This window comes from Sturnira hondurensis, unplaced genomic scaffold (assembly GCF_014824575.4).
Source record: "Sturnira hondurensis isolate 20B ecotype Veracruz unplaced genomic scaffold, ASM1482457v3 Scaffold0004474, whole genome shotgun sequence".
In the NCBI taxonomy this organism is placed as follows: domain Eukaryota; kingdom Metazoa; phylum Chordata; class Mammalia; order Chiroptera; family Phyllostomidae; genus Sturnira; species Sturnira hondurensis.
In genome coordinates this window covers 11,129,350-11,706,065 of record NW_028077105.1, presented here as the reverse complement: position 1 = coordinate 11,706,065, position 576,716 = coordinate 11,129,350, and the positions used below count along the sequence as shown (strand labels likewise).

General features: G+C 39.8%; 5 protein-coding genes, 1 non-coding gene and 2 pseudogenes across 17 annotated transcripts; 5 read left to right on the top strand and 3 right to left on the bottom strand.

The window, feature by feature from the left end:
* The first annotated feature begins 79,627 nt into the window (after positions 1-79,627).
* Positions 79,628-89,674, top strand: HEY2 (hes related family bHLH transcription factor with YRPW motif 2). 3 transcript variants are annotated; one of them, XM_037045819.1, is made up of 6 exons: positions 79,628-79,882; positions 81,812-81,890; positions 82,019-82,102; positions 84,577-84,658; positions 87,027-87,668; positions 87,764-87,845. In XM_037045819.1, exons 1-6 carry the CDS (start codon positions 79,800-79,802, stop codon positions 87,772-87,774), a joined length of 981 nt encoding a protein of 326 aa, XP_036901714.1. In that variant the 5' UTR covers positions 79,628-79,799; the 3' UTR covers positions 87,775-87,845. The 3 variants fall into 3 exon arrangements, with proteins under 3 accessions (XP_036901714.1, XP_036901715.1, XP_036901713.1); XM_037045820.1 differs by having other exon boundaries at positions 79,629-79,882; positions 87,027-87,441; positions 87,764-89,674; XM_037045818.1 differs by having other exon boundaries at positions 79,629-79,882; positions 87,027-89,674.
* Positions 89,675-93,939: 4,265 nt separating this feature from the next.
* On the top strand, positions 93,940-100,762 carry LOC118986779 (60S ribosomal protein L9-like; annotated as a pseudogene).
* A 917-nt stretch (positions 100,763-101,679) lies between these two features.
* Positions 101,680-101,751, bottom strand: TRNAE-CUC (transfer RNA glutamic acid (anticodon CUC)). The gene has a single exon. It is a non-coding gene; the product is annotated as a tRNA-Glu (tRNA).
* Positions 101,752-113,172: 11,421 nt separating this feature from the next.
* On the top strand, positions 113,173-254,909 carry NCOA7 (nuclear receptor coactivator 7). 6 transcript variants are annotated; one of them, XM_037045814.1, is made up of 17 exons: positions 113,173-113,652; positions 135,201-135,314; positions 173,584-173,801; positions 190,731-190,810; positions 195,289-195,396; positions 204,723-204,836; positions 205,417-205,542; positions 207,055-207,239; positions 211,330-212,342; positions 212,996-213,164; positions 236,492-236,639; positions 245,527-245,628; positions 246,907-247,032; positions 248,540-248,692; positions 253,028-253,123; positions 253,464-253,537; positions 253,947-254,909. In XM_037045814.1, exons 2-17 carry the CDS (start codon positions 135,265-135,267, stop codon positions 254,080-254,082), a joined length of 2,898 nt encoding a protein of 965 aa, XP_036901709.1. In that variant the 5' UTR covers positions 113,173-113,652; positions 135,201-135,264; the 3' UTR covers positions 254,083-254,909. The 6 variants fall into 6 exon arrangements, with proteins under 6 accessions (XP_036901709.1, XP_036901707.1, XP_036901711.1 ...); XM_037045812.1 differs by having other exon boundaries at positions 113,174-113,652; positions 211,297-212,342; XM_037045813.1 differs by lacking the exon at positions 113,173-113,652 and adding an exon at positions 131,096-131,117 and having other exon boundaries at positions 211,297-212,342.
* On the bottom strand, positions 179,968-180,190 carry LOC118986820 (uncharacterized; annotated as a pseudogene).
* A 12,502-nt stretch (positions 254,910-267,411) lies between the features above and the next one.
* Positions 267,412-269,145, bottom strand: LOC118986778 (eukaryotic translation initiation factor 4E type 2-like). The gene is made up of 3 exons (XM_037045875.1): positions 268,909-269,145; positions 268,264-268,807; positions 267,412-267,530 (listed from the first exon to the last, which is right to left on the bottom strand). The coding sequence occupies exons 1-3, from the start codon at positions 269,014-269,016 to the stop codon at positions 267,412-267,414; spliced, it is 771 nt and encodes a 256-aa protein (XP_036901770.1). The 5' UTR covers positions 269,017-269,145.
* Positions 269,146-274,380: 5,235 nt separating this feature from the next.
* On the top strand, positions 274,381-290,259 carry HINT3 (histidine triad nucleotide binding protein 3). 2 transcript variants are annotated; one of them, XM_037045810.1, is made up of 6 exons: positions 274,381-274,679; positions 281,529-281,646; positions 285,032-285,101; positions 286,905-287,031; positions 287,752-287,844; positions 289,767-290,259. In XM_037045810.1, the coding sequence occupies exons 1-5, from the start codon at positions 274,476-274,478 to the stop codon at positions 287,800-287,802; spliced, it is 570 nt and encodes a 189-aa protein (XP_036901705.1). In that variant the 5' UTR covers positions 274,381-274,475; the 3' UTR covers positions 287,803-287,844; positions 289,767-290,259. The 2 variants fall into 2 exon arrangements, with proteins under 2 accessions (XP_036901705.1, XP_036901706.1); XM_037045811.1 differs by lacking the exon at positions 287,752-287,844.
* Positions 290,260-299,260: 9,001 nt separating this feature from the next.
* Positions 299,261-345,315, top strand: TRMT11 (tRNA methyltransferase 11). Of its 4 annotated transcripts, XM_037045807.1 has the most exons (14): positions 299,301-299,371; positions 301,107-301,213; positions 301,675-301,740; positions 303,589-303,662; positions 307,336-307,417; positions 307,503-307,595; positions 307,833-307,967; positions 308,710-308,866; positions 317,665-317,745; positions 320,621-320,785; positions 322,091-322,163; positions 322,289-322,420; positions 329,156-329,276; positions 344,759-345,315. In XM_037045807.1, the coding sequence occupies exons 2-14, from the start codon at positions 301,190-301,192 to the stop codon at positions 344,888-344,890; spliced, it is 1,335 nt and encodes a 444-aa protein (XP_036901702.1). In that variant the 5' UTR covers positions 299,301-299,371; positions 301,107-301,189; the 3' UTR covers positions 344,891-345,315. The 4 variants fall into 4 exon arrangements, with proteins under 4 accessions (XP_036901701.1, XP_036901700.1, XP_036901702.1 ...); XM_037045806.1 differs by lacking the exon at positions 301,107-301,213 and having other exon boundaries at positions 299,261-299,371; positions 329,156-329,261; XM_037045805.1 differs by lacking the exon at positions 301,107-301,213 and having other exon boundaries at positions 299,261-299,371.
* The last annotated feature ends 231,401 nt before the right edge of the window (positions 345,316-576,716 follow it).

Here is a 576,716-nt window from a genome sequence, read left to right as displayed (position 1 = left end):
GGGAAAAATTAACCAGGTAATATTTAATTCCACTGCTTTTAGAATGTGAAAGAATTTCATTCCTTTTAGCACATACTGAGAGTCACCTAAAAGCACCACATTAAGCTGTGACTTGTCAAGTATATGTGGTATATGTGAGATATTTACACTGTACAAAAGGGGTTTGGGCTCATGGATGTTATTAGACAGTAAAACTGGTTGTGAGGGAACAAGACAAGTATGAAGGATCTTTGGGTGATTTTAAGGATGAATACCCACCTGTCTATAGAATGAATCTATTTGGAAATAAAGGAATCTACCATATCACTTCTCATCTAATCTGTTACCTTTTTTTAAAAAAAATAATTCTGTTTAGACTTCCCTGAATAGTTAGAGTAACCTAAAACGTTCAATGTGCCTCACATATGTGGTACCCTGTGGTCCCTTCCCTGCCTTCAAGGAAAGGACAGTAGATTCTGGAGTGAAGGCCCTTTCTTGCTGCAGACAGTGATGGAAGCAGCACCGGGCTTGGTGGCCGAGGGCCTGAATCAGCATCCGGCTCTGCCCCTTATCCGCCCGGTGAGCGTAGGCAAATCGTATTTATAATGTATATTTACATATGTAAATTTACACATGTATAATACACAGTGGAACGTCAGCTCCCAAACTTAGTTCATTACAGAAAACTGTTCAAGAAGCCATTTGTTTGCAAACCTTTGTTTGTCACCTGAGAGGCACATGAGCAATCATAAGGTATCAGCACGAAAAGGCCGTTGGGTCAGGAATTGAGGCCTGAAGTTTCGTTCAACCACCAAGGCCTTTTTTCAATGGACAACTTGGTCAAGAACCAAACTGTTGGAGAACCAAGATGTTTGAGAATGAAGGTTGGACTGTATATGTTATCTATAATTATAAAACCCTCCAATTCTCACTTTTCACATGTAAAATGCAGATATTGCAAATAATCATCTCTCAAGAGTCTACCCTGGAGATTAAATACTCCCTGGAGTATAAGCTTCCAGCACCTAGATCCATGTCTGTTCTGGCACATAATATAAGTTTAATAAATATCCATTACTGAATAAATGATCCACTATATTTTGCCATGATCACTAGCAAAAAATGAAAACTGACACAACCTCCTTGGTACCAAATATACTTCTGTAAACACAGCATCTTTCTCAAGGATCTTATAAAATGCGTAATAGGCAAGCTTAGTACAGCATAATCAGAATCCTTCTTGTTATTCCTATCCTGGGTAGCATTTGTGGAGACTTACTAGGTGCTAAGCCCTGTGCTAAGTGCCTCGCATTCCTATCTCATTAACCCTCACAGTTATGCGAGGAAGCGAGCAGAATTGTTTCCCCCATTTTATGGATGAGGGGACCAAAGCTTCAAAAGGCTGAGTAACTTTTGCAAAGTCTCACAGCTGGTTAGTGGTTCTCATTTTTGTAAAATGAGAATACAGAAGTACAAATCCAGAGCCCACGCTCATGGAAAGAGCAAGAGTTTGAAGCAAAGAAGCCTAAATTTGAGAAGTAAGAATATGAATATACTATGGCTATATATGAATATGAATATATTGATATAAATACATTATGACTCTGAAGGTGATTATATGAGTATGCAAATATTAATATAAACTTAACTTCTGCCAGCCTAAATAATCATATCTGAGAAAAACAAATCCTACTTTATAGGGTTATTGTGAGGACCAAATAAATAACTGTAATTTACTTCCCTATAATTTTTGTGAGAATATGACCACATCTCACTAATAATTAAGTCCTCAGTACCTAGCATAACCTAATAGAAAAACATAACCTAATAGAAATTTAGTTTAATGGGAAAGTTTGTTGTTGGGCAAATTAACATCAACATAGTTCTTAGTATCTATACAACACTTTACAAAGTCCAACTATCATCATTATCGACTTTATCGTGTATTGACCAAGAGCCTCCAGGTGGTAGATCCTAAGTGATTCCCAAACGCTTCCAATGAACTTAGACTCCTCTCTAATGCAAAGGTGACACTGAATGTCACTATCCGAAAATCCTGATCTGGTCCTTATAATAAAAACAAGTAGCTGGTCACCTTAATTACCAACAGATGATTTCAGAAATGAACTTTTTTTTTTCAAGGAAGTAGTTGAAAAATCATTAGAAAAACATTCAAAATGTGGTCAACAGCAGGGACCCAGCGTGAGGCTTGAAGCAAACAGTGGGCTCTTTAGAAGCCGACTTTGAGTCCCCAAGGTCAGGGGGGCAGACAGAAAGCATATTGCAGCCCTTGGCCACCACAGGGGCCCGACACAGTCCTTCAGGCATCTCGGGTTTTATAATAAAAACACAAGGAAAGAGATATTGTCCATATTATAAATATCACAATCATGGGCCTTATCAGATATGGCATCTCAGTTACTTCAAATAACACACTTGCAACACAAAGTGTGTCCAGTGTCTCTTATTCTGAGAGGAGAAGATGAAACTGTGGCTAGCAACTGTATTCTGAGCTGGGTATCTGGAAAAGTGCAGGCTGCCTACCTCGAGGCTGCAGTAAGTACTGCAGCTAAAGCCCAGTGTCGTTTCTTTGAACAGCAGATATTCTTAGGGCTTGGCAAAACCTAGAAGAGAGACAGCCCCTCACAGTTCTATTTATGTCAGTAAATACGCCAAACAAGAAACAGGCTGAAAAAATAGCAAAAGGAGTTCAAATCTTAGCTCATGAGAGGTAACTGGCATATGGTTTCACTTGTAAATCCATTAGTGTTAGTCAATTCTTTCACTTAAAAATATCTTTCATGATATGACTCTGAACACAAAATAAGGCAGACTGGCAGGGTCGGGGAGAGAAGTTTTATCTGGGTCAGAAATTCCTTTTGACCTGAACCAGAAAAGCTACTTAAAAAATAATAATAATACATTACATCTAAATCTTTTCTTTCATGGCATTAATTACAGTATACATCTGTGTGTGTGTGTGTGTGTGTGTGTGTGTGTGTGTGTTTGCAGAAAGAATACCAGCCTAGGAATGAGGCCCCCTAAAGTTCTGTCCCTGGCTCTAAGTCAGCCTCTTTCAGTCTCTTCATCCAAGATCACAACCACACCATTCCAAACGGGACGTGTATTACGGTCCATACACTGCCAAACAGGTTACCTCATTTACTCTACTCATTATTAACTTCCCCTTGTAAAGCAAAAAACTGATCCAAAAGAAGCCAACTGTTAGATGTAGAGCAAAGAGCAGAAGATGTGGGGTAAGAAAACAGGTTTGAGTCACGGCCCCACCGTACACGCCTCTTTGGCCTCTAGTTTAACTCTGACGTACAGTGCGTGCTGGCACACCCTAAAAAGATGGCCTCCGCTTCCTGCTCTCCCCATGCTCAACGACATGAAAAACTCTCCAGTGCCAAAGCTTGATTTTAAATTCAAGTCTGCTTGTTTAAAAGTCAGTACATAATCTTTCTTTTTCTGAGGAGCAGGTCACAGGGTCTCGCCTGGACAGGAAAGTGACACAGAGTGTGTCAAGAAGAGGATGAAGAGAGCTCAGAGGCAAGGAACCAGCAAGAGACGGCAGCCTGCCCTGGGCAGTCCTGCCCACCCCCAGTGAGTCATGGTCTAACAGCCTGCAAGGCGCTAATTAGAAAGCACATCATTTCTCACGCCTTTCTTTTCTAATTACAAAAGTATGTCTAGATGCCGAATATGAAGTAGCAAGGCTTGTAGAGGCTTAAACTAAGGAGATCTCTTACTCTAAAATACACTCAAGACATAAATCACATAGGCTATCTCCCAAAGACATTTCTCCCCAGACAATGAAACATGCCATCACTGAAGATAGCAAAATAAAAATAATACCTGCTATTAATAGAAAAGAGGATCAGCCATAATGTCACTATCCTTAGAGAGCAACTGTTAACACTTTGGTGCATTGACATCCAGTCTTTTCTGTTGCAGATATTTTGTCTTCTGGCTACGGTACATGGAAATGTGAAACAGGGATCGTGCTACAGGTCAGCTGTGTACTGTGCTCTTCTAAATTAATTCAAATTGCTTGCTAATGAAAGTTTACAGACACTGATCCCCGGTGGTTAGATGTGCTGGTTATTTCCAACTTATTTTTTACCATTGTAATCAGTACTGCAAAGAGTACCCGTGAACATAAATTTGGCAAAGCCTTTTTTTAATTTCAGGAAGATGTTCTAGGTAAATTCAGGGCATATGATGAGTATTTACTGTGTGTCAAACACTGTGCTATAATTTATGAGCATTAACTTAATCTTCCCCAAAGTCTTAAGAAATAATCTATGATTAAATGTCCCTTTTACCGATGAGAAAGCTGAGTCGAGAGAGATTAGATAACTTGCCCAAGTTCACACAGAAGTAACAGAGCTGTGATTCAAACATGTCCAGTCTGCCTCCAGAGTCGAGACTTCTAATGAGAATGTCACCAAACTTGCCATGTCTTCTAGCATTCTCCCTCCCTGAAACGAGACTTCCCTCCATATCGGATGTAGTGTACACAACCTGACCAAATAGAGAGTCCAACTTGACAACCTGAACATGCTCAGAAATCTGGAGTCACCCTTGGTTGCCCCAGGCTCAGGGGATCATCAACATATAAACACCTGGCCGGAGAGTTGCACCAATAGCCCCTGAGGCCACCCTGCTAACGACAGAGAGGACTTTCATTTCAAGGTCCGCAACAGCACACAACCTAGTACAGGCACACTGTGGAAAATTCTTCGGCCCCTTCCCCTAAATCTGGCTTTCATCTTGTTGCTTAAGAACATGTATCTTTCTTAACTACATTTATTTTCTTCCCATTTCTGAGCACAAAAATTTGTTGTGTCAAGCATTTCACAAAGTTTAAGGTTAAGTGAAGATTAAGCCCATTAAGGAAACACACAAAGCTTTACAATGAGTTTATGGAGAAAAATAAAAATGACTGAAGTTATAAAAATAAGTTTTTAATAATATCCCACTTTTTTATGAAGATTAGACTCCTTTGCTCATGTACGCAGAAAGACGCACACAAAATACGGTAGGGAGAATCCCAGCACGTGCCTCTGCAGCGTGCAGAGCTGAGGATGGGATGTGTAAAGGAGAGCAAACAACATGAAAGGGGCTTTAGTAGGTGTAGTTGCAAAGGCGGGAAACAGCATACAGCCAAGAGCGGGAGGCTTGGTACAAAAGCAGTGCCGGGTGGTAATGGGATACAGCTGAAGAAGGGAACACTCGAGATGAGTATCAGAGAAGACTTCCTGGCGGTGAGAACTGCTGGATTAGAAAGAGGCCTCCCCAGGGAAGGGCGGGAAGCTCCCTCACTCAGGACACTGGAAACCGAACAGAGTCAGACAGCAACAGCCACGGTGAAGGAAGAAACCCTGCACTAACAGAGGATGAACCGGATAACCTGCAAGGCCTTTTCTATCTGGAGTCACTTTGATTACAGTAATATAATCCTTCAGGGGTATAGGAAAGGTGGTAGGGGTGGGGTGCTTTAAATTTTTGAGTGAACTTAATTCTGATGGAAGGTGCTGGATTGACATCCTAAGAGACAAAAGCTCTCTATTCATCTGAACAGCCTCGACTGAGATACGATTCCCCACTGGACTTTAGCAAACATCTCCCCAGTCCAGGCATTAAAGGAGAAGGAAGCCGTGTCCTTTCACCCCTTGACTCCTGGCTTCTCCACATAGCTTCATAACAAAGAGGTTATTAGTTTTAAACATTGGCCTTTAGATCGAGTCCCCCACTTCCCCCACCCTAACAACAAAACGCTACATTTTGAAGGGACCACATAGAATCTGTTAAAGCATCCATCTGGGAAGCATTAAAACAAGCAACGCACTTTCAAAGGATGGCGTGTGGGAGCGAGGCTTGGTCTTTCCTACTCTCTTTGCTGCACGGGTAGATGGACAGGTGGGTCGAGGGCTTTGGATATGACTCCTACATATCCTCTGCATCTAAGTCTTTAATGGGAGCTTTTAATGTAGCTCTCTGTTCCCTTTCCTTTCTTCTTTAGCTTTCACCTCCTTCCATACTTTTCCTTCCAAAGAATAGTTTTAGTCTTTCTTAAGTTTGTTTGGAACATGCCAGAATAAGGGGTCTTAGTTATAGAAAGTTCAAGTATAGACCTTGACCCACCAGACACTAAACCAGTTCAGTTAGATCTCTTGAGCACTCCTGTGCATCTCTCTTTAGTTGGTAATTTGTGATTTTCTTTACTTGAATTTTGCACAAGTAACCTCAAAGTACTGGCAAGGTTCTGTACCTACACCAAATAGCAACATTCATCCGAGACTCAGCTCTTTGATCTTCTTAGAAAAGCATGTGTAAATGTGGGTGTTTTGTTCCCTATGCCTCTTCATTGCCCGAGCCAGACATCATCAGCGTGTCCACATAGTCACCCACCCCCCGTTACATGAAGCCTTGGTCTCACTGAGTCTCCAATACAGAGAGTGTGTCTGCTTTTCTACAGTTCATGAGAGCAGAATACATGCTGCCTTTTTATTGTGCATCAGTCCATGTAGACCTGACCGCCCCCTTCTCCCATCCCCGTGGATGTAAACCTCAGAGAGTCAAAACCTTCCATCCAAGTGGTAGTATAGGAGGTGTGATCAAGCCTGCCTGGGATCTCAGCACTGCTCTCCAAACTATTAGGCATAAAAGAAAATGCCAGTATTGACAGCCACTGTCCGCCCCCAACCATTTTGTGACTGTTAACCAAATTCTCTGCATATTCCCACAATGAACACATTCAATGACTAACTTTCTGTAGAAAGTTTATCTTACACTTGAATGGACTTGTGTGAAAACAAAGCTTCACGAGTGACCCCGAAGGGTGCAGACGGTGTCCTAGCTGATGCTTGCCAACAGAGGTTGGAACTTGTTTTTCGCCTCTATGTTTAAGTAATCAAGCATCCACTCAATGAGAGAGAGAGCTGCATGTGTCAGGAAGTGGTTGTTACCTTGATTTCCTGCTCCTTCATTGCAGACAAAAGCCTGCTATATAGTTACCTCCAACTGGCGTGTGGTGTACATTGCAGACCACAATGTAGGTGAGTAATGAATCCTGTAAGAATCTGAGTGACTTGACCCAAGACCCCACTCACAAGAGAGCAGACAACCAGGAGCCTATAAACACATTGTTTTCAAGTCAGTGTAGAGCAATTTAAAAAAACGAAATTCACAGAAAAACAGAACACAGTGATTCCCCAGTGGTGAGTGATTATTTTCATGCTTAATAAGAAGCAAGTGATTCAACATATACAACGCCCAAGGGTAAGTCATGGTCAAATATAAGAAATACACCTCAATGAATAATTGCCTCCTTGTATCTGCTTACTGCCCAAAGGTCTCCTGCTCCAGTACTTGTGTATCTCCATACCTGAACCAGCTAGCAAGAGACAGTTTCCTTGAAAAAGTACCTGACGTAAACGTGTAATATAGTAGAGCGGTGATAACCTTTCCATGACCCCTGGAATAAATGTATCACTGTATCTGCAGACACTCAGCACATTGACTCCCTTGTACTTCTGACATTGCAGCCGGCGGATTATCGCTAGGTTAGTCCATCAGTCCTTAAACAGGAATGCAGTTTGCCAAGACAGCCTCTCCTGAACTACCGGACCACAGCCTTCCCAGGGTACAGCGTGACTAGCACAGCTGTGCTCTGCAGGTCAGTGCGCTCCAGCGCACGTAATAGGAGGCCGTGGCCTTGAATGCCCATGGCTGATCCACTGGCCACAGCATGGCTGAGGTCATGTCTTGGGTCTTTTACACAGAGACCACGTTCTTAGTCAAAAGGACCTGATGCCTTTCTTTATACTCAATCATTATCATGCGGTTTTTATTTTCAACTCCCTCATAAGGTGACCTTCCACTTGGATATATCTCCTCTGTAGTAAAGAAGGTCTAATTCTGCACAAATAAAGTAAGACATGGGCTGATAAAGGGTCCATGTACTACTCCAGAGCTCCTTTGCATCCACATACTGAACCCACATCAATATAACCCCATTCCAGTGTAACTTGGAATGCCAGGACCAATTCTGGGACTTGCAGGAGCTCTCAAAGGTTCTTTCAAAGCCTTCTCAGTTTGAACTCTAAGGGAATCCATGAAAGCTTATTCATAAGCCTTCCAAGATACCACTTGTCCCATGTCTTAATTTGAAAGTTCATCCCATGGAAGCCCAAGGTCATGGTTAAACTGTTTGTAGCTGGCTAATCAACATGTCACCTTCATCTCCCATTAGTGCTTAATGTAACCATCCCCACATGAATATAGTTTTTCTATATCATCTCACAGATTTCGCTATAAAATTCACTTTGCTTTGCAGAAATGGCTTTCAGACTTGTTTTCTATAGCATTGGAAGGATAAACACACACACAGTCTTCCTTCCCTTCCTTTTCAATCCACTTAGTGACTTAGAACAAACATTGTAGTTTGCTCACAGTTTTGTGGGAAGAGCTTGGCTGGGTGGTTCATCTTGTTTCCTCGTGGCATCGTCGTGAGGTAGCTGGAAATGGAGGCTCCTATGATGACACTTCATTCAAATGTTTGGCGCCTCATTGCTTCTTGGCTCCCCCCACCCCACGTGGTGCCTCCAGAGCCTCTCCACTCAGCTTGGACTTTTCATGCATGATGGCCTTGAGATGTGCTTCCTACACGGTAACTTAGAGTTGCAAGAAAGGTGCTTCCAAAAGACCCAAATGGGAGCTGCAAGGCTTCTCATGACCAGGCTTCAGAAATCTCTGAATATTGCTTCTGCCACATTCTATTAATCAGCAAGTCGTGAAGGCCAGTCCAGTTTCCAGGGGATGGGAGCAGCAGAGTCCATCTCCTGACAGGATCCTAACCTAAGGAATGGAAGGGGTCAGTGGTGGCCATCTCGGACATAAACGACCACAGAGAGTACGCCACACATCCTCCACTAATGTCACATTTTTCAAAAAAGGTGTGAAAGCAGCGCTGTTTGTGCTGCAACTTCCTACCAAGTTTTATTTTAAAAGACCTCCCTCTTTTTTCACACATAGCTACATTTATGCATAGACTTCAGATGTAAATCCATGACAGGTTGCACTTAGGCATCTATATATGAGTGACAAACATTATGCTTTACTTAGAAATTCCTCCTCGCTAATAATGTGTTATATCTAATAACAGACAACCAAGTTCTCTGTTGAACTCATTCTTCCCTGAGGACCTGAGGGCATGTCCTTCTCCAGGGCGCTCCTCAGTCCCCTCAAGTTTGTGGAAGTTCCGTTTTGCCACCAAACACATGCAGACATTATGGACTCCAAATGGTGACTCTAGCCTGCACTCAGACTGTGACCCCCGCTACACGAGTCAGCCCAGCACAGGTGCCGGCGTGCAGGAGACACCCAGCAAGTGTCAGTTCCCATCCCCCCCCCTCACCGTGTACTAAGATCTATATTAAATGTTGGATTATGATTCCCACTTACACGTGATAAAACAGGCTCAGACAAGTTAAGAGGTCAGCACAAGTTATATCACCATATGTAATGAAGTTGAAACTTGAGCCCAGGCCTTGGGACCCTTAGTTTAGAGTTCTTTCAGCTTTACTAAGGTTTATGAGTGTGCTTATGCCTTATTGAATTCAAAGATATGAAATAGAGAACAGATTCTTCAGTGAAAGGGAATGTAGCAGTAAGAAAAATGGGGTGCCAGGGTCAATGAAATAGAAGTAGTATCCTATAAAATCACACCACCCATTCACAGCATTACCTAGAGCCAAACTCATATTCGCCAGAAACAGTATTCCAGAGGATTTATTCTTGCAAAGAATAAAAAGGGTGCACTTCTTGCTTTCAGAGGAAAATATCAGTGACTCCAGGAGATAATTTTTAGCCTTGTGCTGCCCACTCCAACTCCCCTGTAATCCCTCACATCCTGCCTACAGTTAATGGAATGCAGAATTCCATTTAGCCCTGTCTGCAGATCTCCCAGCAAGACGTCATTGCTGTGTATCAGTTACTAGGTGTGGGTTTCCTTTTGCACCAGCTTGTCTGCCTTCCCAGGAATGAAATGAAGATTTCCCCAAGGAGAGAACCCAGCATCGTTGCCTCTTGCCTGGTCAGCTTCCATGGAAGGCTGGTGGCAGCCTTTGCTTCCAGCAACAACAGGCTGCGTATCCATAACAAAGGCCGCAGAAGGCTGTGATCTGGCTGTCTTCAGCGCTGTCATTTAGCCAAGACAGTTTCCAGAGCTGTGCCCCAGAGCCCTAAGCCTCTGGTGCCTGGTGGCCCTACTACTTGGCGTACACTTAGGAGTCAGCAGACAAGATGAGCCGAAGTTCCCCTTTCCTTGACTCGCCAGATCCCCGTGGCTGTGCTAAACGAAGTTACTTCCTTCATTGAAGTAGCCAGAGGACCTCTGCCAAGAGGGCCAGTGACGTTAGGCCACCACAATATATATGGCTTTGGGGGACAAAACGCATAAATACCAGAATCATGACATTTTTCATTATCCTGGGGAAATGAACAAGTGCCATCTGTTCTGTGATAACTTTATTTTAAGTTATAAAATAAAGTATACTGTACTCATTAAAGTGCACTGTACCTATTAAAATATACATGTGAAAATTCTAGAGAGAAGTATGAGAATTCTTTTCTTCTTTCCTTGAATTAATATAACTGTTCTTTCCTAGGGAAACATGCCCAGCAGGATCTGGTACAATAATAAAAGTGGCTTCAGCTGTGTAGACAACAGATTTAACGTTACCATCACCAAAGCAGGGAGGGGTAGAAGGAGAACAAACATACTATGTCTCACTATTTAAAGTAGACTGTAAAACATCAGTTGCATTTCATCTATTTTATTAACTTTAAAAATTATTGATGTTCTCTGTATTTTAAAAGTGAAAAATAACGAAATAAAAAAGGGAAAACTAAACATTATCTACAACCTTGACACAGCCACTGTGAATGCCTTGGGATGTGTATCCTTCTAGACTTTGTTGTGTGTGTGTGTGTGTGTGTGTGTGTGTAACTTTCTTTTAGCAAAAGTGAGATCCTTATAGTTCATAGTTTTCCATTTACAGTTACTAGAGTATGAATAGCTTTCAATATGAATGAACACGTAGCTACATGTCCAAATACCAGCCCACTTTAATTTCAAAAGGGCAAACCTAACTCTGAAAGAAAAGCACTTACGAACGAAGCTCGGCTTTGCCAATAGTGAGATTAGCAGATATTATGGCCTCCTGATACAATGTAGTTGGAGGTACACACACACGTTACCTGTGAAGTGTCCTTAACTGAAAAGTTTAACCTGAATGTAACCACAACAAAACACATGTCTCCATAATGCGGGCCATTCTGTAAGAAGGCGAGTCTGGATTTTTCAAAGGATTCGATGCCATGGAAAGACAGAGATAATGTTCTAGACTGAGGGGAACTGAAGGGATATAGTAGCCAATGCCACGAATGAGACTTCATTTACATTTGGGTCCGAAAAAAAGAATGATCAGAAATCTTCCAGGACAATTTAATTATGATTGTGAATTATGTTACTGAATTAATGACATTTTTCTTAGGTGTGGAAGGGGCATGCTGAATGAAGTATTAAGAGATGAAGCGTCCTGATATTGGGAGCCTACTTTCAGAAGGGTTAGCAAAAGGGAGGAATGTACACATACACACACACAGAGAGGGAGAGAAAGAGAGGGTATGACAGACAGTGGTTAACAGGCATTCATTGCATTGTTCTTCCAAATTTTCTGTGGGTGAAAAATATTTCAAAGTAATATATATTTACATTTACATATAAGAATATATTTGTATATATCACATGCTTATAAACTATATAATACACACATTTTCATCCCATCAGGTTTAATGACTAAATATTATTCTATTATATGAGTTTGATAATCTATTTAATGAATTCCTGATTTTCAACACTTCATTTGTTCTAATTTTTAACTAATAAGTTTTCAAGGCAATTCTTGTAGTTGCTTGCACTTATTTTAAATTATTTATTTAGGATAGATCCCTAGAAGCAAGTGCTCAATGATGGTTACAGACATTTTTAAAGTTTTTGGTACTACCACCTACAACACAATTGATTCAGCCCTAAACATTTCCTGTGGCCCTCCAGCCCCAGGACCTAATAATTCTTTTTAAGATGATTAAATTTGTCAAATGAAAATCCTTCTATTATTGATATTCTTCTTCCTGAGTTCTTCTTCAAATCAGTGCTCTCGGTTTCTAACAACACCTAATAATTTTTTCATGCACTACCATGGACTTTTTAATCTCAACCAGAAACTGCTTTAATTGTAACCTGAAGTCACTCTGTAGAACTTAGGAATTGTTGGTCCCTTTCATGTGCTGCCCATCTGTTCTAACAACGTCTACCTTTATTATTGGCAGCAACACATGTTGGTCATTGTCCCCTACAAATCTGACAGCACACTGGCCCAGTCAGAGGCCAGACTGATCGGTGTGTCATCGCCATTGGCCTTGTGTGAGACAGCCTCTCTGGGGGCCATGGAGTCTGTGTCCCACCCTGGAGATATCACAGCCTTAACCCCCACCCGAGGGCTCATCTTCTAACGCTCACTATGTGACACACACATCGCTAAGATAACACTGATTAAGCTGCCCAAGCCAAACCTTAGCCAGGCTCAAAGCTGTTCCTAACAGGTCTAGTCCATTGAAAAGGTCATGCTTACCGGGCTATACCTTCGGATACAGCCAATTCACTTCTCTCTCTCTCTCTCTCTCTCTCACACACACACACACACACACACACACACTTTCTCCACTCTTGAGCATGTGAAGAATATTTTCCAGGACCTCACTTTGGCTAAGTGACCAAAAAGGAAAGGAAAGTTCAGAAAAATAGACATAATCCTTTTATGTAGTATATTTTCTGCCACTAGAAGTAAAATAGTTCTGCCCAAGAATCTAAGCAAAAACTGTTTTATCTGGATCCCTTTCAAATAATCATAATCAAGAAAGCTTCAAATAACTACAATAAAAGTTACCATTTATGGAAGCATCGAGATAATCTCACGCCTGCTTCATGCTTCTCACCAGTTGCAGGATCAATATTTTCTGTTACTGGTTCTAATAGATTCTTAACCCAGATCACGTTGACTAATAACAGAGAGTTCATCCAAAGAAAACAGAGAATGAGTTACAGTGAAACTCTTAATCCCTTTCCAGGGCAATTGTTTTTCTTAGGAGCTCATGGGAGATCAGAGTTCCAGGCCTTCTTTGCAGTGGTTTTGGCTGCTCCTCTCACACTGAAAACACCCTGCCCTGCCACCTCCATTGACTCATGTGCTACAACACAAGACTTCCTAGATTCAGAGCCGTGGTGGAATTTTCCTTAGAGCGAGGGAGCATATGAAGAGCACAGAGGAAACGTGGGTCCCCGAATGATGCGCGGGAGGCCTGGATCACCTGCACCAACTCTGTAGCTATATAACAATCTCATAATGTCTTGGAACCATGGATGCTACTTTCATGCTGGGGCTGTCATAATTCAAGCCCACAAAGCTCCTGTGTACAGTGGGTGGACAACTTTAAATTACAGAAGTTCTATAACGTTTATTATTTTGATGCACATTCATTCAGGGTAGAGTATGTACTACATGGAGATGGTTTTCTGGTCTATTTTAAAGAAAAGGTCAACTAGACCCAAGAGGAGTTGTATTTTGGGCTACCATTCAGCTATAAGTAAAAAAGAAAAATTTTAGTGCCAAAATAAAATCAAAACTTTTAGCATTAAAAATATTTTAATAAAGTATGTGCTATTACCTGTGTCATACAAAACCAAATGATACGCACACTGAATAACTTTAAAGGACCTCAGAGGGACATTTATTTTGCTTATTAGGTCATTGGTCAGGGAGTGCATATTCTGTGCCCTCCTGCCAGGGCTGATGTATTATCTGGCCGGGACCAAGGGTCTGGAGTCAGGCCACAGCAGAAACAGCACCCAGCCACTCCACTGAACAGCTCTGTGATTTGGGAGCACGTGCTTTACCACCCTGAGCCTCTTTCTTTATCTGCACAATAGTCATTAGAATTGTTCTTTATGCGTCTAGTGGTTAATTTTTATTAAGAACTAACACTTTTGCCCGAATTGGGGGTAACTCTCAAAGACTACCCCAACTGCAGAACTTCCAGTAGGAGTAGCCAAGGCTTGCATTGCAAAAGCATTGTAATTCAGTGTCCCTTCTCTCTGAACCCTGCTTTTTTTTTTTTACCTCTCAAAGGTGTTGTTGCCAAGAGCCCTTCCGAACACACCTGCTGTACACAAATCTCAGAGTTGCAGAGTCCCTTTCCGAGGAACCCAGAGTAGGACACGGCTCTTCCATAAATGTGTAGGAAACAGTGTGTCACAGAGATTCATAAGGCTACATATATACCTTCCAAAAGTCATCAATACCAAAGTAAAAAACAAGAAAACCTTGGTGATTTGGTTTCTAGCTCTCCCAGCACCTTCTGTTATGGAACCTTAAGTAGAGAAACCTAAGAAAATATGACAACTTCTGCTCTTAGTTGGTGCTCCCCTCTCCCAGAAGCAATTTCAGCGATCACTCTTCTCTCTAGATTTGTCTCCCTTCCCCATATCACTGTTGCCTGCTTTATCTTCCAAATATGCAAACCACGGATATGATGGGATCTTGGATCAACTGCAAGCATGGATTACACGCCTGGCTCTTGGCAACACCTACTCTGTCTTTATTTCTCACTCAAGCTCTGCTTGCCAGAACCAATCCAATGTCCTCACTGTCTGGGTCCTCAAATAAGTATCAGAGAGCTACCCAACAGCAGGAATGGAAAGACTTCAAGGCCACTTGAACTGACTCAAGGAATAAGTGCCTCAAACACTGAGTATAAATTCCTTTCTTAAAAGAACACCAAAGAACTCCCAAGTGGCGCATAAAACACTCTCTTTGGAAATGGAGCCCTTCGGACTGTATCTACCCTAGGACATTACGTCCCCCATTTTACTGCTAGTTTCTCTCTATTCCCTCTGAAATCAGGTTCTATCAGCTATCCAAGAAAATGATGGAAATGTCTCCAAGGTGTGGCTAATATTTAACTTCACTACTGCCTCTACATTTCTAAGGATCCCAAGTACCTCAGCCCAAGTTAGGTGACAGCAGATATTGACCATCCAGGCACTCTGTGCCCCTGCTGCTGACTTGCTGTGGCCCAGCCGTGGTTTTCCAGGGAAAAGTGAAAACCAGTGTAGAGATGAGGACGAGCTCCCTCGGCAGAACAAGGCCTTAGAAACCCGTGAGTTGTCCGCTGAGCTCTCAAGCTCTGGGCTCTAAAAGAGCACGAACACTGACAGATTCAACTTGTTTTTAAAGGATCTTAGAATAACCCACTTTTAAATAGATGTCACTATGATATGGTCTTCATTTTGAAAGTGCTTCTGTGAATACCGACTTATTTTTCCTGCTTTTCTTGCTATCCCAAAAGGGAGTTGTCCCGCTGAACTCGCTTCATGACTGAGTCAGAACCGCCCAAGGAGTAACACAGATGTCTTATTGGATGTTTGCCCCCATAAAGTCAAACAAAGAAACTCCAATATTTCTAGCTTTTTTCTGATTTGAATTAGTCTCTCTCAACAGATTTCTTAAAAGATTATTAATTTTTAAATTATTTCTAATCATTAATAAAAGAAACCTATGTGTGCTTAAGTGCACAAGATATTAAATGTTTGTGTTGTATACAAATCATGGCACCTCTTCGAATAAAGTAAATACTTTCTACCTCTTCATGAGGCTCATTTTCCTAATTTGCCAGTGCAACATGATTTTAAGTGATAAGCAAAAAACAGTTACTTGAGTGAGTTTGAATAAGACTGAGGGGCCATTATTATTTTGTTTAAAATCACTTCATGATTAAGAATCATAACTGGCATATAAGCTAAGAGTGGCTTAATAAAATTAATTTTTATATGGATGGGTTTAAACTACATGTGATTCCCCTTCATTTAGATGGAACCTAACAGCAAATGGATGTTCCTGAATGTTTCTATTACAATTTGCTTCTGGTTTGGCCAGAAATGGGTATAAAATTTTTTCTTGATTTCTCTCCAAATCCTCTCTATGTAATTTATAAATCATTAAAAATTAAATAAATATTAGATAGTTCTGATTCTGATACATGTGAATTGATTACATGTACAAGATTCACATTTCTTATTCTTGCTAATATCTGTTCATGTTACAGCAATTTTTAGAATAATAAACATTGCATTGTTGAATGGAATCTTGTGTCCCTAGTTATTTTTAATTAGGAAAAACTTAGAAGGAAATAAGTTTGAAATAACTGTTATCCTCCCAACCACTCCTGTAATCACATGCTCATAATTATAAGAAAATGCTCTTAAAACCAACACGGACAGATGTCACACATTTTAAATGGAAATACTAATTAATTGACAGTAAATTTAAATCTGTGCTTAAACTATACCTCTGAGGACAGAGCTATAGAAAAAAGGCAGGTTTGGAAAGTTTAAATAGCTCAAACGGGTAATTGTAAAACCTTTTAAAAATATTACCTGTAGCTAGAATTATGTGTTTAATTCTGCACCCAGGATATAAGCTACATAGTGGTGTCTAACTGAGCCATCACGGCACAGCAGAAAGAACAATAGAATAAAAGTCAGGGACATGGGAACATGACAAGGGATCCTTCGATGAACAAGTTGCAAAAGTTGCTAAGTTATTTAACTGCTCTGGGTCTTGCTTTCCCGTAATTACCAAGGTCTCGTCCTGTTCCAACATTCTGCTACTCTCTATTCATTTGATAAATCTCACTGAGCAGCTATTAAATGCAAATTTGTTTTGTGGTGATGATTTGTTACATTGCCCTTGTGTAATATGGTACAATGCCAAATAGTATGTACTCATATAATACTTCACTTTGTACATCATCTCCTTTAGTATAGCCCTGTTGAGATAGACAGGTCAAGCGTCACCAAGCTCATTTTTGAGTAAGTAGACTGAGCCATAGAAGAACTGATTCATTCAGCTCCAGCACAGCTGGTAACAGAATTAATTCAAGAATTCAGGCCTCCGGAGCACAAGAGAATAGCTCCTCTACTTGAGCAATCTTCGCACAAATGAAAGAGCCTGGCCATATTACTGTTCTCTTGTTTTTGTCCAGTAAGAATATCCTGCATCAGCTGCCCACAAGTTTTAGGAAAGCTACTTACAGTTATCTACACAGGGTTTGAGATCAGGGCTGTGGCTCGGTCCCAGCCTCTCCACCAACATCCTGGATGCCCTGAGCTAGTGACCCATAGAATAAAGATCTACATCCTTGAGGACACTCTTGGCATTAGGCTGCATTACTCTGTGTATGTGTGTGTGTGTGTGTGTGTGTGTGTGTTGTGAGGGGAAATGTCTGTGGAGTCCTTGAACTCAGGAGGGAAGGGGAGATAAAAGCTATAAACTACAAATAGGCTCCTACTGAAGTTTTTTCAACAGAAAAGGTGAGGTTTCCAATCCTTGCTTTCTCAAAGCCATTTTCCCTAAGGTCTCTTAGTTATCAAGGATACAATAAGATCACTAAGACCACCATCATGTTTATTTTCATATTATATTCCCCAAATGGCAGAACTGGTATCAGATTCCTGGAGACGTTCTAGGGAGGAGAATAACAGGAGAATTGCAAATGCCTATACAGGCACTAAAATAAATATTCTATGTGCTTTTCATATGTTGGAAATTTCAAAAAAAATCAAACTTTTTTTATAGCAAAACATGTCAACAAGAAAATTCTCTAGAATTTATATTTAAGCTCAGATTTATTAACCAGACCCCAACCCATACTTTCAGCCTATTCTGATCATATTCTTTTCATGCTCCCTTCTTCAACTCCGAGGGGAGAAACTGATCAAACGCATTCTGCACAGACCTCTGCGCCCACAGAGTCAGCCTCCAGCTGCCGTCCTAACCTCCCAAACTCCCAGACCAGCTCCAGTTTCCAGAAGTAGAGTGGCTGTTTTTGTCCAGAGGGACACCTCAGGCACACCCACTATTTTCAGCTTGCCTAACTTTCGCATCTCTGTCTTATAATCACTGACACCATTTTTCTGTTGAACCACACTCTCGGATTAAAAGGATTTCTCTCAACTCAGGGAACGTGTATAAAGGATCTACGGATGAAGGCAATGGGTTATATGGGGGGAGTATTGAATGTGGGAGGTGGGGGGTGGGTAGGGCAAGGGAAAGTAATGGAGGAAATGGGGACAACTGCAGTTAAACAACAATAAAAAATGCACTTTAAAAATAAGGATAAGTTATTCAAAGAAAAGGTAAAATAAAATAATACAAATACCATTCACCTATAAAAAATTAAAATTAAAATTAAATGAAAGGATTTCTAATACTCCTAGAAAAAACCTCCCTTCAGTACTCTTCCACCTCCCTCCCTACACCATGGTTTTTTCTTCATGCTCATTACTGCATTACAACAGTTGCCTGATTTCTCTGTCAAGGTCCTGACAATGATGAGGTACCAGAACATCATCAGGTTTTCAGTTGGGAAAAAATTGGCTTGATGTAGTCTGTATGTGAAGGGTTTGGCAGATGAAATTCAGAAATGCTGCCAATGAGGCAAATGTTTAATCTTGGAGAAAGCCCTTCACACAAGTGCAGTTGACGTAGAGGAAAGGAAACCACAAAAACAACAGGGCCACAACATTAAAGGCTGGTTTACACACACCAAAAGAAGAGGAAATTCAGGGCTGACTTCCACCTCCCCTCTTATAATTCATCCCAACAGAATGAACTATGCAGATGGTATTTTCTCTACAAGACCGCAAAAAGAGCAAAAATTTCAAAAGCAGATGAACACGAATGTAGTAAAATTTCTGGTTATTCTTTGCACTTCGGTAGTTTTCTTTCATCTATAATTTTCATAACACTTTGCAACAATTAGTTTCCCCATTTGATAGCTGGGGAACATGAGATATAGACCAATAAAGCAGTTCCTTCAAACATAGAAATCAGAGGCACAAATTCAGGTACAACTTTTTTTTTAACAAGTTACTGTAAAAGTCACTTTCTTGACAGCATGCTTTTCTCAAAAGACCAATTGGCTTTCATTTAAAAACATTCAGTCAGTCAAATAAATAGAGTATAATATACATTGTTTTGTTGTACTCTGAACAATGTATTTTAAAGTAAATGTTATTTCATTTAAATACAATAATTGGAAAATTATTCAATGATACTTCTTTCCCTTTACCAACTTACCTTCCAGTTCTAACAATTCAATAAATTTGCAAGGCATATTCATATCTAGTTATTCTGAGAATATTTTTAAAATTTTAGTGGGGCAAAATTCTCATAATTCTTTGCCCTAAACCCCTAATACAGGAAAATAACTTCAATATTTCAGATAAAATTTATATCTATTTAAACAACTTTCTGTGTGTACACATTGAAAGTTTCATTTGGTTCGTTCTAAGTAATGTTTAAAATTATACCATGATAAATTGTGAGGGAGCGCCTCCCATCCACCCCAACATCCTTTCCACCGCCTTTTCTATTAAATGTGTCATCATCATAATCTAAATTTTCTGAATCAACCCACCAAAGTTATACCAATAAAAACTGCACTCAAGTCAGAGCTTCCAGGATCCAAGCCTAACTTGGAGAGAGATTCATCCAGAGTGGCTACGCGCAGCACAGCTAGAAGAGAACTTGGGTAACATCCAGGAGGGAGTCAAGAGCGTAGCCAAGAAACTGCCAAGGCTGGCCTAGGGAGGCAAAGCAAGACTGGTAAAAGGGAAAATGTGAAGTGAGGTCAAAGGCAAAAGGCAGAGACAGACAAGAAAGTCTAAAGGCTCAGGAGGTAAACCCTCCGTATGGAACAGGGCAGGCCAGTGAAGAAGGGAGAATAAGGGTGGGAACGATGAAAAGACTCTGACGTTCCCACTTCAGTGGAGTCAGATGGCTAAATGTGGCACAAAAGAACCAGTCATGCAGGTCCAGGTGAGTCCAAAAAAGGAACCCTGAAAGAAAGTCAGGTGGAGACTAATAACCACTCACATGAAACTTTAGAAACAAAAAAAAATTGCTGCTGATTCTCAATGAAGAATAAAGGTAAAATAAGGACATTTTAAAAATAAGAAGAAAACCACTCACAGACATTCTTCAGAGGAATTCTGAGGGTGTTCTCCAGGCAAAAGGAACTGGTTTGAGGTAGAAAGATGAAGATACAGAAAGGAATAAAGAGCATCAAAAAAGGTATGTTGGTGAGTCTAAATCATTATTAACTGTGTAAAATAATAATGACAATGTTAGAGTTAAGCTCAAACTCAAAAAAAAAGCACAAGATTCAGGGTCTGAGATAAAACTGGAGAAGAAACTGAGATAAAACTCTCAAGAAGGATGGTAAAGGGAGATCAGGATAAAAGCTGTATTGGAAGAAGAAAGAAATTAGATTGGAATGGTGTGACTCAAGATACAAGCCCACCTTGAAGACTTCACAACCGTATCTCTAGAGTTTTCATCATGAGGTGAGAATGACTGGATTACCCAGCAGAGACTTTCATCTGCACATGGCTTGTCGTGACTACCAGCTGAGTAAGTTACTGCTCTCTACCCCATGTCCTGCAGCCTAGAGCAGCGGAGAACACTCAGTTTAACCCACAGAAGTGTTCTGCTTTGACCTACTCCTGAGAGTTGGAGGTAAGCCTAGACGCTCAGAGCAGTGTTTAGCCTCAAAGCAAAATATAAAGAGCCACTCATTCCCCTACCGTTTTTCTGCTAGACATCTAGAATCTAGCCCAGAACACAGTCCTGTCTGCTGGCCCCACTCCAGTATGCCAGCTCAATGTTTCCCAAGATTCACTCCAGACCTTGCCCGAAGACGTACTTCTCCAGGTGATGAGTCTTGTAAATTCTCAGGGAAGCAGAATGAAATTGGGACCGCACAGTTCAGCTCACTCATATTCTCCCAGAAGCCTCTGTCACGCAGTGGCAGTATTACCCTTTCTCTAGCTAGGTTTGTGCTTGCTACAGAGAGTTCCAGAACTAAGTGATATATTGTGTTGGGATACATATGGTATCCATATAAAGAAAAATAAGAGAATGTTCGAAACTACAAAGGATTAATGATTAACTTTGGGAGGCAGAAAAAATGGATTGATTTTTGGGGGGAGGCAGAAAAACAGGAATCACAACAGCTCTTAAGGTACTGGAAATGTTTTTATTTCTTAACTGGGTGATGAATAGTCAAGTGTTCATCTTAATATAAATCTTTACATTGTTCCTATATTCTACACACAATGAAAAATAAAAGAAGAAAGGTGACATAGTTGCTGTACACTTCCATTTCTAAGCCAAACTATCAATATCTGCTATTTCCCTGCCCTTCTCCAGAACCCCGCTACCACCATGGTCCAAAACAGCACCATCTCTTGCCTGGAATATTAAATAGTTGCCCGATCTGTCTCTCTGATTGTACCCCTGTCTGCCTACATTGTGTTCTCCACACAAAAGCCAGACTGATCCTTTTAAAGCCTGAGTAGGATCTTGTCACTACCCTGCTCATAACTTCCAAGGTTCCCACCAAACTTAAAGAAAACTGGCAGTTCTTACTTACCAGGGGCTGCACGGCCCCAAATAGCCTGCCCCTCTTACCACTCAGCCTTCCCCTGCTGGTTCAGCACTTCCAACTCTAGCCACGCCGGCCTCCTTGCTGCTCCTTGAACCGACCCAGCACACCCCAGTCCCAGAGGCTTGCTCTCTCACCTCCAGACATCCACAGAGCTCGCTTTTCAGTTCACTCAAACTTCAGATCCAGGACTTCTTATCAGAAAACCCTTTCCTAAAACGCTTTCCATTTAAATATTCTTCCCTTGACCTGCTTTATTTTTCTTATTAGAACTTATTAACAAAAGATACATGTATTTATTTGCTTATTTCGGTATTATCTTTCCCCCTTAACTAGAATGTAAGCTTTATACGACAGAAACTTTGTCAGTTTTGTTCATTGTTGAATAGTCCATGGCAACATAGTAGGAATCCTTTTAATAGTTGTTGAACTAATAAAGGGTAATCCTTTGTTTATCCACTTTTAATCCCAGCCAAATTCCCCACTGAGTCCTACGTGTACTGGGCTTTCTTATTGTCAGCTCAGGTTCCTAACAAACGATCCCTGGAAGTAGAATGATGGCATGTCAAAGTGACTGGAAGTCACTTGGGCAAAAATTCTGAGTTCATAAAAGAAAGGGGATATAAAGACACCGGTGAACTTTGAAAAGCCCAAATCTGGATTATACATTTACAAATAAAAATAAGCAAAGTAGAAAAGTATAATTGGAGAAAATGAATACAATTATGGGCCATGCTGGTCTACTCAAATTGGACTAAAGTCAGTTTGAATCCACACTTCTAGAGAAAGAAACCATGTAAGGTGCAGAATAGGAAAATAACACTGTCAGCTATACCATACCAGTAACCACGTTTAATGACTATGAAATAAATGGGGAGAAGTGTAGGAAAAGGCATTTGAGATCTAAGTTGCTACAAATTTTGATTGAAATCTGGACTATTGAAAGTAAATAAAGTGAATTTTAAGAAAATAATTCACAGTCATATTGGGAAAGAAAATCAAAGTTAATGCTACTTCAAAATATATTGCCACATCTGTTTTCTGTATTTTTGTCTCCTTCCAACAATGGTAAAATGGACCTTTTTCTCAAGTACAGATAAAAAATTCTCCAAAATCAGCCAATGTGTGTATTAGACTGTGAAACAAGTCTCATCAAATATAAAAGGACTGAAATCATACAAAGTATGATGGCCACAATGAAACTACATTAGAAATCAATAACAAAAGGAAATTTGGGAGATTTACAAATATATGAAAATTAAGCAACATACCTAAATAACCAGAGTCAAATAAGAAGTCACAAGGGAAATTTTAAAGTGCTTTTAAATGAATGAACATATAATAAAACACAACATACCCAAATGTGTGGGATGAAATAAAAGCAGCACTCAGAAGTAAATTTATAATTGTAAATGCCTACACTAAAAAAATCTCAAATCAGTAACCTACTCTTCTAACTCTAAAAACTAGAAGAGGAAGAGCAAATGTAACCCAGAGAAGAAAAATGAAGAAAATAATATGAGCATGGAAATAAATAAAATAATTTAAAAAATAGAGAAAATCAATGAAACCAAAAGTTGGTACTTTGAATGTGTGAACAAAATTGGCAAACATTTGTGTAGAGTGACCAAGAAAAAGGGAAAAGACCCAAATTACTGAATGAGAAATGAAAGAGGGGTATATCATCAGTCTTACAGAAGTAAAAAGAATTATAGAAAATATTATGATAGCCCTAGCCGGGGGCTCAGTTGCTTGGAACATCTTCCTGTACACCAGAAGGTTGAGGGTTTGATTCCAGGTCAGAGCACATGCCTAGGTTGTGGGTTCAATCCCTGGTTGGGATGCACACAGGAGGCAACCAATTGATGTTGTTGCTCTCTCACATCTCTCTCTCTCTCCCCCTCTTTCAAATCAATAAACATATCCTCAGGTGAGGATTTTTTAAAAAAGAAATACTATGATAAGTCAACAACCGATGAGGTCTGTCCAGAAGATATACGGCCATGTAATATGAAAAATAGAGACATTTGTTGGAGAAGATACAAGAAACATTGTACATAGGACAATGACACCTTAGTCCCCTTCAAAGTAGGCACCTTAGGACCTCACAGAATTCTCCTAATCACCATCAGCTGCCTTGTCAGATTTCCCTGAATGTCATCAAAGATCTGAAATCTCTTCCCTTTCAAAGGTGATTTTAGTTTTTGGAAAAGCCAAAAGTTGCAGGGCACCAAAGCTGGGCTATAGAGTGGCTGAGTCACTTGGGTGATTTGATGTTTCACCAAAAAACTCTGCATAAGATGTGATGCATGAGCAGGCACATTGTCATGATGAAGCTGCCAATTACCAGTTGCCCATAGTTACAGCCTTCTGAATCATCCGAATAGTTTCTACAGTGGAAAGTTCAAGCTCAATACATAATTTTATGCAGATTTGTTGCTCTACTCACTAAGTCATTTTGACTGTGACAGCCACACAGTATGTATGCTCACTCAATAGCATCTACCACCCTCACTGACTAGTAAAGTGAAGTCATCATTGTTCACACATGTGCATTCCAGTCCACTCTCCTTGGCTTCCAGGTTACATCGATGTCATGCATACTGTTCTTGTTATTTTAACAATGGCTGGACTTTTTCTGGATAGACCTCGTAGGTAAAATGGACAAATGACTAAAAAGACACAGTCTACATAAGCTGAGTCAGAAAAAAAATCTGAATAGACCTATAATCAAGAAACTGAATTAATAATCAAAATACTTCCCACAGACCCTAGAACATAATGACCTTATTGAAGAATTCTACCAAATGTTTAAAGAAGAGAATTAACATGAATCATTTATAAACTCTTCCAAAAAAATAGAAAGGAGGGACATTTCCCAAATAGTTCTGTGAGGCCAGTATAACCTGACACCAAAATTGGACAAAGATATCACAAGAAAAGACAACTATAGACCAATATATAACTCATAAATACAGATGCAGAAGTGAGATTTATCTGAGGAATGTAAGAATGTTTTAATATATCAAAACCAATCAACGTAATATAACATATTAATAGAATAAGGGACAAAAACACATGACCATTCAATAGACATAGAAAAGTATCTGGCAAAATCCAATACCCTTTCATGATAAAAACAAAACAAAACTCAGAAACTGCCTCAATTAGATAAAGTGCATCTATGGAAACTTAACTGTAAAAGACTAAAAGCTGTCCCCCTAAAGTCAAGAAAAAACTAAAAACTTCCACTCCTGCCACTTGTATTCAACACTGTATTGGAGATTCTAACTAGGCCCATCAAATACGAAATCTGAAAAAGAAATATGATGCATCCATATTGAAAACTGTTTGTATTTTCAGGTTACATGATTTTATATATAGAAATCCTGAGAAATTCACATGCACCAAGAAACCCATTAATGCTAATAAATGAGATCAACAGGCTTGCAGGACACAAGACCAATATAAAATCATTGTATTTCTATATACTTATAATAAACAATCCAAAGATAAAATTAAGAAAATAATTTTAGAAAGAATAAAATACTTAGGAACAAACTTCACAATAGAAGTATAAGACATACACATTGAAATACAAAATACATTATTGAAAGAATATCTAAATAAATGGGAAGACATCACATGTTCATGGGCTGGAAGGATTGAAATTGTTAAGATAGCAATACTCCTCAAATTAATCTACGTCTACGGATTCAACACAATCCTTATTTAAATCCAAGTTGCCTTTTTTTTGCAGAAACTGACAGGCTAATCCTCAAATTCATAAGAAAAATTCAAGAGACTCATAATAGTCAAAACAATCTTGAAAAAGTTAAAAAGTTGGGGAATTTCCATTTCCTAGTTTCAAAGGTCCAGTACTTGCCATAAAGCTACAGTAACGGAGAAAGTGTGGTGCTGGCATAGGACAGATGTACAGATCAATGGAAGAGAGTAGAGAGCCCAGAGATGAATTTACACATTTATGATCACTTGACTTTGACAAGGGTGCAAGATTGTTCAATGGGGAAAAGAACAGGCTTTCCAGCAAAAGGCACTGAGACCACTGGGTTTCCACTTCCAAAGAATGAAGTTGGACCCTGTCTCACATTACATACAAAATTAGCTCAAAATGGGTGAAAGACTTACATGTCAGAGCTAAAATTATCACATTCTTAGAAGAAAACATGGGACTAAATCTTCATGACTTTGGATCAAGAAGTAATTTCCTCGATCTGATACCTAAAGCACAAACAACCAAAGAAAAAAAATAGACAAACTGGACTTCATCAAAATGAAAATGTTTCTATGTTAAAGAAGGTTACTATCAAAAGGTGAAAAAAGTAAATCACGAGTTGGAAGAAAATACTTACAAATCATATATCCGAAAAGGCTCTGGTTTTCCAAATATATAAGAAAGATTTATAACTCAATGATAAAAGACAATTAGCCCAATTAATAAATGAGCAAAGGATCTGAATAGACATTTCTCCAAAGAATTTGTATAAATGGCCAATAGGCACATGCAAAGATGCCTCATATCTTCAGTCATGAGGGCAGTGCAAATGAAAACCACAAAATACCACTTTATAACCAGCAGGGGGTTATAATGAAAAAGACACATAACAACAGGCGTTGGTGAGAATGTGGAGAGACCGAAACATTCATACACTACTGGTGGCAACGTATGATGATGCAGCCACTTCAGAAAGCAGTTTGGCATATAGCTGAATATATAGTTATCCTATGGCCTAGGTATACCCACTCAAGAGAACTGAAAATGTTCGCACAAAAACTTACACACGAATGTTCATAACAGCATCATTTATAACAGCCAAAAATTAGAGACAATGTCCAACAACTGAGAGGTTAAACCCACGTAACATATCTATACACAGTCATGAAAGGAAATGAAGTACTGATGCATTCCACGGTATTGATGAACCTCTACAGAAGCTGATCACAAAAAGCCACAGATCATAGAATTCCATTCATGTGAAATGTCCGGAACACACAAATTCATAGTGACAGAACGTAGAGTAGTGGCTGATTGGGCTGCGGGTGGAGTGGAGGTAGGGAGTAAATGCTAGTTGGTAGAAGGTTTCCTTGGGCATAACAGAAATGTGTAATACAATAGTGGTGATGGCTGTCCAACTTTCAGAATATATTACAAAGCATTGAACTGTACACCTGAAAAGGGTGAATTTTATGATACGTGAAATGAATCTCAATATTAAAACAATCTGAATCTGGGGAGTAACAAGTTTTGTAAAATGAACTCTATCCTGGGGTGTTACAGGCATAATGAGGGTAAAAATGAATGAGGACAGGCGGAGGTACAGTGCCAGGAAAATGACCAAAACCAACATTTTTTCCATTGGGCAGAAATAGCCTTATGCATCATGACAAGGCGGTTAGTGGCTGCTTCTAGAACTGATGCAGACTGTGAAAAATGAAGTGCCTAGTTCTTGGATATGTCATTCGTGGCTTTAAGACCAAGAAATAGAGCAAGGTGTTTCAATTCCTAGATCACATTTTTTAATTAAGCAAACAAAAGTGATGAGATAGTTGTATTTAATTTAAAATCTGCAATCAGGCCCTCTAGCCACAGACCCCTTCCCCTGTTCTAGTTACCACAGTCTTTCGGGCTGAGAGAAAAGAGCATGCCACCAAAAAAGAAAAAGTGAAAAATGACATTACATTTGAAAAAATCTCTACTTTGATTTAAAAGCAATAAAACTTGCCATACTTTCATACTTTTACCACAGAAAAAATACAAATACATTTCAGGATAGTAGTGATGTCCAAAGAGGAAGAAGGGAGGGAGCAGGAATTGGGGGGAAGGGATAAAGTGGGGGGTTGGGGAGGAGACTAACTTTAACAATATGTTTTTATAAATACAAAGCATTAAAGAAAAGTATTTACATTTGTTTAATTTTATATAGTAATAGATACAGCATTTTGTTTTAGTTTCAGAACTATTTGACATGTTTGAAATACTTCAAAACTTAAAAACCAATTTTTAAATTATTTGATATTTAAAATACGATCTTTGTCACTGTAACAATAGTTTCTCAATGTGAACACATTTTATGCTTTTAAAATTTTTTCTGGTTATAGTTAATAAGCACTGCTATCAGCTGGTAGGAAGTTCTTAATAATACATTTGATTAGTCATAAAACATTTATTCAGGTCCTACCATGATACCACGTTCCAAGAGCTATCAATGGTGCTCGCAAGACAAAGGTAAATAAGACGGTCTCTTTTCTCAGAAAGCCCTTGTTCTAGTGGGTAATTCAGACCACTGGATGGATAACCCCAATACCATTTAGTAAGTGCCATGATAGATAATATGTACAAGAGGCAAGGACTCAGAAAAGGGAGTGGAAAAAGATCAGTCACATGTACTCCCCAGTCATTCCTGGGGAGTTAATAAGCACTGGCTACATTGAGCCTGGAGGAAGGGAAGGAGAAGCCAACAAAAAACTGTTTATTTTATCTAGCACAGTGACATCATCAAATGTAGGCCACAAAACTATAATTTTTGCCTCTGTAATTTTTAAAGCTTTAATTTTATGCAGTTATTCCAATCAAAGGCATTTAGCTAACTATGAAGTTCTGCCTACTTGTACTAAGGAAACTTCTATACTAGCATTTATTGTTTACTACATGGAAGTCATTGGGCATGGATTATTTCATTAAATCTCTATGATGTCTCCGGAAGATAGGTGCTGTTCTTATTCTCATTTTACAGATGAGAAGACTGAGTCATAGAGTAAATAGAAAATTTGTCTGAGCTTGCAATTTCCTTCAAAAAAGCCCTTCACCATCTATTCATACTGTATCAATGTCAGTTATATAAGGGAAAAACGAAATATCCATAGAACCCTCTATTAGCACAGAGAGAATTTTTATCATAATGTTTGAAATTCCACCTAATTTTTAAGATGAAAAAGCCCTTGAAATTATCTGGCTTAGTATATCTTAGCGACAGAACGCTTGTATGTTTAATCTGTAATAAGCTACCTGTGCAAAGGGAAATCAGTCTGATAGCATCAGTCTTCCGTGATCAAACAACTGGATTCGGTTCTGGTCAGTCCACATGGTCTGCTCAGGACTCTCAACATGACCGTGACTGATGTTCAGAAAGAGCCCACTCTGAGACCTGCTGGCTGTTTAAAAAAATAATAACTCACAGGATCCAGTTCCTCAGTGGTGTTTGGACTTGGATACACAGTGCCATTGACAATTGGCAGGGTGTTACAAAAAAGGGAAAAGGAAGGAAGAAAAGGCATGTATTCTTTAATAGAGATCAGCTGTTGAAGAGACACTTACCAGAATGCCTTTGTTCCCCAGGCTGGGAGGATTTGCCACAGATTCACCAAACAAGAATGCAAGCAGTGTTGCACGGATTTAAAAAAAAAAAAAACTGTTCCTCAAAAACTGCCCAGGAGGCCAGGAGGCCAGGAGGCCAGGAGGCCAGAGAGACAGAGCAGAGGATGATGGTCCCAAAGGTTCTCCAACATTTTCCAGACTCAGAGGAGATCAGGGGCTTAGCTTCAGGGCTGCCAAGGGACACAGGACGGTTGTCATGTAAATGAAACCTGAAAAAATGGGCCGCACTACTATATTTTTATTGTTTTAATGGGTTTCAGTTCACATCTGAGCTAAGAGGGCTCCTGAGTTTCTCAGTGACTCAGCCACCTGATGGACTACCACACACCTACCAGGACTCGCCCTATCCCACTAAGTGTGAGAACAAATTTGGTTGATTCTCCTCCAGTGAGATCTTGGCAATCACACAGCAGGTTGTGCCTCCCACACAAAAGTGTTTCCTTGTACCATACTTCAGCAACCTTTGCTTCAACCCTTTGCTTCCACCCCTCTTGCCTTCCTCAGACACTATGTTACATATGAATTGCTTTAGGTTCATGAGACTTCTCTCTCTCTCTTTTTAAAATTATTTGGTCAATGCTGTAGGGATCAGGATAATAACAGTGACAGTCCTTAAAGGGACCAGCCAGACACTAAGGGCCCAACCAACTCCTTGCCCATCCCATACATAAAACAGGAATTCTAGCCAGGTGTCCTGAGCTTGATAGTGACTGAGCTACTCTCTTTTCCCATTTTTACTACCACAAATTAAACAGAAGGCTAATTTTGCTACAGTTTCAGAAAGCCACTCAAATGGTAAACTACATAAATAAAGTGACACATTTCTTCATAGGGATAACTATGGAATGATAAAAACAATAAAAGCATGTTACATGAAAGTGCGTATAATATTACATGTTAAAATTGATTTAAATATTTAGATTACATTTTACATTTAAAATTCTGAAAACTACCAGGGATCACAAAGATTAGAATTTTAGGTTTTTAATTTTGTACAGTAAGGTCACAACTCAGAAAATGATGCTTTGTATGTTCAACAATCTCCAAGAAAGTGGGAAGCCCAAATTTGAGGTTCCTCACAGACAGCTCTTCTGTAATGGCTTAGGAGTCCATGTGGTTGTGATATTTCCAGAATGAAGGACTAAGTCAATCCTGATGAAACCTTGAAAGATGCCACCAAGTCTAAGTGTTTCAAAGCCAACACTTCAACTGCTAAACCATTCCCTCTGTTTTAAAGGAGTGATTATTGGACTGGCAACGGGGGTGGAGAGAAATCTTTGCCAGTAATGCATATGAGCACACCATTTCCATGATTACTTATGAAAGACAATGGGATCCGGGGAAAGCCTCCTGATTCATTCAGACACACAAATCATCCAGAGGAGGAGGTTCCCCCAGTTTCTCTTGAACTCTAGTAGGAAATTTCCCATGCCATAATTGTATTTGTTATAGTGCAATGATCAAAGTCAATGAATTCCTCCATCTATCCCCATTCAGGCAAACCATATGGCATTGCTAGAGGAGACACATGTAAGGCTGGCTTGTTGTATACATGATTAAATACCCATGGGGAAAGCAACAGTGAGGAGAGCAAAAGCATTTAAAAGAAGAGACTAACAGCACGAACTCCAAGAGACGCATGGCTATAGATCCTACTTCTGTAAGATCTGAAGTGGTAGGTCTATGTAGACAACATACTGTGATATGATCATGACAGAAAACGAGGTGCTGGGAGGCAGGCATGTCCACTCTAAAGTCCAGTGACCATCAGTCCTATTATCCAGTGCTCTGTTTGGCTGGATAGAAAATGTCACCATTTAGTAAAGAATAAGGAGGTGGTAGCATTTTCTTTCCTTTCAGATTGGTGAAGATTAGAAAGTTTGATGATTCCCAGATTGAGACGGATACAATTAAATACTGTTAGAGTAAGTAAGATTTGGAAATGCTATTTGACTTTATTCATCAAAATTTTTAATGTGCATTAACAATGGCCTCATGATTACATGCCTGGGAATTTATCTTATAGAACAGACACAAATACAAAAACATATGCCCCCGAGTATCTATTGTAGCATTTTTTTAATTCCAGTAAAACAATGAAGAAATCTGAATATCTAGCAAGAGAGAAACAGATAAATGAACTAGAGCAGTGATTTTCAACCTTTTTCATCTCATGGCACACATAAACTAATCACTGTGATTCTTCAGCACACCAAAAAATATATTTCTTGCCAATTTGACAAAAAATAGTAGGTATAATTTTGATTCATTCGCACCGAATAGATATTGTTGTATAGGCTGTTGTCATTTTCTTTATTTGACAATCTCAGGGAAAAGAGGTCCGGGTCCCTGACTAAATTGTCAGATATTGCATCTCTTAAAAATTCTTGTGGAACACCAGTTGAAAATCTCTGAGTTAGAGTAATTTGCTCAGTAGAAGAATATGCATCCGGTAAGAAAAAAGAATAAGGTAAATCTACTATTTCAGTGTCTGATTTTTTAAAAGATTTTATTTATTTTTAGAGAAAGGGGAAGAAGGGAAGAAAGAGAGGGAGAGAAATGTGCATAAGCCCTGACCAGGAATAGAACCAATGACCTTTGGGTTTGTGGGACAACACCCAACCCACTTAGCCATACCTGTCAGGGCTAAGATTTTTTTAAAGTTAATTTTATTGTATTTTTTCTATTACCATTTATGCCCTTTGTGCCCACCTCCTATGATTTCCCTGCAATCACCATACTATTGCCCATGTCCTTGAGTCCTTTAGTCCTTTTATGTTTTTGCCCAATCCCTCCACCCTTTACCCCTCAGAGCTGTCCACCTGCTCTCTATGAGTCTGTCTCTATTTTGCTTATTAGTTCAGTTTGTTCATTAGATTCCACATATGAGTGAAATCTTATGGTAATTGTCTTTCTCTGCCTGGTTTATTTTACCTAACATAATGTTCTCCAGGGTCCATCCACACTATCTCAAGCGGTATTTTTTCCTTTTCATGGTCAAGTAATATTCCATTGTGCAAATGTCCCATAGTTGTTTTATCCACTTATCTACTGATGGACACTTAGGCTGCTTCCATATCTTGACAATTGTAAATAATGCTGCAATGAACATAGGGATGCTTATGTTCTTTCAAATTAGTATTTTGGGTTTCTTTGGATATATTCCCAGAAGTAAGATGTATAGGTCAAAAGGTAATTCCACATTTAATTTTGGGGGGTATCTTCATACTGCTTTCCACAGTGGCTGCACCAGTCTGCATTCCCACCAACAGTGCAAAAGGGTTCCCCTTTCTCCACATCTTCACCAGCACTTTTCTTGGTTTATTAATGATAGCCATTCAGATCAGTGTAAAGTGATATCTCATTGTGGTTTTAATTTGAATTTCCCTGATAAATAGTGACATTGAGCATCTTGTCAATATGTCTATTGGCCATCTGTATGTCCTCTTTGGAGAAGTGTCTATTCATGTCCTCAGCCCATTTTTTAATTGGATTGTTTGGGGGTTTGGTGTTGAATTTTATAAGTTCTTTATAAAGTTTGGATATTAACCCCTTGTCAGATGTATCAGTGAATATGTTCTCCCATTTTGTGAGTTGTGTTTTTTTTGTTTTGTGGATGGTATTTTTGTTGTTGTTGTTGTTGATGCTTCCCTTTGCTGTGCAAAAACTTTTTAGCTATTTCTTGGAAAAGATAAACAAAATTGACAAACCTCTAACAAGACTCATGAAGAAAGAAAGAAAAAGGACCCAAATAAATAAAATCAGAAATAAAAGAGGAGAAATAACAACTGACACCAAAGAAACACAAAGGATTGTAAGAAAATATTATGCAAAAAAAAACAAAAAAAAACAAAAAACAAAAAAAAAGAAAATATTATGAACAACTGCATGTCAACAAATTGGACAACCTGGATGAAATGGATAAATTCCTGGAAATATAAAATCTCCCAAAACTAAATTAGGAATTTTTTAAGTCATAGAATATCAGTCCCTCTATGTAGAAGAAAAGAAGAAAGGGAGGGAGAGAGAGATAAGGAAAGAAAAATAAAAACTTCAAAGTATAGGAATACCCAACGAATGTTTATTTATAACAAGCAATAAAAATAACATAGACAATTTCTGGAAATTTACATAAGGAACTGTTCTTAGTAATAAGCCCCAAGAAGCAGAAATTTGAAGAAGAAAGAACTTTTAGTTCTTATTTTATACTATTTTGTTCTGGTTTATTTATTTCTTTGAAATAAGCATGTAAAATATTTTAAATTTTAAATTTTTAAAGCTAACTTATAAAACATCATGTTCACCTCAAAGTTGTCCCTTTTTTTTAAAGTTGTCCCTTTTTTAATCAACCTTTAAGTACAATAAAATTCACTGACTCTGATTGAACAATTCCATGAGTTATGACAATATATGGTATACAGTCATATAACCACCCTCACAGTCCTAATACAGAATACTTCCAGCCACCTGTAAAATGCGCTCCTATATCTATCCTGTAACCCTGTCCCCGTGTCCCCGAAACCATTGATCTGCTTGTATCGCTTTTTCTAGAATGTCACATAATGTAATCGGATAAAGTAAAGTTTTGCACCTGGCTTTTTTCCCTTAGCATAATGCTTTTAAGATTCATTTATGTTGTTGTATGTTTTTAGTGCAGAGTAATATTCTATAGTGAGAATATACCACCATTTGTTAGTCCATTTTGGATTCATTCCAACTATTGACTGTTATAAGTAAAATTGCTCTAAGTATCCAAGTACAAGTCTTTCTGTGGGCACATTTTTGTTTTTCCTCAGTAAGTACCTAGGAAAGGAATTGCTGTGAAATGTATTAATTTTCATTGTTTTTCTCTTTCATTTACTTCTACTCTAAATTTTATTATTTCCTTCTTCTGTTTATTTTATATTTAATTTTCCCTTCTTTTTCTACTTTCTTAAACAAGAAGATTAAATCATGGATTTGAGAACTTCTTGTGTCTCTAGTAGAAATTCACGCTTTAAATTTTCATGTAAGCACTGCTTTAACTACATTCCCATATTTTGATGTACTGTTTTCATTTTTATTTGGTTCAAAATAATTTCTAATTTTCTTTGTAATTTTTTGGCCTTTTTTAACTTTGTTGTTTAATTTCCAAATATTTCATTTCTCAAACAGATATCTCTTAGTTTTTCATTTTTCATTTACAGTCATTGTGATTAGAGAATACACTCTGTATAATTCCAAACACTTTAATTGTATTGGGATTTGGTTTATAGCAGAATATGGTCCACTTTGGTGACTATTCTGCGTATACTTGAAAAGAATATTTATTCTGTTGTTGTTGTGTGAATTGTTCTGTAAATGTGAATTAGGTCAATTTGGCTAATAGTATTATTTAGTTAATTTTCCTCACTGATTTTTCTGTCAACCGATTCCATCAACAAAGAGGACTATTAAAATACCCAGCTTAATTGTGGTTTTGTCTAGTTCTTTTATTTCTATAAGATTCATTTCATATACATATATTTCGAACCTCTTTTATTATGTGTATTTATATTTAGGCTTGCTAAGTTCTCTTACCACTTTATTATTGTAAAATGTCCTGTTTGTCCCCTGTATACTTGTTATTCTGAAATTTACTTTGATATTAATATAGCAATTCCAACTTCCACTTGATAAAGGTTTGCATAAAATATCTTTTTATGTTCTTTCATTTTTATACTCTGTGTCTTTATGTTTAAAGTGGATTTCTTATAGATGACATTTAAGCTGTCTTACTTTTTTTATCCAGTTTGACAATCTGACTTTTTTTTATACTGAAGTTGATTTTTTTGTATTTATTGTTGTTCAGTTACCAGTTGTCCCACCTTTTTCCCCTTGCTCTCCCCTGCTCCATCCCCCGACTCTCACTGTCGATCACCCCTTGTCCGAGCCCATGAGTCCTCTATTTCTGTTCCTTCGCTCGTCCCTTCCCCCTCTTTCCCCTGTCGTCCTTCTCGCCCCTCCCCTCTGGTCACTGTCCGTTCGTTCTTTGTTTCCAAGTCTCTTCTTCTATTTTGCTCATTATGTTTGTTTTGTTGATTAGATTACACGTATAGGTGAGAGGATATGGTATTTGTCTTTCACTGCCTGGCTTATTTCACTTATGACTTTTCATTGGCATATTTACACCTACATTGTATAATATGGTAGCCACTAGTCATATGGGGCTATTGAGCTCTTGAAATATGGCTATGAAAAATGAAGATTGCTTTAAGTATAAAATACAACAAGATTTTGAAGGTTTAGTTTTATATAAAAACAAAATATAAAATATCTCAATAATATTTATCTGATAACATAATGAAGTAATATTATTTTAGATATTTGGGGTTAAATAAAATAAATTGTTAAAATTATTTTTACTTATTTTATTCTTTATGTTACTACTAAGAAATTTACATTCTATATGTGGTTTATATTACATTTCTATTTTTATTTTTTTAAGATTTTATTTATTTATCCTGAGAGGGGAGGGGAAGGAGAGAAGGAGTGAAATATCAATATATGGTTGCCTCTCTTGAGTCCCCTGCTGGGAACTGGCCTGCAACCCAGGCATGTTCCCTGTCTGGGAATCGAACCGCGATCGTGTGGTTCGCAGGCCTGCACTCAATCCACTGAGCCATACCAGCCAGGCCTTTTTTTTTTTTACATTTCTATTTTTAAAAGCTAGCTTAGACAATTTACATTTAATATCATTGTCAACGTGGTTGGGTTTAAATTTACTAATTTTTTAAGACTGTATATTTAGGGCAGTTTTAGGTTTACAGCCAAATTGAGGAGACGGTACAGAGATTTCCCATAAATCTCTTGCCCCCATACATGTATTGTACTGTCACTATCACTATCACTCACCGGAGTGGTATATTTGTTACAATTAATAAACCTACATTGACATCTCATAATCAATCACGCAAAGCCTTTGGTTTACCTTAGGGTTCATGCTCAGTGTTTATACTCTACAGGTTTGGGCAAAATTATAATGACATATTCATCATTATGGTATCAAACAGCACTTTCACTATCCTAAAAATCCTCTGTGTTCTGCCTCCTTGTCCCTCCTTACCCCCACCTCTGGCAACTACTGACCCTTTTATAGTCTCCATAGTTTTGCCTTTCCCAGAATTTCAGATAGTTGGAATAATACAGTATATGGACCTTTAATACTGGTTTATTCACTTAGTAATATGCATTTAAGCTTCTTCCATGCTATTTCATAGCTTGATAGCCCATTTCCTGGGGGGGGAGCTCTGCCCACAGGCCCCCCTGGCTGCCACAGATGAGAATAAGTCTACCAAGACATGATCTGCTTAGGGAGGAAAGGTGGCCAAACTCTCAAAAGAGAAGGAGCATGTTCTTCAATGGGACTTTATTGGGTTTAATTTGCACAGGAATACAGGGCATATATGTGAAGCTCATGCATCACTGTCAGGCAGTAATGATCAAATAAGAGATAACACTCAAAGAACTATGAACATTTATTTCGAGTCAGGGTCAGATAGCTAAAGGGCCATAAGACTTTGGGGAAACAAACTCATTTCATGCTTGGACCTTTATCATTTAAATTTAGGGTATTAGCAAAATAGGTTTCATAGGATTTTATGCATTCTTTCTTAGGCCTGATCGCCCCAGGGAACCTGCCCTTTCCAGAAAAGGGCTGTACCCACTTCTGGCATTGTTTCAGGCTTAAGTCAGGTAGGGGAAATAAGGCAGCCAAGAAATTAGAAGACTACTTGAGACAGAATGAGGACTCCGGCTATGTCAAAGACAAGGGGCAAGAGTCCATCACCCCCTTTTCCTATAGCACCCCCCAAGTCCTTCCCTGCAGGCCCCTTTGTGACTGTGACTGTCTTAGGTCATCCCTCCTTTGAGGAATCTTACATGTCATTGGCTAACCAGTCATCTGCCTGGGGTCATGCAGGGTGAAATGATATGGGGCAGAGGCGGCACCCCTACAAGGAAGATAAGCTTTGTCTCCTTAGTGGCTTATGGTCCCAAGGTTTTTATACTCAGCCTTAACCATGAGGGGTTACAGTTTCCGAAACCGGGCAGGGTAGTTTCCAACAATTTCCTTTTAGTGCTTAATAATATTATATTGTATGGCTCTGCCAGTTTATTTATCCACTCACCTACTGAAGGACATCTTGGTTGCTTCCAAGTTTTGGCAATTATGAATAAAGTTGCTATAAACATTGTGAGTAGATCTTTATGTGAACATGTTTTCAACTCTGTTGGGCAAATGCCAAGCTGGGTCATATGATAAGTGCATATTTAGTTTTGTAAGAAACCACCAAACTGTTTTCCAAAGTGCCTATTCCATTTTACATTGTCATCAGCAATAAATAAGAGTTCTAATTGCTCCACATCCCCACCAGCATTCAATGTTGTCATTGTTCCAGATTTTGGTCATTCTAGCGGGTATGAAGTAGTTTCTCATGGTTTTAATTTGTATTTCTCTGATGACACAAGAAATGGAGCATTTTTCCATATGCCTATTTGCAATATATAAGTTTCTATGGTGAGATGTCTGGTAAAGTCTTCGGTCCATTTCTTCAAAATTTGTTGATTTTAGGAAAAGAGGAAGAAACAAACATCAATTTGTTGCTCCACTTATTTGTACATTCATTGGTTAATTCTTGCATGTGCCCTGACCAGGGATCAAACCAGCAACTTTGGTGTATAGGGACAACACTTTGACCAACTACAGAGCAAAGGCTGGCCCCTTTTACAATTGGGTCTTTCCTTTTCTTATTGTTGAGCTTTAAAAGGTCTTTGTATATTTTGGATAATAGTCCTTTCTCAGTTTTTTTTGCAAAGATTTTCTTCAGGTTCATGGCTTGTATTCTTATTCTATTGACATTGTATTCCACAGAGCAGAACTATTTAACTTTAATGAAGTTCAGTTTATCAACTATGTCTTTCATGGATCATGTTATTGGTATGTTATCTAAAAAGTCATCACCATACCCAAGATTAGCTAGGTTTTATCCTATATTATCTTCTAGAATAGCTGTGTTTTACATTTAGGTCTATGATCCATTTTGAGTTAATTTTCGTGAGGGGTATAAGGTCTGTGTCTGGATCATATTATTTTTTTGCAGGACAACATCCAATCGTTCCAGCAGTATTTGTTGGAGAGACTATCTTTTCTTCATTGTATTGCCTGTGTTCCTTTGTCAAAGATCAGATGGCTGTATGTGGATCTTTATGTGGATCTGTTTGTGGGCTCTCTATTCTATCCTACTAATCTTTCTGTCCATTTTTCACCAGTACCTCACTGCCTTGATTACTGTAGCTTTACAGTAGGTCTTGAAGTCAGAAAGTGTCAGTTTCCTAGTTTTATTCTCCTTCTATATTGTTTTGGTTGTACTGAGTATTTTGCCTCTTCATATAATCAGCTTTTCAACATCCACAAAATAATTTTCTGGGGTTTTGATTGTTATTGCACTGAATTGATAGATCAGTTTGGGAAGAACTGACATTTGACAATATTGAAAGTTCCTATTGATGATCGTGGAGTAGCTCTGTATTTATTTAGGTCCTTTTTATTGAGTTCATCAGAGCTTTATACAATGACTTCCCTCATATAAATCTTGTACATATTTTGTTATATTTATACCTAACCATTTTATGCCGGGGGATGCTAATGTAAATAGTATTGTGTTTTCAATTTTAAATTCCACTTGTTCATTCCTAGTACATGGGGAAGTAATTGACTTTGTGTATTAACCTCATGCTGCAACCTTTCAATAATTTCTTGTTAGTTCCAGGAGATCTTTTTGTCCTTTCTTTTGGATTTTCCACATAGATGGCAAGTCATCTGTGAACAGACAGTTTTATTTCTTCCTTCCCACTATGTAAATCTTTTATTTCCTTTTGTTGCCTTATGACATTAACAAAGATTTTCAGTTCCATGTTGAAAAGGATTGGTGAAAAGAGATATCATGACCTTGTACCTAATCTTAGTGAGAAGCTTCTAATTTCTCCTAATAAATATATTATCTATAGTGATTTTGCAGATTCTTTATCATGTTTAAAAAGTTTCTCTCCTTTTCTAATTGCCTGAGAGTTTTATCATAAATGGGTTACTATATTAGTATTCATTCTCTTTTTGTCCCATCTGTTTTTTCATTCTTTGTTTCTTTCTTTTACTGCTTAATTTTGGATTCACTAAAAATTATTTTACCCCCAATAGTAGAGGTAAAATATCTAGATATTAACTATATCTCTTTATTTTACTTTTTTAGTAAAATAACCTGACCCCTCTGGAGTTTGCAATATACAACTTTAATATTTAATTTATTATAATCTACCTTCAAATAATAATCACTTTATGCATGGTGTAAGAACCTTACAACAATCCACTTCTTTTTATGCCCACTTGACCATTGTATCATTCTATACTCTTTACTTCTATGTTATAAATCTCATAATACATTGTTAATTATTTTTGCTTTAAATAGTTCATTGCCTTTTTAAATACTCATACATTATTTCAGTATAATTCTACTTCTAGATATCTGTCTTAAAGATGTAATTAAAGATGCATTCAAAAGATATTCAGTGGAACAGTATTTATTAGAATGAAAATACGGTGGCAAAATGACCCAGAGTAATGAAATTGTTAAATTATTGTACACAATGAAATATTAGGCAGCTCTTAAAGTTTATGTTCAAAGACATTTTTAATGTATTGAGAAACAAAAATGCTTACCATCTAATATTAAGTGAAAAAAGCAGAAAGATGAATATTCTTCACAGTGTTATTGAAACTGTTCTTGAGAGGGAGGGAGAAGGAAAAAGAGGGGGGGTAGAGAGGAAAAAATATGCCAGGATACCACAAAAGACTTATTACAGGGATTTAGGTAGTTTTCATTTTTAATTTTTTCTTAGTCTATTTGTTAACAAGATTTTCTAATTTGATATTTACTATTAAGAAAATATTTTCAACTGAGGATGTATATTACATAATATCCAAAAACACTGCTGAAACTTAATTCCATTTTGGGTTTTTTCTGTGTAAAGTTTACCTTGTACATTATTGTGTTCACAGTGTTCCTAAATTTTTAGCAGTTCTGAGGTAGATATTTGTATATATATTCCTCTAGTCATAAAAATCCGTTATCTCTGAAAAAGATTTAAAATTAAAATGGTCATTTTTTACCCATATAACGACTATTTCCCAGCTCCTTATTTCTTTGCATAGATTCAGGTTTCTATATGGTATCATTTTCCTTCTGTCTGAAGGACTTTCTTTTAATATTTCTTATACTGTATATAGATCTACTGTTAATGAATTCTTTCAGCCTTTGTCTGTCTGAAAAAGTCTTTATTTCACCTTTGTTTTTGAATGAACTTGTCATTGGACAAGGAATTCTAGGTTGACAATTTTTTTCTCTCAAACTTGTTAAAGATGTTGCTCCATTGTCATTGTTTCTAGTAACAAATCAGCTGTCAACCTTGTATTTGTTACTCTGTATTTAAGTTCTCATTTCAGATTTTTTTGTATTTTTTAACTCTAGAAAATCCACTTTAACTCTTTTTGTATCTTTCATTTCCTCTCCTTATTGTGTTCATATTGTTTTTTATCTTTTTTAAACATAGAGTACATTTATATGTAATTGCTCTTTTACCATCTTTATAGGCTGTCTAACTTCTGGGTCATGTCTGAGTTTGTTTTTAGTGATTAAATTTTTACCTCCTGATGGGTTATATTTTCCTGTTTCTTTAAATCTCTGATAATCTTTCCATTTGTATGACAGACTTAGCAAATTTTCTGATTTGGCTGCTGAATTTTATTATATTCTTTTAAATATTTTGAAGGTTTTTGGGGGACATCATTTAGTTGCCAGTTATCAGTTTGATTCTATCAATGTTTGCTTTAAAGTGTGTTAGAGTGAGTCAAAGTTAAAGTGTGTTAGAGTGATTCTTTAATTAGAGAGCAGCCTTTAATCTACACTTAATTTGGTCCTTTTCTCAAGACTCTACCTAACGTCCCATATATTAGGAGTTCTTTCTACTCTAGCTGGTGAAAACCTGACCTATTCTCAGTCTGTCTAAGCTCAAGGGATTATTTTGCCTACTTCTTGGCAATGGTTCTTTCATCAGCATCAAATAATTTCTCACGTGCATGCTCATAAAAGTGTTCAGTTAAAGCCTTGAGGGAGCCCTTCTGTAAATCTCTGGAATTCTTTCTCATCCTGTAGTTCCCTCTGTTCTGGTGTTTTTCTTTGCAAATTCTAGCCACACTGACCTCTTGAACTGCAAACTCTTTCTTCTTAACTCATCCAGGCTCTCTTTGGTCTCCCTTCCCTGGGTTATAATCTAGAAACTCTTCTAAGCAGTAAATTTTAGGAATCAAAGAGTTCGTCTCATTGTTCTCCTTCTCTCAGGGATCACTCTCGGGAACTGCCTGTTGACCAGGACTGAAAACCAATATATACTTCTAGTTGTTTAAAAATTATATATATATATATAATATATATAATTTTTATATATATATTATATATAATATATATATAGTCTCTATGCAGTCTACACAAAGATTTATAATTTGTAAGTAACAGAAATGCAAACTATAGGTAATATAAAATATAGGTGACACAACAACTATTGGAATATTTTTACTTTTATGAGACTTAGGAATCTTAGATTGCCTTCTGGTCATCTTTCTAAGAGTCTGTTATCATATACTATGATTCTGCAGAATAACATTGAATGAATATATATATATATATATATAGAGAGAGAGAGAGAGTAGTCTATAGACTATTGTAGTCTATAGACTATCTATAGACTACCAATATCTATGAGACTACAACTCTCATTATACAATGATTTAAAGTGCTGATTATTTTCTATTTGCCTGTGAGATTCATCATTTGTGCTTCTCTGCTTCTTTCTGCCTTCTGGTTAGGTTTAACCAATAGAAGGCCCTGGCCAGAAATCCAAGAGTGGGAGGAAACAGTGATCCCTCCTCACACACCTTTTGCCAGCCAAGGTTTTGGCAATAGGTGCATTCATCTAGTATGACCAGCGTATCTAAGAAGTGGCAACTCTCCCGTGGCTACAACACCAACCAGGTTCCAAATAACAAATTTTCTCTCTTGGTTCTTCAGGCCTAGGGATGAAAATGGCTTGGCTTTTTGCCACTGCTAGTTTCTAAACATGTTACCATCCTGAATTTTTGTTTTACCTGTTCATACCTGTGTAAACAGTCCCTCTATTAGACTTTCTCCAATTAATCCCTTAGCAAGTCCTTTGCTTCCTGCTGCAGCCTCCACAACTCCAGCCACCCTATTAACACTCTGCCTCTGAAGTCATAAACTCAGCATCCCAGTCTCTGACCACAGCTTCCTATCCTTTCAGTTCCGTGTTTCCATTACCATTAGTCTGTCTGTTCTTTCTCCAGTTTTGTGCCTGATCCCTCCCTCTCCTGCTCCTCCCCATCTGTCAGCCCCCTCTGGCTTTACTTTCTTCCCAGTTCAGCCTAGATTTAACAATCTTTCCTGTTTTTCACTTTTATGTTCCCCCCTTTTACTGATTCTTACCATTTCCAAGAGTTCTGACTCTTTGGCTCACAGCTGAAATTTTTTTAAATAAAAATTTTACATTTCATTTTTAAATGAAATTTTAAAAATGATGTCATCAATAGATTCTGCAACTTTAAGCAAAACAATACAGCATAACGATACCAATTTTACCATAGGCTAATTGGTATAACCAAGAGTTAAATTCCTACAGCATCTTATCGACATTATAACAAAACATTATTCAAGGATGTGCTGTATTCTGTATCTTTTTCTATAAAATGAAGATTTGGGTAATATAATCTAAGTAGGATCATCATTGCCTAATCATGTTGCTTTTGNTTCCCCCACTATGATTCTGCAGTTTAACATTGAATGAATATATATATATATATATATATATATATATATATAGAGAGAGAGAGAGAGAGAGAGAGAGAGAGAGAGAGTAGTCTATAGACTACCAATATCTATGAGACTACAACTCTCATTATACAATGATTTAAAGTGCTGATTATTTTCTATTTGCCCGTGAGATTCATCTTTTGTGCTTCTCTGCTTCTTTCTGCCTTCTGGTTAGGTTTAACCAATAGAAGGCCCTGGCCAGAAATCCAAGAGTGAGAGGAAACAGTGATCCCTCCTCACACACCTTTTGCCAGCCAAGGTTTTGGCAATAGGTGCATTCATCTAGTACGACCAGCGTATCTAAGAAGTGGCAACTCTCCCGTGGCTACAACACCAACCAGGTTCCAAATAACAAATTTTCTCTCTTGGTTCTTCAGGCCTAGGGATGAAAATGGCTTGGCTTTTTGCCACTGCTAGTTTCTAAACATGTTACCATCCTGAATTTTTGTTTTACCTGTTCATACCTGTGTAAACAGTCCCTCTATTAAACTTTCTCCAATTAATCCCTTAGCAAGTCCTTTGCTTCCTGCTGCAGCCTCTACAACTCCAGCCACCCTATTAACACTCTGCCTCTGAAGTCATAAACTCAGCATCCCAGTCTCTGACCACAGCTTCCTATCCTTTCAGTTCTGTGTTTCCATTACCATTAGTCTGTCTGTTCTTTCTCCAGTTTTGTGCCTGATCCCTCCCTCCCCTGCTCCTCCCCATCTGTCAGCCCCCTCTGGCTTTACTTTCTTCCCAGTTCAGCCTAGATTTAACAATCTTTCCTGTTTTTCACTTTTATGTTCCCCCTTTTTACTGATTCTTACCATTTCCAAGAGTTCTGACTCTTTGGCTCACAGCTGAAATTTTTTTAAATAAAAATTTTACATTTCATTTTTAAATGAATTTTTTAAAATGATGTCATCAATAGATTCTGCAACTTTAAGCAAAACAATACAGCATAACGATACCAATTTTACCATAGGCTAATTGGTATAACCAAGAGTTAAATTCCTACAGCATCTTATCGACATTATAACAAAACATTATTCAAGGATGTGCTGTATTCTGGATCTTTTTCTATAAAATGAAGATTTGGGTAATATAATCTAAGTAGGATCATCATTGCCTAATCATGTTGCTTTTGAGAGTCAAAGGAGGAGTTGTTATTACACCAGGACAACAGGACAGGCCCAGCAAAACTCGGCATGTGACCATCTATTCTACAGCTTCTTCCAGCTCTAGAACGTAATGACTATAAATCTCAGTTTTTTCCTAGAGTCATGAGCTTACAGCTTACAATATGTTCTTGTTTAGTGAACACAACAAAACATTTGGAAAAATAAAGATAAGAAATCAAAGGCATAGAGGTGAGAGCTGTGAAGTGTGAAAACAACGTAAAAAGAAAAGATCCACAAGAAAATGTTTCCTTCCAAATCTCAGGTTCATCAGACAGTTGCCCTCAAGAAAAGGTCCTGCTTATTCTAATAAGCATGTGGAACTGAACTCACAGAATAATCAAGCCATTGGGTATAAATAAATCTAATGCCCTCCTGCCTACTAGTCCCTTCTTTTCCATTTTCAGTTTTTAGTTTTAAGCTCTACAGAAGCTGATGCTCTGCCCTGTGTGCTGCCTGCTATGCCACAACAAAAGGACTCTTCCGACTGAATAGGCATGGTCGCCATGGCAGCTGAGGGTCATAAACTCCTGAGCTGTGGGTCTTGGCACAATTCCAGGCATTATCTGCATCCTGGTGCAAATCAGTCCCTTTATCTAATTAGTAGCCTTACAAATAGCCACCTGCCCCAGGGCTTAACCATTAAAGATGCAATATTGCTGAATAGCTTGAGACAAGGAGTGAGGATAACAGAAAACTGAAAGCTGATCTCAGTGAGGCCCCTCTCCGCTGACTGCAGACACCTGCGAGCCCTGGCCCACCCACATTGCAGGAGTTCAAAAGGAGGCAAAGAACAAATCACTTCTGTCCTCTTTTCATGGTTCACCTTGAGTGTCTCCTTACCCACCAGCCTCCCGGAAGTTGGGCCTGCTGACTTCTGCCTACAGGGCTTGCTTGACCATTCCGACTCAGGTGCCTAGCTATTTCCTGCCTCAGAGCCTCCTACCTGGAACATCCAGCCCCGTCTGTATCTCTAGAACTTGATCACGTGCCTTGACCTGCTATATCCCTGGTCTAGATATTTCAAAACTCTTTCCTATTTCACTTGAAAGATTGAATCCTTTCTAACTTGTTTAAATTCTATTGATACGTATTCCAGACTCCTGATACCTGGATGTTTGTCGGATTCATCTCTTTTTTTTTCAACAAATAATTCTAAGAAAAAAAATATTTTTATTCAACAGTCACTACACAGAGGTAAATATCTTCCTACATTCATTTTACAAATAATGATGAACCTAAACCTTTAAAAGGGTGAAACCAATGCATTTTGAAGGTATATTACATAGTGAATCTGCCTTTTACATTCTAGGCTGAATTTCAGAAATCACATGAAGTGCTGGGGATAGATGGGGGCAAGTGGATGGACGAGGAGTCCTGCTACAATTTTACAGTGGATGCTGTGCGGTGCCACTTTGGGGTGTTTCTATCTATTACGAAAGTGAAAGAGGACTCTAATGCAGAGGACTCATGGTGGGTATACTTACCCACTATGATCTCCTAGAATTCAAACACACTGAAAACTCAATATTCTCCTTCATTCTACGAAATACTCATATTTTTCCCTTGTGTGCAGAGCAAGTTCATGTCTCACTATGATTTCATTTTCATGTAATGAGTCTGATATTATTTTTGCTTTTATTATCATACTATGTGTGGTGTGATTATATATCAATCCTATTATACTAGGAAAGGATTACCTTGCGATGCTGAAAGTGATCAAGAGTTAAAACGTCCTTAAAAACCTCAGAGATAGAAAATCTTTACCAAATCTTTTCATCTATTCTTTTGTAATGTATTTTGTTTGACTATCAGATTAGTCACTCCAGTTTGAAATGATGTCAAGCATCAGGGTTTCTCCCACTTCCCTACACATGCTATTCCAAAAGCTTGCAGATCTGACTGATACGGGCTTCTTGATATTCAGATATAGTCTCTTTTCTTACTTGAAGTTTCCATTGTTCCTATTCATTAATTTATATTTTTAAATAAAATACCTTCAGGGTTTTCCAAAAGAAGTCAGTGTTTTGAATCTGTGCAAGCAAAAAGGAAGCCAGGCTGGCATTCCCACATGGCCCACTGTGACTCCCCAGGCCATTCCAGGAACAACGAGATCAAATAGTTGGGCTCTGAGCCAAAACTGAAAGGCCATTTTTTGAAGGTTTCTTTTGAGAAAGGAAAGACTAAAAACTCACGAACAAGAGCTATCTTTGTAAAAATTTCTACTTTTCTCCTCTAGCCCTCTTAATTAATGGTTGCCAACCAATCACCACTGTATTCAACAGAGATTAAAATATTCCAAATGCATTTATTTATCTCTTTGGCCATTCCCATCAATTCTTACCTGGTGCTCAATTGTAATCTTATTAAACAACAGTGTTGAGTATTTAAGGAGTTAATGTCTTTCTGGTACTAAATGCCTGTTCAATGTCTGATATCTCTCCAGACTTTAAACTCTACGAAAAGAAGTATCATTCATTTTTTAATTACCACTCCATTCCTGTGAATGGATGTTTATAACAAGGAAAAAGTATGCGATGACCTCTTTGTTATTTAGGAAGTATGAAAAAGAGTCAGTTAAAATCCTAGGGCATTAAAGACTTACAAAGTAGTATTTATAGTCCCAGTAATCTCTTAATAATATAAACCATATTATCATCAGTTAACAAGTGAAAACTGTGTTTGGGCTTTTAAAAAAATGGAAAAGATACATTTGCTGAACGTGTGACTCCAAAAATTAAAGAAAATACTTCCTAAACAACCATTACATTGAAACAATACCAAATTTGAAACTTGTTGAGTTATCCAAAGGAAGTTGTGTAAACCTAAAATTCATTGTTCAGAAACACCTGAGGTAATCTGTAATTTCTCATTTATATGGTCTTTGGAATACAACTTTTGACTTAATGATAATCTCCCCAACTTGACAAATTTATCATTAAGACAAACAAATCTTCTTTTTCCAGACTGTCTCATCCTCCTCTGCAAATCCCACAGAGGACACAGTAGAGAGGGCAGGAATGCAAAAGAGGCCTGTGGTTTGGAAATGGCCCAAGACAAACCGAATTTTTCTGAATATACATTAAACTGTCAGCAAAGAGCACCATGACCCAGAGTATGAACAAAGGGAAAATCCTCTAGCCCTCTGAAGTCACTGGTTCTGTGAGTTATTTTAGGGAGAGGGCAGGCAACCAGGGATTATTCACATGATTAAAATCTGTCCATCCAAGCCGTGACAAAAACTGCCTCATGAGCAGACAACTCGAGTTGTTTCCCCGGCTCCATCCCAGATTAAGTGTGCACTCCCCTGAGCAGCTCAGTTTTGACAATACTTGCTGGACCTGTAAATCTCCGCTTCTCCTCTGAGACTTGCAGGATAAGGTCCTGCCCTCATCCCAAAGGAAGGTCCCAGGAACCTAACACCTAAGATCTGGAATTATAAAATGATGGGAACCTGAAGGTAAGTGGTTGGCCCCAACTCTTCCTGAAGCATCTCATTACAGACACACTAGCAAGCAGAGTGGGGTCCCTGGCAGAAGCATGGGAACAGGGAAGATGAAGACAAAAACAGCTCTGTGCTCAAGACTATCCCGTCTCCCCTTATTCTGTAGTAATGAATGGGAAAATCAGAAGGTAGGTGAGAAACGTCTAGCCTCAGATATTTATTGGAGCTCTTAAAGAATAACCCCCTGGTTACCATATTGACTCACATGTTTATACCCTAGAAACATGAAAGTTAAGCTGGCACTGCTGACACAACTAAAGAACACGCAAGAGCACAGTTAAACAACTCTGATCACCAGGGTTCTGGTGTCTACTTAACTAGCCATGTGACTCTAAGCAATTTAATTAACTTCTTTAGGAACAATGTCTCCATATTCTAAATGAGGCGAATAAGGACAAAGTTTCTAAGATTATTTCTGGCTTTACAATGATATGGCTATCTGTCCCTTGTAACGAATTTCTATGAATGTTATATGTAAGCCAAATAGAAGACATATGCTGTAGGATCTTCAATAATAATAAAAAGAGAATCATGAGGGACATGAGTCAGTGAGAATTTGCTGCTCTTTTTCCGTCATCCTGGGGGGATTTATGAAAGAATTAAATGTTTTAATGTGTACAAATGTCTGCTGAGGTAAAGGGTGCAGACTTTCTAGATGCATGTTATAGCCAAGAAAATAAAACTGAAGAATAGAGGATAAGCATTAAGACATTTTTTCCTAGAAATAAACAAATGTAGGCAGCAGGGGCGGAGGAGTTGGACGGAAATAAGCTCCTAAGAAGCAGAGAGCTAAAGAGCTTTGAATGTGAGGGTCCGGATATGGTTCAGAAGATATTTCATGTGCAAAGCAAAGGACGGAAAAGATGACTCAAGCCCACCACAACGGACATGCAGAGAAGGCCAGTGGTGGTGGCCAGAAATCCACTAGGATAAAGGAGGACAGTAAAAACAGCTGCCATTTTCTGAGCACCTACTAAGTATTAGAACTCTTTGCTAGGAAATTTATAAATACCTGTCTAATTTCTAGAATCCTCTCCAAGGATATTTGCACTATCCATAATGTAGATAAATAAACAAAAGCACAGCAAAAGTGACTTCCTAATGCTCCACCCAGATCTATCTGTGCTGTTTTCAATGCATGATACTGTGTACCGACCAATAGGAGAGTCCCTAACTTTGGCCATCACAATTATTAAGAAAAGTAATCAGAGGTAACTGATGACTGAAGATAGACTAAATGGAACTATTTCTCCTTCAGCAAAGGGACTGTGTCTTCATTCCCCCCTTGTTCCCTGCACTTAGCTCAGGGTCCGACATCCTGTGGTAGCTGTGGACATGTGCCTCCCAGATGCCCCTTCGAAGAAAGACCTGCTGCCCAACGGCTGGCAGTGCAGTGAGCCTCAGCTGTAGATAGAGAACTGCCCACCTGAGGCCATGCCCTTTGCCAGAAGCCTACATTCACTAACCAAGCAAGGGGAGGGGAGTGGTGTTGGAAGACAAAAGCCCGAAGGGGATTCTGGGCAACCCTGATGGCAGTGCTGACTCCAGGGCGTCCTACCAAGTGGGCCGAGACCTCGACAGTCCTGCTCGAAAAGCTGACTTCTCCCTTGGCCCAAGTCTGCATCTGCCCCCTTCTTTCACACATGTCGATCCCTAGTAAATATCTGGGACTCCAGATTCTACCTCAGCAGCTACTTGCAAAGAATACAACCTGTAACATACCCATTATGTACTCAATATGTATTCAATAGATGAATGGATGGATAAAGCGGTAAGAGTTAAAGAGCATTTTTAAATACTACCCACCCCTCCACAAAAAGAAATGCTCCCATTAGCTGGCAACTGAGATTCTATAATTAGAGGTTTATTCGTTGTCTTAGGACCTGTTCTTCTAACTACACATCAGGTAAATAGCATGTTATACTTAAAGAACATTCTGAAAGCACACTCTGATAAGAAGAGAGTGATAAAAAGCATAGAGCACTGAACAAAGAGCATGAAGAACTAAGTGCCTGGATTCGATCCCCATTCTACCAGCTCTGTGTCTTTGGACAAATCACTTAACCTCTCTGTGCCTCAGTTTCAGCATCTGTAAAATAAAAATAATAACTGTAACTACTTGAGAGGGTTATTGTAAGAATTAAATTAGTTAATTCAAGAAAATGTTTTTGACTAATGACTGGCACGCAGTAGAGCACTGGGTAACTACGAGCTGTCTGTTACTACGTTCATCCTTTAGCTATTGGGCAGGACTAGCCATATCTATATATTAAATATTGAGTGGGGGGAAGAGAGGCAAAAGTAAATGAAGAAGGATTGTACAACTACTATTAATAACACAACCAGATTTATATAACATTTTTCAATCATAGCCTGGGAAGTGGGTCTTTGCTATCTCTTGTATATATTTCCATCACTTGAGTTACCACATTGTTTTAAAATTACCTGTCTTTGTGTTTATTACCAACCTCACTCCACCATTGTGAGATCCTCAAGGGTAAGATATCCATCTTATTCCTCCTTGTATCTCCTTTCCATTCATCCATTCAATCATTCATTTCTTCATTCAATAAACAGACATTAAGTGCACTTTGTGTATGAAATAGTGTTTTGGCAATAAGACAGTAAACAAAGTTCCTGCTTTCTGGGAGCTTACATGCTGGTGATTTACGTGGACAATAATAAAATAAATAAATATTTGTGATATTGTCCAACAAAAGGTTATAAAGAATTACCCCGTGCTGAACTCAGAGTAGGTTCTCAATGAATGTTTGTTGAACTAATGCATTTATATATTAGAAATAAGGGCCAAAATGTGAATAAAAGACATTTTGATTGTTCTTTCTGCTCAGTTCAGAATGAAAGAGTTATGCAGGACACAGATGGATGAAACAGGGGACAGTTAGTTTATCTTCTACAGCTCAGCCACTCAGAAGTTGAGCAAAGGGAAGCTAACACAGTAGCACAGGGAATCATGGTCATTTAAAAGGAGATATTATTTCCTTATTTATGCTATGTTGGTGTTGCTTGCACAAGAATTTTCACTCTCAGATTTTTTTCACCCCTGTGGTGACAGATTTCATCGTACCAGCAAAAGAGAAACTCAAGCTTTCTAGTCATCATAATCATCGTCATCATCGCTATAACAAGAAAACATTATATGAAGGTCTGTCCAGAAAAAGTCCAACCATTGCTAATATGATGAGAACGGTTTGTACAACATCAATGCAACCTGGCAGCCAAGGAGAGTGGACTGGAATGGGCATGTGTGAACAATGACGACTTCTCTGTACTGGTCAGTGGGGGCAGTAGACACCACTGAATGAGCATGTATACTGTGTGGCCGTCACATTCAAAATGACTGAGCAAGTAGAGCAATGAATCTCCACATAATTTGGCATTAAGCTTGAACATTCCTCCACAGAAACTACTGGGATGATTCAGAAGGCCGCAGCTATGGGCAAGTGGTGATTGGCAGCTTCATCACAACAATGCATCCATTCATGCATCATGTCTTGTGCAGAGTTTTTTGGTGAAACATCAAATCACCCAGGTGACTCAGCCCCCCTACAGCCCATATTTGGCACCCTGCAAATTCTGCCTTTTCTCAAAACTAAAATCACCTTTGAAAGGGAAGAGATTTCAGACCATTGATGAGACTCAGGGAAATACAAAGGGGCAGCTGACGGTGATTGGGAGAACTATGTGAGGTCCCAAGATGTCTACTTTGAAGGAGACTAAGGTGTCATTTTCTTATATACAATGTTTCCTATATCTTTTATTTTCTTCAATAAATGTCTCTATTTTTCCTAGTATGTGGCTGGATACTTTATGGACAGACCTCATATGCCCATTTTAAGTCACCAAAGTGTCAGGGTCACCATTGTCATTCTCCAGGCTTTACTTCTCCTTGGTATATCATTGTTTTGAGCATGTCTTTAAGATGAAATGAAAATGACACAACTACTTTTATACGCAATGATTCATAAGTTCAACCTCTCCTTGGAAAATTGAAGGACAATAGCATTTCCAACTGAATAGGTTGCTTCAAAGATACTTTCAGTATCTTTTCCTAAATACCTTGATCTGTGGAAGCTTCTCGCCTCTCCCTTAATGTCTCTCTTCTAAGTATGGCCTTACAACCTGAAGATAGTTTTTCAAATCCCATTGGTTTCTATTCAGAAAACTTTACAGAGTTCATACTAGATTGTCTTATCTAAAGAAGGTTTTATATCTACAGACAATTTGGAAGAGGAAAAAAGTCGTTCCGAGGATTTTGCGCACTCCCATGCCTACTTTGTTCTCCCTGTTGGAACACTGACTAGTGATGCCTTCTGTCATCTTATTCACCCCTAAACTCCTGTCCAACTCCCTGAATTTATCCTCTACTGTGACCACACTGTCCACACCCCTGCCATTCCCTATCCAACCAAGATTCCTCTCCACCAATGTACATTTTTGCTTCCCTTCCTGACTCCAAGTTTTGAAAAGACAGAAAAATTATTTCTCTCCTAACTCTGTACCTTTATTTAAAATTTCTCCCCTTTCCCCCTGGTTCTTATCCACTCACCACATCTCCAGCTCACCTCTGACCCCCACACTTCCCCAGTCATTTCATCACTAACTTGGCTTGAGTCGGAGGAATGATTCATGGAATAATAAAACCCAGGGTGGAAGAGACCTTAAAGGTCAGCTAATTCAACCATCCAACTAAGTGGAAAAAACGACTCTTATTTTTATTCTTTCTTCCCTGACTTCCTAAACTTGATTGCGAACATAAGAACAGTGTCTCCAGCTGTTATGGGACTTTCTGCTTTGAATACATTTTTAACCAAGGTTGATTCTCCTCTCTCTGAGGTAGCTCAGGTAAGTAGAGTCCTGTTAATGGTAGATAATGGATTAAAGATGAAAAAAAGCCTATAATCTTCTAAATATAGAGCTGGTCATTTTTTCAAAAAGTGTTTAAAGGTGAGCGTATTTATTTTACTTATTCCATTCATTCCATGGGACAACTAAATATTGTTTCCAGAAATAGTTAATAAAAAAGATATTAAAATGGCCCATACACATAGTCAAATATAAACAGTCTCATTTGTAAAAGGATAAATACCGATTAAAATTAAAATAAGGTAATAGTTCTCATCTATCACATGGCAAAAATTTAAAACAGGCCCTTTCATACATTGCTGGTCGGTGTGTACAAAATCTTTATGTACGTAGATTTCTAATAGCTAACAAAAGTACACAGGCATTTACCCGTTGACTCATCAATCCCACTTCTAGAAATTTACCCTAAAAACATACTTCCAAAAACATAAAAACATATCTGTACGATATTATTCAGATTGTTTATTGTAGTACTGTTTATTATCTAGAAGAGGAATCTAATGAAAAAAAAATAAACTAAAAAACAGAACCACAGGCGTGGAAACATGGAACAGACTGACAGTGACCAGAGAAGAAGAGGGAGGGATAATGACGAAGCAGGGGAAGGGACCAGTCAAAGAACATGTGTGAATGACTCAGGGATGTGGACAACAGTGTAGGAATTAACTGTGGAGCAGGGTCTGGGATGCGCAGAGGAGGGCAAAGGGGCTGAAATTGGGACAGCTATAATAGAATAACAATAAACATCATTTAAAAATATTGTAAACAACTGAAAAGCCCATTTATAGGAGAGTAGTTTAATAAGCTATGGTGCCTCCCCACGGTGGAGTACTATGCAGCTGTGAGGAAGAATGAGCCAGATAAGGAGCCAATAAGTGCTCTCCAGAATATACTGCTGAATTAGAAAAGAAAAGCACTATCTATAGCAAGCTTTTTGTGTAAGAAAAAAAGAGAAATTTAGGAAATATACATGTACCTACTCATCTGTGCATAAAGAAACATAGGCAGGATAAAATAGAAGCTAATCAGACTGATGAAGAGAATAAAAGAAGTAGTAGGAAATGACACCACTTTTCATATCATTCTGATTTGTAGAACCATGTGAATGTTTCACATACTCAAGAAAACAAAGGTGAATTAGGAAATGGAATACAAATTGAAACAAATAAATGTACCAAATTAGAGGACCAAGAGGAGAACTAACTCAAATAGCTTTTAAGTGAAATAGTTGGACTATATGCCTTCAGGCTAAAGATAACTAGAAGTGTTCATTCCTGAAGTCTACCCAGTAGGGTTTTTTCTCACAGACTTATAAGTCCATGATTCTGAAACTACGTTCTGTGTATTCTAGGATTAAGCAAATAAGTAAGTACACTGTATTTAGTGAGAGCCAGATTTCTCACCAAAAATGAAGAGTTACAACTGAGGAAAGCAGGAAGGTCTGGATGACCCCTGCAGATTTTCCTGGCTCTGTCTGCTGAAAAGGCCTGGAAGCAATGAGACCATTCTCCACTTTCAAAACGAAACAAGTCTGGGACAGGGAAAGTGCAGCTTGAGTCTGAAATACCTTTTTTGTGGCAGAAAATAAGGAAGTTCTCAAAGAATGATGGGAATACATCAGAAGGACAAAGAAGCAGACATGAAAGGCTTCCCCCTAGTCAAATCTTGGAAATTTGAGCATCAAAATAATATGACCGTAACTTATCATAACCCTTCAAAAATGAGAATTTCTGAGTCCATAGTGATAAACATACATATAAAGAGAAAGTTCTTCTTTACAATACAAAGCAAACTAATAAATATAAATAAAATGATGGACTTGGAAAGCCGCCATTTAGCAACCATCTTTGAAATTTTATGGAGGCAAGAATCATTCATGAATGCTAACCTAGTATGCATGAATTTGATGAATAATAGGATACCTACATAGCCTCAAAGTTCCTCCCATGAGATATTAATTACAATAAAAAATAGTAACTTTCTCATGGAGAAATCTGGCAGACACCACCCTAACCAACGATTCAACATCACTCGTGATGGTGTATATCCACCTCCTATGATCCCTGGTGTGACAGACTGAGATGGGCACAGCACCACTCCTACAGGATTTCTGACAAAAATGTGTAACCCAAACCTAAGCATACGGAAACATCAGACAAATTCAAATTGAAGGATAGTCTATAATAACACTAGTAATACACTTCCAAAATGTCCATGTCATAAAATACAAAGCAAGATTGAAGAATGTTGCAGATTAAAGGGGACTAAACTGAAAGCAATGCAAAACTGGCAGGTTTGTCTTGCTGCTGCTGTTGTTTGTTTTCTATGCAGAGAATTACCTGTACAGTTTGAAAAATCTACCTGCATATTAGAAAAGAGTTATGTATTACTGTTAACTTGAATGAACACACTTGATTATGTAGACGATTGACTGAGATTTTAGAATATACACTTGGAATATTTAGGAGTGAGTGGCATCACATCTGCAAATTTCCATTTGTATCTCTTTGAGACTCTAGGTGAAAGGTATATGGGAATCCCTTGAAATTTTGCAACTTTTCTGTAAGTCTGAAATTATGTCAAAATAAAAACAGATAAGAAAAAGACTATTTTCTTCATGTGGTTGATCCCTCCATCATTGCTGGGCATGTATCATGTGCTGTCTACTTCATTTTGGGTTCCATCCTACAGGGTCTTCCACCCACTCACCCTGGTTTTAAAAAATGGGAGAATTTGGGTGGATTAGGCAGCCTTTTGATTCTCCTAACTCTCGGATATAAAAAGCAGATATATTTCCATTTTTATTTAACATTTACCTAATCCATCCTTCACACACCATAGCAGTTGTTACAGGTACATATGCTGCTCTCATTATGTCATCTACCCAAGGTGGCTGCAAGAATATGATGTGGGACATTTGGGCCAGTTCCAAGCCTTTTCCATAAATCTATGCTAAAGCAGAAACATTTAGAAACCAATATAGTTGGTCCAAAGAAGACTAGGGACCACTATAATAGGTGCATGTGTACTTTTTGAAAGTATCTATATATTTGAAGATAAGCTTGTATGCACTATATCTAATTGGATGTTCAAATGGGTGTGACTTATTTATTCATTCATTCATTCGGAAGGTCTTTATGGATACATTAGCAGTACTTGACCAGTTTTATGGGTAATTTCTATCAATTTCAAAGCTAAAGGAAATGTTTCTCTTCTAGAACAGTATTTTCAAGAAAGAACAGTATGATTAGTGCTATAATTGAACTATGGTCCAAATCCTATGGAAACACTAAGACAACTAACCTCACGCCAACTAACCTGGTGTTGAAGCACAGAAGCAAGAGTCAGAAGGCCCGTAAAGGACACCTGCACTACCTGCCTTTGCCGGACTGACATCCTGAACCTTGTCTGTGGCGCTCCCGACCAGTGAGCGTGAGGAGGTGTGTCCTGTCGGCCCTATACCACGGCTCTGACACAGAGGTAAGTTTGGGGGAAAGGCAGGGCCCCGTGGAGGGGAGAAAGCTGACCAGAGCAGCAGATCTCCTAGCCTCCTACCTCCAGCAAGTCAGCGAGATTTCACTTTATTTCTTTAAAATATAGACTTTCTGCCTAACACTATTGCATAAAAAAAAAGATATTAGTGCTAAAAATTGAACTGAACATGAATTTTATTGATGTGATAAAATTTTCTCATATTGATATGAGGGTGGCGTGGGGGGTTCCAGCTGGAATGTAGTTCTCTCAATACCTGGCACCTCGGTGAGCGAAAGGTTTGTTCAGAGACGCTGTGCTAAGAGTAGTTGGTTTGTGAAAGGACCGTGGTTGCTGCAGCCTTCACCAGGCTGAAACACGGGTGCAACGTCAGCATCCGGGGACTGGTCAGAGATGTGCTACACTGAGCCAGCAGTACTACAAAGGGATTTTTTAAGGAGGAAGATTTAAATGGGCTCATAGAGAAGACTGTTCCAGATAGATTGCTAAGTGTACATATAATTTTATTAGCATTACACTGCTAATGAAGAATGAATATCAATGTACAAACTCAGATATGCAAGCAATGTAACTTTTTCAAAGTAATTTTTTCTCTGTTAAGCTTACTCTTACGTGGTAATAGAAAAGCAATTCCTGATGCTATATTTGAGTTCCAGGAAGGCCTATCTAGGGCCAAGACGTGAGTGAAGGGAGAGCCCATCCTTGGCTCTATCCCCTCTCAGTACTGGTGGCCTGGGATCCAGTCTTACCCTGTCTGGTCACCCGTCCTTGGATGGTGGAAGGCATTTCTCTGTCCTCCCCTGTCCGAGTCTGGCTCTTCCCGCTAATTCCATGCCCTTCCCAAGAGTCATTCCATTCATGCTAGGCTGTAGGAAATTCTGAGAGACTGTCTAACATCCAACTGGTCTAGACACACCCCAGTGGCATTCTTTCTGTCCCCGGGGCCTCGCCGCCACTCCTGCCTGATGGTCTCCCAGGAAAGCAGGCACAACCGCTTTCCCTTATAATTCCCTAAACCTTTCTTGAGTCCTATCTCTCCACTGCCAAGTTCACCTGAGCTGACATATCTTCTTTCTCAAGTTAAGAACCCTCAAGAAGGATGCCTCATCCAGTTGTGTGGTTTGAACAATGCACAAAGATCCTTGCTTGGGCATGAGAAGGGCTAAAATCTAAAAAAGTCAAGACCCTCAGCAAGGGGCAAAGGGTGCTGGAAAAAGAAGGGGCCTTCATTCTTGTACAAAGGTGTCAGCTCTCTAAGCCCCAGTTCCTGGCAAAGATCCACTCAACAAGGCAACTTCTAATTCTTTCACCAAAATGTGGCCTTTTTCTAATTTTCACAGAGAAGCAGCATAAGCTGTCAAAGGTTCTTGCTTCCTCTCTGAAACCCTTTTCTCAAGAATTGAAATCTTTTTTTATCTACTTCTGAAAGCTCTAAGGCTTCTTCTGATTTATCATATATTCTTTCAGATCTGTTTTTAATACCACGAGGACTAGAAACTCTAAAATTTGACACTCAAAAGCAGTTGATTTGCTTTTTTTTCTTAATGCATTCAGTTGGGTCATCTTTTCCCTGAGGCAATGAACGCAGAATGTGCTAGCTGATGGAATGAGTGAAAGGCCAGGACCACCAGGAAATACAGTGGGGAAAAACACTCAGTTAATATTTCAAAATGTCATCCTGCCCATTGTGTGTGCACAGCACAGAATAGCTCTGGGAGGCTGCACACTTGCCTAAATTATTAGCAGTAATTCCCCTGAGAAGTAAAATTTGGAGATGAGACTTCTATTTTTTGCTATATAAATTTCTGCATTTGAATTGTTTTTATAAAGAGCTTGTATGACATTTAAATTTTTTTAAAAGACCAATTTTTTTAAAACTGGGAGAAATTGCTCCAGTGTATTTTCAGTAGTGATATTCAGAATGATAATTTGTTTGCTCTCCATTCTCATGAGTGTTTGGGGGGAAACCTCTCTATAGCAGAGTTCAACTAATTTTATGTTCTTGCTCCCTGTTTAAATGATAATATTAGTGTGAGTTATGAAAATGGCAGCATTAACTGGTGGAAACAATTTGGATATAAGTGTACATAATTTGCATAACTTAATGTGATTTCCCAATTTCTTTTGCAGATAAAGAGGGACCAACACTTAACAAATAATAACAATATGCCCTGGCTGGTGTAGCTCAGTGGATTGAGCACGGGCCTGCAAACCACACGATGGAGGTTCGATTCCCAGTCAGGGCACATGCCTGGGTTGTGGGCCAGTTCCCAACAGGGGACTCTTGAGAGGCAACCATACATTGATGTTTCTCTCCTTCTCTCCTTCCCTTCCTCTCTAAAGATAAATAAATAAAATCTTAAAAAAAAAACAAAAATAAAACAAATAATAACAATAAGTCTCAGAGGGTGGACCAAAGAAACAGAGAGCCTGATGGAGCTGGGGTGAATGCTCCAGTGTCTAGATTCCAGCCCAGTTCTTTCCGCTACAGAACACACTGTCTCAGTTTGGTTTACTTCTCTGCCTCTGTAGATATAGCAGAATGGTGAGCACAGGAGGAGGTAAGTGAATGAATGTAAGCTTTAAGGGCCCCATCTGCCTGGGCTGCTGCATTGGATTACAAGGGCACATGAGTTTATATGAAATGTACAAAGTAATATTTTTTAAAAGTAATGGGTGAAGGCCACTGTCTCTTTTCACTCCAGCTTCCTCTTACACTAGGTAGTATCAGGTGGCCTTGTGTCTTTTGAGGACAAGATGGAGGAATGGTTGATTAAGTCAGGAATACATACATGTAGTTTCAGTACATTGTCATATACCACAGTCCCCCGCCCCCCATAGGCCATACTAGTATGTTCCAAGACCACCAATGGGCACCTAAAACTGCAGATAGTACCAAACCCTATATATACTAGTCTTTCCTGTACATACATACATACTTACAATGAAATTCGATTTAGAAATTAGGCACAGTAAGATAAATACCAATAACTAATAATAAAATAGAACAATCTTGTACTGTTCTATCTTGTACTGTTCCATACTGAGTTCACCCTTCTTCCTGTGATGATAGGAGATGATAAATGGCCTTATTCATAGAGAACTTTCAACTTTCCACTTAAAGGAAGCATTTTGCAGCTTCTCTTTTGATGCAGACCCTGGCCAGCAGGGTCCATGTGTTGTGGCTGCAGCGAACAAATTCACACAGACTACAGAAGTCCTGCAGAGAAAAGGGGATGGCATGGCCACTCTCTGAGTGAGAAAGGACCTCAACCCCTGCCTAAACAAGCTTTTATTGCTTTTCTGGGTATATTACATGGAGGATGGTCCTCATTTACTATGCACAGGTTTGCTTTAGGTGGTTACTTTTTACAGAAAACAAAGGAGAGGGTGTTGATAACTACCTCAAAGAAAAAGGATATTTGCAAATGCAAAGAGAAAAGTGGTTGAACTGGTTATACTCCTTGCGAGGTTTAGCATAGATTTTAGGAAGTTACTTTAAAGATATGCAGTAAACATTTGCTGCCTCAATCCAGGGTGAGGGAGTCTTAGCAAAAAAGCAAGCCTCATAGCAGCCTAGGTCCAATGCAGGCCTGATTCCCCACGGGAGAACCTATCCATGGGCGTGGATCCTGTGTGCCGGAAGTCACTCCCCACTGGCCTTTCTGAGTGGGGGCTGGGCTACATTGCCCATCCCATGCAGATAGGTTCCCTATACTCTTTGGCCTAGCTGAATTGCCAGCATCACTGCTCTTCTGTTTTGGAACCGTTATTGAGTAAGATAAGGGTTCTTTGAACACAAGCACCATGATACCAGGACAGTTGATCTGAATAATCAAGAGAGCTACTATGTGACCAAGGGGCAAGAGTATATATACAGCGGGAACAGCCAAAGGGATGATTCATGTCCCAGGTGGGTCAGTGTTGTGAGATTTCCCAGAGAGATTTCATCACACTAGGCAGAACAGTGCACAATTTACAATGTAAGAATTGTTTATTTCTGAAACTTTCCATTTAATACTTTCAGAGTGCCATTGACCTCAGGTAACTGGAACCATGGATGGTAAAACTGCAGATAAGGGGGACTACTGAATTTATATGCTGCACAGTTACTCACTTCCGTGAAAATTACTGCTGCTATCCCAGTGTCCGTGTGGATCCCCTAAATCCCCTCACCTCCTACTGTGTCAACTCTACTCTGTGGCTCAGCTCTGACAGCATGTGGGGGTGCAGAGAGGAGGTTGAAATGTATGGAGCCCAGAAGCTAATCTGTAGAAAATTCTTTCAATCATCAAGTGAGTAAAATTTTAACAGAGGATTTGGCTCTCATCAAGATCTAATTGAAACAGATGTTTTCTCCCGTCCGGGATATTTCAGAGAATGCAGTACTACATACAGTTATAAAAGTGCCATACTTTTCAAAGATTACAGTAATTGGGTGAAACAGAATTTATCAGAATTGTTAAGTGTTGAGGGAAAAAAAACCCGTAACTACTAAACATGGAGAACAGGTCTATATCAGTTTACTGGTAAGAAGTCTTCCTAATTTAACACAGCTATAAAAATTGACATGACATTACTAATAATGATGCTCTAAATTTTATAAATTATCAATATTTTTTAAAATATTCAATCAACACTAGAGTAATTATCTTTCTATTCAACATAAAATTTATTTTTGAGAAAGAAGCAATCAACAAGAATACGGTAAAGCAATATTTTTTTTTGAAGTATTATAGAGTTGTGGTAGACAATGAATTTAAAAATTACTCTTTCTAGATCTTTTTGGTATTTGTGGCTTGATAAGCTTTTACAAATATATGCTTTGTGTAATTTGTGTGATCTTTTTGTACTTTTTGTATTCTTTTTGAAAGAGGGACTTTCATATCTCATGAGCTTTGGGAAGCCATTAAGCCCACATTCGCCCCAACAACCAGTATAGTCTTAGATTTTCTTTTGAAGCTTACTTCTAACAGCGTCATTAATCCCTGCATTTTGTCATATTCCCATCCCACTTACCCCTACTCCTTTGCTCCCTTATCCTTGAAGGTAACATACGCAGGAGCATTCCCAAAATAACTAATCAGAACTAATGATTCTTTTTTTCACTTTCCACAGTTGCCAGAGTTTACCTCTGTTAACATATTTATCAGAGTCTGCCCTGGGTTAATTTACTCACCAAGTATGTACTGCGCACCAGTTATATGCTGGGCTCTGTGCTGGGCTCAGTACCTCCCTTAGAGCAGACCTTGCCCAGGTCCCTGTCTTTCAGAAAGCCCCCACCATGTGTCCCCTCCAAATGGGCTGCGGAACTTCCCAGCCGAGGGGCCATGCTCATCCAGAGCCCTGGTCTCCTTCCCCAGATAACAGTCTAGATGCCTGGCACTCCAGAACTCATTGCTTAACTCCATACTGAGTTCACTTCTTTGTGAGCTTCTTCCCCTGGTCTTCACTCCAGAGGTGTTATTTGCCTCTCATTTGCTCCTTCCTAGGAGTTATATGGCTGAGTTATCAATCCCAGTTAATTGATCATTTTAATTAGTCAGTTCAGATTAAGCAAGATACTATTACAACTGGTGGATTCCAAGGCAGCCAGCTGTTCTCTTTGTATGTATTAATGTTATATCACGTAGAGTTTAGAAAGAAGATGAATTTGTCAAGTAGACATTCTCTTAACATTAGCAAAAGGTAAATGCTTCAGAGATAAAAAGGAAGAGTTAGGGGCAAAAAAATGAAAAATAGGAGAAAAGGAAAAAAAGGCTAGGAAAAAAGGAAACAGTCCAACCATTTGCTATGTTAAGAGTATCAATCCGCATATAACCTTAGACATCTGCTTGAGCTGGTGTTGCTCTTCGTTGGAGTGGAGGGAGGTAATTAAAATGCCATGTAGCTGCTTGCCTTGTCTGCATTTCTGAGTATAATTCAAACTCTTATGAATCTGCCCTCTAAAAGAAATACTGATTATAGGAACAGAACAAAACTTCTTTGATCCCTCTTGCGATACAACTAGGTCATGAGAAGCAGAATTCCAAACGTATTCTCAGTTTTGGATGACTTTTCATGGAAAATCTGACTGAGGGAGATTTAGAAATGAACAACGATGGAAACCAAGGCAGAATATAAAGCAAAACACTGTTGCATGAAAAACACCAACTCTGCAGAGGTTACCTAAATGGGGCTTTTTGTTAACATGTCTATTTTTTGTGACTTCCTTATAATAAGGTTCTTCCTAAGGAACAATGCCTAAAAGTGTGTGTAAAGACAGAACTGATTCTGCCATGCAAAACTGATAATATCTTGGATCCTCATGAAGTCCTTAAAAGGGGAAAATTTATGACTTTCTCATAATCTTCTAGTGGCTTTGTTATCTGAAATACCTAAATGCGTCTTTGCCTTCTAGTCAGAGGAAAACTTTTGTGCTTTTGGAATTAGTTATGCCTCACTCCTAAAGCAAAAACAAAATATTTTGTAAAGAGGCTAGGATTTTTTTGCCATTAACATGTAAAATAATAATATGATTAGAATAAGGCTATATATCAGCTCAGATTCCCCCCCACTCACCCCACCAAATTACTAAGAAACAACCAGATACAAACTAGTTTTGAAGACAAAAGGGACCTAATGGTCCCTAACAGTAAAGGTCAGAGTTAGGACTGGCTTCAGATGTTGCTCAGTTGGGGACCTGGCTATGATTTTCTATAGTTTTCTTGATTTTTGCCCCTCTTCATAATGTCATCTTCAGGCTTTCTTCATGATTCCAAAACAAAATTCTTGGGAATATGGGTTTCGTGTGTTCCCACTCACATCTCTCAGTCTGCTCACTGACTGAATGCCCCCTGTACCGACAATCCCAGTGGCTCAGGACTGCCACACATATGCATGAGCCTACATGGAGCAGAAGGGGATTGTCTCATTTATTTGGTTTATGCTAATTCAGGATCCACCCTTCAACTGGAGTCAAGTTCAGTCCCACCCCAGCTAGTGGCTACTACACAAAGAGGAGGGGGATAGCTCCTCAAAGGAGAATCCAAGTAGTGCAAGAAAGGAGAGAAAAGGAGTAAGATCCTGGCTGTAGGTCTCTCATATATGACCTTTATTATATTGAGGAATGCTCCCTCTATTCCCACTTTGCTGAGTGTTTTTATCATGAATGGGTGTTGTACCTTATCAAAAGCTTTTCCCACAGCTATTGACATGATCATGTTATTTTTGTCTTTGCTTTTGTTTATGTGATGTATTACACTTACTGATTTGTGAATATTGAACCATCCTTGCATCCCTGTGATGAATCCCACTTAGTCATGGTGTATAATCTTTTTAATGTATTGTTGGATTCACCAATATTTTGTTGAGGATTTTAGTTAGCATCTATGTTCATCAGCAATATTGGCCTGAGTTTCTTTTCTTTGTTGTGTCTTTACAGATAAAGACACAACACTGCTTTGGAATTAGGATGATGCTGGCTCCATAAAGAGAGTTTGGGAGCCTTCCATCATTTTGGATTTTTTGGAATAGTCTATGAAGAATAGGGGTTAGCTCTTTCTTAAATGCTTTGTAGAATTCTCCTGTGAAACCATCTGGTCTGGGGATTTTGTGTGACGGGAGTTTTTTGACTACTGCTTCAATTATATCTGCTGTTATTGGTCTGTTCAGACTTTCTGCTTCTTCTTCATTGAGTTTTGGAAGATTATATTTTTCTGGAAATTTGTCCATTTCACCTAGGTTTTCAAATTTCTTGGCATACAGTTCTTCATAGTAATTTCTTACAATCCCTTCTATTTCTGTGGTATCAGTTATAACCTCTCCTCTTTCATTTCTGATTGTGTTTACTTGGGTCCTCTCTCTTCTTTTCAACTGTATGGGAAAACATACTTGCCAATGATACCTCAGACAAAGGTTTAATCTTCAAAATATACAAAGAACTCACACAACTCCACTCTAAGAAGACAACTAACCCAATTAAAAAATGGGCAAAGGACTTGAACAGACACTTCTCCAAGGAGGACATACAGAGAATCCAGAGACACATGAAAAGATGTTCAGTATCGCTAGCTATCAGAGAGATGCAAATTAAAACCACAATGAGATCCCACTTTACACCGGTGAGAATGGCCATCATAAACAAAGCAATAAACAACAAATGTTGGAGAAGTTGTAGGGAAACGGAGACCCTAGTTCACTGTTGGTGGGATTGCAAACTGGTACAACCACTATGGAAAACAGAATGGAATTTTCTCAGAAAACTAAAAATGAATATGCCTTTTGACCCAGCAATTCCACTGCTGGGATTATATTCTAAGAACACTGAAACACCAATCCAAAAGAACCTATGCACACCAATGTTCATAGCAGCACAATTTACAATAGCCAAGAGTTGGAAGCAACCTAGGTGCCCATCAGTAAATGAATGGATCCAAAAAGTATGGTACATTTACACAATGGAATTCTATGCAGCAGAAAGAAAGAAGGAGCTACTATCCTTTGCAACTGCATGGATGGAACTGGAAAGAATTATGCTGAGTGAAATAAGCCAGGCAGTGAAAGACAAATACCATATGATGTCACCTTTAACAGGAAACTAAACAACAAAACAAACAAGCAAGCAAAATATAACCAAAGACACTGAAATACAGAACAGGCTGACTGGGACCAGTGGGGAGAGGGGAGGGAATTTCAGGGGAAAAGGGGAAGGATTCACAGGAACAAGTATAAAGGACACATGGAAAACAACTAAGGGGGGTGGAAATGGGAGGGAGGTGGGGAACACTGTGGGGGGGTGGACTGGGACTGGGATGGGAGTAAAAGACAGAAAACTGTATTTGAATAAAAATTAAATAAAAATAAAAATAAAAAATTTTTTTAAAAGAGTAAGATCCTGGGGGACACAATGTTCACTACGGGTTGTTCCCATTAACTGTCACAGCTCTTATGTTTTCTCAGCAAGTATTAACTCTAATACTTTTGCCAAAACAAAAAACTTTCCATTCTGAATTATGTTTTTAAAATGCAGAACTGTCAATGGATTTTTCAGAAAAAAAATCAAGGAATCAAATTAGCAAGGATTTCAAACAAGGGAAACGGTTTAGGGCAGTGGTTCAGATTCACAGAGTGAATATTAACTGAGTAACTTACGTTTGCCAGGTGCCATGCTGGGCTTAGACACCAAGGGTCTCTTTAATGTTTGTCTACATTAATTCTACATTGCAAAAATTACCTATCAAACTATAGAGATACTGAAAATTTTCACATTTTCAAAAGTAATCAAAGACACATAAACAGTAAGAAATTCCAATGATAAAAAATGACCAGTGCTGAAACTTTGGAGACAGCTGACATTTTTTAGGAGTCTATTCCATATCATTGTGCTATAAATAAATAGATAATTTTTGATAGCTTAAAAAGCATTGTTACAGATTTAAATAAATAATATATGTGATTTCTTTCAGGATTTTATAAATAATGACTTTTTGCTCTCAAAGTTAGTCATTACCACTGTTGTGAACCGTGGTCATGCAAGGACCCTGTATGAGGAGCAATGACAAAAAGTGTACACACTAAGTACATGTGTAAGTCACATAGATCCTGCACACAATTGCTATTAACTTTAAAGCTCAATTCACTAAGTCATTTTCCAGCAGTCAGATGTACTCTGATGAGGGTCTCACTGACCTGCCTACAGGAGGAGTGAGACTGAGCCATCTGAATCAACCTGAGTCTATATTGCTTGACACTGAGCAACTCAACCGCAAACGTCAGGGTGCCATTGGGTAAGCAGCACACAGTTAACCTTAACAATGAATATATTTAGTATTCAAGTGGTTCATTCCACTCACAAATTTCTCTCCAACAAAGAGTAGCCTGTATTTCACACATTAGTCAAAAACCTAGCAGAAATGTACACAGGACCAGCCAGCCACACAGCTGACTTTGCGTGACTTCAGTGATGAATGCAGGCCAAGCACCCACTTCCCACTCTTCGTATTTCCATCCTGCTCCCACACAGCCAACCTCTGTTTGGATTATCATTTTTACTAAACACTTCACCTCCCACAAAGCAATAGTGTGTAAGGTTTATATAATTAATGTTTGTAAGGGACCATTAGAGCCCTGTGTGAAAGATGTCTTTTGAAGAGGAAAGAATTGTTGATACTATGATGTCCTGGATTTCTTACACTTATCAAGACTGCTTCCATGAGGAAAAGCTGCAGAAATGATAGATGAGACCAGTTTTACTCAGCAAAGTTACAGGTGGCAAAACACTGCTGTAGGACTCAGGCAAGAATATGTCCCTGGCGACATCAACTATATAAACATGTATCCTGTCAATCACTAAGAATGCAGGTACAATACTTTGTAGACCAAGGATAATGTTAATTCCATCCTGCTTACAGTGTGCTTTGTACTGAAAAGGTTCAAGACACTATGCAAGAACAATAATTTAGCAAAGCTTGAAATGAAGGCTACACATGAAAAAATTGAGGCTTTTTAAAAATTAAGACATTATCTTTATTTGGCCATTAGTCAATAAGGTCTGGCATTCAGTGCTACAAACGCTGCCCCACCCCCTTACGGACTACTTTTGTTATTTAGGAAAGAAAGGAAAAGGAAACTGACCTTCATTAAGTATATAGAATGGACTATATATTGCTGGGAGGTTTCATATTATTTATCTTATTTACTCTAAAACAACTCAATGAGGTATATTTTACAGTTGATACAACTAAGGCTTAGAGGAATAATTAATATGGCTGAGGGAACACAGGCTGTTGAGTAACTGAACCAGGAACTTAAGCCAGGTCTGCATGATTCCAAAGCTGTTTATTGCTCTTTCCACGCCATATGTAAGAGTAGAAGAATGAACGCCGCCAATAGTTTCTTCTAGGATGTTGTCTTTACCTTTGCAAAGAACAGAAGAAACATACTCTTTTGAATAAATTATTGCTGTAACACCCATAAAGCTGTCTTATAACATGCCAGCTCTCATTTCTCTTTTCCATTCATTAACTGTGGACTAGAAAACATAGTTTAGCATTTGATTATTTACAGGAAGTCTCTATGTTCAAATAGTACCTGGTTTACAACTGCTTGCTGCACGCCACCTCCAACATTTCCAGCATCACTGGAGACAGTGATGTCATTGCTGTGGTAGAAAGTCCAAAAAGAGTTTAATTAAAGGGATCATGAGGGAAAACAGAGAAATACCTGGTAAAACAGAACTACTTAAGATAATAGTCTGTATGGGCAGGCAGACTCAAGAAGCTGGCCCTCATCTCAAAAATACACTACTGTCCTATAGGCCAGAGCCTTTCAACCAAGGGGCAGCTGGAATTTTTAAAACAGGCAATATCTGAGTATTTAGTCAGGGGCACTGACCTCTTTCCCTTAGATTGTCAAGTTTAAAAAGTGACAACAGCCAATACAACAATAACCATCCAGTGTTAATGAATCAAAATTATACCTTTTTTGTCAGATAGGCAAGAAATATATTTTTTGGTGTGTTGCAGAATTTTAGTAATTAGTTTATGTATGCCATGAAGTGAAAAAGGTTGAAAATAGAGCTGGTACAGACTAAAATTTTTAAAAATATTTTGTTATACTATTGGAATGATAAAAATAGCAAATAATTTAAGTTCATGAACATCCTTTTCCTAAAATACACATTTTATTATTAATACCAAGAGAGCTAAGAGGTATCTGACATTCACAACTTAGGGACAATTCGGATGGCTTTTCAAACACCTCTGCCAGCTCAATTACACTAAGGATCTGTCATTTTTATTAGGAGAGTGAAGATAGAAGTAGATCATTTTGAAGCTTGGGGCAACTCGAGGGAAGGAAGAGTTCGAGGATCAGCGTGTAATGTTGGGCTAGGGCCAGCATGAAAGCACTGCGTACTAGTCTCCTGAGGAGAATGGATTAACAGAAGGACAGGTAGATGGAGAGAGACCAGAGAGGATGTTAATATTAAAGGATGTGGGAGAGGCACTTGACAAAATGATTCCAAAGGTCTTCCTGAAGTATAAACACAAGTGTCACCACCAAGAGATGAATGGACACAAAACATGTGGCATCACATGCAATGGAGTGTTTTCAGCCATAAAAGGAATGAAGTTCTGATACATGTTACAACATGGGTGAACCTTGAAAATGTTATATTAAGTGAAATAATCTAGACAAAAAAGGACAAGTGTATGATTACATATATGAAATATCTAAAATAGGCAATTTTTTAAAGATAAAGTATATTACAGATTATCAGGGGCTGGAGGGAAGGGGTCCTGGGAAGTTTTAATAGGTGCAAAGTTTCTGTTTGTGGTAATGAAAATTCTAGAAAGATATAGTGACAATCATTGCACAATACTGTGAACATAATTAATGCCATTTAATCATACACTTTTAAAAATGGTCAAAATGGCAAATTTTATTTTATGTTATACATAGTGTGAGGTCCATCTAGAAAGTATCCAACCACTTACCCATTTACCCATGGGTCATTTACGAGTGCACTTGTCCACACTGCACTGAGGTTTCAGCAATTTTGCCCCCAGATAGCATGAGCCCTGCACCTGCCCTCCCTATTCATTCAATCTTACCCCAGGGACTTTTTAAAATTTCCCTGGATGAAAATGGTCTTGACGATGTGGAACAAGAGAAACAAACAAAAAAAAAATGGCAGAAGCACTAAAAGGCATCAAAATTGACAAGTTCAAAACTGTTTTGAGCAGTGGGAAAAAGGTCTCAATAGGTGTATTGCATCACATAGAGAGTAGTTTGAAGGTGACTGAAGTTTAAACATGTAAGAATAAATATAACATTTTTAAAAATAAATTCTCGTGTTTTGGGGGTCCCCCTTCTATATTTATAATGCATGAGATAAACATTAAGAGCCTTGATTTATAATTAGCACTGTTTAAATTCGATTACAAAGAGACAAGACCTCAAAAAAATTAAGACCCCAGAAAAATTAAGTGTATCAAGTCCCAAAATATTACAGGCAATATTAAGTCTATGAAAAAAGTACTACCATTGTTAGTAATCAACAAACTAAACTAGTCCTAACCAGTGTGGCTCAGTTGGTCCGGTGTCATCCCTGTGAGCAAGAGGTAGGCAATTTGATTCCTGGTGAGGGCAATGCCTGGGCTGTGGGCTCAGTCGCTAGTTGGGCCATGTGTGAGGTGCAACCGCACATTGATGTTTCTCTCCCTCTTCTTGTCCCTCACTTTTTTTTTGAGAAATAAATAAATAAAGTATTTTTTAAAACCCTAAAACTAAAATGATAGATATTATTTCATCTACACGGTGGGCAACTATCAATCTATCTGGTGTCGTTGATTTTTCAAGGAAATGAATATTCTCACACATTGATGGCAGGAGATAGAAATTGATGCAACTGTTACAAAAGGTAATTCGGTAGGAAATATCAAAAGTGTTTATAGTGTAAATACCATTTGGTCACCTGATTCCATTTCCAATAATTTAGATTAAAAATAATTTGAAACATGCACACATTTTTAAAGTACAATGTTGTTTATTTCATCCTTGTTCATAATAGGAAAAAATGTAGATTTAAATGCTCAAAGTAAGAAACAGTTCAGGGTTTTTTTACTAATTTTTCTGCAGTGAACATATATTGCCACTATAATATAAGCAATAACAGACTGTTATTTTAATAAAGAAACAATAAAGTAACAGGGAAGTTGTTCCCGTTCTCAGGACCCATTAGTTAATCAGCTATAATAGCTCTCCATGTGTCAAGAAAAAGCATTTAATAACATCATTCTATTGGATCCTTACTCTTCTACTAGGTATCATTAACCCCATGGATGAGACCCTGGATTCAGAGCAACGAGAGGAAAGCCATGAACCTAGTGACAGAGCTAAAATTGTCGTCCCCTCCCACTCCCATCCTCACACTCCCACACCCACCCACCCTGGTTGGTGTCTGATGCCAAAATACGTGTTCTTTACCACAAACTGTCCTGGGGCCTCTTTGTGGAGTAATTAGGCTTTTTGAAAATAAATCCAAAAAACTAACCACAACATATAACCCAGTTTTCACAAAGCTGTTTTGGCAACACAATTTTTCTCTCAAACTTTTGGACCCTGAGAAGGAAGAAACCTACTTAGAAGGGCTCCTGGTAGCTAACTGGGATCAAATTTTTAAAAACTGAGCCTAGGAGGAGCCTAGGAGCCATTTGTACACAGGGGCCTCTCCTGCAAACTGTACTTCACAGAGAAGCTTGTGCTGACCTGCCTGCCTGCATTGTGTTTCTGCCTTTTGAGCTAGCCCTTATAAAGGAGTTCCTGGAATGCTACTTCAACCATTAGAACTGAAGCTTTCCCCATCTAACTGGAGCTACATAGCTATAACCTCATCAACATCTTCACCAACCGATTAGAGGAATTCCATTCTGACCAATCAGGAAAGTGCCTTTTGGACCAATCAAAATGCAAGGATTTGGAGTCCTTATTTGCATGAGGACAAGCCAATCAGGGACTAGGGGTGGAAACTTTCATCTATATCAGCTAGCTCCCCTCAGGCTTTCGGAGTGCACTTTCCCTTTCTGCCAAAAACGGAAAATTGTATTCCCCTGGACAGGCATGACTGGAGGGCTGCCTCACAGATGGGCTGTTTTCACAACTGTACTGTATCGTAGTGGAACTGTTTTTCTCTGAGTACTTTCCTTCTTCACTGCACCCCAAATTGGGGATTTCTGTTGGCATTGAATTGGCGCCAGTGCCCACTGGTTGACAAACGGGCATTGCTTCTACCTGTGTACGCAGTCTGTATCTGTGTCACATTCATCCTTCTTGGAGGTAATGGGTAATAACACGGGCCCAGAATTAAATTTCTTGGGTCAAACCTGACTACCTGTTAAAACCATAAAAACTTGGGAGAGATTTAAGTTCAGTGGGTCTGACTTTCCACCAAGAAAGATTTGGCCTACCTCAAGAAGTTCCAGTAAGGATTAAATAAACTAATCCACGTAGTGCTTTGTTAGCTAAGTGACACATAGCAAGCACTTTGATAAGTCATTAAAGTAGTCCAATCATTAAAGTATTTTCTGGACAATAAACTTCCCAAGAGCAAAAATCATGTTACATAGCTTTTGAATTCCCTAAAGAGTTCCCTTGAAGAATGATCAATGGATTGAAGCTGGACGTAAAGTATTATCTGATGGAAGTCTCGGCACTGCCTGTTTTTTGCTCTGATTCAACAAGAGCCCTAAACTTGATAACCTTTTTTCACTAATAGGAACCTCGTTTTATTCTTGCTGGCCATGAACATAGCTGTGCAGTGACTAAAAGAAAACACTATTTTAAGGCTGTCTTGCATTTCCTTATTAATCATTACTGTTCTTCGCGGAGTGTATATTCAATATTTAAATGCAAGTTACTTTCATTTCAACAAGATCTTTCATATAAATTTACCATTCTAAAAATAGTTAATACCTGAATTGAAACATCCTTGAATGTTTACTTATGGTATCCTGTAGAAAAGTAACCATAACCTATGTCTCTCTTTTAGCAAGAAAGTAGCAGGAAAGAATCATGGCTCAATCTTTCACTGAAAGTATTTAATCTGGATAAATCTGAGATAGCTAGCATTGTTAATATACTGTGTGTTACTTTGAAGTCAATGAAGCTGAAAATCTCACTTTAGAAAGTTCTTTTAATCCTCGAGTGTATTAACAGCGTGGTTTTAATTATAACATGGCCAATTTTAAAACAAATCTGTAAATATTGATGTGCAAGTCCTGACATAATTCTGTGAATACACTATAATTCTGTGAATATCCTACAAAACAGGCAGTGAACATGTACTTTTGTCAAAATCAGGTTACACTCAATAAACACAAGGAAGCCAGTTAAAAGCTGTACGTTTCCCAAGGGGTGAGTCAACAGTCTTACTTGACAATCCTCTTCTGGTGGTTAAATGACTTGCATTGGGAAACAAAGAATATCAAAAGTTGTATTTATTTCCTTTTAAAAAACTGTCCTGGAATTCTACTATAATTTTATCAATTCAAATGAGTGAGGACAACAAAAACAAGGAAGAAACTTGACTGGATCAATCTAATAAATTATAGTTTTGTACATGTCATTTCTCCTAAAAGCAACCAGTGACTCTCGGATGACTTTAAGAGGACACCCAGGTTGGCACAGAAGCTCTACCAGGATTTGACTTCAGCCTAATTCAGCCCCAAGAGAACTCCTCCCCACCCCAGCCTCTTTTCCTCCAGATTTTGCACTCCAGCTAAGAATCACCTATCTTTCCCTAAGAATCACCTGCACTCCTCAGTCTCCTTGTGTCTTTACAAATGCTGATCAGCAAGGCAGCATTTTTAAGATTGTAGTAGCTACTATGGATATTCCCCAGGCTTTGCTCAAATGCCGCTTTCCCTTTAATACTGTGATTGTACCAATTGCCTCAGGCACTTCCCCTTCTCACAACGTTTATCAGCAATACAAAGCCATCGCAATAAACAGCATCTAAATAAAAATGGTGTGCTTGTCTAAAAGGAAACAGAAAAATCTTTGGGCCACCCCACCCTTCCAACTGCACTGCTGCCTCTTATATATGCAAAAATTTTGGAGCTGCCACTGAAGAGATCTCTCTTTTAAAATGAATCGTCTTTCTCTTTGTGCCCATATCAGGCAGTTTTCCTTTTGCTTTGGCTGCGGATACAGCCCATCTTCTGTAACAGCTGTTTCTGCTTAGACTCCTGTATTTCCCCTGCTTTTTCCTGAGAGCAGGAATTGAGGTGTATTCACCAGGTATCGCCCACATTGCTCAGCAGAGAGTGTTACTCTGAAGAGGTGTACAATGCTTTGGTGGCCTGGAAATGAGAACAAATTAAGAGAGGCACAGTCCAAAAAATCAGACCACGACTACTTTCAACTACACACACTGTTCTATCGGTGATCTCTGTCTGCAATCTCCCTGGTTTCATTTTTAGACCATTTCCCCCCAGACTTCTGTTTTAGTTCTCGTTGTGACACTCCTAACATATCAGTTTTCAAACTACATTTTTTAATGAGAGAAAAATGTTTTGCCTTTAAAATTAAAGTATAGCCATTCTATTCCTAGTTCACACTCAAAATAGAATTATGACTAGAATTCTTCAATTTTAAATTTTGCTTAAATCTTTGTTATCTGAATTGCATTTATGCACCCAAGGATATAGTTAACTTATCAATGTTTCACGGGTTCCTGTAAAAAGAACATGATTTTTCACGTGTTCCACCTGAAATCCAGAATTAACCTTCCAACCCTTCGACACAGCTTATTCCCATTGCACCAATATGTTCAAAATACTGAAATCTGCCCTTCTGTGGGACCATATTTCTTAAACAGCATTAAAAACTGATTTTAAAAGATATATAATAGACAAGAGATAAGGTATTCTAGTATGTCAAATAAAGTAAGTTGACATACAGGTGACTCCAAATTTCGAAAACAGAAAATACACACAAAAATATAAATTTTGTAAATTCCATTTTACAAATGGTTTAGTTACAAAATGCAGCGTATTCCTCTCTGACTTGAGCTACTGGTCTGTGCCAGGCATTACTATAGACTTTTATATACTAATGATCGAGTCATGTCAATTTAAAAACCTTTCATTATTTTGTGCTTTTTATATCTATCTATATGTAGACGGACAGGTATACACATATAGCCATATACATCATTTATATATATTTTTAATTTTCTATTTGCTGTAAGTTTTGAATTATGATTCAATCACGCCCTAGGACTCTCACACTGAAAGTGCTATGAAACATGCAGTGCGCCTTTCTTACATATTCAAGGCACAGTACACAGCCTTTCTCCGAGCTGTGGTTGAGCTTGTACTCCCCACTCCGCACCATGACATTTTGTCTCCAAAGAGAGTGGATTGTCCTGATGAATATTACAATTCCTCAAGGAATTATTCTGTTCTTTAAAGCATTAATTTCCCAGAAATGGAATGAACTATTACTTAAGAGCCAATTTATCTCTAAAAAATTTTAGTCCAATGTTCCCAACCCATTATTATATTATTAAATTATTATGAAAACTAAAACCAGAAAAAAAACCCGAACTTCTATGCTGTGCCTTTGAACCAATAGATACCAAGAATGTGAAACTCTTATCTGCTAGAAACAAAACATCCGTGTCTAGGAAAAAGAAACCTGCTATTTTTCTGTTTCTCATAAAGTACATATTTGAATAGGTTTGCAAAGTACGAAGGTCCAACAGTATTTTGTATTTTTTTCAAAGAAAATCTGTAATTGGCAATTTCTTATTTCCAATCTGTGACAAGGTTTAAAAAGGTACCTATCAATTTAAAAATAAGTTGATAAAGGCATAAATGTGCACACATCTAATAAATTGATCTGATGCAAATGTTAAAAATAGAGATGTTCATTTGCATTCTACTGGAAAACACTTTGTCTTAAAATCTTCCATAGTGCTTAAATTGCAGAATCCTACACAGCCTCTCTCTTTCACTTTCATAAAGTAATGCCAATCAACCAGCTCCAGGTATCACTGATTTTTTTTTTCTGAAACTCAAAGCAAAACTTTTTTAGGGAGAATCCACGTTTTCGTAGCATTGTGAGGTACTGTCCTATTAATACAACTAATTCATCTTGAGACTTTAGAAGATGGTTTATTCAACTGTCAGTAGATAAACTATTATCTTCATCTATGCATATTATGAATGATATTACTTATGCTATAATTAACATATATACTTGGGAAAGAATTTTAGACAAAGAAAATAGTTGTTTTAAATAAAATAAAAATGTTAAGGTCTGTGAACAAGGCAGTAGTTCTTTTAAAATTCAGCAACTGCATAAAATTTCTCATTTTTGAAAAGCAATGTGCTTCATCTTTTCTAATTATAAGAATTGGAAAACTCACTAACAGTGTTTCTCTTTCTCACCTGGCTGCCAGGAAGCTCAGAGATGAACTAAGGGCTCATTCATAATAAATGCTTTCCTACTCATGTTTAAGTATATCCTCTCCATTCTCACATGGTTTTTCTGGTTCATGGTTGTTTAATTTTGTTATTCGAATGTATCTAAATTCTATATACATATATGGGAAAAAAGTGAGTTTATTAATTTCGACAAGAAATTCATTCCAAGCCATTTATTATACTATGTGTCATTCCATTCTAGGAGATGGGGATGCAGTTATTTTTAAAAGGTGATTTTCATGAAAAAAGTGACTGTATCTAACTGTATCCTTAAAAGAAAAGTTGTCAATCAAACCAACTTTAATAGAAATTTTTTAACCCTTAAAAAGAAAGTCTGCCAACATCAATTTAACCCTCACAAAGAGGAAGTTAAAACAGTGTTTTGACTGTTGTTTATAGGAAAACTGGCTACTTAGTGATACAATCTTCTCAAGTTCCTGCAATAAAAGCAGTCCACAGATGCGAGCACTAATAACACCACCGCTCATGAAATAAAAGCTTTTAAATAAATTGCTCTGTAATAACAGAGATCAAGTCAAACATTCTGACTTCCATGAAAGGGGGCTTTGCATCTTAGATCTCCCACCTCGGAGTTCCTGATGTAACAAATAAGTAGCACCTATTGGAGCAAGCCAAAAAACACGATGCACTTTGTGTGGCTGACCAGGCAAGAATAATGATCTAGTGAAGCAGTTTTATAGATGACTTCAAGGTTGGTGGGCCTAAATTTGCCCTTGCTTTCAGTTTTGTTTTTGCTTCACTGGCTTGAAAATATGTCACACAGTGACACTAGGTTGGCCTGCCTGATGCCAGCTTGATGCTGAGAAGGTACTGAAATTTACAGGGATTTCGCCCCTGGCCTGGACTCTCAGTGTGCAGAATTCTCATACACACTCGAAAGCAGTGCCAGCTCACACCAGCCCAGTCCTTAGGGAAGGCAACCCAACGAGCTGCCTACAGATGCAGAATATGTCACCTGCCCCAGCAACGGCAAACAGACTAGCACTTCCCAGACAGGGCAATCTTGTCTTCCCTTTGCAAGAGAAACTATGTAACAATTACAACATTTCACACCCGGCAAAATTCTGGGCTTAATTTGCAGTCTATGCATTTAGGCTTCTCAGACTAAGTCAATTGTTAAAGTATCAGAGCTGCCTATATTTCACTGAGAAACTAAGTTAAGACTTTTTTTAAAGTGGTGTCATACCTGAGTGACTTTCTACAAGAACCCAAATACTGAAGTGACCAGAAACTTTTTAAGTAATTGTAAAGCAGCACCTCAAAGGATTCAGAGAAGCCACAAATGAAGTGTGACAGTTGATTTTAAAAAATCAGAATACTGTAAAGAAAAAAAACAGACCAAGAAGAATATTTTTTAAAAGCCCATGTTCGTTCCCAAAATGCTGCAAGGGGGATTTTAGAATTGTAGTAATCACTACATTAATTTGTGCAACACAACTCAAATTTGTGGAACAAGGTAAGCCTAGGTCAGGATCGCCAAACTTACACATACAGGTGTATAAAGTGTAACTTCACAGTATTAAAAGAATAGGGGAAGAGTTGGGGAGGAGAATCAGGGCCACTGACAGTCAGGTGTTTCCAGATCTTGGCATTCAACATCTCACTCTCAAGTCTTTGAGTTTAAATCACATAAGCACCGAACACCAGTGAAATGACCAGTTTCGGGAAGGCGGCCGATTCTCCCCTCCTCCATTCCCTTTAGATCCGTAAGCCCAGGCTTTGTTTCCTAATGGCATTTCGTTTGCAGGCAAGTCCCTCGTATCTTTCGGTCTAATTATTTCATTGTGCAAATCTTTGAAAAGGAAAGAACTGGGTTTGCTCTGGGCGCGGACATCTTTTCTTCCGCCCGGGCTCTCGGGAAGCCTTCAACCAACTTTCAATGGAAAGGATGTCGCTGAAGGGCGATGAGGCTTGAAATCCCGCGGTTTTCTCATCTCCACTAGTCTCTCTCCCCGAGTACACCACCCCTACACCTCCCTCCCCCAGCCCCCTACAACCCGCAACGGTTTCCGAGAGTGCTGGGGCGTGTCAAAGAGTTTCCTCCCTCTGATCCGAGAGGCACTTTCTGTGGAAGACACCAGACAAGGCGCCTAACCAGGGAATTGATCAATCTCCTGCTGCCTAATCGCGGTAGTATTCTGTAGAGAAGTGATCCTATAAATCTTTTCAGGGTGTTCAAAATGCCGCTATTTTTCTTTGGCCCTATGCGTTCGTTCGTGTAACACTTACGGGTCGCTTGCCATGTACCATGCACTGTTCTAACCGCTTGTAGAATATGATCCTCTTTGCTTTCAAGATATGTTTAAGCGACATTAAATCCACGTGTGGTTTTCGAACGTCCTCGCTATATTTTTCTTTATAACACGGAACAGCGGTTGAGACCTTAAAAAGCATATGGGAAATCTATACCCAGTTGCTACTTTATTGGAAGCAAACCTTTTCCTTATTTGCAATACTTCTCATTATTGCAATCAAATACACCAGAATAGTGAAAAAGAACTATTTTTTTTTTCAACGACGATCTCGGGTTTTGACCCCGGCACTGCAAAGCGCCTGCTAATTTGCTCGCGTGGCGAACCTTAATCGCACCTGTAGGCATTCGCTTTCAGAAAAACGTTACAGCCCTTGCTTAAAGTCGTTAAGGTGGAGTACGCGCCAGGCCGGCTGTGGAGCTTTCTCCCGCGGCCTGTGCGAACTGGCCACAGGCGCATCCTCGGAGAAGACCGGGCGGCAGATCCGCGAGCGCCGGGCTCTTCACTCGCTGGGCCGCAAGGACTGAGCGGGGTGGCGTCGTGGGAGGTCGGAACGTGTGGGACGCGCGCTCTCCGAACGCCGGCGGTGCAGCCGGAGACTTGCGCGGGACGGGGACCCGCCCTAAGGCCGACCGCCGAGCTGGGGAGGGGTGGGCCGGGTCACCGCCTCCGGAGGCCCCATTGTCCTGAGCTGACCCTGTCCAGCCACCGCAGGCCTCGCCCGACCCCCGCCGACTGTGTGCTTTGCCTGGGGTTAAGTTTCAGAAGTCAGGATGGAGCGTTTCGGGTTTCTGTTCACACGGTTATGGCAGGCACGGCGGTGGGGACCGCACTAAAAAGAAGAGGGCGTGTGGGGAAGAGGTTTTGTGTTTTAATGAGGGCTTAACACTCTGGCTGCAAATCCTTCCCGTTCTCCCCCTGCCAAACCCCCGCCGGGCCCGGTCTTCCGCGTCGCATCCTTTCCCCTACTCCTCCCAGTCCCGCGCGGGTCTGGTGTGGGGATAGACTACAGTCAAAGGGACGCCCTCAGCAGATCCCCAGGAAAATATGAATCGGTCCGTGGTGAAGGGCGGTGGAGACTGATTGATGGCCCTTTCTCGGAGGCTTTTTCCACTAAGCACGGAGCTGTCAAGGAGCAACGAGTGGAGTCTCCGTCTGGACCCCCACCAGCCCGCTTCCCGGTACCGCAGCGCCCGGGCTGGCATACCGACCCCGGCTGCCCTCGCGGGAGCACAGCTGCCTAGCCGGTTCAAAAATACCGCAGAGCATGTAAAGAGAAGCTTGAAAACATGTTTTGAAAGCACATCTAGAGTTTTTACAACCCGCAGTTTCCGATGCACTGCAAACGGGACACGAATTCGAACTTTAGGAAACAAATTCAATTTCCAGAGCGATTTTTCACGTCCGGGATTCTAATTAAAATTACCGCTACGACTGCACACACCAGGAAGAGTGGAAAATTAAAATTATCTGGATAATCCAAGCCCGAAAAACTCGAACTTGAAAAACTACCAAAATTGTGTCCTTGAAATATCCGCATTATTGCTCTACCCCTTCCTGCCACCACAGTAGACACAACTCCAAGCACGGTCTACTCAGTGGGATCCACTATCCACAGCCCCAGTGGCCAAATGGAAATAAATGACGTAGTGCAAACTGAAAATCGTGTGGGCGCCAACCTCAGACCCACCGACCGCCAGCGGTTAGGTACCTGGTAGGGAAAACTCACGTGCTTATCTGCTCGCAGCCTAGAGGCCGCGCAATTAGCCTCCGGAATTGCGGGGGAGAAAAGTAACTCTGATTTAAGATTTTCAAAAACCCCAGAGGGCAAATGTGACCGCCGGGGTCAGCCAGTCAGCAGTTTTGTTCCAGCCAAGACCAGCCGAGTAAGGCGGCTTGGTTAAGCCACGGCGCCTCCCGACGTCACCACACGCTCGCTCAAACTCGGCCACGCGCTTGGGGTTATTCTTTAAACTCAGGACTGAAACTTGACCCGCAGGCGGCGGGGTGAGAAAAAGTGCCAAGGCCCGAGGTCCAAACGCCCGCCCCGGGCCGGCCCGCCCTCGCGGTGCCGGCGCCCACATCTGCGCTCTTCCCTAGATTGAGACAGCAGCCTGGCGCTCACACTCGCCACGGCTTCTCCCTTCCCGAGCGCAGCTCCTGGGGCCCAGGTGTGAGACTGCGTTCCCACGCTTCAGCTTGAGCCTCGCCTCGAGCAAGGTCGAGTGCGGCCCCGCCCCTTCGCCCCAGCCAATTGCAGGACACGCCGACCCGGAGGAGGCGGTACCCGCTGGGGTGGCTGGGGCAAGCACGAGGTGGCTAGAGAGGTGGCCCCGCCCGCTGGGGGGGCGTGGCTGGCGCCGGCTGCGGCAGCTGAGCTGGGCTGCGGCGTGGGAAAGAGCCCGGAGGAGCAGACCGCGCCGGCGCCCGAGCTGCGCCTCCCCGGGCCCAGGGAGGGAGGGAGGGAGGAGGCAGACAGGGAGGTCGCTGCGCCACGCTCCGCATTCGGGGCTCCGGCCGGGCTGCGCCCCGCGCCGTCTTCACCGCGATGAAGCGCCCTTGCGAGGAGACGACCTCCGAGAGCGACATGGACGAGACCATTGACGTGGGGAGCGAGAACAATTACTCGGGGTGAGCGCGGGCTCTGCAAGAGCTGCCCGGAGCCCGAGGCGTCGGGGAGCTTTGTGTAGGAGTCGGTCCTTGGAAATCTCCAGGCTCTTTTCTGCAGCGTCCTAAGGAAGCGGGAAAAGTTTTGCTCGAGAAACTCTTGAGTGATGGGCGCTCAGAAGCCTGCGTCGGGGTGGCGCGAGGGATGTCGGTTTTCACCCTAGGGGTGGTGCGCAGAGGACCGGGGACGTGACTGAAAGCGAAGGAGTTGGGGAGGGAGGGTGCCTGGCTGTCAGCGTAGGGCCCGCGGACAAACACGTCCCGACTGTCGACGCACCGCCACTGAAACTATTTGGGGCGCGTTCGGAAAATGAGCCAAGTGAAAGGAAAAACAAAGTAATTTTTATTTTTAAAGAGACTGAAAAGATAACTTGCTGTCTTGGAGAAATTAAAGCAATTTGCGATGTCACGTCTAACTAGGTTGAGCTTTCCAGGTTGTGTGTGACTTGGCTGACAGGAGAGTGAGTGACAGATTGGGCATCATCTCTTTGACTACTCCTTAAGTCTGGAAAAGATCGTGGTCTTGATCACAAAAGCCAGACCTCTAGTTTCCAGTGACAGAGGGAGATTACTGAGGCATTTTAGTGCCAAGGCGGGTCAAATGATAATTGCTTCTAATGGGCATCCCCAGAAGCACCTTAATTATTTATCTGCAGCTGTCACTCAAAGAGCAAAATTCTTTCTACCTTTGGAAAACTTTCAATACTGTTTTTGTTCCTTCAGTGCTATTATTCTAACAAACAAACCAAAGTCTGGAATCAACAAGAGCAAAGATATTTACATGAAACGTTGTTTGCAACGTATCTTCTAATTATTAAAATGTTCTTGTGTCAAAGAATAAGATCAGAAAAACAGAAGATGTCATTCGAAAGGCAAAACCAGTTGAAAAGGGGTGGGAATTAGGAAGACAGTTAATTCAGAAATAAGATCCAGAAGTGAGAAGATGAGGTAATAAGAACCTGGTGTGTGCAACATTTCTAAAATGAACAAATAATAGGAACTCAGAGAATCTGAGAACATAAAGAAGCATAGGAGCTATGAATTATGAAGTGTAGCAGATGCAAACTAGAAAGGATGTCAAAAATTTTAAGTACCAAGATAAGATTTTATTAAACTTTCAATATAAAATATCTTTTTATGAGGAAACTCAAGATTAGTTACAGCTAATCTAAACCTGAGAGGTTTAAACTCAGATCGAAAACACAAAGTTATTCACCTACACATTTCATTTTCAAAGTAAAACATTTACCTAGTAGTTGATCTAATTTTAATTTTCCTACCAGTGGCATATTTTATTTGGGACATTCTTTTGGAAGATTAGTATGCAAAACATTAAATTTGTCATTTTTTTCCTTGTGAAATATGACTAATTGAAATAGATACCTTCAGTTTATTTTAAGATTGCATCTAGAGACAACAGTTTGACACGTGATGACTGTGCATCTGCTTGATAGTGGTACTAAACATGGCCTTTATTTTAAAATAGCTTTGCTTTGTTCAGTATGTCTGACCGGAAAGAGGAGAATGCCATTATAGATTAGTTGACTTTTAAGAAACATTTATGAGTAGAAGTTGGAAGTACTAATATCTAATTTCTCACCCTGACTGCCCATAATTATTTTACTGGGAGACTTAATAAAAGTTTAGGGATGTTTTGGCCAATTGATTTGGCATCTGGAATACTCATTAAAGCTTGGGGGAATAAAGAGCATGATTCTACCTGAAAATACAGGCTGAAAGCAAAGTATGTGAAGAGTAAAGCAAGAATTTAGAATAAAGTAACACAGACCTGAACTGTGCAGTCATACTCAATATTAATGGGTGCCATCAAGTACTCCGAAGAAACCATTGTTATGTTAATGCAGCACCTGACATACTCTTCCTATTTCATAGGCAAAGTTCTAGCTCTGTGATTAGATCAAATTCTCCAACAACAACATCTCAGATAATGGCAAGAAAGAAAAGGAGAGGGGTATGTGTTTTTTTCCCTATTTATTTCATGCAATTCAGCCTAACATGTAATAGTTATGTTTTTCCATTATGAGTCATTTTATCATTTGTGTATTCATAAATTTTTGTTGTTTTGCTTTTTTTGGATAGATAATAGAAAAAAGGCGTCGAGATCGGATAAATAACAGTTTATCCGAGTTGAGACGACTGGTGCCAACAGCGTTTGAAAAACAAGTAAGCTACCCTCACCCCTGACCAGTCCAACCAAAAAGCTCAAAAAATCTCATTCTCTCATCAGGGAATGTGGGTTCCTGTTAAAGCTCATTAAAATAATGGTGCATGTGCCCTGATCTGGCATATACCAGTGATTTCAGTAAAATGCTTTGTTGTGGCAAAACTATTAAAAACATAATCCATGGTGAAGTCAAAAAACATTTTCATTCTTGAGCTTATTTTTCCCTTAAGGGTAACAGTGTTCATGCTTTCTCTGTTCTTTCTATGAAGACCAGTAGTGGTTTTGTTTAAAACCAAGATGTATGTAGTATTCTTCAAAAAGAAAAAGATTCATATGTGAAATTTCATTTTTGTTTCAAACAATTTTTTAAAAAGTAAGCTTTTTTATTTTTAAAACTGATGAGAGCCCAGGAAGTAACATCTCAAGCTCAATTTCCTTAAGTAATAATACTAATAAAACTTATTGATCAACCCACATGGTTTTATTTCTGGGTGAACAGAATGATGATCAATTTGGAGAATCTTTTTTGGAGGTTTGGTTACAATCAAAACTATGCCCTGTTCAGAATTCAAGTAAGTATTCCTTTACAAAAAAAAAAAAAAAGATTTTGCACACTTACAAGAGTAGGAAGCCAGACGTGTAAATCTTTCTTTGTCGTTTTCTAAAAGTTGTTTCTCCTCCTGCCTCCATGGCTAATGGCGTAGATTTCTAAGAGCATCTTTCAAAGAATGTGACATCATACCCTTGTTGAAAATACTTCCAATTTCATTTAAATAGAGTATAAGACAGCAGTTGTTTGTTTACTTCATTTTGTTGTTTATTTCATGAGCCACAAACATTATAAAGTCCTTGGAAATTATCCAGAAGCTGCAATTTTATCATTAGTCATTTTCACTGAAACTACTATATATCTTCATGGACATTGAACACTGATGGAAGTAAAAGATGTAATATGCTATTGATTATACATTCGTATGAGAAACACAGGCACCCATTCTGTACGCTGAAACTGTCTTTGATTAAGGAAATGTAATACAGAAATTACAGTTTTGATTAGTAGCACTTTCAATGACAGGAGGCTGAAATGAAAATATTAGTATTCAGTGATATTTTTACTTTGAGTATTAAAATGTTTACAGTTATTGAGGACCCATTAGTGTGGTAAAAATTTTTTTCTTTTGGTATGTTAGATTTTTCCCCCCTTAAATGTTGACTTAAACCTTAAAAGCAAAACTAAAACCTCAGTTGTGCGGTAGTTAGTCACCATAAACAGACTTTCTCATTTGCCAAGCTTGGCTCCCAACACGTAGTGAACTGGCCCTGTCACAATGTGATTTAGAGGAGTGTTCTTTCAAACACTTTAAATAACTGGCATTGTGCTGATAATTTTCACAAAACAAGCAAAGCATAAACTTCAGTTTCCTTTTCAGAGGAACATACTGCTTTCGTTATTTAGCTCTTCCAGGAAATTAGAAGCCACCCACAGCACTGAGACAGCTTGGGGTGATAGATTTTTCAGTTGGTTTCCAGGGGTTGCCTAAAAGGGGGAACATAAAAATACATTTCCAAGACAATTTTATAAGGGGACTAAATGGTAATGGGGAAAAATTTTAAAAACTATTTTCAAGGGTTTAAGTATCCTTACATATTGCTAATACTAGATAAGTAGTAAAGTATGCTTTCTTATTTATCATCTTGGAATTCACAGTGACACCTGCTGGTAATTATGAGGGAAAATACTAAATCTTCCCTTTTATTTTTGGTTCTGCTTAGCGGTCTAGTATGAATTACCTTACCTTAAACACTTATTAGAATTTTTAAAAATATATATATACTTACAACAACAATTTAAGATCCTATTTTCTTAACCTCCAGAGTTGTATTCAGGTAATTAGATTTCAACATCATATAGGACTATTGGATGTTCTATATATAATGGTAATAAAAATTAAGTATACTATTAACCAAGGTACCGATTGGATACAAAGTTTGAGATTTTTGCAATTGTAATAATTTTTCTTGAGTGATATTGGAAGTATAGTTATTTGTATGATAAAAAAATATTTATTATGTCTTTTAGTCTTTAAAAGTTGAATGACCCTGGCCAGGTAGCTCAGTTAGGTTAGAGTGTTACCTTTATTTGCCAACGTTGCAGGTTCAATCACCAGTCAGGGCACGTACAAGAAGCAACTAGTGAATGCGTAAGTGAGTACTACAACAAATCAATGTTCCTCTCTCTCTCTCTCTCTCTCTCAAATTAATTAAAAAATTTTTAAGTTAAATGGCAAATATTTGTCATCAGGTGTGACATAGTAATTAGTGTTTTCATTTAAAGTTTGGAAGAAACTCATATTTCTGTGAAAAAATTAAACTTAGAGTTTTCTAGTGAGAGGGGAAAATTGAAAACCTGGTATAAAATGTCCCTAATTAGTTTTGATAGGATTTATAAGACCTTATTATTTTTTTTACGCAGGGATCTGCAAAGTTAGAAAAAGCTGAAATATTACAAATGACAGTGGATCATTTGAAGATGCTTCAAGCAACTGGGGGTAAAGGTAAGTAGGTGACTTCATTTCCCCCCCTCCACTTTTCTTTTTCCACCCCCCCCCCACCCCCCCACCCCAAGATTGTAAGGAAGTCATAGTTGAACAGTTCTTTAACAAGCTGAGATAGGAGGTCCCAGATTAAAGCCGTGGAAATCAATGCTAATGGCAGGATTGAACTCGTGGGAAAGAACTTCTGGGACAAAAGAAGCACTTGACCCTGGGCTTGTGTTTGCTTTTATAATACTGTGGGAGTAAAGCTTCATTCACAGCTGCCTGGTCAGAGATTTGTTTGGGGCTTCAGAAGCGCACGCTGGAATCTGTACAGAAAGACAAAACAAATACACAAACATCCAAACATAAGCAGGAGGTTAGAGGCAACCTTTTTTCTCTTTTTCTTCTTTCCCTGCCCCCAACCCCACCCACCCACCCCACCGTGAAATCTGAGCTAGAACTCAGTATAATGCAGCTTTCAAAGGAAGTGACTCTAGAATGTTTTCCATTGTTCTGTTCAGATTTTAGTTGGGCTTGGATTCAGACCAGACAGAGCATTTGAAGTGTAGGTAGTGAATCTCCACTGGAAACTGTTAATAGAGCAGCCATTCCTGCCAAGAGCAAGCAGGAGAAGGTGCCCTAGGCCCAATGCCCTAAAGAGATGTCCCTGTATTCCATAGTGAGTTTGGGAAAATTGTTCAGAGGGTCAGGGACAGACCCTTACCTCATGCTAAACATAGACTTGAGATTGCAAAAGCTTGTAATATTCATTCAGATTTTATCATCCCATTTCTCACTCAGACTGGATTTCACCCTTTGGTATCTTTTTCACCCTTCAAACAAGCCTTTGCTATTCACCTTAGCCAAGGCTGTTATTTAATATATTTGACAACTCAGTAAGGATGGGATACCACAAGGGACTAAGTGCTGCTGTGCTTACTATCAGCCTTTTTACTGGGTAGTGTCATAGTTTGCCCCAGACCATGGCTGGAACAGGGCATTGGAGCAAGTGGTTGTTTACCGGTTGGAATGGGAGCAATTCAGTATTTTAACTCCACAGTGGCCGTACTGCGGAGGACCTGTGGAACACAGCCCTGCCCATCACCTCTAAATCCAAGACCAACCAAGATCCGAAAGCAACAATGAAAATGATCCTAGAGTCACTTCATTTGGAATAGCTGTGTTAGACTGAGTCCTAGCTCTGATTTAATGGGAGATGGGGAACAGGGGAAGTAGAAAACAAGAAAAAGATCGCCTCTAACCTCCTGTTTGTATTTGGATGTTTGTGTGTCAGGTAGGGCTGATCGCTGCACAGGCAAGTCCACATGGTGTGGCCTAACCTTGGTTGCACTTTCTCAGGGAATGATCCTGAATGAATGGGCACTTTAAAAAAAAAAATTCTACTGTTTAAAATGGAACCCAACGTGTAGGATGCAAAGATTCTTACGTAATGGGGAAGAGAACTAAATGAAATCTTAAAAACCAAGGATGCAACCCAGCGTGGCCGCTGCCTCGCCCGACACCAGAGGCAGAAGTGCACTGCTGCACAGTGAGGCCTGCGCACCAGTGCTCTGAGCTCTGAGGCCCCTCCAGCCCCTTGAGGCCGGCTCTGCTCCTGCTGCCGCAGGGTACTGGGAGGCCGACGGAGTGAGCCATGGCGCGAGGAAAGCCACTGGACTGCTCTGCCTCCCTTGGCATTGGTAACCGCAAGACTAAGAGTCCTTATCGGGGTATCAAATATTTGGCCTGAAATATACTTCTAAAAAGTAACATTGTTCTTATGTCTTCTTATAAAAACTAAGTTCCATCTTGATTGTTATTCTTGGCTACCTGAAAAGTCCTAAAATTCATCCCAGAATAGTTTATGAACACACATTTCCAAGTAAGCACATATAAGTGGCCTGACGGCCAGGTCATTAAACCAGTCATCAACAGGATACCTGTGGGCTCACACCTTCCAAGACTCACAACTGCTGTAAGGACCCTTTAATCTCCAAGTCACATGACAGAGACAGAGAGACTGGAACTCTGTATTACCATGAAGAAGTTGACTAGGGCATTTCACTAAAGGAGAGATGCCATTTTTTTCCTGCATTTGAAACACGGATCTTCTTAATTTTACCCCCACTGTGATATTTGGTTGCAAGAACAACTGTAGTATATAGCATTGCTAGAGTTGTCACACACATGAGTTGCAAAGTACACTTAACTTCTGCAAAAATTACAACCATAAATAGTTGGCATCATTTTCAGAGAGGATTGTCATTCGCTTATACCTCCTGAAGGACAGAGTGGAATAAAGCTGGTGGGACTCTGAGTAACTGGATAATTTTCTCCTTCCTCTCTCTTCTCTCCTGGCCACCACTTGGCTCAAACCTCCTTTTAGGTTACTTTGATGCCCATGCCCTTGCCATGGACTTCATGAGCATTGGATTCCGCGAGTGCTTAACAGAAGTGGCGAGGTACCTGAGCTCGGTGGAAGGCCTGGACTCCTCAGATCCACTGCGAGTGCGACTCGTCTCTCATCTCAGCACCTGTGCCTCCCAGCGGGAGGCAGCGGCAATGACGTCCTCCCTGGCCCACCACCACCACCCACTACATCCGCACCACTGGGCTGCGGCCTTCCACCATCTCCCCGCAGCCCTGCTCCAACCCAACGGACTCCACGCCTCGGAGTCAACGCCTTGTCGCCTCTCCTCGACTTCAGAAGTGCCTTCTGCCCATGGCTCTACTCTCCTCACGGCCACGTTTGCCCACGCAGATTCTGCCCTTCGGATGCCATCGACAGGCAGCGTTGCCCCGTGTGTGCCACCCCTGTCCACTTCCCTCCTGTCCCTCTCGGCCACTGTCCACGCAGCCGCTGCAGCAGCCACCGCAGCAGCACACAGCTTCCCTCTGTCCTTCGCAGGGGCCTTCCCCATGCTCCCCCCAAACGCAGCTGCAGCAGTGGCTGCCGCCACAGCCATCAGCCCGCCCTTATCGGTATCAGCCACGTCCAGTCCTCAGCAGACAAGCAGCGGAACAAACAGTAAACCTTACCGGCCCTGGGGGACAGAAGTGGGCGCTTTTTAGGTTTTCACTGAACAACTTCTTGCAATAGTAACTGAATGTCCTTCATTTCAGAGTCAGCTTAAAACGTCTACACCCTGAAGGTAGCCATACCGATGTCTACAGATCCACAAAGCAACAATAAAGCTATTTGGACACAAACCTCAGAAGTGGACATGTGGTATTACCTTTTTTCCTGTTTTTATTGTTTAAAGCAGCTTGGTAACTGACATCAACAACTTTTGAAAACTTCACACTTGCTTCCATTTACAATTTTCCTGGAAAATATACAGACTGTACCATCCGGCAGTGCATTCAGTATATCTACATTGGAGAAGAAAAATGTCCTGACTGAATTCTCTTGAAACTAGATGAAAAAAATATATATGTGTTTTATAAGTGCCTGAGCTAGTGACATTTTTTTCTGAACATGTAACATTGCACAAGCAAAGAGCATAGAAGTTAGGTTAAGAAAGGAAAGGGACAGAAGGCTTGTGTTAAGCTGCAGACAAACGCCAGAGAAGAGTACCCTGTTGAAACCAGCAGGTTTTTATTGGCCAAAAGGAGTGCTGAAAATAATTTTCAGGTTGAAAGGCCTAGTTTTATCTTAGTTTGCTTTCTTTGTACAGATTTGCCAAGTGGTGACATTCAGCAGTGAATTGGTGTAAGTAACTGTTCCCTCAGTGCTCAGATTAACAAGCATTCTGCCCCACCTACAAGCCCCTGGGCACCTTTTTCTTTCCTGGCTCAAAATGTGGTGCTTCTTTATCTAAACCATACATTTATAGAGTGCACCTAGGAGCACTTGCCTACCGTGTGCACGCCTGAGGCTGATTCATGCCAACCTTCAAATGCCAGTTTGTAAATGCTTAGATTAATTTATTGTTTCATTTGGACTTCTTTCACATATTTATCCCCTTCATTTTGTCCTGATAATGTACTATCTCTTCTTATCCTTTTGGGAGAAGCTGCATTTCTGGAGCTGATACACAGGGAGATAGATACCATTGAGAAAAGAAAAGCCAAGATTTTTAAATGCTCATTGTCAAGTTTAAGATTGCATTTGATCCCCAATCAAGATGAATGTATGCAATGCGATGTACATAAATTAGTTTTGTCCATGCCTAGACTAGTGCTACATAATGATGTTTTGGTTTTGTTTTGTCTATTTTGTTTAATGACAAAATAATCTCTTACTTAATACATTGAAATTGAACACGTGAGATTTTATGTTTGAAAGATAAGGACACAGCATGTATTATTATGCACTTCATTTCTCTGCTGTGTGGAGAAAGCAATAAAAAAGAATGTTAAACATTATGCAAAATTATACTTTTAAATATTTGTTTTAAAATTACTATACCTGGGTTGGCTTGGGGTGTTTTTGTTTTTGTTTTGGGTTGGTTTTTTTTTTTTTTTGTATCTGTAACCTTTTTCTATGCAAAAATCTACATATTGCTAATTAAGTGGAGTCCTTTTTTACTATTTTTATGTGGATGAGCTGCTTTGCAGAATGGAAAGTTGGTATGAATTTCAAGCAAAGCTTTTTTTCACAAAGGAGTTAAGCCATGGCTTTTTTTTTTTTTTGTCTTTTTCAAAGTCATTTGATATAATTCACAGCTTGCTTGAAAATAGCATTTATCTGAGCTTGTAAATCAATTGAACATTGGTGGAGGTGATATTATTTAAAGGCAGGAAGTGATCAGTTTTATTCTCTGCCTTTTATTCTTAACCATGCTTCTTGGAAAAGTGAAAATAGGAGAACTCTAAATAATAGTGTACCGAACACAGAATAATAAGCTAGAATGTGTCATACATTTTGTAACTCAAAAACATTTGTAGAGTGTTTGTAAAAATCACATGCATACATGATGGGCATATAGATGCCTCCTGATGATAAACCCTATATCTACCTCAATGAAAATTTCTCTTTGATGCTGTAGAAACTATGCATATATTTCTCATTCAATAAAGCCTGAAAGAGTATTTCAGAGTTCCCGAAGCTATTGGGCCAAGCATATGAAAAATAAAAAAGAGTGTTTTTATTATGCATTTCACTTAGGCTCAAAGCTAAAGGAAGAAGTGGGAGGCTTCTTACATTATTTTAGTTTTAAAAAATCAAGTTACAATTTATCTAACTTTTTCTGTTTGGAAGTGGGTAAAAAAATTAGCCAAAACAGATCGTCTTGTTTCTCCGGTCTGTAAGCTTCGTGATTATAAAATCTTCAGTTAGCTCTGAAGGAATTAGGTAGCAAATAAGAAAATGGATTTGGTACTATTTGAGGTTTGCTTTTTAGCCATGATTTCTGAACAGATGGCATAGAAATAATTTTGATTTAAGATCTAATAGTTGCTTCTGTGCCAATTGTAATAGCAGCATTTAAAGAATTCTTTTCCTGTTTTGGAATATAAACTGTTTTAGAAATCAGGATTTTAAAAAAAATTTGGATTAAATATTTTGAGATAAATGCCCTTCCTCCTTTCTTCCCTTTTTCTTCCTCTTTGTTTTTTTCTTATTTTTTCTTCCCAGTTGCATATGGGTTATTATTTTTCAGTTTAATTGATTTAAATATTTGCATGCCAACTTGCCACGTAATTGCTAAGAGTTGTCAGTGTTCCTAAAGAAAATCAATGTCGGTAATTTCAGTCGCTTCTTACTTGTTCTCAATCAGTGTTTCACATCATCAGCTTTTAACATCACATTTCACTCCTCCTATTAACTTGACCATTGAGTTTTCTGTCTGTGATCAAATGTTTTTTTGAAAGTAGTGTTTCATCTTCAGGTATGGTGATTTTCATGTTTGCTACCAAAATGCACACACAAAAAGTGGTTTTTGTAGTTCATGACAAAATGAACATTTAGGGTTTGATTTATTGATGACTTTTATTTGTGTAAAAGTTGGTGCCAAAATTAACTCACAGGAATTTTGGTAGGAAAAAGGGGACAGAACAGGAAAGAACACTTGTAGAAATTTGGTTTTCTCCAATGTTGAAAGTATGCCTAATTAGAACAGTTTTGTATTTCACACCAGTGAGCCTGGCCATACTTACTGAATAACTACTGTGTGCCTGGCTCTATGCTGTATATATGTCAGGTTTTGAACTCTGTGTAGTAGCACATGGCAGTGAACAGGTATGGCTGCTACCCTAGCTTTCATAGGGACCCTTGAAAGAAGCAGGTGCCCTGAGGATGAGGAAAGGGAGTTCTGGAAACTGGTCAGGGAGGCTTTTCCTCTCATGGGAATCTCACTGTTACAAATAGGACATTTCTTATCATATTTGAGAAATCTGTGGACTTTTAAAACAATGTGGAAACCTAAAAAAGTCCAGCTGTTAACTGGCGTGATGGCTGTTTGACTCCCATATACATATGCATCTAAACCCTTAATGAAGCCTTGAGATATCTTCTTTATGTCTTAAAGGAGTTTATTTTACTGATGATTAAGACAAAGTAAGAGAAATAACTTTACCACCAACACAAGCAGGATGATTTTAGAATTTCATATTTTCCTAAGTCTAAGTTTCCATCACTTGCAAAATATACTGTTGGTTAAAGGTCGGTTTTTAAAGAAAAGAACCACCACAATTGGTCATAAGATATCCCAATTTCCAGAGTAAAAAAAGAAAAGAAAAAAACGTATTTGTGTTTGAGGCAACACTATCACATAGTATTGTACTTGAATTCAATTTTTAAGAATCCATGGCTAGAGACATGATTAAAACTTTGCTGATTTAGCTTACTTTACAAATATCTCATCAAGATAGGGTCTTAATCAAATTAAAAAATCTGGAATGACTTAGTAAGCTTAACGATCTAAAGATAGATATGTATTTTAAGCTTTTCTTGTATTGCACAATGGGACTAATCCTACTTCTGCATTTCACGGAAGAATGGAATTTTATTTCCCTTACAGTTCTTTTCAGATCTAAGCAATAGCTGATATGAGTATCACAGCAACTGTAACACAGCACTACAGCAAATGTGGCATCATAAACTGACTGTAGCTCATACTCTTTGGAAGGATAAGTCTCTGAACTCAATGGGAGATCCTACGGAAAGAGAAAAGTCCCTTAGCTTCCACAGACACTTGTTTGAAGCATCAGAGCCATATGAGAAATGATTCCCTAGGTACCAGGTGGCACCTTCTAGTTTCAGAGGTACAGACAGGAATGGGGTTGGTCAGAGTATTGAGTCCTCTGCTGTAACTGATAGAACCCACTATGAGTCAGATCCAAAAAAAGAAAAGAAAATGTGATACTGTTAATACTGTTTGGTTGGTCTCTGTGTTAAGTTCCATGCTAAGTGTTTGAAAGCTGTTATTTAAGGCTTGTAACTGTCCTATAGAGCACATAATATTATTATCTTTATATTACATATCAGGAATTGGAGAATAAGAGGTTAACAGTCAAAGATTATACCTAACAGTTTGAGCTATGACCCAACCCAGACCTGTCTGATTCTTGAGCCCATACCACTGATTTTTAGACATTTCCTTTTTGGACTCAGACTCATTCAGACTAACCAAAAATATTTCAATCTGCCTGGGATCACTTTGAACTAATGACAAAAGTAAATCGGCTATAGTATTAGCATAAAAACCTTCACCATATCACCCTTTTAATATGTGAAAAGATGAGAAAAGAACAACTCCACTTGATCATACAACAGAAATTTTGTCAGTTCCCTAATTTGAACTTTCAACTTTTAAGCCAGTCACAACTGCCTTACTTACTATAAAGATGAATCAAAATGGTGATGTATGAAGACTGGATATCTGAAAATTGATTTTTAAAAAATCTTGTCTTTCCTTGGATATATCAATAAAAGATAAGAGATTTAAGGGTCAGATGCTGAATTATACTGAACGTTTACACATTCCAAGTCCATCATGTCATAACATTCTTCCTTTAGCCTGTGAAGACCTGTCCAATGACCCATCACTTTAATAATCCTCGTTATCAGGAAGGGCTGTTCAAATAACCTAAACTCCATCCTACAGTTAATTATACTTTCTATAGCAGTTAACAGTTTGTATGTGTATAATTTTTCAAAAATCTAATAACCAGAGACATTTTTATATGCCTCTAAATTCCTGGTCTTCTGAGAACTGAATTTTCTGTTTTCTTAACCTCTGTTATTATTGTATTAGTCTGTGGGAATGAATAGTTTCATGCATATGAAATGGTATATGAATGTAATAGAATGCCTTAGGAACTTTTTTCTTTAAAGGATAGAAAGTGGTTGAGTGTCTTTGTCAAGTAAAGTTAAAGTTTCTTGCATTAAGTTTGCATTGTAATCGTTTTAAGTTTTCACTACAGCAAAAACAAAGTCACATTTTCTCATGTGGAAGAAAACGTATTTTGCAAAGAATAGCTGTTTTCATAATCTTCCACTTATACAAGTGGGGTGATAAATTTAATAATTACTCATAAACTCTGGAAATAGCTGAGTGATTGAGTTAACCCCTCCTCTCTTGATTATAAACTGTCAAACTGAAGATCACTTACCATAGTGTAAAACTCTGCTTCCTAGGTCCTTTCTCACTTCTTTTTAAACCTTTTTTCTTAATTACAGAGAAGCTAAATGCTTTTTTTCCCCATGAGAATAATGTAGCCAGAGCCTTGTGCAACCCAGTTTGTGCAGACTTTCCCCTGGGCCAGCAATTGCTGGCCTATTCCCTGTCCTGGCCAGTCTGTCCCAGCTCAGCTGCTTTAAATAGGCCTCCCTTAGGGTCTGGCAAGATGATGGAGATGTGTTTGCCGTCAGGAGGGCAAATCACAGAGGCACGTGGACCATATTTCATTCTCCTCATATGTCACAGTCACAATCCACCTCCTAAAGAGGAACTAAGCCAGTCATTTTTTTGGTCTCCTAAGCCGCCACTTAGATTTGTTTTATTATCTTGACATACTTCTAAGAGCAGAAATATGTGCAAAGAACACTACAAATGATCAGCTCTCTGGTATCAGCATCAAAACCTGTACACAGCCTGGTGCCTGTCCGATGAGAGTACTGCCAGGCTCAATGGGACTAGTGTTGCCTGTGGTAACAAACATTCTTTACCACTACAATACAGTAAAGGAGGCCTGATAGGCCACCGTGCCCCCTCTCAAGGTTCAGTACGCTGCCCCCGCAAAAAAGATGTTCATGAGTCCATCGCTGCTGAGTCATTAACAGGCTTAAGTTCTATGAGTTGCCCCAAGAAAACAGACTTCTACACAAGGGCCCCCTGACCATAACTATCGTAGGAATGGGTCTTAGTAGTAAACCCATGACACGGCCCACTCTGACCAGTTCTTCCAACAAAACGACTCCTCCAAATGTGACCAGCAAACCCCAAGTATAGGAGCCAAAGACGAAACCAGGCAGGTGCAGTAAATCAAAATAAATATATTCAGCCACGTCTCCAAATACCAAGTCCAGCAGGCAGTTTCCTCACTCCGGGTATCAGGAGCTTGAGAGAAAAGGAGAAGCAAAGTTCACCATTGTTTGTCTCCAGGATATGACAGAGTTAGAGAAACAGTAAAAGTCGTTTGTCTAATTGTTCTTCTTAAGCATATTGAAGGGGGCCAAATTTTTACCACCCGAACTGTGGCTTTCGGGATATTGATTTGAAGCCAGTTATTGAGAAACAAAGAACTCAGAACATTTGACTCTTTCCCTTTCCTGACTAACTTATGCAGATAGAAAGGCCTGCTTTGGGAAGGGAATTTATTTATGTATTTATTCATTTATTTCTATTTATTATTTTAAGACTTTTAAAAAGATTTTGTTTGTTTGTTTACTAGGGACAATGAAATGGAGGGAGAAAGAGAAGGAGAGAAACATTGCCTCTATCACACACACCCCCGCTGAGGGTCTGGCCCACAACCCAGGCATATGTGCTGACCAGGAATGAACTGTTAGCCTTTTCGTTTGTGGGATGACGCCCAACCCGCTGAGCCACACCAGTCATGACAGAAAGTGCGTCTTAGCATGTTCACTTTAGTATTAGAGAGGAAGCTTCCAGACAGGTGCCTGGTAGCTGTTAACAGACAGGGGCTGGTTAGCTAGCTAGCATTAGACAGGAAACTTCCAGACGGCCCTGTTACCCACAACCCTCGTTGTTTGGGGGTTGCCTAGCAAGCCTCCCCTTGTGTTTCATTCTTCCTCAGCTTACCTGTAAATTCCCTATTTGTCCCCAAATCTCAGACCCCTGCCCCCTTTCTCCTTTGCCCATAATGGCATATAAACCTCAACTGCCCAATGCGTTTTGGGTTTCAGGTCTTATGACACCCCCCAGCGTGTCCATCCATAATAAACTTTGAATACTTTTCCTGTTACTCTGTCTCTGTTAATTTGACTTTTAGCCCAGCTAGAAGAGGTTAGAGGTGGGAGAAAAAGTATCTATTTCAGCCTGCACAGTATTCTCTACTGATACAGTAAAGACCACTTAAGGAGACGATTTGCTTACTGTTAGTGCAACTTCACAGCCATATCCAGGATAATGCATGTATAATTAGTTAAATCAAGTCTGTGAGCCGTTTTAAAATGTGGAAGCTTATTAAAATTCTTGGTACTTATTCAAGAGACCACTTAGAAAGAACTTGAAATCCATGTTTATAATCCTAGTGAATTTATCTCTACTTTACCTGATATTTACAAGTTATTTTTAAACATCTCAACCCTTCCGTGCATGTAGTAAACAGTGTAATGACTGAAGGGGCAAGTTCTGAAATCAGATGGATCTAGACATGAATTAGCTCTGAGACTTTGGACAAATTACTGAATCTCTGGAAGCTTTGTTTTTCTAATTAGTCAAATAGGATTAAAATAACACCTATATCAGGTTTATTTTCTCAGGATTAAATGAGATAATGTTCATAAGACCTCACACACATTACACTACGAATAAATAGTAGGGTGGCTCATTTAAATTGACCTTATTTAAAATAACTTAAGATTTAAAATACATCTCACTTCATTTTATTCACCTTTATGCAAGGACATACCAAAGTAGTGCCCCACCACCTGTTCTCTTTCCATTAGTCACGTGATATGGTGCTTTTCATGAATGTATTTGCAGATCCACAGAATTTCAGAGTCAGAAGAATGTAACCTCCACCAATGCTTCCTTTAGCAGATGAAAAAAAACCAAGGCCCCGCCAAGTTCGATCATCTCTCCCACAGTCACGTAACCCAGGTCTCCAGACTTCCAACACATGTTTTTTTTCTGAGGCATGAACATAAAGTAAACATTTTTTATACTTTTTATATTTTAGGTGCCAAAATTTTTATTTTATTGTAGATGAGATGAATAGGTCTCTCTCTCTCCCCCCGCCCTGTCTTTTAAAGATACCATGCTTTGTGTTTCCTGTTTTCAAAAGCAGTGGTTTTCAGTCTGATTCAAATATGTGTACAAATGGAGTCACGTTTCTTTAAAAGAAAAATTGTAAATCTAATGAATAGGGCTGAGATTGGAGTTATATTACTGTTCTATTTCTTTGTTTTTTTTAACTTTATTTTTATTGTTACTGCTACTACAGATGTCCCCATTTCCCCCTCACCTTTGCCCACTACCCAGCCCTCGATTCCCTCTGGCGGTCACCACACTGCTGTCTGTCTATGGGTTATGCATAAGAACTAATCCCTTCACCTTCCCTCATTCAGTCTCTCTCCTCCCTCCCCTCTGACAGCTTTCAGGCTAATGAATATGGCTCAGATTAAAATTATATTACTACTTTTATTTTTTTTTAAGATTTTACTTATCTTTAGAGGGGAAGGAGAGAGGGAGAGAAACATCAATGTATGGTTGCTTTTTGTGCGTCCCCTGCTGGTAGTTAGCCTGCAAGGAACCAGCCTGCAACCGAGGCATGTGCCCTGACCGGGAATCGAACCGTGATCATCTGGTTCACAGGCCTGCGCTCAATCCACTGAGCCACGCCAGCCAGGGCTATATTACTACTTTTAAATATGTCCTTTACCCCCCCAAAACTGACCACACATAGGTGAACAGAGTTGTGTTACTACCCAGACTTACTTAGGCAGTATCTTTCATGTATGCTGATAAAGCTACTGACTCACCGATGGCTGGGCATGGGCTATGAACAGCTGCTGAACCCACCCTCCTCTCTGTGATTCCCTAATGCTTTTCTGAGGCTTCAGGCTTACAGCTGTACAGGTCAGTACCTGGGCCACTTCTCAGGCCTCTTTTCACCTTTCTCTGCTGTCTCCGACTTGCCGTCCAGCCATCCTGGGTTTCTTTCAGCCCCTGGTATTCTCCTTACATAGTGTTGTACATGTTCTTTCTACTCAGAATGCTCTTTTCTCTCCTTTTTTCCCACGTAACTCATCTTCCAGATCTCAACAGATGTGACATCACCAACTGGTTCAAAACTTTATTATGAAATTACCTGAACCACATACATCTCCTTCATAGATGAATTTTTCACTTGCAATTTAAATTTATTACCGCATTTTTCAGACTATAAGACACACCTTCCCCCCCACCGCCAAATTTGGGAGGAATAATGGTTGTTAATGCTGCTGTTGGAATTCTGTTTACATTTACATTGGTGAAATGCTATGTTATTTATGTTATTAAATATTTTACCACATTTTCTGCTTCAAAATTTTAGTCCTATTTTCCTCCTCTGAAACCTAGTGTGTCTTATGGTCTGAAAAATATGATGTATGATTACCGTCATACACTGATGTCTCTACCACACTACACTGAAAGCAGATGATAAGGACTAGTTTTTGCTCTCTAGTAATTCTCCAGGGGCTCTCTGTTTCTGTCTGGGAGAGAAGGGGAGCTCAACTAATAGTAGGGGATATTGGTTAAATGAATGAATACATGAATGCATGACTGACTAAGTGAGGCATGAATGAATCAATGAATAAATGAATTGCATACTAGTCGCATTGAATTTATTTGAATTTCTTCCCCCAAACTTTAATTTGATAGCACAGCCTGTATGCAAGTCAAATCGAGCATAATTGATGAAGTGAGAAGAGAGAGCCAAGAGAAAAAAACTTTCTGCTGTTCCCTGTGACTATAATAAACTAGATTTTAAGTACACTCAAACTTTCCAAAGTGTGAGTTACTTGGATTAAAAGTGTTCAAATGAGACACATGAGACTAGGACGCCACCTTGTGGTTTATTTTCATATTTATCATTTTTAACCTGCCAAGAACTTCCCTATTTTGAAAAGCACCATTATGAACTGCGCAGTATCAGTGTTTCCCCTGATATTTCCTGTATTGAACAGGCACCATACACAGTGATTACATTACAATTATTGATTATATTCCCTAAGTGGGATTTTGCTTGCCTGCCATTATCCGAAAGAGATTCTTCAAACAATATCATTCATTACTTTCTGTTTTTATTTTTATTAAATATTGAATTGGTAGAGAAAATAGTACAACATATGTATAAATTATAATCAAATGAGAATTAACACCTGTGTACCCACCACACAGCTCAGTACTGCCAGGACTTTAAATTTTAAAAGCCACTTCTTTGCTTCTTGCAAATTCTTTTTCCACATTCTCCATTAACCAGGAATAACAACTGTTTTGCCTTCATTTATAGTTTAACACTTACGTAGATATCCATAATCAATATCTTAATTCAGCATTTTAAAACTTCATCTAAAATGGGATTCTTCTGTATTTTACTTGCTCTTTACATTTTTCTTCTGCTGTGACCTACTCCCTGTCACCACGCTGCAGGACTCATTGTGTGACTATACCTCAACACACTTACCTGCTCTACTCATTTTGTTTTAGATTCCTGAGTTTATTGAAATGCAGAGGTTTAATCAATAGGTTGATATTACACCCAAGCTCCAAAATCTGAGATGAATGTCCAAAGAAAAAACCAAAAAATGTGAGGGAACAAATATCTTACCCTCTACACTGAATTATTTCTAAAGCAGCCAACAGAAAGTAAACAACTAAAATGGAATTACATTCTTCACTTGTATTTATGAAAGGTTACTAAAAAAGTATCTAATTAAAAATCCATGTCAAGTTTTTGAAATTTCCCTTTTTCTACCCAATTTTCTTTATTTAATTTTATTTTTCAATTACAGTTTACATTAAATTATATTGTACTTGTTTCAGGTCTATAATATAGTGGTTAGACACTTTACCAAGTGTTTCGCCTGATATTTCCGGTACCCAACTGGCGCCATTCATAGTTGTTAAAATATTATTGACTACATTTCCTAAGTTGTGTTTTACATCCCCTTTGGCTATAACCTCTTTACTGCTCCTTTGCTTTTTCCTTTTTTGTTGTTATACTTCTTCCCATTTTCCTATATTGTAGTCTCCCCTGGGTTTATTCCTTGGTCTTCTTTTGAGAGAGCCCAAATCGTCTAAAACTTCTAAGCTAATATCTCCAAAATCTGTATCTTCAACCCTAAGTTTCATCCTGTAAATCCACCACAATTTGGCTATGCTGCCTTTGTGGAGATCCAACTGAATTTAGCTTCTCTCCCCAGCCTATGTCCTCATGTCAAGCCCCCTATTACTTTTTACACCACTCCCATTTTACTAACCACACAGAACACAAATCAGAGTCATTAGTAATTCTTCTCTGTTCTTAACCCTTTATACCCTATCAGCAACTAAAGCTCCTTACATTCCCTTTGTAACTAGCTTGTCTTAAGGTCCTCCACAATCTGCCTGCACCAACCTAGTGATCTTGTCCTGTGCTGTTCAGCAGCATGGGTCCCCTTCTATAGCCAGACTGACTTAGCCATCTTGGTACAGATGCCAGGCTTCAGTCATCTTGGAACCCCGGTGTCCAACTTGCACCTCATGGGCCCCAGGATGGCTATGAATGCAGCCCAACACAAAATCATAAATTTACTTAAAACATTATGAGATTTTTGTGATTATGTGGCACAGTGTATTTAAAGTGTGGCCCAAGACAACTCTTCCTCCAGTGTGGCCCAGAGACGCCAAAAGCTTGGGCACCCCTGGTAGATGAAATGCCCAATCACCTTTCTCAGGCTTTCTAGATTTTACTACCCTTTAACTTAGCTTTGGAATCAGTTTTCAAGTGCAGTTTTTATTCTTGTACCTACCTCCTTCTCCCTTCATCACATATTGTAATTATTTGAAAAGCATACCACATAGCAAATCATCAATAAACAGTGCCTATTTTTTTGGTTAATGACAATAATAATAAATATATTTCTGTTTTCTTTCCTCAGTGGGAGATTCCATAAATGCTAAGGTCACATCTCCCCCCCCCCACTTCCTGGACCATTAATAAGTACTCATCATTTTCCTCTTCCAAACCAATCTCAACACAGCTAAAAGATAAGTAAAACAGGTATCTTAATCGTAATCAAGCTATAAATATAAGTCCATTTCTATGTTATTGTGTAATTTTAAATATAAAAAGAAATGGCAAAAAAAACCCCAACTGCTCCAAAAGTGACAAAGGATAGAATGTTTTTGAAATTTCAGGATTAAAAAATATTTGGCTGTGCTGCATCTACTACAAGGACAGGACCGTTCTTGGTAATGGGGCTGTTGACATTCTGGAAACTGTGGACAGCACTCTGAAGGGAGCACAGTTATTGTAAAGGGCCCCGAGGCACCCTGAGGAGGGACTTGAATAATATCTTTGTAGAACTCAGTCTCTTTGGAAAGAAAATGAGAGGTTCCAGGTTGACAGATGACAGAAAATAGGAAGGAACTGGCTACTCTTCACACGTGATCTGCAATCACACAAGGAACATGATCAAAGGTGTTACACTGGGCTTCTATTACAAGATGATGTCTGTGTATGCTCACTGCCCCATGAACATCCTCACTCAGAAGAATATTCCTCTTGTCGAAATTAGAAATGTCTTGGGCAAAAAATATATTCATGGGGGTCAGATAAGGTCAGGCATTGCTTGTTCAGTATTGCAAACCCAGAAAGATGTTTGCAGGAAATGACATTGAACTTGCATGAAAATCAACTGCTTTGATTCAGTAAGCCACAAAAATTAAATATAAGGATATCAGAAAAATTTTGGATGGTGTCTGTGTTTCTGAAAAATGAACAGCTCAGCAAGCTGATGAATAAGATCTAAGTTATCCAGCGACAGCGACAGCCAGCTGCCAGGTGATCCCTCGGATGCATCTGCGGTGTTTGAAGATACAATAAAAGCCATGCATTGATTCAGGGGGAAATAATGGACATCTATATAGCACCACCTTTCTTCTCTTTGACTCCGAGGTTTTTATATTTAGGAGGAGTAATTCCCAGAGTCCTACCTTGTCTTGAGTGTAAAAATTCCTAATGATACCTAACTTCATTTCTTGAGAGGCCTGTATAATTTACCTACTGCAAATTAGGTAAAATGCTGGGTGCGAAAAAAGTTGCCATATTTGTGGCAATCTATTACAGAAATTTTAGAACACAAGCAGACAAAATAACTAAAGTGAGGCATTAAGAATAAACATAATAAACCAACTATTGGTAATTAACCAAAAAATACCATGAAAAAGTTTTAGATTCATAAATACAAACAGCATAAAAACAGCTCCAATATAAACAAATAATATACAAAGCACATAATATATGTATAATATATAATATATAGAATTTGACTCTAAGCATGATGCAAAATAGGTATTATCTCTCTTAAAATAAGTTTCCTCCTTTTATTAGTCACACAAAGCTCAAGATTAAACAAAGACTTTTAAAAATTAATGCTTGTATACACATCCAGATTGTCTTCAAAAGCTGGGAAATTTCATTTTCTAACTGACTTAACATTTTTTTGAACAAGTATATTTAGAGTGCTTTAGAAGCCAGGGATCTTTTTGGTGTATAGCTGAATGCATACAGTACACGTAAATAGGCACAGCATATTTTAAGCAGTAGGTTAAGTAACACTTAATAACTAATTGCATTTTTTGTCATTAAGAAGAAATAGCACTAAGTATCACACACACAAAAAAGCGGATTGAACACATAACTGAGTCAAAAAGTGTGTATTCCCTGACCGGGAATCGAACCCGGGCCGCGGCGGTGAGAGCGCCGAATCCTAACCACTAGACCACCAGGGAACTTGGTAGTAAGCCTTCCAGATTTCTATTTGTTACTTATAAAAAAAACTTCCTCTAAACCTGACCAATAAGAAATAAGATTGTTTGTTTCAAGTCCTGCCCTATTTCCTTCCTGTTGTGGGTGTTAGTCTCTTACACTGGGGAAAATTCATGGCGCTCGCAGGAGAGTTCCGCTGCGGCTCCTGAAGGAAAGAGTTGGACCTTCCAAGTCCAAATCGCTTCCAAAGCTGGAAAAGACGTGCTGAATTTGCATTCGAGACTACTGTTAAAATACCGTCCAGAATCTCGTTTTCTTAATTACCTCGCTCTTTTTCTAAATCTAACCTGTCTCTGTCCGTCTTTCTTTCTAAAGCAGATGTTAAGCTCCACTAACATTTTACTAAACCTGACAATATAGTGCCACCGGCGGAGAGCGTTTCACCGCACACATCCTCGGCACAAAGCATATGCTCTGAAACGGGGGTGATGAAGGGCCACGTGGCCTTACGGACGCGTGATATTACATATAATATACATGTATATAATGCATTGGTTTGGGGGGAATATATATATACATATATATATAGAGAGAGAGAGAGAGAAGGATATATATATATTTACTTATTTAGGAATCAGGCTTACGAGGCTAAGAGAGCTATGGGTGGTCCCTGCTGAAGAACCAGGGCATCTAAAACTGTATCCGAATAAACCCTTCAAACCTTCCGTATCCATTATCCGCGTATGTTTCAAACAGTGTTACTATCTGGGCCACCGCTTCACCTCTCCGCACTTTGTGCGAGACACTGCTAGGAAATGATGTAATGGCCAAATGAGTCAGTGGACCAGCCTCAATTCGGAAACGCTCAAGAAATAACGAGCAGAGACGATAGGATGCAACCCAGCTTTGAAAGTGCCAACTGTGACAGTCAAACGAATGCAACCCAAGAGACCCTGCTCCTCTGCCAGATGCAAGAAGGCCTAAGTAGAATAGATATAAATTTGTAATGAACTTGCCTGTAACATCGGCACCATTGTAAATTACAGCCTTCATCCATTACCATAGAATTTAGGTGAGCCTGTGCTTGCCTATTGTTTCTTCTTTTCAGCAACTCAGAGGTGGAATTTAGATTGTTGGTAAAATTTATCTAAAATTAGTTAATGGCATGCAAATGGAAGATTAATAGGACTTATTCAGGGTAATACATAAGTATGGGAAAATCTGAAATTTCTAAACTTTACTATATTTTAGATGAGACACACACACACCTCTATCCAACAAGGAAGTTTTAGGAAGTTGAGTTCAGTAGATGGAGCTCTTACCTCTAAGTTGGGGGTTACCAGAGTTTAACAGTAGAGGATCTGTTTTGTTTTGTCTTGTTTTATTGTTTTTTAACCAAGGTAACATTTGTTTATAACATTACATAAGTTTTAGGTATACAACATTACAATTCAATATCTGTATACACTATAGCATATGTGATTTTGAATGAAAAGACAAAGGAGATATTACTTTTAGGATAATTTTAATTTGTTGTAATAGGCTTAGTCACAATATTGTACAAAAGGTACAAAAGGGTGCAGTGAAAAACACCATCCCTCTCTTATCCCCTAATCGCTCTTCACTATTTCTTTCCAGAAGAAGCCAATGTTAACAGTTTCTTCTGTATCCTACTAGACGTAGTTCCTGCATATACAATATCTATTTTCCCTTTTATCCTGAAACATTTCAAACCTGCAGGAAGTTACAAGTCTAGGACAATGAACACGCCTACACTCATCATCCAGGCCTGTGCTGTCCAGTTTAGTAGCACCAGAAGCATGTGGCTATCGTGCATTGCAATGTGGCTAGACAAATTTACATGTTCTATATGTTGAATGCATACTGGCCTTATTCTGAAAAAAATAAAAAAGAAGGTAAAATATCTCAACATTTTATATTCATTATATTTTAAATGATAAATATATTGACTTAAATTATTAAAATTAATTTAATTTTCTGCTTACTTTTTAAAATGCAACTACTAGAATACAGTATTTAAAGTTATATATATGGCTTGCAGTATATTTGTATTTTATGGTAATGATCTAGATTCAGCAGTTGTTATATTTGCCATATTTGTTTTCTCTTGATCTTTTGTTTTGAAGCATTTGAGTTTAGTTGCAGACATCACACTTTACTTCTAAATACTTTATATTTCCTAAAAACAAGCAATACACTTATGGCACAAAATTTAAACTTGATACAATATTATTATTTATTACAAATAATCAAAATTTCCTCTTGTCTTAATAATACTTTTTACATAGGATCCACTAAAAGATTATACCTTGCATTAATTTGTCATGTTTCTGTGGTCTCCTTCCTTTAATCTGGGATAATTTGCTAATCTTCTAAGTTTAAAAAGAAAACAAATAACACTGACTTTTTGGAATAGTGAAGGACAGTTGTTTCAGAAAGGCCCTCAATTTAGATACTGGTAAACATTTCTTTTGGCAGGAAAACTGCCTTAAGTGAAAACTACCTTTTCAGTGCATTACACCAGACTGCTGATGTATGGCATAATCTGTAATGTAAATGTGGCAGGCAGAATGGTGATGCCCATGGAGATGCCCCTGTCCTAGCCTCCAAAATGCAAGATGTTACTTCACATGGCATTAGATTGGTGGGCCCCGAATCGCCAACCCTATCCTTACCAGTGAAGGAGGGAGGCAGAAGAGTCCAAGTCCCAGTGATGTGATCTGAGGAAGTCTCACCCGACTTCTGCAGTCTTTGGGGGTGGGGGAAGGCGACCATGAGCCAAGGACTGTAGGTGGTCTCTAGAAGCTGGAAAATGCAAGGAAACAGGTTATCCCCTAGAGTCTCCAGAAAGAAGCCAGGCCCGCCAACACCTAGATTTTGGCCTTGTGACATGTGTGTCAGATTCCTGGACTACAGAAGTGTAAGACAATAAATGTATGCTGTTTTAAGTTTCTAAGTTTATGATGATTTTTCACAATTGCAATAAGAAACTCACACATCCAGCCAAGATGGAGGCATAGGGAGACACACTGTGCCTCCTCGCACAGTCAAAATTAAGGACAACAAAACTTTAGAAACAAAAACCAACCAGAACTGACAGAAAATTGAACTGTACTGAACTCCAACAACAATTCATCCAGACTGGTAAGAGGGGCAGAGTCGGCAGCCAGCCGAGAGGGGTCAAGCAGGAAAAAACAGGGGCTGGTAGACCTCTAAGAGGTAGCAATGGGCAGACCCAGTGAGGCACGCAAGGCGGTTGGCTGACTGTGGTCCCACATTCATGCACAGATAAACCAGGCAAAAAACAGTCAGTGAGACAGACCGCACAAGGCAGAGCCTCAGCGATGGGAAATAAAGCCTAAAAGCACTGATTGAAAACACTTGTGGGGTTTGAAGTGCTGGGAGAGACTCCCAGCCTCACAGAAGAGTTTGTTCGAGAGACCCACAGGGTCCTGGAATGTACACAAGCCCACCCACCTGGGAACCAGCACCAGAAGGGCCCAGTTTTCTTGTGGGAAGCAGCAGAAGGGACTGAAATCTGAGGGGAACAAGTGCCATTGTTCCCTCTCTGACCTTGCCCCCACATACAGCATAACAACCCAGAAATCCAGTTGCCCTGGTGAACACCTAAGGCTCCACCCTTCACTACCTAAAAGGCGCAACCAGATCAAAAAATTATGGCTCAAACAGAAGAACAAATCAAAGTCCCAGAGCCAATACTTTTAAGCAGCCAAGAGATAGCCAACCTATCAGATGCACAGTTCAAAACACTGGTGATCAGGATGCTCACAGAACTGGATGATTTTGGTCACAAATTAGATGAAAAAATGAAGGCTACACTAAGTGAAATGAAGGAAAATGCACAGGAAACCAGTAGTGATGAGAAAACTGGGACTCAAATCAATGGAGTGGACCAGAAGAAAGAAAAAAACCACCAAACAGAAAAGAATGAAGAAACAAAAATTCAAAAACATGAGGAGAGGCTTAGGAACATCCAGGACATCTTTAAATATTCCAACATCCGAATTATAGGGGTACCAGAAGGAGAAGAGGAAGAGCAACTAGTGGAAAACTTATCTGAACAAATAGTGAAGGAGAACTTCCCCAGTCTGGCAAAGGAAATAGAATTCCAGGAAATCCAGGAAGCTCAGAGAGTCCCAAAGAAGCTGGACCCAAGGAGGAACACACCTGGACAAATTTGGGATGATTTAAGTATTATAAATAATGGCAGCTATAGATTATATCACAGATTAATTTTTTTTAAAAAACCACAAAAACAGAAAAAGAATGAGTCCAAACATATTTAAAAATTAAGTAGATAATAAAAGAGGAAGGAGAGAAAGGAAAGTTCTTTGCATGAGAATGATAAAATTAAAATATCACTATTTCATAATCACCCTAGTAATAATTGATTCAGGCAGAGATGATCAGTGCATATGAAAAACTACCAAGTGAAAGTTTACTGAGGAATAGAAAAGATTCATACGTTCTCAAATATATTACTTCGGTGGGCAATATTTGTTTCTTAAACCATTTATTAATTATAGGTGTAAATGGTAACTTTACAATGGAGAAATGTCAGACACCTTAAACATATGATCAAACTTCTGTATAAGTTTCTTTTCTTTAATATATTTCCTTGATTTTGCTATTACAGTAGTCTCATTTCCCCCCTTCATTCCCCTCCACCTTGCACACCCCCTCCCATCCACACTTCTCCCCCTTTAGTTCATGTCCATGTGTCATAAGTTCTTTGGCCTCTGCATACTATTCTATTCTATTCTAGCCTATATTCTATCATATATTCTATCCTATATTCTATCCTATATATATATATTCTATCCTATATTCTATTCTATCATACTACTCTATCCTATACTATTCTTACCCCCCAACTATTTTCTACCTACCATCTATGCTACTTCTTCTCTGTACCTTCTCCCCCTCTCTCCTCTTCCCATTTCCCTGTTGTTAACCCTCCATGTGATCTCCATTTCTGTGGTTCTGTTTCTGTTCTAGTTGTTGGCTTAGTTTGCTTTTGTTTTAGGTGTGGTTGTTAATAACTGTGAGTTTGCTGTCCTTTTACTGTTCATATTTTTATCTTCTTTTTCTTAGATAAGTCCCTTTAACATTTCATATAACAAGGGCTTGGTGATGATGAACTCCTTGAACTTGACCTTATCTGAGACTTGCTTTATCTGCCCTTCCATTCTAAATGAAAGCTTTGCTGGATAGAGCAATCTTGGATGTAGTATTCATGACTTGGAATACTTCTTTCCAGTCCCTTCTTGCCTGGAAGGTCTCTTTTGAGAAATCCGCTGACAGTCTGATGGGAACTCCTTTGTAGGTGACTGTCCCCTTATCTCTTGCTGCTTCTAGAATTCTCTCCTTTATTTAAATCTTGGCTAATGTAATTATGATGTGCCTAGGCTGGCTCCTGTAATGTGTGGACATGTCCCTGTGAATTCTGACTACTTCTTTATCACCTGACACAAGATGGTCCAGGCATCCCCTTATTTTATCGACTATGACTTAGTTACAATTAACATCTTTATGCATATATCTCTTATTTTCAAGTTTCCTTGATTTTCACATAAAGAAAGGTATATTCTAACCCTTCTCGAACCTTTTCTAAATCAATATCTCTTGAAGGATGTCCATTCTTTACACAAAGTCTTTCCTCATCATCTTTGATCACTGCATAGTATTCCACCATATACATGTTTCATTCCATCATATAGATGTTTCTTATCATTGGTCATTTAGATCATTTCCAATATTTTTCTGTTACCAAAGTATGAATAGCCTTAGCCTGACATAATTTAGCAATTCATTTTTATAAATTTGCCTACAAGTGACTTACCTTGTAGAGTGTCTCAATATTTGATTTGAAAACGTTATCATATATTGGAAGAAAAATCATAGCATCCAATTCAAATTCAATTATAGTTATAATTTACTGACAATTTTATTTTTCAATATGATTTCAACCTGACTCAGCCATTCTTTTTCTGTTTGTTAATTTGTTCATTCATTCATTCATGAAACAAACATTTATTGACTATCTATAATATAGGTCAGGCACTATGCAAGGCACCAAAAACATAAAGATGAACAAAACAGAATCCCTGACTTTGAAGTTCAGTCTGGTGAGGTTCAAGTAAACAAGGAATTACAGTAGAGTAGTAGAGAGTAAAAGAGATGTGTGGCTACATTTTAATTTAATAACTTTATTTAATCAATTAAAAAATCATCATTCATCATGCACACATTGTTGATGGGAATGTGAAATGGTACAGCCACCCTGGAAAACAGCTCGGCAGTTTCTCAGAAAACTAAACATGCTGGGACCATATGACCCAGCAATTGTATTCTTGGGCATTTATGCCAGAGAAATAAAAGCTTATGTTCATTCATGACACCCCCAAACTTTATTTACAATACACTCCAAACTGGAAACAATCAACACGTCCTTCAATGGGTGAGTAAACTGTGGTACATCCACACCATGGGTTATTTATCCAAAAAGGGGGCAAACTATTCACTCACATAATTCAAATGCATTGTAAAGGAATTATGCTGAGTGAAGGGGGGGAAGCCAATCTAAAAGGTTATGTACCACAGGATTCCCATTTATACAGCATTTTCGAAATTACAGAGATGGGAACAGAGTAAAGATTGCCGGGAATTAGATGCCTTAGGCAGAGGATGGATGTAACTGTAGAGGGTAGGTTGTAGGAGCTCTTCAATGACAGAACAGAACCGCATCTTGTGGTGATGGTAGAAGAAAATCGCACAGAAAACACACACATACACAGAGCATACGTAAAGCTGGTGAAATGTGAATAAGCTCTGAAGATCGCAACAGTGCCAATTTTCTGGGTTTGATATTGTACAGCAGTGATGCAAGATGTTACCATCAGGGAATGGCTAGGCCAGAGAGGGTGGGGAGACCTAAGATTTTCCTACACATTTCTTGCAACTCTTTGTGAATCTATAGTTATTTCCTTCAAAAAATTCCCTTTTATGTTTATTGCACTGTAAATTTTTCATCCAATAAATCCGAACCACCACCACCACTTAATACCACTTTGAGTTTATGGGTTCGTTTCAGAATTTTAAACCCTATCTTAGCACCAGCTTATTTGAATAAGTTTTTCAGAAAATGTAAAAATATCTAATGAATTCTCAGGCTATTTAACAGACTATTTTTAGCCGAAATAAGACAGAAGAAGCTGTCCAAGAACAGGTATTATAAAATTTGTAAATGACAGGAAAGGGTAAGTGTATTGGGCTTAATCCGAATAATCAGCCCTAAATTCTGTGTGCTGACAGGCACCCAGACGACAACCCATTTCTGTGTATGTCAGTATTTCTTTCTCAGACCAGCCTGGTAGGCTCCTCCTTTCAAGTGGTAAGGAGATTTCTACTTCCTCTTTAGACTTTATAACAAGCCAAGAGAAGCACAGAACCTATGTCCCCGTTGTGCAAACGAGCCACTGCCTTCAATCCTATTAAATATCGAAATCTATTCAGCCTCTGTAGGTGCAGGATGGCTACCCACAGCCCTCCATAGATGTCACTCAGCATTTACCTCCTGTGGACAGACCTCCTGCATCTCAACCAACCTAAGCCCAGTGTGTAAAAAGTGTTTTTCTCTGTGTTAGAAAGAGGAAGAGATGTTTATCCTCAGAAAGTGAATGATTTTTGGTGCTAAGTAGACTAAACTCATCACACAATGCATAAATCCCCTCACTGACACCTTTATGGAGAAAACTTCCAAAGAAGTTTCCATACCTTCAGTGGCTGTAATCTCATTTCACATCCAGGAAGTCTTTCCTGTTGGCAAACTGTTAAAGCAGCATTTGCCAATGTTCCATTTGCCAATCCCACTTCCATGTGAGGTTACCAATGTTGTGTTTTTAAAAAGCCATAGTAACCATACTTCTTCATTATAAAGTTACCTTTGGGCAGATATGTAAGAAAAGTCCTGAACACATCTGCAGTAACAGTCACTGTTGTTTGATGATGTTTCCTAAAGCCATGAAATTCCTACCCAAGCCCTTCAGAAAGTCACTTGGGAGAACACCCACTACCTGAACTCAGGGATCCTGGTGCCTCCCACTAGCCCAGTTTCTACCACGGGGAGCAGCAAAGAGGAATAGGGAGCCGAGAGAATCTCTGTTTCTCTCTACCTGCTCCACACAGGGTTATTCATCCCAGAAACAGTGAGGTGACAGTCCTACCTTCAATGGCCTCTATTCTTTAACAGAGATAGATCAGTTTTCATATTTAACAGAGGCCCTCATATCCATAAAATCAGCGCAGCCTTGTATTTTTTTTTTTGTTAACTCAGTATTTGCCAAGCATCTTCCATTAGAAGGTACAATAAGGGATACTAGGGATAAAAATTTAAAAGGGAAAAGCTTTATTGTAATAATGCATATTATTAGAGTAATAGCTAATTTTTCTTCAAGATCACATTCTAGACTTTATTCTAAGCATCCTTCATGGATTATCTCATTTAATTGTAATCTTTATGTCCACCTTGTACAGCTGATACTATTATCATCCCCCTTCTACAGATAAAGCAACAGGGGTTGAGTAATTTACCAAAGGTCAGCATGTGGCAAAGCGGCGGTCAGAAGCCAGAGCCTAAATTCTTAGAGATTACCGTGTTCTTAGGAAGCACACATTCTAATGGGGTTTGATCTGTAGTGTACTAAGATTTCCCAAATCATTTTATGTATTGTATCTACCTCCCAATTAAAATTTCACCTTCTACTGAGAGCAGCACTGTCCGGAAGAATTGCCTGCAATAATGGAAATGTTCTATTTTATTATGTCCTGAGAACAGTGTCTTGAAATGTGTCTACTGGGGTAAAAAAACATTTTTAACCAAATTTAAATGGCCACACGTGACTAGTGAGTTTCATTTTTGACAGTACAGATACAGAAGGAAAGGAAATGGCTTTATGTCTTCTGATTTCTGTATTTAGGCAAAGCTTAGGCAGATCAACATGTTGAGTTTAATGAAATATAATGAATGATTCATCTTTAAGGGGAAATTTCCTCCAACCTCTAAGCTAGGGAGCAGAAATCTTTATTTTACTGAGACTTCCACTGTAATGAAATATTATAACAAAAATATGATAGAGCATACAGTCCTAGGAGTTGATGAACATGGTAAAGAGGATTTTTCCCTAACGTGCAATGTTTTGGAAAGGCTGACATTTTATAATTTATTATTACTTCTTTTAAGGTTTATTGTTACTTCTTTTATTGTCACAAGGTTTACTGTGCCCTTGTGACACTTTTGAATAAAGTTATTATAATAATCATAACCTGTATGTATGTCTCTTCCATATGTAAATCTACTCTTGCCCAACCCTGTACATACTCAGTTATATCTTTTCTAATAAAAAAGATCACTACTTACTTTGGGTCCATAGGTAGAAAAAGGAGACTTTTAATGGGAAAGGATGGAATCAGTCCAGAATTGCAACTCAATGAGCATTTCCTGCAGAAACTATATTCTAAGGCAAACCTCTTTATAAATTTTGTTAAACTGCCAAAATATCATTGACTATATTATGTCATTCATACATTAAATACTGCATAAATATTACACAGAGATTCCTATAACTGAACTATTTTGATTTGAGGGCAAAATATCATGAGTAATAATAGATCATTTTGAAAATAAACCGGGGCCATAGATCAGCTGGGGTCCCCGAAAGTGGCCAAGTCAAGCGCTCACATCCCATGAAGGCAGAGCGGTGGTGAGTCTCCCCCGGGGCTTGGCGCTGGCCCACCACTTTCCTTGCAGGAACTCATCTCAGAAAGTCCTAGCGACCTCAGCACAACTGAGATGAAACATGCTATGGAACATGCTATGAAACATGCTACTGCTATGAAACATGTCTTTCCCTTTGCTTTTTAAAAATTATTTCTATTAAGAAAAAAACTGCTGGCCACAGTAAATTCAGCCCTTTGCCTTTCCCATGTTGCATTTCCAAAGGGGCACCACCATCTCTTCCCCCTCCTACTCCTGCCTCTGTACAGCATTCCAGATGCTGCAAAGTCGCAGTCCTTACAGCAGTCGGAGCGTAGCAACTGGGGCCTCCAGGAAGAGGAGGAGATCTTGGGCTGGGGAGACTTGCATCAGCAGATGGGCAGTGCCCCAGAGCTGCCCATCCCCACGTGGGTGCTGTTCCCTCTCTTGTCCCATGACCAGCCCTGCAAGATGACTTTAGATTTTAAAACCATAAAAGCACTCATCAAAGAACTGTGAGAGCAGGTCAGTTTCTCTGAACATCTCAAACCATGTTCTTCGATTCAGTGAAATCAGCTCTATATTTTGGGAGCTTAATTTTCCCTTGAAAATAACTTGCAAATGACACAATACCCTAAAGAAAGAGGAAAACACCTAATTTTTCACATTAAAATTATGAAGATGTAAATCCGAGGTCCAGTTATATGCATGCTGAGTGAAGAATTGGACGATTATTCCATATTTTGCAAGATAATATAACACGGCCATTTGCAGGTGAAATCGCAAAGCCACCACTGTTAATTGCTTTGTTCCAATCTCCTCGAGAGGCTGCTAAGCAGTGGCAGCAACCCAAAGGAGGCTGCTATCTAGTGTGCCCGTGTGTGGCCTCTGACACACCAGTATTATCAGACCAGCTGCAGGCTCTACTTTGAGGGTTCTTCCCCCGCCCCCTAAGTAAGGGTAAACCTCGAGGCCAAACCATGCTAGTCACCTTGCAGGGCCGGCCTTGGCCCAGAGACGAGAACAGCACCCAAGTGAGGATGGGAAGCTCAGACACTGCCCATCTGCTGATGCAAATCTTCCCGGCCCAAGCTCTCTCGGGTCTGTGCCAAGAGACAGCCTGGAGGGCCCAATTGCTACGTCCCTACTGCTGTAATGATTGCAATTTGGCAGCATCCGGGATGCTGTACCGGGGAAGAGAGCAGGAGGGGGAGGAGGAGATGGTGGGCCCTTTGCGAAACGCAGCGCCGGAAAGGGCAGAAGCCTGAATTTACTGGTTCCCGAGCTGGAATGAAACTTGTCTTTAAAGCTGGAGGATACGCTCTCACTCCAGCTCTGCTGTCAAAGCCTTACTTTCCACGTAGAGTGGTGCCTAGAGCAGCCCGGCTACGGTAGGGAATGAAGCCCAGGCAGAGGTAAGAACCTCCCAGGCTCTGCCGCCCCGCGTCTGGCCGCTGGGGCAGCAATGAGTTCGTTCTCTGGAGGCGTCACAATGGGCCGAGGCCTGCGGAGGCCGCGCGCGCGCAGCTCTCCGGGGCGGAGCCGCGGGGCTGAGGTTGGGGCTGTGCGGGGGCAGTGGAAGCTGCAGCAGCTGCGGGTAGAGGTGCTGCCCAGCCTCCCAGCTCGGAGGTCGCCGGGGCAAGGAGGATGCCGCAGTTGCAGCCGCAGCCACCCAGCCTGGCCTCCGAGCTTTCTGGCTCTCGCAGCTGCGGAGAGGCGCAGAGCGTGGCACTGGCCGGGCGGAGCTAGAGGCGGGCGTCTACCCCGCCTCGCACCACCCGCAGCTCTCCCCTCCGGCCGGGCCCGGGAGCCTGTGACCACGGATGCCCTGATCGTAGGCGCAGCTACAAGGTTGGCCGGGCGCCGCCGCTCGCGGGGAGAGGCCTGAGGAGTCCCGGGGGCGGCCGCATCCACCAGCTTCAGACGCCGGTCCCCCGGGGCGCTCGCCTCTTCGCTCCTCCTTCCTGGCCCAGCTCTTCCTTAGCGGACGTTCCCCCCACGACCGCTCTTTCCTCCCACCTAGATGATACGTTCCCCTGCGTGGAGCATCAGAGGCCACCACTCCCAGAAATGCGTGCGCCGGATCCCCATCACCGGGAGCCGAGGAGCCGGCACCCCTGCCCTGTAGGTAGGTAGGTGCGTGAGGCGGGGACGAGTCCTCGCCACCTCCCACAGCTGATGCTGCAGCTGAGAAGAGACAGGGGGCAGGGTCCGGGACCCGCCAAACTTGCCTCGCGCCCGTGTCACTGGACCGTTCCGAGGTGTGCTCATGGCCCTGGCGCAGCCCTCGGTTAACCTGACGACCTCTTTTTGAGCCCAGGTATCCGAGCGGAGGCAAAGAGAAGCTGGACCCTTCCCAGCCCACCCCCCTGGGCCCCCGCGCGCTGCGGACGGGGTGGGGAGGACAAATTGGTGTCAGGCTGATCTAGGGCGGGGGAAGACCTTGGATTTTCAGCAGCTCAGGTAGAACTATGGTACCGATTTTTTTCGGCGGCATGAGCTGATGCGTTTTTTTGGTTTTAGCTAAAAACGAGTAGACAGGGAAAGCGGTTTTAGCGGCATGTAGAAGTCGCTGTGAATTTCTGTGCATTTAAGAGCTGATTGGCTTGTATGTAAACTAGGTGGCTCAAACCTTTTAGGGCCAATTAGAGAAAGTCCTTGTAGAAGTCAAATTATGTCGGGGACACGTGCGGCTGGGGTATTCCCCACGCTGCCTACTTGGGAGCCTCCTGCTCCAGTGAGGGATGTGTTTGAGAGTGGCAAGTTTGTTACAGGTGTCGGGAGTTGAGAATCAGCGGGACGCGTGCACTGAGTCGGCCAGCAGAGGCAGCCTTGGGCGCAGCCTAGCTTCCAACTACGTTTACGGTTTGTGTTTCTGAGACGCTGGCTATGAATTCTAACAGGTTACTTTAAAAAACAAAACCAATAAGGTTTAGGGTTTTGGAAAGTGGATCATTGTATGGTCCAAATTTGTACTGAGCAGAGGTCCCCAACAACCGGGACGGGTCCGTGGTCTGTTAGAAACCGGCCCGCACAGCCGGAGGTGAGCAGCGGGCGCGCGAAGCTTCGCTCTTACGACCTGAGCTCTGGTCCTGCCCCGCCCCTCCCCTCCCCTCTCCATGGAAAAATTGTCTTCCACGAAATCGGTACCCGGTGCCAAAAAGGTTGGGGACTGCTGCTTTAGAGCTTTGGAAAATGAACCAGTATGAGTGAGCTCCAGGGAGACAGAGCCTTCGTCTTGTTCAGTCCTGTAATCCCCTTCGTCTGTTGCCTATTGTGCGTTTACTGTATTAGTTTTTTGTCGCACTTTTTCAAGCTTCATCTAAAGAAAATTTAGCTTCCAAATGTACTTGTCTGCCCTGTAGCTGTTAAAGTTTAACCAGATTTTTAAAATTGTTTATTTGTGTATATAGTCAAATTCGGTTAACATCTTCAGTTTGAATTTTGACATTTTTAGGACCATATGCTGTTCTTTAATAAGGCAATTCTCCCCAACTTCTAATACAAGTTCATTTCATGTCCAAGCTTGCACATTTTCCAGTTTTCAAACTTATTTCAATTAAATTCTGGTAATCAAACTTATTTCAATTAAATTCTCTAACAGTTTTTTTAAAAGTACAATTCATGTTTAAAAGAAAATTCTAAGTTACCATACTCCACAGGTGACAGTGATCTGGTTAATAAGTGACATTAACTCACTTTAAAGTTGAGTTGTTGTGGTTGATCTAATTATAATGCATTTTATTACAGGGAGAGATAAAAATAAAGGATGTAAAGAGTCTATGATTCCTAAACGATTCAAAATATATGGTATATATACACATATTTTTAACTATATGGGTTTTCCTTAGTATATAAGAATATTAATTTCCAAGTTGGACAAATCAGGGTATGAAACCAGGGGTCTGAAAGATTCAGCGCCTTTCTGGTTTTAAATTTAATGTTTTCTTGAAAAAAATCAAGGATAACTTCATCACATTTTATTCATTTTTTGCACTATGATATTTCCTGTTCTGATTTTTTTGTTATGTAAGTTTTATGAGTTAGTATTAACCTGCTTAACAATTTTTGCTTTCTTCTTCTTTCTTTTTTTGTCTTTTTAATACCTCTTCACTGTCCTCCTTACATATTACCCCACAGACTTATTTCTCGTAAAACTATGGTAAGCTGAGTTTTATTCTTATTGCTTCTGCAGCCTACTTGGGTTTTTCCTGGATGGGGAGGAAATAACACTATTAAGCAAAAGCTAGTAAGATCGAGGTAACCAACATTGGGAGGGCACTGATAAAAAAATACATCATGATTCCTGGAAACAAAGCAAAAAATTCCTTTAAGAAGTAAAGATAATTGCATTTTACATTTCTGAAATTTGTAATTAAGGATATTGAGCAGTTAATTTACACTGTTCTTTCTTGCTCACTTTAACTGTCTCAAAAAAGCTCTCCCATATGGTTTCAGTAAACTCTTTGTACTTTGCTGTAGATAGTAAACACTTATTTGTTCACTTGACAAATGGAAGTTGAGTGTTTTAATTGTGCTGGTACATTTATTTGGCCTTGAAATCTGAAATAAGAGCTGGTTCCTAAGCTCAGAATGGAAGAGGCATTTTTCTGTGTGTCTCCTGCACTTACATGTGCAATGCCTCTTTGATTGGATGGTTCACTGTCTGGGCCGTGTCTCCACCTGCGTCACTGGAATGAAATTCTAAGACCTGAATTTACTGTCTCCTATTTTTCTGTATCTTCCCTAAGCCTTTTTAAAAATTTCCTTCTTAAAAGGTTTTATTTTTTAGAGGGAGAGTAAGGGAAGGAGAAAGAGAAGGAGAGAAACATCAATATGTGGTTGCCTCTCATGAGGCCTCCACTGGGGACTTGACCCGGCCCAGGTGTGATCCCTGACTGGGAATCGAACCTGCAACCCTTTGCTTTATAGGCCTGTGCTAAATCCGCTGCATTACACCAGCCAGGCACTTCTCTGAGCTTTTATTGCAGAAACCTCTATCCTTCCCTTGCTATATGCTATCTTTTATTATCCTGGCAGAATTTTCTTATTCCAGCCCTATTTTACCCTAGCCCCTATACTTGTTGTTGTTTATATCTAAATAGGATTTGCTCAATTCACATATGTTGGAACCAAAATTGTTATGGTTGCAGAAAAAGTATAAAAAAGAAAATTTGTGTGGCCTTGTATTTCAAATGTTGGAAACCAGTGGTTGAAGAGTGATTGTTGTGTACTAATCTCCCCTCAACCACAGTATAGAATGCCTTTGTTTCTGAATGTACCAGAGAATGAGTTATCTGCTCATGAATTTGATCAGAAGCTCAATTGAGAGTAATGTTTACACAAGGTTGACTGAGCAAAGGCCATGACATCCCCCTTGGCCCTCCGATTGGAGTCTAACCATATCTTCAGAAACTATGTAAACCTTGTTACCTTGTTTTGCATCCTTTGCAGCACCCCCACCCCAGCCCCACCCTTGTGCTCACACGGAGGGATTCTATGAATAAAGACAGTTACAAGAAATATGCTGTTATGTTACTTATGAGATGTGGTTATGAAAATCATGGTCCCTTCTATAGTGCCCATTTGAAGACCATGCAAGAAATTCCATTCAGTTACAAATGGCAAAGAAAAGCTTTACCACCCTTGAGCAATTACTGTGTCTGTTTTTCATCATGCAAAACTAGAATCAGAAGATTGATTATATTTCCCTTTCTGATTTGGCAACAAGGAAACAAAGTCAAATTTGAAACTCAATTTTAATAAACCTATAAAAACCCATGACGACCTTACTATTGATGTTCTAACGTTCCCTTTGGTACTAGAACTTCTGTTCCACCTGGTTTTTGTTGATTCTGATTTTTATCTAATTGTATTTTCCCAGTTTTGCCTTTATTATTTTGAGCTGACTGACATTCTTTGTGGAACAAGGCAAAACATAAAACCAAATAAATGAAAACATTTGCAAAATTGATCTCTGGACACAGTATGCTTTTGATTAACAAGTTTAATCAGTCCCATTAAATATGTTTTGAATAAGTATTGCAAGTTTAGTAGATTTGAGCTTATATAGCCAAATGGAAAACAATGTTACATAGTTTTGCAAAACTAAATTGCACTTATTTTTTTTGTTAAATTTATGTACACTTATAGTTAACTTAAAATTGGTTAAGCCATTCAATTTAAGTCAGTTATTTCTGTAGTACCTACCTCATATACTGTATTAGGCTATATGAATATTCTAAGTTATTCTATTATTCTAACAGAATCTTTATTCTATTAGAATAAAAGATTCATTCCATATAGTTGAAAAAAATCATTTTTAGCCGAAGAGCTAGCCTAGACTAGGGTGACACGCACCTCTGGATCTTCTGATCTCTTTCACATCAGTCACTTATTTGATTCATCCTTATTTTTATACATCAGATACAGATTCTGAGCCACTTTGAGCCTCTTTTATTTACCATAAAATTCAAAAGATTGAGTTCCCTGGTTAATTGTCCAGACTTCATTCTGGTGTTTTGACAACTATCTGTTAAGTTGGTTGAATTTAACCTGGTACATAGTCATTTACATCTACGTGACATCAAGTTCAGTTTGATAAGTTTGGTATGTTTATTATCTAGGTCAGGAGAGAGACTGGCTTTTCTTAAGGAAATTCAGAAGTGCAAGTGGAAACAGTGGAGAGGATTTGGAGAGAGACACGGGCTCATTGTTTATATAGAGGCATCTCATGTCAATAACCTTTATGTCTTTTATAAGAATAGTCTTTATAGTAGGTAATACTTTAATGTGATTCGAATGGTACTGATGGGTATACAGTGAAAGGACTCCTCACGTTTTCCCCCTAGTGTCCTGCTTTTTCTAGCCACTGGCAACCAGTATTATCAGTTAATTGAGCGTCTTCCAGTGACATTTTATGTATATATAGTCAAATGTGAACATTTGGCCTGCTTCTGTTTTTTAAAGATTTTATTTGTTGTTAGAGAGAGGGGAAGGGAGGGAGAAAGAAAAGGAGGAAGAGAGGAAGAGAAACATGGATGTGTGAGAGATACATCTATCGGTTGCTTCTTGTACACCCCCGCCTAGGGATCAGGCCCCAAACCCAAGCATATGCCCTGACTGGGAATCCAACCAGCGACCATTTGGTTCGCAGGCCAGCAGCACTCAGTCCACTGAGCCACAGCACCCAGGACTAAAGTTTTTATTTATTTATTTTTAGAGAGAGAGAATGGGAGCAAGAGAAACATCAATGTGCAAGAGAAACTTCAATAAGTTGGGTCTCCATCAGTTGGCTCTTGCATGCGCCCAACTGGGGACCTGGCCTGCAACTCGGGCCTGTGCCCCACTGGAAATGAAACGTTCGACCTTTTCCTTTACAGGCCTGTGCTCAGTCCACTGGCCTGCTTTTGTCTCTTATTTCCTTCTGAACCTGCTCTGCCTCCCCACTTGCTTTAGACGGTTGGATTGCATTCTACTTTCCTCTACATTTCAGCCAGTCTTCCTTCTAAATTTCCATCTTCAAACCTTAGGGGTTTCCATACTACCCAGGAAGGAGTCTGCCAGGAAACTTAGCCCAGCCTCTTGGGCCCTAAGAAATTCATCTCTTGCTCCAGACTCCTTCCTGCTGTGCGTTGGGCCCATAGTTGTTACTAACTCACCCTCACACGGGCCAATTCCTGGGCTCTTTAAAGAAATCTGAAATGTCATGGCTTCACACAGCACACACACTGTTTTGTTTACCTGTCCTTGTTTGTGGAGCTGAGGATATTCAGTAATACAAAAACTGATTGTTACTTCCTGCACATGCATAACATGTGATTTTTCTTCTCCGTGCTGTGCCCTCTACTCAGAACACTCTGTCCTCCTATTTTCATTAGCAAACCACACTTGGTTCGGCTGTCACCTCCAAGGGCTCTTCTTGGTCGAGATTCCATAAACTTAGGGAACCTTCCACATGTGATTTAGTGACCCAAGCAGGCTTCCATACTATTTATTTCTCACAAATAGTAAATAGTAAAATTGCCTTTCTACTAAAAATTAACTTAGCATGGTATCCATGCTATTTGGGTAGCATGCTAAGATTGCCCCCCCCCCCAAAAAAAATACAGCCTAAAGTTGAAGCTTTTATTTAACCATCCATCTCTTCTATCCTCAGGAGAAAGCATGTCTGAATTGTTTTCTTTAGCATCCTTGCCTTACGGTACTAATTCACAAAGATTCTGTTGACACTCATTAAAAGTGACTTCACATTTATTATGGCCTTCTTCTGGGAGAGTGCGTTTCTGTGACTCCCCTCCTGGGTTTGCCTCTGTTGTTGGTACTCAAAAGAGGGAAAGCCTCCGAAGGGGGTGCCATTAAAGTTTAGGGATCTAATAGGAGGCAGTGTTACTCTTTAGAAATAGAAATTATGAAATGTTGACCCTGACAGATGACATGAACCACCTGGAGAGAGCGGTCCTTCCTAAGAAGTGACTCCTTAGTATGCGAATGAGGTGTTTTTAATTCCAAGTCAGGTAAGCAGATGGTGTCCAGGGTGCTCAGTTTTGTTGCAAAGTGCCTGACGCAAAGTAACTTGCTGTTGACTGATTAACAGAGGATTTGCAGAGTGGGAATTTAATAGTGTGTGTTCAGCACTGTGCAGTGGAATCCTCTGATTCTGATCATTAACCAGGTATGTTGCGCAGAATAGGAAAAATGTGTGAGATTGCTCCACAGGTATGAGAAACCTCAAGATCTTTCATCTTCTTTCTATAGTTCTGGTCTCATTAAGCAAACCAGACATGTTGATACCAGGAATTGGGGGTGCCCTGAGCAGCAGTAATGCATATTCACAGCAGTAATTGGATAAGTATAGCCCCTGCCGTACAGTATAAAGCTCAGTTTTGGGCTCTTAGTCTGTTGGGACAGGCTGCTCAGTCCTTATGGTCCTAGGTGCTGAGCCCTCAGTCCTGGTGATGACCTTCCAAAGTTGTGCCTGGCTGTAGGGTCCCCTTGAAACTGCTCATGAGCAATCCTCTTATTTATCTGGAATCACAGCATCTTCTAAAATAGTTTCAGTTTAACATATCTTAACTCTAAAACAGCATTCTAGGAGGGATTTTAGTCCATTTGGGCTGCTATCACACAATACTACAGACCGAGTAGCATTTAAGGAGCAGAAATTTGTTGCTGACAGTTTTGGAGGCTGGAAGTCCAGGATCAGGGTGTCGGCATGGTCGAGCTTTGGGTGAAGGCCCTCTTCCTGGTTGCAGACTGCTGACTTCTCTCTGTGTCCTCATGTGGAGGAAGGAGCTAGGGATCTTTTGGGGGCCTCTTTTATGAGTGCCCTAACCCCATTCATGAAGAGATATATCCTAAGGAAGTCAGAGATGAGGTTTAAATTCAGTGATGAGCATGTTGTCTCTGGAAGGCAGGTGGTATGGTAGGCAATGGTAAGAGCAGGTACTTGGGAGCCTGTTGCCTGGATTGGAGTCATGTTCCACCATTTACCAGCTATGTGAACTTAGGCAAGTTAATTTCTTCTTGATTTTCTCAGCTGTGAAATGAAGAGAACACTATCTCCCACAGTGTATTGAGAATTAGATAAGTATCTGTAAAGAACTTAGAAGTCTGTCACAGAGTAAGCCACTCTGTAAATATTAGTTATTATCAGGGGTGATATTGTAAACATTAGAGACAAGTTCAACAATGGAACTATTTTTAAATGATAGTACACACAGCTGTATGTACAAGAAAATTGTGATTTGATTTTAAAATGCACCTGCAGAGAAGAAAGACAGGAAAGTGACATAATGTTCAAGTGTTTTTCCCCATCGATGGATCATTTTCATTTTTTCACATTTTTATTTGCTATCCATATGTATTGCAGTGATACTTGGTAGAAATTATTAAAGGATTCTTACACTCTGTGCCTCTTTGCCAAATGCATATTCATTTGAACATATTTTACTTTATTTTCCTGCTTTTAAAGCTACTCATGTTTCACTTCCCCATCCTCTTCACCCACGTGCCATCTGCTTGGTATTTTCTTGCATTTAGCTTACTTGCTTTGTGTATAGATCAGCCCCAAGGCTTGTTCTTCAAGAATAAGGAGACAAAGTTAAATGATTCATGAGCATTTATGGGCGGCGGCAGCGGGGTGGGGGTGGCTTCTCTTGGAAGTTTAAGCCAGAGAATGCTGCTTAGGTCCTAATGGAATTGTGTCTTCTTCACATTTCAGGCCCTCCCCTCTGTCTCCTGCTTTCCACCTGCTGGAGCTCAGCACTCCAGTAGGGTCAGAGGGGAGCGGGGGATGTGTGGGTATGGAGGGGAATTCCTGCCTCCAGGCTTTTGGCCGCTCTCTCTAGCTGAAATTCCTTGCACACGTCTTTCCTTAAAGCCGATATTTGCCACCGGGTAGATACTTAGTTCCATGAACACTTCCCAAGGTATCTGCTGTACCCCTGATTTCAGATTGTTTGGCACTCAAACACTTGTGCCACAAGCTCAGTATTGGAGTGTGTTATGGTTTAGTTCTTACAGTGAGCTGATGCAGGTTATGCTTTACATTATGCCCTTCCAGCAGTGTTGAGGCCTGTCCAGAAAGTATCCAGCCGTGTGTTATGGAAAGTGGAGGTATTTATTGGAGAAGATACAAGAAACATATTACACAGGACAATGATGCCACAGTTCCCTTCAAAGTAGGCACCTTGGGACTTCACACAGTTCTCCTAATCATCATTAGTTGCCCCTTTGTATTTTCCTGAATCTCATCGATGATCTGAACACTCCTGCCTTTCAAAGGTGACTTTAGTTGTGGCAAAAGCTAGAAGGTTGGCAGGGCTCCAAATCTGGGCTATAGTGGGGCAGAGTCATCTGGGTGATATGATGTTTCACCAAAAAACTGTGTATGAGACCTGATGCATGAGTGGGTGTGTTGTCATGATGAAGCTGCCATTCACCAGTTGCCCACAGCTGGGGCCTTCTGAATCATCCCAGTCTTTTCTGTGGAGGAATGTTCAAACTGAACACAAAATTTGCAGATTTGTTGTTCTAATCACTCGGTCATTTTCAATGTGACAGCCACACAGTACACATGCTCACTCAATGTCTTCTGCTGTCTCCACTGGCTAGTAGTACAGTGAAGTCGTCATTGTTGACTCATGTGCATTCCGGTCCACTCACCTTGGCTGCCAGGTTCCATCGATGTCGTGCAAAACCTTCTCATTATATTAACAATGGCTGGACTTTTTCCAGACAGACCTCTCACATGCACAGGGAACATAGGAAGATTGGGTGGTGGTGTGTTGAGAACATTCTTAAAAGATGATTTATGAGTTTTCTGTCCCATCTCCCCCTTTGTTCATCCTTATTTCTCCTTTATCTTCAAGATCAGGGTGTTATATAGTTTGGTTCCTTCAGTCTTATAGTACTGTGCTTGAAAACTCGATAATAGCTTTTTGTTAAAAAAAAAAAAACTAAAGGGGTTCCATTTGCAGAGCACACCATAGTTAGTCAATGCATTTAGAATGGGACTTTACCAGCATAAAAATTCATCCTGTTGTGAGGACAACTCTATAATCACCTCCAAAAATTGCTTGCTTGAGCAAGACAATTCCATGAATCTGCCTGAGAATGTGTTTCAAGTTCATAAACATGTCAGATTCTCATAGATCTTGCATTTCTTGGGAAGGACCAAATCGCAGGAAATGTCGGTGCTATCTGGTCATGCTTCTAAACCGAGCATCTGGCCATGCTGCCCTGGTCTGTTTCTAAACCGAGATTCATGAGGGGAAAAATTGTTAGAATGTCTATATTATCTTTTTATGACTTCTGATTTTGTTGTTTGCTTTATAATCCATATATTAGTGCAGAAGACAAGTTTTTCTAACTAAAAAATACATAAAATTATTTTATACTGACACTTTTATTATGTGGAGTACAACTTTAAAAAATGGAGATCATTCATCTAAATAAAAGGCAAGACTTTATTGTTCCATAACCCAAAGTGAACTTCTTCTTTTTTTAATGCTCACCTGAAGATATTTTTTTATTGCTTTTAGAAAGAGAAGATGGAGGGAGGGAGGGAGAGAGAAAGAGAGAGAGAGAGAGAAATATCGATATGAGAAACATTGGTTGGGTCCCTTACACACCTGGAGTAAGAATTGAACCTATAACCTAGGCATGTGCCCCTCCCTGGGAATTGAACTGTGACCTGAGTCACACTGGCTAGGGCCAAAGTCAGTTAGTTTCTTTTACATATTTAGCCCTAACTAATCAAAAGTCAGTGTATTAAACACAAATCCTATGTCTAGCCTACACTAGGAGTTGTCATGTGTGTGTTTGTAAGGGAGCTCCCTTAGGGAGCGTACAGTGGGGCAGGGATGTGGGCGTGAGGAGCAGTTAGACAACGGTACAGCACAACGTAAGTGTGTACAAGAAACCTAGCAGTATGCGTTTGTTAGACTAAAATTACTAAAAGTGTGTTAAGAATGGCATGATACATGGTGGTGCTACATTCTCAGTATGTTTCAAAGCCCTTCTTTATGATTTTTCCCCTTGATAATCAAGTCAGTTCTTAGTCCATCTACTCAAATACGGTGTGTTTGAGTTATCTCCTGGGTACAGATGTTAACTATGTGAGCTTTCAGCTCTAATGTTCACAATAATATTTGCCAGTGCTCTCAAGTACAAGCCCACATTTCCTTTGAATTACAAGAGAAAGTTGGCAGAACAGACATGGTGGGAAAGCATTGACTAATACCATTTTTGATGCCGTATCCTTTTGGAACAGTAATAGTGTGTAGATTTTCTAGAAAGTGAATTAGGTGATTAGGGCCGGTCAGACAAAGCACCACTCTGAGCAGCTTGGAACAACAGAGACTCCTAGTTAGAAGTCTACAGTCAGGTGTGTCGGCAAAGCCATGATCTCTCTGTGACTTGTAGTGGGATCCTTCCTGGTCTCCTCTGGCTTCTGGTGATTTGGGCATTTTTTGGATTGTAACTGCATAACTCTGATACCTGTTTCTGTCTTCATGTGGTGATTTCCCTGTGTGTCTCAATCTTGATATAGCCATCTTCTTATAAGGACACCAGTCATACTGGGTTTAGATACTCCAGTGTGACCTCAGCTTAATTACTTTGGCATTGACCCTCTTTCCAAATGAGGTCACATTCTGGGATACTGTGGATATGACTTCAACATTTGGGGGAGGGGGTGACACAGTTCAACCCATAACAAAAAAAATATCCAAGCTTATAGATGAATTTACTAATATTTGCAGAAATCGCCCTTGGTGTCACATGATGCCTTCTTATAGCTAAACTTACATAGCCACGCACCTTGGTTAAGGGGTAAGTGAAAGCTCGAAAAAAAGGAAGCCTCCCAGGCCTTTTGTTTTAATTGGCTGCTTTTGTCTCTGGGTTTTGGCATTCCAGGTCTTGGTAGAATTATTCATACAGAAAGTAATATGTACTATGTGGCTTTGATCTTGCTGGTAAAAATCCACAAAGTAATTTGTAGATTAGGATAATTCAAAGGGTGTATTGTTTGTTTTTGTTGTTGTGATAATGCTATAACAGCCTCCAGATTATAGTGGCTTGGAACCACAAGTGATTTATTTCACATTCATGAATCTGCAGGGTGACTGTGGTTGGCTGCTCTTGGTTAAATCGGGCAGGGCTGGGCTGGACTCCAAAGTGGAGGTGGGCGTTCCAGCCTCTCCCACATGTCTTTATCCTGGAACTCGTTCTGGAGAAGGAAAAGCAGCTCCATGGAAGGTATGCTTCTGGTGAAGTGCAGAGACCTGCCAAGCCTCTTAGTTGAATTGGGTACAGTGTTAGTCCTCGGTCTGCTGGTCAGCACAAGCCACATGGTCAAGTGGACAGAGATATGTACTCTGGGTATCAGTGCGAAGCACCACGAAGTGGCACAGCCATCGTGGAATTCTTTTTCAGGGAAGGGCCACAGAATTGCAAAGAACAGTCCAGTCTAGCAGCCGACCATTTTCATCTTGAATTTTGCAAGTACTTTTATATCAAGCAACTTAATAAACCTTTAATAGAGAAGTACTTGAACTGTAAATGTGGTTTCTAAATCCAGGCTCTTGGAAAATTATAGTTGAAACTCATATGCATTCTTTTTTCAAGAAAAGGTCATAGTGTTTCACAGTGCTGACTTAATCTCATGTTGGGCAGGTGTCCAGCCCTTTGGACACTTTTCACTGCGACTTTGTCCTGAACCGTGTTTGAGTATTTACTGCAGTTTAGGCTGTACTAACCAAAGCACTGCATGCCTCTCTCCATTTTCACCTTGGACTTGTGAGGCAGAACTTGATAGAACTGGTGTCTTCTTGCGTGTGCTGTGAGAGAGAACATTGGCATTGAGGATACACTGTTTCTGGTGCACAGATGATTGTGGATTGTGTAGCACTACTGAGGTATAACCACGTATGATTGCTTTGGGTGTTGTCTGCTTCAAACACCTTCCCTGACAACACTGGCCACTGTGACCTGGCCCTTTTCTTTCCACTGGTGCTTCTCTGCCATTTTATTCGGCAGTAATTTTTATTACACCTTCTTTTCTGATTAATTTCAATTTTTATCTCCCTTGCTAGTAATTGGGGTTTCCTTGGAGAAATTAAATTTAGAATATGCACCTTAAAGGAAAGCAGGTATTCACCCTCCCATTCTTTTCAGTGGTGGGTGAATTCAGGAAGAACCAGGAAGTTGGAGTGCAGGGTCTGTAGTCATACAGCCTGGTGTCGGAGACCGTTGGCGGTGCCTCTGCTTTTGGTGGTGCACACAGCTGACCATTGTGGCTCTAACTCATGTCTCTTTGACCTTGAAGAAGTTCCTTAACTTTTTTAAACTTCAAAATTTTTATTTGAAAAGGATCGAGAATATTGACACCCGCATACAGCCATAACGATTATTCTCTGTGTCACAGCACTGAACAAAGCATTTGGTGCATATGGCTCATGTTCAGTAAATGTATAATGGTTGCTGCCATCTTTATATTCCCTAGAACTTCCAAGCTTGAGCTCGTTCACTGTATGATTTTAATATTGGGGGCAAATTTGAATCTCACCCGATAGGTGCTGCGGAAGGTGGGAATCGTTTTCATGAGTATTTCACTTGAACATTTGGCTTCATTCAAATCAACAAAACAAACAAGCAAGCCAAATATAACCAAAGACACTGAAATAGAGAACAGGGTGACAGTGACCAGAGGGGAGAGGGGAGGGAATTTCAGGGGAAATAGGGGAGGGATTTAGAGGAACATGTATAAAGGATACATGGACAACAACTGAGAAGGGTGGAAATGGGAGGGAAGGGGGAGCACGGGGGGTGGGATGGGATGGGAGTAATAGACAGAAAACTGTACTTGAAAAATAATTAAATAAAAGAAATCTCAGTAGATAGAATTTCTGTTCCATGGGACACTAATTGAGGAAACATTTAATCTCTCTATCAACTCTTTTACAGACAAGCAAACTGAGAGCTGGAGAAATTGAGTAACTCGCCCATGGCTACATGCCTTAGAAATACTAGAGTCTGAAATCCAACCAGGCCTGTCCTGCTTTAAAGGTGCCATGCTGCCTTAATAACATGGCTCTAAGGGATGGGTCCGGTGAAGCACAGACTAACTGAAGCATCTTCAAAACAGGGAACTTCTCATGTGTGGAGGTTATAAAATACCAGTTTGGGAGGAATTTTTAAAACTAAAATGTTTTTAATTAAAAAATGTAATTAAAACTAAAAAATTATATTAAAAATTTAAACTATTACCTTACCCATAGAGCTGAACATTCCCCCTATAATAGCTGTGTAGTATTTCCCCATCACGGTGCAGTTTGGTTGGCATGGGTGTTGCGCGGCATTCAGTTGGGGGAAGCAGAGTTGCCAAATGCCCTGCAATGAATAGGATCGTCCTAGACAACGAAGAATTGTCCCTTATACTTGGGAATTCCCTTTCTTCTTTAGGCCTTACGTGAGTATTTGTTGAGACGTTCTAAAGAAAAGAAAGATTAGTTCTAAATTGCCACGCGTGGAAATATCACTTTGGCTATTATTTACAGCTCAATTTTTACTGTAATATTCATGCACCACCACACTGCCTCACCCATTACCCATTCTCTCCTTGCCTCTCACTTCTGCTCTTTCATTTTCCTGTACTTGTCATTACATAGTGAAGTAGTTCCTGATCTCATTTCTCCTCCAGCTAAACTTGTCCTATGGAAGTAGGTGTAAGCATCTAAGTGTTTCATTATGTCTGCCAATGAACTCGTGCCTGCGAGTTTACTTATTGAAATACCTGTTATAAATGACTTTTTTAGGGGGGGGGGCATTACATAGATTTTTTAAACTTGAGAATTTACATATTGAAATGCCTGTTACTACTTTCCTTTGGGCATTACACAGTATACGTTTTATAAAATCAAGTGTGTAAGTAGGTTATATTATCTTCTTAATGAACTGATCTATATGAACTTAATTTTAATATAAGAGGAGCAATATATATATATATATTTAAATGAGGGTGTGGCTTTTGCTGCCGCTGAGAACTGCTGCTCTATTCCCGCAGTCTTCTGAGGTGGGCGTTCTGCCTGTGCACAGTCACTTTTGGAGGTTCAGAAGCCACTGCATCTGGAGGCAGCTCTGGAGGCAGCTCATTGCATCTCTCTGTAAAACAGTTCCTCCGCACTTGAGCCAAGACCCCTCTCCCTCCCTGCCTAATGCCTGCTTCTAGGTGTACCCCTTGAAGGTCTATTTGTATAAGCCTGAAATCCTCTACAAGATAAGATCCTCGACATATTTGAAAGTAGCTGTCATTTCATCCCAGGCTAAACATAACCAGTTCCTTTGACTAATATTCCTAAAATTTAGTTTTATGTCACTTAATCATTCTGGTTACTTCAGTTTCCTTATATTTCTCTTACAGCGTGAGACCCAGAGTTAAATGCAAGTCACCTTGATATATTCTAATCTTCAAAGAGAGTGGCACAGAGAGCCTCCTAATCTTTTTTATTCTGAGCTGATCGCATTAGTGTTGTTTGGGGGGGGGGGGTGTGTAGGGGAATCGCATATTGGGTATGTGGATCTTACTGTCACCTAAAACTGTAAATCTTAGTCACTTGTGCTAACAGTAGGCTCTACCTCTCATTCCTTAGCACCTCACCCATNTTTCATCCCAGGCTAAACATAACCAGTTCCTTTGACTAATATTCCTAAAATTTAGTTTTATGTCACTTAATCATTCTGGTTACTTCAGTTTCCTTATATTTCTCTTACAGCGTGAGACCCAGAGTTAAATGCAAGTCACCTTGATATATTCTAATCTTCAAAGAGAGTGGCACAGAGAGCCTCCTAATCTTTTTTATTCTGAGCTGATCACATTAGTGTTGTTTGGGGGGGGGGGTGTAGGGGAATCGCATATTGGGTATGTGGATCTTACTGTCACCTAAAACTGTAAATCTTATTCACTCGTGCTAACAGTAGGCTCTACCTCTCATTCCTTAGCACCTCATCCATTTGTAGAACCCGAGATTCATGGGGGGTAAATTCCACCTTCCTACAGACAGCTGAGGTCTGTCTGAATCCAGATGCTATTATTCAGTATGTTATTTATTCTCACTAGAAGTCTAATAAGGAGATCCCTACTTTAAATCAAATTCGTGGTTAAATCAAATTTACTGATGAGGACAGGGTCTAAGAAGGAATACTGCATTAAACTATTTACAGTCTCCCCCTATGTAGAGGATGGAGGTCAGCTCCCAGGTCTGTGTTGAGGTCAGTCAGTCGGTTAGCACATATCTCTTCATAGTACAGTGGTTCATTGCTTCCCTTTATCCATTTAATCATATAAGCATCCACCCATGTCCAGCCCAGTTTTCTCCATCTTATCCATAAGCATACCAAGGGAAACATCAGATGACTTTGAAGCACAATGACAGTATGTTTATCTTATTTCTTTGGTGTCCTACAATTGTAGCTATGTCCAAGAGGGAAATTAGGTCAGTGTAGTTTGGCTAAGCCACCTCTCCCCGAACTTCCTGCCCTCTACCAGCCCAACACTCCAACCGTACCGGACCACTCAGAAGTTCCTGAGCAGTACACATTCCTTCCCAGTGGCTTGCACAGCCTCATGCTGACTAATGAGCTGCCTAAATTCTTCTGCCTTCATCATCTGGGAAACTCCTGCTCCTTCTTCAGAGCCCAGGTCCGGCATTACCTGGGCAGCTTCCCTGCACAGAGTTCGTTGCATCCCCTCTGTGTTCTGCCAATATCAGAGCACGCACCACTTATCTTAACTAGTGATGGCTTTCAGTTGCTTGTGCCACCTAAGCTTCCTGGGCCATGAATACTGTCCTCATATTTGTATCTCCAGCATAGTACTGAATGATTGGCTTTCTGGGAACAGTCTAGATCTCAGGGTTCACCACCTCCTCTCCCAAGTCCTTACCAGCCTATCATTTCTAGCTTGGGCAAGTTACTTTTATTTTGCTCGGGATCTGTGTGGTGTTCTCCCGTATGCAATTTGCATAATCCTTTTTTCTAACTATTATTGAACATGAAAATGTATTTGCCTATGGTCAGGCTTCTGGCACGTTCCACATTTTCAACAATTCCTGACCCTGCCAGTGATATTTTAGAAAGTCGCTTGCACATTCTCTTCTTAGAGAGAACTTATAAAATGATCCGTTTAGCCCAGAGATGGGTCTTCATTTAGAGTATCTGATTGCTTTGATGGAATCTCTTTGCTCATACTGGTAAGAGGGCACTGAAACTTACATTTGTTTAATTCTTTTCATGTCTAATTTCAGTTCCCTAGGCAAAGAATAATTAAATAAGAGTTGATGAGTTCTCCATTCATTTTTCCATCCATTGTCGTGGACCCATTTCTTCAGGTTGCAGATCACTGGTATGTCCTTGATCGTCACCTGGATTCAGGCATAACTTTCTAGCTCCTCGTTGCTGTTAAGTTCTGTTTTCTCTTGTTTTGTTTTTGGGACACACATTTGCTTGTTTAGGGCATTATCTCCTGGATGCTCCTCTTGTATATTTGTAGCATACTTCTGTATCTGTTTCTATGTCTTTCTTTCCAGGGCTCTTGTTAAAGAGAATATTCAAATTTCTGGCCATGTCTAACCCTGACATTTGAATATTCTTCCTTTGTTAGTTTAGATGACAGTGTGGCTTTGAGAAAGACTGAACACCCATTATATTTCTTTTAAGTGGCTGCACAGAAAAAAGCCTTTTGCTCTGTTCCTTCAATGACCAGACTTAGTGTGACCAAGCCTCAGAGCATGTTCTTGTCATTATTTCACTTGTATAATGAAAACATGTTTTTGGGAAAACAGTTGGACATCATGAGAGTACTGTTTTTCCCCCTAGTCTGGACTGGTTGTACCTGAATACACAAGGAGCTGCTGTGTGTTAGATGTGAAGCCAGAAGCCGCCCTGGACGGTGTGGGGCCACGCTGGCTAGATATAGTTAGGAGGTCTCCAGTAGCTCTGTGCCCAGTTCTTTCTAAGGGGCACCGGGCTCTCAAACGGGGAGCACTGTGCTGGCAATCAAGACGTACGTTGTCTTCAACACAGTTTTATGAGGTAAGGATTGTGGCTGTGCCCTTTTTATTTGAACAATGAACTGAATTTAGGTTTAAATTGACCATCCTGATTTAAGATCACAAAATAAAAATATCTAGATACAAGATTCATCTTGTATTCCCTCATGAAATTCTTTTTGGTCTGTGATACAGTGTAAATGCGAGAAAATGGAATTCAGTGTTCAGATGAGTCTAGAGTTTGTTAATGTGAGGGAAAGTCAACATTAGGTGAAAGAAGGGCTTTTAAGAAGCCCATTATAACCACTTCTAATGGAAAGTGTAGTTTGCAATAGTGATGGATTTTATGAGCTCTGGTTCTTCACTGAAGCGTGAAGGCTTCTGTGTGTTGCTCTGTGCAAATCATTTTTATAGGATACTTTGCTGATTTCTTTCTGGCTGATCTGTTGATGTGTCTGGAGCTGAAAGGGCTAAATCTGTCTTGTTTACGGAATATAAAAATTCCCAGAAATTTAAAAGAAACCAAAGATTAGCATATTTCTAAGTTATCGAACAGAATATAAGGAGAAAAAAGCTTTGCCAGTTCTAAAGAGACACGGGGTACCAGATGTCAGTTCTTGGATCATTTAATCCTTTTCTCTTGTGCTTATTTTTGTCAATATTTTTTCACTGGAACTAAATATCTGGCTCAGCTTGCAATACAAAAATTTTCCAATTAGATTGTTATGACTTCATTTTTATTCATGAGGGGGAAATCTAATAAAAAGAGATCATCGCATATGGTGGCGTGCAGGAGAAGAGCTTTTAAATAAACCACCTGGCCCAGGGCAGGGCAGAGAGCTTGCATTCTGGTCCTTTCTGGAGCCTGAGAGAGGCTGGGTTGAGTCTGCCTCCCCTGGGAATCCTTGGCTTTCTATCAGTTTGCTGTGTGATTGACCTTACCCCAAGTCCAGATTAGTTTCTTGCTTAGCTTTTGTGTGGATTGTCTTCTTAGTTCTACGTTAGGTATTAAGGGAAATATAAGGATAGTGTGAAACATGGTATTTAACTTGAAGGAACTTTCTGTTTGTTTCTGGCTGGGGAGGCTAAGTGAGGTGGTGTGTCCATTGTCGCCCAGTGTATGATGACGAGTCTCCAGTAAATGAGAGGTGACGTGGGAAATCAGCTCCTAAGGAAGAGAGAGCAGTGGGCACTCGAGTGCGCAGGGCAGGCCTCAAAGCCTTCCCGTGCCTCGTGCTAGATCTGGTTAGGGGGAGGACTGCAGAAGAGTCACTTCAAACTTGGGGAAAGAGTAAAAGATGTCCTCTCAGAGGTCGCAATGGCCCGGTCCCTCCAGTGTCAGGTGCATTTGTCTTCACCTGCAGGATTTATGCTGAGGTACTGGTTGCTAGTGATTCCAGGCTTTTTTTTCCTAGCTCATATCCAAATGCTTCCTGGCTCCACAATTACTGAAAGGCACTGAAGTGTACACAAAACTGGATTTGTGCGGGTCAAACCGCTCCAGTTGAACTAGGGAACTACCACCTCTCAGCCTCATTTTAATGGATACCCAACGCAGTGTGGTTGTAAGGATTAAGAGAGATACGGTGGGCAATTTGTTGAAATGACTGACAGTGGGCAGGCATCGTGATTTGCGTGCCTTTCCTACCTGGTAACCACTCTTTCCTTCCTGCCTGAATGTGTGTGGCCCTTCTCACGTCCGAACCTGTGTGCAGGCGTTCCCTCTTTCTGGAATGCTGTCTCTCTCTCCTCTTTTCCTATTAAAATCCTAATTGCCTGGAAGATTTACTTTAACACCTCAGTCAAAATTGAACTTTGTGTCTTTTGGATGCTTAGTAGTATTCTTTGGGACAGCTCCAGTTCCTAACGCTACATTCGGTTATTTGCACGTCTTGTTTTCCCTACATGTTGGTAAACTCGAGGGTGGAGCCCGTGTCAGGGACGTGGAGATGAAGCAGTCAAGAGTTCAGACTGTGTTTCCCACACAGGGCCTTCTGCATAGTTGTCATGGTTGCGGAGTGTTCTCATCATCATCATATTGTTTTTCCCCCCTTAACGACAACCATATGCTGATGATTTCTAAATCTTTTTCTTTAGCCCGAAGTGTGTTTTGCATGTAATCACGTCTGGTGAATGTCTCCAGCTGCGTGTCCCATGGGCACCTCAAAGACAATGTGTCTAAAGCTGATCTTTTACCTGTGTCTGCTCCCCTGTCCCCCACCCAGTCTGACCCTTTCCTGTAGACTGTGTTCCCTGCCCCTGAAGCAGCAACTCGGACATCCTCCATTTCTTCCTTCCCCATGTTGTTTGTGTTGAACGGGTTACCAGATCTCAACTAATCTGCCTCCTAAACACTCCTTGAGTTTAGTCCCCCTCTTTCTGTGTTAAATACTGCTACCTTCTTTCTGAAGTAGTTTTACTGCCGTTTCTTTCTAAAGATCTACTTCACCCTGCGCCTACTTCTTTTAAGTCCATCCTCTACAATCTGCATATCAGTTCCTCGAGTAAAATCCTATGGTGGCTTCCTTTCATATGCGTGGGAGATCTTTATTGTCCTGAACCAGCTCTGCTGAGTTTGGGAATGTCTGCTTCGAGTGCTGCCACTGGGTTTGGTGTGATTGTTTGGTGATGTCTGGCAGGTGTGGTGAAGGGGGTGGCCCGCACATAATTCGTAGCTGGGATGAAGTTCAAGCTCTTTCCTGTGATGTGAAAGGTCTTCCTTGCCCCTAGTCCTGACCACGTCTTCATTCTCAGCTCCCACCCTTGCCCTGCTTCACATTTAATCTTGGCGTAGCAGGGAAATTCTGGATTGCATCTTCGTGCTTTTGTTCAAGTTGACCCTGTTCCCCTGTAGAGGAAACCTCTGCTCACCCTGTCAGATCTTGGTATGTGTAGGGGGTGCATGGGGTGGCCTTGCCCAAGGCTGAGTTCCTCCTCTAGGCTCTAGAGGCACCTGCACCCATTGACTTGAAATCCTGGGTGTTTCCCTTACAAGACAGTAAATTCCATTAGGACAAATATCATGCCTTAGTTCTCTTTGGTCTCTGTTACTCATCACAGTACTTTCCATGTAATATGTATTGTGAATTGTTTATTGGACTGAAATGAATTCGTAAACAATTTGCTGAACCTTCTTTGCTTTTGCTTGGATACCCCTTCGGGGTTTAAAGATGGATTTTTAGGCAGGGCTGGTACTCTGCAGAAAATTTAGAACAGTGAATCAGTTCGTAGGTAGACATTGGAGAAGTCTGAGCAGGGGTGTGGTGATGAAAGCGGTATTTAAGGAAGATTGGTCTGGAGATAACCTTCTATTTCAGGTTTACAGTGCTGCGGGGAACACAGGTGAGGGAGCAGAGGCAGAGGCGAGCATAGGAGGCCCTTCAGACCGGCTTCCAGAGGCCTCGTGCTTTCACGTCCACGTGTGCGCAGACGGGATGGCCTCACGGACATGTTTCGGAAAACAAAGTGGAACCGTGATGTTATCTGTATTTTTAAAGAAAGAACATTCCTTTAAGACACAGAACCGATCCCCTTTTCATAATATGTAAGAAACATATTCATTGTTAATTACTGAAAAAGTGATGATGAGTTTAAATTTTAAAAATAGTGATTAGCTTCTGCATTGCTGGTCTAAACTCTTCCGAAGTCAGTGGCTTTCATTTTAGCACGTTTTGAAATGATTGTTAATTGTGAGGAAAATACTTCAGAGTCGTTTTCTAGCTGCCTTTTACTTTTCAGTTTAACACCTCCAATCTAATTTCTAGTGTTTTAGTCTGCCATGGGCTTCTGTATTTTCGGTGACTTGTGGTTGTGTTGACTGTTTAAAGCCTATCTTCCATTTGTTGTGGGCCATGTTGCTCTACTGTCTTATTCTTTTTTAAAAATATTTTATTTATTTATCTTTAGAGAGGAAGGGAAGGGGAGAGGGAGAGAAATATCAATGTATGGTTGCCTCTCGTGTGTCCCCTGATAGGAACTGGCCTGCAACCCAGGCATGTGCCCTGACTGGGAGTCGAACTGCGATCCTGTGGTTCGCAGGCCCGCGCTTAATCCACTGAGCTACACCATTATACTGGCCATTGTAAGTGTCTTAATTTACAGTTCCTTTGTTGTTTTTTTATTATAGGGTTATGACTCATTGAATAAAAAGAAGAACTTTTCCAACTACTTCGCACTTTTGACTGCATATTATGGATAACAAGGAAGAGAAGAAGGAACGAAAACAAAGTTATTTTGCTCGGTAAGCATTTGCCTTGCAAAATTATATCAGTACTTAAAAAATTGAGGGGATTTTATCCTATTACTTGTCATTTTCTGTCTTGTGACTGTTCATAAACAGAGCAGGTAGCCAGTAGAAGTTAAATATACTTTGTTTCCTTCTCTGTAGCTTCATTGATTGAGCTGTAACTAAAAATCTGTAACATGATTAAAGCCTAATACCTTGTGGGGTATCTATTATTTGAAAAGTATTTTTGGTTGAAGAGTGAAAAAAGTGAAGGATTTAAGCAAAGGCAGAAACTCATCGACACAGAAAAATAAGAAAGTAAACATATAAATAAATAAATAAATAAAAGTATTTTTTGTAAGAGTTTGGAATGGATGAAATTCTATCTTTGGTTTCCATGTCATTTTTTTAAATTCAGTACATTCGAATTGTATTGTTGTTCATGTACAGTTTTCTGCCTCTCCCCCCACCCCTCCCCACTACCCCAGCCATCCCCCCTCCCTCCCCTGTTTCCATCCCCCCTTTTTTGTCCATGTGTCTTTTATAGTTGTTCCTATAGACCCTTTACCCTTTTCTCCCCACTACCCCCTCCCCTCTCTGGTTACTGTCAGTTTGTTCTTAATTTCAGTGTCTCTGGTTCTATTTAGCTTGCTTGTTTGTTTTGTCCATGTCGTTTTTAAAGCTTGAACTCGTCCAACATATATGCATTTGTTGGCGTTTGGTACGTGTCATCTAGTTTATGATCAGTTATTGTGTACAGATTTAAACACCCATATGGAAACCACTCACTAAACACAATAAAATGTATGATATGCCAAAACACTTCTACTTCATTTTGATCATTGGAATGTTTTCCAACTCAGGAGTGAGAACGTAAGCTTAAAATGATCGTTCTGGTCTAAACTGAAGTGCTTCTTAGGAACAGAATTCAGGCTCACCACATCCCAAAACCCAATTTACTCTCATTAAAGAGGCATTTCCTGTTTTCCAAATATAAGCCTTGGAAACTGACAATCAAAGCTCTTTGTTGATGTTTTTATCTAGAAATTAAGCTAGGTTTTAGGTTGTTAATGGGAAAAGGAAGGACATGAATATTTAAGGAACTACTTATTACGTGCCAAATACCTACTATTTTATTTATCTTCATAATAAACTTGTATCTTAGGTTTTCTCCCTATTTTACCAATGAGGTAATTAAGGCTCAGAAATTATTTTGTCTGTTTCATGCAATGTAAGAGTCAGTATTCAAATATGCAGTTGTTCCCAAAGGGTGTGTTCTAATAGTGGACCCTTAATGAGAGGTTTTGGAAAGCAAGAGTAATGTTTTTCACTATTAAGATTATAGAAAGGAAGAAGATTGTTTGGGCAAGGAAGACATCAGGCATCAAATGGGCGAAACATTAGAAAGATAGGACACCTAGAATAAATGAGAACCATATAGTGATTTTTAAACACACTTTATTTTGAGATAATTATAGATTTGCATGTAGTTGTAGGAAATAGTACAGAGATCCTGTATTCCCACAATGGTGAGACCTTATATAACTATCTGATAATATTAGAACCACAAAATTGACATGGATACAATCCACTGACCTTATCAGATTTCACAATCTATCATTTGTGTATGTTTGTGTTTTATGTGTATTTATTTTGTGCAGTTTTATCACATGGGTAGGTTTGTGTGGCCACCATCACAATTGAGTTGCAGAACAATTCTGTCGTAAAGATCCCATATGCCACCACCTCGAAGTCATAGCCACCTCCTTTCCTCGGTCCCCCACCCTCACAAACACTAGTCTGTTTTCAATCTCCATCATTTCAGATTTCAAAAATGTTACGTAAGTGGAATCCTGTAGTATATAACCTTTTGAGATTAGATTTTTTTCACTTAGTAAAATTCTCTTGCTGTCTCAGTTCGTTCAGACAGCTGTAGCAAAATATCACAGACTGAGCGGCTTGTAAAGAACAGAAAGGAGGCTGCATAGTTCTGATTGGTTCTCAATGGCAAGTCTGACAACCCAGCGTGGTCAGGTTCTGTGTCTGGTAGGAGCCCGCTTCTTGGTTCATTTCAGGCCACCCTCTTGCTGTAACCACGCATGGTAGAAGGGGCAGGGAGCGTTCTCGAGACTTTTCTTCCAAGAGAACTGATCCCACTCACGAGTGGTCCACCCTCACGACCTAATCACCCCCAACGTCCCACCTCCAGCGCTGGCACCTTGCGCGTTAAGTTTCAACACGTGAATTTTGGGGGGAATACACATATGGTAGTAGTTTGTTGCTTTTTATTGCTGAGTAGTAGTCGGTGGTTAGAATGTATCACATATTTTCAGTTCACCCATTGAAGCACGTTTGGGTTCTTTCCCTTTTGGGCCAGTTACAAACAAAGCTGAAAGATCAGTACATCAGTTTTCCTATTTGAAATAATTCTGTTTAAAGTAACATGTTTGTGCACTGCTCTAAGGATACAGCCTCAATAAAAGAGGAAGATGTGGTCTTGTTTGTATTTTGTTTTAAAATGTTCAGGATATTCAAAGATATATTCAAAAAGGAAGGAGAGAAGCAAGGCCCCTTTAGATTATTTCTATTTTCTGTATATACCTGAGCCTTACCTAATAAAGAAATAACAAATAAAGCTCAGAGGATCATTTGTGTACAAGATTTTGTGTGAATGTAAAAGTTTAATGCCCAGGAGTAAAATTGCTAGGTCAAATACTAAGTGTACGCTTAATTTTGCACGAAACTACCATAATCTCTTCCAGAAGGGCTGTTCTATGTTCCATTCCTTCCCATCAGCAATGTGTACACGACCAAGTTTCCCTGAGTCCTCATCACCATTTGGCATTACCATTCTTTTTTATGGTAGCCACTCTGATAGGTGTGCAGCAATATCTTATTGTGGTTAAATTAATATTTCTTTAATAACTAAAGAAGTCGAACATCTTTTTATGTGCTGATTAGCCATCTATCCATCTTCCTCAGGGCAGTGTCTTTTCCTGTGTTCTAGTGGGATTTTTGTTGTTGTTGTTGAGGTTTGAGAGTTCTTTCTGCATTCTAGGTAGTGCTGATTCCTTTATATGTGGTTTGCAAATATTTTCTCCCAGTCTGTAGCTTTCCTTTTTATCCTCTTTTTAAAGTTTTTTTAAAAAAAATATTTTATTTATATTTATTTTTAGAGAGAGGGGCCTACTGGGGACCTGGCCTGCAACCCAGGCATGTGCCCTGACTGGGAATCGAACTGGTGATCCTTTGCTTCACAGGCCCGTGTTCAATCCACTGAGTTACACCAGCCAGGGCTCTTTTTATCCTCTTAATATTGCCTTTTGCAGAGCAAGAGTTTTTAATTTTGATGCTATTCAATTTATAAGTTTTTTTCTTTTGTGGATTGTGTTCTTAATGGCCAGTCTAACAACTCTTTGCCCAGCCCTGGATTTTTTTTCATAAAAATGTTGTAGTATTATATTAAAGTCAATAACCAGCTTGAGTTTTTTTTTTTATATAAGATGTGAGTTAGTGTCAGAATTTTTTTTCAGCTTAATGGGTACCCTAAGTAGTGATTTCAAAAGCGGTAGTGACTTCTCAGTCTGAATCCACATTGAGTCCTGTAGTAAGGGTGACCTGTGGGTCATGAACAACTTGTGAAAGTCAACCACTTCTTGTCCCTAAGGTGGAGAGGTAGGGGAGTCTCTGAAACTGGGAAAGCAAGATCAAACTGTTCTGGAAAAACAGCATATTTTTTCAACTCACAAATGTCAAAGTTAACCGTCATGCTTGCTTTGATCTCTTGTGAAAAGTATTCTAAGAATGAAGGGCAAAGCATATCAAAAAATGAAGTGTGACCTTAGAAGCAACAGAGATAGCAAGACATCAGGGCAAAAATCAGTGGTCAGTCAACATGATTATTTGCCTGGAATTGGGAGACAGGAAAACAGACAAACAGACAAACCCATAGTTTATAATGCAATGGCAGCCAAAAATGGTCAACCAATTAAAAGCAAACAGCAAACAACAAAAACCTTCCTTGCAGGAAAAGGCAGCCAAAGTCCTAAGTCTTTTCAAATGCCTCCTAACGAAACCACGGCATTCCCTACAATCAGTTACCGATCAAACCTACTTGAAAGCCAGTTTACGACAACGTAGGGCGGATTTCTCTGGAGCAGTGTGTTTAAGGGCAGTCCCACCAAGATCTCCAGAGAAGAATGTGGAGTCAGGGAAAGGGCAAGGCCACACTGATGCAATCGCAGATCTCCAGGAGTGTGCAGAGATCAAAAGGAGGTTTCTCTTGGCTTCTGCCTGCTGCCACACTATGTACCTGAAACCTTAACCATTGCTCTGAAACTCTGTTCACCCCTCCCTCATCCCTTTTCCTTTAAGAGTAGTTATTAGGAAGTCACCGGTTTTCTCGGGGCACTATTTTACCCCGTGTTTTCATCCACATCGTGTGATTGTTGTGCTTGGGCAATAACCTTTTACCCTCCTCCTTTGTTGACATTTCTCTTTCTCTCTCTGAATTCAACATCAAAGAAAGATAAGTTTAAAGGACCCTATTTTAATAATTTTGGATTGAAAGTAGCCATTTGAGGATCACGCAGTACTTCTTTTTTTTATAATTCATCTTGAAATATGCCCTTGTAACTCTAAATGGAAAGTACATTTATTCTGGATAAACCCTGAGGAGTTTGAGGGTCTCCTGGCCTGGCCCACCTGCTCTTCAGGATCTTCAGTGTTGCTTTGTACCAGTAGTTTATTCCAGACTGAGCAATTCACGAGACCTTCTTCCGTGCATTTCCAAAGAATTCGTACATACAACATTACTTTGTTATATACGTGTATATCAATTCCTTGATACTTGGTAGGTCTTGAAACCAAATGAAAAACTGGGTTATTGAAGCGAGTCATGCATGTCCCCTGGGCTGTCCTCTGGCGTGATCGTTATTTGCTGCAGCCCTGTACCCTCTTCCTTCCTCTTGTAGTTAAAGGCAGGTGTTTTTCTCTGCAGTGCCTCGTAGGGCCGTGTTCCACATTGGTGCTGACATTACTTGGCTTTGTAGAAGTTAGGACCCATTTAGTGATTTTTCTGTGGATCCCTTTACACTCTTTGTATGTGTGTTTGAAAATTCTTTAAGAACATCTTTTTTTAGGATCGAGGATTAATTTAAGATATCAAAATTTTTTAATTTTTTTATTTTCAAGTTCTTTATTAAGGAAAAATCAAGAATAATGTAAATATTAGACTTAGTCCATAAATGTACTACCCTTTTTTATTTAATGATTTTTTTATTGTATGTTTTTCACTGCCATTTAGTAGTTAACCCAAGGTGGTGTTTTCCCCTCTCATAAATCTGAGAGGGCCTGTGAATAGGCACAGAGGGATAGAAACCCTGTTCATTTTGGTCCCTCTCCCTGCACTTGCTGGCCCCGCCCTCTCTTTTCTGGTTATCAGGAAAAGCACCTGCCACCTGTTCTCATCTCTCAGCCCCTGCAGAGCCAGGAGTAGGCAGCAAAGAGGAGGATGGTGCTCTTCTTTCCGCCTCAGCCCCCACCCCAAAGATGCAGAATGTAGAACACATCTCAGCTCCCATCCCCACTGCTCGGTCATCCCCCACTTCTGTCTCAAGCCTTTGCCTTGGCAATTCTTCAACCCCGAACCTCTGACCCATCAGGAGAAGACCTTATGTTTGAAAATCACTTCAGTGTACAGTGTTAGCCAAGTTTTCTAAACTCCTTCACATGTATTTCTTCAGTTTTTAAATGTGGCTAATAATAACCCACTAACAGGAAGCCTTCAAAAAAGGAAGCATCCCAGCCCGAACCAGGAGAAGTGGGAGTGAAACCCAGCAAAGAGGACCAGAGCTAAACCATTCTGTCCCTTGTCCACACTGACAGAAGTTTGGCCTCTTTTCAGGGAGGAAGATCTAGAGACTAACATTTGACCACCAGTCTGTCATTTATTTATTTTATTAAATATATAATAAGGTGTGTAGCTCTCTTGTTTAAACAAAAGCAAACCAAGGTACCTATTGAGATTGATGGAACCTACAGAGTGCCTGGCACAGTGAGTACTCAGTCACTCCTGTAAAAACAAATCATTCCTGACCTTAGTGGCTATACCTTCCTGTTCACCCAGAAGAATCCTCATTTTAATACTCTGCTCCCATCCCTGTTGTATAGATCAGGGAGGCAGGAGCAATTATAACACTGCAAAGTAGAGTCATAGTTTCCCAAAGGCATGTTGTTATGAGCACAGCTTAGGTTCTGGAATATCAGGAAGTCCAATTATATTGTCCAAAGGGCTTTCGGTAATCTTAGACACATTTTTATTTAACAATTGGACCTTAAGTCCATGAGGAGAGATTGTCAATGATGTCTTGGCCCCATACCAGGGCACTTTATATGTATGTGTACCCATTTCACAACACCATAACACCATTTCTTATATATATAAAATACATAAACTACTAATCAGAGCCTGGTGTTGCTGGATACAATCTCATAGCTCAGTTAGTTTTGACAAGAGACCCTGACCCCTTTGTCCTTGGGGTGTCCAGAGACATAAGCTGGTCGCCCTTGACCATGAGCAGCATCTTACCCCAGGGTGCAGTATAAGTATTATCTTCTTCTGTACATGCTTTGGTGTGATAAGGGTTGGAAGAAGTGGTCCAAATCATCTTCATCAAGAAAGAGCTGCCTCTTTGTGAGATGCCTGTGCTAAGAATTAATACACCACATGTAGAGAAGAAGCTTAATATGTCCAAGACTGGAGGAGAAACTTTATTATTACCAGTTTTTGGAGATGCCTGATACAGAAATATTTTTATCCTCAAATGGGTCCTGTCATTTGGCTTTTGTTAATCCTGGCAGCATAACATTAATTTACAGAAATATAAATTAATTTGCAGAAAGGCATCCTGGATTTTAGGAACCTAAATTATAAGTAACGTTTTGAAAAACAACTTGTTTATAACTTGATGACGTCCCATATTATGTGTCTTGTCAAGTTTATCCATCCCTGACATGGTTTGTGTCAGAGTATTGACCCACCAAAGCAGTAGGAAACAGGCAGCCTGGATACACCAGCTGTGTAAGTCAGGGTTTTACATTACAGTGATCCACTCTACTCTCGTGGACTGCGCCTTGTCTAAAAGAGTTGTTGCCTATGATAGAAATGAATGCACACGTGCGTTCAGACGGGAAACGTCAGCTTGCCCTCCTGGTATAGTACAGGGTCTAAGGTTCAGTGGAAGGAGTCGTCTGGGTGGGTGTGGCTGGCTAATCTGCAGCGTGGCTGAGGATGGGGTGCTTCCCCTTTCCAGACCCACAGAGGCAATCTTGGAACCCCAGGAAAGAGCTGTCTTTTTGTGGTATGCCTGTGCTAAGAATTAATGCACCACATTTAGAGAAGAGCTTTAGTATGTCCAAGACTTGAGGAGAACCTTTATTATTACCCGTGTTTGGATTAGACATTCAATCAGATTGCAGGTCTTAATTGAGTTGATACATGAAAAGCAAATAAAACCATTTGAAGTGCTTAGTAATTGTTAGACTCTATACCTTCTTTGTATTTGGTTAATACTTTATTCTCTCAGTTCCCCAATGCCAGCTGATTCTAATAAAACTTAATAATAGCATTTTGTTAGTACTTTATGGAGTGCTTTCACATGCGTTCTGTCACTTTGCCACACAATGATCTTACAGTAGATCTAAATGCAGATGATGAATATATAGTTCAGGAAGTCAAATAATTTGCCTCAAGTCACGTTGCCTTTAAATGGAGGGTCTGAGCTTGAATCCCAGTACACTTTGTATCTCTCATTTTTTTCTTTTCTTTTCTTTCTTTTTCTTTTTTCTTTTTCTTTTTTTGTTTGTTTGGGTATGGGCATAGTTCTCTGTTAAATATTTCTTTTTAGTTTTAATTTTTTTACTGTTATTCAAGTACAGTTGTCTCCATTTCCTCCCTACCTCTCCCCCAACCCCAGCCATCCCCACTTCCCACCCTTGGTCCTACCCCATTTTGGCTTTGGCTGTGTGTCCTTTATAGATGTTCCTGAAAGTCCTTCCCCCTTTTCCCCCCATTATCCCCTCCCACCCCCACTCTGGTTACTGTCAGTTTATTTTTTTCATTCCATGTCATCTCAGTTTAAATTTCATTAAGCATTAATTTTTACTTTGTCAGAAAGAGAGATTAGAACATGGTGTTAGCATCATAATATGGTAAGTAGAAAAAAATGTTTATGGGTTTGGAAGTAGAATATTTTAGCTGACTTTACTAAAAGCCATATTTGATTTTAATGTCTAAGTACCATCCCAGAAAACCTTGTTGCTGTTAGTTAGGGACACATGCCTGTAGTGACCCAATGCATTGGCCAAGAACACTTTTGTATGTGATCTAAATAGCTCTTGTTTATGTTTATAGTCAGTTTGCCCCCAAAATGGGCCATCTGGAGTGTGGAGGCTGTTATGGTTCAGTAACTCCTTCCTGTGCCTTGTTAAATTGTGGTTGGTGTATAATACGTTAAGTGTGTGTGTGTGTATATTGACTAACTGACAGGATGGTTTGTGAGTCTTAATTTTTGTCACTGCAGACTTTTCAGTATTTTGCCATTTTATTAACTTGAAAGATGATTAAGAATATTTCAAAACCATTTCCTGTGAAAAAGCTGTTCATGCCTTATTTGAAAGTCTTACCTATTAAACTCTTGTATGAGCTACAGTGTTGTTAAAGTCTATGTTTCCTATTTCCTTGATTGAAGTCAGATTAGGCAGCTCTTAAGGGAACATTTACATATGTTTGTCATTCGTTTATGGGAAAAATATCCATGGACAAGTTTGATCTGATAATGTTTGCAGGAAATCATTAACTTTTTCCTACAGATTAAAAAAGGCTTATAAACATTTACACAGTCATAGTTAGACTCATACTTTTTGCTTCATCTTTAATGAGCAGGAAGAGTTATTTGATTTAATTCTGTGTAGAGTATTGCTTTCAGTCTGTGGGTGACAAACCCATTGGAGAGTCATGAGGTCAATTTAGTGGGTAGGAACCAGCATTTTTTAGTGGAATGGAATGGAATAGATTAATCTGGACTAAGGTCGCCTGATTGGAAAATGCTAGTGTGTTATATTTAGTCATACACATTTAAATACTTAGATTTAAATATGATAAAAAATGACTCACTGAGTTAGAGCAGTCTTTAGTGGTTTGTTCACAGACGGGAGGTTATATTTTCCTCATTGAAAAAAATGAAGTTCTTGGAAAATTGTTGATCTAACACACATTAACCAGTTGTTTATAGATAGCTATACATAAAATACCAGTTATAGAAATAACAGTGGTACCTCAGTACTCATCACAATTCAATCCAGAATTCTTGATGAGTGCCAAAACTGGTGAGTACCAAACGATGAAGCATTTTCTCTTGTGGGGTGACCTTGTGACCCCTGCAAGTTCTAGCAAGTTCATTCTGAGCATGCGCTGTGTGCTGAAATATTTTTTTCTTGTGAAAATGTGATGAGTACAGGGTTTGACGAGTTCGGAAGCCCACCAGCACCAAAGTATGACTGTATTTTCCCATAGGACAGTGTAATGGGACCATATAAAACTAATATCAAAGAACAATGATAGACATGTCTTCATTTAACCTAAAATCCCAGGCTGACCTGGACTGCTCGAGAGAGACCTAATGAGACCGTAACCTACGAAAAGCCTGGGTGGAACTACGGTGGAGACGGAGTCTGGGCAGCTCCTGCAGGTGCCTTCTCCGCAGAACTACCGCCTGCCGAGCTGCGGGACTTGGTTATAGCTTTCATTTCTCTAAAATGAGAATAATAATGATACTGATCAGATTGTCGAGAGGACTGACCGAATTAAAATATGTAAAGTCTTTAGAATAGGTACTAATGAAAAATAAGCACTAAGGAATTTTAATGTAAAATTACACTGCCTAAATGAGGAACACAAGAATAAATGAGAAAAAGCGAGAATAAATACATAGGCACAAATTTCGTGTAAATTTTCAGGGAGTTTACATATCCTTCGAAACGTGCCTGTAGACCTGCTCTCGTCACAGGCTTCAGTGAAAGATCCAAGACTTCAGAATCCATACACAGAAGGGATGGGAGCACGTGAAAAGTGATTTAAGCTGCCCTCCTTTTTAAATGTTGCTGCTGACGGTTGGGGAAGATTTCAGCTGCACCGACTCCTGAATTTGGACCTCCACTTGGCACTCTTAACTTAAGAGCCTTCGTCACTTGCATTGGAAACCTTTCACTGTTGCCGGTACAGTGACTCTTCGGCAAGAGAAAATTGAGTTCCGACCCAGAGTGTGCTTTGTGTCCACAGTCCTGGACACTTTTTAGCTCTCGGTTGTAGTCCATCTGTTGGTGATTTTAGTAGAAACTCCCTCCCCACCCCCCAAAATTCATATCTGAACATTCCAACAGTCGTCACCTCCTCCACCATCATCAGTCAAATGCTGATTGCGTATCCTCCCACTCATCTTCCCAGATGAGTCTTCCTGAGCCACAGTGCAAAGACATTACTTCTGCATCCTGGATTCTCTCTGAGTTGAGGTTCTGCATACTATGGCTCATTCCTACCTTCTATCTTTATCTCCAACTTTGATTTTTTTTTCTGTAAATGTCTTACACTTTGTCCCCTCAAAACTTTGCTTTCGTTATACGAAGAACTGCTCTTCACTGTCTTCTCCTTAACAGCCATTATATCAGACCCATCACTCTGGCAAAGCCATCTTTAATTGTGACGTTGTCTCCTTGAGGCCTCTCTTATTTGATTTAATCCTTCACCCCCTCCCCCACCATCACCTAGAAGTGCCATCTTCTGCCACTGGGCTAGGCTTTCTTATGCCTTCTTTCTCTTGGAGCCCTTAAATCAGTCTGTCTTTGAATACTCCCAGTAATAACACTCTCATCTCTGTACTAATCACGGTTATTGTTAGTTTTATTTTTCATCTTTATATTCCTCATAAGGCCTAACTTCATGCCCTGTACCTAACAGTCATTTTCCTAACCGTATGTCCTTCTGACTGCATTTTAAAGCTCTTTTGTTTTTTTAAAAAAGTGTTTAACATTTTTATTGTCAGTGTAGATCTTTTTCTACATGTATTAGAAAAAGTGTATTCTATATGAGTGGTAACTAACATTTGTTCTACATCTGTTGAACAGAAACTGATTTGCATAGTCAGATAATCCCATAATCACCCCATGAAGTAGATAGGTCCTGTAGATAAGAGATAGACCCTAGCTACCAATATAGATGCTAACCTTATGATAGATGATATGTGATTTGTCCAGGGTCGTACAACTATGAAGCGGCAGATCCAGCATCAGCCCCAGGGGCCTCACCTCACATCCCATGTTCTTAATTATTATAAATGTTGAGTTGAATTTTACAGAACCTTATTAGTTATCCCTACAAGGGTGAGACTCCTGGATGTAAATGACTAAATGCACTAAACCTATTTTCAGATTTTCAGTGGAAAGAAATTCTTAGGAACTTTTGAATGAATTAGGGAATTGCTACTCTTTCAGAAACTTTGGAAGTCCCTGCATACCAACAAAAATATCCTCAATCTTTTGACATTTCTGTATATTTTGGGGATGAGGCAAGAACTCCCCAGTGCCCCTGATGTTGCCTCCTAGATTCAGAATCGGAGGCTCTGACTGCTGAAGTTCTCTTGGCTTTGCCACTTCTGTTGTAGAGGTGCTGGCTTCCTCCTGGTGCTTGAGTCAAAGGGCGTGTGGTCATGCATTTTTTTCCCCTTTTTCCCTTCATTTATCATTTCAAATAAAGGTTGCATAAACAAAATGGTGAACATCCCATTTTTCCCCCTGTTCTCATTTTCTGATGTATGACATCAGTGAAAGTGCAGGAGCCCTCCCTACTTGTTTTAGGTTTTTGCTTCACACACACATACACACACACACACACACACACACACACACAATGGTAATGAAAAGGATAACGGGCCAGGTTGAAGAAGGCTGAGCAAGACACAGGGTGGCCTGTGGTTTTGCAAATGTGATTCAGGACCAAATAAAGCCACTGATGTGTTAGTATGATAGAGCATGAATCTAAGTGTCCTAGGGACAAGAAGGGGAGATGATTAAGTTGGATGGAAGGACTGACCCCCTTGGCCTCTTTCCAAAGCATGACAGGATCTAGCATCTGCTGAAGCAGAAGGTGGTGGGGAGCAAGAAAGAGGTCCTTCCTCAGTAGTTCTGTCACTGCAGTCGTGCAGCTGACTTCACATGAAGAAGAATCAAAGATGCCTGTGAGGTGGGGGTATCAGGGACTGAAATGAGAAATATAGCTTGGTAATTGTGAGCTGTTTAGGTGTGAACTGAGAGTATGAAGTAAATGTAAATGTAGACAAAAAAGTATGTATTACATCAACAATTTTAAGTGGTATTGATTAGTGTATTTAGCTAACAGTTAATTTAGAGACCAGTTGTTCATGCTTAAATATTCTTTGCTATTGGGTTGGCCCAAAAACCTGTTTAGGTTCTTTTTTTCATAAAATAAAAGACCCATTTTTCATTTTCACCAATAACTTTATGGATTTGGAACCTAATTCTCTTTATAAATCACTCTGTGACATTTAAAATTCAGTTTGCACATACATTTTCAGTAACACATCTGTTGTACAAAGCAGAGTAGACTCAAAATTGATTAATCCCACTTGAATAGGTGGAGTGATTTAAATCCAGCCACTGTGTGGATGATTTGGACTAAGTCACTAATCATTCGATTCCTTATTTTCTTTGTATGTGAGACGATCTTACTGCTGATTATGATGCATGCTCTTCACACATCAGAGTCAGAAGAGCTTTTGGTTGCAGAAGTTGTGTCATTTAAAGCAGATGAAATTTGTTATTTCAGATCCATTTTGTTAGTGCAGCAGAAAGCTGAACAGTAATTTGGTTATTTCGTTTTCAGAAGGTAATTGAAGCAGATGTGGGTGGTGAGGTCACTGGGCACTGAGCCATCTCCCTTTCAATGGCTGCCTCATTTTTTAAGGGTGGGGTATTACCTTTTCCTCTGCTAAGTCAACTGCTTTCACTGGATAATGAGAGAAATTTAATTGTTTTAACCACAACTCTGAGCTTATATAATCAGGATTTGGGGGTTTCTCTTTTTAATAAAAGTAGATGTATTTTAAATGTAAAAATGAGTTTATATATATGTATATATATATATGCAAATATATAATTTTCTTGTATGAGTATGCATTTTTAAATATACAAATTATAAACACATATCTCATCTTTAAATATAATTTGTATTTTCTTAAGTCATTGAAAGCTTATAATTGAATTATGAATCTAATATACATAATGTTTACCTTATTTCTGTTTATTTTTTAAGAAATATATTTTTATTTCACTCTTTTAAAACACAATTATAAATTCATGGATTTATGTACTTTTTGGATACTGCATAACTTTTCATGATAGAATCTGATTGGATACTAGCTGGTAAAAGACAAATACCATATGGCCTTACCTTTAAGTGGAACCTAATCAACAAAACAAACAAGCAAGCAAAATACAAACAGAGACATTTCTATTTATTTTTAATGCAGAGGAAAAATCTTTCTCTAATTTTGAATAAGTGACTGTTTTGGTTTTTATATTTTCTGATAAAAGTGGATACATAAGATATCTCCAGTTCTTTGACTTAATCAAATGTAACACATTATTAGGGTCATATGATGTTCAATTTTGCATAAATTAGTGTGTTATGGGAATAAACTTATACATCACTTGTATCTCAGATAGACCTTATGTGCCTGCACCTGTTAAGCCCAGATGGTACAGTGGTGAACCTAATAAATACGGGCTGTGCTCTTATGGAGATTCCTTTTCCCCAAGACATTTAAAAAGTAAACACATACATGCATATGTCATTAGAAACTGCAGTGTTTGTTATGAGGGAAAATAACAGGATGTTCTGAAATAACTGCAAGGGCAGGATCCACTTTAGACAGAAGTGATGTTCAAGGAAGACCTGCTAGAAAAGTGACATGTAAGCTGATCTTGGGTAGGAGCGGAATTTGCTGGATGACCCATGTGATTAAGAAAAGGGCTGGGAGGAAGGAAAGGAGGAGATTGTTCTGAGCAGCAGAGACATTTAGACTCAAAGATTTTAAGGTGGGAGAAAGCTTGGCAGGTTCCTGGATCTGCAGCAAGGCCAGTGTGGCTGGAACAGGGAGCTTTCGGGGAGGACAACACGAGAAGGGTGGAGAAGTTGGGTGGGCAGGTCATGCAGGGCCTTCGTGTCCATGTTCAGGAACTTGGATTAAGCAACTGGAAGAATGGAGGTCCGTTCAATGAAATAGGAAAACTAGAAATTAACAGTTTTGAAAAGGAATCTCAGGAATCTAAGTTGGGATGCGCTATGTTTGAGTTGCATGTGAGACGTTCCATTGGATGTCTGCACAGGTGGGTAAGTGAATGCGCAGGGGGAGGAAAAACAGAGTGACCTGGTCTGAGGTCGGAATTGAAGAGTTGTTGGACCCAGCCAAGGGGGTCATATAGGGAGAGAGTATAAACTGAAAAGAGAACAGAGCAAAGGGATGGGCAGCAGAATTGGGTAACTCCAAAAATAAGTGGTTTGGTAGGATGAAATCCAGAAGAGGTGGAATCACAGAAGCCAAGAGAAGAAAGCATTTCAAGGAGGAGAGAATGATCAGCAGTTTTCAGAGCAGTGAGAGGTAAATGAAGATGAGGACTGAAGAGGGTCCATTAAGTGTGCCCAGTGGGCATCGCTGGTAGTTGGAACAAAAGCGGTTGCAGTGCAGGGGCGGGAGCAGCCAGTTTAAAGTCAATAGGAAGTCAGGGAATGGAAACAGAACTTCTTGGCAGTTCTGGGAACTTGGCTGGAAAGGGAAGCCAAAACTTAGGGCCATTATAGGGAGGATACGTGGAGGTCAAGGAAGGTAAGTTTTTAAAGAAGGAGAAAGGTGTGCAGGGGTCTCCAGCCTTTTGGTGTCTCTGGAAAACACTGGAAGAAGAAAAAGAGTTGTCCTGGGCCACATGATAAATGCACAAACACTAATGAAAACTGATGAGCAAAACAAAGGTTTTAAGTAAATTATGTTTGGGGGTTGGGCCACATTCATAGCCATCCTGGGCTGTATGCAGCCTGTATGCCATGGGTTGGACACCGCTGTTCGCTGATGTAGATGATCCATCATAGATGGGTCCCTCCAAGAGGTCAGCCTGAAGACCAACCCTTATGTAAAGTCGGCAAGGACATCAGCAAGGTGATGAAGTAAGACTTGAGCCACACCAGATTGCCTGCACCCTGCCCACCCAGGGCCTAAGAACATGTTGAAAGTGTTACTTGTGTATGTTGGTGATATGCACTTTTTTTTTTAATGATTGCTCATTCTTTGCCAAGTGCTTTACAGATGTGACCTCATTTAATACTCAGAACAACCTGTGCGTGAGGTCAATAATGGCAGTCTTCCTCGTTCTGACAGACAAGGAAACAGGGTTGGAGTGACTTAGTAACTTCTCAAGTTACACAGGTCGCAAGTGATGGTGCCAGGGTATCATCCTGTTTGTGGCTGACTCCACAGCCTTTGTTGTTAACTATCTCCATAGTGTCCTTCAGCGATGTACAGAAGGAACTAGCAGAAATCTGTTCCATAATAGACATTTTACTTTTGTCTCTCCAATGAAAACTTTACAATTTTTAACAAAAGTTTTTATAACAATAAAAAATTATTATAATGTGCACTCTTTATAGTATGTATGTGAAGGTAGTTGGGGAATTCCTAAGTGTTTAAGGTTACTGAGTCAAACTTTTGCATATTGTTTTAAGAAACAGATGTACAGTGCTAGGAATTAGAGTACCTTGGTGGTATTAACTATTTTCCTTACTGATAGGAATTTTTAAAATAAACTATAAGTGTCTGGATTTTTTTGAGATCTGATTGACATGATATTTTATTCACCATAATGATTTGATATATGTATATATTGTAAAATGATCAATGACTTGCTAGTTGTTTTAGCAAATGACTTGAACCCAAGGTGAGGGGTGTGGGAAACTGATTTATAGCCAATTGGTCAGAAGTCAGGTAACAACCTGGACTTGCAGTTGACATTCTGAATTGGAAGAGGTCATTGTACTCTCCAGTCTGTAGCCAGTTGGCCAGAAGCACAAGTGACATGGCCTTGTGTTTGGCCTCTGAAGTATGTGTTTGGAAGGGTGAGGAGGAGGGGCAGTCTTGCAGGGGGCAAAAGCCTCAAAGAGTAGGCATGGCATTAAGAATGGTGGTCTTACTCAAATATGGAACAGGCTGTCAGGGCCCAGAGGGGAGAGGGCAGAGAATCATAGGGGAAAAGGGAATGGACTCACATGAACAAGTATAAAAGACACATGGACAATAACTAAGGGTGGGAGGTGGAAAGGGGAGGGAGGCGGGGAGCATGGGGTGGGGGTCGGGCAGGGTTGGGAATATAAGACAGAAACCTGTACTTGAACAAGAATTAAATAAAAATTATATTAAAAAAATAATAAAAAAATAAAAGTTAAAAAAAAAAAAGAATGGTGGTCTTGGCAAAAGTTCCCAAATAGCAACAGCAATCTTGAAAAAGAACAAAGTTGGAGGAATAATGCCATCAAACTATACTATTGACAAGGTCATGGTAATCAAAACAGTATAGCAGTGTCATAAAAATAGACACATAGGTCAGTGGAACCAAACAAAGTCCAGAAATAAACCCATGCCTTCCTTTATAATCATTTATATGAACAAAAGGAGGCAAAAACACACATCGGGGTAAAGGTAGTCTTCAGTAAATGGTGTTGGGAATATTGGACAGATATACAAAAATATGAAACTTGGCCACCTTTTTACACCATACACAAGAGTAAACTCAAAATGGATTAAAGACTTAAATGTTATACTTGAAACCATAAAAATTCTGGAAGAAAACATAGTCAGTGAAATCTTGGACATTTCTTGTAACGATATTTTTCTGATATTCTCCTCTGGCAAGGGAAACAAAAGAAAAAATAAACACATAGGTCTATATCAAACTAAAAAGATTTTGCACAGCAAAGGAAACTATCAACCACATAAAAAGACAACCCACACAATGGGAGAACATATTCATCAATACATCTGATAAGGGCTTAATATCCAAAATGTATAAAGAACTTGGAAAACTCAACACCAAAAAAATAAACAATCCAATTAAAGAATGGGCAAAGGACGTGAATAAACATTTCTCCTAAGAGGACATACAGATGGCAAATAGGCATATGAAAAAATGCTCAGTGCCACCAATCATCAGAGAAATGCAAATTAAACCGCAATGAGATGGTATCTCACACCTGTCAGAGTGGCTGTCATCAGTGAATCAAGTGCTGGCGGCGATGTGGAGAAAAGGAAAGCCTGGAGCACCGTTGGTGGGAATGCTGTGGAGAGCAGTGTGGAATTACCTCCAAAAATATTCAATGAACACAGAACTGCCTTATGACCTAGCAATCCCACTTCTGGAAATTTATTCAGAGAAACTCAAAACACCAGTTTAAAAGGATATACTTGTATGTACTCTATGTTCATAGCAGGTCTATTTACAGTAGCCAAGATCTGGAAGCAGCCCAAGAGTCCATCAGTAGGTGACTTGATAGAACAACTGTGGGACATTTACATAGTGGACTACTGCTGGGCCTTAAAAATGAAGGAAATTTTACTCTTTGTGACACCATGGATGGACCTGGAGAACATTATACTAAGTGAAACAAGTCAGTCAGAAAGACCAATACCATGTGATTTCACTCATATGTGGAATTAAGGGACAGAAGCAACTAATGTGCAATATAGAGACAGACTCAGAGCAGACTGACAACTATGGGTGGGGACAGGTGCTGGGTGGAGAGGGTGGAGGGATTGAGAAAAACACTCATGGACACAGACAACAGCATGGTGTGTGCTGGGAGGAGGGGGTAGGCGGAGATGGAGGAGAGTAAAGGGGGGTAGCTGGTGATGAACAGAGACTTGGGGTGGTAAACACAATACTGTGTTCAGATGATGTGTTGTCGAATTGCGCACCTGAAACCTGTGTAATGTTGTTAACCAGTAGCACTGCAATAAATTCAGTAAAAAGGACGAAAAAAGAATGTGGACTTGGGATTCATATATTAACTTTATTTCTTGGCTCCTGCTTCCCCTTCATTTCTAGTCCCACAGTGAGCTCCTGAGAGGTGGTTCTAGACTCTCATTATGGGGGGACAGGAAGATTGGTGCAGCGTTAGCCCCACATCTTTCTGGGGAGGAAAGAGTGAGTGTTTTCTGGTAGCTCCTTCAGTTTAACTCAGAGTTGCCCCTGTTGGACCTCCATGAAAACTCTGACTTGAGGAAAGGAGCTCAGAGAAGCACACCCTGGCCATTGGTCAGCTGCACCTGCCAGGTCTGGCTGAACAGGACCAGCAAGTTTTCCCTGCTCTGCCCCTGGGGTTCCCTGGTTAGCCTTGTGGCAGTCACCAGTTCTGCTCAGAGTGGCTTATTCTTGCCCCTGTCCAGTGTCCTGGCTACACAGAGGAGGAGCCCTCTGAGAGCTGACTTCTCTAACAACCCATTTTTTGATGGCATCGATTTGAGGACCTGGAGATTACTTTTGGAGCTGAGCAATTCAGAGTCTATTTTGTTTTACAAATCAGAGGGCTCTCTGGCAATACGATCACATTTAAAAATTTTGCACACTTTCGTTCTGTTTTCATTGGCCAAACACCATGGGCTAGTAACAAGAATTGTAGATTTGATGGAGTCATGGTCTTTGGTGGGAAATGGAATTTGGCTTGGAAATTTTGGTTTCTCAGCAGCGAACTGGTGCTCAGCCCATCCCCTACCCCACACCTTCGGAGCAGGGCTACCCTCTGGATCTCTGCCTTGGGGAAGGAAAATTGGTGCACTGATTTGGGGGGCACTGTTTATTTGTTCCTTAGGCGCTGGGCCAGATAGAGCTGGCATGGTGCAGTGGAGCCATATCCCAGGAGTCTACCAGAAGGAATAACTAGAGGCGTTTGGGAGAGGCCGGAGGAGGGTCAGTTCTCACGGCTCTTCATCTGTGTACAGTGAAGTTCCATTTTACCTGCATTAAGTTCTTGTTTGCGGCAAATAATTTAGCTTTCCCACCTCTGCAAGACTTCAGGTCACCAGCCTCTTAGCTGTTGGAAGCCGCAAACGAAGGGTTTCCTCTCAGCAGAGTTGTGTCTTTACCTGGCTGTACTTTTAGCAGATCAGTAATGGCCCAAACTTGTCTCTTTTTTGTAAGACCTTATGGAAGGCTAAAACAAAATTTTTTTAGGATTTCTAGAATTCTAAAAATTCTCTTAAGTCCCTTAAATGGTGCAGCACTGGTAACAGAAAACAGATCAAACTAACTTGGAGGGTGTAGGGAGCTCAGGGTCTTATTGGAACACGTGAGTTAAAAGTCTTGGGTTAGATTTTAGAATTGACTTGAGGAACAATCTGGGACCCAAATAATGTTGCATGACTCTGTTTTTTTTGTATTTAAGCTCTTCCATCCTTTTTTATTTCTCAGATTTTATTTGATAAACATTGGCCAACTGTGCAACATTGCCTTTGTGCAACAGCAGTCAAAACAAGTGTGTTCACTTGAGTCAGTAGTTCCTAGAGTCCTGGGATTCACCCTGATTGAACCAGCTTAGAGCAGTTCCTGTTGTTGACATAATCCCTGCAGCAGGGTGGAGGTCTGGAAGGGCTTCATGGCTTTGATTGGACAGGCCTGGGTCAGGTATGTGGGTGGAGTCCTACTCAAATAAGATATTAAAAGAAGTTAAGGAAGGGTATTTTTATTGAAAATTGGTTCTTGTCATCAAAACAGAAAGGTAAAGATTGTAGGGAAGCCAACAGAAGCCTATTTTTATCATCTAGAGTATGTCAGACATGGAACTAGGCACTGGAGTGAGCATTTTAACAAGAAAACTCGTTGGGTGTCAGTGAGTTTCCAGGCACTGGAGTGTTTTGAAAGAATCTGCAAATATAGTAGTTAATTCCATCATTGGATGATCCTGTGAGATGATTTTTAAGGAGTTTTCCTACCTGAGATTTTATGGTTTATGATTCTTGCAAAGCAAAATGGAAAATGTGTTTATTAGCTTAGGTAGTTATATTATCATTTTAAATTATTATTACTTTACCACTTTAGGATTTTTGATACTGTGACAGCTTTATAGGGAATTCTGAAAACTTAATTCAGTACTTTCCTTAAGTTCCCTAAAACAGTGTTTGAATGTAGAAGAATTAATATATTGGTGAAGAGCACCTTATTTTTTTTTTTAGTTTTACTAAGAATATAATAGTTGGTAAATGCTGAAGTTTAGGTTTTACCCTTACAAAATTTTTTTTTAATATTTATTTATTTATTTCTAGAGGGGAAGGGAAGTAGATGAAGAGAAACATCACTGTATGGTTGCTTCTCATGTGCTCCCCTGCTAGGAAATGGCCCCTGCTGGGANGAAGGGTATTTTTATTGAAAATTGGTTCTTGTCATCAAAACAGAAAGGTAAAGATTGTAGGGAAGCCAACAGAAGCCTATTTTTATCATCTAGAGTATGTCAGACATGGAACTAGGCACTGGAGTGAGCATTTTAACAAGAAAACTCGTTGGGTGTCAGTGAGTTTCCAGGCACTGGAGTACTTTGAAAGAATCTGCAAATATAGTAGTTAATTCCATCATTGGATGATCCTGTGAGATGATTTTTAAGGAGCTTTCCTACCTGAGATTTTATGGTTTATGATTCTTGCAAAGCAAAATGGAAAATGTGTTTATTAGCTTAGGTAGTTATATTATCATTTTAAATTATTATTACTTTACCATTTTAGGATTTTTGATACTGTGACAGCTTTATAGGGAATTCTGAAAACTTAATTCAGTACTTTCTTTAAGTTCCCTAAAACAGTGTTTGAATGTAGAAGAATTAATATATTGGTGAAGAGCACCTTATTATTTTTTTTAGTTTTACTAAGAATATAATAGTTGGTAAATGCTGAATTTTAGGTTTTACCCTTACAAATTTTTGATGTACACATGGATTAAGTATTGAGCAAAGTTTCTGTGTCCAAATCCATATAAATAGCAATGAAACTTTTTTTACTTAACTTTGATTTGAACTGTAGCTATTATACTCCCTTGCTGAGAGTCTTAGTTATAGTAAAAACACATTTATTTTCCCTCATCTTATGAAATATTGTTATCATTACATTTTGGTTTTCTTCAGAAGTCTTCTTTAATCTCAGCCAAAATAAAGTCCAGCTGAGTTTTCCTATGAATTAATGTGGGAACATGGAAATCCACAGGAAATTGGATGACTATTATTCCAATATTGTAAAGGTTTGAGTTTCATAATGCGTATTATAATTGAAAGAAATTCCTGCCGCCAGGACACTTAAAACTATACAAACAAATATTTATGAGAAATTACCTTGCCTTTTATCAAGTTATTAAAACATCAAAAAGAAAATATAATAAAGCCCAAGTGGAAGTTTTTTGGTGAAGATTGCTATTGGAGAGGTGGTTTAATTGCTCAGTTTATGGTACATCATGTGCTTTGGTTCACCGCGGTGTGCCAAGTGAGGTGTTAGTTAGAAAGAAGAGTTAATGAAAGGAAAGGCCAGTTCTCTTTTTCTGGGGGACGTGGACAAGTGTTTGAGAGGTGAGGGAATTGTTAGGTCTTCAGGGGTAACTATTCATCTCAGACCCCCTTATGTTATTATTTATGATAGTATATTGGTGTTGGGTAGAACTTGATTTTAGTCATTGTAAGGTTGTGGGAACTGGCTAATTGGTTCCGTTTAGTCTATGTGACATGGTCAGAGTCAAGGGTTTTATTATTTTGCAACATTTGATATAGATAACTCAACTACCATTGCTCTGCTTTATTATATTCCAGGACTGAAGTTATTAATTTGTTTATATGTTCCTTCCTTCATTCGTTTGTTCATTCATTCATTCATACCCTACCTTATTGCACCAGATCAGAGGCATCTTGTAAAAACTACACGTATGTAATCCATGTATAACCGTCTTATTTTGGTCCAGTCCCAGCATTAAGTCACAATCAAAACTAAGTATGACAGAGAAAATAATGGAAAATAATTAAAATATTTGCCTCACCTCTTAGAAAATATCCAAGAGGGAATCAAATGTGTCATATACATATAACAGAACTTTAAAAAAAATCCGTCTTCCCCATCTCTCTTACTGTTCACATGCTGTGAGCTGTTTGCCCAAACTGACTCTCCTTCTTGAAACGTACAAGCTCTTCCCAAACCCAGTCAGTCTTTTCCTTTCCCCTCCTTTCCCCCATCTTTTTTAGGTATCTTTTCTTCTGTTTCCTCTTGCACTACATGTCCTTTTCCACTTCTTGCCTTCTAATTGATTTCTCACATCTGTGTTAATAAGCCCGGGAGAAAGGAAAGAGAAAAAAAGCTGAGATTCAGACCCAGAGGTCCCCTTAAGAGGTCACACAGGAATGAGGCTGCAATTATCCATATATTAATGTATTTTCTCTTTGTTGCCATTATAAAAATTATAAAATGCTACTTAAAAATCGAAAGTTCAGGCCAGGAAGGTATAAATTGGGAGGAAAAGTAGGGCACCAAACGGCATGCTGTTACTTTCATAGTTGACTCAGAACTACTTCCCAGTCAGGAATAAAAAGGACGCCTTTCCGTAGTTCTCCCTGTTCATGAGTAGGGCACATACCAGTTCCCTAGGTGACAAAGCCCTTCCTGGTCCTTAACTCTAAAATCATTTGGACTTCCTGTCCTTTGTAAAAGGAATACTAACAAATGTAGTGGTAGTGACTTTAACAACATCAATAAAAGCAATTTATTGCAGTGATACGTGAGGTCATGTCGCTAATGTGTAACTCAGTAAAAGTCATTCTGCTTTGGGCCAACCCAACGTAATCCAAGACTGCGGCTTTCTCATGATCGGAACTGACACAGAATAAAACTCTCTGTTTCTGGAGCGGAAAATATGCACAGTGACGCTAGGAACCCAAGCAGTGATGTCAAAGAGTGGCTGGTAAGTTGTAGCTGCCAGCCTCAGGCTCTGGGGCAGTGTGGGGACAGAAAAGGGTAGGGACCTGCCCACGCACGTCACATGTCCTTCAGAGGAAGGACACTGCTGTTGCTCAGCCCCTCCTGCTCTGCTCTGGGTGCTTCTGGAGCAGTGTTCTTCTACCTTCTACTTCTTCAAGGTAAGCTGGAAGTCCTGATGTTTATGTGAAATGTCCTCACTTAAATGTTCATCAATCAGTCATTTAGATTGTTAAGAAGTGCTCATGGGTCAGGCAGAACATACCAGTGGGCATTCAGTCATCCATCTCTGATCAGAGAAACTGCTAGCCTGCATGTTGTTTGTAAGCATCTTTACAGGTTCACTTTAAACTTCTCTGCTGTATTCAAGATTGGTCCTCTGGCCAAGTCTAGATTCTGGTGTTCTAGGCTTTTGCAAAACCACTTGGATGTCCAACCATTCAATTCAATTAACTTCAAGCAGTTAGTGTCAGACTCCACAGGTTTAAGGGCTCAGTCCCTCAGGACTGCCTTCACTTTTGGACACTGGTCATAATTTCTAGATCCTCAGTCAACCCATATTTCTCCCTAATTTGGCTACAAATTGGGAAGCTCCCATGATTCCCTCCTCAGGTTTAAATTCACTAGAAATCCTCACAGGACTAAGGAAAGCACTTTACTTAGGTATACCCATTTTTTATAAAGGATATACGTCGGGAACAGCTCAATGGAAGAGGTGCACAGAACAAAGTATGCGGGTCGGAGTGTACAGAGCACCCACGACCCCTCTGGGTACTTTACCCCTGTACCTCAATGTGTTTACCTACCCAGAAGCTCTCCCAGCCTTGTCATGCAGTGGTTTTCATGGAGCTTTTATTGTGTGAGCACGATTAGCTCATTGGCCATTTGTGATTGAACTCAATCTTCAGCCCCTCTGCCCTCTTTCCAGGTATGGGAGTGGGGCTGAAAGTTCCAAATAATCAAAGCTTGGTGTTTCTGTTGATCGGCCCTTACCCTGAAGTCATTTTCCTCCTCCCCTCGCCCTCCCTCAACCCGGAATCATCTTATTAGCATACAAACACATTCTTATCATTTAAGAAATGCCAAGTGTCCTAGGACCTGTGTGCCAGGAACCAGGGAGGGGCAAAGATCAAATATGTATTTTTTTTTGTATCCCACAGATGTTCTTTTTGGTTGGTGAGGAACAAAGTAGAATACTTGAATGATGACCTCTGAGGAGGGTTTTCGTAGAGATGACCAAGAGTGCCATATGGTTGGATGGCCGTCCGTCTAGAGATGGACCCATAGATATATGAAAGCGAGGCCAGGGTTTTGGCAGATCCTGGCTGGCAGGATCCATGTATGTTGTGGCTGCTTGAGAACAAATACACACGGACAACAGAAGTCCTGAGGAGAAAAAGGGACAGCATGGCCACTCTCTGAGAGAGAAAGGGCGAGAGGGCCAGAGACCTGTCCCTGCCTGGACAGGCTTTTATTGCTTTTCTGGGGATATTACATGGAGGGTAGTCCTCATTTACTATGCACAGATTCACTGCAGGGGATTACCTTTTACAGATAACAAAGGAAAGTTGCTAATTACTTCAAAGAGAAGAATGTTGGTGGGGCAGGGAGGAGCGGGGAGAGGGGAAATGATTGAACCAGTCACACTCCATACTTGGGAGGTTTAGCTCATATTTTAGGCAGCTGCAGTAAGTACTTCCTGCCTCAATTCAGGGTGAGGGAATTTTGGCAAAAGCAAGTCCCATAGCAGTCTAGGTACAATGCAGGCCTGGTTCCCCCAGGGAAAACCTCTTCGTGGGCATGGTCCCACGTGCCACTTACACCCCACTGTTTTTCCATGTGGAGGCTGAGCTACAATTCCATGCCATGTGAGTCGGTTCCCTACACAGGGTTTTTCTTCAAAAACCTACTTTTGGTTCACCATTCCATAGGAGTGAATTACCCCAGAATTCTACACTAGTTTAAAAGTGAAACATTTCAAAGTGGGTATTACTGGTTTCCCACCCACGAATCCTGTTTCTGAGCACCATTGCTTCCCAAGGGTATAGCCAGGATATACCAACTGGAAAAATACCTCAAAGGCACTGAATGGACAAACTGGATGTATACCAACTAAATTGTGGACATCTGCCAGAATAATATTTGAAGTTTTATAGCTGGTATTAGATTATTCTTTCTGCAAGTCCCTGTAGTTACAGGACAAGTTGTGAGGCCACTTCTAGCTCATGACATTGAGATAATATTATCATAAAGGCTAAGAATATGTGTATGTCTAAAATTGTTCAAAAGCTGTTAAAATTATTAGAATATATATTTTAAAAGTCGGAAAGAGGGAGGTAAGTTGAGTTAGAACGTATTCTAGTTTTATGCCACTCATAATTGTTTTCTGCCAACAGGCCATTTATGCTGCTCATAAATGTTATATTTCAGGAGACTTTCAGGAGAGCATTAATTTATGTACTAAACTGATTGTTTTCAGGATTGTACTTTTGTAGCCTTTATTTTCCTTCATTCTTCTGTAGTTTAAGCAGTTAACAGAACAAAATCCCTGGTATCACTGTATTTCTGCTTGAAAATTTTTAAGGTAGCTTTGCTTAGTTTGCTGAAATGGCTTCAAGAAGGCAAAATCTTTCTGTCTCTCCAGAAGAATTGTGTCCCTGAAATAAATTGCTGTTGCACTAATATACTAATGTCATTTTGAAATATATCCTAATGCTCTTTTCTCTAAAAAATCATTGGGGAGTCTGAGCCTATGATTCATTTTGAGTAAAAAATATTTTTTAAAAATTAACTGACCAAAAAAAAAGTTTTGGGGGCACACTAATGAACTCTAATAAAAGAAAACAAATATTTGGAAGACATCTTGGCTTTGTAAGTGATCATAAACAATGAATAACAAATTTAAGGGAAGAGTGAAATAATCAGAAGCAAAAATGAGATTTAACTTTTTAATGTTTGTTGATTTTTTAAGAAGGGTAGAGAAACATCAATTTGTTGTTCCACTTATTTATGCATTGGTTGATTCTTTTATGTGCCTGGACCAGGAATTGAGCTCACAATCTTAGCATATTGGGCTGACACTCTAACCAACTACATAGCCAGGGCAAGATTTAACCTTTTAGAAATTCTGTTGAAATTTCTTTTAAAATATCCCTACCCGCAAGAGGCTTTTTTGAAGTCACCCACCATAAAACGAAAGCTCGATATCTATATTTTGATGGCACCTTGAGATTTCAGGATAGTCCTAAATAAACTTTGTTTTTCTTTAGAAATATGTGCTCACTATTAGTCACTGCCAGCAGTGAACTTTTTACAGTACCATGCACAATGCATTGTGGACATGTAGTAATGATTTGGACATGGAAAACTAAGAACCTACAGTGATATGCTCAATTTACAGTTATTTACAATACAAAAGCAAATTTACTCAGTGCAGTAGACTGAATGATGGCCCCCGAAGATATCCAGGCCTCAATTCCTGGACCTGTGAATGCTGCTTCCTGTGGCAAAAGAGAACTTGAAAATATAATTAAGGATTTCAAGATGCTATTATCCTATGTGGGCTTCTGAATTCAATCTCAGTGGCTGTCTTAGGAAGGAGATCTGACTACTGAGAAGGCACTGTGATGTTGACGACAGATACTGTGCTGTTGGCTCTCAGGAGAGAGGAAGGGACCACAAGGAATGCAGTTGTAGAAGCTGGAAAAGTCAAGAAAAGAGCTTTTAGGGGTTGTGTGGACCTACAGCAGATTTTTCAGACATCTGACCTCCAAACTAAGAAGAGTATAAATGTGTCATTTTAAGCCAGGTAGTTCAACTATATTAAGTTAAATAAATGACATATATAAAAACATTGTAAAGCAAAAGAGAATTAAAAAACTCCAAAATACTTGATCACTTCTTAACATTTCCGTTTGCAGATTTTTGGTGAAGTTTTGCATTGCTGTATTTATTAGCTTGTTCTTGGTCGATAAGCAATAAAATTCCTAATATATAAATGCCATACTTATAGGACGATGCTGATTCCTTTGAGCACAACCCAGTTCTCTTATCCCTTGGAGCAAGTTCCCTCTTCTGGTCCCCTTCCTCAGCTTACAGCTGATGTATATATTACTGTTGACTGTGCTGCTGATTTCCCTGTAGCTTTTTCAGGCAATAACTCAGGATCCTGCTTTTTAGAAAAGGAAACCAGGCTCCATGCAGACAATCTATACATGCAACGTAAGTCCCCCCGTCTCCTAGACACAAGGCAAACATTCTGTATAGTAAGCATCCGTTTTGCGACAGAGCAGTTGTCATCCTGGTCCTGGGGGGAGCATGTGAAACCTTACGTGCCACAATGCCCTTTATGAATACACCCCGAGACTCCCCTGAAAGGGTAACAGTTTGCATCCATTTTGACACCTGCCCCTAAGATCTGCTGATCCCATCACTTGTTTTAATAGCATGCATAAATCCTTAAAAAAGGGAAATTTGTGTGGTTTGTCCCTGATGGGCATTCTATTTAGTGGTTTGTGGTAGAAAGCAGTGTTTTCCTGAGGTCAGGGGAAATTCCACTATGCGTATCTGAGTTCAGCTGTATGAATATATTGCTAGTTATTGAACTTGTAGCCAAAGAATCTCTTATTTTAACTGCATTGGGTCTTTGGACCCAGGGTATTTCCAATTAAACTGATGAATTCTCTTGGAGAGGGCAGGGAACTTTATCAAAATTAGACAAAGTGGAAAAACGAACACACATTTCAAAGGTTAGCCCTAGAATCAGGGTTATCTACAATTTTTTTCAGTGATTACTCCTAAAGTTCTGGTTTTAGTCATAATTTCAAGAGAGAATTTTCATCAACTGATTTTTTAAATGATTTCCACCTCTCTGGCTTTAACTTTGATTTTATTTGGCATATATCATAATTGAGAATTTGCAAGGGAAACTGAAAACTGACCTTCTCTTTGTGAATTTACAAAATGAAATGGAATTCTAGAAGTGATGTTTTGTTATAAATAAATGGCTTTGTACTGTGACTAAATTCATAGCAGAGGGAAATAAGATTGTTTATCACAGTGAGAACAATAATGTGAGCACATAATTGTAATATCTAGGATTTATGAAATACCTTTTTTGTCATGTTTTTCCTCCTTTGTCGGTTACTTCATTTACTTGAATTCTGAGAAATCCCCAAGTAATGACATCAGCTGCCCACAGCAAGGTAATGACCTCTGGTATTTGAGCTCTGATGTGAACCAGGCCCAGGTTGTTTTCAGTAGTAAAAATGAGTTTTCTTTGTACTGTTTAGTCATCGGGAACACCCATCAGAGGTCACTATTTTCCTTTCAAGGACAAGGAACCTGAGACTTAGGTTTAGTAACTGGCCCAAGGATGCATACCTAAGAAGGGACAATGAGGCCTGTAGCTATACCTCATTGCCCTGAGTCTGGAAATGGCAAGAGTCACTTTTAGGCAACCAGGAAAAACAGCCTAGACACTGGAGGTCAGAACAGTGCATTGACATTGACAAGGTTACAGAGGAGCAGCCAAGAACAAGAACCGAGGAAAGGTCTCCTGCGGGCCACAGACCAGGTCTGTCTGACAAGGAAGGGAGTGTGACTGCAGTGTGGGCATTCACTGTGGTAGGTGGACTCGGGAGCGAGAATAAACACTGACAGAGAGTTAGAGAAGTGTTGCCTCAGCTGCAGATACTTGCACAAATTTTTGGTGTTGTGATTACAAAGGTAATATATGCTTGCTGTACAAAAAATTCAGCAATACCAAATTATGTGAATGTAAATAAGGTTGCCCCTCTTCTCCTTCCCTATTGACCAACCAATCATTTTTCCATAGCTATACAGGGGTGGTGAAAAGTAGGTTAACAGTTGTAATACAAATAAATACCACAATAATAAATAATAATACAAAAATAAACTCTGTGTTTCACGTACTCACAATTGTAAATCTACTTTTGCCCACCCAGGTATATTGAAACCCACGTATATATATCTAAATGGCATAGTTCTTTCTTAGCCTTGGAGAATTTTGCTTTATTTTTTTGTTTTATTCCACAAAGATAGGGTTATATAACTTTTTCCATGAAATATTACATCTTCATCTTTTATGTCCACAGTCTTAATTTACTTGTTAAGAAACAAAATTCAACTGAGTACCTTTTAAAGCTCTTATTGACTTTATTCAATGGTTCATGAATTGGAGAGCATCTCCCTCTTACAAGTAGAGAGGAGCTTCAAGGAGCTGGACAGGAAGGAGCAGGACAAGGGAGTTACACTAGCAAAAAGTGCATTAATTACTGGTTGACTGACTTCAATATTTCATTCCTGGGAAAGGTCAAAACTGGAAGTAAGCACTAAGTCTCAGCATAAGTGATTCCATTTGAGGCATGTTATCATGTTTGTTTTTTAAAGGTTGTATTTATTTACTTTTAGAGAGACAGTAAGGGAGGGAGAAAGTCAGGAAGAGTAACAGCAGTGTGCAAGAGATACATGGATTGGTTTCATCTCAGTTGTGTCTCACATGCCCCCACACCGAGGATCTGGCCTGCAACCCAGACATGTGCTCTAACTGGGAATCGAACCAGTGACTCTTTGGTTCAGAGGCCGGTGCTTAATCCCCTGAGCCACACCAGTCAGGGCATGTTTTTAATACCCTACAGAGGTGCTTTCAAGGAGAAAGATTTGTATTAACGAAGACTATGTTGGGGTAGTGGAAATAGGTGAAACTGGTTAAAAGATACAAACTTCCAGTTTAATGTGGATGTAAGGGATAGCATGGTGGCCCTATTTAACAGTACCTTATTGTATATTTAAAAGTTATGAAGAGCCCTGGCTGGTGTGGCTCAGTGGATCGAGTACCAGCCTGCAAACCAGAGTGTTGCCAGTTTGATTCCCAGTCAGGGCACATGCCTGAGTTGTGGGCCAGGTCCCCAGTTGGGGGCATGCAAGAGGCAACCACACACTGATGATTCTCTCTATCTCCCTCCCTTTCCCTCTCTCTGAAAATAAGTAAGTAAAAAATTTTAATATATTTTATTGATTATGCTATTACACTTGTCCCATTTCCCCCCCTTCATTCCCCTCCACCTTGCACACCCCCTCCCACCCACATTCCTTCTCTTTAGTTGTCCATATGTCAGAAGTTCTTCTACATTTCCTATACTATTCTTATCCCCCCATCTATTTTCTACCTACCATCTATGCTACTTATTCTCTGTACCCTTTCCCCTTCTTTCCTCCTCCTCCTCCCCTGTTGCTAACCCTCCATCTGATCTCCATTTCTGTGGTTCTGTTCCTGTTCTGGTTGTTTGCTTAGTTTGCTTTTGTTTTAGGTATGGTTGGTAATAACTGAGTTTGCTGTCCTTTCACTGTTCATATTTTTTATCTTCTTTTTCTTAGAGAAGTCCCTTTAACATTTCATATAACAAGGGCTTGGTGATGATGAACTCCTTGAACTTGACCTTATCTGAGACTTGCTTTATCTGCCCTTCCATTCTAAATGAAAGCTTTGCGGGAGAGAGCAATCTTGGATGTAGGTCCTTGCCTTTCATGACTTGGAATACTTCTTTGCAGCCCCTTCTTGCCGTAAGGTCTCTTTTGAGAAATCCGTTGACAGTCTGATGGGCACTCCTTTGTAGGTGACTGTCCCCTTATTTCTCGCTGCTTCTAGAATTCTCTCCTTCATTTTAATCTTGGCTAATGTAATTATGATGTGCCTTGGTGTGTTCCTCCTTGGGTCCACCTTCTTTGGGACTCTATGGGCTTCCTGGACTCCCTGGAATTCTATTTCCTTTGCCAGATTGGGGAAGTTCTCCTTCACTATTTGTTCAGATAAGTTTTCCACATGTTGCTCTTCCTCTTCTCCTTCTGGTACCCCTATAATTCGGATGTTGGAATATTTAAAGATGTCTTGGATGTTCCTAAGCCTCTCCTCATGTTTTTGAATTCTCGTTTCTTCATTCTTTTCTGTTTGGTTGTTTTTTTCTTTCTTCTGGTCCACTCCATTGATTTGAGTCCCAGTTTTCCCATCACTACTGGTTTCCTGTGCATTTTCCTTCATTTCACTTAGTGTAGCCTTCATTTTTTCATCTAATTTGTGACCAATATCAACCAGTTCTGTGAGCATCCTGATCAGTGTTTTGAACTGTGCATCTAATAGGTTAGCTATCTCTTGGCCACTTTAAAGTATTGGCTCTGGGACTTTGATTTGTTCTTCTGTTTGAGCCATAATTTTTTGGTCAGGTTGCACCTGTTATGTATGAGGGGTGGAGCCTTAGGTGTTCACCAGGGCAGGGCAACCCAATTGCTGGGTTGTTATGCTGTATGGGGGTGGTCAGAGAGGGAACAATGGTGCTTGCTCCACTCTCTGTCAGATTTCAGCCCCTTCTGCCACTTCCCCCAGGCAAATTGGTCCCTTCTGATGCTGGTTCTCGGGTGGGCGGGCTTGTGTACAATCTAGGACCCTGTGGGTCTCTCCAACAAACTCTCCTGTGGGGCTGGGACTCTCTCCCTGCACCTCAACCCCCCCAAGTTTTTTCAATCAGTGTTGTTAGGTTTTATATCCTAGCACTGGGGCCCTGGGTTGTGTGGTCTGTCTCACTGCCTATGTTTGTCTGGTTTATCTGCACACAAATGTGGGACCGTCTGCACCTCACTGGATCTGTTTGTGTACTTCCCAAGCCTGGAGTCCACCAGCCACCACTTTTTTCTGCTTTGACCCCCCTTCTCTTGCCACCGACTCTGCTCCTCTTACCAGTCTGGATGAATGGCTGTTGGATTTCCATACAGTTCAATTTTGTCAGTTCTGGTTGTGTTTTTGTTCCTAAATTTTTATTGTTCTTAATTTTGGTTGTGTGAGGAGGCACAGTGTGTCTCCCTACGCCTCCATCTTGGCCAGAAGCCTAGTAAGTAAAATCTTTAAAAAGAAAAGAAAGCTACAAAGGGAGTAGATCTTAAAAGTTCTCATATGAAAAAAATTGTAACTATGTGTGGTGATGGATGTTAACTAGACTTATTGTGGAAATCATGTCACAATATAGAAACACTAAATTGTGATGTTGTATGCCTTATATTAATATTATGTGTCAACTCTATCTCAGTAAAAAACGTAGTAGTGGTGGTCAGAACTTAGATCCAATCTGCTTGGGGGGTGGACTCTGTAGTGATGGGGGGTGGACTGCTTTGTGAAGCAGCCAATTTCATTTTGGGGTTGCTCTGTTAGAAGTTATATTGGACTAATTTCTTTTCTCTGTGACTTTTCTTATTCATTAACTTGCTCTCCAGAGTTCCACGGGTCAAATCTCTCCTCTTCACCTGTAACCATGAAATGAGACAAGAAGGTGTGTGGGGGAGGGTGTGCTTCAGGCAATTGAAAACAACAACAACAAAAACAAACCAAAAGGCTCAATTTCCCTCGTGGTTGGTCATTTTTGACATTTTTTTTTCCTTTCTTCATGGAGCTGTTAGCTCCAAGTCACAGAGCAGTGCTTTTTTACCTCCCTTAACATGCTTTCTACTTGAATGGGGTTCTGCCTCGGCCTTTAGGGCTGCGAGCTCTGCAGTGCATGAAAAATGTAATCCGGCAGGAGGGAGCCCGGAGGTGTGCAGACTCTTGGGGAAATTTAGTTTTGATTTAAAATACAGGGTCCGGCAGAAGTGAGGCTTGCTTGAGTGTGGTTGGTAGGGTAATGATATGGGTGTAATGATTTATTGTTTTAATTTGACCATTTCACCTAAAATGTCATGGTGTGCTTGAGTGTGATATTATTATGTTACAGAATTACATGCTTATGATTTTGTGACAAAAACTGGGGCATTGTTTGTGCTGGATCCTGTATATACATATACATGTATTTTTAACCTCAGAACAGCTTTAGCACATTTCCTGATCTTAGCCACATGTAAGCTGTAAGGGCCAGAGAGAACCTTGAAAATCTTGCCAGCCTTTTGCTTTTGTTTACCTTAGAAGTCCTGGAGTTTTATCATATTTCCAAGGAAGGTTGCAGCTGATACACAGAGAACCACACCCAGAACCTAAATGTCTCCTTCCTGTGAGTGTATTCTCCATTGAAGGCCACTAGATTGCCAGGCTATTCTTCCCTAAATAGTTCATGGAATTTCCAAAGTCCAGTGGATTTTATTTAAAAATCAAGTGATGCGTGTCTGCCATGGGACTCTTTCAGGCGAGGTCATGGGAGGCCCCGCAGCTGTTGGCTCCAACTCTGCATGTGTGAAGTCTTGTTCCACAACTTAACAACGCCCCGCGATCTTAGGAAATGGCCTTAATTCTTTTCAGCCTTTCCTTATCTACCATGTGGGGATAAGATTGCCTACCTTGTCAGGCTTTTCGAAGATAGGATAACATTTGTAAAGTACAGCCCAGCACCCCATTCCTTAGCCAACTCAGTAGTTGTTGCTTTTAGAAGTCTTTTAAACTCTTCATGAAAATCTTTTCTAAGCAATATATCTTAATTTCTAAAATTTGACAATGTGTCTTATTATTCTTATAGTAAGGAGACTTCAAAGACTAAATACTTTTAAAAATTTGACTTATACATGGTATAAAGTCCAAAAAATTAAACACAATGAATAGTAGTATTTCTTAATCTCCCTCTCCCCCTCCCCACCAACTACTAAATTTTTTTTGCTGGAAATAGTTTTTTTGGTGTGTAATCTTATAAGCATATTCTGTGCCTATACTCAGTAAGGTTTAGGTATTAAATGAAAGTTGTCTCTATCTTTCCCTTTAGTCTCTTGCTGGTGAGGCTAACTGGTAGCTCTGGTCACTACGTCCAGTCCTTTCTGTGATGGTAGCAGTGTTTTATGTGTGTGTTGTCCACTGCAATACCCTCTAAGACATAAGTCTGTTGAGCTCTTGAATTGTGTGGCTCTTGCAACTGAAGAACTGAGTTTTACATTTCTGTTAAATTTTAGTTTAATTTGACAACCACAGATGGCAGGCTAGTGGCTACCATGTTGCGCAGCACCATGCCAGGTATTGATGTCTGTGGCACTTTTTACAGAAACACAGGGACTTCAAATTGTGGAATTAAGCAGTCATATAGAACCATTACTTTAGTATTAATTACAGAAGTCTACATTTTAATACATTTTAAATTATGTGGCCAGTAGATCCTCTTTTCCTTATCTCTGATAAGGGAATTGAAGTTAACTTTTGAGAATATATTGGTTGCTGATTAGTGAAAGCTGTAGAATGGCTTATGTGTAGAAAAACAGTGAGTAGGAGAGCAGATCCTAACCGAATGAGAACATAGCCTCATTCATTCATTCCTTCATTCATTCATTCAAGAAATATGTTTTGAGTGCCTAAAGTGTACCATGCATAGGTCCTGGGAGTATGGCATGAAACAAAACCTAGGCAACTCCCTGCCCTCCTCAAACTTTCACTCTAGTGCCAATGAAAGCCTGTCTCATCAATGGGTGCCCCTTTGTGTTGGGTTTCCCTGCATGTCACCAAGCAATAGAAGAGGCCTCTGCAGAGACAAAGGAACTGGCTCAAAGCCCTGGCTTTGAGTGCTGCCTGTATCCTGAACTTATTTCCTCCAGCAAAGGAAAAAGCTTCAGAGGAAAGCAGTTCATTCAGCTATGAAAAATACTTTCTTTAGCAGTATCACCTTATTTATTTCTCCAGTCAGCTACCTCTGAGTTGGGATTCTAGTAGTGAAAAAAAAAATGAGGTATACATGTGCCCTGCGAATGCACACAATTTTAAAGTGACAAAGCCAAGGGATTCCAGAGTGAAATGGTCCCATTTTATGGGAAGGGGGCATTAAGAAGCTCAGAAGCATGATGAGACATGATTGCTTACTCGGCTGCCTTTGAGGAAGGTCTGAATAGTTCAATGACCCTATCTTCTGGCTTTTAGAGGATCCCCCCCAAAAAGTAATTGCTTCTTAGTCTTAGCATTTTATCTGATTTGTTTTATTCTTTCCAGTCTTCTACATTTTTCCAGTCTTCAAACTTTTCTAGTACAACATGTATTGTGTAGTAAAACAAAGCATAGTAAATTACATTATGGTGAATAGTCCAGGTTGAGAGATGATGAATGTCTTTAATGATTCGATGGGAGCAGAGCTCAAGAAAAGATGGCGAATTTGAAAGGGAGAGAGTTAGAGAATAGAATTGACAGGGTCTAGTTACCATAGTGAGGGAAGACTGAATAATAGAAACCTCTTTTATGTCATTCTGATCTCTTCAGAGACAAAAGGTAAATAGAGCATAACAAAATAAAGGTGTGTTTTTTTACTTGTATTCCCAGCAATCAAATGTGAAATATGCCTCATTATTTTCAGTCACGTATCTGTTTAAGCTGATTTGCTAAGTATTCTCTGAGTCCGCAATGTTAGTAAGTGTATATTTGGGGTTGTTAAAATCGCTTAGGCGAAAGAAGAGGCATTTATTTCCTTGTGTAACCTGTTGTTTTCACTTTACCTTAATTTGGGTATAACAAAACCCTATTGTGAAGACGTCACATCCACTGATACCCACTTGAGAACAAAAGAGAAGGCCTAAAATATAAAGGCCCCGAATTTAACAGAATGTTTGAAGAGCATTAACTGCGCTGCATTCATCAGGCCAGCAGTCATTCCCTCTTAGGAAAGGTGTTGAGAGTGTATTTCCATGTTTGAAGGAAGGGCTGTATAGTGGGCTTCTGCCCCTCACCTCTTTTTTTTTTCCATTTTCAAAAAATTTTTTTTTTATTTAACTTTTGTTCAAGTACAGTTTTCTGGTGACAGGACCAGAATGTGCCAGGCATGGGGATAACTTGAAGAGAAACAAATGATAATGAGTACGCTCTAGGCAAAACAGATGTGGCTGATTGTAAAAGTAGTGATGTATTAAATTATACTCTCTTTGCTGTTCAGCAAGTTTAAGATGGGTGTATTCTACCATTTTTTTTCTGAAATAGAAGTGTTTGGTTATACACATTCATAGTAATGGTCTGTGTGGAAAAGGAATAAGGAAATGCATCCCGTTTTCTCATTTCCAAGGGTGAAAACAAGTACCTAAGGAGATGTCCCCAGACAATGCTCATCAAAGTATATGCCCTCGATTTGAGGGAGTTTAATGGTCATGGGGACAGTGAAATGAGGACCCTGAAATCAACTTAAAGTGGAAAAGTTCAGAAGCTTGAAAAGCAGCTTCTCTCAGGACGCACTGACTTAGTTTTTTGTTACCTCTTTTCTCTCCTGGAAGGGACAGTTTTGGCGAGTGGGCAGTAAAGGTTCATCTCAAGCAGTTTATTTTTTAAATTTTATTTTTTAACTATAGTTTACACTCATATTATTTTGTATTAGTTTCCAGTGTACAGAATAGGGGTTAATCACGTACTGTACAAAGTATTCCCCCCAATATTTCCAGGACCCACCTGGCACCATGCATAGTTATTAAAATATTATTGACTAGTCAGGCTTGTCTGTGATAAACCAGTGTATCAGAACAAGATCAACACAATCCTTTGGACCCAGAGACCTGTTCTGCAGAGACTGTCCTAAGTAAAGAGCTGATCTCTGATCTGTGTATCCAGGTTACTGCATGTGAACTTCAGCCTCATACAGAAATCTCGATGAAAGAGAAATTGTTTTGTTAGCATTATCCGAATCAGCTCTGCAAAGAGCCACCTACTGTTTTACCAGGAAAAAAATGTTTAAAATCTGAAGATAAAAATAAAATGTGTTTACTGAATGTAATCCCATTTCGTGACTCTCCAGTTTTGCTTGATTTGTGGTTTTGTTTTTTAACTAGTAAACATAAAAAGATAGGTAAACTCAAGATGGGGAATATATTTGTGTATGATTTTTTTCCTACCTATCTTTTCTTCTAGACTACAGTCATTTGTTAGTCAGTGAAAGTATAAGAACTTGGCTGCTTGGTGTTCAGTGAATAGCATCCTAGTTGAAATATTTTGTTAGAATAATGAGACCTTTACCTCAAAAGCTGAATTTGTTATATACCTTATGTTGTTATGTGATTATATCAGGAGATATTTTACTATTTCTGTGTTACATGTAGATACATATCTTAGTGGATGCTAATAAAACACCCTGTCAGGTAGCTATGCCTCATTGCGGGGCCTCTCTCTCCAGACTGTTAAATCAATTTGTCCAACATCACAGAGCACAGCAGCGCAGAATCAAACCTTAGTTCCTATATTGTCCTGCAGTTGCTTTTCTCCCCAAACATTCTCACCCAACATCAAGTTATATAGATGTTCAAGGGAGCAGAGGAAATAGACGTGTAAGAGGCTGCTGCCTGTGCCTAGAAAGAAAGGGGGAAAGGCGTCCTGACCAATCGGTATTCACGTATGAGCAGACTGCCATGTATAGTAGAAGGCAAGGGTTTTGTTCTTTATGTTCTGGTAAGGTTAAAACATTTTTAAGGACTAGTATGTTCAAAATGACATGTGACTTGGAGTGATACATCAATTAGAACAATTTTGAGTTTTTGAATTTATAATAAACTTCATCTCATACAGAGACTCAGGAGTATAAAATTGAAAGCATCAGATGTGCTAACTTATGTATCAGCTATTACTGATCATAATGATAACTGTGTGTCGTCACGGTGGCATTTTCTATCTCAGGAAAGGCAGCTCTTTGTCCAGCACTACTGTCATGTGGATAAAGGAAAAGAATTACTTAACTCTAAACTGCTTGCACCCTGACAAATCTTGATATTCAGTGTGTGAGCCAAGTGTGAAGGGTTTGTTGCTATAGGTGTGCTTGCCCATCTGTCCAAGGGTGCCATTGAACACCAGAAACACTTTTAAAAATGTAGCATTCCAAATATGGCAATATATTTGGATAACTGTACATCATGCCGAAAAAAACACTCACCATTGTATAGCCTATAGATTCATCTAGTTTTTCCTCCTGTCTAGAGGAAAAAACACTCACCATTGTATAGCCTATAGATTCATCTAGTTTTTCCTCCTGTCTAGAGCATTTCGCATTCATTTCCTGAGACATCCAGGATAAACAATTGAGGAGAGGCCACAGGTTTCCATGTAAAAATTTTTAAGTGATTAGGAATGGAAAATATAACAGGAAAATGTTATTAACATTAATATAAAGGAAGTATTTTCTATATCATTTTCTCAAAGCCCGATTCATGAGATTAATATAACTTCTCCTAGCAATGTTTTCTCCCCTTTTTTATAGATTGAAAAAGAAAAAACAAGGCAAACAAAATGCAGAGACTGCCTCAGCTGTAGCTACAAGGACTCATACTGGAAAAGGAGATGTTAACACAGTCATTTTAGAACAAGACAAGTGCAACATTGCCGTGGAAGAAGAACGTATTACTGATGAGAAGAAAAAGAGAAAAAATCAGTTAAAGGAGATCAGACGTACAGAACTAAAGAGATATTATAGTATTGGTGAGTATTGGTGGCATTATTTGATAATTTTCATTTTAAAAATCTGTAGTAATTTTTAAGACTATAATTTGTAACTGATCATAATAATAGTATGTGTATTAAGCAGAGACTGTGTGCCAACGACCCTTGATTTCTATATATAATCTTTGGTAAAGGGATGGAAATGAAATAATGTTGGCATGTCTCATTCAGCTTTGTGTTCCCCTCATGGTGCACAGCGCCTAGCAGATGGTGTATGCTAAGACATATTTGTCAAATGAATGGTCATGTTTCCGGTATGAGAAATATTTTTAATATATATAGACATAGCCATAAAAATGTTGGTAGAAATGTGTGCACTTTTGAGCATCAGCTAGGCAACAGAAAATAGATGGAGACACGGCCCAGTATCTGTCAGTTGAGAAAAAGAAGAGATGAGTTGGGAGTGTTACTTAAGGGGAATCTTAAAATGAGTCTACAGTGTTCCACAGTTTCCCAGAATTGCCATTGCATCTGAAACTGCATTAGCAAAAGTGGTATATCTAGCATGATGGAGGTAATAACCCTGCTTTCCATGGATCATCCATCTCACACCTACAACTCCTGTCACCTGCAAGCCTGGAGCATGTTCAAAAGAATGCGAAGAAAGGGAACCGTGAGTCAAAACTGGTTGTGGCATACAGGGTACAGTACATTCAGGATTGCTAGACTAAGAGAGAGAAAACCGAGGGGCAGCTGGAAACCTGTTGCAATACAATACATGAAACATGGTCTTTTTTCTTCTTTAAATATATTTTATTGATTATGCTATTACAGTTGTCCCAGTTTTTTTTCCTTAACCCCCCTCCACTGGGTACCACCCTTTCTTCCAGCCATTCCCCCTCAGTTCATGTCCGTGGATCATGCATATAAGTTCTTTGGCTACTCCATTACCTATGCTGTTCTTAACATCTCCCTGTCTATTTTGTACCTACCAATTAGTACTTCTGAATCCCTGCACCTTTTCCCCCAATCCCCCTCTTGCCCCTCCCAGCTGATAACCCTCCCAGTGATCTTCATATCTGTGATTCTGTTCCTGTTCTTGTTTGCTTAATTTGTTTTTGCATTCAGTTAATAGTGTTGAATTTATTGCCTTTTTAATGTTCATTGTTTTGATCTTCTTTTTTCTTATATAAGTCCCTTTAGCATTTCATGTAATAATGGCTTGGTGATGATGAACCCATTTAGGTTTACCCTGTCTGGGAAGCACTTTATCTGCCCTTCAATTCTAAACATTAACTTTGCTGGATAGAGTATTCTAGGTTTTAGGTCCTTGCTTTTCATCACTGCGTATACTTCTTGCCAGTCCCTTCTAGCCTGCAAAGTTTCTTTTGAGAAATCAGCAGATAGTCTTATGAGAACTCCTTGGTAGGTAATTGTCTAGAATTACCTAGAAGCAACTCTTGTTGCTTTCTCTTGTTGCTTTTAAGATTCCCTCTTTACCTTTCACCTTTTGCATTTTAACTAAGATATGTCTTGGTTTTTTCCTCTTTGGGTCAGTCTTGTTTGGGACACTGTGCTTATCGGACTTGCATGTCTATTTCCTTCACCAAATTAGGGAAGTTTTCTTTCATTGTTTTTTCAAATAAGTTTTCAATTTCTTACTCTTTCTCTTCTCCTTCTGGCATCCCTCTGATTCATTGAAATGCTTAAAGATATCCCAGAGGTTCCTAAACCTATCCTTATTTTTTTTAATTCTTTTTTCTTCCTTCCTTTTTTCTGTTCTGATTGAATGTTTTTTCCTTCCTTGTGTTCCAAATCGTTGATTTGATTTTGAGCTTCATTCCCTCCACTGTTGGTTCCCTGAAGATTTTTTTTTTTTTATTTTGCTTAATGCAGCTTTCGTTTCTGCCTGGGTCTTTTTTATGCTGCTGAAGTACCCAGTGAGTTCCTGGAGCATCCTGATAACCAGTGTTTTGAACTGTGTATCTGATAGGTTGCTTATCTACATTTCATTTAGTTCTTTTTCTGGAGGTTTGTTCTGTTCTTTCATTTGGGCCATATTTCTTTGTCTCCTGATTTTGGCAGCCTCCCTGTGTTTGTTTCTGTGTATTAGATAGAGCTGCTTTGACTCCCTGTCTTCGTAGTGTGGCCTGTTGTAGAAAAGCATGCCTGTAAGTTGTATGTGGTGGAGCCTTAGGTAATCACCAGGGCAGGGCAACCTGTGTCATTGCTCTGTAGTTCTGTGTGGGGCAGGGGTCACAGAGGGGTTAATACCTCTGTCTGGCCACTGGATTTTGCCTGGGAGGCAGTTCTCATCACTCGCAGTTCATTTTCTCCCCATATGCCACTGGTGCCCTTCCAGCTATTGCACTAGTGCTAAATCTCAAAGAGGGTGAGTATGCATGAGCCCTAAGTCCATTGCAGGCCCTTTTATAGGAGTCTCTTTTGAATCCTGCAGTTTTTTCTGAGCCCCAACCCCCACTGGTTTTTACAGCCAGAATTTATCTTCCTGGCGCTGCATCTCTGGGTTGGACGCTCTGGACTGGGGCTGGGATCCCTTGCCCCTGAGGTATCCCTCTGTTTTTTTTTTAGCCACCACACATGGATGTGGGACTGTTCCCGTCTCTGCACCTCTCTGTGCCTCTCCATGTCTCTGCTTTTTCCACCCCTCCTATCCGCGTGGAATAATGTGGCTTCTTTAAACCCTTGGTTATCGGACTTCCACATAGCTGTTTTCTGACTATTCTGCGTGATACTTGTTTTGTGGTCTAGTATTTTTTGCTATAGTTGTGTGCAGAGGCAAGGCATGTTTACCTGTGCTTCCATATTTACTGGAAGTCTGCATAAATCAAAACACAGTCTTATAGTCAAGTCTTATTTCAGAGGGCTCCAAAGTTGGGTCATGGGCAATGCCAAAGTTACCAGGAGACAGATCTTCTCTATGTTTAATTTCCTAAGGGTGCTCATCAAAGAGAAAATAGGCTGCAGTTGGGGTTGTAATCAGTGAGGCTGTGCTGGCTTTGCTCCAGCAGAGGCAGAAGAGGCATCTAGAGCAGGAAGTGTGTGGTTTCTTGCATTCCAGTGGGCTAATGTGACTGTGTCGCATATTACACAGTTTAATGGATGCTTCTAACCTCAAGTCATTTGGTATTTTATAAAAAGCTGTAACTGACAACCTATTGAAAGACACTTCTGTGTGAACCATAAAGTTCCTCTTAAAATTTAAAGTGTTGAGTATTATTCATTATTTCCAAAACAAGGAAGGTGATTAAGGAACATTTCATTTTATACCTTTGTTTACATGATTTGTGCAAACTGGACTTTTGAAAATGTGTAGTTTTTATAGTTGTACAACTTAAAATACAGGGTGGGGTGAAAGAACAGTTGTTCACATGAAAAATAATACAATAATTAATAAATAATACAAGAAGAAACTCTGTGTTAAACTCTGTTTTGCATACTCACTGCCATAAACCTACTTTTGCCCGTCCTGTGTGACTTTTTTTCATCCTTACTTTAATCATTGTTGGTTAAGAAGTATTTTAAAGTGGAGACATTTTAGCTCTGTAGAGTTTCCCTGAAGGAAGCTGATAGTCCTACCCACTGAGGTTGCTTTTTGTGGGCATGCTGTACTAACTGGATGCTGCATGGCATGCCTTTGCAATAGTGCAATAGGTGGTTCAGAATTGTCCGGTGTTTTTATTTGGTAGCAATAAGTAAAGAGATGCCATCACAGCTTTTCAGCCGCTTTCAGGAATGGCAATGGTAGCAGTGGTTGCAGGCTGGGGGCATTTCCGTAGGAGAATCCAGTGCTAACATGGAACTACTGGGTGGGCCTGTAAATGCCAGGGCTCCTTGATGCTTTGCACATTGACTTCAGCTGACGCACCCCGCCCCCCTGCAGGTTTGCTCCACCTCACAGGGCCCACCTGCGTGCTCCCTAGATGCCTGTCCCAGGATGTTGCTCTGCACCAGCAGGTGGAGCATGAGGCCGCGGTGAGGGTGGCCCCAGTCCCAGTTCATTGCCGTCAGTTGGCTCTGCAAAGTAGTCACTAAAATGGGAAGATCCTGTGTGGCACGCTAAGGATTTGGATTTCATCCTTCAGGGGAACTCCATTAACTCTTTGATTTCGGGTGAAAAATCTAAGGATAGTGGGTGGAAGTGAGCTGACCGGACGGTGGGAGACTGGATCTGATGAGATAGGTACCCTTGGGGGGGGGGGGGGCGGTGCTCTCAGAACCAGCAATATTTGGTGACAATATTTGGCCATAGTGTGTGAGGGAGAAAAAGAATAGTCACAAGTTTTCAAATTAGAAAACTCAGGAAGGAGGAAAGAAGATAATGAATTTGTTGAGATGCTTTTGAAGTGCCAAGTGGATTAGTGTAGAAGAGTCTATATTTGAGGTGAAAGGCCTGGAAATTGCTACATTACAGGATAATTGCTACTTACAGGGTAAATCCATAGTGTAAGAGAAGTTATCAAGGTAACAAATAAAACAAGCAGTTAATGGGTGACCAATGATCATAAATTTATAGAAAAATGAACGAGAAGGATCTATAACAATATGTCGATAATTGTTTTCTCTGAGTACACAATTTGCAAGAGATTTTGTTTTTTTCATTTTGGGGGGCATATTTCTCATTTTATAGTTAGCTTTCATATTAATCAGAAAACAGAGAGAACTGAATAATATCATGGAGTAAACCCAAGGGCTTGGCCAAAAGAACATTAGACAAATGTAAAATTCCATGATCACTATAAGAGAAAATACTTTCTGTAGCTATCTACTCTCATGCCTGTAACACTACCTACCTGATTTAAGGAAGCTTGCTTTGGCAGTAATATTCTTCCTTTTAAATTAGGTTTATCTGTGCTTTATGTAAGTAAGCCTTGAGTGTGATTGGTTTACTGGAGCAGTGCATAGACCTCAGAGGAACTAGACGACTGCGATTAAAAAGCAACAGCTGGGAGGAAGAGTTGCGGAGGGCAGGGCACCTAGAGCTTCCACCCCCTCCCGAGGCCGGCTCTCCCCCTGCACCTCCCGGTATTCACCAGCCTGGAAGCTCTGTGAACCCCAACCTGCTGGTTTTCGTGGAGGCTTCTTCACACAGTCATGATTGATGAAATCATTGGCCACAGGGGCTTGATTCAACCTCTAGCTCCTTTCCCTCTCCCGTCCCTGGAGGTCGGGAAGTTGGGTTGAACTTCCAGTTCAACCCTCTCATCAGGATTGATTCCATTGGCCACCAGCTACCATCTCTTGGTACGTTCTAAAGGCCACAGCATTAACATAAGACAGCTTTATTCTCAACACTAAGGACATTCCAATAGTTTCGAAGCAGAGAGTCAGAAATTGTGGATGAAGAACAAGTATGTCTTTATTATAAATCACAATGTTGCAATTTCCTGTCATTTTCTTTGTTTCATATATCAAGTTCAGAAAGCCAAAGCTATGTTATTTTGATAAATTCCCAAATATATAAGTAGATCAAGCCACAGACATATAATAAAATTTTTCTTCTATTTAAAAATAATCATTCTGGTCATTTAGAATTCAAAGAATACAGGATTAAAATGGACTCATGTAGAAAGTGGATATCAAGAATCTACCTAAAACATTCTTTAATCAAATAGCATATAAAGACTTGAGGGACTTGGGTATAAAATAAGTTAAAATTATTAGGATGGAAGTAATTAGGCCGTGCTTCTTGGGGCCACTAAGGAAGTCAGAATGATGTTTAAATGAAAGCACACTGTAAAAACCTAGGTGGTGAATAGGACAAAGAAACAGGTTATCAAGACCCCCCCCCAAAAAAAACAGGGGTGTTGCGGAAGGATTGCAATTGATGAGAGAGAAGATAACAGATAAGGGAAGCTCGAATGAAGAGGTTTGAATCAAAGATGTTCTTGGTAAACAGGTCCAAATAGGGGGAATTGAAACAGTAATCAAACATAATACAAGAAGAATGCTTTCATGAGCTGAAACTCATACCTGACTTTACAAATCAAAAGAGCTCACCCCATTTAGACTGAATTAAGGGGGAAAGGCAGCACTTAGATAAATGGGGGCAAAAGTTTATAGGTCATAGAAAAACGAGGGGGTGGGGAGTCTTACCACAAAGCAGCGAAGAAGAGAGCCCGGCACAGACTCGTCCACAGCAGCGAGTACCAGAGGACCACATCTTCAGCGCTGTGAAGTGAAAGTTGGTTTTCAAAGACATCAGGACATTCTCAGACATACAAGGTCTCAGGAAACATACCTTTGTGTCATGCCTTTCCTGAAACAAAGTTACTGAGAGGGAGAGATACTCTTTTTTAACTGGGGTACCTGTCAGAAATCCAGGCCTCAAGAATGAAAACGTAATTTTATTAAACTGATAAGAACAGATAGTACACTCTGTCTTAGCCAAAAGGCCGAGAAGCGATTGAAAATGTAATTATATAAAAAGAATTGGTGGTGAGCATTCTAAGTAATTTAAGATAAAATTAAAAATAGGTAACCACTGTAAACATGGTTATAAACATAAATATAAGAAGGCATCATAATTTTCCCAGCTTTATTGAGATATAATTGACATAACATTGTGTACATTTAGAATTTCCCATGTGTCGGGTTGGTATGTGTTTTTGTCTGTGTGTGTGTTGCAAAGTGATCACTACTATAGCTTTAGCAAACACCTCCATCAGTTCACATAATTACCGTTTATTTTTTTAAGTATTTTATTTATTTATCTTTAGAGGGGAAGGGAAGGAGAGAAGTAGAGAAACATCAATGTGTTGTTGCCTCTTGTGCTGGGAACTGGCCTGCAACCCAGGCAAGTGCCCTGACTGGGAATCGAACCGTGGTTGTTTGGTTCGCAGGCCCACGCTCAATCCATTGAGCTACACCAGCCAGAGCGATTTTTTTTTGTGGTGAAGCCATTTAAAATCTACTCTCTTACCAACATTCAAGTATAGATTACAGTGTTATTAACTGTGATCACCATGTTTGTTCATTAGATCCTCAGAACTTATTCCTCTTATAAATGGAAGTTCATACTCTTTGACAAACATCTCCCCATTTCTCCCACCCTCACACCTGGCTGTGAGTGCAGTAGCTTTCACTCAAGAGACACTTCCTCCTTTGCCTGTCACAGCTCCACACTCTCACGAACAGGGTATCTTATAATTGATATTTGTCACAGTTGGAACAAAAAGGATAGCCACCAAACCAGGCAGCTATGTGGTACTGCGAGCTTGAGCTGAGTCCAGTTCCATTGTAATCGTGGGGGTCTGCATAATGCACATCTCGTCCCCTGATTAATCTGTTGTGTTGTGTCACAGTTGTATTATGAGGAATTTCACTAAAAGAGAAATACTCAAATGTGGTTTGGGCTGAGGGAAGGACAACAGATTAGACTAAATATATGGTCAGTGATCTTTCAGTTTCAGTGATTTTAAAAAATGAGAAGTGAGCTGGGGAAGATGCAAAGGAAAACACTGATTTGTTGATGTGTGACAGTAATGTGGTCAGATCTTTCTGGAAGGCAGTCTGGCCATGGTTATCAAGACCTTACCTTTTGCATACCCTTGACCCTAACACTTCTGTTTGCAGAAATTCACCCTAAGGAATCAGTTATGATGACGATGTTAGAAGACTGAACTACAATATCTGTTATTGAATTGTTTTTTTTTCTTTTATAATATATTTTATTGATTATGCCATTACAGTTGTCCCATTCCCCCCCTTTCATTCCCCTCCATCCTGCACACCCCTTCCCATCCACATTCCCCGCCTTTAGTTCATGTCCATGTGTCATAAGTTTTTTAGCTTCTACATTTCCCACACTACTCTTGCCCTACCCCTGTCTATTTTCTCTCTACCATCTATGCTACTTATTCTCTGTATCTTCTCCCCCCATCTCCTCCTCCCACTCCCCTGTTGCTAACCCTCCATGTGTTCTTCATTTCTATGGTTCCTCTCCTGATCTAGCTGTCCTCTTAGTTTGCTTTAGTTTTAGGTGTGGTTGTTAATAACTGAGTTTGCTGTCCTTTCACTGTCCATAATTTTTATCTTCTTTTTCTTAGATAAGTCCCTTTAACATTTCATATAATAAGGGCTTGGTGATGATGAACTCTTTGAATTTGACCTTATCTGAGAAGTGCTTTATCTGTCCTTCCATTCTAAATGAAAGCTTTGCTGGATAGAGTAATCTTGGTTATAGGTCTTTGGATTTCATGATTTGGAATACTTCTTTCCAGCCCCTTCTTCCCTGTAAGGTCTCTTTTGAGAAATCCGCTGACAGTCTGATGGGAACTTCTTTGTAGGTGACTATCCCCTTATCTCTTGCTGCTTCTAGAATTCTCTCCTTCATTTTAATCTTGGTATTTCTCTTTTTAAAAGTGATTTTGGATAGTTTCCTGTATTTATGTTTCTACATAAACTTCATTACCAATGTGACATACTTTCATTCTCCAAAATTTTTTAAAAATTTGAGTTTTAATTGCATTTAATTTAAACCCTAATTTGAAGAGAAAGTGAAATATTTATGAAAATGAGATATTCTATTTAGGAGCATTATCTGTACTTCCCTTTATCCAGGCTTCCATTTATACACTTCAGTAAACCTTTTAAATTTTCTTTATGCATATCTTGCCATTGTCTTGCTATATTTATTTCTAGATATTTTCTAGTTCAATAACACTATACCTGGGACTTTTTTCAAAATACATTTCTATCATAAGTATAAAAGATTATTGTATCTAGCCATCTTACTTAACAATGTGGCTATTTCTGGATTTTTTTTAATGATGTTGATTCTTTAGGTAGACAGTTCACCTGCTAATAATCAACTTTTCATTTCTTTTCAGTATTTAAAACTTCTTTATCAGTTGCTTTGACTAGAGATTCTAGAACAAAGTTGAGTATACCCCAAGATAGTGGGAATTCTTGTATTTGTGTTGGTTAGTGATTTACTTTTAATATTTGCTTTTGGTTTCTGATGTGAAGGCTCATCTCAGTATACACAGGTAGGCTTTAGGGAACTTTAGTTAGACCAGGGCTTCATTTCTAAAGAGACCACCGATGGATGAGTGGTTACCTGGAGTATGTCCTGCTCAGGTGTTGCCTTGCCGAGCTGTGAAAGGCAGCCTCCGATGAACGGAGGGATTCCCTCTTGATGCTTAGGGTTTCCAAACAGCCTCCATTATGTTTGTAATGGTTCTGCTTTCATCTCCACCACAAAGTTTATTTTCATGACCTTAAATACTTGGGGTTTAGCCTTGCATTGCGTTAGATCAGCCTCTTTGTTGTAATCTAGTGGAGTGGGAGATGTTATGCCCATAAGCCTTAAGAGCTTTGCTGGAATTGCTCTCAGGGACCGGTCTTCCCAGAACCACAGGAATGAAAGGACTGGGGTGGAGCTCGCCCACTGCCTGTGCTGTCGCGCCTGCTGCGCCCTGCGGTCTTTCTCATGGAAGGCTGGGGTGCGGGCCTCACTTGGGCCTTAACTCAGGCTGCATCAGGTAATTAATGANTTTATTTTCATGACCTTAAATACTTGGGGTTTAGCCTTGCATTGCGTTAGATCAGCCTCTTTGTTGTAATCTAGTGGAGTGGGAGATGTTATGCCCATAAGCCTTAAGAGCTTTGCTGGAATTGCTCTCAGGGACCGGTCTTCCCAGAACCACAGGAATGAAAGGACTGGGGTGGAGCTCGCCCACTGCCTGTACTGTCGCGCCTGCTGCGCCCTTCGGTCTTTCTCATGGAAGGCTGGGGTGCGGGCCTCACTAGGGCCTTAACTCAAGCTGCATCAGGTAATTAATGAGCTACTGCACCCCTGAAGTGACATCATGAAGTCACTCAGTTTTCACTCTTATGGGAAATCGCTGGTGATATACACCTTTTAGGATTCCATTACTTTTCAGAAATATATTTTTAATGAATATCAAAGAATAACTAAAAATTCTTCATTGCCTTGAGGGGGGTCACTCCTATTCTTTGTTGTGTAACATTTTTCAATTTTCTTTTGTCCTTTTAAAAAAATCTATAGTAATGCTGTTTAATTCCATCAACTGCTTTTCAGCATGTATCAAAATGATCAGACATGGTTTTTCTCCTTTGAACAATTTAATCATGTATCATATTAATGCTGTATATCACTCCAGTGTTTCTGGAATGAAAGCTTTTTGCTTTATGGTTTATACTTCCTTTAGCACTCTAATATATTCAAATTGCTATTCACTTATGTTGACAACATTATCATTAGTAATAACAGCATTTGTTAAGCACTCAGTCTGTGCCAGGCTCTGAGATAAACACTGTGTCCCTCATGTCATTTAATCTTCTGAACAACATTATGAGGTAGTTCTGCATTTCACAGATAGGGGAATGGAGGCACAAAGAGTTCAAGTACCTTTTTAACTAACATCAGGCCCCTGCGAGAATGTGTCAGGGTTGCTAGTTGAACACAGCTCATTTGACCTCAAAATCAAATTGTAATTAGAATGATGTTTGGTGCCCTGGCCCCTGTGGCTTAGTGCATTGAGTGCTGTCCTGCAAACCGAAAGGTTGTTGGTTCAGTTCCCAGTCAGGGCACATGCTTGGGTTGTGGGCCAGATCCCCAGTTGGTGGTGTGCAATAGGCAACTGGTGGATGTTTTTCTCCCTTCTTGTCTCTGTAAAAATAAATAAAATCTTTATTTTTTAAAAAGAATGAAGTTTGGTAGTATAAAGGAGATGGTACATGACCTGATTTTATGGTTACTGTCATCAAACTGTGATAACCAAATGCATTATCTCCTAGTGTGGGCATATGCCTGTCACTGGAAACAGATTTTCCTGTTTATAGATCAGCCTGCCCCCTTCTTAGAAAGACTTAGAGACAGACAATTTTGCCTCTCTGATTAGCCCTCATTTGGTTGCCATGGAAACATCTTTCTTTAGGTGTTGAGGTATTGAGGGTCTTTTACTGTCAGCCTCTTGTGCCCCAATCAGATGGTCTTACGATAGAGAGGGAAGGAGGGGAGAGTTGCTTCTTTAAGGGGAGTAGGCAAAAAGCGGGTACATACCCACACCCAGTACTTACAGGGGCAGTGCAGAATTGGTCTTAACATTTGAAAACCTGATAATTTTCAAAATTTGTGCTTGTTCCAATAATTGATCACCAAAAGGAAGGCTACACACTGCCTCTTCTGCCCTTCCTATGTCTATGAAGAGAATGTACAATCACAATCAGGGGAATTCAGTGTCTCTTTTGTTTCTGTTTTCAAGTACATAATTTATAATGTCCATTGTCATGACTTCACTCGGTCCCCAGTGGTATGTGACAGGAACCAGGTGCTCAGGTTTGAAAGACATTAGTATTGTTTCAATCTTGACAGTTTTTCTCGGAACCAGAATATCTAACTGGTGCTGCATTCCTTAACATGCAGTGTCCCCCACCCCAGTACACTCACACATCCAAGATCATGACTTGAATCCTCAAAAATTTCCACTTTCAGCTCTGGCTAATATGACTCAGTAGATTGAGCACTGGCTTGTGAACCAAAGGGTCTCAGGTTTGATTCCCAGTCAGGGCACATGCCTGGGTTGCAGGCTAGGTCCCCCAGTAAGGGGCGTGTGAAAGGCGACCACACATAGATGTTTCTCTCCTTCTCTTCCTCCCTCCCTTCACCTCTCTAAAAATAAATAAATAAAATCTGTAAAAATGTTTCCACTTTGAATCTGAACCCGTCTTCCCACATTCTCCCTCTGTGGTAGGTAGCATAATGCCACCCTTCCAAAAAGAAAAATGTACATCCTAATTTCCAAAACCTCTTATGTTACCCAGCAAAGGCAAATGGTTATAGATGGAATTGAGAGCATCCTGGATTATCCAGGTGCACTCAATGTAAACACAGGGTTTTTTTTCTTTTTGCTGAAACGGAAAGGGAGGGAGGAAGAGAGGGTGAGAAACATCACTGTGAGAGAGAAACATCGTTCGGTTTTCTCCTGAACATGCCCCAACTGGGACCAAACCTACAACCAGGCAGGTGACTGGGAATTGAACAGGCAACTATTCATTTTGCTGGATGATGCTCAGCCAACAAATCCACACAGGCCAGGGCTAAACACAGGGTTCTGGAAAATGAACGAGGGTGGCAGGAAAGGGAAATGGAGAAATGGCTGTGCAAGAAGACTTGGCTTGGTGTTGCTGGCTTTGCAGATAAAGGAAGGGATGTCAAGCCAAGGAAAGTAGCCTACTTCTAGGAGCTGGAAAAGGAAAGTGATCTTTCTCTAGAGCCTCAAGAAGGAGCTGCCTGCTGACACTGTGATTTTAGCCCAGTGAGACCCATGCCAGACATGGAACCCACAGAACTAAGACAACAAATTTGTGTATGGTTTTTTTTTTCATTTTGAGCTCACTAAATTTGGGCTAAGTTGTTACACTAGCAATAGGAAACTAATGCCTCATGCCACTCTAACTGCAGCATCTCAGTGCCCCTCCCTCACCACTGCCGTAGCTACAGCTGCTCAGCTTGCATGTCATAAACCACACAGTGAGCCATGACAGCAGGGTTTTTCCTTATTCCTTACATGGCCTGTCACCCTGGTGTTGATACCCAACCTCTGGGTGAACCCTTGTTACTGCTTATTTCAATATTCTCATTGAAACCTTATCTTTACCCTAGTAACTCTTCCAAATTACAAAGCCCCTCATGCACCCCCAATTCTGTCTTTACCCCATTACATTTTAGCAAATGACCATATCCTCACTGTACTGATAGGATTAACACCATCCTTACACTTTTGACCTCAGGAAACCTCCATGACCTCCCAGTTTTCCATTTCCGTGTTTCTATCTTTCATCTTCTTTGCTGCATTTGACAGTGTCAAAATGATCTTTAACTTTTTTCCAGGGTGTCTGTGACATTACACTCGTTCTCCTATCCTTTTAATTCCACCCCCCACCCCCATCAGCCACACTTCTCTTCACTACCCACATCTAAGCCTTTCTTTGGTTTGGTTCTCAAACCTCAGATCTCTTCAAATGTGTTTCTTTGGCAGTTGTAACCTCTTTTGAGACTCACTGCAAAGGATTCCTTCACATCTGGCCTTCTCGCCTCTCCAGACCCCCGGAATATACCTGAACATCAAGTTCTTTTAGCTCCAGTGCACAGAGAGGTCTTATTTCAGGAAACTTGTACCTAGGACTCAGGTGCAGGAGCTAAGAACCTTGTGTTCTTGGCCCTCTTCTGGGATGGAAGGGGAGGAGGCAAGACTTGGAGGCAGGGCACCAGATCCTCCAGGGTTGAGGTCAACAAAGGTACCTGCTCCCCATTTTAATCTGCACCTCCATAATTTATGAGAATTGAAACAGGCTAGGCTAAAGGGCCTGTATTTCATCCCTCCAAAGTATTTGTCAGTTTCGTAAGACTTGCTTCCTTACTGGATTGAGAAGAACTGGCACTGAAGGCTTTGTAGAGGCGGGGCAGGTAGAGGGTTCAGTTGCTTTGCTGTGAATGACTTCTGAGGAACCCAGCCAACTTTCCCTACTGGCAGCACGTACTTTTTTACATTATTTGCTTCAGCATGCTGTAAGCAGTGGGTGGGGGTTGGAATTTGAGTAGGTGTAAAGTGCCTGAGGAGGCCTAAAGCTGGAAGTAGAGGTGTCAATATGTGTCATTGGGAAACAGTTCCTTTCTGGGGGATGGTCATGGGTCCTGTAGTTTCATTCTAGGGGTGCTCATATGTCCCATAGTTCCCTCCTGGGGGATGGTCATGGGTCCTCTAGCTCCGTCCTGGGGGTGTTCATGCATGGGTCTTCTAGTTCCATTCTGGGGAATGGTCATAGCTCTTCTAGTTCCTTTTGGGGGTGTGATCTTGTGTCCTTATCTGAAACACAAGACCTCCATCCAGAAGTTCAGCAAAGGAGCCCCATCCTGAGGTGGCTTGGGTCTCCCCACCTCTCTCCAATGCCTTGTGGACTGTGTACTGCAGAATCTGGCTAGGTAAGGTATACAGGACTTTACTTATTGAGACATATTGTTAGCTCTCTTTAAAATTTACTGCAAAAAAATAATTTAGGATCCCTGACGGTGCGGCTCAGTGGCTTGGGCATTGTTCTGCAAACCAAGAGGTTGCTGGTTGGATTCCCAGTCAGGTCACATGCCTGGGTTGTGGGCCAGGTCCCTGGCTGGGTGCATGCAAGGGGCAACCGAGTAATGTTTCTCTCGCACATCGAAGTTTCTTTCCTTCTCCTTCTTCCTCCCTTCCCCTCTTTCTAAAAATAAATAAATAAAATCTTTTAAAAATATTTAGAAAACAGGGCCCTGACCATTGTGGCTCAGTGGGTTGAGCACCAGACTGTGAAGCAAAAGGTCGCCGGTTCAGTTCCCAGTCAGGGCACATGCTTGGGTTGCAGGCCAGGTCCTCAGTAGGGAGTATGTGAGAGGCAACCACACATTGCTGCTTCTCTCCCTCTCTTTCTCTCTCCCTTCCCCCTCTCTAAAAATAAGTAAAAATATTTAGAAAACAATATGAAACCTTACCTTTTTCTATAATGATATGAAGACAATTAAATTGGTCCTTAGATGTGCCAATTACTTCTCTGCTTTCTATATTAAGTCAGCTGTAAAACATAGTATTCCATTTGTGGCTTTGATTCATATGATTTTCCTGGTGTGATATTCAATCAGTGAAAATGTTGCTCACAGTTGGACTTGTCAGGCTCATTGATTTATTTATATTGGGAAATTTATTCAGCCATGTGTGCTGGATATCTTATTAAGGCACCAAAGATTTAAAGGTACCTCATGGTCCTCACCTCAAGAATTTCAAAATCTTAGATGCTGGAAGAAAGGATTTTGTTTTCTTTTGGTAATATTACCAAGTTTGACATTTTTCTGGCCTACCCACCTGTGCCAAAGTAAAATAATTTTTGTACTACTTCAGATGAACTTAGCTAAAGTTTATTTTGGGAGGTTCGGCTAAAACTTCTTTTTCTTCTGCAGCTGAGCAGTATGGAAACTCTCATAGGTTGGTGGCTTAAGGCAGTGCTCCCACTGGGACCAGAGATAATTATGCACAGCCTATACAAGGGCATAGGGGAGGAGCTGCCACAGGTGGGAAGAGGAAGCTTAGGTGCTAGAAATAGGAAGCACCTACAAAAGCACATGAAGAGACTCTTCTGAAAGCAAGAAGACTGGAAGGGAGGGTGACGAGGAGGGAGTAAGAAAGGGACAAGGGACCCGGAGAGTGCAACTGAGGGGTTACACGGAGCCATCATTTCGGTCCCTCTGATCTGGGGTTTTGAATGGGCTGTGTATAGTTTCCCGACCTACAGAATGGGGTCTAAAGACCCCATTTTAGATCTGAAGATCTGAAAATCACAGTCTGTAGTCTCATCTTTCTGAAATAAACCACATGAGGGTAGGCAGGTCATTTTTTACCATGTAAAGGGATTTTTGCAGTCGCTTTGGTTCCTAAATGGATCTCATTGAACATACAAATGGGTAGTAAAGGACTCTCATAGCATCTATTACTTCTTTCTTGGTTTTTCATTTTAAATAACATGGAGAAAACATTTAAAAGGCAGATAAATCTCATGTGAATTAACTGTTTTCATGTTTTTGCATTACCTTCCAGTTCTCATCCAGCACACCCCTGTTTGTCATGTAGGAGATTGGGGGGGGAGTTGTGGGACCTCGGTTGTAGGAGGCTGAGTTAATCACCCTTCTCAGTTCATGAAATGCCACCCCTGGTCTGAGCTGGGCTCCTTGTTATTTATTCATTAATTCCCTTTTATCCTCACCCCCAGTCCCATTTCTCTCTCCACCCTACACCATTCTGTTGTGTTCAGTGTGCATAGACTTCTATTTTGATGTGGCCTTGAAAAATGTGTATAGTTGTTTTGTGTGCATCTTCTTTGCATATGCATAATGATACTGTTATGTACATCTCGGTCTGTTTCTCTTGGTGTAAACGAGTTGCAGTGTATACTTCCGGCTTGTTATTTCTAATTACTTACTGCCCAGTTCTGGAGCACGTCTACCAAGTTTTCTTACCCTTTAGCTCTCATGCCACAGGCGATGCTGGTTTGGACACCCTCAAGCAGGTGACTTTGTGATGTACATAAAGCGTAGACCCTTTGGGAGAGGATACATATCTGAGTTAGAATGTTGAGTCATACAAGCTGTCTGTACTTGATTTGTTGGAATGGCTGTACCAGTTTGTATTCCTAGTAGTAATTCACCCCTCCGTAGACACTAGAATTATCCAGCTTTCTGATTTTTGCCAGGCTAATAGGTGTAAAATGATACCTCACCTTAATTTGCATTTTTCTGATTACATACAAGTTAGAGCATCTTCTAGTAGTTAATTCGATTTTATATTTTTTTCACTTAAATTTTTATCCATTGCGGTATGTCTCTCAGGTTTTCAACATCTGGGATGATTATATTAAGATGTGCTTAATTATAACATTTAGGCTGAATCATATGCAGCTGCCAGAACTATTAAGTTGACCAGTTTGAGCTATAAAAACACCAGTAACCATATACTATGACATATTTTTTCTCTTTTGAATTTTTTCTTAGGATGAATTCCTAAGGAAGGAATATCAAAGAGTGGACATTTCTATGGTTATCCTTATGTTAAGAAATCATTTTCTAAAAGGGATGTACTTACTTACATCATTTATATCATGACTATAGTAGTTTTACTCAACTTCATCATTAATTATTATCATTTAAACTGTTTCTTTAACAATACATTACCTCATTGTTATTTGCACTATTTTATTATAGTTAACAATCATTTTATTCAAGTGTTCTTTGATGAATAATATGTTTTTTTAAAATCAGGGACTATTTATGCTCTTAGTCCATTTTATTTTGGTGTGTTTTTTTCATAGTCCATTTGAAAGTGGGTTTTAATATACTATAGATTACTCCATGCTCAATTCCTAAAATTAAATTATTCATTTACATGCATTTTTATTTTTCAGATGACAATCAAAACAAAACGCATGATAAAAAAGAGAAGAAGATGGTGGTTCAGAAGCCCCATGGTACCATGGAATATACTGTAAGTGTGAACAGGAAGTGTGAATGTTCATTAACACTGCTAGATTTACATAATATTTCCCCTGACACAGGCAGCCCCTTAGGTGCTTTCCTCTTACATACCCTGTAATCAGTGAAGCTCCCTAAGACCTGTCCTAAGTCATTCTCTTCCCTCCGTATTTTCCCCTGGACCATCTCATGTAAGCCTGTGATTTGAATTACCTGTGATATGCCAATGCCCGCCAGTTTTAGGTCTCCACCCCCAACATGCTTTCTGAGTTCCAGAACCATAGATTCAATTGACTTCTCAGCATATGTGCTTAGACCTTCATGCTTGGTCTCTTTTAAAGAAGCAACGACTCCATCACCCATACCATTATACAAGCCAGAATCTGTCCCCGACATCTCCCCATTACTCTCTGTGTTCACCCTTTCCTTTTGGATCAGTCATCCAGCTGTCTAGGCCAGATCGCTCTTCATTTTATTCTCTTATGGAGTCATGTTCCTTTACCTGATCTCTCTGTTTAAAATTGAGTCACTAGTGTGTTCATTATTATCTTGTGCCTTAATCCATACATCCATGAATAGACACTAGACCCTTTTGGGGCCACCACTGTGTTGCTGGTGCTTGCATGGTGCAGACTTGTATTGTTGAGTCAGCCGCTGAGTAATGCTGTGCCGGTGTTTATTACTGCACCTCCATAGTATGTGGCACATGCCCGTCGCTCTCGCTGCACCAGGAGCTCCTGGAAGCCAGGAGCTGTGTCTGCCTATCCTAGGCAGGGCATGACATGGACCACTCCATTATAGATCTGTTTCCATTCATGTTGAAATAGCATTGTCGAGGAGTGTTCTGACTTCTACAAAGAAATTAAGTGCTGCTGCCGTTGCCCGGTTGTGTCCTCCTCACATGTATTTACTGATTATCTGTGTGCATGCCAGACTCTGTATAAGGTGAGCAGCCACTCACCTTGGTGGTTGTCCCACTCCCTCCGTGGTGGTTGTTTTGGAGTGGCATATCTGCTCCTGGCTTCTGTAGACTCGTAGGGAGGAGCCCTTGCACAGAGCCCATGTCTTACCCAGTGCTCCATGAGCATCCCCAAACATCTTTCTGTGGTGTGTAGGCCTAGTCCTTTATGGAAGGGATTTTGGGTGATAATATGAGGGGGGACCCCCAAAACCTGGAATTTATTTATTTCTAAATATAATAAATTTATTTATAAATATACAATATAAAACCTTTATATTTATTCTTACATGTTCACATTTCAGTACCTTCAAAGTACTCTCCATTTGATGCAGTGCACCTATCAAGGTATTTTTTCCACTGCTCAAAACAATTTTCGAACTCGTCGATTTTGAAGCCTTTTAGTGCTTCTGCTGTTTTTTGTTTCACCTCTTTCATGTTGGCAAAATAATTTCCTTTCATGACCTTTTTTCATTCAGAGAAACAAAAGTTGCTCAGGGTGAGATCGGGTGAATTGGGAAGATGGTATATGGGGGTCATGCCATTTTGATAAAAAACTATTGAACATTCAAGTGTGGTGTGGGCAGGTGCACTGGTAAATCACCCATCATGAAATGGGCAAATGGGTTGGAAGAGTCTTCAAAAAAAAAATTAAAGATGCTGAACTCAGCCTCTCACAATAACACCAGCTGGTACACTGATACAGATGAGTTCCTAGAACACTTACTTAGTGGAGAAGCCTGTACTACAAGGGACCCACCCTCCAGAAGATATTTCCAGTTTTGGGGGGGTCTCCCCTCATATATCTCTCATTACCACTGTTACTATAATATGTTGTTGATCCCGTAACACCTAGCACAGTTCCTTACCTCATAGTAGGTACTCATGAAGTGTTGGAATATTTGTTGGAATAATGACAATAGTCTAAAGCTATTTGTTTATCCACATGCCCTGTCAAAGAAATGAGAAGTGTTGTTTGCTAGGAGGTGCTTCACATAGCACATACTAAACAATGCAGTGAGAGTAAAAATCAACTTCCAAATTCATTCATATCTGCAGTTGATAAAATTAGTAATGCAGAAATGCCCACCTGTTTGATTTACATTAAGGAGATTAGTCTTACTTAGCAAGTTATTTTGTGTGCTTTATTGGAAATAAAAAGTGATTCATAACTTCGTGTTTAGAGCACCATGATAGCTCTTACAAGATTGCTTGATATTGCTCCTGAGCAGTAGATAGCCAAGGATTCTGATAAGTTTCAAACATTTAACAATATCAGAATCCCTCCCAGGGTCTGTGTCTTGGTTCTCTATTATGTCTTATCCTTATATCATAACTCTAGATTGATAAAATTTCTCCTTTCTTTAACTCTGTACAAACAGTATCTTCTAGAAGTTTTTAAATAAAAACATGAAGCGAATTTATGGATCACTTCCCATGAAGTAAATGCTGTCAGGCAGAAATTATGATTATTTCTATTTGGTGGGTGAAGAAACTGAGACCCAGAAAGGTTGAGCAAATGACCCAAGGTCACACAGCTAGCAAGTAGAAGATCTGGAATTCGGATCCAACACCTGGCTCTAGTCTGTATTCTCAATCTCTGTCTTGTACTGACTCTAAATTCTGAAAATCCCTGATTTGAATATACTGGAATGGGCAAAGGTAGGTTTATAGTTGTACTACAAATCAATAAAACAATAATTACTAAATAATAATACAAAAGTAAACTGTTTCATTCTCAACTGTAAACCTACTTTTACCCATCCTATATTATGTAAATAATATATTTTTTGTAGTTCACATTTTATTTCATTGTGTAATGCCAGTTTAGAGATTTTTAAATTTCTTTTTTAATTTTAATTGTTGTTCAAGTGCAGTTTTCTGCTTTTTACCCCATCCCAGCCCTCCCCACCATCCTCCCATTTCCACCCCCCATTATTGCCCATGTGTCCTTTTGTAAATAATATTACAAAAATATATTTAAATTTTTTTCATTTTTAGTGGATAATGTTGCCTAGGGTAGATGTTGAGCATATATTGTTAAGTTTTCAATGATTTTTAAAAATATGTATTTATAGCCTAACTTCTTCTAGGAAGAAGTTACTCTAAAGTAATTTTAGTGTGACCTATAACTATGAACTTAGTCACCCTGAGACATATTTTTAAAAATATGTATTTATAGCCTAACTTCTTCTAGGAAGAAATTACTCTAAAGTAATTTTAGTGTGACCTATAACTATGAACTTAGTCACCCTGAGACAGTTCATCTAGTTGGGGGGTTTTTGATACTGAGGGCGGTGAGTGGTGAGTTTAACTCTTCTCACCAGTTCAGTCTCCTGCAGCCATCTCAAATCTTCACCTAATTCAAGTCTCAGCTGATGGAGATAGTTCTGTTTATCGGGACAGCCACCAGTCCTGACCATGGGCTGTGGATGGGAACTCCTGGTAATGTTCACCAATGTGACCCCCCACTAATAAGTTCCGTTTACTGATCCTGGCCAGAAAGTCTCTCCTGGGATATTGACCTTACGGTAGGCATCCCACTTCTTTTGGGGAGGAGCTTTTTTACTGTGAAATTTCCTGTCTTCTTACTGCCCTCTTTACTTCTCACTCTCAGAGAGAAAAGAAACGTATATACGTACAACACAGATCACAAGTTTTATAGATTCATGTAATAACACCAATTTGGCTGACCATAGGAAATCGTCATTTTCTTTACTGTGATTTCTTTATTATTTTTTCATTTCATTTTATTTTATTTTGATATTGTCGATATCCCCATCTGTCCTGACTATTACAGATGTCCCCATCTCCCCCACCTCTGCCCACCTCCGCCCAGCCCCTGCCCCTGCTTCCCTCTGGCCATCCCCACACTGTTGTCTGAGTCTCTGGCTTCGGCATATGTGTTCTTTGGCAAATCCCTTCACCTGCTTTCATCCAGTGCCCCTTCCCCCTCCTCGGAAAGAGTTTGTCATTTTTAATGACAGTGAACAATAATTGGTAGCTAACTTAGATTTCTTTCTCATTTTTGACTGTATTCACTCATCAAACCTTTGAATGCCTTCAAAGTGTCAGGCGCTGTGGGAGAGAAATGGCTATTAACAAGTCACTGCCCAGTGGCCTGTCATGCAGTGAAGGGACAGGCACGTGGACAGAAAGGACAGAGAGAGAGGGCAGTAGTCTCATCTCCCCCGTGCCTAGGACTGTGTGTACGTTTTATTTCTTTTCTCCTTCCAGTTTTGTATTATGCGTCACGGACCTCCACTCCGTACACTAAAGTTGTGCCAAACTGAGTTCAGAAATCTGTTAGTGGACAGTGAAATTGAAGATAAGGGAGCCCAGAAAATGGATAACCTTTAAAATGTTTTTCCTTAAGAGTTGAGAATGTATTCACTCTTCTTCATGATACATCTAGATGTATTGCTTTTTTATTCATTGTTATCACAAATAGATTAATGCTGTCTATCAAAAGGAATTTTTTTTTGTTTTGCTTTGCTTTATGTATTGAATCTTGTTTGTTGGATTATTTCTAGGCTGGAAGCCAGGACACTCTAAACTCCATAGCACTGAAGTTTAACATCACTCCCAATAAATTAGTGGAACTAAATAAACTTTTCACACATACTATTGTTCCAGGCCAGGTAATGATTTTCTTGTTGCATATTACTTTAGAAATTTTACCTTTCTCTTTTATTGTCACTTTTAATGCCTCATTATAAGTGTCACAAAATTATCATCAATGGTAACGTGCGTTGGTTCAGCCTTACCTCTCCTCTGGGTCCAAGAATTCTGAAAGTATCTGGTGCTTATGAACTGTTCAGATGAATGCTTTGCAAATGATTAACACAGTTTACTGAACTATTATTAGTTTATATTGAGGTATTTTCTAGGGCATTAAGAAAAGTAAAATTAATATAACGATTTTCCCTATAGAATTTCACACAGATATTCTTCGAATGTTTAATTTAGCATTGCAAGCTTTAGTTTAGTCCATTCCTGGGGTACATTATGGCCATTTTTTAACTTTAAAATGGGCAGAAATTTCTTGTCATTTTTGTCTTGATTTGATGCCATTTTGACAAAATTACTCAATTCAACCAAAGGCGGAGCATCCGGTGGGACCATCAAGGAAAGGCCACAGAGATTTTCCTGAGGATTTTAGTACTCTTGTTAAACCGAATGAATTGCAAATTGTACAATTCTGCCACTCTTGATTAACCCAGCAAAAATTTTTATTATTTGCTACATGATAAGATATTCTTGTCTTTCTCTTTGAAAACTACATTTAGACATTAAATGTGAATAATTCTGTCATTGGTGGATCCAAGCTGAGACCAAATTTTCATTCCCATCCAGAGCTGCTTGGTTGCTATGAGCACATGTAGTTTCATTGCTGACTTACTAGAGCATCTTCCTGCATCTCTGTGTTTCAGGATAAATGCTGCTACTTTTAAGTATAACTTCATTCCAGCAATGGCGATATTGTTCTTTACTTTTTTTCCATGGGAAGCACATGAAGCCAGCAGGCCATGGTTGGCCAGTTTGTATTATTATGCTTTCGGTATTTGTGTCTTTGTCAAAAGGAGAAATTGGGATACTGCCAGTACCAGGTAGTTAAGGAGAAATGTGCATTAAAACTTTGGGAAAAAATTGATAAATTTTCATCTCTAGGAAGATTACTGCATAATGTGTATATTAATGTGATTTATAAAAATGACCAAAATATATTTCTCATATAGACAGAGCTGGGCAAAAGTAGATTTACAGTTGTGAGTATGCAAAACAGAGTTTACTCTTGTATTACTATTTATTCATTAATTATTGTATTGTTATTTATTAGTATTATTAACCTACTTTTGCCCAACCCTGTATCTGGTCTTCCACAATTCCTGACTCATAGATCCTGAAATCCTTGGAACTTTCCAAGTGTTGAGACTGATAAAGGTGTCTTTTGTGTTGCAAATGAGGTGTCTTTTGCAAAGCACCTAGGGGTGGCAGCTGGTTGCCAGGAGACAACCTTGTTATTAGAGTGTTGGAACTTTCATTTGGTTGTCCCTTTCCTCACAGCCCCCCCCCACCACACACACACACACACACACACACACCCACACCCACCCACCCACCCACCCACCCACATCTACAGGGAGGGGAGAGGTACTGGAGAGTGAATCAATCACCAGTGGCCAGTGATCTAGTTAATTGTGAATGACTATGTAATAAAGCCTCCATAAAAGCCCTGGATCACAGGGTTAGGAGAGCTTCCAGGTTGGCGAACACGGAGATTCAGCAAGAATGGCAAGCCTGGAGAGGGCATGAAGCTCCCTGCTCTTTCTCCATGCCTTGCCCTGTGCATCTCTTTCATGTGGCTGTTCCTGAGTTGTATCCTTTCACAATAAACCAATGACCTAGTAAGTAATGTGATTCTCTGAGTTCTGTGAGCCATTCTGGCAATTTAATCAAACCCAAGGTGGGGTTATGGCGGCCTGTGATTTATAGCCAGTTGCTCAGAAGTATAGGAGACACCTGGACTTACAGTTGGCATTCTGAGTTGGAGGGGTTGTTGGAATCCCCAGTCTATAGCCAGTTGGTCAGAAGCACAGGTAAGAGTGATGGCTTGCAGTTATCTGAAATGTGCATGTGGGGGGGTGAGGGTGCAGTATTGTAGGACTGAACCCTTAGCCTGTGGAATCTGATGCTATGTCCAGGACATAGTGTCAGAATTGAGTTGAATTCTTGGAGACTCTGCTGGTGTCCCAAAATTTATGGTATGGTGGGGGAGCCCTGCCCTACGTGTTGGAATTGGGTCCAGGAAACCTTCACCTTATGTAGTTGACCTATAGCGGAGACCCTAGGCACATATATTTTACTAATTCAGACCCATAGCGGAAACCCTAGGCACATATATTTTACTAATTCAAGGCTGAATACTGTAGTCACTGGACATAGTAAAAAAATTCAGTGTGGATCACCACTCTTTTCCTGTATTCATAAACAGAATAGTTTATTGGTACTCGATTAGGGTCCAGTAGGCAACAAGACGTATAGGGACTGTTTAAATATGCCAATGTCAAGAGTAAAACATCAGAAATAGGTGCTCCAATGTGTTTTTTTCTCTCTTTCTAAGCCCTGGAATAGCTTTTTGACTTGAGCTAGTCACTTTCTTTTGGGACCCTAGTTTTTCAATTCCCAAATTTAGCAGTTGGGCTACATTATTTTAAATGTCCTCCAGCCTTGCTGTGCTGTCCAGCACTCATACAAATAAACAGCTACTTGCTGTTAGCTGTCCCAGGACCTGGGTGTGCTCTTGGTTTTGCCAGCAGATATAAGGAACTGAGAAGAATAAAACTGATTGAGGGGCTTTCAAAAACCATAGATGATTTCATTCAAAGATGGAGTGGTAGGCATCCCTCTCATCTCAATAACCTGATTAACCAAAGCTGGTTTTATCTGCTCCAGTTTCAGGAAATTTGAGAATCACCCTTCTAGAGACTGAGTGGATGGTCACCTTGAGGTAGAAAAGAGAACTGATGTGGCTGGGTGACTGACCTATACCACATGCCAGAGGTGATTTTCAAAGGAGGTTACCTAGGAGCTCATTGAACCAAAATGTTACTCCAGACTACCCAGTGCTTCAGAGGCAATATTGTGGCTTACATGTGAATGAGAGTTTGGTAATTTTGGATTACAGATTTTCAGTAGTAATCAGTTCTTATTGTATTTCTCCTTGATGTGAATTTTCCTACATTCATCTTTTTTAAATGTTTTAAAATTTTATTAATTATGCTACTTCAATTGTCCCAATTATTCCCCCTTTGCCACCCTCTATCCTGGTGTACCCCACTCCCTCAGAAAACACCCACCATTGTTCATGTCCATGGGTCACATCCATAGCTATAAGTTCTTCGGCTACTCCATTTTCTGTATTATACTTTACATCTCCATGGCTGTTCTATAATTACCAATTTGTACTTCTTAATCCCTTTGCCTCTTCACCATTCCCTTACACACACCTCTCGTATGGCATCAGAATGCTCTCCGTATCCATGATTCTGTCTGTGCTTCTTGTTTGCTTAGGTTTTTAAAACATATTCAATTGTTGATAGATATGCATTTTTTGACATTTTATAGTTTGTAGTTTTGATCTACTTCTTTTTCTTAAATAAGTCCCTTTAATAGTTCATATAATAATGGTTTGGTGATGATGACCTCCTTTAGTTTTTTCTTCTGTGGGAAGCTCTTTATCTGTCCTCCCATTCTAAATGATAGCTTTGCTGGGTAGAGACATATTGGCTGTAGTTCCCTGCTTTTCATGACTTTGAATGTTTCTTGCCAATTTCTTCTAGCATGAAAAATTTCTTTTCAGAATTCAGCTGACAGTCTTATGAGAACTTCCCTACAGGTAACTAATTGTATTTCTCTTGCTGCTTTTAAGATTCACTCTTTACCTTTACCCTTTGGCATTTTAATTATGATATGTCTTGGACTGGTCCTCTTTGGGTCTAACCTGATTGGGACTCTCTATGCTTCCTAGACTTGCATGTCTATTCCCTTCACCAAATTAGGGAAGTTCTCTTTCATTATTTTTTCAAACAGATTTCCAATTTCTTGCTCTTTTTCTTCTCCTTCTGAGATGCAAATGTTGGAATGCTTGAAGTTGTCCCAAAGGCTGCATATACTACCCTCATTTTTTAAAATTCTTTTTCCTCTTGTTGTTCTGACTCATTGTTTTTTGCTTCCTTATGTTCCAAATCATTGATTTGATTCTCAGCTTCATCCACTCTACTGTTGTTTCCCTGTAAATTGTTCTTTATTTCAATCAGTGTATCCTTCATTTCTGCTTGGATCTTTTTTATGCTGTTGAGGTCCTCACCAAGTTCCTTGAGCATCCTTATAACCAATGTTTTGAACTCTACATCTGATAGATTGCTCATCTCCATTTTGTTTAGTTCTTTTTCTGGAGTCTTGATCTGTCCTTTCATTTTGGCCATGTTTCTTTGTCTCCTCATTTTGGCAGCCTCCCTGTATTTGTTTCTATGTATTGGGTGGAGCTTCTATGACTTCCTGTCTTGGTAGTGTGGCCTAATGGTAATATGTCCTGTAGGGTCCTATACAGCCTCCCCTATCACCCAAGTTATGTACTCAAGGTGCACCATTGTGTGGACTGAGTATATCCTATTCTTGTAGTTGAGCCTTGATTGCTGTTGATAGGTCAATGGAAGGGATTTGCCCACGCCAGTCAGCTGCAAGGACTGGCTGTGACCACTGACCACCAACTTCCACCCTCCATGGACGATCAGCTGTGAAGGGGCAGGGTGGTGGTGCTCCCATGTGATCTGTAGCTGTGCACTGGGAGTATAGACTGTGGGGTTTCCCAGGTGGTACAAGTCAAGGTCAGTCCCTACCTGTGTTCTGCCCAGGGCCACCCTGCAAGAGCTATAAAGCAATCTGCAGATGGCTGCCACCGGCACTGAGTCTGGAGGTTTCCAGTCTAAGCCAAGCTGTGAAACTAGGCTGGGTGCTGCTAGTGCCTGGCCACTTAGCAAGAGGGAGGAGGGCCAGCGGCTCACTGAGGTTAGCTTTTGCATGTTTGAGGGATTTAGTAAGTTGTGAAACTTGAGCCAAGACCAGCCATTCATATGGAAAAGCCATTGTTAACAGCTTGGATGGGCCTGTAAGTTGGGTGGGACAGAGCTTCAGGGGATCTCTAGGATGGGGCAAATAGCATTAACTAGGTTGATGGAGTCTCAGGCATGGCACCTGCCTACAGGCTCTGTAACTCTGTGCAGGAAGGGTTCAGAAAAGGGACAATAGCCTCTGCACACCTTTGTGTCTTGGAGAAGGCTGTCCCCCAGCTCTTGCTCCGATGCCAGACACTTCAGTTCCTCCCTGTATGCCACTGGTGCCTTTCAAGCTGCTACCCTAGTGCTGGGACCCAATGGGAGTAAGTCTGAGTAAGTCCATACGTGCATTTTTAAGAGGAACTGCTTGGGATTCTAGAAGTTTTCTCCATCAACTCAGTCCCTGCTGACTTTTTACAGCCGGAAGTTATGGGGACTAATATTCCTGGGCTGGGGTGGTCTGGTATGGGCGGGGACTCCTCACTACCTAGATATCCCTCCCGAGTTTTTATCCACCACACATGAATATAGCGACCAGCCCATTCCACATCTGCACCCCTTCTAGCAGTCTGGATGGATGTGGTTTCTTCAATTCCATAGTTGGACTTCCTTTCAATTCTATTTCTGATGGTTCTGAGAAGTCACATCTATTGTGATGGTTGTTCTATAGTCTTTTAGTTGTAATTTTGATGTGGTTATGCAAGGAGGTGAGCGGTGAGCTGTGTTTACCTATGCTGCTATCTTGACTGGAAATGCCCCACATTTGTCTTAACGTGTCTTTTGTTGTTGCCTCATTTTTTTTCTGGAATGACAAGACATTTAAATAACTGAAGTTAAAACAGATATGCTTTCCGGTCAAGATGGCATCATAGGTAAACATGGCTTGCCTTCTTGCACAACCACATTAAAATTGCAACTAAAATATTGAATTATCATCATGCAGAACCATTGGAAATTGAGTTGAATGAAAGTCTGACAACTGTGAAATTAAAGAAGTCACTTCTATTGAGATGAGTAGGAGGAGCACAATGTGAAATGGGCATGCCCCACACCCATGTGGATAAAAATTGGAGAGGGATATCTCAGAAGTCAGCAGGCCCAACTCCACAACAGGACTCCAGTCCATGGTTCCAGTGCCAGGAAGATAAGTCCCCAAAACTTCTGGCCGCAGAAACCAGCGGGACTGAGTCAATGGAAGAAACTGGTGGAGCTCCAAGCAGTTCCACTTAAAGAATCCACACACAGACTCACTCAGACTCACTTCCTCTGAGCTACAGCACTGAGGTGGCAATTTGAAGGGCACCAGTGGCATACTGGGATAGGCTGAAGTATCTGGCATTAGGGTGGGCAGAGGACAGTGTTCCTTTACTGAGCACTGCCCTTGCAGAGCCACAGACCTGGCAAGCTGGTATTGTATTTGAGTCTCCATCAACCTGGCTAATACCATTTGACCTGCCTTGGAGATCCCCAGAAACTCTGCCCTACCAAACTTATGGGCCCACCCATCCTGGGGTTGACAAGTGACCCTTTGTCACTTGTCAAACAAGTGACAGCTGGCCTCAGTGAGCTCTAGGCCAGGGCACTAGAAGCAGCCAGTTTAGTTTCACAACTTGTTTTTCCCTGGTAATCTCTAGCTCAGCACAAGTAGCAACCTTCTCAAATTGTGTTATAGCTCAGGAAGGGTGGCCCTGGGCAAAATTCAGGTGGGGGCTGACTTTGGCCTGTACAACCTGAGAAGCCCTAGGACTAGTGTACCCAGTGGTCAGCTAGAGACCCTGTGAGGACACCACCACTGTACCACTTTATAGATTATCCTCCATGGAGGGTAGAGTTTGTTGGTCAGTGGTCACAGCCAGTCCTTGCAACTGACTGGCTTGGGTAAATCCCTCCCGTTGACCTGTCAGCAGCAATCAAGACTCAGCTACAAGAGGAGGGTATACTCAGTCCACACAAAGGTCACACTTTGAATACCCAGCTTGGGTGATAGCAGAGGCTGTGCCACAGGACCCACAGAATACGTACTGCATACTACCAAGACATGTAGTCAAAACAACTCTGCCCAATACATGGAAACAAACACAGGGAGGCTGCCAAAATGAGGAGACAAAGAAACATGGCCAAAATGAAAGGACAGATCAAGACTCCAGAAAAAGAACTGGAGATAAGCAATCTATCAGATGTAGAGTTCAAAACATTGGTTATAAGGATGCTCAAGGAACTTAGTGAAGACCTCAACAGCATAAAAAAGATGCAAGCAGAAATGAAGGATACACTGATTGAAATAAAGAACAATTTACAGGGAAACAACAGTAGAGTGGATGAAGCTGAGAATCAAATCAATGATTTGGAACATAAGGAAGCAAAAAACAATGAGTCAGAACAACAAGAGGAAAAAGAATTTTAAAAAATGAGGGTAGTATATGCAGCCTTTGGGACAACTTCAAGCATTCCAACATTTGCATCTCAGAAGGAGAAGAAAAAGAGCAAGAAATTGGAAATCTGTTTGAAAAAATAATGAAAGAGAACTTCCCTAATTTGGTGAAGGAAATAGACATGCAAGTCTAGGAAGCATAGAGAGTCCCAATCAGGTTGGACCCAAAGAGGACCAGTCCAAGACATATCATAATTAAAATGCCAAAGGGTAAAGGTAAAGAGAAAATCTTACAAGCAACAAGAGAAAAACAGAGTATTAGCTACAAAGGAGTTTCCTTAAGAAATCTTGCAGGCAAGAAGAGGCTAGCAAGAAGTATTCACAGTGGTGAAAAGCAAGGACCCACAGCTAAGACTGATCTATCCAGTAAAGCTTTCATTTAGAATGGAAAGGCAGATAAAGTGCTTCCCAAGCAAAGTAAAGGAGTTCATTGTTACCAAGCTATTATTACATGAAATGTTATAAGGACCTTATTTTTAAAAAAGATAAAAACTATGAACATTAAAATGACAATTCAACAACTACCAACAACTGAGTATCAAAAATAAAAACAAAAACAAACTAAGCAAACAACCAGAAAAGATCATATTTATGGGGGTCATTTGGAGGGTTGTCAGCTGGGATGGGGAAGGGGGAGAAAGAGGGAAATGGTGCAAGGATCAAGAAGCATAGCCCTGGCTGGTGTGGCTCACTGGATGGAGTACTGGCCTGCAAGCTGAAGGGTGGCGGGTGTGATTCCTAGGCAGGGCACATGCCTGGGTTGCAAGCTGGGGCCCCAGTTGGGGGTGTGAGCGGCAACTAATTAATTTATCTCTCACACGTGAATGTATCTCTTCGTCTCTTTCTCCCTCCCTTCCCATCTTTCTTAAAATAAACAAATCTTAAAAAGAAAAGAAGAAGAAGCATAGTTTGTAGGAACAAAATAGACAGGGCAATATTAAAAATAGTATAGGAAAGGAAGAAGCCAAAGAATTTATATGCACGACCCATGGACATAAACTAAGGGGGGATTGCTGAAGGGAAGAGAGGTACAGGGAGACAAAGAGAAAAAAATTGGGAGAGCTATAAAAGCATAATCAATAAAATATAAAAACATATTACTGGAGAGGTGGGGAGAGCGTATAACAATATTGAACAGGTATTATATTATTAACTCTGAATTGTTTTATAACACTAGAGGTCATCATTTTAAGATTGTATGATTGTATGATTGTATTTGAAACATGCCCAAATGTAGCATGTTTCACTGAAAGAGTACCAATAGGAAGATCATAATAATATTCCGAGAACTAGAACATTTTGCAGAAGGAGGCTATTTTGTATTGTCTTTGGGGATTTTTAGGGTTTTTTGGGGGGGTTTTGTGGTTTTATTTAGGAAACCCAGACAGTGATGGAACAGCAAGTATTTAGATTATTGATATTACATTGTATAGTTTATCACATAAGGAGCTTACTCAGGGCCTGCTTAGAGTTAGCAAACCCAGATGTTTCATTTCTCCCTAGCACAGGTGTTATATTTAGAAGCATGCCATGCTTCTCTCTTCTCTCTTTCCCCTGCTAGCAGTGCCCTTCCCAGGAAGGCTCTTCCCCCATCCACATGCCGTACAGTGTACTGCTCAAGGCTGCACTGGCACCACCTGCTTCACATGGCCTGTGCAGAACACTCACCTTTGTGAGCTTCTGCAGCATCTACAGGTGTGTTTGGGATCCTTTGCACTGCACGTGATCGGATTACTGCATATTGTTTCGTGCATTAGTCTAGAAGACCTCAAGTTGCTTTTGAGTTCAAGTTGCTTGTGAGTCCAGCTAGGTCTGAATCACGCACCTAAACGATACTGTGTGGAGAGGAACTGCTCTAAGCTTGACTGGGGTTTGCCTGATTCTTGGTCCTCACCTCGTTTTTCTTTCCCGTTCTTAGGTACTTTTTGTGCCAGATGCCGACTTTCCTTCGAGTACCTTGGGATTATCATCGTCCAGTCCTGGCACTGCTGTCTCTCCTTCGTCATCAGATGCAGAATATGATAAGCTCCCTGTACACATGCCATTTTGTGCTGTAGTTTGTATTTACATACAAACTTGTAAATATAGAGTGTATTGTTACAGAATTCTACATGTTCTTATTCACGAGATTTTATCTTAAATTCTTCCCAAAGGAGCGGGGTTAAGTGTAATTTGTTGTTAGTTCAGAGAATGTATTTTATCCAAAAGAAACCTGTTCACCTTCAAGGTCTCAAAGCCAAAAAAACATGCTTTTTTAAATATAAAAGCCTGAGGTTAAACTCTCACTGAGACTGGTAGTTTATTTGTACTACTTTTATTCCTTTTTCTAAAGAGATTGAACCATGAGTCAAATGCGAATTCATTTATTTAGATTATTTCCCAAAGATATTGGATGAGCCTTTGGGGCGGGGGGTAAAGTAAAATTTCACTTTGATTTAGATACTTATTTTTATATATGTCGTATTTTTGAATGACAAAAGGCATTTGTCTTGTTTATGTATAAGGTAAATAGAAACAGGTTATTTACAGGGAACTATGTGTCTTGATTTATATAAATCATCTGTTTTGAAAACTTGCTCCCATTTGATTTTGGAAATTGTTGCTTTTTAAAGGATGCTGACTTAGCCAGAAATGCCGTAAAACCCATTGAAAGAGTCCTGTCATCTACTTCTGAAGAAGATGAGCCAGGAGTGGTGAAATTTTTAAAAATGAATTGTCGATACTTCACCGATGGAAAGGTACTATGGCAGTGTCATTTGTTTCCTGTTCATGGAATCTATGGAAGACTAAAGTAGGTTTCAAAGGACTGAAAGCAGTCTGTATTAAATTCACTTCCCCACAGTTTCAGCATAAGATTTCCCAAGTGCCCATTATTTTCCCCAGTCGAGTGCCTGGCATTTTACTTATTGAGGGGAATGTGATCATTGAGTGGAAGTATGCTATTTTTTGACCCTAGATTTATCATTTTTAGTTCTTGGCCTATAAATTATTGGGGAGACAGTGTAGTATATGTTTAACACAAATGCTGGAGTCAGACTTGCTGAATTTAAATTCCAGCTTTGCCACGCCTTGGCTCTAAGATTGTGGACAAGGTATTTAAATTCCCTAAGCTTCCATTTTCCTCATCCGTAACATAGCAATAGTAATAAAAGTTAACTAGTAGGGTATTATAATTAAAAGGGAAAATTCATATAAACAACTTACTACGTAACCTGGAAAATGGTGAGTTCTCAACTCTTATGTTGCCAAAGATTCCGGCATTAAAATGTGTGCTGTTGTGTGTTTAGTTTTTTGGTTGTTGGTGTTTTTTTTACAAAGGACCAATCCAACTTTTAGTGAGCCTCTGAAGTAGGGTGTGTTGGTACACAGTGAATCCCTGTTCTGATAGTACAGGCTTGACGGCAAGTCTGTGCTATCCTTTATTGTCCAGATAAAAGGAAAATGCAGTATTGGTATTGACTTATAACTTTTTAAATCAAGAACAAATAATTCTTGAAATGCAAACATTTTGACCAAGGTTATCACTGAAGCCATTAAGAGTGCACAGTGAAGCATTGGCCTAAATGGCACCATTTGCATCCTGCACTGTCTGGTAGATAATATCCTTGGGGCCACCAAGATCTGAAATATGAACTGTGCTTTAGACTTTTAGTTCCTGCCGAACTGCGGGTTTTTGCTTTTAATTTCCATAGTTCAGCTATATTCACTTCTGCAAACACTTTATATTCCTATTTGTGTTGAATTTTCCCAGATGTTGGCTCTGTAAACGCTTTAGAGAGAAAGGTGAGGACTGTTCTTCTCCATGACTTGGAGACAGCTGCTCTCCTAGCGCAGTCCCACACCCTTGTCGGACACGCGGTGGGTATGTCCTGAGTGAATTGTAAAGCACCTGATTCGCAATCGGAAGAGCATCTGGGACAGCCCTCTCATTTTGCAGACAGGAACTGGGGAATCTGAGCCTTCTCTGTGTAACCCAAGATCCCAGCACAGTTACACTATCGTAGTAGCGATGCTGGAACCAGGCTCGGTTGATGGCCACAGGGAGGCCAGTCTGTTTTCTCTGCCTCACCACATAACACTCTGCGCTGTGTTTCTTCAGCCTGTTTTTCCAGCCCTCTTAAAGCAGGTGTGATTGTCATGCAGGGTACTTGGTTCACCAAAATCAGCAGAATGACACGCGAGTTCATTAAAGCTCCTGTGGTGGTGGCTTCCTGCCTGTAGTAATTCTGTCCTGTCCATTTGTCCTACAGGGTGTGGTCGGCGGTGTCATGATCGTCACTCCTAACAACATCATGTTTGACCCTCACAAGTCCGACCCCCTGGTCATTGAAAATGGGTGTGAGGAGTACGGCCTCATTTGCCCCATGGAAGAGGTGGTTTCCATTGCCCTCTACAATGACATTTCCCACATGAAGATCAAAGATGCCTTGCCATCGTAAGAGATGCTTCTTGTTTATCAGAAAAAAAGTGGGGAGCTGTTCTTGGGAGAATTAAATGCAATTAAAAAGTGAGAGCATTGGCCAGAAGCAAGAGATTGTGTGGAGGTGAATTTGAACATGGAATATTTGCGCACTAAATTTAAGTAGAAAAATGAGAGGAAATGGCAATGATAGTCAGTGGTAGGGAAGGGTTAAACATATGAAAGTGAAAGAAGATACGCACACAAGCAAGCACGCAGAAATGGTATTTGTTTGGCTTATTTTTTTTTGAAAAGTAATGCATATTCTTAGTGAATTTTTGAAAGAAGAAATAAAGTTTTTTTCTGAAAGAATTTTAGTGTTTCTCTCTCAGTTTAATTGTTAAGCTGAGTTATGTTCTTTATTCAAATTCTGGGATCGGCGGTCTTCCCAACTCATGTCTCCCCTCAGTGCTGGGCATTGCTGGGCAGCAGCTGCTGTCCCTGTAGCCAGACTACATTTAAGTGGTGTGAGGAGGGCGTTATTCTGGGTTGTTTTGTCTCTGAAATGTGGATGAATATTATGTAAGTCCTGATTAGCTTTGCCTTATAAAACTGAGTTATTTAGTAAGTTAGGAAAACTAGGGGTTTTTTTTTGTTTGTTTGTTTGTTTTTGATAGTGCCCAAAACTATTTGAAAGAACAATTTAATGTTCTTTTAAAATTTATTTTTAATTACTTTAGAGTTTATTGGAAGAATCATGGTGGGAAGAGGCTTAATTAAAAACTTGTTGAACTCCTAATTAGAGCAAATTGAAAGATCTTGTCCTAGCAAAGATTAAGAACCTATGTAAATGACCTAGTGGCCCATTTAAATCTTTTGACATCAGTGATTTCAAGTTCATATTTTTCTTGGTTGCCATTCTGCATGAGAAGTGCGGACTTGCAGGTATACTGGTTTGCCTCTTGGAAGGATTAACTCTAGGCTGGGAAGAGGTGGGCAGTACTAGGAAAGCTCGTTTTTTTAAAAAGAATTTCCCCATGAAGAAAGAGAAAGAGGGTTAAGCAAGTTCAGGGAATTGATTCCCTTGTGGGAATAATCTGGTTCTTACTGTCATTTTGTTAATTCGCCTGTTTCTATATATGCTATAGTAATAGATCTTTAGAAACCCTCAGTGGTAGGAAGGTAGTGAGGCTAAGCTGTGGGTCCTAACAGCGCAAAGGGAACCTGGTCCTTGGGACTCTTCATGGCGAGGAGGGAAGGTAACTAGGGAATTAACCCAGACACAGAGGTCTTGGGGGTTTACGCCTGGAGGTTCCCCTGGCCTCTTACAGTCCTCAGTATCTGATCTCCCTGGCCCTTAACCCAACTCCAGGCTGCTGAAGCTACCACTAAACATGGGCACTGACTCAGTTTCTAAATTCCACTGGAAGTGAGAGGTTTAGGAAATAGTCCTACATAATGATTAGGTCCAGAGCCACACTTTGTGGGTTTCCCCAGCTCTGCCACTTACGGCTTCATGACCTGCCTAAGTTCATCTCACACCTGAGTTTTCTCATTATAAAATGGAATGGATAGTATTATTCAGCTTATATAGTGCTGTTGTAAGAACTAAGTGCATTGATATACCAAAACTCTTAGAAAATAGCCTGATATCTAATAAGGGTAGGCTGTTACTGCATGAACCTTTAATTCATATCTGAAACTCTGTTCATTGGGCCATGGAAGTCTTGTAATCCTTGCAGATTGAGGCTCCTAATGCGTCTTAGTGCATGAAGAGAACTGGGTCCTGGGCCCTCCCCTTGAGGAGCCTGCAGTCTGCTGGGTACAACAGACAGGTAGACAGAAGTAGTCATTCGAAGGCACTATCCGTGTGGAAGTGTCCACAGTGTTCCACAAGAACCATGTGAAGGAGTGTCCTACTGCCTTGGAGTCTTAGATGGAGGCAGAGAAGAGGCAGTGAGGAATTAGTTTTGGAAAGGAAGAATGAACATTGTGTTCTCCGTGCAAAGAGGAAAGAAGAGCATAGGTAAAGATACAGTTGAAGGTGGCAGTGGATGGTCGGGCAAATAAGGGCATTTCTCACCTCGTGACGACCCCTAATGGAATAATACTGCTGCACATCTTCAGCTTAGGATGTTGAGTATCCTTTTTAATAATAGAAAGGGAAGATACATCACAGAAAGATTTTTCTCATTGTGAGATTGTGTTTAATGAACTGGGATACAGGGCTAATGGCATACCTGGGAGAGATGGAAGAGTTAAGAACTGGCTGCTAATGAGATGGAATTGTTTCAGACTCACGCACTGATTCCTGGCTTTGATGCAGGTATATAAAGACTTTTCAGTCTAATGAACAACAAATGCACCAATGAGCAGAACAGATTGTATGCGTGTAGTCGGTGTGGACTGCACTTAATGTGATTGACTTCAGAAGTCCATCACTTGTTTAAAATAGCTTAACATTTTATTATTACTAAAAATTACACAGTAAAACCAGAACTAAATTATCTAGCTGCTGTGTGCAAATTGTGCGTGCGTGTATAAAATCTCTCCATCTTCAACTTCAAGCTTTATATTTTTGTGTAGGACATTTTGTAACTACAGCTGCCACAGAAAGTAGGGAGGGAACAACTGAAAGGGTTATTGATCATCATTAGCTGCCTGGCTGAGTCCAGAAAACATTCATTAGCAGCAGATTCGGTTGGCACAACTGTGCACTTCGCTCCAGCAGTGCTTGGCAGCTGCAGCGCAGAAAAAGCAGATGACTAAATTAATCTCAGCTTGGACTGGAAAGGAAAACAAGGAGGGAGGGGTAGACAAGAAGGTAGTACAGGAGGCTGATCAGAGTGCGAATGTATTCTTTCTGAGGGTCGAGCTAAGTAGATAAGGAAGCGATGAGAGAGGGGTTTGGATGTTCACAGAAGAAAGTATTCTTTATTAACCAAATATGTGAAAAGCTAGGTTTCAGCTTTTGGCCTGGCTTTGTTGCGGGCCTTCTTATAGCCTTTAATATGCCAAATTAAATTTTGAGTTCTAACATGGAAATTATGCCACATTACACTAATTCATTTGACTCTAGGGTATGATCAAGACTTTTTAGAAAAAAGGTACTTCTGAAATCTGAACATGTTATTTTTAAAAAAAGGGGTTTCTATCTCTGTTTTTAAGCCAGTGTAAATGGTAAGGAAAGTGAAAACATGGATTACTCAAGATATTTCCAATTATGGTTTAAAGCGTATGTTTTTTGACTGTTTATCTTGAATTTCACAAACGTGTTTAATCAGTATTTTTGTATGACTGGAATGTGGGTAGTCAAGAAAAAAGTGACTGCAGCCCAGGTTAGGAAGTTCCAGCTGATAAAACCAGTTGCCCATTGCCGTAAAGTGAAATGATACTGTTGTAAAATGAAGGAGTTAAGAAATTTTATAAGAGTTAAGAAGTATAAGAACTTCATTGATTTACTTCTCTATAAATTTTTAAGTTGTAAAATGGAACAGGAAGTATATACCCACAATAATAATGGAAGCTTCTTCTTCTTGCTCTCTCGGGAATAGAAGGATGTCTGTGAAGCAGGAGACCCTAAGTCATGGAACCCGAAACTAGGGTTCAGGGCCAGTCACTTATAAATGTGTAGCTACTCAGTCTACGAGTCATTCAGAATGAATGTAGTTGGTTTGTGTACTGTGTTATAAAAAAGGCTTTTCATACCTGAGGAATTTTAGTCATAGTACTAGGACGTCTCTGCTTTGTCTTTTCCTTCATGACAATCAGAAACATCATTTCACCATTAAACGCTGGTGGTGACAGTTCTGCATTCATAAACGACTTCAAACACTGTCCATGTCTTCTAGCAGGATGTGCAACTTTCACAGTTCTTTGTTTTGCCACTCCTAGCTGATTTATGTTTCATTTTGAAGTTAATTTCTTTAAACTTCATTTGCTTATTTTGAAATCATTTACCCATTAATTTAAGTTGTGGCATATTTGTGTTTTGGTTTTTGGTTGGGCTTTGTTTTGTTTTTGCTTTTCCTCCATTCTGTTTTTGGTTTTGTTTTTAACATTCCATGTGCACCCACCATTTTTCCCTCAACAGTGACCTACCTCAGGATCTTTGTCCTCTGTACAGGCCTGGAGAATGGGAAGACCTGGCTTCAGAAAAGGATATCAACCCGTTTAGTAAGTTCAAATCTCTCAGCAAGGATAAACGGCAGCAGAGTGAAGAGAGAGCCATCGCTTCAGAGTCCAAGTCAACACGGCCTTTGGAGAAGTCAGCAGAACAGGCACACGCGAAGCCCTCAGACAGCTTGGTGTCAGGAAATTTAAAGGACCTGGAGTCCTCTGTGGAGGCAGCCAATGGATCTGCCACAGTAACTGAGGTCAGCAAAGGACCTCCTGACACTCAGACTGCGTTTAAATCTACAGCCAAAGAAAATTCCCTTTTAGGAGGAGAAGATGACTTCGTTGAGTTGGAAGAACTACCTTCTCACAATGATAGCGGAACGGACAAAAGAGACACCTCAAAGGAGTGCCTTTCTCCTGACCCAGAGGAGCAAAGGAAGGCTAAGTCACAGATAATCAGTTCTGCTATGGAAATGCAGGTGCAGTCAGCCCCGGACTTTTCAAGAACAGAGAGTGATGCCGAACTGAAGGGGGCCCTAGATTTAGAAACCTGTGAGAAGCAAGATAAAATGCCGGAGGTGGACAAGCAGTCTGGTTCTCCAGAAAGCCAGATGGAAAACACAGTGAACATACACGAAGATCTAGATAAGGTTAAACTTATTGAATACTATCTTAATAAGAACAAAGAAAGGTCACAGTTATCGGATAACTCGCAGGAGACAGAATTAAGTGATGGCAAAAGCATTGAGCCAGCGGGAATAGATATCACCCTTAGTAGTTCTCTTCCCCAAGCTGTTGAGCCCCCAGCTGAGGGCCATAAAGACCCTGATAAAAACTGGATAAAAGAGAACACACCCCACCCACTGCAAGTAGGCCCTTCTACAGAAGAAAATACGAGTAAAGAGCCCCTAAGCGACACTTTGGAATCTACTCTGGACAAAAGCTGTCCGGGTGCACAAGTGGATGATAAATCTGAAATCCAGCTGTGGCTGTTAAAGAGAATTCAGGTGCCCATTGAAGGTAAGTCACTTTGCTTTAGTGTCTTTATCTTCTGTTATATGGTTGCCTTTCTCAAATGTGCCTATGTGGTAGCCCAACCAGTGCGATCATTTGAGAACAATATTTTCTCAATAGAGCATGTCTTTACTGATACATTAGTAATTGGAAAATACTGGCAATATATGGTATCTAATTTGAAACTTTAGATGACGTAGATTTCTGTTTCAAAAGTAGTTTGCTTATTTTAATCTTTCAAGTAACTCTCTTTTTTACTTTGAATTTCTAAATCTAAAGGAGTTTCAATATGTTCTGGAGATAGTTCTAAACTGTCCTATTATGGTGTGATTGGGTCCTCCACATCACTCATTAAGAGTATTCTTGTGGCCTGTCACAATTCCCACTGTTTGGTATTTTCGGGTTTTTATGCTTATTCATAATACGTAACCTCTCGTGTGATAGAGACCAATCTGAAACATCCCAAGCTTTCACCTTTTGTGTTCTAAAAGGTCTGAAAAGTTTAATTAGTCCCAATGTGATGATGGTGTATGATGTTTCTGCCATATGTTTTGACTTCTCATCACTAAGAGGGGGTTAAACACTGTTCTTTGTAAGTTGAGAGGTTTTACTGTTACCCGTGTTGTCACTGTTAAAGATATTTTGCATATGTGATTCAGATATACTTCCTTCAAAAGAAGAGAAAAGCAAGACTCCACCCATGTTTCTGTGCATTAAAGTGGGAAAACCAATGAGAAAATCCTTTGCTACTCACTCTGCAGCCATGGTCCAGCAGTACGGCAAGCGAAGAAAACAGCCCGAGTACTGGTTTGCTGTCCCTCGGGAGAGGTGAGTGTGGGCTGACGTGGAAAATCTGTTGGTCTGTTAGAATCTAATTGCATCTTAATTGTTTTTACTTAATCTTAAAATACTTCATTTTATCCTTAAACAGAAGATTTCTCATGTACATTTGAGAATTTCTAGAAGAATATTATTGAGTAGCTACCTGCTGAAGGCTGGTTTCAATTTAGCAAGTTGGAGGTCACCGTTGGCACTGTGTGCGGAACCACTTTCACAACTTCCTACGCGGTTGAATTCTAAATGAAAGAAGATTTAGATATTCTCGGGTGCCAGTAATTGGAAGTGCTCTTCTGTTGAGGAGCAAGGAATTCCACGGAGCAGATCCAAACCCCTGTAATGCTGTAGAGAGGCATGATTGTAGTTTTTAAAGTGCGTATTACTCTGGGGAACTGAAGATTGCTTTGGCCTCATGGAGGGAGTATCTGCAACTCAGCAGCTTGAGAAACATACGTGAGATCACATGGTGGGCTGCAGGGAGGGTGTACCTCCAGAGATTTGCATTTTAAATTATCAAAGAAGACATTTTATTGGTTATATCACAGTCCAGGACAGCACGCAGTGCATAGAAATTCTTCAAAAGTGCATCGCTGAATTCACTTCTATGATAAAAATAGGAAACATTATTTTTACAAAAAATTATTTCCTTTAGTATATGTGGTAGAATGAAAATGCCTTAAAAAAGGCCTTGCAGTTTTCAAAATTTTTAAACTGACACATACTTCTTTTTCCTGACCGTTCATTAAACAGCAGCATCTGGGCAGAAATTCTGGCACACACCTGCCGAGAACACATACTTAGTGAACTTCCTTAAGCATGAATTGCTAATAATAAAGCAAAACTAAATTCCAAGCAAGGGTACACTTTCAGGCTGATTAGTATCCAGAATGAGAATTCTCATCAGGAAATGTCTCATTTTCACAAATTATAGTTTAATTTGAAAAATAAGTAGGACTTAAAATTTTAGAAAAAGTTCATTGGATTTTAGTTAGTGAAGTGTTTTGTCTTTTCACGTCTAATATCTTTTCACTAGAAAAGATACGTTAACATGAACATTAAACATGATTTGTTTTGTGTTTATGTCCAATGCACCTCTACCCATGCCCGCGACCTCCACAGTATCTCACTGAAACTTTAATCTAGGGATACTGTTGAGATAAAATAAAAATGTGTCTTTTGTTGTTATTTGAAAGTGTTTCCACAGAAGCAATGCAAATTTGTTTGGTCCTATTAAAATCAGAGTTTGAAAATCAAGCATCACAGCCAGACAATACCTTAGAGATTGAAGCCAGTTCTTGATTTTGAAAGTCGGGGAAACCGCGCGCTGAAGCTTTCGGCCATGTGAGATCAGAAAAACTACCCGCTATATAGAGCACTTTTTCCCTTGGGAAATGTGTTATTTATAACGTAAGGAAGGGGAATCTTCTAGAATAATTATAGCAACCTCACACATATAGTTAATTTTACTGTCATTCTTTAACCCAGAAGAAGTCTGTAATGCTGAAATAGTACTTCTCTCTGACCTTTCACACAAGTGATTTTTTGTGAGCTTTTTAAAGTAGGTCACTTGTTGAATTTCATTATATCGTATTTTATGGGTAATGTCCTTGACTTATCTGTCTTTGGCTAACAAATAACCTGGCAATACTTAGTTTTCTTTCTTTAACTATTAAATAACCAAAGATTGTTTGGGAGGCATCATATCTCTCTGTATTAATGATGGGTTTTTTGTGTCTATGTTTGGAAATTTTTGTTTTAATTGCTCCTTTATGTATTCCCATTTCAACATACCCCAAAGGAAGCCACACTGTAGTTTAAGATTGAGAAAGATGGAGAAATCTTATAGTTAATTCCCACTCACAACTCCAGGTGCACAGTGAGAAAAAAGAAAAGTTTATTTTTAATGTATGCAATTCTTTAGGACTTAAGGCTCAACAGTCCTTAAGGGACCAAGAAGTAGCATGCAATGATTTTCTTACTCTGACGGTGATCTCTGGATTCCTTCACTAGAAGAAACCACGCATTTCTACTTGCCTTTCTACTTAAGTGGATCTTTACCTGCATTAAAGCTTCAGCAGTGGCTGAGTTCCCACCCTAGCAGTGGCTCCAGTTCTGGGTTACAGTGTCCTCTCATAGACCTTCCAGGCGTGGCAGCTTATTGTCATCTGCTCATGAGCCAAAGCTCCTTGTCACAGGAGAATAATATTTTGGTGTTGACACGACTTGGTAAATGGTTTCCCTATTCCTCTCTATGCTTCTTAAAAATGTTTGTGCTCTTTACTTTTTGTTACTATCACTAAGAAGTTAATTCTACCAAAAATGCCCCTTCTGCATTTACAGTGTGCTCTTCAGCTTGTTCACCTCCCATCACTAAATGAATAGTCTGCCAAGTAAGAAAATGGGGAGGGTCGGGGGCAGGGAAAGGTGGATGGGAAGCTGCATAGAGTCTGTCTCCTTTGCTTTCAGTGCGACACTTGTAATCAAATTTTAGATCTTAAAAATTAGAGGTAAAAAGTAGTTAAAACTGCCCGAATACATATTGTTTTTATTTAAGTCAGTTGAACTTGTCCAAAGATCTAAGACAACCGTGGATCCCAGATGCTGCTAGTTCTTGCACACTGACCCCCCACTCCTTGGGACAAGATCACTTTTGCTGGGGATTAAGTGTATGTCAACTTTAAATGCACCCTGTTTCCATGGCCACTTGTGGAATCCTGATTTTCTCTTCAATCAGCCCAAGATAACAGTGGTGTGTTTGGGAGATTTACAAAGTGTCCAGAACTTGACATACACCTGGGACATCACAGGTTTTTCAGATCGTCACTCTTGATGCTAATTTACACATGAGGATAGTGGGTATAATTCTACCTTATTTTAATTGTCTGTACAGGACTTCTCAACCTGGGCACTATAGACATTGTGAGCTGCGTAACTTTTTGTCCCGTGAGTAGTAAGATGTTTAGCGGCATGCACAGCCTTTACCCACGATGCCAGTAGCGCCTCTCCGGCTGTGACAGCCAAAAGTGTCTCCAGACATTTACAAGTGTCCTCTGAGGGACAGAATCACTTCAAACTGAGAACCACTGTCAAGTACTGTACTGTTAGACCAGGGCCTGCACACCATCCTGAAAGTGACTATGAGCCAGAATAGCCCAATCATATTAGAATTTGCCTACTTAAAACTTTGTTGTATTTGGACTTCCAGGCAAGATGGGAGCATAGGTAAACATGGCCACTTCTTTTTACAACCACATCAAAATTACAACTAAACTATAGAACAACCATCACTCAGAACTGTCAGAACTCGAGGTGAATGAGTGTCTTGACAACTACAGAACTAAAGAAAACTCGTCTATCTAGGCAGAAGACATGGATACATGGAACAGATGGGTTGCACACCCACAGGCAGTAGATAAAAATTCAGGTATATCCCTGGATAAAAATTCAGGTGGAGGGATATCTCAGGAGAGAGGAGTCCCAACCCAACACCAGGCCCCCAGCCCAAGGTTCCAGTGCCAGAGAGATAAGTCCCCAGAGAGATAACTTCTGGCTGCGAAACCAGTGGGGTTGGAGTCGATGAAAGTAACTACTAGAATCCCAAGCAGTACTTTTTAAAAGGGCTGCACATGGACTTACTCAGACTTATTTCCTCTGAGCTCCAGCACTGGGGTGGCTGCTTGAAAGGCAGCAGTGGCGTACACGGAGGAACAAAGTGTCTGGTTTCAAGGCGAGAGCTGGGGGACCGCTTTCTCTAAGACACAAAGGCGGTTAGAGGCCATTGCTCCTTTTCTGAGCCACAGAGCCAGAAGGTGGAAGCCATATCTGAGATTCCGTTGAGCCTGGCTTACATGGTTGGCTCTGCCCTGATGAATTCATGCCCCACCCAACTCATCCCACCCAATTTACCAGCTTACCCAAACTGTTAGCAGTGGCTTTTCCATATGAATGGCTAGTCTCAGCTCAAGCTTCACATCTTCCTTAATCCTCTCAAGCAAACAACAGCTGGCCTCAGTGAAACTCCAGCACCATACCTCTGGCTAACTGGCCCTATGACTGGCACTAGCATCAGCCAAATTTGGATCACAGTTTGACTTCACATGGGAGCCTCCAAGCCCAGCGCAAGTTAACAGCTATGTGCAGATTGCTTGGTAGCTCATGCTGGGCAGCCCTAGGCAGAACACAGGTGATGGCTGACCCTGGCCTACAGTTTCTGGGAAACTCCAGAGTCTTTGCATCCAGTGGACAGCTACAGACCATGTGGGAGCACCAGGTGGTTGTCGTGCTACAACCAGGTGGTTGACGAGCATTTACTTTTGCCTCTTCACTTTGCACAAGTGCTGGAAGGTATCTGAAGTAGAAGAGACAATATGAAGGAGAATCCTTAGGAACTGTGGGCCCTTTTACCTGTTTGAAACATGATTTCTTCTTTTTTAGGATTTTATTTATTTATCTTTAGAGGGGAAGGGAAGGAGAGAGGGAGAGAAATATCAATGTATGGTTGCCTCTGGTGTGCCCCCTGCCGAGAACTGCATCCCCTGCTGGGATCTGGCCTGCAACCCAGGCATGTGCCCTGACTGGGAATCAAACCGTGATCCTCTGGTTCACAGGCTCATGCTCAATCCACTGAGCTGCACCAGCCAGGGCAGAAACATGATTTCTTAATTTGGAAAATGGGTCATGGTGAGTGTTAAGTGAGTAGATCATATTCAAACCCACAGTGATTGAGTTCATGTGTCTCAGCCGGCACTGGGCTAGTTGTAGACAAATAAGACGAGGACCATGCCCTGAGGAGCTTCTGAAGAGTTCCTAGGCCTCTCTAGAGACTTAACATGTGTTGTATTCCAAAGATTTGGGTACTGTTCCATATAAAAACAATTATTATATATTTTCTTAACTTTAAGAGATTGTTACCTTTTCGGCACCAAATAATTCCTTTTCAAATGAAAACTTGCTTTTTCCAATTACTATGTCCTATTAATCTTTGAAATGTTTTATAATAATTGATTTCATATTATGCAGCTTCTTAAGTAAATAATATGGAAATGGAATTAAATTGCAGGAATTATGTAGAATCTGCCAAGTCATGCATCAATGTTTAATCTAGGCTGAATTAATTAGTTAGTGTGATTTGTGTAATAAGTAAGCTAGTAAAAGAGGGAAAAGGGGAGAAAGAGAGGGCACTTGAAACATTTTTTAGCTTAAATAATTATGCTAGGATAATTTCAGCAACACTTGAACACACAGATAAGCAAAGGGAGTAGGCAGGCTCTGCTCTGTGCGATCTGCTTTTTCCCTATTTGTGAGTTGTACACATTTTCCATATAAAGTAACTGTGTTATTTTATGCACTTGAACAAGAGAGTTAGCGCCTCCATTGTGTTTCCCTGTTGATTCAGTCATGTTCCTGCCTTGGGTGCTAGGGTGTTCCAAATTGTTTGCCATTATAAGTAATGCTACATTAAATGCCTTTGCAAAATCCTTCAGGTGGTTTTACCAAGCCAGAGAATATTTGTAAGGCTTTTAAATGCATGTTGCACATGGAAGTGTGAGGTATCACACCACCAGCATAATAATGCCCTTTTGCCTCATGCTGGGAAATCTAAGTAGTATGATTTTTTATCATTTTGGTAAATGAAAAAGGAAGCTAATGTAGCTTTACAAGTGTTTTATTTTCAAGTTGAGTGAGAGCTTCTTCTATAATATTTGTTTGATATAGTCAGTCATGGCCTGAGGGTTTTTATTCTACATGATTTCTTTAGTAATAAATTTATTTATATCTTGATATAGAAATATATATATTTTATTTTTATTTCTAAAGTACCATATTTCTCTAATCAGCTTTTAATTAAGAGGAGCAAGCCCTTAGATTTATAATGAGTAGTTATATTTTGTGCCCACCCACATTTATAATAAAGTCATCGTACATGTTAAATTTATTCTGTTTTAGAAAGCATAATATTTCCTTAGAAAGCATGATATTTTCTTACATGTCAAGAATCATGGAAGTTCCCAAGCACTTTAAAATAGGATTTTTTAATGCTTTCCAAGTTAAAATGAGTAATGTACCAAGAACACACAAGTGTCTGACCTTTTAAAAGGTGCTGTGCATGGCGTAGAGCATATGTGCCTCTCCGATCCAGTTTGTGAGCAGTGGCAGTGGTTCCCGCAGTGTGTGCACTCCCCAGAGTTTGCCCCAGTTGCCCTGCCCGGAGAAGGGAACCCAGTGTTTAAGGCCCTGATATTTAGGAAGGGTGCCTTTTCCATGGGTCAGCAGTTCCCCCAAAGAAATCCAATGGAAATATCCCATAGGCAAGAAAGTGTTCATAGTGAAATACGTTCCGTAGTTCATTCTTAGCTCTATGTAAAATAGAGTTTTGTGCTCCTATTTCCCTTGATACACCTTTATAGGAATTTCTTGGTTTTCTTTTCTTTTCTTTACTGTTTTTCCTGTTACTGGTATAGTAGAATATAATTGATTTAAAAATTTTTTATCTCTAATCACATATTAACTTTGATATTATTTGGTTATCCATATATATGGATATATATGTATAGTCTTTATCGCTTTATATATGTATGTATTTAAAGACTGTTTTAGTCCAAACCCTGTTGGTTTTCAGTTTTTTACTGTAGTAAGTGTGAATTATGATTGATTTTCCCTTTTCACATTGCTGACAATAGCAAGGGTGCATGCGAAGACCATGTATGTAACTTTTTTTGACATCAAAGCTACATTGTATTGTTAGAAGTGACTGGTTTGTGTCAGGAGCTACCTTTTAACTCTGTGTTTTCCTTTTGTCCTTAAAAAGTATTCACTATTAGTTTTGGAATCTTTGGAGTAAAACCTGAAAATCGTGAGTACTGAGCTTTCTGTGAATAGGTGACCCACCTATTTGAAATCTCCCTTAGTTTTAAACTGTGAGTCTAAGCTTCTTTGGACCCTAATATAATTCTGGTGCTTGAATTGCAACTTTAGAGAAAATGCATCAGATTATTCTGTTTGAGCACATGCCTTTACAAAGATGCTTCTGCGGTATCTTCACCAGCCAAAGTAGGATGACCCCTCTTAAAACCTCAAAGGGAGGCGTCATAGAGATTAACTCACCTGCTCAGTTATCTGTTTCTCCAGTTCTAAGACAGGGAGAGCTGAGAGGGCGGGCAGGACCCTACACCAGTGCCCTTCTGGACTCCGTGGAAGGCATGGCACTCTGGGTGGCTCTCTGCACGGGCTCTCTCAGTTAAGGCTCATGATAGCTCTGTGAGTCACGTACCTTTAGTCCCCCTTCACAACTGTAGAAACTGCTCTGCTCAAACTGGCAAAATGTCAAATCTAGGGTTTCTACTCAAATCTCTTAGATTTCAAATCCCTTTCTCATAACCAGATGCCACAGCAGGCAGTTGGAATGTTAATTATGTCTTTTTGTTTAGTCCAGCAGCTTTCAGCTAGTGTGCTGCAAAAGGCATGCTGCTGTACCACAAGAATTTTTAAAACCTGCAATACCTGACTGTTTCATCAGGGGCACTGACTTCTTTTCCCTTAGACTGTCTAATTTAAAAAATGACAACCGCCAGCACAACAACAGTGTCTGGTGTGAATGCCCTGTCTTAAACCATAAATTTAGAGGTCAGATAATAGCGTGGTATCTTATTGGTCGTGTCACATAAAGGTTGCACCTGATTGGTTAATTCTTGGTATTAGAAATCTTTGTATACAAGTACAGGCACTCGATTTCTTAACAAGTCACTTTTGAGTAAAAAAGGGTAGATAATTACTTTTTTTGGTAAAGCAATCAAAATTTCTATCTTTTTTTCAGATTGGAAAATAATATATTTTTGATGTGCCTCAGAATTTTAGTAATAAGTTTATGTGTGCCATGAGATGAGGAAGGTTGACAACAGTGTGGTGATTGCTGGGGGAGGGGGGTGTAAGGGGACTAAATGGTAATGGAAAAATACACAGTAAATTTTAAATCAAAAAAGAAAGAAAGAAAAAGGTTGAGAGTCACTGACAGATCACGGAAATGGAGTGGGAAAGGAATGCTTCCTACCCTCAAAGTCATTTCTTGTTAATGAGGGGATGAAAATTTGCAGCATCCCCAAATGTATTCATCTTTTTGGATTTTTCTGAAGTACCTTTCATCTCACTAAATGTGCTTCAGCAATTATGGGCTGGCGACTGACATTTCCTGGATGATACTCCAGGGGTGCTCATTAACTGAATGGTGAGTGGTCTAATTCAGAACATGGTGTGGAAAGAGCTTGACTAAAATGTCCTTTCTCTGTTGTTAGATGTTTTAGCTTAGTCACAGGCTGGTTCTAGCATTGGCTCATTATTAGAATGACCTTTCATGGGCTGCAGTGGTTATCTGGCCAAAAACTAACAAATGCACAAAATTTTGTTCTCTGAAGGTAGTATCACAAGATCCAGTTATCTTATGTTACATGACTCTTTATTATCAACACAACACCATGTATTTCAATGCAATTTCCTATTCTCTAGTTCCTCCACTTAAAATGTTTTATACCTTATGCCACAAAAATCTTGTAAAATAGTTTGATCTTGTCACCTCGTTGCAAAAAATGTCTTCAACCTTCAGGATTAAAGTTTAAACCCCTTGTTAGTTTTTAAAGCCCTTTTGCACACTGGCCTTTTCTAGCTTTTAGTTGATCTGCCTGAATCTGCAGTTTTATTGAGACTGGTTACCTTATGGGTTTTACCCAACACGTTTAGGACCTTTGTAGCTTGGCACATTTTTTAAATACTATACCCCTAAACTCAAGTGGTTCCCCTCTCTTTTCTACCTGTTTAAATTCTTGTTTCCCCAAACAGTACACCCTACAATGATCTCTCCCTAGGTTGGCAGTCACAGTCCTCTCCCAGCCTATACAGGTCTGGTGAGCAACCCACACGCACAGAGGCATTGGTGGGAAGCTGGGAAGTGTGGCACTTTTTTTCCCTGCTAAGTAGCAACCCATCTCAGTTCCCAAATTCTGAAATGTTGCAGACTAAAGCCTGTGGAGAAATGTAGTGTTTCATAAATATGAAAATGTATTGAATTAACAAAGAATTCATGGCTTAGTCAATGGATGCCAAAATTAGCTTTGTAATCAAGTCATATAGCATTCCGAATACTCAGGTTCTTCCCTAAACATCCTGCTGCTTTGGATTTGGGTTAGAATGCTACAATCTCATAGTCATTCTCCAGCAGGTGCTACACAAAGGGGCACTCTTTTGTTCTTGTTTTACTTTGATGTCCTAGCATTTGACATCATTAACGATCCCCCATTTGATACCCCCTTTCCTTCTATCATCCCTGCCCAGTCTTTCCTTCCTGTTTCCTCATTAAATGTTTCCCTTTAAATGACCTTCTCTCTTTCTTACTATATATATACAATTGCCTGCACCTAATTACTTCTTTCTTATATGCCCATCATTTAAATCTTAGAACTTCTACCTTGGGTTTTGTGTTTTCATCTTTGTCCTTTCCACACTCCCCAGAACTTCTGCCTCCTGCTTTCTCCATCCTGGTACCTGGTACCACCAGCCATTCAGTCTGCAAAGCCAGAATGAGGGCATAAGCTTGCCTCTCAGTCGTCTCCCCACATCCATCGGTCCGTCATCACATCTAGCTTTTCTTTATCCATTTAACATTGTTCGGATCTCTTGCTCCTAGTCTGACCCCTATGTGGATAACTAGCTATGCGTCTGCATTATGAAATGTGAATCAGACTTCTTGCGGGTTGCTTGAGATGCCTGGCTTCCCCTTTCACCCACCTCCCTTAAGGGCACGGGTTCAAATGTCTCCTCTAAGAAACTTCCCCTTCCTGGTTTTGATGTCCCTCCACTGGACTCCTGCCTCTGTCCTGGTGCTCACTCCACCCTCCTACAAATGTGGACTTCTTGTGGCTTTTTCCTACTGGACCATGACCTTCTGGGGGCAGCAATCCAGTCTTCGGACATTTGTGTCCTAGAAACCGCCCAGGGTCTACTACATAATATACTCTTCAAGGTTAGTCGTATGGATGCATGAATAAATTAGTCGAAATAGAGAAAAATGTTTAAATAACTGAGCCTTATAATTAAAATAATGCATATGACTTATATAACTAGAAAAACACAAAAAAGCAAAAGGAAATTAAAAGCTCATAATTTTGTTACGTAAAGCTAACTACACTTTATTTTTGTAGCTTCTTGGCCTTTATGCATGGATTAATATAATTACACAACCACACACATACACTATTTTGTAAACTGCTCTTAGTTAAGAGTGTCTCTGTTTGCCATCATTGTACATTTAGTGAGCATGTATTACTTCTGTAACGAGAAGTAAACTCCTAAAAAGGAAATGGATTACTTCCTGTTGTAAACTCATTTTACAATAGGAAGATGACTAAGTTCTAAGGACCATCATGAAGACCAAGCAAAATGCTATTAAGAAAAAAAAAATGAATTAAAGGAACTCCAAACTGGTCTAGTTAACGAGCATGAGATCTTTAACCATAGTTAATGCTAAATTTCCTGATTTAAGGTCATCTGGCTTTTAATGGGATTAGGACTAAATTGAAATATAAAATGACTGTCATTTTTAAGAAGACCAGAGTGTCAAATGATCTTTAAAATACTCTACTTTCTAGAACAACTTAGACCCTACGTAGCCAAAGCAAGTATACCTCGGAATACAAATTATATTCTGGAAAACTAGTTCTAAGTGTCTCACACTGTTTTGTCATACTGCAATTTTGTAATGATGTTTTAAGGTATGTCACTAATAAAGAAAAAACAAAAACAAAAGACCTCCAAAGCAATACCTAAGGGAATTATTTTTCTCTCTTTGTGTTTAACACAAGCTTTAAGTTTTTGGAAACTGCTGAACAAATATCAGTTACAGGATTATTAGTCACTTACATAATAAATATTTACACTTTTCTTTCTTAATACTTTAAAGTGTTTTAAAGCAATATTGCTTCCTTCCATTCTTTTCCTGGTCATTTTACCTTTTTTCCCCCATCAACTGAAAGTTCTAGAAATCCCTTATTACCTTCCCAGGGGACCTTATTAGGCAGCTACTCTTGAGTAACTTCACTAACCAGCTTTGGCAAATGCCTTGAGTTAATCAGTGACAATGTGGCCGGACCTGCGCTCTTGAAAAAAGAGCCCCCTTTATAAGTGAGCCCTTCACTGTGGTGGCCATGCTTTCTGGTGGAGGAGTGAACACCAGCACTTCAGAGAGTAGCTCGTCCATCTCTGTCTTCCGTGGCAGGAAAATTCATCCCTGCAATGGGTGCTGCACACAGCATTTGGGAGTAAGTATGCAGAAGCTGTGGTTATTGAAAGCCTAAAAGCTTTGCAGGAGGGATGGAGGGAGGGAAGCTCCGAGGCAGTGTTAATTACCAGCTCTAGGGAACAGCTGCTGAGAGCCTCTCTACTACCTTCAACCAGATGTTGCTATGTGGGACCGTGAGCCTAGTGTTGCTAGGGAGTCCCATCATTTTCTGAAGAAGCTGAAATAAGAATTGCGTGTCAGGTGCCCCCCATTTTTCAGTAGTAGCCACTGTTTAATTTTTTTTAAGCAGTATTCAGTCCACAAAGAATGCATCGGCCGGCCGCTTAGTCCAAGGTGTGGGCTGCCAGCCATAGGTCTCCATCATTGGTAATCATAAAAACCTTTAGTTTTTACTTATTTTTGAGTGATCATTTTTAACTGTAACTGGTGTTTTTGGTCAATGAATCTCAAGAGAACTTTTCCATTATTTTTTGTGAAGTAGACAAAGAAGCATATTTAGTTATATACTTTGTAAATAAAATTTTTCTCTTTTTGACATTTTTTCCAACTTTATTTTAAATAAATCATTTTAGCTTAGTTTCCTGTGAACAACACCTTTTCTAAAAATTTGTACAATAAAGCCTTCTTTTATAAGGCATACTAAGACCCCTTAAGAATGGACGTTGCACTTGGGCACCACTAACCATTGCTTTCATTTGCAGGGGTGTCCAACCCATGGGCCATGGGCCATGTATGGCCTAGGATGGCTATGAATGCAGCCCAACACAAAATCATACATTTACTTAAAATCTTTTTTGCTCATCAGTTTTTGTTAGTGTTTGTGTATTTAATATGTGACCCAAGACAACTCTTCTTTCAGTGTGGCCCAGAGATGCCAAAAGTTTCGACACCCCTGCTTGGGATTGCAGAATATTGAATCTGGAGGGCAAGGAAAATGGCCTTTTTCATATAAGGACCCCAGGACCATGGAGATGGGTTTTAAAACGTGGTAGTTTTCTGACAATAACCTGTATAGTGAAGAGTGCTCTGTCCTGTTGGGCTTCTGTGGCTGTATTCAGAATGGCACCCGAGGAGGTTTTAGGCTGGAGTGCATTGGTATGGGTTCAATTTAGAATCAGGAATCCAAGGGAGCAGTGGGTGTGGCTGTGTGCATGTAGGTTTTAGTACTCTCTAGGTCATATTCTGTCTCTCTCCTTTCCTTGTTTTATTAGTTCCCATTCTCTGTCCCATAACATATTCTGATGTGTGTTTTTTAATGTAATAGCTGTTGAATTGTTTAATGGTTTCTGTCTATAATTTTTAAATTGCATGGGTACTTTGGAGGTTATACCTTACTCTGTATAGATGGCCCCAATTTGTTTTCTACCAGTCACTTGATTTTGGTAAGACAGGAACTGCTTTCTGGATCATTTTGGTCAAGTTTGTTGGTTTGCAGGGTAGCAAGTGTCAGGTAATCACACAGAGGGGACTTTCTAAAAGACCTGAGTAAACGTAGAATGCACTTCCTTCCTTATACATTTGGTACTCCAAAAACCTACATAGGTTTTTTTTCATTTCAGAAGCTCTAAGAGATTAATTATTAATAATCCCAAACCTAAATGCCTGCAGGAGCCAGACAGAGGAGTGGAGGGAGGGCCGCTCGGAGGCAGTGTTACTGACCTGCTGTTGGGAACAGCTGCCAAGGGTCTCTGTACCTCCGACCAGGTGTTTCCCAAAGCTTCCAGCTGGTAACCAGTAACACCAATCTGGGAGTTCAGGCCTTTAAGTTAGAAATGTGTACTTTTTTTTTTTTTTTACTTTACCCCACAATTGTGTTTAAAAAAAAAAAAGAGGAAAAAAAGGCAACAGTAAATTACATCCTGCTGTAACTAGTTGTCTTGTGTGATAAAATGGACTGTAATTATACCTAACACCCATACACCTAAAGTATGAATGGTAGAATAATATTTTGTTTTCTTCCAAGCATCAACTCAGATTTTTTACCAGCTCTTATTTATTTGTATTCCTCAACACTACAGCTTTGTCAGTGACAGGCTTTTATTAAAAAGTAAAGCCAAGACAGTGGGACTGACCATAGAGGAAACGGTGAAGCGTACTGGTTGAGACCACGGACTGACCTAAGGTTGTGACTAGTTTCCCCCCTAACGTACTGTGTGGCCTTGGGCAGGTTAATCTGTACAAGCATCTCTTTCTTCCTCCATTAGATTAGAACAACCTCCAGGGGTTCCTATGGGGGGAAGTGAGCTTGCCCTTGCACTACGTGAAAGTTAGTTGTCGGTCTACTACAGTTTTTCCCACAATCCACAGGGGTTTTTTGCCTTAGGTAGGACTGCTGCCTTCCAGGAACCATCTTTGAATTTCGTTTTCAGAGATGGCAACTTTGCCTGCTAAATAGAGACTTGTAACTTGAATTAGGCACTTCCTTTGGGGTAAACCCTGCAAAGAGCCCATACTGACATTAAAGACTTCAGTTTATGAAGAAATCTGATTAAGCCCAAATTTGTAACTGGACAGAAAATCCAAACAAAGCCCGAGGGCTGGGTTTGGGAGTAACTGTTGCTGGATGGGTCCGAACGGTTTTGCAGCTGGAGGAGTGGGTCCAGGCTTCTCCCCACGTCCACTGCCACGTCTGTGCTGTGGCCTTGATCATCTCTTGGCTGGATCACTGTTGTAGCCTTCTGAACAAAGCCTTTGATTCTAGTCAGTTTTATCTTCTCCTGACCTTCCCTGCTTGGCCGCATAGCAATCTTTGTCAACCGCAGAGCTGGCCAAGCCTTCCCTGCCAAAGCCCTGGGTGTCGCCTCCCCAGTGCATCTCAAGCTTCAGTCGTCCGCACACGTCCTTCCCAGATATCCCCCTATCTGCACACTGGCTGCACTTCTGTTCGCTTCACAGTTGTCTTTCAAGGACTTAAATGTCTTTCAAGGCCTCTTTTTTCTTAGCCCTTTCCTGAGCAGTCATATCTGTGAAGTCAGAAGTACAATAGGCTAGTTGTACTTACTACTGATACCCTTTAAATAAGTGTGTAACTCCCAAACTATGTCCCTCTGTCTGGGGATCCCTCTGAATCCCTAGAGCAGCCCCTACCATACTTTGGGATGCAGTGGCGTTCGAGTAAGGTCCAAGCATTTTATTCTGTGACCCAGTGACCCAGCCTCTCAGGCCTTCTTTCTCATCTCCCACCACTCCACTAAGTGAAGAATAAATCTCGCTCTTTGATTCTCCTGTCAGGAATTTCCCCCGCATCAGACGAGTCCTGTGCAATACAGTCAGGTCAGAGGCCCACTGGCTTCTGTCGAGCGTTGTCAAACTGTGTGAAGAGGTTTTGTTTGCTCTCCTCAACCTGAGGCCCCTGGGGCAGGGCTGGGTCTCCTGTGTCTGGCAGCCCTGTTCCTGTTACAGAATTCCCTGTCAGAGTCATCGGTGACCTGGTTCTGTGGCCCTTCTTTCTCCCTGCCATGTCCAGCTTGACCTCCTTCCAGCATCCCCTGCTCTTAAACTGCCATGTCTGATTGCACGTGTTGTCCCCGTGGAATGCCAGCTCCCCTTCTCCCTGCAACTGGCTCTTCTTCTCCTTTCACACCCAGCTTAACCATGACCCTTGGGAAGCCTTTCCTGACCCTGGCCCGAGCTGATTCTCCCCCAGGCTTACCTTTGTCATCATTCTTTAAGAAAATGCTATAAAGAAGAGAGGTGGCAGGCGGCATGAACACAGGGGCCAGAAAGGGTGTTGACAGAGATATAACAGCATACGGCTGGAGCAAAGAGAACATTTTGGGGATTGGCCCAAAACAAAGCTTTTAGGCAGCCCCAAGGAGTTCGAATGTCCTAAATCCTATGGGGAGTTCTTAGGAGGATTTTACATTGCAGGGTGGAGCGAGCAGACCTGCTTTTTATACAGTTGCTTCTACTTCTCTGCCATGTCTTCTTGGCTTCCTCCCAGGACCACTTCTACTGCTTCCTCCTTAAATATTAGCATTTGCCGGACCTGGTTCTTGACCCAGTTCCCTGCTTGCGTGTGTTACCACACCTGTGGTTCATAGCCAGTGTAGTGGTTATTACTGGTCATTGTAGCTTGTTGGACAGAGGCTGTGCATAGTTTCCTGAGCACACAGGCTGAGAAATGCACAGACTCATCAAGACCACAGGGTGAGTCCCTGAGTAAGCTTCCAAACAGGCCATTGGCGGGCTTTCAGAGGTCAAGGCCAATGATACCTAAGGTACTGTTCAGATTGACACTAGGTCACTTGGAGAAAATGAGCTTCACTAAAGTAGTGAGGGACAGGACAAGATTTTAAAACTTTGCCTCCTTTTAGACAGTATTTGAGGCAGGTTTAACCAAAGGCATGTACTAAAAGATTAACAAAATCAGCGTGGAAGAATTCAAGAATGAAAAGAAGTTGGAAAGTCTGCTAACCCAAACGTTAACGATGTTAACAATGTACTCTGAAGGAAAGACGAGAGGTGGGAAGGGAGCTCCAGGGAAAAGCGAGAAGCAGAGGCTTTTCTGCTTTAAGGATGGGGCAGTGCAAGCAGGTTTGTGGACTGAGATGAGGGAGACAAAGGGATGGGCAGGACGGGGAGGAGAAGTGGAAGCAATGGAGGAAATTCACCAAGGAGGGGGGCCTGTCAAAAGTACAGGGCAGGGGTGGAGGCGGTTAAAACTGGAGAGAAGTCCCTTTTTCTGCAGACACAGACTGCCAAGAGGGCCTGTGGAGGGGAGCACATTAATGGAGTGGTGTAATGCAGAGAGGGAGACCAAGGGTGAGAACCCGAGAAAGCCAAGGTCCAGAATAGCTGTGTGTGCAATAGTTGAGGAAGAGGCCAGGAGGTAAGTACGGTGCCCTGTGAGCTAGGGTTGTTCCTAGCCAAGGTTAGCTGCCATGGCCTTACCGTAGCTTCCTAAAGCATGAACGAGCAAGCCCAGTGTTAGCCTTCCTCACAAAGGAGGAGGTAGAACAATTGTTTCTGTGTCTGTGGGCAGGTGTTTGAAAGCGCAGGTGTTGCGGAAGGCTCACAGTGGTGTGCCGCTAGGGGTCAGCGAGGAAGGTGAGACAGAAAGATTGACCTGGAAGGGTGTGGACTCAGAAGGGGCTCACAGCCGGGGTGAGAGGAAAGATGGGAGTCGGGGTGGGCATCTCACTGATAAAGTCTTGAGGGAGGTGTGGCTGAGGTGGAGGCAGAGGGCCAGGAGGGGAATTTTCAGAACTTAAGGCCTGTTTCCAGAAGGGAGGGTTGAGTTCTGGGAACTAACCACCAGGAAAACCCAGTTAGCCAAAAAAGAACCATTCCAAGAATTTGGTTAAATAAACTTCAATAAACTTCTACTCTAATCTGGATGGAAAAAACCATGAGGTCATCTCTTCTTCTCCTCCTCAATTAATTAGTAAAAGTAACATAAACAAACGATGGAGAATCAAGCAAAAGTAGGGCTGGGGAGAGGAACACCGAGTCTTCCTTCCATTTGGCCAGAATTAAGCCATCAGTTTGGTTCCAGATGAGCTGGAACTTTCTCTCACGGAACACGACTTTCTCATTCCTCATTCCTCCTGCTTTTCCATCAGAAGATGGCCGTGGGGGCCCGTCTGTAGGAGAGAATGCAGAACCGTCCTGAGGAGGGCCGTTACTGAGGGAAACCAGGCTGTGCCCGTGTCTGAGAAGGGACGTGAACAGTTCCCATTGGGGTGCCCTTTTGTAGAACGTCCTCGTAAGGTTTCCCATCTCATCTCACCTGAGGCCTCCCAAGGAGTGAGCGACTGTTACCTGCAAGACAGAATCCACCCCCTGAGAGAGAAGGGAGGCCAGTCAGGGTTACTGCCCTGCCTGCCTCAGCCAGTGGAGAACCATTCCCACAAACATGGCGAGGCGAGGCGGCTTCCCCACAGAATTCCCCGAGCACAGAGCACAGAGCTGGCCGTGCTGGGAGCCTATTGATGGAAGGTGTCGGAAGAGGAACAGGGAGTGGGCAGCTTGTGCCCTAAGGGCCATCCTGGGCATTTCACTAATATTAAACTTTATTAATAAAACCCAAAGCCAAAGAAGTAGTTGCCCATGTTGTGGGAACTCTGACTACGGACAGGATCAGAAAGGTGCTTCAAGGTGCTGGTGCTCCTTGAAGTTCAGCAGTCATGAAAGAAGAGGCAGTTAGCTCAGATTGGCTGGAACATTTCCAGGGATGGGGGGTTGGGCATATTATTCTATCTGTTGAACCTCAGTGTTTTACTCTTTCAGCTGGGCATGGTAACACCTGACCCTTAGGGTTGTAGTGCCATGTGAGGTTCCTGGGGCAGGGGATCCCATCTTTTCTCTTTAGGTAGCAGATCCATTTCATCAACATTGCTGAAACTCCAAGATTCCTTCTGTGTTTAATGTTAAAAATGTTTGAGCCTCTGAGCCTCTTTCTGTGACATTTTGAGAATACTTTTTCCCACTTTGTCTAGAGAGTTTCTCCTGTGGCAAGTCTGACAAGGCCAGAGCTCGCTCAGTGCGCAGGGCTGGCCCTGGCTGCTGTGGTCTCACCTCCGACTGCTGCAGGATAGACCACTCGCCCCAGTGACGACGACCCAGGGCCATGACTCACCACTCACTGTGCACCCAGCAGTTTCAAGAGAACCCGAGGCTTGGGAGAAGCTCACTTACCTGGTCAGCCCAGGTTCCTACCCAGGTTGAGATATGTTTTCTAAAGAGAATGCCATATGCGGATAAGAATGCTTCATGCCTGAATCGGCGGATGTAGACATTTTCTTCCTTAGTATGCCTCCTCTGGTGGGGAGCTTTAACGCCTGCCCAGGCAACCGGTTCCTCAGATAGTCATGGCCTTCCCACGGAACTCGAGTCATCAATCTAGACCAGACCCCTCCCACTTCTTTTCAAGAAGCAGGTGGAGGAAGAGCTGTTACCCTTCCCTCAGAGGCTTACCTCTGTTAGGACCACCTTAATCTATCAGAGATGCTCTAATAATTTTGAACTTCAAAAGAGAACGTATTACGCAAAAGAATCTTCCCTTTTGTAGGAAATCCTTCAGACTGCACGCAGACCTTTCCTTTCTCTCATTTCCCATCCATTTCACCTTCCCAGTGGGTTGTGGGAATGGGTAGTCTTCATTTAGCGGGGGATGTCTAATTATGTCCTCCTCCAGAATAATGGGTCCTTCCTACCCTCTACCTTCATAATCACAAAGGACTGTTCAAATGGTCTCCTCAGGTGACTTAATGTCCCCATCACCAAAAAGGGAACTGACTGGCAATTGCTAAGATAAGCTCTCTCCTTAAAATCTTTATAGACCTGCAGATTTCACGATTAATATTTTCTTATAATGTCGAACAGAAAACGAAATCTTAACTCCAAACTTGTGCCTCATCTCTCGTTCCCTTGCAGTCTCTCACAGGGCTATGTATCAGGAGGGGCTTTTGGCACTTCTTGCCATGCGGCTTGAGTGTGCAGGCTTGTGCAGTGACTTCTGCATCAGGATGGAGTGTTAGAGGACAAACGAACAGTTATTTGGGGAAATGGGCCCCCAAAATGATAAAAAATTTTCTTGTGTCGTAACTAAGAAGTTCACTGGGAAGTGGTTCAGAAGTCAGTGTGGAATTTAGCGGAGGACTTTGTAGTGTGGTTGAAAGAACCCTGCTTGCCACCTCAGGAGATCCAGTCCTGGCTGTGATGCCGAGGGTGGACTTCGGAGCCCCCAATTCCTTAAAACGAAGGAGAGTTAGTTGGATTCAATGATATCCAATATCCCCAGTAGCTGTCATGTCCTAGAAGGTAAGCTCTACAAGGTCAGACTCACTGGCATGTAGTGGGTGCACAGGGAGTGTTGTGAAAGGAAGCAGTGCCCTCCAGACAGGGACCGCTACCAACCTATCTGCAGGTTGACTCCTTGCACTGAAGGACAGTGTGCACCATGGAACCATGGGCCCATTCAGGAAGAGAGTGCTAGAAAAGAGTTGTGGGATTTAGGTTTGTGTTAGGTAATTTGGGGGGGACTTAGGGAACTGGGAATTTGCTCTAGGTTGTCTGAAGGCAGAGGTCATTCTGTGATTGGGTTTCTCCTAAATCTTAGCTAGGAGGGAAGGCTGGAGAGGTTAGTGCTGTAGCTGGTAAAGAAGAGCAGTCATTCATAGTAACCACATTAGAGGGATATTTGGTCGTTTTTATGGCTGGACAATGATGTGTTTTTGCTGTGTTCAGATATGAGACCTCAGAGGGGTCTTGTTTTTATCATAATTCGTCATGGTGATAGAGTGGCCTTATCTGATGTTAATGTTTTGTACAATTGTTTATATTCCACTGGAAATTCCCAGTGCATCTCTGTGAGTAACCAGCTAGCTCCTAGCAACACTGGGGCCTGGCTAATACGGACCAGGCTAGATCCCAGGTATCAGGGACTGCTCTTCTCTTTCTCACAAGTAAGCTAGCCAACAAATAATCAGGGAGCCGTTTTACCCAGTGTGTGTATACATGCAATAATGTCTCCTTTTCCAAAAGTTCGATTGAAGCCTGTTTGATTCTCAACTCTATTACAAAATATACCATTAAGATGGGTGAAATTTTAAGTGTAGAAAACCAAAACAATTAAAACCATATACGTATCAAACCTCTCTGGAATGGTCATTCATTTCATTGTTTCTAAGTTAATTACTACTAGGAAATTTCATACGACTTGGTAGGTATTACAGAGATTATAAAGAGTATGTATAGCTGGTGGGAAATCAAATAATGACATTCCTCAAAAGGGCTCCACTGTTATATCAAAATTGTAAGTGACTTGTTCTTTTGACAGCACTGTCTCACGTCTAGGGATATATACTGTAGCTGTACCTGTACGTGTGTGAAATGACTCACGCACCAACTTATTCGTCACAGCACTGTCGATGACAGCACAGTGTTGTCAGCATTCTAAGTGCACAGCCCCCGAAGAGGACGGTTACGTAAACTGTGATAAATCCGCACAGTAAAGGACTGGGCAGCTATAAGCAAAAGAATGAGGAAGCCATCAATATACTGATGTGGAAAGATATCCAGCATATATTAAGTGAACTAATCAAGATAGAGAATAGTACTATCTTTTATAAAAATGAAAAACCAAAATAATACATATTCATGTTTATATATCAATAACACTACAAAAACACAAGAAACTAAGAAAATAATCATGTATAGAGGAACAGGGTGGGCACAGAATGTGGTGGGCAGGGTTTTGAAGAGGAGGAAAAGGAAACTTCTCATTATTTGCTTTTTTAAATATAATTTGGTGCTTGAATTATAAAAATATACTACCTCTTCCAAAAATTAAAATAACTTAGAGATATGATATAAAATATCTTTTTCCCACTCCATTTTATTCCCTAGAGGTAACCATTTTGATCAGTTTCTTACATAGACTGTATTATAGTTTCTTATCTAGAGTAGGCCACTATAGTAGCCAAGGATCTCCAGAGAAACAGAAATAGTAAGATGTGTGTGTGTGGAGAGAGAGGAGGAGAGGAGAGAGAGAGAGAGATTGATTGAACTTTGCTTTTAGGAAATGGCTTTCATGGTGTGGAGGCTGGCAGTTCCAAAATCTGAAGGGTAAGCTGACGGGCTGGATGCCCAGAGAAGAGTTGATTTTGCAGTCTCAAGAGTGAAGGCCAGCTACAGACAGGATGCTCTCTTGCTCGGGAGACTTCAGTTCTTCTCTTAAGGCCTTCAGCTGATTGAGTGATGCCCACTGCAATAATGAAGATAATTTGCGTTGCTGAAATCTACTAATTTAAATGTTAATTACATCAAAAAAACAAAAACAAAAAAAAAAAAACCCCTTTACTGCAACATCTATGCTAGCATTTGACCATAAACTGGCCAAGGCCAAACCAAGCTGACATATAAAATTAGCCATCGCTTTCGTGTACAGTTATAATATGCATCTGTATCTGTTTGTTATTTTTGCGTAGAAATGGTTGCACATCATACACACTGATATACAGTGTGAGAACTTTGCAAATTTTGAAGGAATAGGAGAAATCTCCAAGTATGCCTTTACAGAATATATACGAAAATTGGCAACTTTGTGTTATAGAAGAAGTACATGATTAACAGACAAAGGGAAACACAGCTTAGAAACACACTGATAGTAGTTAAGGTTTACATTGTATCAAGCCTCCTGCAAATTGAAAAGGAAAACATTGATTCCACACTCACAAAGAGCCAGCCTGTGAGGGGAAAGCTGCAGCCAGTCAGGAAGAAACCATTCGGAAAACGTCCGTCTCACTAACACTCACAGAAATGCAAAGTGAGTCAGATAAAATTGACGTGTATATTAAATTCATTTTTTTAAAGGACAGGCAACGTTGTTATGAAACTTGGAGGCAGCGGCAATGCTGGTGCTAAAGTAGTCAGCCTTTCCAAGGCAGTTTGGCGAGATGAATCACACGCTGTAAAATCATGCCCTTTGGCCCAGTAATCCCTTTTCTGTTAACTAACTTTGAGGAAATGATTTAAAAGATGGTAAAAGGCATAGATCATGAGAATGTTCATTTTGTACAAAGATAGAGAATCAGCTAAATATCCTGAAAACATAAGAATACAGGCTAGTTATGGTTTACTACTTTCATGAAATGTAGCCATTAAACATCAATACAGAGACTTGCAACATAGCATATGTGCATTATATCATGTGATATATAACAAATAATTATGTCTTGACCTTGAGTACAATGACCTTGATTGCCATGACTAGAACACTGCATGTGTGGACCAGGGCAGACAGGAATGTGGAAACCTAAACACAGGTTGAGCCATTAGAACATCAGAATTGTGTGTGACATTTTTTTATTTTGTTTCAGCCCTATTAATATATGTCTTCATTCATTTGTGCTGCTGTAGCAAAATACCATGTACTGGGGGGCCTATCAACCACAAAAATGTACTCCTCCCAGCTGTAAAGGCGGAGGTGTCCTCAAGATCCAGGTGCTGGCAGACCTGTTTTCCGGCGAGGGCGCTCTTCCTGGTGGGCAGATCTTTTCACCGCGTCTTCGTGTGTGAAAGGGAGCCAGCTGACTCCCTGGAGTCTCTTTCAAAAGGGCACTGACCCCCATCATAAGGGCACTGTCCTCAAGACTTAAGCACCTTCCAAAGGTCCTACCTCCAGATATCCAGATACAGCCACACTGGGGATTAGGTTTCAAGCAGTGAATTTTGGGGTGACACAAACATCAAGCTAGGGCACTATTGTTATTGTATAATATTCTTATGTAACAGTGATTCAACATTGTCTCAAACTGGCATGATCGTTTTCCAGTGAGAAAAGACTTTAAGAATCTTTTGATCCTACTTATCATCCACTCCCATCCCTGGATGGTCGCAGGTGTGTAATCTAAAGTCAGAGAGTTTGTGACTCACGTACCTGGGGGGGATATTGCAGGTGTTGGGTTGAGAGCTATCATTTTCTGCTTGGAAACTGGCCATCTCTCTATTGATGACCCCTGGGGAGATGCGTCAGAACCTTTAGATGTTAAATCTGTATAAGAAGAACAGAGAAATTGGAAGGAAACTACATTCCCATGTCAATGTACTTAGCTCTGTTTCTAATATTAAACAATAGCTAGTGTTGCTCACTTTGTAGTTACTAAAGGTGTTTCATTAAAATTATAATAGTGCTCCATTCTACAAAAAGACCTACTAGAATGTTGTTTATCTTTGTTCCCATCTTAAGCCTCAGGTTAATTTTTCCCATGAATATAAGTATACAATAAATGAAGACCCAATGAGGAAAACATTGTCTATTTTGTTGTGTTTTTCAGTTTTATGTCCCATCACTTGATCTTTTTTTCAGATTGAAATACAGTTTCTCAGGGTCTCTGGCCTTCTGCTTTCATTTGTTCACTTATTCTCCCCAAGTTTGGAATGTTCTAGTAGAGGTCATCTTCGCAGTGAGAAATTTCCCAGTTAGCGAAATGGATTTGCCGAGCAGGAAAAAGATGGTCGGACGTGCCTGAGTCCCTGCTAGTGCCTGCCAGGATCTGATGCTAATTGCTCTGATGAACATATGTTTCAGGGTGGATCACTTGTACACATTCTTCGTTCAGTGGTCTCCCGACGTCTACGGGAAAGACGCCAAAGAACAAGGCTTTGTGGTGGTGGAAAAGGAAGAACTGAATATGATCGACAACTTCTTCAGTGAGCCGACCACCAAGAGCTGGGAGGTGAGCACTGGAATGGGGGCTAGAGTGTTGTGGTCCTTAAACCACAGTATTCAGTCAGAATGTTCTTGTGTCCAGACTCCAAGAGCTTTTGGGCTTACAAGAAGGTAGGTTCCCTGTGCACCTTTGAAGTTACAGTCTGACACAATCTTACTCTTGTTTGAAGCTGGCTCTGTGTGTCAGACAGGCTATCCCACCACCGCTGCCACCAGGTCATTTCACTCCCCTTTTTAAAAACTGCTACTGTGTCCCTTTTATGTAAAGCAAGAAGTTAAAGCTCCTTAATTTGCCCTGAAAAGCCCTTCATAGTTGGGGTTTTTTTTTTTTTTTGAGCACTTACCAAACCCTTCCCATGTTTGGGGCACAGGGATGAGGTAAGTAGAAGTTAGCATTAAGGAGTATAGATGAATCATGACTTTATGAGATGATTGCTATCATAGATGAAGTGCCAGGCGCTACAAGAAGCTGTAGCCAGTCATCCGAATGGAGCAGGGGAGCCACTCAGGAGAAGTGGTCTGGGCGGAGGTCAGCAGTGGGGATCAGGCAGCTGTGGTGGGAGCGAGACACAGAGCACCTTCTGGCCAGAACGAAAAGTCTGCCAAGAAATGACTCAGGGGGAAATAGAGAGTATGAGGCATGTTTCTTTTCATTTATTTTTTAATCCTCACCCGAGGACATGTTTACTGACCTTAGACAGGAAGGGGGAGAGAGAGAAACATTGATTGGTTGCCTCCCATATGCACCACCAACCTAGGCATGTGTCTGGATCAGAATCGAACCCACCTTTTGGTGTACAGGGCGATGCCTCAACCGACTGAGCCACCCGGCCAGGGCGCATGGAACATTTGGTGAACCAACAAAAACGTGTGTGGCTGGAGCATAGAGTGCAAAGCTGAGGAAATAGCAGGAAATGAAACTGGAGAAGCAGTGCGGACAAATGATGAAGGATCTATGTACCAAGTGCAGGAGAGTTTTTCGTTCTTTTCCCAGGGGCAGTAGGAAGGCATGGAGCTGTTTTGAGCCTGGAGAAGTATACACAGATGTGCATGGTGGGAGAGCGCTCCCTGGCTGCCAGAAATACAGTAGATTGGAGAGAATAACACTTGAGCTTGAAGACCCATTGGGAGGCTCTTGCAGTAATCACGTTGAGAGAGAATGATTGTTGCAATAGTGGCGAGGAAAGGAAAAAAATCGAGTGCTTTTGAAAGAGAAAAGGTAAAATACACAGGACTTTGTGAGTAATTGATGACATGTGCAAAGTACAGAAGATGTCAAGATTGATCTCTTAGTTTTTAGAGTGGGAACTGAAGGAGTAGTGGGATAGTGAGGTAAGGCCCACAGCAGGAGGATGAGATGGAATAGAAAACACTCCCGTATTCTGATTTTAATCTACATTTGAGGGACCTGTGGATTGTCCAAAAGATAACTGAGTATAAAAGTTAGGAAAAGGGTCTAAATATATACTTTGGGGAATCATTAGCAGAATGGAAGTTTTGTGAGTAGATGAGGTCATCCCAGGAGAGTGTGGTGGTGGGTAGGGAGCAGGGCTCAGAACAGAACCATTAAGGATAGGTTCCGGCATTAAAGGGCCAAAGACAGTAGTGCCCACAAAGACAGTAGTAGTGAGAAGGAGCAGCCAGGGAAGGGGGAGGGAAAGATGGAAAGGCATGTCTTAGAAGCCAGGGGAAGAGAATGTTTCAAAAGGCAGGAAATTGGTCAAAAATGACTAATGCTGTTGTAGAGGAGTCAAAAAAAAAAAAAAAAAAGAACTGAGCGATATCTTGGATTTAAAACCAGGAGTTAGTTGGTGACTGTGACAAAAGCAGTTTCATTGACCTGGTAGGTCCAGTGGTTCGAAGAATGAGTGGGTGATGGGGGATCAGTAGTAAATGGGGTCAAACAACTCAGATTTGGCTTTGGAAGATGAAATTGAGGCAAACTGTTAAGCTAGAAGAGGAGGTGTGGTTGAAGAAGGGTTTTCCCTCTTGTTAGAGAGACTTTAACCTTTTTGAGGAGGTCGGTGAGATGGTGGTATGGAAGATAAGGGAAGGAGAGAATATCAGGAGAGGGGATTCCTGAATGTCCGCAAGGGATATGGGGATAGGCTTGACCTTAGATTGGTGGTCAGACAGTAGAAAAGAGTAGGATATTTGCAAGTAAAATATAGATTAGGTGGTAGTCAATTGTGAATGGTTCCTTTGAAGCAGAAGGAGGGGGCATCTCCTAGGAGTGAAAGAGGAGTAGGAGGAGTAGCTGAAATGCCAGCACATTCTTTTCTACTTAAGACAACAATTCAAAACATACTGCTCGGCAGAAGGCAGATCTCTAAGGATTCATGGGCACCTAATTAGCAGTCAGGGACCCCAACATACCTTCACGAAAGGCTCTTGGTTAGGTCTGGCACAATAGAGAATCTGGATGTCCAAGGGCAATCTTCGGACTCTCATGGTGATCCAGTGAGAACTGCCTGCTGGCTTTCTAATGAAGAAGAGGTTAGAAAGGACTCTCATGGTGAGGACTCCATATTATGGAGAAGGTGGGAAATGGCAACTCTGGAGATTCGGGAAAATGCTAAGGAACTGTATGAAGGCCCCTTGGAGTGTGCACCATAAACTGATAAGGGCACCAGGCCACAGTGATGGGTGCTGTTCGCCAGAATCATCAAGTGGTCAGTCAGATTCTTCCAGGCCCGGGACCTTGCAGGATTGGAATGACCATAGGGGATGAGGCTGGCGGCCCCTGAGCTCTGATCCCTTCTGGAATGCCAAGTTCTTTCATACATGTATTTGCTGTCACACTTCCCCTTCTCATTCACTCCCTTCAAGGTCCAGCCCGTTTGTCACTTCTGGGATGCTTTCTGGACTAGTTACTCCTTCTGTCCTCCTAAGCCCGTTGTTCATGACTGTAGTGTATTGCCCGGCAGTTTTCTTGTTTATGTGTTTTTTCCCCCATAGCTCATAAACTCCTCCTTTGGACCATCGTTTGAAGCTATTAAAGCCTATTAAGCTCTCCATCCCTTGGCTTTGTGTATCAATTCTGTTCGGGGTTTTTTGTTTATTTCCCTTCTGCCTCTCACCAGGCTTTCTGAGTTTATAGTGCTTGTCCCTAGAAATTTTACCTGGGTTCTTCTCTTCTCCTCTGTTACTCTCCTGGGATGAGTTCATCAACTTGTGTTCTGTGCTGTTACTCCGGCCTCTGCCCTCTCCCACACACCTCTTTCTCCCAAGCAGCTCCTCTAGAGCTCGTAATTGCCCCATAGGCACTGCCTGAGGCCTACCCCAGGCAGGGATGGTGTGACATTGGCATTCTGGCCAAGGCACCCAAGAGTGTGAAGCCTTGTCCTCACCAAATCATCTCTGCCCGAGAGGCCCCCGTGAGGCCCCCGTGAGGTATGTGCACAGAGGAAGCCAAGTCGGAAAGTGTGTGTCTTCTTACTGAGGCTGTGGTCTCGTGCCCCATGTGGAGTTCCAGAAAGAAGGTTTAGATTGTCCTCGGGGCTTAATCCCTTCCTCACTAGGCCTGAATATTTTGAACCAAAACCCTTTCCTTAAGGCCTGTTGTGCCTCACTTCCAACCTTGAATCTCAGCTCTTGACAACTCCAGTGAGAGAGGAGGCCACACCTACCAGTACCAGAGGAAAAGGAGCTACACAGGTATTCAGAGAAAGGTCTGCTTCAGCTCTGAGGCCCAAGGGAGTGGGCTTGGGCAGTCTGCCCCAGGCCTTCTCAGTTTGAGCCACTGTGAAGAATGAAAGAGGGTAATCCCTCTGAACCTGCAGTGAAAGAGGAAGAAAATTGTTGGCCTGTTCCAGGCGCTGAATGCTCATGCTGAAAGGCATACGTGGGAAGAAAAGGTACCTGGAGAGAAAGGTGGCTGGACTGATCAGGTCACCTTATCCCTATTTTCTTGCCACAAGGACAGAGTTCAGAAGTACGATTTGAACAACGCTGCCAATTTCCCTCCCATGCAGGAGCCACTCTGCTTACTAGCGTTCCCATAGAGCTGAGCCTTTCTCCCCTCTGTGGGTGGGGAGGAGGAACTTTCCTTCCCCTAGAAGCTATGGGGTCTGATCCTCAGCATGCCCCGAGCAGCATCTTTCTCCCAAACTTGCCTCTCCTCATATATTACCATCTCAATTGGTGGTGCTGTAACCAAGCAGTTGGGGGGCCCATTCGCGTGGTGCCTTGGTGCATGACCCAATAATCAGTATGGGAAGGAACAGGCCTTTATTTACAATATTCCAACCTTGGGGCTGCTCAGAACACTTATGCTCAGAGCCCTCCTTTCCCATGAGGCCCAGCACTTCCCTTGTTCCCCAAAAGGCTATAAGCCAGAAGCAAAACCCAATACAGTTCCCCATATTCTTATCTTCGGCCAACTGCACAAATGGTTCTTCAGTCCCTCTGGAAGGGACTGAAGTCGCCATCCTCACGCAGTAGCTGTCTCCTTCAGGATCTGGGGTACATAGTCATCAGCTTCTGTGTAACAGTCCAGGAGTACATGTGCCATGGAGCACTGGATCATAGTCAAGTCCAGGGAAGACATAAGTCTCAAGTATCCAGATAAAGTCCGGGTTAGCAAGGCAGCAGGTCAGCATCTTGTAAGAGAGGGTCTTCGGAGTCAGCTAGGGTGGTCACGATCAGGGCAGCAACGTGTCTCCCTCCTTACTGCACCAAGCCACACGGCCAGATCATCTACGCAGTAGCCTGCTTAGTTCTCCCTCTGGTGCCTCTACTTACCCCCAGGCCAGGCCGCAAGGCAGAATATCTCCAGGCTCTCTCCCTGGCCCTTTGTTTAAATTCTGAAAGTCACACCTTTTCACCCAGGGCAGTAGCACAAGCTATGATCATAGCTATGAAACTAGCTACCAGCTTGCCATAGGTATGCAAAGTATCTTCATCTATATTGTCTGCTTCCAGGGCCTGTGGGGGTTTTTCCCATATTCTAGGGCATCTCTTGTCCTGTACTCCGTTACAGTGATCCAGGCCAGAAACACTCGCAGATTCTTCTTCATCTCCATACCTAGTCATTCATCTGCAGGCTGGATCTTATGGATTCTGTTCTTAAATGTGCAGGGTCCTCAGCTCCCCTGACCACTGCTGCCCCACAGCCTGTCTGTGCCCTCCCCTGGGACTTCCAAAGAAACTCCAGTCCCAACCCACCCACTGGTTCACCCTCCATATGCAAGCTCATTAAATATGCTTTATTTCCTAATTTTATCAAAACAATACCTGCTTATTTTAGGAAATTATAAAACAGAAAGATGCAGAAAATTTAAAAATAATGTCTACACACAGGATACTTTTGTACATTTCCTTTGATTCCTTTTTTAATTCCATTTTAGGGTATTTTCTGGGGGATGAGGTTGGAGTTGTCTTGCTTTTCTTTTTTTTTTTTTTGTGAAATGGGATCAAGCTCTTTATATAGGTTTGTATCTGGTTTTTCTCACCTGAAATATTGTGATAATTGTCATATTAAAGATATTTAAGCTGCATTTTTAATGGTTGCATAATATATCTCAATCAAGATTTATTTAACAATTCCCAACTTTCAGGAATCTTTGTGTTGGTTCAGGGTTTTCACAAGGATGAGATAATCTTCAACTTGTAGTTTCTGGGAAGTGAAATTACTTGGTATAAGGGTGCTGAGTTTGTATGCAGTGCCCACTTGTCAGCAATGGGAGGGAAACCCCCCGTGTCTCTGCCAGGAGAAAATATTATTACTGTGATGCCTTTGTAAAAGTTTTTGCTCATTTGTAAGTTGAGAAATGATACATTTTAATTTTTGTGTCCTTGATTAGGGTTAAGGATAGAATGAATATTTTGTGTATGTCACCATATCTTATCATGTATAATCTGGTTGTTTTGCCCAGAAAATGAGTGTGATGCCCACTCATTTTCTTTGCCCATTTTCCTAAAGGAACCTTAATAATTCCATCATGCTGTTTGAGCTCATTAGGATTAAAGATATTTCTTTGTATCCTACATTTTTGACAGATATTTTCCAAGTTTATTATCTTCTCTTACTTTTATTTATGTTTTTGTTAATGGGTTTTTTGCTTGTCGTGCTTTTATGTATAGTTGGCCCTGTGCAATCAGTTTAAACTCTCCTCATTCTACAGTTGACTAACTGATATATGATAGATAATATTTTATCTGCCATTTTTTTCAGCACTGTTTAATGATCTGTGATGTTTTCTTCATCATGTTTAAAAATCTTGCATATATTCTGTGCTGTTTATAAATACTTGATCAAGCAGGCGATCACAGGTGCGGTCTCTGCTTAGAACACTCACTGGTTCTCTGTTGCCCACAACCATCATTACCCACCTGGCCAATCATCCAAACTACCACTTGGCAAATTATTATTTTTTTAACTGAATCCTGGCCCCTCACCACTAGGGACATTAATTCAATGGGTCTGGGGGAGGAATGTTGGAATCTGTATTTTGGGGCAAAGGAAGGGGAGAGAGAGAGAAATATCAATGTATGGTTGCCTCTCGTGTGTCCCCTGCCGGGAACTGGCCTGCAACCCAGGCATGTGCCCTGACTGGGAATCGAACCACGATTGGTTTGCAGGCCTGTGCTCAAGCCACTAAGCTACACTAGCCAGGGCTTGTAAATCGTTGTTTTTGAGTGATACTCTAATGTTTATATTTCACTTGGACTTTACTGTTTCAGGGAAATATGAAGGACTTCAGGGTCCATTTCTCAATCTTAGAAACTTTCAGCTTAAGGGAAACATTTTATAAGTTTGTAGAAGTTAATATTTTTCATAGATACAGCAGTGATACCTGAACCCAAGTCACACCAGACTTTGGGTGATAGAAGCTGCACAGTAATTATATGGATCTGAGAAAACTGAACATACCTCATGGCTGTGATTGAGGGCAGATTCTGTATTTTTAAAAGCTCTTAGATGATTTTGAAAAACAGACAGGTTTCAGAAACACTGTCCAATAAGTTCTAAGCCCCTCCACAGCACCACAATTTTTCTTTTTCTTCTTCTCCCTCCCCAGCCTCCTCTCTACTTCCCTTGCTCTCTATTCTCAAGCCATAGTGAACAAAAAACACAGCTGTGTGTTCCTGCTGTTCCCTTTACCTGGACACCTCCCCATGCCCCACCCTTTTCTCTCAAACTGGGTAAGCAATCTCGGAACTCTCTAGGTGGCCCCAACTTCCTTTGAGCTACTATTAGCATTTGTATCACATGGAAGGGCATTCATTTATTTATAAATGTCTCTCTACTGCCTCCTCACCCCCCAAACTACAGACTTTTGTGTCCCTGTGTCTGGCAAAGGGACACCACCATCATATAGAAAGCATGCAGTAAATATGAGCTCCCTTCTTTTGCTTAGCATAATAGACTCCAGATCCATCCATGCTGTCACAAATGGTAAGAGTTCCTTCTTTTTTTTTTTACAGCTGCATAGTTTTCCATTGTGTGAATGTACACATCTTTTTAAGCAAAAAAGCCAGTCAGAGAAAGATAGATACCATATGAACTCAGTCATATGTGAAAACTAATGAATAAAATAAACTCACAAACAAAATAAAACCAGGGATATGGACACATGGAACAGACTGACAGATCTCAGAGCAGGTGGGGGCCTGGCAGAAATCAACCAAGAATTTCCATGCATAATGCATGGCTCACAGACACCGACAACAATGTGCTGAAAGCTGGGGGTAGGGCACTGCCGTGTGGAGGAAGTCAAGGGGGGGCGGGGAATGGGGGACATCTGTAATAGTGTCAACAATAAGAAAAAACGTTAGCTGTCAGGAAGTGCCAGGTACTTAAAGGAACGTCATCTCCCGGCACAGAATGCTAGTGATTCTGCCCCAGGTTGTGTCTAGGCTCTCCACTAAGGATGAGCTCTGGCCAACCTGGGACTGGTCCCAGGGTATCCAGGGCCCTCCAGGGTCTCCCCAGATGGGCTGTGCCAGAGCGCTCCCGTCCCCTCAGCAGGACCAGAGGCCATTGTGCATCTGGAAAAGTCACAGAAAGATCACTGAAAAGTGATCCACCGTGTTCTGCATTTCTTTCCATCCCCCGACATTGGATCTGGGGCGTGGAGCCCGGCTCGTCATGCTTCTCAGCCTTAAGATTAATATCCTGAGTTTGTGGGAAACGCAGAATGCCATGTATGGATGATGTATTACAGAACTGTACACTTATAACCTGCAGAATTTTATTAACCGATGTCACCCCAATAAAATTAATGAAAAATTTTAAAAGATTAATATCCTAAAAAGTATAAAGGGTTACCTTTCTTTTTTTTTCCTTTGCCAGCTGTTTTGAAAAACTCACTCTGAAATGACATTTTTCCTGCCTCATATAAACCAGATGTTTTCACATTCTTTTCAGTGGCTCCCACTTAATGAACATGACATGATATTGAAGTGAAATGCCATTGTTCTAAGTACAATGAACCTCGGGTAAAGTCTTCTTTTCATCCTTCCCACGGGATTCAAACTGATGTGAGGGAAATTACATAAAATTTAAAATGGAGGTTTAGCTTTAGAGAAGGTGCTGAAAAAAAAAAAACCCGCGGGAAAGTCAAGGTTAGAAAAGCTAGCTTAGCGGGAGGACAGTTAAGAAAAGGGAAAAAGAAAAAAACAATGGGATTTGTTGTACTGTTAGGAAACCACCGTTTCAAAGGTGAAGTGTCGTTTTACAGCCTCACAGCTATGCCTGGCAGGAAGTTTGTGTTTGCTCTAAATCCTAATTTGGGTGTGTTCCTGTAGAAATGTTGAACCTTCTCCTAAGGGAAACAGAAACTCAACCATGCAGGAAACTAGACACTGCAGAAACGGTTGTAGCGCAGCGTGGTTACAAGTAACAGTGTGTGGAGGCAGAGAGAGGAAAAAACCTCTTCCTCATTAGAAAGCCAGCAGGCAGCTCTCACCGGATCACCATGAGAGTCCGAAGATTGCCCTTGGACATCCAGATTCTCTATTGTGCCAGACCTAACCAAGAGCCTTTTGTGAAGGTATGTTGGGGTCCCTGACTGCTAATTAGGTGCCCATGAATCCTTAGAGATCTGCCTTCTGCCGCGCAGTATGTTTTGAATTGTTGTCTTAATTAGAAAAGAATGTGCTGGCATTTCAACCAGAGCAGGTATTCTGTTTGTTTGAAGGTGGGTATGGTGTGGTTTGCCCCCATCTTTGGAGTCAAAAAATCCATACTTGATTTTTTTTTCTTTCCACAGCCTCATTTTGAACCTCTGTTCAATGTAGAGTTCACTAAATAAATAAATAAATAAATAAATAAATAAATGTGCTTTATTTGATACATCGAAAATGCTGGATATGTGATTCTTTGGTAGTGTTTTCTTTAAGAATTTCCCCTGGAGAAGATGGTAAAAGATATAAGCTAATTTCCCTCCCTATAAATCTGACAGCAGGCGCTTTATACGTATGACCATGTATTGGGGAATGGAGTTGTACATTATCTGACAACTTTTACTAGACAGAACTTAAATGTTTTTTTCTCTATAATGCAGAAGTCATTAATACTGGTATACAGGAATCTTAGTGAATTAGTCACTTTAATATATTTTCAATTTCAAAATAATTCAATGATTTATCCATACTTTCGGAGGGGCAAACAAATGGACTCTTAAAGGGAAATTTACTTTGGTAGTTCATAAGCTTAGTTACAGTGAAATAATTAATGTTGTGTACAACATCATATTTCTCAGTTTTGAAGGAAAGTCCACTTTGGTAGTTTCTGAACTGTACGTAAAGAATCACGACCCAACTGTAATTTAAGCTACATCTGTGTTTCTTTGGATTGTTGCTCTGGTAGCTGTTACCAGTCGTCATCTCTATCAGGGTTGGTTGCTATGTGCACAATCTTAAGAGAAAACATTGAGTCTTAAAAAAACTACTTTATCTTTCCAATATCCCTATTTATAGAAAACTTACTCATAGGACAATCTCTGATTAGGCCCTTAACAATTCAGAGTTAGTTGCACCCTACAGGAGAATAGGGGCATTTCAAAGTGGTCTGTGGAGTTATATACAGTTCTTGCTCCAGGACTGAGCAGTCGACAGCAATAGTAGAGGGAAAAATTAAGACTTTAATTGGTACATATTAAGTGCCTAAGCTGTCATGTGTTAAATTCTGCATTGGTTGTGAAACTGAAAAATTTGCCATTTCCCAAAGTCCCAGGTCAATTTATGTCCTGGCACTAAAATGCCACCTGTTTCGGGAAAAGCAGGGGCCTTGTGGGGCGGGTTTGGCTTATTTGTTTTCTGCGTTTCAGATCATCACCGTCGAGGAGGCAAAGCGCAGGAAGAGCACGTGCAGCTACTATGAAGAGGAGGACGAGACAGCCTTGCCGACCCTGCAGCCCCAGAGCGCACTCCTGGAGAACATGCACATCGAGCAGGTGGTCCTCCCAGGGACTTAGCATGGGGGTCTTCCAGCCTTAAAAAGCACTTCCCAACCCTGACCGCATTTGCTCATTTCATTCCGGGTGAAGGGTTTCAAAGGAAGATCACCCACAGCCTAGCCAAGGCCAGGTCCCTTTCTCCGCCTCCGAGAGGTAAGGCAGCACGCCCCGCTGCCTTCTCAGGAGTGTGCATCGCACATGACCAGACAGGACGTCTGCCCCCAGGCCTGAACGAAAAGCCATTTCTGGTTTTCAAAACAATTTGTAAAGGCTCCTACCACAGTCCTGGTGCACTTAGGATCCACATGTATCCTGGTGACTACTGCCCAGTTCCAGCGTTTTCCATTTACTAGGCTCAACAAAAATCACATGGCAAATACACTTTATTTGCTTCATGAAAACTACCAACCTGTAGGATTTTCCTTTTTCTGTAGTTTCCATCGTGTCCTGTATATTTCCTGAAAGTGTGTTACTTCTGTTTTACGAAATATAGAACGTGCTCACATTTGACACTCGGTTAGGAATCTCTTCCACTTCCCCCTCAGCCAACTTAGATCTGAATTGCAGTGACCTAAATTAGTGAATCATCAAGTTCAACTCCCTCAGTTTGAAAACGAGCCAACAAAGGCCCGGGAAAGCTAAGAGATTTAACCAGGCAGTTGCAGAAATGGGGTCTAGTCTAACACTAGATTCTGAAGACTTCGGGACTTCACAGCCTCCTCTGTTAGTATTTTTGAAGAGATGCATTATTGGTATTCATAACAGTGAAGTTTAAGCTAAATATTTTTTTAAGATTTTATTTTCAGAGAGAGGGGAAGGGAGGGAGAAAGAGGGAGAGAGCTGTCAATGTGTGGTTGCCTCTCACATACCCCCTACTAGGAACGTGTCCCTGCAACCCAGACATGTGCCCCGACTGGGAAATGAACTGGCAACCCTTTGATTCACAGGCTGGTGCTCAGTCCACTGAGCCCCACCAGCCAGGGCTAAGGTAAATATGAATGTAGTGAAAGATTCGGTTGCAACGTGGACAGGCTGTATCTGACTACTTGCGTAAAACACTTTGTGTTCTCATGGTCACCTCTGTGGAAAGCTGCAGCTGTCAGTAGTAGCTCTGAGCCTTGGAGGGTTTAGAAAGAACAACTGAAGAAACGTGCTGTTTGGTGAAAGCCAGGTTGAAGTGCAAGACAGAGAGAATACATCTAACTCATACTTCTTTATCAGGCTAGGTGCTATATGTCCCAATGTCTAATGGCATAGGGAACCCACAGTCAGGCCCCTGAGGTAAAAGCATGCTCTGGGCAGCACTCTGCTAAGGTAAACCCCACCGAGGAATGACTTTCCCTTCTCTTTCTTGGTTTAGAGTGGCAAAAACTTGCCAGAGTAAAGGGGGATGATGTGTAAATTCATGTGGTTTTAAGTTTGACCCATAGGCACATAGTACTGCATGTTCATGAGTGATTTGTGAGTGAACTGTTTATATTCATGTCCATCTCTGGATTCACAGCTGGCCCGACGCCTTCCAGCAAGGGTGCAAGGGTATCCATGGAGACTCGCATACAGCACATTGGAGCATGGGACCAGCTTAAAAACTCTCTATCGGAAATCAGCATCGCTGGATAGCCCTGTCCTATTGGTCATCAAAGACATGGATAATCAGGTGAGGCTTGTTCCTCTCTTAGAAAATGTTTTTTTAATGAGGGTTTTATGGAGCTTCTCAAACATACACAACATTAGACAGACAAATACAACAAACACCACAACTGAGCAGGATTTTGCCCCATAAGCTTCATCTGCCTTTTCTTCGTCAGTTTTTCTTTGCTAAAGTATTTTGAAGTAAATCCCAATTACTGTCACACTTCACACCGCATCTCTAAAAAAGAATATGGAGCATATTTTCAAATAGAGTCACATTTTAGGGTGGTTTTTGTTGTTGTTGTTGTACTTACCGTGAAGTAGAGAGCTATAATGATGTTCTACAACGTGAAGCTGGAGAAGTTGGAGAAAAGTCAAGTCTGGGTTTGGAGCCGATCGCAGAAAGAAATTCCAGTGCCGCACCAGAACTCTCTCTAGAGAGCTGAAGCGGGGCCCTCAAACCTCGCCCGCGTGGTTGCTGAGACGGAGAGCCAGTCGAGGCCTGATGGTGATGAAACCACAGGGAGGGTGCTCTGTACCGGGGCTCATGGCACTTTCACCTCTGTTGCAGTCGGTCTTGCAGGCACTGATGAAATCTCGGTATTTCCCCCCTTCGTCCCCACACTAGTACTTCCCACCTCAGGCAGCGTGGCGTGCACGTAGAACCTTCCCTGGATTCTTTTGTATACCACCCAGCCAGGCTCCTGCTTCACAGAAGAAAGGCATCTTTCAAGTCTGTTCTTTCTTTATTTCTGTTTTGTCTGTGTATGTCAAGAAAAAATTCCTTTAGTTGTTCAGGCTGTGGATGCCATTCTTTTCTCTTTCTGGTATTGAAGCAGTTTTTACTCAACAACCATTCATTCATTCATTCATTCATTCATAAAATATATAATGAGTGCCTGTTACATGAGGGGCACTATTAAGCATTGAGAAGCTTTCTGTGAAGCCATGTGATTGGGATCATTTTAAGGGAAATAGTTCTTTGCTGTCATGAATTGCCTTGGGAACAATTAGCAGAGAAACGGGGCACCGAGGCACCTTCCTCAACCGTGTTTTTTTTCCTGGGCTTTATTGCAGCCTAAGAGTTGCGTGTAGTTTAGCTGTTATTGTTACCAGTATTATTTCTTGATGGATGACATTTCATCATGATCCCGCTGAATAGTGGGCAGAGTCAAGTTTAACATGACAAGTCATAATAACAGAGGTTTATAGTTGAATTACTCAGGGGCTGAGTGGGATGTGTGAGAAGCTGGGTGTGATGGTTTCAGTGAGTGAGGGCTAGAGGGTGTTAGACCACACGCACAAACCCTCACCAGAGGACAACAGACGTGTCGGGGGAAGTGCTGGCTGCGCAGGCAGGTATTGGTGAAGCACAGTGGCACCTGCAGGCCACACTGCCACGGGTGGGTCGCCAAACTTGGGGCCTTCAAGTGCCTTGCATTGTTTGAAGAACCCTGCACTCTAGCTGTCTTACCCCATCCCGTCCACCCCCAATGCAAGAATGTGGACTTGCTGTGTTTCAGAGCATATGGTAGAGCAAAATGTATAAATTTACCTGGAAATATATAAAATTTCAATGCAAAAATGTCACGTACACAAAATGGCAGCAATAAGGAGCTCTGCCAGTTCAGTCCCCAGTGAAAAAACCATGCTGGTGGGAATTACAAAAATAATAATCAAAGCCTCTGGAAACTGGCCTATGGGCATACAAGTGAAGCAACATTTATTCAAGAAAATACAATAAATCTCAGTAATAACAGTGAGAATCTGTGGTGCTTGAAGCTCAGCCTGTGCCCTCCACTCAACCCCCAGTTCAGACTGACAGATGCTTCACTCTGGGTCTGTGCTGACCAGGAGATGGGGCCCCCTCTGCCCCAGCTCCCAGGCAAGGCCCCCAGCACTTCTCATGCCTGCCTGAGACGACTGTTTCTGAGGCTAAATTCCATGCGGGTGTGGTCTAGAGGCAAAGGGTTCTCTTCCTGCACCCCACCCTTACAGGGCAGGTGCTGTATATCAGTCATGGCAGGCAGAGAATACAGGGTCTCTGCTGCCCTGGTCCCAGCCTGTGGGACAGAGTTCCACATGACGTGAGGTGAGCAAGGATCAGCCTCTACCCTGCACAGCACCCTGCTCATAAAACAAGATTATTTGTCCAAGAGAAAGAAGCCACTGTCCCGCCCCTAGCACCAGAGCAGAATCCCTAGCTCTTAGCTCCAGCTCCCAGCTCCCAGCTCCCAGCTCCTAGCTCCTGGGGAAGACACAGACCGTGAAATGCAGCGCTCTGAAGCTCTGCTCAAAGGAACTGACTTTGTGTAGAAGATTATGGGGAAGTTCAAGCCAAAGGGCCTCTCGAAACAGTGCCGAACAATTATGAGAAGCCTGGTGGCTCCATAAAGGCAACAAGCTCAGCTGTAGACCACCCAGTGTACCAGAGAGAAGCAGGAAAGAGAGCCAAGGAGACCCTCCCTGCGGTCAGCACAGACTGACCGAAGGAGCTACACTTGCGAAGGAGCCTGCCTTTCATCCAGTCAGGCTGGAAGAGTCCACCACAAGGCATTGTGGGAAACAGCAGAACCACTACCATGCAATTAATAGTCTGATTTATACCAGCTTCATTCCAGTGAGGTACAGAAACATTAATCCTATATCGCTCTACTATATATCATTCTACTTTTCGTGGTAATCTGTTACATGTATTACATTGATGTAAACCCAACAATAAATTGTTATGATTACTACTTGATATAATTTTTTATCTACTAAAGAAGCTGAAAGAAGAAAGGAAAGCAAATACGCATTTATAGGGTTTTTCTTTTATATTAACCTTGCTTTATCACTTCTGGTTGTCTTCATTTATCCTCACGGGTTCCTTTGTTCTGTCATTGCCAAATATATTAAGTGTTTATATGTTATAAACCCAACAGTATTATTATAAGCATACTATTTCACAGAATTGCTTTCTAAAAAGTTCATAGGAAAAAATTAAAATGGGTGATTTCTTACATAACCACAATGCTATAAACCTAACAAAAATTAACAGTAATTCTCTAGTATTATCCAGTCCTCAGTCCTTAAACAGATTTCCATGATTGCTAAGAAAATTTTGTGAAGAAAAATATAATTATTTAGACAGTTGTGGAGGGTAAAAGATTCAGCATGGCTGTTCCTATTCATTGGTTAGAAGGGAACCCACTTTCTTCCATGTATGGTCATTACCCTTCTTCTTGCATTTTACCATGTACTGAAAAAAATAGATGCCTGTCTCACCTGTATTTTACCGGAAAATAACCAGAGGAAGGGAAATGGATTTTTGATGTGTTTGTTTTTGTTTATTCTTAGCAGCTCTGTGGTAAGACTTGGTAGCAGAAAGTCTAAAGAACGTTGGTTACAAAGGGTTTCTAGTCTTCTGCTCTACCTAATTTTTAGTATTTCAAAGAGCCAGTATTGAGTCAAACTGGTAAAGGAGAGGTTTGGCTATGATTGTAATTCAGTTAAAGTAATTTTGAAAAATAACAATGTTTTGCAGCCAACCTCCATTTAGAGCGGTGCTCTTCAGTAGGAATTTGGAACCTACGGGTTATCAGAATTACCTACGGACAGTTTCAGACTACATGTCCTCACTCTTGCCAGCCCTCACCCCCGCAAGTAGTGATCTGAATCTGAGCAGAAATACACAGGAAGTCAAGGCAGAGACATGCGTATTCTGAAAATGCTGCTTCTTCCAGCCCTCAACAAGAAAAAAATGGAAGAATCACTGATTCCAATGCATCTAAGTCACCTTTAAAGTCCATAGTACATGGAATTGGTTTTTTCTCAAAGCCCAATTTGAACAAGATATATTAGATCAGTCATGTTAGAGACACAGTTTTAATAAGCATATTGAGAAGTCACTTTTATAAAATAAAAGAGAGAAAAATGTATTTTCTCTGGGGAAATGCCTGGCTACAATTCCACTTATAAAACACAGAAGACGCATGACTTTGTTTTCTCAGCCACTCATTTCTGTGTACAAGATTCTTCTTGTCGTTTAATGTGCCCAATATGTCGTCTGCAGTCACTAAAGGAAATTTGACTCCCTAGTGGACTTTGGGAGTCTTTTAAAATTGAAACAATTGTTGGCCTTTGACAAATAAGTTCTCCGAGCTACTTGGATTTCAGTTAGAGCCTGGGACATTGGGGATGTATGGAGATATATATGCCTTCGCGGCTGGTCTTTGTTATTTATGAGCCCTGATTTAGTAATGAACTTTGCTGAAAGAGGTATAATGCAGTCTCAGGATTGTGTTAAAATATTGAAGAAAGTCTTTCTTTGGGAGATTCGGGTTTGAAAGCAGCTAACATGTATGTTCTCTTTTCACAGATTTTCGGAGCCTACGCCACCCACCCTTTCAAGTTCAGTGACCACTATTATGGCACAGGCGAGACTTTTCTGTACACGTTTAGCCCCAATTTCAAGGTACCTGGATGGGAGAGATACCCAATTTCCCCTGCCACAGGGTTGGGGGTGTGGGGGGCTGGAAGCAGGGGGCTGTCGTTGGAGCAACAGCTGCCTGACCCACTCGGCCCAGACCAGCACCTGATGACTGCAGCACACAGACTGCAGCACACAGACGGCGGGGGGCCCTTCGCAGGCCTCGGGGTCAGAGTCCCCTGGGCCCGAGAGATCTTTCTGACTCCTTAACCCCTTGAGAGAGTGTATCCTGCAGCGGGTGGTTACAGAGGGACTATTCTGACATTCCATTTCTGCTCATTCTCCAGATTGAAAGGTCTGTTCTGTCTTGTGTTTCTACCCTAAGGTCTTCAAGTGGAGTGGAGAAAACTCATACTTTATCAATGGAGACATAAGTTCTTTAGAACTCGGTGGTGGAGGGTAAGACTCCAGTTGTTATTGTTGGTGGTGGAGGGTAAGACTCTTGTTGTTGTTGTTAATTTACCACCAGACCTGAGTGGGTCTGTTTGGACCCAGATAACCAAAACCCTGGTGTCAGGTGATTTTAGCCAGTCCATCTACTTATATTAATGAGGACAGTGGCCTAATACATGGCACTAAGAGTCAGAGATACAATGATTTATGTGTCTAAATAAAGGACTACTACCACTTGTCTTTTAGGAAGGACAGCTCGTTTAAATGAAGTAAAGGAGATGCCCCCCTTATTTTACAAGCAGGTTAGGGTTTTTGTCTGTCTGTAGCATAAAGGAAAGAAGACTATAGTAAGGGGGGACAGAAAGTGTGCCACACGAGACTGAAATGTTTTCACTTTTTTCTTTAACCTCTTCAGGGGGCGCTTTGGTTTATGGCTAGACGCTGATTTATACCACGGACGAAGTAATTCCTGCAGCACTTTTAATAACGATATTCTTTCCAAAAAGGAAGACTTCATAGTTCAGGACCTCGAGGTATGGACATTCGAGTGACACTCAGGCTGCCTTAAAGTACAACGCTGAGAAGACTGAGTTTGCTCAGCCCCGCTAAAGCTGGCTGGAAGACCAGCGCCGCCTAGACTGCCTCATGCCCCCATGATGCTTCCTTCCTGCCGTCACCTCGGATCGCAGCCCCTTTGCAGAAAGGGCCTGCAGGGCCGGCGTCCGGGGCAGGCTCTGCCCAGAGAGGCCTGGCATCCCGGCGGTTGGAAGACTTTGTGCTCCTGCTTCCTTCAAGTCCATACAGTGAGGAATCAGAGTATTTATAGATGTATGAGTTGAATGCAACTTTTATTTTTGGTAACTGTGAAAAAAAAAGATACTGTGGAAATATATACATGCCTTGTGTATTTATCAACATAATTTTCATTACCAAAATGTACAGCATACTATTGTTTGCCATGGGAAAGGTGAGTCTCATTTAGAAAAATTGAAAGTGCACAGCACTTAAATGAGTATGTATAGGATTTTTTTTTTAAGTTTTATTTATTATTTCTAGTATATTGTTTGAAATGTGTTGCCAGGTTTTTTTTCTTTTAATGTGTCAAATCTTGAAAAAAAAAAAAAGAAATGTGCTATGTTTGGCAACAATTCTATTTGATTTATATAGTTTTATATTGAGCTTTCTTTTTGCCCTGATTGTTTAGGGTGATAGATCTTAAATAGCATATATATATATATATATATATGTGCTTAATTGTGAATTTTAAAACACTCATTACCAATGTTCATTGATTTGACTATTGTAGGCCAGCGCTCCGTTTAGTCATTGGAAAGGTACATTTTTAGTTACTTATTCTGAACCTAGTTGTATAAAGAAGCAAAAGCTATTTCTCAGTTATAATTTGATATTTACAGCAGTGGGCACCTTTATGAACCTAGACTACAGCAGACTCTGATTTTGAAAAGAAACTGTTTTGCTTCTTATAAAATCATTTGTCAGTAACAAAAACTTTATTTTCATAGTTTTTTTTTGCATAATTTTTACACTAACAAGCAGGCCTTTGTTTTTAAAGGGTCTGTTTTGTATCAAAGGAAAAATATAAAATTAGCCCAACCGCCTTGGTTTTCTCTTTTATTTGAGAAAAAAAAATGCAGAGACATGCATTCATACCAAACAAAAAGTAAAACCTATTTTTCAACATCAACCCATTTTCACACCATAAAACACTTATTAAAAATAATAATAAAACCTTATTAAAAAGTTGACCAATATTATTGATTGCCAGAGTATTCATTATGAAAGCCAAAGACTGCTAATGGAAAGAACTTTCAAATAATAGCCAAAGCTGAGAAGTGGTCTATCATAAATTATATCCCCAGTGGTTTGGGGAAGAAAAAAATTAATAACAAAAGTAGCATTTATATAATTGCATTTAGAAAATAATACAATTCTTAGAATGTAAGCCTTAAGCTGGCAGAATATTTCCTGGAGGTTATTCTCTTCCTTCAGACTCTTTATAGAGGAGAACAGACACAGTGCCAAGGGGCCTCTGGTCAGATCCTCAGCCACCTAACTCCATGTACATTCCACACAAGTTGCAATGAATGCTGTGAAGGGTCAAGTCTGGAGCCCAGGTGTGCTCTCCCTTGAGTTTTTCTGTTGAGAATTCTTGATGAACAACGTACTGGCAGTTCAACCTTCATGTGCTCCTTAAATGATGTGTTGGGGTGAGACACCGGGGACATCTCATGATGATCACGTTTACCAGGTCTGCCGTTTGCAACCAGACGCTATTAACAGTCATTTGCATATAATTCACTCTTACCTAGTTTAGTCCATGATATTATATGTACTTGTGAGAGCATATCCAGATGCTGCATTCTCTATTTAAAACAGTGTTGTCCATTCAGAAATGTGTGACCCTTCATTTATGGATATCGAATATATGTAATGTAGTGCTAGCCCAATATTTTCAATAAAGGAATTTATGCATTCAGTGTGCTTTTCTTTCCCAAGGATTTCATTCAACAGGTATTTATTGGATGTTAGAGTTTTTACTTGGGTGAGAGGATAATGAAATATCCAAGACCAAGTAAGGTCCAGTGCTCACGTTTCCATCTCTATCATCCCCTGGAAACACCCTCTTCCTTCCCCATAGCCACCCCCTTCTCATTGCTTCATGAACAGTGCTTTTGTCACAGTTACTGGGACAACTCTTGGCGCAAACTCTACTGGTTTCCCTGTTCTCAGTCCTAGCTAGTCTTTGAATTCTGACCTTGTCCTTTCAACATCTCTCTTTTGACCTGCTTTCTAATTTCAGTGGACGCTTTATCCTCTGACCAGTTTTCTTTAGCGCCCTGTCCACTACCCCTGAAGGTGAAGACCTTGAGCAGTCTTCATTGCTTCTCACTTCCTCAGTTCATGAGTCCACATCAAAGGACGTGGATGGGAGGGGCCATCAGATGTCTCACCACATTCTGTTGAAAATGACACAGATACGTTCCCATGCTACAGGCCCCCAGGGACACCCCAAAGTAGTGTGAAAAGTGTTGTTGCCCTTCGTTTGATTTTCTTTGCCTTACTTCCTTTTAAGGTTGTAGAGGTATGTGAAATAGAACTAATCAACTACTTTCCTTTTGAGGGAGATGCTGAAAATCTGTTACTCCAGAAAGAGAAGCTAAGATTTATGTTCTTAAGATGCCTGACCAATTTTTACCAATCTAATTAGGTAAAGAAAGATAGGGAGGTCAGGAGCCAAAGGTAGTTTCAGAAACAAAGTCATTCATACTCGTATCTTGTGCAAGTATCAGAAATACCTTTAACCACTTCCTTCTGCCTAATCAGGTCACAGCCCATTCAGGGGAAGCCCTCACCTCACAGCACTCACCCGCTGCTCCAACCTCCGTGCCTGTGACCATTAGCCCTAGTGATCCCATGACAGATGGTGGCTTCACACCAAAATCCGACTTCTTACTGTCTTCCCTTCTATTTCAAATCTCTAGTGGTTAAAAATGAAGACTAGATAGGGCCTCTCTAGGGTGGTCAATCAAGCTATCAAAATGGTGTTTCTTGATAAAATATCTTCGGTGACCTATTGTTTATCTTCAGGAATCAGGGATGTCCAACCTGCGGCCTACAGGCTGCATGTGCCTCAGGATGGCTGTGAACGTGACCCAACACAAAATTGTAAATGTACTCTAAACATTATGATATTTGTGTATGTGTGTGTGATTACGTGTATGTAATGTGTGGCCCAGCGCTACTCTTCTTCCAGGGTGGCTCAGGGATGCCAAAGAGGCTGGGCACCACTCTGTAGATCTACTCAATAAAACATTCTACAGTAATGGGAATGTTCTAGAATTTGCATTGCTCTTCATAGACAATGCAAGACTAGCAACCACACTAGTCTGGAACACTTGAAATGGGACCTGGGTGATTGAGAAGCTGATTTTTTTAATTTCACTTTAATTCATTTAGGTTTAGCCACACATGGGCAATGGCTGCTGTGTTAAATAGCACAGCTCTAGATCAAGGTTAAGATATGGCTCAACCAAATCATGTATCATGCACAATGAACTCAGACTATTAATCCCTCACCAAAAAGAACCTTTAGGTCTGAGTACTTTGCTTTGGCTCTGCTGTTATGGGTCTTCACACTGCTTCCCACATCTTCACACCACCTACTGTGATAGTGTGAGTTTCCCTGTTTAGGTAGCCAGCCAATAAAGCCACCAGAAGTCTGAATTCCCTGAGGTTCTTCCCAAACTGAAAACTTGGATCTCTATAGGATGACCGATCCTCTTCACTGACCAAACACAAAGACTTCTTGCCTCGGGCATTGGCATGCGTTTTATTCTTATACTGGACAGTCTACTGCCCATGGCAACCCTGCAGGATGCCACATCCCTCCCCAGGCACCACCCATTCACAATGCTTGAGGGGCCACAGGAAGGAAAAGCAATTTGTTCCTTACTTAGAATTGTGCATCCTTTCTCAGAACCACCAAGAATGGCTCAGGCAGTTCTGTTCAACGACTCATTATGCTTCCTAAACTTGCTTACTGGAAGCTACAGGCACACCCAGAGAACTTGCTTGCACGTGGAGAAAGTTTCAACATTAACCTGTTAGAATGAAGGGCGGAAAGGCATAAGCGAAGAGACCATTAGATAATCTCAGTGTCCTATTTATCTATCAACAAGAGTGCCATCAATTATTCCACTTCTAGAATTACACAAAGTAACCCTGATCCAGCTTAATATAATGCTATGGATTATGCAAAATGCTAGGAAAATGCTAAACAGGAATCACATTCACATTCAATAAACTTGGATGATAAGGCATGTCTCCTCCTGTCTCTGCAGCTAGAAAATCATCCTTGCTTTGACAAGCTTCAGAAACATTGGAATCTAGCCAATCAGTTCAGCCTTCAATACCCACTGCAGTCCTTGGCTTAACCTCAATTTCCCCTGGCTGATGAATCAGCCACATTTTACCTAAGAGCTGGCTAAAATCAGCCCTTTCATCTTTGAAGACTACAATTAACAATAAGAAAATGTACACAAAGATACGCTGTGTTGAAGTATTGTGTCAGCCTTAAGACTTGTTAAAAGGACCCCACTCGATATTACTCCATATCCAGTAAGTCATAAGTGTGTTCTCTTGCAGTATCTTGTTTTTCTATTAAATCTTCCAAAGGATCAGTAGATTGGCCTGACCTGGAGTATCCCCGGGGGGAGTTGAGAGAACATGGCTTGTGTCCCTTTCGGCAGCTCATATAATCAGCTCACCCGGCGGAACTCAAAACTTCTAAAGACGTCAACAGGCAGCAAGCATAGTGGTTAAAGCATGAATGCTCTGCAGCATTTGAATCTCATCTCTAGAGTTTTATAGCTGGTGAGCTTGGTTAAATAATTGAACCTCTATAGGCCTTGTTTTCCTAACCTACAATGCGAGGATAATAATATTGTAATGATAACCACCCCATGGCTACTGTTATTACATGGTTAAAGCACTTAAAATAGTACCTGGCATAAAGTAAGCACTACTTACTATTAGATAAAAGCATGGAGGATCTCCTTCTTCACATGCAGGAATCAACTAATGATGTAAAATTAGCAAAGGAAAATTTATCTTCTAAGACAGCAACTTAGTTTCTAAAAACCATGTTCAGACATATTGCAATGGCTCTCATTTGCTCTTTTGATATGTTTAACTAAAGTTTCATTTATTTTTTTAAATTAGAGGACTAATACCTATTCATGATAGTTTTCAAACAGTCCAGAAAGGAATTCAGTGAATGGCAATTTCTCTCCCTACATTCCCAGAGATAACATCCACAAAACGTTCCTTGTGTTTCCTTCCAGAGTATTTATGCATTTATACTTATTTATATTTTCTTCATGTAAGCAGGCATACTACAGATGGGTTTCTTCGGTTAGCCTTTTCAGTTTAAGAAGATGCTGTGAACAAGGTTCTGTATCAGTGCATGCAGACTCAGCCCATTCTTCATGCATGGGCCACCATCGCTGGACAGTTCTTCCCTAAAGGATTGTTTTTGGCTACTGCACACAGTTCTTAGAGAGCATCCTTGTATGGTGAACTTTGTGTTGATATGGTTGTGTGTTTCTGAAACAATTTTTAGCAGTGAGTCAAGGAGTATATACACTTTGTATTTCAAAAGATCTTTATTATTCCTCTATAAAAGTTATGCGAGTTTATACCAACCGCATTTAAGCATGCCAGTTAGTTACCTCACACACTCGCCAATACTGATTTTATGTCAATCTCTCTAATTTTTCCCAGAATAATATCTTATTTTAATTTTAATTTTGTAATCATAAATGGTGCTGAACATCTTTCCACTTGCGTTGGCCATATTAAATCTTTTTTCCTGAATATGTCTGAGTCCTTTGTCTATTTTTCTTGAGTTATTCTTTGCTAATTCTTTGCTAGTTATTCTTTTGCTATTCTTTGTTAATTTTTTCTTTGCTATTGATTTTTAGAGAAAGAGAGGAAGTAGGGGAGAGGGAGGGAGAGAGAAAGAAACACCGGCTTGTTCCACCCATTTATGGTTGATTGTTCCACTCATCTGGTTGATTCTTGTGTGTGCCCTGACCGGGGATCAAACCTGCAACCTTGTTGTATTGGGACCTTGTACCCATAACCCCCTGAGCTACTCAGCCAAGGCCTAATTTTACTGATTTCTAAGCCGTATTTGTATATTTAGAAAATTAGCCATGAACCACATATGTGTGTATATGCACACAATTTGCTTGGTTTATATTTTTAAAGTACATGCATTTTTCATACATGAGAAATTTCCTAATTGCAATTCCTTTGAACTCATATTTCTTAACCATTTCTGTTATAACTTGTGGACTGTATTTTTTAGATCAAGTCAAATTTATTCAGCATAATTTTCACTCCTTACTTAAACACCTCCCTAAGCATGTATTAACACCATCCTCTACCTCATCTAAAATGCGTTCTCTTGCTGACTTTATGCTAAATTACACTCCCCACCCCATTAAGAAATAACTTCCTCCAGGACAATTTCACTTTGCTCCAGCCTCTAATCCTGTTAACACATGTCAACATCTTCAAGAAAGGTCTTGTGATAAGAACTGAATGTTTATCGTTAAGTATCTTCCTCCAGCAAGTAGGCTACAGCTGTGTAAGTTTAATGGACAACTTCTGCCTGAATCTGCAAACCCTGCCACAATGCCTTGCCAAGGAGCAATTGATACACAAGTATTCACAATAACAATAGGGCTGAAGAGGAGAATGAGCGGTACAGGTAGCATTTATTTACCATGACCCTTGCTCTCTTTTTTAAAAAATGCATTTTCTTATTTGAGCCTCAGAACAAACCCCTCAGCTAGTGTGGCTCAGTGGTTTGAGTGCCACCCTGCAAACTGAAACATTGCCAGTTTGATTTCCAGTCAGGGCACATGCCTGGGTTGCGGGCCCTGCAGGTCCTCAGTTGCGTACATGTGAGAGGCAACTGATCGATATATCTGTCAAACATCAATGTTTCTCCCTCCCTTGCCTCTCTAAAAATAAATAAGTAAAATCTTTAAAAAAAACCCAAAGACAGTATAATTTCTATCTCTCGTTTAGAGATGAGGAAATTGATTTTCCAGGAGGTTAGGTAACTTGGCTGAAGTCTCAGAACTCAGGAGGGTGAGAGCCAGGATGTGTTCAGTTATGACAGACCCTAGAGCTGAGATCTTAACTACAGCAGTACATTGACATAGTTCCGTCTCTCCGGCATCACCACCTGGTCGCCCTCACTCCACTTAACCACCTCAGGAACCAAGATCCACAGTCCTCTAGCACAGAAGCAAGCTCTTTAATGGTCGGAGCTCCTCTGTGGCCAGCCAGTTCCTACCCATTCTTACATCCCTGAAGCTTGTCAGGCTGCAGGACTCCTCTGAGGCACTGGATAAATGCTTGTCAGGTTTAACCGAACCAGGCATGTAACTGAAGGAAATGAACCCCAAGGATTAAAGGATTTGTCCAATGTGACCGAGCTGGGACTAAAACACAGATTTTGAACCCCTTGGTTCTCCTCCCCTCCCCGCTATACAATGCTCAGTCACCAGTTTACAAGCACCATTTTTAAGATTGCGCTGCAGGAAGGAATGATCCTCCCTCCATCTGCTCATATTCTTCCCTCTGGGTCTTAGGGGTGGAAGTAAAAGAAGACTGGGGAAGAGATTTCCGAGGCATGGAGGGGCATGTGAGGCTGCCTCTTGGAAAAGAATTCCTTCATTTTCATATATCTTATATATCGGCATTCTGAAAAATACAGAGTGAAGTTCCAGGGTGTGTCTCAGGGCTTTAGGGCAGTGAGCCACATTCTGTTTCCAGCTGAAAAATCTAGAAAATGGATCAGAAGACCACTGACAGGAAGATCAAACTATTCATGAGTTTGCAGCTAGGTGACCAGGTTGAAAGAAGAGTGGAAAGACATGTGACAAACTGCTTCTCTAGTGCCAACTGGTATCAATTTAGGAAGGAAGATATGTCAGTCAAAAAATCAAGAAGGGCATTTTACTAAGAGTATTTTTCATGAAACAGGTAATCTGGGCAAGGTTGGAAATGCCGGGTGCTGTGTCGGCATGCAACAAATGTTAGCTCAGTCTTGGCACCTCCTCTTAGCAGCAGGCTCCTTAAAGTCTCTGTGTCTCAGATCTGTATGATAGGGATTTGCAGGGCCTGCAACCCAGGTGTGTGCCCTGACTGGGAATCAAACTCATCTATACAATAGGAGCAGTAGAATCTTCCTCGAAGAGATATTATGAGAATGAAATGGATTAATATATGTAAAAATGCCATTATACTATAGGCATTTACTAGTTAAGGACATGTTTTTTTCCTTTCCCTTCAACACTACTTCTAAGGTTCCGTCATGCTGTTATTGCAGCGATATTTCATTTGTGTGTGTTTAATATTCTGCTGTGTAAACATAGCACTGTGCCACTGTTCATCCATTATCCTGCCATGGAGAGAGTGTTGCTCGCAGTTTTGCCCTTTTCATGTTGTTTTGTCGTATTCTGTCCGCCCTGCGTGCAAGCATCGCACAGGGAGAGAACGGCAGGGCCATGGATACGGGGATATTTGGCCTTATAAGACAACCCACGATGCTTCACTAAGTGATCGTCTCATTTGCATACCCATCAGAACATCCCGTCCAGTATCCGATAGACTTTCTGGGTTTTTGCCAGTTTCAAGAGCATGCAGTTTTATTCCATTGTGGTTTTGATTTACATTTCTATGACTACAAATGAGGATGAGCAAATCTGAATATGTTTCTACATCATTCGTATTTTCTTGTTTGCGAGATGTCTATTCACGCCTTCAGCCTGTCTCTTCTAGTTTGTCTTCCCAGAAGAGGTCATATGAAATCCTTGCTGCTCCTACTTTAAGAATAATAACTATTAGCCAGTCTCTTAATTGTATCTACCTCTGTGAAGAGGACAGATGGTTAACATGATGATAACCAGAAAGTCAGGGACCCTATGAAGGTATTTTGTCACCAGTCTCCCTTAAATTGGCAATATCTAGGAAGTGGGATGAAAAGGGAAAATGTTTGTTGGTTTGAGTTTCGCTTTATAGATTTGGGCATGTGTTAGCACTTACCAGTTTGGTCATGAGATTCTTTAATAGAAGCACTATCAAGCAGTTCAATTGTAACAGTAGTAAACATTGAGCTCTTACTGCTAAGTACTGTTGTAAGCACTTGACATTTATCATCTAAGTTAGGCTTCAAAATAGCACATGTACAGCTGTTATTATTTCCCAATCGAGGAAAGGGAAGCCTTGAAAAATCAGTGACTTGTTTAAGGTGGAATCCCTACTAAATGATAGAAATGGGCTTCAAACTGAGGGGTCTGACTCTCCAGCCCACGAGAGGGTGACAAAGAATTGAAGAGAGAAAGAGCCAGAACAGAAAGTACTAAGAAGTTAGGAGAGTTTGAAAGTCGCTGGGACGAGTGATTGCAGAGGTGGGAAAAGGAAATTGAAGCTCAGCTTTTCAGAGCATCTGAGTAGCCGTAACATTAGGATTTTGTGACAGGAATGAGTTGTGTTGAAGAGGAATGGAAGCGAAGGGCACTGGAACCCAGGTGCTCGGGAAGCTGTGACCAGGGCCCCTGATGCTGCTTCCTGAGCCAACAGCTAGAGTTTGGCCGCACTGTGGGTCGGCGATGAAGCTCTCTCTGAATTGGACAGTGACCTGGAGGCCGGTGGATGATGACGATGATGCTTCACGCCACAGCATGAGGCTCAGAAGGGGGCAGGAGGTGGGGAGCTGCGAACTGGTAGAAATGGAATCACCTGAAAGGGGCAATTAGCAGCTTGGAGAATGCTAACACTGCTTTCGAATCTCTCTCCACGGGTTGGGAAGTGGGGATAAAAAGCCATATTCACTCGTCAAGGCTCAAGGGAGGGGCCATCCTTGGCCGAATGCCAGGCTGCAGGTAGAAGGCGAAAGTATGGTTCTGTGAAGAGAAGGAAGTTGTAGATTAGAGTATTTACAGGGAATTGTGCCTTTACAGAAGAAAGAGTTTCAAAGAAGTCAGTGGTGGGAAAAAACTGGTGCGGGGCAGTAGCAGAGGCTAGTTTGGCTGTGGGTCAAGAGAAATATTTTTCTTCCTGGGTAACTAATAAGCACCAGGATTAATGACATAGATGTGATTTATTGGCCTTGGGACTACAAAGAAATACAGGTGTGAATTTGACAAGAAAATTGACATTAACTTCAAGATGATGCAAGTGTACCGATTTGCACAGAACTGCTTTCTGTTGATTTCGGGGAAACAGGCAGTGCCTCTGGTGCTCCTAAAAGGGGGGCAAGACAGACACCTCTACAGGTAAGTGACCCTGTGTGGGCTCACTCACCTCCCTGTGTCCCATTTTGTCTATTTCTAAAATGGGGTCAATAATATTTCCTATCTGAGATGTCACAAGAATTAAATTTATGTATATAAAAACACCTTCAAAAACTGTAAAAGCCAGACAAAGGTAAATTAGGATTATTATAATGTTAGTTATGCCAAACTTTGTTTTGGTGAATTCTTCATCAAAAGTTCAGAGTCCAAGTGTAACCTTGTTCTTGGTAAAAAGTAGGAATCCCTTTCAATTTGATTTGTTTGAAAACATTGCCTGTAGGAAAGCGTTAAAGCAGAAGGGGCTGCATTATGCTCTGTTGACAAGTAAAATATTTCGTCAGGGAAATAATAGCAATGAGAGAGAGAGTCTGTTATAAGGAGAAAGGATTTTTTCCTTTTGTCATTCTTTCCATTACAAATGATTTACAGTTTCCATTCAAGGACAGGTCAGAATACCCCTCAAAGCCCTTTAGCAAGTTCAAGCAGCCACAAGCTGGCACTCAGGGCCGCTAGCCAGTATTTACTGAAAGAGTGCTCCAAGCCAGTGTAGGGATCAGAGACTGGGAGTTTCTCTCCTTTCCCACAAACAAGCACCCCTTTCCCCCCTCCTTCGCCTGGTCAGGCCACTCACTTCAACAGCGGAGGCCGGAGGCCAACACACAGGCTGTAGTTTGTAGCAGGCAATGGCCACTTCAGCCTTAAGTATTTCCTTTCATCCTGTTTTTCTTAAGGTGGGAGAAATGCGGTCATGCTTGTTTTCCTTTCACCTGCTGAAAAATCTAATATTCTTGAGACACTGGTGAAATAGCAAAACTTATTCTTATTCACTAAATATAAGCAAATGAAGGCTTTTGTATTTATGTTAAAATTTTTTTTGTTAGGGTGTGGAAAAGGGGTGTCTGATGTTGAGATCCTTTATGAGATTGAGACAAACCCACCCACACACTCACCACAGCCTCACTGTGAGGTGGAAACCCCACCCTGCCTCAGACCTGCGGTCACAGCAGCTCTGTGGTCTGTCTCTGCAGGAGGACCAAGAAATCTGCCTGAAAATGCCCTGCACACATCTGGCATCAGAGTTGAACAACTCAGAAATTGATGGAATGCGACTATTTATGAAACAGAGAGTGATTAGAAGAAATTAAGAATCCTGCATTTAAAAAATTAAGATGTTTTCTTATGGAAATTCAATATCTTTTCATTGTTGTGGATGGATAATATACAGAAAAACAGTGAAAATATCAAGCCATAATTTATCAATCCAAAGATCACAGTGCAAATATAGTTGGTATATATCTTTTCAGGCCTTTTCTTTCAAACCCTTGTGTATATTTAACAAAGGAACTGTTCTAGACACATCCTCTTGCAGCCTACTGAACATATATACCCGTGCCAAGACCACCATAGTTATGAATACGGGGTCCATCAGACTGCTTGGGTTTGGTTCTTAGCTCTGTCGATAGCTATTGGGGTGTCTCGGGCAAGTTTCTTAATCATGCTGCTGATGGGAATGAAGGTTTTGAGCAGAGAAGTGACAGGATGTAGTCCTAGATGGATGAGGTTGCCGTCAGGCAAGATCAGAAGTCGGTGAATGAAAGAGGTTTGTAGTGGGAAAACCAGCAGTTCAATCTATTTGACAACTGCATGGAAACATCAAGTATGCAGCTGGGGTTTGCTTTGGAGAAAGGTATGAATAGAGTTAGAAATGTGGGAGTCACAGGAGTATAGGTGTCTAGAGCTTTGAGACTACATGAAATCAAGGGACTAAGTGTACAGAGAGAAGAGCAAGAAGTGAGGCATGGGGCACTCTTACCCTGAGAGTTTAGAGAAGTACAAAGAAAGGGATATAAAAAGCGATAAAGTTGGTGTTAATTCTTGAGAAAAGGATGATGACTTAGCGCAGCTTCCTCAGATTGCAAGGACTGGGGACACTGGAGTAAATGAACTTGAATGACATGCATTTACTTTGAGTTGACAGTAGCCGCTCCACTCCCGCACTCAGACATTGCAGTGCTTCTGCTTCTCCTGATCTTTACCAGTGTGGTGTGTGGTCTCGGATATTCTTTGTGTGTTTTCATTTTTTTTCCTGTGAATAATGTTTGCTCCACTTGCTGCCTTTAATATGTGTATCATACCCACCAGTACCAGGATTTCCCCCAACCCCAACAGTAAAACGGTGTTTATCAGCTTTGCGAATGACCTCCACTCAATCCCCAGTTCTCATGTTCTTCCCACCTGTCAGCAGCCCTCGACAGAGCTGTGCACTCCCTCCTATCTGAAACGATCTTTGTCCCACCTCCAGCATACCAGTCTTTCCCCATTCTCCTCCTGGTTCTCACAGGCCACTTTTTTTTCAGTCATCTGACCAATTCTCATTTTTCTGATTTCTAGATGCCGAAGAGCCCCAGGCTCAGTCCTTGGAACTTTTTTCTGTCTATACTTACTCTGTGGGTGATCGCTTTTAATTTCATGAATGTAAATACTATATTCTAAAGATTCCCTCTTGAACTTCAAGTTCATGTTTCTACCTACCTAATGACATTGTCACTTCCATGTCAAATAGGCAACTGTAGCTTATTGTATCATTGTTCAAAATATGCTTTGCCTTTTCCAGCCCTAGGATTACATTTAACCCTGTTCTGCTGATGTCAGGATTGGCCACATGACTTGCTCTGGTCAGTGACGTGTGCCAGTTCTGAGAACAAGCCTTAGGGGCCGTCATGTGGTGTTATCGTGATCTCTGTCCCCTGTTCTAACACTAAACACCCTGTTCCTTGAGGCTAGGTCATGGGATGAAGTTGGCACGACCAGAGCCAACGTGCAATGAACACAAATGTGAGCCAGAAAAAAAAGCTTTTTGTTCCAAGGCATTAAGATTTTTAGGTTGTTTACTACAAAAAACTTAGTGCAAACAGACTAATAGAGCACCTTAATATAGTAAACCCACAACTGGATGCTTGGTCTTCCCTGCCCGAAGCCTGCTGTTCAGGAGTTCTTTCGAGAGTTCCCTGTTTTGGTAAACACCAGCTTCAACTTTCCAGTTCTCAGACGAAGAACCTGGGAGTTGTCCTTGGTTACACTTGGTATCTCACACTCTACACAAACTACAAACACACAAAAGTGATAAAACTCTCTGTGGAGATTACAGTCAATGAGTATGAAACAGAAAAAAGAAGAATCATAGTAAGTTAAATGTATAATGTTCAAATATTTCTATGTAATCATATTATATAACATTAAATACTTACATTTAAATATCTAGAATGTAATGGGTGCAATGGAAATAATAGAAGGAAGTAAAGGGGACGGGAGTGCTGGGGGTGCACGTGAGCAGGCAGGTTGCCAGGGTGGTCAGAGCCTATCTCACTGGGGGGAAAAACATTTGAGTAAAGCCTTGAAGGAGGTAAGAGGCATAATCTGCACGATAATAGTAGAAAGTATGTTTCCGGGAGGAGGTCAGCCAGTGCAGAGGCCCAAGTGTGGAACCATGCCTGGCTGGCACAAGCAACAAGGATTCCAGTGTGGCTGGAGCACAGGAAGTGATGGAGGAATTGGTGGTGGCTGACATAGAAGTGCACGGAGCCGGGCAGGTGGCACATCACGTAGAGACTTACGGGTCCTCGTAGGTAAGTGCTTTACTCTCGGTGGGGTAAGAAACCACCGGAGCGTGTTGAGCAGAGGAGTGACACTATTTGACATATTACTTTTTTTAGCATAGCACCATTGATTAAGTGTTCTCAGTTGTTGTAGCCTGTTATTAAAACATAAAATGCTCTTCCAATTCCTCTTGTTCAGGACAGAAGGAAGATTTTCTTGGTGTGCTTCCAGGTAGCGCACCAACACAAGAGGCTCCAATGATGCCAGCTTCCATGCTGGTGCCATCCAGACAAGGAGAGGGTTGTGGTCCATTTAGCCTCAACCACAGCTTCCAGAGGGTTTGAGAAAGGAGCCTTGAGGGGCCCAGCCTGCCAGGCATTTGAATGCTGTCGTTGTGGGTTTTGTATTCCATGATGGTGTTGGGAAGCAGGTTAAGCACTTGCCAAAGGGTAGCCCAAATTTGGGCTGTGGTTGCTTGGTTGGTGTGAAATTGGATAGAGACCACAGCCCCACAGATCTCCTTCCCAAATGTGAACTGTTCCCCCAGCATGGCCAGCATGAAAGTCTCCCAGCAATGGGATGCCAAGCCCTTCCATAGCTGAATAATCCACTTGCCACCATTTTTATTTGCATCATCCTCCCACATGGGTTTAATTTCTTCTTTAAAGAGATGGAAGTCGCTGTGGCCCGTAAGGTCCCTGGGATGTATTATGTGGCTGTAAAAGCTCAAAAATTGCTCCACAGAGGCAAAGGTGCCAATCTGTGTGATGCTCTTTGCACAGTTCTGTGAACTGGGGGGTCAGTCAGCAGCTCTCCTGTGTAGTTGTTCGGCAGGCGGTGCTCTGCTGGTCCAGAGAGACAGCCCTTCTCTTGTCCTGCACTAACCTTTGTCTTGTTCCATTTTTCCTCCTCGCCATCTTTCTGGATGCTGGTTTCTTCATTCTGATCATTGTCCCCCCTGTCATCATCTTTCAATGTGTCAAACTTGTTCATCCTCTCACTGTCACCTCCGCCTCATGGAGGGATTTTCACTTTCCTGGTCCCATGTGACATACCTTTTAAAAGGCTCACACTGGCTGCTGTGTAAAGACCAGACAGTAATGAGAGTGGGAGAGAGGTTGGGAGTAGGGAAACCACTTAAGTTATGGAGTAATTCACAGCGGTGAATGCCTCGGTGAGAGGCAGTGGTGACCGAGTCGGGATGCTGGTAGTGATGACATCAGACTTTGGATGTCATTCAAATTCTACAAAGAATTTCCTATGGGAGTAAAAGACAGAAAACTGTACTTGAACAAAAATTAAAATAAGATAAAATAAAATAAAATAAAATAAAATAAAAATAATTTCCTGAAGGACTGGATATGAAGACTTAAAAAGAAGCATCAAAAATAGATTTTAGAATTTTTGTCCTGAGCAGATGGTGCAGTGGAGTTTCCCTCAGCTCAGATGGTAGCAGGTTTGGGGAGGAGCTCGGTTTCAGACATGTTTTTAACATGTTTATGGGGTGGTTGAACAGGCATTTGTTAGTCAAGTCTGGAGTTTCAGGGACGATGTCTATACTAGAGATTTAAATTTGGGAGTCATTGGCATAAATGGATATTCCTTGAAGATATTGTGGGTTGGTCCCAGGCCACCTCAGTAAAATCAATATTGCAATAAAGTGAGTCACAGACTTTGATTTCCCAGTGCATATAAAAATTATGTTTATACTATACCGTAGTCTATTAAGTTTGCAATAACATTATGTCTAAAAATATACATTAGGTACCTTAAAAATGTACCTTAATTTAAAATTTTTTTTTTTGCTAAAAAATGCTAACCATCAACTGAGCCTTCAGTGAGTCATAATCTTTTTTCTGGTGGAAGCTCTTACCTTCAATTTGTAAAAAATAAATGATCTGTGAAGTACAATAAAGCAAAGTGCAATAAAACAAGGTATGCCTGTGACTGGCGTTTAAAGCCACAGCCTGTGCGAGATCACCAAGAGATTGAACGCAGCTAAAGAGAAGAGTCTCATCAAATTTGGTACATTAAATATGCACTGCTTTTTGTGTGAGAGAGAGAGGGAAGATGAGAAGGACCATTAGTGATGAGGGAGATTTGGAAGAAGAGAAGAAGCTGCCAAGGAGATTCAAATGGAACAGTCAGCCAAGTAGAAGGAAAGCTGAAGTGTGGTGTCCTGGACCAAAAGAATAAGAGTTTATCAAGGGGAATAGAATGATGAGCTGTGACTGAAAAGACAAGCACTGAGAAGTGACTATTGGATGTGGAGACATTGGTCACCTTAACAGAAAGGCATTGGTCACCTTAACAGAGCAGTGTGGATGGAATGGTGGCAGGGAGAGCCTGCTAGGAGACAGTGTGAGAGAGAGGCAGGGAAGGATTCAAAGAATTTAGTCAGCTTTTGGGGGAGTCTGGATGCAAAGAAGAGCAGAGAAATGGGTGAGTAAGTGATGGGAAAAGCAAGGACAAATAAAGCCTTTTTTAAATCTTCACCTGAGGATATATTAAAAAATCCACTCCCCTGCTTTTTTGAGAGAGAGACAGACAGACACACATCTATTGGTTGTCTACTTGTACATGCCCCGATCAGGAGGATTGAACCTGCAACCTGGGTATGTACCCTGACGGGGAATTGAACCCATGATCTTTTGTTCTGCAGGATAACTCTCCAACCAACTGAGCCACATTGGCCAGGGCAAGCCTTGTTTTAATAATGGTATAATGTTTAAACTTGGCTTTTAATAAAGGCTTGCAACTGATAATACTAATATGACCTACATCCACATCCTAATTATTTTTAAATAAAATATATCCTGATGCACCATTCTATATGCAACACCTTCATGTTTTTTTCCAGCTGTGTTTTTAACCAGAAAAAAAAATAGCTAAAGATGTGAGAATGATGAGTAAATTCCCTATTAAGTTTCTAAGTTGTTCATAGTAACTATATAGTAGATACTAGCAAATAAGAAACTTGACCTCTAAAATTGAAAACATTATTTTCCAAAGTCATAACCAGATTATTAATTGCTTCAAGTTTATTCTGGTTAGTATCATACAGGGTAAAAGACATTACAAAGCATAACCCAGTCTCTGTCTTATGAGCACTAAAGCTTTTGCATTTAAAAGAAAGTGAACTATCTGATCACTTACATTGTTTTACCGTCACTACCTATTGGTAATAATCATTAAGATTTATTGACAGCTTTATGCTAGGCTTCCAGGCTTATTTGCATTAAGCATTATTATTAGCCTCATTTTATAGATGAAGAAACACAAAGCCTCGGCACAGAAAGACAAATAAATGAATTCTTCACAGATGGTAAGTTGTAGGATTCTCTGGCTCCAGGGCCTGCTCTGAAGAGGGACTGCTGCCAGCCCATAGGGTGTTCTTATGCCATTAGAAAACAGCATTCCATTTCGCAAGTCAGATTTTAGTGTTACGCAACCCGAATGGCTGTTTCCCAGGGGAGCTACCCAGAGCAGCGCTTGTAGCATCTCTGTCTGTGCACGCACAACCGCCTACACTTCTGCCTTTTCCCACACCAGGACATACACTCCAGCCAATTTCCAAATACTTTGTGTTGCTCCTCCCATTTCCATGGTAGGCAAGTATATCCAGTTTAGAGTTGGGGAATGAGAAGCAAGTCCTTGAAAGTGCCAGGTAAGTGGGAGAAGCAATTGCAGTCTTCACTGGAAATGAAGTCAGGACAGGTATAACTTGTGTAGGTGTGTGTGCCAGCATGTAGGTGAAGGGTCTTCTGAGTGAGTGTGAGTGAGTGTGTGTGTATGGCCATACACACTTAAGGCAGTTTTTTGTAGAAGTCAGCTCACCACTGCTTCAGAACTTGGTGAGGAGGCTTGGAATATGCTTTTATGTAAGTTAATATTTGTCAATGATGTGAATTATTGTGCTGTTTTTGTGCTGTCTGTTTTTAAAGAATATATTTATTTTATTTAGAGAGAGGAGAAGGGTAGGAGAAAGAGAGGGAGAGAAACATTGGTGTGAGTGAGAAACATAGATCACTGCATGACACAACCGGGGGGGACTGAACCTGAAACCTAGGCATGTGCCCTGACCAGGGATTGNTTAATATTTGTCAATGATGTGAATTATTGTGCTGTTTTTGTGCTGTCTGTTTTTAAAGAATATATTTATTTTATTTAGAGAGAGGAGAAGGGTAGGAGAAAGAGAGGGAGAGAAACATTGGTGTGAGTGAGAAACATAGATCACTGCATGACACAACCGGGGGGGGACTGAACCTGAAACCTAGGCATGTGCCCTGACCAGGGATTGAACCAGAGACCTTTCGCTTTGTGGGACCATGCCCAACTCAGTCATATCAGTCTGGGCTACTTGTGCTGTTCTTCTGCAGTGTGAAAACTGAACACTCCTACACAGTCCCCTTATTCCTAATCATTCTTTTTTTTCATTAGACAATTGTTAAGTGTCTACCTACATGCAAAGCACTGTACCAGGCACTATGGGAGATTCAAAGACACCTGTTCTTTTTATCAAGGAACATCATTTCTAATTGGAAAAATATATACATAAATAGTATATAATACAATGTAATAAAGTCTACACGACAAGTATTGAAAACTGCTGTGTGAATTGACAAGAGAAAGTACTATTTCAGTTTGGTTAATTAAAACTCCATGAAGATAGCATTTGAGGAGTGACTTGGGAGGTGGAATTTGGTTGTACAGAGATGGAAACAGTATTTCAAACAGAGGGAACATCGTGGATAAAAGCAAATGTGAAGGTGTACTTCATGCATGCAAATAGTAGATACTTACATTCAACAAAGTAATGTATTGATTCTGAACCTGCCTTGGACCCCCGAGGGGCCATGAAGGTATTATTGTTGTCCACCAAACCTCTGGAAAACTGAAAAAGGAAGGACAAATGTCTTGAACACATACTATACTTTTAACATATTAATGCTTTTGTTTAATACAAGATGCATTCATTCAAAAACATTACTGAATTCACTAATAGGACTTGGTTACCTGTTTTTTTTTTTTTAAAGATTTTATTTTTAGAGAAAGGGGAAGGGAAAGAGAAAGTGAGGTAGAGAAACCTCAGTGTGTGGTTGCTCTCACATGCCCCCAACTGGGAACCAGGCCCGCAACCCAGGCATGCGCCCTGACTGGGAACTGAACCAACCGGCTAGCTACCCTTTGGTTTGCAGGCTGGCACTCAATACACTGAGCCACACCAGCCAGGGCTGTTACCTGTTTTCTAATCAACAAATTCCAAGGTTACAACTACTATAATGAGCTAGTTGAAGAAAAATTTCGGTGTTAAAAAGAAGTTCTGTGTTCAGAAAGACTGGAGGGTTCTGGTGTTGGATAAACTTTTATCTGAATGGTCTCCATCAACGATTAGTTGTGTACGGTATTAGACAAGTCGTTCTGAGCTTGTTTCTTCATCTCTGTAGTGCGAATTAGAAAACCAATGTTGCTTGTTTTAAGGATTACATGCACATTTTAAGTGTTCAGCAAAAGCCAAGAATTATGAAATAAAAAGTTAAGATCAAATCACAGTCCACCTTGAATACTCAGCTAAGGAATGGGAACTTTTCCTTTGGGTGTGATAGTGACTCAACAGATTTTGTTTGCGTGACAGAAGAGTCAAGGAGGGAAACTAGTCAGAAGGTTATTGCAGTAGTCGGGGTGAGGTATAACGAGACATTAGCAGCAAATTTCTGTGATATTTCAGACGATAAACTACGGGACTCCAGGGCACCCTGTGCATGAGGAATTTATGACCAAGGCCTCCATTTTCATGTAGTTGGTGCTGTTAACATCAAGGAAAACAGATGCGAAGTTCTGTTTTGGACATTTTCATCCCAAGCACTTAAAACCACTGGGCTGAAAAGGCAGGCGAAAGCATCAAACATGATGTACGTTGAAAAGAAAGCTCTAGGAATTTTGTTCACTCTCTTTAGACCTTTGTCTTTACAACATCTCAATATATTCTTGGGGCCTTGTCTATTACAGGGCAGGGAAATAAACGTCTACGACACCTAACACATCGCTTTTGGCTGGGCCTTAGGGCGCGCTGGTGGTGTCACCACAACGAGGGGCGTGCCCCCGCGCATTGGGGACGTCTTGCGTCATCACCAAGGAGACGCAGGGGGCGTAGCAACTCCCGCTCTCACCGCCGTCTCCCGCCTGCGGTCCTAGTTGCGTACTCGCTCGCCCCCTCGTGGTGCAGGCTTCGAGGCCAGCCGCAGGCTTTGAGGCCCAGCATCATGCCGCCCACCCCCTAGCGTCAGCCTGGATCAGCGCGTGCGCCTGACGCGGCTCCGCCCAGCACCGAGCGAGGGGCGACGCCAGGAGGTAAGGCCGAGAAGGTGCAGGAGGCGGACTCCGTCTAGGCCCAGTGATCCGGGAGAAACCGAAGCTCTGGGCCACGGGGGGCGGGCCACGGGGGGGCCACGATGGCGGAGGAGCAGAAGCACTGTAGCCTGGAATCACAGCCCTGCTACAATGCAGCAGCGGCGACTGCACAGCCTACGGTGTCTTCCTCGAAGACCACAGAGGTCACCGGAGAGTCAGCGGAGCCCGAAGACTACAATAGCAAGTGCGTGTTCTGCCGGATTGCAGGGCGGCAGGAGCCTGGCACCGAACTCCTGTATTGTGAGGTGGGCAGCCACGAGCGGCCGGCGTGGGTGGCGAGCGATCACTCCTGGTTGCTCGGGAACTGGGTCTTGGGTGGGGGCGGGGCGGAGGAACCTGAGTGAGTGGGGGTGGGGGAGTTTGGGTGTCCGAGTGTGGGTCGCAGACTCCCTTCTCTTCGCACGGGGAGTTCTCCAGCTGTCCGCTTGGCTGTCCTGAGCGAAGAGATGTAGTGATGAGGCCAAACATTTGGCGTGTCTCTGCAGGTATCGAGGTCTTTGCTGTTAAGCTCTGCACACTCCGCTACTGATAAGCAGCGAAAACTAGTAGAAAATTGATATTAGTAATTGCAAGGGTTTTGTTGTTGTTGTTGTTATGACACCTTGGTGTTGGAGGGTCATTGAGAAGATAAAGGATAGTACCTGTTCAGATTTTACAATCTAAAAGGGGGCGTGAGCGCAGAGGGAGGCGGTGCTGACTGCAGCGCCCTGTGCTGGGGGAAAGCAGTGTTGTGCAAGCCTGTGGGACGGCCTCCTGATCCTGATTGGAAGGGTCAGGGAAGCTCTTTAAGCTCCTTCCCGGGGAAGTGAGGCGTTAGAAATAAGCAGGAGCTGGCCAAGTGAGAAAACAATGTTTTAGGCAGAGAGCACCTCCAGAGGTTCATTTTGTGCCATACAGCTAACAATGTAATGGGAGTTTAGAGTTTGAGGTGAACGGGGAGGTTGCAGAGTTAAACAAGGCGCCAGATTATTAAAGGTGTTGCGGTTCATTTTAAGGAGTTTTCTCTTTATCTGAAGAGTGAAGGGAAGCCCCACAATGTTTAATATTGGGTTAGGGGAAGGGGTTGAGGAGTTACCTAAAGGGGTTTGATCTTTGAAAGATCATTCTGGCACTGTTCCTAGACGGGAGGAGACCAGTCTGGAGGCCTGTGAGGAGGCTGTTGAAGTGATGCAGACAGATGATGGCCTGGAGTAAGGACGTGGTAGTGGGGGCTGAAGAAAGTGGCAGGGTGTAGGGATATTTCGGAGGTGAAGAAGGCAGGGCTTATTGATAGAAGCAGGTGAGTGGTTCTTAACTGGAAGCAATGGCTCCCCAGGGGAGTTTTGTGAATGCCTTGGGATGCTTTTCTTTGTAGCAACTATGCCGTCAAGGAGGACTCCTGGCACCTAGTGGGTAGTGGCCAAGGTTGCTAATATTATACAATGCACAGGACAGCCCCCTGCGGCAACGAATTATCTAGCCCCCAGCTGTTGATAGTGCCTGGGCTGAGAAACCCTGATTTTGACATGGGAAAATGAGGAAGAGAAAGGAGGAGGTCCAGGGTGATTTCCAGATTTCTGGCTGGGGTAATCTGGTGCCATCTCTTCCAGATTGGAATATAGAGGAGAGCAGATGGCCAGGAGAGTGGTGGGGAGGGTCAAAACAATGAGCTCAGTTTTGGAACTGAGTTTGAGGCGAGTGTGAGGCATCTTGAGTACAGATGTCCAGTGAGTGGTTAGGTAGTCCAGTCCTCTGTAGAGATCTGGATTTCTAGCCCAGGTTACAGGAACTGCCAGTTTAGAAATGGAAATTGAAAAGAGGGTAACTGAGGAGATGACCTAGGAAGTATATATAGAGTAAGAAGTGAAGGGGGGCCTACAGGGAATCCTAAAGAACACTGATGTTATAAGGGAGAGGCAGAGGAAAAGGACCTGAAAAGGGGACAGAGAAGGAACAGTCAAAGAAAGAGAAGGAACGCTAGGAGGGCCCAGAAAAGGGAATATGTCAAGCAGAAGGGAATGAGCAGCAACATCAGTTTTCCTGAATTCTCAAGTCTGGGGTAGGTCACCTCCCACTTGCTTGTGGAGAGGCCAAGTTCGATCGGAACTGGTTCTGTCCCCAAGATGATGGTCACTCACCTCTAGGAGCTCAATTGCTGTGTAGCAGTGAGACGGAAGGCAGATTGTAGTTGATTGAGAAGGACCTGGAGATGAAAAATTGAAGAGAGCAAATATGGACAATTAAAAAATTTTTAGACAACTTTTGAAGGAAGTTTGGCAGTCTTGGGGAGGAGGGAAAGGGAGTGATAGCTACAGGGGAATTGGGGGTTGAGAGAAAGCTTTTTAAGGTGGTGAAGAGTCAGCATGTTTCAATACTAATGGGAAGATGCCAGTGGAGAGAGGTGTACAGTGGCCCAGGGGCTTAGAGCTTTGTCCCTGGGAGAGAGGAAACTGTACTCATTCGTCGCTCAGTATTTGAATGAATGCCTTCTCTGCACCAGGTACTGTTGGAGGCAGCGGGATACAGAAGTAGACAAAAAGTGCAAAAATCCCCATCCTCGTGGGCACAGGCAGTCACAATAAGCAAAATATTAAGTAAAATGCATAGTTTATTAGGTGGTGAAAAATAAAAGAAAGGGGATGCAATTTTTAAGTTTTTGTCAGGAAAAGCTGCACCCAGAAGGTGGCATTTGAGTGAAGGCTTGGAGGAGGGATGGAGCAAATTACCTGGTTATTTAGAAGTAAAATGTCTGAAGCATCTCCTCTGGAGGCCAGGAAAGAGGATCAGGGAGACAGAAGGGTGTTGTGTCGTGTTGAAGGTCTGCTGAGGTTGAGGACAGTTAGTTTACCGTCTGCTCAGCTGTGTGATTTTTGTATTCGTCCAGCAGCCTAAGTCTAGCTGCAGTTAAGGTGGGCAGTAGTGTCGACCCGGGTTGGGGCCTGGCCATACGGGTGTTATGGAAGTACAATGGGACAAAGGTAAGAATTTTTGGATAAGAGATTGGTTCAGGTGATAGACCATGAAACCTATGGTGAGTAGGGGAAAGAAGCGGAGACGGAGCAGCTGATGGGGAGACAGAATAAGTTGTTGCCCTGCGAAACAGGCTTCTTGCTGAACTGATCCGTGGAGTTGGAAGGGACCCAGCTCTGCGTCTTCATTCAGTGTTTATTATACTAAATATAAAATTAGGTTAGTGAGAGGATGAGTGAGTGTTTTAACTTTGCAGAGTTCAATATTTCTTTGACTCCTAGAAATTGCTTTTAAATTTTGCATACTCCAGTACCAATGTTGAAGAAAAGTAGGAGAAAATTGTTGTGGAAAGCTTTGTCTGAAAATAGTCACGGAGAGGGATGGGATCATTCGACGTATATCACAGCTTTCCTCCTGGTGGCTTTGTCTTTCTGTTTAAGCATCTGTCATTTATTTATTCGAGTTTTGTAGGCTTAATATGTGCTATTCACTTCGCGTTCAGAGATGAATATGACATGTCCCACACTTGAGAAACTTGCCTGTGATTTGAATTGAAAGCAGAAAATAAAAAATTCTCTTTTAGTGGGTGTCATAGGAGTAGATCATCAAAATTTTGTATTCAAAGTCACTTGAAATCATCCTTTCTTTGTGTGGTTATTTATCCAACTGATATACAGTCAGGTTCATTGATTTCTTTTTGTTTTCCATTTTTATGGGCTAAATTGTTTTTCTTTTTAAGTCCAGAAATGTATGTTAAATGTTGACTCTTTTAAAGTCAAAATTGTAAAGCAAAGCACATTCGGAAAAACCCAGTATCCATTCTCTTGGCATTTCTGCCCTGTTCCTCTTCCCCCATAAGAAATTTAAAAAATATTTTTGATTTATTCTTTCATTGTAAGTAAATATGTATGTGTGTATTTCTTTTGTATTATTCCTTTTTACACAAAAGATAGCGTAACCACTTTCCTGCTCCTTGCCTTTTTTTTAGAAGTATACTCCAGAAATGATTTTATAAGTATATGATTTCATGTGACTCTATTGTGTGGGTTTCATAATTTAGTCAGTTTCCTAGTTGAATTATGAACACTTGGGTTATTTTCAGTCTTTTGCTGTCATAAATCGTTCTGTAGCCTTGTACTTACATCATTGCATATGTCTTGCCAGTGTATCTTTGGAATAGGAGAATAGTCTTTCTTAAAATGAAAAGTCTGAATAATGGCTGGGTCAGTATGGGAGAGAGGGTGACTTCAGACATCCAGTTTCAACATTTTAGAAAGCTCAGTGGAAATCTAATTCCATCATTGATTGCACAGGCTAAGACATCAAGGGTTTTTTTTCTTGCTTTTGACAGGAATTTTATCTATTTCTGGTGATGACAGTTATATTGATTTTTTGTTGTGACTTACAATTGGGAAAATTCTTCATACATGATGTTTAGTGAACAAAACAGGGGTTTTGTTTAGTGAACAAAACCTTTCAAAACAGGGGTTTTGGAAGCAAAGACGGAGAACAGGACATTTGGCTCATTCTTGAGCCTGAGTCGTGGAGTGTGAGACAACATGTTTTTAGGAGCTTTAATTTTTTTCTCCTGTTTTATTTTAGTTATTTGTATCTTCTTATTACTACATTTAAAAAAATTCTCACTCCAGGATATGTTTATTGATTTTAGAGGGAGAGAGAAACATAGATGTGAGAGATAAACAGCTATTGACTGGTTGCCTCCCTTACATTCCCCAGCCAGGGATTGAACCCTCAACCTTTTGGTGTGGCGTATGGGACAAGGCTCCAACGGACTGAGACACCCAGCCAGGGTGTAGATTGTATTTTCTTGTTCCATGAATCTAAAGCACTGTTACTCCTGCCTTGAGGTAGAATTCAGCCACCTTATCTCAAACTAATTGTAATCAGACTGTATTCTGTACCAGAAAGGTACAGAATCATTTACCTATGGATTTAAATCATTTACCTCTGGATTTAAAAAAGTTAATGCCATAATTGAAGGGAAATAAAGACATTTAAATTACTGTGTTACGAATCAATCTGGAGAGTACAATAGTGGCGGGCTTTGTTGTGCTCTGTTTCCCCCCAGCACCGATTGTTTCTCATCTGGAAGCACTGAAGACACAGCGACAAAGTGTTAAAGAATCAAACACATATTGTGGTCCTTGGTCTCATCGTTTTCTAAAACATTTTATGGATGTCAATATTTAGCTAGGATGTCACTATTAGCTAGAAAAGCCACAATAAAAATGTATTGAAATTGATATAATTGTCTTAGGTGTTGTTTTCAGGTTCCCCAAGCCATCCAGCCTTTTAGGATTTCTCTTTATATACATATATATTCACATGTGTATGTGTATAAAGAGAAATGTATATACATACATGTATATATGTATGTGTGTATATACACACACACACACACAAAACTGGTCTGAGCCTCTGCCCATACATCCTGGAAACACAGCTCTCCTCTTGGCTGACCAGAGGACCTTCTCGCGGGCTGGGGGCAGTGTGCTGCGTATGCTGTCTGTAGTCATTTCTCCTGACTTTCTGTCTCTACTTCATTTTCTCTCTCAGCCTCAAACTTTTGTCTTACATTAACCAAGGGGAGTAACACAAGTTCTATCCCTTTCATTTTCTTGATAGTTTAGCACAAAGGAGCAGTTGCAGTCGATTTTTCCTGAGAGTTTGGGCATTATGAAGGATTCTCTCATTCAAGTGCAGCGTCTCATGCTCAGTTCGGTTCTTGTCTGAACACTCTTGCCCTGCCTTGTGTTACGTTCAGCGGGCCCATCAGTGTTTAGCACAGGGTCTTAAAAATATAGGATTTCCCCCTTCCTACTATAGACAAGTTACTATCTTAGAGACAAGTTACACTTAATAGCTGGAAAAATAATCAAGATTTTTGTATTGTTGTGCCTTCACATTTTAGCAGCTTCTGTACTGAAGATATGTAAGTGCACACAGCAACTGCATCAGTATTTAAACAGTATTTTAATAAAGTACTATCACGGGCATTTTATAGAAGTCTTATGGAAATGTTACATAATACCTTGTTTTTACCACTTTCCATTTCAGCTATGGTTCTACTGAGAGCTAAAGTAGACAGAAGTTCTCATTCTCCCCGGAGGTTGGCTTGTCCGTCACCTGAAGCTTCGATGGGCAGTATGGGAAATCTAGGGAAGCTAATGACGCACTATGTACAGTTGCCTTTCAGCATTCTCATTGGAACCAAGATTACTGGATATGAGAATCTCATTCAAATTGAGTTTTGGATCCTTGAATGGAGAACTAATGCATTGTGGGAGTTCTCCTGAGGGAACCTATGCTTATTGATACCGATTTTTATTTAATTTTGACTAACTTTTTAGTATAAGATATTGAGTAAGGTTATTAAGTAACAGATTTTTCTCTTGGAGAGCTTGAAACTAAAATGTCCATAGATTGAAAAACTCCCTTTTTGGTTTTCTTTGATTTTTCCTTATACTACTATATGGAGTATTTAAACCAGGAGACTGATGTAATGGATTGGACACGTGAGTTAGTACCATATACTGGTGTGGGTTTGAGCATTTCAGTGGCTTTTTAATGCTGTAAAGTGGTACGTAAACGTAAAGAAGATCTTGTATACAGTTGCTATAAAAATACTTAAATGTAATCCCTGGCTATGTAGATACCATATACATTCTCATTATAACTGAGGAACATGCTGCTTTGGAAAGAAATTAAATGTGAAAAAGTATTTATCAATTTTGTTATCACTGTGTAGTCAAACCTTTAAGAGTACATATTAAAAGTGAAAAAACCCTGGGGTGGAGATGGAGAGGTAGACAGTGAAATAAAGATAATTCTGGGATTGTTGTCAGTGGAGTTTCAATGAACCTCTTTGTAATTGTTTTCCTGAAACTGACTTTATACAAGTCCTTTTATTCTCTGGAACACACAAGCATCTCATGAAAAATGCTCGAGCTTGTCTTTACAGCTTAATGCATAATCACGAAATTGCCCACTGGGGCTTAGTTATAACGTAAGTGCCGTTTTCCTATCAGACTGAGATTTCTGATGTTTACAACAGGCCTGAGCAGCATTAGGTAATTTTTTTTTTAACAAAATCACTAACAAATGTTATTTTCTTTTTCTCTTAGAATGAAGACCTAGTTTGCTTCAAAGATATCAAACCAGCAGCACCTCATCATTACCTTGTGGTGCCAAAAAAGCATATCGGAAACTGTAGAGACCTGAAGAAGGAGCAGATAGAACTTGGTAAGATGACGGCAGTATTCCTCGTGGTTCTGTCATCTTCGTTGGCATCAGTGGTAGCAGTGGCAATTAAAAAGCCTAGCCAGGTAGTATGAAAAGGAGCATTATGACTTTCTGAAGCTTTCATTATGAAGAATTTCAAATGTATGCAGAAATAAAGAAAATAGTATAATCTCTGTATTTATCACTCAGCCTTAATATTTATTAACTCATGGCCAACCTTTTTTCATCTGTTAATCTTCTCCCACAGTGTGTTTGAAACATCTCAGATACCATGTTTTTACGTGCCATTGAGTCAGCTCCAACTCCTGGTGACCCTATGAGTGAGTGATGTCCACAGTGTTCTGTCCTCAACAGCTCTGCTCAGCCCCTGTACACTCACCTACAGCTTCTTCCATGGAGTTGGTCCAGCTTATAATTTGTCTTTCTGGCTGCCTTCTTTTCCCCTCAGAATTATTGTCTTTCCCAGAGAACTCTGCCTTCTCATAATTTGTTTAATTTTTAACATCTCTAAAAGATAATGTCTTTCTGTGTTTTTTAAATGATGGCATTTGTTGACTTTGAAAATAAAAGGTGCTGTGAAAAATTATGTACAAATAGTTATGAGATAATATATGAGCTCATATTGCCTGAGAGTGAGACCATGTTGGTAGCTGTGTGATAGTTTCCTGTGTAGATGAAATTTTAGTTTACTTACGAGATTTCAGTGATGAACTTTTAGTCTCTGGAAAGAAATTCTGAATTTTGTGTCTTATAGGATTATCTTGTGTTTTTCTGTTCATGATTTCTGTGACTTGTCTGTTACCATTTACTAAGATATTTTTAAGTTCATTTCTCATCTGCTTTGATAGCCTTTGTCACCAGGGGTTGGGATTAGTCAGGTGCTGGGCAGATACATAGATTGGGCCATATGTTTTGAAGGTCAATGAGAAATACCTTTTTTGTAGAAAATCTTGGTGTGTCGGTCCCTAGTATTTAGCCTGCTGAATTACGAGTTTTTAAACTGTTTATTTCCTAGATAATGCAGGTTCCTTAGTCATCTGAAGTTCTGTCCGTACATTCACACTCATTCCGACAGATGGAGGCCAGATGCAGCCTTCATTAAAAAGCCTAGCCAGGTAGTATTCAGTGCCAGGCAGCGGCCACCACCGTGGACTTCAGTACTGATGTACTTTTATATTTCTTTTTCTTGAGGAGGGAGAAAGTTTGTTTTTTTAATATTTCTATTTTTTAAAACTTTTTCTAATTGGTGCAAATCAAATGTTCCGAATTTTGAAGCGGCATGGCGGATATTTGGGATTTTATTATACTTATGCTATTCTTTTTGATTTTGTGAACATTTGAATATTTCCATAATAAACATTTTTAAGTTCTTGCAATTAATATTTTATATAGTCTATAAAGTTATAAAAGTAATAAGCATATGAAAGAGCTCTATAACACTATCAAGCTCTGTGACTATAATTGACACTTACAGAACTCCACCTAACTATAGAATATGCATTTTGTTAAGAGCACATGTTCACCAAGATAAACTTTGTTGTAGGCAATACAATGTATCTAAATACACTTCGATCATTAAAATCTTATAAAATATCTTCTTTAATGACAATGGAATAGAAAAATAATAAAATCTATAATAACACTATTTTAAAATTAACACGTTTGAATAACTTACAAATAAAAAGGTAAAAAAAGTCAACATTTTGGATTGATTGGTAACAAAAATATACAACGTATTAACATTCATGGAATGCAGCTCACGCAGTGCCTAGAGGGAAATTTATAGCTTTAAATGCTTATATTAGAAAAGGAGGTTTAGAACAAATGGCCTAAGTTTTCACTTTCGGATGCTAGAAAGAGTCAAGTGAGTCAGACTCAAATAAGTATAAAGAAAGAAGTAGCAAAGAGTAGATATTAGTGAAAGAGAAAAGAGATGGTAGGTTTTGCTCCATGTATTTTGGATCTGATTTTAAATGAGTACATAATCATGATTGCTATTTTTCCCAATAAATTGATTCTTTTTTATCATTATAAAATGTCCCTGTTTATCTCTGGAAATACTTCTTGAGCCTGTTTTGAATGGTATGTAGGTAGCTACCTCAACCTTCTTATTACTTATTGTTTGCACAGGTTAGCTTTTCCTATCCTTTCAACCAAACTGAATTTTGTATTTAAAGGCTTGAAGATAGCAATGCAGTGACTCTGCTGTGGTTGGATCTACATCTGCTGTCTTGCCCTTTGTCTTCTCTGTGTCCCACTTGTTTTTGTGATCCTGCTTCTTCTTTCCTGCCTTCTTGTAGTTGATAAAATCTTTGTTTTTTTAGTATTTCACTTTATCTGTTCCCCTTTTCAGGTATCTCTCTTCCCATTTTTTAAGTTGTTGCACTATGGAGATTAAAATACACATATTGTAATGATCACAGCCTGTTTGAGTTAACATTGTATCACTTCATGTAAAGTGTGAGAAACTTTTGCAACACTTTATTATTGTTGTCATATGTATTTCATCTACATATTTTCTAACCCCATAATACTGTTAAAAGTATTGTTTTAAACATTCATATATGTCTTTTAAAGGGAGTATGAGATAATTTACCCACATTTTGGTGCTATCTGGCATACCTGAGAGGAAAACCATGTACACTCTGGCTAGAAGTAATGGGAGCTTATTTTTGACATGAGGTCCGGCAGCCTCCTGCATCCAGCCTCATGTAGAGAAGTAAGCATCAGGAACAGATTTCTAAACCTTATTATAACAACTATTCTCTGTAAATCTCTCACTTTCCCCCTTTTAAACAGTTAATTATACCCTTCAGAACCAGAAGAGGTGTCAAATTTGTCATTGTGATTTGAAGATGCAGGGTTACCAGACTTTTCCTAGTGGGGAGGCGTATTCCCATCTGGAGGCCATAAAGCTCTGAGATAGTGAAGGTGCCAAGGCAGATAGAATTCGGAAGCCAAAACAGCCCCACAAATATTTAGCTAGTCAAGGCTAAGCTGATCTGAAGGGATCTCATAATCCCTAATGTGGACTCAAAGACAAATTCATTGTTTTCTTGTCTTCTTAATTCAGACCATTTTTAATTGCTTGGTCTTGTACGAGTAGAATTAGACCTCAGTAGGATCAGATGTCCTAAATAGTCATTTGATAATACCCCTCAACAACTGTTCAGAGTCAGCCCATGTGTGGTATTTTGTGATAGGTGGAACCGTCATTTCTGTTGTTGATAAGCAAACTTCTCAGTAACTTAAAGCATTGAATGTGTCTTTAAATGTTTATCCATTGGAGACAATTTTGACTATGACCCTAAAAATTAAGATTAACAATGCTTTTGGGAACTTAATGTCTTCTATGGTGTAATATACTTTTTTTTCTGTTTTATAGTTGAGAACATGGTTACTGCTGGAAAAACCATTCTTGAAAAGAATAATTTCACTGACTTAAAAAATGCAAGGTATGTAGACTTCCATGTAGAAACCAATATTCACAGTTGGTTTTTCGGAAATACTATTTCCTCATGGAAACAGACGGCAGAGGCAACAGAGTTCACAGTTTAAATGCAGTGTTCCTGAAAGTGAGTGCATAGTTCATTGGTAGTGTAAACTTAATTAAAAACCTTCCTCTTCTTATGTTTCAACATGTGATAATTACCACTTACAGTTTGGATAGACAAGTTTATTCAGGCAGTGGGTAGGCAGATAGTTACAAGTCCACTTTTTGTTCATTGTGTGTATTTCAATAAAACTGTGTGTAAATCGACTTTTCCTTAGAAAATATTTTATGTGATTTAAAAATACATTATTATATGTTTAGCATGAAATTAACTTGAATATGTTGCCTGCTAAACTGAACTCTGGTGTTTGTCAAAGTTTGAGCAAAAGCACAAAATGTTCAATTTGGCAACTGTTTTTTTTTCTTTTAAAAACATTTCTATGGCTTTTTCTCATGTGACCAAAGCAGTTCCGGGGCAGGTAGAGTGGAGATAGCTCCTGGCACCTCTGCACTGGAATTCTGAGCGGCCTGAAATCTGATGCTATTCGTGCTACTTGCCATTACTGTGCTGGTACCGCCTGTTACTTTTCAGACACCTCTCCTAGGCGATGCCTGCTCTGCCTACTTGCAGGCTCAGAGGAGACAAGGTGTGAGAATCCTCTGAAAACCGTTAAATACTACCCAAGGGTGATAATGACAGAAACAGATGGCATTTGCTATCCTTTGGTCAAAAGCAGCACGTTCCCTCACCAGTCACAGGAGTGCTGCTTGTTACAGGAGTGGACACTGCGTCTGAATCCTCACTCCACCACTCCCTAACATTGAGACTTTAGGAAGCCTCTTAAACTTTTTGGATCGTGGCTTCCCCATCTCTACAATGAAAGGGTTGAGTTAACCCTGGGGTTTCTTCTAGCTTTCAGGTTACTTGATTCCACATTCTGTGCCTCATATTCCACAGAGGGAAAACCTAGTCTTCTTTTCTAGGGAGTGGTGACAGCTTTTCGATGTGTGTTGCGAATGGAACTTCCATTGTCAGTCCTGAATTGATACAGCATAGGACTTCTGTGACTTTTCCACTTAGAGTAAGTGGACTTGCAAAACTGTAGATTGACTTTTGAGAGGTTAAATCATACTTAAGATTTCTTTTACTAGTCAAAGGAATTCTCTTACGTTTTATAAAGCAAATGAGTATTAATTATTATAATCTAACCTTAAATTGTTAAACAAGACACTCAAGTGTGATACTCACTTGATGTGTAATTACAAATGATGATGTAATGAATTTTTCTACTGAATTACTGGTGGTAAGGACAAGATTTACTGCTTTTGTTAAAGGCTAGAGTGCGCCATCTACTGGCCTTGTCCTGGAATGATGGAACCATCCTTGAGTGTCCTGTGCTTCTCTTTAAGATTCATTGCAGAGGCACATTTTAGGAGAATTAAAGCTTAATATGATAAATACTGACAGTGGTAGGATGGAATGCCAACTCAGAATTCATAAAGGTTTCACTAAGGCACGATACGCTGTTAAGGCCTTCCTTGATGAAGAGTTTATGTTACTGTGCGCTTAAATGTGAAAAGAAGAGGAACTGTGTGAATATTCCGGAGTAGATAAAGAAAAACAGGAAAGGAAATGTTTGAATGCAAATCTGCCTTGGGTAACCTATTTTAAATCTCTTTAATATTTATGTGTTTTATCGTGGAAAAAATGGCTTTAAAGTGTCGTAGAAATGATGTGTCAGTGGTCTGCTCCCTTTCTGTGTAGGATGGGTTTCCACGTGCCACCGTTCTGTTCCATTTCCCACCTGCACCTTCACGTTCTGGCGCCAGTTGATCAGTTTGGCTTCTTTTCAAAATGGGTTTATAGAGCGAATTCCTACTGGTTCATCACAGTAAGTATTACTGATATTCTAGCAGCATTCAAAAATATTTAAAATATTTGTCCTGTTTCTATAGTTTTCCTTTTCTTGGCAACAGCTTTCATAGCTTGGTCATCTGTTTTAACATACAATTGCTTGCACATATCCAAAATAATACTTTTAATTTGGGGGGTTTTCCAGATCATGAGATGTGTAGGAAGAGAAGCTATGGCTAAGTCTCTCCATTGCAAGCAGAGGATATGATGGAGAATGACCATGGCACTGATAGTTCAGAATCCAGAGTTTAGTCTGGATTCAAGTTCTGGCTTCATTAGTTACTTGAGGGACCATGTGCAAGTAACTTAAAATTTTCAAGGCCCAAATTCTTGATCTGTGTATAAGTAATAGTACCTACTTTTAGGGTTGGTAAGAGAATTGATGAAATAATGTACTTGTAAAGCACTTAAAACTGTGGCTTGCAAATAGTACATACTCAGTTAATGTAGCTTGTAGTCTGTCCTCATCATCATTGTTATTGTAGAAATTGAGTTTTTGTAATTTTCGATAGTCAGTTTAAACTTCTTAAAAAGGTCTGTAGAAGAAGCATCATGTAGCAGATCTGAGGTTGAAGCTTTGTGCCTAATAAGTTACAGAATTCTGTAATTATAGAACTCAATAGAATAGAACTCAGCTGGGTATAGGCCTGGGGCCCGACAGTTGGGCCTCAGTCCCTAAATGACTCTGTCCTTCCAATGCCACGTGACTAGTGATTTATCAGACTCCCATCTTCTGTGTCCACGATGATATGGTGGCCTGTAGTTGCTATGTCTGAGTAATGATCAAATGGTAAATTAAATAATTACCATTAGTTAATGCATATTATTTTATTATAGTCATAGTATAATATATAAGAAATTCAAAGGCATTTTATTTCTAGAAACTTAATATTTCAAACTTATTCCTCTCTTCAACTTGTCTAGATGATTTTATTGAATTAAAACTATATTTAAGAAATTTTTATGTATGTATATTTGAAATAAAATAGTGGAAAATTTTGTAGGACAGTTGGTTTGGTCTCTAAAAATATCAGTGGGGTAAAAAGTATTTTTTCTTATTTGTATTTCTAATTTTCTATGTGACCCATGCTTTTATAATAAAAATTAATAAAAAATACATATTTGTAAAATAGTTATGGGGTTGTAAAGTACAGTATAGGGAAAATCCTCAATGATACTGTAATAACTATGTAGGGTATCAGACTTATTGGGGTAAACACTTCCTAAGGTGTATAAATGTCTAATCATTATGTTGAACACTTAAAACTAATATAATATTATATTTCAACTGTATTTAAAAATGAATTTTAAAAAAGTGGAAGGGAATTCTGACCCATGCTATAATATAGATGGACCCTGAGGACGTTAAACCGAATAGTGTACGATTCCACTTATGTGAGGTACCTAGAGTTGTCCAACTCGCAGAGGCAGAAAGTAGGATGCTGGTTGCCAGGAGCTGGGCCCCAGGAGGGAGGGGAGGGTAGAGGACGGGGAGTTACTGTTTGGTGGGTACGGAGTGTTGTTCTGCAGGCTGAAAGGGTTTGGGGGTGGATGTCAGTGAAGGTTGCAGAGCATTGTGAATATACGTAACACCACTGACCTGGGTATTTAACAGATGGTTTACATGTTAAATTTTGTGTGCATGTTTTTACTACAGTAAAAAAATTTAAGAACAAAACAAAAAAATGACTTTCGTAATGTTGTAAACTATTCTTACATAACTTTTTATTTGAAAAAAATGAACAGAGTTCTAAGGTCTGTTAATGGTTCATCCTGGGAATCCGAACCCTTCTTAAATCTGTCAGTTTACAACATATTATGAGACTTTGAAAAAATCAAGATAAAGATATTAAAGTTTATTCCAAAATCTCTTGTATAATATTCTAGATCTGTAAGATGATTGAGAAAAGTATTTGAAATGGTGCAACTAGAAGACTTTACTTTTAATTTTTTAAATAGACTTTATTTGTTAGAGCAGTTTTAGGTTCACGGCAAAATTGAATGGAAAGTCCGGAGCTCCCACCTACCCCTACCCCCCCACGCTCACAATCTGTTGGCATCCCACACCATAGTGATACATTTGTTATAACTCATGAAACTGCATTGACAAATCACTCTAAGTCAAAGTCCATAGTTTACCTTAGGGTTCATTCTTGGTGTTGTAATTCTGTAGGTGTGGACAATGTATAATGACATGTGTCCACCATTACAGTACACAGAATAGTTTCACTGCCCTAAAAATTCTCTGTGCTCTGCCTATTCATCTGTCGGCCCCCCTTAACTCCTGGTAACCACTGATCTTTTTAATTTATCCACAGTTTTGCCTCATCCATAATGTCATTTGGCTGTAGTTGTACAGTTCTGTACTCTTTTTCAGATTTTTTTCATTTAGTAATATGCATTTAAGGTTCCCCCATGTGTAGTTTACATTTAATAACTTTAGTATTATATTTATTTTTCTTATTGAAACTTATTAATGACTATGCAATGTGGATGTGGATAAAATATGCCTATTTATATGCAATGTAGAATACCTTTACTATATTTTATAAAACTGTTACATTTAGTTGTTTTGTAAGATACCTTTAGGAATAGAATTTGTATTATCCAGCTTGTCTGCTGTGGTTTATAGTAATAGGGATGCCAGTAGAATTATTTCATACTGGCTGTGATGTTTGAAATAAAAAATATGTTGTATTTTTAAAATTACAGGCTGATTATTTGATTGAAAAACTAAGAACATGAAAATGACAACAGTGGAAGATTTTCTTAATCTTGGCTCAACATAAACTAATATTTTGGTTTCTTTTAATTCAAATTACAATGGTAAGGTTTGTTGGGTTTTGTAAAAGGCTATTACTGGGTAGCCTGAAATCTTTTCTGAACATCTGTTTCCTGAGATCTGCGATATAGTTATATGAATACTTTGTCATTGACTTTAATGGTTACTTGTCTGAGATTTAAGGTACTAAAGATAAAATCCCATTAAAACAAATTCTGTTGATCAGGAAGGACTCTGTATTAAAATTTTTTCAAATATTTTCATTTCTCACTATGGTCAATTAAATATGATATATTAAATATGATATATTATGAAGAATAAACTGGCATGCAAAGTACTTTGTTGGAGTCTTTATTATTACTATGAAAGAAAAAAAGAAATTGACTGTCTCTTGACAGTTCCATAATTTTGCACATAAAATTTCAGAATAGAGTACTGTGTTACAGAGTGATCTCTGATCTTGATGGGAAGAATTTGTATGTATGTCACTTTTTACTCAGATTTCAGTTTTCACTTCTTGAAGCCTGGCATCTGTGTAATAAATTAGTCCCGAAAGCTATATAATATATGTAATAACTTCTTACAGTGACTTTGCAATACCGATCAATTTGGCTGTCTAAGGGAATTCACTATAACTGAATTTTACTTGTAAGAACATTATAAAGATTATAAAGATCAGTGGTTACCAGGAGTTAAGGGGGGCCGACAGATGAATAGGCAGAGCACAGAGAATTTTTAGGGCAGTGAAACTATTCTGTGTACTGTAATGGTGGACACATGTCATTATACATTGTCCACACCTACAGAATTACAGAATTACGTTTCTTACCACTGTGGGTAAGAAACGTAAAATGGTTATATTAACTTATTAAAACTGGCAGAAATTGTTGCTTTATGGCTTGTTTACTGTACCAAAGGAAAATTAGAATTAAAAAATGATTAGAGCTAGCTTTTATCATGGAAACAGCCTGGTTTAAAAGTAGAGATAGAAAGCCTTGGATGAGAAAATTTATTTTAATAACAGTGTTAATTTTATTGGTATATAATTTTGTGGGGCCTATCTCTTTAGGAATTGTCTTGTTGCTAATCTGGACTAATAATGTCACTATAGGATAAAGAGTAGACACTGAACGCTAATCCTGCGTCGAGCCAGTGTCTAGTAAGTACTGTGACTGAGCATGAGGATTGAAGTGTTGATGTTCGAAATTGGCTAAGATGACTAGTCTTTCTTATTTTTACATGATATTAAACATAGTTTAAAGTAATAAAATACTAATTATAATGTTTAGTTACAACATCTGGAATTTTCGGTTCATTCTTTCATTTATTCATTCAGCAAATATTTGCTGAGCATTTAACATGTACCAGACGTTGCCAGGAGTGGGAAATACAGAAGTGAGAAAGGACTGCCTGCAGCTGCTCACACGAGGGTCAGAGAAAACCGATGACTACAGCTGAGTGTGTTAAGTGCTAAAATGTCTGCAGAGGGGGCTGTGGGGAGGGAAACGCTTTTGTGAGCGGGTGGCAGTAGAATTGAGTCTCCAAGACTCAATGTTAGACAGGTAGGCAGTGGAACTTTAGATCGAGAGACCCAGATATACTTTCCCTGTGTTCTTCTTCCAGTATTATTTACTTCACAGTTGATAGGAATGCCCAAATTCCATTTTACTCACTAGAGGTGGAGAGAGGGATTTGGGAGTAGTGGTATGGATCCTCAAAATTAGATTTACAAGTTAAATCTTAACTGCTTTGTTAAGTAGCTTGCTGAGCACCTACATAGATCAGCAACTACAAGCTTTTATAAATCAGTTCAAACGTGGCCAGATACAGAAAAGGAATATTCAACATGTATGCCATGTTGTGCTATGTGAATTTGCAATGATATAATTGAAAATATTATGATAATAACATTCAATACTTAAGGAATTTTCAATGCCTTATGAATCTTTTTTAAAAAGTGATTAGCCAGTTGTTTTAATTTATATAGGTTTATACTCTCTCACAGTAAGTTTTCCTTCTTTGTTGGAAAACCCGTGAAACATTATATTTTTAGTGGCAGTTTTACCTATAAAGATTAATAATCAAATTACTGCAATTAAAATTTACTTAGCCTTTTCAGTAGTTTACGAATTTGATAGCGATAGCTATCTATAACATTAACTTAACACAAAGCTAATTTAAAACCTATCTTAAACCCTGGCCAGGTGACTCAGTTGGTTGGAGCATTGTCCCATGCACCAAAAGGTTGCGGGTTCGATTCCCAATCAGGGTACATACCTGGGTTGCAGGTTTGACCCCCTAGTCAGGGTGAGTATGGGAGACAACCAAAGGATGTCTCTCTCTCTCTCTCTCCCCCGCCTTCCCCTCTCTCTATAATCAATAGACATATCCTCGGGTGAGAATTTAAAAAACAAACAGACAAACAAACAAACCTGTCTTAGAAATGTTTAAAGTAGTATCAAAAGCATTATTTGTACATGTTGTCCTACTTTTTGTTTGTAATTGGAGAATTGTAAAATTATCAATAATGAGCTATTTCAAACTGTACTTAGCTGAAAGAAAGCTAAATAAATATGGCAAAAATACTGTGTAAAATTCTGCCTATCTGAACTTTTTGTTTGTTTTTAAACACTTTATTGTTTTAGGTTCAGAGCAAAATCGAGAAGAAGGTACAGAGACTTCCCACATAGCTTCTGCCCCACATGCATAGCCTCTCCCATTATCAACATTCCCCATCAGAGTGGTACATTTGTTACAATTGATGAACCTACATTGACACATCCTAATTACCCAAAGTCCATAGTTTAAGGTTCACTGTTGGTTTGGGCAAATGTATAATGACATATATCTATCATTATAGTATCATACAAAATATTTTCACTGCTCTAAAAATTCCCTGTGCTCTGCCTATGCGACCTTTCCCCTCCAACCTCTGGCAGCCACTGATCGTTTTATTGTCTGCATAGTTTTACCTTTTCCAGAATGTTATATAGTTGGAATCATGTGGTGTGTAGCCTTTGGGATGGGCTTCTTTTACTTATTTATACACATTTAAGTTTCCTTCATGTCTAATAGGTCACCTCTTTTTAGTGTTGAATACTATTACATTGTCAGGATGTACCACAGTTTATACAACCATCTACTGAAGGCTATCTTGGTTGCTTTCAAGTTTTGACAATTATGAATAAAGCTGCTATGAGCACCTGGTCCTTGCTGGGTGGCTCAGTGGGTTAGAGCATTGGCCCGATAAGCTGAGGTTTCTGTCTTGACCCCTGGTCAGGGCATGTACAAGCATCATCCAATGAATGCATATGTAAGTGGAACACCAAATTGACGTCTCTCTTCCCACACCCTCTCTCAAATCAATTTAAAAAACCAAACACCTGTATGCCAGTTTTTGCATGGATATGTTTTCAGCTCCTTTGGGTGAATACCAAGGAGCACAATTGCTGGATCATTTGGGAAGTATATGTTTACTTTTTTTTTTTTAATTTTATTTATTTATTTATTTATTTTTAAAATATATTTTATTGATTATACCATTACAGTTGTTCTATTCCCCCCTTCAATCCCCTCCACCCACACCCTCCCTCCCCCACCATTCTCCCCCCCCCTTAGTTTATAACCACGTGTCTCAAGTTCTTTGGATTCTATATTTCCCCCACTATTCTCGCCCTCCCCCCTATCTATTTTCTGCCTACCATCTATGCTATTTTCTGTGCCTTCTCCCCCCTTCTCCTCCTCCCACCCCCCTGTTTCTAACCCTCCATGTGTTCTTCATTTCTATGGTTCCACTCCTGATCTAGCTGTCTTCTTGGTTTACTTTTGTTTTAGGTGTGGTTGTTAATAACTGTGTGTTTGCTGTCCTTTCACTGTTCATCTTTTTCATCTTCTTTTTCTTATATAAGTCCCTTTAGCATTTCATATAATAAGGGCTTGGTGATGATGAACTCCTTGAACTTGACCTTATCTGAGAAGCACTTTATCTGTCCTTCCATTCTAAATGAAAGTTTTGCTGGATAAAGCAATCTTGGCTGTAGGTCTTTGGATTTCATGACTTGGAATACTTCTTTCCAGCCCCTTCTTGCCTGTAAGGTCTCTTTTGAGAAATCCGCTGACAGTCTGATGGGTACTCCTTTGTAGGTGACTGTCCCCTTATCCCTTGCTGCTTCTAGGATTCTCTCCTTCATTTTGGTCTTGGCTAATGTAATTATGATGTGCCTTGGTGTGTTCCTTCTTGGGTCCAACTTCTTTGGCACTCTCTGAGCTTCCTGGATTTCCTGGAAGTCTATTTCCTTTGCCAGACTGGGGAAGTTCTCCTTTATTATTTGTTCAAATACGTTTTCCACTCGTGGCTGTTTCTTTCCCCCTTCTGGTACCCCTATAATCCGGATGTTGGAACGTTTAAAGATGTCCTGGAGGTTCCTAAGCCTCTCCTCATTTTTTTGAATTCTCATTTCTTCATTCCTTTCTGGTGGGATGTTTTGTTCTTCCTTCTGGTCCATTCCATTGATTTGAGTCCCCGTTTCCTTTCCATCACTATTGGTTTCCTGTGCATCTCCCTTCATTTCAATCAGTCCAGCCCTCACACGTTCCTCTAATTTGTAACTTTGTTCCTCTAATTTGTGACTATAATCAACCAGTTCTGTGAGCATCCTGAGAAATAGTGTCCTGAATTGTGCTTCTGAGAGGCTGGCAATTTCTTGGTCGCTTAGAGTTATTGGCTCTGGGACTTTGAGTTCTTCTTGTGCCATCTTTCGGGTTGTTTGTGCCTGTTCCATAGCAGGATCAGAGCCCTAAAGTGTTCACTAGAACAGGGCAACTCAGTCGCTAGGTTGTGACGTTATAGGTGGGGGCGGGGTCAGAGAGGGTATGTTTACTTTTGTAAAAAACTGTCAAACTGTCTTCAGAGGTGGCTGCACCATTTTCAATTCCTACCAGCAATGAATCAATTTCTGTTCCACATCCTTGCCAAAATTTGACATTGTTAGTATTTAGGATTTTGGCCATTCTAATCGGTATTCTCATTGTTTTAATTTTGCCTTTCCCTGATGACATATGTTATGGAGCATCTTTTCCTAGGCTTTTTGCTATCTGTTTGTTTTCTTTGGAGAGGTGCCTGTCAAGGTTGTTGGCCCATTTTTAAGTCGAGTTGCTTGTTTTCTTATTGTTCAGTTTTATGAGTTTTTTGTATATTTTGGGTAACAGTCCATTCTCAGATGTATCTTTTGCAAATATTTCCCCCAGGTTGTAGTTTGCCTTCTCATTCTCTTGACATTTTAAAGAGCAGTTGTTTTTAATTTTAATGAAGTTCAGCTTATCAGTTATTTCTTCCATGGTTGCTGCCTTTAGTGTTGTATCTAAAGAGTCACTGCCCTAGTTAAGGTCATCTAGATTTTCTCCTGTTCTAGGAATTTCATAGTTTTGCATTTACTGTTTAGTTCTGTGATCCATTTTGAGTTAATTTTTGGTGAAGGTTGTAAGGTTTGTGTCTAACTTCATTTTTTTTTTTAATGTGAAGGTTCCTTTGTTCCAGCACCATTTGTTGTGAAGACTTTTTATTCTGTTGTATTGCCTTTGTTCCTCTGTCAAAGATCAGTTGACTGTATTTATGTGGGCCTATTTCTGGGCTCTGTCTTCTGTTCTATTGATCAGTTTTCACCAATACCACTGTTTTGGATACTGTAAGCTTTATATTAAGTCTTGAAGTCAGGCAGTGTCAGTCTTCCAGCCTTGCCCTTCTCCTTCAGCATTGTGTTGGCTGTTCTGGGTCTTTTGCCTTTCCATATCAACTTTAAAATCAGTTTGTTGATATGATGTACATATCAGTTTGTTGTACAAAATAATTTGCTGGGAATTTCATTGGGATTGCATTTAGTGTATAGATCAAGTTGGGAAGAACTGATATCCTAACTATTGAGTTTTCCTATTCATGATCATAAAATCTCTTTCCATGTATTTAGATCTTTGATTTTCTTTATCAGTTTTTTTCCTGGTGTAGACATTACACATTATTTTTGTTATATTTGTGCCTAAATATTTCATTTTGGGGGGTTCTAATGTAAATAGTACTGTGTTTTTAATTTTTAATTCCACTTGTTCATCACTTGCATATTGAGAAAGCAATTGACTTTTGCATGTTAACTATGTATTCTGCAACCTTGCTATAATCCCTTATTAGCTTTAGTAGACTTTTTTGTTGATTGTTTTGGGTTTCCTACAGAGATGATCGTGTCATCTGTGAACAAAGACAGTTTTATGTCTTTCTTTCCAGTCTGTACACCTTTTATTGTCTTACTGCATTAGCCAAACCTTCCAGTGTCGTGTTGAAAAGGAGTGGGGGAGAGGTGACACCCTTGTTTAGTACCTGATCCTTGTGGAGAAGCTTTGAGTTTCTGTGATGTTAGCTGTAGGTTTGGCGTAGAAATTCCTTACTGAAGTTGAGGAAGTTCCTACTAGTTCTAGTTTACTGAGAATTTCTAACATAAGTTTGTGTTGGATTTTGTCAACTGCTTTTATTGCATCTATTGGTATGATCATATGACTTTTCATTTTTAGCCTGTTGTTGTGATGGATTACAATAATTGAATTTTGAATATTGAATTAGCCTTTTATACCTGGGATAAGTCCTACTTGTTCATCTGGACTTTTTTTTATAGTCCTAAAAGCAGAAGTTCAAATGATTTAATAAATTGGCTGATCCTAATGTATGAGAGGTTCAGTGTCAGAGATGTAGGTATGCCTCTTCATAAAAAGAATCCAAAGTCAAGAGCACAGTCTTTGTTAGTGCAACACTCACAGACTTTGATGTCAAAAATTCATCTACAAAAGTTGTTCCCCACACATTCATTATGTGCCCAGTTGTTCCCCATTCATTATGAAGCCTTATTCAAAAATGTTTATGAATAAGCGTATTCTAGCAATAAAAATACAGGGTGGGATGAAAGTAGGTTTATAGTTGTTAATGTCAAAAATAATACAATAATTAATAAATAATGTAAAAATAAACTCATTTTGTGTATTCGCAACTGTAAGATTACTTTTGTCCCACCCTGTATTAAAAAAAACTCTCTGATTCAGCTTCAATAAACCTGATATCTTGCAATTTCAGTCTCATTGCAAACAAAAGAATCAGATGAAGGACTGGCCCAAACAGGAGAGGCATCCCCAACTTTGGCAGGCCCTAGGTCAGACTTTGGAAATCTGTGTGCCAGCAGCTGGGATACTGGGACAGTTCTCCTCTAGCATAAATCAGGCTGCCATTTACATCTGTGTGGAAATCAATGGCCCTTGATTATTTGAATTGTGTCAGCATAGAGTTTAAGGATGATGGGGAGAGAAGGCTGAATCTTCATCCCATTCTCTTTTACATTTTTTTCTGTACACAGAACCTATTTCACAGGTAGCAAATTAGTGGGCCTTATTTGCAATTAGGGCTTCAGATTTGCTCTGGAGAGTCTTTTGACCAGAGGACAAGATCTACTTTTCTCTACTTCTGGATGTCTTGCTTCTTGGGAACTTAACCTCGTGGAGCTGAGTCATACTTAAATCAACTGCAGCTGCGTAAGTTGGAACTGGTGCTTCATAGTCCCAACTTGTTTAGTTTTGTTTCCTGAGAGCACCTGGTATTCTTTCTCTCCCCGAATTATTTCCATTGAGGTTAAAGATGCTGGAGACCCTTCTGGCATCTCATGAAATTAGAACTCCCATAGGAATGCTTCACTCTAGTGAAATTTCCATAGTTATATAATTCGTTCCAATAAAATTTGTTCTCTAATACTTTCAAAAGGCCCCTTGTTTTTTTACTCATTGCAAAAATCTGTTCTTAATATGAAGACAATTTTTCTCCCTCTCATTGGTGCACAAATTCCTGTGGTTCTTGGTGATAGCCAATCCCTTCTAAGGTGTTTGATGCTCCATCTGATAGAAATGTATGAACAGTTTTGGCATTACATGTGACCTCTGCTGTTGGGAACTGTTAACTCTCTGATCATTTCCTTTTTTCACTGACTTTGTGTCCTACTGTTCTCAACACTCTAGTGGCTTGTTGAAACCAGAACACAACACTCTCTTCTCCAATTCCTGGTCCTTCCCAGCAATGTCTGTGGTTTTTTGTTTTTAAATAATCAACAGTCTGTACCAGAGGCTTCAGTGCTTGCACAACAGTAATCTTCTAAAAGGAGCCAAGTCTCTTAGAGTTCTTCCCTGCTAAATGGAGCAGGGATGGAGTTTTGGATCACTTCCCAGAAGACAGACTCTGAACCTCCTTGTCCCTTCCAGTACAGTTAAAAAAAATTTGCAAGTCTCCTGATTCTAGTTCGAACACCACCTTCCAAAGTCCTCACTCTCCTGTGGCTCTATGACTACCCTAATAAACACAAAAACATTGAACCGATCTGGCCGTGAGTCCCTCCAAGGTAGTTGAATCGATTTCAGAGTAGTTTCACACTAACCCTAATGGCCTGTGTACGGTTAATTTCTTTTTCCCCAGACCATGTATCCAACAGTTTGAGATTCATGATGTAGATAATCTCCTGCTTGTTTCTGGAGTGAAGAATCAGTGAGGACTTACTTTATGAAACTTAGCTCAAAGGATCTCGTTAAAAATAAAGGAAACTTTTACATTCACCTGGTTTCTCTTACACCTTCTGTTCTTATATGCTCTCTGCACAGCATATTACTCCAGGCACGAAAACCAAGACCTCTATACTATTTTTTTTTAAAGTTGCCCCATCGCCCTGGCCAGGTGTCCTCCTGTACACCAAAGGGTTGTGGATTTGATTTTTGGTCAGACCATGTACCTAAGGTTGCGGGTTCAATCCCCAGTCTGCGTGCATGGGTAAGGTGGCAGATGGATGTTTCGCTAAAATCAGTGAGCATGTCCCCAAGTGAGGATAAAGAAAAAAAGTTGCCCCATCAAAATCTCCTGTGTTTTGTCATTTTGATGCTTTTGCTGATTGGGTGTATCAATCGCTACATACCCTTTTAGCATTTCCTTGGTCTCTGACCCACCTTGGCCGCTCTTCTCAAACAGTAAATAACTACCTTTCCATATGTCATACAGTAGCGGTCTCCAACCTTTTCGGCCCCCCAGTTTCGTGGAAGACACTTTCCACGGTGTAAGGAGAGGGAAGGGAGATGGGAGGCGGGGGCAGGCGGTATTGCGAACACTGTCTTAACGTAACCAGCTCCTGAGGACGACGTGGCCGCTCCCACTGACTACTACTACTTGGCGACCTCAACCAGAACGCGCCCTGCAGCAGCGGCAGCCCCTACAAAAGCCGTGGCACCGGGACGCAAGAGTAGCGAGGAACCGTGGAACCCGGGGGACTGCCTCGCCTCCCTGAGTTTCCGTTTCCGGCGCTTCAAGCTCCGCCTCAACGGAAACGACCGTATTGAGGCAGCGGGGGAATATGGGGGCGGGACGCTGTGCCAATCGCGCATGCGCAGCGTGGCGGTTGCAATGGCGCTGCCGTGTTCTGTGAACAGGTATTTGCTGCTCCTGGCACAGGAGCATCTGGAGTTCCGCCTGCCGGTGAGCTTGCAGAGCCCTCCGCAACTTCGGACCGGAGAGGACGGCGCGGTGTGGGTGGCGTGCGGGTGGGGGGAGTGCCGCGCAGCCGGAGCATGCAGGGGTCCGGGGGGCGTGCTAGTTGGGAATATCACGCATGGCTCGTGCTGCGGTCCCTGGGACTGGCCGAGCTCGGCGAGGGGAGTGTGAGAGAGAAGTTCAAGGCACAGTGTCTCAGCCTGGCTAGCGCTTTCATTCATTACGGTACCCGTGTGCCCGGTACCGGGGTTGGGTGAATATGAGCGGTCCTCTTCCTCCGGAGCTCTTCGTTTAACGGAGAATGTAGACAGCCGACAGAAAGGCTCAGTGCAGTGTTTTTAAGTATTAAACATGCTTGCCAGACTGTGTGAGGGAGGGTGGATGGGTGGTGGTGATGGTGGGTGGAAGGGCTCAGTTGATGAAGAAGTTTGGAAAAGTATTGTTATTCATTCAAGAAACAGTTTCAGTACCTATAATTGCGCAGGACGCTGGAGATGTAACGGTGACAAAGACAATTTCTACAAGGAGTTTATTTTTTAGGCAAAGAGGTGAGCAGATGCCTCAATAAGCATTACGAAATAACATTGGTAAGTGCAGTGATAGAGAGATCAGCATGGAAATACGAGAACATGTAGAAGGGATATCGAATCCACCTGAGGGGTGCGGAGCTTTGAGATGGTTTCTGTGAACGGTAACTAAAGGATGAGTAGCAGTTAACCAGGCCAAGGAGGGAAATAAGTAAATTAGAATTACAAGTTATTATTATTACTGGGTTATGAAATAATGCAACAGGGAGTGACAAGAAGAGAACATGAGAGGTAAAAAGGGGACAGAAAATCCAAAGTCTTCAGTATCCTGGAGATTGGAAGGGCAATTTATCGAAGAGTTTAAAGTAAGAAAGTGAGAGAATCATACTTTTCTTTTAAAGGCACGTCGGCCGCAACACGGGATGGATTTGAGAGGACTAAGTGTAGAATCAGAGATTTGTTAGGAGTCTTTTGGAATAGTCTTGTTAATAGATTAAGAAGGTTTGAATCAGGTCGAGGGGTAAGAGGATGGGATAAGCTGGGAAAATCGGTGATAAAATGATCAGGGCTTGATGATTGAATGTGGGGGGAAAGAGGGATAAATCACGGATAAGTCTTGGAGTGGATATAGGGGTGTCTCCACTTAAAGTAGCACAGCCAGATGTAAACTTTAAGTTTTTGTTGTGCTGAATGTAATGTGCTTGTGTAACATCAGATGAAGATGACTGGGAGGCAATGAATAGGAATATGAGTATGCATAGAGCATGGTAGAATGGTCTGGGTAATAAATATATGGGACTCTTCTGCATATGAATACTAGGAGGGAAGATGAAATTATTTAGAGAAAGCATAGTGTCAAAGAGCGGTGAACCAAATACAAGTGTCGGAAATACTGATATTGGGAAGTGAGAGGAGGTCACAAAGGTAGGTAAGTGTCGTAACAGGAAGGGTGTGAGGCCACAGAAACTGGAGGTTAAAGTTTTAGGAATTTTGCTATAGCTGTTGTGTAAGTTGTTTTTGTGGGGCGGGGGCTAGATGACTTGGTTTAGTGGGTGAGAAAAGTGAGGAAGGGGAGATAGAGCAGTGCCCTTAATTAAAGCATAATAGAGCATAAAAAGGGAATTTAAGAGATACATGAACAGTTTCAGGGGCCTGGGGTCAAGGAATGACCCCTCTTCCCCCTGACCCCTCAGAGACTGGCTTGTTAATGGGCTGAAGAGATGAGGAAAATGGATATAAAGGCACGACAGGAGAAGGCCTTGGTCTTTCTGTGGAAATGGAGAGTGGGCAGAGGATGAGTGTGGGTAGCTAGCTGCTCCAGGGCCTGCTTTCTTCGTTATGAGAAAGGTAGGGTTATTTCTTGAGAGAGTGGGACAAAGCAGTTTTATGGAGGAAATGAGGAAAATAGTATGGTGTCAAACAGGTACATCATTAACCCACTTCCTGTTTTTTAATCCTCACCTTAGGATATGTTTATTGATTTAGAGAGAGGAAGGGAGAGAGAGAGAAGGAAAGAAAGAAAGACATCCGCTAGTTCCTCATACAGGATAGGACTACTCCCTGACTAGGGATCTAACCCTCCACCTAGGGGTGTGTCTGATTCAGAATGGAACCTACAACCTTAAGGTGTATGGGATGATACTCCAACCACAGCCATGGCATCAACCCACTCTTTATTTTTTAATTGTATTATATCTATATATTTTAATAGACTTTTACTTCCTTGTGTATAATATTTTGTCTATAATATTTTCAATATAGGAAATAAAGTCTTTGCTTTCACTTTTCGGAGGTCAGTTCACCCATAGTCAGGAAACTTATGGAAAGGTAAGTTGAATTTATATTTTTCATTAGATCCTATGTAATATACTTATAAATTGAACGTTGGATTTGAAGAGAACTTCAGATCTTAAATTTATGTTTGTGTAGTTACTTGTAGCTCTTCCTAGGGGCAATTGAATGAAAAGCATATTTTGCAAAAAATTTTGGTTTTTTTGAAATGATTGAGATATATTTCCACTATTTACTTGTCTCATTAGTTTATAAACTTTAACAATTGTGCTTTAGTATGTATCCATTCCTTCACTGAAAAAAGGGCTGGCTTTCTTTGAGGAGGCATAATTAGAGTTAGAATTTAGCTTAATTTCAGGTGTTTATTGGTATTCTTTTTAAAACTTGAAATTGTGCATGTATAATATTATGAATTTATGAGCTTCTTATTTTGTATTTGATAGTTTATCAGTGTCTTAGAGAAGTTTGGGAATAGAAAAAGAAAAAAAACCATAATTCTTCCTCCTTGACATGACTTACAATTTCAGGATAACTGCCTTCCGGTCTTTTTTCATAGACTCTTCACCCCCACCCCCAGTTGTAATGCTACTCATAAATTTCCACCGTCTCTGTTTCACTTGGTTCTAGTAATATGAGCACACCTTGCTACATAGCCTTCATCACTAGCAGGCTATATCTTTTCCATTGATTATATCTATTATAATTTAATAGTTTCATTTCATTCAGGTTGCTTTAGAATTTTCCTGATAATAGTAGTACTAAGATGACCATCTTTTTTCCTCTTTGAATTATTTTGAATTTTTTGTAGGGTACTATGAATACTGGAAGAAGAAAGACTAGGTGTGACGGGGAGCATTTCTTGAAAAACATGAGACAAAAGTTCCAGATGTTAGACTTGTACTCCTGAGTGACTTGCACTTACTGAGAAAGGAGGATAAGGAGTAGTGGTTGTAATTGAACGAGGGGGATGAACTAAGGTCAGGGTCCTGCTGGGTTTTGCTGTATTCTGGGAAAATGCCTGCATTCGGGTCTTGAGGTGGAGGTTGGGGAGAAGTCCCCCTGATGCACCTGCCACTTTTTTTTCGTAGCTAGAATAAGAAAAATTAATCATAATTTATTATTTATTTTATTCCATTATTTAGGATAAATAATATCCTGTTTATCTTATTATTTAGGATATTATTTATCCTATTCCGCAGTTATTTCAGAGTTCCCCCACCTACTCAGGTGGCCACAGCCACCTAGAAAAAGAGGGATTATTCGTAGAAGTACCTTACTTAGAAGTTAGAAATGAAATAGCTGAATAAGAAGGAATGATTAGCAACAATGAAAATTTTGAGATTACACTTTGGGATTTTTATGCATTATTTTGGTCAAACTGCCTAAGAGAGCAACTCTAAAATTAACCTAAATTTTAAATAACTGTGAATTTACTGATATTTTAATTTATAGAACCACTTATAAAAGTGTTATGACATTATGCTATAGTATCCTGCCAGATGATCTATTAAAATAATTTACATTTTTAAAAAGATTTTATTTATTTATTTTTAGAGGGGAAAGGAAGGAGAGAGAGAAATATCAATGTATAGTTGCCTCTGGTGTGTCCCTTGCCAGGAACTGGCCTGCAATCCAGGCCTGTGCCCTGACTGGGAATCGAACCGCGATCGTGTGGTTCGCAGGCCCGCACTCAATCCACTGAGCTACACCAGCCAGGTCCTAATTTACTTTTTTTTGAACTGTGAGAACAGTTTTAATTGTGGTTAGATCACATATGATCTAAAAGTAGCAATTAGGAATTTGCTACTTTCCTTATGGACTTCTTGAATAAAAGCATGAGGCCATAAAACCTCTTAGAAGTTCAATAATTGTTTTTTCTTTCAGTCTCCTTTTTGGATTCTTAGTATTCCCTCTGAAGATATTGCCAGAAACTTAATGAAACGGACAGTGTGTGCCAAGTAAGGAAAACTTACAATGTTCTCCATGAGTGTATACTGTACTTCTCGCAACTACTTTGTCCTGCTTTTTGCTGTATTGGCACACAGTAGAAGGGGTTGGTTGGTGGAGGTGGGGGTGGGTCAGTTTAGCTTGCAGTTACCTGCATTGGCCACTGGACGGGGTGGGGGAACAGAAGAGTTACCCACTGAACTGGGAGAATCTCAGTGGTGAAAGGCAGACGCACTTATTTTGTAATAACTCTTTTGAACTTCTTTACTAAGCAGGACATGGTATAAGATGTAAACACTATGTTGTTGTATAGGATAAATGCCCTGGTTAATTATAACCAAAATGTTGAAAATCTAAAAAAGATTTTTCTTATAGATGGTTTTTAGTTGGATAAGCAAATTGGTGCAGTGTAAGGTGGCGGGCAAAAAGTGAGGAGTGCCATGAAATAAGTATTACTGTTTTAATGTGGTAGAGCAATTTGGATTATCATAACTTGGTGTGGATTAAGGTAATGCTATTGTTCAATGTTTATCCTTCTTGCGTGTTTTCTAGAATTTATCATCGACATCTGTTTTCCTTTTTTTCTTTTTTTAATTTTATAATTGGAAAATTTTCTATCTTTGATTTTGAAAATTAAACTATATTTTCCACATGCCTCTTCAAACTTGACCAACTTATGTTATCTTTGAGTTACTTTTTTTTCAAACATTTTGGCAGATTACTAAATGCCATCTTTTCTTAGAAATTATAATATTTAATGATGCAGTGCAAATGCACATTTACATATACTTAGTTTTATTAACATGGTTGGCAGTGTTTTATAGCATGATATGTAATTGCTGTATTATTGAATAGACTAACCCCATATTTAGTTAAATTCATCCTGTTGAAAACTAGCTATAGTACTAAATCTTATCTCTCGAACTGAAGCTTGGGTCTAACTTACTTAATAAAAATGACTGGAGAATGGAAACATAACTAAAAAATACATCCTTAATTATTACTTTAGATTAGTATATTAAAAGTTATGGTTCTAAGAGGTGTTTGGTTTCCAGATATATGGTTTATTAGGTTTAAAATAGATACTTGTATACTTGCTTGAGAATTCATATCTTCTGATGCATATATTTGATAAATGGTACAATTAATAATTGTGTAATGATTCTACAAATTATATAATAATTTCCTTGGCTGCTTTTTATTCTCTGTATATTTTGCATAGCTGAGGTATAACTTTATACCTTAAGTGATAGCTAACTAAGAGTAGTATTACTGTAGAGGCCTTTCTATAAATTTAATAGAAAGAAAAGGAGGAATTCATTTTCAAAGGGTGAAATTTACAATCCTGTTGTAGCATTAATTATTCCAGAACTAAAATAGACTATCATAAGCATAGATTTAAAACTAATTCAGTTTTTAAATCTTAAATTAATTTTTTGTGTGTGTGGTAGAACAGGTATTGAAAGTTAATTTTGTTAATTTATTTTTAACATGTACTATTTTGAGAAAACTATTAAAAAAAGGAAAAATGTAACAAACACCTAGGTATCTACATTATTAGTTATGAACATTTCGAGATACTTGCTGCAATTTTTTTCCCTTAAGAAAATACATGTTTTACAGAAACTACTGATGCTCCCTGTGCACCTTCCCAATTCCATCCGCCTCCTTCCCTCAAAGGATAGTTTCTTAAAGCTCTTTTGTCAGGAAGATTTTACTATACTGCTCTAATTGGTGAAATAGTTTAGATCATCATTGATTTTATATTAATAAGTTGACATCCATGCTTATTTATGCGCACCCATGAGAAATGTGGCAATCTGCCTAAACTTTATACTTTCTAAAATAGGGACCATAACAGGGCAGTCTTACGTATGAAACTTTTTACTCTGAAAATCTAAATCATAAAAGGTATTACAGTAAGTTAATATTCAGTTTAACTGAAGCTTTTTATTGTCTAACTTTTTATTTTGAACGTTTTAAATATAAATTTGTTAATAGTTTATGAATTCTTTCTGTATAAAAGATATGAGTGTTATTTCATATTTTCTTGACTCTAGGTTATTACAAGCATTAGTTCCTATGTTATACTGTGTAATGGTTCATTAGGAGTACTTAAAGTCTGTGCAACTGCACGCACCTTTCCTGAATGGCCTGGGATTCCTGATTTTTTGCATTTTTGGGAAGCAGTGGTAAAGAACATGGAGTCTGGAGTCAGATGGCTTAGATTTGAACCCTGGTTTCAATGCCACGTGACCTGAGAGTTATTTAATCTCTTTGTGCCTCAGGTTCCTCATTGTTTAAATGGATGGTAATTCCAGCAGCTACCTCACAGGGCTCCTATGAGGAATAAATGAATAAATATTAAATGGCCTTAGTATTCTAAGGCCCTTGTTCTTTGAGTTATATTAAGCATTAGCTCTTACTATTTTTACTTTTCAAGGTCTTTCATTTCCAGAGGTTGTGTTACTTCTGCGTTCCTTCAGTAAATGCTTCCAGGAGTCTTTCTTCTCCCTTAGCTTTCACAAATACATTGAGCTTTGCTCTTTGCAGCATCCTGGTACCTGGAACAATTCCTGTCATAACAGTAATTCTTTTTAAAAAAGACTTTATTTATTTATTTTTAGAGAGAGGGGAAGAGATGGAGAAAAGGAGGGAGAAAAACACCAATGTGTGATTGCCTCTTGTGCATCCCCTACTGAGGACTTGGCCCACAACCCAGGCATGTGCTCTGACTGGGAATCAAACCAGTGACCCTTTGGTTCACAGGCCTGTGCTTACTCCACTGAGCTATACCAGCCAGGGCTGCTATACTAATTCTTAATAAGTATTTATTAAATTAGTGAATTGACCAATCTTAATTTTTTAACATTAAGAAAAAGAAATTGAATACTTGGAATTTGGGACATTTATTTTGAATAGTGTTTTGTTGTTTCTTTTTGTACTGTGTGTGTTTTGTATAGCTGAGGTTACACCTGAAGTGATAGCTGTGTAAGAGTAGGATTACTGTAGAGGCCTTCCTTCTATAAATTCAAAATGAAGGAAAGGAAGAATTCATTTTCAGAGGATGTTCTCAGTTCTAATGGCAGTGTTAGAAGCACAAAACTATGCTAATATGTAGAGCGACTTTTATTACAATTTATTCTAAGAACTATTTCACTGATTGTAATGAAATATTGCTTGTAATTGTTTAAATATTTGTTGAAATATATGGTAGCCTGAAAATATTATTATATGAAAATTTTCTGTAACAGTTATAAATGTAATGGTTCATTACTAAATGCTACTAATTAATAGATAACTATTAATAGTTACATTTTTATCTGTTTTTTTCTTTTTTATGGAGAAGATATTGGGAAAATTAGATTTCCTGAATTAGATTCATCTGTTTACTAAAATAACTCCAGTGAGTTTACTACATCATTTTTGTTCTAGTACAAAATACAATGATGAAAAGTTGGAAAAGTCTTGACTTTCGCTAAATTTCTCTCTTTCTGTGTAAACTTCAACTCCTTTGTGTGATTTGGACTTAAGCTATATTTGTTTCCGGGATACATATTTCTCATTTATAGCTTAGAAAACATAGGCAGCGGAGTGAGCATAAAAAATAGTGAAATTATTGTTCCATGTTACTGTGTTAACTAATTTCTTGACTGAGGTTAGTACGAATCATTTATTTCCTAGGTCCATATTTGAACTCTGGGGTCATGGAAAATCTCCAGAAGAGCTATATAGTTCCCTTAAAAACTACCCTGTGGAGAGGATGGTGCGTAATGATGTGTTTTTATATAATTTGTCTGCAGATACTATAGAATGACTAAGCTTAAAGAATTTATCTACTTTTATTTTAGGTTCCATTTCTACAATCAGATTCTACGTATAAAATAAAGATTCACGCATTTAATAAAACATTGACACAAGAAGAAAAAGTGAAACGAATAGATGTAAGTGAATTTAGTGAAAACCCAGACGCCTGTGAGAGTGGTGTCTGGCCCCTGCTCATCTGTAATAATGCTCAGTGTCTGTAAAGTGCCTGCTTTGTAGCCCATTGTGTGCTAGGTCCATTTCATGTTTTTTCTCATTTAATCCTGGTACCAAACTTACAAGATAGGTGTTATTCTATAAGCATTATTTTTCCTTTTAAACTTTTATAGGACATTAGAATTACTTTTATTTTGTAGGCTCTTGACTTCCTGCCATTTGAAGGAAAGGTGAATTTAAAGAATCCACAGCATATCTTCTCCGTTTTGGAGGATTACGGTTTGGACCCAAACTGCATTCCTGAGAATCCACTTAATATTTATTTTGGTAGATGGGTAAGGAGGTGTTCTTTTTACCTATTTTAGTTTATTTTATTTCAAAGCTAAATGTTAGGTCTTTTTATGTAACTCTAGATGTAGAACTTTATAGCAGCTGAAGATTCAGAACTGTATGAATTCAAGTCAGTGAAAAATATGTGGTTACGTGTTCTCTTTGGTTTTGTTGTTTTTCTAGAAACTTCCTGTGTAGTGCAATAGATTGTTAGACATAGGGCTCAGGTAGGAGGTGGTGTGCCTGGGAACATTAACATAAGACTTGTCAGAAAGTCCGAACTGCTTTTTCCATAAAGCCAAGCAAGGGCAGAGTTCTGTGGTCACCAAAGGATCTCATGTGTGGTGCTCTGCAGTCTGGGTGTCGGTTCTGTGAAGGAACGACCTTACGCAGAGCAGTTCTGCCCGCTTCCCGGAGGCTCTCAGTTGGCGAGTGGAAGCTGTGGCTTATGTTACAGAGTGTTGTTATTTAGGAAAAAAGATGGATAAATCTCACTAATCACGAACCACTGGAATAATTGCATTCAAATTTAATTTGGTATGAAAAGTCTAAGTAAACTACAGCACTAAGAAATAAAAGATATTTGTCCCTAACTACCTCAATCACATATTTTTTTTAAAGGAACAAGTTTAGAGCAGTAATAAGTGGAAAGAAGTTTTTGTCACTGAGATACTGTGGTGGTTTTATTGTGAATGACTATCTTAAATCTGTACAGTTACACCAATTTGAAAAATATCTCTGATCTAGATTGCAGATGGACAAAGAGAACTTATTGAGTCATACAGTGTCAAAAAGAGACACTTTATTGGAAATACAAGCATGGATGCTGGTTTATCATTCATCATGGCCAACCATGGGAAAGTGAAAGAAAATGATATTGTCTTTGATCCATTTGTTGGAACAGGTATTTTTTGTTTAACTTTTAAAGCTGGTATAGAAGTTAGTATAGTTGCTTGTTTATATACATCAAAGTGATAGTAATATTTTTGCCAAAAAATTAAATGGACAGAATAACCTTTTATTTATCATTAGTAGTGGCAAAGAAGCAACCACCTATTTGTGTAATAGCCAGTATTTAATACTTTCACCACTTCAAAGGCGATGCTTATAGAAATTTGGTTTTTTCCCCTAAGTAAACCACTAGGGGGAAGCATACCATACACTGCAGTATCATACATTATGGAAAGGTAAAGCTATGTAGTTAATTTAAATAGGAAGGAAAATTCTTGGTTGGAAGAAAGACTTGAGTGACAGAAAAAATGTGTTCATCTGCTAAAATTGACAACCAAATACTAAGATGGATAAAAATAGTCTGTGTTATCTTTGATTTGGTTTGTGAAGGTTTACAAGCAAGCATGAAAGAAAAAACAGCACTAAGTGTCATTGAGCTAAGTGTCAGCTGGCTGCTGAGGCCATGATCTGGGTTCTCTGCACATTTGATTGGGTAGCGTTATAATTACATTCGTGTGGGAGTCCTGCAGCTCTCAGTTTACTTCGTCTGACTCTGTGCAGACATGTTCTTGCTTCACCCTGTGTTTGCTCAGTCTGTTCCTTAACGTGGAGAGTGCTTGTATTTAGGCTTGTCTGGCTAAATTCATTGTGATTCAGATCGTGTGGGAACAAATTAGGCCTGTGTTTGGAGTTTCACCTTGTAGCCAGCCGTCTTTGCCCATCAGAAACTTTGTAAACAGGGATGATGTAATAGCTAACATTTGTTGAATGGTAATATGCCAGGTATTATGCTATGTACTCTGATGTCTGTCTAATTTAATTCTTAAAGCAACTAACATGGAGATGACTTTTTAAATCTTCCTGAAGAGATTATGGCACAAAGAGAGGCTCAGTGACTTAGCCAGAGTTATCTGGTACATAACTCTGATGAGATTCAAACTCACCAGTCAACCTCTAGAGTTCATGCTCTTTCTTAACCACTCTCAGAGCCGCCTCTCTCTGCATTAGGATGTGCCAGCCGGGTATTAATTACACCATGAACTAATTGGAGGACTATGACTACACGTGATTAGGAAGAATTTATATCCAAAGTCAAGAGATATCTTTCTGATGTAGTGATTTTCTGTGTTCGTTGTTGAATAAATCTTCTAGTAAGTCTCCCTTTCCCATTCCACCACTGTCTGCATGTATCCCACCCCCAACATACTGTACTACCCATGCCTTTCTTTTCCATCCTCCTTATGCTAAGTGTCTTCCACAAGTTTTTGAACTTTTACTGGAAATAAAACCAAACTTAGAGAAAAGTAACAAGAATAAAAATGGAACAAAGAACACCTGCATATTCTTGACCCAGTGTAGACTGTTAACATTTGGCCTCATTCGCTTTATCATTTGTTTTCTCTTTATGTCTATATACATAATGGGTTTTTTTGCACCATTTGGACGTATGTTGTGTCCATCATACGCTTTACCCCTCAAATACTTCAGTATATATTTCTTAAAAGGAAGAATGTTCTTCCTTTTAAGAACATTCTTCAGTTTTAAGTGTTAGTAAATGGACTGTAATATAGTACTTTAATGTTTATACTCCATTTTTGTTTATTGATCCACTCATCTCCTTTTAAACCCTCTTTATTTTCTTTCCAGTGCAGCATCAGGTATTTTGTTGTCAGTGTTTCTTTGATTCCTTCGATATGGAACATATCCAAAACCTTTCATTTTCTTTCGTGAAATTTGCTCTCTTGAAGAATACTGTTCCTCCGACCTTTATTTTTTATATAGCATGTTCCTCATTTTGGGTCATTTGATATTTCCTCACGATTAGACCCTACTTAACGCCTTCTCAGATGGTTGCACATGCACATCAGTGGTTTTGTGTCCTTCCTGGCATCCACATGATGGCTGACTGACTGCCCCTCATTGGTACCGTTGGTTTTGATCATCTGTCTGGTTAAGATGATGTTTGATTTTTTCATTGTTTGATTACTCATTCTTTTCCCTTGCAGTTAATAGGCAATCTTTAGGGAGACACATTAGAACCATGTCCATATCCTGTGCTGCATCCAAGTCGCTCCTTGCTCCTGGCAGGTTGTCAGGTTTAGCACCCTTGCAACAATTGACGATTCTTGGTGGAACCAGTGTTGACTTTGGTGGTCACAAAGTCATGGTTTTTCAGCGTCAGCACTCCCTCCACATTTACCAGTGTGCAGTCACTCTATTGTAAGTGGGAGCCCTTTCTCCCCCACTATGTATTTATCTTGTATTGATATGAACTACTGGATTCCCTCTCCTGCCCCTGGTAGTCTATAATTCATTCCTTTTAAAATGATTTTGTTGCTCAAATTATTCCACGTTTGCCTACTGAGAACTCTTTTGCATTGGATCTGTCTTAGTGACATGTTCCTACCTCCTCCTCCTCCTTTTTTTAAACATTTCCTTACTTACTGGCTCATCTTCTACGTGGTCACACCCTGGAATCAGTCACTTCTCCAAGGAACTCTTGTTTCTTTTAGTAGGGGATGGTACTAGAAACCAAGATACAGGTGCTAGGTATCTTTTTTTCCAGACTTTTTCAGCAGACAAGTTAGGAAATAAATGTGTGTATATACACAACTGTTGGGGAGCTTTGTCCAGCAGAGCCCCCCTGGCCGTTGCAGATGAAAATAAGTTTACCAAGACATGATCTGCTTGGGGAGGAAAGGTGGCCAATCTCTCAGAGGAGAAGGGCCAGGAGCCTGTTTCTCAGTAGGCTTTTATTGGGTTTAGCTTGCACAGGAATACAAGTAAAGCTCATCAATCATTGTCTGGCAGTAATGATCAAACAATAGATAATATTCAAAGAATTACGAGGGCTTATTATGAGTCAGGGTCAGATTGCCAAAAGGCCATAAAACTCTGAGAAACAAACTCATTTTATGCTTGGACCTTTATCGGAAAATTGTGGGCATTCTTAGCAAAGCGGGTTTCACAGGATTTTATGTATTCTTTCTTAGGCCTAATTGCCCCGGGGAACTGCCTATTGTTGCCCAGGGCTGTACTGCCCTCCAGCATTGTTTCAGGCTTAAGTTAGGCAGTGGAGGTAAGACAGCCAAGAGATTAGGAGACTTCTCAGAGACAGAATAAAAACTCAGGCTATGTCAAAGCTGAGGGGTAAGGGTCCATCACCCCCTTTTTTATAGCCTCCCAAGTCCTTCCCTGAGGGCCCCTCCATGACAATGTGTATCTTAGGTCGTCCCTCCTTTGAGGAATCTTAGACCAGGGCCAAGCAGGGTGAAGTAAAAGGGATCAGAAGGGATCACCCCTGCCAGGAAGATGAGCTTTGTCTCCTTAGTGGCTTCTGATCCCAAGGTCTCTCACTGAGCCTTAGCCATCAAGGGTTACAGCTTCTGAAACCAGGCAGGCAGTTCGCAACATACAACATGTGTGTAAATGTGTATGCAAACACATGCATGTATTCCTGGATATGTACTGCATGTGCACCATAGACATACATATACACCTTTTAGAAATTGTGAATTCTTATGTATACCACAAACTCAAGCCTATCCTTACATATTTCTTTCATGCCTACCCCACTGTATATTCACATGTAGCTTCCGCAGTGAGAACCCTAGTTCCTGCCAACATCAACACACACTCTTTTAATTCCTACAATGCATCTAGAATAGTTTCAAAGTTCCTTTGCTCATACCACTAAAAAATCTTTTTAGAAAAACATTTAGGGTATGTATTCAGTCCTCTAATCTGTAACCGTCAATGAAGTCAAAAGTTGTGCTTCTTTTTCCTCTTCATTTAAAATTGACTTGAGTTTATCAGTTTGCCCTCAGTTTTAGATTGTTATCCATCCCAGTCTTGTTGGTTTTCATTAAATTTTAAGTATGTAGAAGATCAGTATGCTTCCAAAGATCAGAACTGTGCGAGAAGGTGTACTCAGAGGAGTGTTCCTCCCCATTCATCCTACTTCCCCATCCATTGTTAGAAACCAGCTTTTTGGTTTGCTAAGTTGATTCTTCTTGTGTGTGTTTTTGTAATGATAAGCAGATATATGTACATTTTATTTCCACCTCTTTCTTGTACAAAAGATAGCATAATAAATGTTTTTAAATTTGCAAATTTACGTAACATTTCCTGGAAATCGCTTTGTATTTATTCATAGAGATTTTCTTCATTCTTTTTTCCCACACCTATTCCCCAGCCTTCTCTTTGACCATCAGTTTCTTCTCTGTATCTTTCATTCTTTTTTATAATTGTACTCCATGGGTGTATATACTGTAATTTATTCAAACAGTTTCCTATACTTGGATGTGGGTAGTTTCCAATATTTTACGGTTAGAAATAATGTTTGCAACAAATCGTCTTGTACACTTGTATGTTCATAATTTTGGAGATTATCTCTAGAGTGAGTTTCTAGAAGTTGGATTGCTGGGTTGGAGAGTGTATGCATATGTAGTTGTGTTAAATATTGCTCAATTCCTCCCCGTTATACCATTTTACATTCTCGCCAGCAGTACGTGAGAGTCCTTGTCCTCCCATAGCCTCATCGACAGAGTATATCATGAAGCTTTCGAAGTTTTGCTGTTCCATTGGGTAAAAATGTTATCTTAATGTAGTGTTAATTCGTATTTCTCTTATTTTGAGTGAAGTCTAATGAGTTTTTCTATTTTAAGGGCCATTGTTTATAACTATAACTTTTTTCAATTATATTTCATGACTTTTGCCCTTTTATTTTTTTGGTAGACATTTTGGTCTCATTTTGGTCAAAGTACTTTGTATGTTGGGGACATTAGCCCTCTCTTTACATATAAAAATACATATCTATAGCCTTTTATATTATATACATGTAAAAATATTTTCTCCCAGTTTCTATTTATCCTTTAATTTAGCATCTAATTACTTTTTGCCATACAAAAAAATTTCTACCTCCAATTTGTAAAGGAATTAAGCAATGTATTTGGCCGGTAGCTTGGTAATCCTAATTTTTCCTTTTATTTTTTAAAAAGATTTTATTTTTTATGCCCGGGCTGGTGTAGCTCAGTGGATTGAGCGCGGGCCTGTGAACCAAAGGATCGTGGTTGGATTCCCAGTCAGGGCACGTGCCTGGTTGCCGGCCAATTAATTCCCAGCAGGGGACACATGAAGGGCAAGGACACATTGATGTTTCTCTCCCTCTCTCCTTCCCTTACCCTCTAAAGATAAATAAATAAAATCTTTAAAAAAGATTTTATTTTTTAGGGGAGAAGCGAGGGAGAACGAGAGGGAAAGAAACATCAATAGTTTGTCTATCGTACGCCTTAAATTTTCCTTTTAGATCTCTGGTCCATTGTGAGTTTATTTTCTGTACAATGTTTGGAATATATCTAATTTATCTTTTTTCTAATGCTAAATCCTTTATTAATCATTAATAAATGTTCTTAGACTTTTAAAAAAACTTTCTGTGAGGTGAGAATAATTCTTTGAGATACATACATGTGTATAGTGTTTAATATGCACACATACAAGTAGACCAGGCCATAAAGTTTAAAAATAGAATTTTCAGTGGAAGTAAAGATTTCTTCCCTTCATGCAGATTAGGCCGGGTATGTTGTGAAATGCTAACTTCCACAGCAAGCAGAGTCTTCACTACCTTTATTTTGGTAAGGGGTGAGGAGTCCTGCTTTGGGCAGCTCCTGAATGTGGGTAGCCTATCTTGGTCATTTGACTGTTGATGTATAAATAGGACAGTTAATGGAAAATTGGAAGGGGAAGTTCTTTACAAAGATGCTGCTAAAATACATTGGATAATTTGTGTTTATAGTTTAGGCATAGATTTTGGACTTTAGCTAGTTTTTGGTGCTTTTGTTTTGAAACTGGTAGTAGCCAGTAGCTGTGAAGACAGGGTTCTTAAGTACATACAGCTTGTCCTCTTTCTTGGGCCTTTTGTCTCGTTGATGGGCAGTACTTTCTAAAGAATTAGGGAAATAAGAATCCCTGTGCCCTCTGTGGCCATATAGTTTTTTACAAAGCATTTGATTTTTTTGTTTACTTTTTTAGTAATTTACTGAAAATTCAAGTCTATCCAATCCCTTTTTTCATGTTAAAGGTACAAAACTGACATACATTAGTTTCCTAAATGCTTTACTCATTGACTACTTATAACCTGTGATTTTTCTCAGGATTGTAGAGTAGAGTGGAAAGCGTCTGGGGAACTGAAAGGAGAGATGTAATCTTTTCCTGACCAAATACCTTTCTTTTTTCTGTTAGACAGTCTGCTGCCTTAGCTAGAAGGACATTATGAGCTACAAAAACACACTTTTCTTTCTATAGTAATTCTCATTTTAGTGGGATTTTATTTGAATTGTGCATATCCAGTTTCCTGATGGGGAAGATACATATCACTGGGTCACTTCTCAGTGGTTGGGAAGTCCTGCTGTTCCAAGATGAGCGTGGCTAAAGGAACGGTCAGCATGAATGTGCTGAATGCGTACAGAGGCACAGGCCTGCCTGTGATGTGGCACAAGGCTTGTGAATGGGTCACAGCTCTTGGTAACTGACTGTGCAGTTAACAAACTAAGCTTTACTCCGTTTATTTTGTTTAATAACATTTCACTTTTGTGTCTCTAATTGGTTGGCTAAAGTATATTTACTTCAGTTTCTGCTGAGCCCAAAGGGGACAGTATAGTGTGGACCACCGTAAGGGCAAGGAGTTTTAAATCCTTACTCTGTCCGTTACTAGGTGACCTTGGGCAGAATTCGTCACTTGTCTGGGCCTCTCTTCTATCATTTGTCATATGGTAATAAGTAACATATAATTAAAAACACACTTTTGTGAAACTTTCCACTTAAATCTCTAAAGATGAGAATCATAAATTAATTTATCATAAATAAATTCCACTTACTGTGTCCTTTTGCCTACACAGTATTACCCTAACCTTAAAGAGGTTGCTATTTAAGAAATTACAGATTTAAAAAACCCTGAGTTTGTGGTACTTTTACGCCTGACAGCGTTTAATAGGTTATCAGGCGAGTCACATTACCTGCCCCCTCAACACGTCTCCCCTTCTTCCGCCAGAAAGCTTCCAGGAAACTCCAGCTGAGGTATAACTAAATCAAAAAATGCTTTGATTTAATGGGAAAAAAACAACAACTAGATGATTGACAGTGAGTACGCGGAGTTCAGAGAAGCTAATTTATAATGATTTTATTTACAACGTTAAAATCTCAGAGGGCACCAAGTGAGTGAGCAGCGGCAGTCTAACAGATTATTCATCTCCTTTCAGCAGTGTACTCTAATTGGGGCTTCTCAAAGCTCAGTCTAACCAAACGGATAAGGGTCTGTGTAAGGAAGCACAGGAAAGCTTTTCTGTTCCCCTTGACAACTAGTTCTTCTAGGTGAGTATCTGCCTTAATTGGCAGAACTGTAGTAATTCCTCTTAATTTGGGTGAAGTGTTTCCTCAGTATTCCAAGTGATCACACAGAGCACCTTTCCCAGATAGGGACTGTTCCATTTATGGAGTAAGCATTAGGACGTCTTACTTACCTTACCTCACACAAACGCTTTTGTAGTCAGTATGAGGAAATCCAGGTGTTAGTTTTTGCTGTATTTTTAGTCCTCCCTTTCTTTTCTTCATGGACTCCAATAGGAAGTAGTTAATTACAGTATTTTTTATGAAAGAAGTATTTGTGAGTACCTGTCACCAGACTATGTCTTAAATGGCTATGGGAGGAACAGTAGTCATTTATAGATCTTCACGCTCTGGAGGTACTACCCGTCCTTATTTTAGAGATTACATTCCAAAAGATATAAGGGAAATAGCTCTGGTCATTTCCCTTGTTCCCTGTCTGTGCACAGTCTAGGAGTATATTTCTGACTCAGTTTGACCGGCAGACTTTCCTGTAGAATAACTAGTAAGACTTGCCCAAACAGTAAATGTATTTTTAATATGGATGATTAAAAAAAGTGTAGGTCAACGAAAGTAAAATTAAAATACTGAATTTTGTGAATTTTTAAAAACAAATTAAAAATAGTATTACTTTTTATTTTGGAAATTTTCATTAATTTTTTAATCTTTACTAGGGTTTGTCTTTATATGTGAGCAGCTCACAATTACCAGATTACTTGGTCCTGTCAAATCGTATCATGTCTTACATTATCCTAGCACCAAGCAACAGAAAAGTCATTGTGTTAATTGCTTTTTTGTATGTTTCATAATGTTACTCAAAAATTAATATTTACAGTTTTAAAATGAGATCATTACCTCACTGGTTATAGAGATATCTATCTCTTTTCCTAATATTTAAATTACTGTAAGGATTAATGTCTTACATGTTCATTATTCCCTCTTAAGTAACACGAAACTGTGACTGCGGTGGGAATCGAGCGCAGTTGTCAGACACAGCTCCGTGTAGCAGCTGTACCTGCTCCTTTGTGAAAAGGGAACAAGATGCTTTGTATAGACCTCTCAAAATGAGATGGAAATGTTGTCTGAATGTACCTTATTTTGAACCCCCAAGAGATCTTCTGTAAGTATTGTTGTTTAAAGTAATGATGTCAGGTCATACATTAATCACCTGCTTTGTGACCAATGTAGGGAGCATAGCTTCCGTTTTTTTTCCCCCCCAGTTCTGCAGCCTGCTAAATGTGTCCAGGAGACAGTGCCATAGGTACTCTGCCTGTAGCTGATTTGAAAGAATCTGGATCAGATTGAATAGGGGAAGAAACAAGAGTCTGGCACTTTCTGGCTAACACATCATAATTGTGCGGTTTTTTTCAGGTGGCCTTCTGGTGGCATCTGCTCGTTTTGGTGCGTATGTGTGTGGGACGGACATAGACTACAACACAGTCCATGGCTTGGGTGAGTGGCGGGCCCGGGCCCCGTTAAAGCCGTTGCTTCTGTGCCAAGTGAGCCTTTAAAAGAGCGAAGTAGTTTTATATGGCATTAGGCATGTGTTTTCCATGTTAAGATTCTGAGTTGTGATGTTATATAATTTTACTTATTTTTATAATAAGACTTCACTGGGTATCTGATGAAGTAATCCAGGGTGCAAAGTGCTCTCCTGGGGGAACACAGTGACGAATAAGAAGAAGCCCTCCCTTAAGAGGTTTTGTGGTCTTAGTAAGAGATTTTTTTTAAATAGTCAAAGTGTAAGGTCGTGAACTTGAGGATTGGAGGAGAAGAAGTGGGAGAGCGGGACTGTCTGCTTCATGATTAGCTCGTCGGTGCTAATGAAACACTTTCTGTTCAAAGATCGCTTGCTTTTGAGGGAATTTTGGAAAATAGTTTAAAATATGGAAGCGTTGCTGGTCATATGTTACTCAGTGGAATTAAACTGAAAAAGTGTTTCCTTATAGCTGAATAGTATTAAAAATGTCAGATTTCATTGATTATTTTGAAAATGTTTGTATATATGTAGTTACACTATTGTAAGTGGAATCAACCCTTAAAATACTGTTTTCCTTTTTCGTAGTGTAAGTTATATAGGTGATAATTTATTATGTTTTATTTTCTTTTGCTAAAGCAATTGGATATATTGTATTTGGTGACCTGTCTTTTTTCCTACCTTGGCTATAGGAATTTAGTAAGATTTGTCACAGGGAAAATGAGGTATATTTTATCAAGTTCACCGAAATAGACTAACCAGAAAAAGATACTTTGTCTGCAATATGTTAGAGTAGACAGAGTACTAAGAACTACTCCGAAAGAGTAGAAGACTACAAAATTTTTTCTCTAACAGAATTTTGAATTTTTGAATTTTGAATTTTTACTCCATTCTGCTTTACTAAAAGCGGTAGGTTTGCTTTAAGGAAATTGTCGTATATAAGTTATTTGAACTTTTATTTGTGGAAGTTGTGTTTAAAAGTTGTATTACGAACTTTCAGTACACTGGGTAGAATTCTGATGGATCTAGAGTTTCCTCAGACCTTATCCAAGATGTTAGGTCCTCCATTCCTGTGCTCCTGGTCTCTTACTGAACTCAACTATTCTCAAGTTTCTTGTATTTTTAAAAATTCAAAACCTTTTCTGTCAATCTATAGGGCCCTTCTTGCTACCATTTTGTTTCCCTCCTTTGCCAAAATACTTCTTGAAAAACTAGTATTTACTTTCCATCACCTCTTCTTCATTTCTCATGATCTGGTGCCCATTATTTGCAAGCTTTCATGCCCACTGAAAACGCTAAGGCCACAGGTGCACAGCACTTGACAGTGTTGCCCTTCAAAAGCCTCCCTTGGTTTCCGAGACAGTGGTCTCATCAGGTCATACTTTATTTCTTTGTTCCTCCTTAAGCCCCTGCAATTTTCTTTGTCCTGTGTTTACATCTGGCTTTTTCTCCAGGCATCTGTCTGCCCCCTTCTTTTACTGCTATGTGTTGTGCTGAGTCATGTATTTCTTCTTTCAATTTTTAAGTTTTGTTTTTATTGTGAGGTAGATAATAATACAGAATACTGTATAAAAATCGAGGAATTATAAAACATTTATGTAACTGCCACCTAAGATAATAGTATCATTCATCCTAATGGATTTAACTGAAGTTTATGCACTGGTGTCTGCTATGTGCATGTGTTCTGACCTCCAGTTGCCTGCTGAATGTCTCTGGATGTTTTGTGGGTACCTCACAAGCAAGATTGACATACCTCGAATGAATCTCATCTTTTTATCTTATCTTTTTCCCTAAGCTCGTTTTTTCCTCTTGGTTTCTCTCATCTTTTTTTTTTTTTTAATTTTTATTTATCTTTGAAAGGGAAGGGTAGGAGAGAAGGAGAGAAATATCAATGTATGGTTGCTTTTGGTTCATCCCCTGCTGGGAACTGACCTGCAACCCAGGCATGTGCCCTGACGGGGAATCGAACCACGATCTTCTGGTTTGCAGGCCCGTGCTCAATCCACTGAGCTACACCAGCCAGGGCTGGTTTCTCTCATCTTAATTCATGGTATTATCACCTACTCGTGTCTCCTAAACTTGAACTTTTGAACTTCTTCCTGCAGCCCCTGCAGTAACTTTTCGTCTGTAATGTCCCCATTTGGCCTCCCCTCTTCATGGTCCCAGCTCCACCATTACCCAAATTAGCTCCCTTAATTTCCATTTCATTTGTCTGATTTGTCACTATTTCCACACGGGACTGTTTGCTGCCGGGGAAAAGACCATGTTCTGTTCAACTTTCTATCTTACTACTATATGCTTTGAAACCAGTAAGTATCAAATAAGTGTTTTAAGTCAGTTTTTCTTGAAAAGTGATAGAAAATATGAGATATCAGTACATTTCAGTATTTAAAAAGTATTTTTTATAAGTTGAAATAAAAATAATTATTTGTTTGTAGAAACAAAATTAAGATTTTAAGTGAAAGCAAGTTTGCCCTGGCTTGGGGGGTAGTAGCTCAGTTGGTAGCATGTCCCAATACATCAAGGTTATAGGTTCGATCCCTGGTCAGGGTACATATAATAAGCAACCAATAAATGCATCAATAAGTGGGACAACAAATTGATATCTGTCTGTCTGTCTCTCCCTCTCTCCCCCCTTCACTCCCCACCTCTTCCTCCTTTCCTCCTCTCCCCCTCTCTCCCTCCCTCTCTCTAAAACCAATGAAGAAAAAAAATGAAGTGAAAGCAAGTTTTATTGAATATTTGAGTAAATGTAGGTTTAGATAAGTTAAACATTACTTCTAGCTAAATGATAAATAAGAATGCCTGTTTGATTTAGTATTTCCTGTCTTCCTCTTTCTTTCCCTTCAGGTAAGGCTAGCAGGAAAAACCAGAAATGGAGAGGACCGGATGAAAACATTAGGGCCAATCTTCGGCAATATGGCTTAGAGAAGTTCTACCTTGATGTCCTGGTTTCAGATGCATCTAAGCCTTCCTGGAGGAAGGGCGCATATTTTGATGCAATCATCACTGATCGTAAGTTGGTTTTTAGACAAAAGTAGGAGTAAATTAGTTTCCTAAAGTCATTTGCATTTCAAACACAAAATTTATCAACACACATACAAAATGCCAACGTGTACTCCCACCCTTGACTTCTTCACGTAGTAAAAAATGTATGACTGTAGGGTAGGATAGCAATTTAATTAGGTAGGTAAGAGTTTACTCTTTAGTTTTCTTAAACTATACATATTAACTTGTCACTACTTTTTCTCTTCAGCTTATTTTTAGAAGCATATATTTGTTTTTATATTTGTTTTTCATTTGGCTATAATTGGTTATTAGTATACACACTGGAACCAAAATTCATTTGCAGTTAGAATATCAGATTTGGAAGAAGAGTGTTTCAGATATCACATGTATTTTCCATGTGTAAGTTCTTATTTTTTTTTTTGTGGTTCCTGTTTTCACTGGCATCTGCTTCTCAGAGTTATAAGAAATTTGGGATTCTGTGAACCACTGGGCTTGCGGACACATTGAGCTTCAGGAATGTGCCTGAGACCTGTTTTCCCATGCTTCATGGGTTCTTGGGCTCTTCAGGCATCTGTTATAGGAACAGACACACCTTTTCTTAAGTATTTGGCAGGAAATCTGTAAACAGTGGCAAGTGTATTTATCCATTCATCTCAGCTCACTTTAATTCTTTGGTTAACTTAGATCATTTCAAATCTAACAAAAGAAAAATTATCAAGGCATTATAATGTCTATATGAATATACTTTATGAAAAGTGGGTGACTTCTTCATTAACAATCTATTATTTGCTCTCATTGTGTATATTTACGTAAAATATATTTTTTCTCTGCTCAGCTGAAAGTAAATTGTATACATCGTGGCCCTTTGCCCCTGTACTTCAGTGTGCGTTTCTGAAGAATAGAGTAGTCTCTAGATAGCGAAGGGACAGGTACTGGTTTCAATAAATCAGTACGGTATTGTCATCCAGTTTTGTCAGTTAACCCAATAATATCATTTATAGCATTATTTCCCCACTGGTGTCAGGTGTTGCGTTTAGGAACCATGTCTTGTAGGCATCCTCTAATTTGTAACACTTTCGTAGCCTTTCTCTGGCTTTATGACAGTGACATTTTGGAGGAACACACTGTTCTGTCTGCCTTCACAAAACTTTTCGATGAAGTCTTCCTCACATTACACATTCTCAGCTGGAACAGTGCATAGGTGAAGTGTGTCCTCAGGATTTCGTACCTGGAGGCACATGGTGTCCATCTGCCCCTATTTGAGGCTTAGGTGACTTTTGACTGACCGTGTTACCTGTGTGTTCTGCCTAGCTCCATATGGGATCAGAGAATCTACAAGAAGAACAGGTTCACAGAAGGAAATACCAAAAGGGATAGAAAAATGGTAAGTGAAAGTTCAATATGATGTGTTACTACTTTAAGAAGAAGCACATTGCTTCTTTTTCATTAACTCAGTTTAACAGCCTTAAAGTTTTTCACTGATTTTGAAATTTTGTTTTCTTTGTGTAGTCCAGAAAGCCATGTTCCTGTTTCCTTGAGTTACCATCTGAGTGATATGTTTCTTGACCTGTTAAACTTTGCAGCTGAGACCCTCGTTTTAGGTGGAAGACTAGTCTATTGGTTACCAGTGTACACACCAGAGTATGTAATATTAAATAATTCTATTTTTAGTTTCATTTTTCTATGGTGTTTGTATATCTAGTATATAGTTTTTCTTATCTAATTGCAGTCGGGATAAATATCTTTGTGTTTAACATATATGATAGTATTTGTTTACCTGCATATGTGTGTAAAGCAAGCCCCTTTCTCTTATTGCTTGAACTACTTTGACCTTTATATTTTATGTCATGGTTTCGTAAACTGTGGCCTGTGGGGCAAATACAATCCTCAACATGTATTTGTAAGGTTGTTGAGCTAAAACTGGTATTATGTATTTTTAAAGGGTTAAAAAAAGTATGTAATAGAAACATATGTGGCTCACAAAGGCTAAAATATTTACTCTCTGGCCCTTGAGAGAAAAAGTTTGCCAGTCCTTATTGGGTGCCACACTTACCTGCCTAAGTGTTTGCTGGCTGTTTTTCCAGGCCACAAATAGGTGATTTTCAGTAACTTAGCTGAGTAATTCATCTACCTACTACTAGCCACCTTTAATATATATTGGCTATTATGATCACCTTAAATGGAATAAATCTTTTTAAAAAGCTAACATAAAAATAAAAGCTCTCCATATATTTAAGGCCCTGAGTATATTCAACATTATTAGTTTGGGTTTTATTATTCAGTAATTATTATTTATAAACAGAGCTATGTATTTACATCAGCTATGGAAGATAAGGTGTCTTGAACAAGAAAAGATCTTTATTTATTTAAAATATATTTAATATATAATAAATATTATTTATTGATTATGCTATTACAGTTGTCTCAGTTTCCACCCTTTGCCTCTTTCCTCCCGGTATGCCCATTCCCACCAGCAATCACCCCAACCCTACCCCAGTACATGTCCACGGGTCACACATATAAGTTCTTTGGTTTCTCCATTTCCTATACCATTTTTAACATACCCCTGTCTATTTTGTACCTACCAATTACCCTTCTTATTCCCTGTACCTTTCTCCCCATTTTCCTCCTTCCCTCTCCCTGCTGATAACCCTGCAAATGATCTCGATAGCTGTGATTCTGTTCCTGTTCTGGTTTTTTGCTTAGTTTGTTTTTTTAGATTCAGTTGTTGATAGTTGTGAATTTGTTGCCATTTTAATGGTCATAGTTTTGATCTTATTCTTAGACAAGTCCCTTAACATTTTATGTAATAATGGGTTGGTGATGATGAACTCCTTTAGCTTTTCCATATCTGAGAAAAATTTTATCTGCCCTTCCATTCTAAATGGTATCTTTGCTAGACAGAGAAATCTAGGTTGTAGGTCCTTACTTTTCATCACTTTGATTACTTCTTGCCACTCCCTTCTAGCCTACCAAATTTCTTTTGAGAAATCAGCCGACAGTCTTATGGTAACTCCTTTGTAGATAACTGTCTTTTTTTCTCTTGCTGCTTTTAAGAGTCTCTTGTTATCTTTAACCTTTGGCTTTTTAATTAAGATGTTTTTTGGTGTGGACCTCTTTGGGTCCAGCTTGTTTTACGACTCTCTGTGCTTCCTGGACTTCCTGTAAGTCTATTTCCTTTACCAAATTAGGGAAGTTTTCCTTCATTATTTTTGCAGATGGATTTCCAATTTCTTGCTCTTTTTCTTTTCTTTCTGGCATCCTTATGATTTGGATGTTGGTATGTTTGGAGATATCTCAGAAGGTCCTTGTACCCTCGTTGTTTGAATTGTTTTTTCTTCTGGTTGAATGCTTATTTCTTCCTTTTGTTCCAAATCATTGATGTGAATCCTGGCTTCATCTCCTCACCTCCACATTTTTCTTTATTTCACTTAGTGTAACCTTTATTTCTTCCTTTATGTTGTTGCTATATTCAGTGAGTTCTCTGAGCATCCTGATCACCAGTTTTTTGAACTGTGCATCTGACAGGTTGATTATCTCAATTTCATTTAGTTCTTTTTCTGGGGTTTTGTTTTGTTATTTCATCTGGGTCATAATTCTCTGTCTCCTCAATTTGGTAGCCTCCTTATGTTTGTTTCTGTGTAATAGGGAGAGCTGCTTTGACTCCCTGTCTTAGTAGCATGATCTGTTACAGAAAAGACACCTGTAAATTGTGTAGGACGCAGCCTTAGGTGGTTGCCAGGGCAGGGCAACCCGCTTCACTGCTTTGTGGCTCTGTGTGTGGAGGGAGGGCTTGGCAAGGGGAGTGTGCTGCTGCCTGGCCTCTAGAGGTTTGCCTGGCATATGCCTCGTGCAACTGGCACCCTTCCAGCAGTTGCCCTGATGCTGAATCCCAGAGAGGGTGGGTCTGTGTACTTTTTAAGTCCATCTGGGCCCTTTAAGCTGAGTCTCCTGAGAATCCAGCAGTTTCTTCTGCCTTTCCAATCCCCATTGGTTTTTATAGTCAGATATTATGGGGATTTATCTTCTTGGCACTGGAACTGTGGGCTATGTGGTCTAGCCTGGGACTGGGATCACTTACTTCCAAGGTATTCCTCCCGATTTTTACCCACCCCATATGAATGTGGGTACTGCCCCTTCTGCTGCAGCTGTCTCACTGTGCCACACCACATCTCCACACATCTCCGCCTGTCTCCGTGTCTCTCCCTCTCCTACCCTTTTGAATAAATGTGGCTTCTTTAAATCCTTGTTTGTCAAACTTCCATACAAGCTTGATTTTCTGATGGATTGGGGTGTTACTTGTTTTGAAGTCTAGTTGTAATTATTTCTGTGGTTGTGCAAAGAGGCAAAGTGTTTTTGTGGACACCTCCATCTTGACTAAGTCAAGAAAAGATCTTTAGATTGGCAAGCTAGTAGCTCAAAATTGGGCCATTTCTTTAATCTGCCATGGAAATCTTTTTAAAAAAATTACTTTAAGCAAGTAACCTTGCTGCTGGCATTCAGCTTGTCTGAAGCGAAAACCACTTCTGCATAGAAATAAAAAATGTGCTCTTCTCTGAAAATATTAATAAAACTGTGTCACTTTACCTGCCAGACACATGGGATCTGGCAGGAGGCTGAGTTATGTGAACATTGCCCTGGGAGGAAAGAAACCAATGAGCTAGCTGTTTTTTAACTTTAGAGCTCATCTCACTCCTTGGAATTAATTTTCCTTATTTCTAAAAAGAGGTTAAATGAAATTAACACTGATAACAAAATATGAACCCAGTGATAAAGAGTCTTACCAGCTGATAAACGAACACTGACCAAAGGTGGGCCAGGCCTTTGTAACTTCCAATACAGTGCTTATAAAGCAAACAACAAAAAACAGCACAGCTTCCAAGTGCCATTGTGAAAAGACGGACAGGTTTAACACTGTTCTGAAATGCTTTTTGTGTAATTATGTACAGTAAGTGTAAGAAAAATAAGAATTACACATTATAATCAAGTTCAGGTACTATTTCTTAAACCCAGGATATTTCAAAAAGTATAAAGCATAGTAAAAACAAAATACTACCTAAAAGCTTAGTTATTTGTGAAGAATTGTTGGAGCTGATGATTGGAAAGTTTCTTTAAAGTGCAGTGAAGAAATTGCCACTCAGTGGACTTCTGTTTTTCCCCTTAGTCTTTCCCCTTAGTCTAGATTCCCCCCACTCTAGTGTATCGGATTTTGTTCCCCAAGTCAGGATACTCTGTACACTTTGTATTTTTTCTCCATTGTTCATTCTGTCCCCATCGCTTGATTTACCCTTCTTCCTCAACTGTCTAGTCATCTTCCAAGGCCTGACTTAATTGTCATCTTCCAAGGCCTGACTTAGTTGTCACCACCTTGTGACTTTTTCCCAACCCTTCTCAGGAGAATGACCAGTCCTTCATCTGTGTCCTCACAGTGCATTCGTATCACTCATAGAGGCTTGCACCAAAAAATCACTGACTCTTGTTGTTTGTGGGTTGCTTATTCATAGTTTCAACTACTGGAAAATGAGCCTGAAGATCTGTGTAACAGTCCTTTGGACAGGGCGTAAGTTGGACTCCTCTGGGTTTGTGTTAGAGGGTTTGCTGAGTTGCTGAGTGTAGCTGTTTGCCCAGGTTCCGCACATCTGCGTAGTGTTGTTTTCTGATTGTCACTGCACGCGGATAAGGGTCTCGAAATGATTGCAAACTGTTCCTTTGTAAAGACGCCCTTTAATGGAGATGCACCTGGGTGTTCTCATGACTAAAATGCCTGAAAAAGTGAGGAAGCCTAGTGAAGTGCCCTGAAGTGGAGGTTGGGGCTCAGAGTTAATTGTAATGAAATGAATTTTGTGGCTCAGAGCAGGGAACAGGACATGTTTTTCATCTCCCGTCTAGGAGACAGAAAAAAGTAATTTTTTAAACTGTTTTCAGTAAGTCCTTCAATCAACACAAAATCTGTTTCTCAAATGGGAGGTGAAACTGTAGTGATGTTTTAAAAAAGCCTGAGGCCTGAAGATTCACAGGAAAATTAGTGACTTTCAAAACTGGTTCATGGAAAAGATGGGGGCCTGTGTACACAGGGTTTTTTTGTCTTTTATTAAAAAATTAAAATATAATGTATATGCCATGCAAGTCACTCTTTTAAAGTGTACAAGTATATGGTTTTTAGTATATCCACAGAGTTATGCAACCATGCCATTATCTACTTCCAGAACATTTTTATTAACCCAAAAAGAAACATTGTACACATGAGGAATATCTATCACTTCTGGCCCTGGCAACTACTTATCTGTCTCCATGGGTTTGCCGGATTTGGATTTTAAATAGATGCTTGCATTGTAGAGGATAGTAATAAAAATGGAATTAAGATAGGGTACTGTACTATCGTGATAGTCCAAGCATAGTACAGATTTATTGCCTCTACTTAATAGTTTGCACACAGTTCATTACTATGAAATATATTGGTAAATATATAGTAAGGAATTTTTGAACTTCTGTTTTTTAATGTATTTTGGAAGTATACTGTTAAATTGATTGGTTCATTAATATAATAGAGTAGTGGTTAAAAACAAATCATTATTGATAATGATGACCCAACTGATGTTCCTTCCTGCTTAAACTTAAAGATCAAGTTAGAATGAGAATCTAAGCAGTGTACGTATTTTTTCTGCTCTTAAGCCAAAAATTAGTGACTTAGTTTTAGCAATTTACCAATATTTACATCATAAATATTAATTAAAATTATATTGGTTTTATGCTTCTAGTTTGATTTATACATTTATTTTTGGTTTTATAGTTATATAAGGGATATAAACATAAGGAATTTATCTCTAATTTATGTTTGTGTATATTTAAGTAATGTTTTAGTAAAAATGCTTTGTAAACTCCACCAGGAAATATACTCTTTTTTCTCTTCACAAAGGGAATATTACTAAGTTTACAAATAGTTTCAGACATCCTGTAAACCCTGCTGTTTGGAAGCGTATAATTGAGGCTCTATTCTCTCTCTCTTACCACTTTTTATTTTAATCTGCAAACCAGGGTGTAGAATGTATTCCTTCATATCATAAATGCTTTGTATGAAGACATCAAATTTGATTTTAACTAAATTTTGTAGAAGTGCAACCTTTCTGGCAATATAGTGGACATTAGAGGATTATTAGATGAGGTGAGATCTGAAATGGTCATGACTTGTCGCAAAGCCCTAAGGAAGGAGGCAGAGAATGACTTTAAGAGAATTCCTTCCACTGATAATAAAGTGCGTGCATGATAAGTGTTGCTTGCTGAGTGGGTGTGAGGGTTTTGAGCATGTGGTTGAGGTAATGGGGAGAGCTCCTTGAAGGTCAGAGAGACCTAGAGAAGTCAGTAAAAGACTTCTGGTGGGGAAGACACTGTTGATGGGTTGCAGAACAGGCTAGATGAGATGGATGTCCTTTACATGAAGTTCTAATCAGCATCTTTCCCATTTTGGACCAGAGCTTTAAAATTTCCCATGTAATAAATGTTTCCAGAAAGACACACAGATTTGCAGAGGAAAAATAAAAACCAGCAGTCGGTGTGTTGTTAATGGTACCCGTACCTCCTGAACTTCCCCCATTGGTCTTCTGCATCCTGCTCTGTAGCTGTTTTCACCCCGTCCATCGCCTGTTTTTTCTGGCAAGATTAATACCAGCAACCCGCCAGGTGTCAGGTTCTGAACTCCTGCAGCCTGACTGTTCTGCTTTCGAGGCGTCATCATCTCTAGTCACGAGGTGCCGGTGCTGCACAGCCGTTTGTGCTGTTTCCTTATGGTGGCTTCGCTTTGATTTCATGGTGCCGGTGACCGGAGGACTGACGTCAGCTGTTTCTTTTAGTGGTAGTCTATCTAATAATCTTATAAGTAACTTTAGTCCTGTGTTTTTACAAAGTTAATGGAGATCTCAAGATGCAGGGGCAAAATTTTACAGAGGAAGGTACATGCTGTAATAGACTTTATACTTTGGGAAATTAATAAATCTCCTGATGAATCAGTTTCTCATGAATGTCAAGTTCTTGTAGGATGTTATTTCTTTCTTTTAGGTGCTCTCATGGGATCTTTAGGGTGGAATTATTGTTGTCTTACATTTTTGTGGTTTTAAATTCCTGGCATTCTTCAGGAAAACATGTATTCTCTCATTCCCATTCCACAGGCAAATCAAACTCCTTTTTTTGAGATGTGGTAATATTAAAATACTTCACTTTTTAAAGACCCAGATTGTTTATACATTATATAAATGGCATATATACAATCAAATGGTACAGCATGCAGTGGGAAGAGGTCTCATCCCACACTGGATAGCCCCGTGCCCGTCCTGTGTGGGGTGTGCGCGCGCGTGTTCCTGACAGGCGCTGTTCTTCCTTCAGATACACTGAGGAGATGGTGCCCTGGCATCCTTGCCTGGAGCTTCTTAGCAACTGTGAGCAGAAGCTCTCCAGTCACACATCAAGGCGCTTGATAACAATGGAAAAGGTGAAGAAATTTGAGGTACAGTATTGCAGTACTTTGGGGATAAATTCTGGAAGGATTAGAAATCTGTTTTTTTAGTCTTTCTCTAATGGAATTTTGAATGTTAGTCCCTGACTTAAAAAAAAAAAATCAATGAAGTCGGGGGAAAAAACGGGAGAGGAAGGGGTTTGTTGCATTTGGTGGGGTTTGAGGGTGGAAGAAGGGTATGGAAGTTTAGTGGAAGAGTAGAATTAAAGTGACCTTAACTTCTCAGGCTTTATTTGACATTCTTGTTGCTAACCCAGTTATAAAACAGAGCACTCTTAACTATCTATCACTTAATTAGCAATCTTCTAGTTTTTTAGTTTTTCTCCAGAAGCATAACCTCCTTGATTGCAGACTGTTTGGAAGAGAAAATGTCACTTTGTATAAGGGAGACAGTAATTTCCCCCATCAGTCAGAGCGCAGCATGGTCTTCTTTCTTCTCTTCCTCTTCCCTCCTCCGCCCCTCCCTCCCACACACTTAAGCTTGACAAGAAAGCACAAAGCACCTGCGATATTTCATGTCCAGATCAGAACAGAATTGATAAGAAAAACACCTCATAATGGAACTTAATTCCATTGTGCACAGAATGCTCTTTGGACTGGATTGACAACCAAAGCCCTCCCGATTCCCTAGAAACTTGCGCAAGCCCCATCTTTGCTTTGGGTCTGTAGGGTGAACAGGAAAGAACAGAAGGTTACTGCCTTGGAATTGAGTGATGTGAGCATCTTTTCATTTTATCTTCTTTGGGAAAATATCTATTTAGATCCTCTGCTCATTTTTAAATCAGATATGTATGTATATATATATTTGCTATTGAGTTGTATACATTCTGTATATATTTTGGATATTAACCCCGCATCTCATCTGTGGTTTACAGGTATTTTCTCCCATGCAGCATGTGGTCTTTTCATTTTGTTGATGGTTTCCTTCACTGTGCAGAAACTTTTAGTTCGATGTAGTCCCCCTTGTTTCTTTTTGCTTCTATTGCCTGTGATTTTGGAGTCAGGCCCCCAAAAAGTCATTGCCAAGACCCATCTCACACAGTGTATGGCCTGGCCTATGCTTTATTCTACGAGTTTTATGGCTTTAGGTCTTACAATTAAGTCTCTAATCCATTTTGGTTAGTTTTTGTGTATGCTGTAAGACAGTGGTCTAGTTTCATTCTTTTCACGTGGCTGTCTGGTTTTCCTAACGCCCTTGATTGAAGAGACTTTCCTTTCCCCATTGTATATTCTTAGCCCCTTTGTCATAAAGTTGACCGAGTTTGCATGGGTTTATTTTTGGGCCCTTTGTTCTGTTCACCTGATCTATGTACCTGTTTTTATGCCAATACTATACTGTTCTGATTACTCTGGCTGAGTAATCAGTCTAGTTTGAAATCAGGATGTGTGATACCTCCAGCTTTGTTCCTCTTTGTCAAAATTGCATCTGCAATTTCGGGTCTTTTGTGGTTACATATAAATTTTTAAGATTGTACGTTCTATTTCTGTGAAAAGTGCCTTTGGAATTTCGAAAGGATTGCACTGAATTTGTAATATGAACATTGTAACAATGTTCTTTTAGTCTACAAGCATGGGATATCTTTTTATTATTTGTGTCTCCAGTTTTTTTCATAAGTGTCTTACAGTATAGTGTAGAGGTATTTTACATTCTCAGTTAAATTTCTTCCTAGGTATTTTTAATGCAATTGTAAATGGGATTTTTTCTTATTTTTCTCTTTCCAATGGTTCATTATTAGTGTATTGAAATACAGTTGATATTTGTATATTGATTTTTGCATCCTGCAGCTTTACTGAATTTGTTTTATTAGTCCTACCAGCTTTCTGATGGAGTCTTTAGGGTTTTCTGTGTAGAATAACATATCACCTGCAAATAGTGACAGTTTTCCTTCTTTTCAGTTTGAGTGCTTTTTATTTCTTGCTCTTGCCTAATTGGCCTGACTAGGACTTTTCTTTGTGCTTGCCTAGGCAAGGGTGGGCATTCTTGTCTTATTCTTGATCAAAGAGGAAAAGCTTTCAGCTATTTACCCCTGAGTATGATGTTAACTCTAGGCTTGACATGTATGTCTTCTGTTATGTTGAAGCATGTTCCCTCTATACCCACTTTGTTGAGAGTTTTTATCTTGAATAGTTGTTGAATTATGTTAGATGCTTTTTCTGCATCTATTGAGATCATCATGTCATGTTTATTTTTCAGTTTGTTACTGTGTTGTAGCACATTGATTGATTTGTGGATGTTGAACTATCCTTGCATCTCTGGAATACATCCTACCTTATCATTGTGTATGATCCTTTTATGTATTGTTGAATTTGGTTTGCTTATATTTTGCAGAGGATTTTTACATCTATGTTCATCAGAGATACTGGCCTATACATTTTTTTCTTGTGGTGCCCTTGTCTAGTTTTGGAATCAGGATAATGCTGCCCTCATGAAATGAGTTTGGAAGTGTTCCCTCCTTCTCTAATTTTCGGAAGAGTTTGAGTTTAAAATTGTTTGACTGTGGTAGAATTCACCAATGAAGCCATGTGGTCTTGGGCTTTTATTTGTTGGGAAGTTTTTGATTACTGATTTAACCTCCTTACTAGCAATCTGTCTATTTACATTTTCTTATTTCATGATTCAGTTTTAGAAGGTTGCATGTTTCTAGGTTGTCCAATATGTTGGTGAATAATTGTTCATAGTAGTCTCGTAGGATCCTTTGTATTTCTGTGGTATCGGTTATAATGTCTGGTTTTTTTTTCTGATTTTATTTATTTCCTTGCTATTTTAATTGCAAAATTGTAGACAATTTCATATTTGCCTTCCCATGAGTTTAATTTGTTTAAGAAAGTGTAGCTTTTTTTTCCAGATTTATACTACTTTTCTAACCAAATTGATTTGATACTCAGAAGAGGAAAAAGAATGATTTAAGGATGCTTCTGAGAATTTCTTTTCTACATAAAAATGATAAGGGCACTTACCTTAGGTATTTTAAAACTCGGAAGGCAGTATTAATTTTGGTTGCTTTTTATCATTTTACTTTTGTTCTTTTAAAATTTATTTTTAAAATGATAAAGCCTAATCTTGAGTAATTTTTGAAATGGTCTTTATAAGACTGAATTTATTCAGTGAGTTTTAACTAATATGGAGTTTACTCTGACTAAATATACTGTCTTGTTAAGTTCATCAGGTTTGTTTTTTAATGAATTACTTCATTTCTACCTTCTGTTTGTATGAGGAGAAGTGTATATAATTACAGCGAGATCCCAGTCCTTTGTAACGCAAGTGATGACATGAAATTGTCAAACAGTTCTCATACACGTCTAACAAATTATTCTTGGGCTCTTTCAGTGTTGTTGATTTTGGCAATGGAAGACTATTAATTTTAGATTTTTACACTTTTGTGTACTGTATCTCTTCATATTTGATTTGTCACTTGTTAGGTTTAACTTCAGTATAACTTTTGGCCCACTCGATAGGTTGTTACAAAGTGCGCTCCCTGACCTCATTTTAAAATGTAAACATAAATGCAAAAACCATCCAAAGAATATGGATGTTTCATAAAATTTTGTGTCTTTAGATTATTGGCTACAGTTTTTAGATTTATTGAACATTAGTGGTGAAGAAATTCTTGCCAACCATGTTAAAATTATGAGTATACCTGATAAGAAAAGCTAGTTTTTTGGTCAGTACTTGTTTTTGTAGCCTGAAAGCCAAGGGAAGGATAAATAACACTTTAATAATGCTTTATTGTTTATAGAGCTTTTAGATCCATTGACCTAATTATTTTGCACATTTTTGAGATTAGGAAATAGCTGTGTTGAGACCAAGACTCCTCTGTGTACTTGAAATTCCATATTCTTTTTTTCTACATCATGTCACCTCATTACCAAAATACATTTCTACCTTTAGAGTAAACCAAGATTAAGAGGCAGTATTTCCGAGTGGCATATTGCTAGTTTATTTTAAAGATAGTCTTTCCTCATCACTCATGGAGTTATGGTAGAATGTGATTCGTTTTACTAGAACTTAGTTTTCCTGTCGATGCAACATGTAGCTGGTGATGCTATAATATATATAGTTATGGTCACAGTGGTTACTCCTATAAAATATTTTTCTCTTATGAAATTCATAAGAGAATTGACTACATCTTCCAGAGTTGACTACAGCAGATTGGAATGCAAGTGTAATTAGTTACATGTCTTTAGTGAAAGTCATGTAAGACAGTACTCTCTCAACCTTTCTTACCAATGTACTTGGATGGACAAAAGAGTACCCAGAGTAGCAATGTTCAAGACTTCTTGAAGTGTTTTTTTATAGTTCTGTGCCACTTTTATACTCAGTAGTGCTTGTTTAAATATAAGAATTTATTTAACATTGTCATTGTATTAAATGGACCGTCCTGTGCCCTAATTTGAGGACCAAAGTATTGGCTAAGTTTTATTCTACATATTATAATATTGTGTGAATCAATTGTCATTATCTTTTATAGCTAGCTAGAGTCATTCAGATTATTTAAAATAAACAATATGGAAAGGTCATAGTGGCAGACAGTGAAAGTTGGTGTGATTTTTTCACTTTGGACTGAATGAAAGAGTCTAGTATCATGAAGGTGATGAATGCTTTGTTAATCAGAATGGAAGGTGGCCAGAACTGAGGGCGTGGGCCACAGGACTGGGAGACTTGGAAGCTGCGGAGGGAGAAAGAACAATTAACATTATAAATGTTTTACATGAGGAAGGCAGAGAAGAGACTCTGAGGTCACTTGTTTGAGACAATGACTTATTGATGACTTGAAGTGGAAAGAATTAGTCTTTGCGATAAGTAGTGTATATGTTAGAATGATGGTAAAGTGATATTGCTGCTGATAAACTGGTGTTTTGCAGACATAATGCTCATTCCTGACTCCATTATGCATTATCCTTTCTCAGAATTAATGTCAGTAGTTGTTTTTTCTTTGGCAGCTGTTTGAATTAAAGGTGTTTCCTACTCGTTGACTTTTTTTTTTTCCTGAAATGTTTTTGCTTTTTGCTTGCCCATTCTGGGATGGTGGACATTTTCCTTATGATTAGAGCTGTGAAAGATTAGAGATTAGGTATGACATATTTCTATCATAAAACATACCTGGTGGGAAATGATACTACTTCATTTATCAGTAAGAAAAATGAGATAGGGTGACGCTATGTAAGAACATGGTAATTGGATATGAGCTCAGTCTGGGTCTTAGTACAATATTCGTTACCGTCAAAATGTGAAAGTGTGTATATGTGTGTATGTGTGAAAGTGAGTATATGAGAAAGAAAGAGAACTTTTAAAAATTATTTTGCAAAACAAGTCAGAAGGAAGCTACTTGCCTTATCTGTAAATTATAAGCAGGTGTCTGAGAAAGGCTTGTAGAAGCAAATGGGATCCTGGTGGTGCTGCACCCTGTGCTGCGTGGGTTCAGTTTTACAGATCATGTCATCTACTTCTGAATGACTTGCTTTTGCTGTTAAAGGCACTTTTCCTTGAAATTGAATCTTAGACGGTTATCATTTTAATTTATTTTTTACTTCTGCAACTAAATGATTTTGCCAACCAAACTGAATTTTTGGTTAAGTTAATGCTATTGTAAGAGTTTTGAGTTACTATTTCTGGCAAACCAGGAAAAATCGAAAGTTGTGCCCCTGCCAGCTCCAGGAAGGTGATTATTTCAGGTATCTGGGTCCTGCCCTGGCTGGCGTAGGGTGTGTCCTGATGCCCAAGGCTGCACTTGGGTCCTGATCAGGACACGCACATGAATAAACAGTGAGCTGGTGAATGCATAAATAAGTGGAACAGCTAATCGATGTTTCTCTCTCTCTCTCTCTCTCTCTCTCTGTTTCCTCCTCTCTCCCTCTCCCTGTTTCTAAAGTCAGTAAAGAGATACCTGGGTCCTATGTGCTCTGTGGGTATTACTCTCTCACTTGTAGGACAGAGGAGTTCACTGAAGGCAGAGCCCCTGTTTTTTGTGTTCAGCTCTAATGCTCATATTTAATATATTTTCACATATTTAAGTAAGTAGTCTTTACTGATACTACAGAACCTTAGGCAGAGGTCAGTTGCAAAATATAAAGTATGATCTGGGCGTCCAAGGTACGAATGGTTTAGAGAGATGGGAAGTTTATGTGTGGAGTTGGCATAATCTTCTGGAATTTATTTTATAATTTTCATCTCAGAAATCTTCTACTTTGTGTATTTTTTGTATATATTTTTATCATGTTATTTAATTTAGGATTACCTTTCTTGTCTTATTCAAATGCAAACATGAACTTGTGTCTTTTTCCCACTCCATAACCCATCAAGAATTTGACCCTGAGATTTTAAGTCTCTTTCTTTGTCCTTAATGTAAGTGTGCAGTTTAATGAATAGTTACAAAGTGAACACCTGTGTAATGACCAACAAAGTCAAGATTACTGAGTGATGCAGCACCCCAGAAGCACCTCCTTTTGTGGCTATTTCCGATCCCAAACACTTGTCCCAGCAGGTGTAACCACTAACTAATCTGACTCTCATGGTGATCACTTCCTGTTTCCTTTGTGATATTTTGCTACCAAGTTCACTCCTCAGCAGAGTAATGTTGCTCTTTATGTAAACATATTTTATTAATCTTTCTTTTAATGGATTGTGACAGTTTTAAATAGTCACCTAGGAGATAAATAGTCTCCAAATGAAAGTGAGAGAGTATGTATGTGCCAGGACATGTTTTGGCCTTACATCTTTTGCTGCTTAGTTAGGGTTTAGTACAGTTCTTAATTAAATATTAGATATAGTAACTAATAAGTTGTCATTACACTTTTATCTGGTGTGTTGGCCCTGTATTGTTTTAGTAACTGAGGTTAAATTTTGAATTTTGTGAAATTACAGATTTTAGTAGAGAGGGTGTAGAAGGCATTCATAGTGCGTGTCATCATGACAGCGTTCATATCCATGCCATTTTTTTACAGTTAGACAGAAATGATGCTGAGTGCCAAATGTAGAAGTTTGATTGATAAAGGTCAACTCATTTTCAGAACTCTAGATATGAAGATTTTTATATGAAAATATTTTAATAGACTTTAGATAATTTAGTATCTTGCAGAATAATGATTTTTTAAAGGTACAGACTATAGGTCAGTACCTAATTTAGAGATGAAGATTTTCAGCCTTACCGTGTTCCCATTAAGAACAGTACTAGAGGTTTCTCTTAATTGTATTAGATGCCAGACTTTTGACCTCCTTGCCCTTGGTTTGTAAACGGCCTAGTGCTGTTTATAGTTGTATAACTGTCACACAAGTGGTTTCTATAGCTACTGTCCAGTACAGATGTAGAACGGTGGGGCGCTCTGATAAGGGGAGCAGGGTTTCTAAACAAAAGCCGGACGTGGGTAATTACCCTGGAGCTGAACTGAGGCCCGTTCTGTTCAGCGCTGTCATTTCTGTCTCCTTTCACTCCCTGCTGATCACAAGAAAGAGACTCCACCCACTGTTTTCCTCTTCCATCTCTCTGCCTTCTTCCTCTCGCCTTACTTAAGAATGTGTATCACAGCTTTAAAATTTCGTGCATCCAAAAGCTTCTTGACAAAAGTAGATGAGCGTTGCCAGTTTGGTGGCTTTTCACTATGGTGAGAGCGTCACTGGTTTTCCCTTACCATGGAGTAAGTTTCTTAAGCCATTTGTATTCGAGTGTTTGCAGTGAAACTGCTGTTTTGTGTAAACTACTGTCACTCTGAGAATACAAATGACTTAATGTTAATACTAGTGAGGTAGGAGAAACCATTATCTCATTGTCAGAAACTGTCAGTAACAAACAGGACAATTTAAACCCGACCTGTGATTCAAATAAAAGCCATTTGGTTTTCTTCTGAATGGCTTTCAACTTCACCCCCAGAGGGATGGATGCCTTTGTGGGGGAAATCTCTTGTTTCTAAACAGTTAATTTTATAAACTGATGATTATCTTTAGATATTTCCACCAACATTTGGGGGATTCTATAAAAGTGACCCTTGGCAGTAAAGGGACAGTGAGAGAGCATTTGGCTTCAGTCAGAATGTGGGTGGGGACTGGAGCGACAGATGGGGGCGTAGAGGCAGTCCCCCTAGTAGAGGGTGGCAGGGACCGAGGAGGCTGAGGGAGTTCATACCTGATGACTCCTTTTTTCTCTCTGAAGAAGGATAAAGATTTTGCTGGGAGTGAATAAATGGATGTCAATGTAAGGTCTTGAGGACAGGTGAAATTTTGAGAAACATGCTATGAGAAAAGAAAAAAACAAATCATTTTTACATTTATGTATTTTTCATGTTTATGTTTTCTTTCCCTGATTCGACTACGTGTTCCGTGCGTGAAAAACTGTGGCTTTCATCACTCAGCGTGTATTTTTGGAACCATTTTTGCGAGGTGTTGGGACTCCACAGACTAGTAAGGTGTAGGCTTTACCTTAGAAAACTTGGGCACTGGGAGAAATGCCGCCCGACCCACTTCAACGTGATGTGCTTGATTCTGTGCGAGGTGCTGCTGCATAGACACCAGGAAGCGCCTGCCCGAGATGGTGCTTCAGCTGAGAGAGGGGCCCCCGTTTCGAATGAAGATGCAGAGACTGGGAGCAGTGTGGTGCATCCCGGGAACTCCAGACCTTTTACCACGGGTGGCACACTGTGTCTCTGGGGGAGGAATTGTTGGAGATGAAGTGGGAGACCATAGGGACCCTTAGCATTGAGGTCTTCACACATGAAAGAGTTCCAAGTTTATCTTTTTGATGCTGGCAAGCCCATGAGGGGTGTAAGGAGAGCGGAAGACGTTTTAGGGAGGTCACCGATGCTTTAATGTGCAGGCAGGTGTGAGTTGTGGAAAGACAACCTGTGACACCAGTGTTGGCTCCTGGTGTGGTCACACAGGGATGGGAGGCTTACACTAACGAAGGCAGGATTGGAGGTTGTAGAGGAGACGATAGAATGAGAGTGTGGGGGAGATAGACGTGGCAGGAGCTGATGACCCATTGGATGACTGGGTGAGGGAGGCAGCAGTAGAGGATGACTTTCAGAAGTGTGGATGGCAGTTCCGCCTGCAGTCTTACCCACTCCCCTCTCCCAGAAGGACACGGCCCAGTGCCGCTTCTCTGGGCCACTGCAGCAGTCTGCCAGCCGGTTCACCACCTTTTGGGGTTTAGCCTGTCACTGTATTTTACACAGTAGCCAGAGTGTCTTGGAGAATATAAATAAATAAACTCCTCTGCTTAAAAGTCATCAGTGACTTTCTGGGGTATTTAGAATATAATTAAAAATCCTTCAGATAACCTTTAAAACTAATTCGATCTCCTCCTGGCCTGTCTCTCCAATTTCATTTTGTACCGCTTTCCCTTCTGTTTACCAAGCATTAGCCACGCCGGTCTGCTTTCGGTTCCTGGAACGTACTTTCTTCCTCTTTCTAGTCTCTTCGTCTTCTCCATTGTGTTTCCTTTCTCGCTGTGCTTCCCAGAATGTTTTCTTACCCATCTTTCTATGAGTAAGTTGAATCCATTCTTTAGGTCTCAGATAGATGTCCCTTCCTTAGGGAAGCCTTTTGTGTCCATTCTCTTCGCTCCCCCTGACTAGGTGTCCCCTTAGATTCTTAGGGCAGCACCCCCTCTTCTCGGCGTTTAAATCACAGTTGCAAGTGTGTATATGAGTGTGTATCGTTTAACGTCTGTCTCCCACTAGTACCTTAGACCTGAGTTACAGACCTTGACTGTTTTGCTCATCACTCAGTAAATATTTATTGATTATTTTGGATCTTCCCAGAATAATAAAAAAAAACAATAAAATGTAACAATATTTTAATTACCCATTCGAGGAAAGAGTAGGAACATATAATTATGGCTAGCTGAAAGTTTTCTGTTTGGAAATTAACTGAGTTTTATTATCCTGACATCACTCTATAAAAATTGTGTTACAAAAACCTTCAAATCCCTTGGTATCTAGACCTCTTTTCTCATGAAAAGCAAACCGAAAAAGCGACTGAACGACCATACTGTGGAAAATCGTAACATCTTTCCTCTGCTTAAGGAGGAGATGGTAACAAAGCATGGCAGATTTGGGGGAGAAGGCACTAATTACTAGAAGGATTGCCTTACCTAAGGAGTTCTCAGTGAGTTCACTGATGACGCTGCGTTTGGGAGACACTTACATGCATGTTTCTCATGGTATGATCCAGCCCATCATTAGTTCCATTCACAGTGTCCATTTCAAATGGCACTACAGAACCGAGTTTTGTTTCTTTCTTAAGAATTTGTTCCCCTTCAAGTTAGTAAGTTATAACTGGTTGAAGTACTTGCCTTTTAATATCTTTTGGGGGGGCTTTACAATGCTCTATTTTGATATAGGGTTAATTGTAAAAATAATTAAGGAATAACTTGAATAAGGTCTAGTTTATGTACTTTTTCTGGAGACTACTTTGCAATTCCAGGCTGGCCATAGATGGCAATTCACTTTAGAGTCACCAAGGAAAATATGTGTTTGTATGTTTCCACATCATTCTCTTAAAAATGGGATGAATAAATAAATGCTCATGCCCCCTGAAGAAAAATTGCCATCCTGGCCGTGCTGGTGCTCTGTGGCTCTAGATGTTTATAGTAAGTCAGGACTCAAACAGCGAGGGACAGAGAGCGCCCCCGACAGTCAGTGGGAGGTATGGTCAGCCCAGTTTTCAACTATCTTCACCCACATCAGGAAATACTGTGGAGAAGGATTTAATCTGCTTCTGCCAGCAGAGGGCAGTGTACACATATAAGTTCACTGCAATTGGAAAGGCTTCCTTTGGTTTCTTTGGCAAGTGTGTTAAAATTCTTGGAGTGGTTTATGTTTAGAATTAGCAGTACTGATAGGACAGGAAATTGGCTGGGCAGGCCAGTGGTTAGAGGGGTTCTGTCTGAGAGTTTCGATGTGAAATAAGTGCTACCACAATGTTGCCGCTCAGTGAGGAATGTCCTCTAGGTGTCAGACTCCATTTTGAAGGACTCACCGGTCCACCATGTGGGACGTTCACTCTTTAACCGTTGTTTGGTTGTAGTTTCTACTAAAAAAAGAGAGAGAGAGACAGGGAGAAAAGAAGTGTGGTGGGAGAAGCACGAGTTTCGAGTCTGATCTAGGCTACAATTCTGCCAGTGCTACTTACTAGTTGGGGGACCTGTGGCAGATTATTTAAACTCCTTCAGTCTCCCTTCCCTTATCTGCAAAATTTAGATAGTAATCGGCTGTGAAAAGAGGCAGATAATTTATGATAGATTTGTAGAAAACACAGAGTTGTAAATATTTATTAGTTACTTTATTGAATCAGAACTTGTGTATTTCTTGCTATATTTACAATTGCTGTTTGTCTTACAAGAGTAAGTGATGGGTCTGAAAGCTGTGCATTTCCATGGTGTAGCACAAATTTCCCTACTCTTAATTAAGAAACTCTTAATTTCTTGTTATAAAAAGATGACAAGCAGTAGACTGTACGGTCAACAACCTAATATTTTGTTGATATCTCTTCAGTTACTACAATGCTCCAATATTCAGCCAGGAGCTATGAACTTTGAGGAAGGTGGTCTGCAATCTTTCAGTGCCAGCATTTTCTTTCTTGGCATTTCCTAATTCTTTATGTGTTCCTATTTTCTCTGAAGTGTAACTTGCTGAAAATTGGTAGAACTCAAGGTCTGTGACACGTAGATATACTGGTAGACAGAATTGGAAGTGTCAGGAAAACCAGAAGCCAAACGCTGGGACTGGGACAAGTTTGAGTCGCTGCAGAATGTCAGGGGCTGTGTTTGTCGAGGATGCTCTCGTCCTTTTGAGCGAGCACTTTGGCCTTCAAGATACTGATTTGGAAAAACATCTGCAGATAGTCTTGCTTGAGATGGGCAGGGAATGCAAATAGAGAGGAGGCATGAAAAGGTGATGAAAAATATGTAGAGTTGATATCATCATCTCAAGTGTAAACTGAAGCCCTAGTAAACTGAACTAAAGATAGGATGAAAGAGAAAGAAGAAAGAAGTTAGCCGTTTTCTTAAGCATTGAGGCAACATAAATTCTGCATGTTGCAAGCAGTATGTTGCATGCAGACCAGGGTACACGGGAAATGTGTGTTGCTCATAGGCATGTGATATTGACCTGTGTGGTATATATGTGGTAATATGTGTTAGCCCATAGATACACTGACTGTTTCATGGGGGACATTTTATGAGCCGTGACTTTTCCACTTTGATGAAGATGATAGCCAGAGCCCTCGGAGCATCTGGCTTCCCCTGAAGCAGAACTTTCGCTGCACAGTAACAGAATGGCTCTGTCCACATCCTGGGTCACAGGCACGAGGGATTTGGAGCTTTGGGTTTCTCCAGGAGCTTGTGTCGTAAATGTCTTATTTCACAGTCAGGGGCACTCAGTCTGACAGGAGGAAGTGTTCCAGCAGAGGACTGAAGTACACACCTCATGTTGAGTTTTCTCTACTCCCTGAGAGATACAGAAAAGAGGGTTCCCCCCAGAGGTGGCTTTTCTAAGGTTGATATTCTTTCCGACATTCCCAGTAGTGTGTTTTTCTCTGCCACTGGATCCCTGTAGAACTCAACCCACAGTTTGTTAGGGGCTTGTTTTGCTTTTACTTTATTCTGAGGAAATCTTGAGGTCTGAGCTGTTCACAGAATGTCATATAGGTAGTACATATTTTCTAGATAGCCATTAATTAGTATATATCATTACTTTTGGGTTTTCCAGGCTGCTTCTGTTCATTTCATGTCCCTGACTCTAATCTTTATAATTCTCTGTTCTTTATGACCAGTTTGCCCTGTTAATGTCCTTCTTGTCAAAGACAAGCTGTTTCGTGAAGTTCTCTCTTTGGTCCGAGACAAAGTCCATTTCCCACTGTGTTGTGGCCTTTGTGCTGTGCTTCCGCCAGTGAGCTGCATAACTTCTAGGCAGCTGTGGCTTGCTAGGTGTACAAGCAGCTGAGCCTGAGTCAGTCCCCAGCCTGTCCTCAGTTGTCGCATTGGAGCTGGTTTTGCATGGCCTAGCGGAATCCCAGGAAGAAGAGGACAAAAGGCAAAGCTGGTGAGGACCTCGTTGCCCACAGGGTGCTGATGCCTCACGTGCAGGAGAGCAAAGGGAGAAGACATTCAGCACACTGATGTGCAGTTGAGTCTGTGTCCCGGACATCAGGAGAAAGCCTCAGGATTAGGGGACGCTGAAACCCATTTGGATGTTAGCCAGAAATGCCGGCATATTAGATTTGCATTTAATAAGTAGAGTTTGGTCTCAGTATGAAGAGTAGACTGCAGAGGGAACCACTGAAGACAGGGCAACTCGCCATTCGGGTAAAAAACAGGAGAAATGGGGAAGGCTTAAACTACAGTACTGGAGTTATGGGACAGAGGAGAAGTGGACTTGAGGTCCTTAGGATGCAGAATCTGAGAGTTTCAGACTGATTAGTATGAGAAGAAAGGGGGCAGGGATTTGACCCAGGATTCTGGTTATGATAACTAGGAATGAGGGAGAGAGCTGTGAGAAGTCAAATAGCAGGAGAGATGTCAGCATCTAAACTTAGCTTTGAATGTAACCAAAACTAAAGAACATTTCTTCCAGAATTAAGCTAATGTAGTTCAGGAATTGGACAAATATTCTGGACTCTTCAGACTTGATAAAAGCTGACGCACCAAGGCTGAGTGCTGGAACTCAGTGCCAAGTTCTGTGTTGCTCCTGTCCCCATTACAGGCCTGGATGGGGACAAGACTGAGTCCTCCTCGGAAGTCGCCTGTACCTCTAGGCATGTGGTATCTTTTAGGCGTCCCTGTGCTCCTTCAGTCTCCTCTTGGTATGAAAATTTTGTGTCATTGAAATACACCTTCATTGGTACTAGAACTTAGTGACTCACACTTGTGATCCACTTGATTCATTTCTGGGTAGGTCTTAGTCCATCACCTTCCCAGAGATACTGTTTCTTCCCAGAGATACTGTTCCTTCCCGAGTCAGGGAAAAAGTTCTTTTGGAGAAACCCTTATTATGTTGCAGTTAACAGTGTAGTCTCTAGGGTCAGATGTACCCACATTCAGATTCTAGCTCTGTCATTTACCGGCTCTGTCATTTATCTTGGGCCTGTCCTCTTAAACAGTTCCTCATCTGTATCTAGTGACAATAGTGTATGTATCCCTGAGAGCTGGTTTCATTGTGTTAGATAGTGCATTTAAAGTATTTCGTATAGATTTGGGCCCATAATAAATGCCCAGAAAATACTGCCTTTCATTAGGTACTCTTTAATTGCATACCTCCAGGTTGACCAGATTTTACAGTCTGCAGTCAGTAACCATTGGCATGGGTGTATGTGCTCCCAGGGATTTGGAACTGTGATATACTTAGTGACGTGAAATTTTAGTAGCCACCTTTTGGTTGTTTTTTGTTTGTTTGTTTTTTGTTTTTTTTTGATGAATCAGAAAATCTGGGCATGTTTAATAATTTGATTTTTGTGCATTTTAAAAAATTTGATGGCAAATAGTTTCTTAATTAACAAATCAGCCAACATAATTTTACTTTGGGCATGTCTGGGCTTTTTATTAATGTTAGCTATTAGGGAAGATTAATATTCGCATCTCATGCAGGAATAAGGAAAAATGTGAAGATATTTTGAGGATTGTTATTTTCCAGATGTGTTTGTAGATACCATTTTGCTACTGGAACCAGGATAAAAAGTTAGGCTTCCTGTTTTCTAATTGTGTCTCCACACCTGTTCTCAGAAGCATCTTAACCCACGTGCAGTGGAATATAAATTTATAGAAGTACATGGGAGATGAGATTTTAATTCGCGGTTTGAGAGGGCTAGTGGCATTGGATGAGAAGCTGACTCTTGGTCCCCTGTCTCAGTCTTCGAAGCCTGCAGCCGTACCATCCTCGTGCAGATTGTCAGGTGTCGGTCAAGCACTTACCTGCCCCTGAGTTTGCCAGTGGGGAAGTCGCTTGTATCTTCAGTCACTGGGGTAACTTGAAGTTGCCAGGTGTAGTTTATTTTGTTAACTGAATGTATGTGCACTCCTGAGCAGTTTGATTTGCCTGTATGACATTATCCAAATGCAATAACTTGTTATATACCGTTGGAATAGAAGCTTTCTTATTTGATAATTCTTACAGTTGTGGATGATGTCAGTTTGTGCTGAACTAGGAATCAGAAGGTGCATGTGGTCGGTCTCGGCTCATGCTGCCTGGAACGGTCATCTGTCCGCGCTGGGTCTCTGTGTTCTCAGTAAACAGTGTTTGTCATTTCTGTGCAGGGGGCTGTGTGGATCAGATGAGGTGGAGCAGGTGAAAACACTCCGGACACCCAGGCAAGACGACATATATAAAGTGGTGGCTTGTTTCTAATTCAGGGAATGAAACAACAATAGAAAAACAAGTGTGCTCCAGAGAGTGAGATATGGCTTTAAAGTAAACGATTGCTTTGGTTACAGGGTAACTAAGGAAATTAACACAAACATCTTTGTTTTCTGTGTTTTCCAACCAACCAGAACCGGGACCAGTATTCAGATCTGCTAAGTGGTCAGTGTCTGCCATACCAAGGTCATAACTCCTTTCGTGAGAGATATTTCAGTGGGCTAACAAAAAGAATTGCCAAGGAAGAAAAATCTATCCCGGAGTGAAAATTAACATTTTGACAATGGAAAAAGAATAAGGATTTGATAGAAAAGTCATCTGGATATGAACTTTCATGTATGATACAAAAAACACATACTGTTTTAAATAATTTTATGTAATAAAAATAAATGCTACAAAGTAAATTGAACAACTCTTGAAATTAGTTTTGTTTTATAGACTGTTTTGTTGAATGTGGTCTTTTGAACCTTATTTAATTTATATTTGTATTACGGAAATTGAAAACAGTTATATTTTTGGTAATTAATTTACAAAGGGAACTAATATTGTTGACTTTTTGAACAGTTGTCTACCAAATATAGGCAGTTAATAGTGATTGAGGATTTATTCATTAGGTAGATTTGTTTAGTTTGGTTTTTGACTGTAATTGATTTACAATGCCACTAATAAAACTTACCGAGGATTCCTAAAAGTGTGTAGTATTCAATGCTTTTCGGGGGGAATGTGATGAAGGAAATGAATTTTTATTTATAAATGACAGACAAGTAAGTCATAACAATGATAATGGTGCTGATGAGAAAGGCTAGGACCTGACAACCTAAAAGGCTCCCCAGCTCCTGGAGGCCGGTCCACATCTGAAGCTCGTCTGCACCTTGGATTTGCTCCTGCATTCCAGACCTCGACTGCCGGTCAAGTTAACTACCCACAATTTTTGGTTTAGAAAGTAACTGATAGTTAAAAGCAGTAACAACAGCACAGATCCTTGATGGTTTCCTAATGGTATTAAGCCTAATCAGAGCTCTTTGAAATAGAAGCTGTATTTTTCTTGAAGGAGAAACTTTGCTGAGTCCACATTGTGTCCATCATGAAAATACCTTGTTTGAAAACCACCACACCCGTTACTGCAGGATGCTAATAGCTTTCCTGCTCCCGGCGGTCAGATGTACCTCAGCAGGCGGCAGTAAATGAATCCTCTCCCTCTAACCAGGGCCTATTTTTATTTATGTTGTTGTTGTTGTTACGGTGTTACTGCCGGCCTGTAGTGACTCACACCTGGAGCGTGCCTGGCGTAGGACGTCTGAAAGGGCAGCGCCGCCCGAGCAGGGAGCAGGGAGACGGAGCGCGGGCTGTCCGCTTAGCTCTGTCTCCTTTTCTTGTCCGGCAGCTCGCACTCCGTGGCAGGTCTCAAACATTTCAGTGATTGTTTTGTTTGGGTTTCTGGATGTGATTTGTGGTACACTGGGGAAAATCTAAAAGTATTCAAGGATGATTTATTTTCAGTATTTCTGTTACAAACCATGTTATTTAGAGTTTTTTGAGGTTATAGGGGGGACAAGTTTGAGCTGACTAAATCGGGAAACACTATGGTGATAGGGCAAGGGGGGCGGAGGTCGGTGGAGGCAGGCAGAGTGGGGGTGAGCCGGATGGAAGGAGACTTGACTGGGTGGTGAGTGCGCGATGCTTTGTGCAGGTGATGGTGTTCTGTGGGGTGTATACTGGAGCCTGTGTGGCTTCATTAGCCAACGTCACCCCCAATAAACTCAGTAAGCAAAATAGAGATTGTAGCCTTAGACCATTATTTTGTTGTCACAAAAATTAGTCGAATTAGTTCTGGAAACATTACATTATTAGTTGTAGTACCTTTGTCCTTAAAAATTATCTAACATTTAAAAATATTTTAAATCCTTTCTTATTACCACTAATTGAGGTCTTCTAATCTTTTATTCTTCATTATTGTGAGGCTTCTTTTCATGTTTATCAGTGAGCCTGGGCTCCCATTACTGAAATGCTCAGAGTGTGCATTTGTGTAGTTATTTTAAGGTATTTAAGTTATTTTACTCTATTTTGATTTTAGAGTACAGGTGTCAGATCTTTTAAAAAGAGAGACTTTATTTTCTGGTTTCAAGATATTATTACTTTCTGCGTAAAGTCTAGCAGATCATTTCCAGGATTGCTTCAGTTTTATGTGTATTCTTCCTGCACTTAGTAAAAATATCACCTAGCAAAATGCCTACATTTTGGATGGTTCTTGTAGTGTGGGTTTATGGTATAATCTGTGAGTGAGCCCTAGGTGGTCTGTGGGCTAGCCTATTTCATGTTTATAATATTCAAAATGTATAATTTTCTTTCTGGCATATGTTAAATGTCCATAAACTCCAGACGGTTACCTTGGTTGTGTTTCATCAGAAGCAACCTCCTTCTTACCCATTCTGGTGGGGAATTTCTGCTCTGAGAGCTGGGAGGGAATGGTAGAGTAGGTGGTCTTTGGGATGTTTAGCCAAAGTGGCCAGCAGATTTTTACATTTTAGAATCTGCTGTGGATTCTCAGCCACTTCCTGCCCTGAGTGACCCAGGTTTGGGCCAGCTCACCGCCAACTTCCTTATGAGTAATTCTTTAAATACAGAGATGGAGCAAGAAAACATTTTCAAACTGTTTAAATTCTGGGAGGTAAGTCAGTGTTACCACGATTTCCTTCTGGGGAAATCTTGCCTAAAACTTGAGATTCCCTGCATATTAAGGCAGAATAGTGTTACACCTAAGAAGAACCTTATTTCAAGCTTGATAAAGGAAGTAGAATTTGTGTGAGTTAACATACCAGATACATTGTAGTGAATGTGTTTATATTATTGGATGAAAAATGTGCCTTAAAAGTTTTAGACATAGAAATAGCTTTTGAGGTAATATGTTTTGTACTCTTATTATAATTAAAGAAGCAGGGATTTGACTATTTTTTAACATCGGGAAATTAGATGTTAAGGTTGTATTATCTAGATGCCAATATAAGCAAATCCAGCTCTGAAATCAAAGGCCTTAGTCATTTGGGTTAGAAAAACTGCTGACATCTTATGCTGGAAGTATTGTCAACTGTTGCCAGTCCAAAGAGATACATACAGGAGAAAACACAGTGTTTATGTATCGAATATTGAAGGTGAATTTTGGGGGGGACAGGGATAACCTTTCTACACTATTTCAATTAATATCCCTTGAAAAAATGGAACTAAAGTAATGTTAATGATTCTGGCAGAAGAAAAAAAATCCTTTGTTGATAAAATGGGGTAAACAAATACATTAATGACACATGGAGCAGAAACGGACTTGGGTATTGCTGAGAAAATTGATGACCTTATTGTTGATTTTTCTGTTTGACCAAAAGGGAATATTATACCAGAATAAGCACCTTGGCTCTTTTTACAAGAGCATGGTTTTGCTCCATTATAAAGTTATTTAGAAAACTAAACACTTGAAGGAATCTTTTTCTTAGAAGGATTGTATTCGTAGGATAAGCGAAAGTCTAATTTCATTTCCAACTCACCCAACTCCCATTTTTCTCAGATATTTATCAAGTAATGTGATTTGTAATCCAAACAAAAAAAAGTGCCTTAATCCAGAACATACACACGGACACAATAACACTAGACTGATGATGTTTGTACTTTACTAAAACATTGAGATCTTCTCTAAAGCAGTGGTTTGAGAACATTCGGTCTAGAGTGTAAAGAATTGTAATGGAATGATAAACATATCTGTGATTCTATCTAGCCATGGAATCATAGAGGCAGCACATTCCTGTCTGTCCTTTGGGGTGAAAAAGCTTCCTGGGGAACTTGACCTTGTTCCCTTCCGAGAGGTCTGCCTCAGGACGCTCACATGCCTCACTGTGTGGGATAAGCAAATTGACATTTAGACATAACTGAGGCCAACCTGGAATCTGGCTCTTATCCCTCCCTTCGTAAGCCATTGTAGACAGGCTCTTAGGGGAGTGGAGGCGAAATGGGCAGGGCAGTCTCCAAGGAAGCCGGGGCCGAGGAGCAAAATGGGGCTTAGTAGATGAATATGAAGATAAGCCAGCTTCACTCTGGGTGACTGCTAGCCCTATTTCTTGGGTTATTGGGATGTACTTAGTATATTTTTGGTCTAGAATCCGAATGTTCTTACCAAGGTAGTCATATTGCCGCGGTGCCAGCCTGAATTGTCTAGAAAGGAATCTGCTTTGACCTCTGTGACTTTAAAATCTGTCCTTTAATCAAGCCTTTCCGAGTCTCTCCTGAGGGCTTACTGGGAGAACTCTATTTTGTCTGACATCCAGCAGTGGAGATTAGCTGGGCTTATGTGGGGAGCTAGTCAGATTTCTTAAAAATTGGCTGAAAAAAGTTAAAATTGAAAATGTAAATGGCACTCGAGCTAGCCTTTGATGGTCTGCCCAAGTGTTTTGTCTGATGTGTTACAAGTTTGTGAAGTGGCTCTGGATGGTCAGAGCTGGTGCTGGTAAGCTTTAGAAGTCTGTAGATGCTCCTGCACATTCGTTTATTTGATTACAAATAGTGGATTGGAGTATCTCACCACAAGTCTACGAGTCTGAGTGCTTGCAGCACAAACAACAAAACAGTTTTTTCATCATTTCATTTTTCTCTGTGATTTATACTTGTTGATAGAATATGTTCCATAGATGCCTTCCATTTCTGAATGTTTTTCTAAGGAAGCATCGGTTCCCTGTGTCCTAGACTGTTTTGGGGGGGTGGGGTGTGAAGGCCCTTGGAAGATAGGTATAGTGTCTCCATCTCCTCTGTCCCCTCCCCCTCCTGAAAAACAACTAGCAGACTACTGGGCTCTCATCAAAACTGAATGCTTGAGCCACAGGGCCTGATAATGTCATTGTGGAGTGGACCCAGCAGCCTCGAGACTACCAAACTGGGAAGGGCCAACCTGCCTTGCTTCTCTGATGGACTTGGAGCACCCAAGAATGCAGCCGGCTCTCGCCCCAGTGACGTCTTGGATGTGTATACAATATGAAAAAGTGGCAGCCATCTGGAGAAAATTCCACTGCCTGAAACAAAGGCACTGGCTCAACGGTGTCTTTGATGAATAAAGATTAGTTTTAGGCGGTTTAAAAGTACATTTAGGTTGCATTTAGGAGACTCCTAAATGGCTGCCATCCCTCTTGCTAATGGATTGGCTGCACTGAAACCCAGTGTCAGTCACTGGGCCGCTTTGGCTGCTGAGTCTCAGTGCCAGGTTCAGAGAACCGACAGGGATGTGGTCGGCTTGCTCAGTAGGCAGAACTCAGCCATTCTCAGAGCTCCAGCCAATGCCCTTCTTGCTGAGCCTTGTTACATTTTTACTGTTTCTTAGGCTGTTCCTAGGACTTGTGGTTTTTGCCTGTCACTTGGAAAAGGACAGATTTGGCAGGTCAAAGACACCCTTTCCTTTCATGGGGGCTGAAAAGAGTGGACAGAGGTAGTGGCTGAGGACAGAACTGTCCGGGTCATGCTCTGAAGAGACGATCAGAATAAAGCTGTGGGTTGAGCCAGCGCCACCTGGTTGCCGTCCAGGTTGCCTCGGTCCACGGTTGTCCCAGCCCTGGCCGCACACCCACGGTTACAAGGTGCGACCGAAGCAAAGGATCAAGTTCCTGGTGCAGAGCTACATCCGGTGCTGGACTTGTGTCTCCTGTCAGAAGTTGACCTGGTTGCCTTGCGGTGGAGGAGACCACAGCCTGTGAAGTGTCCAGCCTGCTCCTGGCAGATGGATGACTTCGGGTCTTTGCCCCCACTCTCAAAGCTCTTGGCTGTGCGTCATCGCAGTCGACGCTTTCTCGGGTTCCAGTGTGGCTCTTCCAGGCTGGTTAGTTGACTCCAGCCACACCATTTTTGGCCCTTGAAACTGACCTGGACCATTTGGTATGACAATGGTATGATACCTTTTATTGCGAAAGCCACTCAGCCATGGGCCAATAGTCAAGGTATTTGATAGACTTTCCGTGCTCCATACCGTCCACAGGCATCTAGAATTTCTGAGCTTTGGAAATCGTCTCTGCATTTGTTCTTTATTTTATCTGGCTTTATTTGCCGAGCCTTCCCGGAAAGGCTCAGGCCATTGCTCCAGTGTTAGGTCTGAACAGTGCCGGCTTCTGTCTTTTGTCAGACACCTGAGTCTTTTAATTGGTGGGTTTCAACTCAGAGATAATGGGTGAGTAATAGGTTGAGTCTCAAGCTAGGCATATGTTCTGAAACTGAGCACCGACGAAGGTACTATGGCAATCCAGTCCAAAAGGACTCCTCTGCCTGGTGTGCTTTATGATTGATGTTGGAGCAGGAAAATCAGCATTAGCAAGAAAATCAGTATTTCAGCTCTTTTACTCTTTAATTAATTTTCTCCTTTACATTTTCCTCTAGATCCCCCCAAAATGTTAACATTTTTTTCTATTTTACTTTAGTGGTAACTGCTGCTTTATTTTAATGGCAACCACCGTAAAACAAGTTGCACGTGCTGCTCCACTTGTCCTGTTACACATGTTTTAAGGCTGCTGGTGATTGGCTGGTGCAAAGGTGTAGAGAGAGCATGGCATGTAGGGAATTACACGCAGTTTGGAGTCACTGAAGTGTGGCGTATGAACTGGGAATCAACAAGGGAAGGCTATAAAGTACAGCAGGCGTTCTTCATAACTCCATACCATGCCAAGCACTATGTCAGATCTTTGGTGGGTAGGCGATATCTTTGGGCTTGGTCCACCAGCTAAAATGCTAGTCAGAAGGTTAGCGATGTCCAGGTCGCAACTAGAGCAGTGGTAGGAGAGGTTGTCTGGAGATACTTGGAAGAGAAGCAGGTCCTGGTGATTGGGAACATGGATGAGGAGTAAGGGATCACATCCAGGGTTCCCGTTGGAAGACTGGGTGAACGGCACAACCCAAACTGGAATACAAAGTGGTGGGAGAAGATGTGTTTAGGTTTGGACATCCTGAACATGAGGCACCTGTGGAATGGCCACAGAGAACTGCACAGCACGCTGTGGAGTCTGCAAGAGCAGAGCTGGACAGGGACTGCTTGCGTGAGGAGCAGAGATCTCTCGGACACAGAACCACTGGACTGAAGGTCCACTCTGCAGCTCTAAGGTTCATCTTGTCGCATTCCCCACTGCGTGATACGTGCATTTAGCAAAGAGAACTGGCACGAGCAAATACTCATGAAATTGGATCAGGCAATTGTGCTTTTTTATTACAAGAAATTTTTACTCGAATTACTAATGAGACAAAATTACTCTCTTGCACTGCAGAGACTAGTAACACTAGCCTTGGGATGTTGTGCTCCTGACCAAAGTGGACGGGTGGGTGTACTACATTGTAGAGTTTGGGCTCACAGAAATTGATAAGCTGTTAGCTGCTTCTATGAAAGACCTGCTAAAGAAACACACAGGCCACCACGGTTTGGACTCAAGATAGGGAAAAATAAACACTGAATTTTTTCTTTCCTCTCCTTATACTTTAAAATTAAAAATACTTCTCTTTCCTTTCTCTTATTTAAGTAACTACATAGTAGCTTTTAGGCAGCGATGTAAAAATTACAGGGTAGGGAAGAATATGGGGACATTTTTAATTAAATCGGGGTTTCATTTGTTTTTTCATTTATTAAAAACTGTTGGGCCACAAATTTCAATTTCCCGCATCCCCTTTTCATGCATCCTATGTGTTTGGCAAAGTGCACGACAAAGCCCCTCTCCTGCTGTGGACCAGCCGAAATCCTTTTCTGAAGCTCCCACTAGTTTGGCTTAAACTCACTGATGGGACAGTTTCACGCAGAAATTCTGTCAGGAAATGTCCTGAGTTCCTTTGACAATTGGTTCTACAAACAGCCTTATCTTTTGAGGCAAAATAAATGAATAAACATTTATTTTTTTGATTTTGCCTTTTTAGCTTGTTTTCTTTCTTAGTTTTGGAGAAACAGATCAAGAACCCGAAAACAACTGAATTTTGGCCTCCATCCTAGGTTTCTGAACCCCGAGAGAGGAAGTTTAGCCATGCTGAGTGGGTTCCCTGCGAAAGAAGAGGGGTGAGAGGGTGCTGAGGGATGAATGAGGCCCCTGGGGAGAGCCATGGCACGTCTCCACTAGCTGTAAATGGTCCAGGAGACTCAGTCCCACAGGTGATGTTACCTGGTCTATCAGACCCAAGGGCTGGGCTGGAAAGCTTGTCAGGTTGGTCTCTGTGGACCTTGTTGCCATTCTCAGCAATGAAAAGACACAGCCCTATCCTCTATGAGTGTATAGTCTGGGGACTGGAGGTGGTATTAAACAAAGAGGTAAGCAGTCCATTAAAATAGTGAAGGCCCTGGCCAGGTAGCTCAGTTGGTTAGAGTGTGACCCTGATACAAGGTTGTGGGTTGGATCCCCAGTCAGGGCACATACAAGAATCAACCAGTTAATGCATAAATGAATGGAACAACAAAATCGATGTTTCTCTTCCTCTCTATCTCTCTTTCCCCCTGTCTCTCAAATCAGTAAAAAAGAAAACTCTTTTCAAAGGGCCCAGGGTAAGTGAAAGGAGCCCTTAGCCACTTCCAACAGTGCTAGGGCATAGTAACCAGGCATTTCTTATATTTTGGTACTTTGGGCCCTGCTGACTCTGGAGGGACTGCACCTCCCAGGGTCGGCCAACTCCTAGGGGAGGTAAAGGACTCACCTGCAAGTGAATGTTTCACGTGTGCACACGCAGCAGCCCAGGGCCCACGTGTGCTACCGCCCCCTGTCTGGCTCTTGCACCCTGGGCCACTATTCCCCTGTGCAGTTGCTCCAGGGCCAGGGAGTTGGGACGGACCTGACTCCCCAGAGCCCGCTGAAACTCTACAAACCAGCCCGTCCCAAGCCTGCTCACCATCCCCTTCCATCAGAACTCCGATAAGACTCTCACCCACACTTCTCTCTCACTCCCCCTGCCTCCTGACCATCCCTGTGTGGTCCACTCATGGCAAGACCTGCCCTCTTCTCTGAGGAACTTCAAGGAACAAACTGTCTCTTCGCTGGCAATTGTTTTCTGTTGGTCTCACCAGACCTGAATTATCGCAACGTTCACGTTTCAGATCATAGGGGTGGGAGAAGACTGGGTCAAGGAAGACTTCTGAGTGTTGGTGAGATCTAAGCAGACTGCTGAGGAAGGGGCGGACGTTGCCACGTGATGTCAAGTGTTGAGGGTGGGAGAGGGACTCCCACAGCGGCATCAGCATCTGGAAAAGCAGATTCGGACAGCCATCCAAGTAGTTTCTCTGCCTGGAGCTAAACTAAATGTGTTGGAAGAAGACAGGAAATGAAGCTGGAGCAGGAATGAGGGCCAGATCATAAAGGATTTACACGCTTTGCTACCGAGTCTGGACTTGATCCTGGGAGAAGCTCCCTCCTGTGATGTTCGCTTACTTATGATGATATCAGGCTTTTCAAGAAGTTTTAGCTTCTTATGAAAGACTGCCTGGTGGCTGAGTTCTCGACTTCCTTGACATAGGGGCCCTGTGGCAGAGGTCTGTGGCTTTACTCTAGGGGCTGTTTCTCTCCTGGTTCTGGGTCTCAGGTAATGACCCCAGAGCTACATACTTAAGGCCGCCTGAAGCAGAATGTTTTTGCCTCGGAGCCTGGGTCTCTTCATCATAAACCCTTATCAGGTTCCTGTTACACTGTCCAAGATTTCTCAGATAAGCACAGCAGAGCCCTCCCTGACCCTGACTGACAGATACTTGCTCCCGAGCCAGGAAGCAGTCTGGACTTGGCCTCCTGCAATGGGGGAAGTGATTTGTATTGATTTTGCTCCTCTTGCAGTGCTGATGGGTAGGCCTGCAGCAGGGGAGCTGATGAAATTGCAGAGGGTGCGTTGCCAGCTCATGTCTGTCCTGAGTTCCGAGGACAATCACAAACCCTGTCTCCGGGAGCTGCTTCTCCACCCCAAGACAAATGAGCTGTTGAAGTGCCATGATTTTGAAATCCTAGCAGTACACATAAAGGGTGTTTTTCTGATCAACCTCAAGGAATCTGTCCTAAATAAAAAACGGCTCGTGATTCAAAGACTGCTGCTTATTTCAGAACTTTCCCTCGGAAGTCCATGGTCCTCTCTCCTCATATCCCTGGAGGAAATAGCTCAGAAACCCTAGCACTGCCCTCTCCCATCTCCCTGAAGCAACCGACCAAGAGCATCCGGCCTTTGTTTTTTGACTTTGAGTCACCCTATTCCTTTAACACCTGTCAACAATGAGACTGGAGGGCAGGATGGAATCCCCGTAGCCCTGGTTTGTCATTTTCTCCTCTCTGGTCCCCTCCTTCTGTCATTCCCTGCTTGCTTCTCTTTCTGACTGACTACATGCCTGATATATACCAACCACCCTGGACAGAAGATCATAAAAAGTTTGTTTCTTAGGCTAAAAAGCTATACATACTCCTTGGTTAAAATAACTTTCATTAAATCATTAAAACATTGTATTTACTCTGAGTTCTAAACGCTGATACTTAAAAAGAGAGAGAGAGTCAGAGAGAGAGAGAGACCAAACAAAAAACCCAGGCTGTGCCACTTTGCAAGTGCTGACCTCTGGGTGAGGTACTAGGGAGGCTGGGAATGGCGGTGATGTGGGCGGGGGATGCATTCAACCTTAAAGCAACTGAACGTTTTTCTCATTTAGTGTATATTGTTTCTTTTTATGCTTTAACCATTGTCTTACATGTTCATATTTCCTCTCATAAATTTCTACAGTCATCTTTTTCATGCTTCCTCAATGTTCTATAAAGTTCTACAGTTATTTAACATTTTTTTTAATTTAAAATTTGTGAATAGGCCATAAATTGACATGGTTTAAAATGCAGAACAGTCCAAAAGGGTCTACCCAGTGGAAAGTTTTCCTTTTCCTCTCTTTCCCTCCCACTGGGTCCCTCAGCCACCCAGCTTCTGCCCTGGAGACAGCCAGCATCACAGATGGCTTAGTGCAGTGACGAACAGTGTAGGATAGTCTGAACGCAGAGCCATAATTGCAACACCCTTGTGGAACAATGGCAAGAACAAAGGACTAGGAGTCAGGGGGTTTCTCCCAGCCCTATCAGGACAGCTTTGAATTCGTCTATTTCTCACTGTTACAATAAAAATAATAATGTGTCCTTAGCTATCTCCCTCGGACTGGGAATCCACTGAGATGATGTATGTGAATGCATTTTGAAAAATTGTTTATGAGGGAAGAGAAAACACAGAGCCTACAGCTAAACCCATCCGTCGTGTCTGTCATGGGCAGGAGCTGAATTGTCCAGAGATTGCCCAAGAAACTCTTTCATATGTTTCCAGTGCGGAGATGTGGAGGGGCTTGTGGGCCCAGCAGGGAAGGATAAAAGATAGATTTATTTCCTGTCAGTTTTCAAATCCCCTCTCGAGGTCTCCCTTCATGGCCGGGAAGGGTTGGCCCCTCTTCGATGCTTAACTAAGCAAAGAATGCGACTCCTTTTGTAGCTGTGTGATCTGCCACCCTGGGGTCAGGGGAGGCTTATTTTCTGGGTTGCTTGATTCCTTTCTGGTTTGTAGAGGTTTCCCATCAGAGAGAGATATGGTCAAGGCTCCTTTGGAAACGTGTGAGTTGGGAGAAAATACAGACTGCTGTGGGGCTGTTATTCCAGGGTTGATATCACCGTCTTCTCGGAGGCGCAGCCTGCCATCCACTTCAGAGGAAGTTGCACTCGGGGTAGGAATGCAGACTCTGAGGTCCCGTCAAACGTGCGTGTGTGAAGGGGAACTGGCCTGATAGTCTGGGGCTGGAGCCCTGGTTTATCCACAGAAGATAGGAGGTCAGGGGCGGCGATAAGGCGGGCTTTCACTTGTGTGTCCCTGCACCTGGCCCCGGAAAGCCTGTGTCTAGTGCAGATAGGAGCCCTGGGACCCGTGTGATGCCAAATAGAGAGCACTGCAATAGTGTGGAAGGACCAGTGTCCTCTGGTCAGTGATCTCTGGGGCAGTTTTATCAAAGTGACCCTACGCTCTGTTCTCTGTATGTTTCTTTCTTTTTTAAGAGACAATTATTGATTTGCTGAGACTCAATAAAGGATTGATAAGCTTGTTTTGAGATAAAACTGCTTTGCTTTACAAAGCAGCCTCAGCAAAGCCTTGGGGTGTCTGGGAGATGGCCAAGGTCGGCCAGCCTTTGCTGCCCCATCTCCCTCCCTCCCTGCTCCATTCCTCTGTGGCCAGAAGTAAAGGGTGCTCCCCCGGTGACTTCTGATGGTGTCTGTGATAGACTTGACTTTCTGATGCCGGGACTGAAGTGTGATGTCTTAGGTTATATTAGACGTTACTTATCTTCCATGTATTAGGAGAAAATCAGATACTTTCAAACTGTCTGTTTTGGTGAATTATATTGGAATACCTGGATGGAGACACTGGTTTTATTAGTTGCTCTATTAGGATATCTCTGAGAAGTATAGAGTCCCCACTGATTGGAAGGTATTGGTGTTTTTTGGTCAGGCCAAATATAAATTAGAGCTCTGTAATTATAGCAGTCATAGTGACCAATGAACCAAAAGACTTAGGTAAACAAGCCATATAAAATGCACAGACACTAGGAGCTTTGTAATGGGTTTGGTAATAATTAAAACAGTTAAAATACTTCTGCCTAGGCAACAACTCGTCTTCAGGAAAAACGCAGAAAATGTGTCCTTTATACCTTGCCTTCAGTCAGTCAGATCCGCCTTCTGTATGCGAGGTGGTTTTAGGGTTTTGACAGCAATGCAACCCAAGGAAGCCAGGTCAAGACCTAGCAGTCTAAGAGATTACCTCCTTTTTGCCTCGGTTATCTTCAAAGTCTTTCTACCAGAGCATCTTTGCTAAAGGGCAGGTAGGGATTGAGAGGCTTAACTAGCAGGCCCCTCTCCCAGCGGTATTTCTAAAGGATAGGGCCAGCACCAAGGCCCTAGCTGGCTGGGTTTTGTTACTGCCCCTCAGACAGGCCTAGGGGCTTGCCTGGGGTCGTGAGGTTATTCCTTTATGCTCCACTGGATATATCAGCTCCTTGCGCCTCTGCTCTCTATTGACACCTCTCTTTCCCTGTTGGTGGCCAAAGATGGGGCAGGTAACGGCTCTACTGTAAACTGGGTTAGTTACCAGACTTCTAAGTTTATGTTCACTTCTAAGATTCAGGACCAAGGAAGGTCTCAGAGGTGATACAAGCCAAGAGGGTATCATACTATTCAGAATGCTTTACACTACTCTCTGAATGTATTTTAGACCAGGCATTCATCTGGCTAAAGTGAGTGTCCATAACAGCTCTTATAAACAGAACAAAAACATGAACAGAAGGAAAAGCAATTAGTGAGTAGAAGGCAGAGGCTGGAGTAAAGAGTTTCTGTGCTCTGTATTACTGATGATAATGGTTATTGGCCTGTACTAAATATTTAATAGGCTTATATTGTGATAAATGCTTCTTATACACAATATTTCATTTTCACGACCATTCTAGGCTCTAGGAATTATATCCATTTTAAAGAGGAAGAAACTGAAATTCACAGAGATTAAGCAAAATGACCTGTTAAGTGATGAGTAATGCTAGAGGTGGGATTTGAACCCACATCTGATGCCATATCTGTATGTCCAACATTGTGCTTCACTACCAGAAGCTATTAGCTCTTGTCTCCTGTAGACTGTAGGCTTCTCCAGGATAAGGCCCATTCTCCTGGGTGTTCTCAATGCCTAATCTTCGTGTCTGATGCTATGAAAGTAAATCCTCCTTTCGCAAAAGTGTAAGGTCTCTATTGGCCTGGAATAGTAGATAGTCATGGCCAAAGACAGCTCTGAGAAAATATTCAGAAAACTTATCTGAAAGAAAATTTATCAGGAAAAAAATCATGGTCAATGGAAATATGGGCGAGAACCATTTCAGCTGACCATGATGTTGTTGTCAGCCTCCAGCTCCCCAGTATTCGAGTAAAAAAGAACAGACAAGGACTGTCAAGAAGCAGAGAAGGACTTTAAAAAAGATTTTACTTATTTATTTTTAGAGGGGAAGGGAAGGAAAGAGGGGGAGAAATATCAATGTATGGTTGCCTCTCACGTGTACCCTGCTGGGAACTGGCCTGCAACCCAGGCCTGTGCCCTCACTGGGAATCAAACAGCAATACTCTGGTTCACAGGCCCGCACTCAATCCACTGAGCTACACCAGCCAGGGCCTGCAGAGAAGGATTTTTAAACCCCATGGATTTATTTCAGATGCATTGTAACATTTATTGCCCATGAGCAGATTCTGTTTTCTTCTTCCTTTCTTTCTGTCTTCCTGTTGTAGACCCAACCTAGACCTGACTGCAGGATTTTTATTCTATTTCTTAAATTCAGAACCTTAGGTCAAGAACTCAATTTTAAAAATTGAAGAATTATTTTCCCCTAAGGGTTAGCTACTCAATTACCTGCAGTCTCTAAAAATAATGCTTCACCCCAGGACCTGACATCGCTGTTTCTGTTTTACTTCTATCTTATCACTGGCTCTCCAGCTGCCACTGTCCACCAAGGGCAGCGAGATGCCAGAGGGTGGTGCGTGGTGCCCCCGCCCCCCCTTCAGGCAAGGAAGGCCAAGTGCTCTACAAGAACCCTGTTGACTCTGTGTCCCTAAAGAGAGAATAGACCATTCACTCCAGGCTCCGTCACTCAGCGAGTCTGTGACAACGTGAAGATAAAAACACCTCCCAGCACCCAGAGGGTCTGGGTTGGCCCTGCTCACAGGATGTGGCCAGTCCCTGCCGGGAGCGAGGAGAAGGCCTGGGCTCTGTCCAGCGCGCACACAATAGAGTCGTTTCAAAGTCCCCCTGTTTCTTTTGATTGAGAAATGAATCCCCCAACTCTGACGACAAACAATGCCCCATTTTAAGGCTGTGGTAAGTCATTGTATTAGATTTCTGAGTCCAGCAACATTTCCAGAGTGCAATAGACCTCTTGTTGTCTGCTCTCAGATCAGAGGACAAATACATTGTTTGTGTGGTTTCTGTGCTCAGGGGAACGGGATCAGTCGGTGTCTTAGTCTGCTCGGGTTCCTATAACAGACTACAGAAAATTATTTCTCATAAATCTGGAGACTGAGAAATTCCAGATCAAGGCACTGGCACATTCAGTGTCTTTGTGAGAGTCTGCTTCCTTCCTGGGTCAGGGGCAACGGGCCTCTCACTGGGCACTCATGGGCCACAGTGGAGTTCTCTGGGGGCCTCTTTCACAAGGGCACTGAGGCTCCGCCCTCTTGACCTAAGCACCTCCCAGAGGCCCTGCTTCTCGCTCCCATCCTAATTGAGTAGTTAGGATTCCAATATATGAATTTTGAGGGGACACAAACATTCAGTCCAAAGCACTCGTATGACTAAAATCCACGAGTGTCATTTCAGTGGGCAGTTTCCATATCCTTCTCCATCCTATTCTAAGAGTTGCCTGAAAGGAAGTGGCCTCCTGTTACTGGAAGTGCTGGTGAGGCGGGCGTGCAGCGGCTGAGTGGGGACTGCTGGGGACTACGTGGTGTGCGAGGAGAATCACAGTCTCACCTGGCCCGCAGGTAGGGGAGGCTCAGCCCTCTGCTGCTTTGCTGCTTATCAGTATCCCCCTAGAGCGGATTAGAAATGCTGACTCTCAGGCCCCGTGCCGGTCCTGCCAAATCAGAATCGGCCTCTTAACAAGAGCCCCGAGTGATTTATATGGACATTAAAATTTGATAAGCACTGCTCCAAACTCAAAACACGTTTCCATTAATACCACATATGTTACAACTATTGTCTGCTGGCAGGGAAGAAAGATGACTAAAGTCATTAACAGAGTCCTTGAACTTTGGTTATCAAGGTTAATCATTTGTTTACTTAAACTAAAATGGCCTGCTTTCTCTGAAACCGTTTACTGTGAATCAGTCAATCACAGGCCGAGGCTGCTGCTGCTTCTTCTCCTCCCCCTCCTCCTCCTCGTTCTTGTTGCAGACATCCCAATTCTCAGAATGAACTAACGATCAGTCAGTTCTTTTAGCCACTGATGCCCCTGCCCAGCACAGTCAGGCCTTTGACTGTGCTGGTGACCCTCCGCCATCCGGAGCCAGCGTGGGGCCGCGGCGCTGTTAGGAGGCAGCAGCTCTTGCTGACAGCTGATGGTTTCACTTGCCCACACACCTGTTTGCCCTTCGTTTTGTGATAGCACTTTCCTGCTGGGACGTCCGCAGGTTGGTGGGTTGTCCGTCAAGGTCCCCCTCCAGTGGGATTAGCATGGGCCAAAGCGGGCCGATCAGACACTCTCTGTGAGCCTGATGCTGATTCGTGCTGTTGTGACAGCTGGAAGGACTGCTGTGGCCTGGGTTCCGGGTCCCTGGATCACCGTGCTGCCCGAGGCCTGGGGGTCCAGCTTTTTATTTGGCTGCTGTTCCATATTCTTACAATACAGTTCATTTTTCTTCCCCTAAGGTAGCCAGGGTTCCCTTTGGTGACTGAAATAAAAAACCCGAGCTGAGCAAAGGGATCTAAATGTGGTTCACATGGAACAACATTCCTAAAGATGAGGGAAGGCACTTCACAGGTCCCCACAGCTTTGCCCCTCGGTTCACACACAGGGTTGGCTTCTTCAGCCAGGTATAAAAAAGTGTACGGTTGTTCATGTTATTCGTAACTCTTCTCCCTCATCTTGCTGTATTTTTTCATCTTTTGTGTATATCTTTGAAAAGGCTAATATTGATTAAAAAGCATTGGGATACAGGTGGTAACATCAATCTTGACCTCCGTGTGCTTTTTAGTTTTTAAACTTATGACTTTAGTCTCCAGGTGTTCTTAGGACATCGAAGTGAGTGAAGATTTGCCTGAGGTGAGAAGGGCCACGTGGATGACTTACCTGTCAGATGCAAAACACAACTGTGCGCACAGGCCAGCCCACTGAGTGACCATCAAAGGGTGGCACTTAGTCACTAAGTGTTCCTGATGTCCGTTTTACTTATCCATGGATCTACATAAAAATTCACGCACCTGCTCCACGGATAGATTTCTTAACTGTATTACTGAACACAAAGGGCTGGAGGTGAATACAGGTTAATACAATGAATAAATAATACTGCCTTATAAAAATTAACTGAGTCGAGCCCAGAGGATAACTAACATTTAGCTCCTATTTTTATAATGCCTTCAGAAAAATTGGAGATATATCCTGATGAAACTCTGGCTGATGTAAATAAATAAATAATCAATTTATTCAGCCAATAAAAATATAGAATACTATTTATTGGACATGTGCTTATGATAAATAAAGTGGTATTATGGTGTGATTGCATTTTATAATCTGTTATTTGTAGTGATGTTAGATATATGGAAGTATTCCATTCTTTTACAGTGGTTATCATTGGGAAATTTAGTTTTTATAAATTTATTCTATTGATTAGTTTGATTTTGATTTTAATTATTAATATTTTCTGATTTCTCTGTAAAAACATGTTTTGCTTTTATAATGTGAAAAAAGGAAAAGGTTATTTTTAGTTAAAAATAAATTACAGACTTGTTCTGTTGGGGGTGGCTTGGTTGGCTGGAGCGTTGTCCCGTGAACCGAAAAGTTGCAGGTTCGATGCCTGGTCAGGGCACGTGCACAGGTTGTGGGCTCTGTCCTCTGTTGGGGCGAGTGTGAGGCAACTGGTCGATGTTTCTCACGTTGATGTTTCTCTCCCTCTCTCTCCCCCTTCCCATCTCTCTCTCAAATCAGTAAGTGTATCCTCAGGTGAGGATAAAAAAATTAGAGGCTCAGTGGACTTTGTATATAAATTACTATGGGAAGATATGTCAAGGATTAGAGGTCTAGACGAAACCATTTATACCATGTAGAAATTATACAGAAATACTAAATTTCCCTGAGAATGCAGGAGAAGTCTTAGTAGGTATTATTTTGAATTATCCAAATTCAATGGAACTTAAATTAGGAAAACATTTTTCCAAGAGTTTTGTTTAATTTTATAAAAACATTTTGCCGTTGGGGATTTAAAAAAAGAATAAACTTATGTTCTAACCGACATTTCTGTGTTTTCCACAAGGCTTCTCAGATTTCAGTGTGAGGACGAACCCCCCGGGGATCCTGGGAAGTGCGTTGGGGCCGGGAGGAGGCCTGGGGGTCTGTGCTGCCCTCCTGCTTCCTGGGAAGCGGGACTGGGTGCTGCTGGCCCTGGCCACACTTTTGAGTGGCAAGTGTCTCTAGACAGACATTGTCATTCTTAATGAAGATGGAAATCACTCCAAGACCAGGAAAATCCCAAGGCAAGGAAAAATAAATCACGGGTGAGCAAAAGTTTTTGCAGCCCAGGGCAGAAAGCTGGGAGGGCCTGAGCCTTCTGAATCTGGGGCCTGAGTGTCTCACCGGTTCAGAGGTCAGAGACCTAGCAGAGGTGGGGTGTTGGCTCAGAGCATATGGAGAAGGGCTGAGGAGGGATTGAGGGAGACTGCCCAATGACGTGGCTGTTTCTTCCAATATTATTTGATAGAATGTTCCTGAAGATGCTGTGGCTGGTCCCCATCACCCAGTGAATTCAAACGAAGTCAATGGAGAAGGATACTTTGGGAGAAGTGGCAGCTTGTGTGCATGGGTGGAGGGGCAGGAGAGGGTGGTGGTGAGTCTGAAGGATGCGGCGACCTCCTGTGGTGTAGGGATCATGCAACAATTTGGCACCCTTGACCCCTGCTGGGTCTGAGGCCAGCTCAGGGTGTCTCTGAAAGTCTGCCTGTGTGTTGACCTCTGGGATGAAACCAGAACTCTGTGGACTGTTTTTAAGGACGTGTAAGTGGTTCCAAAAGATTAGTACTTTTTCTTCTCAAAATACGAAGCAGAATACCTTTAATAAGCTGCTGCCAGAGGAGCCCAAAGCTGGGGGCTGCTGGCCTGAGACTGTGGAGGGGAATCAAAGCAGCAACTGGTAGGTCTCCTGTCCCTGCTGACTTGCATTCTGCATCTGGAATGGCAGTCTCATAAGGAAAAAGTAATTTGCCTCCAAGATACAATAAAAGTTACAATCAAAGAATAGAAACAATCTTTTGAAACTGTGTATTTAATACACTGACAATTTTGAGAGCAAATACTAGGTCAGAAATATGGTTTATGCAGACCAAAATTCATGTAAGTTAGGAGGCTCAGTGGTGTAGGTTCCATCTCTTAATATTCATTCAACAACCTTGTTTTGTTTGTTTAGTGCCTTTCATAAAGACCAGTGCAGCTTAAAAATGGTAATTAGCTGTAATGATACTAGAACCTTCGTTTACTTCAGAAATAAAGGCTGATCCCCCCCCCCCGGCCCCCGCCCTCCCAGGCAGGAGAGGGGCCCCTGCTGGCTAAACTGTGGTTAGGCAGGCTTGGTTCAATTCCTGGTGCCTTCATTTACTAATTATAACCCCTGACCAAAATGTTTGGTTTTCTCTGGGCCTTGATGTTCTTAACTGTGAAATGGGAATAATGATAGTACCCATCTCATGGAGCTATTGTGAGGATTGTAGAAGTAACACACATGAAGAACAGTGTCTGACACATAGTAAGTATTCAATAGATAATTCTTAATAATTGAAATTATATTATATTCTTTAGCTATGCATTCATGGGCAAAGTGTACTATTTCTTTGAAATTGTTTCTTTTATATACAGTGAGGATAACAGTACCAAATTCATAAGCTTCTCGGGGCTGTAAAGGGGTAGATGCAGAGACAGATGCTCGGACTATGGGCAGGTGGAGCGCGGATGCTGCTGGGCACAGCCGGGGAGATTCCTTGCACCAGCACAGTCATTCACATTGACCTGGGAGTGGAAACTTCTTGGGAAACAGACTGGAATTCAGACCCCAACCCATGTTTGAAGGCTCCAGGAAGCCATGATCAAGGCCAAACTGTGAAAGAAAGTGAGCAAAGAAGCCCTTTGGAAGAAACACGCACTCTGCAGGCTAGGACCAACGCTGGCTTCTGCCCCTGGGCCATGGTGAGGAAGGGGTGCCCTGGGCCCAGAACTTATCCTCCCGAGTCTTGCAGAGTGGATCATGGGTGCAGGCTGGTAGGGCAGGACCCTTTGTGGACGGTGTATAAGCCTGCTGTCAGGATGCTCACTTCTCTTGCCTGGATGCCGGAAGCCATAGGTGAGTTGTCAGCGCCGCCCTGGGGCTAGGGCAGAGGGGAGGCAGGTGGCACAGCAAGGGTGAGGCTTGGTGGCATGCCTTCCACCTGGACCACCAGGATATTTGCTCCACTAGCCAAGGTGAAAACAATGGCTGAATAGATGCAATGCTTGGGGGATCTGAGCAGTTCCCTTCACAACTTTATTTTTTTAATTAAAGAAAAATATTGCTTTGTAAAATATACAAGGTAAAATGCATAAAGCGTTCAGGATATTGCTAAGTGAATTATCACCAAGTAAACACTCCTGGAACCCTCCCTTAGGAAATAGTGTATTGCCAGAACAAGACGCCCTCTGCCGACCACCTCCCCAGCTCAGCCCCCTGGGTGCCTACTAGGTGTAACTCGTGTCTGACTTTCAGGTGACCACTGCATTGCTTACCTTACAGATTTACCACTGACGAGCGCATCTTTAAACATCGTAGTTTAGCTTCTTTTGCTCAACATTTTTTGTAAGACTCATCTATCTTGGCATATCTAGCTGGACTTTGTTCGTGTCCTCAGCTGTGTGCCTGTACTATAGCTTACAGTATTTATCAGTTCTAGTGATAATGGCTTTTAGGTTATTTACTGCTTTTTTGGCCTTTCCGAATAATGCTGCTATGAGTGTTCTTTTATGTTTCCTGGTGAACACATGCATGCATTTTGTTAGGTTTATACCATGGAGTTGACTTGCTATGTCATGCTGGTGTTATGCGTATTTTCAATTTTTGCAGATTGTTCCAGATTGTTTTCCCCATGGCTGTGCCACACCACCTTTGGCATAAACCAAGGGTATGTTTTAGGACTTTTCCTTTTATCCTGCTGATACAATTATATATGTTTGTGCCAATACCACACTGCCTTAATCACTGTAACTTCAGAATGTGACGTGATATTTGATATCTGGAAAAGCAAGTCATCCTACCTTTTCTGTTTATTTCTTTTTCTTTTTTTAAATTCAAAAGTAGCTTGTCTACTTTTAGCATTTCCCTATAATTTTTTAAATCAGCTTGTCAAGTACTATAAAAACATTTGTTAGAATTTTGACTAGAAGACTTTCTCCAGCCCCTGCCCCACTTTTTACTAAGGGAATCCAAGAAAAATCATTTCTTCTTGTGAGTTAGAGTACTCTGTGTCTATCAAGTTCAGGTGTACTTCCACTGTGATGGCCATGACTGTGGTCTGGCCCTGGCTTCTGTAGGAATCAATCTTCAGGCCAGCTGTTGTGGAGCTGTTCAGGCTTGAGGGCCATCTGAGGTCCTGACCCATGGGAAGGGCTGGGAGTGTTTAGGAGATGAGTAAGCATATCTGCAGATTCTTGAGCACACGAAAGGCGGACTCTAAGGTAGGAAAAGATTCCGTTGGTTTGGGATGGAGAATTTGGAGGGTCTGTAACTTAAGGTGTCAAGGTGTATGCCTAGAAGGTAGTGAAATTCAATGATTCTGGTTTCATGATGACTGAGTGAAGGGTTTGTACTGGCGCCAACACTGCCAAGTCATTGGAGATGCCATGAGTTACCTTCCTCTCTTCCCTGGCTTTGCCCTACCAACCTGTAAGGCTGTGCTTGGCTGAGCACACAGGAAGACCGGGCTGCAAATGTTAAGCAGCATGCTAAAGCAGCAGTAGACCAGTGGCTTGGTAGATTGTGGTCAGAGAGAGAATTTCTTTTGAGCAGAACTATCCATGACTCCAAAGAGACCAAGTTGTGAGCAATCACTAAAACCTTGAACTTGAATTGGCTGTGCCTTGTTTTACCTTTACTGTTTCTAGGAGAATTCTGAAAACACCCCCAAGCAATGATCATTTGGATTTCTCTAGTTTTTATCTAGTTTTCTTGAGTGAAGCCAACTTCTCAAAACAACGAAATTCCATCATTGAATTATACCTAGGTGTTCTTGCTGGTTTAGTTGCTTTGGATACTTGTCTGAGCCCTGCATTTGGAGGCAGCCATCAACCCATGAAGCTGCAATTGTCCTGCTTCCCCTTTGCGAACAGCTTTACCCTGGGGACCTCTCCATGTGCGCTGCCAGCAGGGCTCTCTGTCTCCGGTACCTGTCATCTGGGACCTGCCAGCACTCAGAGGCACCCTCTCCTCTGGTTACTGGAGACATCTGAGGAACAGGTTTCCTTCTGTTTGTGCAGGCTGTGAGTGTGGACATAAGGGGAGAGGTCGACGATAGTGATGCCTTTGTTCTCTGTCAATGAAGGAGGTTTCTTGTTAGTTTTCACTGAAACTGACAAAGATTTGTCAGAAATGCCCTGTTAAATTATTTTTATTTATTTTATTTTATTTTAATTTTTTTAGAGAGTGGGGAAGGGAAAGAGAAAGAGGAGAGAAACATTGATTGGTTGCCTCTTGTATACTTTCCAACCGGGGACAGGACCTGCATCCCAGGCCTGTGCCCTGCTCAGGGGTCAAACTGGTGACCCTTTGCCATACTGGATGATGCCCAACCAATGGGGCCACACTGTTCAGTACAAAATTACCTTTATTTTTGAAGAGTCAAATTGAAAAGTTACGATATAGCTACTTCCCAGTTGGTCCCTCTGGGCAGGTTTGGAGCAATGAGAGGCTGCTACGAAAGCAGAACCACGTGAATGCAAATAAAACCAAATATACAGAAGATACATTAAGGAGTAGCCATGTGCTCCCTTTCTTTTTCTGAGTTCTCTGGATAGAAGCTTAATCAGGAAAGAGAGACAAGTCCCTGGGGACAGTGATCTAGTTGTAACTTCCACGAGAGAATGAAGAAACTTGCACTTTTGTATTCTTTCTAGGGCTTCCATATCAGAATCAAGAGACATGTTGGTTTCCATGGTGGTTCACAGTTCACTGCTGGGGTTTGGGGTCCGGAGACCTTCAGGAGAGGCAAGTCTTGTCCTTGTGGCACAGACCCCTCTCCTCTGGTGCCCCCTCCTCTACCTGGTAGTCTTACTTGTTCTCTTTCTCCAAAATTTGAATAAAAATGACTTTGAGATCTTGCGTTCATTCTATGGGAGAGATGTTTGCAAAACCAGAGAGATTCATGAGATCAGAAACCTAAAGTGAAGGAATTCCAGGAATTGGTCACTGGCGGGAGGGTTTGAATGATTTTCTCTCCTTCCCTCCCTTCCCTTTCCTCTCTTCTTTCCTGTGGAAGACATAGACCTAGCGCTTGTTTTCTAGGAACTGACATCTTCATTGGTGACATCATCACACAGCAACGAAATCTGAACAAGAAGAATAATATTATAGCGCCATTTATCACATTTATCTAAACAGTGTGCTAGGTGTCTTGTATGTTGTCGCATTGAATTCTTAAACCAGATCTGTGATATTAGTAGTATTATTCCACCACATATTTTACAGATTGGGGAGGCCGAGGCTTAGAGAAGAGCTTGACCACACAACACCACGCATCTACGAAGCGGAAGCTGCTCTGACTTTCAACCACTTTGACAATTCAGCCCTACATGGTGTCTTGCAGGTCACAATAAATAGGACTGTAAAAGAAGAAAATAAAATGCTGTTGAAGGCAGCTTTGTGGAGTTGATGGGCCTTAAGTTGGGGAAGAATGTGTGGAAGAAGTAGCCAAGTAAGTGTCATTTATGGCTGCATTATGCCCTCAGCTCCGATCAGGTCTTTGCTGTCCGAAGCAATAGCCATCCTCATCGCCATACACAAGTGTCTGTCTGGAGCATGGTAGTTTTCCACTCTAAGTAGAAGCTGGTTATCATCAATCATCGTGTGCAGCCCTGTTCCCTCTGTGGGGCTGCTTTTGAATGCTGATAAATCTTCCTAATTAGCTGTAAAAATGATGAAAAGTAGACGTTATGTTTTAATCATAAGCCACTTGGGCCATTGGCATGCATGGGATAGCTTGAATTCCTGTTTTCCTTCACTAAATTGCTTTGAGTTGATGGCATTTTTACTACTAAAAATGTGAGTCCACAGAGCTCAGAATTGCAATAGCTATGAATTGTTTTCAGTAACTCAATCATAGAAAAGTAAAGTAAAAAAAAAATTGACACATTGTTCATGGTTTCTTTTCCCATGTGTTGGTGGGATGTTAGAAGTCTCTGCGATCTTTGCAGATAATTCAGTGCAGGCCCAGTTCTAAGAATAAAAACTGGCATACCAATCAGTGCGGGGGATTTTTTTTTTTTTATCAGAAGCTAAAATGAACTCTTTGAAAAGCCAAGGAAAAGAATATGGGATTATAAGCCACATTATAATTGGCGTTTGGTGTTAAGATGTAGCATCAGAACAGGTTCAGAAACACAATGGCCACAGCTAGAAAAGGGAAGTCTCAGCTAAGGTTTTCTGTGTGTGAGGGTATCTCAGTCGTTCCCAAACTTCGGCATGTGTGGGAACCATTAGCGAAGGTTCCCACCACACAGATTGCTGGGCCCCAGGCAAGAGTTCCTGACTCAGTAGGTCTTAAATGGAGCCTGAAATTTGCACTGCTGACAAGTTCTAAGGTGATACTGATGCCGCTGGGGCAGGTACCAAACTTTGAGAGCCTGACTTCCAGTTCTAGTTCCATGCTAACCAGCTGTGTGACCTGAATACTTCTCAGCATCTTTTAAGGACAGCTGTAATATACCTAATGGCATCCGCTATTGATTTCATTGTTCCCATTTGAGTGGGATCTGCTTTGCTTACAACATTTTCTATTTCTAGGGACCTGTGAGCATGAACCAGTGCCACCCATCATATCAAGATGTATTGACCTGTCCCCAGGGAAATATGGTGTTTAAGTGGCATTGTCATGAGGGTGACAGGCCCGAGTGCAGCTGGGCTAAGGGTCCACTCCGCAGTCAGGGATCAACAGGAAGCTCGCCGAACCCCACAGGGTTGGTTGGGGCCCTGTTTGTTCTTATTATTCACATGCTGACAAGCGCTGAGCCCATTATCTCACCCTGCAGGTCATAGCTGCCTTCTGGCTGGTCTCTTGGTGTTCCTGAGAGTCCTTGCAGGGGTAGCAGCTTCCTGGAATGAGTGTGTGGGCATCAGGGTTTTCTAACCAAGGATTCATGCAATATCCTGTGAACTGCCCTTTTGAGAGATAAGGCACAACTGGCTTGGTTGTAAAATCATGCCTTTTGAAAAGATGCCATGGCTCCAAATGGAGGCCTGGCCATTTCATAGCTGATTCCATTGAGTTAAACCAGTCAAACCTCCTTGCCCTCCTTGCCTCTGTGCCTGTGCTCTCTGCCTGGAAGGCTCTTACTCTGCATTTTTACCCGCTTGTTGTCCCTGAGGATGAAGTTCAGGCGTCTTTCCCCCTGGAAGGCCTTTTCCATGCTCCTGCTGCATGACTCCTGTGCTTGTGGCCTGCATAGCACTCAGTATTTATGACCAGAATCACCCATCATCGTGTGCTTGGTTGGGCCGCAGGCTCTTCAGGCACAGGGCATGGGTTTCATGCTCTCCTGTAGGGGCACATTACTTGTTGCATGAATAAATGATATCTAGATTTATTCTCATCAAGGGAGAGTTTGGGGGATGGGGTTGGGAACATATAAGCTGAACAACTCGGGTAGGAAATAGTAGGTTTACAGTAGGTATACATGAAACACAGAGTTTATTCTTGCATTTATTATTATATTTTTCCATATATTACTTATGCCCACCCCTGTATTTTGAATAGCTACACACACACAAAAAAAAATTACCAGGAAGGCCATTACAATAGAGAGAAAAACTGTAGGAGGGAGAAGTTGTTACTGATGTTTTTTGCTGTTACGCCCGTGAGGAAAGTCTGTTTCTTCTACACCATTAGTGACAAACGTCTTTCATTGATTCTTTTTTCTTAAGAAATAACTTTTTACATACTTCTTACATACTTTTTTGTTTTCCTCAGTCGTAGAGATGATGGCATCCAGAGTGACCTCTCCATTTCTATTTTCAGTGGAACCTAGATAAGTAGGAAGTTAAGTAGAATCTGTAATCAACCGGATCCTGCATGAATCAGACATTTGGGGGACACAGCAAACAAAGAGAGAAAGTAATTAAAGAATTATGTTCAAGACTTGCTGACAGAAGAAGTGTTAACGCTAGTTCTCATTCAGTTTATATTTTTACTTACTGAAGTATGCAAAAATAATTGATTTTCATGGTATTGTTCCATCAAAAATTTCTTTATTTTTGAAAAATAACGGCTGATAACCAGAATAATACATTTTAGAAAGGTTCTTAAAAACTCAAAACATCATTTTGATGTAAATAAATGTTCTATTTAGGGAATCAAGATTCCTAAAATAAGTCCTAAATGCCAGTTAAATGCTCTGTATAAAGAAAAAAAGTTGTCAGTTAATTATGGAGACACATATAGGATACCTCGAAACAACTTTTTTGGTTTTTTACCCTCTTATTAAAGGAAACTTCCAAATTTCCATGTTATAGAAGTTGGAGTGAATGGCTGTGAAGCTTTAAATAAAGTAGAGTTCTATGTAACTGCCACCTCACTTCTGTCCACAGCGGCTGCTTGCTGATAAGTTGGGCGCAACAGGCAAATCCCTGAGTCTTAGTAGCTTAATGTCACAGTTGTTTCTTGCGCCCGTGGAGTCCTCCTCCATCTGGTAACCACCCCAGTGGACTGCGGGGTCTCCAAGGTCATTGTTGCAAAGGAGGAAGGAGTTGAAGAAGGCACAACGTCCTTACAGAGTCTGTTTGGCTGGATCTTGTCACAGGGTCCAGATAACTCAGGGGAGGCTGGGACATGAGCACCTGAACAGTTAGGAGCACTAACTGCCTCTGTCTCATTATCCTTGGCAATTCCACCCACTTCCTTTTTCCGCCTGCCCTGTGTGCTCCTCAAGTTGACGGGGTGAGTGATAGGAGTGTCAAGGTAGAAACAGTCAAACCTGCAGAGAATTTTTGTGAGAGTTGATTTGAGACAAACTGATGACAATTGCTAGGAGGCAAAACACCAATAAATTGAGAAAATGCTCTGGAGAATGGTGGTTTAGCACCTTATTTTATATATTATAAATCAAAAGAAAAGGTTTAAGAGGGTTACATGAAGTCCATTGGTGATGGATTAGGGAGGTGGGAGAAAGTAAAGTAGGAAAACGTTGGGATTCGATAAAAGGTGAAATAGTACACACTGTTGCACAGATGAGTACAGGATAATTAATAATCAACAGCTGACTTGATAACAATGACAATGAGGGGATTTGTGGTCTCCGCCTGGTGTGATGCCTCAACTTTGAAGGGGATAGGAAAAGCAATGTTCCAAAGGTGTGTTATCACAGATGCAAAAAGACAACAAGCAGGTTCAGTTCAGGTAAAAATTGACCTTTGTTAGGGAAGAATACTGGCCTAGAGCATGACTACCTGCCATGACCTGCTTTTAGTTAGAAAGTTTTTAGTTTCGCACAATGCCATGTGGTTCCTGTCTGTGTCGGAGTTTTAAGGCTGCTGTGCAGACCTTCCCTGAGGTCTGCACGGTGGCCTTAGTCTGTGGCCCTTTTCCTGAACGGGAGGTGGGAGAAACTGAGGACATACGTAATGGATAGCTATCTCTCTTGGTAGCAGGACCCCATTTCCTTATGAGAATCATCTGTCTCCCAATTTCAGTTCATACAGTTCTGGCTTTTTCTCCAGGACTGGGCATGGACCAAGCAGAGATGGCTGCAGACAGGAGGGCCTTTCTGTCATGGCTTCTTAGCTTTCAGGGTTTTGGGTGCCTCTCATACCCACAGCTGTGCCAACATAGTGACACCAGTCACTGTGTCTGCTTGCAAATGAGCCCAAGCGAAGGGACTGCAGAGCCAAGAGAAGATGACATTGGTACGTGACATTGGATGACACTGGAAGAAGCTGTGCCAGTTCCTGCCTTGACTTCCCCAGTTGCGTAAAACCGCGTCTTCCACAGTGTGAGCTAGGGTGAGCTCTCTGTAACTTGCAACTAATGGAGAAGACTGAGCGGCTGTCATTCTACAAAACTTCCAGACAGCACCTTACACCCCCTTGTCCTTATATCCCCAATGCTAGCAGCTGCCTACGAAAGTACAGACAATTATAACTACATTTACATCACAGAGTTGCTGCCTTTGTGATCTAGATACCATAGAGATGAGCAGTGACTCAATCGTCCTATCTGTGTTTCTTTTCATTCTAGTTCAAATACCAGTGGTTTTTATAGCTGCTAGTTGGCTGATCAGTATCTGAATCACAATGGATTATTGTCAGGTAATTTTCACTTGTGAGAAGTCAAATATTTAAGTCAGCCTCAAGAATATTAAGGAAGAAAGCCCCTTTCCTCCCTATTATGTCCATAAAAGTAGACTTTTAGTTAAATATCTAAAATAAATCTGAATAATGTTTTCTCTGGCCATCGTGCTGCAAGGGTGCAGAGCCCGCAGCCAGACCCCGGCTTTGCCGAATGTGCGGGGAGACCTGGCCCAGTTGTCCTATTTAACCCAACACTTCTGGAGAAGGTTTGAAAACTGATATGCAGTAACTCTCCGGTGACCCAAACTATTGTAACCTCAGCCTCTAACTCACATGACATTTGCTTACTTTCTTTCCAATAGGCTGATTAATTATTTGTCTTTATGTAGTGTTCTAAATCAGGAGCCAAAAGAAGTTGGAGCAGCTGGGGCCAATTTTTAAATTTAAAACTAACAGAGCAGTTTGGCTGTCTGACGTGGAACTGAAGAGTGACTTTTCTTTAACATTGTCATCACCGCGGTGTCTAACCTGCTTTGTTCCAGATGTGCAACATCTGGGCTTTGAAGAGCGTGATTAGGAAATCAAACAAGACACGTGGACATCCAAAATGAGATAAGAGGCTCTAACAGATTACTTTCCTTTCTTATGTAGTTTCTTTCATCTGATTCTGTCGAAGTTTCCTGGAAACCTTAGTCTGGAGAGCAGATTTCCTCTTTTTTTTTTTTTTTTACAAGCAAGGCAGAAAAGGTACAAAGAAGTTATACTGTCCAAGATAATTAGGTGTGCTGAATAAGAACCCACATGAACAATCCCTTAAATCCCGTCACATAGACTATCCTCAGGTAATAAGGTGAATTAACCCCAAATCTTCCTACTGGAGAGAAAGTGTTACTGTCTCTAAAAGGGTGGGCGGGAGGCATCTGGTTTCCCACCGGAAAAGACATTTCCTTTAGAAGACATTTCCTTTCTTCCCAGATTGGGGCTATTTTTCCTTTAACATATATAAAGTCAACATTATTTTCTTCCCCGTTTTGAAGCGAAGATTCCACAGCTCCATCAACAATTTCAAAGGTCGGTAACTGATACATGGCAGCTTCGCCTGGGAACGGCCTGTGTTACGCTGTAGGTAGGGATTCTCCAGGGGTAGAAAGAGTTATCATTTGACTATTAGCCTGCTCTTCATTAAAACTGTCCTCCTTATGTGGTTAATGTGATCACCTCACATCTAAAAAAATCTTCAAGTGACAATACCAAGTCTGGTTGAGGCTAGTTGTCTCAGTTGAGTATTGGCTTAGTCCTAATAATAGAGCAAATATCTTTAGTCAAGTAATCGTTGAGTATTTGTTGAGAATACTATACACACTTACAAGGTATTACGTGGAGAAGGGCAGTGAATCCAGTCCTTAACTTGTGTACAGTCTAGTTGGTGAGATACTACTACTACAGATTAGACAATGGTTATTAGTAAAAGGCAGCTGTAATTCATACTATGTCATACTGTATATGGGCTACAACTCTTTAAGAGTTCACACAGCAGACTGCAGTCTTGATAAATGATGAGATTGAGGGATCGTTCTGGGATTTGAGAAAGGTCTAACTGCAGGCCATGCACCTCACCCTGTATATGTCCCTGAAAAAACACACACCCTTAGTCACGAGATAGACTGGTATGGGAATTTGAGTAGTTTTGTGCTAATGCATTATCCTTACTGAGGAGACAGCATTTGTATCCCACTTATTGTGGCCTTGTTGCGTAAATCTTATGCTCATAGAAGAAGATATTTATCCATAACTTACTCCATTTTTTCTTATTCTTGTACAGACATCTCTCAAAGGTAAGATAGTCACCTTCCTGAGGGAAGGGCAGGACTTGTGACGCAGAGGGCACTCTGGGATTGGGAGAATTGCCTGTGAAATCAAATTGAGGTGAAAAGATAGCCCAGCAGCCCTGTGTGAATCATCCCCTCATGTAGAAACAATAGTGTGTACTGGGTAATTCAATAGAAAACATTAGTCATTTATCATCCTTAATTATCAGTCATCTCTAACTGCATCTGGTTTGCATTTTTTATGAGAAAGTTTTGGGTTTTTTTTTTTTTTCGAGTTGGACCCGGGCATTTTTTCATCCATTCCTGATTTCATTTTGTTATTCTTTTAAAAATTCCATCACTAATTCCCATGATGTGAGGAGGTTTCTATTTCATAAGGCACAATAAATCAAGCAGCTCCTCTGTCGTAACGTCGTCCTTACCGTGCATTTGTCATAGGCCCCGGATCGCTGAGTTTACTTAAGGTTAGAGAGTCAGGCTGCTTTGAGGACAACCTCTGGCAGTGCCGGGGGTATGCACATAGCCCGCCAGAGGAGCTGAAGGTATACAACTTTAGTCAACTTGAGGGAGAACAGCTGCTTAAGGAAAGTCAAGTGGCAAAAACTGACCCCAGGGCATTTTGAAGTTTGTGTGCTCTTGTCCTGCTGCTCTGGCCAGTGTGTAGTGGCTGAGACGCGCTTTTCCGTGTAATGGTTTTCTCTTGTAAAAGGATAGGAACAACAAGTATTTATCAAGAATCATCTTTATATCCTCTGCATATGCGATGTGCTTTTATGCATTGTCACATTCAATCCTCACAACGGCACTCTGAGGGAGGCAAATATTATTTACATCTTTCAGATGAGCAAACTGTAACCTTAGAAAAGCATGGTGTCTTGCTAATTTCTCAAATGGGGAGTGCCTGGATCACAACGCAGAATAAAGGGAGCCTCAAACCTGTGTGAGGTCGGCCTGTGTAGTGGTTTCTCCGGAGGAAGTTGTCTCAATGAAAGTCCCAGGACAAGATAAATAAGCTACTTGTTTTTGCCCCCATGATATGGGCTTTCCCCCTGCTCCCCCCACCCCCGAAATTGTACATTTATGTGGAAGGCAGCAAGACATAGTAATCATCAGAGTGCATTGGCTTCACGGATTTTTGGTGGTGGCTGTTTGATCACAGTGTGCCTGGGAAGGAAAGAGATGGGCTGTCTACTAGAGTAGATTGATTGATCTATACAATAGGAAAACTAGTTCTGACGGTCAAAAATTTGGCTTGAGTTGCCACAATGGAGAGTAAAGGCCACTCACCAAGTTTCCTGACCTTGATTCACTGATTCAGAGCCCTTTGATTAGAGAACTGTCTAGGTCTCCGTGTGGAAGGACCCTTTGTTATTGATTCAATTAAATACCATAATCTTCCTGTCTTTTCTCAACAGGACCTACAGCCATTTGATAGGTGACTATGGACCATGGAAAAGGAAATACTCAGAACTTCCAGGAATGGAAGTATACAATACATGGAAAAGGAAATACCCAGATCTTCCAGGAATTACTAGAGGCCAGCTCTTAACTATGTTAATTCCTATGACCTAAATTACCCACTACAGCCCATTAGTTCAAAGGAGGGTTTTAGGTGATCAGGAGACAGCAGCCTCAGCCTGAGTTTAACTCTCAGTGAGCCCCACTGGACAACTGACCTATCTGGTTGTTGTTCTCCTAGTTCCTGAATGTATCATTGGAATAATTGGAATGTATAATTGGCAACAGTTCAGAGTCCTCACATTGGCTCTCTGACACGTGGAGTACAGGCCATCATGGTAGGAGGGACTAAATGGAAGCTTTAGGAACTTCCCATTCCTTGAAATATAGTCATCCAAAAGCAATATCACATCCCTAGGAAAATGGTAAAGATTAGTCCCACTACTGAAGACTTGAAAGGTTCAAAGCAATACCTATTGCATCCTCACTTAACTCACCTGTTTTTTCTTTATTTTTATGCAGTGATTGAATCTTGGATAATTATTAAGAATCATAAACTTATTCAGGTGGTAACTTTCAATGCAGCTGCTGTCCCAAATATGGTATTGCTGTGGGAGCCAATACACCTAGGCCCCAGAATGTGGAATTCAGCTATAGACGGAATGATGTCTTTTCCTCCAAACCAGTCTGCAAGGATCACCAGAAGAGGTTTGCTTTTTTCTGGCACGGCCAACAGGAGGCCACCACACTGGAGCCAGGCAGGGCTGTATTTCAGTTCTGCTCTCTACTATAACATAGGTTGCTGAGCGTTTGGTTGTCACAGCAGTGCATGAAACATCATACTGGTCCTGCATATCATACTATTATGTTAGTTGCATCTGAGGAACTGTAAATAGACAATGGACAATAAGATGTCTTAGTAAGAAGTATATAAATAAGAGAGAGAGCCATAACTCCAAAAAAATTCCAGGGCCTATTTCCTCCATGAAGTTTCTGGAGGTTCAGTGATTTGGAGTAAGGTGACAAGTTTTTGTACCTTGTACTATCTACCAGGTAAATAGAGATACAATGCTTGATAGGTGGTTTTTAAAGAAAAGTTGGGGGTCATGTATACCGCATTTGAATATGCTAATCCTAGCTTTGTGCCCAGGTATCCCACGATGTTGCCAGTTTTGAAAGTGAACCAGAGAAAGCTTTGCAGCACCTCGTGGGCCGATTGATCCGGCAGATCCACTGACAATGTGCGCACAGCAAATAGGGATGGTGCAGGGAGCTCGGCTAGGAGATCTCTAGGCTTTGAGAGTAAATCTGTCCTCCTGTGAGTAATTATTCTTTTGACAACGGCCTCTGACTTGCTACTGTACCATAAGGAGACTGAATGCCAAACCATGGGACACCAAATAACTATGTGGCTTTGGCTTCTCATTGTAAATTGGATGTTGTCTGATCCGTCTAGTCACAAGGTTGGGTGTGGACAGCACAATCTATCTTCAAGTTGTAAAGATGTGTATGAGACAGCTTGGGCAGGTCTAGAAGGTACTAGTGAATTGCTTCAGACCCTTTAAGAACTGATTCCTGTCCCATTGTCTCTTCACCCTCAGTGCACACCTGTGACCCCCAGTGGAGTTCCTTAGGACCATCTGAACAAGGAAGAAAAATCTTGAGCCTAGTGTACAGGTGGTTCTGCATGTTGTGCCAATGCCATCAGAAGTGGACAGCTGTGTCATTGCAGCCTTGCTTAGGGGTGAGACTCATACACATATCCCCCTGTTTCAGTTTCTCTGAGCCCAAAATGATGCAACAGACAATATTATTATGACATAATATATTGTATTGTAATGTATTATCCATATATATTATTGTATACTTCATTGTAATTTCAATATAGTGTATTATAATATAAATTGCATATTATAATTTACACATAATAATGAAATATCAACCATTCACTATGTATTTTCTTCTTTAAAGACTTGATTGCCACCCTGTAGGTGCTCGCCCCAAGTTATCATTGTGTTGTTCACTTTTTATAATTTCCCTTTCATTTTGAAAATTACTCTGTAAGTATGTCCTCTATTCCGTAAAATTCTTTAAATATTATCACTTTTGATCTACTTTATATCAGGTTTCTCAGTGTTCTAGAAATGAGCCAAGAGACTCTTATTTCATTTTATTTTTTTACCATTTTGGAATTTCATATCCTCTGATTTATTTTCTGACTTTTCAGCAAACTTTCATCATTGGTTAAATGTCTGTCTTTTTTACTAGCCTGCACATTCCAGTAGGGCAGGAAACTAATTTGGTGTCTGACATATAGTACCCGTTAACATATGCCAGGAAGTATTCCAGACTCTTTATTCATGAAATGGATAGTTACCCATTCTTATTTCATTTTGGGGCCAGGTCCTTTTACCATTTTTCTTTGGTTTCTTGCCATTTCAAATTTCTTTACTTTCTAAACATATCAAACATTAGGAAAGGGTTTGCTAGGTGAGGTAGTATAGCATTTAATGTGAGGAAGGCTGCTCCCTGCCACCCTGACTGTGCCTCGGGGTCCGCCGTGTGCTCACAAAGGTCTGCAGAGTCGGAAGCTGCAATGGGCCAGTCCTGGACACAGCGGGATTCTGCAGTCAGTGGATGCCCTGGCTGTGCTCAAGGTGATGCCTGCCTGTTGTCTCTTTTCTAAACTCACATTTTGAACAAATGTATAAGTGGTATCGGACATCTGTGATTTTAATAATGGGGGGGAAATGTGTTTAGATTACTCATATTAAAATGGTACATTTTCTGGTCTCTACTTTGTGTGCCGATTTATTTAAAAGTAATGGATTCAGATTAAGAAGTACTCAGTTCAGATATCATCCAAATATTATAACCACAAATGAAATTTTACCCATGTTATTCATTGAATCATAAATGAATCACTTAAACTTCCATTATTACTTAAGCACATTTGTTTAGCTTGGTTCTGGGGAAAATTTACTCAAGCCATGATGAGTGTAAGAGAGGAACGTTTAGTTAGTGGCATCATATCCATTGACTGCTCAAGCTAGAAATCTAGACATTGTCCTCATCTGTCTTTTCTCCATTCCCGTATCCGTCCAAATCAAAACCAGCCATGGACTCTGTCAGTCTGCCTCCTGTTGCCTCCCAAATTCATCCCTCTTTCTACATGTGGATTTCTTGTACTCTTGTTTCATAGTCTCATTATTTCTAGTTCAAGTTACTGCATTTACTTTTGTTTTCCCAGTCCTCACTCTGTTTTCCAGATCTTACTGTTAAAATCATCTATCTTCTAACCTAAAGTACTTCAGTAATTCCACATTCATAGAGTCAATTCTTAGCATTACCTAGCTCTCATAGAGTTAAGTTCATGCTTTTTGGTGCCACCTACCAGATATTCATACTTGGTTGTTGTTTGTCTCTTCAGTTTTATCTTGGGCCACTTCCTCCCTACTCTAAGCTTCACGCTATCTTGAGACTTTAGGCCTTTGTACAAACTGCATGGCATGACGCTTTCTCACCTATTTGTGCAGCTAAAACCCTTTGCTTTTACCAGAGTTGAGGTACCACTTAGGGATGGGATTATCCATAGCTTCCTGAGCTTTACCTTTGTCAATAAATTATTTGCATTGTGTTTATGTCTCTCTTTATTTTTCTGTCTACTTTCCACACTGCCCCCACCCCCAAAGAATTATAAGTCATTTGGAAGCAGGAGCTCAGCCTTATTTGTGCCTAGTGTGGTGCCAGACACACAGAGAGGATGTTTCAATAAATACTTGGTCGAATGAATAAATAAAAGGAAAAAGAGTAAACATCCAAAAGTTTCCTACTCTTCATTAGTTGACTAACCTAGTCAAGATAGTAGTTTACCAATTACAGACCATCACAAGCTCTGTGAAGGCACTCACTTTTGTTCTCACTGAATACACTGTTCTTCAAAGACAGAAATGACATTAAATGTTTTGTGCACGAACCCACTGGAGTGCCAGAAGGAACATTATATTGGAAAACATTAAACAACCTGAAACAAAAAGCAGATCACTTCCCAACCACAAATTGCAAATGGAAGAAGAAAAATTCTACACCAATATTAAAATCTGCTTTAAAGTAAATACTTCCAACATTTGAGAGGGAGGAAACAACCAGATCCAGGGACGAAGACTGTAGAATGAAGACCAACGGTAAATTAAAGAACATTGGTCAAGGAATTAACATGTCAGGAAGCCCACTTCGGCAATGAGTGAAAATGAAATAAGTTTCAGTATTTTAAAAATATCTAACTTCTACAGGTTTGCTTCATTGTTTTTGTTTTTGTTTTTCCCTGTAAGCTGATCTGGGAGAATTTTCCTTTGCAGAAAGAGACTATGGTTGTTATTGAATCATGGTGTATGTTTGCTCACATCCTACACAGATTCTACAGAATGGAGAAAGGGGAGCCCCATATGAGGCCAGGGCAGGCTGGGCAGGCTTTTAAACTATAAGAACAAATAGGCCCAGCCAGAAAGATAACTTGAAAACTGGATTCCTCCCAAGAATGGGAGGAAGAATGGCTGAGATTCCTTGTCCTTTCTTCTCTTTTACAAGCCTCACGGCTAAGATCTGTCTCAGATTCCCCCACCTCATCGAGATGATCCCCCCAAATTCAACCCACTTTGCCCATTTTCGTTGAATGTTTGAGAGCTTTAGAATTAGACTATTCAATTGTTCATATTATTGTATTATAGTTATTGCTAGTTGTTTTTGTGTGTAAATGTTGTCTTCCTAATCACATTACTCCTGCTCAAAAGGGAATTGACTTTTAAAAAATATTCCTGACACTTATTAGCACAATGTACAGTATACAGAATAACCACTCAGTAAAAATTATAGTTAAATTGGATTAAATTAATCAAAAGACATTCAATGACAGAGATTATTTCCCCCTTTTAAGTGCATTAAAGAAAATAAAAATCAGAATGTGATCATCTTCAAGTATGTTATAACAAGTGTTTTCTTTTTCCCCCCTCGTGTTTTCCAAGCTGTAAGTGGGTGTTTTGCCATGTTACTAGTTTACAATACTGGATATACATTTGAAATCACATGGGGAATTTTAAAATACAGATGCCAAGGCTGCCACCTAAACCAATTCAGCCAGAAGACACAAGGGAGTTTATACAGGGCCCCCGGTGATTTTTATATGCAGCCAGTGCTGAAAAGTAGTGTGCTATTCCATTAACTGATAACTCAGTCATTCAACAGTGCTAATATATCATGGTGTCCATGGGAACTGCTCCCGTGCTGTTTATTTTGTGTGTCATGCTGTTTATGAGCTTTAGGTTTCTCAGATTTTCCAGTATCCCTGTCTTTGGCGTGTAGGTACTTTTCTTTCAGACATCTGTTTATAGTAAACAAAGTACCTTCTAGCTACAGAGTTAAACAGGACAACAAAAGTCCAAGAAGTTTAGGCAGTTGAGTGAGACCATAAGTTTAGGATGGTTCTACGTGTTGAAAAGAAAAAGAAGGATTGACTTTGCTAGAAAAATCAAATCCCAAATCATTTTCATCTGAAACCCACATCAATTTTTACCTAAACTAGCTAGTTAGTTCTCAAGAATGAGAATTCATTCTCAATTATTTGGGTAATTCCATAAATGCCTAGTTTTACTTGCATTTACAGACCGATGTCATATGGTCATGTTTTGTTCTTATTTTAAAATTATTTTTGAGCTCTTAGTGCATACTAGACTCTCTGCAAAGACTCTTTAGATATGATATAATTTCATTTAATTGTCAGACTATCCACCTGAGGCACATGCTAGTGTGCCTGTTTTATACACAAGAAAACTGAAGCTTGAGAAAATTAGAGAGTTACTCAGGGTCATATTAATTACTGAGAAACAAAGGCAAGATTAACACTCAGGTCTGTCCAAAGCTCTAACCACTGCACTGTGCACCCAGGAAAGAACTTCTACCATCTGGTGCTGCTGAATGAAGTACTGAGTAAAATGCTAACCCTAAAATCCAAGGGTGATGGGAAAGGTATAAATTATAGGGGGCTTTCTCTTCATTTAAGTTCAACTGTAAGTCATATATGAATTTATATCTACTGTAATTGTGTTTGTAACTTTCCACTAAAATGTTGGATGATCTTGTAAAATTTCTAAGAAAATTCATGGGATACTTCCCCCTAGTATTTAAGATGGGGAAGAGCAGCAATATGTTCAATGTGCTCTTCCCCATCTTATATATGCAAGATTTATTTATAAGGAAATTATAGAATGTGTTAACACAACTGTTCTATGTTTAAATACAATGCCAGCTCAACTACTGGCTGTAGAGCACGCCTTGTTGTTTTATGCCTTGGTGGATGTGCACAGGCTGTTTGTTTTACCTAGGCATGTGCCCTCCCTCCCCTTGGTCATTTCTGCTTGTCAGATTTCAGCCAGTCCTCCAAGATGCTCAGACGTGTTTACCCTTGTTGGACTTTCTTACCCTGACCCCCTGCCGTCCTAAATAAATTTATTCTTTTGTTTCTCTACTTCAGGCTATACCTTATGTTTGCTGTATTATAGTATCTACAGTTTTTGTGGTGATCCTTTCTCACTTGTCTCTCCTAGGAAGTGGGAAGTCTCTTTGGGTCAAGACTGTTCCCCAGTGCCTAGCACATGTTATGTGGTCAATAGATAATTGGTTGAATTTTTTTAAAAGACTTTATTTATTTATCTTTAGAGGGGTAGGAAAGGAGAGAGGGAGAGAAATATCAGTGTGGTTGTCTCTCATGTGTCCCCTGCTGGGAACTGGCCTGCAACCCAGGCATGTGCCCTGACTGGGAATCGAACCGCAATCCTTTGGTTTGCAGGCCTGCAGTCAATGCACTGAGTCAATCCACAAGCCAGGGCAATTGGTTGAACTTTTGAATGAATTGTAATTTAGACAAATGGGAATTTGCCTAAGACACCATGCTGTAAATGCTGAGCTAAGTCTTCATCTTGATCTGACTCAATTTCTTTTCTATTTGGAAACCTGTCATGTCAAAAACAAATTTGATGAAACACAGGTATACATATACAAATAAAAACATTTAGTGTTGAAGAAAGATAAAGCCTTTTCTGGAAATAACTTGTTGATTTATAGTGCCATTGGTAACAGTGTTTATCTACATGTGTGGATATAAACTTGATATTAATGAGTCAGTTTACTTGTTTTAAAATTTTAGTTCTATATAATATTAATATTTAGTACAACAAGGCATCATTATATGACTGCTTTCTCTAGTGCCTCAGTCCAGTCCATCCTGGTATTCACCTGGAGGATTTCTGTGACTAAAACAGCCATGCTGAGAGAGTTAATTCATACATGTGGGGTGTGGGTATTCTTTCTGTTAATACAGAAAGTAGCATCTGATTCCAGCCTTTTCCTCCCCCCGATTCTCCCTTTGAAAGAGATGAGCTCTGGAAGAGGTATTTGGGGAAACATCTCTAGTGTGTACTGGGTCAGGTCCCATCTGCCCGGCATCATGTGACCCCCAAAACCCTAGACATGTGGTTATCTATTTTGGCAACTTGATTATTTTCCTAGAAGCCTAAGCAGCACTAGTTGCTTTCTTTTGTGTTAAAATAGTAAGACACAAACAATTATATCTCAGTCTAAAGAATATTATGCGTCTTGATGACATACAGATTGCTTTTATTCAATATTTTCTGGCCTTAAAATGACCATATGGAAATTCATTTAATGTCTTGAAATCTTTTCAGTTTGCTCAAATTGAGACTTCTTAACTTGTTAACTCATATCCCGTGTGTTCAAACTACCCAGAAGAGAGGCATTAAAAATAACTCATCACCTACCTTTATGAATCCTAATAAATATTTAAATTATATACAATCATATAATTTCAAAATTTAAGAAGCTGTGCAAGAAATATGAAATGGTCAGCTAAGGTATTACTCAGATGATTCAGGTTTAAACTAGTCTTATAAAAACTTTATTTGGTATGATTAATGGTAATTACTTGCTTCTAGTGGTTGAATTCTCAATATAGATTTAATTTTAATTTTGATTCAAGTACCACACCTTATTTTGTAGCCATAAGAAGAAGGAATTAGAGGACTCAGTGAATACAGTCTGGGGGCTCTTGCTTCTCTCATTGGTTGGTCTGTCTCTTTATTTCTTTATTTTTGTTGTGACATTTGGACCCCATAGTGACTGTGAGCTCCTGCATCGGTCATGGCTATTTCTAGAAATGTCAGGAACTTTGACCAAGCCAGTGGTTCTGCTTCTAAAGATTTATTTGCTGGCTGATCAACTGGATACTGGAATTCTAACAAATAAGTGAAAATGACATGCTATTGATTTTTGACTCAGAAAGTATGTGAGAGCTGCCAATCTTGGTGGGACCAAATTATATGGTTCTAGAAACAGAGCAAGACTCTGCATTTATCTCAGTGTCCTCGGGGCCCCTCACCCAAGTCCCTTACATACTGGAGTTTGCCTTTGTGACAAGGAATCTTATATTTTAATCCACCCTGTGAGCTGTTTCTTACTCATGAAATATTTTCCATATTACTTATTTAATGGAGGTGGAAAGAGGGAGGTATTTTCCTAGGAAGGCATTGAATTATTTTCTTATAAGTCCAAGTATAATTTTGAGAGTTTTGTAAGTTATCTTTACATTTGGTCAGTCATAAATTTGAATTATCTGGGTAGGATAAAAACACATGAGAAATTATTAACTTTTCCATTACATTGCTTAATTTGAACTTTAGACACATGAGGGACAGAAGTAAACACTGTTGTTTACTTTTTCTTGATTTCTATGCTACAGGATTTTGTTCTTTATTGTACACTTTCTGTATGTTATATATTTGGAATGTTAAGATAAATTTGCTATGAAGATAATTAATTCCAATGTAAGTATGTAGGATGAGGAGTTTTTAGACCAGTGGAAGGGACTTGTTAACAGCTTTCTTCTTATTGGTGTAAAGTGGTTTGACAGAAACTAGGAGTGAGGCTGCCTCAGTCTTCAGCACACTAGCCAGCATTGTTGCATTTGTCAACCTAGTGAAAATGATAGGACATCTATTTTCCCTGTTACTACTGTCTCATCTAGGGGTGCTGGCTGTTGGTCAAGGACTTCCAAACAAAACATTAGCTTATTTCTCTTAGACAGTTAAATTATGACATTGACACATATCAGGTAAAAGAGTGCAGTTAATCAGGCCCTTGAATGGCTGGTGGCCACAAGACATATGTGTATAAATCTCTTAAAACGAGGTAACTTAGTAAATTTGTAGGATTTAAGGTCAATACACAAATATCACATGTCTAAATATGTGAATAATTGCACAGATTCTGAGTTAGTAGAGTTATCCAGGATACCTCACACAGCTTTAGAATGTTTCTGCAGTATGCTATGAGCAGCAGGGGCACTGAATGCTTTCTAGAACTGCTCTTGAGCTGGTTTGGGGGACATATATTTTGAAGAGTTGGTCCTTGACTCATGGTTGTCTAAGCCAAGTGGTAAGATGGAAAAGTGATTTTGCACATGGACAGTCACTCAACAGACTAGCAGAGCTGTCTTACTACTGTGTGTGTGTGTGTGTGTGTGTGTGTGTGTGTGTGTGTGAAATCTGCCTGGAGGAGGCAGTATTCGCATGCTCAGAGTCACTGAATTTTGCCTGTGTCTCTCAGAATAATAAAGTCTCACGTCATTTTGAGCATAGTGGCATCCTTACATCCTATATAGAAGAAGAAACTCTGTTAAAGATCATATATCCAGTGGGAAAGAGAGGGATGTTCCTTTAGAAGGAAAGTTTTCTCATTTAAAATTGTTGCAATTTTGAATGTTACATGGGAATACACACACACACACATATACACACATATATATTTATATTGGCAAGTTTATGTATCACTGTTGATGTAGTCTCAAGGACTACACTTTAAAATTAGTGCCCTGGTCACCTGGGTTTAATACTTGTGATATTGTCAGAGAAAAATAGAAGACCTCTGGCCTATTGTGTTATAGAAGACCTCTGGCCTATTGTGTCCTCCAAAGGTATTCTGACTAATCCTTGAACCACAATAGTCATGTCAGAGGAAAAATTATTCCTTGGCTGTGGGTATGGAGAATGCCAGGGGTCCCATCTAGGCGTGGCCCAGGCTTGAACGTAGAAAGAAACAAGACAATGGTTCCTTTCCGGAGCTTTAATAACTGTGTGTGAGCTGAATGTTCAAGAATATTCTTGGAGTGAACACTGCAGGTCATGTGAACTGTGGTCTATTTCCTACTCAGTTAATAACAAGTATATTATATAGATAGAGACTTTCAAAGAACTGTCACGTGTGTTTACCCCACTAGCACCATCTACCTTACTGAACCTTCACAATGATTTTGTGAGGTAGGCGGAGACCTGCTTTTTGAAATAGTAAAAGAAGCCTGGACAGAGAATCAGGTCTAGAGTCTAGTGACTACTTTTAGGGCCTCAATTTCCTCATGTTTAAAATAAGATGCTTCTAAAATTCTTATTATTGCCATTCTACATAAAGGTAAGCTCATAAAACAGAGAGAGATTAAGTTATTTATTGATGATTACACTTTTCTGTGTAGTCAGGGCTGGCTCTAAATTGGGAGCATTCACCTCTAGAATTTGGGGACAACATGCTTACAATATTGGGTACTAGAAATGTTTGGAAATGGATGGTAGTAATAATTTTACTGCTCACTGATGATTGGTGAGGAGTTGAATTTTTTTGTAGGAAGATGTCAGGATTTTGAACATAGTCTAGAGGACAACACTGTGGCTGCCCTCTTCCCCGTGGGAAATAATGCCCTAGAATGGAGTTTACTGCATAATGCTAGCACTGCTGGAGGATCCTGTTCCTTAGGAATAATTAATTTTGAGTCTACCAAGTGTTAGGTCTTTACATTCACAGATGAGAAATGTGGTCTTAGTGTTCCTTGCTCCTGTGGGCCTCCTGGTCTACTTGAGGTGGGAGAGTGGGAAAGAAACCAAATTTGTGAAAAGCAATGATCTTAGAGTGTGGTATCTGCTATAACAAAGTCATGAACAGATTGTAATGAGAACAACTTACTCACTCTGCTGGGCCCCGCTTTAAGGGAGAGACAGAAAATTTTTCACATGGGAGGAGACACTTAATCCAAGTCCTGAATATGGGAAGAGAAGGAGAGAAGAGTTTTCTGAGTGGAATCAGCCATTTGTTAAGGCATGAAGGCATGAGAAAGCATGGCTTATTGAGGAAACAATGGCAGGCTTTGTGTGATTGGAGCTTGGTTTTGCGGGTTATAGGCAGGCATGAGAGAAGGAGAACAGGAAACCCTGGAATCAAGCTGACATCAGACATGGAGTGACTCTGATGGCCAGGCCAGGGTTTTCCTGCAGAAAGTGATGAGCCAGCAGAGGGAGAAACATGCTTTGTCCAGCCGGTTGGGGGATTCTTGTTCTCTTGGAAGTTAGATCTTCAGTGCAGACTAGAATGATTTGGTTTTCAGTGTCTTTCTTTTGGGTCAGTAGACTCACAGGATTCCAGGTTCTTTAGCAACTAACCTGAATTTTTCGTACAATTGGTAAAGTGGGGTTCTAATTTACCATACAGTCTACTGTAATTCTTATTAGTTTTAGTCCCCTTTGGGGCCCAATCAGTTCTGGATAATTTCAGAAAACTATTTTCTGGGTCTGCAGGGTGGAATACCATTCTGTGGTTCCATTTATGATGTTTTCTACATTGTTAACCAGCTCATCAACTCTAAGTAGGCAGCAGATTGAGTTTATAATTTTTTTAATTTATTGATATTTGAGAGAGAAAGAGAAAGATCAATGTGATGTTCCACCCACTTAGGCATCATTGGGTACCTCTTGTATGTGCTCTAATTGGAGATCCAGTTTAGACTCCAAATGCTCTCAGTCTTAGCTGTTTATGTCGTTAGGTCATCCTACATCTCACTTCAAAAGTCTGGGGAAACTGGATTTCGGTTTCTTTCTCATGAGCATCAAATATTTTAGACAGCATGGTGACCATGGGCATGGTGACCATGGGCATTGTTGCTATTTGTATCTTTAAACCTCTGTAAATCAGAATGGGTCTCATTAATGTTTGTATCTCCAGTGTCCCTCTAATGGCCCTATACATATAGTAGGACCTCGGTAACTATTCACCAAAGGATGGCTTCACAATCATATTTGTGTCCTGTAAATAACTTTTAGATTGCATCTGAAATCTGTCTCTTGCTATTTTGCACTATCTACTAATATGAAATTGACTTAAGTTGATCCAACCTTCTTGGAGAATTTCCTTAGGGAAATGTTCATGAACTCAGAGACGTGAAAGACTAAATTTTAGAGAACAAGAAATCAAGGCAGTGACTCACTGCTGCAGATATAAGCTTGGAGGTTATAACCACAGTCAATGGCTAGAATCATTTGTAATTACAGGGAATGTTATATGTTTCATCAGATTATTACATCTTCCAGACTTTTCTTCCTCTCAAACAGCATAACTTTTACTTGATGTCAACTCATCAAAACTAAAGATGACTAGATGAAGACATGAGTGGGTTTGTATTTTTCCCCAAATCTGTAATTTGATGGTGATGGCTATGAAATAGAGGAATGTTTTGATAGTAGTATTAGGGGAAAAACTATTAGCTTCAGGGTTCTAATGGAATACTCAGACTGAAATGCAGCTCTCCCTCTTGGGAAGATAATCTCCCTGCCTCAGCCTCTCAGTTGGTGCAGATGGTGTCCAGGAGCTGCTAAAATGCAGCAGTAAATAATGCTTACCTCATAGGACCTACATTCTGTGTTAAGACCATATAGTAATAAATGCTAGTTATTCAACATAATACTCAATGGAAAGCAAACTTCCAGAAATACATTTTCAGTGTGCCAAGCTGACAAATCAAAGGGGCATTGTACATCCTTTTAGCTTTCCTTACCACAGGGCAAAAATATATCATGGTATTTGTCTGAGAAATATGACATAATTTGTATTTTATTGCATGCATATGAAGTGTGGAAACTTTTCTTTGTTTTTAATGGTTTCTGAAGCATGATTCAGGATTTTTAAAAGAAAATCCCGGATATTGTTAGATGTTTTAAATCAGTTGAAATAAAAAAGAAATCTGGCCTGGCTGATGTAGCTCAGTGGATTGAGCATGGGCCTGCGAACCACACCAGCGGTTCGATTCCCAGTCAGGCCACATGCCTGGGTTGCAGGCCAGTTCCCAGCAGGCACTCACAAGAAGCAACCATACATTGATATTTCTCTCCTTCTCTCCTTCACTTCCTCTCTAAAGACAAATAAATAAAATCTTAGAAAGAAAGAAATCTGAACTTAAACTAAGATTTCTTCATCTCCTCTTTATTTCTCTTGACTCTAGAGATTTAGTTGGCTTATGAAGAGTAAAATTTGTTTAAGCTCTTCACTCCCAACTCTTTTTTTCCTTTATATTTCAATATGTGTGTCTTCTTGGGGCAGGGCTGGGGGTATGGGCAGTAAGGAGAGGAAGTGGAGAAAAACACTTAAAAATGTCTCTTACCATTTTAAAGAAATATCTCCAAACTCTCTTTGTTTATTCTTATGGTAAGTGGTTTTACAAAGTGCTGGGTAAGATAATTTCCCTGAAGTTTTCCCTGTATTTTAATGACCTAAAAATTATTCAGAATTTCTTCCAGAACACTAAATGGAAGGGCATGTGGTCTAGCCTGGAGCTTCCCCACTGTTTTACTGGACGAGTCACACCTCCACAGGCCACCCAAAGGAGACATCCTTTCACTGAGGAGCCAGCTAGTTCTTTAGTTCCCTCACCCCCTGCCCTGTAATCTATAGTTTGAGGAAATTACTTGTTGTATTGGGTGTCTACTCACTTTCCATCTCTGCTCCCCTCTGTGCCTTCTTTGCTACTGTCCTCATGTCCTCAGAGAGGTCAGTGCAGCCCTGGGACAGGTGTTCCTCTTAGCACAGTGGCAAACTCTTACGTCACTTCTGGCCAATCCTGCCGTCTGCAAACTTCCCCGCTCTTACTAGGATTTGTCTTTATTTTGTTGTGGGTACTATTTAAATTCTGGAGAATTATTCGGTAGGAATTATAAATATTTCTCTTAGATGCATGTGGGTGTGTTACTTACCACTGAGTCATCTCTGACTCCTGCTGACCCTGTGAGTAGGTGATGTCCCCAGTGCCCTGTCTTCAACAGCCCTGCTCAGCCCCTATAGACTTCTGCCTGTGGCTTCTTTAATGGAGTCAATTCATCCCATATTTGGTCTTCCTCCTTTCCTGCTGTCTTGTATTTTTTCCCAGCATTATTGTAAGAGTCTGCTTCAAATAAGTTGTTGAAATGCAGAGAGATGAATGGTAGTCACTTCAGGTTCCATAAAGGTCTGGGCTTTTTAAAAGTGCACCTTGTATCACAGTTACTGAGCAACCCTGTTACATTCCTGCCCCAACCTGCTCTTTTCCTCGGCAGCAATTCCTAGCTTTTCCCCTGACATCATTGCAGTCACCTCCTTTCTTTAATCTTTCTTGTTGGAGATTTGAGAAACAAGGTTGAGGGCAAGCTGGGGGTGCACAACAAGTTGGAGAACAGTATAGTTAGTAGGAGCCTTCTAAGGAATGTTGATATCTATGTACCAGTCCCTTGCTCTAGTGATCGCTGGAGGAGCGGATTTCCTGTTTCCCAAGTGGGCCTCCATAAACAGACGCCTGTACCATTTTCTCTCTTTGATGCTTCAGTAGTCTAAGAAGGTTCTAAAAGGGATTTTTAAAGGTGGGTAAAAATTATGGATTTAAGCTACTAATTAATCAAGAGAATGTAGGCATTCAACAGTCATTAATTCCACAAATATGTATCGAGTACCAGCTGTGTGCCAGCCAGTTGGTGGATAAGCGTATTGGGCAGTGTCTCACATAGAATTAGACCTACTTAGGAGCTGCTTCTCAGCCTCCTCCTTTTAGGAGTTACGGTACTTCTTATTGCTAGAAACTTGGTGGCATCCTTACATTATTTGTAGTTAGCGCCTGTGATTTGGTTGCCCTTTAGGGATATGTTGCATTTTGGTACATACTGCTGCAAATGTGTTGTATTTAGAATTCAGGAGAGATAGTCTCCTTAGACTTCAGTAAAGTCATATTGTTTGGTGTAGTATTAGCACTATACCTCTTAGCTTTTGCTTGCACATTCTCTATATCCAATCACACCTCCTGATCAGCTAAATTCTCTGTCTAGAAGTCTTGTTCTACATATCCTCTGTTAAAATGAAAATACATTTTACTCAGCAATCAAAATTTGTCATATGCTAGTGAGTCAATATGAGAACTAATAGACTATAGATAATTGACTTCCTGTGTATTGCTATTTGAGACTTCATGCTGAGAGCTTCCAGACAATTCTGACCAACTTCATGGATAGCAAGTGGGGTCCCTGTATTTTCCTGGTGACAATAGCAGTTAGAATTGATCGAAGTCAGCAGGGCTGGGTGTATGTGCCGTGTCTCATTGAGGCCCTGCCAGTCCTCTGGCTCCATTTATTTCCCCATTTTTGTGTTTGAGGAAATGAAAACTTAGGTTATCTCATGCTGATAATGAGTCAAATTTGGCAGATAAGAGAGTTAGGAAAGTCATATTCTTCTTTGGTTTCTGAGACATAGTAAGGGTACAGTAAGATCATTTTTGGCATATATTTTGAGAAGAAAAAAGAAAATGAAACTTTTTAACACTGCAAAAGCTAGGGGGCAGGGATTAGACCTTAGTAAAAAGAAAGCTGTAAGCATTATTAAATCTCTCTTAATTTAGATATATTGTACGTGTCTTAACATAACACAACTCCACGTGTTAGACCATTTTCCATTTTTCCAATGAAAAGATACTAACAATTTTGTGGCCAGTTTGAATATAAAACTTTTTAAAGGATAGATAAAATAGGTAATTTGTATCTATAATATATGATTGTTCAATTAGTTGCCTACATATATTTTAAATAAAATAACATATTTATTTAGAATCACCATATTAATGTAAAATAATATATAAAATAGTATATTGATTAGCAGTACTTCTTTTTCCACCCTTACATTTCGTGAAACAAGTTTGCTTAAATAGTGCACCTGCGTCTTAAGCATGAGTCCTTTTTCCCTGAGTCCTTTCACTGAAAGCACTTTTTGAATCACCTATGAAAGTTTTACAAACAAAGTTAAATTTACTGTCACCCAATTATTTGAGTTATAATATTGTTTGATTTTGTGTATGATGCTGGGACTAGAAATTTTATTCTATTTGTCATTTCTATATTATAATCACTTACTATGAAGTTATTTTCAAAATGCCTGCTTACCCTGCTAAATCTGTAGTAAGTTTCTTTGACTCCTATCTCATTTTAAAAATGTAATCCCTTCAGGTGACCTCTATAAATATTATGTGATGTATTTCAGTCAATATTACTTTGCTGTTCAAACTAAAACAGTTGAGAAAGTGGCCTGTATTACGAGAAACTTTGTAAGGACTTCGATATAAAATAATTCTCTATTTTCTGAAGAAGAGTTTTACAGGAAAGACAAAAGCTAGGTTTATTTATATTCACAAATATACCAGAACTTTCATTTCTGAAGCTAAACCTTAGTGACTTACGGATGTACATTAATGTGGAAATTTTATATCAGGTCCAAAAGATCCTGTAATGAATATATGACTCAACCTTTTTGTTTTAGGCTCCTTGCTTACTGCAGAGATACTAAGGCCAAAGATAAGATGTTACAGTTTGGGGATGAAAGCAGTGGATAAAATAGGTAACTGGAGAGTCAAACCTGAATGCAAAGCACATTGTTAAAAAGGAGGCACAGAAGTTGTCCTCTCTAATCCTGCTTGAAAATCATGATGAGAATAGACACTGCACATCATGTGAGTCCACCACCTGTTTCGTGCTTCTTTGTTCCCCTCTGGTGCCAAAAACAAATGCAAGGGGAGGTATCACGACTTACCCTTCTGAGTTCAACAAGAGACCTGACCTCTGCCCTTGAACTTTGAGCCCCGTTGGGGCAAGATGTGGGAGGTGGGTAGCAGGAGGAATGTCAGAAAGAAACCAACCCTCTTCTTTGGTAAAGATCTTATGGTTTCACATTTGGTGAACACTTTTAAGAGTCAAATATGTTTTTGGCACTTGCTGGGTGTTGGATGATGGTAGTGGTGGGTGTAGTTTAACCAAAAAAAAAAAGAGAGAGAGAGAGAGAGAGAGACAGTGAGAAAAGAAAAGAAAACAAAACTGGTCTCATAGTCTTAAAAGAGGAACAAGCCTCAAGGTCTGAGCTATGAGAGGAATTTCCAATGCCTGCTTTCCAGGAAGTGGGTAGGGGGGTAATTAGGCTGAATGGCAGTTCAGTGGAGGCACTTCAGTGAGCAAAGACTGGTCACGTAGCTCCTCTGGGAAAGAGACGGGATGAGGAAGGGTGGGACATGGACAGCTCTGGGAGCACAAAGAAGTGGGATAAGCCCCCCACTCTTGAAAAATTCCCGAGATTGAAAAAAAGCCAACCAGACGTCTGAGGTGGTCTTTGGGGTTGGAAAGGAGGACGCGGTTGTGGGTCTGGACAAAATGGGCCTCTGTACCAGTCTGGGCATGGAGCCTGTGGGCAGGGGGTACTTTGGAAGGCACTGGCAAGTGTGTGCCTGGCAGTCTGGGCATTTTGTGTGGTATATGGCACTACTGGCAAGGGAACAATGCTACTGCACTTTCCCCCTCTTTCCAGGGGCTGTGCCAACATATGGCACTTTCTGCATGCTTTGGATCGAAAGTTAGGTGACCTCCCCTTTGGTTTATTTAAGCCTCCTGGGGTTCTCAAATCATGCAGGGGAAGGAGAAGTAGGGTACTGAGCCAGTACAAGATTCCCGAGTTAGTTTTAACAATACATGATGAAATGAAAGGCAGGATCACATCTGTACCCAAAAGGTTATGAGCTTTTCAAACCAATCGCACTTTATCTGCTTTATCGGGGTTAAGATTGTGATTTGTTCAATGACTAGTACGTCACAGATGCTGATATTTCAACAATTGTAACCGGATATCTTAGGCAGCCTCATTTCTTATTCATCACTTGCTTTTTCATATTCTCCCCTTTTGGAAATTCTCCCCATTTCTTTGCAGCATTAATCATTATTGTTTCCCATGTGGTCTTAGAAATCTTTCTTGTCGAAGGTGACAGAAACCCAACTTGAAGAAGCTTGAGAAAAAAGATTGCTACGTGGAATTGGCTATAAAGCTGTTGGGGTTCCTTCACATACTCTGAGGGCAAGAATATGGCTCAGCCTCGGGAGGATCGTCCCAAGCATCTGGGGCCGGACTGGACTCGTGCCACACTAGCACAGTTGTTCCCACACGACCGACGAAGTCTGGTCTGGAGGTAGGGGTTGAGGCACAAGTTTCCAGAAGAAGGGAGACCAAGAATAATGTTTACTGTAGGTAGTAATGATTTTAAATTAATTATAATATACAGCCCACTCTTACAAAATGATTCAGTGAAGCTAATAATAATATTTTATAAGAGTATATACTATTCATTAACTTGCTCTGAATCCCAGCAGTGTTTTGCAGGTGGCGGTTCCCATTCTGGGAATGGGGAAACCAGCAGGCAGAGAAGTGACCCCAGTTGCCCAAGGACACACAGCTGTGAAGCTATGGAGATGGAACTCAAGTCTTTCCCACCACATCCTCCTCCTAGAGACTTTGATTCTTAAAATAAATCCACTTTGTTGCTCAGGTCTTTTTCATTTATTTAAAGGAAACAGCATTCTGGATTAATTTTAGGTAAAAGTACCCTGAGGGCACACTACATTTGCAGACTTGGGCAGCTGATCATCTGATGGAGCCTGAGTGTTTTCGTGTTTCTTTTGGTTGAGAGAAAGGCCATTCTCCATGTCCTCTTTTCTTTTGATTTCTTGTTGGCATCTCTGTTTCCCTCCATACTTTTCCGTATTCAAGCCAGATGCCAGTTGCCTGTGTGAAGACACACTGCTTCTTAAATATACCAAGATGTCAAATGTACGTGTAATATATGACCATATGTGAATATTCCAGTAAAATCCTAGGGATTTATGTTCCAGTGTCAGCACTGAACAACAGGCAGACTGTAAATTCCATCAGCTAATCAAAAGACTCACATATGCCTCGTATTTATAAATATCCAATGCATGTAATGCATTCTAAATTCAACTTTTTTAGTGTGATAGAGGTGTTGCATGTTCTCTCCATGGAGATAGTTGGCAGCTTACAGAAATATAAATTGATCTCCTCAGGTTATTGCTGTCATTATTGATCATAGCAATAGGTTTTTTGGGGAGAAACTTGCAAGTAAGGAAGATTTCTCAAGATGGATCCTGAAAGAAAAGAGAAGAATGTGTAAGTGGTAGATGATGGATATGTTGAAAAATAAATGTTGAATACCTATAACAATGACACCTATAACATGAATACCTATAACATGAATACTTACACAGTTGAATAACTGTGTAAAGGGGTAGGTCAGAGCAAAGATCTCTGGAAAGCAAGGGACCCCAATTCAGGCAGGGGAACCCCAAATCCAGCACTAGGGGTTGCTCCCCGTCTTGCCAGGAAAGGGAAGGATGTCAGGGGAGCTGTTGAGGCCTTCTCCAAGACAGGGAGGAGCCAGAGTAGAAGGGACTGTGCTTAAGTCACATCTCATAACAAAGGGAGCTATCAACTGTAATGGAGTTAGCAGGTGTTACCCTGACAACCAGGCAACCTGTGCCTTTTCAGCAGGGAGGGGCTGCAGGAGGAGATTCCTTGCTAGCAGCCTGCCTGAGGTGGGGTAAAGGCAAATATGGCTAACACTGACCCTCATTGGTTGGGAAGCTGGACACTCCCCTGGGTTCTGGAGCATGTGGGATTTCAGGAGAGAGGACTTTGAAACAGGAGGTAGAGAGAAGCTTGTTCTCTTAATTTGGCACTTGGTGCAGGCTCTTGGATCTTGGCTCTTGGATCTCTTGGTGTTTGGCTCATGGTGCTTTGGCTTGAGACTTTTGTTTGCAAGTGTGCCGGGACACACTGGGTCTCTGGCTCTTGCTTCTCATATGACTGGAGTGCTTGTGGGACTGGTAGATGCTGGGCCCACCAGGGGTTTAGGCCTTCTATGGTTGAAAGTTTGCTCTTCGAGGAGGGGTCCCACGCTGGGATGCATGCCTCTCTGGGCTCCAGCCTCTGGGGCACTGTGATCCAGTGCAGCACACCACGTGGGTCCTGGACCGCTATGTGGAGACTGGGAGCAGTGCGCCCAGGCCCTGAAAGAGAGAGTAGTTGCTAGATGGCTACTGTGAAGCTCACAGGTGCTCATTCTAGAGAGGATGGAGAGGATCTGTTTGCACGGCCAGCTGAAGCTCGAAAAGTACAGACGAGGAAATGGGGAACTTCTGGGCATGGCTTTGGCTCATAATCTTTTGGGGAGTGAGGGATTTGCTGGGTCTCCTGGGAGAGAAAGGCTAAGAGCAGGAGTGCTCTCAGCCCCTCCAAAGTTGCAATCCTGTTAATAAAAACCTGTTTCCTTCAACACAAATCTCTGGATCATGTGTGCAGTCGAACCCCATGCTGCACCATTACCACTGGGCCAGGAAAATCCCCTGAGGTGGACAAGGTGGGATTAAATTCTGGAACCTTAGGCAAAACATTTCAAAGGACATAAGATAGAGGCTAGAGTTTTGAGAAATGCCTACACACCACCTCTTTCCCATCATCAGCCTCCAAGATGCCTGCCTAATCGTCACTGAAAAACAAAAACACAAAACAAAACCACTTCAAGAGGATTTACTACCTGCAAAGCTTTGCTTTGGATCTGGTGAGAGTTAAGAAAGTAGAATAGGCCTTTGTCCTGAAGTCACTCATGGTGTACTTAGTAGAGGGAATTTCCATTGTCATCAAAATACCTAACAATGCAAGTCAGGAAGAAGGAGTGGAAGGCTGGAAGGCACCATTTTTTCAACATGACCCAGTTTGGGGGGAGGGGCTGAGACTCTTAGCTTACCTCTGAGCTGGCTAAAGGATCTGGTGAAAGAGACCTCCGCATTGAACTGCACCCTCTTCTTCCAGCAAGTATTAATAGTCCTGCTGGTAATAATAAGAGCAAACAGTTATCAGAGGTTTCCTTGTGCTAAGAACTTTAATTCTTTTCCTCCTTTGACTTTCCAAACAGCTTAAGGAGAAAGATACCATTCTTATTTCTGTAGTACAGCAGGGGAAAGGATGAGGGTCAGATGATAAAATAACTTGCAAAGATCGTGTAATTTGTAGGATTGTAGAACGGTTGATCCCATAGAAAAGTGCGTTTTCATTCTACAGAGATCGGGGTGTGTGAACCCTTTTCTAACAGACGTGTACTTGGGCCACAGCTGTGGTACTCCTCATCTCTGCCGCAGCAAGCCCTATCCGTCTTGCCAGAACTGTGGAACCGGCTCTATTTCCATCATACGCTCTTCGTGGGACCCAGTCGTCTCTTCCCAAAGTGCCTCCTGAGCACTTATGCTTCATTTACTTGGCAACCCATCGTGAACTGCTCTAGGTAACATTCGCTTACATCATACACTACTGTTTAACGTCGCTTAATCTTTCCATCCAGACCATAAAATCCTTATTGGTGCTTTAGGGATTAAAAGTATCTTCTATAACATTCACTGAAGTGCATATTATAATAGTTTTGGGGTATTTATTTGAATTAAAGTTGTATTGTTTATACATTGCTGCCTAAAACAACACATGTATTATTTTATCATTTTTGTGGGTCAGAAGTTGCGTGTGTCTTAACTGTGTCTTCTGCAAAGTGGTAGTTGAGGCGCCGGCTGGGGCTGCTCATTGGGAGGCTTGAGTGGTGATGGATCCGCCTTGGTCTCCATCTTCCTGCCAGCTTTCAGGAGCAGGCTGCTCTCAGTTCCACGATACATGCTTCTCTCCCATAGACTCTTTTCCAAAACTGAACTTCCCCTCTTCAAAGCCAGCCACTTGGACTCTCTAGAGTGAGTCTCTTAGTAAGATGCAGTCTTACATAATGTACCATAATCATGAAGAGACATTCTATCATCATTGCTATAGTCTGTTCATTAGAAGAAGCAAGTCACTCATGCTGCCCATGCGCAGTGGATTCAAATTATATGAGAACTTGAACAACAAGAATAAAGATTACGAGGTGATGACCTCAGAGTCTGTTCACCACAAACGTGGAAGAAGCAAGCAATGCACAAATACGTGAGACTTCATCAAATTCATCTAGCAAATCAGTAATAGTATTTGAAATAGAATTCAGAAACCTGGTTCTCATCTTCTTGGGCTGGCTACTAAATCATCACCACCAATAGTGAGATGGCCTTGGCCACACAGATAATTCTGGCTGGTACAACTGCAGCCCAGGAATATATATGAACTTCTGGTACATGTTGGGGAAGAAAACTTACTATGAATCGTCACTGTTGAAAGTGTGGTGGTCAACTCAAATTTGACTTTTGCTAGAGCTGAGATACAAGGCCATCTATTCAGGAGTGGGTGGCAATTCCTGGATGTGTTAGGATTGGGGTTTATTCAGTCCCTCAGAGAGAGAAGTGGGAAAGGCCCAGGTGGTTTACTGGGACCCCAACCTGGAAGGATAGGGATATAGCCCAGGGATTCAGTGCCAGTAGGAAGCTGAGGCAGAGCCACAGCTATGAAGAATGGACCACCATGCAGGTGAAGTTGAGGCTGGATTGTGAATCAGTGGGCCCACCCCTCGTTCACAGGATGAGTACTTTGCTGCATCTGTGGGCAGAGGGAAGGCTCCTAATACACTCCTCTGAAGGAAAGGACTGAGAATTATCTCAAAAATTTAGGCTCTGATTCCATATTAATCAAATTTGTAAAAACAATACATATTTACACTTTTTTCCTTAATGGAAAGCACATTTTCTTAATTATTTTAAACATGATTTCTCTTTTTCTATCTTCTTTTTTTTTCTCCTATTCTTTCAACACCCCAGCTTTCATTAAAATTCTTAGATTTCTATCCAGTTATTCATTCTTTTCTTGAAACCTAATGGTAATGATATAATCCTATCAATTAAACAAATTGAATCAGATATACTTTTCTGCATATTGCTTATTTATTATGCAACTTCCAATGCCTTTTAAAATAACACATGTTTTATGGGGTCTTTCTCCTGTGACTCATTTTTGGAGCTGATCTGAGAAGGAGTTATTCTCCAGACGTGGTACCATTGACCCTCATTTCGAATTACATTTTTATTTATTTTTAAAAAGATATTTCATTCACAGAATCCCCACTGAGATTTTTATTGTGGAAAATTAGGGCCTGTAAATCATCCCCCTCAGAAAACTATAAATTTTATACAATTGAAACATTCCATGGACTGAGCTTGGCACTTTGATGAAATCACTCCTTTGCTTCTCATAATTTATGAGCCTTCCCATTCTCCTCTGTCCCGCTCCATCGGCACCTTGCCCTCCCAGCCAGAGTCAGGGGTGGTATCGTGCCTTTAAATTACTCCCTGGGGTTTATGGAGGATAATTTGTGAGCGAATTTATACGAACCCTCAATATTGCAACTTGCCCAAAATTATGAACAATAAAATTTTTCATTTTCTTCTGGCAGGCAGAAGGGATGTCAGCTGGTCACACAGGAGGTAGCTCAGCACGGTGCGTGGGGAAGAGCAAAGTCCCTGGAGCCAGATGTTGTGGATTAGGACTGAGATCTGCCAGCGGTTTCCTGTGAGTCCCAGGCCTCAGTTTCCCCACCTGGAGGTTCAGGTGGGTAATGTTTAAGTTTCCTTTTAGCCCTCGCACATTCTGACTATACAGAGTGAAGGTGGTTCTCGGCATGCTGCTTCTTTTAGAGGGTAATCAGGCAAACTAACAGGGTATATCTCAAAGGTTTGGTGTGCTATTTTGGATGTGAGTGGTTGACTCTTGTTTTTTAGGGAAAAAGAGAGAAAGCACAATAGTGGTAAAGACCACAGCACTGCCGATGCTTGTCTGCCAGATTGGCACTGGATTGTGAGCTGTCTTATTTCACTTGCAAACCCTGGCTCCTCATATAGAACATAAGACCTGAGTTTCAGATAAAAGCAATTAATGTACACAGAGAATCCAAACATGTGTGATCCTCATAAATGCAAGTGACTGCAACAGCACCAGACACACAGTAGGTGCTCAATGCATATTTGCTAAATTTCTAACCTCGGGCCACTTGCCATTAATGGGATGTTGCCATTATTGGAATTTTCCTATGTCTGTTCTGAGTTTAGTTAACACTTTTGTTTTTGTATCCTAGTGTTTTTCCTCACTAGAACTTTAGATGGGTCTTCTAAAGAAACTGCTAGCTTTATGGCATCACTAGTGTTCAGCCTTGGAAAGAGTTTTGTTGCTGGAGAAATAGGCCAGATTTAGAAGATAGAGGGAATATGGCCAAACGGCTGAGCTCAAGCTCTGCAGAGACACCTGGGTTCTGCATCATAAAAGCACTGTGACCTTGGCAGGAACATTTCCCCACTATGCTCCACTTCTTTTATGTGTGCAATGGAGGGAGTCGTAACTACCCTTATCTCTTCAGGTGGAATGAGGACTCAGAGAGGCCATCCCTGTCAAGTGCTTAGTTCAGTGCTGACAAATAATAAATATCAATAAATGTTAGCTATGGCTTACTTTTAATCATTATTAATAGTATTGGTGTATACATCAGTAATTACTGGAGTTTTTAACTTTTGTGTTAAAATTCAGATTCGGTTGTGGCCATGTAACTCTTGTCCTATACAAAATTTGTTGTGGTTTTATCTTAACTGTTACTTTAGCTTTTCTTTGAGATCCTTGCATTAAAAGGAAGAGCATCCTGATATTTATTGAAAGGACCTCACCATTTTGAATGGAGAATGTTGCTTGGATTTCTTGTTACTCTGAAATACAGTTTATTGCAATTTCTTGCTTCTAGAAAAGAATGAGAACATAATGTTGTAGAAAAAGTGTTTGGTATCCTTTTTTCTCCATAAAACGGAAAATTTCCCTCCTGTCAGTCATCAGTTATGACTTTGCCTAATGCAAGTATAATATAATACACTGCTTTGCCACCAAGGCTTTCACTGGGGTCAGAATGCAAACAAGGCTGAAATATTTGAAAATCAAGGTGAAGTTAATTTTCGTTGATCTGCTTGCAGATTACCCTGGCAAGGTATGCACTAGAGTCTGTGTCTTGGAACTGTTTACCCCCTAAATATTAAAAAAATGTAAATAAGCAATGGAGTTTGGTGTAACTGAGGATCTAAAATGACGGCCATCCAGCCCTTGCTGGTAAAATATGGCTCACTTCATGACATCTCAGGCCTAAATCATTTCACTGCAAGAGGGGGTTGCACAAAAAACAGTACTTCAGGACCATTGAAAAAGGCTGAATAAGCAAAATATCCTGCGCAACAACACTCAGAATATCAAAGGGGTGGTTCAGGTATGCATTACTGCCTATGGCTCCAGGCCCAGTAACCTTTTCCTTGTAGAGATAGATCCCCTGGACAGAAGACAAATCTCTTTCCAAGTCAGAGGACTTTATCAGATTTATCTCTCATTGTCCGGTCAGCACGCAGGAAACAAATGAAATACGCAGCATGATTCAAATTAAGAGAGAGAGCAATTTATAGTGCTCACTGACTTCTCGTAAACCTTATTAATGTTTGGCATGGGGTGCCAAGGAGCCATAAAGAATCATCCCACTGAACATTTATATCTGCTTAGTCTCTTAGTATATGTCCTCCATGCAGTTTAAACAATGGCTTGCGAGAGCGTCTTGTGTGCAGGAAATGAAAAAGTTGCGCATGTTTTCGTCTCATAGTCAAATATTCTTTCCTATCTTTTTAAAGTCTCCCAATGAGAGGCAAAGTACTGTTTTTTTTTGGTTTCATTTTTCCTTAAGCTGTTGCCTGTAATTTCCACTTTGTTTTAGATTTGTCACAGCCCTAAAATGGAATTAAGTTGCTTATTTATGCTCATGTCTTCTATTATTTTGGATTTGGGGAAGTTCTTAACTCGGTCATGGCTATATAGTTGATTGAATTCAAATTCCCTCTTGAATTCCAGCCCATGGCATCCCAACGATGTGAACACATTATGGATAGTGCCAGCTTATTTATTTTTAAGAGTCAACTTTTCTTATTTCTTTAGGGTTCCCGATATATTTATTTGACCCCGAAGACAAATAGGTGACATTTGTTGAATACTTACTATGTGGCAGGCACCTTGCATTTTTTAAAATTTAGTCATCACAACACTCTCATGAGGCAAGTGTTGTTATCAGCTTCATCTCAGAGATGAAACATATTGGTTGCCCCGGGACACACCGCTACTAAATAAAAGTCAGGGATTGCATTCAAACAGCCTACTCATACAATACACTGCACTGTATTCACTCGCTAACATCAGTTTGCAGCTCGTCGAATGTGATGCTTTCCAAGGTCTGGGTGTGATGGAAGAGAGGAGGAGGATGGGAAAGAAGGTTAAATGTACAATGGAGTTTTATGAACAGTAAAATGGAGGGAATCTTATACAATTGGCTCCTGTGGAATTGGCCTCCCACGTGCCTTGTTAATGGGCACTGACGCGGGTGGGCCATTTAGGCCTTCTAAGAACTGGGAAAGACCAATCTTGCACCACAGAGGATTATACATGTTTTTTTGGAGTTTCCCATTCTTTGAAAAAAGTTTTGATTCTAAATAAAGTTACCAAAAAACATACAAAGGACCTCCCCTACCCCTTTACCCAGACTTCCCCAGTGGTTAGCATTTTCCCACCTTTCACGAAAATCATTTTCTCTCTTTGTGGTAACTTATTATTTTTGAACCTCTGGGGAATAAGTTGCAGACACAGTGGCTCTTTACTCCTAAATACGTTAGTGTACATTTTCTAAGAGTGAGTAAATTCTCTTGCATAACCACATTATACTCATTACCTCCAGGAAATTAACACTGATTCAGGGCTAATATCTAATCTGCAGATTTTGTTTGTGTTTCACCAGCTGCCCCAGTAAAAATATTTCGGGAGGTGTGTTCAGGGACCACATGTTGCATTCAGTCGTCATGACTCTTTAGCATCTTTTGGTCTGAAGCTGTTTGTCTTTGCCTTTTTCTGTTTGACATTTTAAAAAAAAGTACAGGTCAGCTGTTTTGTAAAGTGTGTTTCAATTGGAGTTTGTCTGATGTTTCCTCACGGACTGAATTTACAAGTTATTCACCTTGGGTGGGAGTAACGCTGAAGCAATGTGGTTTTCTTCTCAGTGCATCACGTCAGGGAGCACTGACGCTGATTTGCCCCATTGCTGCTGATATTAACAGGTTTCTCTACTGTAAACTTACAGTGTTTCAGTGGGTTATAGTCGAAGTTTGATTCAGATGCCAGTTCCCTGGGAATTTTGGTTCAATGTAGGTCCATCATTCAAGCAGCTCTGGGGATTCTGAAAAAGCTAGCTTCCCGATCTGTATGTCTCAGGACCACATTGCGTAATATGGTGATTCAGCTGAGATATTCCCTTAGGGAGGGTTAACTTATGTCCCATGTCCATCACTAGGATCTCAAGGTTGTTATTCTGTGTGTAATTAGGAAAGTATCTTTGGTGAGATATTTGGTGATATAAATGGAGTATCAAAATATGTTTATGGCAAAACAAAATGCAGTTTTCATCATAGACTCAGATTGTGAGTAAGCAGATCTGTTTGTAGACCAACTGCCGTTGGGGCAGGAATGGAGGGTGTTGCAGTATTAGCTCTGGGATGTTGGTGGATGAGGAGGTAGATAACCTTATATCTGTCTAGTCTGGAGGCCCAGTTCCTTGCAGTAGGACTGAGCCAAGTTGGAAGGGTGGGCTTTTAAAACAGCATCCTTCCCCTGGAGTGGAGGAGGCTCAGTTTGACCAAACATTATTTTCTACAGTGGGGCAATAAGGGGGAGTGCTGTTTTTAAACACTTGGTGATTCCATTAAGTGGTGGAGGAGGCGTGTCTCCAGACAGCAGGCAGTTGGATTCACCAGCAATCCGTGTGTGTGTGTGTGTGTGTGTGTGCGCTCGTGCACATACTGTGTAGGAAAGTAGGGAGGGTGCATAAATGGAGGAAGTGCAGATAAAGAAAAAAGTTAGAAGAGAAATGCAGGTGAGGATCCAGACATAAAGGCTTTAGGCATTAAGCCCACACCGGTTTCCAGCCCAGGGGAACCAATCAGGAAATCACAGATTCAGAGTACAAGACTGGGCCGGTACCAAGTGTGACGGGAGAGAGTTTCCTGTGAGTGAGGCAAGAGTCAACTAGTGAAGCTTTTAGCCTGACGTCTGGATTGGCCTTAGAGGCTGAGGAAGAGAGTTGCAGCTGTGGGAGAGGCAGGTCACAAGGTCTCTGGTCCATGGCAACCAGCTTATGCTATTGCAGATCTGAGCCTCAGAATGAGCAATTTTGCAATCAGTGTGAGCAGTGATATTCGCCTTGACCAAGCTATACTCACCTTAGGGTTGCATCATCTTTTTTTAAAACATTATTTTATTGTTCAATTACGGTTGTCTGCATTTACCCACCAGCACTCCCCACTGACCCCACCCAAACCCACCTCCCTCCCTGGTTCCACACCCCCTTGGTTTTGTCCATGTGTCTGTTATAGTTGTTCCTGAAAACCCTTGTCTCTTCCCCCCATTATCCCCTTCCACCTTCTCTCTAGTTACTACCAATTTGTTCTTAATTGAAATTTATGAATTATTAATTTTTTAGTTTATTAAACTTTCTCTCTTTCAAGGTTGTTCTTCAGTCATATTGCTGTAGGGGCTGAGAAACACATAGCAGGATTTGAGCTGGGCTCCATACCTTCCAAGAAATACCTTCAGGCTGAGAAACTTGGGCTCCTTTCAATACTTCCTTCCGAGCTGCATGAAAGTGGAAGGGGAGAATCAGAATGTTCAGTGAACTATGCATTGTTAAAGAACTGTGCCAGAATAAGATTATTTTAGAAAATAATTGCATATAAAAGTCATCACTCATTCTTACCCTCTGTAATTCTGTTCCCTTTTAGCTTTATTTTAATCCTTTTCTTCTCTGATGACATTTCCTACTCATTTAATTTAAGCAATGTTCCAGGAGATCATAGCCATGAGATGTTGTATAAATATACCATGGGGGCAGCATGGAAACCCTTCCTGTGGTTACGGAAACCATAGAAAGATGTGTACGCGCTCAGGCATACACATGTGTATAAAGTTTTTTGGAGTCAAAGCTTTGCAGAGCTTATCCAGTTGGGGAAATGAAGTATTTTATTGTGATCACATTGCTATTTGAGTCTATTGTTTTTGTTGATGTGATTTAACGTTTGTTGCTGTGATGTAACATTTGTTGCATGTCTCTAGTCCTCTGGACAGACCCTGGAATTAGATGTCAACTGTGCTTAGTGGATTTACGCTTGAAATTAGAGAGCTAAGCTGCAAAATAGAAAAAAGACACTTTCGAAACGGAAATACTGAATAATATGTTCCCAGAAAAGATAAGTAAGGAGAAAATAAGTTTGACCCAGGCTGTTAGAAATGAAGAAAGTGTGAGAAGACTTAGCTGTCTAGCTTAGGGATGGTTTACAGCCATTTCCAAGAACTCTGGGAGGGAACCTGGAGGCCGCATGATCTAACACTTTAATCTTCCTGTGCCACAGCTCAGACCCCATGGGGTGGCATCTTTGTGAGGGGGCTCCCTGTGTCGAATAATAATAACAAGCTGCCCTGTCTGCAGGCAGATTTTCAGGTGGAAGTCTTACCCTCGACCCACATAACCATCGCAACAAATAATCAAGTCCTCAAGATTCAAGGGAAACCCCAAGGGGATATTTTTTTAAGGATATAAATGTCATTCAAAAATAAAGATATAATTTCTTAGAATAAGTTTTTTTTCTCTTCAACATGTGCCTCAGAAAATGCTTTTATTTCTCTGCCGAGACACCCCCTACACTGTTTAATATTAAATGTCTCTTAATAACAAAAGTAAACTGTACATTATTTATGGAAACTGCACAATATTAACTTTGCTAATTACATAGTTGCTCACTTTCCCAGGACCAGATCACCTCCCATTCTGTTTCCAACTGCTGTGGCCACCATGTGTTTCAGAGTAAGACAGACATAATAAGCTGCAGGCTTACAGAGGAATCACATGCTATTTCTGCAGCTCACACAGGGAATTTGCCATCTGGGTTTGCAGTGCACATGGTCCCAAGGCAGAGTGCATTGAAGGGGCTTCCCTCATCACCCACAGAAGTGACTACTGGGGAAATTTCAAATGGAGTTTGAGGCCAAAGCAACCCAAGTTCAGACCCCTGGTATAGCAACTACCTAGTATATGAAATTTTCAGCAAGTACTTCTCTGCCTCTTATAAATAAATTGGGGATAGTGAGTCCTAATTCCTAGTGTGGCTCTGAATCTTAACTGTGGTGATAGAAGATGGTGTTTAGCATAGGGTAAGTTGTTAATGAATGATGCTTCTTAGTGTCTCTCCATTCTACTTCATATTCTTCTAAACTCCTAAATACTAAGCTGAGAAAACGTAAAAGATGACATACATTTACATATGAACGCCTGGCTCTAAATCCAGAATAAAAAGCTCAGACTGGGCTATGTTCTCCAAGGGGATTTTCTGTGTTGCAAGAGCTCCAGTTTACCCAGCATTGACCCTTCCTCCCATCTCTCCTTGGTTAGTGAACTGGGGTCGCTGCCCATTTACTGGGGAGCTGGGCTGCTGGTTCCATGCGGACTGTGCTTGAGCAGACTGCCAAGTCAGCCAGCAGCCCTGTCCTGATGCCTGCTGGGAACGCCGGGATGGGTTCAGTCTCTCTGGGTCTGTGAAATAATTCTTGCAGTTATGTCAGCTTCTTGGTGTCTTTGGGTTTAGAAATTCTCTCTCCTTTGTTTTTTTTTTTTCAAGGGTTTTCTACTTGATTGCTCTTTCATCTCAAAGAGCTAGTGACATTCTGACATAGCTGAGATGTGGACCTTCTTCCTTCAACTGACACACCTGGCTCTGTGCCAACCAAGAGTTCCTCCAGAATGAGTTACAGATAGCTGGGCCTTGCTGTCTGCAATGATTATTCATTGTGGTAATAATAATTGCTGGGTGCGTAATTGGTTGTCTGAAAAATGTGAACTTTATTAATTATTCTGTATTTCTTCGTGGCTGCTGGGAACTCTGTCTAGACTCTATTTCTTGGCATTCTCTCACCTGGCATTTCTGCCACAAATCCTCTGCTGATTGTTAGCTGCTTGTTTTCCTCTATTTCATTGTCTTTCTTTCATCCACTGGCTATTACTGTGATTTTTCACTAAACCAGGGCGTTCATGGTCTTCTTAGTTTTGAGGAAAACAAACTAAGTCCTCTTGAATCAGTACCTCCTCCTGTCTCTGGTGTTTCTATGTCTTCTGTCGCCTAGACAACCTATCACCAAGGTAGGTTGGGTGTTTCTAGACCACGAAAGCCATTCAGGCTACCCTTATTGAACCAGGGCCTGAACTAGTCAGGCTGCTGTCTGGTAGCTGGTAGCTGGTAGCTGGTAGCTGGTAGCTGGAGGTGCCTCCCCTCTATGCCCATTAGGAGCTCATATTCCATTTGGGAAGCAAGGGATTTAAACAACCACAATACACTTTTCTAAGTTTTATAACTGAGATATAAACAAAGTGACCTTTGGTTGTTTGATGTTGCCTCCATATGGACCTGAAGCAAGCTATAGTATTGTGACTTTCTGTTGAGTAACTTTATACATACATATGTAATCCCAGTTTGCCCTACAATTCTGATTTATTAATAGGGTTGATTTTTCACTTTTAGTCTTTCCATTTTGATGACAATAAATTGCATGGTTTTCCTGTTTATAAAGGACCAATATATGAGGCTGGTTTAACTGAGGGACAATTATATTCCTATTTATTAAGAATTTTGAGTTGTTTGGCTTTACATTAGCAGCTGAGGGAGTGGAGCATGTTCCTGGTCTGATTCACTTTTTTTACTAGTAGTAACATTTGTACTTTTTCCACAGATTCATGAAATAGCGTGTTTAGCTGTATGTGTTGGTTGAGATTAGGTGTTTGTCTGACTCAACATTTTGGACTGTGAGCTCCTTGAGGGCAGGACCTGAGCATTACTCCTAGAAGCTGCAACTGTCTTTCCCCATAGCCAACGTTTCCAGTGTATTTTTATTTTTTTCAAACTACTCAACACATCTTATGTTGCAATGAAAGTCTTTTCTACCTTGTCTACTGGGACCATGTCTTACTTATCTCTGTGTGTTTTTCTCATTCCTAATTCAACACCTAAAAGTAGGTAGTCAGTAAATTCATTCATTCAGTGAATATTTTCTCCTTCGTTCTGCAGAGAGGGTTTGTGCTACAAAGGTTCTAGCAGGCACACAGGTGAACAGGCTTGAAAACAGCAGACCTGTGAAGCAGAGAGTCCGCTCTTCCCTAAATGGTATCACACTGCATAGCTATAAGGTGGAAACAAGTCACCCTCGGCACCAAGTTTTATGCTGTATTATTTTACTATCCACTTCCCTTGCTTAAAGTTTTGGTTGTTCTCCTAGAGTTTTGTGTGCCTACCCCCCCCCCTCCCTTCAGGCATTTCTTTCATTGTGGGTGTGTCTGCCATAGACTGTGTGCTCTCATTCACCAAGGAGCTGTAATAGTGTGGTCTTATCCACGCCACAGGTGGGGAGCCTTTCTGGCCCAGGGCTTCCTCTCCCTGCCACACCCACCGCCAAACCGCCCCCCCCCTTCTGTGGTTGCTGGTGTGTTTCTAAGCTCCTCAGGTCATTCTAAGGTGGGTGAAGATTAAGAACAACTGCTTAGGCAGAGAATGTAGCCACTCGATATTTGAAGTTTAGAAAATTTCTCCAGTCCTCAAAATATATTCATATATTTCCAGTCCATATTAGCCCTACCCAAATATGACATTATTTACATTGCTGTTCAAAGCAGTTAAAATGTATGTTACCCAAGGCAGAAAAAGCATGAAATCATTCCTTGATTAGTCACTGGTGCTGGTTATTAAGTTATTGTCTCAGCCTCAAAGACAACTTTCTGTATTCCATGTTGCGATGCTAGCTAGGGCTGGGTCTCTGCAGATGATGGTTCTTAGCTATCTGGCTCCTTGGGGGCGCTATAGGAGGTCCCTTTCAGGAGGGAGAAAGAACTTGCTCCTTTCCTGTCTGCTTCCTGTTCCTTTCAGTGTCCTTTCACCTTGGAGCGGCAAGAGGTACTTGTGCCCAGCTTCTTTGGGTGTCCCAGAATCAGTCTCCCTGCACCCCTTGAGAGGTACAGGTACAGGGAAGAAGCAGGCCTGGGTCCTAGCTTGTGGGGCTCCCCTTCTGATATACTCGATTACTGTAATCCCTTGTGCTTATTACCTGTGCTGCTGCTTCAGTGTCTTTTTTTTTTTATCTTCCAGCACTTGTGGAACCACATTGCCATATTAAATTACTATGAGGAAATATCGGTTCTTTTCTTCTCTGACTGAATCTGACTCTTAGAACAGCTTGCTTCAAATTAGCCTTCAGATTATCTAGTTTAAGATGAAGGGCTCTGAAACAAGGCTGGATTCCTAGGAAGGCAAAGAAAAAGAGAGCTCAGGTCGCTTGTCTCCAGTGGGTCAATGGGAGAGTGCCGGAAATCCCCCGAGGGGCCACGGGTTGGGGACAGGATGCTAGAATGAGGAGGTGGACAGACATGGAGGATGAAAGCACACTGTATACAGACCTTTATCATTTTGCTTGGTCTGTCTCAGCCAAGAAACTCTAGGAGTATGGATCAGAGATAAATGGTAAGCAAGAAAAAATCCGTAGTAATCCATACTGACATTTACTAATAATACATACCTTCTGGGTTCCATCTCTTTTCCTTCTTCTAAGCCCAGGGTTTATCATTTTTTTCCTGCATTTGTGGTCTCATCCTTAATTACAGGGCAGTGCAAGTTGTTCATCTTCTCTTGTGTTGGGATTCACTCCTACTGTCAAGAAGGACACACGTAAGGCCAGGCTCTGTGCTTACATAATGCACTGTAAATCCATGTGGATATAAGTTTCACTAAGACAGTAATTTAGTTTCCACTTTCTCAGATTTGTCCACTTTGGTCAGCAGTATCTTAACTCTAAAAATAAGGGAGAATCTATTTGGTACAAGTATCTCCACTGTACTGGATATATTTAACCTTACAACCATCTTTATATAAGCAATGTGTTGATTTACATACTATAATGAGTGAACTTGGGCATTTGTGAGGGAGAGTTAAATTCACACACTGCTTTCTTATACTGTTTCACTGCCTTGCCACTTTGCTGTTAATTTTCAAAGTTGTTTTATGTTAACAATGAAAAGATGTCAGTCACCTCATGAGAATTTTTGCATATGTAACAAAGGAAATGAAAACCAAGACTTGTTAAGATGCAGAACCCAGGATCAATCACTAGCTTAGAGTTCAACCCCGACCCATGATTCAAACTGTTGCACCGAAAAATTACGAAGGTGGACTTTGGGTGGTTCCTTATCGATAACTGAAAACACACATATTAAATCTTCTAATGCCTAGCTGCTACTTTATTATACATGCACCAACTGTTAAGCTTGTACATTGGACTTTTGTATTCTCGTTAAAGAAATGGGATAGCTGTCAACCAGTATATTTAGGGGAAACAATGCAGCCTGGATGCTCTACTATGAATTCTATACCCGCTGGACTCCATTGAGATCTTTATATTTTACCTTTGCTACTTATTAAGTGTAGAAAAATTTTAGTTTTAGTATCTGTGACATTGGCCGAGCAATAATGCTGCTTTCCCTCCTCCAAAGAATCTCATGTGTGTTTTCAGGGGTGAGTCTGTCTTCTCTGTGGGCTCAGCATTCTCTATGGTACCACAGGGGTGTTCTGTACCTTCTTGAACAAGGAAGTGACTTTCCGTTTGTAATCTGAAAATGGCTTCCCTACTGTACCATAACCATCAGGGAATAATTACTCTTTTACTCCCACCTTGAGTGGGTAGCTCAAGCCATGTTATAATATTGTCTAGTTTGTGTTGTACTTCTGTTGATTATGTTAGTTTGGTACTAGTTTGGATTTGTCTGATCTAGACCTTCCACCGAACCTTTCTTTCTGACCCATGATTATTCCACAGGACCCCAGATCCATTCATTAATGTAAAAGGACTAAGGATGTCTAAGTATGACCCTGCCACCTGATTGGGAAAACAATGGCAGGAAAGCCCTTCAAATTATATGTGAAAGAAAGAAGGCGATGAGTAGGAGATCACTGAAAATGGAGTTAGAAGGTGTAGATTCTAGCCGAACCACTAGTGTCTGTGACCACGGGCATGTTACTTAACGTCTCTGAACCTCAGTTTTCTGTTCCAGAGGGCCAGATGTAAGTTATAATATACACTTTGTCTACCCCACAAACCATGAACTCTTAAGAGCCTGGAAATCTCCCAACCCTTCTGTTCTTGTTGACTTTCTAGAAACAGGCTTTATTCTCAGAGGATTTGATTATTGAGTTATCTTTATATTCTGCTGCTGTCAGTGGGTTTACCATAACCGTTTCTTGAGAGTCTCTCTCTCTCGAGGAGATTTAGGCCCCAGTTAAATTCATCCCAATTAAAAATAGAACCCTGAGACGCAGCGGCTGTAGCACCTCTTAAACCTCTTCAAATAACATTGATCGACTAAGTGCCTGCTACTGTGGAGATAGTACCCACAAAACCAGCAGCAGGCCCTCTCAGAAAATGATAACACTCCAAGTGGCTGTCAATCCTCAGTAATTTCTAGTAGTTCAGGGGATGCTACCTTATCTTCTGAGTGTTCTAGAAGTTCCTGAGGGTGGGGGGTTGAAATCACATATTCTTTATTTTATGAAAAATCTCCCTTTCTGCAACAACAAAATCCTTCCAAATGACACTGAGCAAACCAGCGTGCACAGTCATAATGAAGTTCTTTCATCTGGATGGAGTACGTAGCTGCGGTAGTGTTTTTACTGGCAGGCTTGGGGCTAAAGGGCAGATGAAGCTATTTTATTTAGAAAATGAACTTGAACATCAGGCTGGGTGGAAAGTGAGAATATCTTTCTGAAAAAAAAAACAAGTTGGAAATGTTTTTCAAGAGGTTAAAGAACACTCATATAGAGAGAACCAATCATTTCAATTGTAGGATTTTATCCTAAAAATATTAGTCAGCAGTGAGCAAATTTGGGCCCAAACATGTTCAGTGGAACATTCTTTATAATCATAAGAATAATGGAACAAATTGAATGTTGGTTAGTAGGAGAGTGATTACTATGGGAATGAATTTATGCTGTATACTGCTTCATATACTGAAGCAGTATATGAAATATGCTAATAATATATTTTAAGCATGTAAAATATATGTGCATAGATAAAGGAATAGAATTAGTAGTTGTCTACAAATGGTTATAATTTTTCTTTATTTATTTTGGTAGTTTCCAAAATTTTCACAATGGTCATTTATTACTTTAGATATAGAAAAAAATGTTATGAAAATTTATCTAAGAGAAAATGTTTGTTTCAGACTTATAAATCTGAACCATGGTGTCCTCTGAGGAAGGTCGACTATAGCTGCATAGCCATTTCCCGGTGGTTAATCCAAGATCGATCAGACTTTCCCTCATGTGCGGGTCCTTCATGTTCAAGGACTATAATTCAACCTACAGATGTCCACATAGGATGAAATTTGTCACCTGATGGTTGACTTTGGATAGTATTACAATTTGCTGTGGAAAATTTGAAATAAAAACAAGTTGGATGGAGTTTAACACAGAAAATGTTATCTAAGCTCTTTTCTTAGAACTAGGTAATGGCAGAAACACGCCAGAAGCAGAAAAGACTTGAATTAGACCTTCTTTTTTTTTAAGATTTTATTTACTTATTTTTAGAGAAGAGAGGGGAAGGAGAAAGAGAGGGAGAGAAACACCAATGTGCAGTTGCTTTTCACATGTCCCCTGTTGGGGACCTGGCCCCCAACCCAGGCATGTGCCCTGACCGGGAATCTAACCTGCGACCCTTTGATTCGCAAGCTGGTGCTAAGTTCACTGAGCCACACCACCCAGGGCTGAATTAGACCCTTCTTGACACAAACATAGATGTAATAAATAGTTTTACCTATTCACTGGCCATGGACCTGGGCCATCCAACTCGTGTTCTTAGTCTTGTTCGCTTTCCAAGTTTCAGACATACTTGATGTATCTGAAGAGGGCATCTCACTCCCTTTGTGCCACTCTAGTGGTCTTTCCTTCCCCTGGAATGCCAAAGAAATGATGTCTTCTCACATTCGTTAGGCTTATGTTACCTGAAGGCTCTTCCTTGAGAACTCTACTGTTGCCCCTGATGAGTATGATCACCCCTCCTTTGAACTGCCTTGCACACATATTGTGATTTTACCTTGACTTTCTACTAGATTGTTAGTTTCTTAAACACAAGAGCTGTTTTGTCATTCATCCCCCATACCTTGCCCATGTTAGCAGAATTAAACTTATTTACTTAATGAATCAGATGTTACTTTGGCTGGCCCAGAGTTTGCTTCCCTCTCTTCATGAAATTTTACTATAATGCACATCTGTCAGCTCAGAAAGTAGAGGTAAAAATGGATTTTTCAAAATTTCTTCATGATGTATCTTTCTAGAATAAACTACAGACAGGAAATGTGGAGCACAGAGCTATAATATACTCATAGTTTAAGGTGCCAGGACTCTCCACTGTGGTATTTTATTTTTATTTTTTAAATATATTTTATTGATTATGCTATTACAGTTGTCCCATCCCCGCTTCATCCCTCTCCACCCTGCACACCCTCTACCACCCATATTTCCCCCCATGTGTCTTCAGTTCTTTAGCTTTTACATTTCCCATACTATTCTTGTCCTCCCCCCTATTTTCTACTTACCATCTATGCTACTTATTCTTTGTACCTTCTCCCCTCTTCTCCTCCTCCCACTCCCCTCTTGCTAACCCTCCATGTGATCTCCATTTCTGTGGTTCTGCTCCTGTTCTAGTTGTTTCCTTAGTTTGTTTTTATTTAAGGTGTGGTTATTAATAATTGTGAGTTTACTGTCATTTTACTGTACATGTTTTTTATCTTCCTTTTCTTATATCTAAATCCCTTTAACATTTCATAAAATAAGGGCTTGGTGATGATGAACTCTTTCCATTGTGATATTTAACTTTACTAGAATGGAAGACTATGTGGGCTTTAGTGTTAGAACTATGTTTAAACCTAGCCTTGACAATTATTGGCAGTGGGCTTTGGATAAATGATTTAGCTTCTCCAAGCCTCAGTTTCCTCATTTGTAATGTGTGGAATTAACTAATGTCTGTCTCCTGGCATTGTGAGGATTATATGAAATGATGCATGGAAGCACTTAGCATAGCATCTGGCGCGGATTTAAGTCTCTGTGCTCATAAGGACAGAGGATCCATCATATCCTGGACAATTTATGTGTTCTTCAAAAGCTAGGGCTAAGCCCCCTAGACTTTGCAGGGTGGTGTTTACTTAATTTCTGGGTCTGTTTCTCTGAAATCACTAATCTATTTGTGTAACAGAGCCTCCAAACAGTGGTTGCTTTCAATATGAGGGAGTAACCAAGCTGGAGTATGGATTACACTTCTGCGGTAAAAGCCTGTTTGGCTGTAAGTGTATAATCTCTGAATCTGTTATATCCTCAAAGCAGGAGAGTTTAGTGGCTCTGGAGATAAACTACTTGGGTGAAAAATCCTGCTGCTGTACTTAATCTTTCTGTTTTTCAGATTGGTACTTCTCTGGAACAAGGACTAGGAATAACACTATTAAGGCAATAATGTTGCCTGCCATATAGAAGTCTTTGAGGGTAAAATGAACTTCTGTGTACCAGGCACGCTGGACAGTGCTCGGCACATAGTAAGCAATCAACCCAAAGTAGCATCTCCTAATAAACTGATTTAAAAGAAAGAGCTCTTCAAGGACCACGTTGAGCCAGGTATTCCCATAATTAACTGAAGCTTTTGTTGTAGCCCTGGTGCCATCTTTGGGGGGAGGAAGGAAGCGTGTACTTTGGAGACTGTGCCTCCCAGTGGGTTGGATTTGTTAACAGTACTAGTCACAGAACATGGTGCACTAAAAAAGTTGCCAGACGCCAGATGAGATAAGGCGCGTTCTGTGAGCAGTGACAGGCTCGAACACTCCCTGTGAACAGACAAGGGAGGTGATGGCTCTGCCTAAGGATCTCGTCCTTCAACCTTGACACCACTGATTTCTTTTCTGATGCTGCTGACAGTAGAAATAAACATCAGAACTTCCTAATAATAAAATGTCTTTTTCCCCCTCTGATATAATTCCTACATCTATTCACAACTTTGGTATTTAAAACAATGGAAATGAAGTGGAATACCTGCATGGATAACCTAATAACTAGGTTATCTGCTATTGAGAATTGTAGGGTATGTACAATTTGTTTTGCTTACCTGATCTATACATTGTGACTAAGTCATTTTGATGTTTCAGGGACTTTCTTCTTGTAAATAGCCCTTTACTGGCAGACATTGAAATTCTTCTAATCACGTATTAGAGTTTTTTCCTTACCCTCCTGGTGATGCATCTCTTGCCTTTTGTCCTTCTCTTGACTTAAAAAAATAATTATTTAAACTTACAATTTGATAGAGTTAATGCATCTTAAATGTTTTCTCTGCTCCCTGCAATACTGTCTTTCCTCTTTCTTTACTTTTTTTTTTTTTTTTGCTTGTTTTGTCCAGTTTCTGCCTTTTGTGTTAGGGATTTTCTCAAATTTCTAGTGAACCTAGGTTGTCCATTTACAATTATAAGTGAGGCATTAAAAAAAGGTATCAGCAGTTTGCTTCATGGAAGATTAACAGGGGGTGAAGCCAGATTGCTCATGAGAGGGAGTCCCCAAACGTCTGAATCTTAGTTCTTTTCTGTTCATTGCTTTCTCTGGGGAGGGATTTTACACTGTCTGGGAGGTATAAGGTTGGAGGCCAGCGTTCTCAGAGCCGAACGTGGGCATGGAGTGTGGGAGTCTCACTGCTCAGTAGGCAGACTTTCACTTCATTGCCTCTTTTTTTAGTGCAGGTGTGACAGACGGCAGTAACAGCAACTATTCTTCACACTTTCCTGTATTCACATCTTTTGCCTTATTTTTGACTCCGCAGTTCCTCCTACTGCAGAGGCAGAGTTTCTTTTTCTGAGAGTGAAATCTAGGCTGGCTTGTTCCTTCCTTTGGGCAATAGAATATGGCTGAATTGACAGCAGGTCATTTCCAAGTTTAGGACTCCAAAAGCCTTGTGCATTTTTGGCCTTTATTTCAGGCCTGTCATCAGCAGGAGCACATTTTGAACTCTCCTGCTGGAAGATGAGATGCTTGTGGATCAGAATGGAGTTGCCCTAGTCACCCCAGCCAAAGCAAGCCTAGATCCATAAACCAATCTCTCAGCATGTGAGTGTCTCCAGCCAACTCCATATTCATAAAGCAATAAATTGTTATTGTTGAATACCACTATGTTTTTGAGGTTGTTTGTTACAATGCATGATTGCCAACCAGATAACTAATACTACAGGGTTTTACCCTCCTCCTGAAAGCTGCAAGCCTCTTCAGAAATTAACCTCTTGTCTTCTGCCTGCACTAGGAAGAAACCACCCGGTTATATGGGGTAAAAGGAGAACTGGGTTAACTCACTGCATCTTCTAGTAACCTTCAACCAATCTTCTTTTCTGTACTCCCCACTCTCAGAGGTCTCTGATCTGACAATTTCTGAGCTTTTCCAGGGCTCTGTGCTGTAACTGGAGTTGTTTCTTTTTGTACCTCCCTCTGTAGGCACCAGGTTTTGGCCTTGTCCTGCTGGCTGTTATCTGCCCATTCACTTTCCAGTGTCTGAGGTTTGGTTTTCAGTCTTATTGTCTTGCCGTTCTTGGTTTACTTTGTCCTTGGGGCTTGGGGTCTTTAATTCTTTTCCTCTGATATACATGGATTTTAAGAGCAAATGGGGGAAAATGTGGGTTTCAATATTTTATGTTTAGCCAAAAATACCTCCAGTGATTTATTTTTTCTCCAGGAGTCTAAGAAGTTTTGCTTTTTTTCTTTTCTTTCTTGTGAATGTTTATCTGATAGGTGTGATCCACTTCATGGTGTTAAATGATGTGATTAAAAACCTTTTTCTGAATAAATTAATCATATAATGATAATTGAGTCATCCACCAATCATTTCTCTTTTCTATATTGAATCTTCTCTGTTCATTCAATGGCTATTTTTTAAAAAATATTTTATTTATTTATTTATCTTTAGAGGGGAAGGGAGGGAGAGAGGAAGAGAAACATCAATTGCTTCTCGTGCACCCCCTGCTGGGAACTTGCCCCTGCGGGGAAACTTGCCTGCAACCCAGGCATGTGCCCTGACTGGGAATCGAACCACGATCGTCTGGTTCACAGGCTCGCGCTCAATCCACTGAGCTACACCAGCCAGGGCATTCAATGGCTATTTTTCAAGGAAGTACTATGGGCCAAACATTGTGCCAGCCCTGCTAAAACAGTGGGAAAAAATAGATGTTAATTCCTCTCCTCAAGGAAGCTGTATTATAAAGATATACCCTAAGCACTTCTTCCCTAGGCACTTCTTTCTGCATTGTCCTGTATTACTGAGGCCACCCGACAGTTACCTCATTGTTCACTGTGGTCTATAATGTGGTGAGTGTAGTCACGTAGTTGTCAGCTTACATATTAGTTAAACTTAACTTCTTTAAGCCTTAGGATCTTTAGGGCAGTACAAAGTGCTAAAAAAAATCAGAACATCTTGTCAACATTTAAAATCAAGATCACTCCTCTCTCTCTAACATGTACATGCACACACATGAGCTTGGGCACACACACACATTCTGATTTCCAGCTTCTTTTGAAAAATCAGAAGATGCTATAAGGTTGGGGCACCTTCCTGCACAGTCGCACCAAGCAAAACTCAGCAGGGGCTGACCTCTTTAGGTGGGGCATGATCTTTCCCATTTGCCAAGGTCACCACCACTCTCCATGGTGGTCGACCTGGCCCTTTTACACATTTACATTATTTGTTTGACTTCTGTGGGCATTTGAGTTTTCTACCTGCCCTAGAGTTTAGTAAATCGAAATGTCATTTTAAAAATAATCTTGAGGAATATTTAGTTACTCAGTTACTTTCAAAGACACGTGACACATTGTTATGTTTCTTGGATCACGTTTCCCCCCCTGTTATTATCATATATCTCTAAATATGAACATATTTGTTTGTCTATAATCTCAAAATTTATTTAATGTATGTATATTTTTAATCTTAACCCAGGGATTTTAAAAATTAAGTTTAGAGAGAGAGGAAGAAGGAGAGAGAGAAACATTGATGTGAGAGAGAAACATTAATCAGTTTCCTTGTGTGTGACCCAGCCAGGGATTGAACCCACAATCTAGGTATGTGCCATGATCAAGAGTCAGACCCGCAGCATGTTGGTGTATGGGACAATGTTCCAACCAACTTAGCCTCTTAGCCGGGGCAAATGTATTTAATATTTTTAAATGTATTTTCACATTTCCTTGTTTTGCTAGCATTTGTTAATGACTGGGTTGCAGATCCTGAACAGGTTTTTTGCCTTTTTAGGTATTATATCCTGTGAAATTCCTCATCTACAAGATTTCCAGCTCTTGAGCCAGATCACTGTACCCAGTGGCTAAGCTCTACAACCTCTCCTGTCTCTACACAGTTCTGAACTCAGGACTCCCCTTATCCAACCCCATGATCTCCCTTCAGAACCAGACTTCATATTTGCTGTTCATGGTATTTGGGCTGTAGGTATCCCTTATAGATCCTAGGCTTCCTCGTTCTTCCAGTGTTTGGTACCTCCCATTAATTTTGGTTGTTCAACTGAACTGTTTACCCTGCCCCTGGGTCTCTGTAGACCTGTGGCTGGTCTATCCCTGCTGAGGCCCACGTCTCCCTAAATCATAAAAGGGGATTCAGACATCCTATAACCATAGGGTCCTACGATAGTTACCATATTGAGCAGAACAACTTTAAGATGTTAGATTGGACTTCTGGTCAAGATGGAAACATAAGTAAACATGCTTTGCCTCCTTGCACAACCACAGAAAGAATTACAACTAGACTTCAAGGCAAATAGCACTCAGAACCATCAGAAAATCAAACTGTATAGGAGCCCAACAACCAAAGATTTAAAGAAGCCACATTCATTCTGATGAGAAGGAAGGGCAGAGGCATGGAGAGGCGTGGAGATGTGGTGTGGCATGGGGAGGTGGTGGTGGCAGAATGAGAAGTCCTACATTCGCACATGGTGGATAAAAAGCAAGAGGGATACATTGGGAGCTAGTGATCCTGGCCCCCAGCCAGGCTGCACAGCCCAGAGTTCCAGCACAAGGAAGATAAATCCCCATAACTTCCCCTGTAAAAACCAGTGGGGTTTGGGGTGGTCGAAGAAACTGCTGGATGGAAGAAACTTCAGGAAACTCTGCTTAAAGGGCCTGCTTCGACTTAGAACATACGCAGAACCAACATCTCTGGAATTCAGCACAAGGACAACTGCTGGAAGGATACCAGTTGCATACCAGGAGTAAGGGAAGTGACGGGGAAACAGGACAAATGCTGGGCAAACCTCCAGATCTCACACAGTGGCATTATCCTCTCTCTGAGCCCTCTCCACACACAGAATCACAAAGCAGTGAAGTGGATTGCCCCACTCTGATGACTACCTAAGGCTTCACCCCACACAATTTATAGGTGCCTTTTCTACAACAGGCCATCATACTTAGATAAGGAGTCAAAGCAGCTCTACCTAACACAGAGACAAGCACAAGGAGGCCTTCAAATTGAGGAGACAAAAACTATGGCCTAAATGAAAGAACAGAACAAAACCCCAGGAAAAGAACAAAATGAAATGGAGATAACCAGCCTATCAGATACATAGTTCAAAACACTAGTGATTAAGATGCTCAAAGAAATCATTGAGTACAGTAACAACATAACAAAGACCCAGAAAGAAATTGAGGTTACACTAAGTGAAATAAAAGCAAATCTACAGGGAACCATCAGTGGAGGCGATGAAGCTGGGATTCAAATCAATGATTTAGAAGAAAAGGAAAAAATAAGCATTCAACTAGAACAGCCAGAAGAAAAAACAATAAAAAAAAACCAAGGGTAGTATAAGGACCCTCTGCGATATCTCCAAACATACCAACATCCAAATCATAGTGATGCCAGACGGAGAAGAAAAAGAGCAAGAAATTGGAAATCTACTTGAAAAAATAATGAAACAAAACTTCCTTAACTTGGCAAAGGAAATAGACATACCAGTCCAGGAAGCACAGAGAGTCCCAAACAAGTTGGACCCAAAGAGGACTGCACCAAGACACATCTTAATTAAAAAGCCAAAGGTTAAAGATAAAGAGAGAATTTTAAAAGCAACAAGAGGAATGGAGACAGTTACCTACAAAGGAATTCCCATAAAACTGTCAGCTGATTTCTCAAAAGAAACTTGTCAGGCTAAAAGGAACTGGCAAAAAGTATTCAAAGTGATGCAACGCAAGGATCTACACCTAGATTACTCTATCCAGCAAAGCTGTCATTTAGAATGGAAGAGCAGATAAAGTGCTTCCCAAACAAGGTAGCTAAAGGAGTTCATTGTCCTCAAGCCTTTATTACATGAAATATTAAAGGGACTTAATTAATAAAAAGATCAAAATTATAAACATTAAATGGCAATAAATTCATAACTGTCAACAACTGAATCTATAAAAACAAACTAAACAAACAACCAGGACAGGAACAAAATCATAGATATGGAGATCATTTGGAGTGTTATCAGCTGGGAGAGAGATGGGGAAGAATCAGGGGGAAAGGTGCAGGAATTAAGAAGCGTAATTGGTAGGTACAAAATGGAAAAGCCAAAGAACTTATATATATGACCAATGGCCATGAACTAAGAGGGGTGGATTGCTGGCGGAAATGGGGGTACCAGGCAGAGGGGGTCACAGGGAGAATAATTGGGACAACTGTAATAGCATAATCAATAAAAATATTTTTATAAAAGATGTTAGATTGATTTGAACCCTTGAAATGAACTTTATAATTGGTTTCCATCTTGGAAATCCAGGGGCAAAATTGATTTTTCTTAACTTCATTGAAAAAAACCTTTGTTCTTCAGATATGATACAGACCCTTATATGTTGCCTGATTCCCTCTAGGACATAACTTAATGAAAGCAAGTATGATCCTAGGGCACTGAAGTAGGACAACCACATTAGAAAAAGGAGATTGACCACTGGTCTCATTCTTCCCCATTGTCTGCCCCCTTCTGAGCATAGTGTTCTCACCTGTGTACCAGCAGACGAGGGAGATGTTGGTAAAGCAGGAGGAGTCCAGAGGAGACCCTTTAGGATGGTCGTGGAACCGAAAGCTGTATTACGTAAGGAAAGGTTGGGGCATCTGGGAAGAGTAAGCTCAGAGAATAGAAGATTCAGGGGTGGTTTGAGAGAGGGAGGACGAGGAACATCGTCATCACCAGAACTATCAAATTGTCCTGCGACAGAGACAGCAGATGTCTCCAAAGACTGAAGTTGGTGTAAGGGGTTAGGAACTTCAGGGAGATATATTTGGGCTGTTTTTTGTTTTGTTTTGTTTTGTTTTGTTTTGTGTTTGTTTGTGTGTTTGCTTTTTTGTTTTAGGACCATAGTTCAGAGCTGAAATTATCTGCCTAGGGAGGATATACTGGACCTCTAGGCAACCAAGCATAAAGTGGATGACCACTTGGTGGGGATGTTGTAGAAGAGATTTCATTGATGGACTGATTGGACCAGAGGATCTTAAGCTTCCTTTAACTCTGAGATCCTAAAGTTTTTAACGTTGTCAAGACAGGACATTCCTGCACATTTTAAAACTTAAAATCAGTCTTGTGCTTGTTTTTAGATAACCGAGGAGTTGATTTATTTCTGCCTATTGTAAAGGTAATAATGAAATACTAAAGGATGGATATTTACTCATATAGCAAATTAGACATGTTTTTTGGTAAACAAGTACCACTACGCATTGCTGAAATAAATGTACTGCTTTTTCCATAAATTAATAGCTTAGGTCAATTAAGATAAGAACATAAAAATGTCAGCTTTGGCTTGAATTTCTGGGTTAAAAATAATATCTATTCTTTTTCCTTTCAAATTAGAAAAGATATAAATATCCTTTTCATACTATCACTGAGTGTTGAGATATGTTAAATCTGGAACATTCAGTTAGAAAAACATATAATTGAATAATTCAGTGTCATTTCTTCCACATGGGATGAACCTCAACTTTATTCATTTTTCTCAGCAGCTTTGCCCATTTTTCTCAATTAGAGTTCTTCCTTTTTTTCAGCATCCCTGGACCACTTCTTGTGTTTTGACTAGACAGCGGTCATTTGTGAACAAGTTTTTCCCCTCGGTGGATGGCAGACAGTCATCTGTCCTTTTTTGTAATTCCCACAGTTACCTATTGCCCTCTCCTCCATGCAGTGATTCTCACTAACTGTGGTTTTAAATGATTTCTCTCATAAGTTCATTCTGTTTATTCACAAGTTTGGTCCATCAATTCATATGCAAGCCCTCATTAAATACCCCCCTGAGATGGTGATGAGCTTGCTTTGGAAGTGAAAGGATGACAAACATTATGGCTCTGAACATATAGACCCATGGCAGAAAAAAATGCGTCTGACTTTTTTTTTAAACACGGATTTTAAGTGGGGAGAGCCTTTTCCTGTGGTCTGGAGCCACCGTTTCTGTGCTTACCCAGAGATGTAAAACAGCATAGGACATTTGGATCTAGTCCCACTCTACCACTAATTAGCAATGAGGTGTCAGCCAAGCAGTGAGTTTTTCTGGTCTAAGCTTCCTCATCTATGAAAAGGGGGAGCTGAAATCTGCCAGATTTCTAGCCCCTACAGGTTAGACACACTCCTAGCCCCTACAGGCTGAAAACCCTCCTCACCGGCTAGTGGACAGACTCTCTCTATCTCTCAAATTGTCCCTTTGTCTCCACGCCTTACAACGTGTGTGACTTCCGGCAAGCTACTGGTTCAATGAGTAGATGCATGTGAAGCTGGACAGTGCCTGATGCAGAATAAGCTCAAACTTAATGTTCACTCTTGTTTTGCTACTTTGTTGAAAATTAGTTTGTCCATCTCCAATTGTTCAAGTTACAGACTAATTCCTGGCGTGGTGCCTGGCACAGGGAGTACACCAGATGCAGGCTTTAAATCTATTTTTATCACCCTGCTTTCAAGCAGCATTATATAAAGTTGTATCGCTATCTGTTCTTAGAATATCCGGATCACCCACTCTCTGGTCCACAATTTGCGATTTTACCTCCTACTCTGTGATGCTTTGTGTGTGTGTGTTTTAATTTTTTTTAAGTTTTAATTTTTTTAATACAACTGCCTTTGGATTCTGGCTCATTGTCCCGTGTTCTGGGAGCATGTGGAGACTTTGCCCTCGGCCTTTCCATGTTCCTAGCCCTCATCAGTAGCATGGGTGGGGACAACTGGCACACAGAGATGGTGTCTTTGGGATGTCCGAGCCTGACAATCTAATGGAAGGCACAGCGTGAGAATGGCCTGATCTTCCAGAACCTTCCTTTTGGCACGAGGCATGCTGTTACACTGACATGACTGGAGGTCAGTCATTTCAGTTCAATATATTAGAAGTTTAATTGAGCCTATTGAGCATTTTGATCTATGGTAAGCTCTGTTCTAGTTTCGTGTGTGTGAGGAAACATACCCCATTGAAGGTGGCAGAAAGAAAGTTATGACGGAATCATCGGCGGGGACTTTGCTCTTAAAAGTTTGCACCCTCACTTAACATGGTGTTCTAGGTGTTGTGAGAACAATATGCTTTAGAAAATGATTGTTGATGCAAAGAAACTCATTGCACACAAAATCCTTTTATATATGTGACACCCTTTAATCCTTTATCACTACTATTTGATCTTTTAAATTTAAGGGTCAGTTGAGTGTCAGAGAAGTTAAATAACATGCTGGCCAGTTGCCAAGCCAGAATGTGAACTTGGGTCTTCTGCTTCTAGGGTACATGCTCCAAGTGTTGAGGAGACTACTATGACATTTGTGCCAAAGACACCTTGGGTAAAATGCAGAGGTTCCTTGTACATGTTGTTGGTTTTACTGCTGGTCTGTAGCACATCTCTGATTCTCCAAAGTGGTCCACAATTTTCCAGCTTTGAGTTTTGACAGTCATGATTTAAAGCTTCAAGCATATGATTATGAGATGGTGGTTCTCAGCATTCACCACAACGTCCCTGCCAACCGCACAGCAGCCAACTCTCAAGGCTTCCTCTAGGAGAGCAGACGAGTTCTCCTCCTCACGCGCAGTGCAGTTCCACGGGAAAACATGAGCAGTGACAAGTGACACTGAATGGACACTGGAATCGGAGGTAAATGTGAACCTTAGTTCCTCCATAACAGGAAGCCAGCATCTGAGTATTTGCCATGAGTAAGTTTGAAAGGCATCGTGTGAATAATTTGGAGCATTATCTATCAGCATTAAGGAGAATTGCCGTAATTACCCAGCATATAGTGGGACATGTTATTTCTTGGAGTCAAGTCTATTTCCACTGATACTTATTTATATTTATGTCCTTCGGCAGACGTGAACAAATGCATTTTTGAAAAGTACTTCCAAGTCTGTGAACAAACACAGCAGAATATACTTAAAAAATCTACCACAGAAAGTATAATAATAGCTTCCATGTCTGAAGACAACAGATAAGCATAAAATACAAGGGAATTATTTTATCCTGGACAAGAGAATTGCTGTTACAGCAATTTTTGACCCTGTCACAGTCTGGATAACCCAAAGGTTGAAAAATTCCACCCGCACAGACCCCAGCCCACAGAGGAGATAGCTGATCTGGGGGTTAGCAGTGTTGGCAAGGTGGCACATTATGGGATTTAGCTATAGAGTGTTTGCTCCCCAAGGAGAGAGCTGCAGGAATTTCAAGAACTTGCATCAATTCCCTCGTGCAGAAGCAGTATGTCTAAGTATATTTCAAGTAAATCCTCAACTCAACACATAAAGCTGCAGTTACCCGAAGCCTTTAAAAGGAAATTAGAGCACGGGAATGAGGCCAGGCTGACCCTCCCAGAGACAAATCCACTGTTTATCTCTTCAATTGCTCTGTCAGTCCATTTTAGTCACATGTGAGACAAGTTATCACTTTCATTGAGACCACATTCCCCTCCCCTCCCACCCACCCTCCACTATGCTACCACACCCCACTTTCAGGCTCTCGATTTTTCTTTTAGGCCTCTAACAGCATACAGCAAGTGGTGTTGTTTCTCTAGTAAGGTGATTCAGATCACAACTCTTTCTGTGACACATTGGAAAACATTGTCATTTCTTTTCTTTTTTAAGTGAAAGTCCTCAATAATGGTCTTAGGCAGGTAGATTTGATCTGGTGTGTATAAAACCTCAGTCTTTGACGAAAGAGAACAAATGCTGGCAAGAATGCGGAGAAAAGGGAACCCTTGTGGACTGTTGGTGGGATTGTCAACCAACACAGCCACTGTGGAAACAGTCGGGAGGGTCCTCAACAAACTAAACATAGAACTGCGGCATGATTTGGCAATTCCATTTCTGGGAATATATCTGAAGGAAGTGAAAACATTAAGTTGGAGAGGTATGTATCTGCGTCCCCATGTTTATGACAGCATTATTCCCACAGCCAAGACATGGAGCCAACCTACATGTCCATCTTTGGGCACATACATTAAAAAATTGTTATATATATATATATATATATATATATATATATATATAACAAATTGTGAGTTATATGCATAAATATCATTCAGCAGTAAATAGGAAGAAGTCTTTTCATATGACAACATGGATGGACCATGGGGGCATTACACTAAGTGAAGTAAGCAAGAGGAAGACAAACAGAGCTGACACTTGAACAATGGATTGGAACTGCTCACGTCCACTTATATGCAGATTGTTCTTGATACATACATGGAGTCCTGTAAATGTAGCTTCTCTTTCTTATCATATTCTTAGTAACTTTTTTCTCTAGCTTACTTTCCAGAATAGAGTATATAATACACATGACATACAAAATATGCGTTAATCAACACTTGATGTTATCAGTAAAGCTTCCAGTCAACAGTAGGCTAATCGGTAGTTAAGTTTTTGGGGAGTCGAAAGTTATATGTAGACTTTGTGCACTGTTAGTGTTTCTAAGCCTATGCTGTTCAAGGGTCAACTACATTGTATTATGTCAGTTAAATATATAATCTAAAAACCAAAAACAAAACTCATAGCAAAAGAGATCATATTTGTGATTACCAAAGGCTGGGGTTGATGGAGAAGAGGAACTGGATGAAGATGCTTGAAAGGTACAAACTTCCAGTTATAAGACAGAATGGACTGTCCAATATGAAGATTACAGTTAACAGTGATGTATGGTATACATGAGGTCTGTCCGGAAAAAGTCAAGCCATTCTTAATATAACGGAAACTGTGTGCATGACATTGATGTAACCTGGCAGCCAAGGAAAATGGACAGGAATGCACATGCCTGAGCAATCACAACTTCACTGTACTAGTCAGTAGGGTCAATAGATATTGTTGAGTGAGCATGTGTACTGTGTGGCCATTGCATTCAAAATGACTGAACAAGCAGAGCAACAAATCTGCATCAAACTTTGTGTTAAGCTTGAACATGCTTTTGTAGAAACTATTCAGATGATTCAGAAGGCCGCATCTATGGGTAATTGGTGATTGGCAGCTTCATTATGACAATGTGCCCACTCATGCATAACATCTTGTGTACAGTTTTTGGTGAAACATCAAATCACCCAGGTGATTCAGCCCCCCTACAGCCCAGATTTGGCACACTGCAACGTCTGGCTTTTCCCAAAACTGAAATCATCTTTGAAAGGGAAGAGATTTCAGACCATCTATAAGATTCAGGAAAATATGACAGGATAGCTGATGGCAGTTGGGAGAACTGTGTGAGGTCCCAAGGTGTTGACTAAGGTGTCAATGTCCTGTGTGCAGTGTGTCTTTTATCTTCTTCAATAGATTTCTCTATTTTTAATATTACACGGCTAGATACCTTTTAGATAGACCTCATTTGAATCCTAAGAGTTCTCATTACAAGGGAAAAATATTTTTTTTCTTTTCTTTTGTATCTACATGAAATGACAAATGTTAACTAAACTTATGGTAATAATTTCACAATATCTGTAAAGTCAACTCATTATGTTGTACACCTTAAACTTATGCTTGTCCAGGAAGTATCCAGCCATGCACTATGAAAAAGAGAGACATTTGTTGAAGGAGATACAAGATACAAGAAACATTGTACACAGGACAATGACACCTTAGTCCCTTTCAAAGTAGTTACCTTGGGACCTCCCACAGTTCTCCCAGCATCTCTTCCACTGCTCACAATGCTCTGCAAGATCCTTTGTTGGTGTCACCATCACCTTCCCTGTCATATTTCCCTGAATCTCACTGATGGTCTGAAATCTCTTTGGTTTCAAAGGTGATTTTAGTTTGGGAAAAGCCAGAAGTTGCAGGGCACCAAATCTGGGCTGTAGGGGGCTGAGTCACCTGGGTGATTGGATGTTTCACCAAAAATCCCTGTACTAGACACGATGTGTGAGTGGGCACATTGCTGCGATGAAGCTGCCATCACTGGTTGCTCATAGCTGCAGCTGTTTTCCTCATATTGCATCTCTCAACTGATGGAGAACACTGAGGTGGTACTCCTTATCAACTCTTTGACTTAGAGGGCCCTACTTGTGATAGACAACACCTTCCTAATCAAGAAACCGTTAACGTGGTCTTGATCTTGCTGTGACTTTGCTGTGCTTTCTTCAGGTGTGGAGAACCAGGTGACTTCTCTTGGGATGACTGGGCCTTGGTTTCTGGATCATAGACATAGACCCACCATTCACCTGTAGTTATGACCTTCTTGAGGGAACCTGGGTCATTGGTTGCAGTTTGAATCAAGTCATTAGCTTTGGCAGCACGATGTTCCTTCTGCTCTGGTAGCAGAAGCTGCTACCATGACACATTTCATGCTGAGATCCTGCATTGAAATCTTAGACACAGTAGTTTTTGGAATCCCCAGATCAGCTTCTAGTTCTCACACTGTCACTCGCCAATCTGTTGATTGCAGCTATACATTCAACATTCTCAGGTGTTCTGCTTGTTGCAGGCCTTCCAGAATGTGGATCACTTTTAACAGATTCTAGACCATCTTTAAAGTGTTTGTGCCACACTTTTATTTGTGCTGCACTAATTACATCATCCCCCAAAGCCTTCTGAATAATCCAGAAAGTTTCCACAGAGGAATGTTCAAACTTAACGCAAAATGTGATGCAGGTTTGTCTCTCTTCTCACTCAGTCATATTGAATGCATGGCCACACTGTACACATGCTCACTCAACGTAGTCTACTGCCCCCATTGACTATATAGTGAAGTTGTCATTGGTCACTCATATGCATTCCAGTCTGCTCTCCTTGGCTGCCAGGTTACATCTATGTCACGAAAATCATTCTCAATCGCTGGGCTTTTTCCAGATAGACTGAGGCATATATAATAAACTCAATAAATCTGGAAAAAAACCCTCAATCATTGAATCAATACAACACATTTAGTGGCACAGTAACCAGATTACTTAGATGAGGGTACATGCTAATTAGGGTAATTTAGTGGCATAGTGACAAGAGTTATTTATTTGTATCACTGGTTGTTTTTTCACGTGTAATCTAGGATAGAGTGGCAATACATAATCCCTCCTTCAATGGAGATGGCGAAATTTATTTGAAACAATGGGATAGCGACACAGATAATTTGATGAATTCATAAAGCTAATGATTTATTTGATAACTAAAATTTTTAGTGTTTATTAGTCCCAGTCATGTGTCAAAAGTAAATTTCATTGCCTATACAGTTGAATGATGATAGGATTATAATCTGTGTGGGGTGTGTGAGGAAAACAGGAACTTTGAGGACAAACATAAGACACGGGTGGCATAGGTTTTAGGACATGTCACCTTGTGGACTCACTTCCGGATTGACTGGTTGTGTTTGCTCCTGGTCACCTGCCATTGAACAAGTGCATTTTGAACTTTTTCCCACATAGGTCAAAATTGCCTCACTTTACTCAAATTATGCTTTGGTGTTTCTCCCATTGACCTTGTCTGTTGTTTGATGTTGGTTAAGTAAGGAGTCACTGCATGGATATCCTGACATTTCATATTCTGGCCAGGTCTTGTATCTATGATGTTCTCTTACTATCTAACAGGGGCTAATGGGAAATATATATTATGAGTTTCAAACAAAAGTACTTTTATTTTTGTAGGGTAATGACCAATAACTCATTCATTGTATTTGACTGAAACTGATCGCAGTAGTAGGTTATGGTCTTTTCATGGAGTACTGACACCATGACTGTTTTTAATGACTTCCAACACTGGAAGAAAAACGAAGAACTCAGAACTCAGGATGGGTGTGGTAGGAGAATTATAGTATAAAATCCATATGTGTTAGAGTTGGTTGGACTATAGAAGGTTGGAAGAGCTCAGGTATGTTTTGGGTTAGTCCAGTCCCTCAAACTATTTCTTTCAAATGTTTTCTTTCAACCAAATCTGAAACACATTGTGCCAAAACCTTTTTTCCCTTAATTTTTAAAGCCATGTGTATTTGAAGGGACATTTAATCCATATGTTTTGGCTCATTTACACTTAACTCATCAAGATATTGTTTTTAAGAGCTATTTGAGCTCCACAAAACCCATGTCATAAGTCTTTCCTTCCGCAGTACTAGGAAGTTGTGTTTTGTTGGAAACAGAAATTGAACCCACAAAATAATTAAGTTTGGATGAAAATTGAGAATGTACAGATTTTTAAGAGCCATCAAACTTCACTTAGAAGAGTCTATTATGCTCTTTATGTTTTCTAGTTACCTCTTAAGTACCAATGTGCTTTCGCCAAGATGCTAAATCCGATCATCTATCTATCCCGTCTTTATTTCACAGTTAAATGTCCGAACGCTTATTGCCCCAAATATCTATTTTTAATGTAAAGGATAAAGATACATTCCAAAAAATGAGGATGTACCACAGAGTGACCTCTAAACCCCTTTTGAGGATGATGCAGAGCTCTATAAAATTGCAGCTTCGGTGCCTTTTCTCTCTCCACCAGCATCTGTAGAGTTTGGCCTGCTCTTTCCCTAGGAGTTTCTTCTGCTGCACAAAATCTCAGAGTCCTCTGCGCTTCCAGAATTTTCAGAATTTCCCTGCTAGGTAGAGGGATGACGCTAAGCCACTTCATAAGTTATAGTAGGGTTGACTATTTGTTTTGTATTTCCCAGGAAGTTTGGGTTCTGAAGACATCCTAAGAGAAAAGTCAAGAAAGTCAGTTTGTGCCTTACTTCAGGGGTGTCGAATTCATTTTTGCCAGGGACCACATCAGCCTCACAGTTGCCTTTAAAGGGCCAAAGTAATTTCAGGACTGTGTAAATGTAACTACTCCTTAACTAGGGGCAAGGAGCTCAGTACTGCTGCCAGGTAGAAACAAGGTACTGGGCTGGATAAAACAAGATAGAAGGTGGGACTCGACCTGCAGGACTTGTGTTTGCCACCTGTGCCTTACAGAGAATATATATTAGGCAATGTCTCTGAAAAATTGAGAGGATGATACAGGTGTTCAGATCAGTAATGACCTGAAGTTATAGTCTCATCAGCTCAGGGAAGAGTCAAGCATGTTTGACATGTTTTGTCCATTGAGCCTTCAATGTCCAGTGGAAAACAATGACCCTTTCTCAACAACAAAAAACATCCTAAAGTTGAGTGGACGTATGAGTAAAAATCTATTTCAGTTAGGGAAGATGGGAGGAAAATTAATGAGATTTTCTTACTTCATAGTAAAATATAAAAAATCTGTTTTTTTATTATCTGAATATTAGTTGATATAAATAAAAATCTACAAGATCTTAGCAGTTGGAACACCAGAGGGTAACTTATATTTCTTCAAAGACTGGTTGTTACTATAGGAAATCAAGTTTGGTGTGCAATATTAATGGAGTATAATGAGCTTGAAAGAAGAGTTTTGTGTAACCTTTTATGTCTTTCCTGTGAAAATGAATCTGTGTACTTCTTCCCATAATCGCATCTAAGGAATATTTATCACTCGAAGCACACATTAGGACTGTCCTTGACAATTAGTGTTGTAATGCCTGTAAATAAGTGAGTCATCAATCTACACAGAACTCTTAAAGAGTTGACTATTATTTTTAAGGCAAATGTTTGATTTAGGAACAGATGTTCATCATTCCAAACACTTCAAGACCTATGTCAAGTGCACAAAGGAACCTGGTTACTAGATGTTTAATATCTCTGAGAGATAAAGAAAAATTCAATGGTATAATGACCTTTTCTTTAAAAAACATTAAAAATTTTGTTGTCATAATCTTGAGTAGTAACTTTCCATGTTTTTCCCTTAACCTATTTAATTGGCCTGGATTTACAGGCAGTTTCTTATTTTTATATTGTAATGCTAGTGAAGTTGTGGGAAAAATTATATATTTAGGCATATATATGTATACATATGTAAACCTTTTCAGTCCTTGGCCTTAATATTCTTAAGCTTTATTTATTAAATCTAAAAAATCATTGATTAATCAGTTTTCATAGATAGTAACTCAAAATGATAAAACACACTTAGCAGCAAGGTTAACTTTTATGAGCTCATATTTGATCTAATTTCTATATTTTCCTGATGCCATACTAGAACTAAGTAATAATTCAAACTTACAGAAATAGCATGAAGTTATTCAAATAAATGTAGAAATAGTTTAAGCTATTTCTTGTATATTATCAATTTTATTTATCACTTTTCAATGGTATAACTAATAAATATATCTAAGCTATAAAAACAAAAATATTCTCGATAAGGCTACAACCTACTTTGATTATCACCATCAATATCGATTCTTATTTTGAGAAGCAGCAATAATATTTAACTTGATCTTTATCTTTCTAGACCATTTTATTTTTATGTGAGATGTGCTTAGGGCCATAGACTGTTCACAGCACTTAAATAAATATGTGTGGTTTAAAATGTAAATGATATTTTAATGCATGTGTTATTCTGAAACTTCTATTTGGTCACCTTGATAAACCTTCTAATGAACTCTAATAACGTATAGGTTGATTTTCTTAGTTTTGGGGTAAGTGATCTTATCACATGCAAATATAGATCATTTTATCTCTTCCTTCCTGATTTTTGTATCTCATTTTTCTTGTCTTTGATAGACAAGGATAGTAAATAAGCACCAATAGACAATTATAGTATCTTGTATTATTTCTCACAAAGACACATCTACACACAGAGGTATATACTATATTTAGTGCACATTGCTTCTAATCTTTCATCCATTAAGTATGGTATTATTATCTATTTTGACTATTAACACTTGATGTGAGTTAAACTTTTTTTTCTATTTCTAGTTTGCCAAGATAAAAAAAATCAGATGGTAAATTTTATTTGATGACTTTACATTATAAGCATTTTGTCTTTGTCTCCTTATTCAGAGAATTGATGGATTTTTTTAGTATGAAATCATCCATCTATTTCTGAGATAATCCCAATTTGATCCTGATATTTAATTTAAACAAACTCTGACTTTTATTGGTTAATATTTTACTTAAAGTGTATGTGTCTTCATTGGCGAATGTGATTGGGCCTCAGTTTCTTGTCGTGCACTTAGTCTTGTTCTGGCATCAGGGCCATTCCTGCTTGGTGAAGTGGGTCAGATGATTTCCCATCTTTGTCTTTGCTCTGAAAAGCTTATATAACATGAGAATTATCTGTTTCTATGAGTTTAATTTTTTCAGAGGCTATTGATTTGTGTTTTTTAAACTTCCCTTTTGGTCCGTTTTGGTGACTCACATAGCTTTTCCAGAAAATTGTCCATTTCACCTAAGTGTTCATCTAAAAATACTAAATTTGCCACCTGAAAATGAAAGATGCATTATTTCTTTCCCACATCCCAGGCTAGAGGGTGAGAAATTGCTTTTCTTGCTGAGTTAATTTAAACGTTTGCACCAGCAAAACAACCTGCATGCCACTTGAATTTTTATGATGTTCCTGATGAAATTAGTTGTTATGCAAACAAGTGACCGCAGGAATTTTTTTTTCACCAAGTGGCAATGCATTTAAATACTGCCTCCCTTAATTCCACCTTAAAAACTAGAGAATTCCAAAATTCTTGTAATTTTTTAAAACTCTGTGAGTTTCTTCACCAAGAAAATTGAGAGTACTTACCTCGCTGTCTCATGGGGATGGCTATTTTAAAGCATATAATGACTCTGCTAGCCTCCCTCCAAAGTTTGTGTGCGTTCAGGTATGGAGATGGGTTTTTGCTAATATGTGTTCTTTGCTTTAGAGAAAATGTTTTAATGTAAGCTGTGTATTTGCATGAAAGAGCTTTCCTCTATGTATAAGTAATTGGACTTGAATCTGAGGCTTTGAACTGTTGTCTTATCCTAGTTAATTAGTAAGGTAAAGCATAATTGGACTACTTTGTCTAATGTGAGCTATCAAACATAATTAAAAGCAAAATAAAGAAACAGAAAGTAATTGTACCTAGTTAATTGTTGTTCTAATCAATTCAGTCAGGTAAGTTAAACAGGGAAAAATATTTGTGTTTTCACATACACATTAAACCAGTAAGGATGATTTTGCTGCCTTACTAGTGATTTATGAAAGCAGCAGGTCTGAAGATACTGTGCAGGCATAAATCTACAGGTTTTTCTGCTGGTGCAGAAGTTAAAATGTACTTGGCATGGAGAGAAATTTCTCTGCTGCTTGCCAAGCCTGGCAGGACATTGAAGGTGACATGAGAAGAAAAAGTCAGGAGATGAGGTCAAGAGGCTTATTTAGATGTTCTGTTAAGGTTGGGACACATAGTTCCTAACTTAAATCACTATTTGGAAAAGGAGGTTATGCATGGCGTGTATTCAGTATCAGTTCAACAGCCTCTCTTGAGCCACAGTTGCCTAGCTCTGCCATTTATTTTTGACCTTCTTAACAAAGTTAATGTCTTTCATTTTAAGCACAAGTGAAATCCAGTCTAGTTAACTAACTTCTCCTCTCTCATAGTGTTGCCTTAGCCTTTACTATTCTAAAGCTATCTGTCTCAGTTTTTGTCTGCTGTGAGTATTATCTTCTGTTATACTCTTCAAGGAAGAGAGCTCCTGTCTTCTCCTCGCAGGACCATTTGTCTTACTGCCCTAAGATTTCAGATAGAAGACATAAGATTGAGTGACCAGGAGTTTGGGCCTTTTTATACTTCCTTGCATTATTCTCAAGAAAAGTAAACTGTTACCTAGCAATAGATCTGCATTTTATTTGGGTAGATGTCCCTGACTTCTTTGTGAGGAGATTACTCTTATCGTCTGGAATAGATTAGACAGGTGATAGTGAGATGAAATAGTATATTGGAAGAAGGAGAAAAGGGATGATTGTTGAGAAAGTCATGCTTGCATTGCTTTATGGAGTAAGGACGAGATTTTTTCAATCCAACCATGCCATTGTCCTTGAAAGATGTCCCTGTGAGAAGAAATACAAACAGTGGATGTATTGCAATTGCTCTGTTGGTATTTGGCTTTGATTATATTTGTATTAAATTATGATTTCTGAAGATCAATATCCTTTATTTTTAAATGAGTGGAGTTTTCTAAGTGAACATATTTGAATTTTACAAAACAAAGGCTGTAACTTCCAATTTGTAGGTAGAAATGGCATTAAAAATAATGGAAGGAAGATGGATTGTATAGTCAGAAACCCACATTGGAATTACAGCTCTGCTGTATTTTTTTAGCTAGGTAAATATGATGAAGGCATTCACAATCTCTGTATTATTCTTACATTAGTAGGAATAATAATACTTGCCTCATAAGGCTATAAAGATAAAATGAAATGTTCTTTTTAAAGCACTACTGACATGCCTGACAAATAGAAGACTTTCAATATCTATTCATTCTTTTTTTAATAGCTATCTTAAATCAGATACTGTTATGTTCCAGGCTCTAGTTCTCACACATACATGACCTTGGTAGTTCCCATAAATGTTCTGAGCCCCAGGTCTCTTAAATGTAGAATGGGAAGAAGCATGTTCCCAAATGAAAGATCTGTGGTAGAGAAATTTTGTGGCTATCAAATGAGAAAATAATATGCAATAAACTTTGAAAATGATAGACTATTAATGAAATATAAGCCATTCTCTTTGAAAAATAGAAACTAATTCAGGCACTGATATTATATATATTGCATTTTAACACAAAACCACAACAAATAAACATTTAGGAGAGAGGAGTTCTTTGTATTTAAGATCTTATTTTACCACATTTATCATTGGTCATTTTTTTTTCCAATTTTTTTAATTTAATTATTTTTCAAGTACAGTTTTCTGTCTATTACTCCCATCCCATCCCATCCCCCATCCTCCCCCCTCCCTCCCATTTCCACCCTTCTCAGTTGTTGTCCATGTATCCTTTATATATGTTCCTCTAAATCCCTCCCTTATTTCCCCTGAAATTCCCTCCCCTCTACCCCTGGTCACTGTCAGCCTGTTCTCTATTTCAGTGTCTTTGGTTATATTTTGCTTGCTTGTTTGTTTTGTTGTTTAGCTTCCTGTTAGAGGTGAGATCATATGGTATTTGTCCTTCGACACCTGGCTTATTTCACTCAGCATAATGCTTTCCAGTTCCATCCATGTTGTTGCAAAAGGTAGGAGCTCCTTCTTTCTTTCTGCAGCATACAATTCCATTGTGTATATGTACCATAGTTTTTTGATCCATTCATTTACTGACGGACACCTAGGTTGCTTCCAACTCTTGGCTATTGTAAATTGTGCTGCTATGAACATTGGGGTGCATAGGTTCTTTGGGATTGGTGTTTTAGGGTTCTTAGGATACAATCCCAGCAGTGGAATTGCTGGGTCAAAAGGCAAGTCCTATCATTGGTCATTTTTTAAGTACATGTGAAGATAGTGTTCTAAAAAATGTTGTGGGTTTTTTTTATATTGACACTTGTCCTTTTATAAGTATAACCGTGGCCATTGAAAATCTTTTGGCTTCCTAAGAAACAACTGAGAGCACATTGGGTCTTCTCCTAGAAAATATATGCAAATAATGTAAAGAAGAAGATCAGAAGTTTTAATTTGAAAGAAAATAGTTGGAAAACTTTAGGTTAAAAGGAAACTGAAATTACTTATTAAGGCCAAATAAAAAACATTTTTAGAAAAAAAGTTTAAAGCTACTTCTCATCTTGAGACTGCCCCTTGACAGAATAAAGTTGAATGGCAAATTTTCTTTTTTTTTTGACAAGTGCAACAGATTTGGAAAATAAACAAGGATTGTCTTTGTTATTGTCATGTAGCTTCTTTCCAAACAGAACTGAGTTCCCAACAGGTCAGATCACTCACTGCAGCCCTAGAAGAGAAGGGTTTGACATCTATTTTTTTCAACATTAACTATGTCTAAAACCTTGAGAGATTTCAGTATGTTCCTTACAATTTTTTTTGAAATTGGAATAATTTCTCACATGACGTTATGTAATTAGGTGTCCCTTGGTTGCATACATAAGCTTTGTGCTAATTCGTGGAGAGTCTGTGATAATGCTGGAAATATTCTGAGTTCGTGTCTGGCCCCTAGGATGGGGCCACGTGGCCAATCATGATCTGAGTTGGAACAGACCTGCATTTCATGGCCATCTAGACCAGTGTGGGGAAGAACAATTTACAGCTAAAAGCAGCAAAGTGATTGAGGTAGAACAGAAAGTAATTAGTTTTTAATGATCTTTTGGAAGGCCGATGAATAGATTGATTTCTGTTTTGATCTTGCTTGAATTAATAGATCTTTTGAGTCTTCAAAGCCACTCCAGAGCGCATTGTTTCTCTATGTCACGGTCTCGCACTCCCGCAGTTTAAGCTTTGCTTGGACCATTGTTCCATTTTGTAAGGCTCAGTTTAGTGTTTTTGTGCTCTGCAGCTTTAAACATTGTTGTGCTGTTTTCCTTTTATTTCTATAGCTGTTTCCTCTCGGGAATTGAATGGGGTTATCACTTGCATGGGCTAACATCCAAATTGGAGATTCTTAGTTCATTTCTCCCTGAGACAAACTCCCTGTTCCTTGTCAAGAGCAATTTTGGCCCGTCTTGGTTACAACATGGACTTTTCTTTCCCTTCTTTTTTGGATTCTATGAATTATTTAGAACCGACTGACGAGGCTGCAAGGAAGCAGATTTTTGTGTCTGGAGTAGCTGTTATGACGAAAAAGCTTTTCTCGATAATTAATAGAAATTTGCTTTTCCCCAAAGCTTCCTGGTCAATGACAACATCCCAGGTTTACTGGGTCATTGTTATCAATTCCTCGTTTTACTGTTAGACGGACGTCTGCATTCCTACATGTTGCTTTCCTCTTGCCCATCCAATTCTCAGACACTTTTTCTTATAAGGAAGGTAGTAAAGCCTTAGAATTTTTTCCCCATACTTTTCATTTGTTTTTGGTTAATCAAGTTTGTTTGACCTTGGGTGATGGGCACACAGTGCAATATACAGCACTTGTGTCATAGGAATATATGCCTGAAACCTACATGATCCTGTTAACCAATGCCACTCCAATAAATTTAATGAAAAATTATTTCTCAAGAAAATATGGAAATGAAAATAATCAGCCAAATTCCCACCAACCAGAGACTTTCAACATTTTAAAACAGTTTTTCAGGTTTTTCTATATAAGTTTTATTCTTTGGCCTATGACTATTTTTTATGTGGTTATGCTTTAAAGTAGGAGTGTCAAAAACTCATTTTCACGGGGGGCCACATCAGCCTCCCGGTTGCCTTCAAATGGCTGAATGTAGGGCTCCTTGCCCCTAGTTAAGGAGTAGTTACATTTATACTGCACTAAAATTACATTCAGCCCTTTGAAGGCAACCATGAGGCTGTCATAGCCCCCAGTGAAAATGAGTTTGACACCCCAGCGTGAAAGTATTTGGTCAAAAATTTAAAGTAATCCTCTTCCATGTCAATGAATATGTAGATCTTATGGTAGTTTTTAAAGACAGCAAAAGTATTGTGTCTTTATGGTCCTGGGCTTTAGGGTGGCTATAGGAAGAAAACAGTCATGATTTGGAATAGAAAGAGAAGATTAAATAAATACCACCACTACTAAAGTTTTTTCAGAAAGGAAAAATGAGGAGAAACAGGCTTAAAAAGGTTGAAAGAGATTACCTTCTGGTGGGAATCAACAGATTTTACAACACTACCCAATACTCCACCCACTCTCAGTGTAAAGGAACATTTTGGAAATTGAGTTATGTCGTGATCTGGGATTCTGAGTACCTTTCATCTGTCACTCCCCTCCCCTCACTCCACAGGAGAGAGGAGGCAAGTGGAAAAAGGAAGAGAGTGCGGGGAAAAGATGCAAGGTAAGAGAGAGAAGCCACACTGGAAAAAAGGGAAGAGAGTAAGGACCACAGGCTGGGGAGAAACCCTGTGAAAAGAAAAGAGAGAGAGGGCTTCAGGGCACTGACAGCCGGCACCCCACTCAGCTCCAGGCGCCTGGTGGAGGAGAGGCAATCCATCCTTGTCATGGGCCTGGCTGCACAGCTTCTCGCCACCACGCTTTGTGTTCCCTGGAGAAGGGGCTACCCAGGAATGCAGGGGAAGGTGTGTGTGGGGGGGTGTCAATACAGGCTTTTACGGCCAGCACCCTCAGTCTCTTGGAGGTTAGATTACAGCCTTATCACTTCACTTCCTGCCTCTGTTTATTACTCCCTTTTGTTTGTTTATTCATTTATTTTTTAATTAAATTTATTGGGTGACATTGGCTAATGAAATGACATAGGTTTCAGGTGCATAATTCTATAACACACCATCTACATACTGCATCGTGCGCTCACCAGTCAAAGTTAAACCTCTGTCACCATGTATTTGACCCCCTTACTCTCGGCTTCCATTGTGTATTTTGTATAGTTTGGTATCTACAGCTCTAAATTGCCTCTCTTTAATAATCATGGTTCTTTTAAAATTTGTTTATAAAGATCATCTTCTAATTATGCTTTATATAATACTACTCTTTTCTTCTTTAGTACTTTACCTTCTAGAGGTCAAAATCTCTGATCTTTTATAAATTTAATCTCCAGTCTGATGAAAGTTCTTATTAATCTTTGTGGTTTTAGTCTTTCACTGGCAGATAACCACACGAAATTATTTTATTCCATACATTTTATTTCACGAAGCTGTATGAATATAGTCCATTCCCTGAACCCTAGAGAACCCAGCCTTCCCCAACAGGACAAATGATTGCTTTCACCTGTGCCCGTGACTAAGTGCCTGGGTACACACTGTGGAAAATGTTTGTTAAATGATATATATTAGTGCCTTTGCGATAATCTGGACTTTTACCATGTTTCCAAGATAAGGAATATAGTTCATGCCTATTGTTCTTAAGAATTCAGCCTCATCCATAATCCAGCATTTGGAGAATTTGTCACCTTTCCCAGCAGAAGTTGCCTAGCTCTAGTAAAGATACCGAGAGTCCTCATCATGAGATCTATTTTGTGTAACATGGGGGCTCACTTGCCCCAGAGGGAAAGAAGTAGCAGGGTCAGGCAGTGGATTCAAATTCTAGTTATCAGGGGGAAATGGAAACAACTGTTTTGTAATTGAACAACAATAAAAAAAAGTACGACTCAAAAAAACTCTAAAAAAAAGAGAGGGGGAAGGGTTTTTAGGAACATGTATAAAGGGCACATGGACAAAACCAAAGGGAGGTAGAATCAATGGTGGGAAGTGGGGATGGCTGGGGTGGGGGGAATAGTGGGGGGGAAATGGAGACAACTGTACTTGAACAACAATAAAAAAATGTGAAAAAAATTCCAGCTCTATCTTAGTGCAAACTTATCTTATGGCTCTCATTTGGTTTCCTCCTGTATTTAATGAGGGTGTGAGAGTAGTTACCCCACAGAGTTGTTATGCCTAAATGACATTTCTGTTTGCCCGGTCCATAGGTTCCCCATAAACGATAATTGCTGGCAATATGACAGTCGTTTGTGTTAACCATAATTATTAGTTATAACTTCAAGAAGCTCATGTTCTCTCTAGGAGTTAAAATGGTCCCATATTAGTCACTGAAAGGATATTTAAATGCTAAACTGTATGGTAATAACCATGTTCAACCGCAGGCCCTCAGGCGAAGGGAAGGTTTATGTGGGTCTGCATACGGGAAAGAAGGCCTTTCTCTGCAGACGTGATGCCTGAATTGAGCCTAGAAGAGTTGAGAGGATTTAAGATATGCCAAAGGGAGATTCAGGTTCAAGAAAGAGAAGGCCAGGGAGAAAAGTGTGAATTAGCACATGACAGAAAAGGATGGGGTTTCAGAACTATTTTTCTGGGTTGTTTGGCAGCATGCATTCTTTGTCTCTTTTTTCCGTTATGTTAGTGTCCTTTTATTAAATTAAATTTAAAAACATTAGCTCTTACCTGTGCCAAAATAATATATACGCTTATAATATTATGTCACTTTAAATTCTTTTAAAAAAGCTAGAGTAGTTTACTATTTAGCTGTTGCTCTGACAGTATACCATTCTGGAATTAATTCTAGAGAGCTATATTAGCAAGATTTTGATTTTAGGCAAGTTGGAAGAGTTTGTATTCCTAGGGACGGATGGCACTGACTTTCTAAGGACAGGTATTGCATTTCAGTGAGCAGTAAACATCCTCGAGTGTCCTGCATTCATTAAAGAATGCGTAGAACGAACTTCACTGCAGTAAGGCACAGTGGTGCCGGAATGTCCCCTTCCTACAGTCACCTCACGTCCTCAGAGCTCCACCACAGTCACAATGGTGAGGAAAATGAAGTGGAGCCACCGAAGGACTCAGGGGGGCTGCTGAGGACTCTGTGAATGAAGCAAGTTGAAACACCACCCAGAACTTCTCTTTGTAACTGTAAATGGAAGATGAGGGAGGTCTTTTTTTTTCATCATACAATCCAGAGATTGTATGATACAATTTAAGGAGAGGCTAAATTAAATTGTACATAGCATTTTATTCGTTTAATTCTTACCCACTAGAAATACTGTTTACTACTACTCCTGGTATTACCTCACTGGCCTGTGTACCAGTGTGGCCCATGGCCAGAACCAGACAGGCGGGCCCTAGGGTCCTGATCAACACCACTTCACTGGGCACAGGCAGCATGACCTCCTTCAATACCCAGCCTGTCAACCCAAGCATAAGAATGATTGAAAAATATCACAAATGCGTTTTTCCCTTTAGCCTCTTAATTAAATGTATGAGCAGTTCATGTAACCTATGTAATTAGGTACATTCTTCCCCAAAACACTCTATCTTCTGTGCAAGCTCCTGGACTGACAAACCTCACTGGCCCCTGTACCTGAACATCACTTAAAAGCAGGCTAGGAGAGGCAATATGGCCTAGCGTGTTGGAAACTAACCAGATGTGGACTGAAGTTGTCTTCATCACTCATTAGCTGTGTGATTTGGGCTAAGTCACTCAAGCCATCTAGGCTGGTTTTCTCTCTGGTAAAATAGGGACAATCATAGTATTTATTGTAATGTTTAAAAAAGATTTAAAAATTAAGTGTGTTAAAGTCACTTGGTTGAGTGATTCATCATAGTGAATCATCATTTACTGAAATTGATAACAGATCATTCTTGCTCCTTTCCTGACTAATGAATGTTCTGACAGCTTAGGGTTCTCATTTGGTCATCAGCAGCCTTCTAGGAAGGGAAGCTCTGCCCTCTCAGCCTGGCTCAGTGCTTGTGCCTTACAAAGATTAGTTTTCACTTTGCTTCCTTGAGTTGCAGCTCCGTTTCTCCCTTCGGGGACTTGGAGTGATCGGGCTATTACCAGAGCTGGCTCTGTTTTCTAAAGGGTTGGCCAGAGTAAAAACATTACCTCTGATTTTTCAAGCAGGACTTTAATTCATCAGAATCATTAGATGCCATTTCTACCTGTTGAACTTTGAAAGATTATTAGTATTCATTTTCCCTTAGGGCATGTGTGTGTATATATATATCAGGGTTATTTTTCTCTTACTTATTATTCAAATAGACTTTCATACATTGTTAATGTATGGAGCCTTCAGGTTGGTGCTCTGTCTTTTCAATTGCTAATTAAAACACCACAGAGCCCTTTGAGAAAGAACTAATTATTTTACATTTTAATTATGAGACTTCAGTGGTCATGTGTGTTACCTAAGATCCTTTAACAAGTAAGTTGAGGGGTTACAATAAGAACTAAACATACCTGATTCCTAGTTATTTGGTTTCACTACTTTTTTCCTCTTTCCTTCCTCCTTTCCTCCCTCTCTCCTTTCCTTTCTTTTCTTTCTGTCAAGGAACTTCATTATTTACTTTCTTCTCTATATTACATGAAAACGACTAATTTTCTTACTATAATTATTACCTAAGTCTTAGAGGTCAGGGGAGAACCAAGTAAAGACTGTTGCTTAGGTTAGATAGTTAGCATCAAGGAACCTGCTCATCACCTCTCGCCTAGTCATTATGTCTTTTTTTTAAATTACTTTATTGTTGTTCAATTACAGTTGTCTGCATTTTTGTCATTATGTCTTAATACCATATTCTTAATATCTTCTTTCACCAATATCTTGAAAAAAAGACCACTTTTATCTCCTATCTCCCACCATTTTCTCCCCTTTTAGTCACTCTTATAAACCTTTCTGTCTAAAACTTTTTCTTCCCTTTCTCTCTCTCTCTCTTTCTTTAATTTCTCCTTCCTTCCTTCCTTCCTTCCTTCCATCCTTCCTTCCTTCCTTCCTTCCTTCCTTCCTTCCTTCCTTCCTTCTTAGTTTCTTTCTTTCTCTTTCTTTCTTTCTTTCTTTCTTAATTTCTTTCATTTTTTCTTCTTTTTTCTGTTGCAGGCATCATGTATTCTGGTTTTTCCTTTCTTTAAGGATGAGGTAAATATGGTGGTGGGTTTTATGTCCCTACATAGAAAAGTTTAAAACTGCGAGTTGAATGAAACTTTATGACTCCTAAACTGTGAATTAAGCTGTGGCATACTGGTTCATTTTGGTTTGATGCAATTTTATCAAAGGACTGGAAAAAATCAATCATACTTATGAAATTTTAAAGCCATTTATAGAAAATGTGTCATGAAGAAAAAGACAATGAACACAGACATACTTGTCTCTAATAATGTGTTTAAAACAAAAACAAATGAGGCAGTGCCCTGGGAAGTGTGTGCCCTCTGCCCTGGGAGGAATCCAAGGATTATGGGCATTAAAGGAGAGATTACAGATTATGGTTGCTAAATACAGGGATTACTGAGGCACACAGGCTGCAGCCTGGAAGAAGACAATGGGGATTAAGAGATTACAATGAATAGAGAGTAGTATTAACTGTCTTTCCAAGGTTAAATATTCTACAAAAGAAATATTCATGTCTATTTCTCAGGCTCAGGTGTGGAGTGAGTGGTGCTGGAGCTGCTTGCTTTTAAACATTCTTTCCAGTGCAGGCCCCCAGATCTTTAGGTTCAGTATATTAGTCTATGGGGAAGGGTATCAGCTGTGCTTCTTTGGATGTTGTTTCAAACCTCAGTCTTCATTGGTTGTATTAATGCCTGCACTTCTGCACTCTGCACTCCCCTAGTTACTGCGGTTACAGTTCAAATAGTGAAGGCGGTGCAGGAACCAAACCGGAGCAGTGATGGGAGTGTCAGGTCTCTCGGCTGGTTTTCAGACGCCGGGAGTCCAGACCCAGCTCTGACCCGAAGAATGTGACTGAACTTCCCAGACCCCCAGACATTTCATGTGCAGAACGAGGGGGTGACGCTAGATGGTTTTCACAATTCCAAATGTTGCTAAAAATGTAGGTGTCTCTCAAAGATCTACACACATAGTACATGGAAGCACTGGGAATCTGTTCTAGCCAGTTGTTAAACGATATTACATTTTGGAAATGTCACTTGGAAGTTCATGAATATTTTGACTTTAAGAAGGCCATAACACTTACTATATTTTAGAGACCCGATGGGACAACTGATTTTGTTTTAAAAAGCCTAAGAACTTTTATTTAAGAATAATGCAGTTCATTTACATATAAAATTTAAAACGCTTAAACATTTCCGTAAAAGCGTGTTTTAGTCCAAACATTGCTAGCTTGTGGAATCTAATTGGCAAAACTACTGACACTTTAGTAGATTAAAATGATGTTGTCTGATCTAGTTTTTAGTCTGAGGTATTTCATTCAGTTCTAAAATTCCTACAAAGGCTAAGTCCATGTTTCGATAATGTGCTTACACTTGATGTAAGATTAAAACATACACCTTATGATATACAAATATAACTCTATAACTAAGAAGATACTGTTACTTTAAGCCTTTCTTTGAAAAATGCTACAAAACATTTTTAGCGGTTGTGCTTTCCTGTGTAGCTGGGTTAATCTCTTAGTTGCTAGGGGCAGATTGATTTGTTTATAAACTTGTTAAACTAAATCTGCACACAACCACATCACAGATAATAAAGTGGGAAAAGACCACTCAAATTGTCAGTCTGCATCCACTCACCACCTCACTCTTATTGATGTCTAATTGAACTTTTCAGCAATGTACTCTGCGTTGCATGTTTTGCACATTGTATTTTTAAATGATGTGCCGATGATGATTGTTAACCATGTGTGTGGGTGTGGCTGAAAAGACCGATGTGGGACCAGAATTCCTCTTCCAATGACATACGCCAGTCGGGCTACTGTCAGTGAGTCATTCTTGCTGTGGGGCCCCCATGTGCAGCCTGAATGAAGCTTTGGAGACGGCCTGGCCGGTGCCCAGCACGTTTGCTCCATATTGATGCGGTAAACACTCGGGAGGAGTGTGTGCCATGCTCAGGCTCCTGGCAATGAACACTTTCTCTTGGTATCTGCGTCTTTGTAAATGCGCCCTTTTCACTACCGCTTACCTAATGAGCTTTCAGCCTTCACAGAGTGTTGTTATCTAACACATGGAATTATAAAACTTGTGAGATTTAACCTTTCTTGGTGTCATATTTAGTTTTCTTAGCAATTTGAGTGAGTGATGGTATTTTCTTGATAGGGTGAGATGTCAGTGCTAAAAGGTAGCAAAGCTTGTGTGTGTGTGCGTGTATGAGTAATAGCGGTAGTAATGTAGTAATAGTGGTAGTGTTTAAGGGAGGTGAAGTGACTCTCTGAGTGGTGATAGCATTAATCCAAGTACGGAAGAGCTTCATCTATTGCAATGATTGAAGTGTGTACACCACAATTTAGGAAGGCAGAAATGTGATTTTGTTTTCTAGACTCAGTCTCAGTCTTTTTTTAATTTAATTCTTGTTAAGTACAGTTTTCTGTCTTATATTCCCAGCCCTCCCCACCCCGAGTGCTCCCCACCTCCCTCCCATTTCCACTCCCCACCTTAGTTATTGTCCATGTGTCCTTTATACTTGTTCATGTGAGTCCTTCCCCTTTTCCCCTGTGATTCTCTCCCCTCTCCCCTCTGGTCCCTGTCAGTCTCAGTTTTACTCTGAAGGTTCTACTCTGCTCAGAGGAGATCATTTCTTCCAGTCTACTAGCCTTGGTGTGATCGAGTGAGTTTTTAGCCAACATTAGATATTAGTCATTGTTGTTTCAAAGCTTGGTTGCTTTTCATTAAGAGGCATCTGGAAGGATTTCTCTCCAGTTTCCTCAGTGGCATCTGGGGAGCAAAAGGAGAGGTCACCTACAATCAAAGCAGTGGCCCTGGGGGGGCTGGACTCTGATCTGTCTGCTGTTCTTCTGGTCCCTGTGGGTCCCACCCTTCAGGGAGTAGCTTGCTTGGGCCCAGCACATTACTTATCATTTGAGCATCCTGCTAATGTCTGTAACTGACGTTTGCGTAGCTTTGATTTTGAGACTTTGGGTCAATGCTGCAGTTCTTTTGGGGATCCAGGTTCTGAGCACCTCCATAGTCCCCACCAGAGTACATGGGTTCTTCTGGTTTCGTTATCCACAGGTCATTGGAGTGTGTGAACCCCTTAGGGCTGGCCCTTCAACTCACTCACAGGCCCCTCCTTCAGCTACAGAGACCATATTTCACCTCCCACTCCGGCCGCCACTTTGGACGCTGTGCCATCCCAATGCAGAGCTTCTCTGAATGGTTTGTGGTGGGTCTCCTCTGTGCCAGGACAACGGAGGATCCACAGGCCTCCTTAGATGCCCCCAATCCCGTGTGGGTGCTTCTTCTGTTGACTGACTACTCTCTGTCCCTGAGATTTGACCTCTGGGTGGAGGGGAGCGAAATGGATCCCTCACAGTTGATACTTTGTCCCTCTCTAATTTCTTCTAGTACAGAAATGGTTGTGTTTTTTTTAAAAAAAAAATTCTTATTATGTTCTCAGAATTGACTCTGGGTCATATCCTTTTTCTTTTCTACTCAAGGATATGTGATTATTAGTCTGAGTCATTCAGGCTTGGCTTTTACGTGCAAACTCTTCAGCTTTGGAAAGTTTTGATGAAGCCCTTTCTTTCTCAAGAAAGCCTGGCTCCTGAAACAAGAACCCCAAGGAATTAAGAGGGTGTGGGAAGATGGGGAAAATGGCAGGAAAAGAAGGAATTTGAGGTTTACTGGGGTGGAGACTGGTTTATATATCAAAAATTTATTATACCCATTGTGTGAATATCTCTAAATCGCCAATTTAATGTGGAGATTTTAGAAAATGAGTTTGATGAAAAGAAATTAAACTCACGCTTAATGAATGTGTGGCGATTCTGAGTGAACCGTATATTTTTTGTTAAAAATGTAATTCTACTGCTTTTTACCTTGCTGTTATTCAATCGTTTTTCTTTCTTTTCTAATGTATTCTTCACATTTTTAATTATAAAATAAAATGCAGATACAGACTCTTGCCATATGAATTGCCTAATGAATTCTAGGGTAAACATGTCTGTAACCACCACTATGTCAAGAACGAGAGCTCGGCCAGCCGCCCAGAAGCCCCGTTCTCATGCTTCGGCCTCATCACACGATCCTCTCCCTTCTGCCACATGTGACTCCCTGAATTTCGTAGTCATCGCTTCCCTGTATGTCTCCTCGTGTGTGTGCAGGTGTGTACTTGTGCCGGTTTAGTTTCAACATTCAAATGTGCATCCCTAGACACTATAATTAGTATTCTTTAACATTTGATCATTTTGAAGACTTTTGAAATCTGTTTCCCCCCTCAGTCTCCTTGTCCCTAATGTTTTGGTTGAAAATGTGGACTGCTGGACCTGTGGGGTGTCCCAGTGTGAATCTGGCTGACTGCACACTCATGGAGTGGTTTGGTATATTCCTTTGTCCTCTTGTGTTTTCTGAAAATTGGCAACTGAAACTAGGAGTGATATCAGACTCAAGTTCAACGTCTTTGGCAAAACTAGATGTATTTGGGAAGAGTATCAAAGACATAATTTGTGGTTGTTTTTCTTTTTATGATGCTAGCAAGTGATGTTCAGTGTGTAAATCCATTATATTACATACCCTTTAGGGTCATCACTTTCATACTCTGGGTCTGTAGTACATATACCAGATTAGGAAAACTGCAGGTAAATGGGAGATAAGCTTTCCAAATGGTACAGTAACTTTTAAACTTTCTAAATGTGTTCTACTTGCTGTTGTACTTGGTGTAAGCCAGATGGCCAAGGCCACATCAAGCTTGGAGCAAATGCAAAGCCACAATTACAGGATAAAACAATTCTCTGTCTCTACCCCCCACCTGCTATTCTAGCACTTCTCCTTCCTACAAAGGTCTCCTCCTCTCACCGGTCATTACTGGAAGTGCCCAGGTAATGTCTCCTTAATGCTCTGAAAAACGGCACCATTCTCAGCTACCAAGAACATCTTTTGATCTCTTCTCTTGTTGCCCATCCTGGCTCTGATTTCCTTTGATCATGTTTGCTTTAAAGCTTCTAGACTAGAGGAAACTCCATACAGGAGGCTCCTCATGACTGTTGCTACTGCATTAATGTGGGCGACATCTCTCACTGACGCCCAGGGGCAGAGTCTGCTAATGGTTCCCCAAATATCTGTTTCTCTTCCTCCTGGATTTACTGCTATGTCACATTTCTAAGTCATACTTGCAGTTGGATGTGGCCATGTAATTAACAATGTTAGATATTTGGAAATAATACGTGTTGTTTCTGGGAAAGTTGCTCTGCTCCTCCAGTCTCTTTTTTTCCCTTTGTGCAGGCTAGATGAAAATGATGATGTACATCTGGGGCATAGGTCTATATATTTTTTCTCTAAAGAGCAGAATGGTAAGTATTTTAGGTTTTGTAGGTCATATGGTCTCCGTTGCAACTACAGATACTCCTCAACTTATGGTGGAATTATGTCCTCCAAAAAACACACTGTAAGTTGAATATGTGTTTCTACAACTAACCTACCAAACATGATAGCTTAGCCTAGCTTACCTTAAACGTGCTCAGAGCACTTACATTAGCCTACAGTTGGATAAAATCATCTAACACCAAGCATATTTTATAATAAAGTGCATATCACTCTCACACCATCATAAAGCCAAAAAATTGTAAGTCAGAGCATTGTAAATCAGAACTGCCTGTATTAAACTCAGCTGTTTGCACAGACAGCCACAGACAGTGGGTAAATGCCTAAGTGTGGCTGTGTTCCCATCAGACTTCATGTGCAATAGACGCAGGAGCTATAGTTTGCTGGCATGTGCCCTAGTGGATGGCGGATCCACAACATGAAAAGGCTGCGGATGGAGGAAGGCCGGCTGTCGACCAGGAGCAGCCGCCTTCTACTGACATGGGAAGGAGAAATAAACTTTTAATGGATTTGATTCATGTGTTATTAGTTAACTAGGCCTGCTGTAACAAGGTCTGGCAAAACTGGATGGCTTCAAATAATGGAAGTTCATTGCCTTACAGTTCCGGAGGAGTGATGTCCAAAATCAAGGTATTGGCAGGGCTGTGCTTCCTCTGAAACCTGGAGGGAAGCATCCTTCCCAGCCTCTTCCTAATTTTAGGTCATGGTCTTCAGTTCCCTGAGTTCCTTGGCTTGCAGTCACGTCACACTCTGATCTCTGCCCCTATTGCCACATGGCATTCTTCTTCCACGTCCATCCCTGCATCTCTTCTGTCTTATGAGGACAATAGTCACATTCGATTAAGGGCCTGTATGACCTCATCTTAATTTACATCTTAATTACATCTGCAAAAATCCTTCTTCCAAATAAGGTCACATTCACAGATACCAGGAGTTAAGTCTTGAATGTATCTTTTGGGGGGACACAGTTCAATTCACAAAAAGCTATTATGTATTTTTGAGGGGTTTATGATTGAGTCCCATCGGACTATGACCATATCTGTAGCATGCTCTACTTCATTGATTTTGGAAAAATTTATTCTTCGCACCTTTGTATCTCACCCAGTGTATCTCAGAATTTTGTCTCCTGTGTGTGTGTGTGTGTGTGTGTGTGTGTGTGAAGCAACTTACTCACCTGGAAGAAGAGCAACCATCTTTCATGCCCCAGTTCATGAGGGACTAGAAGGAAGCCAGAGATGATGATGGGGTGGTAAGAAATGACAGCCATCTCAGCGGCGACAGGCTTTGTGCCTGAAGTTTGTGCTGCCTGCTGCTTGTGGAGACTGCTCTGCTGTGTTTCTATTCAATTCCCTCAGCATAAACTCTTTCCAGGAAGTTCATTAGTCAAATGCACTCTTGGCAGAACCACTTCCTTTTCTCCTGACCCATCAGCTACCACCCCCAAAGACATGACCAGACATGTTTAATCATGACCGGAACACAGCAGACACCTCTGCTTCATGTACTTCTACTAAAAGCTAAAGATAAATAATTAGAAGTCCACCTCCATCTCCAACCTCAGACTGTTTTCAGATGAAGCTGAACAGAAGGAACTGGTTGACAGGAGCGTGTCAGAGAACTGATTTAGATTATTTCTTTCAAGTAAAATTTTGAAACAAATGTATAAACCAAGGTGAAGCAAAAGGTAAAAATTCCACTTATGGTGTATATTGACAGCTACCACCTGGTTAAACTTGTTATTTTAGTTTGTAGAACATTAATTTGCTATTTTGTAGAGAGACTAAATAAAAATGAAATGTGAGAATCAGTGAATTTTGAAAAGGCAATCTTCTTGTTTGTGTGTCTATATTTGTGTCTGTGTCTAATCATTAATATTTCTCAAATTGAGGCCCGCGATTAGCACAGAAGTGTGTCACCTAGTCTTCCTACACGTCACGGGCCAGCCCTCTGTCTCCTACCTCAGACATGTGTTTCCAGGTAGGTTTGCTGATCTCTAATCAGTCAGCTGAGCTAGTCACTGTAACTTAGGTCTCTAGCCCTGTCTGGAAGAACTCCAGCCTGGGAGAATCTAAACATATCACTCAGAGGCCTGTGAAGTTGGAAAGAAAGGAGGTTTTGGATGATTTTTGTTTTTGTTTGGACATGGGTCAGTGCCTTCCTTTTACAGCTGGAATGTGTGCTGGATGGTGTCAGATGTGTTTTGGAAGACTGATGTGGGCCTCGTGAAAGTCAGCTAAGAGCTGGTTATCAGGTTGAGGGACACATCTCTCCTCATCACTGAATATTGATGCTGAACAAAGAGACCATGGAAATTCGCCTCAAATGGCCATGTCGACCCTTGCAGACAATGCGCCTAGTTCAAACCCGTGCCAGGGTGAGTTCCTCTCCATGGCTTCTCCATCAGGCTTTGACTCCTAATGAAAAGGGTTCATCCAGGGGATTTCAAGTTAAAAATCCAAGAACCAAACTTATTACTGTAAATGACATGAACAATGTCATTCATGAATGGAAAAAGATGCTTCCAGTGTGTGGAGACACAGGAAAAAGTGCTAGAAGGGAGATGAGGATGGTGATGACTATTATTATTTCATCAGCAATGTCTTACTGATTATACAGGCCATCATGTGAGAACTGCGATCTTCCCCCTTTTTAAGGATGAAAAGATCCCCTATGAGTCACTCTTAGGGGATCTCATACTCTTAGTATGAGTCACTCTTGCTTTATTTTAAGGGGTCTACTTGTCGTGAATTCACTTGTCCCAGATCATTATGTCAACCTCTTTATTTTTATTAATTGAATTTATTGGGGTGATATTGATGAATAAAGTTATATAGGTTTCAGGTATACAAATTCATAATACATCATCTTGTATTTTATTATGCGTTCACCACAAGTCAAGTCTCCTTCCATCGCCATGTAACTTTTCCATATCCTGTTCACCTCCCCTGACCCTCTTTCCTTTCTGGTAATCACCATACTGTTGTCTGTCCCTATGAGGTTTTTTTTTTTTTCCTTAATCCTTTCACTTTTTTCACCCAGCCCAGCAAACCCCCCTCCCTTCCAAGAGTTGTCAGTGTGTTGTCTATTTATGAGTCTGTTTCTATTTTGTTTGTTTATTTTGTTCACTACATTTCACATATGAGTGAAATCATCTGGTTCTTGTCTTTCTCTGACTGGCTTATTTCACTTAGCATGATATTCTCCAGGTCCATCCATGCTGTTGCAAAAGGTAAAATTTCTTTCATTTTTTTAAGGCCAAGTATTATTTCATTGTATAAATGTACAACGGCTTTTCTATCCACTCATCTACTGATGGACACTAGGGCTGCTTCTGAATCTTGGCTATTATGAATAACTCTGCAATGAACATAGGGTTGCGTCCATTCTTTTGAATTAATGTTTCAGGTTTCTTCGGATATATTTCCAGAGGTGGGATCGTTGGGTCGTAGACAGTTCTATTTTTTAATTTTTTGAGGTAATTCCGTACTGTTTTCCACAGTGGCTGCACCAGTCTGCATTCCCACCAACAGTGCACCAGGGTTCCTTTCTCTCCACATCCTCTCCAGCACTTACTCTCTGTTGATATATTGATGATAGTCATTCTGACAGGTGTCAGGTCATATTTCATTGTGATTTTAATTTGCATTTCTCTGGTGATTAATGACATTGAGCATATTTTCATATGTCTATTGGCCATCTGTGTACTGTTTAGAAAAATGTCTATTCAGGTCCTCTGCCCATTTTTTTAATTGAGTTGTTTGCTTTTTTTTTGGTGTTGAGTTTTATAAGTTCTTCCTAAATTTTGGATACTAACCCCTTATCAGATGCATCATTGATGAATATGTTCCCCTGTTCTGTGGGTTGTCTTTTCATTTTGTCGATGGTTTCCTTTTCTGTGTGAAAGCTTTTTAGTTCGATCTAGTCCCATTTGTTTATTTTTTTCTTTTGTTTCTCTTGCCTGAGGTGATACACCAGAAAATATTGCTGTGAGAAATGTCTGAGATTTTATGGCATATGTTTTCCTAGGGTTTTTATGGTTTTGAGTCTAACATTTGTCTTTAAGCCATTTTGAGTTTATTCATATGTACAGTGTAAGAAGCTGGTCCTGTTTCCTTTTTTTGCACAAACCTGTTCCATTTCCCCAACACCACTTATTAAACTATTTTTACCCCATTCTATGTTTTTGCCTTCTTTGTCAAATATTAATTGACTATAAAGGCATAGGTTTGTTTCTGGCAACTCCCTTGTTTTTTGATCCCCTAGTAAAACTTTCCACCTTCTTTAAAGAAAATGCAAGATCTAAAACAGAAGTGGACAGAGTTATTGCAAAGCCAAAAAACAAAACAAAAGCTAGTAATCAACACTTAGAGATTAGGAGGAGATTGCTCGTAAGAATCTGCATTTCTTGCATCTCGTATAAAACAACTGTCTGTGGCAGTAGTGGGCCCACCTTTCTGCCTGGTAGCAACACACTGGGGCTGAGCAGAGGGAACCATGTTTAGATGGGGTACATGCGCTGGCTAATGCAGGCCAGCTTTGCTCCGTGACGTGACCTTCCCTGTCCTTGTAGGCATTTCAATTTATAATGTGGATCTATAGAAAAGCAAGTTTCAGCAATTTTTATTTTCTCCCTTACTATTCTAATTTTTAAATTGGAAATGAGCCACAGGCAGGGAATGGAAATTGCCTATGAAAATATATAGATGAATGAACTTCCCCAGAGCCACAACCTAAGTACATTTGACAATACCTGAGTTCAGTCTTACCCATGTCTGGAGGATTGAGAGACTAGCCAGAACGAGGTAGGTGGCACATATTTAGTTTTGTAGATACATTTCAAGAGGAGATGTTACACAGAGAAGGCCAGCACTATTGGTATGAACTGCCTGGAGCAGTTTGTGAAACTGGAACTTGGGCTTGAAAGGAGCTGGTATCCCGTGCTAGGGTGGAACATGTGGTCACCTGGCTAGAGAAGAAAGTTTCTGGGTCTTATAATATTACACAGGACAAGAAAGGAGGAATGCTTTTGAATTAGTTAAATCTTGTTCTGCCTTCAACTCCTTCCCCCTGGAGGGTCTGGTAGCCTCAGAGGAGGTCTTGCTTCCTCTCCTAAGACCATGCCCCTCCTTAGATTCCAGTTGGTTATGGAGAAGGAAGACATTTTGTTATTTTGAAAATATAATCAGACAAAATCTAAAAACCATGATAAGACAAAATCTTTTTCTATATGTGTCTGCGTTTTCTGAGTCTTTTAAATGCTCTGTCTTCCCATGACTGCTGTTCTCTCGCAATTCATTTTATGTCCCCCCTCCCCCGACCCAGGAATCCTTTCAACTCCTTAGGTTTTCCTCCCTGCCCCTTTAATTCTAGAATCTGTGTTTAATTTCCAGGCCTCTACTTTTATTCTTATTTTCTTGTGTTAGTCGGGTCTCTTTTATTTTCTGTTTATTGTTGCTTCAGCTTCTCCCTCCTTCACGAGATTTGACGTGGTCTGCTCGTTTCTTCTGTTCAGTTTTTTTTCTCTTACCATATATTTTTGCCTCCTGCTTAAAAACAACAAGAAAACCACCCCCAAAACACAAATGTGATGCTTACTTGTGTTACTTGTAATTATCTCAGTTTCTTTACACTAACTCCACACTGCAGTGTTTTATACCCTAACTTGCCAAAATCCCTTTATAACACAGGTGGCAAACACAAGGCCCGTGGGCTGAATCCAGCCCTTCACCTTGTTTTATCCAGCTCGGTACCTGGTTTCTACCCAGAGGCAGCGCGGAGCTCACTTAACTGTTAGGGAGTAGTTACATTTATACAGTCCTAAAATTACATTTGGCCCTTTGAAGGCAGCCATGAGGCTGATGTGGCCCCTGTGAAAATGAGTTTGACACCCCTGCTTCATAACATTTCGTCCCAGTTTTTCATAGAAAATTTGAAGAGTTTTATTTATTTGTTTATTTTAAAGGAATGAATGTTCTTTCCATTCCACAGGGTCTGATCGGGTTTCATCTCTTTGCTCACTGTTACCTGAAGGAAGCCACAGCATCTGTGGGTCTCAGTTTCTCATCCGTGATGGCCACAGGGAAAGAACTTCCTTGCTACTCTGAGTCTGGTCCTCAGACTGGCCACCTGGGAGTCAGCTGCGAGCTTGACAGGAATAAACAAGCTCAGAACTGCACGCCCCCCCCCACCTCCCCCCCCCCACACACTTCCTGACTTGCAATCTGCAGTTTTACAAGCTCCCCAGACGACTTGGTGGGGATCGAACGAAGTTTGAGAAGCACAAACTAGATGACCTCCAAGGGTTTTTTTTTAGCTTTAGCATTGCTGAACATAAGTGAAACTTACTTTATTAAGTGAAAGTTGGTGAAAAAATAAAGTGAAAACTGCCTCACTCCGAGGGCACAGTAAAGTCACCCAAGAATCTTTGATAAAATGCCAATGCCTTGGGCTCCTCCCTCAGACCAACTAATGCCGAAAGTCTGGGGATAGTATTTTTCCCTGTCTCAGGTGACTTTTTGAATGAGCAGACTGAGAACCGCTCAGGTACGCTGCTAACACGTCTGCCTCTTGTGAGCTACCACCACTGCCTTCTTCTGGGTTACCGGGTGAGTAATGAGTGTGGAAAGAGGAACTCCAAGTATTTGCTTTTATCTGTTTAAACCCACCAAAAATATTCTGGGGAGGGTAAAATATTCCAGGGCAAGGAGATAATTATTGAAAGTGACTCTGGATTTTTATAGCATTGTGGGAGCAAAAAGCAAGGTTCACTAATTTTTTTCTCTCTCGAGCCTCACGGAGACTTTGGCTGACAACGGAAGGGTTTGTGGTCAGAAGGCAGTAACCCCTGGCAGTGATAGATATGACATCATATCCCAGAGCCCTGGGGGTGGGAGGGTGGGCATTTCAGTGCAGTGGTTTCATTTCACTGGGGCTCGGTGCTTGTGTGGACTGGGTGAGCACCATTAGCCACAAGCTCCGACTGGGTTACCAAACACTAAGTTCCAATTGACTTCTGATTATTGCAGCGTGTTGAATTATAGTTGGTTTAAGACAAATTGAAACCAACAAAATATTTTCCTAAAACTTCCAATGTAGTATTTTTAGAGTAAGGGGTGGGGGAGACACAGTCATAAAGCAGTTTCTCACAAGAATGGAGGGTGTGACAATGCCATTATGGGGCAATTCTTTTATGTTACTGTTTTCCAACTCAGACCTAGAGAAACTGTATCTTTAAAGATGAACTTAACTCTTTTTATAAGATAATTTTTTCTCCAGTTCTCAACAAGAAACTCCAGCAAATGATTACATTTTTAAAGTGATCAAATTACTTGATCAAAATAAAGAAAAATGTATTTTCCTTAAATGGGTCTTGCTCAGCACAGCACCTTTTTTCTCCAGTTTGCAGGCCCTGAAATATTTCTGCGTTTATCCAGTTTAACAGAGGAGCCAACATTCTGTCATTGTGGGGGATTTCTGAGGTGTCACGTTGAAGAGAAGAGATCTTTAGAGTAAGATGTCATTTTGGTTTGGTCCTTGAGTGTTACTCTGGGAAGTTATGTGAACAGGGGAACACCAGTGTGGTTGGACGCCTGCCTTTCCCACTGTGAGGCCCAACCCCGAGCAGCATCTTTAGTCAGGGCTGAGCCATCATTTCATCGGGTCTGAGGAGAGTCTCTGGTTGTTATGAGGTTCTTACTTCCCACGTTGCTCAGAATCTCGTGCAGACTCAACAGATAATGTCCTTGCAAATTTATTCTGGCCCTGGTAAAATTCGTGAAGTGCTTTGCACTGTTCTGTGAGCATCTTCGTCCTACTCACAGCTGCTGCCTACCTAGGGAAACTTTGCGACAACTTCGTCAATGCGTTCTTCTACTACTTGTTTTCTTCCTGGGTAAAGAAGTTGCTAACTGGACACATATTTTTCTTGTTAACAGCTTATCTCCCTTTTACATTGCTTGATCTATCCTCCCAGCTTTCTTAGTTCTTTCATAAAGCTGAAAAGCTTCCCATGAAAAACTTGACTGAGGCATTCTAGGATGGCTATTTTATTTAACTTTGGAGAAAAATTCCTGAATCTCACCCTTTATTTTTAAATAAAACAAGTCTACATTTCAAAGCTAAATAAAAGTGTCAAGTTTTCCTTTTTTTTTACTTTCTAAGTAGAAAATACTTTTCCCATGGTTCCTTTTAGATAGAATGAGAGCGTGGTGGTATTGAGGATTTCTGAGGGGTGTCTGGTGCTGAAATACGGGTTAAGATTGAAAATAAAACAAATTAGATTTTTTTCTTATTTTACCCTTGATGTATTTTGTGTCTTTTGAAGTCTTTGAAAGCATAATATCAGATGGAGTTATGTTTTATGGTGTTAAAATTTAGCTGTATAAAAATATAGATAACTCCATCGTACCTTAAATACATACATATTTCAATTTACAGTAATATTGACTTTGCAAACATTACCTTTATGGGTCTGGAATCTTCTTGATTTGAATTATTGGATTTTCTAAATTCATATTTTTGGTTTTTGAATCAATCTATATGCCAGTAGAAAATAGACTTAGCTTGAATGTACAAGCTCCAGTGGCATTTAATATAAGTTACTTCTAGTGCTTTCTATCCTGAGGCTGCTGCTTAATTGTGGTGTAACCACTTCAGTTATAGCATGCTCCAGTCTTATGAAAATTCTCATACCCTCATTAACACTGTGGAAAATTTAAAAAACAACAAAAGTAGGCTTGGTACTGGTCAGAATGTGATTTCTCCTGAGAGTATTTGGAATTTGCTATGGGTTAATGAAAATTTTACTCACTAATCTTGTTCACAACTTTTCCCAGTGGCTGGTGGGATTTTTCCACTATTTCTAGATTGCAGAGGGATACATGAAATAACGGGCCCAAAGCTTGAAACTGGAAGGTTTTTTTTTGGGGGGGGGGTCTACTTGTCAGATTCAAATACTTAAGTCATTGAACTGTTAGCGCAAGAGCTGATGGAGAGGATGGTTATTGTAACTTACACTGTCTTTGAACCAGAGCATTCTTCTCAAATAGAAAGTTTAATGGGTAAGTTAGGATGAGCCATCCGATGTTTGGGAGCCGGTTCTACTGGGGACAGAAAAGGTGACTAACCTACTTGGCATTATCTAGTGTTATTTGAGGGTATGAAAACATCAGTGGTGGGGCTCTCCTGCATATTTATCCCACAGGGCATAAATCTTGAAATCCCCCTTTTGTAGTTAATGTCATGGGTAATATGCCAGTAGTAGGTGTCTGAGAAGCCCAAACACTTTTTGTTCTTGGACTAACAGATTGTATTATTTTGCTCTTAGAAAGAGCTCTGAGGAGAGGGGACATAGGAGAGGCATATTTTGCTTTTGGAGTGAGTGGGAGAGTCCAGAACCTGGGATGCTATAAAAAGATGTCAGACCTTGGTAGGTGGCGCAGCCCAGGGTACCCCGAGGAGCCGACTTTCAGAGTGGTTCTGAATCATTTCCCTGCTCTCATACCCCATGGTTGCATTACATTTTCTTCTCTATAACAGGGATTTCCTTACATCATGCCGGGTAGAAGTGGGTCTGAGCTGGAGCATGAGGGGGCAGCTTTCAGATGCTGGGGAAGGGTATACTTTGGACAAATTCTTAGGGTCCTATTTTAATAGAATAGATAATACTTATGTAATTGTGGTCACCATTCACACAAAGTAGCTATTTTTCTAAGGTGATCAAAATTTGATTACTTATGGTTTTATCAACATTAGAAATGAGTAGACCCTGAATCAGTGATGTGGCTGTTGTTTTGTTTTTTTACTTGAGTCAGTCTTCAGATCCAGTCATGGTGTAGGTGATGAATTCTTTCGGTGGCTGTAGGTAGTGTCCTTAGACATGATAATGGTGCCATAAATTATATCTTTCCTAAGCTTGTGCTGCAGAATTAGTCTTTGGTATATGTACAATCAGGGAAAATATACAAGGAGGCATGTGGAGGTGTTGAGGGTACTGCGGAGGGAATTTGTACGGAAGAGAAGGGAGTTCATAAAATGTGAAAGAATCGGAGATGGCTGGCAGAAAGTGAACTGGCTCTGATAACTGTGTGTGGTATGTAGATATATAAGGTATACCATGAAGTCTCACAACACCCTCACTACTCTTATGGTTAGCCAGCTATCCACAGGTATTTACTGAGCACCTACTATGTGCCAGCCATTGTTCTGGTTGCTGGAGACACAGCTGTCAGTGAGCTGACAGAGTTCCTGCCTTCACAGAGCTAACATTCTAGTAAAAATGTTCTCTGGCTCTTGATATACCTATTTATGGCAAAAAAAAGTTTAAATGGGAGATGCTGCATGTAAATATATGGTTTGTTTTGGCAAAACATTCTTGAGGAGAGATTAGGATAGTGGGGGGAAAATGCATTGAGTAACATTCTCTCTGTTTCCACCTTTCTGTCAGGTCATAGATATAAATTACAACTCTGGCCCTCGTTCACCCTCACATAGCTCTCTGGCATCCTTTCCCATTCTCTGAACATGAGAGGAATGAGGAGGTTATTTGGAAGGTCATTGGTCTGAGGAGTGTCTTGCTACAGTTACCGGAGAATCTTGAATTTCATCTGCAGAGGCCTGCAAGGCTGCCGGGGCAAACACACTATGGGGAGTCAATTGGTGAGCAGATTCCGGAGACGAGAAGCATATGGAAAGCCAACTTCCTGACTTGCTTCTTTAAAAAGCCTAGGCTGTGGATGGATTTTAAATTCTACTCCAAATAGAAGGCTTGTGTCCGCGCCTGTGTTCAGGAAAACCTAAGGAACTCAGCATCCCCCCGTGTGTTAAAGAGACCATGTCGCCGCAAGCAGGGAAGTGAGGAATTCATTTTGTCTTCTTCCTCAGACGCCCATCCTGGAGCTTAGCAGAATTTCTGGCCATGCATCTGGTCCTTGGTGGGCTGCAGGCGTGATTAGTGTGTCACTGTGGACTCCCTCTGGCTCAGGAGAGTGTCTGAGGAAAATTGGAGCAAGGACCTGTGTGGGACGAGGTGGGTGGGGGAGCTATTTCCTCTGGGTGGATAGTGTGCAAAGCCCTGGGCCAGGGTCCTCGCTACGTCACATGTGGTCCCAGGGACTTGTTAGCCATGTGGAATCTCAGGTTCCACCCCAGAATCAGAGAGTTAAGTTTGCAGCACTGGCTGAGGCAGTGCACTTTCGTCCTTCTGCACCTCTCACTCCCCACAATCCCCTATTCTCCATAGGCTCTCCTCAGGAATGGCGTTGGTAGAGTTCTTGGTGAGGGAATAGACCACAAGTATTTCGTCTGTTATTATTAAAGTAGGACTCTAAACCCAGAAGAGTATAAGTCACAAAAAACAAAGGGACAATCTCATTTCAGACACATCTAGAATCTTTGCTGGTTAAACCTCAGGAAACCCACAAAAAAAACCCCAGACATTATAGAGTGTGAATTTTGAATCTGTACTTCTTGACGTGTGTTTGGCTGCCATATCCTTCAATTTACCAAAATATGGAAACTTCATTATGGCATTCTATCCATATAATGAGGAAAATGCTGATGTTTGTCTCAACCCAAGGCCCTTAATGCAATCCTATCCCCAACCACACTTCCCTATATAGCAACTTACACAGAAAATAGACTAAGATATTGGTTTTGTGGAAGTTAATATAAATGAAGTTTCCCCTCTTGTAAAATAAAAATTGTGCTGAGTTCCTTTGATTATTACAGAACTCTGCAGTAGAAGACACAAAGCTCTTCCATGAAAGTTTTATCTAGCTGCAGGGATTTCCTCCCCGGTCTGTATCCCCACCTCGAATGGTCCTGCCATTTCAGTCCTTTGTGGGTGAAAGGTGAAGCCGACTGGGCAATGGCATGCTGTAATTGTGCTTTTTTCTTTTTTGCGGGGGTGGGTGGGTGGAAAGTGGTGTTTAGGGGAAAGAAAAATTGAGGGAGCAAGAGAATGAGAGACAGGGAGTGAAAGAGAGGAATGAAACACCCTCTTGAGCCTGAGCCGCATCCTTTCCTGGCCTGTAATGGGAGCCCAGAGGAGCAGTTTCTCGCAGAACTCCGCCTCCGAAGGCGTCTACTATCTGGGCAAGGTTGAGCGCCTTCCCAGGTTGACCTCCAATTATTCACTCGTAATAGTAACGTATTACTTTCACCCAGGAGGACACATATATTGAAATGTTCTGTGCCATGGACTGCCTTTCCTGTGTCTCTCAAACCAGTTCTCTCAAACGCAGCGCTGGGGCACTAATGAACTCAGGTTTTCTGCCAAGAATAATTGAGGCATATTTAGAAATAAACTGAGGTAGGAGTAAGACCTTGCTCAGACTAGCTCTATGTTGAGGTTAGTGCCCAGGATCCTGTCCACATTTGTTTTTTGTTTTTTGTTTTCTCCTTCCCACAGGTTTAGTCAGTTTTGTGTGCACATGAGAACACTTTTTCATTCCTAGGTTTTAGGTTTCATTGAGAAGTCAGCTGGAAAGCCAAAATACCAGAGAGGCTGACTGTTTTTACAGTAGGAGTTAGTTTACCTTGTGGTTGGGGCCGAAAGAGAAAAAACTTAGAAATGACCCTCAGATCGGACTTAGCTGATGGCTAGGTTATCTAAACCAACTTGAAAACTTCGAATGAGCATTATTTAGACAGTAAAGGCAATACAGCTCCTCAGTTGGGTCTGTCCTTATGTCTGCCTGGCCCCCAGGCTGAGTGCTCTCAGGTTTCCTTTCCATCTTTCCTGAGGAGCTTGAGGAGCTAACATCATAGAAAAGAAATTTCACTTAGTTCCCATCCAAGAGCGTGTTACCTAGGTGGTAACATCAACTCATCCATCTCTATTCAAGTTCATACCCCACAGTCATTCTTGTTAACGTATTTTCTTCTGGGGGATTTGCTAGAACTGAAATGAGCCTAATGACATAGCAATCTCTTTTATAAGCATGTCCTGAAATGTAGTTTTGGTTCTCAGCTCCCTTAGGATTGGAGTGCGGATATTAACGAGAATTTTACACACAGTTGTTTATCAGAAACAACCTTGACCTCCTTTTTCTCTCCTTCTCCCTGTCAGAGATTAACTGAGGAAACCTTTTAAAAAGTATTCCATTTTGATTAGCAAATAACATTATTAAATAAGTTTTGGTGGGTGGCATGTAATCACTGAAAGGCCAAATTGTTCGGGACACTGGAATTAACATCTCCACTCTTGTGAAAAATAAAATTGGTACAAGACCTTAAGTAACTAGAAATGATGGCGTTTGGACTAAGCACTTCAGCAGAAAAGGGCAGGAGGGAAAACAAGGCTGAGCAGGCCCGTGCATAGCGGTCCAGCCCTGGTTACGAATCTTTTCCTTTTGACACAGAGAAGTTAAAATACCAGCACAATTCAATGTAATCTGCCCCTTTCACCCCAAATGCCAAAGAATTTTTAAAGAAAAAGGATCCATTATACGTGGTTCTAGGGTTCTTGGAAATAAACCACAAGTTAGGTCTGGAAACAGAAAACTAACCCAAGTGACCACTTGGGGAGGTAGTGGGTTATCTTATTTGGAAAAAGGAAGCCAGTTCTTTTTTATTTTTAATAATGTGCAATTTTAAGAACTTTGAAAATTGTGACCTGTGGATAAAAAAGGTCACAGGAACCCAGACAATGGCCTTTTCTCCTCTTGGATTCATTTTCTAATTTTCCTGTTGAAATAAAGGGAATAAAATAGATTTACTGAACACTTGCGATGGTCTGGTTGATGGATCGCTTTAAAAAGAGAGAAACAGGCAAAGTATGGTTTATTTTCACAAATCAGTGTTCGTTTTTTTCCTATGAAATAAATGAACAAGAAGCCCATTAAAATGGTGGTTACAATTCTTCTTTTTAATTGTTTACACTATTAAGGTGACAATACTTGACAGCTTGATATATGAACAATGTTCGCTTGCCTGACACAAACATAAATTATAACATGAGAAAGCAGTGATCCTTCAACCCTTCATTCACTCATCCAGGTTAAATGTCGAATTTGGAGAGAAATCAAAATTAGAACATTCACCGAGTCTCCAACAGCTGTTTCTTCTTGTTTAATGGGGGCTGAAGAAAAGTTAGCTGAGATGAAGGGTAGACCTGGGTCAAGTGCAGGAAAGCCATTGTATTTCATCAAAACCAAGATGGGAACTCAAAGTGTTTGAGCCGGTCTGAGTGCAAATGCCATTGGTCCACCAGTTCCTTTTTCTCCTGTGTATCATAAAAACTACTTGGACATGTGTTTGTTCCCCTTGGATTGGATTGCAGCATTATCAATCAAAATGTTCAAAGGAATGAGATGTGAGATCATTATAGAAACAGAATTAGAATTGATCTTCATTAATATTTTTTATTATTGCAATGCAGGTATGGGGTGTATAGAGTCAATGAGTAGCATTACATTTATGATGAAAACCAGTGGTACTTTGCCCAACCACTTGTCATTCTCAACTCTTGAAGCTCCAGTGAAACCACTTTTAATTTGTTTAGCTATTTCTTCTGGCATAGAACTCCCAATGTCTAATGACATGTTTATGCTGAACTTTTTGTACTTGTGTGATTAAGCTTTGGATAGTTTCTATTGCTTCCATGTATAGGAAAAAGGAATCCAGTTCGATCAGTTTTCCCCATACTGTCTGACATATACTTTCTATTTCTTCATTCCCTAAGTATACAGTTGAGTCACCATTTTAGTTGAACTTAGTTTAGTTTAATTTATGATGAGCGTTAACTTTATTATGACTATATTATAGGAATGCGGTGGACAGCTCAGATCAGCAGGGTGCTCTGAAATTTCTTTTCAACTTTTTGTTTTCCCAAATTAAAAAATTGCATCATTTTTTATTAACTTGTTTTTATGTACGTAGTACTCATTCTTCTCCCAAATCTCAGTCCAGTCAAATATAGGTGACCCCTCACCTTCATTTTTGCAGTATCCATTTCTTCCCCCTGCCCACGCCCTCTGGCTGCCTTCTCACATGACAGGTGGTTCTCTGTGTCCACTGAAAAGCTCTGGTCCTGGGCCTTCCTGGTACGGAATGGAATTGGGGGTTCTCTTCTTTCTTTTCTGTTTTTGCTCTTGTTTTCCCAATCATGGGCTTTTCCTGGTTTATTTGCTTCTTTTTCTAGACTTTATTCTTCAATTACTTCCTAAGAAAAGTTGAATGGGAAGAAAATCTATTTTTTTACCCTCACATTTTATGACTGGTTGGCTGAATATGATATTTTGGATATAAATTATTTTCTCTCAGATTTTTAAAGATGTTTTATTTCTTTCTATCTTCCACTTTGTTGTGATGAAGTGCTATGTTGTTTTAATTCTTAATTCAGCAGATGGGATTTACTTTTATTTTCTGGAAGCTTTTAGGATTTTTGCTTTATTTCTGGAGTTTCAAAATTTCACATGCACACACAATGTCCTTTCTTTTTTTATGGACTACGCTGGAGATTTTTCGATCTGAAAACATGTGTCCCATGTGATTTTTGGCTATTTTTTATTTATATGATAACTTTCCCTTCATTTTCTCTGCTCTGTCTTTCTAGAACTCCCATTATTCAGATATTAGACCTGTATCATTTCTCTATTACTCGAATATAGAAATTATTGGGTTGGCCAAAAAGTCCATTTAGTTTTTTCCATAAAATAAGACACATTTTTCATTTTCACCAGTAACTTTATTGATTTGGATATTTTGAGTATTGACCATATCCCATGTGGTGTAACATTGATTTTTCCCAATTAGTGTCTCGATTTGATTGCTGCCAACTTCAACTGGTCTACCTGACTGTGGAGCATTACTCAGCGAGAAATCTCAGCCTGAGACTTCGCGAACCACTTTCGACGTTGTCTGTCAAATCTGTTGATCTGTCTTTGCACTTTCTCCATATGCTGAACAAGTCTTTTTTTCGTGTTTCAGCTGAATATTTACCTTTCTTGAAATAATAAAGCATAATAAAGCATATGCTGAAAATGATAAAGCATATGCTGAAAATGTAGCATATTATCTTCCATCTTCAGTATTAAAATGGCTACACTAAAGTTCACCAATTTTGATACTTTTTTTAAAAGCACGCTGATAGGACAACTGTCACAATACAATCTAACAAAATTGCTTCGAATGAAGTTAAAAAAAACCAAACTAAGTGTTACTAGATCCACCTTATGGAAGAAACCAAACAAACTCTTTGGCCAACCCAATATATTATTCAAATTTCTTTTACTCAAGCTATTTCCAAAATCTTTCTTTTTTTTTTACTTTATTTTCTAGAATATTTTCTCTACATAATCTCCCACCCTTTCTGTGGGATTGTTTTTCTTTCAAAATTTCAGTTACTATAAATTTTTAAATTTCAAGAGCTTTTATATATTCTCAGAATATGCCATGGTAAAAAAAAAAAAAGTCCTACATAGCATTGTTTTTGTATTTCACAACATTTAATGGTGTCTACTTTTAGTGCTGTATGGATATTTACTACAATATCTCTGACAATTTTGTAAAGGTCACTGGAGCTGCCATCCAGGTTCCCCTTCAAGAAAAGACTTGTCATCCCCATGGCTGGCAATGCTTGGACAGAGAATCTTCAGCCGTGAGTTTTTCAGTGGTTATCTCAGCTGCGGAGAGCCGACTTATCCACGATCACCCCCTTTCTGGGGTGGCTCACATAGGATGGGCATTGCATTTGGGGTATGAATGAATGCTTGGCCATCTTGGTCCAACATGGGACAACTCCTAAGGGCTGTTCTAGTTTCTGGGACTGAAGCTGTCACAAGGCCACCATTGCTGCTTGACATCTTTGCCACCCACTCCTATGTATTTTCCCTCCAAGGACACTCTAGTAACATCCTGCACACTTAACTCCATCTTAGAATCTTCTTTCCAGGGAAACAAAGCTGTACTTATTTTTTCTCCATCAGGATATCTGTTTTTCCTTAGTTACCTTTATTCTGCAGATTCATTTCAGACTTTTACTTCAAGGCTATCTGATTTTAATTGAAAGTGAAATTGACTGCAAGCTTAAGTATGTGTGACACGCATGTCCTTAGGTCACCTGGTAGAAACAAACCAGGAAAACAGCTGTTTCTTTGGTGTCTGTAGGTCTCTTCTCTCTGCACCAGGCAGGTTTCTCTTTTCTCCTATGTAGAGAGCATTAATCTGGCCAGCAGTTTTCTGGGACCTCATTGAAGGAAGAGTTGGGAAGCCACTGTTAATATGAACATTTTTATTTAATGTTCCAGATTTTTTTGTCTAGAATCTCAACCCCAATTTCAACACTGCCTGGTAAACCTACTCAACTTCTCTGTTTTGAATTCTCTAGAGAATTCTTTTCTCTCCAGGTATGTGGGATTGGGAAGTGACTTGGAGCATCGAACTCTTCCTTATACAAATTTTCACCCAGTTCTTTTGTTCTCAGCTCCTCCACCCACCGAGAGGTACACCTCTAATCCTTCCTAAGAATCTGCACTAGGAAGTCGTTGCTTCTATGGACCTCCTTGCTTCCTGTGAAGGCTTGTAGTTCCTTCTTCTCAGCTAAATCAGTGACAACTCAAAGGTCATCTTTTCACCTTCCCACATTTTGTGGACATTGCTCACTTGCTGTAGACTCTGCTGGTATTCTCTTTATTTATGTGGGTTCAGATCTCTTTATATCCCTTTATTATTATTTAAACAGAGCTTAAAGAGAATAGGGTATACATATACGAAGGCTTTGGGTGATCTAATTTGAATCAATCAGAGTAGTCTTATTATACCGATACTCAATGGCATGTGACAATGTTGATACTGTCCTCTCTTTACACATTCTTATTGGCTTCCAGGACAATCCATTGAACTAGATTCTTCCTACTCTGCCGGCTGCTCATTCTCACAATATGCTTTGTAATCTCTCACTTCTTCAAAGGCAAAGTTACCATAAAAAATTAAAATAGTTCTACTAAATAATATTAACTAAGATAGGTATCTTTAGGTGACACAGCTGAGACACTAAATGTCAGATTTCATACATGGCAAATAATAACTATATGACAATTCACAAATCAAAATGAAGCACATACTTCTGTTTTCAAAGATATTCACCTAGCACTTAAACAGGTGAACAGGAGTTTAAAATTTCTTTTCAGAAGACCCTGAATAGCAGCTGCAATGTTAAGAAAGAAGAACAAAGTAGGAGGGATCACAATACCTGATATCAAACTGTATTACAAGGCCACTGTAATCAAAACAGCCTGGTACTGGCATAAAAACAGGCACATAGACCAATGGAACAGAATAGAAAACCCAGAAATAAACCCAACTCTCTACAGTCAATTAATATTCAACAAAGGGGGCAGTAACATAAAATGGGGTAAAGATAGCCTCTTCAACAAATGGTGTTGGGAGAACTGGACAGCTACATGCAAAAAAATGAAACTCGAGCACCAACTTACATCATACACCAAAATAAATTCAAGGTGGATAAAAGACTTAAATATAAGCCATGACACCATTAAAGTCCTAGAGGAGAACATTGGCAGGAAAATCTCAGATATTTCACGCAGCAACATTTTTACTGATATGTCCCCTAGAGCAAGGACTATAAAGGAAAGAATAAACAAATGGGATCTCATCAAAATAAAAAGCTTCTGCGCAGCTAAAGAAAACAGCATTAAAATAAAAAGACAACCAACTGTATGGGAAAACATATTTGCCAATGATACCTCAGACAAAGGTTTAATCTCCAAAATATACAAAGAACTCACACGACTTCACTCTAAGAAGACAACTAACCCAATTAAAAAATGGGGAAAGGACTTGAACAGACACTTCTGCAAGGAGGACATACAGAGGATCCAGAGACACATGAAAAGATGCTCAATATCACTAGCTATCAGAGAGATGCAAATTAAAACTACAATGAGATACCACTTTACACCGGTGAGAATGGCTATCATAAACAAAGCAATAAACAACAAATGTTGGAGAGGGTGTGGGGAAAAGGGGACTCTGGTCCACTGTTGGTGGGATTGCAGACTGGTACAACCATTATGGAAAACAGTATGGAATTTTCTCAGAAAACTAAAATTGGACTTGCCTTTTGACCCAGCAATTCCACTGCTGGGATTGTATCCTAAGAACCCTAAAACACCAATCCCAAAAAACATATGCACCCCAGTGTTCATAGCAGCACAATTTACAATAGCCAAGAGTTGGAAGCAACCTAGGTGCCCGTCAGTAAATGAATTGATCAAAAAACTATGGTGCATAGACACAATGAAATTTTATGCTGCAGAAAGAAAGAAGGAGCTTCTACCTTTTGCAACATCATGGATGGAACTGGAAAGCATTATGCTGAGTGAAATAAGCCAGGTGTTGAAGGACAAATACCATATGATCTCACCTTTAACAGGAAGCGAAACAACAAAACAAACAAGCAAGCAAAATATAACCAAAGACACTGAAATAGAGAACAGGCTGACAGTGACCAGGGGTAGAGGGGAGGAAATTTCAGGGGAAATAGGGGAGGGATTTAGAGGAACATATTTAAAGGATACACGGACAACAACTGAGAAGGGTAGAGACGGGAGGGAGGAGGGGAGCATGGGGGGTGGGAGGGCATGGTAGTAATAGAAAACTGTACTTGAAAAATAATTAAATAAAAAAATGGGGAAAAATTTTCTTTTCAGAAATATTATTGCGAAAGTCAAATACTTTAAAATATGAATATATTTTAATTGACTGAGCCATAATAATTAAGAAAGAAAACTTAAGAAAAAACACAAACTGGGATTTACACTTTTATTAAGTTTCTTTTTAGTCATAGAGCTATAAACTTTAGAGGTTTTTCAAAAACCTCTTTTATATAAAAAGACGTCATTTTTATAAACTTTGTAGTGAATAAGAATCAGTATGCTTGAATCACTAATAAAATTTCAAACCTACTTTGTTTAAATAAAATACCATATAATGAAATAATTACAGATAATTATAAATAAAACAAGAAAAATGTAAGTTTATAGAAAAAACATCAGAGTTCCAGCCAAGATGGAGGTGTAATTAGAAACAATTCGCTTCCTACCACAACCAAAAGAGGGGTAACAACCATTTTAAAAATAATATACAACCAGAACTTCCAGGATATCAAACTGCATGAAACTCTGACAACCAAGTTGTTAAAGAAATATTCATCCAGACTCATCCAGAGAGGGCAGAGACAGGCAGCCAGGTGGTAGACCATGCGGGCAGGGAGGGGCTGGCTGACTGGGAAACGAAAGACTCAAAACAGCTAGTGTAAAATACTGCTGGGGTTGTGAAGGTGGGAGAAGCTTCTAGTCTCACAGGAGAGTTCATTGGAAAGTGGGGCTGGAGTGGAGTGATCAGCATTGTTCCCTCTATGACCCCTGCCCCACAGACAGTGCCATTAAGCAGCCAAGAGGATTGCCCCACCCTGAGGCTCTGCCCCCTTACAGCTTATCAGGTGCACTCAGACAAAGAAATATGGCCCAAATTAAAAACAGATCAAAACTCCAGAAAAAGAGCTAAGCGATGAGGAGATAACCTATCTGATGCAGAGTTCAAAATACTGGTAATCAAGCCCTAGCTGGTGTAGCTCAGTGGATTGAGCTCGGGCCTGCGAGCCACACAATCGCGGTTTGATTCCCCGTCAGGGCACATGCCTGGGTTGCAGGCCAGTTCCCAGCAGTGGACTCATGAGAGGCAACCATACATTGATACTTCTCTCCTTCCCTTCCTCTCTAAAGATAAATAAATAAAATCTTTAAAAAAAAAACACTGGTAATCAGGATGCTCACAGAATTGATTGAGCTCAGTTGCAAAATGAACACTATAAAAGTAAAATAAAGCAAAATATACAGGGAACCAACAGTGAAGGGAAGGAAACTGGGGCTCAAATCAACAATTTGTAACAAAAGAAACGAACATTCAACCATAACAGAATTAAAAAAACAATAATTCAAGAAAATGAGGAGAGGCTTTGGAACTTCTGGGACAACTTTAATCACTCCAACATTCCAGTCATAGGGCTGCCAGAAGGAGAAGAGGAAGAAGAAGAAGTTGAAAACTTATTTGAACAAATAATGAAGGAAATTTTCTCCAATCTGGCAAAGGAAATAGACTTCCAGGAAGTCCAGGAAACCCAGAGAGTCCCAAAGAAATTGGACCCAAGGAGGAACATACCAAGGGACATCATCATTAAGTAACCCAAGACTAAAGATAAAGAGAGAACCTTAAAAGCAGCAAGAGGAAAGGAGAGAGTTACCTGCAAAGGAGTTCCCATAAGACTATCATCTGATTTCAAAAGGGCTCAAAAGAAACCTTGCAGGCAAGAAGGGGCTAGAAAGAAGCATTTGAAGTCATGAAAGACAAGGACCTACATCCAAGATTACACTATCCAGCAGAGCTATCATTTAGAATAGAAGGGCAGATAAAGTGCTTCCCAGATATTGTAAAGTTAAGGGGTTCGTTATCACCAAGCCCTTATTATATGAAATGGTAAAGGGACTCATCTAAGAAAAAGAAGAAGATCAAAAACTCTGAACAATCAAATGATGACAAACTCATAATTATCAACAACTGAACCTAAAAGCAAAAACAAAAATGAAGCAAACAACTATAACAGTAACGGAATCACCAAAATGAAGATCACATGGAGGATTATTGATAGAGAAGAGGAAGGGGAGAATGGGCGGGGAGAGGTAGGGGAATAAGAAGCATAATTGGTAGGCATAAAATAGTGGGAGGTTAAGAATAGTACAGGAAATAGAGAAGCTAAAGAATTTACATGTACAACCTATGGACATGCACTAAGGGGATGTAATGCTGGAGGGGGGTGCAGGGTGGAGGGGGATAAAGAGGAGAAAAAATTGGGACAATTGTAATAGCATAATCAATAAATTATACTTAAAAATCAATGATTATATTTCTTGATCATTGACCCATAAAATCATATTTCCAGAAATATTTAATATGTTCATTTTAGGAAATCTGTACAGTTTACCAGTTAATACCAGAATATATACCAGAATATATATTAAATATTTACCAGAATATATATTAAATATTTAAAAATATATATGATTATATTTTTGGCCCTTCAGATTGAAATTTGCACCATAAAACTAGTTATTGTGTGCAATTAGTAAACGTTTTCCTTAAAATCCAGACCTAGTAACTCTTACCTTTAGCCGGGTTATCCAGATATTACCTTCATTCATTGATAGTTTATCATGTTTACAGCAAAGAAGCATTTTATTTTTAGCATATTTTATTGATTGTTATTCTAGTTGTCCCACTTTTTACCCATTTGCCCCCCTGCACCTGGTACCCTCCTTCCCTCCAACAATCCCTGCTTAGTTCATGTCCATAGATTCTTCATATCAGTTCTTTGGCTTCTCCATTGCCTATACTGTTCTTAACATCCCCCTGTCTATTTGTACCTATCCTTTATGCTCTTTAATTTCTGCACCTTTCTCCTCATTCTCTCCTTCTCTCCTCCCCACTGATAACCCTTTAAATGATCTCTATCCCTATGACTCTGTTCCTGTTCTGGTTGTTTGGTTTGTTTGTTCGTTTGTTTTAGATTCAGTTGTTGATACTGTGAATTTGTTGCCTTTTTCATGTTCATAGTCTTAATTTTCTTTTTCTTAAATAAGTTCCTTTAACAAACATTTCATGTAATAATGGCCTAGTGGTGATGAACTCCTTTAGCTTTACTTTGTCTGGGAAGCACTTTATCTGCCCTTCCATCCTAAATGATAACTTGGCTGGATAGAATAATCTAGGTTGCCCTTGGTTTTTATTACTCTGAATACTTTTTGCCAGTCCCTTCTTGCCTGCAAAGTTTCTTTTGAGAAATCAGCTGATAGCTTTATGGGGTACTACTTTGTAGGTAACACTCTGCTTTTCTCTTGCTGCTTTTAAGATTTTGTGTCTTTCATCTTTGACATTTTAATTATGATATATCTTGGTGTGGTCCTCTTTCGGTCCAATTTCTTTGGGACTCTCTGGGCTTCCTGGACTTCCTATAAATCTATTTCCTTTGCCTGACTGGGGAATTTTTCCTTCATTATTTATTCAAACAAGTTTTCAACTTCTTGTTCTTCCTCTTCTCTTTCTGGCCACCCTATGATTCAGATGGTACATTTGGAGATGTAGTCTTCTAGTCTTGTATTTTTTTTTTTAAGAATTTATTTATTTATTTATTTTTAGAGGGGAAGGAGAGAGGGAGAGAAACATCAATGTATGGTTGCCTTTTGTGCATCCCCTGCTGGTAGTTAGCCTGCAAGGAACCGGTTTGCAACCCAGGCATGTGCCCTGACTGGGAATCGAACCGCGATTGTCTGGTTCGCAGGCCTGCGCTCAATCCACTGAGCTATGCCAGCCAGGGCATAGTCTTGTATTTTTTTTTTTTGATGCCTCATCTCTGCCCTTCTTACCCATGTGTATGAATGTGGCTTCTTTAAATCTTTGGGAGTCAGACTTCCATACAGTTTGATTTTATGACAGTTTTGGGTGCTATTTGTTTTGAGATTTAGTTGTAATTGCTTTTTGTGATTGTGCAAAGAGGCAAAGTGTGTCTACCCACTCTTCCATCTTGACAAGACTCTTTTGTGAATTATCATTCTATGTCTTTCATCCATTTTGCTAACCTGTGTCATCTTTTCTCTTACTGATTTATAAGAAATCATTATATATTAGGCATATAATTTCATGTTTGTCATACATGTTACAATTTAATTTTGTTTGAAGTTTGATTATTTTATGATGTGTTTAAAGTACTAAGATTAAATTTTATTTGCTGTAATACTCATTGTGGCGGTCTCTTGTTTTTGTATTTATGATGAGTATTCCCATTACAAATTGCTGAATGAACTTGGAAAGAGCCACGAGGCTTTGCAAACTCATCAAGGTGGGTATCTGGGGAAGCGGGGTGTCACTGACCTGATGGCAGTGCAGGAGCTGGGTGCTGAAGAAACCACGTGCATTATAGGAACTTGCTATACAAGCACCAGTGAAGAAGCATTTGGCCAGGACAGTTACGTGTTAGACTTACAAACAAAATATGTCTTAAAATGTTAGTCCTTAAGTTGATTAATTTAGAGAATGGAACATGTTTAGGTCAGAGCTATAACACAGGAGCAAAATGGTACATATGCTTTAAATGCAGTCATAAAATTCATGAGTAGCTGTCTATGTTTCTTCAACAATTGTGTAGGCATGTTATGAGTCGGAGACAGGTGCTGATGCTTCAGTCACTTGGCGGCAGTTTTATGGTTTATGAGTCAAGGGAATTGCTTGTCTTAATCTGACCACAGAGCTTTGTCCTATTGTGTTTTCATGAACTAGAAACATGGCTCAAATGACAAAGCCCAGCTAATTACAAAACCTAATTTAATAGTTTAAAGCGCAAAGGGCATTTCCGAAGCAGTAAAATCTTTTGTTTGGAAAATTTTAAACAAATCGAATTTTACTTTATGTTTTATTATTTACGTAATAAGTATTTACAAGAACACAAGTTTCTCAAGCTTTAGACTGCTCATTGTTCCATAAATAGGAAGCACATTTAGAAAGATTTTTTAAAGAAATATTTTAGTGATTACCTCTAGCTCAAAACATAAAACTCTTTTAGCACTTGATGTTACCAAATTTTGCCCTGGATTATTTTTGAATATTCTCTTAAAGGTTGAAAATAGAACTGTTTTCATCCCTAGTTATAATACTTCTTTGAATTACTACTTTGAACTTAGATTTTGTGTCTGGCTGATATTTCTCTCTGGCTTAGTGACTGAGCTGGTAGAGATGTCTTACCTAAATCCTCTCTTTTCTTTTCGTTAGAAAGGTCGGTAATCCAAAGCCCTAGTAGTTGTAAGTACATGTGATGACCTATAGTTCCATTCATGTCCCTATTTTTGAATTCCCTTGGCAACTGTCTTGCTAAATATTATCACACAACTTCTGTTGGGTTACTTTCAGTGATGGAGAAATTTGTCCAGTTTACCCAGGGACATGGACAACGGTGAGGGGACTGTTTATGGAAGTGGGGAGTGGGTTGGGTGGAGGGGGGCAAAAGTGGAAAATGTGGGACAACTGTAATAGCATAAGCAATAAACTATTTTTAAAGTAAAAAAGAAATTTGTCCAATGTAAGCATCTTGTGTAATGCTTGCAGCCATTTTCACTTTAATGCAGACTCCTCCCTACCAAAGTGCTTTGTGGGCTGGAACATGGAGCAAGAGGACTTCCTCTGAAAAGGTTCAGGAATGTAAATTGACCAAGATGAACTCTGACCTGAAAGATAAAGGGCACCCTTGTTCCAGTGGGATTGTGATTGTGGTGATAGTTAATAGAAAAGATGGTCAGCCACGCTGGCCCTGGGGGTGGACGGAGGAGTGCTTCCCAAGACTGGGGTTGATGTCAGCGTCCTGTGAGTTGGTAAATGTTCTGGGATCTGGCCTGTTTTGCAGGAGAACTGAGAAAATGGAGACAGCTTACTGAGCCAAAGTTCTCACTACCCTTACTTTCTTTCCTTTACTGATTCCTCCATTTTTAATGACTTTTTGTCAACATTGAGATGTAAGAGATGCAATCTGCTAAAAACTTAGCAAGTCTTCTTGTCAGACAGCAAATACTTTTAAGAGCAAACTCCTTGGGTAAAGGGGGACGTTTAGAAGCAGTTCTAGCCAGTTCCTACCCTCAGTCCATTTATAAACTGGTGATGATTAGAAAGGAGACAAGTGACTCAGAACATATAAAGCAAAAGGCCTTTTATAACTTTATAGAATTAGGTATTACATACTGACAGAAACTATAGAATGCACAGATTCATCAAAGCAAAATGAGGTTAAGAAAGTTTCTACAAAAGAGGGAAAGGGATGATTTTCCCAGGACTGGGGGAAGACCTGGGGGAAGCAAGAGGTTTTCTTTAATGGTATAGGGGTATCCTTAGATGATTTCCAAGTCCCCTCAGAGCAGAAGGGTCAAATAAGCTTATGCCCGAGTCTTCGCTATCTAGTCTTTCTTCATTCCCTTTTGCTTCACCTCCTGGTGGTCTTTTCCTCCAGAGAATTTAGACCCTCCCTACCACTCAGATGTATGGCACAGGATGGCTTTGTTCTGCACCTGGGCTGATGAGGTCTGATCATTGAAGGACTCCAGCAATCTCTTTTTGTGCACTCTGCATTATCTCTCCCTTCGGGATCTGTGCTTGAAAGCAGCACGACCTGAGCTTTCTGTGATCTGGCCCTGACTGAATATTTAAGCTCCTTCCTTTGAGCACCTGCAATACCTTTCCCCCCGAGGAGGCTGAGATCACTGCCTTCACTCTTGGTGTAGGTCGGTGAACAACTTCAAATACTCACCTTTATAAAAATCATGTTTAGTACTCTTAGGGCTCTTGAGATGTCCAGAGCCGAGGGTGACTTTGTCTAGGAAATGAATTGGATCATTGTCTGTGTCTTTCAACCCTCAAATCACCTCTGTTATATTGCAAACTGTGCCCAGTCATTAGGTATCAGCCTGGCTGCACTCACTGAGTGTGCCTTTGTATATTCTTGTAATTAAAAAGCCCAATTTCAAGTCCATTTTAATTGGGGCTGTTATACTTCCTATAAGTGGGACTTCACCTGCCCCCTACAGGGAGTTCAGGCTTATGGTATTGGGAAACCATAACCACAAGAGAATTCATACCCTCCCTTCCCCCCAGCACCACTCACCCACATACCTCAGGCTTCTTGGATGGATTGATGAGTTTTCCTAATATAGTTGAGGTAAGATGGCTTATTTTGAAAATAGAATGAAAGCTTTCCCCTTTTAGGATCATGCTCCACTTTGGCAACACCATTGGCCCCAAGCATATTGGTTCTTATGGTCAAAACATTAACAGGGTGCTTCGTTAACAAAACGTTCAGGTCATGATAAGGCCAACAAAGGAACTGTAAGACTTTATGAGCTGAGTCTTTTCAAATAGTGCTCCAAATCCAAAGTACTGAGAGTAAAACTTGCTCCTATAAACAGGGCCTGAACCAGCCGGTGAGGGTTTTCACAAGTGAGCAGAGGTGTCAGGGTGTCACATGGACCAAAATAAGCCACCTCATGAAAAGTGGGAATTGATTGATAGGCCCACAAAGTGCACAGCTCTGTGAGACTTTGGAGCAAAGGATCTGAGATAGGCTCACTAATTAGCCTTCTCCGGCAGCATAGGAGAGCCCAGAGCCCTTTAAAGAGGTCCCAGGGAGTGCTAAGTGCTGGGGCAGTTTATTGATGTGCTCATAAACAATGGCCTTGGACAGGGAATTGAAATAAGATCCTGTGAGCTCCAGGGCACCTGCTCTGGAGTTGCATTTTAATAAAACCTTTCCTGACTCGACACTCTGATTACTTTCCTAGTCTATCACTTCAGCATTTAAAACAAGGATTCTAGATTAATTTCTCAATGTTTACATGGTGCTTTGGGTTTGTAATGAGAGAGAGAGGAGTGGAGGGAGTGGAGGTAGGTTGGGTGGGGGGCTGATGTTGGTAACCTGGATGAGAGGCATCCACAGTCCTCAGCGCAAATCTAACGTTATGTCATTGGACATCATGAAACCTCTCTGGGATTCTGCTTTGTCGTCTCTGAAATGAGGGCTCGGACAAGATATCATTTTGATGTTGAAAATCACTAACAATATCTTTCATTTGCTAATGTCCCAGGGTCTATTTGGCTTTATAATAATCCTTGAGGTAGAGGTAATAGAAAACATTATCTCTTCCTTAAAAAGATGTATTATGAAACTCAAAGTAGCCAAGTGATTAGCTAATTAACCAGAGCAAATGTGTAGTGCAAACTGGGGCAGGACCTTGGCCCTTTTCACTTCTAGTTCTTTCTATACCTGTATAAAATTGTAATTTAAATAGTTTAGAGTTCTTCTTTGAACTAAGTACTTGAAGGCGAGGAGAACATGCTGTGTATCTATTCTGTATCTACCATATGACCTCTATGTATCTGGCTTTAGTTCCCCATGGCTTAAATATTGCTCCAATATTAACAAAATACCCTGTTAATAGAGCACAAGAGCTAATGAAGCTTTTAGGAGTTGAGGTGACAATGTGCTTACTTTGATGTTTGGAGTGTAATAATAGTAATGGTTATATATTTTTGAAATGCTACACTGTGCCAGGATCGTTACATATATTACTTCATTCATTCTCCATTTCAAAGGTGGCAAATCACACAGACAATGTAGCAGAGCTGGGATACAGACTGGGGTGGTCTGTTTCCCAGGATGGTCAGTCAGTTGTCTCTTTGACTTTTCCTCTCCCTCTGTGTATCTTTTTCTCAGTGCTTCTGCTAGGTCAGATTTCAGAACCCTTCTGGTTCCTTAATTGGAGGAAAGCAGCTGTGAAAGATTCTAGGCAGGGTGATTCTGTAGGACGTGTGGGTTCTAAGTGGAAGGGGAACCTGAACCTGGCTCTCTAGTTCTAGTAGTGTTGCTGTGGAGAAGTTTTTCCCTAAGAATAGAGGCTGCATAGTATGTAGGGGGAAACAGGGTGCTAGCTGACCTCAGAAAGGATTCCTGTGCCCCAAAGCATGACCCAGAGAGAGCAGCCTCTTTGGGATCAAGCAGAAATGAGTGACAGACATTCTAGCAACAGTCTGTGAGGACTGACGTTGAAGGGCTGGGCCCTGCATAAAAGGTTGTGCCACAGGTTCCTTGTGCCAGAGGTTGGGCGCCCTACCTCCCCGACACACTGGCACGAGGAAACACCCTGTGACACCATTCCAGGGTGGTCTCCCGGAAGTGTAAGGTTTTCTTTGTGTTGCCAGCCCTGGGTATACAGGGCTTAGAGGCAGACGATAAGTTGAGATATAAAAATTAAAATGTTGACTTCCAGAGTATCTGAGACGATAGACTGAGATTCGTATTTTCTACAGAAGATTCACAATACTTCGTGTAGACAAATGATGGAGAAATTGAATCACCATTCAGTGCCCTCTATTCTAGGCTTCTGAGCCCAAAAGGACCAACTGTCACAGGATGCAGTACTGTATTGGTATTTTGACTAACGTTTACTGGCTATCTCTTTACATTAATGTTAAAAATTTGATTTTCATTGGTTTATGACTTAATTTAAAATAAATTATAGTTATATGACTCAATAGTTTTATAAGAGTTGTAAAATACTTATACCTGGTTTTATATTTGCTCGTATTTAAACAGCATGAAGCATATCTAATATTAACACTAGGGTTCTTGAGATTATTTCTTTCTTCATGACTGAAGTTTGAGGAACAATGTTCTCATTCGAAGAAGCGATTCCAATTGTAGTTGATGAAGGTCAAAAGGAGGAGAAAATATGACATGTCCAAAGAGGAGGTATTTGGGGGAAGCTCCTGGAAATAAGTCACCTTTTTCCCTCTATTCAAAGTATTCTGCAGATAACTTCAATTTTTTTTGAAATATTTCTTTGGTAATGAAATTTATAAGGGGACAGTGAATTCTGTAGGACTGGCTTAGATAAGCGGTTATGGTCAACAGTTTATCTTTACTTTTCGATCTTATTCAGGATGCCATCCCAAATCTCCCTCGACTCTCCTTTTGGGACCAGTCACCTTCTGGAAGAGCGGTCTGTGGAGGAGCCGGGCCTCCTCTGCGTGTGCTCACCCCAGGCTGTGCTCAACACCCACCTAAAGTAAATATTGCTTGTCTTCTGAGTCTGTGGGTTCTGGAGGGAGGTCACTTCTTTTCTATTACTGATATGCTTTCCTAAATAAAAAAAATTCTCCTATCTTTCAATACTTAATTTTCCTATCTTATGCTCTTCTATTCTCTTGCTAATTGCTTCCCAGGGTAAAAAGTTGCTGACATTATAAGCAAGACTGCGCTTTGATACAATGGTTTCAGGACTTAGTGAGCCCTCTGTAGTGGCATGCACATTTTAAGAGTCTTCCTAAGGAAATCACTCCTTCAGATTGATTTCAATTGTCAGATTAGCTTGTGATTTCACAAGGCCTCTTTATGGCTCACCCAAGAACTTGGCGTAGGCAGCTTACGGATTTATAAGGGAGAGGGTGGAGCGTCTCTGTTTATTTTGGTTAGACTATGAAAGTCGTATGTTCCTGGGCCCAGAATGCCTATGCCCTTATTCCATTTCATCTTAAGTATAAAGCAATGTTTTCTTCATTAAATTGTGAAAGCGTATTGCTTTGGGATCTACAACTATATCTAAATGAAAATTTAAAAACAATCAACTAGTTTAATTGAAATTAAACATCCTAGAAATGTATAATGATGCAACAAGTAGAATACTCAATGAAAAGCTACACCAAATAATGACTTCGGACAAGAAAGCAATGCAATATTTTTGTTGCATCTTTTTAGGTGTCTACAATATATAGATTTGACCATTGACAAATCATAATTAAAAATCACCCAGGATAATGGCTATTTTAATAATATTGACTGAGAAATTACACCCTAGTAGATCCCATGAAACCCTAGTAGATTGCAAAATTTTCTTTTACTCTGTAGGAGTCTTTCAAGTATGTTGTAGAAATTTTGTTAACTATCCCCATAGATCTTTCTAATGTCTAATCACTTTTTTCCCTGATATTATGTTTGCTGATACAATTTAAGTTCTAAATTTGAAAGTGTCCCTCATTGTCATTAGTTTTCTGATAAGAGCTCACGGACTTCTGGATAAAATTAATAAAAAATCATTCTGAATTTTGAATTTCAAGGATAAAAAAAGAATATCCATTTAGTATAAAAGTCAATACCCTTTTATGGTAAAAAAATAATTCTCTGAAAATTAGTATTAAAATAACATTTTATTAACCTCATAAAGGAGTCTATAAAAAGCTAGCCTAAAGTTATACTTTATTTAGTGGTGAAATACTAAATACCTTTGCCTAAGATTTAGATATAAGCAAGGACGGCCATTCATACCACTTCTATACCACATTGTTGTGAAGTTTTAGCCAGAATAAGGAAAGAGAAAAAAATCTTACGTAGATGTGAAAGGAAGAAATAGAACTGTTTTATTTTCAGATCACATAATGATGTATAAGGAAAATTCTATGAAATCTACAAAAAGACTACAAGAACTAATAAATTAATTCATCCAAAATGTAGGATAAGAGATTGATATAAAACAATTGAATCGTTGTGTACTAAAAATTGGAAAGCAAAATTTGAAAAACTATACCATTTACAATAATATATAATGCCAAAACAAACTCAAATAGCTTACAGTAACTCTACTGAAAAATGTGCAAGACACTGCCCTCAAAGTTTTAAAATGTTACTAAGAGAAGTGAAAGAAAACCTGAGTTAATAGCGATATATCATGTTTGGGGATTTTTAGACTCAGTATCATTAAGATGCCCATTTTCCCCAAACTGATCTGTAGATTCAGAACAGTCTCAGTCACAGTCCAGACTTTTTAAAGGAAAGTTCTAAATTCTAAATAATAAATCCTAAAACTTTTGAAGAAATTGACATATTCTAAAATTTATATGGAAATGCAAAGAATCTAGCACAGACAAACAATCCTGAAAAACAAAGTACAACAGAAGACTTATACCACCTGACTTCAAGATGCATTACCAGGCTAAAATAATCAAGAAACCAAGGTGTTGGTATAAGAATAAACAGATCATGGAAACAGAATAGGACCCAGAAATAGACTGACACACATTCAATCAATGACTGTTCCAGTCACTGATTCAAGACACCCCAAGATATCCCAGTGTCTTGAATGTGTCCCATTCAAGGCACATTCAAGACACCCCAGTCAGTGGGAAATTCACTGGGCAAAGGCAGGTCTTTTCAACCGATGGTGATAGAACAAGTGGATATTCATGTGGAAAATGTGAACTTTAACCTCTACCTCACATTATAAATAAAAATAAATTTGAGATGGATCACAGACTTACATGTAAAAGCTAGAACCATAAAATATCTTAAAGAAAACACAGGAGAATATCTTTGTGACCTTGGAGTAAGCAAAGATTTCTTAGAGAGGAAACCAAAAGCATAAATTATGAAAAAAATTCGTATAATAAACTTTAATCAAAATTAACAATCATTTAGCAAAAGAAACCACCAAAACAATGACTAAGCGAAACACAAACTGGTAGAAGATATTCACAATTCTTGTATGTGACAAAGGACTCTTATCCAGAGTAGATAAAGATTTTCTACAAATTGACAATAAGAAGATACCTCAATAAAAATGGATGAAAGGCTTGAACAAGCACTTCATAAAAGAAGATAAAGAGGGACTTCCGCCAAGATGGAGGCATAGGTGGAAACACTGTGCCTTCTCCCACAACCAAGTTTGAATACAACAAAGATTTGGAGAAACAAAGACACAACCAAAGGACAGAAAATTGAATTATACGGAAGTCCGACTACATCTAACCGTTCAACGGGACGGTAAGAGGGGCAGAGCCAGCAGCGAGCAGGGTCGGGCAGGACAGGGCCCCCGACCCAGGCGTGCAGGCAGACGGGAACCAGTTGGGGTGCGGGGCTACCGCGGACGCATATTCGCGCACAGTGAGACAGACCACACAGGCCCCAGGGGGCGAGGGCTGACGGCGGTGGCACACTCGCGTGCAGTGGGACGAAACACCTGGGCCCGGTGACGGGAGCAACTGCGGCACCGGTGAGGGCCGTGGTGGAAGGCAGCGGTGGACAGGACGCCATAGTCCCTCTTTGACCCCGCCCCCACCTACAACATCACAACCCAGAGACTGAGTTGCCCTGTTCTAGTGAACACTTTAGGGCTCTGATCCTGCTATGGAACAGGCACGAAGAACCCAAAAGATGGCGTGAGAAGAATTCAAAGTCCCAGAGCCAATAACTCTAAGCGACCAAGAAATTGCCAGCCTGTCAGAAGCACAATTCAGGACACTATTTATCAGGATGCTCACAGAACTGGTAGNGAGGAAACCAAAAGCATAAATTATGAAAAAAATTCATATAATAAACTTTAATCAAAATTAACAATCATTTAGCAAAAGAAATCACCAAAACAATGACTAAGCGAAACACAAACTGGTAGAAGATATTCACAATTCTTGTATGTGACAAAGGACTCTTATCCAGAGTAGATAAAGATTTTCTACAAATTGACAATAAGAAGATACCTCAATAAAAATGGATGAAAGGCTTGAACAAGCACTTCATAAAAGAAGATAAAGAATGATTAAAGAGCACATAAAAAGGGATTCAACATTGTTAGTGACCAGAAAGTACAGTTTGAAAGCATGATGAGATGTCATTTCAAATATACCCACCGGAATGGCTAAAATAGAAACCAGTTCGACAAGTCCCACATTGTACGTTGGTAAGAATATGGAGCAGCTGGAGCTACTGTGAATGAAATGTTTAAATTTCTGTTCAAAATGAATTGATTCGTGTGATGTTTTCTAGAACATGTTTATTCATTGAAGCACTTGTTCAACAGTATGTATTTAGAGTCCATGAAGGACGAAACAAAGTTCTTGTCTGCAAGAAGCACACAGTTTGCAAACTGAAGTGTTGTTAAGTTGGCTACCACATAGCCAGTGTTATTTACCATATTTTTGAGTTTCCAAAAAATGTGAATTATCTTACAGATGATTTCAAAATAAATCTGACAATTGATTGTTCTTCACATGAAGAACTTTTTCTTGAGTTAATTATATATTTTAGAGTTGATGAAATACACAAAATCTAGCTATTATAGTCAAATCGGCCAGCCAGTTATTCTGTTTGGAGGAAGTTAATTTGTAACATGGAATAAAAGAGTAAAGGCAATGACTATCTCTTTCTGATGAAAGAAAATATAAGTTATAGCAGCGGTATTTTATATTTTGGGGTTGGTACTTTCTTTTTTTTTTCTCTTCCCCACACAGAGAGTAAAAGCAGAGGCCTTGAGTGCTGACACTTTGAAAAGGTGGTTTGGTGAAGGGGATAAGAGATGGCCTGTGGGGTCAGACAGACCTGTGTTCAGATTCTTTGTTTCCCAGGGAGATGACTGCGGGCTCACTGCTTACCTTCTGTGGGCCTCCATTACATCCTGTATGATGATACGGAACCCTGAGAGTTTAAGTGAAGTTTAATGAGGTTTCTTTCTACAGAAGAAGGTACTAACCTCTTCTTTCTGTTTGTATCAGAGTCTTAGCCAAGGTGAACTGAACATAAGACACTACGGCTGAGGTAGTTTGTTAGCTCCTTAGAGATTAGTAGCTTGTCAGGAGGCACCTTCACTACTGAAACAAGAATGCTCAAAAATAGCAAGGCAGGTCACCTGATGAGTGTTGATCGGAGCGCCCAGTGGATGATGGAACTGACGAGCAGTCAAAGCACTCAGGTAGCTCAATCTGGAGCTCCGATGAGAACCAAGACTATTTTTCTATTTTTTAGAAACTCTCTCCCTCTCTCTGTAATTTTGTAGCAAGAGAAAATTGGAGAAATAACCATGGAAAATGTCCTTCTGCCAACATTTCCCATTCAAAGACCTTTGAGAAGCACATCAAATAGACAATGAAGTTTGGTTTGGGTTTTTTTTTCTTTTTTTGTAAAACATATCCCTAATTTTGAATATGATTTCAAAGTCATTGGAACAATGAAAAATGTCAGTGCTTGCTGCTGTGAGATTTACCAGGAAAAAAGAAGGGATTAGAAATCATTGGTCTTGAGCTGCAGAAGCCCAAGTGGAGTGTCAGCAGAACATTACTGCAGTGGAACACAAACAATGAAGCTATTTCGTGTGCCTGACTCGTGTCTATAAACGCTCTCAAAATGCATTTGTGTTGTCTTTTTAATTTTCTTTTATCTATATGACCCAAAGTGTCACAGATCCTGAAGAAGGTGGTAGTGGTGGTACCACTTTATAATTTTTGTCAACTTGACAGGCAAAAATATCTTGTAGTCATTTAAAACTAAATTCCCGAACATTCTATTGCCTTGTTTATTCAAACTTCTTTTATGTTACCCAATAAAATTTTATAGAAAATAGGACCATCATTACTTCATTATTTCCCTGATGGTTAGGGAAAAGGAGGTACTATGTGCCTGTATTAGGTTCTGAGGTTTCTATTCCTTATATGGCCAATAAATGTAAAACCAGGTTCGACTTTGCCTGTAATTCTCATCATTGACTCTTTGGGTTTTCTTTTGTGGTTGGTTGAGGTTGGGTTAGTTCTGGTTAGTACAATACTGAATAGATTTGCAAAAGTTCAAGAATAGTACTGTAACATATAATAATCTAGTATTTCTACTCATCTCTCAAAAAAGTCACTGTTTATTTATTTTTAATCTTTTGTGCTCATGTACATCTTTTATTATCATTTATAAGATATAGGCAAGTGGATTATGTTTTTACAGATTGCACAGCAATTTATCTTTCTTTCTTATTTATTTATTTATTTAATTTATTATCCTAACCTAAGGACATGCTTATTGATTTTAGAAAGAGGGGAAGGAAGAGGGAGCAAGAGGAAAAGAAACATCAATGCAGGATGAAAGATGGATCAGTTGTCTCTTGCATGTGCCCTGATCAGAGATGAACCTTCAACCTAGGTATGCGCCTTGACCAGGAATCAAACCTGCAAACTTCTGGTTTACAAGACAAGAGTCCAACCAACTGAGGCACACCAGTCAGGGCATACTTCATCTTTTAAATTGCTTTTGTTAAAGTAACCCATCTCCACAATAGCTGGTGTGAGAGTGGGTATCTCATCTAACTCCATCTATATTTCCATAGTGCTCCTCAACTGAGGGCTATGTTGTTTCAAGTGCTTTTTGCAGAGTAGCTCACTAGTGTCTTTCTGGGCCAGATTCTTGGGTTAGTTGCTTGATGGACATGGCTTCTAAACCTCGTAAGACCTTTCTTCCAGTAAACAGATTTCATTCTCCCATATTATCAAGAAGGAAACCAGATTCTTGGAGAGATTGGGATCATAAGTGACACATAAACTCAAGATTGTAAGTGACACAACCAGGATTAACACCCTGGTCCTCCTGGTTATTACATCATTTTTCCTCAATGCACTACAGAGTCTCCATATATCTTACATGCTAGCATAGTTGAGGTAAAATATTGCAGTGTTTAAAAGACATGAATGTTGGGTTCAAATCTCAGTCCTGATGTACACCTGCTCTGTGTGACCTTGGATGAGGCATTAACCTCTATGCTTTAGATTTACCGCCTAGGGTTTGGGGGGTGTCAAATGAGTTGATGTACCTAAAGCACAGTGCTTGCCATAGAGTATGCACTTGGTAAAAGATAATTTTCTTAAATCGTCTGTTTGTTCTCATACCTGTTATTAGGTACTCTCTTTCCAGGCAGTGGAAACATTAAGACCCAGCCCTTTATATCAAGTGGTCACTCCCTCCTTCGTGCTCATTACCATTTAACTAATAATACATGTCACCAGTCATTTAAGTTGTTTCCTCTTGCACATTCGCTGAGATGTTATCTTATTCACCTCAAGCCTTAATGTTCACTGATTCACAGATACATTAACAAATCTGATTGTCAGGATTTTAGAACCTAGAACCTAGACAACCAAACTTTAGAATCTGCCCTAGAAACATTTAAAAACTCAGTTATTTCTTATCTCACCATATTTGTTTAGTCCCAGATATTGTTGGGGGAACAGAATAGGTGATTTTTCACTCTCCCTTCTAGCTTTATGAATCAACATGTACAAAGCAATTTGCTTTTTCTTTAAAAAGGTAGAAGTATACTTTTTACCAGTTTGACCAAACCTTCATTATTAGAAAGAATTTGAGCACAGGCACAGAGCAGTGGCCCTAATTTATCTTTCATCTGTAATAGTTTCATCTTCACTTAAATATTGTATGAGATAATCTCACATATCAAGTATTTTGACAAAATTTTTGTCATCTTGTCTTTCTTATAAATTTTAGGAAAACATTTTAACTAGAAATAAGCAAAAGGAAGAAAGTAAAGACCAATCAGCATTGATTGTAACGATCTGATGTTTTTCCTTCAAAGCTTTAAAAACGTGCCTTTCTGGAGGTGCTGTTGATTGTGTATCCGGTGCATACCCCCATCCCTCCATCCTTCCTTCAGAATCTCAAGTCTGTTTAGGTATCTTTCCTCTCCCCCGGGACCATGTGCTTTGGAGGAATCTCGATCATCCAGGGTGTCCACAAAATACTGCCTGCAGGCTGCATACGGCCCAACACAGACGCATAAATCTGCTTCAAACCTTTTTTTCCTGCTCATCAGTTTTTGTTAGTGTTTGTGTATTTAGTGTGTGGACCAAGGCAACTCCTCTTCTGGTGTGTCCCAGAGATACCAAAAGTTTGGACATCGGGTCGTTTCCTTTGCTAGCAATTGGCTTACGCAGGTGATGCTCTTCTGACCAATGAGACCTGAAGGCAGGTTGGCTTGGCATCTCATGGAAAGGGTTCTCTTTTCTAAGCGATACATACAGAATAAGTTTGCTTCTCTTTCTTTGGACATTTTCATGTGTGTATGTGGCACATACAGCTTTCACCTTGTGGCCAGGAGGGATGCTAGTTTAAAAGGCAAGTGTTTACACTAAGGATGGCAGAGCAGAAAGCTAGAGATAACTTAATGTCCTTGATGACCCCATGGGGTTGCTAAGTTATCCAATCTTGGATTAGCTTATCTCTGCTCTTATTGTTCAGTGAGATAGATGACCTTCCTATTTAAGTGAAGTGTGTCAACACCCTACAGAGTCCTGGACTTTTCAAGGGGTAAATGGGCATGGACATCTTTAAAGAAATCCATTCCCAAGTGTTGAGTATTTCTGGAAACTCTTCGGTAAAACTAATTGGCCCTTGGAGCACAAATGAAATGAAGATGATGCAGTGGTTCTCCTTTCTCATCTTCTCTTTCAAAATCACCTCTTTTTTGACCATTCAATGGAGATTTATCACTCACCCATGTCAAATCTAACAGAGGTTCATTGCTCAAGGTGTAATGTAACCTCAGGAAGCCTTCTTTAATTGGGGTGCCTAAACCCAACTCTCATTTCTCGAATTACAAACTATATTTTCAATACAATTTTACTTTTTGTGCTTTATAATTATAAAAATTTATAATAATTTAAAACTATGTTTTTTTAACCAGTTGCATAGTAATAGTATTTACATAATAACTCAACTAGAATGTATGTGATTACTTAGAGCTTTGTGGTACCAGGAAATTAATTTTTATATTTAAAATATTTAAATGTTTTTATTACATAGAATATGATAGAAAATCAGTAAAAGATTTTGAAGGATAAAAGCACATAACTTATTATAAAGCTGTGAGAGAGGTATTATAAAAATACAAATTCAAGGGAAAAAAGAATGGTGGTCAGAGAAGACCTTCTAATGTGGTTTTAAATGGGAGACAGGGGCCATAAAATTGAAGCAGTATTAAAATTCCATTACATACTTAAAAATTGGGATTTAAAATATTTAAAAGTATACAAATATTTATAATTTGCTAGCTAGTTTGAACTTCTCAAATAATTAAACTTAAGATAAAAATGTAAATGTCAACTTGAAAATATGAGAGGATACAAAATTTTCTAAATTACTTTATGAAATACATTAGCCCCCAAATTTGAAGTTTATTATACAAACTATTTCCAGTTGTGTTTTCTTGGTGCCTAAAGCATGAATGTATCATCTGTCTCCCTATCTACTTACCCACCTGCCCTGCCTGTCTGTCAGCATTTCGTGTATTTAGTCGGATTGTCCACATCTGCAGTCACCTCTATTCCATTAGGAATAGTCTTCATCTCCTCTATTCCATTAGGCCAGTTATTGATCCTTCATCCATTTTCGGTTTCTAACGTTTGTTGACATCTCTAGTTGGTTGTTCTTTCCTTTACCTTTTGCTTTGTCTTCTTCGGTTTATATCTTAGAAAAAAGTTTTACTGTAATTTTAACAGGATTTCATGTTGGACCAAAGATAACTGAATTGTTCAGCATACCATGTTTTATCCAGAGGTTGACAAACTGTTTTCTCATTTATACTTTTTATTTTAACATATAATGAGAAATATTTTCTTTTTTTTTAAGATTTAATTTATTTATTTTTAGAGGGGAAGGGAAGGAGAGAGAGAGAGAAATATCAATGTGTGGTTGCCTCTCATGCGTTCCCTGCAATGCAAGAATGGCCTGCAACCCAGGCCTGTGCCCTGACTGGGAATCGGGAAATGCTTTCCATGTTGTTAAATATAAGTGTCCTTGCTCATTATACATTTTAAAGGCTACATGATATTTCATATTATGGGAGATTATTAGTACAATTTCTAATGGCTGGTCCAATCCATAAAGATTTCTCAGATTACTTAACCATTATTTTCACTACATTAAACAATGCAGACCTGCTCCTTTTCCTTCTGCCTAAATTACCTTTATTATATCACTGACAAGATCTTTTATGAAATAGGAATTCCATAAGGCCTCCAATACGTAGGTTTTCTTATTTTGGCTTTTTGCTATGAGCGCCCCATCCCCCCAGTTCTGTGTAGTGAAAATGATCACAACCCTGCATCCCCAGCGCCCTCAGCTCTCCCAAAGTGAAAGCTTATAAAATCTGAGAGGCAGTGAAGGACAAAAGGAAAACGTGAACACAAAGGGCATGGGCCAGTCTGACAAAAGGTCCTCTCATACCATGTATACCCTTTCTTCTCCAGGTGAGAAGAAATAATAAAAAGCTCCTTATCAGGCAACTTGATCTGGAGTGGAGAAGAATGAATGCAGTCTTTGAAACAACTTAATAAGGCAGAATAGCCTTGGTGGTAACATTTTAGACATAGCTTACATTCTACTCCTAACCTTTGAGGACACAGTCCCTGCCCTCTGTCAATTACTGCCATCTTTTCACTGACAAGCCTGGTGGGTTGTAAGTACAAGAATTTTGCAGATGCATGGCAGAGAAAAAAATAGACTTCTAACACTGGCTGGTACTTCTAGAGGCAGGAACTTAGGGTCAGGAATGGAGGAAGCCATTGTTAAGGAAGAACAAGACTGGGAACTGCTTTCTACTTTTTTTCTATCAGAAAAAAATCTGTGAATATGTCCATTCTTATAGTGAGTATGTGTAAGTATGTTGCTCTTTCCTTTTTGAAATAAGTTTAAATGAAAGCCAATAGGAAGTTTGATTTTTTTTCTCTAGCTTTCTCAATTTCTGTATCTTGTTTTCAGATCAATCTTCCAATGAATTCCCACCTGAACCTGATCCTAATTCCAGAAACACAAAGCCTGGTTTCTTTGTGTTTGCTGCGTTTATTCTGCCTTTCCATGAGCTAAAGCTGTAAATCCCACAGTGAAGCACACATAAACACAAACGAGGCGGGATTAGACCACACTATTTAGTTAATCTCAGTTTACAAAACCCCTTCTCTCTTTGTCTGACAGGCTGCCACAGAAATTCAGCAATGCAATTTGCAAACCAGACATGAGAACTTTCTGCACTATGGGTAGAGAGACAGTAAAAAAAAAAAGACTTCTCACTTTCATAAGCTGTCTCTCTTTGAGAAACTCTAGGGATATTTCCCAGGGTAAAGGATATCTACAGTTAATTCTTCAAATCATCATCATGAAGGAGAAGAACAAAAGTGGTTTTTTTCCTAAAATTTGACCAGCACAACCTCCAAGAGACGTGACATGTGCAGCTAAGATTACCAAGCGAGGAGTTTCTCCCCGACTTCCACCCTCCAGCTCACCCCTCTCTCTATGTTTAAAATGTTTGTGTTTTTGGATCCAATGGCAATAATGCTGGGAGGACTTTAACCAAAGTTCTTTGAATTCTAGGAAGAGTAACAAAAGATGGTTTTCTGTAGTGTGTTTGCATAACTAGACATCCACTAAATAATTGGTGGGCCGCTGGGAATAAAAATGGCTTCACAGAGAAAAGTTCCTGTAACAGAAGTGAGCGTGAAGCCAGCAAAGGATCGGACAGCTGAGCACTTCTCAGGCGGTGTCACAATCACCTGATGTCACAAGCACCTGCTTTACAGAAAAGCCACTCTGGTAGAAACATCCGTGTGGATACGTGAGGTGGCAGAACATTCCACTTCGGTTCTGTGTTTAGATAAAAGATGCTCTGTGAGGTTTTCGTGTACTATCCCTAGCCCTGCAGACTGCTCTTCGAATTATTCCAAAAGATCGTGTTTGCTTTGGTCAAAGATCAGATACACACCCCAGTGTTCACATTTCTGCTCTCCCAAGTTGGACTAATTTGAAGTTGCTTTCAGAGTCCAAATGTGTTAGATTCCTCCAGAGCTCTTGAAGTGGGTTATAAATTACAGCATTTAGTTTGTTGCAGAACAAAGCTTTATTTCAGTGAAAACACCGACTATCGCGGATAGGTTTTATGGGAAACTAATCTGCTGTGGACCAAAAGAGGAACCAAAACTAGCAAAGGGTGGCGATGGTGGCTGTGGTGGTAGCCGAGGTGGTATGTGTGTGGCTTGTATAAGTAGGAGAGATAACCACAGTGTGTAGTAGTCTGTAATTACCAATATTCTCTGGCCTTGGGGGTTACCTTCTTCTCATCCAGAGAACAGGAGTGTTCAGTCATTTTAAAATACAAAGTCAGAAATTACCCACCCCCCAACCACCATATTTTGATCTCTGGCATTTATACCTAGTTAGGTGTTCTTTGCTAAGGAACGTAGAATGATAAAAACCTTACTTGTTAGTGTTTAAATGTTTATCCTGGTCTAACAGACATTTATAAAGTAAGACTGACTCATCATTGGCTTGTTTTGATTTTTTTGACGAGGAGTAATTCTCTCTCTTGAGGCAGTGGTTTTTCGACAGTGATGTTAACACATTCTTGACACATCTGAGTACAGAGTGTTTAGACAGAAATTGTAGAGATTTGTCTGCTAACATGTTTTCTTTTCACTTCTTAATAACACAATTGACATTAACCCGGTTAAATATTAAGCTACATGGTTTTAAATGCAAACTCAAGTAACCATCCAATAAGAGCTGTCTGCCAATATCATATTTCATAAGAAAACTTGGCATCTTTAACAAATGATATATTTATTGACTCAATCTCCTTGGTAACTACTTGGTCCATGAACCAGTGCTTCTCTATATCTAGGACAGCTACGATAGCACTCATTGTGACGGTATTGAATATTTGTTTTAATTTTTAAATAATGAAGGCTACGTTTCAAATTTGCTTCCACTATATAAAAGAAAAATCCTAATAGGAAAAAATCTGACATAGATTTTGTTTTAAATTACTCTCTGGACAAATGACTTTTCTTAGCTAAAACAAAGGCGTAAATGTTGGCAGTTACAAGGATGAGATCTTTAGGTTGTATTTCCCACATGCAGCCTGGTCCATACACCATTATCCTACATACTCCATATGGGACCATCGCCTTCCAAGAGCTGTCGAGCATTTCCACAGATGTCCTTCCCCGTGGATTGGTCCTAACTTGGACCAATTATACTCAGGGAATTATACAAGAAGCTTGCTATCCTGTATTGTGCTAACCTTAATTCGCAGACCTCCATCTTTCTACATTTCCCTTCTTCTGCAGGCACTTGATCCCAGTACCTCTCATTCTTCATGATAGTGTTGGTCTTGTTCCTTTTATCCTCACCCCTTTTCTTTTTCTCTCTGATCTTCTCCTAGAATTTTTTCTTATGTTCTCTTTCTCTTTTTTTACTTCTCTTAAATTACTCATCTACCCTTTCATTCTCTTATTTTCTCTTCTATTCCTCACTCATGCGACTCTGTTATTTCCTTTTTTGCCTCCTCCGCTTTGAAACCCAATTTAGAGTACTTTCATATTTTGCATTAAATTGTGCAGACTACCTGTGGGAACTTATGGCCTGTTCAGTGGTGCGTTATCATATTGCATTAAATTGAAACTATTACGAGTGTTCTCCAACCCTTCCATCATTCCATTTTATACCTCACAGGAACAGTCTTGTCCTTGTATTCTACTGAGTCCAACACCAAAAAGATGCCCCTATATTTGTTTGATGCTGAATAAGTGAGCATTGTTTAACCTTTTACCAGACAGAAAAATGAACTAAACTCCTTCCTCCATAGCCCTGGCACATAACACGGTATCTGGTATACAGTCAGCATGTAACACAGGTCTGTTTAATGAATAGATAATCAAAGGCCAACATTATACCTAAAGCTTGTTTTAATATATTGGTGCTAATGCAAACATATTTTCTGTCTTTCTTTTGGTAATGTTGCCATATTCAGAGATGGGTTTACTCGCAAAATATTCGTGACTCAATGGACCGGTCAGAATTTCATTCGCTTTCTAAAGCTATATGTGCCTTGCCCATATTTTAAATCAACATTTTTTCCTGACTACTTCTCTGCATTTATTTCTACTTTTTCCCCCTGTAGCTAAGACCACAAAAAAACTTTGGCTTGCAGTGAATATACATTTCCATGGAAACCAAGCCAAAAGCAATAGCAAAGGAGGCACTGCTTACAAAATGTCTCTTGGCTGCCTAATTTCAAACCATTGCCTGATTTCCTTTAGTTGCGTTGATTTCTTTAATTCAAAGTGAACACACAGACCAGGACTTTGTAAATTAAAAACTTTTTTAAAGTATGCTGTGTTTATTGATTTAAAGCATGAACGTACAAACATACACAAACTTTCTGGCTGTGGAAAAAAACATTAGTTAATGAGGTTTGTGTTTCAATGTTATTTTTATGGAAGCTTCATCTTTACTGGGTTAAGTGTATTTGCTGTAAATTTAATCTTCTCACTGACAGAAGAGGACATTCTTTGTTTATAGAATTAGAGTGATTTTTTTCCCCTATGAAGTGTAGGGAAAGTGTGGTGGGATATAATTAATGGGAAGTAACAAATGGTTACATCAGCAATTGCATAAAGGATTCTGCCTGCTGGTCATTAGGAATATGAAGTTCTGAGATATAAAACAGTAGGCAGGACACCTGAAGGTGTGTGATCAGGTGCTCAGGCAGATAACTTCTGATGAGCATGAGACCAGGGCTACTTGTACATCTGAAACTTGTGCAGTTGCACAGGACCCTGTGCTTGGAAGGGCCATGCTTGGCTTAACGCTCTGCTATTGCAGTCTAGACTTTCTCAAGAATTTTTTAATGAGGCGTTCCTAATTTTCATTTTGCAGTGAGTCCTGCAAATTATCTCACTGGTACTGCATGAGACTTAGTTACCCTTCATGCCATCTTCAAAGTTAAGGGAAACTATTTGGATTTTTCCTAACTATTTTAAAAGCATACAATTTAAAAAGGTTGAGTAGAAATATCAATGCAAGGCAGCTTTTCATCTGAAACCTTCCAAATGTACGAGGAATTTGTTTCATCACTTCAGCAACCATGTGGTCACCCCTTGTTGAGAGCAATCCATCTCTTGGTCAGTGAAAAGCAGTTTATATAGTGACAAGGAACTATACAAGTTGGTTACCTCAAAACCAACTTGTACCTTGATATATGTGTTAGCTCAATAATTTCACCCCAGGATAGAGAATGCAAAGCTATATGTATAAATCAGTTCATTATGATGTTATCTATGATAATAAATAATTGGAGGTGAACTAAATGTCTATGATACATGGTTACTTAAATAAATTACACTCTACTTGATGCTATATCAGGTAGCAATTAAAATGATATTATAGATGTGCACTACTAAATATTAAAAATCATACTGCAATATACTATGTACAGTATGATCCATTTAAAATCTATGCATAGATTAAACATTTACAAAATTGCCCAACATAATGTGGTTATTTCTGCATAGGAGGGATAACAGAATTCTTAAAGTATTATTGATATTTTTGAATTTTTCTACAATGAGTTTGTAGAGCAAAAATATTGGTTAAGGACAACCAAAAAAGCAAGCAAAAAACAGTCAACCATTGCTAAGCTTTGTTCCCATGCTCAAGAAAACAATTATGACTTTTCATTATTTCGGTAAACTATAGGCATAGAAGAAACAACCATGTGTAAAAGAGAAAGTTTCAACAGGGTATTATTTTCTTCCCATTAAAGATGTAATCATCTTCCTTTCCTTTTGGCTAGTCAGCTGTAATTTACTGTTCCCTGGTCTTCCTCTGAAACTTCTCTAGAAGCTGTGGCAGATGCAGAATGCATCAGCTCAGCTGTTATTGCGCAAAGGTGTTGAGAGACGTGGCAAAGCCCCCATCTGTGAACCGCATTGCTTGCCAGTTTGACAAAAAGGATTCCGGATGAGATCCTTATTTTCTGTTGTTAGACTATGACTCTCTTACAACCACCAAAGAAGAGAGCTGTCTGTATATACTAGAAGGCTTGTGAGTACTGTGTTCTTTTAATTTCTCCTATAACCTCAGTTTATTCTGACAGGCACAGCGCACTTAGCTCTGACCCTCACTTTAGAGGGCAGTAACAAGGTTGAAAGCTTATAAAATCATCCTGTCTGTACTTAAATTTTTGTATTCCTTCTTATTAGATCTTGCCTCCATTGGTCAATTACAGCTTACTATGACAGACTGGCAAGAGTCCAGACTTGTTTTTTGGTGGCCAAATCTCATTTGCTTGGGTGTCGATGGAGATGAATTATGGTTCTTTGTTTCTACCTGAAATTTCTGCCAACATTATGGAGTACTATGCACTAACTAATTTACAATATCACACATTATAGCTTTGTCTACAACATTAGCAATACCTGTTTGAACCAGGGATTGGTTAGCAAGTTGGGCAGGTCTAGTTGCCTAAATCTCTTGGCTTTTTGATAGAATTTTTATGATAACTGGATTCATTGATGTTTGTTGTAAAATATTTATAATTAGGGACTTTTTCTCTTTTCATTCAGTTTATACAGACTTTTCTTTGAATTATAGGTATCTGAAGAAGTTGGTAAATATATATTATTGTTAAAAATAACAAAAATTCAATTTTAATGAGATACCACTTCACACCTGTCAGAATGGACATCACAAACAAATCAACAAGCAACAAGTGTTGAGAGGTTGTGGAGAAAAGGGGACCCTAGTTCACTGTTGGTGGGATTGCAGACTGGTGCAGCCACTGTGAAAAATAATATGGAATTTCCTCCGAAAACTAAAAATGGAATTTCCTTTTGACCCGGCAATTCCACTGCTGAGACTGTACCCCAAGAATCCTGAAACACCAATTTAAACACTGCACCCCAGTGTTTATAGCAGCACAATTTATAATAGCCAAGTGCTGGAAGCAACCTAAGTGCCCATCAGTAAATGAATGAATCAAAATACTATGGTACATTTACACAACGGAATTCTATGCAGCAGAAAAAAAGAAGTAACTCCTACCCTTTGTGACAGCATGGATGAAACTGGAGAGCATTATGCTGAGTGAAGTAAGCCAGGTAATGAAGGACAAATACCGTATCATCTCACCTGTAAGTGGAACCTAATCAACAAAACAAATAAGCAAACAAAATATAACCAGAGACATTGAAATAAAGAACAAACTGACAGTAACCAGAGGGGAAGGGAGAGGGAATAACATGGGAAAGAAGGGACAGGGTCATAAATGAACATGGATAAAGGACCTGTGGACAAAGCTGAAGGGGGGTAGGATTGAGGGTGGGAGGTGCAGGTGGGTGGGGCAGGAGAGGTGGTGGGAACATGGAGACAACTACTTGACATCAGTTTAAAAAAAAAGAAAAAAGAAACATTACAATTAGTAATATATTTTGATGCTAGTGTGTTCAACCCCAGTTAGATTTGAACAGATGTACAAGTTTGAAATAAGTGCATTTATAGAGAGAGAGGATGAAATAGGAAGACTCAGTTATTTTTCATTTTCTTTAACTCCAAAGATGAGAAAAGTAAAAAAAAAAATATTTTAAAACATTTTAAGATAAAAGAGCTTGATATTTCAAAGATAATTGTCCAGTAGTCATTACTATAAAAAACTTACCTTCAGTTACCATAACTTTGATTTGAATTATAGTTAAAGGGCATTTTAATTTAGAAAATACCTACACTTGTTCCTTGAGTGTAACAAAGTATAAATTGAAGCAGTATTATTTGGTCAAGTATCCTGCTGTTCTTTCTTCCTAGTAGGAAAAGTTAAATGGAAATTTGTGGCGGACGATGTCAATTATGGAGAACTTCCGGGAGACGGGAATGGCAGGGCAATAAGAAGGCAGGAACCGCAGACAGTTAACTGAGAGCAAACCCAAGCACGTGTGTGTGCGTGAGAACGCATCCACAGAACCTGCAGGACTCTGCCCGGTCGATGTTACTGTTACAAACGGAGGTTCCCCACTGCAGTTTGTAGGTGTGTCCCAACATAAACGCTGAATTAGAAATAATAACCACTGTTACTTTGGGGGGTGTGGGATTTGTTTCTGTTTAGAGCTCTGCCTCATAAGACCTGCAGTCTAACTCTAAAGAAATGCCTGCCTTTTAAGCTGGCCGAAGCCATTTCCCAGTATTTCCATTTAACCTAGCTTGCTTGATACAATAACCTCGCCTGCCTTTGAATTGATGTTTCCATGGGTTTATTGAAATGTCAGTAACTATAGATTTAATGTCGATGCTGCCAGTCCATGGATGGCCCTGCAAGTAGCCAGGATTGCTCCACTTCAGTTAACAGCACACGAGCAGTTTAGTTAGGTTGTTAATGTTACTCTCACCATTCTGTAGGATTGGAATGTGAAACGGATAAGCCTGGCTGGCCCTGGTCATCTAATACTCAAAACATCTCATATTTTTGCTCACAACCTTGGTGGCAAAGCTCATTTTAATTGGCGGTGGGTTATTTGCAGAGTGCTGCTGGTTTAGAACCCCAGCCCTCGCAGGACTCTTGACGCCTCCCTTGGGTCTGGCCTCCCCGCCAAAGCACAGGCTTGCTGCAGAGCACACTGGCGTTTGGGCATAGGCTCGTGCTTCCCTGGTCAGTGAGAAAGCATGTGACCTCTGGTCATTTCTTTAAGGAAAATTTGCTTGATTTAATGTAACTTTAAATTAAACTGTGTTTTGATTTGGAAAATGCCTACACTCTTTTCGTGAGTATAACAACACAGAAATTGTTTCCTTGAGGAAATAAAATGTAAATTAACAGTATCTTCTAGCCAAGTATCCTTTTCTCTAGTTCTTGGCAGGAGAAGTTGAATGTCTTATGCCGTATAATTTAATGCTTACATTTACATCTATGATTCATATCTGTGGTGGACATAGAGTTGTTTGGCCAGTGTAGGCCTGGTGCCCTGCCATGTATTGACAAGGGTGAACATATGACTGATTGTACTGCTGCCTTCTCTAGTCAAAACTGACTTAGTCCAAAGAAGGGTGAGTGGCCCACACTGAGCCAAGCAGAGGCCTCCTGCAAACTGAACAGTGTGGAACTGCATATAAGATGCATTGCATCTGGGTCATGGAGCTGGTATGACCAGCTCCATGGAGGAGGTGAATCAGAGGGCAAGAAGATACTGATTCTGTTGGAAAAGAATTAAACCACTCAAAGACAAGAAGAGATGAGAGATGGGGAGGTAAAGAAGGGACAGGGCAAGAGGCATGAGTTAGTAGATGGAGTCATTGACAATCTAAGAGTTGTCTTGATTCTTTTGGCTCAGCTCTCGGAGCTTCTCAGATCTCACGAGCTACTAAACTCCTTTGTAGAGCCAGTGTGCATTGGTGTTTGAACTGCTTGTTATACTGAAAGGAGCCTGTTCACTATTGAACACACATTTCTTTAGGACAGTAACGTGAAAAGGTATTGTACTGAAGCTGCTGTATCTCATGGCCACACTGTTGTGTGAGTATAAACTCAATTTGAAAATAAGAATCAGAATTAATGAAGAACAACTGAAACACGTCTTTGTTTGCCAGCAAGTGCATTACATTAGTAAGTGATACCGAAGGGCTAAACAAAAAAATGCAGTAATTACAGTTATTGTCACAACAAGTTTGACTGAAGATGAACATTTTGAATACAAAGTACATGAAATGAACATTAAGCTTAAACCAAAGACATTGATTAAAGAAATAGAAAAATAAATCTGCCAGGCCCCAAAAGTAAATGAGGTCAGCCCATTGTAAGACTGAATATAGAAGAAGAAAAAAGCAGCTTAGACCAATTTTAATGGAAACAAAGGATTGTTGGTGAGTGATGATTTGCCACAAAGAAGAACAATTACCCTGGAGCTTATTTTACTCTCAACAATTAATGCATAAGAACATTTACTAATAGTATCTAGGGGTCCCAGTGAGCAAGACACAAAGGGGAAGCAGCAGCCCCCTACTTGGGGGTAGATCATTAAATCACCTAGAGCAGTGGTCCCCAACCTCTTTGGCACCAGGGACCAGTTTCATGGAAGACAGTTTTTCCACAGGCCAGGGTGGGGTGGATGGTTTCGGGAAGATTCACGTGCATTACATTCAAACTCACCTCCTGCTGTGTGGCCCGGTTCCTAACAGGAACTGGTATCGGCCAGGAACGGATACCAGTCCATGGCCCCGGGATTGGCGAGCCCTGACCTAGAGGGCTTTTCAAGTGACACCTGCTACTCTTCCTTTTTGGGTCTTCTCAACTGCTTTTCTAGAGAATTTTGTCTTTTCCCCCACATCAAACCCCACTCAGTTCAGAATCTCAATAAAGAAACAATAGGTATTGATGGGAATGTATGATGTTTCTGAGATGTATAGAATTTTAATAAAGGCTGTAGAGTGATTTATATGAAAACCAAAGCACATATAATGCAAAGACAAAATAGCTCCATTATTTATTTAAAAAGCTATAAGAATGATGAAAAGAAATAACCACCCATGAAAGAATCAAGAAGTAATGGAAGGAAAGTGGCCAACACCATTGAGAATCTATGATGCACTCTGTGGGGTCTATCTGTTATCTCATTAAGTCATCACAAAAAAATGATGAGTTAGGTATAGTACGTCCTCCAATAGTGCTATTATAATGTTGATGTGATGCTATAGGACATTAACTCTTGTTTGTATCAGCCTATGGTAAAACTGGTTTTGTTCTAGGTTATTGTGCTTCAAGTCACAGAACCCATCTATGACATTAAGTGTGACATTACTGTATTCTTGTAGGTATTTAACAGATGAAACAGATATCCTTTCAGTGGCATTAATCTCTCATTTAAGGGTGTTTTTAGTGGGTCCAGTACATGAAAATAAAATAAAATACTTTTGAAGTTTAGTTTTAGATCTTAGAAATTACAATAAAATGAGGCTTCCTCCTTTTTCTTTGCATTTTCTATATGAGTAATGGCATCAGTGTTGAAATTCTGTCATTGGACATCAATAAACTATTTTTCATAAATCTTGCTTATTTATTTATTATCCTTATTCTATTTAGCTGTCCCAATTTTTCCCCCTTTGCCCTCCTCTGCCCAGCCCACCTCCTGCTCACACAGTCAGTCCCCACACCATTAAATCTAATATGAAGAATTATAAAAAGTATAGGTTGTATAAAAAACTATAAAAAATTTTTACAACTGTAAAAACTTATAATTGAAATCAACTGGAAACATAGAGGGAAGTGATTTTGATGGAACATTAATGTTTTAAGACCCCCCAAGTCTTGTTATTTTCTAAAATCAAATATGACTGCCATTGAAGAGTTGTAATATACAGGGTGGAGAAAAATCAGGTTTACAGTTGTTTGTATGGAAAATTACACAATAATTAAAAAATAATAATACAAAAATAAACTCTGTTTTATGTACTCACAACCGTAAACCTAATTCTGCCCCACCCTGTATTTTCAAACAGTGATAACTTTCTATTATTTTACTTTCAATATTTTTAATTTATATAATTTATAGAGAATGACTTAATTTCTGTCATAATTGCTATTATTGAGAAATAATAATCTAAGTGATAAAAATATCTTACTGGAGAATGAGGCGACTTTTTCTAATTCTCCTAAACAGGGATCAGCAAAGTATAGCCTGTGGGCCAAATTCTTGAGCTGCTTCCTGTTTCTGTATGATGCCTGCAAGCTAAGAATGGTTTTAAAATTTTTATTAATTTTTTTTATCTATTAACTTGAGAGAAAGAGAAAGAGAGACATCAGTTTGTTGTTTCACTTACTTATGCATTCATTGGTTGCTTCTTGCATATGCTCTGACCAAGAGTTGAACCTGTAACCTTAGTGTACTAAGTACACTAAGACCCCCAGCTATACTCTAACCAACCTAGTTATCTTGGCCAGGGCTGGCTGTAACATTTTTAAATGGTTGGGGAAAAATCTAAGCCAGAATGCTACTATTTCATGATACATAGAAGTGATTTAAAATTCAAAGTTTAGTGCCCATTGATAAAGTTTTGTTGGGACATGCACACATGTACAAAGGCAGAGAAAACAGATTTAGAGGAATAATTCCTCAAAATCATATACTTGTTATGTAGTAGAAGCTGGACTCAAAACTACTACTGTCTGTTCTCAAGCCAATGGACATTCTGGTCCTCTGCAAAGGAGTAACAAATAGCTATTGATTGCCCACTTATGAGGTCCATCCAGAAAGTATCCAGCCATGCATTATGAAAAAGAGACATTTATTGCAGAAGATATTAGATACAAGAAACATTGTACATAGAACAATGACACCTCAGTCCCCTTCAAAGTAGGTATCTGGGGACCTCACACATTTCTCCTAGCATCTCTTCCATTGTTCAAAACACTTTGCAAAATCCTTTGTTGGGATCTCTATCAGTTGCCCCCATGTATTTTCCTGAATCTTATTGACAGTTTGAAATCTCTTCCCTTGCAAATGTGATTTTAGCTTTGAAAAGGCCAGAAGCCCATACATGTTCAACCGTCTCAGGTGTCTTGCTTGTTACAGGCTTTCCAGAATGAGGATCACTTTCAACAGATTCTCGACCATCTTGGACGCATTTGTGCCACATTTTTGTTTGCACTGCACCCATTGCATCATCCCCGAAGGCCTTCGGAATGATCTGAATAGTTTCTGCGGAGGAATGTTCAAGTATAACTCAAAATTTGATGCAGACATTGATCTACTTGCTAAGTCATTTTGAATGCGATGGCCACACAGTACACATGCTCACTCAGTAGTGTCTACTGTCCCCACTGACTAGAACAGTGAAGTTGTCATTGCTCAAGCATGTGCGTTCTATCTAGTCCTCTCTCCTTGGCTGCCAGGTTACCTTGGTGTCACCCCAACTGTTCTCATTCGATTAACAACAGCCGGACTTTTTCCCAACAGACTTTGTATGGAAAGGACTGGTGGGGGATGTCCAATATAGAAAATTTACAATGTAGCTCAACTGTTTCACCAGAAATGGGTACAATATGCTTGCAATAGAAAGAAATCTACAACATAGTTCAAGTGTTTTCAACAGAAATGACGACAATATGTTTGACATGGAATCAAATGATATCAACTAATGTTTATAGCTCCTTGGATGGGTAATATAAAGGAAATTATTGAGGAATACTTCCTGAAGAAGTAAGGAAAAAGATCAAGTCATCACTTTCGAATATGTAGCAACTCCACAAAATGGTTTCATAATGTATTTATATGGCCTCTTGTGTGATGTTTGAAAGTGTGATTGGTAAGACAAGTGACAGGATGTTGTGAGGATTATCTTTTAAAGACATAGAACATCCTTAGACTTCCTTGCTACATCCTAAGGCATGGATAAAAGAAGGAACAGAATTTTGTCTCTTAAAAAAATTTAATATTGAGTTTAATTTTCTGCATAAAGCATCATGGCCAATCTTAATCTCATGGGCCAGACTGAATAGTTAAAGGAACAACCCAAGTCTGATTATAGAGTCATGAGCTGTGGCTCAGCTCTTTGCTGGCTAAATGACTTTGGCAAAGTCACAATATTTGTATCATCATTGGTAAAATAAGGAAGTTTTACTAAATCATATCTACCCTACTTTGTTTAGAAACTTTACTGCTTTATGTGTCTAACATATTTTCGGGTCAGATTAAACTTCTTTATTAAATTGCAAAGTCTGCAAGAGATTAGTGATTTTAAATACTTGATGTATTATGGTTAAGTGTATTGAACTTTCAGGTATGATGACAATATAACTAAAAGAGCTTCTACTTCTCTATCTCAATTTCACATACTGTTGTTCCATCATTAAATATTAGAAATCTTCATGGTTCTTTTCCTAGATGCTATGCTTTTCTCATTTTATACACTCGCCCTGGAATATCTCACCTCTGGACATGTGTGGTAAGCAGAAGTCTGAGATGGACCCTTACATTCCCACGTGGCCTGGTATATACATGCCTTATGCCTTAGCACAAGTGGGACTTGTGGACAAGGTGGGAGGATTTCACTCCTATGATTAAGTTACATTACTTGAGAAGGCTAAAGGGCTTTGCAGATGATTTAGGTCCCCAATAAGTTGACTTTTGTTTATCAAAAGGGATAATATTCTGGTTAGGCCTGGCTAACTCAGGTGAGCTCTTTAAAAGAGGGTAGAGATTCAAATTGGGAGAGATTCAAAATGAGGGAGATTGGAAGCTCTTTTGCTGACCTTGTAGAAGAAAACTGTCATGTTCTGGAGAGGGTCACATGGCAGGCAATGGTGGGTGGCCTCTAGGAGCTGAGGGTCTTAGTCCTATGATTGCAATAGCAGAGAACTAACTCCTGCCAACAACCAGTGAATTTAGTAGAGGACCCTGAACTTCAGATTAGATTACAGTCCTGGATGGCACTTTGCAGCCTTATGAAATCCTGAGCAGGGGACCCAGTTTATCCCCGCCTAGACTCCTGACTCAGGGAAATTGACATAATAGATGGTCGTTGTTTTAAGCTGCTAAATTGTGGTAATTTGTGATGCAGTAATAGAAAATTAATACAACATGACTTTAATTATCACCAGATGACTCATACGTTTATCTCCAGCAAGACCTTCTCTTGCATATCCAACTGTACATTTTACATTTTCTTTTGGCTGTCTCAAAGGTACTTCAGTTTCAGTGTGCTGAACACCAGATTCATGTTCATTACTCTCAAGCCAAATTCAGTGAATGATATTTATCATCCATCAAGTTGGGAAGCAAACAACCTGTGAGCCATTTTTGATACCTGTTTCAGCTTATCTCTCACAGATAATTCATCAAAAATTCCAATTCTTTTCACTTCTTTGTGGCAAGTACTTATTAGGTCTGGTTCACTCAGCATCTACTTCAACCCCCTTCAGTATGCCTCCCCTGTACCTTCAAGGGTAAAAACTAAAGATAAAATTTACTTTCCTTTGTAGCTAAGGTTTCTCATGAGACGGAGGCTCTTCACGGATTTTGTAGGAAGACGAATGTGAGCGATGAGAGGTGGCAGCCACATGTGAGGAGCTCAGAGCATCCAGCAAGCTGGGTTGTGGAGATGACTGGTTCTTCAGGGGCAGCTAAGGCAATGGTTGTACTGTCTGGTCCTCAGCGTCTTGGGGGCCGTAAGGTTTCCATTACAACAGTTAGTCTTCTGTGGTTATTTTCTTTGCTGCATCGTTTCTGGCTGGGGAGCATTCCAGCTTGGAGCTCTGACCCTTCTAAAAATTTTGTAAAAAGATACCTTGAGACTTGTATCTGTTTTTTACTTGTACTAGTTTATACGCGGATGGATATATATTTAAAGAGTCACCTAATCTATCTTTTTTCTTCATCTCCACCATCTCTATTACTACCATCCTATTACAAGTTGTCATTTATTTATTGCATTGACTCTAGCAATAGTCTCTTGGCTTGTTAACATCTCTATCCACCACACCCCCTCACAACTCATCGTAATCCACTCTCTACTCTTCAGACTGAATAATCTTTTCAACATATAATCTTATCCCACTTAAAATATTCCATAGCTCCCCATTGCTGTTATAGATAAGGACCAAAATCTTCCCCTGCCTGCAAAGCTTGGCCCCTACTGAACTCCCTATCCTAATCTTCGGTTAGAAACTGTTAGTGTTTTGTAGGTACCATGCACCTGACCATGAGTCTTTGCATCCAGGTTTCTTCCTCAAGGAAGGCTAGCTCTTCTCAACTTTTCCTAATTAACATTATTCTGTGACCTCCAGATCTAAACTGATTTTGCATTTCCTCAAGGAAGTGTTTGCTGACCTCCCTGCCTTGGTCAATTATATCATGTGCTTTCCGATGCCGTCTGCCCTAGGGACTCCAGTTTGCAAAGTTGCAATTTTGTATTTGTGTCATCATTTGATTATCAACTGCCTTTCCCACTATTGGGGGTGTCCAACCTGTGATCTGTGGGCTGCATACAGCCCCTGGATGGCCATGAATGNAACTTTTCCTAATTAACATTATTCTGTGACCTCCAGATCTAAACTGATTTTGCATTTCCTCAAGGAAGTGTTTGCTGACCTCCCTGCCTTGGTCAATGATATCATGTGCTTTCCGATGCCGTCTGCCCTAGGGACTCCAGTTTGCAAAGTTGCAATTTTGTATTTGTGTCATCATTTGATTATCAACTGCCTTTCCCACTATTGGGGGTGTCCAACCTGTGGTCTGTGGGCTGCATACAGCCCTGGATGGCCATGAATGCTGCCCAACATCAAATTGTAAATTTACTTAAAACATTATGAGATGTTTTTGTGATTACGTGTTGCAATGTATTTAATGTGCAGCCCAATACAACTCTTCTTCTTCCAGTGTGGCCCAGAGATACCAAAAGTTTGGGCACCCCTGCAATACAGTCAGTACCATGTGATCAGGAACTTTTTGTTTTTGCTCACATTATATTCCTTCTACCTAGGATAGGGTTTGGTACTTAGTAGTTACTTAAAAATTCCTGTTGAATACTGAATGAGGGAAGCATTTATACTGTTCCAGGTATTATTCTAAGGCATTTATACTCTGTTTATCCTTACAAAAATATTTTGAGGCATGTAGGACTATTCCATCAGTTAGAATAAGCTAGGTAATGCTGTGGTAACAGATAACCCCTTAAAGCTGGTGGTGCAAGATAACCTCGGCAAAGGTTTATTTCTTGTTTATGTGTCATGTACAATTATAGTTAGCAGGTAGCAGGCTTTATTATAATTACTTAAGAAACCAAGTCATATGCCCCATCTTGACACATACCTCCACAATTTTTGCATCAGAGAAGATAGGTGATAGAGAATAATGTACCAGATTTTAAATGCTTCTGTCCAGAAGTAACACAGCTGGGCAAGCAAGTCACCTGGCCAGGTCTAACAACAAGGGGGAGGGATGTGCCATACCAGGTAACTGGCTGGAAGAAAATCAGAAGTATTAGTGATCAGATAAAATATTGACCCACCACATTTATTATGTCCGTTTTATAGATGAGTAAACAGGTACAGAGAAAAGCAACTTGCTCAACCGTGGGAGAGCCAGGGTTTGAATTTGGGAATTTAACCTGCCTTCCACCACCCAGAGCTCTGTGTTTTCTCCTTTGTCCACTTTGGCACATGAACATTCAGAGGGATCCCAGGAACAAGTAGTTAACCATATTTCTGTCATTGCTTTGACTTCCAAAGGAGCGGAGTGAAGCCAGAGTTTTATCCCTTTGAGTAGTCTCTTTTGGTTCCTGTTCTTTTGAAAGAGCTCATTTCTACTCACCCTGAAATAATTGGACACTGTAGGTAAAGAATAATTTTGTTAAATATATGTAGCCAAATGTTATCCTCAAACATAAACTTTAAACAAATCTGATCATATGAAAGGTTTTTCTGATTGTTCCTCCATTGATTTGCAAGAGTCTGTTATATTTTTTATTTTTTAATCAGAGAAATAGTTCCCTGGGTGATGCCACTTCAGGTCATTGAATAAGTTTAAGAACATGATGAATAATTATATCTACGGCTCTAAGTTTATTTGGGCTTTTATGAAAATAAAATTCAAAGTTCAAAACTAGTATTTATGTAATACATACTAGAATAAAGAAATAAAGTTGTGTGTGCTTTTTTTAACCATAGCACATGAGAAAGAGCAGTGGGGACTTGGGTGTTTTTTTAATTATTAATCATGTACTGGCTTTTGAGTAATATATAAAACAAATTTGTAATTTTGACCCATGATTTATTTATTAATTAGTAGAGAATGCTTTTTTCAAAATATATGATTTTAAGCAAAGAACTGTATAACCCTCGCTCATCCCAATCTCAATTACTTAAGGATATGATTTGTTATTTATTCAGTTAATATTTTGTAAGTATTAATATTTCACCTAAAGAGTCAATTACCTGATAACAATATCTTTTCTGCTCACATTAGAGTAACTTTTCTTCCCTTGATTACAAATATATATAAATTATAATCATTTCTACAAAGACATATTTATTAAGTGAAGTTTGTTGCCTATAGGAATATTTTGTAAGAATGCACATGTAACAGTAGTTGGATAATATACCTGAAACATATTTTCATTATAGAGATAGAAAAGAATAAATAAGGCTCAATAAAACACAATAATACTGAAGAAATCATTCGAGTCTATGAGTTTGATATCCACATACTTGCTTTTGGTTCTGAATTCCTTATTTAAAAATTTACACTTTTAATGAACCAAATTGTAAGACATTCATTTATTTATTTTTAAGTCTTTGTCCTTAGGCAAAAGCGTTATCGGAACTAGCAGAACCCCTCACAGGACTAACGTAGCTCTGCAGTATGGCTTATCCAGGATTCATTAAGTTTCTAATCTTCGGTTAGAAACTGTTAGTGCTAAGGATTCATTTCATGAAAACAGTTCGACATGCCAGTTTCCTCGGAGAGCCATGGGGACACATTGTAGAGAGCAGGTTGCCTTTTCTCAGTGGCATTCTCAGTGACTTGGTAGTCCAGAACTCTAGGTATCAGAGGTCAGTTTAAATCCCAGTTGAATATAGGAGTCTCCCACTGGGTTCAGCCACAGAGTTCTATGAGCATCTTTTCCAACAGGATTATTTTTCCTGTCTGCCCTGGAGGCTGATTTTGAATGTGTATCTCACGTATCTCTGCAGAACATTTGGCTAGTTAACCATATGACAAAATGGCATTAAAAAATGGTGTGTTATAGATATTCAAGAGAAGCTTAATCTCATCTTCTCTAATATTAATAAAATAAAATACTCTTCTACCTTCTGAAATTAATACCACAGAAGATGTTTACGATATGCTTCTTTTAGTTGCCTCACAGTTTCAGCTTCTCCTCTACTTAGTTTAGCTAAGGTCTTCCCTTTATAACACTGTTTACAGAACAGCATACCTATCTTTCATCTCTCTTTGTCTCTGTCCCTCTATTATATCTCTTTTCACATGACACAAACTCTGCAAAGCCTCCTTCAAAATGAGACCACCTCCTGTTAAGGGATCCTGGCGTATGCAGAATGTAAAGACAACTGAAAACAAGGTAGCATGTCCTGTTGATACATACAAACCATAAACGATACCTAAAAGCCATAAAACACCAGAGCAGGGAGGAGGCAGGAGTGGAAGAAGAGGGTGGTAAGTTTTGCCATGCGTGTGCTGTTTCTCACTTCTGGCCCCCTGGCCAACCTGCACTTAATTACCTGTTCCTGCTCTGTTTCCCAGACAGCTAGCAGTGTGCCTGCTCTATTCCCCATTCCTCCTGTGAGGCCCAGCTCTGGGGCTGAGGAGATGCTTTGTGGACCCAATGTCTTGTGGACCAAAACAATGTATATGCCTGATGGGATTTTCTCTAAGTGGTCGGGATGCCAACAATCACCCTGATCGCGTAAAATGGCTTGTGATCTGAGGAGAGGGACATGCTCATTAGGGGCCCAAAGAGCCAAACATTAGGACCAGATTGAACCAAGTCACTCTGCCAACAAAAGCATTCATAGAAGAGACCGTGTCAATAAATGCTGCAAAGATGAAGCCGTAGAATGAGGCACTTATGGACAATTATAAACATTTTGCCCATGGTGACTCTCCTCTATCAAATCTACTCCAAAGCTGATAAGCTCTGCCTCTTTAGGCATCATTAATTTCCCTGCAAATTTAAACAGCTGTCACTTGTGATCCTCCTCAGGTGCTCATGTGGGAGAGATTAGCTTGTGTTTATAAGCCAGTCTGTTCATTAAGCTCCTGCCCATGTGGAACCCCCTCCACAGGCCTGCAGATCACCCACAGATAATTGGGGGCCCCGGTGAATTACACAGAGGTGCTGGGAGCGGCAAGAATGGTGTGGCCTTATTAATATCAGCTGGGGAGAGTGCGCTGTTTTAATGATTTCCAATAAACCAAGGCAAGCCCTCAGAACTTCATGAGCATTTGGGCACCGACAGTTAAAGAGACTGTACAGGTTTGCATTTCCTGTGGTTACTATCAACTTGTTTCTCATTAACATTTGGAAGTCTTGCTTTAACCCTTTGTGATGCAGTGATTCTTCCATTAAAAGTACATCTGGGGAAAAAAGTGCTTCTGGTAACTTTAATGCCTGCTAAATCTTCTGGTAAATTTAGTGGTTGTTATGGTAGGAAAAGATATTTCATGAAGATATGTGGCTATAAATGGAGGAGGCATGTTTTTCCTGTACTTTTAAAATTAAGATTCTCATGTTTTAATTAGTGTTCTCCAATTATATAAGCCTTTAATGAAATTTGGTGTATTTCTGTATTCTTTGATGTTAATAAGTTTTTGGAAACTATAAAAAAGTGTTATAGTTTAACATTTTTAACAGGAGTTCAAAACTTACTGAAAATCCTTTGTTTGGAATGCCTTTAAACAGATTGGACAATTTGTTTTACAGTCTCATATATATATATAAACAAAAGATATAGGGAATATTTCAAAATAGATGACACACATATATATTTTAGTGAAAAAGTACTATAAAAATAAAAAAAACATTTCCAAAGATCTTTTTCAAAATGCAGGATTTGCTACATTTTGAGGTGCAAAAGTTTTTCTTGATTCCCCCCTCCCTCATTCAGAATATTCTAAAAATTCTACTCCTTTCCAAAGTCTTATTCCTGTAAAACTTACTGTACCATGAATACTGTAGAGCTCAGAGGGCAGCACTGCACTCCCCTTCTTTGCCACCATGCAGCCTGTGGACTATGGAGGGAGCGATCTCTTGGACAGTCGAGTCTGGAGCTTAACTCTGACTCCTTCCTTCTCTTAGGTTCCAGGGAAGGTGGGTGGGTGGGTGGGTGGGGGGACGTCTAGAATGATTCTATTACGCAGTTGCCTAAAGCAGTGTTTTCTTAAAGAATTTTTTATGCTATTGAAAATCTACCTTTTCTGTTCCATCTTTCCTTTGATGGCTGATAAAAAAGTAGTTCTTTGTGTACTCTATTTAAACAAAATCTCACACTATAAGCTGAACCACAAGGGAGCATCACTATGTTCATCCGACTCACAGCAAATCTCCCACACTTCGTGAGGTGACTGGTGTTTGTTTTGTCCACTCTTCAGCAATGCTTTCTATGTGCCTTGCAAATCTACTTGTTGATGAAGGAATCTTTGTAGTTTGTCAGTGTATTGATTTCTATAAATTATATTAGACATTTTTATTAGGAGGAAAAAGTATTCCCCAATGTTGTGTGACTTTCACTACTAGTTAAAGAACCACAGAATTGACTCCTAAATATTTATCATTAAATGCAGTAAAATATTATAAATTACTGGCCTGAGAATAGCATGGCTTTAAACAAGGCTGAAAATTATTACATTGTAGTTTGCATGCTCACATTAAAACTGGCTTGCTTCTTATAATCATAAGTCAATATTATAAGGTACAATATGCCTTTGGCATAGGGTTCACTGACAAAAATTATGGTTCTTCATTGTCAAAAATTGTAAAAGTAAATCCATATTTCAAATAGTGTTCTTGATAATTTTGGAGTTTTCAGACCAAGATCTTTTTATACATGACACATCGATTTTAAAATGTGTATGATGTGGCTGATTAAAAAATTTGTACTAAGAGGTAGAACATTAATGTTACCATTTTTCTAGTTGTTTGCTTATGTTAAAATTGCTAGCAGTTTTCAGCCCATGGGTTAGTTGCAGAAACTTTTCATGTACTTGACATTTTGTAAAGGGATATTCCTTTAACACCTGATAGTCAGTTAGTCTATTTCACTGGGTCCACAAAACCCACAACATAATAGATGCACTGGAAACAAGCACATGAGACAGCATGTTGCTGTCACCCCGTGACATGTTTTGAAACAAACTCCTCCTCTCTACTTTCTGGATACCTTACTCATTGCCTCTGGGGAAACTCTGATGTGCAGACTGAGTAGGGGTATGGTGTTGACCCATGTAAGAAAGCTGAGTCATTTTCTTGTGGCTTAGATTAAAAATAAAGTTCTAATATTTTCTCCAACACTATTGCAGCTTTTCTTTCATCAGTGCCACTTTGGGGCTGCTCCTGGAGACAGAGGAGCATCTTTGCCCCACATTCCTTGGTCGAGCCATCACTGTGGCCACCAGAGTCCTAGCGAAGGGATGGGCAATGATATGACTTCAGTTTGTTGTTTTCTGCTTTGTGAGTTAACTTTGACCTTAGGAGATTAAAATATACAATCACAGTTAATTCTTCTGGTGATATTCCTTTTGCTATGTCCAAATAAAAAGGTAAATATTTTAAAACATTTATTATTGGTGGACACAGTAAGTGTAGTGGAATGCTGCATATTGCATGAATCTATTTGTGAGGGAGAAGCTTGATTTTTTTTTTTAGATATCTAAAATGACCTGGACTTTCATAAAAAGGAAAAGATTCTAGGGAGCAAATGATGTCTGTGCTCTTTCATTTTGTTTACTCTAATTAGCAGTGAATAGGAGAAAAACCTCTGTACTGGTTGAAAGACTGCCTTTAAAATAAAACGTGGCTTTTATAGAATAGTATGAAGCTTTGCTTTCTTTCTAGCTATTTTGAAAGAAAATATCTGAGACTCTTCTTAATCTTTAAAAAGTCAAATTCACTTAGTAACTAGACCATTTAATATATTCAGAGAAAAGAAGTAACTTCTTGGGTAGGCCCTTGTTCACCCTGGTGGACTCACGGGTAAGGCAAGAAAGTGCTCGGAAAGTGCTCGGAGAGAAAGTGCTCGGAGAGGTGTTCCTATATCCCATGGGTTAGAAGGAAATGACCAGATCTGTACTTGGAAATATTTCTCACTGAGATGCTTTTTCAAGATACGTGTTGTGGATTCTCACCTCAGTGAGAGGCTTTGTGTCAGTGCAAATCAGAAATTATCAGAGCCAAAAACTAATAAACTTACAGTCAAAGCTAACAAATAAGCAAAATGTAGCAGATCCATCATTTATGTGAATTATTCTTTTCTTGGAAAGATTCTAATACTTCCTGTAAGTAGGCATAATTCAAAGTGTCAAGTCATGTGGTGCTGGCAAAAATCCACATTGAATCTGTTTCATTTTTTTCTTTCCATTTGTTTTTTGTTTGGATTCTCTTTTGATGACACTTATTGCTTCATAAAGTTTATGCTCTTTTTCTTTCTCTCATAATTGCTTTGTTCTCCATGCTTTTTGTCTCTGTGAAGGGAGAAGACAATGTGATGTGGGAAGGCGGTGGATAAAACATAGTTCTGAATATGGATAGGGCAGGATTGACTTGAGCCACCCTTTGGTTTGCACTGACTCACACTGAGAAACTCATGTCCATGCCTCAGTTTCCTCACTGTGAAGGGAGGTTCTGTTAATTTGGATATAGGTTTGGCTGACTTAAAATAACAGGAACTTAAATTAATAGAAATGTATTTCTTATTTATCTAACATCTGGGCTGGTGCTGTGACTGTGCTCTGGGAAGCCATCAGGGCTCCCTGAGATGTCAGAGACCCAGGTTCTTCCCCTCTTATTATTCCAGAATTCCTAGAATTTTCCTCCCTGAATGATATCAATGCTGAATCCCAACTGTGGGAAGAGGGAACACAACCTGGAAATTATGCTCATCACTTCTCGCATCCCATTGGGTAAACTGACATGTGGGCATACATAGCCGCAAAGGAGACTGGGAACTATATTTTGGATGGCCATATGCCTGGCTAAACTTTAGGGTTTCATTTGTCTAGAAGAAGGGGGAAATAGCTCTTGGGGTTTAACCACCATTATCCACCAGAAGCAGGATTGACTTATATATTAGCCAGTAGGCACAGTACACAGGGCAACACAATACATTTAGGAGTGAAAAAAAACTTCGTTTTAATTTTCATTAAAATTAGAAGAAAAAAGTGAATATGATAATAATGGGTATTTAATAATGGAATTCACCCTGGTTTACATTTGCCTTTATTCCAATACAGACATACAATATTTTAATGTGTTCTTATACAGGAAGTAGACCACAAAGGAAAATGTGACTATGGCCCATAGAAGTTGTGATGTGACTGAGCCATAGGAATGACAAAACTTTCCATGCAGTACTGTAGAGAACTTGCAGGATGAAGTAGATATTATGATTGCTTTTCCTTCACTGTGATTTGTCCTTCAGTCTTTATATTATCACTATTGTGCTGGTTGACTCTAAAGATGCTAACTTCATCTCATTTTCTAGTGAAACTCTTCTTCCACATACAGTCATATCTGCATCTCTAATAGGGAGACAGCTCACCTGTTCTGAGGACAATCAAGAGGTAACATTTTCCTACAAATCTCTTACCTACTGATTTTCCATTAGAGACACTCCTTCACTTAAGACATTGACTCTGGGATGCAATAGTTAAAAATTCAACACACAGTTCAAAAAATTTCAAAAAATGTAAAATATTTATCTACCTGGAAAGATAAACAAACAAAAAATGTTTACAAAATGTTCACTAAGGGATGGAATTTTATTTACTGTTTTCATATTTATTTAAGAACTTGAATGATTTTTGATAAGTAGGAGCACACAATAAATACAGTTTTAGGATTCAAATATGTTAATTAGTGGTGATAACTCATTAGAATTTATTTCTTTTTAAGAATATATTTTATTGATTATGCTATTACAGTTGTCCCATTTTTTTCTCTCCTTCATTCCCCTCTGCCCTGTATCCCCCTCCTCAGCATTCCCCCACCTTAGTTCATCATGCCCACGGGTCATATGTATATATAAATTCTTTGGCTTCTCCATTTCCCATACTATTCTTAACCTACCAGTCCATTTTGTACCTATCATTTATGCTTCTGAGTCCCCGTATCTTTTCCTCCATTCTCCCCCTCCCAGCTGATAACCCTCCAAGTGATCTCCATTTCGGTGGTTCTGTTCCTATTCTAGTTGTTTGCTTAGTTTGTTTTTGTTTTTTTAGGTTCAGTTGTTGATAGTTGTGAATTTATTGTCATTTTGCTGTTCACATTTTTAATCTTCTTTTTCTTAGATAAGTCTTTTTAACATTTCATATAATAAGGGCTTGGTGATGATGAACTCCTTTAATTTGACCTTGTCTGGGAAACACTTTATCTGTCCTTCCATTCTAAATGATAGCTTTGCTGGATTGAGTAGTGTTGGAGGTATGTCCGTGTCTTTTATTAAATAAGATGATTGTCTCTTGACTGAGAACAGGCCCTAGATAAGGAATCATGAGGTGTTTCTGAAAGGGAACCAAGAAGATAACCAGATTTGCAAGGATAGTCTGTATCACCCTTGCTCCATATTTTAAAAAAAAAACCATTAACAGGCAATTCATTTGCTCTACCAAATAATACAGGGATATGTTTATATTAATAATATAATATTTTGTGACTATCAACATTTTAAATGTTAAATTATGAATATATATTTTAATCATATCAGTAGCATTTACAATGATAAGTTATTTTTGATTCATGTTTTCTTCAAAGACTGTGATTAAAGCTCTAATCATTGTAAATGCCCCCAGGGCTTCGATTTTCAAGCTGGTGTGTGTCCTGCATATGTTAATGGAGTACTTACCACAGATCAACACTATGCATCTTCCTGGGGTGTAAACTTTACTCCATGTTATATTTACCTTAGGGGAACAAAAATATGGAGTAGAGTGAAATATTACCATGAGTTTTCAAAACAAACTAAACAAAACAACCAAAAACAAGTGTTCAAAGAAATTCCTAACATTTTGATAAAAACTCTTATGTCTGACTATAGAGTTTTTATTTTCATTGTATTTAAAATTATTTCAGTACCCAAGGTTGAAAACTGCCACTTTAAGTGTTTGAGGGTCTGCCTCATCCAGCTCCAGAACAGCATTTCACACATGGTGTGCTGTTTGAAACAAGAGACCGGACAGGATCAGCTGGGAGTCAGCCAGAGCCCATGGCCCTAGAAGAGTCATGGCTACGGAGCAGGAGATTCTAACTTGTGACTGTATACAGAGGTGAGCCCACCTAGGTCAGGATCTTTATAAAGCTATTTTTTTGCACAACTATTTGCCATGCGTATTATCAGGGTTTTGCATCCTTAACACCTCGGGTTCGCTGTAACATGTTCCTGTGTGCTTTGGAAAAAGGCATGTCTCAAAATGCTTGAACACAGCCTTATCTTTTTAAAAGCCTTTTTTTGATGATTAGATATTTTTACTAAAATTAAGAGTCTTTTTTTTTAAAGCTTAACAAATTAATTTTTTTTTCTTCTGGTCTTTTTCTGGCAACCAAATAGTACTTAGCAGTTTTACTACAGACTCTACCCAATCCCTTCCAACTAGGCAAGGATGGCTGTTTTCTTTGGCCTGACAACTTGGAATCATCTGCATGAATTTGGTTGGTTGAAAATATGTTTGACAGTTGAGTCCCTCTTCTCTCTGCCTTGGCTCTTTAGATGGAGCATGTTAAGTTATTCTGTGTGAGTATAACTTAAGTGTGAGTATGTTGGCACCTGGAGCATGTGCATTCGCACGTGTCACAGGGGTCTTGTTCAGTAATTTATTACTTTGATTCCTTAAGTAGACACTTGTGACATGAGCTAGGATTCCTCTAAATGGGCTTAACCAGTTATAGTCAGGCAGAAAACGTTCATATGGAAGCTTAGGCTTGGAAAATGTTTTCATTAGCCCTGAAGTATTTGATGTGCTAGAGAATATAGAACATAGAATAGAAAAGCAAGATTAAACAAAGAATAGAAAAGCAAGAATAAATGTCCATTGTGAAGGAATCAAAATTATACTGAGTTTTTTGTCAGATTGGCCAAAAATATATTTTTAGTGTGTTGCAAATTTAGTAATTAGTTTACGTGTACCATGAGTGAAAAGGGTTGAAAATTGTTCTTCTATGGTATACATCTAAGATTTTGGAGAGGCTCTGTATTGGCAAGACATTGGGAAAGGGGATCCCTGTGCTTTCTGTGTCATATTTCCATGGGGACAGCAAATCAGGGATACACTTTCCTTGACTGGTCCTAGGTTATCACCCCATGTGGGTTGCTGCTGAGATGTCCTTGGTTCCCTAGGCACACCTTCTCAGCTGCGAAGGCTCTGGGTCCTGCTTTTGAATCTCTCAGAAGTGGGGAATCTTTCTGCTTCTCTCTGCCAGGCTGAGCCACTGACAGCTCTGTGAAGCTCTCTGTGGTCTCCTAAACAAGAAATATCACAGAGCCTTTCCCTCTTAAGATACTTATTGACCTGCAGAGAGATATTTTATTGGCATGTGTATCTACAAACAACTCTTAGAGCAAGCATGGATAGTTATGATTCCTGGAGGTTTTTCCTGGGAACCAGGTACCTGTTGTATTTTGGTCCCCATAAAAATATCTCTGATCTTTCTGTCTCACTGGAAGTTTTCTCTGGGAAGCAGGACACAAGATCCTCTCTCTGGAATCCAGGGAGGTTTTTTATTCTTATCAAACCTCCCTTGCCTGCTGGAGACCTTTTCCTAGTCTGGATAGAAGTCAGATTACCTTCAGTTAAAAAAAATCTTTAACAAAAACTAGGAAAACTTTTCTTTTTTTTTAAAGACATGTTTTTTCAGAAGCTTACATTATCTTTTTAAAGATTTTATTTATTTATCTTTAGAGGGGAAGGGAAGGAGAGAGGGAGAGAAATATCAATGTATGATTGCCTCTCATGCGCCCCCTGCTGGGAACAGGCTTGCAACCCAGGCAGGTGTCCTGACTGGGAATCAAACCGCAATCATCTGGTTCATAGGCCCGCACTCAATCCACTGAGCTGCACCAGCCAGGGCTGGAAAACTTTTCTTAATTCAATTCTAAATCAAGGAACACAAGGCTGACAATCTGCTCAAATTAAGAGAAAGGAAAATAAGAAACAACAGGAGAAAAAAAGCAACATGCATAAGTATTACAGAAATATCATCCCACCACCTTTAGGTCTTAATTATCTACATAAGGTACCATTATCTGAGCCTTCTGAAAAGGAAATTAAGGTCTTCTCTAATTTTTTCTGAAATTTCTTCGGACTTGAACCAAGTTGATGCAATCACCCAAGTGATGGTTTTCTAAGCATTTGTCTCTTCATTTTCTTTCTCATAGTCCTTTCTTCATTAAAAAAAAGTCCTCCATCAGTCTGTGGGTGAAAGAAAATAAAGTAGAACAAAAATTTATGTCACTAGTAGATTTTGTTATTAGCATAAAAAACAAATTGCTGGCAGAGTTTGGCACATTTTATGAAATTCTCTAAACTAAACTATCTATGGTTTTTCCGAGGGTTATTTGGTCAATAATCCATCTCTCTTTCCCCCCACTCCAAGCACCTAGAATGTGATCCATAACTCTAATGCACTCATGGTTGACATTATATCTGTTTTTGTAATATGTCACACTGAGTCTGGTGACTGAATTTTTCAACACTCTGTGTCATATAGTCACTGTCAATCAACATTGAGACAAAAATTAAATCTGTTTGATATCCTTGCCTAGTGGTTACAAATGTGTGTAGTAATATCAGACTTCCTGGGTTAAGTGTCAGTTCTACCATCCAGAAGCTGTGGAAGTGACTTGGGTAAGACATTGAAATTTTGTAAGCCTCAGTTCTTTATGGGGGATAATAAAACCTACCCCAAATGTTTTTACAAAAATTAAAGAAAATATTATATGTGATGAGTTAGAGTAGTGCCTGGCACTCAATACACATTAACCCTTATTATTATTATTATTTTATGCATATCAAGTGTTTTCTATTGTAATATCATGAGAAATGTTGATGTAGGATTCCAAATCTAAAAATCCAATTTGTCTACAGTTTCTCAACTTTAAGAAAGATTTTATGGTTTTATTGGAAGAACATGTGAGTAATCATTCTTGGAACATTTAAATATAAGGGCAGTTTGGCTGGATCCATAAATGATTAGAGTTGGAAGGAGAGCTATCACTGTCTGTAGGATACCTCTTTAGTAAAGGTCAGATAATTGCATCATGTGGATGAGGAACCTGGGTTTGTTTTCTCCAGCATCTTAAGAATCCATAGTAGTGGGAAACCTTAGTTTATTTGAAACTTTCCCTCATTCTGGTAGAATTGGACAGAATCTATGTCCAGCATCAAAAGACATTGTAGTTGAAATGTCAGACTAGAAGAGTGCCTGTTATTAACTTTTCTTCCATGGGAAATCAGGCTTAAAAAGGGTAGTTTAAAGCCAAAACAAAAGGCAATCTGGCAGAGATACACATACCCAATTAGGGACAGATGGATTGAATCTACACTTGCATTGGTAGCCAATTAGGTAAGTAGAAACTTCTGCTTTAAGTGTTTTAGCTTCAAAAACTTGATATAACAGAAGTTTGAGTATAGTCATTGAACTTAGAATTGCAGTGCTATATTGTAAATGGTAACTGGAAACTGGTGTGGTTCTTTGTTGCCTTCAAGGTTTTTAGTCTACAGTTTTTGGGGAGGAGAGACATTTGAAGTTTGAATACATTGTGTTATTAGAAAATGGGTTATACATTTTTTTTTGGTAAAGAGGAGGCACAAGGTTGAGCTCATACCTAGGTAAACACATAATTTATTAATTATTCATTAAGATTCATTAATTACCCTTAATATGTTCCTCTAGTTTGTGGCTAAAACCAACCAGTTCTGTGAGCATCCTGATCACCAGTGTCTTGAATTGTGCATCTGAGAGGTTTGCTATTTCCTGGTTACTTAGAGTTATCGGCTCTGGGGCTTTGAGTTCTTCTTGAGCCATATTTTGGACTGTTCGTGCCTATTACATATGGGGAGCGGAGCCCTAGGTATTCACCAGGGTGGGGCAACTAAGTCTCTGGGTTATGATGCTGTATGTGGGGGTGGGGCCAAAGGAAAGCAATGGCAGTCCCCTCTGCTGCTTCCTGCCACCAGGGTGCATGGTCCTTCTCACTGCTCACTCCTTTGCTGGTTTATCTGTGCACGAATGTATGACTGCAGCCAGCCCGCCACCCCAAGCCCTCACTGGGTCATCCCAACTTGGAGCTGCCTGGGCACCTGGGTCGGGGGATCTTTCCTGCCTGACCCCGCTCCGCTGCTGGCTCCACCCCTCTTACCAGTCCTGGTTGAACGGTTTGTTGTTATTGGACTTCTGTATAGTTCAATTTTTCTGTTCTTTGGCTGTGTCTTAGTTCTCCAAACCTTTTTTGTATTCAAACTTGGTTGTGGGAGAAGGCACAGTGTTTCCTCCTACGCCTCCATCTTGGCGGAATTCCTCGGAAATGCACAGGAAACCAATAGTGATGGAAAGGAAACTGGGACTCAAGTCAATGGAGTGGACCAGAGGAAGAACGAAACATCCAACCAGAAAAGAATGAAGAAACAAGAATTCAAAAAAAAAATGAGAAGAGGCTTAGGAACCTCCAGGACACCTTTAAACGTTCCAACATCCGGATTATAGGGGTACCAGAAGTGGGAAAGAAACAGCCACGAGTGGAAAACTTATTTGAACAAATAATAAAGGAGAACTTCCCCAGTCTGGCAAAGGAAATAGACTTCCAGGAAATCCAGGAAGCTCAGAGAGTCCCAAAGAAGTTGTACCCAAGAAGGAACACACTAAGGCACATCATAATTACATTAGCCAAGATTAAAATGAAGGCGAGAATCCTAGAAGCATCAAGGGATAAGGGGACAGTTACCTACAAAGGAGTTCCCATCAGACTGTCAGCTGATTTCTCAAAAGAGACCTTACAGGCAAGAAGGGGCTGGAAAGAAGTATTCCAAGTCATGAAATCCAAAGACCTACATCCGGGACTGCTCTATCCAGCAAAGCTTTCATTTAGAATGGAAGGGCAGATAAAGTGCTTCTCAGATAAGATCAAATTCAAAGAGTTCATCATCACCAAGCCTTTATTATATGAAATGTTAAAGGGATTTAGCTAAAAAAAGAAGATAAAAAATGTGAACAGTGAAAGGACCGCAAAGTCACAGTTACTAACAACCACACCTAAAACAAAAGCAAACCAAGAGGACAGCTAGATCAGGAGCGGAACCATAGAAATGAAGAACACATGGAGGGTTAGCAACAGGGGGGTGGGAGGAGGAGAAGGGGGGAGAAGGTACAGAAAATAAGTAGCATAGATGGTAGGTAGAAAATAGATAGGGGGAGGGCAAGAATAGTAGGTAAAATATAGAATCTAAAGAACTTAAGATATGTGGTCATAAACTAGAGGGGGGAAGGGGGAAGGGGTGTGCAGGGTGGAGGGGAATGAAGGGGGGAATAGAACAACTAATGGTATAATCAATAAAATATATTTTTAAAAAAGATTCATTAATTATTCCCAACTACTTGTGAAAATTGTTGGGAAATAGTATAGTATAACAGGTTACCTTAACACCAGTTGCAGATCATTTAAGCATTCATTAGTTAATTAGCTCTTTATGTAATTAATAAAAATTATACACCATTTCCTGACATTGAATGGAAAAGTTAATGAGTATAAATGGTAATAGTGAATGGAGAATATAAAGCTGCAGCCCAGAAGAGAGATGGGAGCTGGTTGTGTGTGATGTGTCTACTGGCTTAGAATGAGCATTCAGTCTGTGGGAGCAAGTAAAAATCATCCACACTGAATAAATAGGATAAAAAGATGAGATAGACAGGCATGAAACATCAACATTCAGGGACAGGTAAAAGGAAATAAGCCATCACCAATGGGACAAATAAATATCAGAGAAGTGGCAAAGAGAAGGCTGTAGGAGAGGGCTTTTGAGGTTGGGAAAGCAAGGCTTCTAGTTCAAGGTGACAGGTTGAACATACATATATCTTTTCTCCTTCCACAAAGCTCATTGAAATAAAATTTAAAAGTACCAAGGGTATTCAATTTATAGCAGTTCTCAAATCAGGCGGAGACATACACACACCATTAACCTTGATAAATTTCTGAGAGATGGAAAATTTGTGATATAGTAAGAAATACAGGAGCAGGAGCACAGCCCAGCTGTGCAGGCGCCAAGGCTCCTGTGGATGTGGAAGCCGTGATCCCATATTCGGTGCCTCAGAGATGCTCCCTTTTCAGGAGCAGGTAGCTGTTAGAGATCAGGGTTGATATTTGTTCTGTGAGCAGCTGTGCAGGTTAGCCAGCTTCTATACTGTTTGCCAGAGAACTTGATTTGAGATTCCCTGGGAGGTGGTGGGGCATGTAGTCTGGGCCTAGCTGGTTTCCTGCTTTCTGCTCAGTGTAAAGGAAAGTCGTTTGTGGGCTCAGAGCTCCCAATCCATATATCTCACTGAAAGGAGGCCTGGTGGGATAAGACTAGCATGTTGGCAGAGGGGGCCCAGACCAGCAAGATGTCACAAGTAAACTAACTTTCGGTTCATGATTTTGCATAGATGAATATCATATTAGAAGAAAAATAATCACACACATAGTGTAAGTGATTCAATATACAACCCCCCCCCCCCCCCGGATAATTCTGGATGTGAACATAGTTTTATAGGCAGCTGACCCTTAAATACCATGGGTTTGAACTGTGCAGTTTCACTTATACATTTTTTTTCAGTAAATACCTATATTGTTTTTGCTTTGTAGTTGAGAATCTGAGAAAACAACTGTATGCATTGTTCTGTGCCATTTTGCACAGGAAACTGAGCATATGAGGACTGTAGTATCCATAGGGTAAGGTCGAAGCTTCCTGGAACCAGTCTCCTATGGATACTGAGGAGTGCTTACGTTTTGTGGGAGTTAAAAGTTTTATTAGAATTATTCACTGCACAGTTGGTTGGCCCTCCTAGTCCCTATGGTTTTCAAAGGTCAACTGTGTATCTTCATAGTTACTAAAGAAAAACAATGACTTACTGGAACTTTACAAATGACTGAAATTGAGAAAATTAAAAAGAAGTCCTGGAATAAAATCCTGAGGAAATCTCCCAGAAATCAGGCTGCGAGAAAAATAGGAACATATAGAAGAAAACTTTAAAGTCTGAGAGAATCCATCCAGGAGAGCTATAATCCCTATAAAATAGTTTTACAGAGAAGAGAACAAAATATTCTAAAGAAATTGCCAGAGAAACAGTAGAAGAACATTTGTTTCTGAGGCATTCACACATACTTTCTCCGCTTGAAGGGGCACACAGAGTGGGGCACACGTGGAGGAGGAGGCAAGAAAGACCACATCTGGGTAGATAATTATGAGAGGTAAGGAGAAGACCCTAAGGGCCTCCATTATTGCCTCTAATACATGGGGATCCAACTTCTTAGAGATATTGGTTGCTTGAAGACTGAGGTCTGAGGAAAATATGATTCGAATCTAGAATTAAATTCTAGCTGAACTATCAATCAAGAGTTCAGGTAAACTAAGGGCATTTTTAGAAGGCAAGACTCAGAAAAATTTACCAGTCATAAACCATCCTTTTGGAAAGACTTGCTTACTACTTAACCAATAAAACAACGGAACTCAAGAAAGGGAAGAAGCAAAGCCCATAGAACAGAATATGTACTTAATCTTTTGTGTATTGTGTTAGGTAGTAAAATCTCTCCGTTTTGTAGGAAATATACACTACAGTATTTAGAAATGATGGAACAAGTCAGCAACTTACTCTCAAATGGTTCAGAAAAAAATATGCTTTGTATCCCTGATTGGTGTGGCTCAGTTGGTTGGACACCATCCCACGGAACACAAAGTTGCCAATTTGACTCCCGGTCAGGGCCCATGCCTGGGTTGCAGGATGTGGAGCGTACAAGAGGCAACCCACCAACTGATGTCTGTCTCCCTTTCTTTCTGCCTCCCTTCCTCTCTCTCAATCAATAAAATATTTTTAAAAACTAAAAAATATGCTTTGTATTATATCTTGAACATTTCTGTAACATTTCTGTAACTTTGTAATTATTTTGAAATAAGAATAATTAAAAAAAATAAAGTGAAGGGCCCTGACTGGTGGGGCTCAGTAGATTGAGTGCCAGCCTGTGGACCAAAGAATTGCCGGTTTGATTCCCAGTCAGGGCACATGCCTAGGTTGTTGGCCGGGTCCCTGGTTAGGTGCATGCAAAAAGCAACCACACAATGATGTTTCTCTCTTTCTCTTTCTTCCTCCCTTCCCATCTCTCCAAAAATAAATTTTTAAAAAACCTTAAAAAATAAAATAAAGCGAAGGAAAGATACTGTTAAAGTATAACAACAAAGGCACCTTTCCAGTGCCTCCCACACCCTATCTAAAATTCCTCCACTCCCCTGCGCTCTCTGTCCCACCTTCCTAGCCTCAATCAACAATGGACTTACTATTATGTATATAATTATTCATACGGTCTTATCTTTTGTCTCTCCCTCACCAATTAGGATAAACTCTTTATGAGGAACCTTCTCTGCTGCTATATTCCCTGAGCATGGAACAATACTAAGAACAAATGGAGATCCTGATAAATATTTGTTGAATGAATGAATAATTTCATGATTACAGACACTAGTAATAAGTAAAATGTCATATTTATAAAATAGTAATGTTTTCCAAATACTAAAATTGCAACTCCCCAATATTGCCTATTATTTGTGATTACCAATTTTCAGTGCAATTTCAACATGAAAAGACATCTACTCAAACACTACTTGGAATATTGTTATCCTTTAAGGTGCCTTCCATAAGTCAATCAGGGGAAGAAAATTTTATTTTATTTTTTAATTTTTAAAAAGGTTTATTTATTTTTAGAGAGAGGGGAAGGGAAGGAAAAAGAGTGGGAGAGAAGAATCAATGTAAGGGAGAAATATTGATCAGTTGCCTCTCATATATGCCCTGACTGGGACCAAACATGCAACTCAGGCGTGTACCCTGAATGGGAATCGAACCAGCGATTTCTTGCTTTGCAGGACAACACCCAATCAGCTGAGCCACACCAGTCAAGGCAGAGAAGGAAATTTTAAATATTAGTTTGCAATCTTAGCACTAGTGAGAAGATGGTTTGTTACATTATTTTCTTTTTCAAAACAAGATATAAATGAAATATTAAGGTAAGTAGTAAACAGTTTTTAAAAGGGAAAAATAATTCCAGCATGACTGTTATGCAATAGATGTAGAGTGCAAATTAGAACAGGGAATGAGATGGCTTAAAAAACAATGTTTCCTCGAAGAAAAATAATTTTCTGTAATAAAACATATGATTAAGAAGCTAGGGACCTTAATGATAAGGAGAAAGGACGGGATCATAAAAATAAACAAATAAAACCCACGTGCTGTCCTCTTTCTTTGTTAGTTTGTGCTCTTCCCAGCTGCACAAAGTTAACGTCAGGGGATCCACCTCCACTTAGTGTCCAATCACTCTACTTGAATTTTCAGGGAACTATGCTACACAACTATGTTATGTTAACTTTGTTGGCTCAGTTAATTGGAGCGTCATCCTGTACACCAAAAGGTTAAAGTTTTGATTCCCAGTTAGGGCATATACCTATGTTGTGGGTTCAATCCCCTGTCAGGGCATGTATGGGAGGCAGCCAATCAATGTTTCTCTCTCTGTCTCTCCCCTCCCCCTTCTTCTCTCTCTAAAATCAATAAACATTTAAAAAATAATTATATTATTGTAAATGCTAGTTTTTTTGTTTACCTGTAGACCAAAGTTACTTCAGTTCAGTTATAAAAAGAGAAGTGCTATAAAATTGAATGTTATAAAGTGTGAGATAATGCTTTAAATGGATGAGTCAAGAAATAGAAAGTTATAGTTTCTTTGGAGACATTGGTTAGTAAATTAAAAATTAATAAATAAAGATGTGATTTCTAGAGTTTGAAATGTGTGAAATTAGGGAGGTGAGAAGGGAGTATAAATCAGCAAAATTCCTCATTTTTCATGATAGCAGTAGTTGGATATAGTAGTTAGAAACTGATAAATAAATAAATGAATGAATATAAACATGGACGTAACCACCAAAAAGCCCCTTAAGTTTTTTATGTGGCTATCAAAAATGAGGAGGAGGATTGTGATTTTAGGATATTTAGTTTTTCATCTCAAACCTTCTTCATTTTTTATTTAAAATTTTAAATCACGTGCCAGATGTGTACAGAACAATATCTGATGTGGCACAGTGAGATTGGTTCCCCCAGCAAGTGGGAGGGGGGCCCCGTGAGGAGAGCACCTTGTTATATTCCTCAATACAGTTTTCAATATTTTTTGGCAATGGGCATACATGATTTTATCATTAAATAAAAGAAGATCAATAGGTAGATGCTGAATAAAAACTAAAAGTTTATTGGATTTGGCAACTGGAAGGAGACCCAAAGAGTGCAATTTCCATAGATGTAGTGAGAGGAGTAAAAGTGCAAGGGGACTTTCTCCTCAATGAGTAGTGATGGGGAGCGCGGGCAGAGGGCAAGGGAGAGAGTGTATGAAAGCTAAATAGTTAACATTTAAAGATCCTGGTGATTTAATGAGCATGTTGGGTGGTAAAATAGAGTGTGTTGTATCTGATAGCTCTAACCTAAAAATGAAGGGATCATGATATATAAAGAGCACTGAATAGTTATGTAAATATTTCCTGAGAAAAGAAAATACCTGCCTGTTTCCATTTTGAATGAGACCAGCATCTGACACATTTTCATGGAGGCTTATATTTACAGTTTTAAGGTTTTTATCAATTTCACCCTTAAGTTCACTCTTTCATAAATGTCTTTTGTATACACGCCCTACAGCAACTTCTAAAGCTATTGGGAAGAAATTGTGTCTAGATTATGTGTGTCTGAGGCATCTTTTACTATATGTGACTATTCATACATATTTTAAAAGTTCAGGAAAATATCAGAGTTTTTCATTTTATAAAGGTATGCTAAAGTAAACTTAAACTCTAGTCCTTAGCCATCATGATAAATGTCATAAATTGATAAAAGGTCTATCTTTGCCATCCAAGGTGAGTACTGAATAAAGCTTGATTACCTCAGTGACTAGGTAATATTAGCCTTGGGTAGAATCAAGGTGCCTCTACCATTTTAGGTTGGTGTTCTGGGCCAGATGCTGAGTCAGAATGAGTCCAGGATAAAAATCCAAGGTCATTTTTTTGGCTTCTGTCCTCTCTTGTTTTCATTATTCCTTGCCTTCATTATTCCTCTGTCCTCTGTACTGTGCCTCAGCTTATTCATGCTCAGCCTCCTCATGTACTTAGCATTTTCTCTGATGTCTCCACCACCCAACTTCCAGCAAAACCTGATCCCCAGAAGGATTCACAGAAATTAATCTAGTCTGAAATAAAGCGATTGCAATGCCTTGCCTCATTAGGCCCTTGATAAAGGCTAAATGCATAAATAAGTCGTAAATGACTAATAATGCGTCTTCTGGCTGGTGATTGTTGTATAACAACTATAAAACTGAGTAGGGTAAAAGCCATTTTTTATGCTCACAGATTCTAAGGATCAAGAATCAGAAAGGCACTGCTTTAGAAACCAGCATTCTTACATGTCACCAAATATTTTTATAGTAATATTTGTTTAAATGTCTTTGGTTTAAATGAAGACTTAGGTGACATTTCAAAATAACATCCTGCTACTTAAACCCATGCTCTATAATACTGGGACTGAACATAGTATATAATGTTACCTTATATTAAGGAGTCTTGAGGCATCTATATTAGTTATCTAATGGTGTATACCAAATCGAAAATCAAAGGCTAAAAAATGAACATTTATTCTCTTTTATCATTCTGTGGGTCAGGAATTTGGGAGTAGCTTGGCTCCGCAGTTCTGGCCCAGTGGTGTCTCGTGAGGTTATAGTCGTCTGTCAGCTGAAACTGAAGTTATCCAAAGGCTTGAGCGAAGCTGGAGGATGCACCTCTAAGGTGGTTCTCTTACGTGGCTTGCAGTTGGTGCTGGCTGTTGATGGGAGGTCTCAGTTTCTATCTAACTGGGTGCTTCTGCAGGTCGGCTTGAGTGTCATCAAGATAAGATGGCTGTGCGTCCCCAAGGCTGAGGCTGCCATGTCTCTTATAAGAGCCTTGGAAGTCACACACAGTTACTTTTGCGGTCATCTGTTGGTGACACAGGTTAGGTTTGACTCAGTGTGGATGGGGACTACACAAAGTTGTGAATGCCAGGAAGTGAGGCTTTATTGGGGTTCACAGTCTGCTCTTTGATGCCTGGTAGTTGACATCATTTCCAAATACAAAATACGCTTACCCTCTTTCGAGAACCCCCAAAGTTTCTTCTCACTATAGTGTCAACTTGAGAACCAGAATCTCATTAACTGCATCAGGTTCAAGTATGGATAAAGCTCCTTGCATTGAGTTCCAAAAGCAAGGCTCCTCCAGTTCCTATCAGTCCAGAGGACCCTGAACTAAAGAAACAAGTTATCTGTCTCTACCCAACATATAACGGTGAAATCGGAATAAGATAGTTGCTTTCCATTCAAAAAAGGGAAAATGGAGGCACATAGGAATCACTGGTTCATAACAATTCTGAAATCTGGCAGGGCATATTCTGGTACTTTCTTGGTAAGATATTTCCACTAGTTCTCAGTTTTGATTCTCCATGGGTCTTGAATCTAATCTCTGGACTTTTAGTTCAATTCTCTGATTCATCATTCTTTCTTATCTGCCATAAAAAGTAGTTAATGTCCCCAAATGAGTAGTTTTCTCAGCTGCTCTAGATTTGGGGGTCAAAAGGCCTTTTTCACTTTGTATGTTTCCTGTCGCTTTTAGTTCATTCTGGCATTATTTATAGTAACACAATTCTCTTAAAAACTTTGTGAGTCTTATATAAATATTATTGGGATTCAATCCAGAGACAAATGTCACATTCACAAAACTTTAGGATAAGCTCTGCTCTATGGTGGGTTTCCCCTGAGACTGCAGAGGGACAAAGGCCTAGGGCCTCAATTGTTACTGAGAGTCTCTGTAAAGAGCACCATTAAAATCCCTGGAGGAGCCTTTTATGGGTTTAACAGTTCCCTGAGGCACTGCCTTATATCTACCCGAGGTATAAAACAATGAATTTCACAGTGATACCTTTAGTTTACTCTTTGGACCCCATTTCCTCATTGGCTGTTGGATTTGGTCTACCCAGGTGCAATTTCTTAATTTTGGCATGGCTTTATTATGCAGTTCATTAGCTACAATTTTTATATTTCCACCTCAACAGTGTTGCTAAAGCTTTTGTCACAGCATAACCAAGATTCCCTTTTTTTTTCCAATAGCATTTTAAAAAATTTCTTTTAACTTCACAGAACCTTGTAACCTTGTAGAAGACTATCAGACTTCTGCTCTGAGTCTATTTATGAGATCCCTTAGACTTTCACAAATGCTCTCAAAGTCCTTCCAGTTTCTGTTCTTTTTTTAAAGTTTTTTATTTGTTTTAAGATTTTATTTATTTATCTTTAGAGAGGAAGGGAAGGAGAGAAAGAGAGAAACATCAATGTATGGTTGCCTCTCGTGAGTCCCCTGCTGGGAACTGGCCTGCAACCCAAGCATGTGCCCTGACTGGGAATTGAACCGCCATCCTGTGGTTCGCAGGCCTGCGCTCAATCCTCTGAGCTACACCAGCCAGGGCAGTTTCTGTTCTTTATATAGCTTCTATGCTATGCACATACTTGATACATGGTAAATGGTATTAGATTTAAGTTCTTTGGTTATTTATGCTTCTATAGGATATTTTTCCTCTAATTCCTCCTAGTTTTGCCAGACTTTTGAGTGAGATTCCTGAAAATCTTATGCTTGCTAACCTTCAGTTTCTAATATCTTTTTTCTCTTCATTTCTTAATTAAAATGTTTCTCATCTTTCATAGTACAATTGATTGTTAGAACTGTGGAGTGCTTGAGGAAAACTTCACCCACCAATCCCCCTTTTCAATTTTAAAGATGAGGACGCTCAGGTTCAGAGATGTCTGTGTGAGCATTAGGTAGTCATTTAGCTTCTTCAGCGTGAGAAGCTCAGTCCTCATGTCTCTCACTGTCTTCCTCTGCTGTAGGTTATTCAAAATAAGGGCCAAGCGCTTGCCCAGGAAATCCTCATAAGTCTCAAAACATATTAGAGCAAAGTTATCAGAAGCAGGACTGTTTCTCTTCTTCAGCAATCCGAGCAATCTCTTCAGCTGTGATAAATTCCTCTAGAATAATGTACTTTTCATGATCCTGCTTAGACCTTGGTCTACTGTAGTTCTTCTTCTTCCTCCTACCATACAGACAGAGGTTTCCTTTGTGAGAAGAGAATCATATCTAGATGTTGAATAAGACCTGGTGTTTGGATGATGGACTCTCACAGAGATTATTGGCAGTGGGGGTGCTGCTATGCTTTGAAAGGAGGGAGATCACGGATAATATAGGTGAGGATTGTTGCAGATCACGACACTAACACTGCCCAGTTGTCTGGCCTCCCCTCTCATTCTCTGTTGATCTAGGACTGATCCTGTGCCTGCAAGCCCTTTGCATTTGGGTGGAAGGTCAGCTTTCTTCTTACTGTGATCCCTTCCTGTATATCCTGGGCTGCTCCTTTTTAGCTCTGTTAACCACATCAGCATTCTTTCATCTTATTTCCAATTTGAACAAAATGTTGAAGTCTCCTAATTGCTATTGCCTCTTTCCTATTCTCTTCACTGTCAAAGATTTATCCATTACTATCTATCATTTTATTGAGATCCCTAGTGGGAAAGAAAAGTTATGTCCAGTTCATTGCCTTCTCAATCCACTACTTGTTTTTTTTTTAATTTTAAATAAAAATTAATTACCTGCTCTTGATTTTCTGTTTTCTGAACATTAACTATTATTCATAATGGCTATATTGGGGAAAAATTAGCAAATCATGGTTCTGTACAGTGGATCCTCCATTTTTTGTGGGTTCTGCATCTGTGGGTTTAATCAACCACTGATGGAAAACATTTAAAAAATGTTACACTGTTGCTGAGGTGTACTATGCAGTTAGGCCTGCTTTGGTTGTGTCTGTTGAACAAGTCTGTTGAACAAGGGCATCCACGGATTTTAGTATGTGTGGGGGTCCTGGAACCAATCCCTCGTGGATACTGAGGGATACTGACAACCGGATCACATGCCTTAGAAATCAAGTGATCCCCATATCTAAGTCTAAAACTTGTGTATCTTTAAATATAAAATAATATTTATAATTGGCAAAAATATAAATGAATCAGCAAACACTTTTTCCTCTTTTGACTGTAATTTATCAAAATGTTACAAAACAAAAATCTCCACAAAAACATGCAACATGTCAAATGTTCAATATTTTAACATTGTGTGAGATCCAGATGAGAAGTAATTAGAGGTGATATTTATCTTCAGTTTTAGGAGCTAATATTGGGCAAAACTTGGAAGGTTCAGTTGAGCTAAGCATCTGAGTGCTTGGCTGCTGATCCCAAACCTTATCGGAACTATCTGAACTTCTTAAGTCTTGAAAACTGGGCTGGACATCTCATGAGAACAGCCTCATCTGGGGTATTTGGGTCTGTTTGATTCCAGCTGGAACCTGAAACTGCAGAGAGAGGCAAAAAATAAAGAATAATTGGAGGGAAATGCTGAACTTCCTAAAATCTCAGAAAGAGGCTTTGATTGCATTGGGGGCAAGGGTTAGGGATTATGAGCTGCTTCTATTTTATCTGGCTGCATGCTTCCATCCTTAACAATTTCTTAAAAAAATTAATTTTCCAAATGAAAGGTCATTAATATCTCTATATTTTTGTTTTTGGGTGGGCAATAATATAGAGGAACATTTTTTAATACCGTGAACCTCTGGTGGTTTTACATGTCCTAAGGAAGAATTTGACAGCACACGACTGGTGCAGAATGGCAACGTGCCTGTCACTGATCATGAACATGTACCTGGGTTTGAAATCTTAAATCAGGCCATTGAAACACCATAAAATATAGTCCACTATAAGTATACAGAGGAAACAAGAACAAAATATTCTCTACTGTGTTGTTCTTTATCAACTCTGTGAGTACAGATTCAAAACACCTCTTTTATTTGCTTTTTCCTTTATTTTTACAATTTGATTTCACCTTAAATACAACAATTATAATTGAGATTTTTGAGCATATATATCTGTTGATAAAGAACACTAATATTTGTTCATTGCCTACTATGTGGTAACTACATGTACACAATTTCACAAAAATTCTAAAGAGTAAATGTATTAACCTAATTTTATAGAGACTGAAGGTCAGGACTGTTTAGTTGCCTCATCCAGCACAACTTATGGGGTGGTTAATTTTTTGTGCCAGCTTGGCTGGGCCATTGTGCCCAGATATTTGGTTTAACATTATTCTGTGAGGCTGTTTTTGGATGACATTTACATTTAAATCAGTAGATGTTGAATAAAGCACATTGCCCTCCTTCATGAGGGTACCTCATCCAATCAGCTGATCAAAATACTGTACTGAACAAAATACTGTACTGACCCTCCCCAAGCAAGAGGGAATTCTGCCCGTAGCCTGCCTTAGGACTTCATCTGCAACATCAGCTCTTCTCAGTTTGACAGCAGATTGCTTTGGGACTCTTAACTGTGACTCTTTGCTGAGTCTCTAGCATGTAGGCCTCCCCCATCAGATTTCAGACCTACTAAGCCTTTACAATCCTTCGAACCAACTACTTAAAATAAATCTCTTCCTGTGTATATACACACATCCTATTAGTGCTCTTTCTCTAGAGAACCCTGATATAGCTATAGCTAGGAAGCCAAGGTGTAAGCCTGGTTCTGTTGACTTTCAGAGCTTTATGCCAAATTTCATTTCTTATAAACACCTCTTTTTCTGTTTACTGAGTTGGTAATTCACTTTGTAACTGTATGTTCACATATACATTCATATATACACAGGTACACCTATATACATGTCAATACCTAGTTATTAAGTGTCTGCTATGTAGTCTTGTTTATGTATGTATGAGTTATGAAGCTTTTGCTACAGAACTCCTTAATCAAACAGAATGAGAAATCTTGTCCTCAACATGTAATTAATCTTGTGAAGACAGACTCACTTCACCACATTTACAATTGCACAATAGTGACATTTTGCCATTCTGATATTATTATTGGCTAAATTTGTCCCTAAAGTCTAGGGTTTATGCTTAAATCCAACTAATTGAAAACATTTTCCCTAAATTTCCCAAATTTTGGCATCATGGAAGATTTTTAAAATTTTTACTGTTAAAATAATCATGATTCTATCTGATTATTCAGTTCTCACTTACTCATATGACTATGAAACTGAAAGACCAAAAACAAAAATAATATAGAAAATTAAGACATGAAGCAATAGAAAAATACTATGGAAAACTCTGCAATACTCTTTCCAAAGGCTGTCTAAATATTGCCTAGATAAGAGGATTTCTAGTAATATTACCTGTAGCTATTAACCTATCTTGTTATCTAGTTCCGTAGTGTTTATTTGCTAATTTTTGTGTCTCTTTGGTATATCATGGTCTGCACTGTTATGTCAGGTCCAGCTTGGATTTGTACTTGGCAGTACAATTTAGGTGAGACACAGTGGTCAGAACAAGGGGTATGAACATAGCTAAAGTGTTTGGGTGTGTGTGAGTGTATGCGTGTGCATACGAGGAAGTTGTTGGTGGCGGACATCTAGTATTTGTTTCTCATCATCTTTTACCTGCCAGTCACTGTCTTATGTACCTTATGTTTGTTACCTTAATTACCTATTAACAATATTGTGAAATAGAAATTACCATCTGCATTTTACAGATGAGAAACTTGAGGTTCAGAGAGATTTGTGTTAACGCCGAATAGCACATGGTGGGGGAAATACAGACCTGTATCTGTCTGATCCTAAAATGCAGCTTTCTGATTTTACTTTGGTAAGGATATGGACGCCATTGAAGAATATGCCGCGGAAACCCCTTCTTGCTCCTACCCTTTGGAATAAATTGAATCTACTACTTTCAAAGATGTCTCTTCCATTTTGGCTCTAAGTACTGATTCTAATCTTCAGCCATGTTTTTTTTCCCCACATGTAGTTACTGAAGGACCTTCAAGTTAAAATGGTGTTTCACCCTCAAAGAAATCCTTCCATTAGCCCTTTGGTGTCATGAATCTCTCTCTCTCTGTTTCTCTCCCTCCCCCACCACTGGCCCTGTCTTCCATCCTCCCACTGGTTGTGAGATTCTTTCTACAGGCATTTAATATGCTCAGATTTTCTCCATCTGTTTAAAAACAATTCTCCTTTGACACCACTCCCTGCCCCCTCCCAGCAGCCAACTTTCAATTTCTCTGTTTCTTTTGTTATCAAATTTCAAAGTTCTGAGAAAAAAGCTGCCTTATTAATTTATTCACGTTCTTCATTGAAATGTTCCCTGCTAAGGTCATCAGTAACTTTGTCCACAAATCCCATGGAGGTTTTATTATTGCATGGCTTTTTTGAACTTCCAGCAGCACTGTACACTGTCCATACAATCTCCTTCCTGAAAATGTTCTGTGTGTAAGAAGCTTAAGTTCCCGATTTTCCTTCTATCTCTGTACACACACCTTCTCACCATTCATTTCCTCCTTTGTTCAGATTCTAGGATTCCTCAAGGACCTCTCTAAATCTTTGTCTCATTTTCCACTCTCTTGTAAGTTTATTTTATCTCTAGTCTTGTCTTCAGTGAACATTTCTGCACTTATAATGGGAATAATAGCCTTGAACTGCGATTATTGACAAAAAGTGGCCACTCAGACTCGAATGAATATTTCTAACAAATCATTAAAACTCAGGTGGTTGGGCATTGTTCTGCAAAGCAAAAGGTTGTGGGTTGGATTTCTGGTCCCATGCCTGAGTTGTAGATTCAGTCCCTGGTCGGGACCTGTGCAAGAAGCAAACGATCCGTTTTTCTTTCCCTTTTCTCCCACCCTTCCCCTCTCTCTAAAAATAAATAAATAAAATCTTTAAAAAACCCTATAAATTAAAATGACAATCCCATTTATTGCTATTACCATTTGTAATAGCAAATTTTATTATCTCTTTTAGGGAGTAGAATTCAAGAATATCTAGTAGAACTAAGCCACTAATGTTACTAGGTCTCCTGTATCTTTACTTAGTTTATGTCCACTTGATCCAATATGAAGTGCAATAGGTGAATTAAAGTTAACTTTTACTACTGTTTTTACACATGTATTTATCTTTGTATTTACTATAGTTTTTTTTTCATATGAATGTTGAGTCAGGTTATTTTGTAGTTATCTGTTTATACCTGCTTTATATTATATTAATTATGGATTGCATCATTTCTATAACAAGATGGCTTTTTGTCTTGTCTAACATTTTATGGCTTCAATTCAATCTTGAATTGATTTTAAAATAGCTTCCTCTGTATATTAGCTTATTGCTGCATAACAATGACCATTAGCTCAGTGGTTTAAAACACCCCCATGTATTAGCTCACAGCTCTGCATGTCAAAAATCTGGGATAGTGTTGCTGGGTTCTCAAGGCTGAAATGAAAGCATAGAACTTCGTTCTTATCTCTCCAGATGAGATTTTTCTCTGGAGAAAAATCTTCCAAGTTCGTTCTTATTGACCTGATTCAGTTGCTTATGTTTTGTACGACTGAGGACTTTATTTCCTCCTGGGCTGTCCACTGGGGGGTTGTTCATGGCTTTTAGAGTCTGCCAAGTGGCCTGTTTCCTTTTCAGGCCAGAAAAGGTGCATCACATCCTTCCAGTGCTTTGGATCTCTGACTTTCTCTCCTTCCACCAGCTGAGGGAAATGCTCTGCTTGAAAGGGCTCGTGTGCTTAGATTAGTCCCACTGAGATAATTTCTTTATTTAAGTGCAACTGTGTCATGTAACTTAATTGAATCATGGGAGTAAGCATCACATTTGCAGTCCAGGGGATTATGCAGGGCACACTCATCAGGGAGGAGGAAATTATCTTGGAAGAAATCTTGGAAGCGGTATCAGTTCTCGTTCCTATTCTCTGCTTTCCTTTTGCACCATATTTTTAATGTTATGTCTGTGACTACTCTTATGAATCTTTCTAAGTCAACTTTGAAAATGTTTATTGTAAACAACAATTAATAAGGTTTTACATGGTGATCTAAAATGAGAGGTTTTTTCTTTAAAATATGAGTTATCGGTTTATAGACATGTGGTGTTAATTCTTTCAGCATAATTTAGGTTCTACTTTTTATAGTTATTGTTCTCATAAAAAATCTTCACTACTTCACAGACTTCAGTACTTCTCACATTGGTTGGCGTGTGTTTCTTCTAGTAATTTATAAGCTTTGTATTTAAATTCTACATGTAACCTTAATTACCATGTCACTTTATAGTTTGATAACATATGGCTTGTACCTATTATGTGTAACTTTTCGTGATACTTTTTATTTTGTATTTCCTTTTAACAGCAGCTACTTACTCATTTGGATAAAAAATTACCCGATTTCCAATGGTTAATTAACACAAATGCAATGATTTTTGCTGAGAGGCTGGAAACTTGATCTTAGTATCGATAATATTCACTGTTGTATGCTGTTTATGAAAAAAATGTCCTAGAGACACAATATATTATTTTTAAGCCATATCAGCAGGATATAGCTCTGTAAATATTAAGGTCAAAAGGAACATAATTCTGTGATTTGGGGGATTGTCTATAACAGCACCCTCCCATCTGTGTCCCCATAAACCTGAGTCTGATTTCCTCCCAGGGAACAGAGTCTAAGGAAACCAAGATTACAAAGCATCTTTTTAAAGAAAAATTCTTTATTTAAAAAAAGAACAGCTCACAATCAGAATTTCACCCTTCAAAATGATCTTTGATTATCTCTAATTATTATTAAATAGTAATAATCATAATAAAATTAGGGTTTTAAAAAACATTTTGTAGATGAAGAAACGATGGCCCAGACAGGTTGAGTGACCTCTTTTGGTGACTCAGCTGTATTTAAGCACAGTTATTTCCTCAAGAGAGTGTGTCACTTTCCTTATGGAAAAAGCTCTAAAAAGTTCCCAAACTTGGATCATTTAGAATGTGATCTATAAGTTTTTAATTTGTGACACGATCATTTGTCACTCGTTCCCATGCAGTGTCAGAGCTTTCTAAGCTACCTGCGTGGGTATGCTCGCTGGAAGGCGTGTCCAACACTGGGTGGCAGCTGTTCTTGCGGGCTACAGAGCGTTTCAAGGTCTTCTGAACTCAGCCCAGATAGATTTCAGTTCTTTAATATAGGTGGGGTTTCTTTTATTTATCTTTAGAGGGGAAGGAAAGGAGAGAGGGAGAGAAATATCAATGTATGGTTGCCTTTGGTGTGTCACCTGCCGGGAACTGGCCTGCAACCCAGGCATGTGCCCTGACTGGGAATCGAACTGCAATCGTCTGGTTCACAGGCCCGCACTCAATCCACTGAGCTACGCCAGCCAGGGCCCTCTGGGGTTTCTTTTTTACAAAAGTTATCCATCTTTCTTTTTTTTATCTTCTAGGTGATAACACAAATGAGGTGCCAGATGTGTTCCTCTCACATTCTGTTATTGTTCTAAATACATGTTGCTGTCACCTCAAACAGAATCAAATCTTATTTTCATTGCCATAGTAATCAGTTATTTTTAGAGATTTCAACCATTTTTCCTGGCTTCATCCTATTGCTAAAAGGGAATTGCTCTTTTACAGCAACTTCTTTTCATGCCCGATCATAGCTTCTCACCAGTCTGAGTTAGATCCATAACAGACCAGGCAACCAGTTAATGATTGCAGATTCTCTTCGTCTGTACTCCCCCTCCTTCGTCTGTACAGATAAAGTAGCATCATGGATGTGTTGGTGAAAATGCACTGGAGGTAAGAGTGACATGTCAAAAGATCATTACTGCTATTAATTTTTATTATGCTGGATGTTACTGCATGTTTTGGCATACCATGTTTTAGGCCCCGTTTTCTATCACGGGCCTGTCGGTTGCTAGTTTGCAACACCAGAATAAGCCTGAACATTGGAAATGAGTCTTACCTTTGTCATGTACCAGCTAGAGTGAGTCACTTAACCCATTGGCATCATACTTCTTTCATTTATAAAAATGCGAATAAGCTTTGTTTTGCAGTTATTAAAGGATTTAATGTTTGTATGATATGATAATATAAAGAAATGTAATATAATGAAAGGGTTTAGAAGGAAGCCTAGCATGGTGCAGGGCTCAGCAAGTACGAATTTCTTTTTCTTCTTAATCTCGACTGCTGCCTTTAACTTCAGGATTTATAACTCCTGGGCCAAGATGGCCCACCCACCTGAAAGCCTTACAGTCAATCTCTTGTAGGCTTTTTTACACTTGCAGGTGGATGGTATTAAAGTCAAATTATACGCTTGAAAATGAATGTGTCCATATTGTCTCCAATTAATTTCTTAATATGATGTTTAGGATTAGTCACTTGGCTAAATCTACCATGGTGAAAGAATTCAGTAATAGATACAATAGGAAAGCCCTCTGGTGAGGTTAGGAGATGGTTAGGCAGTTTTGTTCGTATAAGAAAAATGAGCAAGACAACTTTGCATAATGCCTTTTGGAGCAGTCTTGTTCTTCATAATTGCCTGAGATATTTCAAGGTGGTTTGCTATAAATCTGAAGACTTAAAAACATTGTTTTACAGTCTGGCCCACTAAGAGTAATGACCTCTCCCATTCCTTGTTTTTCTGGGTGATTAAGGGTTTCCTGACTGGCCCCAGGCCATCTGCCCTGACTTTTTTTCTCCCCCAAGGATTTAGAACTAAATTGTCAAAAATAATCTCTTACTCTGAGAGATTTTTCTAGCCCCAGAAGACAGAGTTTGCTGTGTGTGTTCAAACCTTGCATGAAAAATCTTACAAGTGATGCTTCTTATTGATGGTATGAAGCAGTCCCATCATTTATGCTTCTTTAACTAAATTAGGTGTAAATTATTTCAAGGAGGCCAAAGTTCTTCTCTGTGTCCCTGTGAGGATAATTTTACAAATACACAGCAGGCCCCTCCAACCACAGATTTGGGGCAGGTAGAAGAAAACAAGAAGAGAGCCATGGCCTGGGGCCACCGCACACCTCTCCACAGGGTGTTTCCAGCATGTGGGTGATTTTTAACCAAGCTGACATAAATCAGGCCTTGCGGAGCAACGAAATTCACAATTCACTGTGCTGGGAGACGCCTGGATAGTGTTACGTTACCCTCATTAGGAGGGACTGGAGTTGAGCTGGGGAGTTGAACTTTTCACTGTACCAAAATAACAGTGTGGGAGCAAAGAAGAGGCTGGGACAAGGGGGTGTAGCCACACTTACCCAACCTCCATGGACAGATTATGTGAAGTATCCTGGACTCTCATCGTTTGAAATCATTTATTTGCAAACTGAGCTCAATAGAATCAAGAAGAATTTGGTCCATGATTGCCATAGTTTAAATCTGCTGGGCAAGACTTAAGCCTCCTTCGTTCTCAGCTGGAACATTCTGCCACAATGGCATACACTCTCAAACCCTATTAAAGCCTAGTTTAGAATGTGTTGCCGCCAAGATGGAGGCATAGGTGGAAACACTGTGCCTTCTCCCACAACCAAGNTAGTTTAGAATGTGTTACTCAGCAAAGCAAACCATTAACAACATGAAAAGGCAACCTTCTGGATGGGAGAAAATATTTGCAAATTGTATCTCTGATAAGGGGGTTAATGCTTGATAAAAGTGTTTGTTAGTGTTCAGAAGCATTTTATTTAAAGCACTTTATTATTTATGGCCATTAACATTTTATAAAAATTAGATGCAAAAATTGGGTCTTTCTCTTCTCTAGTAGTGTGAAAGTAGGGATTCTGAAACTATTTGCTGCTAGTAGAGGATAAGGCAAACGAGCAAGCGTGCTGCTGGTGGGAGGCGGGGCTCTGCCTGTGGAAGAGCAGAGAAAAAGACATGGAATGGGGAGGACAAGGAAGAAACTTGTAGGGTAGGAATTGGTGGTCACAGAATGACCTCACGGTTTCTAACACGTAACTAGAAAATGTCAGTGTCATGGATGACAAAACCAGGCTGAGATACTTTCCAGATTAAAGGACACTAAAGAACATGATATTTAAATGCAATATATAATCTTGGATTGGATCATAGACTGAGGGAAAAATATTATAAGAAATGGTTTTTGAAAAATTGGCATGTGGACTACAGATGAAATAAAACTAGATAAACTATTGTATCAATTTTATACATACTGAATTTGATACCTTTACTTCATTATATAAACAAGTATTCCTATTCTTAGGAAAAACATGCTGAAGTATAAGGAGGCAAAATGTTCAGAGAGAGAACGGCAAAACAAATTTTGTAATATGTTAAAGATTGTTAAATGATATATTCTTCAATTCCCTAAATATTTTTGTAGGCTTGAAACCTTTTCAAAATAATAAGCCAAAGGAAAATCATGTATAACATTCTAAATTTATTTCCTGATGTTTTGTTTGCCAAGAAAAATAAAATATCCACGTATCGTTATGTCCCCGTGTTATTCTCGATGCTTTTACCTCTATCTTTTCACTGATTTTATCAATGCATGCAAAGCACATCGTGTGTTCTTAGTTTTCAGAGCTTGTCATTTTTTGTTTCTTTTGGCTGCATTTTTCAAATATTTGTTGATTTAATTTTGTGTATACACAAAACAGGTGTTTCTGAAGTATAGTCTCTTATTTGGTGCCAAACGTGTTCTCATCGCACATATTTTTCATGAGATAGAGTGAGTTCATGTCTTCCATAAAGTTCATAACATGGCTTTCTTTTGGAACTCTGATTTCTGCCATCTTAGTGAGATTTGAGGAAAAAATTGACCTGTTATTTTAATTTCTACTTCCCATCATTTTGTGTTCTCCTTTCTCGAATGGTTTATGTATAGATAACCCATGTTTAAAACTTATTATAAAATGTTAACAGCCATTATATATATATTGGAGAATATATATATATATGAAGGAGAATCACATACAAAATATACTTTTAATAAATATAGTAAGATATGTGTCATATTAAAATCTGCCCCCAAATAAAACACTCAGGCTATTTACAAAAATACTGGATTTACATCTTACATATGCCGTCCATATATTGGGCATTTGAGTACTGGTAATGCTGGCAAAATATGTAAACAGGTTTTACATAAAGCACCAAGGGGTTTGGTAAAGAGAGGATCCTTTTTTTATTTTTCATGATCCTCCCTTGAGGGTATGCTTACTGATTTTTTTTAGAGAGAGATGGAGCAGGGGGAGAGAGAGAAACATTGATTGGTTGCCTCCCATACATGTGCTGACCAGGAATAAACACAACCTAGGTATGTGCCCTGACCAAGAATCAAACCCTCAACCTTTTTTTTTTGTTTGGTGCATGGAATAATGCTCCAACCAGCTGAGCCACTGGCCAGGGCAGGGTACATTTTCAGTTATGCATCTAGAAGGTCATGGTTTTATTTTACCTAATAAGAGTGTTTTAAGCCTCTCCAAACAAAATTGCACAACTCACAATAACATCCCTAACAGGTCACAAGTGACAGAGCTGTTGAATGCTGGTCTCTCAGAGGAAACACAAACTCAGAGCATTTGCTTAGGAAGAAATAAAAGCAGGACTGAGACAAGTCTATCTCTGGTCTCTGCTGAGGGCCCAGAACCAAAGAGGAAGGCCTCAGGGAAGGCCTGCGTGTTCTGGGCAGCACCCCGCAGGGCCTGTAAAAGATGACCTGGAGGGAACGAGGGCTGTTTCCAGACCCACACTGGATGTAGATTATTACCAGTTTCTGAATGAGAGGGGACTGAAGACAAAAGTCCAAATGCCGGATATCATATAGTTTATACACAAGTGTAAAAGATAAACATGAATAGTTACTACAGAATATGGGTTTAGTCGTGAATTGACCAGTTACTACAGAATATGGGTTTAGTCGTGAATTGAGCAAGTCCTTTAGTCAATCTCATAAAAACACATGTAAATGCTATGTGTATGTGCTTGCACTGAGATTTATAGACAAAATCCTGATGCCCAAAGCAACCTAAACCAAGGAAGTGGTCCTTTTTTCAGACTTCAAGTACAAGTGGCCTTTTTCATTTTTAAATTTTCAACATAGTACATGTTGTTCTCTGAGTATTACTTAAAAAGATAGTTTTGACTTTTTTGCATTGTCTTAAACTTAACTCCTGACAAAGGACTAGTGCAATGTTTTCAATGTTAAATGCTTATGCAGAAAGACTAAATGAAATAATACGATGATAATACAAATGTCGAAAGTGTGTATTGCCAGAAAATTAGTGAGAGTAAGTTTATGCCATAAAACTTAAACCAGAATAAAAGCTCTCTAATAATTAGAATCTTTCATATTTATGGGCATTATTTTCCTATTAACCTAGAAGTCGTCCATATTACATAAATTAAAAGAAAACCCTCTAACCAGTAGTTTCTTAGGTAAATTATGTTTTGATTGTGTGGCGAAATGCAGTGTTTGCTTTCCCTCACCAGTTGTTATTGAATGTCAAATAACGTAATGCCTGAAAGCTTAGGGCATAAAGAGGAGAAAAGTAATTTGAGTAGAACAAAAACAAAATCGTTTTATCATCTTTATTGCTTTCCACTTTCCTCTCATGGTGGCTCCACTTTTTTATTCTCATTTTCATGACTTTCGCAATTTCCTCTCTACCCTCTTTTTGTCATTTACTACCTCTGGCCAGAACATTTGAAGTGACGTTTGGCAAAAATAGGTTCTTAGGAATGGGGATGAGTAAGGCAGGAGGCTAGCAGGTACTGGGTACAGGACACTTTATGTAGAGTATGTCATTTACTCCAGGGCAGGCAGGAATTCTGTGAAGTAGGACTTCTTATCTCTATTAGATGAAAAAAAAATCAAGAATGAAAAATGTTGTGAATTGTCTAAGTGTAATGGCACCAAAGAAGGTGCCAGGATTCTATCTAGAATGATTTGAATACAGACAGCGTCCCAGCCTGCAACTTTTTCAGCACTCTTAGAGCTGAATAAACCTTAGAGCATTTTTATTTTTTACCGTAACTTCTTCACAGTCTTGAAAGGGTCAATGTCTAAATCCAACATCAGTGAACCAAAACAGACCACGCAAACTATGTGTGTGGTTAGGCCAGGTTAGAACACTATGTTGAAGGCAATATTAAATGCTGATTTCACGAAAAGGGCTATTTATTGAGTTGCTATATGTAGTCACACCTTGGATTTTCTTTGGTGGTCTTCCTTCCAAGGAGTGACAAAGTAAGACCTAGTTTATTTTATGAGAACTGAGAAAGTCACAGCACAGGGTGGTCTTAAGTTTCAGAAAAGTTTAGCTTTTGTTAACACAGAATTTTCCAATCCTAAAGTCACACTTCTATGCATAAACAAAAGTTTTAAGAGTCATATGTTTTCAATGGGCAATGAACTCAGTAAGCACTCATAGATATTTGCCTCTAAGTCATGGTCACTGAATAGGTTAGACCTGTGATTAAACTCATCATGTTCGAAAATCAGTTCCTCTCTGCCAACTTTTCCTAAGATTTAACGTTTATGGATTTTTTAAGTCACCAATAGCTCTATTACCAATTTCTACATGCTTGCTGCTTTCTGGTTTTCACTTCAAACACATAAGAACTGACTTTCTACATTCCAATGTATATTTCTGTAGGCATAACTGGCTGAAAGGAATTAAATTCAACTTATATTTCTTCTTTTCTTTCTGGCTTGAATAATTCCCAAGGCTTTGCAAAATATGTAAACTCAGATTATATTTTTAGTCAAAATAAAAGATTTGGCTGGGGTGGAGGGTATTGTGGGGGTAAACGTAGACAACTGTAATTAAATAACAGTAAAATAATTAAAATAAATAAATAAATGGTATTTAAATGTAAAGTTGCAGTCAGAGGTCAGAAAATGATTACAGCACACACTGATAAAATTTTACATATTTGGGTTTGTTTGAATAATCACTAACTTAAATGCTTTATAATCATCATGACCAGTATGCTAGGTTCTTCCCTTATGTTTCCCATTAAATATTATAATAAGTAAAAAATAAAATAGATAAAATGACTTATTTTTTTACAAAAAAATTGTGCAGATTTCTACTTGAATAGATTTATGATTACTGCATTTAACATTTTGAGTAAGTTAATAATTATAAATAAAATAATTGAACATTTGTTTGTAAATTATGTTTTTGTGGACATTGCCTAGTAATTTTTTAGTTATTATTTTACAAAATTCTTCTAGTTAATCACTTCTTACATGATTACTTTCAATAAAATTTCTCATTTAGGGTAAGTAGCTCTGTCAGAGCCCAATTTGGGGAGAGAAAAAGTGCAGTAATTTGAATAAAAAGTGTAATGTAACATGTTATTAACTATATCAGGAATTGGTGTAGCGCTGGATTGGCTAGTAGTAAAGTGAAGAAAACTCTAAAGAGATAGAGAAGCAGTCCCTATTCCTAAGTCTGAGACGGACACTCCGTGAAGAATCCCCATTCTCTGAAGGCTGAGGTCCAGGTTTTGTCAGAGACAGCGCGGACAAGGCTTACTGGATGGCAGGGAAGTCACTGTGATTTCAGACTGGTGGAATGTGCTAGAAATCCGCCCTCTAACATGCTGGGGAAAGCTTTCCACATCAAAAATACTCTCGAGAGCCACTTGAGCTGGGAGCTACTGGGCACTCAGTGCTGTAGGAGCCCGAGTTCTGGAAGATATGCCTGTGCTGTAGGAGTGTGTCTAGTGAAAATACAGAAACCAGGAAACAAAACTCTTTTCCTCCCGCCATGTTTGTTCAGGGCACTTTTCTGAGAGCACTTCAGTGCCAGCTGGCAAGGAACCATATATGTAAAGGTTTCAGTTTATTTCCACAGAGCAGGCAAAATGGGTAAATTTGGAGCAGACAGGTAATAAATCAATAACTGGCACAGTAGTAGATTGAAAAAAAATCAATATATTTTAATTCATTATACATTATATTATCTTACAATCTTAATTATAATACATTATATTTTAGTATTCATTGTAGTTATTTCATATTTTTATTTTGTTCATTTTAATCAGCCATACATAATCAAATAATTTGAAATTATTTCCCAAAAGAAAATTTCCCACCATTGCATTAATTTTTCCATTAATTAATAAAGAGATAACTTCCTTTAACATTTTGGTGTGCATTCTTTTATATATTTTTCTATGATTAGTATCCTTATTTTCTATGTAATGGAGTCTAAGCGATCTAACCACCTTCTCTGCTAACATTATTGCAGATATTTTCCATGTCACACAACATGCTTGTTTTGTGAGTGTATGGTCCCCTAGGTCACCAGTGTTCATGATACTTTTGTCCCCTTTCTTTGCTATTAAACAATGTGATGACCTTTAAAAAAATTAAAATAATTTAAAAAATAATTTTATAACAATTTATTTTCCAGATAAAATCCTTTTGGGAGTGAGTGTGAGATGTTGGAAACTCAGGAGGCCATGGTCTATCTGTTCTTTAGTTTACTGATGTGTGTTGGGCCGACAAAAATTATAGAAATATGTGGGAGCCGATTGTGGCTCCAACTGAAGTACATTCTTGGATTTCTTCATTTCCATTCTTCTTAATCAGAATTCAGAATAAATCTGCTATAAGTAAATGCAACTTTTAGTTAAGGGTAGGATGTAGTCATATTGCTACCTGCTGTTATGCATGTAACAATACTTACTAAATGATTGTAACCATTATGTAGAAAATTTTCAAAAGTATGATTCATAGAAAAGCTCTTCCCCATTTAAAATAAAATAACTTACATAATTTCCATGTTTCAGTATTTTTGCCCCTTTCAGAATATATTTGTTCAAATAAGCAATGCTAAAATTGAATGATGGCATTTGGCCAAGCTCTCAGGATCGTCCAGAAAACTCAAAAAACAAAACAAAACAGTTTACCTTAAGGCCAGTGTAATACAGTGTCTAAAAGAAATACAAATACACATAAAACTTGAAACATTTTAACTATTTATTTGATGAGGTGGCAAGGAGGAAATTACGTGTGTCACGCACAGCAGAACTTTCTCAAATGTTTCTAATTATTATCCTAATCGCTTCCTCATTTCTCATAGGAGCTGATCACTTTCCCTCTTCATATATCTATTTTAGTTTAATAGCTAAAACACCACTTAGAACCTACCTCCACTCTGCAGACTCAACCTAAATATCTTGACCTTGCCAACTCTTTGGGAAGAAGGCCAACCCAGAGAAGGGTCAGAGGGAAAGGGGTGAGAGAGCTACATCTGTTCATAGAGCAGAAAGGCAGGGCACCTGACTCTGTGCCTGTTTCCAAAGTTGTGCAGGGGAAGAGTGTACGTTCAATGGGACCACATCCAGGGGAGCTCTACGTTTTATTCCCTTTAAAATTCTACCCAGTGCAACTACTGATACAGGGTGCAGCCAAGGGGAGGGGGCCCAAAAAAAGATTTGGAATGGTGTCCAGAACTCAAAGTGTATAAAAATATTGGAGAAAATATTATTAAGATGTCCTTGCCCCCTCTCCCCCAGGTGTCAGTCGGGGGAAGGGACAAATGGAGCAGGGCCATTGAGAGCTGTTTTGCATAGCAACAGTTTTGCAGCTAACCTCTGGAATGGTCATTTAACATATCTATAACCTTTAACTGGTTTCATAGATATGTTAAATAGCTGTGGCCAAGTTTTGGGCCAGGGAGAAGTGAGTGGCTGCTACTCAGGATGGAATTGGGGGCTGCTTCTCTGAGAGAGAGTGCCTGTGGGAGAGGCATGTGGCTTTAGCAGAGTGAGGACCCCTTCTTGGCCAGGTGAGGGGGAGAGCCATGATGTTTTGGAAAGATGTAGACCCCTGTAGCCATTAGGAGGGAGAGCCGAGCGGTTTCAGCAGAGTGCAGACCCCCTCTTGGCCAGGTGAAAGGGAAGACCACGCAGCTTTGCCAGAATGGAGATCCCTGCGGCCAGGTGAAGAAGAAGGATGCATGCTTTTGGTGGAGTGCGGCTTTGGTAGAAGAGGCCCACGCGGCTTTGGGGTGCTCCCTTTAGCTGAGTGGCCTGGAAAGCAGGAGAGACTTTGACTGGAACTTGGTACAAATAACTCTTGCCAGTGAAAGGTGCCACATGACTTTGGATTAGTTGGAGATCCTGCCTGGACAGACGACACAGCTCACATGCCAGCAACCTGAAAAAAACGGACGTGTGCTCTTTTCCTGATTTACGGTACCCGGAGTTGGGACAGTGGGAGAAGGGAGCGCTGTGTGTGTGTGTGTGTGTGTGTGTGTAGGTGTATACCCTTAAAGACTTTAATATTTTAATGTAGGCATTAGGCCTGAATAGCATTAAATAAACATTTTGTTTCCTTTTCACAAATCTCTGGCATTGAGAGATGTCTTTCCAATTGGCGGCGGACAGAAGAGCCCAACAGATATTAGTATACTGTCCTTGGGAGGGGCCCCTGTTTTCTGAAGCAGTTTTTGGCATCCCTCGGTTGGGCAAGTATTGCCCTCCCCTCGGACCCTTGTTCGGTAACACTACGACCAATGTAAAGTCTGGGAATTTGACCAGTTATATACCAATCCTACTACTTTTTAAGAGAGAAGTTAAGACAAAAGATGGGTCAGTTTGGTGAGAGTGAGAAATTTCAATTTACCCCTAAAGTCCAACAATTATGAAAACATAGTGTCAGCAAAAATGGAACCCTTAGGTTGTGAAAATAATTGTTCTCTGCTTATACATTTTAACTTAAGACTTTTGTGGATCATGGTATAAATAGAAACTTTAGATTCTGAGGATGGTTGTTGTAGACCGCTCTGCCTGGTTTTAGGAATTGTATCTCAACCCCTTGTGGCTAAGGGTGAGGGAGAACCTTTGGAATGCCAGCCACAGGAGACAAAGCCTGTCTCTGGTAGCAAACACTACCTCACTTCCTCTCCCTGCCCCCAAAGCCTGGTCGGAAGTCAATGATGGATAAGACCCCTCCCAGCTGGGGGCAACCTAAGCCAGACTCAATCACTTGGGAGGCCATCATGGAAGGAAGGGGGGTGGGGTGGGGTGGGGGCTGCAACAAAGAGCAGTCCATTGCAACAAAGAGCAATGGACTCTGGCCCTTTGGCTTTGAGATAGCCTGAGTCCCCATGTTCTCTGGGAGAAGTGCTTCCTGGCTCAAATCCCCTTAAGCCTGAATACCTTTTGGGGAGAGGTGCAGCTCCTTGCCTTGCTAGAGTGTGTCCTGGGGAAAAATCTGGGATCACAAAGACTTCCTGATAATCCTGTGAAATCTGCTCTGCTAAGAGTGCTTTCATTCATATGATAAGGGTCCCAGAGGAAATGAGTATGTCTCCCAAAGTGTCTGCCACTCTCTTCCTGACAGACACTGACTCAGACTCTGAAGCCCTCAGATACCTTTGAAATGTTATCTACTGTTGATCCTTGCCGCCCTGTATTCCTGTGTATTACAACCCAAAAACGGCTACAGAGGAAGGTGCTCGGGGGGCCTTTTTCTCCTGGGAGAAACTGGCCGCTACTGGCCTTTGTCTCCCAGGGGAGACACAGCCCGCCCCTCCTCCCTAAACAGATCACATCATGTCTCAGTCATTATTCACTCATCCGTGGCACCCAGGGGAACTCGCGAGAGAAGTCACCCCCACAGATGGTTTCCACTTACAAATTAAAAATGTGATTATAAAACTTCCATGAGGGACAGCATATATAGACTCTATTTTCATTAAAAATGGATAGCAGAAAAGGGTAATTATTTTTTTTTAGTGTATGTAAATTTTAGCTATATCCTTGGAAATTTGTGATTCCCCAAATTTTTGAATAACCTTATGACATATACCTTACTCTCTCTCCCCAATGTATTAATGTATAACTGAAAAGTGTGACTTATGCAGACTATTTGTGATTCTGTTAATATTGGACTAAAGCCATTTACAAAGCTGTTATATAAATTCTACTGCAAAGGTAAATATTTTTGTAATATTAACTTTAAACTTATCTGACAATGGTGGTTTTGAATGAGAACTTCTCTTGTACAGTGTGGGTGGGAGCAATGGTGAAATCTGTCCTGTAGCAGGTAATGCTGGGGTCACAATTGCTTAACAATAGCCTTCTGACCTTGACCCTCTGCTGAGGCAGTCACATTGACATGGACAAAAGAAGCCTATGGCGGGAACTAGGAGGGAAAGCACTTGTATAGAAGCATACCAGAAAGGGCGTAGCTTGTGAAATGATAGGTTACTAAGGAGTATTATGAACAGTAGTCATTTTGCCATTTGCAATTATTTTTACATTTCCTGGAAAGTAGCTAGCATTTATTTATTAATTAAGACTAATAAATTTATGTTATTAACTTTTATATATTACAACTTTACATTTATATAGTAGAAGGCCTCAGTGTATTTTCAAATATCACAAATAGCTTGCTCTAGTTCTTTAGTATGGTAATTGTTGCCACTTTGAAAGCAATTTCCAGCACTTTTAACCAGCTCTTCTCCATGACCTACAATGGTGTCTACAAAACCTTCCATCCTCACTTTCTAGCCAGCTCTCAGAATGGGCATCAGGCCATCATCTGTGGATGGAAACCTGTCTCCAACCACAGGTCTTTCTAAAAAGTTTGCTTTTCCATTTCACTTCACCCACCAATAACTTAATGTTCATCAATCACTTAGCAATGTAGTAATAGAGGAATGTTTTCATCCTTCCAAACACTGCCATCAGTGCTCAGGGGTTTTTTTCATGGTGTTTATATCATCATGCCTTGATCTGGAAGGCTGAGAGTGAGAGTCCTGATACTAGGGGAAGGAGTTGCCATATTAACTTATACTCAGCCATGAATATAGAATAGCTTGTGTATGCACATTTGGTGTATTATTAGCATAATTTCACAATTATGGGAAGTAATATATTTTTATAATTTTGGGTGAAACATTTATCAAATCAGTCTCAAAAGAGATCTAACATGATTCACACTTTATACATTTGCAAAGGAAGTCTGGCCTCTTTGTGTCCTGCATTTTGCAGAATGCTAAGTAAGCCTGGCTTAAGTGCCCTGATAATGGCACTGCCCTGAAGTCAAGGTCAGTCTAACTTTGGCTACCTCAAAACTTGTATTCTCTCTCCCTGGGTATTTTCTTCTAACCAGTTTCTTCCAACCAGTTTCATTTTAGGCAGAATGTAATTTTAACCTCCTTTATGTGTTTCTTTAGCTTGGGAGGGTAACATATATATGAGGTTATGGTCTAAAGATGTGGTCTTTCCAGATTACAATATACAAAATTGTATAGTTCTTCAATTTACAAAAATCTTGCCACATAAAAAAAATTATTTCTGTACCTGAACCAGTAACATATAGCTTTAAAGATGAATCTTTATAGGCTCCTGATTTTTTTCCACTTAAAATTTATGTTGAGAGCCACGCATTTTCAGAATATTTCTCTTTTTTTCTTTTTTTTTAAGATTTTATTTATTTATCTTTAGAGAGGAAGGGAAGGAGAGAAGGAAAGAAATATCAATGTATGGTTGCCTCTCGTGCGTCCCCTGCTGGGAACTGGCCTGCAACCCAGGCATGTGCCCTGACTGGGAATTGAACCATGATTGTGTGGTTCGCAGGCCCATACTCAATCCAGTGAGCTACACCAGCCAGGGCAGAATATTTCTTACAAGGTTACATCTTTACAATATCTACTATTTCTTTTCACTCATAGTTTTGCACAGGCTAAAGCACCTATTGAAGCAATTTCACAAATTACTTTTTCTTTGTTCCCGTGGAAACATTCACCCCATAGAGCCATCAGTTGATGCTGTGGTGAACAAGACTCCCCCAGCTACTGACATTGTGAAGAATAATTGAAATGAAATCAATGCCATGGTCTGTTATGAACTGAATGTTTCTTTCCCCTCAAAGGTATATGTTGAAATCTTATCCCCAATAAAATGATTTGGAGGTGGGGCCTTTAGGAAGTAATTAGGTCACATGGGTGAGGCCTATTAATGGGGTTAGTACTCTTCTAAATAGATGCTAGGGGGTGGCTCACTCTCTTTCCACCATGTGAGAGATTGGCAATCTGTAACCCAGAAGAGGGCCCTCACCAAAAGACAACCATTCTAGCACCATGCTCTTGGACTTTGAGTCTCCAGAACTGTGAGAAATAAATATCTGTTCTTTATAAAACGCCCAGTTGTATATTTGTATTGCAGCTCAAGCTAAGACAGTCTCCAAGTATTAACTTGTCTGTTTTTTATGCTATAGAGAACTAATGCAGATTCTGGGAAAATTTTTATATTGTCAATATATTATAACAGTTTTAAAGCTAAAATTGGATGAAGTTCTTTCCTATGTCTTTGATAAAATATAGTTTGAGATAGAGTTAAAGCAGAGAGAAAAATATGCTACTGACAAAATTGAATAGTGATGATGTGATCCCAGGTAATTTGTATTTTTTCATATCTCATCTTACCTATTAATAATAGTTAAATGACAAAAAGTATCAGGACTATTCTTTTGTCAAGTTGTCCATTTAAACATTTATTCAATATTTGCACATGCTTTTCTGATCCAGACACTGGGCTGGGGGTAGAGGTACAAAGGTGAGTTAAGTTGTTTGCTTTTGTTTCAAAAAAATTCAGTCTACATGGAGAAAAACTAGTCCTACAGATGAGAAATGTTCTAAGTATTGTGGGTGAAAGCAAAGCAGAAAGAAAGAAACCACCTAAGACAGTCAGGAAAATCTTCAGAGGAGAAGTGAGATCTTCCCTGAATCTCAAAGGGCAGGGGGAAGGAACAGAATCCCAGATGAAGGGCACAGTGGGGAAATTGTGAATATTTTCAAGCAGCAACGAGAAACTTAGCAGGACCTGAGGAAAGGAAAATGAAGAGAGGGATGGTGTGGTGAGGGAAGGAGATGGAAAAAGTACATGGTGAAAGATTTTGTTTGCCAGATTAGAATGTTTGAACTTGATCCTTCAGGTAATGGGGAACAATTAAAGATATTAAAGGTCTAATGGTGAATAAAAAAACACCCTCAGTGTGTTTAAAATGGAATGTATGGTACATAATCTCTTTTTTATCCTTCCTTAGTTTTATTTAAATGACCTGCTATGGGAGCCCTCAGAGCATCATAATTTTTATACTCTTTAGAGTCTCATTGACCCTCTCCTTGCCTCTGTATTACTTCCATTATAAACTGTCTTTAAGTTCATGCCAACTGTGCCAAAGTGAAAAGATATGGTAAACGTAACCCCTGAGGAGACCTCAATCATGCAGTATAACATATATTCCTGAAACATTTGGTCTGAGTTCACGTTTTTACATTAACTGTATAATTGCCGCTTCAGCTGGTTCTAAACAGCTGAAGACAGCTGCTGTAACACATGAAACATGGGAATGTCTAGGAAGGATTAAAAACTTAAAACTAATAAGTGTGTCCAATTGTGTTGGCAAACCAAGTTTCTGTGGGCATAATGAGTTCTGAAATTAATTATAAAACTGACTTAGGAAATAGTTGTATAACACTATTAGGGATGGTTAACAGTCTTTGGGTAAGACATCAAGTATCGTTCTTTTGGTATCCAAGACTTTGAAATAATCTTAATATTCTTGTATAGTGTAAAACACTTGGATTAAATGATATTTTGAAATGTACCTCTTCTAAGAGTTGAAGATTAATTTGGTGCTATAGTTTGAGATAAAATGTTTTGTGTTTTCTTTCTTGCTTTATGGTCCTTTTTATGAACTGCTTAATACTATAATTATAGCTATTTGTTGTTGATTAAAATAATGTGAATTAAGATGAAAACATATATTTTTAAAGCAAATAGAATGTAAAATATCTCCATAGTGGTGGCTGAGCATGGGACTAGAAGAACATAATTAACACACAAACATACATATTAATACACACTGTGAAGATTTAATGCAAAACATATAATATTGTATGATTCAGAATTTCTCAAGCAGTGAAACAGTCATGCTCTGAGGTGTTAAAAGTCATTTAATGAAAAGAGTTATAATCAAGTAAGTTTGCTTATGCTGAATTATTATTTTATCCCCATTTTATTAAAAAACTCATTAGCATTTTAAAGTCTTCTACAAATTCTACTATAAAGAAACCCATTTAACTTTGTTTAACTTGATGCTTTCACGACTTACTTATGTTTGAAAGCTCTCCTCTCTCTAGGACATTTATTGATAGATTGTGGGACTCCACTATTTTAAGGAACATTTGCTAGGAGTAGTTCACATAGAATATAAGTAAATATAATTTATTATACACACAGAGGTGCAGATAATAAATATAATACATTGCCTCTGTTTAAGTGAGCAGTCGGTCTTGACATAAGCTGTATACTTGGAAGTTTTACAACTAAATATAGTGCCTAGAACATAGTAGATACTCAATAAATACTGAAGTGAACTGATTTTATTTTGTGGACACCTCACTATCCCCATCCCATGCCCCATCTCCAAAAGCCAGTTTCCTATAGAACTGGCTGAAGCTAATTTTGCGTGCAGTCAGATAGCTAAGTTTTTATGATCCCTTGTAATTAAAACTCTTTGCTCAGGATATTCTAACTTTCCGTATTACAGAAAAATAAAAACCCAACTTCTTTTGTAGTTGTAAAACACCTCTCAGCCCTGAACCCCTCGCCTGCTGAAATAGATCATGTAGCCATCCTTAACCATCAGAGGGCTGTTTTCTTAATGTGGCATTCCCTCTGCCCATGTTGAAGAAGGCGTTAGACTTCAGGGCTCACTGCTCTTCCTGGGCCTCGTGGAGTTGGGCTTCCCATCTCCATGGTAACTCAGGCGCTGATGTCCACTCTACAGCTGTCCACTCTCCACTCATTGCTGAAATATAAAGCAGTCTAATGTCTTTTTCTATATTGACCTATAACCCAAGGTTTTTCTATGAACTCCTTGAGCCAACATTTAGGTGCCTACTGATTTTTGAAAGTACAGAGGTGAAACAGACTATGTAAAGTGATCTCATCTCATAACAAAGCCATCATCATGGTTCTGGGTGACAACATATGCTCAAAGTATGCACAGGAGGCAGGGCCATCTCAGCCAGTGTTGTGCCTTGTATGATCACCAAATAGCGTCACATTCTTGGCCTTTCTCCTTTCACCGCATGCCTATAAAAATCCATTTTTCTTATGTCTCTAGAATCCAAACCTAAAAAACCCCACAACTCTGCTAATGGATTAACATATTCCCATTAAGCTCTCAAAAAATCAGTAATTTTATTATGTCTTTCATTAGCCCAATGGGGAATTTTTTAACCCAACTCTTACCAGCTCTTCTTCTCTTATTGAACTTCCTTGTTGTTCTCCCACCTTTTAAATATGTGCTGTCAGTTGATAAATTTGCCTTATTAGAAAGAAAATAGAAGACTCTACAATAACACCCTCACCTTCCCACTTTGAGACGTACAGGCCATATGCACCTGCACTACCTTTGCCTTCCTCTTTCCTGGTATCATGGAACAATGAGTTGTTGCTCTTGCAATCAAAAGTCATTGCCTCCACTTTTGCCTTATATGGAGATATCTCTACCATTGTTTCTCTTTCCTACTTAGCTTATATCTTCCTCTCTGATGGAGCAGGCCCACCAGCTTAAATATCTTTCAATATCTCCCATGTTGAAAACCAAAAGATAGAGGAAGATAAGGAGAAAAGAAAGGAAACTTGTCCTGTAAGCACTCCCTCTAACCATTAGCTTATTTATTTCTCTGCCCCTCGTTGTATCCACATTTATTGAAAACAGTTGTCTCCATACTATTCATCTGCCTCCTCACTTCTCCTTTACTTTTCAGTCTCCTCCAGTCTGGCTCTAGTCCCATATCTTCCCTGATGCTGACTTACATCATTAAAGTCAATCACTCTTCTTCTGTCCTCATCTTTTTAGAGCTCTCAGCAATATACCACATGACATCTAGGGTCCTTCTCAGAGTCTTCTTTGGCCTCTGTGTCTATTCTCCTGGTTATTTTCCAACTATACTGGACACTCCTTCTTTCATTCTTGTTTGATGCTCTAAGAAGAGTTATTCTTTAGGACCTGGCTTTCTGCTTATCTTTGGCTGAAGCCTCTCATGCTATGATCTCACCCATTTCCATGGCTTTATTTTTTTCCTATTGTGTCATGACTCCCTTGAGCTTCAGAGTCATAGCCAATTACCCTCTTGAATATATTTCATTACTGTCTCAGTTTAAAAAGCATCATGAAGTAGCCTCATATGGCCTTCTACTCCATTCACTACAGGTGTGGGAAGTCTTCCCTTCCTAACCATGACTTGTATCTAGGGCTTTCTCAAGTATTGTGAGTCATTGGGATATTACAGAATGATTTGTCTATTTGTCCATATGGGGTAAGTCAGAGAAGGGTCAAGCAAAATCTGAAGCATCAACAGTTGTCACTCCTGCTGAGCAGTGGCTGGGAGCAGTGCCAGAGGCTATTGAAGAGATGCCTTTATTAGACATTGATGAAAAGAACAGCTTGTATAACCTCAGGGCACAAGGGATGGACAGTGATTGCATAAAAGTCAGCCAGGGCACACATCAGATGATGACTTCCATATGGTTTCCAGGTACCTTAGCAATGCTCCTCATGGTGGCCCTTTGCTGAGCTAGCTCTCATCTCTATCCATGTGGCCCATTAGGTCTAGCCCTCTTGACCCATACTGCCAACATCTCTACTCTCCTCACATTCATCTCTGTTCTTTTTTATCTCAGGGAATCTATTCTGGCTGCTGGAAAAGGGTGGGTAAGGGTATTGCGGGGCAAAGGCCTTATCTGCCTAATTATGTTGCTCCCAAACATTATACCCATATTAGAAATCTTCTTTATGTTCTAAAGGGATACAAAGCCAGGAAGTCTCCCTCTTTTCTCTGGATGCTGTAGTCAGATCCTTACCTTAACTCAGTTAAGTACAGAATAGCTTGGCTGTTTGAATAGGGGTTGAGGAGATGAGAAAAGTAAACATCAGGAAACATACTAACATTAGTCTGTATTAGTCAGCTCAGGGTACCATAACAAAATACCATAGACTAGGTGGCTTAAACAGCAGAAATTTATTTTCTCACAATTTTGGAAACTGGAAAGTTCAAAGTCAAAGTCTGGCAAGGTTCAGTTTCTGGTGAGAACTCTTTTATTGGCTTGCAGATTGTCACTTTCTCGCTGTGTCCTCACATGGTGGATAGAGGGAGGGAGAAAAAGAGGGAACAGTGGGAAGGATGGAGAGAAGGGAAAAGAGGAAGAGGAGGAGAAGGAGAGAGATATATATCTGGTATCTCTTCCTTTTTTAATAAGGACACCAATTCTATTAGATAAGGGATTCACCTTTATGATCTCATTTAACATTAATCATCTTAAAGGCCCTATTCTCAGTACTGTTGCATTGGGGGTTAGGCCTTCAGCATATAAATTTGAGGGGTGCTAGTTCAGTTCATAGCAATGTCTAATAGGAATTTGAAGTTCAAAGAAGGAGGAGCCTTGATCAAATAAGTCAGTACATCTTTTCAAACTTGAGCTCATATCCATAACAATACATAGTATGAGATATGAGGCATATATCTTATTGACTGTTGAACAGAGCTTTATGTTTTCTAATAAATTAAAATTAAATTATATGTTCATGTATGTTTCATCTCCAAAATGCCCAAGTTAATTTTTCTTTTGACTTTTGAGTAGATTATGATTAATTTCTTTGTTTGTTGATGGGTGGTCCTGAATAGGTAACAATTGACTACACCCTGCAGCAACATTATATTGTCCCTGATCTTCTTCCTATACAAAAAGAAGTCTATGTGACCATTTTAATTTAAACTATAAATGTTTCAAAATACATTACCACTTCTGTACTGTCCATCATTCAAGTCCTAATCACTCCAGCTACAGCATGTTTTACTTTGTTTTAGTTTTTATTAGATCTTTGACATCCATGTCCATGATTCAGTTTCTTTTTACTTTACAACTTAGCCCATCATAGAAGCAATTGAAAACTTACCTAATTAAAATTCACAGATCATAAAGTTTAATTCAATGGTAAGGCTAATTTTCCTCTAAGCGATTGAATGTCAGTGATTACTTTTTCAGTGGGATTGATGACAAAAGCCAAAAAGAACTTTTCATCTCTTCTATTGTAAACATAAACTATTCCCAACCAACATACTAAATTGAAAGTTCTAGGAAGAGATGGCGACGGGGTAGGAGGGAGCAGATTCCACTTCCCCCGACACACAGGAGAAAAACCTGGCTGATCTATGGAGGAACAGAACAAAAAGCCAACAGTACCCCAGCGTATATGAAAATAAAAGACCAAAAATTGTAGCAGACCCTGAAAAACCAGATGGTAAGGAGATTGCTGCAGGACAGTAAGGTCCCAGGGACCAGCTCAGGGACCAGGGTGGCTGTAGCCCCAGGTCTGCTGCCTGCTGCAGGGTCTGCCACAGGGCCCTTGGGAGAGAGCCTGGTCAACTGCTCCCTCCCTCCTCCGCTGGCCAAACAAGGTTTAAGAAGCACCAGGAGAGACCTGGTTGCTTGAAGTTGCAGAGAGAGGAATAAGGACAAAGAGGCAAAAACACAGGGGCTCTGATCACCCAAGGAGTCTGCAGTCTCTGAGCTTGGGAGAGTTGAGGGTCCTGCAGTGACAGGCACTGACCCTCACAGTCACTGATCTGGCTAGAGAATTGGGCTGTGGGAGAGGCCAGGCCACTGTGTGGAGCGTGGAGTGTTAGGATTGAGTAAGAGGAATTCCTCAGAAAGAAAAAGTGAAAAGAGAAACACTATTTGGGGAATTCTTTTGTAGCAATCGCTCTGGCCTCCCGGCCACCGGGCCAGGCAGTGATCCTGAGGTTGCAGGGAAGGTTGTACAGAAACCCTGAACACACTCATAGCGCTGGGAAGGGTGCAAACCCGTGGGACTGAAGGAGCCTGGCTGATAGTGTGCGTGTACGTGTGCCCGCAGGCCAGCCCACAGTAGTAATCCCCGGGAAAGTGTGCGCTCACGAAGGACTGGATCCCACACCCAAGGCGACTGAGAGAGGCTCCAGGCTAGCTCAGGGGAATGCACAGGCTGAGTGCGGATCAAGAAGGAAGAAAAGCCATACCAATCACCCCCAAGCCTGCTGCAGCCAGCAAGGCCAGAAAAAACGGTTTGGCCACTTTGAAACCAAGAGGCTTATTTTATTTTATTTTTTAAAAATATTTTTTATTTTTCTTATTTTTTAATCTTTCAATTCCTTTTTCCTCTTTCTTTCTTTCTTCCTTTCTTTCCAATTTTATCTCTTCTTCCTTCCTTCTTCTGCTTTCTTTTCTTTTTTTTAAATACCTACAAGTGAGACCAAAAAAAAAAGGGCTTGGAACTGTGAAAAGACCAGAGTTGGACCCAAAGAAGAGGCATCACAACAGCTGAGACAATGAGACAAATTTCACTTTGTTATTATAGAGAACCTGCAAGTTATTGCATATTTGTATTATTATTATTATTTTCATTCTTACTTATTTTATTTTAATAGTATTTCTGTATTCCTCTTCTTTCTGTATAGTCTGCTTTGTTTGGCTGGTTATATTGTATCATTTGACAAGTTTCCCTGATCTCTCTTTCATAGTGTATTGCTAATTTACTGTCCTTCACTTCACTTGTGTCCCATTAGCACACCACTGAAGGTCCTATACTCCCCACTCTTGTTATCCAGATCTCATAGATTCTGTCATATGATTGTTGCTGCAATATTATTTCAAATAATAGCTGTTCTATACTATTGTAAATACTACACGACACCCCTCCTAGATCTTAGCCCAATTCACGGTTTCCTGAACTGTATTACTGTAGTGGTTAATTCTATTCTCTCACATACTACACCTACTTACTATCCTTTACTCTCAGCTTGCCTCAGAATCTGACCTCCCACAACCTCACTGCTTTCTAGATCCAGCTCACAATCCTTCCCCTCCCAACAAGAGTCTTACCTTCTTTCCATCCTTTCTAAAAGGTGGCTAGTTGGGCAGATCAAGGTTAACACTATACATAGCCAAAGGATCTCCTATTTCTTCTTTATTGGGTACTACTGTAAATAGCATAGAATACGCTCTTGCTGTCTTAAACCATTTTGCCTTACCCCTCCAACTGATCACAAAGAAGAGTAGATGGAAGCAGTGAACAACAGGATACCTGAAGGAGCCTGCACTACTGAATCTCACAGGTATTCTACCACAGAAGTTCACAACATAAACTCAGGGAGCCAGAACAGATCAATTTAAGAAGCTGAGGCTAACAAGAAGAGTCTCACAAACAATGGCAAGACAATCAATACCCAAATGAAAGAAAAGGAGGAAGCCTCAGAAAGAATGCTAAGTGTAATAGAGGCAACTCAACTATCAGACATTATGTTCAAAGCAATGGTTATCAGGAAGGGCAATGAGCTCACAGCGAATTACCAGAAACTACAGGAAAACTACAATGAACTCACTGCAAACTATATCAACATGAAAAAGGAAATAGAAACTATCAACAAGGGCCAAGAGGAAATGAATACAATTTCTGAACTGAAGAACACAGTTGAAGGAATCAGAAGCAGGATTGATGGAGCAGAAGATTGGATCAGTGAGCTGGAAGACAAAATAGATAAAAATATCCAGAAGGAGAAAGAAAAGGAAAAGAGGCTCAGAAAGAATGAAGTGGATTAAGAGAAATGCAAGAAAATGTGAAATGTAATAATATCCGAATAATAGGGATACCAAAAGGAGAAGAAGAAGAACAAGGGATAGAAAACCTATTTGAGAAAGTAGTTATGGAAAACTTGCCTAATTTGATGAGAGAAAAAGTCACACAAATCCAGGAAACAGAGAGTCCCAATCAAGAGGAACCCAAAGAGACCCACTTCAGAAAGACACATCATAATTAAAATGGCAAAATTCCAAGACAAAGAGAGAATCTTGAAGGCAGCAAGGGAGAAAAAGGAAGTAACATACAAGGGAGCCCCAATAAGGTGGGCTACTGACTTCTCAATGGAAACACTCCAAACAAGAAGAGACTGGCAAGAAATGTTCCAAATAATGAGAACCAGAGGCCTACAACCAAGACTACTTTACCCAACAAGGCTCTCAATCAAGATAAAAGGCCAAATAAGAAGCTTCTAAGGAAAAAGAAGTCTAAAAGAATACACCTCCACCAAATCAGCTCTGCAAGAAATACTAAAAGGACTGCTTTAAGGAAAGGAAGGAAAAGAGAGAGACAGAAGAACACAGGTACAAAAATGGCAATGAATAACTACCTATCAATAATAACTTTATAATGCTTTCCAGCTCCATCCATGATGTTGCAAAGGGTAAGAGCTCCTTCTTCCTTTCTGCAGCATAGAATTCCATTGTGTAAATGTACCATAGTTTTTTGATCCAGTCTGGAAAGCATTATGCTGAGCGAAATAAGCCAGGCAGTGAAAGACAAATGCCATATGATATCACCTTTAACAGGAATGTAAACAACAAAACAAACAAGCGGGCAAAATGTAACCAAAGACACTGAAATACAGAACATGCTGACAGGGTCCAGAGGGTAGAGGGGAGGGAAGCACAGAGTAAAAGGGGATGGACTCACATGAATAAGTATGAAGGACACGTGGACGATAACTAAGACGGGGGGTGGAGATGGGAGGGGGTGGGGAGCACTGGGGGGGGTGCAGGGCTGGGATTACAAGAAAGAAAACTGTACTTGAACAAAAGTTAAATAAAAAAATTTAAAAAAAATAATAATAACTTTAAACATAAATGGGTTAAATGCTCCAATCAAAAGTCATAGAATAGCTGAATGGATAAGAAAGCATGACCCACACATATACTGCCTACAAGAGACCCACCTCAGGACAAAAGACCATCACAGACTAAAAGTGAAGGGCTGGAAACAAATTTTCCAAGCAAACGGACAAGAAAAAAAAAAGCCAGGGTAGCAATACTCATATCAGACAAAATAGACTTCAAAAAAAGGGTCATAAAGAGAGACCCAGAAAGTCACTTCATAATACTCAAGGGAAGAATCCACCAAGAAGGCATGTTGGATACATATATATATGCACCTAACATAGGAGCACCCAAATACATAAAGAAAACCTTACAGAACTTCAAGAAAGATATTGACAGCAACACAATTATAGTAGGGAATTTTAACACCCCACTGTTGAAAATGGACAGATCTTCCAAACAAAATATCAATGAAGATATTGTGGTATTGAACAATGCCCCAGATAAAACAGACTTAACTGATATATATATATAGAGCCCTTCATCCCAAAGAAGCTAAATATACATTCTTTTAAATTGCACATGGAACATTTTCAAAGATAGACCACATGATAAGACACAAAACAAGTCTCAACAAATTCAAGAAAATGGAAATCATGCCAAACACTTTTTCCAACCACAAGGGACTGAAACTAGGAACCAACCCCAAGGGGAAAAAACCAAAACACTCAAAATCATGGAGATTGAATAGCATACTATTAAATAATGAATAGGTCAAGAATGAAATTAGGGAAGAAATCAAAAAGTTTCTGGAAACAAATGAAAATGAACTCACAACAACCCAAAACTTATGGCACAGTGAAAGCAGTCCTGAGAGGGACGTTCATAGCAATACAGACCTACCTAAAAAAGATAGAAAAATTTCAAACAAACAAACTAACCCTACGCCTACAAGAACTCAAGGAACAACAACAATGACAGCCCAGAGCAAGTAGAAGGAAGGAAATAACCAAGATCAGAGCAGAATTAAATGACATAGGAACTAAAAGCACAATTCTAAAAGTCAATGAATCCAGGAGCTGGTTTTTTGAAAAGATAAACAAAATCAACAAGCCCTTAAGCAGGCTCATCAAGAAAAGAAGAGAGAGGACCCAAATAAACACAATCAGAAATGAAAAAAGAGAGATTACAACTGACACCACAGAAGTACAAAGGATTGTCAGAAATTACTATGAAGACCTGTATGCCAAGAAATTTCACCTGTATGCCTAGGTGAAATGGATGAATTTCCAGAAAAATATAATCTTCCAAACTCAATGAAGAAGAAGCAGAAAGCCTGAACAGGCCAATAACAGCAGATGAAATTGAAGCAGTGATCAAAAAACACCCATCACACAAAAGCCCTGGACCAGATGGTTTCACAGGAGAATTCTACAAAGCATTTAAGGAAGAGCTAACCCCTACTCTTCACAGACTATTCCAAAAAATCCAAAATGATGGAAGACTCCCAAACTCTCTTTATGAAGCCAGCATCATCCTAATCCCCAAGACAGATAAAGACACAAGAAATATAGAAAGCTTCAGGCCAGTATCACTGGTGAACATAGATGCTAAAATCCTCAACAAAATATTGGCAAACCGCCTCCAACAATACATTGAAAAGACCATGTGGAATTCATCCCAGGGATGCAAGGATGGTTCAATATTCACAAGTCAGTAACTGTAATATATCATCTAAACAAAAGCAAAGACAAAAATCACGTGATCATATCAATAGTGTGGGAAAAGCATTTGATAAGGTACAGCACCCATTTATGATAAAAATACTTAGCAAAGTGGGAATAGAGGGAGCATTGCTCAACATAATAAAGGCCATATATGAGAGACCTACAGCCAACATCATACTCAATGGGCAAAAACTAAAACCTTTTTCATTAAGATCAGGAACAAGGTTGTCCACTTTCACCACTTCTATTCAATATAGTATTGGAAGTTCTAGCCAAAACGATTGGACAAGAAAATAAAATAAAAGGCATTCAAATTGAAAAGGAGGAAACAAAATTGTCATTGTTTGCAGATGACATGATAATGTGCATGGAAAAATCCCCAAAACTGCTCGACCTAATAAGTGGATTTGGCAAAACAAAGGGATACAAAGTTAATATCCAGAAATCAAAGGCATTTTTGTATACCAACAATGAAACAACAGAAGCAGAAATCAAGGAAAAAGTCCCATTTGATATAGCAAACAGAAAAATAAAATATGTAGGAATAAATCTAACCAGGGAGGTAAAAGACCTGTATGCAGAAAACTACACAACACTGAAGGAAGAAATCAAATAAGACACAAACAAATGGAAACATATACCGTGTTCATGGATTAGAAGAATTAACATCATTAAAATGTCCATACTACCCAAAGCAATTTATAGATTCAATATAATACCTATTAAAGTACCAATGGCATATTTCACAGACATAGAACAAACACTTCAAAAATTTATATGGAGCCATAAATGACCCTGAATAGCTGCTGCAATTTTGAGAAAGAAGAGCAGGTAGGAGGGATCACAATACCTAATACCAAACTTTATTACATGGCCACTGGAATTAAAACAGCCTGGTACTGGCATAAAAGCAGGCACATAAACCAATGCAACAGAACAGAGAGCTCAGAAATAAAACCAAGTCTTTATGGTCAATTAATATTTGACAAAGGCGGCAGCAACATAAAATGGAGTAAAAATAGCCTCTTCAACAAATGGTGTTAGGAGAACTGGACAGCTATGTGCAAACAAATGAAACTTGAGCACCAACTTACACCACACACAAAAATAAATTCAAGGAGGATAAAAAACTTAAATATAAGCCATGACACCATTAAAGTTTTTCAGGGGAACATAGGCAGGAAAATCTCAGATATTTCATGCAGCAGCAGTTTTACTGATATGTCTCCTACAGCAAGGGACATAAAGGAAAGAATAAACAAATGGGATCTCATCAAAATTAAAAGCTTCTGCATGGCTAAAGAAAACAGTATTAAAATGAAAAGAGAATCAACCATATGGGAAAACATATTTGCCAATGATACCTCAGACAAGGGTTTAATCTCCAAAGTATATAAAGAACTCACATGACTACTCTAAGAGGACAAGCAACCCAATTAAAAAATGGGCAAAGGACTTGAACAGACACCTCTTCAAGGAGGATATACAAAGGATCCAGAGTCACATGAAAAGATGCTCAGCATCACTAGCTATCAGAGAGATGCAAATTAAAACCACAATGAGACATCACTTCACACCAATAAGAATGGCCATCATAAACAGAGCAACAAACAAGTGTTGGAGAGGGTGTGGGGAAAAGGGAACCCTAGTGCACTGTTGGTGGGAATGCAGACTGGTACAACCACTATGAAAAATAGTATGGAATTTTCTCAGAAAACTAAAATTGGACCTGCCTTTTGACCCAGCAATTCCACTGCTGGGATTGTATCCTAAGAACACTGAAACACCAATCCAAAAGAACCTATGCACCCCATTGTTCATAGCAGCACAATGTATAATAGCCAAGAGTTGGAAGCAACCTAAGGGCCCATCAGTAAATGAATGGATCAAAAAACTATGGAACATATACACAATGGAATTCTGTGCAGCAGAAAGAAAGAGGGAACTCCTACCCTTTGCAACAGCATGGATGGAAGTGGAAAGCATTATGCTGAGTGAGATAAGCCAGGTCGTGAAAGACAAATACCATATGATCTCACCTTTAATAGGAACCTAAACAACAAAACAAACAAACAAGCAAAATATAAACAAAGACACTGAAATAAAAAACAGGTTGACAGTGACCAGAGGGGAGAGGGGAGGGAATTTCAGGGGAAAAGAGGAAGGGTTTACAGGAACAAGTATAAAGGACACATGGACAACAACTAAGGGGGGTGGACATGGGAGGGAAGTGAAGAGCATGGTGGGGGGTGGACTGGGATGGGAGTAAAAGACAGAAAACTGTACTTGAACAACAATTAAAAGAAATCTTTTTTTTTTTTTTTTTTGCCCTTGCTGATGTAGCTCAGTGGATTGAGCACAGGCCTGCGAACCAGAGGATCGCAGTTCGATTCCCAATCAGGGCACATGCCTGGGTTGCAGGCCAGTTCCCTGCAGGCCAACTCCCAGCAGGGGACACACAAAAGGCAACCATACATTGATGTTTCTCTCCCTCTCCCCTTCCCCTCTAAAGGTAAATAAATAAAAATTTTTTTAAAAAAAGAAATCTTTTTTAAAAAAATTTCCCAGTATGGATCAAAACTGTACTATAGCAGATGGCAAAGTTCTCTTTTCAGTAAGTATGAGTTGATAGAAAAAGAAAGTGTTAGGTGTGATCTCCTGAGAACTAAGTGGATGGGGCCCAATCACCTTGGAAACAGTTCACTGCCTAGAGTTTCATGAGCTGACATTGTCTGAGGGTCTGAAGCACTAAATTCAGTTTTGCTTTGGGAAAATGGAATGGAAGCAGATTACATACCTATTCATTTAATTGCTCTCCAAAGAAAAGTTGGATATGTTAAAATGGGTAATTTTTTAAAAATATGAGGCTACAGAAATTTTTTTGCTGTGGGTGAAATTAATTTGCAAGTTATTGTCAATCCACTGCCCTCAGTAGGCGCAGCCTGCTGCTACCCTTGTGGGAAGCTGGGGAATCTCCAAGTGTTCTCCCCTCACCACCATGCCCATTTTTTGTTCATTAGTTGAAATTTTACAGTATGTAAGTTTATTTTGGTTTGTTTGTATAGCTGCATAATTAAATTTGTTCCTTTGAAAATTGGCAATAATAATGCCACATACTTTATGGGACATTTTAAAAATAAAATGAGATTGATCCACTTACAGAAATTAGAAAGTGCCATGCACAGATTGAATACTCAATAAGTATTGGTCACTATTATTCATTATTCACTTATGCAATACAAATTTATTAACCACAGGTTGTGTTCCTGGTGCTGTGTGGACACTGGCACTCATTTTTGTTCATTCACCTCATATTTAGAGAGCACATATAATAAATGGGATATTGTTCTAGATGGTGCTGTCACAGCAGTGAATAAAACAAAGTTTAGGCTCTCACAGATCTTATAAAGGGAATTAGAAAAAATTAAAAATTTTAAAAATATAATATCACAAATAAGGCCTTGTAACATAAATTGTATAGTATATGATGGTAAGCTAGGTAGACATAGATCTTACATGCACTAATTAAACTCTAGAGAAAGTAAAAATAAACAGGAGTGTTTCTTTTTTTTATTGTTGTCAAGTACAGTTGTCTCCATTTCCCCCCCATACCATTGTCCCCACCCCAGCCATCCTCACCTCCCCATCCTACCCTCCTCTGGCTTTGGCCATGTGTCCCTTATACAGGTTCCTTGATGACCCTTCCCCCTCTTCCCCTCATTATCTGCTCCTACCTCCCTTTTGGTTACTGTCAGTTTGTTCTTAATTTCAATGTTTCTGGGTATATTTTGCTTGCTTGTTTATTTTGTTGATTAGGTTCCACTTACAGGTGAGATGATATGGTATTTGTCTTTCACCACCTGGCCTTTTTCACTGAGCATAATGCTCTCCAGATTCATGCAAGCTGTCAAAAAGGGTAGGAGCTCCTTCTTTCTTTCTGCTACATAGTATTCCATTGTAAACCAGAGAGTTTAAAATTAAGGAATGAAACTCTAAGTAAAGATAAGGTCTAGGGAGTGGCTATTGGTATGGGTAGTTGAAATGATGTAGGGGATAGTTCACTGGGATTACACAGACCATGTATCTGTAAACTTGATAGTTGAATGGCTCATTCATGTAAATCCTGATTTAGCATTGAGGCACAACCTGGGAAAAGCCCTAGACTAGAACCTCCTCAGGTTAGATATAAAATACAAATGAGCTGTTGATTCAGATTAGAAGCTCATTATAATGGAGAGATGTCTGGTTTATAACAAATATTCATATCTTGGAATTTTAAGAGTTTTTAAAATCTTGGTTTTTCAAGTAAAAGGACTTGGTTAAAATAGGCATCTTGAAGATTTAATTACATAACAAGAGCATATGAAGACTGTATATTTGGGAAATTAATAGATTGGTTTTCTGCAGAAAAAATGCATTTGGTTCAATTTTATACAATAAAGAACTCCCAGTTCTGATCAGCCCCCCAGAGTATTCTTGGATAGGCAGGTCGTCTGAAAGGTTATGTAAGAAGGTTTAGACCGTCTCTGCTGGCTTGCTTGCAGTGTCCTCAAGTAACAGCACAGACCCATATAAGGAGGCTCTTTTCTCTCAGTTCCACACTCGACTGTGTGCTTCATATCCCCAGTGAACAAAAATAAATCACTTAAGCAACAATTGAAGTTCTTTCTTCTGTTCTTGGGCCATGTGTGGTGCCAAGACGCCAGCTCCTCAGTTTGCAGCATCTTAGAGTGGATGAACTTTGGCTTTTAAAGGGGAGATTAGAAAGCCTGCTTTGTCAACATACAACTGCTTCATCTATGTCAAAAGATACTAAGAACAAGAAGAAATAACATATCATAGTGTTTTATTCATGGATGGAAGAATCTGAATAAAATGGTACAAACGTATAAATAAAAGATGCAAATATAATAAAGCTGTGTTTCCCTGGGCTTTATAGATGTTAACAATGTACTTTTATGTGTCTTATGCCTTAGAACATTTTAAATAGTATTATGGTGCCAGTTATAAAACAATGACACTTTTGAAACTAATCATGCAGTGTTTTTGAGAACAAGAAAATTTTTAAATGCAAACATAATAAATTCTTTAAAAGACAAAAGTTGTTGTTACAGTTTTTCAAGCTAGAAACTAAAACATTATTACCGAGGCTTCTTGCAAGATAAGTTTTCAATTGCATTGCCTGTGGCAGAACATACTGTATACCCATAGAGTTGACACTGCTAAATGTCTGCTTGATGACAAAACTAGTAACAGGTGCCATGGAACTGTCAGTTTCCAATGCTCCAGTAACCCACCCAATTAAAAATTCAGCTGCAAAGAGGAAGACGAAGTCAGTATCACCTCTGTAAAACCATACCTTTTCCTTAAAAGTAGAAAATATCTACAGATGCGGCTGAGCTTGCCATTTGCTTATATTCCAGTATCAGCTGTCAAATATCAGAACAAACCAATGATCAAAGATCATTTTTTATGTTAATGCTTGGCAACACACAAATGATCCTGAAGTGTATAAAGGATTGAATATCTTCTTTTGAATTGCATGGTTTCTTCTGAAAAAAAAATGCGTTAACATGTGTTCTGCTGGTGCAAAAGGAATTGGTGAGTAAATTGGTGAGTAAAGCTGTTGGCACACATCAAAGCCAAATCATATTAATAGTCGTTAATTTCTTCACCACTACACAGTGGCGGGAAAAAGAATCCAGTTTTTTTGAAGAATGTTCTTGATAAAGCACTAAAAATATTTTTATTAGGACTTAGCCCTTGATCATGTCTTTTTAATATTCTATATGCTAAAATGGCAAATATGTATAAATCACTTTTACTACCAGCTGACGCTGCCGAGAGGAAGAGCATCTCTGCAGTTCTTGCAGCTGTGAACTAGAGTGGCCTTTCCTTAAGGAGCATCACTTGCGCTTCAAAGAACAGCCTGTAGACAAAGTCATGGTTATTAAACCTGGGTTTGTTTTGTCAAATAAACTATGTGATTTTTTATAGCCAAATATCAATTTTTGAAGATTATATAATAAAATAAGTCAACATTTAGAAGGCCTGCACAACTCTGTGAAGATAGAACTGATGTTCTCTAAGGAACCAACGAAGATGTTACAAAATGGCACATGGATAAATGATTCACTTAAAGTACACGAGGGAACGGTGGATTCTGATGTTACAGAGTATGAAAAGTTTTGTTGACATTGCATGTAACCTTTAAAAATGTGTCATTTGCTGAGTTTTAGTGTACTATCAAAATGGAATTTCCAGAATTTTCTGAAAATGTTATTAAAATATTCCTTTTTTTCCTCATTACATGTATGTGTGGGGCTGGATTTTCTTTACATACTAAAGAAATAGCCTATGGCAGTAAATTGAATACAGCAAACATATAAAAATTTAGCTGTCTCCACTAAGCCAGAACTAAATGAGATTTGCATAAGTGTAAAACTCTATTTTTTCATTAAATTTTGTTTAGAAGAAAATATAGTTATGCTTCATAAAAACGTTATTTATGCTAGCAGGTGATATATTTATTTTCATTTTAAATGAATTAACAAATATTATTTTAAAGGAACGAATGGATGTTTTCTCACTTGGGATCCAGCGTTCAGCACTGGCATGCCAAATCCCATAGTTTTAAACATCTATCCTCGTGATTAAAACTGTTTAGGCCACAGGGAAATGCTTCTCCATATTTCTTGAATTACCTTTCGAACCAAGAGACAACTCTTCTGAATTTCTTGAAAATTTGTCATTTATGCAACTGCCAATACAGGTGGCAGATATAGCTTTGGAGTAGAGGGAGGATTCGTACAGCGAGAGTGCTTAGGGATAAGAAAAGTCAACTCAATTAATTAAAAAGCTTGTCAAATCCTCCCTCTAGTACAATGGAGTCTTGCACGGCAAAGTATGCTATGCTGTAATACATGCCCGTTTCCCCCTTCTCTTCCATTTGGTACAAGGATATTGCTTCATCTGCCTTCTGTTGGTCAAAGCAGAACATGTCCAACCCAGATTCAAATAAAGAGGCAATGAATCCCACCTCTCCATAGGTGAGTGACATGCACAAGTGAGGACAGAAAGGATTGATGACAGCCACATTTGGAGACCAGAAACTACAGAGTGAAGTTATTCTCAAGAATCCTTTGTTCTCATAAAGTTAAGACTTCAGAACTTGTTCAGTTTTGTTATATCAGAAAGATTATGTAGACTCTGATTTAAACAGAAAAGTCTATAACAACCAGAATAGACACATTCAGGAAACACAATGCCTTGAGAAGGCTTTTTGTTTGCTTGTTTTCATAACCTGGATTGGCATCTGGTACACTCTCTCACCAAACTCTTCAGTACTGTTGATGACTAACTTCCAATAAGTCAAAATGTTCATTTTTGCCTCTTCCAACTTGAATCTTTCTATGTGTGTTTTTGAAGTTCTACTGAGTGATTGGCAAACATAGTTTTTTAAAAAGAGGAAATGGCTTTAAGACCGTGGCAGATATATGTTAAATATACTTATTAATCATATTGAAATAACCAGTAACAATATTACATTTAAATAATATTCACTTTCCACTAAAATTATGTGCAGGTATTATTTGTATAATAACACCTATTTAATGAAGGGAATAAACCCTCACCAAATATTTTGCTGGGACTGTAGGTTTTCATTTCATTGACAAACACTTGTTTCTTTATCGAAAGTTCAATTTCATATGTTTAATACTTGACAAACAATTAGACAGGAGTATATGTTGATCCAACTACAGAGGTTTACCAGAATCAAAATCCAGATGGAAACAAACGGCCTACGCAGGTCCCTGTATGGACCAGGCTTATCATACAAACAAAACCAGAGCCTGTGCTTCTTTGCAGCCACTGGCCCTCCCTTGCTTTCCTCATGTCTGGATTCTATCTATATGTATTAGTCAGGGTTCACCAGAGAAACAGAACCATTAGTGTTTGTTTATTCTGAGTAATTGACTCATTGATTATGGAGCCTGAGAAGTCTCACAACCTTTTATTTGCAAGCTGAAGACCCAGGAAAGCCAGTGGTGTAATTCAGTCCTAGTCCAAAAGACTGAGAACCAAAGGAGCCCATAGTTTGAATCCCACTACCAAGACCAGAGATGATGAGATTTTCCCACTCAAGCAGGCAGGCAGGAGGCTTAGGCCCACTTACATCAGGGAAGGCCATCTACTTTACTGAGTTCACAGATTCAAATGCTAATCTCATCTGTAAACATCTTCACATAAATACATACCCAGGAGTAATGTTTAATCAGGGTGTATCGTGTGGCCAGTAAATTGACATGTAAAATTAACCATCACACTGCATATTCCCACCTGCTGCTATTTGAGCTCAACTTCTCTAAGTTTCTTCCCCCGACTTTTGACACTTGCTTATGACAGGTTTTGAACATAGTTTTCCCACCTGTCAATTGTATCCTTATATATAGCATTTGGTCATTGCCTTATAGCTTTACACAACAGAATTTAGCTAATAGGCATTCAGTTTTTCCTCTGTTTTCTCCTTCCTCCTTTCTTTCTTCCCTCCTTTTCCCTTTCTTCCAGATCTCTTTCTCCCATCTTTTATTCTCTCCCTCTCCTCCTCTATCTGCCTGTCTTGCCTCCCAAATCATTACTCATGCACCTAAGGGTATGGATCACTAACTGGTGCTCAGGGCCCAGTGAAGAACAAGACAGGCAAGATATCAGCCTTTAGGTAACCTACATTCAAACACTAAGTAAATAATTTCAGCATTAATGATTTGGGTCTAATAAGTACTATAAAGAAGCAAAGGATGTGATGAAACAGTCTTAATGGGTGGGGTGTCATCTTCCTGGTATAAGAGTATTATACTTGACATCCAAAGAAAGCACAGAAGTTAGCCAGGTGAACTCTGATGGAAAACGGTTTTGTTTTTTTTTTTCCTGGAGAGTGACATATGTTAATGTCCTAGGCAGAAATGCACAAGGAGCATTTGATGAACTAAAGAAAATTCTGTTGTGGCGGGGGCTTATTAGAGAATGAAGGCAGGATGATGAGGGATGAGGGTCCAAGACTGGTAGGAGCTAAACAATTTGATGCCTTTGGGGTGATGATAACTCTGAGGGAAATTAAGTGGAGAAGGATTAAGAAGTACTTTGGGTTCGTGGAACTGAATGACCAAACCTGACCCTTAGTGAAGGGGAAAGAGAAATGAAAGGACAAAACTCACAGCTTAAATGAATCTTCGAGATAATTTGTGATTTGTGCTTACTTATTTTGTATCCAATGGTACGAAATCTTCCAAATTGAACACAATTGTGGTTTTATTTGTTTTCACTCTCACCTAGAGCATGCTCTGCCTCTGTTCTTGACATTTGAATCTGTGTTTTCTGAACTGAATTCAGAAGCCTCCTTTAACTGATACATTTTTGGACTTCACATGAAAGCAAAGGAGGATCAAGAGAATGCACAGTACTGTTTGTAGTTCTCTGTTTATAAGAACATATAGCAATCAATGTTTGCACCCCATAGAAATATGGTTTCAATTTTGTCCTTGAAATATGAGAAGAGATGTGTTGCCAGCACATATTTATGCCTGCCAAGCCTCTTCTTATTTCTAGAGTGCACAGACATCTTAGAAGTTTTGCTTTCATTTTTTGCCAGTTTAGTTTCATTTTAATGTGATGAACACCTGATAAATGACAGCACTTGTTACAATGATGAGAATATTATTTGGAATGATGTGGCAACAGAGATGGTGGGTAGACACCAGTTGCCACAAGACTACTAACAATATCAACGGCTCTCTTATTCATTGGGATTTACATTTGAACACACTGGTTAACTTTCAAATTGAACTTTGCATTGATTAGAGTCAAAACAAGGGGTCAGGACTTGAAGGTCAGGTGTTTAGAATTATTTTGATCTGTGCAGCTTGCAGCTTATCTCCATATTAAATTATATAGCAGAAAGTGCTAATTAATAGTCACAACCTTGCAAGTTCATTATAAACAAGACACATGCTCATTTGCCAAAAATCTGAAGCCTTGAAATTCACCTGTAACCAAAAATGTGGCCTGTGTCTACTACAAACATGACAAGAGTTAAATAGACTTTTTGATTTTTTCAGATCAATAGTCCTTGTTGTACTTTGCATTCATACTTTTCTTTTAAAAAAATTTGCATCTCTAAAGAAACAGGACCTAATCCAATATCATCACAAATAAAAGGAAAATATGAAATACATTATTCTGGTGAATTTACTCTGGGATACAAAAGTTCAATCATGATGAATATGTGAAGGTTATCAGAGTTGGCCTTTAATATTTTTTGGATTTCTTCTTACCAGTATTGTGTTCAATCATTTTTGGGTTGTGTTGTATTGCACGCAATACTTTTCCTCTTGCATAAATACATCTCATTATTGTTTTACTTTATTCATTACTTTATCTCTATATTTGGAAGTCTAAGGGAAAAAATCCCTTACTGCATATTCTCAAGTTCATGATATCAAATTTTCTGTATGGAAGAGATTTAGAGACTTTAGAATGTGAGTAGATATGAAGGCGTTGATAAGCTTATCTAAGACAGTATTTCTGACTATTTCTCTAAGTGTTATACTGGTGATACTTCTGCATAATTGGGGACTGATACTCAGTTAAGGCTAAAAAAGTCTCAAATCTAGAGTCTACACCCATTTTTCCATTGAAGTGGCTTGTATTAAGTTAATCAATAATAGCCTACTTCTAAAATCCATTGGATTTCATGGTTTTTTTTTGGCCAGGGATTATTTATTTTTTTCTTTTCTTTTTTTAAAATTAACTTCATTTTTATTGTTGTTCAAGTATAGTTGTCTCCATTTTCCCCCTACCACTCCGCCCCCCACCCCATCCCCACTTCCCACCCTTGGTACTACCCCATTTTGGCTTTGGCTGTGTGTCCTTTATAGATGTTCCTGAAAATCCTTCCCACTCTTCCCCCCATTATGCCCTCCTGCCTCCCCTCTGGGTACTGTCAGTTTGTTCTTAATTTCAACGTGTCTGGTTATATTTTGCTTACTTGTTTGTTTTGTTGATTGGGTTCCACTTATAGATGAGATCATGTGGTATTTGTCTTTCACCACCTGGCTTATTTCACTTAGCAGAATGCTTTCCAGATCTCCAGATCCATGCTGTTGGAATGGGTAGGAGCTCCTTCTTTCTTTCTGCTGCATAGAATTCCATCGTGTAAATGTACCATAGTTTTTTGATCCACTCATCTACTGATGGGCATTTAAGTTGCTCCCACTACTTGGTTATTGTAAATTGTGCTGCTGTGAATATTGGGTGCATAGGTTCTTTTGAATTGGTGTTTCAGGGTTCTTAGGGTATAATCCCAGCAGTGGAACTGCTGGATCAAAAGGCAGTTTCATTTTTAGTTTTCTGAGGAAATTCCATACTATTTTCCACAGTGACTCCACCAACTGCATTCCCACCAACAGTGCATTAGGGTTCCCTTTTCTCCACAACCTCTCCAGCACTTGTTTGTTTGATTTGTTTATGATGACTATTCTCACAGGTGTGAAGTGGTATCTCATTGTGGTTTTAATTTGCATCTCTCTGATGGCTAAGGATGCTGAGCATCTTTTCATATGTCTCTGGACCCTCATTGTTTTCTTTTCACTTAATGGACCTTGAAAAGCTGTCCTTTTCAGTATTCTTATGGACAGAAGGTTGTCTCTCATTCAAATTTATGTTTGAGTTGAACCCCTAACCCTTAATGTGGTAGTACTTGGAGGTGGGGCCTTCAGAAGGATGGTATGAGGTTTAGATGAGGTCATGAAGTAGAGACCCATAATCAGATAGTGTCCCTATAAGAAGAGATCAGAGTATGCCTCCTTTTTCTCCCACATGAGAATGTAGTAATAAGGTGACTTTCTGCAAGCCAGGAAAAGAGCTATCACTAAGAATTGAATGTATATTACCTTGATCTCAGACTTCCCACTCTACAGAACTGTGAGAAATAAATGTCTGTCGTTTTAGCCACCCAGTCTGTGGCATTGTGTTATATCAGCCCAAGCTGATAAAGACAGTGTGTAGAGATTCCTTATTATTTCTTATAGCTACATAGTATTCTATTGCTTGGATATACCATCATTTAGAAAACTAATACTCTAGGACGGAAATCTGATTGTTTCTAATCTTCTTGTTGTTACAGGAATGCTGCAGTGACAGCCAGTTACTAATTATGTCAATTCCTGTAATTGGTAAGTCAGTTCAAAGAGTATGTGAATTTATAACTCTGGTAGTACACATTTGTATTAACTTCCAATGTCTTGTTTTTTAATCTCATGATGAAACTCTGGTTCAGACATGTTATGGGAAAGCTCTGCCTACTCTTGTTTAGGTCCCATTCTTCCCTTATTGTTGTGGCTCCAAGTCTCTTTCAGTTTCAACAACATGTCTCAAGTTAGACAATGTCAGAACGATGACGTTATTTTATTATGATTTTATAGTGACTGCAGGGAATTCATAATCTCTTGATTTGATATTATTTGTAGTTTTGTGACTAAAGCTACTCTTGTTCTTAGGTTACTATAGAAAATATACATGCAAAATTCCAACATAAAGAGTTTTATACTTCCTCATAGCATAGGCTGAAAAATATGAGGAAGATTTTTAGATTCAGTATCATTCAGTATCATATCTGCTTTTAGATTCAGTATCTTTCTTTCTTTCTACTTCACTCTTTCTTTACACTGTTTCTGTCTGCCCTTGAGGAAAGGATTATGTATGTTCACTTGGGTTAAAGGAAGAAAGAAAAAGACAAGTTCAATATTACGTAACTGATTTCCCACATTTTGAAAAATAAACGGACTCTATCTTATTTCTGTTGAAAACAACCTCATTGGCTGCAGCATCAAAACGTGTTTTATTGAGCTGTTTTACGTACCTGGGTGGAAGCCATACCAACTTTTGTTGTCTAATGAAAGGGAATGATGGGAACATTCATAAATCTGGGAGACTGGGGCCTCAAATATTACTTACCTATACGTAGGGATGACTCTGAACGTACTAGTTAGAGAAGAATAAATGCTGGCTTCATCTTCTTTGTGCTTCCTCTAGAAAAGAACTAGAAATTGTTATGCTGTAAATAACACTTCAGATAACCAGTAAATAACAAATTTGATAATATTTTATTTTATTTTCTCTTAAGTTTATGATAATAGGTCCTTCTCTTCCCATTTCTATCTTTGCCATCTTTGGATGGACTCTGCAAAAAGTTCAAAAAGGCAGAAGGGAAAATGTATGACAGAGAATAGAATTCTCTGTACAGAGAAATTAAATGTGGGACAAATTTTTTGAAGAAACAGTATGCAAATCATTCTTGGGTGATTTTAAGTTGAGCAAATAGCAATGCTGTAGAAAATTAAATACTCAATAGCATTTAAAGAATGCTATAGAAATGTAAAACATCAAAATACCTCAGCCTCCGTGATAGCGTTATATTCCTCTCAAATATTTTTGGATGTTGGCGTGGGGGAGTAGGAAGACATTTAGGGCTGGAGACTTAGTAGAGTGGCAGATTCTCTACTACAGATTCTTAACTACTGCTTTTAGTTAAGATGAGTATGTTTTATTCCTTTATTATGATTATTTTAATAGAACATTCTTAATGGGAGTCACTTATATCCATTTGTGGTAATATATTGAGTTAGTTTTTGGTTAGCCAACTTGAAAGAAATACTGGTTAAGAGCAATGACTTTGGAGCTAGAGTTTTCATTTTATTTTGTGCTCCCCACTTAATTAATTGGTTGTCTCGCATAAGCCCCAATTTCACAGTGGAACAATTTGCTTATTAATGAAACAGACATAAGAATATTTACTTTATAAGGTCATTTTAGAAATTAAATGAGATAATATATGTTAAAAACTCAACATAGTTTCCTGGTAAATAATAAATGCTTAATAAATGACAGTGAAAATGCAAAGAATGAAAAATTTTCATTCCAGAATAAATAACACTAATTGAATATGTGGAAATGGACTTAGAGATAATTCCTCTAACTAAAACAATTTAATATATGGCAAAACTTTGTGTATATCGATGTATGCATATGTGTGCATGTGTATATGTATATTGCACACACAAACACACATGTACAGGGTAGGGCAAAAATAGGTTTTCAGTGTATGTAAATAAGACAATAATTAATACATAATAACACAAGAATGAACTGTTTCACGTACAACTGTAAACTTACTTTTGACCCACCCTATACAAATATATATACACATACAAAATAATGGAGAAAAAAATGCTCTGTGGTAGGAAAAAATGAATGTGCTTGAACCATTTGTGTATGTTTTACAATTACTCATTCTAATATTTGTATGTGTATCTACATTAGTACATTCCAGAAGGATAAGCAATATTTCTAGTACTGCATTTTCAGAAAAACACATCTGCATGTACTTTACGAATCCACTGGGGTGCTGGGCTCCCTGTAGTATAACGCTGTGCATATAACTTAGGCTGGAAACCTTTCAAGGATAGCACTGTAACACACCCCATTTCGTGCATCACCCAGCTGGCATCGCTCCCAGCGGGGCAGGGTAGACGCACCCACATGAACATGGCTGTTGCAGGAGGGTAAGATAAATCGTCTGAAAATATTTTAAGACCAGGATTAGTGAGGACAGCCTCCTCGTTTTCGTGTAAGTGCTTTGTAACATCAGTTGCTATTAGACTGTGTGTTCAGGACCCGCCACCTGCAAATTCTGTTTCTTTATGAATTCCAAAAAAGTTTAACTTTGGAGTAGATGACAGAGAACTAAAGGAAATGGGGAAAACTAGAAACTTGTAAAGAACGGGTTTTAAATGAGAAGACTGAAATTATCCAGAGAATAATTTTTATCAGCAGTAAATATACTTTTCACCCTTTTCTCTTGATTCACATAAATTTAATAAAGAGAGTAAAAAAAATGTGTGCTGGCCTGCGTTTTATTATGTAATAATGTTTGCATGGTACCATTGTTCTGTTTCTCACTTCATCAGAACTGGTTTTCATTTGGTTGGACCTCCTCAGCTGTGACGGTGTCGGAAAAAAGCATCTGTAGTTGTGCAATCATCTACTGAAAGCTGTTCTGTTTCCATGTAACTATATGTCTCTTTGAGACCAAATGGGAGATGCTTAATGTTAATAAATAAGCAGTTTCTGCATAAATAAAGACCAGGCCTTGAAATCTACAGACTTGATTAATTATTTTTTTCTGTGCCAAGCCAAATGGACTCATAAAACAAGCGATAAAGCTGTGAATTGTACACTTAGTTACAAATGCATTCAGAATAAATGTGGTTTCTATTTGTAAATACAAATATTATAGTGCTATGGGACTCAACCTTAATCCATTACAGTAGAGAAGAATACAAATCTATGACCCTTGGGGATAAAACACATTTGTAGTAAAGTACTGCAACAATGAATAATACGTTTGTCTTTGTTTTGGATGCCAAAAATGTGCTTCAAAGCCCTGGGAGATGTGACCAGCTCACCTCTTTGCTGGCCATTCACTACCCCTTACAACCTTTAATATTTAATCTGATTAAATGGGGACAGTGCATGGTGATTTTCACACAGGTTGCATATATTTGCATTTATTTAAGGATGTGATTTTTTAAAAAGTGGTGGTGCTAATTATACGTCTGTGCATGTAGAAACTGAGGACTGTAATAAAGAAGGAGGTATGTTAGCTGCTACTTCTATTGCTGTGAGGATGACTTTTACTACTGTTGGAATATTTTACGCAAATATTCTTTTGCTTCAATTTTTCTCTTAGAGTGAGACCATAAAGTCAAAATTGACCACATAACAGATGGTTGCTCTAGATTGGATTTTGATGTCACAAATGTAACATTTTACTGTAGGATCAAATAGATGAAGAACTCAAGCTAGGAGGAAGCAAAAGCCTGTTTAAATATAAATAGCTTTGACAATTGTCTGGGATAGTTAAAAGGGTTATGAGAAACATATGAAAGGTAATAGATACATGTTTGACAACAGAGTTCAAAGTTTCTTCTGTTCTGAATGTTCTACTTTACAAAGAGAAAATATAAATTAAATTTGATTTATGGCCTTTTTTCCTTTTAACAACAAAAGTTGCTTTATAATGATAAGATTCTGGCACACCATTGTCTTCTTTTTAAAAATAAACTACTGTTAAGTGTAGGTCTAATAAAGACTACTTTTTTATTTTAGTGGAATATTTGGAAAAGTTAGCACTTTAAGAATACTCATTTGCAATTAATAGAAAAATATAATTTTTAAAATTCAACAGTGCATTAAGAAATAGGAGGTCCCATTAAGAAGCTCCATATCTTTTATGAAGTTCTGATAGACTGTAAGTCTCTCATCTGGCAGTCACCTTCCACCCAGTCTTGTATTTAGTACTTATTATATCCAAATGTCCCCTTCCAGCCTGAATCCAGCATCTATGCCCCACTAACTATATAAATACAGGCATATAGGCCTCTGAAAAGGAGGATGGTAACCACAAACACTCCTGCACCCATATAAATTTTTCATG

Bases quoted from the DNA above. Each gene is read 5' to 3' on its own strand.
- NCOA7 (XM_037045812.1), top strand. From the start codon at position 135,265: ATGGATAACAAGGAAGAGAAGAAGGAACGAAAACAAAGTTATTTTGCT. The intron at 247,033-248,539 runs GTGGTCCTCCCA...CTGGATTCACAG, and splicing joins AGAACATGCACATCGAGCAG to CTGGCCCGACGCCTTCCAGC. The intron at 253,124-253,463 runs GTACCTGGATGG...TTCTACCCTAAG, and splicing joins CGTTTAGCCCCAATTTCAAG to GTCTTCAAGTGGAGTGGAGA.
- HEY2 (XM_037045818.1), top strand. From the start codon at position 79,800: ATGAAGCGCCCTTGCGAGGAGACGACCTCCGAGAGCGACATGGACGAG. The intron at 79,883-81,811 runs GTGAGCGCGGGC...CCTATTTCATAG, and splicing joins AGCGAGAACAATTACTCGGG to GCAAAGTTCTAGCTCTGTGA. The intron at 82,103-84,576 runs GTAAGCTACCCT...TTTTTTACGCAG, and splicing joins CAACAGCGTTTGAAAAACAA to GGATCTGCAAAGTTAGAAAA.
- HINT3 (XM_037045810.1), top strand. From the start codon at position 274,476: ATGGCGGAGGAGCAGAAGCACTGTAGCCTGGAATCACAGCCCTGCTAC. The intron at 274,680-281,528 runs GTGGGCAGCCAC...TTTTTCTCTTAG, and splicing joins CCGAACTCCTGTATTGTGAG to AATGAAGACCTAGTTTGCTT. The intron at 287,032-287,751 runs GTAAGTATTACT...CTGTCCTTCCAA, and splicing joins ATTCCTACTGGTTCATCACA to TGCCACGTGACTAGTGATTT.
- LOC118986778 (XM_037045875.1), bottom strand. From the start codon at position 269,016: ATGAACAAGTTTGACACATTGAAAGATGATGACAGGGGGGACAATGAT. The intron at 268,808-268,908 runs GTTAGTGCAGGA...CCCAGTTCACAG, and splicing joins AAAAATGGAACAAGACAAAG to AACTGTGCAAAGAGCATCAC. The intron at 267,531-268,263 runs GTGCGCTACCTG...GTGTGTTTGTAG, and splicing joins CATTGGAGCCTCTTGTGTTG to TTTGTGTAGAGTGTGAGATA.
- TRMT11 (XM_037045805.1), top strand. From the start codon at position 299,279: ATGCGCAGCGTGGCGGTTGCAATGGCGCTGCCGTGTTCTGTGAACAGG. The intron at 301,741-303,588 runs GTAAGTTGAATT...TTTTTCTTTCAG, and splicing joins GTCAGGAAACTTATGGAAAG to TCTCCTTTTTGGATTCTTAG. The intron at 322,421-329,155 runs GTATGTAATATT...TTCTTCCTTCAG, and splicing joins TTACCAGTGTACACACCAGA to ATACACTGAGGAGATGGTGC.